We start from the raw sequence: 435,052 nt of genomic DNA on the forward strand, positions 1-435,052 counted from the left end.
TATTTTATTATTTTTTTACAGAGAGAGAGGGAGAGGTATAGAGAGTCAGAAACAACGATGAGAGAGAAACATTTTAAGGTAAAGAAAAGGAAGCTACTGGACTAGCAGGCCTTCCTTTTTTTCTCACCACTATGTTTAATCTTTCATATGCCTTTGCTTTTGTATCAGCTGCCTCCTGCCCACTTCCCACTGGGGATATGCCTGCAACCAAAGTACATGTCCTTGACCAGAATCAAACCTGGGACCCTTCAGTCCACAGGCTGATGCTCTAGCCACTGAGCCAAACCAGTTAGGGCTCTGCATGTATTATTTTTATTTTATATTTTATTGATTTTTACAGAGAGGAAGAGAGAGGGATAGAGAGTTAGAAACATCGATGAGAGAGAATCATTGGTCAGCAGCCTCTTGCACACCCCCTACTGGGGATGTGCCTGCAACCAAGGTACATGCCCTTGACCAGAATTGAACCTGGGACCTTTCCGTCTGCAGGCTGATGCTCTATCCACTGAGGCAAAGCGATTTTGGCTCTGCATGTATTCTTAATTGTTAAACCTACCCTGTCCTGGCTTCCATATATAATTCACCTCACAGCTAAAAAAATGAGAGCATTGTCCAGGAGCATACAAAATCCCCCTTCGGGGCTTGGCCCTCTCTATCCAGTAACAGGAATAATAAACCAGGCCTAGGTCAGCTATCTTAGAATTTGTGCCTCAGATTCATAAACTTCAAGTGATACATACAAATTATAAAGACAACCTGATATGCAAATTTTTAAATATTTGTGTATTACAAAGACTTCGGTTTTATGCAACTAAATGAAATATTTATTTTATGGAGAGGATTTTTAAAACATCAATGTTTATGTTGATTACTAAGTTTTGGCTATGTGTACCTGAAAACAAATTTTTAAAAAATGTAACCTATTTTTTTTTATATTTACATGCATCATAGAGAGATTTTTATATGCAATATTTTTGTAAAATTGGATGGGACCTTTATTTTGGAGTTTTTCTCTGTGCCATTATAAAAACATTTTAAGACATTTTCTTTCTTTTTTTTTCCCTCACCACTATGTTTAATCTTTCATATCCCTTTGCTTTTGTATACATGAATTGATGATTGAATAAATTAAGGCTAAGCATACTGTTCTGTTCTTCTAAAACCTGTATTTATTGCTGTGATTTATCTGACAATTTACATAAAGTGCTAGTTAGTATAGCTGAAGTTATTAATTCTTCAGAGAATGAGATGTTCAACTGTTTCCACAGCTCCAGGCAGTTTTTTTTTTCTTTCACATTCATATGCAGGCATTGCACAGACCACAACTTGGTGTTTGAATTAAAATTCATCATTGATGCTAATTTTAAGGAAGTCTCTACATTATACTCCTATTTAACCAAACATCACATTTCCTCATTAAAATATCAGCATCCCTAATGAAGTACTTGCTTTATAATTTAAAATGCCCCACTATGTTGAATGCACATTTGAACATTTACATGTAATTCCGCTAATGTACTGATTAATTTATGTTATTCTCTTCCACTCACGTGGCAGATTTTAATTGCAATTAGTTAGCTGCTGTTGGGGCTCAGCATGCCGAAGGCTAGGGGAAAATCTGATCTTGGTGGAACAATTACCAGGACTTTAAGCAGGGCTGGTATTAGAGGGAGCGAGAGGAACCATCAAAGTTGTGCATCTTAATTCTCCCGGTAATAGCTATGCTTGGGGGGCCAGCATTGGCTCCGAGGGGGGAAAAAAGCCAAATAAATGGGAATTATCTTGAACACTATAATACAATTAAGCTGTCACAACAACTTTGGGGACGGATCTTTTGTACCCTTTCCACGTCCGTCACGGCTGCTTGGGGATGGGTGTCGCCGGGAACATGCTCTCCCTGGTGTCCCGAGCTTTTGATGTGGATGATGTGCAGCTGTAACAAGGCGTGGGGTGCAACACCCGCCTCTCACTCGATGTGGAGCTACAAATTCATGTAATTAATTTTAAAAAGCCATTGCTTTGATCTTCATAAATATGCCCGGGATTCAAATGGAAAAACCCCTGAGGGGCATTTTCTCAGGAGGAGGATGACAGGGCCAAAATGCACTTTCATTAGGGTCTACTACTTGTCCGTGAATGAGGTTTCCCCCACCCATCCTTTATTTTAGCCGCTGCTATTACCAGCTGCAAGGCTAGATTATGCGGAAAACCTGCTTGCTTATCCTGCAAAAACGCTGGCTTGGCTCAATGAGCTATTTGTAATGCTATGCTAAGCTTTGCAATATATTACTATAATTTGGCTTAAAGCACTTTTGGTTTTTACACTGGCGATATTATCTTAAGTAGAGGGCACTGGTGTTTATAAATGAGATGGAAACCTGGTCGCTGTGGTATTCATTGTTAGTGAGGCACAGAGGAGGGAGCTCTGGGCCCCTTGAACTTGGGTGGTAGTCCTGCGTCTGTCACTTCCAAGTCTCTCTGGACCTCAGTGTTCTCAGTGCTTGGATGGGGATAGCAAGGATTAATTCCTAGCTCAGGATTGGTAAGTGGGGCACATGACAAGTTCAGGTAAAAGAGTTCTATAAACAAGAGATTGCAATGTAGGTTTAAGCTTTGATGTTAGAGCAGTGCCCTACCTTCCTTCACTTCTTGTTGTTGGAGTGATTTAAAAGTCTATCAGAAAGAAATGCTATCAGAAAGAAATTAAATTAAAAAATGCCATTTGCACCATAGCTTACTGAACATTGGCAGAAACAGTGGATATAAATAACTAAAATACCCGACAACATAAACATGCCAGCAAGGAAGAAGGTGATCAGAATGAAATGTTCTAACTTCTGCAGAAAGAGGGGAACTTTTATAATTAGTATAATTCTTTCAAACAATAAATATGGCCTGGCCAGAACCAAGAAGTCACAGTACAATCCCTGGTCAGGGAACATGCTGGGGTTGCAGACTTGAGGCATCCAATGGATGATGTTTCTCTCTCATCAATGCTACTGTCTCTCTATACCTCTCCCTTCCCCTCTCTTTAAAAACCAAAAAACACATATGTTAAAAAAAAAAAGACAAAAAACATACATATGACAAAATCTCAAATGTTGGATAATGTAAATCACTGAGAGAAAAAAAACAAAACAAAAAGCTTACAAACATGAGCCAAAAAAGGAAAGCCAAAAATGGTAGAAATGAATTTACTTATATAAATACACATGATAACTGTACACGGACTAAACTGATTAAAAAAGAAAAGAAAATGTCACATTGGATAATTAAATGAGAATCTATCGATAGTTTGCTATTTATAAGATGCCCTAAAATGCAAGAATACAGAAAAGCTAAAGTATGCATGAACATATATCAGACAGATACTCACCAAAAGGCTAGCATTTAATGAATTTAACAAACTTTAATGAAAAAATACATTAAAGAGAGTCCCTAAATAATAACTTCTTTTCTTTAGGAAGATTTCAAAAATGCTGTTTGCAGTCTTTAGTACGTTATTTCTAATAAACCAATAAATAGTAAAGAGTCAGACTTTTAAATGAAGAGTTTTCCAAAGGGATTACGGAGGTTGAATCTACCCTGTGTTCAAGAAAATGCAACAGATTATAAACAACCCCCACGTCTCAGAGGTTTAACACCACAGAAGTGTATTTCTAGCTCGTGCTACATGTCCCAGGAGCTTTGCTGACTGTAGTCACACAGGGACCCGGGCCAACAGAGGCTCTCCCTTGTTTTGTCTTTGATTGTGGCAAGATACACATAAGGTGAAATTGATCATCTTAACCATTTTTTAAGTGTATAGTTTAGTGGCATTAAGACCATTTAGACATCGTTGTGCTGCTCAAAGACACTATCTCGACAGGTGTCTCCAAAGCCATCAGGGCAGGGAAAAGGGATGTGGGACCCCTGCCCAGGCTCTTGAACACATCCTCCTGGAAACACGCAAGAAACCGTGCTTACATGTCATTGGCTCCATCGAGTCACGTGGTCACCCCCCCACTTCAGAGGGGGCTGGAGGTACAGTCCTCCAAGTGTCCTGGAAGGGAGGAGATGTAGACTGTTTGGTGAGCAGCACTAACGATGACTACACTCCTCCTGTTGAATTTTTTGAAAGTGTGTCATCACTTTTGGGCAGCTGCTTAGCTCCTGACTGCCTGGGAAGGGGCATTAGAGCAGAGTGAAAAGCTAGAAGTAGGGAACATGGGTGCTCGAGCCGGGCTGCCTGAATTTGAATTCTGGTTCTCCCTATGTCAGTTTCCTTCTCTGTATAACGGGGACACTGACATCATTCACCTAGGGTTACGGTGAAGGCGAGAACACTGAGAGCTAGGCCAGGACACGTGGCAAGCGTCTGCTACGGAGAGAGTGCCACACTTGCCCTGCCGAAGCCGGAGCCCGGTGTTGATTGCATTTTTCTCTCCCTTTTCTACAGGCATCTAGATCCTCAAACCCCAGCCTCAGGTTTGGTTGCAAAGTAAAGAGTGGTTTTCAGGAAGACTGAGCTATAGGTGGAGATCTGCTACAAAGAGGAGGAAACATCAACTCTGGAGATTCCTCCTGGTAGGAAAGGGGTGAAGGTCCCTGGGCCCCTCACTATCAGAGCACTCTCAGGGCTTGAGCAGTGATCCCTTCGTGATTTCCCCCAATGCTTTCTTCTCTCAAAGACCCAGGGGCTCAGGGGATGAGAGTGTCCTAATCACAATCGGGGTGAATTTACCATCAGCCTAAATGAAGAGGGCTCAGAGTCAGCCTTTACGTCACTTAAAGATATGAGCAGTGGCACATTTCCTATACAAGGGGATCTGTGTGGTGGGCATCATGCCCACCTTACCAGCTGGTGCCAGCAGCTCTTCACTTTGAAGTCATTGTTGACAGGCTGGTTGGCCACACAGATTGATTTATGGCAAGGGCTTTGGATGGGGAAAATAAAGTGGTATTCTGAGCCAATGGTATACATTTCCTTCACACACTTGTTTCTAAATTCTCAGAGGTCTCAAGTCAGAGAGCAGAGGTAATGGCCTCTGTGTGGCTGTGCCTGTATGTGTGCACATGTGTGCAGTCTGCTAGGGAGGCCATAGGAAAATACCCTACACCGGGGAGATTAAACCATAGAAGTTATTGTTATGGTTCTTCAGGCTGGACGTCTGAGACCTTGGTGTTGGCAGGGTTGGTTCCTTTTAAGGCTGTGAGGGAGAATCTGCTCAGGCACCTGTTCTTGACTTGTAGATGGTCATCTTTATGCTCACATAGTGTCTCCCTGTGTGGGTGTGTTCATATCCCACCCTCTGTCCCCCACTTTTAAGGATACCAGTTATATTTGCCCCAATGACCTCATTGTCACATAATTATTTCTGTAGGGACCCTATTTCCAAATAAGGTCACTTTGAGGTACAGGGATTAGGACTCCAAAGCATAAATTTTGGGGACAGAATTCAACCATAATAGCATGTGCTATGTGGGCATATGCTGGAGGATGGGTTGATGCTTTTACTGAACAGAAATCTCTTCTGGGGCCCTTCTAGCCTGGAACAGAAGGAGAGGAGCTGGATTAGCTCAGCCTTCTACAAGTAAACTGCATCCTGCTTTTCCTGAAGGCCTTTACTGCCTCTCAGCCACAGACAGGGTGGAGATCTCTACTGTACTCCGCACCTCTCTATTTGTCTATTTTCAACTCTATTTTAGTAGAGCCCATGGGGATAAGGAGGCAATACTGGTGGCTCCTGGCCACTCAGTGGGTGACTGGAATGTCCCACGGCTGAGCTTTCGGCCTCTGTTGCCTGGCGACCCTCCACCACGAACATGGCTTCCCCACATGTGTGGAGCCAGGCAGGGGTCCAGGTGGACCAGACGGGCCGGGTGGGCACTGAGTGTGAAATCCCTCCCTACAAAGGGCAGCCCCTGCCTTCCAGGTTTCTCTTGCTGTGTGGGAATGTGAGCCTGGGTTGAAAGCTTGCGAAGATCTTTACATGAAATCATTCGCTTTTTAACTTTGGCAACTAATAAAAAACACAAAATGCCCCAGTGTGTGGGCTGAATTAAATACATCCTGTGGCCCGTGGGCTGGCAGATTTGATGAAAGCATTGTCTTCCTAATAGGAAGGATGCTACTCCCTTTGTTTATTTCCATTTTTTCCTGCATCCTCAGCTATTCAAATTGAGCTTCACCTTAAGACCAAGGAAGAGACCCTGGCAACTCATTGATCAGAAGTTCACTCAATGAGTTGCCTCAACTCTTAGTGACCAAGTTGTTTGTATGGCAGTGTGCTGGGTGTTGGGAGCAATATGATCTTAAGGGCCCTTTAGCCCTCAATTTCTTCCCTGAACATCTTAGAGTCTTCCTTGAATTGCTTTTTGTCCTTAATCCCAAGCTTTGGTCTATCTTAATATTAGTATTATTTTTATAGCAGCTTCCTCCTTCTGGTCTCAGGAATGGAGAGGATCTTTCTTTCTTTCTTTCTTTCTTTCTTTCTTTCTTTCTTTTCTTTCTTTTTTTCTTTCTTTTCTTTCTTTCTTTCTTCTCTTTCTTCCTGCTTTCCTTTCGTCCGTACATTCCTTCCTTCCTTCCTTCTTCCTTCCCTGCTTCCTGCTTCCTTCCGTCCTTCCCTCCTTACTTCCTCCTTCCTTCCTCTTCCTTCCTTTCCTTCCTTCCTTCCTTCCTTCCTTTTCTTCTTCTTCTTCTTCTTCTTCTTCTTCTTCTTCTTCTTCTTCTTCTTTTTGTCTTTATGAGTAAAAGTTAATTTATATTTTCTCTCATTTTAATTTTGTATTGGTTTCAGTTGTACAGTGTAGTGGTCAGATAATCATATACTTTACATAGTGTTCCCCTGGCTATTTCTAGTACCCAAACTAGGGGGTATTTCTTATTGGATCTCAGCTTTACTTCACATTTTCACATCCCAAGATAAGCTCCTTGTGGGTCTGGTTCCAGAATTCTGGGGTCTTAATGATGATCTCTTAAAAAGGGCAATGCATTATGATCTCCACACTATTTTTTATAAACTCTGACATTCAGACTTGGTGTCAGAGAGGACTGTCCACAGACAGTAGTCATCCATTCAAGGGAGCATGCTGTTGAAAGATGTTTAGATGGTTGGTGCTGTAGGGCCACTGTAGAGACTCATCGATTGGTTGCCTCCCTCATGCACCTCAGCAGGGGCCGGGGATCAAACCTACAACCCTTTGGTTGGCTGGCTGGTGCTCTAACCACTGAGCAACCAGTCAGGGCAAGTCTGAGCTCTTTGACCATGACTTTCATATCTTTCTAAGAGGCTTTTTAACACATACATCATTCTCTAGCCATATTGAAATGCTTGATGCTCCCTAGAGGCATTCTTCTCTCTCATGCTGTTGTGCTTTGCACCTGCTGTTCCCGTTGCCCGAAATTCTTCCCATCTGGCCAAACTCCTTTTATCTTTAAGAAACAACACAGGCATCCCCTCCCTCCTCTGTTAAACTGTCCCTGACCTTTCTCCCCTCATTCCTTTATAGAGATAATCACTCCCTTCTCTCTGTCCCTAATATATATATATATATATATATATATATATATATATATATCTAAGATATATATTATATCCATATTAATAAAATAATAGTATGCTAATTAGACCAGGAGACCTTCCAGATATTCTTCTGGACAAAGCCATGGTGATGGGGCTGAGGCAGAGGCAGTTAGGGGCGATTAGGCTGGTGGGAGGGGTCCGTTGGGGGTGAGCAGGCTGACAGGGGAGGGCAGTTGGGGGCTAGCAGACCAGCTTGCAGAATGGTCAGGGGTGATCAGGCAGGCAGACATGTGAGCAGTTAGGAGCCGGCGTTTCAGATTGTGAGAGGGATATTTGACTGCCGGTTTAGGGTCAGACATCCCCTGAGAGGTCCCAGATCGGAGAGGGTGCAGGCTGGGCTGAGGGACACTCCCCTGTGCACAAATTTTGTGCACTGGGCCACTAGTGTGTGTGTGTGTGTGTATATATATATATATATATATATATATATATATATAATCTCTGTAGGAAAAGAAAAAAACTTTTCCTCTGCATTTTCAAGTTCAATGATTGGAGGCTTGTGAATTAAACTGACAAAGAGCATAATAACAGGGAAAAAAACTATGTTCCTTTGTTGGCATTAATATTTTTACATGCCTAAAGGCTCCACAGGAAAGAAATGAAAACTCAAAAAAGTGATAAGACTCAGAAGCTTATATATCATTTTAACAAAGGGCAGTAAATGGCGGAGAAGTGACTGCCCAAAGGAAAGGGGAATTTAGGCTTCTAGAGGTGGTAAATTGTGGAAAGATAAACATATAGGAAAACTGAAAGAAGAGAAGGGTTACTTTGGTAAGGTTGGTTTGTACATACATATCTTAGTGTCAACTTTCCATCTTCTTCATGGCCATAAACCTTCCCAGAAAGATGGGATTCATAACAATCCTAATTTCTCAGAAATTTCTGCTTTTAGGCAGATAAGGAAGTTCTAAAGCAGTTTCTTTCTGCATCTGTTTATTTTCAATTGACTTCAGCTCAAAATAATACAAAGTGGCTTATTTTGACATTTTCTGATCCCCTTCAACTCTCTAATATGATCTGTATCACCTTATTTTGACAGTCTGTCTATCTGTTTCCTCCTCTGGTCATTCAGAGCTCACCAGGACCAAGGTTGTGAATTGTTTATTCTTGTATCCAAGTGCTTATTCTTGGGTTTCATACTCATAATGTAATTGATTTGGGGTGCTGCCCAGGCATGGAGGGAGTTAAAAACTCCCTAAGAGATTCTAACCTGCATGCAGATTGAGAACAACTGCTTCTGAAGGTACTTTAGATCCCAATATTTTCCTAGCATCCTCTCAAGGTATAGAGAAACTTTCTTTCAAGGAATGTCAGTGATGGAGGGGAGGATGCTGAAACCAACCCTTAGCTTTAGTTTGGCTTTAAAGTCAGAGTTTATGTCGGGAGAAAAATGGGTTTGCTAAGTAGAGACCTAAAATCATATGGGTGCTATACTGGGATATCATTGCATTTTAGGCCTCACAATAATTTAAAAATAATCCCTAGATAAGACTTCTGTTCTGGAAGGATGAGGCTAAGATATGCTGGAGATAGAGGGGGTAAGCCTCCTACTGAGAAACAATTAGATTGTAAGTAAAACCTACTTTTTGATGACTTGCTTAGCTTGAAGGATGGAGGGGATTTTTCCTTCCTGCCTTCCCTAGGGAATCAAGCTGTGAATGACCCTAAACTAGAAGGATGAAAAGGGTTATCCTGGGAGCAAGTGCCAACAGCATCATCTTAATTTATGCTTGGGCATTAAACTGAGGGCCAGCAGCTGAAGGGAAGCTGGCCCAGAAACTTGGCATTGACTCATTAGAGCAGTGTTCACTGGGTAAAATATATAGATTTAAGGTAGCAGAGAGCCAGACATCACAAGGAGGACCCTGACCTTGGGCTGGCAGGCTTGAAGCTGCATAGTTTGGGGAGGTACGATAGCAATATGATGTGGCAGAACTTTGGCTCCAGTGCTCTTCTGTCAACTCAGTGTTCTTGGATGAAAAAGTATAGGCCATCCCCTGGCATAGTTAAAGAGGGCGGCAGGCCAAGCTTTGAGGTTGACTAGGATTGATTATTTTAAGCATTGAGTTGTGGCTGGTTTCCATGGAGTTTTGCAGGCAGCCAAATACTTTCTTAGGAGGCCAATCTTTAGGGAATCTGTCTTGGACAAGTTAACCCTTACCACTTATAGAGGATGAGTCACAGGGGAAAATAAGGAATAGGAAGCATCAGGAATCACCAAGAAGATTCAGAAAATATTAAAATAGAACTTGTAAAGATGAAAGCTATAATTGTTGAAATAAAAAAAGAACAACCTCATTGGGGTAAAAAACAACAGTGAATTAGTCATCCCTAAAGAGATAATTTCTGGAAGACATGGTTGAAAAAATTACTCAGAGTACACATAGATAGAGGAGATAGAAAATATGGCAGAAAATTTAAGAGAAAACATAAACTAATAAGTTAGACAAAAATTCTAAGTGATTTTTGCCTAGTGTTGTTCATATTAGTTGAATAGGCAAAAGTACAAAAATAAATTCACAAACATTCAGGTACTAAAGTCAATACCCTGAAGCAAGAATTCATAATAGCATCATCCCAAGGTAGTTTTGTTTTGTTTTTAGACACAGCCAACACAGTCGGTCCTTTAATCTTTAAATTCTCAGGGAGAAAAGAAAAGTATGGGTCAGAGGAGAGTCTATTATTTGCAGGCTCAATAGCCAATGGGAGAAATATAATCATCCTAATATATAAAAACCCTGGGTCCCTTATGACCGGAGGCTTGACCAACCCAAAGTCAGTCCTGCAGTCAGCTCTGGGTTGCTGGGGCGACCCAGCACTGACTGCTGAGGGGGCTGCAAATAAGTTCCAGAGAGAGGCCTGAAGAGAGAAGTACGTTCTGATCTGTAGCCTCTGTGGCAGCTGTTGATCAGCACTTGCCTCTCTCTTTCTCTATGGGCCTGTCCAATAGCTGTGCCTCCATTTCTCTCCAGGCCTCCACCTGGGCTGCTGAAAAGCCCCATCTTTCTGATCAGGCCCCATTGATAGGCTCTGAGACGTTGACTGGCATAGAAACCAACCAATCAGAACCAAATCTAGGTGAAGTGTGAGGAGCCAATGGCTGCCTAGGAAACAGAGCTTTTGACACTGACTGGCATACAAACCAACCAATCAGAACCGGATTCGCTGGCAGAGGAGAGAAGTTGGGAGGGGCAGGCTTGCAGGGGGCGGCATTTGGGGGCGAGATCAGGCTGATAGAGGAGGAAGTTAGGGGGACCAGGCTGGCAGGGGAGGGCAGTTGGGGGCAATTGAACCAGCAGGGGAGCATTAGGGGGTGATCAGGCTGTCAGGCAGAAGCGGTTAGGGGCAATCAGGCAGGCAGGCAGGTAGGCAGGCAGGCAGGCAGGCGAGCACTTAGGAGCCAGCAATTCTAGATTGTGAGAGGGATGTCCCACTGCCGGTTTAGGCCCAATCCCTGTAGGCAGTCGGACATCCTCCAAGGGGTCCCATATTGGAGAGGGTGCAGGCAGGGCTGCGGGGACACCCTCCTCCCTGCCGCAGTGCATGAATTTTGTGCACTGGCCTCTAGTTAACAATAAAAGGGCAGAGTGTTGGCCTGCTAACTGAAGGGTCTTGGGTTTGATTCCTGGTCAAGGGGACATACCTGGGTTGTGGGTTCACTTCCTAGCCCTGGTCAGGGCGCATCCAGGAGATGCATCTCCCTAACATTAATGTTTCTCTCTCTCTCTCTCTCTCTCTCTCTCTCTATCTTTCTTCCCTCCCTCCCTCCCTTCCACTTTCTCTAAAGATATCCTCAGGTGGGGATTAACAACAAAGACAAAAAATTCTGAGTGGTTCTAGAGACAACAGAATAAGTTGAGTGAAGAAATATTTGAAGAGATAATTGCTGAGAATTTTCCAGAATGTTGAAAGACATGAATATATGGATTCAGGTTTAGACACAGCATAGTGAAACTTCAGAATATCAAAGCCAAAAAGAAGCTTTTAAACTTATTAGAGAAAAAGACAGATCACCAATGAAGAAAGACAATTAGAGGGTAAACTTCTCAGTAGCCATAATATTAGGTCTAGTAATAATTAATGTCGTTTTCTAATACTTTTTTTTAAATCGAATTTATTTAAACAATACAACAAAATTTAATCAACAATATAGTTGCCGTTGTTTTCTACTACTTGTGCCCAATGCTCAGGAAGCGTTTTAATCCCTCTGTTGTAAAATTCTTGTGATTTTGATGCAAAAAAATTCGGTCAATGCATTTTTGAGGCATTCTTCATTATTAAATTTTTTTCCAAGAAGGAAGTTTTGCAAAGAACGAAACAAATGGTAATCAGAAGGGGCAATATCAGGAGAATATGCAGGTTGAGGGAGAACTTCCCATTCCAACTGGCGCAGTTTTTCAGCAGTGATTCTTGCAGTATGCGGTCGTGCGTTATCGGGGTGAAGAATTACGCCCTTCCGATTACTCAGCGCGGGTTCTTTTTCTCTTAAAGCTTGGGCTAACCTTCCCAATTGGGCACTATACACTGCACTTGTAATGGTTTGGTTAGATGGTAAAAGTTCATAATGAAGAATTCCTTTAAAATTCCACCAAACACAAAAGATCACTTTTTTCGCATGCAAGTCAGGTTTTGGCGTGGGCTGCGGAGCCTCATTTTTGTCCAACCATTGAGGCCGCCTTTTCAAATTAACATACAGCACCCATTGTTCATCTCCGGTAATAATTTGCTCTAAAAATGGCAAACGGTTTTGACGAGAGAGGAGCGAACTGCAAATTGTGACTCTTTGATTACGGTTGTTGTCGGTCAACTCATGAGGAACCCATTTTCCAAACTTTTGGACTTTGCCAAGTGCACGCAATTGATTGGAAATTGTTTTTTGTGAACAATTTAAAGTTGTCGCAAGCTCTTGTTGGGTAATTTGAGGATTTTGCACCAAAAGAGCTTGAAGAGCTTCTTGATCAAAATTGGACACACGGCCTCGACCACTCTTGTCATCTAACAAAAAATTTCCCTCGCGAAATTTCTCAAACCAACACTGGCATTTTCTGGCGCTAACTGCATCTTGACCAAGAGCACTACAGATGTATTTTGCAGCCTCACTTGCTTTTCTTCCTAATTGGAACTCGTAAAGCATGCAGTGCCGAATATGCTCTTCATCCGCCATCTTCTTAGCCCTAGTTTTGCAACAAAAACCAAACCAAACACAAACTTTTTCAAGCAAAACTTGTTAATTGCACTTCACACGTTCTGTAGATACCACGTGTTTGAAGGTTATGTCAATACAAGTCAACGCCAAGCAAGATTTTAAATGAATGTTAAAAACGACGTTAATTATTACTAGACCCGATAAAAAATGAAAGACATAAGAGAAAATAAATGCTATCTTAGAATTCTGTACTTAGAAAATTATTTATTTTAATTAAGAGAAGAGTAAACATTTTCAGATAAAAATGGATAGGATTTACTAACAACAAATTGTTAAGTCACCCTCTAATAAGAATATTGCAGGAAGAAGAAAAATGATCACAAAAGGAGGAGTCAAAAGGTAAATCAATAAAATGGTAAAAATATAAAAAAGTACCTGTTTTGGGTGCTTTAATTTCAAGCCAGTAAAGGGTATAAATGAAAAATTAGTATGAGAACAAACAAAAATTGACAGTCAACTTGAAAAGAAGACCAGGAAATGAAGAAATAAAAGGCACTGAAAGTTTAGAAAGGAGAATAAAAGAAAAGGAGAGGCAAAAAAAAAATTAAAATTAAAAAGTATGATGGGAGAAACAAGTTCAAGTATATCATTAATCTCCAAAGCAATAAAAGAACCCTAGACTTACATCTTAAAAGAGATGATCAGAAAAACAATCAGGTAACAAAAAAAATTCAGAATTATGATGTTTTTATGAAATACACTAATAAGAACAGAAAGGTTGAAAGAGGATGGAAAAATATATAAACTTATTAAATATAATTAAAAAGAATTCTAGGACAGCCAGATTATTATTAAACAAAAGTAGGTTTTAAGACAATAGACATTATTAGAAAATGAGTGTCACTTCTCAATGAGAAATGTTCAATTCACTAGGAACAGTTAGTATTTCTAATGTGCATGCACATAATAAAATATCTTTAAAATAAAAATAAAAATAGAGCTAAATTGAAGAACTAATTGACAAACACATCATCATAGTGAGAGATTTCAATAGATCTCTCAATTATGAATATACTAAACAGATTTAAAAATGGTAAAGAGGATTTACATAGCAATTACCATGCTTGATTTATTGAACATATGTAGAATTCTGCTCCAGTGTGCATTCTTTGCAAGCACACATGGAACATTTACAAAAAATTGATTGTTATAGTAGGCTTTAGGCAAGTATCAACTACTTTCAAAGAACTGATAATATTCAGACTACATTCTCTTTCCACAATGCAATTGGGTTAAAAATCAATAGTAAGGAGATTAAATTGAAAAAAAAAATTCTCAATATATTTAGGAGTTAAATCACATGTCTAATTAGCCCAACAGATCAAAGAAGAAATCATAATGCAAATGAAGAAGATAATCCATGGTTGGGAATCATTAGACCAGTCTTATATGCCCTTGTCTCAGGGAACCAGGTGGGAGGAATAACTGGGAAGACCTGCCAATGACTCTGGGAAACTGCAGAGAAGGACTGATACTGAAAAAATTAAGGCAAAAGCAACCAAATCCTTGACCTGTGGAGATTTCAGTTCTCTTTTTTCCCCCATTAAAAAACTTAACTGTATTTGGGTACATTGATTAATGACATTATATAAATTTTAGGTGCACAGCATTAGAATACGACATTTATATACAGTGGTGCCTCGCATAAAGAACGCCTCGCACAGCGAACGCTGCACACAACGAACTTCATTTCATGATTCATACAACGAACTTCGTTTCACACAACGAAGTCGCCCGAGCTTCCACTACCGCTTTGCCCGAGCTTCCACGACTGCTTCGCCCGAGCTTCCACGATCGCTGCCGATGTATTGCATCCTTCCGCGCAGGCACTGCAGGCAGTCGTTAGTCACTGCGCTTAACTTAAGCACGTATCGCGGCAATCGTTCTTCATTACGAATTAAATCACGCACGTATCACGGCAGTCGTCCTTTTAAGTTAAACTCAATATTTTTTTTATATCATGGCTTCTAAAAAAAGCAGGAAGGTGATTTCTGTTGAAATGAAACAGGAAATAATTAGAAGGAGTGAATGTGGGGTAAAACAGTGTGACCTCGTCAAAGAGTTTGGCCTCAGCAAGACCACCATTTTCACCATTTTGACAAATAAGGATGCAATCAAATCAGCCAAAGTAGCCAAAGGAGTATCAAAACTATTTCATGAAAAACATAGGTCTTCAATCCACGAGGAAATGGAGAGGCTATTAGCGATTTGGATTAAGGACAGGCAGGTGAAAGGTGACGTAACAACCCAAGATATTATCTGTCACAAAGCCAAGAGAATTTATGACGATCTAAAGAAAAACGTCCCTGGAAGTAGCAGCAATCAAGATAATGAAGAAGAATTCAAAGCCAGCAGGGGGTGGTTTTTTAGATTTAAGAAAAGGTGTGGAATCCACAGCGTTACTATGCATGGTGAGGCTGGCAGTGCTGACAAGAAAGAAGCAGAAAAGTTCTCTATTAACTTTCGAAAATGTATTAAGGATGAAGGATACTGCCCACAACAAGTGTTCAATGCCGATGAAACGGGTCTTTTCTGGAAAAGAATGCCGAGCAGAACCTTCATTACAAAAGAGGAGAAGAAATTGCCAGGACACAAAGCCATGAAGGACAGACTTACCCTTATGTTTTCGTCTAATGCCAGCGGAGACCTCAAGATCAAACCTCTATTGGTTTATCACTCTGAAAATCCAAGAATTTTCAAGAAAAATAACGTTATTAAGTCCAAACTGCCCGTCCATTGGAAGTCCAATCAAAAAGCCTGGGTGACCCAAGTTATCTTCAACGAATGGATTCTGGAAACCTTTGCTCCTGCCGTGAAGAAATTCTTGCTGGAAAAAGAACTGCCGCTCAAAGCCCTTCTGATACTTGACAATGCCCCTTCTCACCCAAAAGACCTAGAGGAAATATTGCAGGAAAATTATCCTTTTATCAAGGTGCAGTATTTGCCACCAAACACCACATCCATTCTTCAGCCAATGGATCAGCAAGTTATTGCGAACTTTAAAAAACTCTACACTAGAGCCCTCTTTAATAAGGTGTTTGAAGAATGCGAGTTTGGTGGAGACAATATGACTGTCCGAAAGTTTTGGAAGGAGAAATTTGATGTCCTTATGGCAATACGACTTATACAGAAGGCCTGGGAAGAAGTGTCACAAAGGACCCTCATTTCTGCTTGGAAGATGCTTGTGCCTTCGTGGACCCAGGAAGAAGCAGTAGTTGATGACACAGAAGTGGTGAAGGACATCATCACAGTGGCCCAAAGGTTGGAATTAGAGGTAGAGGAAGAGGATGTAGAGGAGCTTATTGAGGAACACGAAGAAGAGCTGACAACTGAAGAGCTCCAAGCACTTCTGGTCCAGCAACAGGACAATGCTCAAAGGGAAGCGTCATCTGATAACGAGGAGCAACAATCAAACAATCAACCAATCCCAACTGCTGACATCAAGAACATCCTGGTCAAATGGAAAGCACTTCAGGAGTTTACCAATGCCCACTATCCGGATTCAGCTGAAGCAAACAGGATCAACGATCTTTACTCCGATACTCTTGTCCGTTATTTCCGGCAGATGTTGGAGAAAAGAGAAAAACAAACGACTTTGGACAGGTTTTTCATGAAACCATAGGCCAAAAAGCAGAAAATGGATGAAGATGTGCAAGATTCGGTAGACTCTGTCTGTCTTAAAATTTAAAAAATGTGTGTGTTTTTTTTAAAAAATTATGTTTTTAGATGTATCTAAATAAAAATAATAACAAAAAATTTATCTTTTTTTATGTCATCTTAGCATATTTTATGCTACAGAACGAATTATTTTTTTTAACATGTATTGTTATGGGAAAACGCGTTTCACATAACGAACTTTTCGCATAACAAACTTGCTCCTGGAATGAATTAAGTTTGTTGTGTGAGGCACCACTGTACTCTATTGTGCCCATCATCTGAGAGGTAGTCTCTTTCTATCATCATATATTTGACTCTCTTTGCCCTCTTCATCCTGTTCTCACACTTTTTTCCCTTTGGTAAAAAAAAGATAAGATCTGAAACAATAAAATACATAGAAGAAAGTATAGGCACTACATTTACAGAACTTAGTCTCAGAAGCGTTTTTTTGTGTGAATTGCTTCCCAAAGGCAAGGGAAGTAAAAACAAAAGAAAATAAATGGGACTACTAATAATTAATGTCGTTTTTAAACATTCGTTTAAAATCTTGCTTGGCGTTGACTTGTATTGACAAAACCTTCAAACACGTGGTATCTACAGAACGTGTGAAGTGCAATTAACAAGTTTTGCTTGAAAAAGTTTGTGTTTGGTTTGGTTTTTGTTGCAAAACTAGGGCTAAGAAGATGGCGGATGAAGAGCATATTCGGCACTGCATGCTTTACGAGTTCCAATTAGGAAGAAAAGCAAGTGAGGCTGCAAAATACATCTGTAGTGCTCTTGGTCAAGATGCAGTTAGCGCCAGAAAATGCCAGCGTTGGTTTGAGAAATTTCGCGAGGGAAATTTTTTGTTAGATGACAAGAGTGGTCGAGGCCGTGTGTCCAATTTTGATCAAGAAGCTCTTCAAGCTCTTTTGGTGCAAAATCCTCAAATTACCCAACAAGAGCTTGCGACAACTTTAAATTGTTCACAAAAAACAATTTCCAATCAATTGCGTGCACTTGGCAAAGTCCAAAAGTTTGGAAAATGGGTTCCTCATGAGTTGACCGACAACAACCGTAATCAAAGAGTCACAATTTGCAGTTCGCTCCTCTCTCGTCAAAACCATTTGCCGTTTTTAGAGCAAATTGTTACCGGAGATGAAGAATGGGTGCTGTATGTTAATTTGAAAAGGCGGCCTCAATGGTTGGACAAAAATGAGGCTCCGCAGCCCACGCCAAAACCTGACTTGCATGCGAAAAAAGTGATCTTTTGTGTTTGGTGGAATTTTAAAGGAATTCTTCATTATGAACTTTTACCATCTAACCAAACCATTACAAGTGCAGTGTATAGTGCCCAATTGGGAAGGTTAGCCCAAGCTTTAAGAGAAAAAGAACCCGCGCTGAGTAATCGGAAGGGCGTAATTCTTCACCCCGATAACGCACGACCGCATACTGCAAGAATCACTGCTGAAAAACTGCGCCAGTTGGAATGGGAAGTTCTCCCTCAACTTGCATATTCTCCTGATATTGCCCCTTCTGATTACCATTTGTTTTGTTCTTTGCAAAACTTTCTTCTTGGAAAAAAATTTAATAATGAAGAATGCCTCAAAAATGCATTGACCGAATTTTTTGCATCAAAATCACAAGAATTTTACAACAGAGGGATTAAAACGCTTCCTGAGCATTGGGCACAAGTAGTAGAAAACAACTGCAGCTATATTGTTGATTAAATTTTGTTGTATTGTTTAAATAAATTCGATTTAAAAAAAAGTATTAGAAAACGACATTAATTATTACTAGACCTAATACATCAAAGTAAAAAGCTTCTACTGAACAAAAGAAATCACCACCAACAAAAAAGTCAACCAGCCCTAATGGGAGAAGATATTAGTGAACAATACCTCCAATAAGGAAGGGATACTAAAATATGTAAAGAACTCATATAATTTAACAACAACAAAAACAAACAATCAGGTTGAAGAATGAGCAGAAGACGTGAATGAACATTTTTCCAAGGAAGGTAGTATACAGATAGCCAATGGACATATGAAAAGATGTTCAACATTACTAGTTTTAAAGGAAATGCAAATCAGTTCTCTGTTTTGACTGGTCAAATGGCTAAATTCCCTAACTAGGGTTACTTCTTCTTTCTTAAGTATAAGCACAGTACTGAGAAAAGAGCCCATTAAGCAGACCTTATATTGGAAGACCATGTTGGTAGGATGATCTTAACTGGCTTTGGAGATGCCTGCTGGGTGTAAGCCAGGGCCTTCTGGGCACCATAAGAAAGGACATTTGGCTGCAATTTAGTTGCCAAGGAAGATCATCCCCTAATCAAGTATTCAGACTCACAGCCTTTTGAACTGGAAAGCTAAAGAAAGCAACTGTATCCTGGGCTTCTCTCTCCTTCCAATTTCAGCTCCTGGAGGATGGCAGAGTAGGAGAAGCCCATATTGGCTCTCCCACCTTAACAGATTACAAGGAATGAGGGGCATGTCTGTGCCAAGCACTGTGCAAACCAGTGAGTCCAGTGAGTACCTGTCATGCCAACCTTAATCATTCAGTACATCAACCTAGAGAAATTCTATGCTGCTTTCTGCATTCTAAGGCCAATCATGCCACGGTAGGACCCACCAATCCAAATTCTTATAAAAATTTTTTTAAAAAATTGATTTCAGAGAGGGATGGGAAGGGAGAGAGACAGAAACATTAATGATGAAAGAGAATCATTGATCAGCTGCCTCCTATTCCCCCCAACCCCCAGGGGATCAAGTCCACAACCCAGGCATGTGCCCTTGACTGGAATTAACCTGGGACCCCTCAGGCTGCAGGCTGACATTCTATTCGCTGAGCCAAACCAGGTAGGACTAAGTTCTTTTTCTACTTATTAAAATTAGAACATAAGTCTGTAGTGATAGAGAATCTTTCTATTCCTAATTCACTGACCATGCTTCCCCGAAAATAAGACATCCCCTGGAAAATAAGACCTAGCGCAACTTTGGGAGAAAAAAATTAATATAAGACACTATCTTATTTTCGGGGAAACAGGGTATGATAAATGAACTGATTAATCCTTTGTGATTAATCCTAAAGTTGTAATGGAAACAAAATCAAACTTCCCACATCCCAAACACAAATGTTTAAATGCAACCAACTGCTGCCTAAGCCAAAATGCTGATTATTTCAATATTTTGTGGATGATGCATAACTATGAAGTCCTTAAACTGAGTTTTGTGCAGATGGAATTGGATCTTCTCAAGGTGTCACCACTCAAAAGCCCTGCCTGGCTTTCTTATCTGAATTTTGAAGTACAGCTAAATTTCTTAGAAATTTAAACTCTGTCTGTGCCTTTTCCAGGTTGTCAGAAGATGGTATTTATCTCTCAGTATGGAATAAATTTATGAGCAAACAAATTGCATCTCTAACTAAGTCTTAACAACTCAATTAAGGTAAATATACTCGTTTAAAAAATATATTTTATTGATTTTTTACAGAGAGAAAAGGAGAGGGATAGAGAGTTAGAAACATCGATGAGAGAGAAACATTGATCAGCTGCCTCCTGCACACTTCCTACTAAGGATGTGCCTGCAACCAAGGTACACACCCTTACCCAGAATCAAATCTGGGATCTTTCAGTCCGCAGGCTGATGCTCTATCCACCGAGCCAAACCAGCTAGGGCAGTAAATATACTCTTGATATGCATTTCATATTCAGTTCAAAATAGGCAGACAAAAGAGGTATCTTTCATTCTTAAAAGGTAATTTTTAAAATGAATTGAGTTGAATGATATGTGTCAATAACAATATCAATTAAAAGCCACAGCACACCCTGAAGTGAAGGAGACATGAGATTACTGAGTGTTATTCAATATCTAGGCTCTAGAATAGGAGGTGGGAAGACCCAGATGCATGACTTGAGGCAAGAAAATACACCAAAAGGAGAGACAATGCTTTTCTGCCCCTAACAAAATTGATATTATTTCCCTGTCTGTTTTCTCACTTGCTCCTGGCCAATGCTATAATTAAAAGCCTCTCTCCAAGGAGCTCAAAGTGGTTGGAGACATGCTCTAATTAATCCTCCTCACTTGCCTGTAATGTCCACAGACTCCAGGCCCTTCTTGCGGGGAGAGCCAGGCAGCCCGGTGTAGACAGCTCTTCTTGAGCAGCTTATGAAAAGTGACAGCGGCTGTCGAGGCCAGCCTCTCTTTCCTAGAAGCTGTGAATACAGGCTCTCTTCAGTGCCAGGGCCAACGTGCACCAAAGAAAGGGCCAAAAAGCCATCAGTCAGCCACTATATGCATAATCTGCCCATTCATTCTTTCGGATAATGCTCTGTTGCCTCAATTGTGGCTGGATCCAAGCCTGTGAATAGGTAGGGGAGTGTTTGACTGACAGCAAGTTCATCTTCCTAAATGAGTCTGTTTTGGCCTTAGACATTGCTCAGCTCCTATTATGACTTCCATGCTGTTTTTTGTTTTGTTTTGTTGCTTCCTTTCCAGTTTAATCTTTTGTGAGGTGGGAGACAGCATTAATGTGTTGGTTGTATTGACGGTTATTATAAGGGCTGTTTTCTGTGCAATTCTGCTCTTGATAGAGTTAAACATTTTCTTGGCCAAATTGACCCAACAATGTGTTGAGCTAGTGGCATCCAGCAGCACTGTCCATTGCAACTCTGCATTTGCTCTCTAGATGGGGTAATTGGAGTTCTTCTTAGAATCCCTAGAATGTTGTCTGCCAGTAGTATGAACATCTAATAAGTGGATTTTGGAGGGATCTCATAAATAGTTTGATTAATTCACTCCTATATACTTTTAATTTTCAGTCATTTTTTTCCCCCTTCACCTACAATATATCATTGAGATCTATGAAGGTGATAAGACATTGGGATGGCTCTAGATAGTTTTGCTCAGTAGGTAGAGCATTGGCCTGAGGACTGAAGGGTCCTGGGTTCGATTCTAGATAAGGGCACACATCAATGTTTCTCTCTCTCTGTCTCCCTCCATTAGACTCTCTCCAAAAGTCAGTGGAAAAATATACTCTCGGGTGAGAATTAACAACAACCAAAAGACATTGGGACAGGCCTCCAATGAAGGGTAACAGAGCCAGGGCTTCATTAAATCCTAAACAATATTTTAATTTTCTTATTATACGATATGGTAGTCAGTACTTTGATATACTCAATCTGATCTTTAAAATAATAGTGTAAAGAAGATAAGATGGTAAGCATTAATCTCATGGCACATAATGAAATTAAGCTCAGAGAGATTAAGTACTGTTGTCAAGATCACAGGTCAAATTCAGATATGCTTCTTATAATATCAATTTTCTTGCCATTCTCATCTGTCAATATCCATTCTTTTATGTTACTACCTGTTATTCATTATGTCTTTTTTTTTTGGTGCCAGACACTGTGCTAGGGCCCAGATATATGAAGATGTACAAAATACTGTTCTTACCCAAAGAAAAACAAAATCTATTTTATATGGGAAAGGATCATGTAAAGGATTGGTGCAATATTGTGTGACTGAGGTTATAATCCTATGGTATTATGAAAAGGGATTCTTGAATTGGAAAAGAATGATAAATAGAGAGGGAAGAGTACTACTAAAGACAGAAAGATGAACCAAGAGGTGCTCTCTGGGGAGCTCTAAGTAGTTGTTTGCTAGGAATGGATTGAGAAGCAACAGGAGAGAAAAGTGGAGAGACCATTAGGATCATGTCATCAAAGCCTTGTGAGCCATTTTAGGGAGTTTGACTTCGGTCCTCAAGGTTTTGGGAAGTCATGGAAATTTTGTATGCAGGAAAGTCACATGATCAGATCTGCTGATTCAATCAATCTATCTGTGTCTTCTTTGAGCGTATTCAATTGGCAAAGACAAAGGAAGATGAACATGTACCATGTTGCAGAGAAGGCCTTGAAGTGGAAATTCTTTGAAAATGTTACCAAAAGCATGAAATTGTATATGCTTGCTGGAAAAAATGTTGGCAATATGTATTTAAAGCTTTAAAAATGCTCATTCTGTTAGTCAGCAAAAGTTCTGCTTCTGCAAATATATTTTAGGAAAATTATCTAAAAAAATGAGTATTTCAGGGCAAAGTTGTTGTTTGGGTGGCTATTTTTTATAGCAAGATACTGGAAATAACCTAAAATGTCCAACAATGGAGAAATAGTTAAAAATACAATGTACTCTCATTAATTCATATTGAAGCTGATGAAAAGCTTTAGCTAAGATGATATAGTGAACGATTGCATATTTTTTGCTGCCTGACAGGCATTCATGCTTATTTTGATAAAAGAGCTTTGCTTTTTGTCTGGACCTAGGTCAAACTAATCAGCTTATTCCATTGACTCTGGTTTTGGAGACCAGTTCAAGGGAAATAAACTTAATCCTAGAGAATCTGAAGAATTATTCTGGATATACTGGGATAAAAATGCACCAATTTTCCTGCTGGATGTGGATAAGTTTGTGATAACTTGTTATATAACAATAGAAATGTATAAAAATATAAAAGTTAAAGCAGTGTTTAACCTGATGCAAGGAATGGCAACATCTATAATAATAAAAGGGTAATATGCAAATTAACTGAATAGCAGGAAGGTTTTCCAGATGACCATGCTATGACATGCACTGGTGCCAGGCCAGCCAGGATGGGTGTGATGCGATTGGTCAGGGGGCGGGGGCCTCCCTCTGCGGGTGATCAATCTGGTGGTCCCACAGAGGGAAGCCCAGGCCCACCAAGTGATTGCACCACACACCTGTCACCCGCAGAGCGAGATGACAAGTGGCAGGAGAAAGGGGGGCAGTGCTGCATAGATGGCAAGCAATAACAGTGGTGGGGGTGGGGCCAGCTGCTGGCAGCTGGGGGAAGGAAAGCCCTGATCACAAGCCAGGCCCAGGGACCCTACTTGAGGGGTCCCCCTTGTGAGAGTGCATACACTGGGCTGAGGGACAGCCTCACTCTCATGCATGAACTTCGTGCACCCGGCCTCTAGTTTTATTATAGAGTTAAATAAAGAACACATTGAAAGACACAATGAGATTTGAGCTGCCTCTTTAAGAATATTTTCCTTTTGAAGCAATGTCAACTCAGTACTGAATTTATAAATTGAACTAGAGGCCCAGTGCACAAAATTTGTACATAGGGGGGTGTCCCTCAGCCCAGCTTTCACTCTCTCTAATCTGGGACCCCTCAAGGGATGTCCATCTGGGGTCAGGCCTAAATGGGCAGTTGACATTCCTCTCATAATCTAGGACTGCTGGCTCCCAACTACTTGCCTGCCTGCCTGCCTGATTGCCTCCTAACCACTCCCCTGGCAGCCTGATCGATGCCTAACTGCTCCCTTGCTGACTTGATTGCTCCTAACTGCCCTTCCCTGCCAGCCTGATCACCCCTAATTGCCCTCCCCTGCAGGCCCAAATGCCCCTAACTGCCCCCTCCTGCTAGCCTGGTTCCCCCCCTGCAGGCCTGATCGCCCCCAACTTCCCTCCCTTGCAGTCCTGGTCCCTCTCAACTGCCCTTCCCTGCTGGCCTGATCTCCCACAACTTCCCTCCCCTGCCAGCCATCTTGTAGTGGCCATCTTTGACCACAAGGGGTGGCTATCTTGTGTGTTGGAGTGATGGTCAATTTGCATTTTACCTCTTTATTATATAGGATGTGTGACTAGAGAAAGGATAATTTATTTTGGGAAATTCTTCTCCCTCAAAAACCCAAGTTTAACTATGGTAGTATACAACATAGAGATGATAAAACAAAATCTTAAAGAATTGTGCAAAGATTAAAATTAATCCTATTGTCCCTCTCCAGAGTAACCTTTGTTAATTGAAATGGAAAAAAGTAACTTTTCCTTTACACTTGCTGAGCTTCAGTGGCCAAAGCTTCAGGATCATGGCATATGAAATTTAGGCAGCAAAATGTAGCTTCAGAGGATGAAATTGCTGGTTTGACTTGTATGATCTTGAGCACAATGTCTGAAAGTTACTTCTCCTAAAAGCATGGGTAGATTTCCAAATCTTCATCGCTCTAGGCTTACTATATTGTGAAGGACTGACAAAAATATAATATGAACTTATTATCATAGATTCCCCCCCTCTCCCACACACGTATGGATTTTGGCCTCTATTTGTCTTGGGCTTATTTAAGACACATTTGGCTTTTGGGATATATTAAGGTTAAAGGGGACTGGCACTCCTCAAGGTCAATGCTGCTCCTTGCAAAACACAATAAAATCACTTGCAGGAGGCTGAGGGCTGTGTGAGAAAATTAAGTATTGATTGGGAGAGTAGATATGATGTTCTGCAATGTAGTTATTAGGCTCAATTCAGTGCTGTTAATTTGAGGTCTCACACTTTCTCAGAAGATTACACCAGTTAACAATACATTATTGAAGGCTGGGGCGCTTTGGTCCTTTGATTGCTGCGTCCTGTTTTCTCAGCCTAGAAAACTACTTTGCTTTTATTGAACACAAGATCATGTAAACATTCAGCTCAAATAGAATCACTTTGAGGAGTTTGTGACACTTGGCAAAGTCAACTTTCCTCCCACATACTCTCTCCCTAGGAAAGACACTGGGAATCCTGCCCTTCACTGCCCCCATTTCCAGTTTCTATGAATTATAACGGGACCTCAGAAAAGAAGAAAATATTCATTCCTTTGCTTTCAGTGACCTTCCTTGCCCTAAAAGTATTCAGAGCAGTGCCATTTCCAGTGAAGCTAGAATGGATAAGATCCCTGAATGTGGAAGGGGGTTAGGGGAACAGCAGACAGAAAAAATCCTCCATAAAATTGTAGAACTAGAATGAGTTCCAGAAATGGAATGTCTTGACTCTGAATCCAGTGTCTCCAACCCCCCCCCCCCCCCCCCCGTATTCTGCCTCCACAATGACCTCGAAGTCAACAATCCCTTTATGAACATTTACATTGATAAGAATCTAAATTTACATCAGATTAACATTCATCCAGCCCTTAAATGTCTTGCAGCTAACGTACAGGCATCTGAAAACCTTGCCTATGGTTTTATGACACTCTCTAACAACTCTTTCATAGAGAGTGAAGTTTTCAATTGTCCCCACACCACTGATGACAAAATTGAGACCCAGAAAAGCTGGGTGGCTTGTCTTAAATGGCAGTCATTTATGATGGTCCTTAAAATTTTAGCCTATATTCTGACTTAATGCTCACATTTAAAATTTCGGAGAGAACTGTAACATCATTTCTGTCTTCATTGGGCCTGGCAAATATTGTGCTGATCACTTTGCTTATTGCTTGCCATCTGTCTCCTTATGGCTAAAATGAACATGACCTACAACAGATGAGTCGTTCATGAATTTAAATTTACATTTGGCTAGATGTTCCTCGAAGCCCGCACAAGTGAATACACACGGGCTCACCTGTCATAGGAACGGCAATACCTTTACAGAGTTCCCCCCTCAGCCAGCCTGGGTGACCAGCTCTTTCTTTCCCAAGGAAAGTCATGGTAGTTGACAAAGGCCTCCACTGTGGAGCTTCCTTCTGAGGCAACTGCAATTTATCCTTCCCAAAGAGGGAACAGTTTGTGATTTATTTTTTTTAAGACTCCAGAGCTGCCACGAATTGGGGTAATAGATTTTTCAATGCCTCCTAAGATAATTGCATTGGGGAGAAGCTTAAAGTGCAGGCTGGGAGCTTTGAAGGCAGTGTCACTCCCTGCCCCCCCCTCCCCAACCACTCCATCCTCCTGGTCCGTGTGCTTATAGGGCGACCTAGAAAACAGGGCTGGAGGAAGACAGCTTTCCATGCCTCATGCTGAATTAGTTCTGAGAGGCTCCTGGGCAAAGGCTGCCAACTGAATTCTTGTTTTGAAAGTGGAAATATTTATAATGAAACATAACGAAGTAAAATGGAAGTCCCAAATTGCCCTAACACTGAAGCACTAACATCGCAATTCTGGTTCTAGTGACACCTCCAATTACTGAAACGTGAAGTAATTCTCTTTGGAAAATGACTTCACTTTGAGGAAATGAATGCTGGCTAAGGGTTATGACACGCACTCTAGGACTTCAAATCCACCCTCTGGTGTTACTGCTGACCTCAGACAAGCAAATTAGACTCCCCATGTCTGTTTCTCCCTCTAGAAGCACCATTACTTACCAACCAGCCCTGCTCTGGGGCTCATGCACTGGCTGTGAACATCAGCAGACAATTCTAAAAGTGCAAGATCTAAGTACAGATTAGGAACTTTTTTTTTTTCTGCAGTAGCAGCAATTAATAGGAAGTAATTAAAACCCCCCAGTGCTGTTGCCCTTATGTAGGCGCCAGACACTAAGCACCATTGCTTCAAAACTATTGTAATTCTCGAGAGTGAAGAAAATTTCCGACACAAGCTGCTGGTTGTTCGGATCTTCGGTGAATAAATTCATTTTGTGTATTCTTTTATCCCACAAATATCGACTGCATCCTTACTGGATAGCAGATGTTGTGGATACACAGGTGAATGTGACTGAGGTGGTCCTTCCCAATCAGCTAGTAAAGAAGGACATAGTCAATTCTTGGTATTCATAGTAGTTTTGATCTACAGTCACCACCCACAGAATGAGTGAATACTGAACCATGTGCATAGGGGAAACACAGGATTAGGCTCCTGTGAGCCTCTGCTCACAACACTTTCATTGACTGATCAATACACAACCTTGTTTTATGTGTGTTTCTGTGTAAAGACTGTAACTCATGCCTGAACAAAGCTTACCAAACATTTGTGTTTTCTCTTTAGACAGCACTTCGGTGCTGAGACATTTTAAGTGGCGAGATCATCTAGGGGAAGCACAAAGCTGTAAAAAATGTGACACTGAAGATATCATGAAAAGGACAACTGTTTACAGATTGGGGGCTGAAACAAGAGAGAATGTCACTTTGTTTAGCTGGGAATGTGCATGTTGGCAGACTCTAATTTTGGCTGCTCTGAGCATGTACACAAATGCTGGTGAACATGCCTATCCCATGGGGGACATAAAATGCTCTCAGTGACACCCGGATTGAGGTATATAGCTATTGATTAATAAAATGCTGTGTCTTCCATGCCATTTAGCATTTCAGTAAATTGTTTTGAATTAATTACTTGGAAAAATCTATGATACTTTAAAAAGCAATTTATAATCAGTTTTATCAATCACTTTATATCCCTCTCTCTGACATTTAATAAAGTCAGCCTTAATAGAACAATATTTTTTAACACATATTACAGATAAGAAAATTATGTCAGGCAAGTTGACAAAAATGTAAACGAAAGGATGGGATGCACAACCTTTTGGATTCCTGAAAAGGAGGCAGCATCCACTGAGACTCTGCTTTTGATCTTTTTTGTGTTTGTAAATTACTGAGGCCAAGGTTAGTCTTATCCAATCCTCAAATGCCTCAGGGATATTGACCTAACTTTGCAAAATTTTAGTATTGAATAGAATTTGTATTTATTTATGAGGTATATTTTTAAAATATATTTTTATTGGTCTCAGAAACAGGAAAGGAGAGGAGAGATAGATACATTAACGATAAAAGAAAATCATTGATCAGCTATCTCCTGCACGCCCCACACTGGGGATCAAGCCTGCAACCCGGGCATACACACCTTGACCCAGAAGGGAACTGTGACCTCCTGTCAATGCTCAGCTCAACCACTGAGCAATACTGGCTTAGCTATTTGTGTGGTATTTAAAGCAGCTTTACTAGTAATTTTAAAAGTTACAGTATAACAATAACTGCTCATGCATTGGCACCACACATATGTATTATAATCCTCCAATCGGTCTTATAAGGAGAAATTCTGTCTCAGGGAGTAACTTGCCCTTGGTCACCCAGCTACTAAAATGCAGGCTGCAAATTCAAACCCAGGTCTGTCTGCCTCCGGACACTAACATCATCTCTCGCTGGGAGCCACAGCCTCTGCTATTCCGCACATTACCTTGGTTTTGCCATCCATCCATTTCAAGTTTCTTTACCAAGGCTTTCTTTCTCTGACATTAATAAAGCCATATTTGACTGGTGTCAAACTTGAAGTAAATGTATGCATGGGCCCCAGACAGGAAAAGATGAAAAGCACAACGGAACTACAGGACTGAAGCGACTATCTTCTGCTGTCACACAGCACAGTGGCTTAGCTATTTCTGCGTTTGCAGAAATTCCCTAAGCTGCTTTTAAAATCTGAGGCATATCATTTCCCGGGACATCTTGCCTGGGTTGACAGGATGAACTTCTATTTAATCCCATTCAATATTGGATCTGCTCCAAAGGCTACATTTGATTATCTGAACTAAAGGAAGGTATTGCAATATGCAAGATAAGGCAAAAATTAGATTTCCCTCCATATTCTATTTCTGTACTTACGTTCTGTTTAACACTGTGAGGCAGTGAGTCACAAGCTCCCTACCTGAATCTTGTCTTGTTCTGCCACCTGCACCCCCACGAACTCCTCCTGCTCTCCTCTCCCTGAGTCATAACCCAGACTAAGGGCAGCTACTGAATGTCATGGTCTTGCCCCAAGACACAGGAATGGGGTAAGCATTTGGTCTCCTGAAGGCTGCCCTATTAGGACGCAGCTGGAAATGACAGTTTGTATCTTTCAGGACTACAGATCAAGGTCTGCTGACAAGTTCAAGTGCCTCCACGTGATGAATGAGCTATTGCTCCTTGACTATCATTTAGTTACTAATAGAGACCATTCATCCCTTCTTTCCTTCAACCCCACTAGGTGCTGGGAGTACAGAGATACACTATACAGTGTATCTATAAGTACATTAATCAAAGTATCTCTGTCCTCCAGGTCTTATAGCCTGGAAGAGAATTAGAACAGAAATAAGATGTAATATGCATGGATAAAAATAAATTTGGTATATACATACAAGGAAATATTTTTTTGGGCTTAAAAAAGAATGAAATTCTAGTATATGCTACAACATGGATGAACCTTGACAATATTATGGTAAATGAAATAAGCCAGACATGAAAGGATACATATAGTATGACTCCACATACATGAGGTAATTAGAACAGTTGGATATAAAGAGATAGAAAGTAGAAAGGAGGAGAGGAGGAATGGGAAGTTATTGGTTAGTGGATATGGCGTTTCAGTTCAGGATAATAAAAAAGTTCTGGAAATGAATAGTATGATGACTGCACAACATTGAGAATGTAGTTAATGCCATTATATTGTATACTTACAATTATTAAATGGGTAAATTTTATCTTATTTTGTTGCAATAAAAGAAAACTCTCATCAAATTGAAAAATTCCTTAAGGTAAGTAACCAGGAGCCTGGTAAGACAAATTGAAGGATGATTTAAACCCCCCTGAATATATAAAACCAAGGTGGCTGCTTAATTTACTAAAAGGCCAGTATCATTTTTCTTTGCAACATTCAAAGTGATTTCTGAATGTATAACAATCTGGCCACTCAGTATATATTTATTAGAGGCCTGGTGCATGAATTTTTGCATGGGTGGGGTCTGGCCAGGGGGAGGGGACATGGACAGTTGGCTGGCCTGCTTGCTGGTTGAACTCCTGGTCGAGGAGACAATTTGCATATTAGCTTTTTATTATATAAGATATACACCGAGTGGCCAGATTATTATGTAGTCAGAGATCATAATGATCTGGACACTCAGTGTGTGTGTATAGTCTAGTATTATTAACATATAACATATAACATATAACATATAACATATAACATATAACATAATATATACAATATACAATATACAATATATAATATACAATATACAATATACAATATACAATATACAATATATAATATATAATATATAATATATAATATATATATAGTACTAGAATCAATCATAATTTTGGCCTGGGGGAGAAAAAAGAGCAGTTGTTGCATTAAATCCAGATAGACCTGAGTCCTCATCTTGGCTTTGCTTCTGACATGATATGGTATAGCCAGAAGCTCAGCATCCTTATCTGTAAAATAGGAACAATAATTGAATTGACTAGGGGTCAATAAGAGAATTCATAAAGGCATTTAATGTGGAGTCTGAGACAGTAGTGTTCCTATGGAATGGTATCACACAGGCCTGTGATATGTGATTTACTTGAATGTCTCCTTGCTCTAGACTGTAAGCAACTTGGAGTTAGTAATCGTGGCTTCTTGTGTTTGTATTTCCCAGTACCACGTACAGCGCTTGACTCAAAATTTGACAAAAAAGGAAGAAGAGCTAGCAATTATGGAGCACTTACCACATGCCGCTGTTCTATGTACTTCACATATAATAATTCATTTTATCCTCTTGGTACATCTGAGAGATGTTCCCAGTTTACATATAGGGAATCTCTCAGTTTTCTAGTCTTTTCTGCTATTTCCTCCATCTGCATTTCCAAACATTTGTCAAGTTGTCTCTATCTTTCAGGGGGATCACACTTATGCTGTGGAATTTCTAGAGAGAAACATGGGGAGGTGACTGTTGAAGCAGAAGGGACCAATGACGAATGTTCCAGGAGGCTCATATGCAGCAGATGGAGGCTTTTCCTCATGTCTTGTTACTCAAAAAATGTCTGTGCAATGAATTAACACATGAATGGCATATTTCCGGGATAAAAACAAACCAAACCAATCAACGAAACAAATAAAAACCCACAAATAACCTGGTACAGCTTCCTTTCATACTCTGAAAATAGCCCAGCCTTTAAAATGGCCTCATTTGAAAATAGAGTATCAGTGTGACATCTCCTAGTGTTTCTCCTCCAAATTCCGGTTGTTCTTTCAAGTACGGCAGACAGGTAATGACTACTAATTAGTTAGCTATGAATTTTTCAGGTCTTGCTTTCCCAGTGTGAGTAAATGAAAATCTCTGTGAGGCTGGGGAGGGTGATGCTTACTTTGATTCCCATAAGATTTTTTCCAAGATCTCTTAGGATTCAACATTTTAATGTTATAGGTGTGCTTAATTGGAAATTTCTTTCTTTCTGCTACTTACAGTGTATGCAGGATTAGATATTTAGCATGGAACTATTTGTATGAATACACAACACTTGAGGGGTGCCACTAACAGTTCCCAATAGAATCTGAGAATTGTTATTGCTTCTGAATTTCCCATCAGACAAGCACTATAGTCACCCAAGTGAGCTAGTCACGAACTGTATGTAGTTTAATATGGAAATTTGTTTTCAAATGAACTCTGAGAGTTGGAAAATATACAGAACCTTTACTAGCTAGAGAGATCGAGAGCTTCATTGTCTTGGAAATTGAAGAAAACTCTGAAAAGAAGCACTCTCTTTCCTAAGAATGAAAATTAGCTGATATCAGCAAAAATCCCTTGGGTTTCTTTTTGTTAAGATTTCTAAATCTGCGATATGGGAGGAGTTTTATTTCATCCTCACAGTAGGAAGAGTGGCTGTTCAAGCCGTTGGATTTGGTTTCAGACAGGAAATAGAGTGAAATAACCTTACCTTGAGCTTACTACCTGGTTATGTTCAAAACTGCCTTCGAGGGAACAGTTAACATGACAGAAGCTATTTTAAAAACATCTGTCTGCAAACTTATGAGAGCAGAGACAGTAGTTGGAAAGGGCTCAGTTAAGAATCACAAATTGGTTAGAATCTTGGAAAAGGGTTTATTAGTAAAGATCTCTAATTATTCATAAGACCAGACCAAGGGAATAAAATAATGATAGTAAAATATATGGAGAGTTATAATATTTTGTAACCATAATAGTTAATTGGACAAAGGATAAGATGTTTCTCAAAAGGACTAATGGTTACTCTACCTTACTAAAAGGTAGTCAACAGTGTGAGCAATAGAAGATGAATATGAAAGAGAAAATGTGGAATTGTTTTTCTCGTGTCACTTTGGCAAAGATTGAAAAGGTCTGCTCCTTCCCAGTAGGCTATGGTGAAGGAGAAGGGAGCTCCCTCACTCCTAAATCTTGTACAGGTTGGTGAGAGTTTCTCTTAAACAACAGGAATTATTTTTTTGCACAGTTCAGGAGGCTGTCAAGTCCAAGATCAGAGTGCCGTACAATTGAGTTCTAGGTATGAGAGCTCAATTTCCTGGTTTTCAGATGGTTACCTGAGTCTTCACATGGTAGTCTCTCTCTCTCTCTCTCTCTCTCTCTCTCTCTCTCTCTCTCTCTCTCTCTCTCTCTCTTCTTCTTCTTCTTCTTCTTCTTCTTCTTCTTCTTCTTCGTCCTTCTTGTCTTCTGTTGCCTTCTTTCTTCGTCTTCTGCCTAGCCTCCTCCTCCCCCACCCCTCCTCCTCCTCCTCCTCCTCTCTCCTCTCCTCCTCCTCCTCCTCCTCTTTCTTCTTCTTCTTCTTCTTCTTCTTCTTCTTCTTCTTCTTCTTCTTCTTCTTCTTCATCTTCTTCTTCTAAAAGCATTGATCTCATCAGACAAGGGCCCTACTTTCATGGCCTAATCACCTCCCAAAAACTGTACCTCCTAATTACATAACTTTGGAAATTGAGGCTTTAACATATGAATTTTTGTTGGAAACATGTAGTCCATAATAAAGTTTCTATTGGATAGCTTTTTGGAGGAAAATTATATAATCTGTATCAAAACTTTAGCAAAAAGGCTACTTTGCCCCAACTATTCCAGTAGCAGGAATTTATCCTAAGGGAAAACTTGGACCAGTGTTCAAAAGTATACCAGCAGGTTGTTTGCTGCAGTGGTGCTCATCTTAGAGATGTTGGAAATGGTGAACGATGTACCCATCAACCTGGGATGAACTAAGAAAATTATAATATACCTATACCAGGGGTCAGCACTTTTTCTTAAAGGACCAGATAAAAATATTTTAGGCTTTTAGAGTCAAAAGGCAAAATTGAGGATATTATGTAGGCACTAAGATAATAATTTAAAATGTAACAATTTTAAATTACAAAAATAATCTTTAGCTGTGGATCATACAAGAGCAACTAGTAAGCCAGGTTTGGCTTGCAGGCCATAGTTTGCCAATCTCTGGTCTATATAGTGAAATACCATAAAACTATTGAAAATAGTGACATAGATCTTTATTCACAGTTATGGAAAGATATCTATGATAAATTATTAAGAGGTAAAAGGCACATATGTCAGGACTATACACCATAGGAAGTGTGTATACAGACAAAGCATCAAGCACAATGTGACTATATTTTGTAAAAATCAATTTTTGTGTATGAATACACACACATACACACACACACACACACACAAACAAAGTCTAAAAGGCTACAAACCAAATTACTAACTATAATTAACTCTGGGTTAAAGATTGGGATGATCTTTATTTTCTTCTTTAAAAATTCCTATATTTTATCCCCCCTCACTTTCTTTCTTCCTTTCTTTCTTTCTTTCTTTCTTTCTTTCTTTCTTTCTTTCTTTCTTTCTTTCTTTCTTTCTTCTTCCTTCCTTCCTTCCTTCCTTCCTTCCTTCCTTCCTTCCTTCCTTCCTTTCTTTCTTTCTTTCTTTCTTTCTTCTTTCTTTCTTTCTTTCTTTCTTTCTGTAATCTTTATTGATTAAGGTATTATGTATGTTTCCTTTTTCCCTCATTCTCCCCCACCCCACCTCAAATTCCTATATTTTATGATTTGGGGAAGGCAATAAGCATCTATCATTTCTATATTTTAACACAATGTAAAAATACTAAAAACTTCATAAACACCATCAAGAAACAAACATAAATAAGAAAACAAAGCATTATTATATAAAGGATTTCTAATTGCTATGGACTATGCCTGAATGTGAGTGTAGCAAATGAAAGGAACTTATTTATTTTTCAGATGACACTGAAAGATTTAGCAGAAGTCTTCCCCACCCTCCCCATATCTTAGAAAGGTGTAAGTGCAAATTAGCAGGCAGGGAATAGACTGATTAAATCCTCCATATCCTTCCCAAGCATCTAATCACTGCTATTGCTTATGTTAAATACAAATTTTAGAGTCCACACTGTAATAAAAATCTTATAAAACAATCTCGGTAGAGATGGGAGATATGTTGATATGTTCTGCCATAAAAAAGGAGCAAATTTGAGTTTAATCACAGCTTTTAGTTTTAATCTGAGAACATGGCAAAGCCAGTGAAAATATAATCATCTAGCTAACTAGAATAAGAACGTGACCTGGGAACAAAAATTTCAGAAACATGTCACTAAGCTATTTAGCCAAAATCAATACATAACTCATTTTTTTCCCCCATCCAAAATGAATTGGTTACCCAGTGCTTTCAAAGTATCCTTTCTCGATGTGCCTTTGAGATTAGCTTTTTATGTGTGTTTTTCCCCCCACCACCATTGGAATTTCTTCTATGAGTGGATTCTTCGAATTGTCTATTTTCCCTAGTGGTGGCAGCTCATTTTCCTTTTTTCTATAGGAAATGCAGGTGTAAATGTATGTTTAGTAAAAAGGCACTGAATGAGCAGTGATCCCTGACTTTGAGGAGATTTTAATCTGTGAGGGAAGTAGACATGTAAATGTTTTGAGCCTTGTGGTTCTGTTATAGAGCAAAGGCAAACAATAATAAGGTAATAATAAAAGCTTTGATTTATTAAGGGTTTTTTTTTTTTTTTTTTTTTTTTTTTTCAGAGAGGAAGGGAGAGAGATAGAGAGTTAGGATCATCCATGAGAGAGAAACATCGACCAGCTGCCTCCTGCACACCCTTTACTGGGGATGTGCCTGCAACCAAGGTACATGCCCTTGACCAGAATCGAACCTGGGACCTTTCAGTCCACAGACCGACGCTCTATCCACTGAGCCACACCGATTAGGGCATTTATTAAGTTTTTAACCAGGCCAGGCATAATACCAGATAACATAGGCATTACTACACTCATTGTGAGATATGCAGTTAAGGTGCAGAGAGACAAAATCACTTTTAAAGTCACATAACTAGTAAATGGTAGCGATGTGACTCAAACATAGATCTGTTTTAATTTTGTGTACTTTCTGCTATGCCAAACTGCCCACTAAACAGTACACAGAAGCTATAATAGAAACTATTTGTTAGTCTGTACTCATCAGTCATTAGTACACATGATGTCTTAGTCAGTTTGGGCTACCATAACAGAAAACCATAAATTGAGTATTAATAGTATGAACAGACTGGGTATTAACTGGCTTAAGTAACACATTTATTTCTCATAATCCTGAGGCTTAAAGGCTGAAATTGGGGTGCCAGCATGATCAGATTCCCAATTAGGGCCTTCTTCCTGGTTATGTCTTTACACGGCCTCTCCTGGCTGCCTCCTCTTTTTAAAAAGGCATTAATTCCACCGAGGAGGCTCCACTCTCATGACTCCATCTAAACCCAATCTCCTCCCAAAGGCATCTCTTCCAAATACCATCATAATTGGGGCTAGACCTTCAACATAGAAATTTGGGAGTCACAAAAATTCAGTCCATTAACTCATTGTAATAATGACTTAACAGAACCATATCAGAGATGAATACTCTGACTCTTATGAAACCATTATGAAACTTGAACTCACAAAGACTCAGTCTCAATTATTAAGAGACAGCAGCCACATGCATTGCCTGACTCAGCATTCGCTGTCATCTATCTATCCCTCTCCTTTCTCACAGAACTATGCTCTCGACATAGTGCATGGATGATCTAAGCTGAGCTTGGATGGGTGTGGCATGTCTCCTGCATCTCAGTCTCCTGGAGAAGAGGACTTGCTGGGGCATTATTTGTCTCAGAGCAAACATCAGAAGCTTTCTGAGGCTGAGCAGGCACATGCAAAGCCTTGAAAGGCCTTGGCTCAGGACTTGCACACTGACTTTCACCCACATTCCATTGGCCAAAACAAATTCCATAGCCAAACCTAACTTTCCTGGGATGGGGAATAAACCTGCCTCCAGTAGAAGGCACTGCAGAGTCACAAGACAAAATGTGAGACCACAGGAAGGCCGCAAGAGTTGGGAACAATACTGAGGTCCATCCCAAAAATGCAATGCATTGATTCAGTCTGGAGTTTTCTCTGCCTGAAGTAAACCGAATACTTACTTTACTTCTGAGTATTGAGCACTGAGTAGCTTTGTTCAGATTCTAAAATGTGTGACAGTATTCTTGTACTATTTGGGCCATTTCAAAATTCTTTTCGGAAACCACTATATCAGCAATCCTATTAATCGAGTAAAAATGATCACAGCCTCACATCCAGTTGCTTCACACAAGTGAATAGAGCACCATCTACCTGGATAGAGAGCAATGAGGCAGATGTCCCAGAGTGGATGTGCACAGTCTGCTGTTCGCAGCCATGGATTCTCTCAGAAGGTACTCGGTCTGATGTAGCAGGACCAGCGGACATTCCTGTCATGACTGTGAAAATGTTTCAAAGTGACTGCCCTTGTGCAAGGCTCAGTCCATTGAGAACAACATGATTAGCTGACAATGTGATGTTAAAGTCATTTGAATACCCTATAAGCAACCCAAGTGGAAGGAACACAATGAAAAGAGGAAGTATCATTAATGCATTTGCAGAGAGAGAAAATTGGAATGGTGCCTCTTGTAGTTACCTAGTAGGTACCCTTGGCTTATTATACACCACAGCTCATCCAGGTGGCCTGGGCTCCACCAGAGATAAAGAGGGAAGGATTGCTAGGTGGGAGATTAATATCTGTGGGACTGGTAATTAGACAACAGAGAGAAGTAGAACAGATTGGGCCACCTTAGGGAAGGAAAGGAAATTCATAGGAACGAAGTAATTACAACAACTGACATAGACAAGAAAGAAAAAGACCTGAGAAAAGAAATAATAGATTAAAATCTTCCAGAATGGCATTTCTGGGTCTTGGGACTTATGGTTATATTCTCCAGGTTTATGAGTTTTATTAAACTTGATGATCTTTATATTTTCACTCCTCTTAATTTGAGGGCAAACTTGGTAACCTGCATGACTATTATTTAACTAGGTATTTGTCCAGAAACTTCAGGCCTGCATTTGCTTTTCTGTTTGCCATCATATTTGTGCTAAAACATAAATAAAAATGTGCCAAGACACTGGATGAAGAAAATGATTCATAGTAGTTCAAATATAAAAATGTGGAGGTTAGATTAAGTAAACCATGACATGTAACTGCTAAACATGGAAGAACCAATAAATTATTGATTGATGAGAATATTTTGTGTTTTTTTATAACATTAAGTTTACAGTAAATTTTTAATATACAATATATATTTTTTATTTCAGAGAGGAAGGGAGAGGGAGAGATAGAAACATCAATGATGAGAGAGAATCATAGATTGGCTGTCTCCTGCATGCCCCACACTGGGAATCAAGCCCACAACATGCATGTGCTCCAACAGGGAATTGAATTATGACTTTCTAGTGCATAGGTTGATGCTCAACCACCAAGATATGCCAGCCGGGCTAAGTCTGTAGTAATTTTTTAACAGAATTGAATATATCATCTTTTTTGACTATCATTATCCTACTTCTAGAAAATATTTATTTAATTGCCTATCTCCTATCATCACATTCTTAAATATTACTGGTATTAATTTAAATAATTTTATTGTAATGTTTTTAAAACACGAAAATAAACATTTATTGTGGAATGGATTCTTTGACTCTGAGCAAGATGGATCATCATTGAAGCTTTCAATATTACCTCTATTTTTATTTTTCCGTCCTAGCACTAAACTAAAATGTAACCCTTTGGTCATGCCCTCCGAAACACGAGCTTGTTCTCAAGCCTTTCTGGTTGTTTGGCTGATTTGGAACAACTTTCTGGCCAACAGTGACTGGCTATGTGTTCCTGGGAGCGAAGTTACAAACCTTTGTTAATAGCCTCTTGAAGCTATTCCATCCATGTTTACAATGACATGATGAGCTGAAGTTGCTGAGGTTCCTCCTTTGCCATGCAACCTCCCATAGTACAGGTCCCATCAGGGATACTGCATGCATAGTGTAGGCTATGTACACAGATACAGGGCCAGGTGCGGTCTGAATGATCACACAGGGCCCCCATGCTTAGAAGGGTCCTGCACTCTGCTGTTTGCTGTCTTAAAAAATCTTCATCATTGTAACAAAGGGACCTGCATTTTCATTTTGTACTCTGTCTTGTAGATTATGAAACTTGTCCTGCTTGTACAACCTCAACCAGTATTTACGTCACTTACCTTTGTATGGTCAAGCCTGTCCGAATTAATAAACAAAACAAAAAAACATGCACCTGTGACTCATGTCATAAAAACAGTAGAAATAACAGTTACAACAGTCACCATGTCCTAAGCTAGTACACTGTTGTAGAAGACTGAAGAACCCAAGGGACGCTTAGAGAAATGGAGTTACACAGTTTTATTATGCCGGCGGTCTCAGAGGAGTTGCCTCCAAAGTTTGAGCAAACCAATATGGAGAAAGCTCTTCTTTTATCCCCTTTGGTTGTTGGGATAGGGCCTTGAGATCACATCTAAGGGCCTGGCCTGGCGCCAGCGCTGATAACCCCCTCTGAAAGTTGTGTTTTGTTCATGGTTTATGGCCTCTCTAAAATGGGAGTAGTATGTTAGGTAAACAAGTTTTATAAGACCAGATTGTGGAGAAAGGGGTAGAGACTTAATTATAGGTTATCAAGAATGTACATTAGGTTACTGGTACAGATTCAGATTGCTAGTCTTCCCCCAAAACATCAGGGTTACATTGGAATTAGCCTTTTAGCCTTCTCAACCCCAGGCACTGAAGGCAATATTTCCCTTTTCCCCTCACAACAACCCAGCAAAGTCCCTGTTATTACTCCCATTTTATAGAACAGGAAACTGAGTCTTGGCTGTAAGAAAACTTGACCAGACTGTTTTAGAGCTGAAAATCAGACAGGAATCAATGACTCCAAAGCTCTTACTTCACCAACATTAACTGTCTTCTCTGTCACTTCCCTGGCAGGCATTGCATTTTAAGAGGGAGAGTTGCCTTCTTGGCAGTTTTCATAAGGGAACTCATTTTACTTTTAGATATCTCCATCTATAAGATAGTTCCATAGGGAGCAGCTCTAGGGTCAAGCCTCAGGCTGACCTGTGGCAGGGCCACAAATAAGTCCCAGCCAGGTAGGCAGAACTTTCCTAGCATAATTAAGCCTGAACTTGTAGTCCTCCCTAATTCCTTCCTAAGTAGTTAATGGGCTATGGAAGGTGCAGAAAGTGTTGTCAAAACAAGAACAGTCATATATATATGTTAATGTACCCTTTTTTAATCAGACTATAAAATAAAGCATCTGCTTACAGACTGGGTCTTTTTGTTCTCATCCAGGCTCAGGAGATCCACCATGCCCCAGCTGTATTCTCTTGTCTGTGTTTTCTTCAGTTCTCCACCGCCCTTCTTCAGATTATTTCACCCTTGGCCGTGCTGGCGCAGTACAAGTTCTTATTCATTCTGACATGTAGGAAAAGCTTTGTACATAGAGATACTTCTTGCAGCATCACTTAAATATATAAAACATTTTGAAACAGTCCTAACAGCCAAAAGTGTATGGTGGTGCATCCACAAAGTGGACTGCTAAATCTAGTGTTAAAAGATAATCTGGGGTGTATTAAACTTTTTAAAAGTTTATTTAATCAAAAATGGATTTGAATCAGACAGCACCAAACCAGAAATGGTTAAGAGAGCTCCACCAATGGTAGCTTGGGGAAAGACTTTTATAGAGAAAAGGTGGAAGCAAAGCAAGGAAATTATTGACTGACTATCTCTTAGCCTCGTTGGCTATTTGTGACTGGTTATCCTAGAGCATTTTGATTTTGAAACCTTGAAGCACTGAAAGGCTGAGTTTTGCTTATATAGGTCACCTAGGCATTAGAGCTACCTCAGTCTAATGGTTTATTTTATTAATTATACAATAACTGTGTAAATGAAATTTATGATGATTTTAATGATAGATGAAATATTTCTTATAATGGGAATAAATTATGATATAAAATTGTTTATTTAGACCATGTGAAAAGTGCATAGGGAAAAGACTTGAAGGAAATATGTTGAAATATTAATAGAGATTATCTCAGGACTAAGGGTAATTTAGATTTCTTTGTTGTGCTTTTCTGTGCTTTCCAAACTTTCTAAAATCAAAGCAAATTCCATTTATAACTTTTAAGATGTGGTATGTTGTGTTACTCGTCCAATTAATTTTTACTGAGTACCTATTATGTGCTTGGCACTGTTCTTAGCATTGGTAGTATATAAGACAAAGTATTCTTTCTCATTTAACTTATAGTCTATAATTCTCATTTTAATGAAATCTGTCATCATTACTTAGGCATTCATGTCAAACTTATAGGCACTATTGGATTCTTCAGCAACCAAACTGTAGTATTTTATTTTTAATTTTTAATGAACTATTGTCATTTTTGTCCTTGGAAAGTTAATGTTTTTTCTTTGGCTGGGCTCAGTCACTTGAGATGTTTTTATTTCAGGAGTTTTAATTCTGACAAAGAGTGTATTAGTTGTCCCTTCTAGCACTGAAACATTTATATATTATTCAAGCCTATTTTATCTGACTTTTGTAAAGGAGGAAAAATCTCTTCCTCTGTCTTAGGTTCTCCAGCTGGGGCCCTTTAAATTGCACTGACAGGAGATAGGATAGCAAGAGAAAAGGGAGCAGAGGTTTGTTAACATGTATGCCTGCATGGGACACGTGGACGCACCCAGGGATGGGTAACTCAAAGGCTGATAGGTTTGAGTAGAACTTGAGTTTGCATAGCGTTTTAGCAGAGGAAAAGCACATTTTTAGGGAAATGACAAGAACAAAGGAAGGGACTGTGTGTCCCTAGGGGCAGCAAATAATGGGAAACAAATGAAGCAAAGCTAGTGGGGAGTTTGTTATGTGGATTCCTCTGGTGCCATCTCCAGGCTGATGAGGGCCTAATGTTGTCCCCAGGGATTAATCTTTGTCCTCCGGATAGAAGGGGCAGGGGGGATGCTTTTCCAAATTTATGACCTGTTTTTAGCAAATGGGAGGAAGATAGGAAACCTTTTCTGCATTTGTTGTCTTCAGCTCAAAGTAATTCTATGTCAAAGAGGCACATATGGGGGTGAGATATTCAGGTTTTTGTTCACTTTATTCAGGCCACTAGAGAGATTGATAGAACAGAACAAAGTATGGAGTCAGGGTTTACCTACAAGTCATACCTTGGAGTCCCTGGGACTCTAATTAAACTTTAGGTGTGGTTGTTCAAACAGGTGGTTCATGTCCTAGGAAGTCACGAAAGATTTCCCCAAAAGCCTGAATGACAATGAGTTACCTTATATGTATGAAAGTCTCCTTTTAAGCCAATTTAGCAACTCTCTCAAAGAAGGAAATCAGGTCAGTGGGGCACATCTCGTTCTTAGCCCACATCACTTCTTAGGGTCTGCTGCCTGTGTGTAAAGTATTTTCTAACCAACTACAAACCATCTGTCAAGAAATTCATTATGGAATCTCCCAGTGAATAACATTAGGTTCATCTGTCTATGGTTTGAGAATTTGCATATTTGTAAATCAGAACAATATTTCCCCATAATGAAGTTCTTGATGGGCTGGATGGAGAATCACAAATACCTTGATAGGTGGTCCTTCAGATGAGAAAGTCGTCTCTGATCTTGACTAGCCAGAAGACCATAGAGTGCCTTGGCCCCCTCTCTGTGGTCCAAAGATCCTCGGAGAGAGGTGAGCTCTGTTAATTAAACACTCTTCATCTAAAACAAAGCTTGCCAGCACAGGGAGATTTCAGAAGGACCATCAACGTGCATTTTGTTTTACATTTAAAAAGCCATGCTTTATGCAATTGACATGTCAGATAAAAGATTGATAGGGGAACTTCTTAAGAACAGGAGAGGAGCTGGCAATTTGCATATTAATTTTATGTACCCCAAATGAATGCAGACAGCCATAAAATGCACTTGTAATAATTATATACTACTATTGAACTGTGGGCTTTTAATTAAATGGAATGTTTTTATCTGGTGTTTTTCACGTTAGGCCATGTCGCTATGGGTGTCAAGCTGTTCTTGCAAATCAAAGCTTTGGAGATGCCCGATCCTGGGCTTTCTTCGCTCAGCATTCCAGGACTCTGGCAGCTGGCTCCCGTGCTCTGGGCAAGCTCTGGGCACCTCTGTTTTATGCACACTTTAAAAGAGGGCACTGGAGATCCAGTCAGTCCCAGTGGCATGGGACATGCATGACAAACCCTACTTTTGGAAACAAGAAAGAAAAAGGCTGCTTGCAATCTGTGAGCCTTTTAAATAAATCAGAAATGAAACCCTGCGTGTTCTTGAGACACTTTGGCATTAGTCGTTTGTTGGTGTAAGCTACGTCCATCTCCATTCTACACTGTGGGCTGATCAGTATTCAAGGCAGAAGCTGCGTTATACAAATGATTATTTCCCCACTTTTCAAAGAAGCAACAAGAATGCTCCTTCCCTCTCTCTCTCTCTCTCTCTCTCTCTCTCTCTCTCTCTCTCTCTCTCTCTTTTTTCTTTTCTTCTAAAAGGCTGGTAAGTGGGAGCCACTTGTGACTGACGGAGTCGATTGGCATTGTGTTTTGATGCTCTGGGCTGGACACTCCTGGGTTTCTTGTTTTTATTTTTATTTTATTTTTTATCTGTTGCCCCATTCCAGTCCATTATTTTAATGGCAACAGAAGGCAGTGGGCGCATCTAAGCCAGTGACAACCAGTCTCAGACTCCAGGAGGAGCTCCAGGGCATTCGAGTTGGGGCTGGAGAATGTCCGTGTTATGAAATGAGGAGTAAGCATGCACTGTTCACATGCCCAAGAAAATTCACAGAGGGAATGGCCTCACATGTACATCTGCAAGGCCTTATTGTTTGTTATGACTTTTGCTACAGTGAAATCCCAGGGACCTTTTATAGCAGCTCTGCATTATATTGGCCTCTTGGTTTCAAGGAACAAAACCAACTTAAGTTAAAAAGAAGGAATTAATTTTAACAGCATGGTGTTAAGTTAATTAAACAAGGAGGCCGTTAAGCTGAGGTGGCTGTAGTCCCTTAGTAGCTACTTAAGAAAACCAAGATTAAGCTTGAAATGCCTCAAGGTTACTAACCGGAGACCTAAGGATAGTTCCTCATGGTCAACCAGGCTTTAAGCTCCCACCAGCCAATCATTTCTTGTTTGCTTCTTGCCTTTTCTCTATAAAAGTCTCTTCCCAGCTCCTGTTGATGGAATGCTTCTACCCGATTTTGGTTTCGCACTGCCTGATTCTAACAGAGTTCTGCTAAAACAAACCCTTAACATTGTAATATGCCTCCGTTTCTCCTTTAACCACACGTAGGTATGTTTCATAGAACTTAAGGGCAGGTCTGAGGCTGGGATTTAAAAACATCCATTACAGGAACTGGGAATTTGGCCAAAACCCGGGGACTATTCTGCCCACCTTTTGGTCTCTGTTTCTCTCTGTTATTTGTTCTTTATTCTTTTCTCTTGGCAGACTGGCATTCCTGCTGCTCTGTCTGCAGGGCAAGCAGACACACTGAGACCTCCGAAGTACCGAGCCAGCCTCAAAGCACGTCTCTGTGCCTGTCACCTTTTGGTTCCCTCAGTTCCAAATTGGTACCCTGGCCCAAGCGGGACCATTTGCCTACCCCAATCCAATCAACATCGGCCTAGGGGAGAGTAACCTGTTGTGAGCGCATGTGCTTATTTGCATGTGGAAGCAGGCCAGGCGGACGAAGTTGACTGTGGGCTGGTGGATACAGTTAATGACACCTATACCACATGCCCTTGTCTCTGCCTCTACCTCTTTTAATGGGACATGCTCATTGATTCCATCTAGGAATTTTCCTGAGAAGGTCATGAAAAGCAAGTCACGATGGTGAGGCTTCTGTGATCCTTTTCTTTCTTCTTCTTCTTCTTTTTTTTTTTTTTTTTTTAATAATATATTTTATTGATTTTTTACAGAGAGGAAGGGAGTTTAGAGAGTTAGAAACATCGATGAGAGAGAGTCATCTATCAGCTGCCTCTTGCATACCCCCTACTGGGGATATGCCTGAAACCAAGGTACATGCCCTTGACCGGAATCAAACCCGGGACCTTTCAGTCCCCAAGCCAACGCTCTATCCATTGAGCCAAACCAGTCCAGGCGATCCTTTTCTTTTTTAAACCAAGTGAGCTCTGAATACAATACATTATATGTTCTTCAAATGAGTCACTAGGGACAATAATAATATAACTACAACATGATGCTCAGAATTAGCAAGTTAGGAGGGAGCAGGAAAAGGTTGTGACCTCTCCAGGGTTTCTCAACCTTTCTAATGCAGCAACCCTTTAATACAGTTCCTCATTTGTAGTGGCCCCCAATCATAAAATTATTTTTGTTGCTACTTCATAACTGTAATTTTGCTACTGTTAATGAATTATAGTGTAAATATCTGTGTTTTCTCATGGTCTTAGGTGACCCTGCTAGCGACCCACAGGTTGAGAACCGCTGCTGTAGAGCCTAAGACCATTGGAAAACACAGATATCGGGTCTAGTAATAATTAATGTCGTTTTTAAACATTCGTTTAAAATCTTGCTTGGCGTTGACTTGTATTGACATAACCTTCAAACACGTGGTATCTACAGAACGTGTGAAGTGCAATTAACAAGTTTTGCTTGAAAAAGTTTGTGTTTGGTTTGGTTTTTGTTGCAAAACTAGGGCTAAGAAGATGGCGGATGAAGAGCATATTCGGCACTGCATGCTTTACGAGTTCCAATTAGGAAGAAAAGCAAGTGAGGCTGCAAAAAACATCTGTAGTGCTCTTGGTCAAGATGCAGTTAGCACCAGAAAATGCCAGCGTTGGTTTGAGAAATTTTGCTAGGGAAATTTTTCATTAGATGACAAGGGTGGTCGAGGCCGTGTGTCCAATTTTGATCAAGAAGCTCTTCAAGCTCTTTTGGTGCAAAATCCTCAAATTACCCAACAAGAGCTTGCGACAACTTTAAATTGTTCACAAAAAACAATTTCCAATCAACTGCGTGCACTTGGCAAAGTCCAAAAGTTTGGAAAATGGGTTTCTCATGAGTTGACCGACAACAACCGTAATCAAAGAGTCACAATTTGCAGTTCGCTCCTCTCTCGTCAAAACCATTTGCCGTTTTTAGAGCAAATTGTTACCGGAGATGAAGAATGAGTGCTGTATGTTAATTTGAAAAGGCGGCCTCAATGGTTGGACAAAAATGAGGCTCCGCAGCCCACGCCAAAACCTGACTTGCATGCGAAAAAAGTGATGTTGTGTGTTTGATGGAATTTTAAAGGAATTCTTCTTTATGAACTTTTACCATCTAACCAAACCATTACAAGTGCAGTGTATAGTGCCCAATTGGAAAGGTTAGCCCAAGCTTTAAGAGAAAAAGAACCCGTGCTGATTAATCGGAAGGGCATAATTCTTCACCACAATAACGCACGACCGCAGACTGCAAGAATCACTGCTGAAAAACTGCGCCAGTTGGAATGGAAAGTCATCCCTCAACCTGCATATTCTCCTGATATTGCCCCTTCCGATTACCATTTGTTTCATTCTTTGCAAAACTTTCTTCTTGGAAAAAAATTTAATAATGAAGAATGCCTCAAAAATGCATTGACCGAATTTTTTGCATCAAAATCACAAGAATTTTACAACAGAGGGATTAAAATGCTTCCTGAGCGTTGGGCACAAGTAGTAGAAAACAACGGCAACTATTGCAATATATTGTTGATTAAATTTTGTTGTATTGTTTAAATAAATTCGATTTTAAAAAAAGGTATTAGAAAACGACATTAATTATTACTAGACCTAATATTTACATTATGATTCATCAACAGTAGCAAAATTACAGTTATGAACTAGCAACAAAAATAATTTTATGGTTGTAGGCCACCACAACATGAGGAACTGCATTATAGGGTCGCGGCATTAGAAAGGTTGAGAACCACTGTCTTAGACTGAGTCTAAGGTGCTTCTGAGAACTATAGCAGCACATTTCCCTTCATGAAAGAAGGATTTGGGCAGAGAGCGCTCTGGAATTATGCCCATCATGCATTGAGTAGTCCACCTAAAGACAATTCTTATTACTGCAATGATCAACATTTTGAAGGAAGGGTCACAGATTTTTATCTGTGACTCCCAGCAATCTCTTAAATTTTAGTTTCTGTTTTGTTGATAGTTTTAAGTTCTCTTCTTCTTTTTCAGGACCCCAATTTGTTGACATGGAGTTGCATATTTATGGCTTTTGCACTATATTTCCTTGCAATTCTTAAAAGCTGCAAATGTGTTTTTTAAGCTGTGAAATTAAAAGCTGATGAAGGAAAAAGCTGTAACTGTGAAGTTTTAATGATTACTATTATGACATGAATTATCAGGGAATAATCAAAACAAATTTCTGTCTAACCCAAGAAACAGGATAAAATAAGATGATGCCAGGATTCATTCAGGGAACTTGGAGTTATTCTCTCAGCTCCATCATTATAAATCTTGAGTGACATCAAAGGTGCCTAGGCCACCAAAAGTGGGCAGATAGTGCAATTTGCTTTCCATGTAAAGTTCACGTCTTGCTTTTCTTTATACAATTTGTGACTACAGTTCGCCCTTGAACAGCCTGGGGGTTAGGAACTGGGACTCTACATATAACTTAAAAAAAAGAGACAGATTGATTTTAGAGAGAAAGAGAGGGAGAGAGAGTGGGAGAGAATAAAAGAGAAAGAGAGCAAGCAAGAAAGAAACATTTGTTTCTTGTTCCACTTATTTGTGCATTCATTGGTTGCTTCTTGTATGTGCTCTGACCAGGGATTAAACCCGCAAATGTGGCCTCTCAGAAAGATATTATAACAAACTGAGCTGCCCAGCCAGGGCTACGCATATAACTTTTGACTCCACAGTCCACCCTTTGCATCCACAGATTCAACGCATCCTTGATGGAAAAACAGTATTTTCGATCTGAGGTTGGGAATCTGTGGTTGGGAATGGGGAAAATACTGTTTTCCATTTGCCGTTGGTTTTCCATCTGCTGCTGTAAAACCCCTGGTCCAAAGGGCTGCCTGTATTTTTTGGAAAAAAAGAAAAAGCAGCATATAAGTGGACCTGTGCCCTTCAAACCTATGTTTTTCAAGGGTCAACTATATATAATTCGGTGTTGCTTTACTTTTTTCTCCTTTAGTCTCTTCTATTACGACTCTGTGGGTATCTTTGAGGGAAACTGGTATACAAGACTCTCTTTTCCATCTGCATTTCAGAGTGGTTGAGAAATAAGATGAAAAGAGTCAAGAAAGGGAAGTGGAAGTATCATTCTGTCACTGACGGAGGCCAGGGTGTAGGAATGGAAGGTGAGGTTGAATGCGTGAACTCAGATGGGTAGGCACCTTTCTTTTCCCTGTTTAACCCTTGGGAAGTCCTCGTGGGAGGAAGTCTTCACAGTATCCACACTTGACCAATAAATACAGCAGATACTACCGTTCTCTGCCTGCGCTGTTTGAAAATTTAGCTCCACACAATGGAGAATTTGGACCAAACCTACCAGGTAAGTCATTCCACCTATGTGAGGAGGGGTTAGTAGTGGGCAGGAGACCAGGAGGGTTTGGGGTAGCATTTGCTCATGGAAGTCAGAAGCAGGAAAGCCTCTTTCTCCCACAGGCTGTGAGCCCCACAAGTACAAGAGCCATGCCTTTGAATCCCCAAATCACATGCAGCACAGATCACGGTGCCTGGCACTGAGTGCTCCATAAATACTGCTGAAAGGATGAATGGGGAAACTTATAAATGCCAGTCTGTGAAAAAGAGCAGATGTCCTGTAAGCTCTCATTGAATAAATAAATGCTTAAATGCTTTAAGCAATAAATTGGTCCAGAAGAGAATTATAAATAACTAGAGGCCCAGTGCACGAAGTTTGTGCACAGAGGGAGGGGGTGGTGGTGTCCCTCAGCCCAGCCTGTATCATCTCCAATCTGGGACCCCTCAAGGGATGTCCGACTGCCCATTTAGGCCCGATCCCACCTGGAGCAGAGCCAAGCCTCCTGCTAGCTCCATGACCTGCAGCTATTTCTGTTTGGACTTGTTTACCTTCTATAATTGAAACTTTGTAGCCTTGAGTGGAGGCTTAGGCCAGCCAGGATGTGTGGAAAGCTTGGCTTCTTCCATTGCCTGGAAAACTCAAGCCTCCTTCTTGCTCTCTGTGGCTGTAGCCATCTTTGTTGGGTTTATTTGCATACTCACTCTGATTGGCTGGTGGGAATGGCTGTTGGTGTAGTGGAGTGATGGTTAATTTGCATATTACTATTTTATTAGATAGGACTAGAGGCCTGGTGCACAAATTTGTGTACCAGTGGTGTTCGTTGGCCTTGGCCTGTGAGATTGGGCCAAAACTGGCTCTTTGACATTCCCCAAGGGTCCTGGATTGTGAGAAGGTGCAGGCCAGGCTGAGGGACCCCACTGGTGCATAATTGGGAGGTTGGCCAGCCAGGAAGGAACTGCAGGAGGGCTCCAGAGCATGTCTGGCTCATCTCACTCAGTCCTGGCTGGACTCCAGCAGCAAGCTAACCTACTGGTAGGAGCACTTTCCCCCTGGTGGTCAGTGCATGTCATAGCAAGTGGTTGAGCGGCCTTAGCATATCATTAGCATATTACACTTTAATTGCTTGAGCTGACGACTAGATGACTGGACACTTAGCATATTAAGCTTTTATTATATAGGATCATAATAATAATTTTATCATGATCATATTCTACATTCTTTGACAATTCTTGAGAAAGGAAACTAGCAAAGCCATGCAATCAGGACCAGAAATATGGATTTTGGTCTCCAGGATTCTGATTTTTGTGACTGTGGATCCTGTTGTCTGTACGTGGGGGTCATGAGGATGACCCACCAGGATCAGAAGCATCCTACACTTCTGAAATGTTGCAGTTTTTTTTTTTTTTTTTGAGTCAGTCTCATTCAAGAAAAGGGTGGGCTCACTTTCCTCCCCTCCCGTCATTCTAGTTCTTAACTAACCAACCGCTTGCTATCCAAAGGCTGATGCCATAGCTGCTAACGTTTGGGGATAATCAATCTTGGCTCCAAGTACCCAAAATGGATTCTGACTTACCTCGACTAGGAGGGGAAGTTGATACAATTAATTGGCACTGATGTTGTGAGCTGAAGGTGTGATTAAAGACCATTTCAGTTGTTAGTGCTAATTACTACAGACAGGATGACTCTTCTTTTGTGCTTTTCTGGTATGTTTTTTTTTTTTTGTTTGTTTGTTTCTAAATATGTATTTAGGATTTCTATACAATATTTCTAGAAAAAGTGTATTTTGTTAGGGCATACCATTTTACTCCCTCTGTCCCTGAATGGTATGATAAGTTTGATGCAGTTTATGAAAATTACATGAAGTAGTTACCAATGAGAAGAAGAAAAGAATCTTTTATTCATTTGACTTTTTCATTCATTTACTTATGCATGAATACGACACATGGAAAGCCTACTTCTCTGCTTAGGATAGGCACTATACATCTAGGAGAGTTTTCCTTTTTTAAGGTTGTACCCACTCTTCTCCTTACTTGGTTTCCTTTTCTGTTTAGAAGCAGGTGTCCGTAAACTGTAAATCAATACTTACACTTTCCTGTGGATGAGACTCCATGGTAGCTTATTAAAAATGAAGAGATTCTGCAGATTCCTGAAATTCTGACTCCATGGGTCTGGAGTGGGGCCTAGGATTCTGAATTTTTAACAAAATCCATACAGGTGGTTCATGGACCAATGCCCTCTGAGAAACACTGCTCCAGGGTTGGAAATATAGGTGGAAGGTACTGTCCTGACTTGAGCCATTTGCTCTCAACATTGAAGTTGGCAGCTCATGGAAAGAAGTGTGTTTGGGTCTGAACCGACAGGCAGTGCCCAGGGGGATGGAGTGGGTGTCTGTGAGCTGGAGAGAGGAGAGGGATGGGGGAAACAAAAGGAGCCTCCTTCATCCTGGGTTCACCTCCCCTGCCTCCGTTTCCTCTGAGAAGTCGCTGCTTCCGATGGCCAGGCCTCACATTTCTTTCTTGGCATTGCTTTACTCCATGTGGCTCATTAGAGTTCAAAATTAAATGGCTACAATGCAATTTGATTTTCAGCTTCTGAAAACGTAACCAAGTTGCATGGCCCTTTGACATGGGCCTTAGAGCAGCTTCTTGTCAGTTTCGTATGCTAACCTGTCAGCGATGAGATTGGAGCTGCACCTGGAATTCTCACAAAGAGTTCTCTTTGCTGATTTGAGAAGCAATCGTTTCCACACCCCTTCTTTCCACCTTAGTTTAAAATGCTTGCTGTGCAGGGAAATGGCCTTTGCTCAGAATACTGGAAAATCTTTCGTTGCCCTCTGAGGCTTCTGTGCTTACAGAATGAGTATTCTCACCCAGACAGTCATTTTGGTCCCCTTCCTATGTTGAAAACCAAATGGGAAATAAATCTGTGATAAGTAATGGAGAACTGCACCATCTATGGCAACTCATTTCAGCATATAAGTTTGTTTTCTTTTACCTTTGACCTAAAAACCCTTTGTAAGTCTCCCTTGGTAATATCCAAAATTGCATGTCTGCAAATATCCCTGCAATTTCATTGCTATCTGGAGCAGTTACTGCCCATATTCTATGTGAAGGTCGAATGGAGGACGAGAAATAAATATTATAGCAATTATTACTATGAACTATTTTAAGTATCAAAGCTCCAAATTTCTATGGGGACACAAGTATATCAAACTATATTTTTTTATGCTCATATCTAAACTGGGCAATAATAGCATGTCAATAAACTTCAATTACGCTCAAGAAAATAATAAAAGTGAACCTCCAGTGATGCTCAATAAAATCTACAGGTGCATTAGAATGGCAGAGAGCAGCGACATCCATCTGGTATTTTCGGTGACTTCTAGTCAATTACTACATTTCATCATTTTCATCATGTGTAATCCTCTTTTATCTCCAGTTCCTGCTGGTGTGGTAATTCTCACTCTGCTACATCTGTGGCTTTTACTGTGAATTTTTATCGCCTCCGAGTCAGTGCATCCCTTCCTGCCCCTGGAAGTTGTTGAACTGTATCTGCTGAAGATTTAATTGCAAGGTGGCATAATCTATGGATTTAGAGACACATAGAAAATACATAAGGTGATTGGCAACATATTAAAAGAGAGGCGTGATTTGAAATAAAAGATTGGTTTTCAGGTCAAGTATCCATTCCATCAGAGCATTGGACCTGGAGTTCGCAGTTTTCAGAGGGGAAAATGTAAACAAAAGAAAACCAAAACAAAGAAGCAGAATGATTCCTGTCCAGTGCGGACCTTTTGCAAAGGAGATTCTGCACCTGTTTCACATATATGTGCAAAATGTTTTTGTATGTACCTGGAAATATACATGTGTACAAATGTGAAGTGTGTATGTTTATTTGTATACATCTTATGAAACATATACTTTATATTTTGGAAAGGGAGTGCATTTTTTTAATGGACTTTATTTTCTAGAACAGTTTTAGATTCACAGAAAAATGGAGAGAAAAAAATAGAGAGTTTCCATATACCCAGTATCCTCAGACAGCACAGGACTCTTCATGGTGATATTCTATATGTTTTGACTAATGTATGATAAGTTATGTCTACTATCATAGTATCTTAAAGAGTATTTACAGTGCCCTAAAAGTCCTCTGTGTTCTATTTATTAATTACTCCCCACTTGAGCCTGATTTTCCTCACCCTGCGATCCTTGCTCTCTCATCATGCATATCCATCCTTTCTTCCTTCTCTCTCCTTCTTTTTTGCTTCAATTTCCCTCCATCCTCCCTTCCAAAACTATTTATTTATTATTTTTAATATATTTGTTATTGATTTTAGAGAGAGAGGGAAGGGGAGAGAAACATTGATCCATTGCCTCCTGTACAAACACCAAGCTGGGATAGAATCTCCAATCCTGGCATGTGCCCTGACTGGGAATTGAACTAGTGACCTCTCAGTGCACTGAATGGTGTTCAACCAACTGAGCCATACTGGCCAGGTGGAACACTATTTATTGTGCATCAACTATCTGCAAGATATTGGGAATGTAGTGGAGAGCAATACAGACATGGTATCTGTCCTCATGAAGTTTAGTGTGGTCAGGAAAATAGACTTTAAAGTGTTTACCAGTTAGAAACTGACATAATTGCTGGGAATAATAAGAAAGATGCTAGGAGAAAAAGAGAAAACTCAATTTAGGGATTCGGAACGGTTTTGGGGAGGTCACATGTAAGCTAAGATCTGAGTTCACCAGGGGTGTCTTCCCACACTTATCCCCCCCCCCCCAGTGATGAATAAAATGTAAACACATTTTATAATTTATGGGGAGAGAAGAAATCACACATCTCATGCAACAACCTGGTAAATATTTATGAATTTTCTGCTTCTTAATATGAGGGTGTGAAAAATAACTAAATTCCTGATTGCTTTTTCACATTTGCTCTAAGTGTAGAAAGGAGGAAAAACACAGTCCCGAATAAAGTCTCTGTCTGCACAGAAATGTTCCTGTTGAGTTGCCTCTCCTTTTGGACATGCTTGACTCCCTTCTGTTTCATTACTGTTCTAATAAACCCCGAAGCTGTGTTTCAACAGAACCGGTAGGCTCTCTAATCAGAGACGACAGGACCCACAGTGAAATGGTTTCTACATTCTGCGTGGAACGGACAACAAGCGAGAAAAATACCCCCTCTCTCAATTTAATTAGAATTAGAAGGCTCCCCAGGCTGATTAGCTCAGTTGGACAGTGCACCCTGCGGAGGCCGCGATCTGACCCTCCCACAGGCCAGTTAATTTTGCTTAGTTCAGTAGCCACAGTATGTGTCTCTGGCTCCACAGTTATCTAAAGAACACGTCCCCTTAATCATTCAGGAAACAGAATGTCTGGGTGTGAATGCATCTGCACTTCCGGCTGAATGACTTTCGGTGCCAGCCCGATGGATGGATGTCTGGGTCAGTACCATTACATCAATAGCCAAAGAAGAGAACAGATAACAAGATGGAGAGAATCTCACTTATTATCTCTATGATAATGGCCTTTTAGAACCTCAGCTTAGACCATTCAGAACCTCAGTTTTCTTATCAGCAGTTGGGCATCAGGATTTAATAATATTATGTCTGTGAAAACTCTCAAAATGCAAAGAGTGATACGAAGCCCAAACAGGACTATTAACTCTGATTCCTCTCTATGGAAAATAATCTCTTGTCATGGCAATAGCTTTCTGGAAAATGCATGGAAAAATATGCATTCTACTTATTTCAAGAAATTATATATATATATATATATATATATATATATATATATATATATATATATATATTTTATTTTTTAATTTTTTTTATTTTTTATTTTTTATTTTTTTTAAAGAAATAACACCTTGATCTCATTCCAACTCAATGCTATAGGCAAGTGGAGGTGTTCAAAAGCTCCCCTGAACAGAAATCCATGCCTATCTACTAATTCTTCACCTAGAGGTGTTTAGAGCCAAGGCCTCGTGGCAGCTATGGTGCATCCCCTGCTTCTGGTGTGGCAGGAGAGGGTCTCATGTGAATGGAAATGTTTGGGCTCTTCCAACCCGCTTAACTCCAATAGAAAAGTGTCACCTTCTCATTTCTCTCTCTACTGATTGCCTTGATGAGTACATCCAAGTTTGTGTCATCAAAACTCTCCGTATCTAATCCTGGGAACTCCCCAATCTTAATCTCTAGCACCATTGCCTCCTTTGACTTGCAGACCCTTCTCTATGACTGCACAGGTTCCATCTCCTGGAGGGGTGGAATAGGCATCTCAAATTTAACATGTTTTGAACATAGCTTGTTATTTCCCAACCTGCTCTTCAAAAACCAGTTATTCCGGCCATTAAAGGCAAATTCTGTCATTCAGTCGTTCAAATGGTGTTATTCTTGTTAAAGAAAAGACACTTCTCTTGGCCACATCTACTGCAAGGACGAAGACCATTTTCAGCAATCAGACTGTCGACATTCCAGAAAATGTCGACAACACTCTAGAGACAGTTATTGTGAAGGGCCCCAGAGGTACCCTGCAGAGGGACTTAAATCGTGTCAATGTAAACTCCTTGGAAGGAAAAAGAAGAGGCTTCAGGTTGACAAATGGCTGTGAAATAAAAAGGAACTGGTACCATTGATACTATCTGCAGTTATATAGAGTGTAACCACGTGTTACAAAATGAGGTCTGAGTATGCTCACTTTCCCCATCAGCATTGTTGTTCAGGAGAATGGTTCTCTTGTTGAAATAAAAAAATTTCTTGGGTGAAAAATAAATCCGCAGGGTTCGAATGAGCTCAAGGGTTGCTTGTTCAGTATCTCAAGCCCAGAAAGATGAGTTAATTCTTGAAGAAAATGATATTGAACTTGTATCAAACTCCACTGCTTTGATTCAGCAAGTCACAACAGTTAAAAACAAGGATATCAGAACATTTTTGGTGTGGAATCTATGTTTCTGCAATAGAAACAGTTCAGCAGGCTGATGAATCAGATCTAAGTTGTCCAGCTACAAAAACAGCAAAGTGCCAGATGATTCCTCATACTTATTTGTGATATCTTAAAGATGCAATAAAAGCCACTTATTAAAAGACAAAATGGGGCTCTAGACAGTTTGGGTCAGTGGATAGAGTGTACAGGTTCAATTCTGGTCAAGGGCACATGCCCGGGTAGAGGGCTTGATCCCCAGTAGGGGGTGTGCAGAAGGCAGCCAACAATGATTATCTCTCATCATTGATGTTTCTATTTCCCTCTCCCTCTCCCTTCCTCTCTGAAATCAATAAAAATATATTAAAAAATAAAATAAAAGTCAAAATAGGCCCAGAGACATGGATTTATGGAACAGAATGACAGATCTCAGAGAGGGTGGGGGTGGGAAGAGATTAACCAAAGAATGTCAACAACAAAAAGCAAACAAAGAAAAAAGAAAAAAAAAAAAAAGAAAAAAAAAATCAGACATTTTTAAAAGAGGGTAAAGCAGACATTATTCAGGGGGACTGGGAGAGTGGGTTTGCCATAGGAGAAACATCCTGATGTGGCAGGAGAGGGTCTCATGTAAGTGGAAATGTTTGGGCTATAAAAGTAGGAATTTATAGCCAAACAGCAGGGTGAGATGTCAGTGGATAGAAAATTACTAGGAGAAACATCCAGGCTAGGGGGATTCATGCTAGACTCACTCAACTGGATTGTTGCTCAAGTCAGGCCAGGGTGATAAGACATTGTCTTATTTCAGGCTACTATAGTAAAGTACCGCAGACTGGGTGGCTTGCAAACAACTGACCATCCTGGAAGTCTGGGATCAGGGTGGTATCATGGTCGGTTATTGCTGAGAACCCTCTTTCGAGTTGCAAATTGCCAACTTCTTGTATCCTCACATGGTGGAAAGAGGTAAGAGAGAGAGAGAGGAAGCAAACTCATGATGCTTATAAAGTCATGAATCCCATTCATGAGGGTCCACCTTTACATCTTCATAGTATCTTAAAGGCCTCATCTCCTAATACCATCCTTTGGGATTAGATTTCAACATATGAATATTGAAAGGAATACCAACATTTAGTCCATAACAGATATCAAGGTTAGGGAATGAGGACTTTGATCAGACCCAGCTGATGTCTTGCTAAAACTTGACTAAATGGAAAAGGACAGAGCCCAAGGTTGGAGTCTTGAGGGCTTAGAGGAGTATGGCTAGAAGTAGGTCACAGAGAGTATCTTTGTCATCTTTTCTTTTTAAATTTATTTTTATTGATTTCATCTTTTTTTGTGTGCATACCATAATCTGGTTTTCCAGCAAACTTATTTTTGACTCTGACTCCAAAATACATCCAGAATTTGACCACTATTCACCAACTCCTGCCACAATGCTGATCCAAGCCACCATTATATTTCACCTGATTTTCACAATAGCCTCTTGCTTCTGTCTATGCTTTTTTACACCTGAAAATAATCTCACTGAGCCAGAATGACCCTGCTTAAACCCAAGTCAGAGTGCTTCTCTCCTTGGATCAAAACCCTTCACTGGTTTCCCAACTCGCTCAGTGCAAACACCAAGGTTCTCACTCTGATCCATGCAACCCTTTGTGATTTGACCCTATAACCTCACTGACCTCATGTCCCACTGCCTTCCTTCTCTCCCACACCACTCCAACCACACTGGCCTCTTTGCTGCCTTTTAAAAAACCGTAAGTAGTGTTTATTGTTTATATAAATTCCATTTCATTACTGTACATTTCTTATTTTGCAGAACCCAAGGACAGTGACTCACATAGGGTAGGCAGGCATTGACTATTTCTTGAATAAAAAAATAAATTAATCTTTGGCTTAAAAATATGCTTAAAGATGCATTTTAAAATTTAAAGGTGGCTATTTAAATAAGAGTAGCAATATATGCAATTTCCAAGTAATTAGAGGAGAAAGATGGAATAAAGAAAATTTTAGCAACAAGAGATCAGGGGAAAAAATACACATTAAACAGGATAACAGAAAGGAAAAACATATCAAAAATCACAATCTATGTGACGGACACAGACTCTCAGAATTGAATTTAAAAATCCAGTTATGAGCTGTTTACAAGAGGCAAATATAAAACCAAATGATGCAGAACGTTTGAAAATAAAGGGAAGGAAAATTATATGCCAGCAGATGTTAATAAAGTGAAAACAGAAGTAATAATGTTAAAATGACAAAATATAATTCAAGGGTAAAAGCATAGAAAAGGGAAAAGAAAAGATGCATTACATTAATAAAACACCTACCAAGAAGACAGAAGAATCATAAAACAATTTATAATTTTCATCATAGCTTTGAAGTAGAAATAAAACCAAAGAATACATTGAAAATCTACATTCACAGTGAAAGATTTTGAACATCCCTTTTTCAGAAACTGGCATATCAAGTAGACAAAAAATGAGGTCACAGTATTGGAATACACCATTCTAGGCTTTCTAGGGCACTGGGCGAAAATTGTACTCCAAATATATAGAGGATCAGAAAGATTTAAAAAACAAGGACACCTATGTAGGGATGATAAAAACAATCTTATACTGTATGTGCACTGTCTAAACATATTCAATCGAGAATTCCAGCCCATTTTCTAAACTTTCAGCACATCTGGATCCTGACCTTGCATAGAAGAGTGGTAGCAGCTATCACAAGTCTGTTTCTCTCCTCTGTAGTGGAGAGAAATAAGACTTTCACTGGACAGGAAGCATAGCACCTTACCTAACCTAGCTACCCAACAGTGGTTCTTTAAAATTTTTTTATAAAAAAAATCTTTATTGTTGAGATTATTACAGATGTCTCTCTTTCCCCTCCCCACCCCCGCAGCTCCACTCCAGGCCTTCACCACTCATTTTCTGTCTCCATAGATAATGCATACATGCATATAAGATATTTGTTTAATCTCTTCCTGCCCCTGCCCTTCCCTCTGAGAATCATCAGTCTGCTCCATTTTTATGCCTCTGATTCTATTTTATTCACCAGTTTATTCTGTTTATTAGATTTCTTTTTAAAAAAATATATTTTATTGATTTTCCACAGAGAGGAAGGAAGAGGGATAGAGAGCTAGAAACATCAATGAGAGAGAAACATTGACCAGCTGCCTCCTGCACACCCTCTGTTGGGAATGTGCCCGCAACCAATGTACATGCCCTTGATCAGAACTGAACCTGGGACCTTTCAGTCCGCAGACAGATGCTCTATCCACTGAGCCAAATGGGTTTCAGCTGTTTATTAAATTTCTTATTTGTTTGATTTTTAGATTCAATTGTTGATAGATATGTATTTGTTGCCATTTTATTGTTCATATATATATATATATATATATATATATATATATATATATTAATCTTTTTCTTTTCCTTCTTCTTCTTAAAGAATATTCTTCAACATTTTATATAATACTGGTTTGGTGGTGATGAACTGCTTTAGCTTTTTCTTGTCTGTGAAGCCCTTAACCTATCTTCAATTCTAAATGATAGCTTTGCTGGGTAGAGTAATCTTGGTTATAAGTCCTTGCTATTCATCACTTTGAATATTTCTTGCCACTCCCTTTTGGCCTGCATAGTTTCTGTTCATAAATCAGCTGACAGTTGTATGGGTTCTCCCTTGTAGGTAACTAACTGTTTTTCTTTTGCTGCTTTTAAGATTATTTTTTTGTCTTTAGCCCTTGGCATTTTAATTATGATGTATTTTGGTGTGCTCCTCTTTGTGTTCCTCTTGTTTGGGATTCTCTGTGCTTCCTGGACTTGTAAGCCTATTTCTTTCACCAGATAGAAGTTTTCTGTCATTACTTCTCCAAATAGATTTTCAGTATCTTGCTTTCTCTCTTTTTCTGGCACCCCCATCATATGGATGTTGGTACCCTTGAAATTATCCCAGAGGCTCCTTATACTATCTTCATATTTTTGGATTTTTTTTTTCTTTTTGCTCTTCTGGTTGGGTGTTTTTTGCTTCCTTATATTTCAAATCATTGATTTGATTCTTGGGATCCTCTAGTTAAATCCCTGCATATTATTTTTTATTTCATTCAGTGTATGCTTAATTTCTGACTGGTCCTTTTCCATTTTTTGGCATTCTCATTAAGATCCTTGAAAGTCTCACTAAGTCCTTTGGGGGTTTCTAGGAGATTCTTAAGAACCTTATAACTGTGGTTTCGAACTCTATATCCAGTAGTTTGCTTTCTTCCATTTCTTTCATTTGTGACATGTTTCTTTGTCTCTGCACTTTAGCGCTTCCCTGTGTTTGTTTCAATGTATTGGGTAGAGCTGCTTAGTCTCCTTGAGTTGATAGAGTGGCCTTGTGTAATAGGTGTCCTATAGGGCCCAGTGGTTCAACCTCCCCAGTCACCTGAGGTGCACACTCTCGGTACACCATTTTGTGGGCTGTGTGCACAGATTTGTTGTAGTTGAGCCTTGATTGCTATTGGTGTCACTGGGAGGAATTGACCTCCAGGCCAATTGGCTATGGGGACCAGCTGTGACTACAGTGGGAGAGCTACTGTGCAGGAGTTTCTCTTATAAAGCAGGAATTGCTTCAGTGAGGCTTTGGTGATCACTGAATCTGCCCCTCATGTGTGTCACTTACAGATGTGTAGAGTTGTAATCTGTTATGGCCTGACCAGTGGGTACATTGACTCTTAGGTCTCTAAGGAGGTGTAAAGTTAGCTTCTGCCTGGGGACCCCTAGCAGGAGCTACAGAGAAATCTGCATATTCCTCCTCTTTCTATTGGACTTAGCAGTGCCCAGCTGAGGTACAGTTGTGAAGCAAGGCAGGATGGTTCTGGTGCTGCATCTTGGGCCTTTTATTGGTAGGTTTGGGGCACCCTGACCCAATTGCAGCTTGTTTGATAAGGTTTAGTCTGAGAAAGGACAGGCCATTCATATGCAAAAATCACTGTAAGTAGCTCGATGGGGTTGTAAATTGGATGGGGTGGGGGTCGCAGGGATCACCAGGGCAGAGCAAATTGAAATGGCTGCTAATTAACCCTGGGACTGGGAAAGTCCCAGCAAAGGAATAATGATCCCTGTGAGCACCTTAGTCTGGGAGAAAGCACTTTCCAAGTTCCTGCCCTGGAGTAAAGCAATCCAGTTCCTTCTCTGGGTCCCCCAGAGCCTCACCCGAGACTGGAGCTCACAAGAAGCAGGAGCTTGTAAATTCAGTTCATGGTGCCAGCCTTTTAAGAGTAACAGCTGGGTCCCCAGCAGCCTCTGTGTCACTGAGACTCAGTCCACACTGGTTTTTACAGCCCATAGTTCTTACTGCCCATTGGGACTTCTTTCTCCAACTCTGGCATCCTGGTCTGGTGGTCTGGTGTGGGGCTGGGACCCCTTGCTCTTCCTGGCAGCCTCCACAGAGATGCTCTCCCTCCTGATTAAAAAAGCAGCACATGCCCTAGCTGGTTTGGCTCAGTGGATAAAGCATTGGCCTGTGGACTGAAGGGTCCCAGGTTCAATTCCAGTCAAGGGCACATGCCTGGGTTGTGGGCTCAATTCTCAGTAGGGGGTGTGCAGGAGTCAGCCGATCAATGAGTTTCTCTCGTCATTGATGCTTCTCTTTCTCTCCCTTTCCCTTCCTCTCTGGAAAAAAAAAAAGGTGGCACACATGGGTGCTGGACCAGGCCATTCTATGTTTCCTACCAGTCTCAGTGCTCTTTTCTTCTTTACTTCTCTAGCTGTAGAATTTCCATTCAGCCAGCTTCCTGGCAGATCTGGACGATGATAGTTCTGTGTTTTAGTTATAATACTGATGTGGTTGTGGGAGGCAGCAAGTATAGGTCTTTGCCTACACCACCATCTTGGTTCTCTTCAGTGGTTCTTAAAGTCATGGACTATGCTCTTTGTCTAACTCACTCATGCAGCTGTGTGAAGAGTAAAATCTCTCTTTCCTTCCCCCCTTGGACTCCTCTGCTCCTCCTCTGCCACAGCACGCAGACCTGCTCTATCGTGCAGCACTTGGGATCTGTGCTATCGGGACTGTTTGAAGGAAGCCAGACCAGCATCTGTCACTACTCTGTGGTGTGACTGTGGGTGTGTCTCTTAAACATTCCTTAAAAATGAAGAGTTTATTCTAGATAATCTCCTAGATCCAATCGCCCTCTAATATTTTCCATGTATGCATTTGAAGAATAGTACTCTCTCTCAATTGCAAGCCTAAAAACCATTCTTTGAGCATAGCAATTAGTGTACGCTACAAGCATGTCAAACTTGTGGCCTGCAGGCCGCATGTGGCCCACAAAGAATATTTTTGTGGCCCAGCCAATATAACAGTATGTAAGAAACGTTTTAATAAAAATTTTGTAACTTAATTTTTATAATATTCTGTTATGCATAATTATGAATAATGAACTACAATGTTCGCTAATGACTGATTACTATAATTGTGTTCCATTCATTTCCCTTATGCGCCTTACATACAGGCGCACCATTTCTCTCCACTAATACCAGTAGCGAATATTTTAGCAGCCGATTGCCACATCATTAGTCTTGGACTGACTTGTTCGGTGTGTGCAACAGGAAATATTTCACTTTCAGAGCACAAGAAAAATTAGTTTATTTGCATTACACTTATTAATTTATGTAGTTATGCAGTGTCTGGTAAGTTTTTGTTCAAGAAAAAATATTAACTTTTATTAAAATGTTCTATTATTTTATGTTGAGGATTACTAATTTATTTCAGCCCTTTGTATTCAACATGTCTCTATGGAAATAAAACTATGTTTCTATAAAAATTGAAGCTAAAATTTTACTTTTTTTTTTTTGCAGCCTACATAAACTTAAACCTTTTTTATTTGGCCCATGTTAGTCCCTGAGTTTGATATGCATAGTGTATAACTTAGCTTGCTACTCAAAGTGTGGTCATCATCATCATCATCACCATTTTTATCATCTGGGAACTACTTAGAAATGCTGAATCTCAGGCCTCCCCCAGGCCCTGTGGATCAGAATTTTAATAGCATTTTCAGGTGCTGTATATCCCATTAAAATCTGAGCACTGCTTTAGAACAACACAACTCCTTTTATTTGGCCATATGAAATTCACTGCCTTGATCTTCACAGTATGTCTTCAGAACCCACATCAAATTCTATAAAATTTTTGCGAGGAGGCTCACACTTTGGCCAATTTTATAAAGGGAAACTGAGTCAGAGAATAAAGGGGGCTTGGGGAAGATGATGTCACATAGAGAATGTGATTGCGGTCATGTTCAGACTGCTGTGTCGGTTTCCCAGCTGGTTGTACATAAGGTTGGGATTCCCAGTGAAGCCGAGTCAGCCTTTTGACACCTGAGCTGGTCGAACAGTTAGAAAACAGTGTGTCACTTGCACAGATTGATGCCCTTGGAAATTGTCGAAGTTTCTTTGAAATGAGAGGGATCAATTTGTACACAAGCATTTTAAAGACTTGATTAATGTTCTATTTATTTTTGGGCATTTTTGTTTTGTAATTATAAAATTAAGCAGCATGGAATGAGGTTTGTTGGCCCCACTTGTGCTGAGTTTAACTGAATAGGATTCTCTCTGATCTCTTGTGGTGTGGTCTTTAATGCCAAGAACAAACTGCCTTGCTCTAGGACCCTTGAGCTTCCCTTCTGAAGTTGCTATCATGATTTGTTTTTTGAAGACAAACCTTCATTGCTGCTGCTGGGGCTAGCTGCTTGCACACTCACTTTCAAATGGGCTGCCGAGGAGAAAAACATCATTTGGCCATTAGGTGAGCAGATGAACCTGAGCCACTTCTCTCAGGCCATTGGTTCTGCTCTTGTGTTTTTCCTGGCGTGTGAATTACAGGTGAGCAATAAGTAGTATGTCCACCTAAGCCACCAAGAAATGCACAGGGGGAGGGGGGGGGGAAAGAAAGCTTATGCAGATCTGATGAAGAGGTGGGAAATGCGATGGTGCTATTTTCAAGTCCTTCCCTTTATTCTTCATGTGCAAGCTATCTTGTCATTATTTGGAGATTCTTATAGCTTATGATTTTATAAAAAGAAGTGACCCTGTCTCATTTTGCATCCATCTCTGATTCTTAAAGAAACAAGCATGAGCTTTTGGGGTAGAAGAATTGGGAAGGAATACTTGGACAAATTCCCTTTCAAACTCTCTGGCCCAGATGGCAGTTTTGAATGACACATTTACTGGACAGGATTATATCAGATTTCTTTCTATTTACCTGTTCCTCCCCTACTCATAATTTTTGGGTATATTTTAAATTACTGCATTTTAAACTTCAGTTTTCTAACATATTTTCGAAAAAAGGTCGTTGGAAGCCAATCCTGTAATCCTTATTGTATAGGTAGTATCAGTTTTCCATTCTTAAATCTTCTAAATAAAATTTCAACATGCTTCTTAACACCTCATCTCTGGTGAAAATTAAAATGCTGCTTAAAATCACACGATGACAATTTTGTGCAGAATATGAAGATTTCACACTACTTGATGCTATTATAAATCATTCACATGGAGTGTTAAAATGACTAGAATTTAGTAGCTTATGGAATAAAATATTGTTTTTTCATTCTTATCCAAAGAATTCTTGTGCAGCTTGTATTGTACATCTTGAGAGATGAGTTTAAGTGTTCTGTGATGATGAAAATGTCCTATATTTGTGTTGTTCGGTGTGGCAACCACTGGCTGCCTGTGGTCACTGAGCACTTGAATGGTGGCTAGTGCAACTGAGAAACTGATTTCTAAATTTTATTTCATTTTAATTGATGTAAATTTAAATAGCCACATGTGGCTAGTGGCTACAACATTGATCTAGACCAGGGGTTGATAAATTATGGTCCATGGGTCAAATCCAGCCTCCAGCTCATTTTTGTAGAGAAAATTATATTTCTTAAAATATTTCTTATTGATTTTTAGAAAGAGAAAAAAAGAGAGGAAGAGAGAGAGAAACATTGATGTGAGAGTGAAACATCAATTAGCTGCCTCCTGCATGCCTTCTACTGGGGATTGAGCCCACCACATAGGTATGCCCTGACCTGGAATTGATTTGGCAATCTTTTAGTGCATAGGGCGATGTCCAATCAACTGAACCACACTGACCAGGACTGTGAAGAAAGCTTTATTGGAACCTAACTATGCTCACTCATTTAAATGTTGTTTTTAGCTGATTTTGAACTACATCAGCAGGATTGTGTAGGTGCAAAAGAGGTAAGTCTACAGAGTCTAAAATATTTACAATCTAGCTGTTTATAGAAAAAAGGTATTTTTACTCTGGTCTAGAACAGTGTTCAATGGAGTATAATACATATGACATTAAAAAAAAGCAGTCATGCCAACCCAGAGATACATAACCTTGAGCACATAGATAAAACTGAGGACTTGAAAATTATATTAAGAGACTGGTGATTTCTTAATTAGTATTTTTTTCTCTGTAAAATATAGTTCATAGTCAAAGGAACATTTCAGAAAAAAACAATAGTGAAAAGTAAGTCATTTTCCATGCATTTATAAATATATATATGTGTGTTTATGTTGCAGTACAATTATATAATTTCATATGTAGTATCCTACAAATTTAATGTTACCTCCATTTAATGCCTTGTCTTGACATTTTAAAGGTCTCCACCATTAATCTATATAACTTTTAAGGTTAAAATTCATTTCAATGATCTTTATTTTATTATTTATTTATTTATTTATTTATTTATTTATTTATTTTACTTCCTTACTCACTGAATAATTTTTACAATATTTGTACTCAAATTTAGAAATGGGAGTTTCAAACATTTGGCTAAGTTTGAAGTCTCTAGTAAAGTTTTAAATATATCTATCAATCTATCTATCTATAGATCTATACAGATAGATCTATAGATAGATATGTATAATATCTATATACATATAGATCTATAGATAGATATATATAGATATAGATATTTTAGAGGCCCTGTGCACAAAATTCATGTTCTTGTGGTGGGGGGATCCCTCAGCCTGGCCCGCACCCTCTTGAAGTCTGGGAGTCCTTGGGGGATGTCCAACTGATGGCTTAGGGCCACTTCCTAAGCAGGCAGTTGGACATCCTTAGTGCTGTGGTGGAGGCAGGAGAGCCTCCCACTACCGCTGCTGAGCTCTTCAGCTGTGAGTCTGGCTTCTGGCTGAGTGGTACTCCCCCTGTGGGAGTGCACTGACTACCAGGGGGCAGCTTCTGCACTGAGGGTCTGTCCCCTGGTGATCAGTGCACACCATAGTGAGCGGTTGAGCAGCCTTAGTATGTCATTAGCATATTACACTTTGATTGGCTGAACAGATGACTGCACGATAGGACACTTAGCATATTAGGCTTTTATTATATAGGATATATATATATACATATATATACACACACACACACACACATATGTATATATATATATATTTGAATTTCTAATTTCAAAGATAAGAATTTTGAAAACACTTCTTATTAGCAATAGTTAAATGTGGGAGAAAATTTAAAGTTACTATTGACTCCAACATCTAGGGACAAGCAAAGTTAGAAAGTGGACATGTATATGATAAGAGATTGTATCCAAAACTGAAAAAAAATTTATCCAGGTTCATTTTCTGTATACTGGAAATGTGGTGTATCAAATAAGAAGACAGTGACTCAACCTAATTCTCTGGGGACTGACTCGGCGATGGTTAACAGAACTGTAATATAAATTAAAAATAAGGTAGTGTCTTGGTTTATAGTTTCTCTGGGTATCCAATTATACAAGAGTAAAAAGATAAAATGCAAGGCAATGTGCAAGTAGAACTCATTCAACATACATTAAAAAAATGTCCAGGAGCATCTATTTTTGCTAATTTTAACCCGTGAAATGGTGCATAAACCTCAATGAGGCACTTGATGTGACGCTGCAGAATAACAATGAGTCCTGCCTTTCAGGATGGCAACATCAGTTTGGTGTATGGGAAAAATGAGACTTGGTGAGAACAATGAAGGATAATGTACAAGGGAAATGAAGCCGTGCCAAAGCTGAGTGACAGAAACTCTAGGGGGATGCTCTAATGATAATTATAAACTAAATACATAGAGTCCATACAATGATGGAAATACTGCAAAATTTTCTTTTTCCTCATAGTCATCCTTGGCCAAAATGTAAAATATTGGTTTAAAACTATATTGGAAAGAGAACCCTCTGAAGTTGAATGAAATGCAGCCTATTTGTGAGAGGCCAGAGAATAGATTATGACCAAGATAGAGAGAGGGCTAAACTTGAAGGAGGCAATTAACAGTCTACATATATTTAATAGGCAATTAGCCTGGTACTTATTTTGTGCTAGAAGGAAGTCATTTTAGTTAACACAAAAGTTGGATTGTGCAGATTGCTATAAATAACACTTTCCTTTGGCTGCAAATGACTCAACAATGCCCTTCCCAAATCCCATTGTGTCATTAAGACATTGTGAGAGAAACTTATTCTAGGCTTCCCGAGGAACGAGGTGAGCAGGTAATACAGACAATGAATCCTTTCTTTGGGCATAGCAAGGCCCATGAACAAAATATGGGTTGGCAATGTGAATACATTAGTGTCCTGTGTTTCTGCCTTTGGTAGGTGTGATTTTGAGGAACAACCAGAGAGCCTTGTGGGAAGGCCCAGGCCCTGGTGAAGCCATACAACCTTTCTGTAGGTTTGTTTTTTCTAATTTATCTGCCCCACCTACCTCACATTCAATATAAAAAATGTTTAAAAAGTCAAAAACAGACAACCAAAAATACACATAGTTAAGAAATCACCATTATGCTAGAGTCAGGTCCAAAGGTGAAAATCAGAATTGGATTTGGCTTTAGGGGAAGGGAGGAAGGGAGCTGTTACTTAAGACATTCTGATTTAAATTCTGTCTGGGAGCTATTTTGGAATTGGGATCCGATCCATAAATTGCAGACCCTATTCATGGGGTGATCACAGAATTTGGTGAATGAATGAGTGAGTGAAGGTACATAGAGAAGAAGAACCATATTCCTCCAGAAAAACAGGGACCAGAAGAACAGGAGAAGTTTGGAACAACCAGCTAAAACTACCTTAACCCAGAAATTTGGTGTGATTACAAACTGCTAGGGCTGGTGCTTTCCTCTCTGTTGGATATACGGTAATCAAGCAATCCAAGGTCAGAACAGCAGGACCTTGGAGACTGACCACTGGTGGTCTCACTTGAAGAAAGCTTTAAAAAAAGTCAAAAACCAAAATGTTTCCTGACATTTTCTTTTCTTATAGCAACATTTACTCCTGTGTTTTGATTATCCCACTTGCTGCACTGCCCTGAATAAAGTGTACAATGAGGGCATCATCAGAAAATCCATAAGGTAAAAAACAAAAGGTCTTGGATAATAACTTCTCCTCTGGTAAGCAGAATGATTAATTCTCAGTTTTTGGTAGAGAAAGTTAAAGAGAAATCTGATGTCATTCAATAAATCCTAAACCACAATCCAATAATGCACAATGACTGGATTAGGTTGTAGGGGTCCAGGACCTAAATGGTTTTGCAATTAAGGGCTCACTATCTCTCAGTTTTCAACATCTCTTGGGGAAGTTGTAGAAAACCTATTGAGTCCATTGCATCAATTTATTTCTGGAAACATCATATTTAACTTATGAGACTGTCAGCAGAACCATTCATAGTTCATCCAAGATACGTTCAAGTCATGAGGACTAGCGTTCCCTTGATGTTGAACTACTCATAAACTACAAAAATTGACATTTCTAGCACACAGAGAGGTTATTTTCTTAATGTCATTGTTGTTTATGTATTTATGTTCTATCAAGTTCAAAGACTTGTGAAGCCTTCGGTGCTGAGACAGTTATTGAGCACTTAGCATATGCCCAGCATTTTATGTCTTAAATCACATTTTACAGATGAAAAAACTGGTTTCAGAAGCAGTGATGACTAATTTCACACCGTTAAGCAGTGATGACATTGCAACTCCAACCAAGCTTTATTTGACTCTCAACAAGTGCTTCTATCCAGGGAACCATGCTTCTTTCTAATGTGGAAACTGGTATTATATTAGTTTGTTAAGGCTACCATTATAAAATAGCACTGACAAGGTGATTTAAACAATAGAAATTTATTGTCTCACAGCTCTGGAGACCAGAAGCCCAAAATTAAGGTATTGGCAGGGTTGGTTCCTTCTGACTGTAAAGGATCAATTCCAGGCCTCTCTTCTTGGCTTATAGGTGGCCATCTTCTCCTTATGTCTTCACATCATCTTCCCTTGGTATGATGTTTATGTCCAAATTTTCTCTTCTCATAAGAGCACCAGTCATATTTATTAGATCTTAAGAACCTCTATAAAGACCCTACCTCCAAACAGATCCCATTCTGAGCTATGGAGGCTGTGAAATTCTGACTAGAATTTCAGTAGCCAAGTAAGAGTTTGAGCTGTGTCTGATTGAATTGATCCTCTTAAAGGCTGAACGTGGAAGTGCCACCTGACAGTGAAGGCTGTAGCATGGGATGATGGTTGCCTTTTACATTAGTGTGCAGAGGGATACACTGACTAAGTCTAAGATAACTTAGGTAGTTTAGTTCATCGACTCTCTGAGTCACTGCTCCTTCCTGTCTCAAAGACCTATTTAGAGATTCACTGAATAAAGATTGCAACATGATCGGGTAGTTTGGAATTGGAGGCAGTGACTCATATTCTTCCCAGTACCTGGTATAAATTGTAAATGATGTCCAGTAAGCTGATGCTTTTGCATCTCTATGCGAAGGGAACATTTTATTTTGATTGGATTTGAATGAAAACAACAAAGGACCTAGAACAGGCTGTGGTGTTTGTGTGAGTGTTTGTGGCACAGGGAGAACGTGTTTGAGATGGGTAAGTTGAGAACACAGAGGTAATGAATGATAAAAGAGGGACATCAAGCCTTAGTCGGGGTAGAGGATGTGGGAGACAACCCATTAAAGGAACATCAAAGACCACCTTTGTTGGCCATGCTGACATTTGCAGGAACAGAACTCTACATTTAAATATCTGAGGACAGTGACAGGTTCTCAGAGGATGGATGTTTTAAGTTGGCTTCTTTCTTCATTTTCTTAAGGATAGACCTTTGGAACATTCTAAGTCTCGATTCTATTTTACCAATGCCTCTTTCTCATTTCAGGTCTTGCAAAATATTAAGACGAGGGGTCCATCTATATCTGTTTTAGAAATGAACATACATCTCCATAGTGGCTGTCTCACTTTTGCCCTTCCCACTGAACTTGAGTTCTAGAGGACTCAAATTGAGTATCATGCAACTCACTTAATAACCTATCAAATTCTCAAAACACAAGCAGATTGTGTCTGATAGTCAGATAATAATCACAGCTCTTTGTTGAGGACACAACTGTCTTAGTTATCTCATGGGGATACAGTACAAAGGGAGGAAAATTCTATTTTATTCTATTTTTAGAGTATAAATTTTCTTCCTCTTATTGATGGCTCAAAATGGTTCTTGTTTGAGCCTTACATAAGATATGGAACCGGATAGGTATTTAGAATTGTTTATGATGGTTAGGTAAAAGACATCCATATCCCCACAGGAAATCTTATTCTGCCTCTGTGCAGAATTCTGCTCTTACCTAAGAGCATAAAAGCTATACTCTTTATGCTCTCATAAAGAGAAATCTCTATTGTCTGATCTCTATGTTAGCTGAGTTCAGGGTGAGATGAGATTTCAGCCTTCTCCTCTGTCATGGGCTTTTCAGAATGATGCATTAATGGATACAGAGATACTTTTACATGGTCGGAGAATTGTTCTCATCAGAGAACAAGACGTAATGTTCCTCATAGAAGGCAGTCTAGTCTTTCATATGAAACCTGCTAACACTAAGCTTCTCACAGTGTTCCCATACACACCTTTCTAGCTTGCATTCTCCCTGAGGTGTGGTCTCTTTGCAGGTCACTGTTTTTCCTGATTTTGTATGCCCTTGGGTTGGTTGGTTGGTTTGTTTATTTATTTATTTATTTATTTATTTATTTATTTATTTATTTATTTTTAAAAGAACATTAACTCCTGAATGGAAACAATGGTATCTTTCTCATATACTTCGGTTTGTATTTTCGACAGTGTGGTAGAAATGTACAAGCATCTTGACTACTTATTAACCTTCAGGAAAAAGTATTAAAAAGCTGCTGGAATTGAGTTTGAAACTCTGTGGATTGACTGCACAAAATAATTAGCCATCCATCTGCCTTAGAAATGCTAAAAAGAACAGAGAAGATAAAATTAACATCCAGTTCTTCATGAAAGAAAATTAGGAAAGAAAAGGATCCAAAGGGTTGTTTCCACCAGCCTTGGAGGCTGGACTGAGCCCAGGAACTGACACCAGAACCTTGGGTCCGCAGGAAACACAGAAGGGCTATGGTTACCAGTCTGCTGTGCGACGGAAGTTTCCTTTGCTCACCTTCACTTTTATTGAGGGACAGTGGACAGAGTAGTACTGGGGTTGCCTATTTACTAGCCTGAGAGCTAGAATAAGGTCAGTGCTAGGATAGAGAGAAGACTGTGTCTTTGGTATAGGACAAGACAAGGATCAAGTATATTCATTGTCTATTGCTATGTAAAAAGCTATCTCAAAATTGAGTTTCTTAAAACAACAAACAGTTTCTGTTTCACAAGTTCTGTGCAACAGGAATCTTGGTGCAGCTGAGCCGGGTATCTCTGTCTCTAGGTCTCTCCTAAGCTGCAATGTAGGTGTCGGCTGGGCCTGCTGTCTCATGGGAAGGCTTGACTGAAGAGGCATCTGCTTCCAAACTTACTCATGGGATTGTTTGCAGGATTTCTCAGTTTCTCATTTGCTGTTGAACTGAGGGTCTGTTTCTTGCTGGTTGCTGGCCAACGATTTCCCTCCGTTTCTTGCCACATGAGCCTCTCCAGAGAGCAGTTGGCTTCCTCATGAGCAAATGAGAGAACCAGAAAGGGTGTCCAAGGTGGAAGCAAGTGTTTTTCTAACTTGATTCACAAATAATATTCTATAACTTCTGCCATATTGTTTTTTGTTTGTTTTTTTAAAGTGAAGTTGTAAGTCTAGCCAAGACTCAAGGATCATGAAGGGGCACTTTAGAGGATTCCCACCATATCAGGGCAGAACAAAATGGGTATAGAAGAGACCAGGTCACATGAACAGAAAGGTGGAGAATCCCAAGCCTAATAATGAAAAACTAACTTATAGGAGTTTGAGCTTCAAAATAGACAGCTAGAAAGGAAAGACATGAGACAATGAGATATTACAAGCCAGAATAAATTATACTAAACTAATACAAAGGGCAAAGATATGGTCTTATACATCTTTATATTTACAAGATGGCTAAGTAAGTATTATGTTTTATAAATATTTGTTGAATGCATGAAACAGAGCATTTCATACCTTTTCTTAGTTATAGTGATTGATCTTTCTGGTTCTTATAATGATTTAAAGAATTTGAATTATTTTTATCCCCCCCCAATCACCATTTATTCCCTCTACAGTCCAGGCGTCTTCAAACTACGGCCCGCGGGCCACATGCGGCCCGCAGAGGAGTCTGATCCGGCCCGCCAGGTTTTTTGGGCAGTGAGCGCAGCCGAGGTGTTACAGTAGCAATTAGTAGTTCATATAGTCCGGCCCTCCAGCTCTCTGAGGGACCGTAATCTGGCCCCCACTTTAAAAAGTTTGAGGATCCCTGCCACCCTCTGCCACCTCTACCTGTTCATCCTCTCCTTCCCCACCCCCTTTGTCCTCCTCCCCCCTTCCCCGCCCTGGTAATCCCCACACTATGGTTCATGTCCAAGAGTTTTCTTTCTTTTTTCTCTTTTTGTTCACTCCTCCCACACAACAACCCCCTGCTCTCTATCTATAAGTGGGTCTCTATTTTGGTTGGTAGTTCAGTTAGTTCATTAAATTCCACATAAGAGTGAAATCATATGGTATTTGAAAGAATTTGAATTTCTTATAGAGTAAACCCAGATAGAATCAGTGTTTACATCATTAGAAGGGTGACTATATATGTTGTACATAGATTTTGCCAGTATTTACTTTTGAGAGTAAAAGGGGGTGCTATTAATGGCAAGGTTCAACAGATGTACATTAAGGTCTCCCAGGAAATTTGGATATACAGTCATCCTAGCTGTTTCCCAATTTCCCTCAAGGCATCCAAGGACCTGGGACAATGCTTTGAGGAAGACCTAGGAATCCTGGGCCAGAGAAGCTGCTGAGATGATCCTCTTCCTCGAGTCTGGTCCACAGTTACCTTCTTTTTAGAATCAGAAGGAGTGAGAAAACCAATGTCCCATTTTCACCTGGGAATTGACCATTACATTTTCTAGCACTCTGGAGATTAATGTAATTTTTGGGGTCTCCTGGGTACAGTGGGTAACTGGACTATTAATCAGTAAGTGATTGTGTGGATGAACAATTGTTCTAATCCAAACTCAAATTCTGACTTTGAAAACCACTTTACCAACTGGCTCTCCTTTGTCTTTTCCCTATAAAATTTGAAGGACATCTCCTTTCTCTGCAAATAAAAGTAAAGAGCTCATGTTCTAGGGCAGTGTTTCCCAAACTTTTGACATATGTGTACCCCTTCTATAATTTTCATAACGCTGAGTACCCCTCGTACTCATGAGAATGTACAATAGAATTAGGCGCATCTAAGCACGTTGCAGTGCCTATCCCCACCAAACTTCCCGTACTCCTGTGGGTACGCGTACCACACTTTGGGAAACACTGTTCTAGGATGATGACAATAAAGATTTAACTGGCTTTATATATTTTGTAAATAAAAGATATGGAATAAATGATTATATTCCTTCAGCATTCATCACAATATTTACAAAGAGATTGAGATTCTCCTCTCAATATCAATACCTTTTGATGATCAATCACTGCAAGCCATGGGGTTGCTTTTCAAGCTAAGGGCCGTGTTTTATGCCAGAACTTCCCTTGATAAGGCAAAAGCATCATGTGAGTAAACCATCATAACTAACTAGACAATTATAAGATAGATTGTAGCATTGAGGAGAAACTACTCTCTGATGACATAAGAACCAGTTCTCTGAACCATTTCATTTTAATTGGTCAGTAGCTTCTAGAATTCCCTGGAGGTCTCCGAGGTTGAATCTGGATATGTATCTTGTAAATAAAAGATCTATTTCCCTCACCTTGAGCCAGCATGCCTTACTAAGGGGGAAAATACCCTCACATGCCCATCTTAACCTTTCTCCTTAGCCAAAGGTATGAAATTATATATTGCACTACTGATCTAACTCCATTGATATTTCTAGGAAAAGTCCATCTTGTTTATAAAATTGGAAGGAAAGATGGAAACTGTGGAGAAAACAATAGAATTTTTTTTTTTTATGGTATGGTCATGGCAAAATGACAAATTTTACAGTTTATCTCATATAATGGAAACAGACTTTTGGATAGAGATTCTTTAATAGAGTAATTTCTTTTATGCACAGATAGCTAAATGGTACTTATTTAATGAATTCAAAAAAGTAACTATTTAACCCACAATGTTGTGTGCAATGCAGTCATGGAGGGGATAACAATGGGCTGAAATATGCAAAGCTTCCCTTGGAAGAAGTTCTGCTGGATTTGGCCAATTTCTTTTGACATGCATCAGGGCTCGAATTTCCTTGGCAGGCTCAGAATTTCACAGCTCTTGTGCCTTGTGACATTCTGATTTATGTGGATATTAAAAAGGGATGACATATCAGACCAGAAGAGCATGGTCACAGAATGACGGTGCTACAATTGAAATTGAAAATGCTTCTTTCTTTCTCAGGCTCCATAGAAATCCCTATGGTGTAAACACATCATATTCGTTCTTAACCACGCCATAGGGCTTTATCATTTTTTTTCTCAGTGGACCTAAAAAGAAATCCATCCTGGAGAGTAGGATTGCAGTAGGCACAGAGCATGTCCTCCATTTCTTTGCAAGAAGGATTCTTGAGTGGATGAAGCATGATATGGTGGAGAAGAGCAAGGCATAGCTATTGAGGCAGAGAACGGGATTTAGACCCAGCCTGGCTTTTTCTGGTTGTGTGACCTTTGAGATATGTTTCCTTATCTGTAAATAGAGGACAATAATCCAACCTACCCCATAGATGTAAAAACACAAAAAGGCACAGGTGTGATGTTATGAGTAGTTGTTACTAACAGATCACTCAGGGGGCATCCTCCAGAAGGCCTTTGGGTTGGTCTTTGGAAGTATTAATATTTGCAACATAACAATACTTGTTCTTAAACTTAAAACTTTTATCACATCAAAAGGAGAAAAAGTATTTTCATTAATACTTCTATTATTATTATTGTGTTTTTTTGTGTGTGGTGATAGAAAGTAGAGATGGAAAAGATTGAGGGAGTCAATAGAGACTTTCACTGTTAAGGGCATTCCTATGGATTAAAAATAATTCAGAGAGCTGTTGCTTACTTTGGAATTGATGCAATGTTTTTCCAATTTGCAGACAGCTGGGGCTGATGTTGGAGGAGCCTTCATTGCTTCTTGTCTTGGGAGAAAGGGGGGTTAAACCCTCTCCATTGTCTTCTAAAATGCTTTTTTTTTTTTTTAATGCACTGTTTCAAAAACTTTTCTCCTCCAAGAAGGTAAACAATACAATAATTGACCATCACCCAATGCAATGCCAATTGCTAGTCTTCCTAACCCTCCTAGTTCAACTCTCAGGTGTCCTTCATCTGTGACACTGGTCTTGCCTACTTCCTGAGCCAGTTCTATCCAGCGAAAGTGAGGAGAAGTCTCACTTCACCAGTGGGAATCCGACATCCACTGAGAGCTTCTTGCTAGCCAGATCCAATCATAACACTGGGACCCTTCACTTTCTCTGCTAGTTCTCCAGTTTCTTGTTGGCACCACTGGAGGGTGGCTCCCTGACTCTCATGCCTCTCAATTTCTGGCTGCAGTCCTGAACTCCAATGCTACCATCCAATTTAAAGCCTTGTGTGCTGCTGGCCTTGTGATGCTAACAGCTCTTTGGGATTTCATAATGGCTCTTTGGGATTTCACATATTGATATTTTTCTGTTCTAACTTGAGTTTGTTCTTTCCCCTCACCCTCTTTGTAAGACACTGAGCACCAGATAAGAGTTAGTCTTCTTTGCACCTGGGCAGTCTGTTCACCTCCATCTAGCATGGTTCTGGTTTCCCCTTCATTTTAACTCTTACTTCAGAAATTCTAGCATGCCTCATGCTTCAGATTACACATGTGTCAAACACAAGGCCCGCGGGCCAAATCCGTCCCGCCAGGCCTTGCAATGTGGCCCGCACCACGCTGTCATCCCTGCACTCCGCTGCGTTTCCATCACAATGACAGTTTATGACTGTTCAGTAAACCATTCGGCCCGCGATTTAGGCTGGATTTTAGATTTTGGCCCCTTCTCTGATTGAGTTCGACACCCCTACTTCAGAATGTCCTAATGACGGGTGAATACGAACAATGAGAATGAAGTTCTATTCTTCATAGAGAGACAAAGGATTAGCTATAAGCTAATTTGCTGGATCATCAAAGTAGAAGCTTGAGCATAGTGGAAGGGTCAGACAGGCTTGGGTTCAAATTTCAACTCAGCTTTGAGCAGGTCACCTCATGTCTTTCAGCCATTTCCTTACCCTCAGAGGTTGATAGAATACTACATTTTCAGGATTGTCGTAAGGATTAAATGAAACCATCTATGCAGATTTGTAAATTAACTGGCACATAGTAAGTACACAGCTAATATTAGGTATTCCCATTATCATAATAATAACTCATTACTGCTGAAAAGAACTTACACACATAACACCACCTTCTTAATAAGGTTTCTAAATAGGATTTCTCAATAATCCCAGCCAGGGAGCAGGGATCCATGGAAGGTTTTCATAAAGAACCACAATATTAAGACCGGTTTGGCTCAATGGATAGAGCGTTGGCTTGGGGACTGGAGGGTCCTGGGTTCGATTCTGGTCAAGGCCATGTACCTTGGTTGCGGGCATATCCCCAGTAGGGGGTGTGCAAGAGGCAGCTGACCGATGACTCTCTCTCATCTATGTTTCTAACTCTCTATCTCTCGCCCTTCCTCTCTGTACAAAATCAATAAAATATTGTATATTAAAAAAAAAATATATATATATATATATAAAGTACCACAATATTAAAATACAATACTTATAAAATTTATTAAATCTTTCTTGAAGGAGAATAGCTTTTTAATACATGGGGGGAGAAAAACACATTGGCATTTTTTAGTTGAAGCATGTCAGCAAGTTCCAATGAATACATGAAGAAAGATTACAGACTACACTCTGGCATCAAATGATGAATTCTAACTAAAAGTCACCAGATGTTCAAGAAATCAGTGATTCATTGAAAAGACTGTCCTTTGATGTTGGCACTATTGTTCATCTAGACTTAATAAACTAGTCACAGAAAAAAGGTCTAATGTGTGTAATTTATCTTTGAGACACTTTTGTGTCTAATTAGTACACAATGTCTGGGCCTTTAATGATAGAGATATTTGCCTTCAAAAAGTAGACAGGTTGCTATAATAACTACTAAAGGAATATGAGACATAAAGAGAAATGGGAACCCTATCAATCTGGCAGAAACATCTGGCGAGGGCATGATGGAACAGGAGTGAGGTGGGGGTGACCAAGTTTTCACAGCCTCATTACCAGCTCTGTTGAGGAGAGAACTCAGTATTTGAAAATATTGGCATCCTTGCAGCTGAACTGAATGGCTTGACTTGGCCACTCAGGGTCAGACGATGTCAGCAAAGGAAGAGGCATGACTCCGGGAGAGTCAGATATTCTGTGAATTGACAATAAAATATGAAATAATTCCAATTGATATGTCACAGCATATTTGAATACCTACTTCAGAGACATGCTAATCTTGACTTCTCTCAGTCATTAAAGAAAACCTAGCACACTTTCACAATCAATAGGTCTCAATGTGGATGTTATAAAACATACATGTACAGATTAAAAATAATAATAAAGTAAAAACATTTGTACTAGTACCTTAGAAGCTTCCCTGTGAGATCTGTAGTCTGACAAAATCTGTTTTGTTGGCCCACTGCAATGAGGGAAACCACAGACCAAATATTTTTTAGGTGTCTCACCAAACAAATAGAGGAGTTAGAGCATTGGAGGGAAGGATAGAGTTTAGTGTCAAAGCAAACTCAGGTCTGTAAAAGAAAGGAAACCCAAGGTTTCTGTTTCATTGGAATCTACACAGTTGAGATATACACAGAATACTGAGTCCAGAATCTCCTTATATGAAGCTCTGCCTCAATTGTGAATCAAAGATGCTTCTCGGCCGAAGCCAGTTTGGCTCAGTGGTAGAGCGTTGGTCTGCGGACTGAAAGGTCCCAGGTTCGATTCCGGTCAAGGGCATGTACCTTGGTTGCGGGCACATCCCCAGTAGGGGGTGTGCAAGAGGCAGCTGGTCGATGTTTCTCTCTCATTGACATTTCTAGCTCTCTATCTCTCTCCCTTTCTCTCTGTTAAAATCAATAAAATATATTTTAAAAAAAAAAAAAAGATGCTTCTCGGTCAAAGTGTCTTAGGGTCCTAGGCAAGAGTTTCGTTCCTATGGATAAAATGTCAAACAGCAAAGTCTCACAGTGAGTAGCCAGTCATGGAAATCATCATATTTGAAGGTCCAAGGACAAGAGGGTATGTTATATTTAAGCAGTTGAAAGTAGCCTGTTACGGCTTCCCCAGCCAAGGAGAATAGCAGTGAGAGATGCGACTGTAGAGGTAGGCAGGAGCCATCGAGTTTTGTGAGCTGAGTGTGGAAAATGAATTGGACTCTGGCCAGAAAGGAAGTGGTAGAATCATTTGGAGTCCATTGTGGTATATTAGGAGAGAAAAGAATGATGACTTGGCCAAGGGTGATGCAGTGTGCCAAATAAAACAAATTCAATTTTAGTATATGTGCTGCCGAAGCGAGCGCCAAATAAAACAAATTCAAATTACAGAAGGAGAGATTTTATTGAAAAGCAGTATTGTAACCAGTGGCAAAAGGAAGCTATTGCAGTAGGGAGAATTTTCTGGCTATGGGATCTGTGAGCATCTCCAAGGTCAGGCAGAAAAAGACTTCTCTTTTACAAAAAGGAGTGACAAGGCAGAAAAGAACTAGGTTTGAGAAAGAAGCATGAACGAGGAGAGTGGTAGGATAGGACAGTAGATTAGAGAACGTTTTATCCTGAGGTCAGCTTATTTCTGGGAGGGGCCTTTCTGGAGGATCTGTGTGCTGACCCAGGATCTGTTTCGGGACCTAGAGGAAGGAAAGGAGCTTAAAGAAAATTTGATCAATCAGATCAATGGGCATTTTATTCTGGTTGATCAGTGGGGACAAATAATTCATGTAATTATTTATGAGGCAAAAAATAGGAATTGGGACGATCTGTGCTTGGCCTTGTCATAGGTAAGCAAGAGGTCATCCGTGAATCTTGTTTATGCCATGTGGGGAAGGGGGTTCTTTGCAACCTGTTTCCAGGAACACAAGAGGATAGGGGATTTATTCATTATCACCGATGTACATGAGCACAGGGCTCAAGTAAAATTCACCTTTGTCAAGTGGGTTGAAAGAAGTGAACGTATTTAAGAAATAATCAGCAGCTGATTCATAAGGTTTGCCGATAGATTAAATGTCAGGATAAGGAAAGAAGAAGAATTAAGAATGTCTCCCACGCTTATGGGTTGGGAATTGGATGAGTGATAGTGTATAAAGGAAGATAGCGACAGAGAAAAGAGCAATTTGGTGTGACTGAAGGATGGAGGAGATGCACATGGGATATTTTCAATTTCTCTTTCAGCCATGCCCTCCTGGTCACTGACTTATTTCCATTTTCTGTCTTAAAAATATCTTATAGTCTACTCATGTGCTCCTAGCTTAGTTCACACTTTCATCATATGTTGCCTGTACTATTAAATAAGGTTTCTACCAGGCTCCTTGCACTCAGGTTTGCTTCTATAGCTCCAGGTACATATTTCACATTCTACTGGAATAATATCTCTAAGAAATTATTGCATGCCACTCATGCTTTCAAAAGTTTTCCAGTTACACATGTCTTTGGTCCTGGTATAAACTTTCTTTTTATTTTCTTTATACTTTATTATTTTATTTATCTTTATTGTTGAAAATATTAGAGATGTCTCCCTCTTCCTCCCAACCCCATTAGCCCTTTCTACCCCTTATGGTCATAGGAGTACTATTTATGGTACAGTAGCTAAGATCTGGAAACAGCCCAAGTGCCCACAAGTAGATGTGTGGATAAAAAAAAAAAATGTGGTGCATTTACAAATGAAATACTATGCAGCTGTAAAGAAGAAAAATCTTTTATCTTTTGAGACAGTATTGGAGGGGCCTGGAGAGTATTATAAGTGAAATAAGCCAGTCAGAGAAAGACAAGTATCACATGCTTTCACTTATATGTGGGATCTAATGAACAAAATAGATTGAGAGACATGGAAGCATGGAACAGACAGATGAATCTCACAGGAAATGGGGAAGGAGGCAGGAAGAAATTAGAGGTTTTTTTTTTTTTTTTTAGTCAGTGGGAAAACTTTTGTTTATTATTAAAACTCTCTTTAAATAGTACTTTTTTGTGAAACCGTATCTCTCACTTTATCCCCTCCCCAACTGAGTTATTGTCTTTCTTTAAAAATGTCTTCCCTTTAATTATTTGTTTGACTATTTATTTTATTAGCTTTTTAAATTCATATTAGGAAGGGACCAGTGTTCTTAATCTCTGCCTCCCCAATGCTGATAGAAGTGCTTTGCAAATGCTTGTTTAATTGTTACGGATTGAACTATAAATTCACGGAGAGCTACTTGAGTGGAATCTCCCTGAGGCTGTTTCATACCAACTGCTTAAACTCTACACAGTAGGTGAAGGAAGATTCTCCTTTGTAATTTGAGGGGAATTGCACATTTCCTCATGTCCTGGTGTTTTGATATCCCTTTTGATTCATTTGCTTACTTTCAGATTTGTTCTCTTTCCTCTGGTCTCTCTAGAATTGTCTTGAAAAGAGTGAACCATGATTTCCCCATACCTTAGTGTGAGGAAGTTCATCTGGCAGCTTTTCTCCTCAGCAGGAGATTATTTTATGTTTAGGCACCGGGGCACCGGGGCACCGGCAGGGGGTGGAGAATGCTGAAGCTGAAGGCTGACTTGATTTGAGTCATGATCTCTCTTGAATAGCCCTGCTTAGCAGTATTATTTCCTATTCGTAATTTCTTAAGCCCAAAATATGTTGTATGGAGCCTTCACCTTCTGTCGCGGTGCTTCTGCGACTCTTGTTGGGTGGGGATGGACAGATGACCTGTAAATGAGGCCTCAGTCCTCTTACTCCCACCCCCTTTCAAACCAAGGTACCTCCCTGAATTCAAACTTGGCCTCATACCTGCCTCATCTAAGGCAGCGATCCATCCATGCCTCTTTTATTTTGCTTGTTTGTTTGTTTATTTTTTAATTTATGTATATTTATTTTATTTTTTAAAATATATTTTATTGATTTTTTTACAGAGAGGAAGGAAGGGAGAGGGATAGAGAGAAACATCGATGAGAGAGAATCATCGATCAGCTGCCTCTTGCACACCCCCTACTGGGGTTGTGCCCGCAACCAAGGTACATGCCCTTGACAGGAAACGATCCTGGGACTTTTCAGTCCGCAGACCAATGCTCTATCCACTGATCCAAACCAGTCAGGGCTGTATGTTTATTTTTATTGTTCAATTCCTTCACGGGAAGGATGGGCTCTCCTTTCCCTTCTACCATTTCAGCACACAGAGCTCACAACTTATTTCAGCGAAGAGGTAATGGAAAATTTTTCATCTTAATTCCCTTTGCCTAATCTTCCCTACGAGGGTCCTGTTTCTGAAGATTGACAGGAAGGTCCTTGACTCTATAACCCCAAATGTATAAGAAGTCACAAGAGGCCCAGAACTCTCAAAAAACAGACTAGAGAAATACTTTGCAAACCAGGCTTTTTTGAAATTTAGGGAATCTCAATGGCACTGAAGGCTTCCTGAAAGGGGGGGATGAGAGGGGGGGCGAGGGGTGAGAAGTTAGTCTGCTTCTGTGTTTTAGCCAAGTGGCATACCTAATCTATTTAACCACTAGGGCTTTGTGGAATATTTCACTTGGAAACAGGGTTCTGCTGCTAAAGGGAGTTTGAATACTGCTGGCCTAGAAAATGACTCAAGCCTGTTTAAACTCAGATGTGTCCATGTTCTTATGAGGCCACCAGGAAGGGGAAGCTCTTCTGTTCGTTCCATTGTAGGCAACATAAACTATGGCTCACGAAGCACAGAGGATGGAGCTCTGATGGCTTTGCCTCAGAACAGCGAATCTGAGTCTTGCCTCCATGGAAGAGAAGACGGAGTCTGAGTCAATGCGCGAGGCTCTCCAAGAGCACACATTTAATGCCAGTGTCAGGGCAAACTCCCACCAGCTGTCTAAACATTTATCAAACCAAATAATAGAATGAGAGACACGTGGGCTTCAGATGTTTGCATCTTAAAACAGCACTTAGTCATTAACTTAATCACAGCTTCTGTATGCCAGTGTGTTCTGTTTGTAAACAGCGCATCTGCTCCAGGCAGCCCTCAGGAGCGCTGCGGTGGTGGTGTATACAGCAAGCTGGCCAATGCAGAGATGGTGGTGTATACAGCAGGCTGGCCAATGCAGAGATGGGCCTTGTGAGCACTTGAGGAGAACAGTGCTCTCTCTCACACGAACTTGTTGACTTCAGTAGGAAAGCAGAAACTTGGGGTTTATTCCATCCCAAGTGCTGCTGTCATGGTTCCTGTGGGTTACTCTTCTTACATGGCCATGCTAGGAATTCTGGGGAATTGGGAATGATCCACTGGAAGAAAAAGTAAAAAGAATTTCAGGACATTTTAAAATATCTATCCATTAATTTATTCAACAAAAGTCGCTTGATTGTATACTACTAAAAGAAATCTATTGCATAGTTTTGAAAGCACAAGAGCTCAACAAAGAGTTTATTCACGCTATGGATGATTGCAGGGTATCGTCCTAAATTTTGGAGATAACTTCATGGATAGTAACTATGCTTTTCTATAAAATGTTGCTTAAAGTACTCTCAGAAACTGCTTGCTGACGTCAGTGGAGAATTGGTTCAACCAAGCACTGCATTTCCTGGGTTTGTAAGTGGTCAGAAAATGGGATGTAACAAGTGTTGATGAGGATTCGGAACCCTATGCATGGCTGATAGAAATGCAAAATGATACAGCTGCTATGGAAAACAGTATGGTGATTCCTCAAAAAGTTAATCATAGAATTCCCATGCAACACAGCAATTCCATTTCTAGGTGTATACCAAAAAAATTGAAAGGAGGGCCTCAAACAAATACTTGTGCACCTGTGTTCATGACAATATTATTCACAATAGCCAATTGTTTATCAACAAAAGACAGATAACTAAAAAGTGGCATATTCGTACAATGGAATATTACTCAGCCATAAAAAAAGAATGAATTTCTGACAAATACTATAACATGGATTTACCTTGAAAAGATCATGTTAAGTGAAATAAGCCAGGCATAAAAGTACAATACAAATACTGTATGATTCCACTTGTATGAGATAACTAGAACACTCACATTGTAGAAACAGGAAGTGAAATAGAGGTTGCCAGGGGCTAGGAGGAGAAGGGAATTGCTAATTTTTTGTTTAGTGGATAAAGAGCTTCTGTTTGGAATAATGTAAAAGTTTTTGGAAATGGATTGTGATGATGTTTATACAAAATGAAAAAGTATTTAATGCCACTGAACTGTGTGCTTGAAATCTTTAAAATGAAAAAAATTGTGTTATGTATATCTTACCACAATAAAAATAATTTACCCCCAAATGTAGCCAAACTGAAAGCAAGAAAGGAGAATACACAGGTGCCAAAATTAAAGACAGATTTAGGAGCAGGGGACAGATGCTGAGTGCAAATACCTAACAGACAGTGAAAACAGAAACTGGCTGGCACTGGTAAGCAGTGGTTTCAACCTTAGTTGCACATTGAAATCACCTGGCAACCTTAATAAGGAACTGATTCCTGGACCTCACCCTACAGATTATGATTTAATTGGTTTGGGACTAGGCTGAGCTGCCTTCCTAACCTTAGGCTGGGTACTCCCATGGAGACAAATCTTCTATGAATCCGAGTTCACAGTCAAAATTGCATGAGGAAACGAGGGAGGGTGAGAAGATGCAAAATAAAGGGAATATTTTCATGACCAAACAACAACAAAAACAATATAAAAGAGAATTTAAAAATAGATGTACTTTAAAGATCAATGATTTAAAGGAAGAAGTAGAAATCACAGAGTAGAAATTTGATATTATAATAAAGGACAGATAGATTTGGAAAAAAAACAAAAACAAAAACAAGCAAGAGTTCTAGAAAATAAATGGAGAGAGACCAAAAGATTGGAAATCTGATAGAGAACTTAGAAGTAACAAGCTCCAACATATGCCTAATAGACCCTTCTGAATGACAAAATAGAAAGAATAGGGAAGAACATTCCATATTGAGAAAAGATACAGATTATCAAATTGAAGGGACACACAAATCCTAAAAGAATAACTTCTTTTAAAAAATTCACCCAAAGTGCATCAAAATTACATGGTAAAAAAAGAGAACATCCTATACTCTACCTAAGATGACTTTAGAAGACATGGAACCTAGATTGACAGCTGCTTTCCCCCAGAAACAAGTGGTGCCTGAAACTGTCTTCAAGAGGCTGAGAACATACACATCCCAATCATTCAAAAATCAGGTAAAATCTAGACACATTTAGATCTACACACATACACACACACACAGACAGACACACACACACACACACACACACACACACACACACACACACACAGAAGAAAATGTATAGACTCCAAGCCTCTGCTAAAGGAACTAACATGCTCAGTTGGTTGGAACATTGTCCCTAACACCAAAAATGGGGTTTCATTCCCAGTCAGGGCACATATGTAGGTTGCACTTTGACCCCAGATCAGGGTGCTTAGAGAAGGCAACTGATTGACACATTGATCTCTCTCTCTCTCTCTCTCTCTCTCTCTCTCTTTCGCTCCCTTTTTCTTCTCTCCCTTTCTCTCTTTCTCAAATCAATGAACATATTATTGGATGATGGATAAATAAAAGAGATATAAGAACCTTTTTTAAAAAAATTAAAGTCCTATCTATCAATACTTGTGGTATGAACTAAAACATTTTCTTAGGGAGAAATTTATAGCCTTCTATGAACGAATGAAACAATAAGAAAAACTGAGAAAATAGGGTCCAAATCAGAAAAATGGACAAAGAAAAACAGAGTAAACAAAATAAAAGGGGATATATAATAAAGATAGACTCAGAAATTAATGAACTGGAAAAACAGAAATAATTAACAAAGTAATCCAAAATTTATATTGTATAATAGTCAAATGATCATGATACAGACTATCTATTTCTATATCTATGTATGTATCTCATCCAGAAATTAATAAAAAAGCAAAAAATAATATAAAAGAGTGCAAAGGTTATGGGCAAACACTTCATATGAAAAGAAACATGTAAAAAAAGCTAATAAATATGAAAAGAAGCTCAGCCTCACTACTAATAAGGAAAATGCCAATTAAAATATTGACATGCCACTTCACACCCATCAAGTTGTCAAAAATGAAATGAAAACCTGTCAGTGCAAGTGAGGATGTGGGGAAGCAGGAACTCGATCCACTGCTGGAAGGAATATAAATGAATTCAATGACTTTAGAGAGCAGTGTGGCACACAGACTGCTGAAGATGCACACACCTAGCATTTCCACTGCGGGTGAATTCCCCATGTTCACTGCAGCATTGCTTTTTATTGAAAACTCTGAAACTTAAATGTCCACCAATATCATTTCCTTTCCTCCATTTCATGCTGAAGAACCACACACTCTCCTAAGAAAGCATATAAAAATGCCACCTATAAAAACATTTTAAAGTTTGATCTTATCCAATATTATTTGATCATAAAGTTCCTTGGTCAATGGAACATAAGCTCTTTTTTTTTCTTCAAGTTATCCATGAGGTAAAGTGGATAAGAAATTTTCAATGGACTAAGTCCTTCTTGCACCAACTGAAACTTCTTTGATTTGAATGTCCCTGTTATTTCCATCTTTTCTTGAATTCTTAAAAATTGCGGGCAAGCATAAGCTAGTAGAAATGTTTCCTTATTATGCAATATATTTTCTTTAATTAAGAACTTTTAATAATAAACTTCAGTTATCCCTAATACCTATTTAGGGATTTAGTGAATAACTCAATATTTGCCTTAATGACAGAATTTTAAAATAATAAGTAAATAAATGGGTAATGTTTAGATATTTGCTAAATATGTACCTTTAAAGGTATAGTTTTGAATTAATGGTTACATTTTATTCAAATATTTAATTTTTATGTACCCTGTCCTTTAATAAAATTATCTTTATTTTTAAATTGTCCTTCAGTTGAGTTATGGATAAATTATTGTTTCTGATAAACTAGAATACTTTTTTATTTTTTATTTAAAAAAATATTTTATTGATTTTTTACAGAGAGGAAGGGAGAGGGATAGAGAGTTAGAAACATGGATGAGAAAGGATCATCGATTAGCTGCCTCTTGCACACCCCCTACTGGGGATGTGCCTGCAACCAAGGTACATGCCCTTGACTGGAATCGAACCCAGGACCTTTCAGTCTGCAGGCTAATGCTCTGTCCACTGAGCCACACCGGTTTCGGCTAAACTGGAATACTTACTACATAAAATTTAAAACGAATAACCTAGATTAGTATGTGTCAATATGGGTTGACGTAAAAAAACAATGTTGATACTCCAAGAGAAATAAGTCAAACTAAAGAATAAATATTGTATGATTCCACTTCATAGAAGTGGGCGTAGAGTGGTTGTTAGGGGAGGTGAGAAATGGAGAGTTGTGCTTAATGGTTACAGAGTTTCTCTTTGGGATGAAAAATTCTGGAACTAGTAGCAGTAATGGTTATACAACATTGATAATACAATTAATGCCACTGAATTGTACATTTAATATTGTTTAAATGGTAAACTGCATGTATATTTACAACAAAGCATTTAGAGATATGTAATGTTGAATGAAAACAACTTATAGATGGATAGGTACATATACTTTTTAAAGATGTGAATTGTTTGTTATACATGCATATGTATTCAAAGTATGAGAACATGAATGGATAGGATGTACACCAACTCCAAGATAATGTTTTTTCTAGAAAGGGAACAAAATTGGGGGCCTCAATGGTATCTGTGACCTTTTTTTTTTTTTTTTTTAATGTTCTGTATGGAACATAACAAAACATTGATCCTTAATTCTTAGTGGCAATACATGAACATTTGAAATATTGACATTAAAAAACAAACAAACCCAGAAGCACAGTTTTAGGGGATTCTCTGATTATCTAGTTGACAATATCCAAAATTTGCAAAATAGGATGGTGATGAGATGGAGATGAGAAAGTGAGGGTCAGATGATGTCAGAGTCCTGGTACGGTACATCTCTGAAACTTCTGTTCACTTCTTTCTTATTCCAAAGAATTTAATTACTAGGCAAATTCATGCATGATGGTGGACCAAGTGCAACCAGAGGAGCCCCTGTGTTTCAATAAATGAAGGTGAGCGGGACTTCTGTGGAAGACTTTCCACGCAAGGTGCCCGGGTGAGGGAAGCACATGGCGCCTTCTGGCTGGCTGAATTGTACATGGATTCTAGCTAACTGTAAATAACCATGAACAAAGAATATCTCAGTAGCCAATATTTTTCTCTGCTGGTATCAAATGAAATTCATTTGGTATCAGCTGGAGTTTTTATAGTGCTAATGGAAGTTATTTTCAGTTATCACGTCAGCCCGTAAGTATACAAAGGCAGCAATTTCGCTGGTAATCTGGAGATCAGTTTGTATGTAGGGGGTACGCTTTAGACTGTTTCTGCAGTGTGAGCTTTTATCGGGAGAAATGTGGGGGAATCATAAATAAAAAGGGAATGATGAAACAGAACACCCAACAAGGGCCAAGGTTGGGCTTGGCAACATTTCATAGTGTGAGCAGCTGAACTCCAAGATGTGGTAGCGTCCAGGAAGCCCTGGGCACAATGGGGAGCTTGTGCACCTGAAAACTCATTCCACAAAATGTTAGTTTTCTCCCCTCCTCATTCCAGTGATAGCTCTTTATACACTGACAGTTCTTGCTTCCGTGTAGCCGGTGTTTGATCTCATACCATGGGGGAGAGGTACAGAGTTGGAAACCATCCATTTTTTTTTCCTTTTTAATAAGCTCATGTAATTTTGCCACACTCCCATCAGGTACAAGAACAACAATGGAGCCCTGAAATAAAAATCTGCTCCCTGCAGGATTTTAATTATTTATATTCTTTCAGCACTCAGAACCCCTACTCATTGTGATGATAGTATGTGTGGAGATTGGAGGATCAAATGCAGTGCCAAGATTATTAGCCTAGATAAGGGCAATTGAATCCCCCTCCTCCCCCTGAACATGGATATGCTAAATACTGGAGATATTTGTACCAAGTATCATAATTGGTAGCATTTCAGAAAACTTGTTTTGTAGTATAGCTCTGGAGCCTAAGGGATCCACCCCTCTCCCACTCCCAGAGGTCAAAAGCAAGGTCATCTGACTACTATCATCATGTTATGTGTCCAACTCTTGGTAGAAGAGAACACTGCTTTTAGATGGAGTAAATAAGAATTGTACATCTATAATGTCAAATGTGATTTTTTATATATTTTACACAACAATATAAATAATAAAAATACATCGATAAAAAATGAGGATGCAAGTATACAAGTGCTAATTCATCTTGATTAGGCATGAACACCATGCCAAGCATTGTAGGGAATGGTAAAGATTCCTTGAGACAGGAATGCTGCCTTAATTCCATTTTATATTTGCTTCCCCTTGTAATCATTTTCTATCTCTGTGCAGAGATAACAGTGGGCAGACAAATGTTTATTGGATGAAGTAAAAGATATGCTCCCTGTTCTCAAAGAGCAGGACAGTGTTTCATGTTTGCATTCTCAACCCTGAGCCAAGTGCATGGGTGTGCAGTGAGCACCATTGGAACCCCACCCAGAGGCCTTTACAAGCTGGTGCACCTGCCCTCCGCTACTAGAAGCCTTGGTGCTTACATCTCACAGCTGTCCTTGGCCAACAGAGAGCCTCCCCCTAATCCCTTCAGATGTGTGCTTAGCTGTATTCTTCTGTTCCATCCCACTATTCTCCAGTAATGGACCACATAGTGGGGCTTCTTGGTGGAGGGCTGAGGTGGTTTGTAGCAGTGGTCTCAACTGAAATGTACTTTCAAAGGGTATATGAGTATGAAAAGCTTTCAGGGAATCCGTGTTCAGATCCTTAGATTCTGTAGGTTCTTTTTCTTGCAACTCATTCCTAAAGAGCTTGCCTGAGTTCACAACAGTCCTTCTTCCAATTAATAAACCAAAAAGCAGATCTCTAACCACCCCAAGCCTTACCCATGGGTTGGGAGTGTGAAAACCTCTTGAGCTTTCAATAAAAGGAAGCTTCCTTTAAATATTAATGGTGTTTCAAAATAACCCATAGGGATTCCTGTATTTCTCTATCTTAATCACTATTCCTTTGAGGGTGAAATTAAGTGTTTTGGACTTGGACGGGGATGTTCTGGCTCACATATAGAACAGTGGAAAGTATGGCAATTATTGTTTAATGACTTAGTCTCTTCCATTTCCTTCCTTCTGTCAGAGAATGTAAGATTCTGTGAGAACAAAGCAAAGTGCACTTTAAGAAATATGGAATGCTAAAAATGACCTTTCCATGTATTTAACTGTAAGCAATTCTTTTCAACTATTCTTAGAACTAACCCATCCTTAGTCTGTTTTATTAGTTGGATAGAAGAGACCTTTGAACAGCCTGACAGAAGGTTAGCATTGCAGAATCTTTTAAATGTGAGTGAAATGTTTGTATAACTACTGAAATTTTTAGGATATATTACTTAGGACACTTGGGTAAAAGTTTTATGCAATTTCTTTAACATTCCAGATGTGCTGTTCAATTAGGTAATTAAAATTATTTTATATTATATCATAAAATATTTATTCTAGGTATAGTCTGTCTTAATCTTACTTCACATTATAAAATGTTTAATATTTTCAACTTCTTGTTCATATAAGATTATATACGGTAGCTTCTGAATGCATTAATTTTTAGCAGTATTGATTCATTTTCAAGAAAAGTTTTTAAATGATTATGAAATATGTATTTAAATTTAAACTATATGCATATTTTTGTTTGGTTGTTTACTTATAGTAATTTTAATGATTATACAATATGGGAAAAATTTTAACACTTAGAACATTATAATCATAGGAAATAAAAAAAATTTTAAAACTCAATTTCTATAGACAGATTTTTGTTGAATAAAGAGTGATGGTGTGATTAATAAGACTTCCAAGCATTAAACTCTTTTATGTTAGGGTCAAAGCAAGAGTAATGGAAACACAAATAAAGGGTAGGCAATGTAAACATTTAAAAAGCTTATTCATATACTGTTAAACTGGTAGGGGCCAAGAGCTGTGAAAAGTCTGAGATTTAATTCCTGGCCAGAGTGGATCAGTTGGTTGGTGTATTGTTCTGTACACCAAAAGTTTGTGGGTTCAATTCCTGGTCAATAGGCCTATCCTTGGGTTAGATTAAAAAAATACACACTAAAGTCTGATATTTTATTCTCCTTGTGAGCTTGCAGGTTAACCTATTACAATTTCATGGATGCTGATAGAAGTCACGAAGTTCCCATGTCAGAGACAAAAGACTTCATCATTTAGCTTATGGGCCCCCAGACCTGGCAAAGGTTATGCTGTGATGGCTTTGCAGTACGAACACTTGTCCAGGCTGAACTACATCTCCCAGGATTCTCTTTCCTGTATGTTTCTGGTCCTGGTGGGAGATTTGCAGATCCAAGGGACATAGTAGCCATATTGTGGCTCACATACCTTTTCAGATCTGGTTTACCTTGTTGACGTGAGGCAGCAGCTGAGCCTGGATCCTCTGTTAGCTTCTTGGACATCTGGACCAGGTTTGTGTGATTACCTATGTGATGAAGGCTTTAGCTTCTGTACAATATCTTCATCACCAGGGTCAGAAGCAATGAGAATAGGCAACTGTTTCCCAAAAGGTGTTTTCAAACCATTGTGCAACTTAGGTTCCACTGAAAATCCTTAAAAGGATGTTGTAGCCTTCATTTTTAAATTTCAGCATTTACAATCTACTAGAGAAGTTGTATTCTTTGCAGCTTTGCAGGCTTATGAAGAAAAGATTAAACATCAAAAGTGTGCAAGGAGGTACATCATTTTAAAGAATAATTTTAGGGGTGTGTAAATAATCCAGTTTGAGACTATTGGTTTATAGGGTGGTCTTGGTTCATAAGACAGATATAAGTAGGTGAAACTATTGTGTAGGGCTGGGGAATGTCTAGCCCCAGGGCCATATAAGGGACACAAAATCGTTTGGTCTGACTCTGCCAAGACATTAGGGGTGAGTTAATTAAATATTTGACAAAATATAGCTAAATTTTTAAGTTGATAATTTTGTATGGCCTGAGAATGATGTCATAAATATCCAATGGCACTTGGCAGAAAAAAGGTCCCCCACTCCTGCCAGTGTTTCTAGTGCCTCAAGTGGCATCTGGCATCATGGTAGGACTGGGGTATCCATAAGCTCAATATTCCTCTTGTAGAAACAGTTCTGTGAGATGACCTCTAGATCTTTGCTTTGAGAAGACAATGAAATATAAATGTTAAAATATGTACACAGATAATAATTTAATAAAAAAATGTAAAAAGAAAAAGAAAAGAAATATAAAGCTTTCTCATTTGAGCAAGGTAAAACAGTGTTGGCTGGGCAGTTGCCATATGAGGCTTGCCTGTGCCTTGGGCCAGCCCTGGGAGGTAGGGGGGTTGAGGGCGGGTCTGGCCACACCATGCTCCTGTTGTCTTTCCTCTTACCACCCTCTCCCCCCACTCCAGCTGGGCTGTGAGGACTGTGGGACTCTGAAGGGCTGAGGGAACTGGACACTGCCATCTTATGGCTATGGGCATTGCGTGATGGTCAATTTGCATATTCCCTCAGAAGTGAGAAATTTGGAGCATTAGAGGTGCTGATGGCCAGTGGTGTGATAGGCATGTTGATCTGTGTGTAGTAATCAAGTCAAAGTGTTGGCTTTGTGTCCAGATCACACTCTTAGTCTGCATGTTTCTGCATCAATGTCTGTGAACAGTTACTCATTTGAAAGATTTCATTTCTTTGTTTTCTTTGCCAATTCAATTTCCCCCCCGACTTGGTGTGTGTGACTGAAAAGATGACCAGACATTTAGGTTCATTATTTTGTCGACTGGCTATACCTTAGTTTCCTATGTGAAGGAGAGTAAACATAAGCTCCACTGCTTTCTCAACTACCAGGTCTTGGCTCCTGCAGTTCAAACCTAGAGACCTCTCAGGTGGGCACCGCCAGTGATTTTAGTTGTCCATAAAAAAACTCTGCAGGGACGACATTTTCCTCACACATGTTTTCTTTTTTAAACAAACAAAAGAAGAAAGGTAACTTCTAAAGTTTCCAGAACCCAAGCCTCTTGCTTAAATTTTTATAAAAGTCTAATATTAGTTAATACATCTTGTAGAAAGTGTATTGAAGTTGAAATTCTGGGAAGATATGTTTTAAAGTTCCATAGACATCTGTATTAGTTTCCTAGGGCTTTCTTAACAAAAAGTACTACAACTGGGCGGCTTAAAGCAACTGAAGTTTATTCTCTCACAGTTCTGGAGGCCATGGTCAAGGTATCCACAGCCTTAGGTCCTACTGGAGGCTCTGAGGAGCCTGGCTTGTGGTGATGGCTGGCAACCCTTGGTATTTCTTGGGTGGTGGACTCCTCATTCAAATACCTGCCTTCATCTTACATGGGCTTCTTCCTGTGTGTCTCTGTGTCCAAATTTCCCACTTCTGATAAAGGCACCTGCCCAGCAGGCTTGGCTCAGAGATTGAGCATCAACCTATGCACCAGGAGGTTATGGTTCGATTCCCAGTCAAGGCACATGCAAGGGTTGTGGGCTTGATCTCCAGTGTGGGGCGTGCAGGAGGCAGCTGATGGATGATGATTCTTTCATCGTTGATGTTTCTATCTCTCTTTCCCTCTCCCTTTCTCTCAGAAATCAATAAAAATATATTTAAAAAAAGACCAGGCATAAAGGCTCATTTTACTCCAGTATGATTATGTCTTGATGTAGTTAATCATATTTTAATTACCTTAGTTCCAAATAAGGTCAAGTTCTTAAATTCCAGGAGTTAGAAGTTTCATGTATTATATTTGGGAGATACAATTCAACCCATAAGAATATCTAAGTGTGGAATGTTTGTCAAAAATATCTCCCACCTGAAATATCCCCAAACAGCCAAGTCTTAGGTTGGGAGTCATGTATTACTAGTTTCAACATAAACCTTTACATTCAGCAGTGCTTTTTGTGGTTCTCTTACTGAAAAAAGTTATAAAAGGATTTTTCAGTAAAGATTTAGTAATGGGAACTTAATTTTGTCAGAGTTTTTGCATTCAGAAGGGAAAGCACATCTTGTAAAGCAAGAATTATTTTTTAATGGGAAGATTTGGCTCAATGATTACAGTCTGAGGAGATATGCTTGTCTCCTGTAATAGCAGTCCTCCCTTATCTATGGGGAATGTGTTCCAAGATTGCCAGGGGATGCCTGAACCCATGGTAGTAACAATCCCTACAGCTACTATAGTTCTTCCTATACACACAACTTACGTTAAGCTTAGTTTATAAATTAGGTACAGTCAAAGAAACAAGGGTTACTTGAACACATGCACTGGGATATTGCAACAGTTGATTTGATAACCAAGAAGGCTACTAAGTGACTGGTATTAAGGAGCATATATAGTGTGAATAACACTACACACAGGGCTGATTCACATCTTGGGTAGGGCAAGATTTCATCATGCTATTCAGAACAGTGCACAATATAAAACTTATGAACTGTTTATTTCTAAAATTTTCTATTAATATTGTTGGATTGCAGTTGACTCTGGGTAACTGGAACTTCAGAGAGCAAAACTATGGAGGGGGTCACTACTGTAATTGCTCTAGGGTAGTAAGAAATCTCATATCAGACCTTAATTAGACCTTCTACAATTTATTTTATTTCCCACCTCTATAGATTACTTCTTTAAAAAAATATATTTTATTGATTTTTTTTACAGAGAGTAAGGGAGAGGGATAGAGACATCAGTGAGAGAGAAACATCGATCAGTTGCCTCCTGCACACCCCTTGACTGGAATCGAACCTGGGACCTTTCAGTCCGCAGGCTGACGCTCTATCCACTGAGCCAAACCAGTTAGGGCTATATTTTTTATTTCTTAAAAGCAGTTTGCATTTGTGCTTGTGCAAGCATCAGGATTTTTGAATTTCTTGCTTAAAGCTGTGACTCTTGATCTCAAAGATATTTTATTTTCAAGACACATAGTTATTGAATTTTTATATCTGGAGATTGAATTTCTGGTAAGAAAGAAACGATTTAAACAACTGTTATTTATAGTTTTGTGGGTTTTCTTGTTTTTGTTTTGAGAAATAGATGAACACAGCATAGTCATTTGGCTATACTTATAAAGACATCAGATGTGATACAGTTTTAATTATACCAGGCCAACTGAAAATGAAAAACATGAATATGTAATTTTAATTAAGACACACACATAATTACAAGGGTACTTCTCGCAGGGAAAAGCACAGGGAAGTTGATTTTCACTCCTCTTCCCCCCCCCCCCTCCTTTAAATGCAATTCTTGTTCATTAAGCCCCCTCATGTCCTCGGAAATGTTCTGCTCTAGTTTTTCTTTATTGTTCATAGACACAAGGAGTTAAAACCCGAAAGCCAGTGTGAGAGCCTGTCTGAAAGCTCCACCGTATTTTAAGGAGAAAGGCAGAATAGCCCACACTGTTTAATTTGTGTTGTCACCAAGCAAAATCTCAACAAAAGCAAACTTCTGATCCATGAACCCATTATTGAAGATGTTCACATAAATATTGAATATATAATAGTAGGAACTATATTCCACTATACGTTTATAAGAGCTTTATATCTGGTTTAAAGATTGAAGGCTGGCTTGGAGATAGATAGATATATATATATATATATATATATATATATATATATATATATATATCTTTGCTTGCACGAATCCCCATGTCTACACCCTCAAATAAATACATGAACTTTGCAGATAGGTCATGAGGAATACTAAGAGTCCATAAGTATAGTAGAGCGTATACCAATACCATTTCACTCAGGGTCATCTTTATTCCCTTTGAACTGAGCATGATTAAACATCTGTTCACTTTGTTATTAAATAACATAAAGGATATGAGTTTCTCATGTTCAGATATAACTATCAGTTGCACAATTAACCTTCAACATATATTTTTAAACTTACATACCAATGGCATGCCGCCTCCGTCAATGTTCTCCTTGGAAAGGTAGGCCAATAACCATCATTGATGTTTATATCTCTCATTTCTGAGTCAGGAAGACCCAGCAGCTTGTGCTTTGGACCGTGAATCTAGGTGTTTCTGTAAACAGTTCAGAGTGAATTCTTTCAATTCTTTCTTTTTCTAGGCTGACCCAGAGCTATACTTCTATCTGCAATGTTAACATGATGCCAAGGGCAGGCATCAACTGGACTTTATATCCCTTTTATTTGCTTCTCATGCATTACAAAAAAATTATGCATATCATTAGATATTAGGGTTGGGGTAAAATGTATTCATTGCCACACACAATTTTTTTTTTCTTCTATATGCTCAACTCACACATTTTGTTGTTCAAGCAAAAACTATGCTCTAGTAAAAAAATACAAAAACAAACAATGAAGGAGGAACACTTTCATCCATCTGGCTAAAACTCAATTTGGGTGATTCATGGAATTGCCTAGCAACAAACCACTTTCATTTTACAATAGCGTGTGTGCAATTTGACTACGAGAAGAAAATTCTCATTTGTCTGCTTGAAGATTTTCTACTGCCACTGCAAACGTTTAAGTGGATTTCTCAGAAACATGTTGGAATTAAAAACAACAGCCTTCTTTTGAATTAGTGCCTTGAAAACAACAACATTTGGAGTCTCTCTTTTTTTTTTTTTTTGAGGGGAGATTCTGTTATTCAACACCATTTTAACAAATAACACAATGATCATCATGAAGGGTATTTACCAAAAGCCCTTACAAAAGCATTTTCCTGGACTGAAAAGGTCTGTTTTTGTGGGAGAGAAGTATTTTATTAAGGAGGACCTTAACAATACAAAAGAGCTTACACAACCTTGCATGTTGCTTTCCCCAGGGGAAACATTTTGGTGAGCAATCGGCAGGAACTGAGGCTGGTGAGAAGTGGTTCCTAGTTTAAGTACCACCACACTTATGTTCCCAAAATTACACTCTCCTTAGTTACTGGCCACTAAGATGATTATCCTTGGTCAGTTTGCCATACAGAAGTTTCCGTCCGTCCTCCCGACTGTGTGTGTGTGTGTGTGTGTGTGTGTGTGTGTGTGTGTATCCAGTTCAGAGAAGGGCAAAATGGAAAACTGTTGCAGTGCCCATAGAGAGGACAGGTTTCTGGGTCATGTGACAACCATGGTTTGCCACTAGTGGTTTTGACTCAGAGGTGCTCCCAAAGTACCTGCTCTGAGAAATGCAACTTTTTATCCCACAAGCAAATACATGCGTGTTTAAGTGGGGTGGATGGGGAATGATTGCTCTGCTTAATCCATTTTGTTCATTAAAAGAAAACCACTAAAATACCAATCTTGCCTTTCTGTTTTTCAATCACTAATTTTCAAATAACTAGAACAATACATTTTATATTAAAATGAAGTGAACATAATTGGGATCTGATCTCAAACATCACCTCTGGAAAAAGCCTTCCTGACCATCCCATCGATAGTCACATCCCATTCCCATTCTAACCATTCTCTACTCCCAGTCTGGATTTTATTCTCCCCACCCCCATAGCACTCAACACCACCTGGAATGATCAGGAGTATTTATTAGATTGTATCTTATTGTCATTTCCTGCTAGAATGTGAGATCCATGAGGACAGGCACTATGCCTGTCTTCTACAGTATGGCATCCACAGCGCTGGACTATTTCTTGGCACATAGTTGAAGCTCAATGTATTGGTTGACCTAACAGGTAAATTTCAAAGTATCTTAACATCAGTAATGGTAAGGTTTTCCAAGTTATGTGCCATGAAAGATTATTTCTATGGAATGTAAGTAAATAAATATAAAATGATAAAAGGGATCTGAGGTAAAAAAAAAAAAATATCTGAGAAATGATGGGGTAAACAAAACAGAACAGCCGTCACAGCCTTGACTTCATCCGGAAGGTTGTCCGGATGGTTGTTCGATATTTGGCTGTTCAGTTGACTTGCATATTACGCTTTTATTATTATGGATGTACATTACTATAGTATATGTTGTTGTCTCTCATTTAACACTAATCGTACATTTCCTCCTGTTCTTCTCTTGACTTTAGAATTCATACCTAGCAAAGTATCAAATAATTTTAAAAAGTATGCCACCATTTTCTTTAATAATATTTGTTCATTCACTTTCCTATACATTGAAAATATGTAGAGAGCTCACACTGAGTGGTTTTCATCCCAGGCTGTATATCAGCATTGCCTATAGAGCTTGAAAAAAGTCAGCTATCTACCTCCCACCCTCCCAACCACTGGATGAGCATCTCCTGAGAGGATAGGATGGTTGGGCTCCTCTGTTTTTAATGAGTTTCCTAGGGGATTCGAATGCATAGCAAGAGGGAGAAACAATTGCTGCTGTGGGCCAGCCATTGTGCTTGGTGTCCAGCTTCATAGCAGTGAAAAATAATTAGATTTCGGAATCATTCCCTCATAGAATCAGGACGTGGGGGAATCTCACAAAGAACTTCTCTTTGAGTCCAGTCAGCTTGTCACCAATTGCACTGTATTCAGAGACCCTGCAATTATTGCATAACAATGGTTTACTTAATTAGAAAATGCCAGACATATGTGTTTGATTCTTGGCCTTAAAAGCTCAGATAACAGACTGCTCTGGCTCTAACTTGCATGCCTGGCAGACTGAATGCACAATGCCTGGTACACAGACAATAATCAATAAATATTTGTGTTGGATGAACAATTGAGCGAAAGAGCAATGCTTGGCATAAAAGACTTGTTTGCCAACACTAGAGTTTCAATTGTCTGGAGTAGGGCAAATGTGCCTGAGGCAAAATTTCTGATTCCCAGAAAATGGTCACTTGCAAGCAAGGCTGTTACATCTTCCAAGTCTATCAAATTTCAAGCATATGATAGTCCTTACTGACAAACATTACAAATTGTCCTTAATTATGAGAAGAGTAAACTTAGACATCTTTCTGTTGAAGCACTTAATAGTTTTTTGTTTTTGTTTTTGTGGTTATTTTCACACTTAAAAAATGTATTATTATTTTTTAGGAAGGCTAAGAAGACTCATTCTGTTACTTACATATGACTTTGGCAGCTTTGGAAAAGTTTTGTGCCCCATATTTCCTCATCTTTAAAATAACAACACTTAACCACACTCTATTTTAGGACAATAGATGACATACAGAAACACATCTGATGTCTTTATGTTGGAAGTGTTAAATAAGTATAATTTGTATCTAAGTACAATGCTTTGTTCATATTTTATGGATGAGGAAAATGAAACCTTGAGAGTTTCACCAACATGCTCAAGGACCCACCACTACGTAGAACTGGGTCCACACTTGAGATCCCATGGCAGAGTTAAAATCCCTGGGGAAGGGTGTACCTTGATTATAGAACACATGTCTAATCATAGAAAGGTGGTATAGGTGGTGCTACTTATTAAACGTATAGAGATCTGTAATAAGATTGCTGAGGGCAGAACTAAAAGTGCTGATAAAAATAAAAGTCATAAAGAGAGTGACTGCAGGTAGGAGGAACATTAAGACCTTGGCCGCCTGGAAGGCAGGTGAAGGACTGGTGTATTGGTTATTTATTATTTCAGAACTATGCTGCACAGCAAACTATCGGATCTAGTAATAATTAATGTCGTTTTTAAACATTCGTTTAAAATCTTGCTTGGCGTTGACGTGTATTGACATAACCTTCAAACACGTGGTATCTACAGAACGTGTGAAGTGCAATTAACAAGTTTTGCTTGAAAAAGTTTGTGTTTGGTTTGGTTTTTGTTGCAAAACTAGGGCTAAGAAGATGGCGGATGAAGAGCATATTCGGCACTGCATGCTTTACGAGTTCCAATTAGGAAGAAAAGCAAGTGAGGCTGCATAAAACATCTGTAGTGCTCTTGGTTAAGATGCAGTTAGCGCCAGAAAATGCCAGCATTGGTTTGAGAAATTTCGCGAGGGAAATTTTTCGTTAGATGACAAGAGTGGTCAAGGCCGTGTGTCCAATTTTGATCAAGAAGCTCTTCAAGCTCTTTTGGTGCAAAATCCTCAAATTACCCAACAAGAGCTTGCAACAACTTTAAATTGTTCACAAAAAACAATTTCCAATCAATTGCGTGCACTTGGCAAAGTCCAAAGGTTTGGAAAATGGGTTCCTCATGAGTTGACCGACAACAACCATAATCAAAGAGTCACAATTTGCAGTTCGCTCCTCTCTCGTCAAAACCGTTTGCCGTTTTTAGAGCAAATTGTTACCGGAGATGAAGAATGGGTGCTGTATGTTAATTTGAAAGGGCGGCCTCAATGGTTGGACAAAAATGAGGCTCCACAGCCCACGCCAAAACCTGACTTGCATGCGAAAAAAGTGATGTGTGTTTGGTGGAATTTTAAAGGAATTCTTCATTATGAACTTTTACCATCTAACCAAACCATTTCAAGTGCATTGTATAGTGCCCAATTGGAAAGGTTAGCCCAAGCTTTAAGAGAAAAAGAACCCAATTAATCGGAAGGGCATAATTCTTCACCACAATAACGCACGACCGCATACTGCAAGAATCACTGCTGAAAAACTGCTCCAGTTGGAATGGGAAGTTTTCCCTCAACCTGCATATTCTCCTGATATTGCCCTTTCTGATTACCATTTGTTTCGTTCTTTGCAAAACTTTCTTCTTGGAAAAAAATTTAATAATGAAGAATGCCTCAAAAATGCATTGACCGAATTTTTTGCATCAAAATCACAAGAATTTTACAACAGAGGGATTAAAATGCTTCCTGAGTGTTGGGCACAAGTAGTAGAAAACAACGGCAACTATCAATATATTGTTGATTAAATTTTGTTGTATTGTTTAAATAAATTCGATTTTAAAAAGTATTAGAAAACGACATTAATTATTACTAGACCTAATACTCCAACACTCAATGGCTTAAAAAAAGTAAGAATTTATTGCTCTTATGTTTGGGTGATTGACTATCTGTCAGCTGATGTGGGATGGATTCAGCTTGAATGACTGGGGAAGCTCTGATCTACTCCTTACATCTCTTACTTCCCATCAGGCTGACTCAGGCATAGTCTCATGATGATGATGGCAGAGGGCAGGAGTGAGCAAGCACCAATGTTCTATTTGCAACATACCTGTTAATCCATTGGCCAAAGGGAATCACAAGGATAAACTCACTTTGGGAATGGGGAGTACGCCTTTGTTAGAAATAGAGTCTACTTTCTATGGTTGATTCCCAGTCCACCATTCTCCACAACTCTTATCTCTGTCCTCTGACTTGTCCTTATTTTTCCAATGTGGCCACTTCTAAAGAGGGCTTGGAAGATACAGCCTTTGAACAACCTTTTCAGCCTGCTTCATGTTCATAGAAAGTTGGGGATGCAGAGCCGCTTTTCATTTTTGAACAGTCATGGTTCTTTTTAGCCCAGAGTAATCTGTGTCAAAAACAAAACCCACAATTCTTTGGAGACATGCTTTTCTCTGTATATTTAATCCCTGATGTTCTGTACATTTTATATTGCTGTGGGACAATGTCCTTAAGAATCTTCTTGAATGCCATTTTTTTTTTCTGTAACCCAGTGGGCCTACATGTCACCTCCTCAATGACCCAAGAAGTCTTGACAAAAGGTTTCACAAATATACGTTTAATTTTGTCTTTACTCAATGGCCATATCTTAATTTGGAAATTTACTGACAGAAATGGTTGGAAATGATCATTAACAGAGTATGGCACCTCTATGTTCATCTTGCAAGTCGTCCAGTTATTTTCTGAGTTCAGCTTTTCCTTGTAATTCTTTATTAAATACAGCTAGTTAGAGTCAGATGACACTTCCAATATCCTGCCTTGAAATTTCTTTGCCGTAGTCCAGAATTTCATCGGTGACATTTTCTATCTTCTATTGCACAATTTACCACCACAGTAATGTGAATAACCAATTTTCTATCCTCTTCAACAGTTTTCTCATCATGTTTTACAGGTTGCTACAAGTTTCATTTCCATTTTTGTAGGGTCTGCTTACCACCTGGGTACAAAGCCAATGTCACATACTTTAGATTTTTGTTATTGCAATACCTCACTCTGTGTAGTGTACTGATTTCTGAATCAGTTATTTATCCTACAGTAATGCTACATAATCACCATCCCCAAACTCTGTTACTTCCTTTTTAAATAATGTTTATTTACTTACGCATTTAGTTTCTTGGATGGGATTGTATATTCGAAGGTTGGTTGGCTGTTGGTTGTTTGTCAGCTGTTCTAGGGCAGTTGTGGCTGAGGTCACTGGAGTACTGTGGCTCTTCCCCATGTGTCTCTTGTCTTACAGCAGGTTAGCCTAGTTAAGCTCTCATGGTCATGGTAGTGTCTGAGAGCAAGCAATATGTATATGATTTTCTTTCTTTAAAAAATATATTTTATTGATTTTTTTTTTACAGAGAGGAAGAGAGAGGGATAGAAAGTTAGAAACATCGATGAGACAGAATCATTGTTGAGCTGCCTCCTGCACACCTCCACTGGGGATGTGCCCGCAACCATGGCACATGCCCTTGACCAGGATCAAACCTGGAACCTTTCAGTCCGCAAGCCGACGCTCTATTCACTGAGCCAAATCGGTTTTGGCATGTATGTGCTTTTCAAGACTCTGTGTTACACTAATGAAATGTAAGTTGCATGGTCAAGTGCAAGGATGAGGAACTATACCTTGCCCACAAAAAGGTGAAAATATAAAGACAGATAAAGAATTAGGGCCATTAGTGTTACTGATACAGAGATGGCAAGTAAAAAAAAAAAAAAAAAGATGTTACCTCTAATGCTGGCCCATGAAGGGACAATTAGGTGATCCAAGATCCAGTGTTCAACTGGGAATGAAGTACAAATCTGAAGAGAATTTTTAATATCAGAAGAGAAGGTGGAAGTCCAATGCAGCAGTAGGGCATCATGAAGACAGAGACAGGCCAGCCAGCAAAATGAAAGTAAGGAGAGTACGTGATATTATGATCTTAGGTAATTTGTCTTTTCAGGGGAAAGGATTCCTCCAGTAGCTAAGGAATAATGGGAGCAGAATCCAGTCCTATAGAGAAAGGATTTTTTTGAACTAGTAGGGTCTGAAGGGCCTACTTATGCTGATTGATGTTCAATGTTAGATTTTGTCTTATAGAGGGGAACTGGAGTTCTAGTCAGGGAATTAAGTAGACTCTTGAAATGGGGAAGCAAAAGGACAGGGCCTGTCACAGCTGGGAAGCTCATTGCTGGCACACACACACCAGGTTTACCAATGACAACTAACTCCCAGTTTATTTTTTAATTATATCAAGATTTTTTCATTAACTGCCATGAATTGAGTTCTATAGCCCTTTACGTTTATAAATCATTTCCATACATCTTTTTATCTGACACTAACACTCTGTAAGGTAGGCAGAGAAAGCATGATTATCTCAAATTTTCATGTAAGAAAATGAGCTCAGAAATCTTGTATGACTTCTCAAGGTGACTGAGGTGGTAGGTGATGAAGTGGGATTCGGAGTCCATCCATTTTTATTCTGGGCACTCTCTGCCTTTATGCAGAATGCCTTGTGAGGTGTGCTGTTATTCTGGCAGGGTACTGTGGAAGATTTTCTAAAAGAAGGTTACAGAGGGTTTTTTCCTCATGTGGATTGTAGAAATGGCACAGAGGAAAGGTCAGACACTGACAGGAGCCATCCATTTTTCAGACATCTCTGAGAAGTTTATGTAGTCAAAGCAGAGAATCTGGCACATTCTTGTTTTTCCTTGCTTATAAAGTAGAGGAATCAAGGATAGGGGCTTGATTCTTTGATAAGAATCTTTGATAAGAAATCCTTCTTATCAAAGAATGAGATAAGGATGTGGAAATGACAGGACTTCATGTAAAAATGCTAAGTCTGAAATGGAGAAGATTGTGAGATCTCACCCCACTTTACAAGTTAACAGGTTAGCCTACCATAATTATATATATGTATTTTTTCTGACAGAAAAAAAAATATGAGGTCTTTGGATCAGAGATGGTTTGTTACAAAATAGTGTAGCATCTCTTCCTGAGCACCAATCTCAGAGCTTCAATGGTATTATCTAGAATATTGCATTAAACCAGTACAGGTCAAGGAAAGTTACTCTTCATTCTGTGTAGTCAAGGTGGCCCCATTGTTAGGAGTGGGTGTGCGAGAGAAGATTGGTGTATAGTGAGGAAAGCAAGGATGAGCCAGGAGCTACAGCTCCTAGCTGGAATCCAGGAGGATAGACTGGAGTTGGTGTTGGTCTCTTATAGGCTTCTAAACTTCAACTTTGATGATGGGGGTGTTGGCACTCTTTGTGAGTGAGTTGAGTACTCTCCTGGCTTTGGAGTCACAGAGGCTGAAGGAGGGGATTCAGCAGGAGCCAGAGCTGCTATTGGCCAACCAGGTAAACAGGCAGATCAACAACAAGGCCAGGAGCTGCAACAGAGCTTCATTTCAGCCCTGCTCTGGCCTTCAAAGACTAAAAAGCGGTATGACTGCTACTTCATGTCCTTCTTCCATATCACCTGCAAAATGTTGGTGACCTTCCCCCAGAATCAACACACACACACACACACACACACACACACACACACACACACACCACGCACGCATGCAAGCATGCACAGGAATTCTGGGAAATGCAGTTTCAGCTGAGCTAAATCCACATAGTCCTAATCTCCACACTCTGATCTTTTGACTTGTTCAATAGACTTGGGAGACACCCCTAATTGCTCTCTTCATGAGGGTCTTTAATATGGGCTTTCAGACTATTCCTAGAACTTTTGGCCTTCTCCTCTCTGCAGTAAGCCATCCTAAGACTTCTATCTTTCCTTTTGTTTTTGCCACCCTTGAATCATGCTCTTTCTCTTATTTGTATTCTCGGAGACTCCCCATCACTCTGTAACTGATTGGCTGAGTGCTGGGCAATAGCTTGGCAAAGGCCCATTCAGTCTCGGCTTATGGGAGTGAGAGCCTCATGGTTCCCACATTATGCCCTATTTCCTTATGATTTTTAAGCTGTATTTATGCTGAGCTAGATGTGTGTTGTGTTTCTGCAGTCGCCTGTTCTTTGTTAGGAAATCTCTCTTGCATATATATTCACTGAACCTGGTGCTGACTGTGTCCTCTGATTTCGAGTAGGTCAGTGTTTTTCCAAACAAAGAAGAACAGTGTGCTTTGGCACTGCTGCTCAATATTTTTCCTAGAGCACTAGCAGGAAGCAGACATTCATTTGGATTTTGCCAGTCTCTCTTTGTCTAAATTGTCCCATTTGGCTTGGCCTGTTGGCTTTAGTCTATTAGAATAGCGATGTAGGAAACCGTTCCTCTTGTTTTATGAGCTTGAACCCAAGTGCATCAACATGTGCCTTGGCAGCACAAAGATTTGCATAAATATTTCTGGGCCATCAGATCTCTGTAAGAGCATTTCCACGTTCCAGATGTAGGGTAGGAATGTGCAAATCCCACATGGAGATCACAGTTCACTAACTGTGGATGGCCCTCCAGAGAAAAAAAGTGATTCCATTTAATGGCTGCAAACTGAAGATGAGAGACCCAGAAACCACCATCCTTTTGGTGCTGTTTAAAATTTGGGCAAGAAGCCACGTTTCTGAGGCAAGGAGAACGGCATGTTTCTTTTCATAAGAAGAATAATAATAAAAAAACAGCTTTAGCATTGCGGCATAAATAATATTCATCTCTCAATTAGTATTAACAGCTAATCAGGGTGCAGCAGGGCAGCAGCACTCTTGTCACACAGCAGGCAGCTTGTTTTACTTTTCCAATGCCGCTTCAAGATTATTTGAAAAATCTCCTTTAGAGACCCGTGTGCCCGGAACCACATACCCCCGGTCAGAATTTAAAGTGATTCAAAATACAATATTAATGATTGATGCAGTAGCTCACAGTTTGGCGCTGGGGTTTAATTAGATAAGCATTGCAGCTGTTTTGGGGTGGAGGCAACTTGATAGGATGCAAAGCCGTTTTGTGACTTCCCATCTACAGGGTATCTGCTGAAGCGGAAACAGAAGCAAGCTACTAGGAATCGTGATGACATGTTTTCAGTGCTGAAATCAGTAGAAATCTGTTGGTGGGGGAGGGAGAAGTATTTTGTAATTAAAAAGGGGGCTTGGATCTTCTATTTCATAAAAACTCATAACAACCAGTTAGCGCAGCCAAGCCAAGGTCATGTGTAAAAGGCTGACATGCGGGGCTCTCTTGGTCCATACCACTTTGCACATACAAAATCCTCTCATCTCACATACATCCTTCACCTTGCAAACATCACAGTGTGTCAGACTAGGTAATGTCTTACTCATGCAGACAAATACCTATAAAAGCTGCTTTGGAATCACTTTCTCTACCTGGAAATCTGAGAAGAATTTTAAACAGGGTCAATAGCATTTCATTTCATGAGTTTGGAGTCTTCTGTGTCCAAAGCTGAAATGATTGAAATGCACTGTACAATGTCTGTCTACAGCTAAGCTTCAGAGTGTGTGTGTGTGTGTGTGTGTGTGTGTGTGTGTGTGTCCCCTCTATAACATGAGACCACTAAAGAGAGCAATTTATTGAAGCTTGTTGTAAATTAAATGCTCAAGACATGAAGAATGTCTCCCATCAGAATGAGGCTCTGAGCTCTGCACATTGAAAGTAGTGTTGTTAAAATTGATCTTCAAAACATTTCTATTGAATAAAAAGGAAGCCTGCCTATGTGATTTATTTTCTGAAATAACTGTAATAGCCAATTAGGAGATAAGTAAATTCTTAATTGTTTATTGTCAATATCTACAAAATGTGAAGTTACATGTGAATGCTGAGTATTATTATTTTTGTTGTAATGCTCCTTCTGATTCTTATAAATCAGGTTTTTGTTTTTTTTAGTATTTCAAATAGAGTTTATCCAGTGTAGATTGGAGAGAAATAAACCTTTTTAGAGGTGCATTAACTCAGGTTATTAAATTATCATTCCTTGCACCAAAGAAGGATTTACTTTATCTTATTAAAGCTGGGGCAAGGTGTATAATTATAAATTAGAGAATCTGAAAAATTTATTTCTGGTGTTTATTTTCTAGCTGTGTAATTTTGGTCAAGTTGCTCAGCCTTGAGTCTCCTTTCTCTCATTTGCAAAATGGGAACAATAGTCCCTTCTTTCTTTATTTCCCAGGGCAATTTTGAGGATCTAATTGGATGGAACATGTCTACAGATAGACCAGAAGCTACATGTGTCTAATATTCTGCAAATACACTTATAATATATTAATGGTGGCTTCCATGAAGCAGTTCCATACAGTCTAAGCCATAAAGCTGCAGAGAACAGGTGACTCTCTTAATAATGGGTTCTCTGAAAAACAGTCTGTAAATAAAATAAAATGGAAAGGTAGGCTATCAAGGAAATATGTAGTTACTTTTGGAATTGAAGAGTGCAGAGGTCAACAAAACAGGTAATTCATTAGAGTGCATCAATAAGCTTAACAGCAGGGTTTTTGTGAGATACATTGTAGATAACAGCCTTGCATATACATTAGTGTTGGCTAGATTGTGGATTTTCAAAAGTAGAACCTACTCCTTTTAGTGGCATATAATAATTATTGTTGATTGCTGGAAGGGATCTTCTGTAGTTGTTTGTTTGATAAAATAAATGATAAACATATGGTTCCTTTGTGTCTTTTCTAATAGATGCTGATGGAAAAGCTTACAACAATAAGTTGTAGAATTATTGCAATAATAATATTTGATGCACTATTCCATCAAAATCTCTGAAGATAAAGATGGATTATAGTGCTTTAAACACCACCACACATCCGTGAGCAATCAATAAGATTGCTGCTGATGGATTGAAGTGATGAGCCAAAGCCTAGTAGTATGCTTAGGAAAAAGTAGGCATGAATGCTCTGAATAAAGACAATGGGTGGAATGTAGGGAATGCTAATAAAAAGCCAATGCATAGATAATAAATACAGGTCTTGAAATGTACTTAACTTGTAGAATAATGGTAATCATGATGAATGATAATAGCAAGTACCTTTACTTACATCTTCCAGTCCAGTGAATAGTTTCCCCAGAGTTCTGACTAGCTTAAATTCTCCTTTCTCCCTCTGCATATACTCTCCTTGGGCTTCATTATCCACCTTAAGTCCACGTTTTCCACTTGGGTAGCAATGACACAACTCAAACAATCTCTCATGTGCCTTAGTCATGTACGCCTCTAGACACTCCTGTAGCCACCATTATATTAGACAATTGAAATCTGAATGAACTTGCCTATAGGGGAGATAAAATGACAAGGGTAAAGGGCTATAATAAAAAATTAAGCAACTCCAACATTTTAAAGGCTAAGAATAAGAGGGTTTTAGAGACAGAGAAAATGAGTGGCTAAGGGGTAGGAGCATAACCAAGAGAGGCGCTATCACTGTGGAATTAGAAAGGAAGAAAGTGTTTCTTGAAGGGCTGGTTAGTCAGACTGAGATGTCAGATGAGGGCCAAAAAATGCCAGCTGAAACAAACAACACGGAGGCAGGCCACTAGTGAGCTTAACCAGTGCTGTTTTGATGAAGTGAAATGGGTAGAAATCAGATCTCTGTGGATTGAGAAGTATAAGTTGAGTAAAAGGAAACAGAAAGGACAGGCGACTATCTCACCTAGAGTTATTTTAAAATCAATGACGCTGTTGCTGTTGTGGTTTTTTATTTTTATTTTTTTTATTCCCTTGGAGTCACAATTAAGACAAGCTGTGAAGGCTGTCATCCAGAAAGGCCTTCCATCCATCTGGAGCTAATTTTACATCCAGCACTTGGTGAGGCTCCTGGGAACCAAACAATCCTGTTGCCAACCTTCCCGATTTAGGATTTCCAGGAGCAGCTGGCTTGTTTCAGAGAGGTCCAAGTCCTTCAATTCATCAGTGACCTCAATCCATCAGAGACTTCCAGGTCTAGTCCTGTGGAGATGTCTATGCCAATTATTTCCCCCATGACTCACCTATGTTTTTTCATCCAAGCTGAAAAATACTTTTCCAGTCACCATCATTTCCAACCCCTTGTGGCTCTATGCTTCCTTCTCTCAGATGTGATTGTTCCCCTCCCAACCTTTTCCACTATACTCTTCAGAGTCTCTAGTTAATTGCCAACAATTTCATCTCTACCCTTAATCCAGATACAGATCCTTCCTCAATTTCTTGGCTCTCACTGAAACCTTCCCTTTCCAGTAGACACTCTCATTTGGGTTGTGGTCCTTCTTACTCTCCAAGTCACGCGAAGGTCTTTACTCCTCCACATAACTTCTGGTCGCTCCCCTCTTCCAGGGAGCCACTGGCTCACTGTCAATCTTTTTATCTCAGGTGTGTAGAATCTATCCTTCATTCTAGGCTCTTAGCAACTTTCTTTCCTCAACAAACTAGAAACCTGGTAGGACCTATCACCCAAATATATTCAAAGCAGGCCACTTGCCCTGCTTGCACCTTTTTCCAGGCCACCATCGTCTTTTGCCTGGACTGCTACAGTGTCATAAGGCAGCTTTCTGTATCTCCTCTTGCCCCCATAATCAATTTTCCATTCAGCTCTCAGGGGAATCTTCCTAAAATGGATGATAGCATGTTATGCTCCTTCTCAGGACCCTCTTGGGGCTTTTCATCACTCTGAGACTGAAATCCAAAGCCTTCTGGCATCAGCCCCTGCTCATCTCCTGCCTCATTTCCTACTAAGCTCCCCTTGCTCAGCCTACCTCCACCTCCTCTGAGCGAGCTCATTCCCTCCTCAGGACCTCTGCCTGGAGAGCTCCTTTTGTGGACATCAGCACATCTTGCTCTTCATCCCATTCAGCTCCCTGCTCAGATATCAACATCCCAGACAGCCCCCCCCCCACCCTGTTCACTTTATGTAGAACATTCCCGTTCTCTCCCTGCCCCAACATCACTCTCAACCTGATGCTCCGTACACTTTGCAGCCACATTGTAGCATCTATAACTTGTTATAGTGTTTGTTTAGGCCTCTTTCCTCTATGAAAACCTTAGTGCCATGAAAAAAAGTAATTTATTTGTTTGTCTTGCTCACCTCTATCTCCTTAGTATCTGGAGCTGGGTTCTACACATATACGTGTTAAGTAAATGTGTTGAATGAAGAGCTCACACACTTAATTTCCTTAGTCTGGCATTTTTTCCTCATGAATTCTTTATTGAACTCATATTCCTTCAAGTCTCAGTTCAAGTGCTACCTCCTCCTCCTTGAAGCTCTTTCTGATATCTATATCAGCATCCTTAACTCCTTGCTTAGTCACCCCAGCATGCTTCTACTTTTTTTTTTTTAAGCCTCTGCAACTATTAGTTTATGAGTATCATCCAGGACTCAGCTGTTCAGTATTCATTCTGAAATTACATAAACAAATGCAATTGAAAACATCCAAGTCAAAATTATATAACAAAACAACACTCCATCATAAAAGTGTGTAAAATTACAAGAATGCTATTTTAAAACACTGGCACTGAAAGAGAATGATAATGTCAAAAACCACAAAATTGCCAAATCATTTCCTACACAGCTAAACAGATAATATATGACCCTAATGAGTTTTGAGTTTTTATAAAAATCAAATTCAAAGAAATTGGACAATTTAGTCTGTGATACAAAGTTTACTTCCCTCATGTTTATTTGATGTATAAAGGGGCAAACTATAAATTGGAAACTATACTTGATCTTAAGTTTGGCATACAATTTTAAAAGTTGGCCCAATTAATTAAAAAAACATTTAATGGAGTCTCAAGTTTCCTAAGCAAACCATATTTAGATAAATAGAAGACATTTACAATGAGCACTTTTTTTTTCTGAGCCTTTGCCAGGACTAATTTCAACAAAAAAACTTCATATGGCAGTCTTTAAGCTCACACTTTTAGGGATACACTCTCAGGCCTTCTTTATTGTGGGAATTGCAAACACAACTGCCATTTCATGATAATGAGAGTTTTAAAAAAATGTCAAGTCCTCATGTAAAGATTAGAACATACTTTTCTATTAGTCCTTCAAGGACACTTTCAAATGTTTGATTCTAATAATCCCATGCTGTGAATAGAGTGGTTACTTTTAACTTTGTAAATGTAACTGGACTATGTGAAAATTATCAACTGACCAAGAATTTTGAGTTTGTTATGGATGAAAACTGTCTCAATTTAACTCTCATTATCCTCATCACAAGTATGCAGGGTGTGTAGACAAAAGCTTTTTATCAGCTAACTATATGAAAAGATAAACACTGTAATAATCATATGCTCCAAAATGGGCAAAAGCAAGCCTAGCTTCCCCTCAAGAAGAGAAATGTCAGACCTATGAAAAGGACAATGATACTAATAAAAAAAATTGTATTTACTTAGAAGCATTCAGAATGTCAACAAAACAGCTGCAAATTTTTTTTTTCAATTACAGAATGGTATTCAGTTAACAGAACAACAATTATTTCATATAAGCTGCATCAGAGACAACTGAAGATGAAAAAACTACCATCCCCATAGATAACTAATTTGTGCTGTGCACCAACAAGAACCTGCTTTAAATTTCCATGCCAATTTACAACCCCCATACTGTACCAGGCAAGGTTAGTAGCAGCTAGCTGAAAATACCACCAGGACAGGGCTATCTATAGACACATTCAGTAGTGTTAACTGTACAAACAAAGACACTGTACAGTTTAAAAACAAATTTTACACAGCCTTACATTTAAATTTTTTTTCTTTAAAAGGAGTGAGGTTTTTTTTTTTTGTTTGTTTTTTTTTTTTTTTTTTTTTTTTTTTTTTGGAGGGGGTTTAATGCTTTATAGACAAGACAAAAAAACCTGCTAGAATCAACTTATTCATCATCATCTTCTTCTCTTCTTCCTCCTCTTCATCTTCATTGTCTTCTTCCTTTCTTCTTTTGCTTGCTTTTTTCAGCCTTGACAACTCCCTTCTTTTCATAAGGCTGGTTGTCATCTGCAGCAAAGTGATTCCACATCTCTCCCAGCTTCTTTGCAATGTCACCAATGGATAGGCAGGGATGCTCCCCATTGATTTTTGGGCGATACTCAGAACAAAACAAGAAAAAGGCCTAAGGAGGCCTCTTGGGTGCATTGGAATCCTTGAATTTCTTTTTGTTTCCCTTTTAGGAGGAATATAAGTTTTCATTTCTCTCTCATAAGGGGCCTTGTCCGCCTTTGCCATATCTTCAAATTTTCCTTTCTCCTTAGCATACATGGTCTTCCATCTCTCTGAGCACTTCTTAGGAAACTCTGAGTAGTTGACTGAAGCTTCTGGGTGCTTCTTCTTGTGTTCCTCCCGACAAGTTTGCATAAAGAAAGCAAACGATGACATTTTGTCTCTGGGCTTCTTAGGATATCCTTTGCCCATGGTTAATTACTTTCCCTCAGCCAGCACACAGTCCACCCAGCGCCCGCTGGCTCACACATGCCCCAGCGCTGTCTCTATGGTGCTCCATGTACTGCAATCAGCATGCTATTACTTTTATTGAGAAGGAACATGGTTCAGTTTTGAGAAAGAACATGGGTTGTACATAGTGCAACAGACCTAGGCTTATGTATATCAATGTTTTACTCTGTGTGACCTTGGGCAAGTCATATAACCTCTCTGAGCCTTTTCTCCACCTTTGGAAGGGTGATGATATCTAATCAAAGGGCTGTGGTGAGGATTAGTGAATTGAAAACTATTAAGCTCCTGGTGTATACTCATTGCTCTGTAAGTGTGCCTCACCCCTTTCACTCTGCTAAGCATTAAAGTTAGTTGTTTATCTCATGAGATAGAAAGCTCTGTGAGGTCAGGGACAACCTTCTATACTAATAAAGGCAGAGGTGGTTAATGGCATTCAGGCCAGGAAGGGAGGGCAGTTGGGGAGTTGGGGGTGATCAGGCTGGCAGGGAGGGGGTAGTTGGGTGGAGAAGGCCAAGGGGGGCAATTGGGGGTCAGCAGGCAAGCAGGCCAGTGAGCAGTTAGGAGCCAGCAGTCCCGGGCAGTCGGACATCTCCCAAGGGGTCCCAGATTGGAGAAGATGCAGGCTAGACTGAGGGACACCCCTCCTATACATGAATTTTATGTACCAGGCCACTAGTATCAATATAATATTCTAGAAGGCGTAGCACAATGCTTATGTAGTAAGTGCTCAAAAAAATGTTTGACAGACTAAGCCCAATTTTCTTAGCATGCTATCTTCTAAATTTGTTTACTCCTGCTGCTCATCGAAGATTATAATATTTGTATGGAATACTAGGTCACCTGAAAGTGGTCTGGGGGCATCAGCATGGTGATTGGTGGAAAAATTAAGTACATTTTCTTTATCCTATAAGATAAGGAAAATGAAATATGAAGAACTATATTAATATTTAACTTATATAAAACTTATGTACCGTATTTTTCGGACCATAAGACGCTCCGGACCATAAGACGCACCAGTTTTTAGAGAAGGGAAATGAAGAAAAAAAGATTCTGAAACAAATAGTGTCCTAAAATATTTTATGTGCATTAAAACCCAACATCACAGTCATAAACACATGTAATCAACCCTGTAAAGTAAACAGCAGCATTTAGAACCATTTTAGAGCCGGGCAAGCACACAGAGACCACACAGAGCCGGGCAAGTAAAAAAACTTTTTTTTTAAAGTATATGTGTAGGCTATATTTGGACCATAAGACGCAGGGACTTTCCCCCCCCACTTCTGGGGGGAAAAAAGTGCGTCTTATGGTCTGAAAAATACGGTAATTTGTAATTTAACTTATATAAACTTATGTAAAAGAAATGTAATCTCTTTTAATGACTGGATTCAGGAAGTTTACAGAGGATGCTATCAAAATAGAATTCAAAAGGAAGCTTGAGTGATTTTGAAAACATAGTTTTTCACAGTTTTAAAATCACTATAAAATATTTACAAACAATAATTGGAGAGACACTGGTAGTCTGTTCACCCGCTATGAAGATCAGCTTCAGTCAATGTTTATCCAAAGTTCCGTATGCTTTTCTAAGTAAGGAAACTGATTGGCCATAGGTGGTGCCCTGGTGGTGGGAAGGCAGCAGGAATTAGGATATCATGGCCTGCTGTGCCCAGGCACGTGGCTGGCATTCAACAAATAACATTGCCTAAATATCTGCTAACTTTCATTTGAGTCCAGTTTCTTTTGTCTTTACTTTTAAAAGGGACATGGATCAACTAATGTGCTTTGTTAAAATTCAGGGACACCCCAACAAGGTTACTGATGTATTTTGGGCATGACTCATGTTTGTTATCCTGTGTTTCTGACTCTTGGTAGCAGGTGAGTGGGTTGGCCTTGATTGCTGTACCATGTTGGAATGACTTTGAAGGATATTGTTGATTTCAAGGGACCCACTGCCTGCCAAAACCATGTTCCAGGAAAAGAGATGGAAGAGAAGGAGAGAGATACAACCTCAGGGACTGGAAAATTAGACGACGTAGCCATCTGTTACTGCTCCCTCCTAGCTCATGAGCGGCTGTGAATACAGGGCTATTTTTACAGGTGCATGTTTGCATTCTGCTTGCCCTCCACTTGTCTTTCTGGGTTCATTTGGAAGTACTTGAGGTGATGCAGGGAGCCCTTTGGGTCTGTAAAACAGCAGAATGGCTCAGAGCCCTGCCTGGCAGGAGAGCTGTCTTGACATTCGGTTATATTCCATATCCAAGAAGGGGAAAGGCATTTGGTGGCAGAGGTGAAAGAGAGGGCTCAGTGGGAGCACCGATTTGGCCAGATGAAAGATACTGAGCAGACATATTGGGGCAGCTACAAGATAACTTCCGTTCCTTCATCTATGACAAACGGAAGTACTTGGGGGCTATGGTAAGCCCAAGAAGACAGAATATAATCAGGATAAAGCGAACTCACATATATGTGGGCGTATAAATATTTCTACTTCTTTAATCTAACCCTGTAAGTGCTTGCATACAATGGGTCAAGTCACATGGGCCTCCAACAAAACTTCTTTCCAGGTTACGGCTCCATTTTGCTCTTGAAAGTTTCCATTTAGAGGGATGCTCAGGTTATAAGATCTTGAGAGTTTCAAGTTTTCTTTCTGTGTGACACAGATTTTTAAAAATAATTTGTTTATGTTTTTCTTAAATGCAATGCATGGAGCCAGAACTCTGATAGATGCTGCATAAAATGGCCCAGTGGGGAAAATCAGACATCTGAGTCCTCAGTTTATCCAGCATAATGTATGCTATAATGAAGGTAGTAGAGTGCACCATGGAGAGAGCAAGAGGAATCCTAAAATCAGCCTGAGGAGCTTCATAGAAGAGGTAATGCTTGCCTGCCTGGATTCCTCTCTTCAGGAATAGGTAAATACTAAGTGGATGAAGGACATGCAGGAAATAGAATGGTGGTTCAAGAAAATGGAACAATATATGCAAAGCTCCTAAGGTATAAAGCAATCTGGCCCATTGAAGTTGAAATAGCATGTGCAAAGATCCTGATGTCTGAAACAGCCTGGAACAAGGGACAGCAGGTAGTTTGATAAGATTAGAACAGAAGTTATTAAAATGGGGAATGGTAGGTGAGTACTAGTTCATATGACAAGCCCAGGACTTCCTTAGGAAAGCAACAGGGAGCTGATAAATTAGTGTAATACATGGTAACATGATTATATTTGAATTTGAGAGCAAGCACTGCAATGCAGAGGATAAAATGAAGGCTACTAAATTTGAGCCAAATTGATCAAGTGAATGTGACAGCCTGAATTATAGAAATGCTGGCAGGGATGGAGAGGGGAGAATTGTGAGAAGTATTTAGAGAAGGCAGTATAGAGAAAACTTAGTGTCTGTATAGATACCAAGATCAGGAACAAGGAAAAGTGAAGAATGACTTCCAAGTTTCTATGTAGAGTAATTGGTGGGTGGTGGTGTTATTAAGGGAGATATAAATTTAGTCAAAGACTATGAAATGGGGAGCGACAAGAAAAAGTATTCCACTGGGGTACCTTGAGTTGAAATTGCCAGTGAATATTCCTCAAATTCCATTTTCTGTGTGATGATACTCAGCTCAAAAAAGAATCCACTGTTTACAGAGTGAACCCGGAACTATGTAGCTTTGAAAACTGCCTCCTGAATTTTTCTGCTCCCCCAACTCCTCCACATAAACCCAAGTCTTCCTGTGACTCTTCCATTTCTCTCCATTGTCAGAGGACTTCTCTATTGAGGCTTACTGGAAGCCTCACATCCTTGTATGACTTCCCTTGCCAGCCCACCTAATGTTAATGCTCCCTGAGCAGTACCATGTGAAATTACACGTCACTCCATGTCTATGTTCTACCTTCCCTGATGGAAGTGGGAGCATCTGACATGATGGGGTGATCATGTAGCTGAAGGGCATGGACATTGTTGGCTGAATGGAAAATGGTCCATGTTGAAGAACATTGGAGGTGTTGATCATGTTTTCAATAGATCAAAATAGTGATGGGAGCTGGCCTGTTGCTTGTGGGGACTCATTTATTCTTCTCATTGAGCCTCTTGTTCTGGCAACAGCACCCTCAGCTCTTTGGTCTTTGCATTTTATAGGATTCCCTGTGGGTTTGGTTATGGCTTGTGCCTACGAATGGGGAACTGGAAGATGTCTGTCCTTCTTGGGTCAGCTGGCCACCCCTGATCTTGTCCAGACAAAGTTCTTATTGCTCCTCTTTTCCTCTTTCACACTTTCTGAAGTACTATGGATGAGCAATTTGTGTGTGTGTGTTTGGAGGGGGGGGGGAGAAAAGAAGGGGGATGGTTGGGGGGGAATTGGGAGAATCTCTTACTCTGGAAATGTAAGACCCCTTGGTCATCAAGTTCTATTTCCAGTAGGGGGCAGTGCTGCACTTCCAAAGGCTGACCAGCACCTAGCCAGGGTGCTGTGGTGTGATAGATGATTATCAGGGTCCTCCCATTACCATCAATTGGGATTTTTACCAGTGCACTTGACCTTGATATCAATAGATGAGGCTCTGGAAAGCAGAGACCCTGCCATATCCTTTTAGCACCTAGGATTTGGCAGACAATAGATGCTCAGCAATAAATGCATATTGTTGCTAAGGTATGGGACAAGGTAAATTTGCTTAAAGCAATCACACACACACATCCATTTTCATTGTATTGTTAGTTTTGTCAGGAGCGATTATGTGTCAGGCATTATTCCAGGCACTCCATATATATCATATTATTTCTAATCCCCTTAATCCTTTCACCAAGTGTGTTCATCTTGTTTTAGACACGTATTTATTGAAATGTCAAAACAGTGTTTGGAACTGGGACTTCAATATAGGCTTAATTTTAGCACATACATGCTATTTTGTGAGCTCATTTTTGGCCAGCAGACATCTTTGACAATAAAGCCTGTGTATAAGTCAGCACTGTCATTTTCTCCTGGGGTCTGTTTGGTTCTCTCCTATGTTTCCCAGTGTATGTGCAGACATGCACCCACACACATACACTTTCCTTTTCCTTTAACTCACTCATACCCTACACTCCATAACATGGAAAAGGGATCCTTATTGCTCCATAAGGTGTTTGGTGCTTTGCTTCTTCTGTACTGTTCTATATATGCTACTCTGTCTCATTAGAATTTTTGGTGATTTAAAAGCCTTAGGAAGAAATGCTCATCAATGTGTGAAATAGATATAAAAACTGCTTTTTTGCTATAGTTAAATAATCCAGCTTTTTTTTTTTTTTAAAGAATGCTAGTTCTCTAATACAGATCACTAGACTGATACGTTAGTCTTTATATTTTTCCTCTATTTTTTCTTTCTTTTAAGGCTTTCTATTATATTTTTATTTTGCACCTGGGACTTGAATTTTGGGGTTTCCTTGGAGACTTCTTACTGTAAAATACTGAGCCATTTTATTGTAGGGCTGGGTAAACACGATCAATTTAATGGCATGGAAATGCTAATTTTCCAAGACTAATAATCACAACCCATTCCTCACTGGCTTCCCTGCTTCTAGCATGGCTCCCCTGCAGTCATGCAGCTGCCAAATTCTCCTTTCTCACCTGCTGCTCTGACAGTGTCACCTCTCTCCTCAAACTCCCACGGTGGCTCGCTATTACCTTCATGTTCATCCATGCCCAAAGCTTCAAGACCCCTGCTCTCTTGAGTTTCCCACCTTCTATACCTTTCAAGAATTCTGCTGTCAATGCTTTCCCATTATTCCTAGCGCCATTCCTCAATATGTCAGGAATCCACTGGGAGCATGCCAATGGCTTCTGATCACACTTCTGAATGCTGCTTGCTTCCTTCCCAGGACTTCCAGCTCCCAATTCCTTTTTTTTTTTTTTTGTCAAGGATTACCAGCTGAAATTTCACTTCTTTCTCAAAGTCATTTTCATCTAATATAATAATAGCTTGTACTATGTACATTTTATTTATTTATTTTAATTGAGGTAAAATACACATAATATAAAATTTACCATCTTAGTCAATTTTTAAGCTAAGTAGAATCACATTGCTGTGCAATGAATCTCCAGAACTTTTCATCTTGCAAAACTGAAATAATATACCCATTAAACAATAATTCTCCATTCTTCCCTCCTCCTAGCTTTTGGCAGCTACCATCCTATCTTTTGTCTTTATGAATTTGACTACTCTAGTCTCTTCATATAACTGGAATCATGATTTGTTGTGACTGGCTTATCTTACTTAACACAATGTCCTCAAAATTCATCCATGTTGTAGCATGTGTCAGAATTTCCTTCCTTTTTAGGGCTGAATAATATTCCATTGTATTGATATATATTTTGTTTGTGCAATCATACGATGTTGGAAATTGGATTGCTTCCATCTTTTGGCTATTGTGAATAGTGTTGCTATAAACATGGGTGTACAAACATCTCTTTGAAAAAATTTCTTTGTATTCTTTGGGGGTATATACCCATTTTGTACATCTTTAAAAATATATTTATATATTTTATTAATTTCATAGAGATAGGAAGGGAAAAGGAGAGAGAGAGAAGCATTGATGAGAAAGACCATTGATCAGCTGCCTCCCGTATGCTCCACATTGGGGATGGAGCCCACAACCAGCGCATGTGCTTTGACTGGGAATTAAACCACGACCTCTTGGTGTATAGGATGATGCTCAACCAATTGAGCCACACCCACAGGGCCTCCTTTATCCATCTTTAAATTAAAAAAATAGTTTTCATGATTTGCTGAAAAGAAACCAAACCAAACCAAATAGTTGGTTCCTTCAACTAATTCATAGTAAGAGATGTGCTAATATTAAAATAGGCTGCATCTGCTTCAGAATCCAATGGTAATAAATATTTCACAATGAACTATGAGTGGCATTTAATTGTTGACTGGGTCAAACCTCAGGACCAGAAGGAGAGATGATAATCTAAAACATTGTGGAGTGCTTTAGCTCATTTTCATTTTCATGAAATTTATTGTAGTTTTGTGATGTCAGAATAATATGTGGTAGAAATATGGGAAGCACAAAAAAGTATGTGTGTGGTCAGTTTGCTAAGTGGAAAGTACACATCACCTTTCTTGCTAAGATATATCAACCCAAGTGATTTTGATTGCCTCTCCTACACCCTTCCTGGGTTGTTCCAGGTGTAGAGAGACTCTCCAGGAGCTGGGCCAGAGTACTTGTAAATTTTAAAAGTTACTTTTGTCTCTCTGGTATGGAACCTCCACTAAATGTGCCTCCTCTTCTCACTATACATCTGATCTTACCTTTGACCCTTAATCTTCTTAAGACAAAAAGAGATGAGAAAAGAGGACCTCAAAAAAAAAGTGCAACAAGGGCAAAAGTTGTCCTCTAAGACCCATACAGAGCAGGCCCACCCTTCCCTCTTCCAGGCAAGAGACTACTTGAAAAAAATTCTTATTTTCTGTACTGTTCTATATATGTTACTATGTGTGAAATAGATATAAAAACTGCTTTTTTGCTATAGTCAATATAGGCTTAATTTTAGCACATACATGCTATTTTGTGAGCTATAGTCAATATAGGCTTAATTTTAGCACATACATGCTATTAAGCTATATTCAGAGGTGGAGGCTTTTCTACAAGGAGATCAGGTTTTAAACATCTCTGATCACAGTTAAGCTAAACCACTAGCACCATAGCTCTTTGTCCTTGACCTTGACTCTATTGCATGACACTGCTCCCCAGATGTGCCTGCATGTGGCCTTCAGCTCTTCTCTGTTTTTAGCATGTGCCATTGCATGGATCATGTGGATATCCTTGTCCTGTAGGATTAGTCCCATCTACTTTAGGGAGGATCATCTTTTGTAGCTCAGAATAAAAAAAAAACGAAAAACTTTTCATTTCAGTTTTCTTTCTTCATTCTCCAAATACAGATGCTATGTAAGTCTATTTCTTGAGGTAATTTTGTTAGGCAAGGGAAGAGTAGGACAAAAAAATGTGAAGAAAACTCATGCACATACTCTCTCCATCCCTTCACTTATTTTTTATACCTTTACCTGACTCTAATGGCAAATTCAATTAAAAAGGAGCTGATCTATTTGCTTTTACTTTTAACAGAGCCATTGAATTTTTCACATTAGAGCCATTCTAAGACACCCAATCAATATTTGCTTGAAGGGAAAATTAGAGGCACCATTCTTATTTAAAAGTTAAGGTCCTTGTGGGATCAAATTGGAAAACCAACTTTCCTTAATTTTTGGTCCACTTTCTTTCTTCCTTTAGGGTTTTTATTCTAGTTGCCATCTCATCTTCTTGCTCAATCCCCAGCCTCCATATGCTACCCATTTTTCTGGACTTTTAATTAGCAGTCCCAGATTTGGAATTGGCCCTCGTCCATACTGTTATTCACACCATGTTTAAGAAAATGAAAGCAATAAAGGGATTCAAATTCCAATTTGAAGAGCAAACCTCTTGCTTCCCATTAATATGGGGGTAAGATGGATATTGATAGAACAGTTGACAAATTCTTTAAAAGCTTCTTTATGATCTCCATTCCCTGAATAATTAAGATATGTTATCACTATTAAATCTTACTTCCTATCAGAATTTCTTATGTTAGCTTTTTTAAAATTTCTTTATTGATTAAGGTATCACATATTTGCCCTCAACCCCCCATTCCAATCCGCCCCCCCCCCACACTTATGCCCCCACCCCTATTGTCCTCTACCACTGATTAGGCTCATACATATGCACATAAGTCCTTTGGTTGATCTCTCCTTTTTATCCCCACCCTCCCTTTGAGGTCCAACAGTCTGGCCCATGGTTCCTTATCTCTGGGTCTGTTCTTGTTAATCAGTCTATGTTGTTCACCATTTCCCCTAGATGAGTGAGATCATGTCCTACTGGAAATATACATACAAGAATAAAAAATGAGACAAGCAATAATTGTTATGCTGGAAGGCATATGAATCAGTAGAGAGTTTCTTTCTGGGCCACTAGTTCTTTTGAGTCCCAATTTCAATGTCAAACAGTTCCTTATGTGTACATGTCAGCATCTTATGTTAGCTTTTAACCAATAAGTTCACAGCTTTTGACATAAAGTCATGAAAATGAATGAGGAGACCACAGGAGACGGTCCCAATGTGACTGATGTTGTAGAGTAGACAGAAGAGAGAAACTATGTTGGGTTCTATTTATCTTATTAAGTCTCTAAGCTGTATGGCATCTTAGCAGAAATGACCCATGCTTTTTTTTTTTTCTTCTCGATTCTCTAAACTGAGGTTCATACCTTACCAAATGGCTCACATATTTTCCATCTGATATTAGAGTATCTATTACAGTGTTTGTATTAGAGGGAATTGAGAACTAACCAAGGGTGTGTGTGTGTGTGTGTGTGTGTGTGTGTGTGTGTGTTTACACAAATAAAACCTAGTTAAATTCTTATAACTACTTAGAAAGTATCTATTGTTATCCTCCTTTTATGAATGCAAAAAAAAAAAAAGAGGTCAGAAGAGTGATATAACTTGTTTGATATCTGACAGTAAGTAAAAAGCTGGGGTTTGCAGTAGGGTTCTTCACTTGGAAAGCTGATGTCCTTTTCTTTTCTTTTAAGGATATTTTATTTCTTTTTACAGAGAGGAAGGAAGAGGGTTGGAGAGTTAGAAACATCAATGAGAGAAACATTGAGAGAGAAACATTGATCAGCTGCCTCCTGCACATCCCCCACTGGAGATGTGCCTGCAACCAAGGTACATGCCCTTGACCGGAATCGAACCTGGGACCTTTCAGTCCGCAGGCTGATGCTCTATCCACTGAGCCAAACTGGTTTTGGCCTGATGTCCTTTCAACTATACCATGCTATTCATTTGGTTGTAAAAACAATAATTATTAATCAATTCCTTACCCCACCCTTTTCACTCAAACAACTTCTGGTTGACAATATTTGTCCAACAGTATTTAATTCCATTTTTTCCTTTTCCTCTCTCTTATGTGGCCAATTTTCTTTGCTGAAAGCAATCATAGACTATCAAAATTCTCTAAACAATTCAAATCAGTTTTGTGTATGAGCAGAATATAGAATCTGTCATAATGTCCATCTCCAAAATTATGTTTTTATACACTATGTTTTTCAAATTGGGGCCAATCAACTTGTCATTCATTGAAATGTTTTTAGCACAGATTATGCTGACACATGGGGATGCATATGTCACATTTAGAGGAAAGCTTTAAAATATAATGATTCCATTGGCATTGATTCATTGTTAACCAAAGACAAGGTTATTTAGATGCATTGAGTGTGGTGCTTTTGCATCACTCAGTTACTTGTGATTTTCCCTAGGCTTTTAGAAAATTCTCTTACAAGGATATAAAAAACAAAATTACATCTTTCTGATAAAGCAGAAAAAATGATTAATATACTATACAGAAATGTTACCATATTCAATGGCACCAAAGTCAGTTTATGAAGTTTCACCTTCCACTGTGTCTGAAGTTCTGTAATAGGGTTTCTAATATGTGAAATTGGACAAGGAGATCCTTGATTGAGGGTCCCTTTATGTAAGATGCAGCGAAACTGGTTATTTTTCTTGGAGGGCAGCAGACGGTACTGAGAATTGAACTTCACAACCATGTTTCTCATTCTGGAAAAGTCCAAGCTATGGCTGTAGGAAGTACATCAAACTGGGAAGACCACCATACCAGGGTATCACATCTCAGCCAATGAGTGTCTGCTGAAGTCCAAACTTGTACAGCCAACAGTCTTTTCAACATCTTCTCCTAGGTGGACAGCTTACACTCCACTTGTGTGGAACTGAATCTCTTTTTTTCCTTCTATATCTGTCCACATAGTTTCATTTCCTTCGTGCTTGGCAATACCATGTTTCCAGTTGCTCAGGACAATAACTTTAGGAATATCCCTAATTCTTTTTTCTTTTACATCATATACCTAATGTTGGCTTTCTTTTCACACTACACCCTGATCCTAGTCACATCTCATCACCTCCATTACCAACTCCTTGGTCCAAGCCACCAACATCTCAAATCTAGATGACTACAGTAGTCTATTGGCTTTCCTGTTCCATCCTTGTCCTGGACAGACTGTCATCAATCTACCAGCCTTGTGAAACCCAAGAGAAAAAATGTTTCTACTCTTTCAAAACTCTCTATTGGCTCCTCATCTCCCTGAGTAAAAGCCAGTCCTTCCAATGATCTGCCTGGCACTACCGCCTGTTCCCCCTCTGGGATCTGTTACAGTTATCTCCCTCATTCATCCACTCTAATAGCAATGCCTTCCTTGTTCTTCATCTCAGCCACCAAACCTGCTCAACATTGGTCTGGGTCTGGACTTGTTACCAGCTTTCCATCAAGTGTCCTCATCTAGTGTCTTTTGAGGTTCCAAAAATCATCTCCACGCCTACTGGAGAAAGGATAACCCATCCATTCAATTAATCACAGACAAATCAGTTTTATTTCCAAAGTATGTCTAATGGGTTCTCTTTTTTTTTTAAAATCATTTTTACTGCCAATAATCTCCATTCCATGCCCACCATAAAAAAAAAAAAATTCTTCCTGACTAATGCCTCCCAGTTCTAAATTGTCTTTTCTCTCTGCCTGGATGTGTCTCCTAGAGATATTCATATGGCTAATTCCCACACCTCTTCCAAGTCTGCATTCAAATGTTTCCATCTCAAGGAGAACTATCTTGACCACCTATTTCAATTTACAGAAACAAACTTTTAAAAAATAAAATTATAACCTGTATATATATATATATATATATATATATATATATATATATATATATATATATTTACTAGAATGTAAACTCCATAAAAGCAGACATCATTGTCTTTTAAAAAAACAAACAAGGAAAGAAACAAACAAAAATCCTGATGTATTCTAAGAACCTGGAACATGCCTGGCAATAGCAGACACTCATTGTATAGTAGTTTAATTAGTGAATAAATTCCTGACCAGGATTTGACATTGTAAGGCTTTGGGCAAGACACTTCAATCTCCCGAAGTCTGATCCCCGCCTCCCTGCACCCCCCCCCCTCCCCCCAAACACACATATGGAGAAACTGGTGTCTGCAATTGGTACTTCATGTCTTTAAAGTGACTCTCACGAAAACATTCCAAAAAAATAGACTGGTTATGATATAATGTGATTAAAGGGCAGATGCTGCAGAGGTCATGGATGGCACAGTGGGCTCCTGCTCAGCCCAGGAGCTGCCCTGGCTGTCAGCCCACACACTCAGCATTGCTTCTACGAAAAATTATCACTGCAGTCTTGTAAAATTCTAACTTAGGGCCAATGTATAGCTGTCGTCTGAATGAAGCAGAAAAATATGCACCATGGAAGGACTAGGCAGCTGCAAGGCTTATATACTCTTGGTAAAAAGCCATTGCTATGGAAACTCCACGTTGCTTTACATGTGTAGCATTATGAGAGTGACTGGCCAGAATAATACATAGCTAGATCCTCGAAATATTGAAAATCATACCTCATTTTATTATGGGTTTTGTGATCCAACCTTTTGTTAATGATGTGATTGTGCTTGAAGTTCAAAAATATTGTTACCTGGGATTTAAAAATTTTAAATAAGTTCCTCATTAAAAATTCTAGCATCAGAATCACTGGCTATCTCCTCTGATGATTTGTAATTAGAACAGATTCACTGGTGCATCTAATTGTAAGGATCCTATTTTAAAGACTTCTTCTTCTTGCTAAATGAGTTTTCTACCTTTATGCATTGTGTCCCATGAGTATGCAATAAAAAGCTACTTGCAAAGTAGTAGATATTCAGCCACAAACATAAGATTTTTTTTTCTAGAGAGGAGAGAAATTATTTTTACTCATTCATTTTACTAATTCATTTAAACAGCTATTTAGGAGACATCTATTATGTGCCAAATCCTCTATTAAAGGGTGAAGAAACAGTAGCCTGCAATTCCCTCTAGCCCTCCCCTTATTCATGGAGTGTGCAGTCAAGTGGGAGAGAGATAAATGGAACAAATAATTAAATACAGTTGAGTAATAATTGCACTAACTGTTACTAAGGAAGAATAGGGCACTGGACAGTAGGAGACATAGGCTGGTGAGGAGAAAGGTACGTGCCCCTTCACCTGGGACCTGAAGGACTCATCCAGGTCAGGGCAGAGGTGGGGGCTTGCGGGAGTGATGAACATGCAGGGGACCGGGAGAGCATGTGTGAAGATCCTGGGGGGAAGAGGAATTAAAAGAGGAGCAACACCCATGGTGCATCACAGCAAGAAGGAGACGGGCAATAAACTGGAGAGTGCAGACCACACAGGACCTTGTAAGCTGTGTGAAGAATTCTGGATTATTTCTGAAGTAAGAGAAAGGCATCAAGCAGGAGAATTACATGATTTTTATTCATTTTCAAAAGATCACTCTGTGTGATGAGTGGAGACTGAGGTGGAAATAGGGTGAGGATGGATGGATGAATGGATGCGTCTGCACTCGTCTACACACAAAGAATATTTTTGGTGGTGATGGTTTTGGGCAGTGAAGATGGGGAAAAGAGAACCCATTGGACACATATTTTGGGAGTAGAACTGAAGAGTCTTGTCATTGGGTGGACTGGATGTGTGGTTTATGCTTTCTCCAGAAGGCGCTGATTTTAGTTTTGGAGCAGGTTCAAAAGACACTAGATGAGGACACCTGGTGGGGCTGCAGTAACATATCCACACTCAGATCGAAGATGATGGATTTAGCATCCAGGGCTGTGTGGTCTCCAGTGACAAAGGCCTCAGGGATCTGATTTCATCACTTCTTGATGTCCAGTTCACAGTGTGGTGTTTATGCATCCCTGCTTTTAACTGCCAACCTCAGATTTCACTTCTCTGGCGGTTTCTTTGAGTGGTATTTGGTATGTGTATGGGAAAAGAGCTGATTCTCTTCTGTTTCCTAAGAACAGATCCCTAGATCTGATGAGATTGTCTAATTCTTGAGTCAATTCTGGTAATTTGTGTGTTTCTAGGCATTTCATCTAGGTTATTTTAATTTGTTGGCATGTAATTGTTTATAGTATTCTCTTACACTCTTTTTAATTATTGTAAGTTCAATAATGTCCCAGTTTCTTTATGTTTTTACTTATTTTCATCTTCTCTCATTTTTCTTAGTCTGGCTCAAGTTTTTGTTGATCTTTTAAAAAACCAACTTTCAATTTCCTCGATTTTCTCTGTTGTTTCTTTATATCCTAGGTTGTTTATCCCCACTCTAATATTTATTATGTCCTTCCTTCTTCTTGCTTTAGGTTTATTTTGTCTTTCTTTTTCTAGTTGTTTAAGATGGCAAGTCAGATTATTTTTTGAGATCTTCTTTTTTAAAAAAATATATTTTATTGATTTTGTATAGAGAGGAAGGGAGAGAGATAGAAAGTTAGAAACATCGATGAGAGAGAGTTATCAATCAGCTGCCTCTTGCACACCCCCTACTGGGGATATGCCCGCAACCAAGGTACATGCCCCTGACCAGAATCAAACCTGGGACCTTTCAGTCCCCAAGCCGACGCTCTATCCATTGAGCCAAACCAGTTTCGGCTCTTTCTTCTTTTTTAATGTAGGTGTTTACAGCTATAGATTTTCTCTGAGTAAAAGAGTACCTCTTTTAGTACATTCCCCCCAATTTCATTTGTATCAACATATTTTCTAATTTTCTTAGTGATTTTTTTTTTTGACCCATAGGTTCAAACTGATGAGCAGGACTTGCTTCTGCCATTTTGCTATTTGTTTATGTAGTTCTTATATCTTTTTTCTTCCTCATTTCCTCCAAAAGTGCATTCTTTTTTTTTTCTTTCTTTTATTTTTTTTTATTTTTTATTCCTAGTGAAAAATTTTGGCTCTTTTCATTTTCTCTTGTATATTTTAAAATCTATTTTTAATGGTTACTATGGAAATGAAATGAAATTAATGCCAACTAGTTTGAATTGATACCAACTTAACATTAATAATGTACACTAACTCTACTCCTATCCAGCTCTGTACCTCCCTTGATGTTGTTATTGTCACAAATTTCATCTTTATACTTATGTGCCCCTTAATATAAATTTATTAGGGCCTGGTGTCCAAAATTTGTGTACTTGGGGCGGGGGGGTCCCTCTCACATACTGGAAGCCCTCAGGGGATGTCCTACTGACAGCTTAGATCTGTTCCTCATTGGGAGCAGGCTTAAGCCACAGACTGGCCCCCCTTTGCGGGAGGAGACCAGGCTGATTAGGGGAAGGCAACAGCTCTATCACCCCACTGCTACAGCCATTGCCAGTCACCGCAGTTGCCAAGGTATTTTCATCAACACAGACTACAGCCCCTTCAACATGAAAAAAATGACAACTTTCTTTAGGCATTTTCAAGATATGTCTTTCATAGGCTATGGCATTTCTTTCTTTTTTTTATCCTCACCTGAGGATATGTTTCCATCGATTTTTTCCTGCCCCTCCAATCACCGGCTTAGAGTGACCTGGGTGCCGAGGATGGTCCTAGACCCAAGTACGTATGCAAATTAACTGCCATCATTGTCGGGTTAATTTGCATACTCACCCTGATTGGCTGTGGGCGTAGCAGAGGTATGGTCAATTTACATGTTTGTCTATTATTAGGTAAGATAATTATTGTTTTATACAATTGGGTATTAAATTTTAATAGAATCAAAAGAGTTATAAACTAAAACTATAATAATGATAGCTTTTACTAGTGTCATTTTTTTAATTAATTTTTTTTTTTAAATTGCCATGTTCAAATTTTCCTTGAGATGTTGGGCATATTTGGGTCACATCAGCTGTCAGGCTTCAGTTCATAATGAGTACATATGGAGTCAGCAGAATATTGGGGTCAACATTCATACATTAATACAGAATGTGGAAAGCTCTGCTTTTAGGCACCTATACCCACAATTTTTGTCCTGGCTTTACCCAGATTAATTTTTTTTTGCTCCTTTTATATGGTATATATTTTATTAGTTCATATTAATACATTCTCATATTACAAAGGCCATTTAGTATATAAATCTTCCTTTTGATATTTAAATCATCTGAAATCACTTAAAACTGTATACATTCAAAATCATCATTTGGACAATAAAGACAAGTTAAAGAACAAAAAAATTTCCATCTTATAGAACCCAACTTGGTGCTTTTTTTTGTTTTTGTTTTTAAAAAGCTTAATTAAAATGAATAAAACATTTTTTTTATTTTTTTTTAACCAAACTGGTGGTTTCAGGTACCATTTTTTCTGCTGCTTTGATGCAGGTTCTCCTTTTGTCTGCTTCTTTTCTTGCTCTTTTTCGAGTCCAGATGCACCATTTTCATCCCACTATCAATTTAGTTTTTCTCCTGAAACTGTACTTTTCTTTTAGCAGGCTCAGTCAGGGCAGCTTTATTTCCCTTTCCTTTTCCTTTAAATCAGCAATGTTTTAAACTTACATTTATTTAGGGATTCCTGATGATCTTCTATGATTTTTTCAATGCTTTTTAAAAATATTTTTATTTAGTACTTCCCATATCACTTATTTGTTCTGTAGTTGTAGCTTACCATTATTGCCATCATTGGCTTTATCCAGTGCTTTCTTAGCTTTTTCTTTGAATAGAATTATTTCCTCTTTTGCTCCTCTGACAAGATCTATCCATTTTATTTCACAATGATTTGAGGAAAGGATGTGCATCTGGGTGCCCTGAAAATTTCAACAAGCAGCTAATCTTCTCTTCTTCAGACTTCATTTCAGCATTTTCTGCTAACTTTTGTTTTTCTTCTGTTCATTTAGCTCAAAATTTTGCTTCCACTTTGCTTTCTTCATAGTTTCCCCCCCACCACAGTAATCTTTCTTGAAAAATATGAGCAGATCTGTGTCTTTGTACTTTTGTCCAGGGATCTCCACAGCTTTTTAGCAGATTCAGTGCTATTATATAGCAGAATAACTGGATACAATAACATCTGAGGCCACTATTGCAGAATTACCCTTTCTGGTTCATTTAAAAAAATTCTAATGAAGTCACACACACACACACACACACACACACACACACACACACACAGCCAAATCAGTAGGTTTCATCTTACCCACAAATGAGGTTATTCATTGGCGATATTTTGCTGTGTAAACAAGAACGCTTTAGCCCTCTATCAGATAGTTTACTTTGCTGGATCGCTTGAGGGGCTGGAGAATATCAATTTAAACTGCCAAAGGCATAGTTGAGATTATTCCAGGCAAAATTGAGAAGTACTTCTTCTCCATCTGTACTTACCTGAGGCGTGCAGTGTCTCATGCTCCTCTCTTCTGAAGCCCCGCTGTTCTGAGGGAGGAAATGTTATTATGGCAAAGGTCTCAATGATGGATGAACATTGTTAGCCCTCCCAGGATTCTGCATTTGGCAGGAATCAGGGCCTTCAGCTGAAGAAGTGAGATAACATCGGTATTGTGACCAGCCAATGTAGAAGGACAGATAAAGCAGATGACCTTCCCAAACACTGTCATGTTCAGGGGACAGTCAGAGATATTGTCAGTCTTTCTTGACTCTATGTATTGATTTCACTTTTCAAGTTTTGAAAGTTGATTTTACCTTTTTTATAATCTCATTTCTTGATGTCTTAACAGAGCTTACATTCTATTTTGGCTAGAAAAAGAGGTCCTGCATTGTTTTCCATAAATAATTCATTTTTTAAAATATATTTTTTTTTATTGATTTTGCACAGAGAGGAAGGGAGAGAGATAGAGAGTTAGAACATCCATGAGAGAGAGTCATTGATCAGCTGCCTCTTGCACACCCCCTACTGGGGGATATGCCGGCAACCAAGGTACATGCCCTTGACCGGAATCGAACCTGGGACCTTTCAGTCCCCAAGCCGACGCTCTATCCATTGAGCCAAACCAGTTTTGGCTGTTTTCCATAAATAATTCAATGGTGGCAGCGAACATTAGGCATTTGGCTGAGAATTGTACCTATGGGTTTATATTTGTCTAAGTCTAGTTCATTGTTTCCCTAGCTTGCTTTTTTTTTTTTTTTTTTTTTAGCTTTGATTTGTGGGCTTCTGATAATTTATGTACCTTGGAAATATTTATTCATAATTGATATTGTATTTTCCCACTGAGTAACATACACTAAAAGATTAAATTATAATAACACTTTAAAAATAAAAGTCAGAAATTGGAAGCTATGTGATAGGGGCAAACAATGGGCTTTGATATCAGACAACCCTGGAAAAACTAACCTTTCTTAGTCTTGGTCCTTTTCATGTAAACTGGAAACAACAATCATACCTATATCTTGGGGTATTGTACAAAGTATTTAGCTTGATGCTAGCATATTGGCACAAATTCATAAATAGAAGCTATTGTTATCATGTGGCTAGAAGAACAAATGTACTGATATCTCAGGCGTCTCTAGTTCCTATGATTGTACTTTTTAATTTATGGTTTCTTGGAGGCCAGGTAAAAATATGGATGCATTAAGTAAGGTAATCCCTGAAATTTTATGGATCGTGACTCTTGCTGGCCAAATTTTTCTTGCTTGCCAAAGTATCCCCAAGAATTTTTAATGTTCAAAAGAGACATGGAATTTCTAAATAGAATTTTGACTAAGGGCAAGTGGATGCTAAAGGTGAGTGTAATGACTAAAATTTAATGAGTGCCCACTTTGTACTGATAATCTATTTTATGGAATGAACATATTTGATTTTATTTAATGCTCTCATTAATTGTATCAAATAAATAATATTTATGCCAGTGTGCCAATGTGCTAGAATATTCTATTTATAAATGAATAAATTAAGAAATTCAACTGAATTCAGATTCATTTAAATCTTTAGGTCTAGAACTTGGATCTAGGCCTGTCTGATGCCAAAGCTCATGATCTTTCTATGTCAACATTCACCTACGTTGCCTACCGCAGAAGACTGAGTGAACTGGGGAGCAGAGAGTCCACAAAATGTCTAGCTATGCCTAAGTCACCATTGAAAAAATGTTCTTGTCTTCACTGACATTGGCTGCAGATGTGGTGAGATTTCCTGGGCCCCTTTCTCTGTGATCACTCTGTGTCTTAGTACCTTTCATCTTCCCAGCAGTCTTCATCTTGGACATTTTCTCTAGGTTTTTCAGGATTAAAGGAAGCATAGTAGTCAGTTGTACATTGTAATGTCTAGAATATACTTAAATACAACAATAGGACACACATAAATTTAATAGAAAAAAATAACATATTGCAGTTTATTTTTCCTTGTATTCTCACTTCTCTTCTCTCTCTCCTTTCTCTCTCTCTCTCTCTCTCTCTCTCTCTCTCTCTCTCTCTCTCTCTGTCTAGTAGCTTGACTCCTTCTACCAATTGGCTCTTATCATTGCTGTTACTTTTGTTTTCTTACTTTCTGGGAAAAGCTACATTTCTCATTGATTTGCCTTTTGAAAACCCTCCCCTTCATAAACCCATCAACATACCTTCACCTTCCACTCATTTCTTCTTAGTGTCTCCTGAGAGTGACAACAGCTGTTAGAAACATCTGCTAGAGCTTTCAGGTCTACCCACAGGTTCAATAGAGTAATCTTATCTCCATTATCTGATAGGAAAGGAGATATTATCGTAGCTGCTTAGAAAATGTTCTTTTTAACGACAAGACTAAAGCTTTTAGGATGTGTTCTTCATATGCTGAGCCGTGAAAATACAACAGATGCTATTTTAACCTGCAGCCACCTGGAGCGCCGTCCCAGGCTCTCTCTGCATGATTCCTGAGATTGCTTTAAGTATTTGCCTCGTTGAATGACTTGAAAAAATAGGGAAAAGATTTAGTGAGCCCAGTGGTAATGAAACTACAGTCTGAAAGATAATATTTGCAATATGTATATTAAACGAATGGCTTGTATCTAGAATGCACAAAACAAAACCAAAAATCTATAACTACAAAATAAGACAACAGCTCAGCAACAAAGAAAACAGGCCAAAGATTTAAACAGATACTTTACAAAAAAAGGTGTAGGCATGAACAATAAACACATAAAAAGATGTTCAACAATGTTAACCACCAGGGAAATCCAAATTAAAACCATAGGAGGTCTCCCAGTATACTCAAAGATATATTATTAAAAAGATTGACAATGGCCAGTGTTGGTGAGGATGTGGAGCAAATGAAATGCCCCTATATTGCTGATGGAAATATGAAATGGTACAGCCAAGTTGAAAATAACTAGACAGTTTCTTAAAAAATTAAACATATACTAACATATAATTCAACCCCATACCACTTAGCATTTAGCCAAGAGAAATAAAAACTATGTCCATACAAAGACTTTTACATAAATGTTCATAGCAGCTTCATTTGTAATAGCTCCAAACTGGACACAACCTGTATGCCCATTGACAGGTGAATGAGCAAATATTCGATAAAATGTGGTCTCTCTATATTTCTGAGGGCATACCACTCAACAATAAAAAGAATCAGGCAACCAATTTATTCAATTAGATGGGTAAATCTTAAAATCATTATGCTGAGTGCAAGCTATGTATGAGTAACACATGCTGGATCACCTTTCATGTGAGAGAGGGAAGGAGTAGGAAAGGACATCTTGAGTACACAAAATTGTTAGACTCAGGGACAATAATTTCTATAGCAATTGGATACATCATTCCAATAGCCAGAATAAAAGAGGAGTTATAAGTTTTCTCTCTTGGCCGTGACCAGCATGGCTAGAGAGCAGACAAGTCCTGAGTAGGGGTGGCTGGGGATGCACATGAGCTAATTGTCAGCTGAGACAATTAAAAAAAAAAAACAAATAAAAAAAAACAAATAAAAAAACAAATTAAAAATAAACAAACAAAAAAAAAAAAAAGAGAGAGAGAGACAGACACAAAGACTTTAAGTAAAACTGGGGCCAGATGGGATGCTGTTCTTGGATGGAGAGACAGTGACTCAGAGCTAGTACAGCACATTTATTCTATACAACATAATACCAGGAAGTTTTACTAGAGTTTAAGACAAAGGAAATTATGTGAAATCATGGCTAAAGACCAAGCTGCAATTCTTCATTCTTGTGGCTTCTTTGTAATTGTCACTCCTGATTGAGCCCAGATAATTGTGTCTGTTCCTGGCATCTACGGATAATGAAACCCACCCCCTGGCACCTGAGCTAAAGGTTAGGCTGACAATATACCTGCCACTGGACTCAGCTGACAATTAGCTCATCTGCATTCCCAGGTTCTCTCTACAAAGAGGCAAATGGTGGCCATAGGTACTAGTGAGTACAATCAAAGTGAGTCTTAGGGACTCCTAGAACTGTTTGGGGACATGTTTTAGGATGGCTGGAATTTCTGCAATTGTGGATACAAATGGAAGCAAAATTCTCTGTTCCTATTGCCTCTCTAATTTCTTCCAGAATGTTATACTTGGGCAACATCTATTTTAAAAATAAACAACAATAATCTTAAAGCACACCAACATGAAAGCAGTTAGCAATAACACATACATTAAGAAAATTATGTCATGTTATAGGTTAAAAACAACATATGCAGATATTTTATAGAGAATTATTCTTACTTTCATTAAAAGTCAGAAATTTTGTTATATCAATGTAGTGCTCTGTTCATTCTTACCTAAAATTTTTCTGTTTGATGAGACTGCGTTCACTATCCTTTCTTCTCTCTTTCTTTCTTTCTTTTTTTAATTTTATTTATATTTTTATTGATTTTTTACAGAGAGGAAGAAAGAGGGATAGAGAGCTAGAAATGTCGATGAGAGAGAAACATCGACCAGCTGCCTCTTGCACACCCCCTACCGGGGATGTGCCCGCAACCAATGTACATGCCCTTGACCGGAATCGAACCCGGGACCTTTCAGTCCGCAGACCGATGCTCTACCACTGAGCCAAACCGGTTTCGGCTCTTCTCTCTCAAAATAATTTTATTTTGTACACAATATAAATTTTACCATTTTATTAATTGTCAAGTGTCATCAAGTACATTCACAATTTTGTGCAACCATCATCACTCTCCATTTTCACAACTTTTTTTTTTTATCATCCAAAACTGAATCTCTGTACTCATTAAACAATAACCCCACCATTACTTTCTTTCTTTAGCCCCTGGTAACCAGTTCTACTTTCTGTCACCATGAATTTGCCTATTTTAGCTATCTTATATAAATAAAATCCCACATACTTATCCTTTTTGTATTTGACTTATTTCACTTAGTAAACTGTTTTTAAGATTCATCCATGTCATTACATGCATCAGAATTGTAATCACTGAATAATGTTTAATTATATATTAATTCACTAGTGTCCTGGTACATTGGTTCATGGATATTGAAAGGAAATTAATTAGAAGTATTTTGATATTGCTATTTGCATCTTGCTAATGAAAAGAAAATAGGATTCTACCGAGTCTCCTACCTACCTAGTCCAGGACTTCTGTGAGGATTAAATGAGATGAGGCACGGGAAAACATTTGGTTAAACTGCAAAATGTGTCATCTAGCTATAAAGCAAGTTGGGTTCCTGGGCTGAAGAAACTCCATGGAGGCTAGTCGTTAGGGAGAGGAAGCGGGGTGTTGCTACATGATGTCATTACCCTGCGCCCACAGCAACCCATCTCCAGGCTAGGCTGGGCTGTGGGCTGCATTTTGCACCATGGGGTCTTGGCAGCATTGGCTGGGATTTGGTGGGTTGTCGCCCTGAGGTGGTTGCAGGGTCTGAAGCCAAGTGTTGTTTTGTTGGCGCCAGGTCCATGGCCTCATTTATTTTTAAATGGCCAGTGCATTTAAAATGCTCCTGAGTTGAGCGTCTGCCCCCTGGTGGTCAGTGTGCATCACAGCTACTGGTCAGACAGACAGATATTTAGCCTTTTATATTTAGCTTCCACCAAAATAGCTAACCCTAACCCTAACCCTAACCCTAATCTTTTTTTAAAAAATATATATTTTATTGATTTTTTACAGAGAGGAAGGGAGAGAGATAGAGAGCTAGAAATGTCAATGAGAGAGAAACATCGACCAGCTGCCTTTTGCACCCTCCCCCCCCTCCACCGGGGGGATATGCCCACAACCAATGCACATGCCCTTGACCGGGATTAACCTGGTACCTTTCAGTCCACAGACCAACGCTCTACCACTGAGCCAAACCGGCTTCGGCCCTAACCCTAATCTTAACCCTAGTCCTGACTGGATGGTTTTGGCTAATGTAACTAATTCTGCTGCAAACATCGGTGTATGAATATTTGTATGAGAGCCTGCTTTATATTCTTTTGGATCTCTACCTACAAGTGACATCGCTAGAACACATGAACATTCTATTCCTCCTTTTACTTTTCCAGGAACTTCCATACTCTCACTAACTTTCAAATAAAATTTCACTATTGCTGGTTCGCCTTCCCCTCATCCTCTGAGGAGTGCTTGATCTCTGCCTTCCATTCCCAGGCATATTATAAATCGAAATAGGCAGATTATAAAGTAGAGAGAAGAATCAAATGAAGGGAAGAAACTGGGAAGGCTTCCTACTGGTCTGGTTAAGCTCCAGGTGTCCTTTGGTAATGGAGCATTCAAGTTAATAGGCAAAGTAGAAATAAAGCCAAGAACCAAGACAGCATCCATAATAAAGAGCTAGGGTGGGACTGCAGAGGTGAATGCCAGCGGCTTGGCAAGGGAGAGGCACTGGAGCGGTTGCACAGAGCAAGGAGACCTGGAGGGAGGAAGCTTGTTGGAAGTGTCACTGCTGTGGGCTGTGAATTGGAACTGCTAATTGTTTTTACATAAACCTGAGGTTTGGAATTCCTCCTAAACTTCTCTTGATTATTGAATTGGTTTCCTGGCATTTGACAATCTGCTGAGACCTGGTTATATGAAGCCCCTAGCTATATAAGAGTTATGCCTGATTGGACAACATAGCTAAAGTTTCTGCTCTTATAGTAACAAATCCCAAATACCTCAATAAATGAAAAACAAAACAAAAACAAGAAAACAAAAACAAACAAACAAAAAACCCCCACTCAATGTATTTCCAGGGAAAAATCGTAGGCTCAGTTCCTTTTACTTAGTACTTTAGGTTACAACCAGTTAATTAAATAAATGTAGCTGTTGGAAGATTATTTTCCTTGCCTGTATCACAGAGTTTCAGTTCTGGCTTTAACTGGAGTTGTGCATTTGAATATTCATAAGTCTGAAGTGCAAGATCACAAATTGGGACTTTTTCTGTAGAACATACCGACCAGAAAAAATATCATCATTTATTTGGAAAAAACAGTATGGTGTGTGGGATGGAATGAAGTTATGGTAACAAAATTTTCCTAACCCTAAATTGGGCTGTGTTCTGACACATGGTTTGATAAGGCAAAATATTTTAAATCAGCAGTGTCCGGAAAAACCCTGGGACATATGGCTGCCTTAGTTTTGGTACTAAAACAGGATCTCTTACTCAGTTATGATATTTTCAGTAAATTAAACAGCATTACCCTGGTACATTCATGGATTCCTTGATTTATTGATTTAGTCACTTCCTAGCAAGGTATAGCATCTCCTCAATGTATGTTTCTAGTCTCATCTTTTCATTCTACTCTCTCTCACAGCCTACCCTCAACCTATTCTAAACTACTTAGTTTTGCTGGATATGCCATGCTCTCCATACTTTTGCATGTGTAGATTCCACTTTATGGAATACCCTTCCCTGCATTCTGTCTGGATGATCTCTCTCAATTGCCCTGTTTAGGCATTATCTCCTAAGGCAGAGGTTCTCAACCTTTCTAATGCCACAGCCCTTTAATACAGTTCCTCATGTTGTGGTTACCTCCAATCATAAAATTAATTTCATTGCTACTTCATAATTATAATTTTGCTACTGTTAATGAATTGTAATGTAAATATCTGTGTTTTCTGATGGTCTTAGGCTCTACAGCAGTGGACTCTGCTGATTTAAAATATTTTGCCTTATCAAATCATGTGTCACTACCCACAGGTTGAGAACCACTAGCAGGGTCTCCTAACACCATTGGAAAACACAGATATTTACATTATGATTCATAATAGTAGCAAAATTACAGTTATGAAGTAGCAATGAAAATAATTTTATGATTGGGGTTCACCACAACATGAGGAACTGTATTAAAGGGTCTCGACATTAGAAAGGTTGAAAACCACTATAAGGGAAGACATCTTATATCACTTCTTACCCTTATTGTTTTGTCCCAGTACTTTCTCTGTGCCTCCAACATATCCAAGTAAAACCGATCACAGTGTATTTCACATGGTACTATAAATGTTGATTTACTTTGTATTATCTTCCCAGGATAGTAAACAGTTCAAGTGTGTATTAGTTTGCTAGGATTGCCATAACAAAAATGAACAAACAAAAAACAAAACAAAACAAAACATCTTAGTGGTTTAAAAACCAGAAATTTATTTCCTCACAGTTAGGGGGGTTAGAAGTCTAAGGTCAAGGTGCTGGAGGTTTGGTTTCCTCTGAGGCCTCTCACCTTGGCTTGTGGATGGTGGCCTTCTGGCTCTGTCCTCACATGGCCTTTGCTTTATGCACAAAAATATACCCAGTTTCTCTTTCTTTTCTTATAAGGAAACCAGTCATGTTGGATCAGAGTACCACTCTTATGAACTCATTTAACCTTAATTATCTGCTTATAGATCCTATCTTGAAGTATAGTCACATTGGGGGTATGGCTCTAAAATATTAATTTGGGAATGGGAGCACAATTCAGTCCATAACAGAGAGCAAGGACTATTTCTTATTAGAATTTATATCTCTACCTCCTATTAAAGTACTTTAAGCAATGAACAAAGAATTAAAGAATCCTGTTATTAAAGGATCAAGTAAAGAATGAATGAACAAATAAATACAATGTAAGAAGACTTCTAATTGTCAAGGTTTGAAGGAATCAGGACTTAGAGAGAAGATATTCACAGGGTTGATAATTGAAATTGTAGTAAAGGATATGAAAAAAGAGAAAGAGGAAGAGAGAGGGAGAGGGAGAGGGAGGAAGGGAGAGAGAGAGAGAGAGAGAGAGAGAGAGAGAGAGAGAGAGAGAGAGAGAGAGAGAGATAAAAGAGGGATGGGACATGTCAGAAAAGATGATGAAGATTAGCATATACTAGACCTGAAATGAGTGAGTTTGTGATGTAAGAAAGGGAAATCAACAATGTTAAACAGTGAAGGGAGATGAGACTATTGGATTTAGTGCATTATAAATAATTGATGCACAACTACCAGAATGGTTAAAGTGAAGAAGAAAAAAATACCAAGTGTTGGGGAGAATATGGAGCAACTAGAATTCTCATATATAATGCTAGTTGTAATTTGTTATGACCACTCTGGACATGGCTTGGCAGTATCTATACTATTAAAACTAAATATATAAATACTCCATGGCCCCCATGGCATACTCAACAAAAATGTTTACATATGTTTATTGAAAGAGATGTACTAGGATGTTCAAAGCAGCACTATTCATAAAATCCTCCAGACTGAAAGCTGCTCAAATGCCCATCAAAAATTAAATAGATCACAAATTGTAGTATATTCATACAATATAAACTTACAGAGGAGAATGAGTGAACTAAAATTAAACACAAAAAACATGGAAAAACATACAATCAAATGTCAGATTAAAGAAGACACATGAAAAAAGAATACATACTGTATGTTTTTATTTATAGGAAGTTTACAAGTAAGTAGCACAAATGTATGGTTCAGAAGTCAGAATAGTTAGTTAAATTGTTGGGGAAGGGGGCAGTATGTCACAGAGGACATGTCTAGGAAGTTAAGAATTCTGGTAATATCTGTTGGTTTGGATGCTGGTACATAGGTGTGTTCAGTTTGTACACATTAAATGAGCTTTTCACTTATGATTTATCCACTTTGTTGTATATAAATGTTTCAAAAAGCAATAAAAACTCAGTAAGTATCTAAGTGATATAATATTGTGGTGATATTATCTAAAGGGGAAAGTGTGTGTATATGTGTGTGTGTGTGTGTGTGTTTGAGAAAGCAATTCTGCAGAGATGAAACTATGACTTTTTGCTGGTGGGATGAGTAAAGAGATATGAAATTTTTTGTCTAGCTCAAGGTATTTGACAATAGAAGGAATAAAAAGAACAACTTATGCATAGCTGGGTCAAAAAAAGATTTAATTTCGCTTTGAAGAATGGTATTGTAGGAGATAAAAAAAATATATCTTTTCCTATACCCTGTAATTTATCTAGGGCCCTGAAACAAAAGATAGGTTAACAATAAAAAACAAACAAACACAAGCTTATTAACATGTACATGATACCCAGCAAAATGAAAATTGGTATGGCTCAATGGGATTACATGAGAAGGCAGGGTTCTTTGGAAAAGACAGTGATGCTAATATATATATGGCAACAGGAAAATAGGAAGACCAAATATGAGATGAATTGATTCCATAAGAGAAGCCATAGGTATGAATCTACAGGAACTGAGCAGGGCTGTTGAATATAGAACATTGTGGACATCATTCATTCACAGAGTCACCAGGAGTTGGTACAGACTCAATGACACATAATACATACAAAGATATGGCTTAGAATTCAAGCTTAAGTAACCGTCTTCAACCAAATCAAAGAAAAAAAGGTGTGGTATGGGAGATGCCAATTAAGGGGAGGTGGCCAGGAAAAGCACAGTAAACAAGATAAGATTGGTTATAAAAATTTAAATCACAACTTTCTCCACGGATAAGATTCTCTTGTGATTTAGAGTCATCCTTCTCTTCCAGGTACAGAGAAAGAGACACAAATGAAGATTTCTTTTATACAGTTCTCTTAGAAAAGGGACTCAAGCTATTTGCAGAGCTTCTGTTGTGTCTGCCATTTTTGCAGCATAATCTTTATGCCAAAGAAGCATATTTGGGGTGACATAGTTTTGTCTCCTACCATATCAAGAAGAGAGAAATTTGAGATATGGTTGAAGAGGAATGAGAAAACCAAGTCTCAGAGATGGTGTGAGGTTGGGATTAGGGACTAAGGTAGAAAGTGTAGGTCTTTAGAAGAGGACCAAGTCCTCTTTTTTAGAAATAGGAGGACCAAGGAGAGAGGAGACTGAGAACCTTATAGGTGTCTAAGGCCAGTCTAGAAGATAAAAATTGGAAGGTGGCTGTGGAGATGGGTCTTGCAAAGAGTGAAAACATGAGCAATAATGTCAGCAGGTAACATGCTTGTAAGACAAGAAAGGCATAAAAGTTTTGCATGAATTTATATGGAGACCCCCATGGCCTGGTACTATGGTTTTATGGTGTAATGCTTTGGCATTCAGGGTTAAAAGGAGAGAAAGTGGCCAGAAGGGTTGCCCAGACAACGTTGGACATAGTAAATATAAAAATGGTAAGCAATTCCAGGGTTTTGTGAAGGGCCTTTACAAAACACCTCTGTGTGTTCTCCAGAGTCACTTGGCAGGAATTAGTTGTAGTGGCATGAGACATGTAAAAACTGAAGACTCCAGAGAGTCCAGGAAACTAGGTGTTAGGGTTAGCAGGGAGTGTGTTTGGTCCATGTTGTAGAGAATGGGAGAGATGCCAGGCCAAACTTTCTGTGATCTCTGCTGCAGATTTCAGGTCCTTCCTAAATTTCAACTCTCACTTCTCTCACCCCAAAGTAAGCATTTTATTGTGGCCATAATCTCTCTACATAGAGCTCCTTATAAAATGAAAACTCAGGGTAAATATCTCCCCCCCCCCCCCCCCCGCCCCAAAGGATGGGTTCTTCATATGATAAAACAGTGGTCCTCATGGTTGTATAAATATCAACTCACACCTGGTGATTCCATCAGCCTGAGTCCTATGACTCTGGGGAACATTTGGTCCAATATTCCAATGCGAAAGAGATGGCTGACCCCAAGCGACAGATCCCCGTGCCACTGGAGAGCTGCAGCTAACATGGGTTTGTTAACCCGGAACACAAGTCCCCTGTTTCTTAACACATTGTCAGATATATTCTTTTTATTTTTAAAAGTACGCTTAAAAACATAATCTTCTTACTAATGGAACTATTGAACCAAGGCTCATTTTAGCTCTTGGATTATTAGCCCCTGACTAGCTTTTCACACAGAGCTGAGGTTTTTATCCATACATAATCCCCTGTCACCATCATCATCATCATCTGTTGCTTCTACTCCAATTTCTCATAGTATTCATTTTTAGCACCATTACCCCAAATTGGTGAATTTTAGGCAGAAACGTCTGTGAAAATATCAGAGGTAAAAATAAGCCATTATAGGCTGTTAATGTCACCCCCGAGGCCTTGTTTGCTACTTTTCTGCTCATTTTACTGCACTTAACCCACTACAAAGGAACTGAACTATAATCAAATGCAATTTACCAGCGCTAATGGAGGGGCCAGGAGGCACTGGAAACAAAGATAGTGAATAATTAGAGATAAATGTAGGAAAAAGACAACGTATGCATACATGCTTTAGAGATATCATACAGATTATACATATCTGCCCTAATAATTTTGCAGTTCGATTAGAGCAGTCTGTGGCCTGAGATGGAGAAGGTGCTGAAGCGAGATCACCCAGGGATAGTGTGCATTCGAACATTGGCAGAGGCAGAGAGATTGAGCTGTGATAGAGAATACAACAAGTAGAAAATTGGACGTTGATTTGTGGCCAACTATAGTGGAAAACAGGCTGGTATAGTTGAGCCAGGTTTGTATATCACGTTCATTTTCTCACTTAAAAAATTGCCAAACTACTTTTATTCTGTGACCCATTTCTTCTCTGAACCACTTGAAAATGGACCATATTTTTTGGGTGAACTCCAGGGGAAATTTTGAATTCACTATGGCTCTCAACTTTTACTCCTGTAGAACTGAACTCCAGACTGGACACATGCCATTCTGGTAAAATGGAACCAGTATTGACTGTCCTTGACAGCAAAGGCTGGGAGACAGGCTGTGGCTGCCTCTGGATGAGACATTCTTTGCACCTTGACATCTCATTTCTATAAAAAGGCATGAATCATTTTGCTAGACTCTGCAAATAAGTCAAAATGAATCAAGATCTGCATTAGAATGGAAATCTCAATAATTCTTTTCATGGGATTTGCTTGGGTTGTACTTATAGCTGGGAACAAAAGGGCAAGCACAGAATGCGAAGCAAAGAAACCATCCCCTTTTATGTATTTTAACTGTAACCGAAAAGTCAGCTATACAGAACCTACAGTTTTAACACCTTTCGATGTGAGACAAACCTCAGTGTTCCTAGCTTTTCCCTTTTTAAAATGTCCTTTCCTCCCTTGATCTGAATGGTCACATATGCTGTCATGTTGATCCATGACACACACATCCTTCCTCCTTGAAAGCTCATATCCCAGAGTCATGGTTTCTTAATATTTGGTTAAGTGCCACCTTCCAAGACCCAGTTATTTCTGTAGCCAATTAACTAGTTCACTGGTTCATGAAAGCTGTAATGCTTCTAGAAGCAATAAAATTAAAGCGCAGTCTCTTTTTAAAAAGCAGGGGGCACTGGCAGGACTCTGTTTTTGCTGTTGACACTGTTAACTGTCCTTTGTGTCTGAGAAGCCCGAGGTATCAGGAGCTTTATCTTCTCCTTTGATGTATGAAAAATCCAATTTAGAGCTTAGACTGCGCATGTTTTTTGAGAGACAAAGCCAGGTATTTAGGATAAGGACATGCTATTTGCAAGGAGGTCTTCATAGCAGAGCAGATTGTTTGCCCTGATAAATGTATTCAATAGCAGACACTGGGTAGCTCTTCAATAAACCACTTTTTCTTCCCTCTGAGCCCAAAGTTAGGTCACATTTTCCAGGCCTGCTTGTGGTTGGGTGTGGCCACATTATTGAGATCTGACTGACAGAATGTGCTAGAAGTCATGTTCATACGTCTAGGCCTGGCTCCATACATGGTCTTTCCCTTCTGGCTTGATGATGACAAGCATGGTAACGTGGGGAACCTGGTATCCGAGGTGATGGAGACATAGATAGAAATAGCCTGGGTGCCTGGATCACTGCTCAGAGGACATGTGCCCGCTGATTGAAAAGAAGCTTTGTGTGAGCGAAATAAACATCTGTTTCCTAAAGTCAATAAAATTTAGGGTTTTATTTGTTACATATTTAGATAGTTATTCCTTAACAAAAACTCTAAACCAGCATATGCACGAAATTAATGCATATTGAGATTTGACTCACTATGGCAAACAATTTAGACTCATTTTTGTTAAAACAAACTTCTGTACATTTGCAAGAGTCATTCCAAATCCTTGTTAAAACCCGTGTATTTTTTCCCCCTTCTGAAAGTCCATTTATATCAGTGATCAGAAGGTCTCAGTGTGTAAATTACTCCTGAAAACATTGGATAGAGATGATGATGGCAGATTAAGATTAATGGGGTCTTGCCGAGACCGGTTTGGCTCAGTGGATAGACGTCAGCCTGTGGACTGAAAGGTCCCGGGTTCGGTTCTGGTCAAGGGCATGTACCTTGGTTGCGGGCACATCCCCAGTAGGGGGTGTGCAAAAGGCAGCTGATTGATGATTCTCTCTCATTGATGTTTCTAACTCTCTATCCCTCTCTCTTCCTCTTTGTAAAAAATCAATAAAATATATTTTAAAAAAAGATTAATGGGGTTTTTAATGGAGGAGGGAAAAATGCATAAGAATACAATAATAAAGGAGCACACAAAACAAGAAAAAATAAAGTATGCACACAGTATAAGTTATTGTAATAATAAGAACTCCAAAAGCATTGTTGCAAGAGGTTCGGGGTGTTTTGAGACTTGAGGAAGACACACGAAGAGCCAGGGGCTGAATGAAAGTGGGGAACCAGCGCTGGCACTCAGGGAGCTGACTTAATTTCGGTTTCCTTCTGAGGCTGCCGCAGGCCTGGGGACACAGACAGAGACCTGAACTGCAATTACAGCGAGAGTGACAGCGTTTTTCACCCAAGGTCGCACCCAGGAGTTCGCTTGCACTTGCTGGAGATCTTGTTATCAGGCTCCCCAGATGGACCTTAGCCCTTTCGGGCTGTGTGTACGGAAATAAACAAAGACGACCCATACGAGGAAAGCATAGGCAATTTATTCAGAGCTTGTTATAGCAAGGGAGTCAGCCATTGTTACTTGCATTTTGGCAAAGACTCAAAGGCCGCCGAGGTGTGGGAGAGCTTCATGGAGGGGAAAAGGGAAGGCTCCCAGTGTGCCCTGATCTGAGACTGCTGATCTGGGGATGGTGGAAGCAGCTAACTAGAACTGGGGTGCCTATGGCATTGGTTAGGGGTGCATATTCTCTGCTTGGAAATGAGGTCAAAATTCAGGGAAGCTGTCAGTTATTATTTAAGTCTTGGCCATTTGAGGCCAATTGTAGGGAAGTTATTATTCCTTTTTATGTTGTTAATCCTTACTGAAGGATATTGTTTTACATTGATTTTTTTAAAAAGCAGGGAGGGAGGTAAAGGAAGGTGGGAGAGAGGGAGAGAGAGAGTGAGAGAGAGAAAAAGAGAGAGAAAGAGAGAGAGGGAGAGAGAGGGAGAGAGAGAGATATCTCATATTGGTTGCCTCCCACACACACCCTGACTAGAGCTGGGATTTAAACCTGCAACCCAAGTACGTGCCCTTGACCGGGAATCGAACCCACGACCTTTCAGTGCTTAGGCAGACATTCTTACCATTGAGCATACCAGCCAGGATGGAAAATTATTATTTAGCTTCCTGGATTGTTACTTTGACCCACTTCTGGGTGGCCAGGAAGACTAAGTTACATTTAAAAAAGAAAAAAAAAAAAAAGGTAAGTTAAAAAAAAAAAGCTCTGTAAACAATTGAGTGTGACTATTGGGTATGTGTAAATTCGAGCATATGTTTTCTTTTTGAACCTATTGATTTATCTTGTTTTTAAATCAGAATTGGAACTGGCCAAAAGAAGAAATGAAAATATTTTACGGTTCCTTCTCCTATTCCTCTTTCAGCTATTGAAGGAAAACACACCAACCCATTTAGTATTCTGGACATTTCAAAGACCCTCAAGTATCAGCTCTTTGGAAGCCCAGTGTCTTTAAATTTGCAAAACAGGCAAGCAGGGCATGATTCCATGTTTCCAACTCCCTGGGGCTCATTTCAGGGGTTTGATTAACTCTTTGGTTTGGCTCAGCAAAGAGAAGCCGAGTGTCTGCTTAGGAGAGGCAGGGGGCATTCAAATGAGGACGGCCGTCTGCCAAGATCAAAGCCACGTTGCACATTTTAAGGAGTCTAAATCACAGATCCTTGGATGGTTGTAGCACCAACTTGAAGCCTATTTGGACAGAAGTGGCCACTTGAGCAGCCTTAGGATCGGGCAAAGGCTTCTTTGTTTCAGAAAGTACCGCGCACTCAGAGGAGGGAATGTGAACTGAGGGAGCCCTCTTTTGGAGGAGGAGAGCTAAGGAAAAAAGTAAGGGAGAGTGGAAAAGACCACAGTCAAGACTGGACAGAAGATGTAAGCCGAGGACTCTCAGTTTGCTTTTATTGGCAGAAGGTACTCAGGGGAATGCCAGTCTGCATTTCTGCATTTAGATTGTGGGAAAACCAACAAATGTTTCTAAGATAAAAGGGTCGACTACCCACAGGGAGAAACTTTCCCCAAATTATCTAGATTATGGGGCTAGATTTTATTTTTTCTTTTGTTTGTGTGGCTAAGATCAGGAATTCTAAAGGTGGGGAAGAGGTGGGTGGAGGTGGGTTTCATATGTGTTGGAGGAGCTGGGAGCACACACCACCTGCTGTTGAGGACATGAACACAGGAAGTGTCATCCAAATGTATTCCACTGTGGTCTGGGGTTCACTTCCTTGGCTTTTCACAAGACCAACAGCAAAGGAGAGTCAAGTGAAAATAACCCAGGAATTTTCTGAACACTAACTCTATTGAGCATGGGGAGCAGAAGCTGATAGGGCTTTCCATGATCCCTCTCCTGGTATTCACACCTTTGCTTAATACCCTCACCTTGAATGTGGGGTCTATTCAGTGACTCACTTCTAATGAACACAATACAGCACAGTTCTGGGATGTCCTGTTCCCACTCCTCTCTTGGCCTCTCACTTGTCTGCTCCATGGAGCCAGCTGTCAGTTTGTGAGCTGCCCTGTGGGCAAAGCAAGGCAGCCTCAGGCGAATAGCCAGGAAGGAGCTGAGGCTCTCAGCACGACAACCTGCAAAGAACTGAACAGATTCCTGATAATAGCCATATGAGTGAGCTTGGAAGTGGGTCCTATTTCAGATAAGCCTTGAGATTAACTCCAGTCCCTGTTCCCTTTATTTCATCCTGGGCAAGAACCTGAAGGAGAGGGCCCAGCTAACCCATGCCCAGGTTCCTGAATTACTGGAAATGTGAGATGTTTCACTGCACCAATTTCCTTCTCCTTAACTCTGAAGAGTGGATACTTGGCTCTTGAGTCCGGTAGGGGTTTCTCTTTCTTTAAAGTTTTCATCTCTTCCTACCTCTCTAGTCTTATAGCCTATTCCATGAAAAGTTCTTGGGAAATTACAGGAAAATAGATTAAGAGGCCTGACATTTGCAGAATGTCCTCCAGCCACTTGTCCTCATTACACCACCCTTGGTTTTTCCGGTTCATCAAATCTCATTTAGTTGTGCATCAATTAGATTGCCTTTGGCTGCAAGTGACATAATATCTGGAAAAAAAATAGTGGATTGTATAACCAAGGTTTTATTTTTCTCACACAATAAAAAATCTAGAGTTAGGTGGTCAAGGATGTTATTCAAGCAGACACTGGAAAACCTTGGGAGTATTTTAGGCTTTGAGGATTCTATAGACTCTGTTACAACCACTCAACTCTGCCCTTGGAATGAGAAAGCAGCCATAGAAAGTAGGCAAATAAATAATCTACACTAATAAAAGAGAAACATGCAAATCAACAATCACTCCGCTATGCCCACAAGCCACGTCCACCAGCCAATCAGGAGCAAGCATGCAAATTAACCCAACTAAGATGACTGCTGGTCATAGAGCTGGAACAAGCAGGAGGTTTGGGTTGCCCTAGCAATGGAAGAAGCCAAGCTTCCCACCCACCCTGGCCAGCTCTAGCCTCCACTCAAGTTTCAATTATAAATCGTAGATACTTGCTTCCATCCAGCCCTGGCCTCTGCTCAAGGAGGTGCTAAAAAAGAAAAAGAAAAAATGGAGGGCTGGGACCTTGGGTCGCCAGGGGGTGATCAGGCCAGGATGGGACAGCAGGGGCCATTGGGGGTAAGCAGACCAGCAGGGGGGCCGGTTGGGGGTGAGCAGGCCATCAGTGGGGTCAATTGGAGGTGACCAGGACAGTGGGAGAGGGCAGTTTGGAGTGAGCAGGCCAGCGGGGGGGGGGGGCAGTTGGGGGTGATCAGGTTGGTGGGAAGCATTTCAGGGCAAGCAGGCCGACAGGCAGAGTGGTTAGGGGCAATCAGGCAGGCAGGTAGGCAGGTGAGCAGCTGGAGCCAGCAGTCCCAGATTGTGAGAGGGATGTCTGACTGCCAGTTTAGGCCCAATCCCTGTAAACCAGCAGTAGGACATCCTTCGAGGGGTCTCAGATTGGAGAGGGTGCAGGCTGGGATGAGGAACACCCAGCCTCCTCCCCACTCTTCATGCATGAATTTCATGCACTGGACCACTAATGAACAAATAAATAGCACCCATAGACAATGTAAACAAATGAACCTGGCTGTCTACCAATAAAACTTTATTTGTGGATGATGAAATTTGAATTTGTACATAATTTTATTTGTCATAAAATATTCGTTTTCTTTTGATTTTCTCCCAGCCATTTACAAGTGTAAAAACCATGTCTTTTACAGGCTGTATAAATGCATTCAGCAGATCAGATTTGCTGACTTTCATATTAGTCTCCTTCTATCTTTCTACGCTAACATTCTGAGTGCCTAGTTTGGTCTTCATGCACACATCATATCTGCTGCTGCTCCAGTCATTGGGTATGCATTCCAGGCAAAAGAAAGGAAGTGGAAGGAAAAGGAGTGTTGCTTAAATTAGATCATCAGAAGCTTTCAGAATTCCTCAACTTATGGCATAGCAGAACTGTGTCAAATTATTTTAACTGAGTACACTGCATACTTGATCAAATTTGGGATTTTGTTAGTAAGAAAGAAGAGAAAAAATGGACATTAGAATGCAAATAGCAGAGCATGCCAAAATTGAGTTCTTGCTTTACCCTTTCATATGTATCCCAGAGGCAATGTCCAAATGCATATTGTCTATAATAGCAAAGAACTCTTTAAGCCTGATTATGCAAAATGTTACTGCTCAGTTTTCCAGTGGTAATTCATGTGATATCAGGACACATTGGTGAGCTCCAGAAATCTGATAAGCAACCATTCAGAAATCTGACTAATGATTTTTATTATTGCCCAACAAGTTTCCAAAGCATAGATATATGTGAGCACATTTAAAGCACAAATGCAGCATTCGCTAGTATATGCAGAATGAGTCTTGCCTTGGACAGCTTGTTATGGGTAATTTTACAAAAGTAGTAACTACAGTGCTTACTTCAGTAGTTTGCTGTTCCTTCCTACTTTGAATCCTTCGCTTTAACAGGTTTCCTTGAAATGGATTGAAAATTAGGAATTAAGATAATTCTTCTTTTGTCATTATTTGTGTGCAAGTTCTAGGGAAGTACCTCCTTTAGTAGACCTTTGGAGACAATGACTAACGCCACAAAAGAGGGGGCAGTTAGCCCTGACCTTACTGTGAATGGCTAGAGTGAAATCACAGGATCTCTTTGCCTGCCTGAATCATCTGCAGATGAACAAAATACTAGAATCAATGGCCCTACAACAATGATACTTTCTAGAAAGGAGAGACATGAGGTAGTTTATTAATAGAGGACCCTAGCACATTCACTGGAGTATGGGCACTTAGAAACAAAAATATATGAAAAAAAATAGCATGACTGAGGCGATAAATCATTGTAATACAACCATTGACTTCTGAACCTCTGATGAGTTATGGAATTCAAACAAGATATTAATTTCTCTGCATCTTGGGTTACACTTCTCAAAAACTGCTTTCTTTCATATTAAAGTGATATAAAATAGCATATAAGTGCATAGGTTTTGGCATCAGACAAATCTGGGCTCAAGTTCTAGCTCTGCCACATTTCATTTTGGTGAGCTTGGACAAGTTGTTTGATCCTTATGAGACCAAATCCTCCTACTATAAAAAGGGACTAAAATGGGACTATTTTGTTTTCAGGACAAAGTGAGAAAATATATGTAATACTCTTAGCAGAGTACCTGATAACTAGTAAGCACTCAGAAGATGGCACCTATTATGATTCTTCATATGATTCTTTTACTTAATATTTGTTAAGCTCCTTTGTGTAATACACTCTGTCCATAAAACTCTTTATTTAAATCTACACTCAGAGGTACTTCTTCATTAGACAAGCCCAGTCAGCCCTGTATTGTATTTTGGAATTCTCTTTCCAAGTAATACTGAATATTTATGATGAACCAGGCTCCATTTTAAGCATATTTTATTTTATTATTAGAGACCCAGTGCACAGTGCATGGGTATGATCCCCAGGCCTGGCCTGCCATCAGGGCCATCTTCTCCTGCTGTCCACAGCTGGCCCGTGCACCCTGCTCCCTCCCACCCCCTTTCACCATAGGGTGATCAGTGCCTGATGGCCAGGGGAAGGGACTGAGAGGTCAGCTGATACCATCCACTTGCCAGTCCTCCCCCACCATGCCTCTGTCCTATATAATAAAAGGGTAATATGCAAATTGACCCTAAAAGTGGAACAATCAGAACAACCACTGGACCAGTCACTATGAGGCACACTGACCACCTCTTGGTTTCTTTATCTAGTGTCCCTCTATTTTCTACAGATATGACAATGACAACTTAAAGACAAAGTGATAATTCTGTGGGTTTCCTCAGGTCTTGTGCACCATTCTGAAAGAAAGTTAGGAATAAATAAGTAATCTGAGAATGATTTCACTATTTGTTTTTTGAAGAGGTTAATTGTGAAACAAATACCATTTAAAATATAAATTTAATATAGTTCTAGGGGGGGAAAAAAGGTCTCCCCCTTTGTTTCAAAAATAGCAAGTGTCTGTGAGTGCGTGAAGGACTTGAAAAGGAATGCTGGAGTGACGCTTCAGTGCAAGTTTGAAATGTTCACAGAGTGGCCTCTGTGGGCGAGTACAGGGCCAAGAAAGAGAGAGGACCTGAAGAAGATGCCAGCTTTCTCCTAAAGGCCAAAAGCCAAAGAACTAGCTCCTTGCTTTGTGTGCTCTTTAAGACTGTTTATTGCAGGTGTGAAATTAAGATGGGAGATAACACATTACTGCAAGAAGGTGATAAAATAAATTCTAAAATCATAGTTGGCTTTTGTTAAAAGATCAACTGAAGCATATTAAATATCTTAAGAGTTTATTTGAGCAAAAATTGATTCTTATTAGGTAGCCCCAAACTGGAAGTGGTAAGGAGAGTTCTATCAGCAGGAGTCTGGGGAAGGGCTTTTATAGAGAAGAGATGGAAGCAAAGTAAGGAAATTATTTGAATCACTAAAATGATCTAAGGCACCATGAAAATGACAATTTCAATAATAACTACCATTGTAATAAAAGTTATAAGAGACTTAGATTAGCAGATTAATAAGGAAACAAATTATAAGGAATCTTAGGGAAGTAATTCTAAAGGCACTTAGCCAAATCACTGGTAAAGAAGAACTCAAGAGGTTGGTCATCCAAAGTCATTTCTTCATAGAAATAATGATGTTAGATTTCATGAGCTATCATGGTCCTTCCATTGAGGGTGTGGCAAGGTAAATTACGAATGTGGAAAATAAAGGAAGCATTGATTTGACACGGAACATCTCAGTAGGCAAGCAGTGCAACACCTCCCCACATAGAAGGCCCACGCATGAGCCAGGTTGTGTGTTGGACCCTGCAGTACATACATGGGCAGCTCAGGCAGCTCAGCATCTCACTGGCCTCCCCAGAGCAGAACTCCCTGGCATGCTCATCTCCTATGCCCCCCATGATAGAGGAACACCTCTACCAAAGATGATGCTTGCAGTAGAGCCCAACTTAACAGATAATATTTGAAAAGACAAACTCAGAGCCACACAAATAGGTCTTTTTTGGATTTTTTTTGTTTTGAAATTCCACACTGCTACCATGGATCTGGCAATGGAAGATGGGAACTGAGCTCAACTCCATTGCTGATGTTTCTTATTTGGATGTTGCCTCCAGACAGCTCGCTTAGACGTACTCCGATGGCCCCATCCCAGAGGTTTTCAATCTTCATGTCCCTGCTTTCAAGCTATAAGTGTGTCACCACTCTCTAGCCACACTTATTATCTTTGCCCCTCTGTCAGTCTGGCCAATAACCTCCGATTGTCTCTGCTGTCTCATAGAGCTGATCCAAATACAGCCGATCCAATCCTACCAGAATTATCCCTGCTCACCTCTTAATCACCAGGGAGTATGTTGTATGTATGTCTACTCATCTTGTTCCCATGGCCTTGTTTCAGTGAATCTTTTTCACTCCTATACACTGAACACCAAGCCGTGAGCGGAGTAGGTATTTGTGTTTAATAAATCTACTAAAAAGTTGAATTTTATGCTCTTTGGCAGTCTTACATTTTTCTTCCTGACAATTTCACATTGCAAAAAGGTACCAGATGTGTCGTTTGACATCTGCATCTCCCTATGAAAGGAGACATAGCAAGAAAGAAAATCACAGAGTGCATCTCTATGGTGACACGCAATTTCCCACAACCCAGACAGTTTCTAGGTAAATGTCTCTCTCTCTCTCCGAAATGTTACCTAGCTGCCACCTGCATTTTCCTTGTTGACAACATCCCCCATACTTTATAAAAACGTTATTATTTTTGCAAGAATGTCCTATTTTGTAAACAGTGACTTTTCTAAGTTATGATATCACAACTTCTATATTGTAAGGTGTCTAGTCCAAGCTATTTTTGGATAGGGTTTGCATATGTTCTGATAGACATTTCCAGTTTGAACAGCATTAGGAAGGCTTTTATGACACTCTTGTAGCATGAACTAGGAGATAAGAATAATAGCTAGCTGCTTTTGGTACCTGCTAAGTGTAAGATTCTTTATCTATGTAAACCTAGTATTCCTGACTCCTTCCACTTACTATGTGGCAGTAATATGAGCTTCACTCTCATATGATTGGGAGGTCATAGCCCTTACTATGTTCCATCTGAGGGTCCTAGCTTACATTCTGCTACCTACTAACATCCAAGTAGATCAGCGCTTATCAAATTCTGCTCCTGGTTCCCTCTGATCACAGCAGCTTTCTCACCACTCCATCCCAATAGGGATGTGTGTAAAAAAATTAGAAAGCCCTCAATATTATATGTCACTGCATCTGAAGTCCATTCACCTTTTCCTACATGCAGTTTCTTTCTTTAGTCTTGGCCTAACATCTTGCTGGGGCCACTCTGGCTGAGTGGACCTCCTTTTTTCATGCTCACCTCCTAGGAATATCTGAACACTCCAGTGATTATCCTCCCTGTCTTTTGTGAAGTGACTATTTGTCTTTTGTCTAATTTCCTATTAGTTATTTGTATTTTTCTTTGTAAGGAAGAGAGGAATGAGATTAAGGGATCCACTTATCTCTAACCTAAGACCTTTATCCTGCAACTAATAAAAAGAAAGAAATGTAGAGGAAAGTATAGGAATGTTCAAAGTAACTATGTTTGACTCCCATTTGCAACGAAACAGACTTGACAGGCAAAAAGCAGGCTGGACCTTCATTTTCTCTGCTCTCAACACTCCTCAGAAGGGCTAGGCGACTCATAGTGTTAACTTCTGGGGAGTTAGGATATTAAAGGAGTTTAGATTTATTACACCATTTTGAATAAATCAAACTAATTTAATTTATAAAAACTGACTAGTTTTCCATTTTATTTTTATTTTTAAATATATTTTTATTGAATTCAGAGAGGAAAGAAGAGGGTTAGAAGAGATAGAAACATCAATGATGAGAGCAAATCATTGATCGGCTGCCCCCTGCACACACCCCACTGGAGAATTGAGCCTGCAATCTACGTATGTGCCCTTAGATGGAATTGAACCTGGGACCCTTCAGTCTGCAGGCCAATGCCCTATTCACTAAGCCAAACTGGCAAGGTCTAATTTTCCGTTTTATAATGCTGCTCAAAATGGAACTGTCTATAGTAGCAATTTTCAACATTTTTCATCTCATGGCACACATAAGCTAATTACAAAAATTCCATGGCAAACCAAAAATATGTATAATTTTGATTGATTTACAAAAGAAATCATAATAGTAATTACCTACCATTTTTACTCCAAAATAATTTTTTTGAAAAGTCAGGTACCTATACTTGTATATAAGTATTTCTGGTAACAAGAACTAACCAATCAGCTTGCCCAGCATGGCTAAATGGTTGAGCATTGACCTATGAACCAGGAGGTAATGGTTCAATTCCCAGTCAGGGCACATGTCTGGGTTGCAGGCTTGATCCCCAATGGGGGATGGGCAGGAGGCAACAGATCAATGATTCTCTCTCATCACTGATGTTTCTATCTCTCTGATGTTCCTTTCCTCTCTAAGATCAATCAATTATTTTCAAGGAAAGGTACCTTTAGGAGTTCCATTGGAGATTTCCAAGAAGCTACTGGAGATAAGGTGGTTCAGGCTGAGATGGTAGGTCCTCCAAAGAGTACAGACTTAGAAGTCAACCACACTCAGTGGTTGCTCCATCCCATTCCCACCCCAACAGTGTCTGACTCATCAGCTTCCATTAACATTACGTTTTATTGGGGTCATTGTCTATCAACCAATGTCACCCTGAAGTATAACACACTGAACTTCCTGTGAGTCAGCCATAGTCACTTCACTTAGAGATGCTGCCTGAAGGGTGTAAATTTAGAAATGTTAATTAATTCCTTCTCAGTGTCCTGGGCATGGGGAGCTCACACCCTCCTATTTCTGTTCATGGCTGCTAGCTGGGTAAAGTCATGCAAGTTTCCCTTCTAATTTAACAATGTCTTATTTGACAAGCCTCTAGATCACCCTCATTCACCTTTGTTTTCATAAGCAGCAGAGAGAAAACAAGACATCAAGACACTGATGCATTAGCCCTGCAGAAAAATGGTAAAGATTACAATATGCTATATTTAGGTTCACTATTTGCCTAAGGAAGATAATTGGGAAATTAAGTTGCCTGGTTGGGAAGTCAACAGTGCTTCTGCTTTGTCTGGTTGTGCAGTCTTATAAATGTCCAGAGCTTTAATACCTTCAGGCACTTTCAATTGACTTCAAAAATTGGAAGATTTGGCATATTAACTGCCAGGTTTAATGAGATAAGTCAAAAGGGGAAACGAGGCGGGGAGGAGTTTTTTGCAGTAATTTGTTGTTACATTTTCTACATTGCCTTTCTAATCCATTCCATTGAAAGAGTTAGGTTTTCAGATTATGGAAGTGCTTGGCAATAAGAGCTATTTAAGATAAAGAGTCATAATAAGTATCCGCTGTACCCAGCGAGGTTCCCAGAAGGTTGTCAGCCTCTCAGCCTGCCCACCTACTGGGAAGGGATCTCAATGTCAATGCTGCATAGGAGATAGGAGTTCCTGACAGCTCACCTGAAGTTGTCACAGAGTAGGATGAAGTTGTATTTGAATTTTTTTCAGTATTCGATTCTCCTGGGACCCCATTCAGCCAAGCCTTCAAGAGGGAAATAAATTTTTTCTTTTATGAACAAACTAGAGATAATGAGCAGGAGCCTAATGGTCTGCCTGACAAAGAGGGACATACAATTTAGCACTGACTGTCCAGAGGAGGTAGTTAAAGCAGGAATATACATATAAGTTTCCTCTGGAAGAAATTTGAAATGAGAAGGAAAGAGAGCTTAGGAAATATGTGTGGGGAACATCCACATTTTAGACACAGAAAAGGAGCCTGCCAAACAGACAGGAAAGCAGAAGCCAGAGAGGTGAGAGAAAAAAAAATCAGGAATGAGTAGAGACTTAGAGGTCCAGGGTAGAATAAGAGTTTCAAGGAGGGAGCAGCCAACAATGGCCAGGGCTGCTGAGAAGCTTATGATTCCTGAGTAGCTGGGACCAGGTGAGAATTAATGCTCTGGACTCATTTCCAAGGAATTTCCTAGGGCAGTGGTCGGCAAACTCATCAGTCAACAGAGCGGCAAACTGCAGCTTGCGAGCTACTTGTGGCTCATGAGCCTCGGTTTGCAGACCACTGTCTAGTGGATCCCATGTGGGGAGGGAGATTTCCTTTGCTTTTATCTAGTAGTTGGTTTGTGGGGAATGATGGAGTTGGGAGAGATATTGGTCATCTCTTGAGCACCAATTTGGTTCCTCTAGGTCTAGTCTTTTATTTTGGCTACTGACATCATTCACCACAGGCACCTGCATATGGCTCTAGCTTTGTGCCTTAGACGTCTCAGGTGTCCTGGCACATGGAGGAGCCTTGAGGACCTGTGCAACACTCCCTGAGTTAACTCAGAACACAGGAATAATATTCACTCCAGTCCTGCAGGGCAACCAGTGATTAGAGCGGGACAGCAGCCAATGCTAAAGGCTTCCTCTTTTCTTCTCCTTGAACAAAAGTCCTGAAGAGCTAAGCAACAGGTTGCCTGCAGTGGGGGCCACCTCCAACTTCTATAAACACACCTTTATGGTAATTCACTCTTCTCTGCTTTGCTTGTTCTCCTGTGGCTCCTTGACCACCTCCTCAGTAGAGTTCTTGCAATCAGCTCTGAGGGAAACTGAGGCTGAGAGAATCAGACTGGGAAGAGCTGGATTACTCAAGTCAGACAGCACTAAGGGCTCCATTGCTGGCGATAAGAGGAAGGATGATAACCCTCTGCGAGCAATAGCCTCCCGTTACCAAGGCTCTCATCTGTGCTTGCAGCCAGAGAAAACTCCCTGCTGTCAAAAAGTGCACATGATTAGATTAAGGCCACCTGCATATACTCCATATCTACCAACTCAATAGCAACATCTCCAAGATTCCCTTTGCTATGGATAAGATATCCTATCATAGTTACAGCTCCAGGGTTTAGGACTGCTGATCTGAGTGCCATTTAAGATCTGCCACAACGTGCCCACACCACACAGTTTATAAGTCTTAGAGCAAGATTTTGAATCTAGTTTTGTCGGACCCCAAATCTCATCGTAACACTATTTTTTTACTTGTCTCTCAGGGGTGAAAACAAATGTGTTCTAGGGAACTTTATAGTTATCAACAAGCTTTCCCATTTATTGGATCATTTGGCCTTATAGGAAACTCCTTATGAGATACTATTTTCCTTTTTATGGGTGATGAGATTGGGGATTGGGGATGTTTAATTACTCATTCAAGATGCTACAGGCAGAAAATAGTAAATTAAGGACTGAAGAACAGCTGTCCTAATTCTATATTCTATACTTTTCCCTTTACATCACCACAATTCCCTAATTTCTTATTTAGATCATTCTTATTACCTAATTGGGAAACAAATTTACTGGGCTAGAATAAAGAAACTAGCAGAGTAATTACAGTTTGTATGCAAATGTTTAAATGCTACAGTGGGCCCTGTGCAGAAAAGACTGGCCCACCTGTTATGCTAATTAGAGATGAATTCTGCCCAAAGGCAGATAAATACTCCATTCAAAATCTTAAAAATTATTGTTCTTAATGAAGATAGTAAAATTTTAAACCATTTAGAAAACAATTTATGTAAAAAGTAGGAACTTTTTACATAAATTGCAGATCAATCAAAACCCCCTTCGCTATGGATCTGATATCCCATCATAGTTTCAGTTCCAGGGATTAAGGCTGAAGATCTGGGTGCCATTTAATATGCCCACACCACACAGCTTATACTAAATCTTAGAGCCAGTAATTTTTTTTGAGAAGTGGCATGATTTTGGCAGATAGTGTGGATATATCTCACCTCTGTGTTTAGGGAATTAGCCATCCACAGAAAAAGCTTAAAAAGTGATTATAGAAACATCCTAGTTCCAGTGACTATTTTTCTATGTATTCACTTGTTTCTAAAGCAAACAATTTGGCACGAAACACTGTCCTTACAATAAGAAAGTTGGGATTCTTTTAGAGGTCAGAATAATGGCCACTGGTTAGGGTTTTCCTAGCATGGCGGACTAGGATACTCCCATATAGAGCATCTCTCACCTGAGTTCCCAAATGATTTAATCATCCCCTTCCCCTCTATTCTTGTGACAAAAGTTGTATCTATTGAGGAACTATCGTTAAACTGCTAGTTTAAAAGTTATTTTACGTTTAAAGGACTATTAATCAGTTCTTCAAATTAAAAAACAAAACAAAACACAAAAAACTTAATGGTATCTTGGGCTTGTTTCCTTGTCATCAGCTATAGGGGCAAAATCTGTTACAATCTAGGATGCAGTCTATGGAGATTATTATGCTAAACAAAAGAAGCTACACAGAGAAAAGAAAATACCATGTGATCTCTCTCTTTTTAAATTTAATTTAATTTAATTTAATTTTTTTTATTGTTTAAAGTATTACATATGTCTCCCTTTTCTCCCATTGACCCCTCCAGGCCACTCCCACCCCCCAGGACAAGCCCCTACTGCCTCAGTGTCCATGTCCATTGGTTATGCTAATATGGATGTATACAAGTCCTTTGGTTGATCTCTTACTCCCCTCTCTCCCCTACCTTCCCTCTGAGGTTTGACGGTCTGTTCAGTGTTTCCCTATTTCTGGATCTATTTTTGTTCATCAGCTTATGTTGTTCATTATATTCCACAAATGAGTGAGATAATGTGATATTTATCTTTCTCCAACTGGCTTATGTTGCTTAGCATAATGCTCTCTAGGTCCCTCCATGCTGCTGCAAATGGTATGAGTTCCTTCTTTTTTATAGCAGCGTGGTTTATTCCATTGTGTAGATGTACCACTGTTTTTTAATTCACTCATCTGCTGATAGGCTCTTAGGCTGTTTCCAAATCTAAGCTATTGTAAATTGTGCTGCTATGAACATAGAGGTGCATATGTCCTTTCTGATTGGTGTTTCTGTTTTCTTGGGATATATTCCTAGGAGTGGGGTTACTGGGTCAAATGGGAGTTCCATTTTTAACTTTTTGAGGAAACTCCATACTGTTTTCCAAAAGGGCTGCACCAGTCTACATTCCAATCAGCAGTGCACGAGGGCTCCTTTTTCTTGGCATCATCGCCAGCACTTGTCTTTTGATGATTGTTGATGATAGCCATTCTGACAGGTGTGAGATGGTACCTCATTGCTGTTTTGATTTGCATCTCTTGGATGATTAGTGACCTTGAGCATGTTTTTATAGGTTTCTTGGCCTTCTTTCTTATACATGAAATCTAATGAACAAAATAGAATCAGAGGCATGGATATATGGAATAGACTGGCAGAGGTCAGAGGGGATGAGAATGGGGGTAACTGGGTGAAAGAAGGTGAAGATATTAGCCAAAGAACATATATACCTAGCCCATATATACGGTGCAGTGATGTCCAGATGGGGTGTGGTAAGGGAGCTGGTGGAGGTGGGTAGAGTGGGGGAAAACAGGAAACATCTGTAGTAGTGTCAACATACAAAAAAAAGAAAAGAAAAGAATTAGGCCTCAGTCAGGTTAATTTTATGAAAAGATTTCACATCTTGAAAGATCAATGAATGCAAGAGAAAGGGTTCCTAGTTGGTGAACAAACACATTATTTCCTTGGAAAATTCTAATGTTATATTGAATTGATTTAAAGAAATGTGAAATGATAAATATGAATGGTTTACAAATATGGGACTCTCATTACATCCGTTCGGCCAAGAGCTTTATCTATTTTTCATGAGGTAGATTGTTTTAATAGTAAATGTTGGTAACAGCAGTCAACACAAAAAATGTCATTTCCTATATAATCTTTCCAAAGAAGATATTTCTAGCATATTTGACAGAAAGCACTATCTGTCCATCATTTCAGTATGTGCTGCTATGAACATAGGGGTGCATATGTCCTTTCTGATTGGTGATCACACTCACAGGCACAAAAACATGGCAACTACATGGAAGGGCCAGAAGACTAAGTAATTTTGTGCTTTTGAGATTGATTTGAGAGCATCTGGTCTTTTCCAACCATCTATTTAAGGGTGAGCCGATTATAAAAACAATATAGATGTTGACAGAGAATTAGAGGGTGGGCCAGAATGGTCAGTAGTCAATGTGACAAATCGCACAGCTGATACCATGATCTGAAGATGAAAGTTTCCAAGGTTAGTAGTGGGCAAAGATGATTAAAACACTGTTCCCTGCATCCATCATATAGTAACAATGGATTAATTATAGAGTTAATATTCCAGATTTGTTTGTTTAGGGAAGGCCATCATAATTATTTGAACAAATACACTAAATGGGTATTCTCTCTAGAATATTTTTATTTTATTTTATAAAATTGCTTCTGAAAGTTGTAAATTGGTGCTTAAAACAGTTTCCAGCATTTCTTCATGATGTCAAATGCAAAAATGGTCATATCCATGTGGGTTTTATTTACAGCAGGGAGAAGAATGAATAAACAGACTTAACATTTTTTTTTTTTTCCAAATCTAAACTCGATGTCCCATTTTAGAAAATCTATGTCAGCTCTACTCGTATAAATCAGAAACAAACAGAAATCATTCCCGCACACCAGCAGCGGCCCAGGAACCAGTGGCCAGTCAATATGAGAACCAGCTGGCTCTTTCTCATTCAGTCTTCACCTTTCCAACCAGACGTTTTTAGGTTTCACTCTCTATTGAGTCAATTGCTTGAGGGGGGTAAGGGGGGGAAATCTTCAAATTGCATTACATATCACTCATTTCCCTTTCCTATAGATTTTCCCCCTCTCTCACTTCCAGGGGCATCGATTCTCTTCCTTGGGTTTCTGAGAAAGCTTTGCTCCCCAGGCATCTCTACCTGGCTAGAAAGAAGCATTATCCACACGTCTCCTGCAGCCATGCAGATGTGACACCTGCTGCTAGGTAGGGGCTCTGGGCGGTGGTCTGAATTTTGTTGGAAGCTGCGGAAAACCTTTGAAGGAAAGTGATTTAAGAACCCTGATCTCTGAGGATATAAAGGCTCTCATAGGTGTTTGCTTTATCTATCCCTTTGTATTAGATGGTGCCTTACAATTCTTTATAGTTCTCAGCAGGCTGGGATGGGCTCAGCTGGGAAATCGCACCCCATCTTGAGGCATACTGCGGGGCCCTCAGGACACCCCACTACTGTCTCCCTTGCAGCCTACTTGTTACCTCTGGCTGTGAAGATCAGAGATTTTATGAGTGTAATGACAGCAAGGGTGATCCCTGAAACCCTTTGTGAACAAAGAGCCGAATAGCCATTATCAGAGATAATAATAGCAGGCATTATTCACATGTGCCTTACCGGCTGTAAAATATGCTTACAAACACATCTTAGTGGTCCTAACAGTCTCCTTGAAAGGCAGGTGAAGCAGGTATCATTCTACTTTTATTTGGCAGAAGAGAAAAGAGAAGCCCCGACAGTGAAATGACCTGTGGCGACCTGCCCTATGCTCCTGGAAGACAATGGTGGTGAAGAATCCCCCACCTTCCTGTGTTCTGCAAAAAAGCCCCCTTCCTCTATGACTTAGTATGACTCATCCATGATCTCTTGTTTCTCTATGTCAAGGCCAGACACAGACCTTTCAGTTCCCATTCTTTGCCACATGAGTGATTAGCTGAAATGTTTGACCAATTGACAGGAAATACCTGCTAACTTGATTTAGTCAAACATTACTCCTTTTTCCCAGGACCCTGAACTCTAAGCTTGAGCCAGCTTTGAAATGTGGAATAACTGCTCCTTTAAGGCCCTCTGGAGAATTGGCTAACCTCAGGCACAGATATTTCCTGCTCAACTGTCTTATCGTGTTATCCACCTCCACCTACCCACCCATTTTGAGATAATCTTGCGTCCAAAGTGTTTTTCCTATTGCCATGGACTTTCAAAATAAAGTCCCTTCTTGCCTAAATCAGGGTTTGGTTTCTGTCTGAAAGGTCACAGATAAAGGATCAAAAATGGTCTCCTGCCACCAGCTTTGGTCATGGACATGGTCTGACTATCACACCTGCCAAGGTGAATAGTTGAGCTGTGGCCCTGAACCCAGGCCCTGCTTATTTCAGACTTGGTTCCCCTGGCTTGCTCTCTGTGTTCTTGCAACATTGCATCCTATTGGGATCTTTGGAATAAAGTGCTTTCACAAGAACTGAAGAGCAATTCCAACTGACATCTGTGCTCCGGGGAAGATTTACATTGCTTTGTTTACACTGGTTTTATCTTAACCTGGGAACATATCACCTGTATCCAACAAAAGGAGGAAAGGAACTGGAATTCAGGCTGCAAAAATGAGAAATCTTCTTCCTGGCCGACATTTTATTTGGTATATTAGGCAGTCTTATTTAGAGGTGAGTTACAATAACCCAAAGTAATTTGATTCTGTCCAGCTTAGAGAGAAGTGCTGAGAACCACACATGTTCTAATATGCTGATAAGAGATGCTAGAGGTTCAGGGATGGACAGGTCAGACTTGCCCTCAAAGGCTTTATGGTCTTTTGGAGAATTCAGACACATGACCTGAATTGGAAAAGCAGTGTCAAGATTACCTCCAAACTGGGCAATCAGCTCTTTGGCACTTGGGTAGTGGTCTCAGTAACTGTGTACTTGTCGGCCCATTTCAGACATTTTTCTTTTCCACAATATCATCTATAGTGGAAGGACTTCAGGTAGAATTTCTGAATTTTATTATCACATTGCTTTATAATAATGATTAGAGACCCAGTGCACAAAATTCATACACAGGGGCGGTGGTCCTCTCAGCCCAGCCTGCACTCTCTCTAATCCGGGACCCCTCAGGGGATGTCTGACTGCTGATTTTGGCTTGATCTTAACCAGCAGTTGTACAGCCCTCTCACAAGCTGGGACCACTGGCTCCTAAATGCTCACCTGCCTGCCTGCCTGGTCACTCCTAACTGTTCCCTAACTGGCCCTCCCACCCTCTGCCAGCCTGATCACCCTTAACTACATCTGTCTGCCAGCCTGATCACCCCTAACTGTCCCCTCATCGGCCTGGTTGCCCTGAACTGCCCCCCCCCCCCACCAGCCTGGTTGCTCCTCACTAAGCCCCCTGCTGGCCTGGTCACCCCATGCAGCCTGCTGTTTGGTTGTTACTATGAGGGTGTCACGACCAATTTGCATATCACCTTTCTATTAGTGTAGATTATGACTTCTAAAGCTAATATTTCTGTAGCTTTCTGATTTATGTGTGTGTCTCTAGGTCACCACCTATTAGATGCTCTCCAATTTGCTCTGGAGGAACCTTCTCAATGAGCTACCTGCAACATTGCCTGCTTTTGTGACTGGATTCCTTAAAATCTAATATATTCTGAAGGAGATGATCAATAAGCTGATGGTTCAAGCTCATACACAGCGAAGAAATGAGGCATCTAATTAACAATTAGATCAGGACGTGAGGCAATTGCAGCAGGAGAGTGAAGACCTTGCCTGGGATAGAGGACCCCTGGATAAGAGAATCAGGGCTGCTGGTGTGACATGTCCAAATGAGGCAGCTGTCAAAGTGAGAACATAGCAACCAGAACCCTCAGGCTGTGCTCATTAGGGCCACACAGAAGTCAATGATCAATTGCCCTGGCCCTAATCAAGGCCCATTTCCATTACTCTGAAAAAGAAGTCAATGGATCAAAAAGGATACCAGTTTGAGATTCTACATGGGTTTGGCTCTGAAGCTCAGTCCATTGGTAGAACACAGAAATGACGCATTCTTCACAGGAAGGAGAGCCAGGATGGAGACAAAGGCAGGTTTCCGGAGTGGGGCAGTTTGGTGCCCTGCACAAAGGTCAGGAAGAGACGATTCGCTGGAAGAGGCCAGCATCGAATCCCTGAGGGATATTTAGATAAATCTGTGAGTCCAACCAAGGTTGCCAAGAAAGCACGAACTCCTTCTTGTCTCATCACTTAAACAGGAAGAGAAAGAGGCCTTTCTCCCTTCTGTTCCTGGGAGAGCCCACCACTGAGTGGCCCCTGGCACAGAGGAAAGAATTGAGTTTACTGAGACATCTTTCCCTGAGACATGTGGGACATATTATAAACCTATTGGCCAGCTTAACGTTTCCTAGTTGACTGTTTTGTTGTTGAGTTTCCAATGTTTCACCAGGGTAAGGCCTTCCGTGATGTTTCTAATATGAAATGCAGACTCTGAAAGAGAAGACAATGCCTGGGGTCTGATCATCCTGAAACAACTGTCCTATTGCTCCCGGGACCAGTTAAGACAGAAGTGGTCAAGCTGTACCTGTGGAGGTCATGTGTCTCTCAAGTCTGTTGACTCAGCTTGTGAATTAGTATTAGTGCCTTGGCATCAAGTAAACACATTAAAAACTAAGCTGTGGTTTCTTGGAAAAAGGATAACCGGTTGGATTCTGTTGGCAGATGAGCAACCATACCTCAGGTTGCACTAACCAACTACAGGGAATAAAATGATACTTATTGCAATGGTTAAATTTATTTGTCAACTTGGTCAGGCTGTGGTTTCAAGTTGTTTGTTCAAACACCAGGTTAGATGTTGTTGTGATAGGTATTTTATTTTTTATTTTTTAGAAAGCATGAGGCTTTGAGTAAAGCCAATTACCCTCCATAATGTGTGTCTCATTCACTCAGTTGAAGGTCTTAAGAGCAAAAACTGAGGTTTGCAGAAAATGAAGGAATTCTCCCTCAAGATTATAAACAGAAATTCTGCCTGAGTTTCTAGCTTGCAAATTTTTATTTCAAAGCTGTAATGTTACTCTTGTTGAATTTTTAGTCTGCTGGCCTGCCTTATAGATTTTGGACTTATTATCAATCCTCAATTGTATTAGCCATTTCCTTAAAATAAATCTCTCTACAATATCCCATTAGTTCTATTCTCTTGAGAACCCTGACCTATACTTATTCTGTGTATTCCTAATAAAGTGCTCTTCCTGAGCAGATAGATTGGACTCTAGCCTAGTTGTCTGCAAGCATGAGTGAGATAAGCATGATCTATTTCTAAGAATGGAGGGCTAAAGTAAAGACTGTATCTTTTCCTCCATCTCCCTTCCTATCTTTGTCCTTACCTAAATCTTTCCAATGCACTCTTATACTTCAAGAGTATTACCTACTTTTATACTCTTATGTCTCCAAAGTAGAACTTAGAGTTCCTAAGAGGATACAGATAATTCAAAAGTTCCCTTTTTCTAATATAATTTATGGGTGCAATTCTTTTCCTTGAGATGTTGGCTAAAGAAGAATTTTCTATAAAATGTTACCGTCCCTGGTCAAATTACTGATTCATTATTTTAGATGGTTTTGACATGGCTTAGGATGCAAAAGAACCACCATTAATATGCATTTATTTACAGAGAACCCATGGGCTCTGGCCCATTTCTGTACCTACAGGTGGGTCTGATCTCATTTAAATGCTAAACATCTCAGTGGCTGGTCAGGCATTAGGAACACTACTAAGAAGGATGCATCAAAACAAGTGTTTCCACTTAGTGTTATTTTGGGATCACCAACCAAATCTATAGAAAATGGAGTGACAAATATCAATTTGTAAAAAGAACACAATGAAGCTACATAATTCCTCTTTAGGTTGATTGATTCTGTAACTAAGCCTTAAAAATTGACATTCGTATTGTACCACTGCCTGTGAAGAGAGAATGAAAAAGAACTTCAGATCTGTCTCTAAATAAACCATCTGTGGCTTAATTCAATGGAGAATGATGCCAGACTCCTTACCATTTAAATGGGATTTAGATGTTTACTAGGCATCTTACAGGATAATTTTTAAGTTGAATGGGGGACATATAGCATTGGGGCAAAATAATAAAATATTACATTTAAAACAGGTAAACTTCCATTTGTGACAACATTGATGGAGCCAGAAGGCATTTAAATTAGATCAAACCCACCTGAAGGTACAGAAATGGGCAAGGGCCAATGGGTTCTCTGCAAATCTTATATAATAAAAGCCTAATATGCAAATTGACCAATGGCAGAATGACAGGTTGCTATGATGTGTACTGACCACCAGGGGGCAGATGCTCAATGCAGGAGCTGCCCCTGGTGGTCAGTGAATTCCCACAAGAAGAGTGCTGCTCAGCCAGAAGCCGGGCTCATGGCTGATGCAGCAGTGGTGGCAGGAGCCTCTCCTGCTTCCATAGCAGCGCTAAGGATGTCCAACTGCTGGCTTAGGCCATCAGTCGAACTTCCCCTGAAAGGTCCCAGACTTCTCCTGAAGGGCATAGGCTGGGCTTAGGGAACCCTCTCTCTCCCCCCATCCCGAGTGCATGAATTTCTAGCTCTGGGACTCTAGTAAGTATATATTAATGGTGGTACTTTTGCATTATGAGCCAAGTCAAAACCATCTAAAATAATAAATCAGTAATTTGACCAGGGACGGTCAGAAGTAGCAGAGTAAAATTTATAGAAAATTCTTCTTTAGCCAAGATCTCAAGTAAAATAAGTCAGAGAAAGACAAATATCATATGATCTCACTTACATGTGGAATCTGAAATCAAACACACAGACAAACAAAAACCAAGCTCATAGATACAGAGAACAAATTGCTAGTTGCCAGAGGTAGGGGTGGGCAAAATGGGTAAAGAAGGTCAAAGATACAAATTTCCAGTTATAAAGATATAAGTCATGAGGATGTAACAATAACAACACGGTGGTTATTGTTAACATTTGAACTAGATGTATTGCATATTTGAACATTGCTAAGTGAGTAAATATTAAAAGTACTCATCACAAGCAAAGAAAATTATAACCATGTATGGTGACAGATGTTACCTAGACACAATGTAGTGATCATTTCACAATATATACAGACATCGAACCATTGTTGTACACCTGAAACGAATATAATGTGATATATCAATTATACCTTCAATTAAAAACAAACACAAAAACGGGTGAACTGGTCCAATATAGAAAGCAAGCAGATGCAAGAGCATAATTTAAGGGTAGCATGGAAATTGTTTTGCTATTTCAATTTAGCGACTTGCTTTTGGGGTCAGGTGACAGGATGTATTTTAAGATTTTAATAAGATACACACAACAACATTTATTTGAACTATTTTTAAATGTACAGTTCAGTAGTGTTAAGTGTATTTACATTGTTGTGCAATGAATTTCAAGAACTTTCAGGTTTTGCAAAATTGAAACTCTAAACCTATTAAACAATAACTGGCCTTTAGTACTTGACCACCACCATTGTACTCTGTTTCTATGAGTTTTACTACTCCTGATACTTCATATAAGTGGAATTATACAGAAATTTTCCTTTTCTGAATGTCTTATTTCACTCATCACAATGCTCTTAAGGTACATCCATGTTGTAACATATGTCAGAAGTTCTTTCCTTTTTAAGACTGAATACTATTCCAATGTGTTTATATACATTTTGTTTATCCATTCATCATCCATCAGTGGAGACTTGTGTTTTGTTTTTCACCTTTAGGCCATTGTGAATAATACTGCCATAATAAATAGGAATGTATGTATAAAAATATCTCTTTGAGACCCTGATTTCAATTTTTTTAAAATCAATACCCAGAAGCAGTATTGCTGTGTCAAATGGTAATTGTATTTTGAATTTTTTGAGGCAACTCCCTAATCTTTTTTTTCACAGGGTCTGCACCCTTTTACATTCCTACCAATAGTGTACAAGGGTCCCAATTTCTCCACATCCTTGCTAACACTTGCTATTTTGTTTTTTTTTCTTTTGTTTGTAGGATTTTTCTTCTTGATAAAGGCCATCATAATGAATGTTAAAGATGTAATTTTTGGAGGAGGTAGTATGGGAGTGAGACTGCATGAAAGTAAGAAGCTGAGCCACGCTGATTGGGAACATTTCTGGCTGTGAGTTTGCAGGCTGCACACAGGGATTAAAGGTATCGGTGTTTTGATGGCTGTCTCTTCCCACATACTGACTCAGAAAAGTACACCTTCCTACTAATTCTGGGAACACAGATCTGATGTGTTTGTGGGTTTCTGGGAAGGGAAAAAATTCTGAGTTGAATGTCCTGGCTGGGGTCTGAGCATGCTCAGTGTTCACCATTTTTGTTCTCTGAAAGTCTACTCTGTGACCACTGTCAGGGAGACAGACAGTGTGAGCTGAATTGTGACCCCAGAAATCCATATATTAATGTCCTAACATCCAGTACCCCAGAATGTGACTTTATGTGGAGCTAGGGCTTTTAAAGAGGTGACTGAGTCAAAACGGGTCTATATGGGTGGGCCCTAATCCAATATGACAGTGAATTTATAAGAAAAGGAAACAAGAACACATACACCGAGGGAAGACTGTATGAAGACACAGGAAGAAGATGACTGTCTGTTAGCCAGAGAGAGGCCTTAGTGGAAACAAACCCTGCCAACACCTTGATTATGGACTTGTAGACTCCAGACTGTCAGACAATAAATATTGGGTTTAGCCGCTCAGTCAGTGGTACGTTGTTGTGGCCCCCTGGGAAACTAATAGAGGCCCTCAGACCTCCCTTCTTTTATATATTCACTCCCTACATGGCCTCATCTGCTCATGGCTTTAAATACCATCTCTATGCTGATGTTTCCAAAGGAAATCCCTCCCTGTGGACTCCCAGACCAACAGACATCTTCAATTTAGCATGTATTGGTGTATCATCTAAGCCCAACCAACCCATGCCATAGGTAAATCAGTCTCTACTTCAAATTTTTTACTAGCTCTTTACAATTTTTTTTTTCAGTAATGTTCCCTTAGTTATGAATGCCAGCAGCCCACAACTTTTCTGCTCACCCTTGGATATTAGGAATATTCAATGGTTACCTTAGGTAGCAAATATAGTCTCACTGAGAAATTGAAATGGTCCAAATTGATTTAATGTCAGAACTTTTCTCAGGTCTGATTTAAGCAGGAAACAGCTATGGCAGATGGAAAAATGATTTGCTTGACAATAGGTCAACTGGGATTCTGGTTGGAAGGTTAGACAGCTAAGTGAAGATTTGGGATATGTTATACATCAGCTCAGACTAAACCCGTCTAGTATATTTTGTGAACCTCTCAGGTAAATGAAGTGAATAGCTCACCTCTTCTGTCTTTTTAGAAGCAGGAAGCCAAATTTTGATACTAAGGGGGTATGAAACTCATCCAATATTGTACAAGATGTAACCAGTAAATTTAGAACTTGGAAAATCTGTTGAACTTCAAAGCTCATGAGCTTTGATCTATGCTAGTGTTATTTCAAACTGGGTTTTTTTTGAGCACCAGGATAGTCAAGGCCATATATGGGGGTTGCAGGTGGTTGGGGGGTAGGGTGGTGTGTTTTAATTTTCTAGGGCTGCTGTAACAAAATACTACAAACTGGGTGGCTTATATCAACAGAAATTTATTATCTCACAGTCCCAGCTTTGGAGGCCACAACTTAGAAACCAAGGTATTGCCCCTTAGGGGAGGACCCTTTCCTTCCTCTTGCAGTTTCTTGCAGCAGCATATCTCCAATCTCTGTCTCTGTCCTCACATGGCTGTCTTCCCTCTGAGTCTGGGTCTTCACGTGGCATTTACCTTCCTGTGTGTCTCTTTTGTCTTCTTAATATGGACACTACTCATATTGGACTAAAGGCCCATGCGATTCTAGTATGATTTCACCATAACTTAACGCATTACACCTGTAAAGAACCTATTCCCAAATAAGGTCGCATTCACAGGTAGCAGGGATTAGAACTTCAGTATGTATTTTGGAGAGACACAACTCAATCAATATCATGGGTGAGTAGAGGCCATGTGAGTGGGTTCTCATCTTCACCCAATTTCAAGTAGGGTTGCCTGGTTTTGCCTGGTTAGTATTTTGGAATCCCTTGAAGGATTTTGCTTGAAAGGAGTGCCACTGCTAAGCAATGTATTGAAAACCACCTATCTACGTACAGTATGTCACTTCCTACAAAGAAACAGGCAAACACATCATTCATCTGGCTGCAGAAACGGCTTTTGCTTCACACTTTATAACTCTTGTTTTTCTTTTACACTAGAGGCCCAGTGCACGGATGGGATCCCTCGGCCTTGGCTGCGGAAATCAGTGGACCTCCGCGCCATCACAGCCCACTTTTACCCGCCAGCTCCTTGGGCTCAAGTCTGCTGTCCGCATCGATCCCCCACAACACAAAGTAGTGCAGGAAGAGCCAGACAGCTGGGGAGGAGCCCGGGCCTGGGCTGGGTGCAGTGCTGCTCCAGCTCATCCCGGCTCTGCTGTGCCTGCAGCTGCCACCGCCACTTGGGTGTGCAGCCCTTGTGTTTGTGGGAGAGACTTGTGCCTCCACAGCTATGCTTGCCAGCCATGAGCCTGGTATCTGGCACCCGTTGGTCAACTGAGCAGCGCACTGACCATCAGGGGCAGCTCCTGTGTTGAGCATCTGCCCTCTGGTGGTCAGTGTGCATCATAGCTACCGGCCATGGGTTATCTGGGTATCTGGGTGTCTAGTCACTTAGGCATATGTGTATCTATATCTATATCTATATCTATATCTATATCTATATCTATATCTATATCTATATCTACCCTATCTTATCATCTTGGACAAGGCATAAATGGCCAGTGCCTGCTGGTGGGTGTTGCTCTCAAACTGCCACTGAGAATAGATTGAATGGCATCTGTCTGGCCATTCTCTCCATCCTTGTTCCTTCTGAGTCCCCTTGAATTGCCATGTGGGCCATGCACGTGTGGTCTGTTCCTCTTGGGGGCTCTGTGTCAAGTATACTATCACTTATGCTTTCTGGTGCCCTTGGAAACCACAGCCTCCTTTAATTAAAGGCAGGAGTTAGCGTGATGACAGGATTAGTATCAGTGTCTGGCCTCCCTAAGGGCCAGGGAGCATTGCGGTCAGTTTTCCCATCTGCATAACCAGACTGTTATATGTTTATGAAAAAACAAAGAGTTTATTTCTTCTTTCTTCTAGGCTTGCAGTCTGCTCTACCGGCTTTAGGAAAATAGTGGAGATGAGTCCCACGGGAATTGTTTGGCTATTTCACTGAAATGCAGGGTGCTGTGGCTTTAAATGCATTGCTATTCTGCCCCTTGCTTCACTGCAGAATGAACAACAGTGATGTTGTGCTGAACATCATTTACAGACGTTTTAGGAAGGGCTCAGCAGTTTTGTGAGAATGAAGCTGTATTACTCTAGTGTAATGACCCAAAAGAAGAAAAAATAAATAAATCTGGTTTTCATGCCCTAGGAAAGATCCAAGGCCTGGCCATGTCGCATCCTTTTCTGCTTTGTTAAGGGTTTGGAAAGTACAGGCTATTCATTTAGCCTATGGGCACAAATGTGAAAAAAACTTAGAAGCTGAGCTGGAATGAATATTAGGGATAGAGCTTTTGTTACCCAATTGTAGACAGAATATTTAGAAATAGAGAGTTTGCAAAGTGCCAGCAATCTATCCAACAAGTCCTCACCCCCTGCCCCATACACAAAAAGGGTTTAGAAATGATCATCAACTCAGAGAAAGTTCTTTTACAAATTCAATGTTTATTTCACTTTATTATGTACAAAAAGTGCCAAGTGAACATAAAACAAAATAAAATCCTTTCAGCTGCACTGACTTTAATTGCCCATTATCTGATCAACACGATTAATCATAGAAATAATAGACTGTCACCACAATGTTAAAATTGTTATACAGGAAGATTGTGATGTTTGGCTATTTGAAGAATGTTACATCGAGAAAAATAAACCATAAAGCAACCTGGGCGGGGTGAATGTTCAGAAGATACTGAGATAATCACTCCATTGAAAAAGTGAATCTACACAGCAAATCTTCAATAAAGAATAATGTAGTCAAAGCCTAAACTCAGATCTAGTTGGTTGACTCAGCCTAAGTGGGCCAACAGTAATCACTTTGCATTTTAATTTTCCCACAGAACACAAATACAGTTGGGCTGTGGAATAAACTGTGACTTTAGAGAAGATTTTGCAGAGTATCATTATTTCCATAGGAGAGTCTGGTAGCAGGGGAGTCATATGGAATTAAAGACGGCGATGGTGTGTTGCTGTAGAGGGCCGCCCGAGAAGGCACATGGACATTCTTTAAATTGTTAGCTGAGATGGAAGCACTGGCAGAGTACCTTTGTCCAGGTGTTAGCAGGGGCGGGTCTAGATATGTAAATCCAGTAATGCTAGAGCCTAGTTAAGAATGCAAATAAGCTCTTTTGACCCTATAAGTAAACCTGCTGTGTGGCTTGGGGGGTCGCCTTTGCAGCCTCTCCATCAGAGAGGTGGTGCCCTCCTAGAGCCCAGCTTGATGAATCTATTCCTGCCTCCATGTTTATTTCTTCTTTCTTTAATTTCTTAATCCCCAACTCCTCCACTCAGGAACCTGTCATTTTCCGTGATGGACACGGAAAACAGAGAAACAGCCCCCCGAATTTAGTGATCAACTCATAATGTCATTGCTGGCTTATGGCACAATGAACATATTTTGGGTAAAACGTAAAGCCAATGATGGCATCACACATGCAAAGATTTTTAAAAATAAGCTGAATTGTTTTACTCTTTTTTTCTAAACTCAATTATTCAAATACTTTTTAAGGAATTCAACCTCTTTCTGTAACTATGTCTCTCAAGTGACTTCTGTAAGGTTTGTTTTAAGTCATTTAGCAACATGTGTCAATTTCTTTGTCTGGTACCTGCACATACAATTCTCTGAGAAGAGGCAAAAATTTCATTGGAGTGACTGAGGACAGAAATTGACTTTTTTCTGACCTCTAAACATCTTGTGTATATTTTCAAAAAATAACACAAGAAAAAGAATATACTTTTTAAAATTCAAAATCTGTAATTTGTAAAATTATTAGCACTTTGGCATGAGCTCAGTGCTGACCTTTTCAGATCAATTATAAATAATAAATTCCCCCAAGAGAAATATTTCTAGAGGAAGTGGGAAAAAATAAACTAAAGCTATAGCTCCTGTACTATATATATGAACCACTTTGGACTTAGCACACTTTAAGGGGTGGTAACAATATATAAGAGCACATATGAATATATACCTTAGTTTACAGAGACAGAATATATAGAATTTTTGAACAATCTACATCTCGTATTGGTATAATTTCTAATATTTTCTAATACTGCCATTTTGCAAACTGTCTCAAACACATGGTAATAACCCACCATTTGCACAATTCTGACAGACCAGTTTTTATGCCTTCTTACGCAGGACAAATTGGAATTCAATTATGCATCAATTATGGATTGCTGACTGGACAATGGAGGAAAATACTAGAAAGTACTTTTCACCATTAGACTGCCATCTGCATTGATTCCCACCTAAATATCCAGAAGGTCATCTCCACTCTCGTCGCTCTCCACGGTCAGCTGCCGGGTCCACCACTTCTTAACCTCAGAACCGCAGGAAGCTGTGTCCGTCATGGGGTTCATTTTACACACTACAGACTTCATGGTTGTCCGCCCTCCAAACCGTAAGTTGACTGAAGACACCGAGTGGCTTATTGGCTTTGGTGCTGTGGAATTAACCAGAGTCCTGTGAGCAAAATGGTGTTTTACTGTGTCATTCCTGAAAAACCATGACATTCCCACCTCCTAGTAATGCTTTTGATGAACAAGTCCTATCTTTTTGAGTATGAAAAGATGTTGAGTTTGGAACCTTTTCAGCACTGGATTCTTTATGTTCATAATGGACTTTAAAATTATGTTCATGGACAACTAATAATGCCATATGAAAAAAAAAATGCTGCTTGCCTCTTGCACTTTGAGATAATTACAAAAACTAAACTAAACTAAACTAAACTAAACTAAAAAGCTCCAATTTGGGCAAATGTAAGTGTCATAGAAATATTTGTGAGTCCGTGCTCATTAGTATCCTATCTAATAAAGAGGGAATATGCAAACTGACCATCACACCGTGACAAAGACTGCGGCTCCCGTAGCCACAAGATGGCAACGCCCAGTCCCCTCAGCCCCACCAGAGTCCCCCAGTTCTTTCAGCCCTGCCAGAGGGGTGGCAGGTGCACAGTATGGCTGGACCCTTCCTTAGCCCCCCAGCCACCCAGGGCCGCCTGAGGTTCAGGAAACCAGGGCCTGCCGAGGCTTGCACTGCTGGTATAGCCTTCCCCTGATCACCAGCATGCCTCCCACTTGAGGGCTTCCGGATTGTCAGAGGGGGCAGGCTGGGATGAGGGACTTCCCCCTCCAGTACGAAGCTGTAAAATGAATAATTCTGGAGATCTGATGTGCAGCATGGTGACCACAGTTAATAAGACTGTTCTGTATACTTGAAATCTGCTGGGAGAATAGATCTTAAGTATTCTCACCACAACCAAAAAAGGTGAGTAATGAGCTGATGCATATATGTTGACTGCAGCAATCTTTTCACAATGTGTCTGTTAATTAAAACATCACTTTATACACTTTAAATATATGCTTTTAAATAAAAAGTAAGATGGAAATGGGGGAGGGAGAAAAAGAAGAATATGCATAGCATGGCACCTGGTGCAAAGTTGGTATCCCCTTAAAATGCCTTCTCTTGCCCTTTGCCTCTTCACACTCAGCATGTCCCAATAGCTGTCTCTTTAGTTATCACCGGGCCACTTCAGCGTGGGCCGTTAGAGGCACTTTTGACGACATCCTTTCTTTTATACTTTTCAGTGAACATCAAGGACTGTACTTCTCCTAGGTCATCTCTCCTACTTGTTGCTCCAGGGTCTGGACCACTGCCGCCAACTTTGGCCATGTTGTCACCTCATGCCCAGGTTTTACGGTATCATCCTCTGGCTCCTAATGTTGCCTCCAGACTCACTCTCTATTCTCCCTGAAGCACTAATTCCAAGTACTATGTCTTGCACAGGAACCTGTACTGGCTCCTAACAGCTACAGGATGAAGCTGAAACTACTCAGCCTGTCACAGCTTTTCATGGCCTGGCCCATCCCCTACTCAATCTCATTTCCCATCACTCCTAGCTTTGTTTTCCCAGGTGGAAGCTATCTTCTCTCTGATCCTTACAAAATAAACTCCCAGATGTGAAAACAGATACTTTCCTTCTGATGTTAAGATCCACTGAACAACTTTTAGTCTCAAAACTTAAGCTACACTGCCTTCTGCTTTGTGGAACAGACATGCTACAGAAGAGTTTGCAACGTTATCCACCTCCTCATTGGATTGGATTGAAGAAGGAGAACAATTAGGGAGCATTAGGAAGCCCCTATTTTATCATGGATTCAATGATTTAAACAGAAAACCACATATGGGGGACAGTGAGCTGAGCAGATCATTGCTCCTCCTCCACTGCTGAGTGCTCGTAATGGGACTGTCCTGGCTTTCCCAAAACCCATGTTCTTCTAGGAAAAAAATTATCTCACTGAGTGTGAGAAAGAATAGGATTGCGAGGATTAAGTGAGGGAAAATGCATGTATAATACTGACTGGCACACAGTAAGTAGTATAGCACTAATATATAATACATCATATATCATATATCATATATTATATTGTATCATGCTATGTCAGTTTTGTTGTTCCCTCTTTGAGAACTGTAGCATTTTCTTAAATGACCAAATCTACTCACTTGCTCTTAGGTTAAAAAAATTTTTGCCTATGCTTGAGAATGCCTTAAATACACACATATAGGAAGTCCTTGGAAATCGTCTTTTTAAAAATGATCTTGGCTATGAAATCTCACTTTGTTAATAATAAGTATTGCTTTCTCAACCATAGTAACTGAAAACGAGGGCCAATACAGTGCTGTTTAGAGGAGTTATTTTGAGGGAAATATCTTTGATAAGGAGATATATTTTTCATGTCTATAAATAACTTCAGATGCAGACCCTTATTTTGAAACCTAAGATCCTAAACACACAGATTGTCATCAACTTAAAATGCTTCAATCAATGGAGAAAGGACTCGGTACACATACCTGAGGGCAGACGCCACTGCCCAAACTTCCTTTGGGGTTTCCCTCCATCCCCTGCATCTTGCCGACTTCCCCCTCTGTCGGATAGGGTGGGGCTCAGAAGCTGCTGCTGGCTGCTCATCTGCAGGGGGAAGAAGAGAATAGCGATTTTCTTAACCCTGTGCTCTCATCTTCTCTGCCTTCATCTTCATATGACAAAAAGAGTGAAGTTGAACCTTTTGCAATAGACTACAGGGTATTATGCTACAGGAAATAAGACAAATCCTATATGATTTTACTTGTATATGGAATATGAAGAACAAAATAAACAAACAAAATTGAAACAGACTCAGAAATACAGAGAACAGATTGATGGTTGCCAGAGGGGAAGTAAAGAGGGGGCACTGGGTGAAAAAGGTGAAGGGATTAAGAAGTACAAGTTGGTAGTTACAAAACAGTCTTGGGGATATAAAGTACAGCATAAAGAATATAGTCAACAATATAATCAATAACTATGTATGGGGGTCAGGGAGGGGAGGACCACTCTGTAAAGTACATGGTTTCTAACCACTATGCTTTACAGTTGAAACTAATACAGAATTGTAATGAATGTAAACTATAAGTGAAAAAAGAAAGAAAGAAAATGACAGTAAGTAAGTGGGAGAAACAATATGGACCCATAATTTCCACAATGGGGAAAGGAAAAGTGAAAATGAGTAAAAAAAAGAGTCAAGGAAAGTGAGGGTCACCACTGCCCACTGTGAGGAAAGGAGGCCTCTTCAGGTAGCTTTTCTTTGACTCCCCTCAAGATACCTTCACCCCCACATCCACATTCCCTCCATGCTTGGTAAACTTTTACTAAAGCAAGGATGGCGGCATTCCAGGAAGGAAGGGGGTAGGGGGACAGCCAGCACTCCCTGGCTTGGAGGAAGCATGCTCTTGCCAACCTGAAGGTCAATCAATGCCTAGGGCTTCAGAAAGAAAATTCTCCACAGATCTGGGATGGGTCCTGGAGGAGATCAAATCTTATATCAATGAAGTCTAAAGTCTCTCACTTATATGCAGAATTTAATGAAAAATAAACTGAGGAACAAAACTGGAACAGAGGCATAGATACAGGGGACAGACTGACAGCTGTCAGGGATTTGAGGGACTGGATGAAAGAAGGTGATGGGATTGGGCAAAAAAAAAAAAAGATATCAATCTATCTATATATAGATATAGATATACCCCCAATAGATATAAATATAGATATGTAGATATATATAGATATTGATATATAGATATATCACAGACAACAGTGTGGTGATAGCCAGAGGGAAGGGGAAAAGGAATGGGGGGTAAGAGGAGGTGGGCAAAGGGGGGAAAATGGGGTCGGAAAGAGACTTCGCTTGGGGTGATGAACACATGATACAGTGTGCAGATGATGTTTGAGTTGTACACTTGAAACCTGTACCCCAGTCAATTCAATAAAAGACTACAGTCAAAGAGAAATGCTGAGACTCTCCACACATTTTACCCACCCTCTGGTTGACCCTCACCTTCCCCTTTCCTATCAGCGCATTAGCATTCACGTTGTTTCAATATCCCCTTTTGACATTTTGGGTACCTCTTGGGTTTTTTGGCTCTTTTAACCTAACACCAGAGAACTCAACAAATCATCACTTTCCCTGACTCATCAGCCCCATCTGACTATCCGGACCTAATCTCAGGCCTGCACCCAAGGCACTGCCAGCCCTCCTCAGGGCACACAGGTGGCAGGGCCATTGTAGAAATCTCCATATCTCTCTTTGTTGACTGTCTCCTAAACAAGTGCTTGTAATTCATGGCAGATGATTCCTATAGGCTGGGAGCCAACAACACGAAATCCACTCAAATCTGGGCTATGAACAAGAGGGCTCCTTGGAGCATCCCACTGGGCCATGAAGCCTCAGGCTTCGGTGTTTATCGCTGGCTCCTGGCTGTGTCACTGTGCAATTGGAAGTCTGATGTTCCTGGGGGTGGGGGAGGGGAGCTCTCAGAATGCCGGATCAACTCCACCCAGTCCATAACTGCATCCTCACAAAGGGCAGGGCCTCTGCCAGCTGTCTCCCAGCACAGGGCTCTCCAGGACACTGGGGCCTCTGTGGTACTTTTATGGACATGTAGATTGAGTTTGGAAATGAAAATATGCTGTGCCCTAGTAAATAGGAGGCCTTCAAGTTAATCGTCCCCAAACTCCATATGCTCTTCTCATGCCCAGCTGAGGAAGAACAACTCCTCAATTTAAGGAGGATGAAGGTCAATGTCAAACCTTTTCACTGATTTTATTGCAAGTTTCTATGACTTAGTAGGAGAAAACATGTAAGGTAGAGCTTCAGGCAAATCCTGTTCTCCTAAATCAGGAGTGGGGAACTGTTTTCTGCCAAGGGCCATTTGGATATTTATAACATCATTTGAGGGCCATACAAAATTATCAACTTAAAAATTAACCTGCTATATTTGGTCAAACATTTAATTAACTCACCCTAATGCCTTGGCAGGGCCAAACCAAATGATTTATCAGGTTATCAGGCCTTATATGGCCCATGGGCCAGGCCATTCTTCACCCCTGTCCTAAATCATGTGATATTGCCAGACTTAAACCCTTACAGAGGTGATATTAACTCTTAGGCAGACGGAGAAAGAGAGAAGAAGAGAGAGGGAGGAAGGGAGGAAGAGAGAGGGGGTGGGGAGATATCAATAGTATTTTAAAATACAGGGCATTAACACTATTTTAGTATTCATAAAAATCAGAATCTTTTCAAATAACTTCAACTAGGTCAGGAACCACAAAGACACAAATATAATCTTGGATCACCCTATTCCAATTGTTGTTGTTTTTAAATCCTCACCTGAGGATATTTTTCTACTGATTTGTAGAGAGAATGGAAGAGAGAGGGTATGCACAAGCCTGGGCCAGGGAGGAGGCTGAGTCCGAGGTGTGTTCCCTTGACCAGAATCAAATCTGGGATCTTTCAGTTCACAGGCCAACACTCTATCCACTGAGCCAAACTGGCGAGGGCTGATTGTTGATGTTTGTTAATGTAAAAACTTCCTATTAGATATATTGTCACCTTATTTGAAATGGCTGTGAACAGCACCAGTTTATCTTTTATTTTATATATGCACAGAATATCCTTGAATGAAAGACTTCTCATACTCGTACCTCAGGTTGCATATTATTATCTTGACTGTTGGCATTCATGTCTTCACTGGGTTGGGTGGTCTCAATACTGGGGGGATTCAGCCTGTCTCGAAACCGGTTCAGCTCCTGCTGCTGGCTCTCTCTCAGGCTGTGGATGATGCTGCATGACTGCTGCTGTTTCTATGGAAATATGATTGTTTTTGCAGGAAAGGAAAAATCAGCCCACCGTCCTTCTGCCCCAGCAGTCATATTTCCTTCTCTCTGCTCCAAAGACCCTGTAGCTTGGTAACCTTTTGGGAACTTTCAACTAATTTTGGAACTTTCAAGGGTCATTAACTAATTTCCCTGATCAGACTCCCATAAAGAAAGGCTTAGAGACTTAGAATTGCTTAGCCCTTCCATTTTCATTTGCATGACAATTGGGAGTAATGTTCACTGGTACTAGCTTGTGTTTTATTTAAAACTAGAGGCCAGGTGCATGAAATTCATGCATAGGTAGGGTCCCCAGGCCTGGCCAGGGATCAGGGCTGATGGGGACCTTCTGGCTGCCAGCTGGGGCCTCCCTTCCCCGGCTGCCAGCTGATAGCCTGGACTTTCTGTCATCCTGCACCCCCCCCCCCCCCCCCCCCCGGTGGTCAGCGCACAGTCATAGTGAGAGATAAAACTCCCAGTCTCCTGGTTGAACTCCTGGGGAACACTTTGCATATTAGCCTTTTATATATATAGATTATATAGATAGATAGATAGATAGATAGATAGATAGATAGATAGAATTCTTAAATCACTAATGTTATTGGTGGTGTGTTTCTTCCCCCTTTGTATTTTATTCTATGCTTGCTAAGCCTATGTGGGTCACTCCTTTCCTCGAAGAAGTAGGAGCAGAGAGTCTTGGGTGCAAAAGTGAAACCCTCATTTTTGTCTTGGTTCTGGACTGGAATGGGCCAGTCCAGTGAACTGATCTGTCTTATCACACATTGGGACCAGGGCAGCCTGGTGGTGGGCCTGCACTTCTGGAGCCCTGCTTTGGATCACAGATTCTATAATCCCTGGATTTAGTAGAGCCTTGATGGGCCAGCTGTGACAGGTGCCTGCCTATAGAAGATTGGGGTGTTGGTTTTCAGTGGATGTTGTTCTGAGAGACAGAATTAAAAAAAAAAACCTGTTATGTAGAAATGGTTAGTGATTAATTTGATTTCCTCCCACGTGTAAAGCATAAGTCAAAAGCATTCATAAAATTAATTACCTACTAGAAATGCCCATGGTAAATACAGTGCATACAAACACAGTTAATGCTCATGTTCATGGATTTAAGAGATAGAAGATCTCATAGGCTTAAAGGTCAGGAAGCAGCAAACAGATTGCTGCTCTCCCAGGAGAGGTGGTCTTTAATTAAAGATCACAAAGAATTATCACCAATATGTTGGGGATTTTTAGGAACAAATTAAAAGTAGTTGCCAGTCAATATGTAGAGATTGATGGCAGTTTAAAACAGCTGAGATTAATAAGTGGACAGCATGAATACTCTAACATCCATGAACTGCTTCTGAAACAGTCACACTCTATTATAAAAATGTGACTTAATGGAAACTTCTTATGGACTCTGCTCAAGAGGGTATCACTGGATTCGGACGAGAGTTAAGGTTTGAATCATCATCTGACCATGGTAAGTGGAAGAAGTTGACCAAGTTGGAGGGATATAAGGCTAATCACAGAGGGATCTAATCCCCTTGTTCAGGAAGCTCTGGAGGAGGAAATAAAATCCCAGATGCTTCTGGCTCACTCACGGCTCTGATGCGCTTTAAGCACTTCTTCAGCCACATGCGGATGGTCTGCTTGGCCACTTCCTCCTCGATGGTGTACTCCAGCTGCTCCCTTGCAAGCAGCTCCTCCAACTGCAGACTCTTCCGGATGTCAACCGACCGGTAGGAGAGCATGCTATTGGGGAAATTCAACAGCAATTGCAGTTCTTGATTTACCTGGGATTTAGATCTCAAGATCTAGAGAGGTCATCAGTCAGTCCTACCAGTGGAGCATTCTGATGCTACCCTGGCTAACTGGACGGCTTAGGCTAGTTATGTCACTTCACTGCCTCTTTTTGCTCCTCTGTAAAATGGGCATAGTCATGGTACCTACTTTGTTAAGTGATGAAATAGGTTGATATTCGTGAGGTGATTATAACAGTAAGTTTTTGTAAAACCAAAGATCCAGGCTATGCCTGAATAATTGGCTGCTTAAAATGCTGGAACTTTCCCTGTAGAAGGATAACTGCTCTGTCTATTCACATTCAGCTCCAATTGGTGGTGGTTAATATGGTTGGCTTCAGATTATGCATTCCCATCCCCCCTCCCATTTCCCTCTCCATTTCTCTCATCTGTCCCCCTGGACCTTCCTCATTAATGTTGATGGTTGCAAAACCAGAGTGTAACATTCACTCCCCTCCCGTCCTTGGTACAATAGACCCAGACGGCGGCAAATGAAACCAACAAGCTAATGTGTTGCATGGGGGCTCCTGGGCAATAAGGCAACTCATGTGTTCAGGCTGAGGAGTCCACAGCCAAAGGAGGATGCAGCCCCTTCTGGCAGCTTGGCACTCCGTGGTATGGCTGCAGGATCTCAGTTACTGTTCCATCCCTGCCTGGTGTGGGTGGGACCCCAGTTCCCTAGCCCAAATCACAGCATGGTGTCACTGGAGAGGCCCTTGCTCATGCAGCACATGGACAGTGATCTCTTCTTTGCTAAGTCTTTTCCCACCACGGAGGGAAGAAGTGCATTTGCGCTCTCTTTCTCCCCTGCCTCATCAAGAAGCTCATCATTGCTGAAGTGTTTTCACCATACACTGGGCTAGAAGGGAGGGAGAGGCCAATGATGCTTCCATGGACTTTGCCTGGGTTCATTTTATCAGACGTATCCCTGTGCTCCAAAGAGGCCGAATACAATATTAACGACAGTGGTATGACGAGATGCCTCATTTTCAGCCTAAAAATATTTGTCACTAGAAGAAAAGACTGACATTCTGAAAGAGTTGTCATCCTTTGTTATTCATTTTAGATGCATACAATCATATACACATTATTTCAAAGGAAACCAATTGTATAAAAATAGAGTTCTCAGGCCCTAGCTCATTTTGTTCAGTGGATAGAGCACCGGCCTGTGCATCAAAGGGTCCCAGGTTTGATTTCGGTCAAAGACACATGCCAGGGGTTACAGGCTCAATCCCCAGTAGGGGCATGTAGGAGGCAGCCCATCAGTAGTTCTCTCTCATCATGGATGTTTTTCTCTCTCTCCCTTTCTCTCTGAAATCAATAAAAATTATATTTTAAAAAATAGAGTTCTCAAATTATTTTCTTTGAAAGGATTGATATAATAACATAAGTGCTTCTCTATTAGTGTATCAAATAATAACATTTAACTGAGGTCAAATGACTACTATAACTTAGAATAACTTAGAAGTACTGGTGTGCATTCCGAATATTTTAAGATATCAGTCATAGCTGTGAAGACAGTAGGTGTGTCGTTCGAACCACTCAGTGTATGTGCTCTATTATGGCAATCACAGCAAACAAACAGAGAAGCCGCTGTGGCCGCAGGGTACTCTTGTCCTGTCTGGGTCCTTCCTCACCACACCATACGATCTGGAAAACGTGGTTTGTTAACCTGCCTGGGGCACCCATGGCAGAGCAGCCCAGGCAAATTCCTGCCCCACCCACAAGTGGGAAGATCTGCATTTTAGCTCCAGGTTGGCCTCAGGGGCTGAGTAACTGTCAGCAAGTCACTCATCTCTTCTGGGCCAGCTCCTTCCATGAAATAGGAAGAGGGGGCCCATGCTCCGGAGGTCCCTCTGTGTCCTCCCTTCAGGAGCTCCATTCTGGAAGGGGCACTTCTGGACCTTCAGGCCACCCCCCAACCCAGGCGCTCACCTGAACACGACCAGTAATGTTCAGCGAGAAAGACCACCTGGAGTCTTCTAACCACAGCAGATGTGGCCTTTCAGGTTCAGAACTTTCTTGCTAATTGCATTTCACCAGGCCTTTGGTGGTCACGGCTTCATCTGGACTCTGTCCAGCTCTGGGGCACCCAGCTACGACCCCTCTCACAGCCCTCCCTCTTCCCCCATGCACCCTCTACCCCACATCCCTCACCTTAAGACGTCGTGGAAGGTGACATCACCGCCGTTGTGCAGCCTCTCCATCTCGTAGCACATGTGCTTGAACAGAAGCTTGTCCTTGTCCAGGTCCACCTCCAGCCGCCCCCGCAGCAGCCGCAGCAGGAACTTCACGCGGAAGGTCGGGATCACCCCCTGGTAGCGGAGCACAGCAACTCGCGTGTGAATCATCCTCAGGCCCCAGGGAGTCTCCGGGGTTCTGTTTTCACCCCGAAACACCTGGAGCCATTTCTCAAAAGATGGCAAATTAAGCACCGGTGGCAAGGAAGTGGTTGAGGCTGGCTGGGAGATAAAAGCTGAGCACTTCCCAAGGTGTATACATGTGTAGTAATCACTATGTTGGACACCTGGAACTAATGTAATATTCTATGTCCGCTGTAATTTAAAAAATAAACAGCCCTGGCTGGTGTGGCTCAGTTGGCTGGGTATCCTCCTGGGCATCAAAAAGTTGCCAGTTCCATTCCCCGCCAGGGCACATGTCCGGGTTGTGGGCTTGATCCCTGGTGGGGGTCATACAGGAGGCAGCTGATCCATGTTTTCCTTTTACATTTATATATTTTTTTCTCTCCCTCTCTCTCTAAAAGGCAATAAAGATGTTTGAAAAATATTTTAAAATGACCAAAAAATGAAGAAAGTCCTGAGCACACAGAGTTTCTGAAGGTGTACCTCTAATTCTGTGAGGTTTCACAACCACTCAGCGTTTGCAACCAAGGAGGAAGGGACGCTCTCCCTCTGCCTGGCCTGAACAGACACTAGCTTTACTAGGTCTTTCTTTCCCTTCCTCGCTCCCTCCCTCCCTCGCTCCCTCCCTCCCTCCCTCCCTCCCTCCCTCCCTCCCTCCCTCCCTTCCTCCCTTTCTTCCTTCCTTCCTTCCTTCTTTCCTTCCTTCCTTCCTTTCTAAATATACATTTTTATTGAATTCAGAGAGGAAAGGAGAGAAACATCAATGATGAGAGAGAGTCATTGACTTGCTGTCTCTTGCACGCCCCCTACTGGGGACCGAGACCATAGACTTTTCTTTTCTTACCTGAGCCACTGACTCAGCCTCCGCCCCAGTCTCCTCTAAGTGCTGAGTGGCTTAGTAATGCTTTAGCAGAAGAAATGAAACATACACATGTACCTGATCCTCTTCCCACCTAGTTCAGATACTAGGAACTTGTGAATATTTATTTTAAGTTGTTCTTCATAAAATGATCACTTCTTATCAGTTCTCATCCATTATTAGAACAATTACATACAAGAGAACTAGGTTCCCTGCCCTCTTCCTGCTCAGAGCGGCTCCAGATTTTGAAAATCTTTTATGTATCACTCTCTTCCAGGCAACAGAACCTACAGTGCCAGCCTGGCTGTGTCTTAAAATCAGATATTGGGTGAGAGGCAGGGACATTGATGGGCCATGAGTTCCTGTTAGTTACTAGTATCTTAACATGTGAGTGGTGGTGCCACCTTGCATGTGTATGTCAGAGGAAGGCATGTTCCTGTGGACAGCAGTCATAGAGATCAATGGGCTCAGACCCCTATACATGCCAGTCACTGTCCTGGAAGAAAATCCCCAACACTGGTGCCTGGATGAAGTGTGGGGACAAAGAAAGAACAAGCAAAGGGGGTGGAGAAAGCCATGCCTGGTTGTGCGGGCCCCAGTTCCAGACCAGGATGCCACGTTTACTCAGCCTGTTCTGGCCCCTTAGTCTTCATGCCTTCAGTCAACTCTTCCTGAAACAATTTTCAGATCATCCCCAAGAACTTCCCATGGCTGATCTCTCCTCCTTTTTCAGATATTTGGCTCAAATAGACAGGCCTTCATGACCATTTCTGCTAAAGTTGTCTGCTCCTGACTCTTAACTGCTCTCTACCTTATTACCTTCTTCAAAGTGTTTGTAGCTTTTTGAAATTATAATGATTTGAAATTATAATGATTTCATTTTGTCTCCTATGTTAATAGTAAACCTATCCATCTTTTTAAAATATATATATATTTTATTGATATTTTTATGGAGAGGAAGAGAGAGGGATAGAGAGTTAGAAACATCAATGAGAGAGAATCATCGACCAGTTGCCTCTCACACATCCCCTACTGGGGATGTGCCTGCAACCAAGGTATATGCCCTTGAACAGAATCGAACCTGGGACCTTTCAGTCCGCAAGCCGACTCTCTATCCACTGAGCCAAACTGGTTTCAGCAAGACCTGTCCATCTTGCTCATTGGTATATCTCCAGTGCCTAGAACAATGCCTGTGTGTTTGCTGGATGAAGATGGGAAAGAGGAGGAGGAGCAGGAAGCTGCTGTTGCGTTGACTAATTCTAGTAAGTCTTGGGTAAGCCTTATTGTTAAAAACCGACTACTACTAAGTCCAAAATAATTAAAAGGAGTCACTTTAATAAATCACTTAAATAACTCGTTTGCACTTGTACTCAGGATTGCTCTTTTAGGTTGAAGTGATCATGAATCAGTACTCTATTGTTACTTTGATCATTTGAAATTCATCCCTTCTCTTGCCCCAAGCCCAGGGCTGGTTTCTTCAGAGCTCCCTTGGTTTCCTTTTTTGCCAATATCTGACTGCCAGGAGAAGAGGACTTTCTTAGTTGGAAAGGACATGAGAGGGATCTATTCTGTCCCTCTCCTCTCCCAGCATATTCTGCTGGATTGTCGATGACAGCCTTCTGCAATTCACCAATAGCCCTTCAAAATTCAATATATGTCCATGCCAATAACAAAACCATGTCTGAGATAGGGTAGTAAGTCTCTTTGGAGTGGGGCGTGAAATGGCAATTCACTCGCCTACCTCTCGTTTATCATCCACCATATTCCATATGATCTGAAAGTGGCGAAGATCATTGTAACTTAAAAGCTGGTCCTCCTCGGTGGAATAAAACAGGGAGAAATTCTCCACAATTATGGCTAAAAGAAAAAGAAAAGAAAAAAAAATGGTGAATTTAGACAATTACTCTTATCTGTAATTTTTTTTTTTTTAGAAAATGTAAAACATCTATTATAAATAATGAATTGTATCAGCTACATGATAAGCCAAGTGCTTTTAGTATGGCTTCCAAGTTGGCATGTTTTACACTTAGATTAAGCTATTTCTCTAGCTCCTGGCTTTCCAAAACATGAGGGTCATGAGCATAAACACACATTCTGTGTATATCAACAGTCATGCCAGCTGGCTTTCTCTGGTAGTGGAGAGTTCCAGGGCAGTTTTTAAAGGTCAAATTGAGTTCTGGGTGGCCTCACAGCTGGGCGAACAACATGTATCTTTCGAAAACATAAATGTGACATTTCGAGGCTATAAAGGCAACCCCCCAACTCTCGATATTTGTTCATCTCGATCCATGAGAGCTCTGTTGAGATTAATAATCATAATAAATAGGACAACTCTTGAAATTGCAATCAACTGTCATTTACATGCCTTTCAAAAGTCTTTTCAGCTTCTGAATGGAGAGGCAACAATTTATAATTAATGCCATGAAACATCCACCCCAAGCAATCCAGGATAATTACTTGAAAATTATACTTAATTATCTAAGTACCTGAGGTTTAAAAAAAATATGCAGTGAACATCACTTACCTACAAGTAAATTCAGCATGATGTAGGCAATGATGACATAAAATGAACAGAAATACATAAGTGCCCCAGCATAATTCCCACAGTCAGTTGCCCAGTATGTAAATTCATCTGGAGTACAAAAGGGTGGCTGGACCTGCGGGGCAGTGGGAGGGAGAGAGAGGAAAGAATGACAGCAGAGAAGAATACACATTTTTGTTAACTGACTGTAGTTAATGAAAATAGTCCTGACCCATGTAAAATATAATAATTAACTTCAAAGTAATCTCTGAAGCTGTATATGTTAGATACATCATCTGTGGCAAAAGTAAAGAGAATATTTCACTTATGCCATGCTTTTTGTCTTGTAGAATCCCAAGTTCAGTGACATTTTCAAAGCCTAATGAAAATGAACCGGTTTGCTCTAAGAGATGCTTGGTCTGCCACCTGCACTAGCCCCAAATGATAATTGGTCATTGTGATCAAACTGCAGAATGTCAAACAGTAAGTGATGGGGTAAGCTTTGAGGAGGATTTGTAATACACAACAATTTCACATTCAAATTGTGTAAAGAGAAGCCAGTGATCCTTATTCCAGCACCATTAGGGGATGTTGGGACATTTATGGCTCAATAAAATGCCAGTACCTCTGAGAAACCTCCTGATGTCTTTCAGCCAGAGACTAGCTCTCTTTTCCATATTTCCATGGCATTCTACTTCTTCTTTATTTGGAGTTTATTTAATTCTGCCTAGTATCACATTTGATGTGTCCAATTCATGCATAAAGTTCTTGAGTTCCTACTGTGTGCTAGGTTTCTGCTCAGTATTAGGGACAGACTGGTAAGCAAGACAAAGACCCTGAGCCTTCTTCATGTTGCTGACAGTCTAGAGCTGCGCAGTCCAACACGGTAACCACGAACTACCTGAGGCTGTTTAAATTTATGCTCATTAACATTAATACAATGAAATATGATTTAAAATTCTATCCCTTATTTTAACTGGTCACATTTCAAATGCTCAATAACCACATGTGGGTAGTGGCTACTGAATTGGACAGTGCAGATGGCCATTATTGCAGAAATTTTTTTTTTGTATAACATTGATCTGAAGGAGGTGAAATAAACTAATTAAGTCAATAACCCACTATAGTTGTGAAACATGCAAAAAAAAAAGAGAGAAATATAAATATGTGTTGTAAAAACATATAATTTGCAGTCTTAACATAAGGCAGGATTCCTGAAGGAACTGATGTTTAAAGTGGTACCTGAAGGATGATGAGAATTAGCTTAGAGAAGAGAGAGTATAGGTCAGAGCTTCAGACTCCTTGAGAGTGCCTTGGCATCACTAAAGACCTGGCACCCCATGTGTGGCTCAGTATAAGCCAAGGGATTGGTGAATATCTGTTGAATAAATTGAACTAAAGAAGCAGAATTCCCCTGTTTGTACTTGACTGCCAGAGGTTAAAGGCGGAAGAGGAAGAACAATGCCTACATAATGCATATTTATTGAATGGAACCATGATAGTTCACTGGATACTCTTCCTGTATGTCCACACACTGTAACATAAAAGACAGAAATTTTATGGACTAAAAGGCCAGGATATGTGTTTTGTACACAAAGCTTTGATGCTAATGAGGAGGCTATCGCCGATGTTGCATAGCCAAAGAGCTTCAAATGATTCTAAGCTAAGGCATTGTGAGTGACAAAGAGATACTTACCATACAGTCATGCATAATCTTGTTCCAGTCTTCGCCTGTGACAATTCGGAACAGTACAGTAATAGCTTTGCCAGCTGAAGAGAAGTTTGCGTGCCTAAATTAAGGAAAAAGAAAACAGAAGGTGAGTAACATAGTTGTCATGAAGCAGTAAGGTCTGCCACTACCAAAGCAGGTGGATTCTGGAGCAAATTTGATTGCTAAGCAATCATTTCCAAAGGTTACACTCTTATTTGTTTGTTATATATACTTGTCTCAGGTATAGCTGTTTTAATAACCCACCCCTTGCATGGTGCCACCAGTTTCTCGCCACTCATCTTGAATGACTGAGAGAGCAAGCTTTGACAATATAACGTGATTGTTTCTTTCACGTGGATTATGCTCTAAGAGGTGGAGCGGCCATGTGCCATTTCTGCAACAAGACACATTTGCATATAATTGGTTGTGTGAGGACTTTTCTATTTAAAATTGTAAGATGCTTCCACAAAATGTAAGGCTATCTTTAAAAAATGCTTTTTATACATAATAACATTGGGGGGGGGGGGCGGGTAACTTTCCATGTTTTGTTAAAAAAAGGAAGAAACCCAATATCATCTCAAAATTATTTACTTAAAAATAAAATATCATTTTTGGCAGCGTGTGGATAGAAAAGGGGCTGGAATTCACCAGGTTATAAGGAGCAGTTATTTCTGCATGGTAGGAGTTATAGAGTCTTTTTTTTTTTTTTTTCCTGAATTTTCTAAGGTCTCTATAGTAAACATGTATACTGCCTTCAGTTAGAAAAATGTCATTTAAAATTTGGCCTTTTAATTTTGTTTTAATTTCCAGTGGATTGCTTTTTCCTTCCCCTCCATCTTTAATATACAAAAATCATTTAGGTGTTTATTCATAATTTTATTACTAAAAAAGCTTGCTTGATAAACGAATAGAAAGATAAACACACACCTACCTGTTAATGTTCTCTCCATATTTCACAGTACCAAATAAAACAACGCCAGCGAAAGCATAACACAGCAGCAATAGGAACATTCCGACGATGATAAAGAAGCTTTTATACATGCTGACGACCACCGTCAGGAGGAGCATCTTCAATGTTACCTGTATGGAGATGGAGATGGAGATGGAGATGGTGATGAAGATGGAGATGGAGATGGATATGAAGATGGAGATGGAGATGGAGATGGAGAGAGGTGGACACAGAGAGAATACGAATATTCAATTCATTAAGCTGTGGAGAACATGGGGAGTAAATAACATTTAAGCATGTTGGCACAAGAGCATTCTTGTGCCAACATGCTTCATTTGAAAATTGCTTCCTATTAGTTATTAAATCTGAATATTGTTCAGAAACCCTTAGACGGAGAGAAATCCTATTTGTATGTCAAACTGTTCAGCCTCTTCAGCCAAATTAATAAAAGTTAAACTAATCGTTTTTAACTTTCCATTTTTCTCTTCTCTTGCTCTCTAATTCACTATGGCAGCGGTCGACAAACTCATTAGTCAACAGAGCCAAACATCAACAGTACAACGATTAAAATTTATTTTGAGAGCCAAATTTTTAAAATTTAAATTTCTTCTAACGCCACTTCTTCAAAATAGACTCACCCAGGCCGTGGTATTTTGTGGAAGAGCCACATTCAAGGGGCCAAAGTACTGCATGTGGCTCGAGAGCCACGGTTTGCCAACCACTGCACTATGGTAAGGCCTATACACTTTTTGGGCTGTAACAAGTAGACTCAGTATTCTCCTACCAATAAATGCTCATAAAAACAAACCTAAAAAGTGGTAAAATATTAAATACCATCAAGTATTAAGTGTATTCATTATGTGCATTTCATATGATGTAATGTCAGAATAAAAAAATAAAAAATAAAAATATATGTGAAATGCATGTATGAACATCAATAAAGAAGATAAAGAAATATGGAATCGTAGGATTATGAATGTCCTTTAAGGATTATTTTTCTTTGAAGTAAAATAACTTTATTAAAAATAAAACTAAAAATAAAAACATATTAAGAAAGACCACTGGTTTTTGCTTTCATGCTTGATGTGTTATCGTTAGTTGTAATTGAATTTACTTAGAAAATATGAAGAATAAATAAAACATCATAAATGTCAGGAAACATTACAAGATAACTAAGCTACTGATTCATTTTTTTAAAATATATTTTATTGATTCTTTACAGAGAGGAGGGGAGAGAGATAGAGAGCCAGAAACGTCGATGAGAAACATCCACCAGCCGCCTCCTGCACACCCCCCACTGGGGATGTGCCCACAGCCAATGTACATGCTCTTGACCGGAATCGAACCTGGGACCTTTCAGTCCGCAGACCATGCTCTACCACTGAGCCAAATCGGCTTCAGCTACTGATTCATTTTAATATTTAAAGTTTACTCATTTGGATTTTAATATCTAGCAATTTGTTAACTACAGCATAGTGACCAGAAGGACAGTTGAAGTTAGTCAATGCTTTTTTCTTTATTGCATATGCAACCTTTGATGCTCTTCTTTACAGCATACTTACATGCTTTCCACAGATAGAGAAAAACCTAAAGACAATCACGCATGCGCCCATCATGTAGGTATATGCATTCTGAAATTTAAACAGAAGAGAGCCTCTCATAATTTGCACAAAAGCTCTTGTTACGATTCCCTTTTTCATTTTGGGTCTTCTGTGAAGTCTACTGAATAATTAGCTTAATAAAATGTAAAAAATATCATAAGAAATTTATCTTAAAAATGTGCTGAAAAGGTCACTGCCAAAACTCATGAATAAATATTAACTATAAAATTAAACCTTAAATTAAATTTTGGTCTCTGTTTTGCTCAGCTGAACTCTGTATTTTAAAACTTATTTTTACATAAAATAATGGCCAGTTTCTTTGAGGAGCAAGAACAACTGAGGATAACAATGCAAGACAAGGAAGTCAAATGAGACAGGAGGTAAAGGAATCCTGGCAGATGTAGCTCGGTATTGGAAAAGATTGCTGGAGGTCAGATTCCTTCTCTCTGAAGGCTTCTGGAGACATCTGGAGACCAGCCGGCCATGCCACATGTCCATTAGTCTAAGATGATTTCAGAGATGTCCTCCTTGCTCAAAAATACACTTAGTACATGATCAAGAGATGACTTGGTGTGCTTTATGACTAAGAAAGCTTAATCTGAGAAACAAAGATCCCACTGACTGTAACTGCAATAATAACTGTGGCATTAAGCTGATGCCAAAACGTGATTTTTTCTTGAGGTTCCTTGGCTAGGCAGATGACAAGTCACAGATGGGCACCTGGGAAGGGGGTCCAGTGAGATACTTGGTGTGAATGTGTCTGCACAGAATCATCTTTGGATGGGAATAAGAACTGTGTCTTCCTTCACAATAGTCCACTGCACAATAGAGTGGAGGATTGTTGCAGAAGACCGGAGAAAAACCAAGCAATGCTTAGAGAAATGTAGTCACTCTTTATTATTATAACATGCGGGCCCAGAGAAAAATGCCTTTCAAATTCTAGGCAAAGACACACAGGAAGTTTCCTGTATTTAAATCTTTTGAGCTTCTTTGTCTCCCAAATAAGGGTTTTTCCAGTCTCCTTTGCAAGTTCTTAAAGAGCCCTATATGCTGGGGCTCTGAGACCTCAACCAAAGACCTGGCCTAGTGCCAGCACTGATAACTTTGTCCAGGGAAGGTTTATGGCCTCTCTGGAATGGGAGTAGTCTTATTTTCCTTATTATTTAAGCAAGCAAACATTTACAGGAGCCAAAATAGCATGGTTAAAATTTCAAACAGCAGTTTTTAGGTAAGATGAATGCTTCAGTATGAGCATGCTTCCAGAACCAGAGGATCTTGGGGAAGAACAAAAGCAGTGGGGGAGAATAGGCAACCCGGGTCTTTTGGCGTGAGAGCTCATCTCTGGGGGCATCTAAAATTAGGAAGCTTACTCTGTTCTTTTGCTTGGACTGAGTAGCCTTTAATTGAAATTTGGAGATATATAAAAACCTGAGCCTTGTTACCCCTTTTCTCCATGTGGGCACTTACTTGCTTTACACTCTGGAAGGGATAACACCCAACAGCTTCTAGGATGATGACCCAAAACGTTCATTGACTATAAGATCCTGAGAGGTCTGACACCTTCTTAACCACGCAGATCTTTGTACCTAATTCCCTTTGCTTCTCTCTAGTAGTGCTGTCTATTTCACTGCATCCTTCCATTCTAGAACATCCTGAAATAGTCTCTCCTCCTCCTCCAGACTGATCCCAATTATCACTCTCTCAGGATGACTTCCAGGACCTCCCCGGTAAAGCCATCTACTATTATGTGTTGTCACAGCAACTTTGTCTTTCCTCCATCTCCTCTCCATAGCTGTAATTCTCACAGACTTGGGAGAATTCAATGGATGCCTACCTAACTTTCCAGGATGTGTGGGAAATGAAAGCAATCACTGTCTTTGTTTTACTTATTACATTCTTCTCAGTTCCTAGCACTGTGACTTGCACACCTGTGGTACTCAAACCCATTTATTGTTTGAGGAAATGAATCAGGGGGACTGAGAGCCCACCTGGGCTTGGCACAGCCCCTGACTCTGAAGTTAATAACTGTCTTAAAAAGGACACTCAATATCTTCCTGAGCACAGCAATTACATACTAAAACTGGGCCTTTGTGCTGTGTAAATGGGCTCTGCGTGCTACGGATCTTTTCCAGAGGATGAGAGAATGAAGAGAAGAGAACAGCGGGAAATGGGTAATAGTATTTTTGGGTGGGATCAAGGAAGACTAAAAAAAGGAAGGTATCTATCTAATTATCTATCTATCTATCTATCTATCTATCTATCTATCTATCTATATAAAAGCCAGTGCCTAGAAAACTGGTTGCTATGACACCCACTGTGACCAGCAAACTGGCCAACCTCCTGTGGTACCTCCCCCTGGCCGACCCTGCCCTTGATTGCCTCTCACCTCAATAGGGTTTTGGCTGGCCCACTGCTCACAGCCCATCCCATAGCCAGTCCCACCCCCAATCAGTCCCCACCACCCCATTGGTCTGTGGCCCCTCCCCCCAGCAAGCTCCACCCCCTATCACTCCCCCACCCCAAACAATCAGGGGTGGAACTGGCTGACCAACCTTCCATAGCCCCTCACCCAGCTGCTGACTCCCAATTAGCCCTGCTATCCCATTCGGGGGTGGGGCTAGCTAGCCCACCGCCCACAGTCCCTTCCCATGGCCAGCCCTGCCCCTAATAGGCCCTCCCACCCCAATCGGAGGTGGGGCTTGCTGGCCAATCACTTGTGGCCCCTTCCCCCAGCTGGCTTAACCAGGATGGGCCCCGATTGGAGAAGGCCAGCTGGCCAACCTCCCACCATTTCCTCCCAATAGGCCTGGCCCTGATCCACCCTGATTGGGATAGGGCTGGCCGGACCCCACCATGCACAAATTCATGCACTGGGCAACTAGTTTATAATAATGTGTTATGGTTTATTTAATCCTAACAATTTGAAAAAGTTCACATTCTTTGGTCTTCATAATGCTCATATAAAAGATGTAGATTATGAAATTATATTCCTAGTTCAGAACAGGAAACAAAAGACCACTGAAGACAAATAACTTGATCAAGGCTGAGAAATGATGGAGCCTAGACTAGAACTTCGGGGTATCCAACATGGTAACCACTCCCACATGCTCTTATTGAGCATCTGAAATGCAGTAAATATAAATTAGGACATGCTGTAAATGCAAAATTCACATTCAAAGATTTAGTACAAAAGAGAGCATGCAACATCTCTCCTTCATAATTTTTTTAACTTTTAAAAATATGACTTTATTGATTATAGAAAGAGGAAGGAAGAGGGGCAGAGAGATAGAACCATCAATTGCTGCCTTCTGCACACTCCCTATCAGGAATTGAACCCGTAACCTGGACATGTGCCCTCATTGAGAATCGAACTGGTTACCTCTTGGTTCATGGGTCAATGCTCAACCACTGAACCACACCAGCCAGGCCAAAATTTTTTTTTTTTTATATTGCTGAAATGTTGAAATGATAATATAAGGTGGGACAAAAGTAGGTTTACAGTTGTGAGTATGCAAAACACATAATTTATTCTTGTACTATTACTTATTAATTATTGTATTATTTTCCATATGAACAACTGTAAACCTACTTTTGCCCCACCCTATATTTTGGATTTAGTAGGTTTAAAATACATAATTAAATTGATGTTACTTGTTGTTTTTTTCTCCATATTTTAAATGTGGCTCCTAGAAAATCTAAAATTATACTCATGGCCACATTTTATTTCTATGGGACAACTATAAAATTTTCAACTGAAATAAACAATTTACACCTACCAGGAGGGCAAAGTGAAGTACCACCCAGACAATGCCGAGTGAGGTTACCAACAGGTCATATCGATTCCTTCTGCTTTGCCAGAAGCCTGCGGGTGACATTGCTATGATCTTCATTGTAACCTGAGTAAAGAGAGTAAATCGAGACTGTTTAGTACATATTTAAGTGTATTAACCCGAGACACACTATTTTTTTTTTTTTAAAAGGTAGCAACCCAAGAGACAAATTTATCACATATATAAAAAAGCTGACTAGGTAACACATATATATATATATTCTCCACACTCCTTTCTTCTTGTTTTATGACTAGTTTGATAGCAGGACGTTTTTCTTCCCCAAGTGGAAGACCATAGATTTTGGGAAACATCAACCAGTTCAGGGTGAAATAAGAATCTGCTAGTATTTCAAAGAGATTGCTGGAAGAAGAAGAATATTCCTGGAAAGTAATACGATATGGACCATATATTAAAATAATCTTGTCTGGGTCAACTCCCTGTACCCCACTTTGCAATTGGAGGCCCTGAATTACAGTGGTCTCTTTAGAGTTTGCCCTAAATATTTGAACTCAGATAACTAGACAGGCCATCATTCTGATACATAAATTAACTGCAGTTTGCAATTCCTGTGGTTAGAAAATTCCAAAATCCAAAGTGAAGTCTTTGTTCAAGTTAAACTGAACAGATTCAAAAGGAAATACCCTAAGAGCCCACTATCCCCCTAAAAATTAAAAAAAAAAAAAAGAAGAAAGAAAAAACAGAAAGACTTCAAAAGCAATGGAGCACAGAGTTGAAATAAGGACCATCAAAGGAGGATACTATCTTACTTTAAAATGTGCACTGCCCCCCTCTTCCCCATCCTCCAAACCCACGGACTCATTACGGTACCTCAAGGACAAAGATGAAGGTGAAAACAACTGACATCGTTGCCAAAGGAACAGTTACTGGGTCCTCGACGTCCCACTGTATAGGAAACAGCACACATGTCTTTGCCTAAATCCGTCTGGCATTGGGCACAAAAAAACAAACAAAACAACCCTGTCCCCTCTCCCTCCCATGTGAACACAATTGTGAATTTTAAACATTTTTATCCTAAAGAGCGCAGATCGTAGTAAGTATGGCCGTTTGCTATATCCTTGGATGCACCCATGAGTAAAAAATTCATCCCCAGAGTCCAAAGGTGAAACAAAGTACCTTGACAGAGAGCAGTACCGACTGGGCCAGGACCAGTAAAGCGATTGTCCTCTTAAAAAACGGGTGCTGGGTGATGTCATACATCTTGGCTCTAAAGCCATCATTATCTGGGAAAAAAGAAAGGTTCAGGCAAGGGCATTTTAGACCTGAGTCACATTTTACTTCCTTGCATTTCATTTTTTTTTTAATGCTCACCATAAAATCCATCACATTTCCCCACCCCCACGGCTCAATCTATTGTGCAGTGTTTTTGCAGGAATGGCTGGCTCTGAATATTTAAAACCATGGTGCATGAAGCCATCCGTAGCAGAAGGAGAACCACATCATTCAATTTCTGTCAGCTTAATACATTTCACTCGTATGTTGAAAAGGCAAGCACAAATATTTTATTTAAAAATTCATTTTTTTTTTCATTAAGGCTTATCCCGAGAGCACTGAAGCACAGCCTTTGGGTGGTTGATTTTTAATAGCCTTTGGAGAGATCTGTGGCTTGGAGCCTGTTTCTATATTAACTTATGCACAACCACCTAGTGGCCTCACGATTATTATTTTAATTGAAATCTGAGACTCCTGGGGAATCATGAACACTAGTGCCCAACATGAATAAAATCAGAGCATCTTTGATACCCGGGCGAGGTGGGAGATGAAGAGGCTGAGCTATCTTCAGTCGGCTCTTCAGATCTTCCCATCTTCTCTGATCTACAGTCAGCAGAGCCGTCCCCTTAATAAACAAAGAAGAGCAGAAAAAAGGCCTTTGTCATGTACTCCAACGCCAAGGACATTGCACATGGGGTGGTGATACAAACAGGACTAATTTGGGGGTTTAAAATAAATAAATTCTTCAAATCCTATGGTGGTTTGATAAACAGGGTCAGAATTCTCATACTTGGTCTTGAGAGGGATGGCCAAAAGGGATGGCCACAGGCTTCGAAGCAGACCTTCAATGGACATCTTTGAACGTTTCCCGGGTTTGGGGAAATCTAAAGGAGGTTTTCTGCATGATTAAATTTTCAAAAAGGGGATCCTCACTCTAACAGTGATTAGTTTCCTTTCATTTCATAGCAGAAAATGCTGCAGCAAAATTATAGCTTGTCAATGCGCCTGCTTCTGGATAAGTGTATTTTGCCTTAAACATGATTTTGAAAATCATTCTGATATGTGCAATTGCAAAATTATTTTTAAGTGGTATGAAGCCATAGAATTTGGATCTTTAAGAAATTACTATGACAACTGGCTAAATGAGATTTGGTATGAATAATTTTATCATAGAGTACTTCATTAAAATGCACATATATATGTTACATTTTATTAGAATATAGTATTTGAAGTATAATTTAAGAAACCAGGGGAAAAAATACCCATTCTTCCTTTCTTTCTCCAGAGCTCAGGAACTATTCAGAGATATCTCCTCAATAGGTATGACTCAATACATAAAAATGTATTTGTCTTGAATTTTAAAAATTTATATAATTGATATTTAATATGTGCTTATCTGTACAATTTGTTTTTACCTTCATTGAACAATATTTGTTATACAACTAGATACTTGATCTAACTGGTTTATTTTAACTGTTCATAGATATGCCATTGTACAAATATATCAGAAATTACTCATTTACAGTTTACAGACTATAAACAATGCTGCTATAGACACAAATGTACTATCCTACCTAATAAAAGAGTAATATGCAAATTAACCATCACTCCACTCACAAGCCACACCCACGAACCACACCCACCAGCCAATCAGAGCACATATGCAAATCAACCACAACCAACATGGCTGCGGCCACAGAGACTTGGGTTTCTCTGGCAACTGAAGAAGTCAAGCCTTCTGCCTGCCTTATTTATTTATTTATTTATTTATTTATTTTTATTAAGTCTTGTTTTTATCATTTAGACAAAATGTGCCATTTATCATTCAACAACTTTTCGTTTTAATGTAACCTAAGTTATAATTTTTTCTTTATGAATTCCACTTTGTGGTTAATGTTAAGAAATCCATGTAAAATATTGCCGAGACCGGTTTGTCTCAATGGATAGAGAGTCGGCTTGGGGACTGAAGGGTCCCGGGTTCAATTCTGGTCAAGGGCATGTACCTTGGTTGCGGGCATAACCCTAGTAGGGGGTGTGCAAGAGGCAGCTGATCGATGACTCTCTCTCATCGATGTTTCTAACTCTCTATCTCTCTCCCTTCCTCTCTGTACAAAATCAATAAAATATATTTTTTTTAAAAAGAAATCCATGTAAAATATAAATTCTACATTGTTTAAAAATGGTTTATATTTTTGCTATTCATAGTTAGGTCATTCATTCACCTGGAGCTCATTTTTGAGTAGGCTATGAGGTAGAGTTTATTTTCTTCATCTATGACAATTATTCTAGTTTCACTTATTAATGCTCTCATCTCCTCTGATTTGTTGTGTTAATTCTATGTTAATATACATGGGTATCTCCTGGGCTTTCCATTCTGTACTGTAAGTCTAACTTCTATTCCTGTAACAATACTGGCATAGCTTTACTAACTATAAGCTTGTTTACTTTCCTTTTCCACATTTTTGCTGATGCTGAACTATGCAAAAGGTTTTCCTCTTTTTTTTTTTTTTTTTTTTTTTTAAAGAATCTGCTTTTATCATTCTTGGGCCTTTGTATAGTTGTTTTTCTATATCTTTATTACTCCCTTCCTCCTACATTCTTCAATTTTACTGTTATTTTTATTGCAACATTAATTTTAATATTTGACATGTTAATAATTAATAAATTATTTAGAATGTTGTCTTAATACTTCCAAATTCTGAATTTTTTTGCTATATATTTTTTTGTTATGGTAGAGAACCTGTTCTATACGTTATCAATTTTTTTACAATTATTATTTTATGACTTTGTAGAGGATAATTTTGTACTTGAAAATTGTGGGGGACAGTGTTCTTTATATTTCAGCAGATTACATGATTTTATTGTGTCAAATTTCATATAGTCTTTCTCTTTTCCTGCTGATTTATGAAATTATTAGAGAAATATGTTAATATATATTACCATAACTTTGGATTTTATAGCTTCTTAAAATAATTTGATTAGTTTTATAAAATGTTTTTATTGATTTTAGAGAGAGAAGAAGGGAGAGAAAGAGAAAGAGGGAATCATCCATGTTGAAGAGAAACATCGATTGGCTGCCTCCTGCATGCCCAGTACTGGGGATCATGCCTGCAACCCAGACATGTGCCCTGATTGGGAATTGAACCAGTGACCTTTAGTCCATGGGATGATGCTCAACTAACTGAGTTATACCAGCCAAGGCTAATTAATTTTATTTTCATATGTTTTAAGGAGTCTTTTATTTTTTCTGGGGATTTAATTTCTTTTGAAATTATTTAATTACACTGTTTATTCCTAATAATAACATTTTATTTAAATTTTTTCTGATATAAAAATTGCTAAATCACTTTTCTCATTAACTGCAAATAAATACTTGTTTTGGGGATGCTATACACATTCATACTATTCCTTTATTATACAAAGCAAGATATTTTGGAAAGCTGAACTCTGAGATGATCCAAAAGAATAATAGACATGGTGATATCATCTAATCATTAATGTAATAACCTCTAAAAGTGCATTGTTATTAAGTGTATTAATCAAACTTATTGTCTTATACTAGGGACATTTAAAAAATATACATGTTATTGTTACAGATTTTGAACTTTTAAAACAGTGTTCTATTTTCTAGGGAAGACATACTATTGCATGATGATGAATTGTTAAAACTTAACCCGCAAAGCTTACCTTATTTTCCATATCTCTCTCTCTTTTTTTTAATCCTCACCCAAGGATATGTTTTTATTGATTTTAGAGAGAGAGGAAGGGAGATAGAAGTATTGACTTGAGAGAGAAACATTGATTGGTTGCCTCCCTGACCCACAACCTAGGTACGTACCCTGACTGGGAATCAAACCCACAACCTTTTGGTGTATGAACCATCACTTCTGACCAGGGCTCCCATATCTTTAGTTCTCTCTGTTGCCTATACATTTGGAAATCTATTTATATACTTTCAGGAATAACCATTAGAATGTGAGCTCCATGAGGGCAGAAATCTTCATATGCTTAGTGTTTATGGGTTAGCGTCTTATGCTCTCAGGATCAAAGCAGATTGGGGCACCTAGTAAATGCTCAAAGAAGTCTGTTGAATGATCTGTAATAATAAAAGCATAATATGCTAATTAGACTGGACAGCCAGATGACCTTCCGGATGAAGCCGGAGCTATGAGGGCCGAGCTCCTTGCACGAATTTTGTGTATCAGGCCTCTAGTTGAATAACAAATGAACAAGTTTTGTTACATAGCAGCTAAACTGCTGCCATGAACAACACTTGCAGAAAAAAATCTTTTCTAAAATGTTCGGATAATTTATTGTAGAAATCTGTAATTGAGAAAGTTGTACATCTATGAACTCCTATTCATAGATGCGCTATTCAAGTTTGTAATGTCTGGTGATAGGATTTCTTTTCCTTTACCTCTTTCTCTAAGCACACATTTGAGCTCCCATGCTCCCCTTTCTCAGGCAGAGAAGTTCCTTTCTTCCTTCAGAATAGAAATACAACTGGTGTTGGGGGTAGGCCTGTGATTCTGCTTACTTCACACACTCTCTGAGTTCAAGAACTACACTGTCTCCGGTTAATTCAAAATTTTATGTCATTTCACGTATGCTGCTGAATTGTGAGCTGCCATAGGACCTAATTCTTCTGAAATTAGGTGTCTGCTCAGAGGGCCTTGGATGGTGTTCTGAGCAAGCAGAGCTTAAACTGTCTTAATTGACTGATTAGCTTCTGCTCCTATTCCAGAATTCCCAGTGTCTGCTCCATCACATGCCTCAAAGGCATCTGAAAACACCCATTTTCCTCTTTGTGCCTGGAATTACACTGAACACACGGTAGGGCTGAAAGAAACTCATTTATGAATGTGTTAAATAGGGGGGCTGGGCGATGTGCTCTCTATCCTTCTTACTTACTCTAACATTCCAGGTTTCTGTGGGGTAGTGCAGTGTTGGGATCCAAAGGGGGGATCTTTAAATTGAACTCTTTGAAAGTCTGAATACAATGACATCCTCATTCGGCACACATCAAAGGCGCCCATTGGCTGACTGACTGGCATCTCACGCGTGGAGCCTGAGCGTGAGTGACAGGGTCCCAGGTGTAGCTGCACAAACCAGAGCTCTGATGTGAGTGCGTTCGAATCAGTCCTCCCTGTGAATGACACAGTGCAACGCGGAGCTGGGCAGGGATATCTAGCTTTTCACTCAGCACAGAACGACAGTCGACATTTTCATGCACTTGAATTGGGAGAATCGCAGACTCCTGCAGCAATAGGCACTACTTCTGAATCCTGGCCCCATTTTCTACTCCTTATTTTGTGCTGTCTTCTCTTCAACTGGGCATTTCCTAGTTGAGAACTGAGAATAGCATATCTAAACCTTAGTGAATAGGAAGTGCTTAGAAACTGCATGTGTCTCCATTATTATGGTATCAGAAAACTGACCTTGACACAACAGGGGGCATGTCAACCATGTCCAGAAACCAACATAGAATGAGTCTCCTCAAACTCCTGTGTTTTTGGCAGGAAACTCCACGTGCTCTTTTCCTATTTGTTGAGCTCTTTATTGATCATTCAAGCTGTTATGAACTCAGCTCCCCAACTTCATAAAGCATACAAAGCTTTTATGTTATTTTAAATATATTTTTATTAATTTCAGAGAGGAAGGGAGAAGGGAGAGACAGATAGAAACATCAATGATGAGAGAGAATCATTGATTGACTGCCTACTGCACACCCCTTATTGGGATCAAGCCTGCAACCTGGGATATGCCTTTGACCATAATCAAACTTAAGACCCTTCAGTCTGCAGGCCAATGCTCTATCCACTGAGCCAAACCAGCTAGGGGGGCACGCAAAGATTTTACATTAAGTTAGAAAATCTTTTTATCCTACGAACTAAGATTTTAAAACTTGTACCGTGCCCTCCTCCCCATCCCATCAAAATACAACTGATGTTAGAAGTAACTCACCTACTGAGTTACTAAGAAGCATCTAACTTACATTAGTGAGAGCAGTATTGCCTGCAATCCCTGCATCAGCTTCAGCTATTGTACTTTAATAACTTGTTGCACATCCTTTCAATTTGAACAATAGGAGATGCGCCTTTCAGTGTCATGAATGAATGACAGTGTCACCAAAAGAGGAAATTTAGCAAGAGAGTTGTGCTTTTAAATAACGTGCCTAAAAGGCAGCAATGATGTTACTTGTGAAATAGTTACAGACATTATTCACACCAGTCACATTACAGTTTAATGTGACATCATGCTGTGTGTGAAAAAGAGACAGAGAGGGGGGAGGGGGCTTAGAGTGAGTGGCTGGAAAAGAATAAACTCCGTCTTACACCAAGAATTCTTACCTTGTTTTCATTGAAATTAGCAATAACTACTCCAACAAAAAGGGTCAGTCCAATCATGCAACCCAGGAATACAAAAACATGAATATAGATTCCATGCATCTGTATAAATGAAAAATATGGTTATTCATCAAAGCAAGTGAAAGCAGCTGTTGAAAGGCTTGTGTTCAAAGGATTCCACAGGCTTGCTTACCGGCCCCACACGATGAATAATAACATCCCTCACTTCCACCCAGCCTTTCAAGGAGAGGACCTCAAACAATGCCAGCATAGCATTTCCAACATTGTCAAAATTAAAGTTCCGAGGATTCGCCCTGAAAGTCAGAAAAAGGAATGTTCTGTGAAATTCCAATAAGAAACATCCTAAGGCAAATACTGTGGCTCTTTCCAATCTTGGGTGCAGAGTGATGTTTAGTGCTTGGAAGGTGAGCTATATAGGATTCTTTTGCTAAGTCATAATGCTGTGTGTTGTAGATTATTAATATAATTGTGTAATTAATTATTAGGTAATTATGGCGTACTCTCAGTTGAAGACAACAAAATGCTACACAACTTTGAGTTCTAGCTCCAGAGGATCAGGCTTGTTCTGATTATACTGAGGACTGGAATACCGTTCCAGTTAGAAACTGCATAGGAGATTTTCAAAGGGGCATTGGAGAATGGGTAGGAATTTTGAAATTGTTTTGTTTTAAATATATTTTATTGATTTTTTTATAGAGAGGAAGAGAGAGGGATAGAGAGTTAGAAACATCGATGAGAAAGAATCATGGATCAGCTGCCTCTTGCACAACCCCTACTGGGGATGTGCCCGCAACCAACTTACATGCCCTTGACCGGAATCGAACCTTGGACCTTTGGGTTGGCAGGCCGACGCTCTATCCATTGAGCTAAACCAGTTTCGGCTGAAATTGATTTTAAATTGGAAATCTTTCTAATGGCTTAAATTACAATTCAGAAAATGTAAAAAAGAGTTGGAATTTGGCCACTTTTATTTCGTTCTGTGTCCTCAAGTGAACATCATCACACTGTGAAGTAGTGACAGATCACTGAGAAGACATGGTGTGTTTGCTCATAGCCGCTGTTTCTAGATCACTCTCTCCCACTTGGATTTTTTTCTCTCTCACAAATGCTGATGTTCTCAACGGATACTTCCTGTGTTCCCAGTGCACAGTATGCTGCTACACCCACAGCACATTCCCGATTTCAAAACATTGTGGCCTCACTACATTTTTCGGGGGGGGGGGGGGGGGGGATGTCTTATTTCTTGTTTTTCTGACATGTTTTATACTTTTTTTTCCTTTGCAGTTACAAAAGTGATCTTTTCTACTCTATTACATTTCCCTTAGTCATTACAGGTCTGAGCTACCATTTTTGTTGCTCATAGAAAATTGAAGAGTTTTTTTCTATTTTCCCCTTTCCAGAGGCTATTGTAAGTAGCCGAAAGATTTAGAACATTGGTCGGCAAACTCATCAGTCAACAGAGCCAAATATCAACAGTACAACGATTGAAATTTCTTTTGAGAGCCAAGTTTTTAAAACTTAAACTTCTTCTAACACCACTTCTTCAAAATAGACTCGCCAAGGCTGTGGCATTTTGTGGAAGAGCCACGCTCAAGGGGCCAAAGAGCCGCATGTGGCTCGCGAGCCACAGTTTGCCGACCACAAATTTAGACAACCACACACTGAAAAATCAGGACTATCACTACATTTCTTGAATTTGATGGAGAATTGAGCTCAGGATTATTGAAGAGAGTAGGCCTACTGAAGTTTACTTAAATTATATTTTGATATTTTTTCCCCCTGCTAGCTAATTTATCAAAATGTAACTCTCACAAAAGAGCAATCTGGTTGAGCATTTTTGTACCACCATTATTTTTTTAAAGTGACAGAACAATCATGGGATGTATCCTTGTAAGTTCTTTTTTAAATACCAAATAGATGGGAATCTAATAAGAAAATATAAAACTGAAACTGACTTGCTCCTAAAGGTTTAAGGCTATTTGGTAGAAAATGTTTTCTATATAGTGCAAGAGCACTACTCACAAATTCTATTCTAAGATTCTGATTTATATTTTTAGTATGAAGTTAAAAACATATTCTCTTGGATTTTTCCAACAACTTTTCCTTTGGGAGTTTCAATTTCATGTAATATATTTTAGAGGAGGCAGAAACTGTAAGGATTCTACAAATGCCACCATTTTCTCAAATAAAGATTTTTTAAACCAACTGAGCCAGTTCTCAGATCTGATGTTAAACTTTCTTCCTCATCCATCCACCCCACACAGTGATATTTACTTATTTGTTTGTTTGCTTATTTATTTATCAGTTGAATTTATTGGGCTGACATTCGTTAATGAAATTATACAGGTTTCAGGTACACAATTCTATAATCTATCGTCTGTACACTGTTTTGTGTGTTTAGCCCTCAAGTCAAGTGTTCTTTCCCACCATTAATCCCTCCTTTACCTTCTTCTACCTCCTCCACCCCCTTTCCTCTGTAAAGTGGTGTTTCGTTTTGTTTTAGCTGAATTTGCAGCAATCAAAACTACTTTTAAAAGTAGAGTGTGTTAAAAATAGACTTTTAGGTTAAACCAAGAAAAAGAAAACAGAAGATCATAGACTTAAATAGTTGGAAGAATATATCACATTTAAAAGATAAGAAAAATAAGTATTTCTCAGCTTTAGTCATTTAAAATATTTGTATATGCTTTGTTCAGGTATTTAAAATGGGAAAGATTAAAACTTTACCTACAACCACAGAGGACTTCAATAAATCCTAGTCTTCATCCATTACTGTCATTATACCTGTAGCTCTTCCTTGATTTGGAAGGTTGTTTGAATATCATCTTTCCGGGTTAACTTTTAAAGATTACAATCTTATTTATCTAAAAAAATATATTTTATTGATTTTTTACAGAGAGGAGGAGAGAGGGATAGAGAGCTAGAAACATCGATGAGAGAGAATCATCGATTGGCTGCTTCTTGCACACCTCCCACTGGAGATGTGCCCGCAACCAAGGTATTGTACATGCCCTTGACTGGAATTGAACCTGGGACCTTTCAGTCCCCAGGCTGACGCTCTATCCACTGAGCCAAACTGGTTTTGGCACAATCTTATTTATCTAATTCAGAAAACTAGGACATTGGTTCTGACCTCACAATTTGGTCAATCTTTTACCTTCCAATGAAAAGTGCCCCAAGGTTCCCAAGATCATGATAAGGAGAATTTCCCTTCTCTGGGAAGATGGGACATGATGGGGGAAGAAACTTAGCTTCTACCCTCGGGTGTGAAAATAGAGAGGGTGACCTTATCCTAAATGGCCCCCTATGTCTTACAACTCTGCAATCTAGTCTAAAAAGTCAGAACCTTCTTGTATGTTCTAGAATATACTGATTTATTTATTTATTTATTTATTTATTTATTTATTTATTTATTTATTTATTTTGCCTGACATTTTGGCAATAGCAATTTAAGTTTCCTCAGTTTGATACACCTAACCTCGGCTGAGCCCCTCCAGATCACCTGTCCATGACTCTTCCTCTTTTCAGCAGCCTAATGCCTATTCGTCCTTCAAAAGTTAACTGAGTGTCTTCTCCTCTGGGTCCTTCACCCTGGTCCCGTTATAGTTGGGTACGGTGCTTCTCCTGTGTGTGCCACTGCACCCTTTGCCTACGGTATCCTATCCTGGCCAATATACCAGGAAGCTACGGAAACGTACACCTCCAGCCTTTCCCTGGACAGGTATCTTCCAATATTCTGGAAGGGGCCCAGCAGTGAGTTCACATGGTCCTATGTTTTTATTAAACTTACAAGAATAAGGTAGTTTTATATTCTTTTTCTTAAAGAATGTTCACAAATTGTTTGTGCCATATGGATTCTACAAAAATTTGATCTTCTGCCTAAACTGTATGACAGTGTAACTTAAAATTACCTAGAGGTAAGCTTTCAGGTGAGCTTAGGGGCTTATTTATGTAGCACCAAAGCCCTTAGCATATTATAGTAAATTACTTATAATTTTCTTTTCTGTTCTCCACTAGACTTCAAGGTCCTGGGGGTCAGGGACCATAGCTTGTCCTCAGTGATGCCATAATATCTGGTGAATAGTAAGAACTTAATAAATGCACTTATTATGAAACTGAGTACTTTGTTGATTTTTCTCTCATAAATTACAGTTTGCTATATCAAAGACTTCTGATGAAAATAAAATACACAGTATTTAAATATATGGTATGTTTAATCCTTTTTAGCAATGTAATTTTTATCTCATCAAGTCTGAGTGGATCCAAAGGAAATGAATGTATTCATCTGAAGAGAAAATACAGAAACCAGACTATCTCCTGAATTAGATAGTGCATATTGATGTCCTAATTATAATTATCAAAGTATTCCTCTAGGCCAATTTCCAGATAAAAGTTATTTTCTTAATCCTAAATTAGTCAATACAAAATTACAAAATTTTCAGCTGTTAATTCTTGGTGAACTTATTAAAGAAGAAAAATGTAAAAATTAGCTGGTTACAGCTAACATTTATTTGATGGAAGATTTCGTTGTCCCTAAAATTAATCCAAGTCACAATTTTACAAACAAATGGATGATGTTCAAATGATACCTCTTTACCATTTATGCTTTTAAAGTGTCATTGAACTTGAAACCCCTAATAAGTTACATAAGACATTCCATTTCAATTAACTCTGACTTTAAAAAATCATAGGCAGACAATTTTATGAAACAGAGTTGAATAACATAGGGCACAATTGGAAAAAAAAAAAAACTTTGCTTTTCTCCCAATACTGCTTTGTAGTATGTCCTAGCTCCCTTCCTGACATTTTGGGGAGGGGATCAGCCTCATCCTAAAAAGTCCACTCAGTTTTACATCCAACCTTGGCTGTCTTAACCTTGTGCAAGGATCCCAACCTCAGCAGCTCAGCCTGATCAGTGATTTGAGGAGGGAAGAAGAGCGTTCACTCCTCCTCTTCAGGTTGCCATCTGGTTCTTATAAGACTGGAGTTAGAGAAATGGAGTGGGAGGCTGTGTATTTTATGCTACTATACTCTGGCCATTGGCGCTCTTGTCACAGCAGCTGTTATTCTTTATCTTGTGCATTTATGTGTTCCTCAGAAACTCTGTTATATTAACCATGTTTCTAGCTCCTGTAAACATGACCCTTTACCATCTGCCCTACATACATAGGCAGGACACACTTTGTTTTGGACAATCTGATAAAACACCCGAGTCATCCTGCCTCCCTCAACACCCTCTTTCCAACTTTGGGAGGAGTCCTTTCTAGGGCTTTAGCCAAAATTCCAAAACAGTAGGAAAAAAAAAAATCCCATTTGATGTACTGGTTTAAATAAATTATTTATGGTATAATAATTAGTTTTCATCTCACAAAAAATGTTTTATGCTTCCTTAATTTTTTATTTTAATGTAAATGAGACTGATTTTCTAGTTAGCACTGGGATAAGGATAGTTATATATATATATATATATATATATATATATATATGATGCCATATGATGGCAGCACCCAGTCCCTTCAGCCCCGCTGGGGCAGCAGGCATGCGGTTGGGCCCTGGGGGCGGGCCTGGCCACCCTGTGTGCCTGCCTCCGGAGTCCCACAGTCTCCTCAGCCCCCCAGCTTCCCAGGGCCAGCCCAAGGCACAGGAAAACCTCAGATGTTGGCTGCACAGCTGCCAAGGGCTGGCCCGAGGTGCAGGCAAGCCTCAGATAACAGCCGACCAGCCAATATCTGAGGTGCAGGCAAGCCTCGGATGGAAGCTGCCCAGCTGACACCTGAGATACAGGCAAGCCTCGGATGTTGGCTACCAGCTACCCAGGGCCAGTCTGAGGTGCAGGCAAGCCTCGGATGGTGGCTACCCAGCCACCCAGGGCCACCCAAGGTAACCAGAGCAGGCTGAGGCTTGAGCTGCCAGCAGTGGCGGCAGCAGAGGTGTGATGGGGGCACTGCCTTCCCCAGATTGCTGGGTTGCCTCCCACCCCTGAGGTCTCTCAGACTGTGAGAGGGGGCAAGTCAGGTTGAGGGATCCCCCTCCAGTGCATGAATTTTCATGCACCAGGCCTCTAGTATACTATATATATGTTAATGAATCCACAAACCCAAAATTGATTTATTTTTAAATAACTCTTTTGTATTGAAAAACAACCCAATATAGATTGCATTGCATTGTTTATAAAAGTGAATTTAATTTAGAGAAATGCCAAATCTGTAACTATAAGTCCTAGGAGTACTAATGGGTGAAATGCTATTCCTTTTAAAGAGTTTGACATTTAGTTGATTGTGACAAAAGCAAAGTAGTTGCTGTTCTTAACTCATTATTCTAAAAGGTAAAATGAAACAAACAAACAAAAAAACAATAAAAAAATACAGGACAAATGCAGTTTATAGAACACTTAGTTCATACATGAAGCGGTCATCAATAAAATGGACTAGGCTCTTCCATCTTTGATGTAAATGCTTTGAAAAATTATTTCCAACGAAAGATAAATTGTGTTATTGATTATTCCTATCTAGAGTTTCAATGATGAAAATCCTTCACTATCAATGGGCTTTGAAATTGAAATAGCTTTATGATTTAGGTAGGCTTCTTCACAACCATAATAAGGACATCAGATCTTCCCTTAAAGATATACATTCAGGTGAGTTTAGTTTTAATTTGATTAAAATTTAAAATTAATTTTAAAAATTAAATTAAAATTTGACTAAAAATTGGATTGAAAAAATTTAATCTCACAAATATTGAAAACTTGTGAATCCAGATACAAACTTTTAAAATACTGGAAAAATATTGCAGTGATATTTTACTAGTTTCATGAAGCAACAGGGGACTCAGGATACTTATATTTACAGTAACTTATATCCTGTTGTAATTCATTGCTTTTCCTTGGAAGTACTTTCACATCTCTATCAGAGTTACTCTTAGTTTCATATCCTATTATACTGATTTAAAACCTTATGCTGACAAATATAGCCTTCTTAGGGATGTTTATTTCTGATATCTTACCAAACACGTGGCACCCAAAATCCAGGTTTTTTCTCTCCAGGTCTTAATTTTAAATTTAGGTTCTTGGACACACTTACATTAATTCTGAATATGCCATTGCAATCTTCCTAAAATAGAAAAAAAGAGAAAGAGAAATGAAGGAGGAAACTTCATCAGAAGAGGAACTCAAAAAAGACGAAAGATAATAAGTACATTTTACATAGAGTCACAAAGATCTTTGTTTGACAAAAGTGATATGGATAGCTAACCCCAAATAGTAACAAAGACTGCAGAGATGAGTGGTGAAAGTTGATGCTGAAAACATTAGTAAATGGGCAAGATATATGATTAAACATTCCTTCAAGGAAGATGTATAAATGGCCAGTGAGCACATGGAAAGATGCTCAGCATCATTAGCCATCAAGTAAATGAAAATCGAAATACAGTGAGATACCACTAATACCTGCTCAGAAGGCTATAATAAAAACAATTAACAACAAGCTTTGACAAAGATTTGCAGAATTGAAATCCTCATACTAGAACCTTCATACACCACTGGTGGGAATGCAAAATGGTGCAGCCATTTTAGAAAATAGTGTGGCAGTTTATCAAATGCCCAAACAAAGGGTTACCTAAAACCTAGAAATTCTACTTCTAGGTATCTATCTATTCAAGAGAAATAAAAACACGACAATAACAACAAAATACATACACATCAAAATTTATACATGGATGATTATGTCACTGTTATTATAAACTAGAGTCCCAGTGCATAAATGTGTACACCATTGGGGTCCCTCAGCCTGATTTGTGCCCTCTTGCAATCCGGGACCCTTCAGGGGATGTCAGGGAGCTGGTTTTGGCTCAGTTTCCAAAGGCCAGGTCTTTGAGGATCTCTTCCTAAAGTACATTTCTGGCCTGTTTTTCAGTTCATTTTGGCATGAGAGGGAAGTGAATGGGTGGGTCATGTTCTTTACATAAATTAACTCATTTAATCTTTATAATATCACTATGTGAGAAGTGCTACACAGGAGCAAAAGGTTCAGAGGGATTAAGCGATTAGAACAAGTAACCATTCCTACAATACATTCTGCCTTCTCTGCTTGGAAGAGTCTTTCCTGTTAGAATCCTCCCTCTCCTTAAAGCCTCTCAGCACAGCGCCCGCAGGCGGAAGCACTACTTCCCATACTTGAAAGACTGCACATTACTTTCACTTCTCATATGCTCTTTTGAATTATGACTTTATGTTACATGGGTTACACATGAAACACACATTCTGGTTGGACAGAAAATGCTGTGAAGCAGGGGCAGCGACTTACACATTTTCCAACCCTACTTTCATTAATCATGGTGCTTTGCACATAACTGATATTTAATAACTGAATGTCAAAAGATATTCTCAGAATTTGTTTACAGGGCTTTGGTGACTAAGTTCTGGGCTCCCTATCTCTACCTAAAGTGGTGCCAATATTTCTGCTGTCAAGTTTTAAGAAAAAGGAACTGAAGGAGGAAGTGTTTAGAGAGGCTTCCTAGAAAATAAAGCCATTCTCTCAATTGAAAACACAGCACTAACAGCTCTAAGCTTTCTTAACTTTAAACATTAGGTATATGACTCAAATACTGGGGTATTTGGTTTCCATTTCCCCTTCTTTTAAAAAGATACACTAAAGTTTCAAGGTAGACCTGGAGTTCCTTTCCTCCACCTGGTCTCCTTGGCCTTGGCCTCCTATATCAGGACTAGGAAAAACCTGTCCCAATTAAGGACCACATCTCACTATACCATTCCCCCCCCCCCCCCCCCCATCATTCTGCTGTCAATGATTGCTAAGTGTTCTTAGGCTTTCTTTTTTAAAAATATATTTTATTGATTTTTTTACAGAGAGGAAGAGAGAGGGATAGAGAGTTAGAAACATTGATGAGAGAGAATCATCGATCAGCTGCCTCTTGCACACCCCCTACTGGGGATATGCCCTCAACCAAAGTACATGCCTTGACCAGAATCGAACCTGGGACCCTTCAGTCCGCAGGCTGGCGCTCTATCCACCGAGCTAAACCAGTTTAGGCTTAGGCTTTCTTTATGAGCCCACTGCTGATGCCTCATTGCTCTGAGAAGAGGATAAATGCATCATGATATTTGTGTGTTTGTCTGTCCACTATGTGCTCTCTGTCTCCTATCCAAGTAAGCATCAATCTTCAGCTTGGGCTGGGTATGAGTAAATAATATAAAACCACACTGCACTTAGGCTATTATTATTGTAATATACTGAGTCATCAAGGTTCCCAGTAGGCTTCATTCTGAAGTGTTGTTATTCTCTTTTTGGCATCTCTTCAGTATGGATTTAAAATAACCCTACTTTCCACATGCAAGCTTATGGACTAATGAATCAGTTCCATATGATTTCCTTCATTAGCTAATTTGGCACACCATGACATTTATAGCAGGTTCCTTGTTATTGCTTCTCAGGCTTACCCTCTGTGGAGGGCAGCTAAAGGAGGCAGTGACTTAGGTGTGCCTTGTGCAACAACACAAGGTCTGCCCAACTTAAGTATGTTTCTTCTGCCCTGCCGCTTCCTGAAATCTCATTATGAATATACTCAACAATGAATATTGACTGCACAAAGATGTTATCTGTATTTTATTCCAATTAGACAGGTAATAATTTTTATAATGAGAAGCCCAAAAATAATTTTTATAATTAGAAGACTTTTCAAGTGGGTATAAACTCTATATTAGATAATCATAATTGCTGGAGATATGTATTGTAATTCAACTCTATTAAACCTTCAGAAACATGCATTTTAATGGACTCAGAGCATTATTTTACCTGTATGAATGAGTACATACTTTTGCTAGTTGTTTTTTAAAAATATATTTTATTGATTTTATTTCAGAGAGGGAGAGGGATAGAGAGCTAGAAACATCGTTGAGAGAGAAACATTGACCAGCCAACTCCTGTACACCCTCTACTGGGAATGTGCCCACAACCAAGGTAAATGACCTTGACCAGAATAAAACCTGGGACCCTTCAGTCTGCAGACTGACGCTCTATCCACTGAGCCAAACCAGTTAGGGCCATACTTTCGCTAGTTTATACATTTGCAGTACTTGGTTCACTTCATTAGTCTACTCATAATTTTGGGAAGAATTCTAAAAGATTGAGACAGTAGAGATTGGCAATTATTAACCAAAATCTGTCCCTTTTTTCCCATAAAAGACACCACTACGCTACATATTGCAGTCCTCCTTCCAGTCTGGTGAGGCTGTGCTCTTCTCAGTGGAACATGGATTGAAGTGAGATGTGCTGCTTCTAAGCTCTGCCTTCTCAGACAGAGATGATTCTTTGTTCATATGAGCCAGCTAAATGGAGAAGACTTGAAAACAGCAAAGGGTGAGGACACAAAACAGAAGGAAATTGAATGCCAGAAAGGTCATTTGGAGGAGAGCTCTCCAATTTACCCAAGGTCCAATATATTCATTTCATTATGTTTCATTACTGAAATATTGGGGTTGGTCCAGCCGTTAGCCTTCTCTTACTGACATTGACCAAAGGAAGAAGCATTAGCAAAGTATTCCAAGCTTGGATCTTTGTTAGTTGTCTTAATTCTGGGCAAATAAGAGCTAATATAAGGCCTTGACTTTTCAATGGGGAAAATGTTGGAGTGCAGAGGTATTATACAGGGGACGTGACAGTGAGACTTTGCCTTTCTTGGGGAGGCTGTTTGTTGATATGAGTGTCATGTGACAACAGAGGCAGGATTAAGTTCAGAAAGATTCAAAAGAGTCCAACATATGGAATCTTGGGTGACTATGCAGAAGACGACCACAGTAGATTGACACTGGAAAAAGAGGGAAGAGTAGAATTCCCTAAAAATGTGCTTTTAACCTTACAGAGCATTGTTATCTGGAAAAGACATACTACATGTTATAAGCCAAAGGAGTTCATGGGAAGAGAAATATTAAGAGTTTTGTCAGGGGGCTGTCGAAGTCACCTCAGCACATGCTTACCAAGGGATGATAAACTACCTTAATTTTTATTCCCAAAGATAAAAAGGAGTATCTTACCCTTCTAATAATGTTGGGGTCATTGCACTTTGCCAGTTTTCCAGCAAAAAGCTGAACTCCAAAGCTTGCAAAAACAAGCATTAATGTCAACAAAAGAATGGAGACCTGAAAGAAATTGGTGAGATATAAAAGCTCTCAGAAAGACTTTAAACAGTCCATTTGGTTTGAACAGCAATATGAACGGAACTTTTCCGATACCATTTGTATAAAATTCATGATCTTTTATGATATTTTTTAATTCCCCAGCACAGGCCATCCAATTAGCATTACTGGAATGTTAAAAGAAGAAAATTAACAAGAGGTTTTGGATTTTCAGAAAACATATAACTTGTAAGAAAATGGGCTAAGGTATGTTGATATGACGTAGATTTTCCTGATTTTAGCCAACACTTTTTATTTCTATTTTATTGAATGGAACAAAGAAACATGTCTAAATAATTATATTTATTCATTTTCTTAAAATAGATTCATACTTCTATTAGCAGAACATAAATTAGAGGGGCAGTGGCTTTGCTTTTTTGTGAGCATGAGGACATGTGAATGTGCTACTCACAGGATTCAAGTAATTCAGTCTAAAAAAACACACAAATCTCTTAACTGGCTTAGGCTCCCTCTGCTGGATGGCTATTTTGGTCTCCAAAGAGAAAAGTGGCAAAGGATAAAATACTAAGCACACTATTGATCTGTACTGGTTGCATAACTTAAAATATACCTTAAGTATACTAAAATTGCACAGAAACATCACCAGGGCAAAGACACACATAGATTCTCTTCTAAAAATCTATTAAGGGTCAAAGATACGCCACATTAGCCATCAGGCAATATTCTGTTTTTCTTCAGTTCTAACGGTGTAAAAGCCAAGATTTTATGGCTTTGTGACAAAGAAAATATGGAATTTTAAACACATATTTAAAAAAAGTGTTAGCAACTCCATGCCTATAGTCATAGTCCAACCTGTCTGTAAAATACCTTAGGATAAAATGCAACTAAAGCTGCTCTCTTACCACAGGTGTGTTTCTAGAAAGCAAGCTATGAGATAGGCTTGTGAGAATACATTCATGTTTTTCATGCTCAAGCAGAACTCATCAGTAATAACAAGAATCTTTTGACCACTCCTGCAACAGATTGCGAGCAATGAGTCTCTTACTCATGATTTTATCTGCCGCCCTGCTCTTAAAAGACCCTAAATCAGTGTTTACTCAAGTAAAAAGAATGTTTTCCCCCTCAATCACATTTGGAAGTATTCATTACTGTATATTTAGGTTAGAGTACAGTATATTTGTATGTTGCTTTTTTTGTGGGTTGTTTGGTTAACATTCTAGAGATCAGAGATAAATTCTATTGCTATATGCTTTAAGTGACATATTAAGTAAAATTGTGAACTCAAATGTGTTAATTCCTAATATAATTTTGTGAAGTAGATGGTGTTGAATCTTTTTAACCTTAATTTCCAGATGGGAAACTAAAACCCAGAGTAGAAATTAGGGCCAACAGTTAGGAATGGAAGTGTCAGCAAATACTGTGTTTTGATTCTTCTCTCATTGTCATTTCCAGAGAGCTTCTCTTTAGCGTAGGTAAAAAAAAAAAATGTTTGCTGAATGAAATATATTAATAAGGCAGAAGCATTTGGGGGTAAAGTTTATGAATGTGTACTGTGCATTGTTAGTGCTCTTATAATCTTCTGACCAAAAACTAAAATTGTAGATTTCACCTTGACAAGCAAGACTTGCTTTATCCTCTTGTTAGCTACATTGCAGAGGTGAACTCTGTGCACTGGGAGGGAAGTTAATTGTAACATACCAAAAAAATTTCCTTGAAGCCACTGAAAAGCTCTCGAACCACTTTCCTCATCTGTGGCACCAGTTTGAATATCCGCAACGGCCTTAGGCACCGAAGCACCATGAGGAGCTGAGCTCCTGATTCAGCAGGCACATTTTGAGGCATCCAACAAAGAAATATCAAGCTCACCTAGAGGGAAAAAAATCATCTCTTAAATTTATACAATTTATCCTCCACTGTGTATATTTTCTGAGAGCCAACTGACTACATCTATCCCTTAGGCGAGACTCCCCTGTGTTATATGGGACACACATTCACCCGGTGACTACGCAGTCTCTTCACTAAACTATGAACCCAATCTAGACCCAAGCAACCCTAAAGCAAAGCCATCAGGCATATGCAGGAATGGAACAGGATGCCACCAGGGGTGTGCAGCAGTGCACTCTGCCCCTTCCCTTACTGACACACTGGAGGCTCCCCTGATGTCAGCAGGATTGAAATTCCTTTGATCAAAGAGACTAAACCTCATTCATGACCTAATACTATTTTATTAACTACCTAAACAAGTTGCACTTAAGGGTCACAGTTCTCCTTGCTGTGCTGAAAAAGACATTGATTTTATACCTTCTTGGACATAAAGAGAAAAAAAAATTCTTTGAGTTGTTTCCCATGGTTTCTCAAATTAGTTTAACCAAACAGTTGAATGGTCTTTCCAAGCCAGATATTTTGTGCCTTATAATTGGGAGAAGGGTCCAACCACTCTCACTTTAGTTTGTTTTCAGTAGGAAGGCGGCTCATCAATCAATTATATAATGTAGATTTTTTTTTTTTTTCAGTATCAGAGCCACAAGAATTATGGGGGGTGTGGGGGGGGTAAACTAGTTTTGCTATCTTAGACCTTATTAATGCATGTCTTATATGCATACATGAAAGTGGGTGATGTAGTTCCAACCATATTTATGAATCTTTTTAATGTTTTCCATTTAGATTTTTATATACATGCCTCTTGTTCAGCTATAATAGACTTACTAGTACTTAAAAACTCAGTTTTGGCCAAAACCGGTTTGGCTCAGTGGATAAAGCATCAGCCTGAGGATTGAAAGGTCCCAGGTTCGATTCAGTCAAGTGCATGTACCTTAGTTGGGCACATCCCCAGTAGGGGGTGTGCAAGAGGCAGCTAGTTGATGTTTCTCTCTCATCGATGTTTCTAATTCTCTATCTCTCTCCCTCCCTCTCTGTAAAAAAATAAATAAAATACATTAAAAAACAATAACAACTCAGTTTTGGTATCTAAACTTTGGTGTCTCACATATTTCACTCTAGTACCAAGAAAAGCAGGATCGTTTACAAATCCATTATATTTTACATTTAAGAAATAATCAGCCGAAACCGGTTTGGCTCAATGGATAGAGAGTTGGCTTGGGGACTGAAAGGTCCCGGGTTCAATTCCGGTCAAGGGCATGTACCTTAGTTGCGGGCACATCCCCAGTAGGGGGTGTGCAAGAGGCAGCTGATCAATGACTCTCTCTCATCGATGTTTCTAACTCTCTATCTCTCTCCCTTCCTCTCTGTACAAAATCAATAAAATATATTAAAAAAAAGAAATAATCAAAGACTTACAAGATATATAAATATGTCCATTACTCCACCAAAGTCCCTGATGACAGCAGTTGGAGTGAAAAATAAGCCATCTGCCATAATCTTCAGGTTAAGCTCAATGCTCATGAATATCACAAATACATACTCAGCAATCTGAAATGAGCAAAAGGCAGTTTGATCACAATGAACGGAAAAGCTGCATGTCAGTGTCTTGGAGCTGTGTATTAAGATTTAGCAGAGGTACCTGTAAAGTAGGTGCATGCATGACTCTTCGGAAGGGAGATTCGAACATCATGGAAATGCAGGAACAGATGGTTACGATGATCATGACCCAGTCCAGGTAAGTCACCAATCCCAACAAGTCACTGCCAAAGACCAAACAGAACTGAGGAACACACACGATCCAGTAGAGGCGGCGGCTAAAAGCCAGAAAAGTCACTGCTGTGATTCTAATAATGTGACTGGTACATTTTTATGAATCATCGATTGTCTATTGCATGGCATAACATAGCAAGAAAACAAAGAGCATTTTTAATATTTTAATGCATCATAAAGCAGTACACAGAAACTTCAAATGTGCATGGAAAACATAATTTGTAAAGCTTACTAAAGTTGATGGTACTTTGTATTTTTCACAGCTCCTGTGACAGGATCTGTTTTAGATCTGTAAAAGAGAATAAACATATAAACTTCTGCAATATAGCAATGGTGTTATAAATTGGCAGCACAGAATTTAGAAACATCTCATCTACCTAAAATATCTTTTTTCCTCTTTGTAAAATGTGCATTATAATATACTAGAGGCTCAATGCATGGAGTTCATGCAAGGGTAAGCCCTCGCATCCACCCCAGCTTCGTCTGGAAGGTCGTCCCGTTGTCCAGCCATCCTGTTGATTTGCATATTATACTTTTATTATTATAGATGGTAACTGTTTTGACTTTGGGAAATAGAGAGCATTAGGTGGAAAAAAATCAGAAGAGCTTGCAGTTAATACTTATGAAAGTAAAGTTTTATATTTCTCAAAATATTTAATTTTAGAGTTGATTATTCCATTCAACAATTTCTGACATGGATTTTACAGAATTAAATTTTGGTTTTTCTTTAAAAACATGCATTTAAAATCTTTGCCTTAGCAGTTTAAAGATGTTCCTCATAATTATTTAATTAAATATCTCTAAATTCAACAGAGTTCCTTCACCCTGTATTTAACTGCGATCTTGTGGAGTAATGTATATAGAATTTCTCAGGGAAGGAATCTCTAACTTCTACTTTTTTGGGGGGACACAATCTCCTGTAAAGCCCCTAATAGTGTCTGTATGTGTGGTCCCAATTACAACAAAGTAATCTTTGGTTCATATCAGCTGCGTTGCTGACAAGGAGAACTACATGGCACTAAATGGAGTGGAGAGTTAGTAATTATAGTAATTAGATGTTAACATGAAGGCAGTCAACTGGTTCATTCCAGATGAAAACCCCACTTTGGAACTCATCAAATCAATTTTAAATTGCCAACTTTTCCCTTTACTTTGTGAAAACTCAGGGGAGTTTTTAATGATTATTACTCAGTTATTTGAAGCTGTGAAGATTTTTCTAGAATGGCAGGAAGAACAATGGATTGGTTGTCAGAGCAGGCCATGTACTAGCTGGTGTCCTTGGCAAAGCTCTTAATCTCTGCCGAGGTCTCCTCCAGTCCTGAATGCTATGACAGTGTATTAGTTTCATATGGCTGCTATAACGAAGTACCACAAACTGAGTGGCTTAAACAAAAGAAGTTCATTTTCTCAGCTCTGGAGGCTAGAAGTTCAAGGTGTCAGTAGGGTTTGTTCTTTATGACAGCTGAGAGAAGGCTCTGTCTCAGTTCCCTCTCCTTGGATTGTGGCTGGCCATCTTCTCTTTGTAGATGTAGCTTCCCCTCTTTATGTGGCTGTGTCCAAATGCCCTCCTCATACTGGTCATTTTGGGTGAGAGCCCACTCTAATGACCTCATTTTAATTTAATTACTTCTTTAAAAAGTCCCTCTGTCTGTTACATTCTGAGGGTACTGGGGATTAGCACTTCAACACATGAATATTTTTGGGGGTGGACACAATTCAGCTCATAACAGATAGTGAGCATCATGTGCTACTGATGGTCAACACAGGAGGTCAATTTATCTAAATGATAGCATCAGAGAAATTCCAGCTATAGATGGCAAAGTATTTGTACTTCCTCTAGGACTTTTAATGTCTTCAGGATAATTACTTCAAGTTATGCATGACAAAAGTCCCATGTCACCCACTGGCTGCCTGCTAACAACGGCTTGAGTCATCACAAATGCAGGGGTCTCCAGACTGACCACACTAACCGCCTCTTGGCCATTTCTTCCATGTGGGTAGGAATGGAGACAGTGGCCAATGGGTTTCCTTCTTAAAACAATTGATAATAGGAACACTCATCAACTTTCTTTTTACTTTTACATTATTCTAGAAGAAACGGATTGGGGTATTTTGATCATGAAGAAATTACAAATGGGAAAGAAGATGGACGCAATGCCTTCGCCCTGTCATTCAATCTCCCTTGGTTTCAGGGTTCAAAATAAACGTGGAGCCAAGAACACCGCTATCAACGTGTTGGGGCAGCAGTTAAAAACGAACAGATAAAAATGGCTAAGTGCTTTCTTAAACGTGAGTCATATATGAATTTAAACTACTGGCAACCTTTGTTTGTCTTGCACTGGGCTGGCCGCTCAGCAAATAAGAGCAGCATGATTAATTAGCCCACAATTTATTTTGTGACCCCATTAGGATTACACGTTTCTTCTCCCCAGTATGACAACCCCACCTGCTGTTTGTACGACCCAGGCCAAGCACCTGGCTGAAACGGAGTGTACTTACGCATTGAAGCGTGCCCGGACCACCACCCGGCAGAAGTTTCTGAACCTGTGCTCCCGTCCTACTATGAACAGTGGCTTATCGAAGTACGGGTGGTTCTCCCGCAGCTCCTCTTCTTGCACTTTCCTGGAAGGGGACATTGATGGGAAAGTAAGGCTAAGGAAAGGAATGCTGGCTCTTCCAAAGCGAGAAACAAGAAACAGCGAGGCACCCTGTACCTTTTCATTTCTGCTTGCTCCTTTTTTTCTTGGATCATCTTTATTTCACTGTCTTCTCTTTGTGCATTCCTGTACCTCACTGTATTGGAATGCTAGAAATAAATTAAAAGGAGTATATCAAAATGGATGATATTTTTGAAGACCACCCCAAAACGATCATTTTATAAAGACCTTTACTTTGTATATATTTTAATGGCCATGGTCATCTTAGCAAGGGTGTTTTTTTATTCCAAATTATTTTTTTTCTAATAAAAACTTTTATTGAGAACCAATTAGGTATCAGGTACTCTTCTGGTGCTGGGAATATGGCAAAATGGCAAAAACAAACAAAAAAAATCTCAATATGACAAGACAGACCCTGGTCTTGTGGGGCTAATGTTCTAATAATCAGGGATAAATATACAAACCAAAATTAGATCAAAACAAGTAAGAATGTTAGAAAAAATTTAGCATTTTGGTAAAAAACAAAGGGGAATAAAGCATGCTAGAAGCGTCCAAGTTTAAATAAACAGGTCGGAGCAGGCCTCAATAAGAAGCTGTTACTTTGAGCAAATACTAGAAGGATGCAGGCCACTGGATTTTTGCAGAAATGAATTCTTCCTGGGGAGTGAATGGGTCTGCATATGGAAAAGCCAGGATGCCAGTGTGGGTGGAAAGCAAGCAGCAGAGTTGGAGATGAGGCCAGAGGGCTGTGTGTTTGGGGAGCAGATCATGAAGCACAATGACTCTGATTTTCACTCTGTGGGAGATATAGAGCCTCCGCTCAGATAACTTGGTAACATCGTATAGACAGTAGTGCCTACCTTGAGTTGTTTTTCTCTTCTAGTATTCTATTAAGTGAAAGAGATGAAACTCTCTATGTAAATTGCTTTTATTATGGAAGACAGATTTCTTATAAGTAGAATTCCCCCTGGTTTTTTGCTATGGAGAAGACAGGAGGTGGGTTTTGTTTTATATCTATGTAGAAAATATTAAAAAAAAGATCTTTGAAGAAGAAATAAGCGTCTGCAATTGAGATATTTCAGACAGAGCCTTTTGTTGTATATATTTAAACATGTATTTCCAAAGCCATGTTCTAATTTGACTTTGGTGTGTACTGTGCATTTCTAATGAAATCCATGAAAGGAAAGTCCTCAGAATAGTGTTGCCTCTCTGAATTTTCACCTAGAAATTTTCCCCATGCTCTATGGTTGATCATAAATTTCAGTATACAGGTCTTGTGTTGGATCTAATCATACTTCCTTCTACAATATGTTGACAATACACTGGATCATATCAGACAGCATTCTGGCTTAAAACATCATGGTGATAACAGATGTTTGCACTAATCAGAACCATGTACCTTCATAATGGCTATAGCAGGTGTCTCATCTGGGGCTCTGAGCCATGTGGAGGGGTATACACTGACCATCCTCTAGCATAGGGGTGTCGAACTCAATCAGAGAAGGGGCCAAAATCTAAAATCCAGCCTAAATCGCGGGCCGAATGGTTTACTGAACAGTCATAAACTGTCATTGTGATGGAAACGCAGCGGAGTGCAGTGATGACAGCGCGGTGCGGGCCACATTGCAAGGCCTGGCGGGACGGATTTGGCCTGCGGGCCTTGTGTTTGACACATGTGCCTAGCAAGTAAGCCCTCAAATCTCCACCTTCCATCCCTTCACACTATTTTATTTTTCTTTATTCAAAGTCAAGCTGTCACAGCACTAAAAAAGAAATAATAATCACCCAGAAATTATTATATATTTGTTTACTTGGTTACCCTCTCTTTCACTAGACTATAAATGCCTGCAAGCAGAGATGATGTCTTGCTTCCCCTCTAGTCCTCATCACTGAGAACAGGATCTGCATACATATAATGAACACTTGATATATAGTTGGGCCAGTGAATAAAAAAATGAATAACCTAGGGTCTAAAAGAAAATAAATTATTGGGAAATGTTATGCAATTTTTGACATAAAAAATTCTTTTCAAAATCAAATTTTATTTCCCAGTTTGTAAAGCTGGGCTTAGGACTAGAGTCTAAATATTTGGAATTTAGTAAATAGTCAAAGTTAATAATGTGAATCGTTCCTATCATGTGCTTTGAATGTCTTTAAATTCGGTCAAATGTAACTGATATGTCATTTTTTTGTGTTGCTATCTTAACAACAGCATATAGTTTGTCGGATGTCTGGAATTTTCTATGGTTAATCATCTCTTTTCTGTCCCTGGCCATTTAATGTTTGCTGAGTCTCCTGATTTTCTCTGGTAGAAAATCTTATGGAGACATGACAATGTGACAGAAAGACTCAGGCACTGGAATCATGTGAGCAGCCATTTAAATACATCTTAAAAGTCAGGTTTCAAAAATCCAAAGCTTTGCTTAGAACTTACATCTTGAGTCAGAGTTTCAAGAGATTTCCCCCTGCTGATCCTCTGGCTGTTGGATCCGTGTCTTAGTGATCTAAAACAACCATAACCTACTGGTCAATATATCTCAAGACCAACTTTGGACTTAAGCAATGATCATTATTAAAAAAATAAAAATAAAACAACATTTCTTTGTATAGCAAAAGCTTTAGTCTATCCACCTATCTTTGATAACATCTGACTGAAATTCGGAATTTGCCTTTGGACATCACCAAGGTAAAGATTTTTGAAAGAACTTTTGACCTTTGGATCTGTTATAAATAATTTCGTTATTGTTACCATCAAGGAGGAGAACCCATACTATCTGCTAACCAGGGCTGGGAAAGCAAACACTTCCTGCAATCACTCCTTTCCTGGGTTTCTCTGCAGCCTGGTCTCCTGCTGTATTTACCTGCGCTCCTGGCGGATGTGATGCTGCACACTGAGAATTGACCTTTCCTTTGCCGGCTGCCCCTCAAATGAGCCACTCAGCATGCGCTGTCGAGTGCAAGCTCTAGGAAAAAAAAAAAAAAAAAAGGAGCCCAAGATAAATGTGTGATCTGTACACTTGGAATGAATAATACATAACTGCTCATTACTCATTATTTTTAAGGAAACACCAATGATAAGGCAAAATAGAGCAAATAATGCACAATCATAAAGGAAAAGGAGCTTTGGGCTTCCTGTCAAGAATACTTTTACGAAGCAGAGCTGTTTTGGCTATGAAGAGGAGCTGGAAAACAAACAGAAAGCTCTCTCCAGTCTCCCCACCCCCACCATGTTTTTCCTCCCCATCACCCAAATAGGAGAGCTTCTATTGGGGTTCTGTTAGTAGTAGGGCCGGCCTGACCAAGATTAATCATGATGTTAGTTTTGAATTTAGACAAGGAGGTTTTCAATAAAGCCCTCGGGGAAGGGTTTGTCCACCCAGGGACGATAGAATATACATTTCAAGATTTTGCAGAACTCTAAGAAAACTGGAAAGCATAAAGTTCGATAGGGGCACACATTAGTATGAAAGAGAAGTAACTAAAGCTGAAATTAATACCAAGAGAAACCTCAGTCTGAAGCTTATAATCAGTCAGTCACCACTTTCTTCACAACCACAAAACTCCCGAGATTTTTGAAGGTATGCTAAGCTTTTCATAATTGGGTGACTCAACACCTGTGGTGTGAATGATTTGGACAACAAAATTTCTTCTCCAGAAAGCCCTATCCAGCTGAAAATGATAGAAATTCTCTTGACTTAGTCATAAAGTAAAGAGAAATTCAGGGCCTAGGAGGGCTGTGTGCCAGAGGCGACACTGTCCCGAGTTAGCGAGTGACCCCTCAGCTCAGTTCCCTAATGGGGAACATGAAGAGAAGGGCTTGATCTCAAAGAAAATTCATGGGCTTACCATACTATGATTTTAGGATATGAAAATCTTATGACACTGTATTTGTTCAACACCTGAACACGTCTACTACTGTCATTGCTTTACATAAACACTTTCATACTTATGTTTCCTAACATGTTACCTAGACTGGCTTTGAACTATATTACTATTTGTCTCAGAGTTATGATCTTTGAGAAAAGATCTGTGTCTGCTTAGATTCTTAAAATAGCAGTTTTTATATCATGTGTATATTTAAGTACTTAAAAATGCCTTTGATACCAATGAAAATAATTATGGTGAATACCTGTGAAAAAGCACACAAACACAAGGAATGCAGGTGTATTACAGAAAATAAAACTCAAAGAATCACTTTTCTTAGATTAATAAGCAGAAGGAAAACATTAAAATCCAAATAAAATTTTATTAAACAACAAGGATTTATGAGAGTGATATACAGATTCACAGTTTTTGCCCACTAGTCAGTCTAAGGCTGTCTGGGCATTCATGTGGAGGAAGAGTTAGCACTGCATGTACTGACTCCAGGGCCTGAAGGATGTCCAGCACCTGGGGCAGCATAACACACCCACACCTGCTGGGTGTCCTCTGTGAATCTTTTCACATCCTCTTCCTCTGACCCCAAACAAGCAGGTCGCAGTGGAGACCCTTGGCTGTGGGAAGACTCTCCGGCCCCACCCCCCACCATGACATTTCTCCTTTCAACTGATTGGCATTGGTGAAATGGCGGCGAGAAAGCAAGTTCCTTTTCCTCTTCAGCTCAAGATCACTCTCCTCTTTCCCAATGGGTCCAGAGAATTCAGAAAATAGTACTAAAGTGGGTTGGAGTTTCAGCCATATACCAGTATGTGAATTGTTGTTCTCCGTATGATTCAGTCATGGGAGAGGTGGGGCTGCTTTTTAGCTCCACCCTGAAACCTGAGCTTAGTCAGGTTGAGATGGCCACCTAAATGAGCATAGTATGTAAAACCATTTGCTTTCATTTCCTTTTCCTACCGCTTTCTTCTTCTACGTTTATAAAGTTTTCTAGTAAAATTTTAAACTAGATAATGAAAAAAGCCCAGTAATTCTGGGCCCATGAAACCATGCAACAGGTGACTTCAGAGTTCTATTGGAGCCAAGCATAAATGTTGGTGGTTTTCTTTCCTCACTGAGAGAATCCTGCCAGGGTCTTCCTGTTCTCTGAGCAGAGGCTGTATTCCCACCTCCTCATTTCCCAGGCTCCAAACGTACCCGTTCCCATGAAATCTGAGCAAAATGAAGACAGGCAGATAGGGCCAAATTGGCTTGGTGTTAAGAGGTCATCTTTGGTGCTTAAGGCTCGACATGGTCCCCTGTGCCGATCTCACACATCCCAGCACTCCACCTCCGAGTCTGGTGCCAAAGCTAAGGTAAACAGTCTTCCTCTCCCTTTAGTGGTGCTCTTGTCCAGTCTCTTCTTGGCTCCCTCTTTCCTCTGAGTATCTTCAATGCTTTCGAACAAGAAAACTCAGTAGGTGCTCAATAAATATTTGTTAAATGAATGAACTTTGAAATTCTGTGAAGATCAACTATTTTAATTTCTTTTTTGATCACTTCATGCTTATCAAGCATGGAAACAATCACAAACAAAACAGCATGTGTTTGAAATAGGCTTTTTAAAGGGAATGTTAAATCATTTTAATTTTATCTCAAGTTGGAATATTCTGCCATCAAAAAACGAGCTGCACACCTACGATAGATGAGACCCTTAGACTGTAATAAAAGAAAATCAGATATTGCTTCCAGCAAGTAGACAATTTGTAAACCTTTATCTACATTCTACGTGGAAGCTGTTAAAGGGAGACCCTGTAAGCTGAAATGAGGCTGAGCTGCACTCATTTCAATATTGTAAAAGGGAGATCTGATCTGGTTTCTATGTATCTTGTCGTATAGCAATCTACCACCACGCCAAAGTACTGAATAACAAAGGAATTTGAGATTTTTAATATTTTACCAATAAGAAATTTGAGGCTTTTAATATGTTACCAATATTTTAATAAAAGACCTACTCAGCAAAAGTACTATAAAATTCAATTAAGTTACATTTTGCCACTTAAAAATTTCTATTTAAATTTAGATGCCTTTTAATCTCACATAAAGATTTTAAAAATATGTTTTCAGGAAGAAAGTGTTCCTTTATTTGCTGCCTAGAGTAAAAAGCAAAGGTAATGGCACAGAAAAGAACACACTGATCTTCAGGGATGCTCTCACTTTTCTTAGGGGAAAGATCAATGTAGTCTTGGAATTAAGGTCTTCAGCATCTTCTGTCTCTTCATCATGGCAAGTACTTAGAAGGGCCAATTCCTAGAAATTCCATCTAGTGGCTTAAAATTAAAAAAAAAACAAAAACACAAAAAACAAAAAAGGTCTGCCTGGTTGGCTTCTGGAGCTGGGAGGGACAAGGTTTCAAGTGTCTGGTGAAAAATAATGAAGTCTTTTGTCTTGTCTGAGTGAGGAAATTCTCCATTATGCAGGCATATGTAATCCCTTTATCCCTGCTCCCTGGAGGAGAATTACAGTGAGGCATTTTCCTTTTCCCAGTTGGGGTTAATGTTATGCCCTCTCTACCTTTGAAAGTAAAACAAGACTAGGACCCCTGATGATGATTCAAATGTGGGAATATTCTTCAGCAAACACACATTCCCAGTTGCAAAAATATTACCCCTGGTTTCTTGCCAAACCTTTGAAAAAAAATGAAAGATGGATTCTTTTTTCTTCTTCTTTGCATTGCCTTTGTGCTGTGGAATTTCAATTGCCCCTTACATGACAGCCATATATATATAATCTTTTATGGAGGCTGGGGGAAGAGAACCCCATCGTAAGAAATTGTCTTTATTTTTCTTGAAATTTCTCCATCTAAAATATTTTTAAATTGGCCCAAAGATTATGGTTATATGAGAGATCTTTGGAGTTTTATTAGCCCTTAAACACCACTAGTTGTTTATGGAAACAGTAGCAGGGGGTCCTCGGTTTCTTTCTTCGCTTTCTCCATGTCTTCTTTCTTAATGTTCCAGAACAAAGGTGTTGGCAAAGCCTGTATATTCTGTAATGAAAAAGAGAGATCTGTGAGTCTTCAGATTATCTTCATCCATTAGAGAAAAGTTAAATAACATGATAATTAAATATAATTACCATCTTAAAAAAAAGTGCAATGTAACTTTGCAAAGTATTACATTTGAGGAATTTTACTCAAATCTTGAGCTCCACAAGGTAGCACATGGTAAAATATTATCTGATATAGTGTAATCACATCAACAGACTACAGGAAAATAATCTTTCGGGGGTAATTATGTGAAACTATGGATGAACTGTGTAAGAAAATAGATAGTATTTCCTGGAATGGCTCTTACCTGATTCCAGTGAAGTGACAAGGTGATTGTCCTAAGTAGAGACAACGGCAGATACGAATGGGTGCGCTCCTCTGTAATGGGCTCTTGATGAGATGAGGGAAAAGCTGCATTCTTATTGTAGTTAAAACCCCACTCTTTTGTGAATCAGCCCAGTCCTGCGTAAATGACTATGGCTCCTGAATAGCAACAGCCAATTAGTTCTTTCCAACCTTGCATTATTAATACAAATGTTTTCATATACAGACATGCAAATCCATGTCTGGGGCAACCAAAATCCCATTGTGGATTGAAAAATAAAAAGGAGCTTTTAATATCTTATCATCTGTAGGTACATTAAAAAAAACACAAAAACAAAACAAAACAAAAAAACAAACAAACAAAAAAAACTAACTTGTAGAAATACCATGCCTTTAGTGCATCTATTAAAATTCAGCAAGTAAAATGTCTGAAACCCTACACCATTCATTGGAGTTCAATATTTGTAACCCAACCACTGACTCAGAAAACTGTAAATTACAACAGTTTTATTGTGATAAAAGTAAAAATTTGTTAATGTTGCATAAACCATACGAACCCATTTTCCCACAGATATGTATTTTTCTATATTACTTATTACTTTACCCTCCAATGACAAAGTAGTAAAAGGAACACCTTGTTAAAATATCTTCCCACATTTGTTAGGATAAAAGTTAACAGCAGGTCTCCCAAGCCAGAGCAATATTCCAGTCACTTTGGAGCTTATCTTAAAATAATCTACAAAGCAGATACTAGCTCAGAAAAGCAACCCATTTTGATTACTACAAATCAGGTACTATCTAAAAAAAAAATCTCAGAATATATTATTTAATTATATATGGTAATAGATGTTAACTAGACTTATTGTGGTGGTCACTTTATAATATATAAATATCAAATCATCATTTTGTTCACTTGAAACTAATATAATGTTATGTCAATTATTTTTCTCAATAAATTTTTGGAAAACCTGAATGGAAGTTTGGTTAAAAAGGCAAAATATGTATAATTTTTTCCTTCAATTAAGTTATAAATTGTAGTTGTCTATAAAAATCATTCTCTTAAAATGATAAGAGAGACCTAGCTGGTTTGGTTCAGTGGATAGAGTGTTGGCCTGAGGACTGAAGGGTCCCAGGTCCCAATCTTGTCAAGGACAGGTAGGTGCCTGGGATTTGGGCGATTCCCAGTAGGGGGCATGAAAGAGGCAGTTGATCAATGATTCTCATCATTGACGTTTCTATCGCTCTTTCCCTCTTCCCTCTTCCTTCTTCTCTGATATCAATAAAAATCTATTTATAGCCTTAGCTGGTTTGGCTCAGTGGATAGAGTGTCAGTCTGCAGACTGAAGGGTCCCAGATTTGATTCTGATCAGGGACACATGCCTGGGTTGTGGGTTTGATCTCCAGTGGGGGACATGCAGGAGGCAGGCAATCAGTGATTCTCTTTTATCATTGATGTTTCCATCTCTCTTTTCCTCTCCCTTTCTCTCTGAAATCAATAAAGATATATTTAAAAATACATGTTTATAAAAAATGATGAGAAAAACTAACCCTACATATGCCATTAACTATAATTTATTTTTTATAACAAGTGGCCATCAACTAAAGGCTATTCTTCATAATTTAAAAATTATTAATACAAGTACAGGGCCAGGGAAATTTTGTCATAGATCCAAATATCAGAATACAAATATCATATTAAACCGAGCATTCAAAAAGATTATGAATCCATGGCCGGTGTTGCTCAGTGGATTGATAATTGTCTGGTGCATCTAAAGTTCGCTGTTTTGATTCCCAGTCAGGGCACATACCCAGGTTGCATGCTCCATTCCTGGTTGGGTGCACAAAGAGGCAGCCAATGGATGTTTCTTTCTCACATTGATGTTTCTCTCTTTCTCTCTCTCTCAACTATTTCCTTACTCTCTCTCTAAATCAATAAAAACATATTTTTTAAAGGTTATGAATATATTATCCTAATTAATGAATTTTGATGGCGCCCCACAAAAGAAGGGAACTTTTTAAAAGAATACAAAATGTTTATTTTATTTTGACATTTCTCTATGCATTCAGCCTAGTAGGAATGATAATAGATTTTTTAAAAATCAATTTCAAGGTTTTGAATTACAGCAAACTGAGTAGCAAAAGTAATGTGTTTTAAAGCACACTGCTATTTGTTTTGATTTCATCCACTGCCTTTTGAAGGAAGCTTTCTTTAGTGGAGCTGAATGGTATAGTCAAAGTCAAAGCAACAGTGAATTTTTTTAAAGCTTTTATTAAGTTTATTGGGGTAACATTGGTTAAAAATTTATTTAGTTTTCAGGTGTACAATTCTATTATATGTGATATTGTGTGTTCATCACAATCAGTCAAGTCTCCTTCCATAATCATTTAACCCCCCTTTACCTTCTTCTATCTTTCCTCACCCCCTTTCCCTCTCATAATCACCATAGCATTGTCTGTGTCTATGAGTTTTTCCTTTGCTTAATCCCTTCACCTTTCCCCCTCGCCCTCCAATCCTCCCTTCTAACAGCTGTCAGCCTCTTCTCAGTATCTAGGAATCTGTTTCTATTTCGCTTGTTAGTTTATTTTGTTCATAAGATTCCACATATAAGCGAAATCATAACAACAGTGAATTTAATAACCTTGGATTTTATGTATTAGGTGGTGGGACATTTTGTCTCCCGCAATACTCTCCAGGTTACACCTTGAAAAAAATCAATACAGATGCCCATTTGTGCCAAGTGAGTCACTGCATTTAAGCATGCAACTGTACTCTAGAGTTTTGTAAAAATGGCCCACCTTTGTTTCTTGTTAAAGAGTTCTCAAATAGGTCCAGAAATTCATTTCTATTTCTCCAGGCATTAATTAATTAAAAAAATACATAGAAGAATACAAATTAAAGATGATTACATGTAGAAAAGGTGACTTCACCAATTCCCAGGAACATCCTGGCACCCAGGTCACTGTGAGGTAAGGCCTGGGCCGGGAGCAGGAGCCAATGCCCTGCGATTGATCACAGGGAGCTGGGGCTCCGCTCCTGCTCTAGAGGCTTTCTGCCTGGGCAGGGATGGAACCGGCTGTCGGAGAGAGCTGGAGAGCCCCCGCTGAGGTCTAAAGCTTTGGCCAGTGGCTTTCGGCCTGGGCAAGGCCCAGCCCGCGATTGGTGTGAACTATAGAGGAAACACCTTTTCTGACTGCACATTGGCTAAGCTTCCTATATGCCACTGGTAATATTCTTAGTAACTTGGGTAATAAGAATCCAAAAAGTGATCTAAGGTTGTTCCACCACACTCCTGGAGAAAAAAAAATGAAGGTCTGCTGCTGGAGGGCTAAGAAATGTCATATCCTGCCCTAGCCGGTTTGACTCAGTGGATAATGCCTCCGCCTGCAGACCGCAGGGTCTGGGTTGATTCTGATCAAGGGCATGCACTTAGGTTGCAGGCTCCTCCCTGGCTGGGGCCCAGATCAGGGCTCATGCAGGAGGCAACCAATCAAAGTGTTCCTCTCACTTTGATGTTTCTCTCTGTCTTTCCCTTTGTCTTCACATTCTCTAAAAGTAAATGGAAACATATTCTCAGATGAAGATGAAAGAAAGAAAGAAAGAAAGAAAGAAAGAAAGAAAGAAAGAAAGAAAGAAAGAAAGAAAGAAAGAAATGCATATCTTATAAAAGACATCTTGAAAATGCCTAAATAAAGTTGTCATTTTTTCTTGGTGAAGGGACTGGAGCCGGTGTTGATAAAAACACCTTGGTGGCTGCAGTGACTGGCAGTGGAGTTGGTCATGGGACTGGTGCCTTCTCCTGATCAGCCCGGTTGCCTCCCACAAAGGGAGGCCAGACTGCGTCTTAGGGGGTGGGCCTAAGCCATCAGTAGGAAATCCCCTGAGGGCTCCCTGTATTGAGAGGAGGCAGGTTTGGCTGAGGGACCCCCCATCCCCAGTGAACAAGTTTGTGTATTGGGCCCCTAGTCCTTACTAATAAAAACCTGAGTAGTCTTCACACCGTGATGCTCTCACGCTGTCACAAGATGGCTGCACGCACAGTGGGTGCGTGTAGGTGGGTGGGCTGGGCTTGACTCTGTGCGCAGCATGCAGCCTGCCTGGGATTCTAGCCTCTGCGAGGTGAGACCTGTCTGGGAGTCCTCCAGCTCTGTGCAGTGAGGCCTGCCTGGGGGTTTCAGGGGTCCCGCCTCTGCTGTGTGGAGCCGGGACACCTGGCTCTGGCCTACCTCTTTGAGGCGATCAATCACGGGGCTCCCACACTGTAACAGAGCACAGGCCGGGCTGCCCGCGCCCCTGAGTGTACAAATTTCATTGACATATAACATTATATTAGTTTAGGTATACAACATAATTATTTGATATTTGTATATATAGTGAAATGATCTAAACGCTTATCAAGAATTTTCTGCCCAATCTCAATCAGATATCTTTGCCTAAAGGCACTTAAATTCAAACTCAAAACCTTAAAAATATCCACCCTAACGATCCCTTCTGAGAGATTAGTAAGCATGCTGATGTGTTGGTTTCCTTGACTGAAATAACTATTACATTTCACTTTGCTTGATCAACATTTTGCTCAGACACAATTTTGGGCAGTATACATGGCAAAGGCAGATGAGAAAACTGAGGATCAGGTAAGTGAGTTGCTCAAGATTACACAGTAGCAGAAGCAGACAACAGTCCAGGTCTTCTAACTCCAAGTCCAATATTCTGTGTTACCCAAGATTGGAGTGGTGGTGGGGAGTGGTGGGTGCTGTTCTAAGAGCATCACCTCCAATCTTTAAGTTCCTAGAAGTCTTGCCCTAGCTGGTGTGTCTCAGTGAATAGAGCGCTGGCCTGTGGACTGAAGGGTCTTGGGTTCGATTCCAGTCAAGGGCACATGCCTGGAAGCTCAATCCCAGTAGGAGGTGTGCAGGAGGCAGCTAATCAATGATTCTCTCTCATCATTGATGTTTCTATCTCTCTATTCCTCTTTCTTCCTTTCTGAAATAAATAAAAACATATTTAAAAATAAATAAATTTCTAGAGCCTAGGAGAGGAGAGGCTCTGGAGAGAGTGTGAAGACACTGAAAGAGTGTTGGAAACTTTTCTATCTTCCCCATCTTCTGAAGGGTTTTTTCAATCGTTTGCCCTAGATAACTATAAATGTTTTTTCTTTTCTTTATTTTTAATTTCTCTCTTTTTTTTTCTTTTTAGTTGTTGTTTCATAAATAAATAAATAAATAAATAAATAAATAAATAAATAAACAGCATAGAAAAATGTCCATGAACTCACAGACATGGGCCAATCTATTCTTGGCCTTCTATTTTATAGGTTGTTTACATTATAATGTAGGCATGATATTATTATTATGAATTCTTCTATCATTAGTAAAAAAAAAAAATACAACCAAAGAAACTATCCATTTGACATTTTGCACTTGTCCTTAATTATTGCACAGACTAGTGTAGCAGAGGTGAGGAAAACGTTTTATAGTAGAAAAGAGCTAAAAGATTATTCTAAAGATTGAATATGCATTCTTACAATAAATCTTAATTTTTTTCCCTAATTGTGGCCTCTTCTGTTGTGAGATTAACTGCATGGCAGAGTTTAAGTAGCCTTGAGTAGCTCCTTCTCATCTTGTAGTATTCTACATTGTTGCCTCTGGGTGCCCCTCAAACTATTGCACAAATCTGAGGGTGCCCCTAATCCTTGATAGTCTTAACTATTTTGCTTAAGTACCCCATAAATTTTCTCTTTTTAAAACCACTTAGGTACATTTACAAATCAGCAATTAAATTTTCCTTTCCTTGGAGAATCTCATCCATCCAATCCATTCAATTTTATGGCATTGGGCACCTATGAAGTCCTTTTCATTGCCAAACCAATCAGCTAAATCTCTCAGAAAAAAAAAAAAAAATTGACTTTATTTTTCAATTCAAATAACAGCCCATTGTGACAACCAAGTTATTTCTAAGGCTTTTTAAGTATATAAATTCTTGGAAGGAGGTTTTTCCAGAAATTTGTCACCTGTACAATAAGGTGCTTCCTGAGAGCCATGTGGGAATAGTCCCTGCATTTGGCAACCCAAAGGACTTTACATTCCAGATCAATACACTACACAAAGTTTCACCTTTTTTTTAGATGGATGAGTGAGAGTTTCATCTTTCCATTGTAAACTGGGAGAGAGGTGAATGAGGAAAGGGATCTGGAAAAGAAAAAGTGTGAGATCAAATTTAAGAATGAGTTCAGAGGAAAGTGGGGCTCTGGAAGACACTGCTTCCTTCCAAGTGTCCCTGTCTACCCATACTCCGAAAGTCTCTGGGAACCCCTAGGGAAAATTCACATCAGTTGAAAGGCAGTTTTTCTGGACAGGTGAATAAGGTTGTTTTGGTTCCTACTTTTGCAGGTAGATTCTAAATCCAGAGTATCACAATCTCCTTGTAGGCCATTTCTGGTTGAGGCAGAATCATCTTCCTCAGGAGCACACTGACACTCCTGCAGGGCTGGTCCAGCACATGATCTGCTTTGTGTGAGTGGGGGAGAGTCTTCAAGATCCTAGAGATTGGCCTGGCCATGAACTTGTCTAGTTACAGCTTGATAAAAACCCTGTAGTACCACATGATGTTCAAGGCTGGCCTCATGGTGTTATTGATGGTAATGCCAGAATTGAGCCAGTTGGAAGCAAATGGAAGTTGGGACACAGGTTGTTATAAATTTACTTAGAAGCTTTCCTTTTCCTATTTCAATAAGACCTTTTAAATTCATCTCATCGTATTCTATGATGATACTATAGAAGCCCCAGAGATATTTATTCTCATTTCATAAAAGGTACTCCAATACATATTCAACCCTGTGCATGAATCACCAGCTAACATAAAGAATAAATATATTGAATATTTAGAACTGATTTTGGCATACAAATTTCAGGTACTATTAAAAAGTTGGAATAGTTTCTCAAATCACATATTCACTTTATTTTTAAATTACAGTTATACAAGTTACAGTGATCTATATTCTGGTGAAAATGCTTTAATGATTGTTCCTATTAATGAGGTTAGAGTAGAAGGAATTCTAATTTCTTTACCTTCAAACAAGCTTAAAGAGGGCTTTCTGATATACATTTACCCATTTACCTTCTCAGTCATTCTACCCTCAACTCCCAATATTTAACTGTGTTGTTATGTACCAATAACTCACAAGTGCTTATGAATTTTTATAATGATCATATTACTTTATATTATAACATAGTCTTATAAAATACTCTCAAGTGGGTGGCTTAATTTTACTTTCTAATATTTCACTTCAAGGAAGATTTTAGATTTCAGCATTTAATTCTATGTCTTATAAGCATTCTAAAATGAATATACTTTTAATTCTTATAGATTTTAAATCAATTGATTCTTTAAAAAATCAATAAATCACAGTTACTTTTAAAAAGCTTACCCTTTTACTATTTTCCCCTTAGATTATGATTAGTACTTTGGTTATCAAAAAAGACCTCACTTGTAGGAATAAAAGTATTTTCATCTTTTTGTAAAAGTTTATAATTATAATTTGTGGTTAAGTACATGAAAATAAAATAAATGGCCAATTGAGCTAGTAAAATATTACTGTTTCAGGAAAAATGTTAGTGAGGTATTTGACATTGTTTATAAGTAAATAGTTAACTAAACCTACTTTCTAGCAGAAAGCATATATTGATACTCGGAAAAGTAGTTCATTAGAAAAGCTCTTTTTTGCTTAATACAATCCCACTGTGTTTAAACACATTGTTACCTTAAGATCTTAGTGACTGCGGTCTCCTTTTCTAGAAGATTCCTTGCCCTGATGCTGAAAACAGACTTGCGAAGCTGTAAAATTATGAGCATGATAATTCATTACATATATTAAATAGGTAACACTATTAAAACATGAAACATTAAGTTTTTCAAAAGCATCATCATCCCTGGCCCAGTAGGTCAGTGGGTTAGAGCATTATCCAATACACCAAGGTTGCAGGTTCCATCTCCGGTCAGGCCACGTAGAAGAATTAACCAATGAATGCATCAATAAGTGAAAAAACAATAGATCAGTGTTCTCTCTCTCTCTCTCTCTCTCTCTCTCTCTCTCTCTCTCTCTCTCTCTCTCTCCTTTTCTCTGTCTCTTTAAAAAGGAAAATCAATAAAGAGCATCATCATACAATTGATTCTATCATTTAGTTTTATTTTCTACTTTTACTTTTTTTAGGCAGAACTGCAAACAAGCTTGTCCAGTTATGGGAAAGATGCATTGGCGGGAAAGATGCATTGGCTATGCTCACTAGTAATAATGTCACTTTGATAGGCTATTCAGTTTCCAAAGAAGTTAACACTGAAATCAATATGGGACTCCTTGTTGCCATTGTTCAATAAAACGTTCTCTCTTCAATATTGCATCTTTGTCAGGTTTTTGGCCTGATGCTCAATACTAATCTGAATGATAATGATGGGGAGAAATAAGAATAGTTTCTGAGGTATCTTCCAAGATATTGATAATGAAATTATTCCAGGGAAAAGGACCAAAACGAAAAATACTAGAGGCTGACTAAAAACTAGAAGATGCATTCCCTGAGCTCGGCCTGATAGCTGCAGAAGTCAGATGGTGACAGGTATATAGGGAGCCAGGCAGAGAAAAGGACAAAGCAACACACCATCCTGAGAGAGACTCACCATAGTCACTAGAAAGTGTAACTCCAGTAGTCAGACCAAAGATAATACTTGGATAATGAGCTGGTCATTTTGTTTAGATTAGATTTCCTGGGCACTTATGAGATAAACTATTGGAGATATAGGGTACTAGGAATCAGAGTTTTTGCTTACTATAGTAAAATTAAAAAACAAAACAAACAAAAAATCGCTAGTTACAGAGGCAAGGCTATCACATATGAGATAATCAGTAAAAAGCAGGATGTAGTAGACAGCAAAGTGTGAGGCAATAAGCACGGTAGAAAAGATGAGAGGGGTTGTAGGACTTTTGGTGGGGAGGAACTAGATGTGCTTAAAATAGTAAGCAAAAACTAATTTCCACTTGGAGAAGTGGAAATTATGGTGGGTCTTAAAGGATAGTTAAGATTTCTATAGGCCAAAGAAGCTGTGAGTAAGGAACTGAAGTTGAAAATGCATTCATTGGGCAAATTAATTCGGTGCACACTGTAAATGCTGAGCTAGGTGAGTCTTTAAGCAAGGCAAGTGGAAGAAACACTGCAAGACATACTGTGCTTCAAACAAAGTTGAGGGAAGGAAAGGAAAAGCAGGAGACAGAACAATTCTGGATTCAGTAAAAATAGACCATCTAGTTTCTTTGAAACAAGAGTTAGGTAATTTGAGATGCAAAGTCACAGAGCTCCAATTTGCAAACACATCTGTAAACAAATATTGTACTGTCAACCAATATGTCCATATGACTATAGCTAGGGGAGAACTGGTGCTCATAAATTGGTCTTTTCAGGCACAACTGACAACCTAGATAACATTATAACTAACAATACAATTTTCATATTTCACAGAAAATCTCTAATAAAGGGAAAGATCATTGAACATATAGGCAAAATTTCTTACACGTGGAAAGATGGCACTCATTTCATTCAATAATGAAAACTGAATTGGCTTGGTAGCATAATCAGGAGAATAAATTCATATAGACAAGGAGATAAAAGTAGATATCAGATTTTTTTAAGAAATTACATACTCAGGGTAGCACACAGAAGGCTGTTTACCATGATATATAATGAAACTTTTTAAAATATTTTCTCTTCTCCTAAAGATGTGACTTCTGGCATTGATTTAACTTCCTTGCGTAGACAACACATCTAAGGAATGCTGTTTGGAGACATTTTGGAAACAGAACACACAGCTGAATAGTCCCATCATGGTGGCACTTCTGCTCTTTCCATACCTAAGTGCACATAGTCATAAGAAAGGCCTAGGCCACAGGGACCCTGGGACAGCAAGTTTTAGAAGTCTTAGAGTCCGCTTACTCTTATTTCATCTCCACAAGACAATGACATGCCTTTGTTATCTTTCCCTAGTGTAAGGCGATGGTCTGAATTCAATCACCTATCTACTGCCCTGCAATTGAGCAGCTGATACTTAAAACAGTGTTCTTTATGTTTAGAAAAACCTTTGCAGAAACTGGGAATAATATTTATTACATTGTTTCTAAAATTATTTCTGTATTGAATATCCCTTGTCCTAAACTTGAACGGATTAAAACAAAATATTCTCTAGCTGAAACTGGTTTGGTTCAGTGGTAGAGCGTCGGTCTGCAGACTGAAAGGTCCCAGGTTCGATTCCGGTCAAGAGCATGTACATTGGTTGCAGGCACATCCCTGGTAGGGGGTGTGCAAGAAGCAGCTGGTCGATGTTTCTCTCTCATCGACGTTTCTAGCTCTCTATCTCTCTCCCTTCCTCTCTAAAACCAATAAAAATATATTAAAACAAAATATACTCTAAATCTGTACCAGGGAGTATTTGAGAACTGGTTTTATCACAAACAGCAGAAGCAGTGAAAAAAATATTGTAGTAGGAGATACAGATTTAGCTTTGGGATGTTCTTGAAAGGAGATACCTATTTCTACATCTATATTTCTCTATCCATCTACTATCATCTATATATCTCCATTTGATAGCCTAGATACATATTTAAATATTTTATTTTTTCTGTTTTGTAGTAAATAAAAAGGCCTATATTGATTATCTGGTTATTCCTTCAGTTTTTCTTGTTTCTGTAGTATAGCTTTGCACATATCTTTTAGTAAAGGACATTTTCTAATTTTGTCACAAGTACTTAGAGCTACACTGCTCTGCAGTGCCCTCTCCTGGTTCTAAAAGACACTAACAGGCACCTGAAATGATCAAAAACACTTAAGGAATACAGAAATGTATTTCATAATAGTAATTCTAAACCTGAAATTGTAAATTTACAGCTCGGAAAGGTGTCAGCAGTTGTTCATTCTGTTTATAAGCATATCAAGGATGTAGGACTCAAAAGGAAGGGTATGGGTGACATTTTTACATAGAATTTGCATAGAAAAAAAAGATTAGTTGAAAAAACTCTTTTTTGGTGGTTTTATTCTGTTTGTAAACCGAATACATTCAATTCCACAAGATAATCATTCTTTGCTAAGTTAATTATAAAATATAAATTAAATTTAAATGTCCAAACATTCAGAGATAACCTTTTTTGTCTTAAAATTTTAATTTAAAAGATGTTTCCAGAAGAGCCTGGGAGTTCAAATCAATTTGCATAGAGTTAGTGGTTAAATAATTAGGAGCTGAAGGAAACAGCAATGAATAGATCTAGCTGTTTTGTTTGCAATGTCTTTTACATATTTAAATCCAGATTCTCAATTTTCTCAGTTTACAGTTGAAGATCCTGAGCCATTTAACCTGTAGTTTTTGGAAGTCTGAATTTTGCTAGGTGCACATTCATGGTATAGATCACATATTCATCTGTCTTCTGTATTTCCTTTAGGTTGACAGCTGAATACAGAGTTTCATCAGACTCAGATGTGATCCCTTTGGCAAGGCCATAGGTGAAGTCATAGTACTTCATAGGCAGACACATAATGTCTGGTTGTCTCTCTATTTGTGATGTTAATAGTACTGATGCTCATTGCTTAGATCATTGATTCGTGCAGTTTGTAAAAACATTCCTCTTACATTTATTAGTTAAAATACTTTTATAACAAAGTATTTCTCTTCATGTATTGTTTGGTTGGTCATTAGTATAATTCATATGGAAAAGGCAAGATAAATGTGTTTTGTTTTGTTTTTTTACCTTTACTTAATATTATGTAATTAATTGGTTTTCTATCAGCCTCTTAAGATGACCAATTATAATTATAAAATGTCATTATGAACTCAAAGATTTAAACATACTTCATTGGTTTCAATCCATTACAATCAGATGTTATGGTAGGTCAAATGATCCCAATTGTGCTAGTGGAGAGCTTTGTCAAGTTGGCCCAGAGGTTCTTTTGGTGAGACTCTAGTAGTCTTTGGCAAAGCTCCCTTGCTGTCAGATACAACAAGCTGTCCCAAACTCCTCTTCTAAGTGTCCTATCCCAAATCAACAACTTTCGCTGAGAAGCCCTGGTTTATTTATTGAGAAACGGTGTTTCAATGTCACAATCTAGACTTCAATGACACTTATTGCTGCAGTTACTCATTGTTTTGAGGATTTTGTCTAAAATGAATCTGATATTTTCATTTCAAATTCAGGACACAAAGTTTTTACCTAATCTCTTCTATATGACATCTGCATCTCCTCCCCACCCCATTAAGACTCTTGATTATCAAGGACATAGAGGATGACAGAATTAGATTGTCTCATAATTACTCATTATTTTTATTTCACATTTCATAGACAGTATCTCAGAATTACAATACCTATTCTAAAACAAAAATAAAATTAAGGAATATTTTAAAGGTGTTTGTATATATTTTTCCCCATTCTCTTCTCTTATTTGGATATACAATAAGTACTGTGCTCATATTAGCAGAGCAAATAGCTGTTACATATTTTATTCTTCACTTTAATTCTCATGTAGTCATTTAATTATATCTTGAATGCTTACTGCTACTTCTTATGTCAATGTCTTACTTAGGGTCATTTTTGGAGTTTATTTTGGTTAACCAAAGCATGTTTTTATGTAGTTTGCTCAGGAATGACTTGTGAGAACAATATTACTGATATCTTACATTACTTACATTCTTAGATCTCGATAGCACTTTTTTTAAATCACTTTTAAACTTAAGGCTCCTTAATTTTTGTTGTTGATTATGACACAGATTTATAACTTTTATTAGTCTTTTCAAGAAACAGAATTTTAGTTTTATTGATATTATTTATTGCTTTTTTTCCTCATTTGACTAATATCTGCTTTTACCTATTCTTCTGCTGTTTTCATGGTTGATATTATTCTAAATACTTGGTTGAATACTTGGAATATTATCAGCCTTTCTATATTTACTAAATATACAAAGCTATATTTTCCCTCTAAAAAATGCCTTTAGCTCTAACTGGTTTGGATCAATGGATAGATCATCAACCTGCAGACTGAAGGGTCCTAGACTTGATCTGGTCAAGGGCATGCACCTTGGTTGCGGGCACATCTCCAATAGGGGATGTGCAGGAGGCAGCTGATCAACGTTCTCTCTCATCAACGTTTCTAACTCTCTATCCCTCTCCACTCCTCTGTAAAATAATCTATAAAATATATATATTTAAAAATGCCATTAGCTAATTCTCATAAATTTGACACATATCATATTCATTATTTTGCAGGTCTAAATAATTTTTATTTCCATTGTGGTTTCTTCTATACTCCCTCAGTTATTTAGGATTGGTTTTAAAATTTTCAAATGTGTGGGTATTTATTGTGGTTATTATTTGGTTCCTAATTTTATTACATTTTGGTTAAATAATTTCTTCTTTGGGATATTAATTTGGTTTATATTTAGAATTTATTTGTGACACAGTAAGTGGTCATGTTTTATAAATCATTCATGTGTTCTTAAATCAGAATGTGTAACCTCTGGTCACTGAGTGAAGAACTGTATAAATGACTATTACATAAAACTGGTCAATTGTGTATTTCATATCCTATAAATATTTATTAATTTATTTAGCTCCTTGATCATGTGTTGAGATGGTATATAAATATTTTAAACTTATTCTTAAAATTAGTCCTCATAGGTAGGTATTATTATTTCTTTTACAAATAAGAAATTAGAGGTTCATTGAAATTAGGTTGTCTAAGATTACCAAGATAATAACTGCAGAATTATGATTATAACTCAGTGTTCATACCTTTTCACTACATCATGGTATCTATGTAAAATGTCACTAGGTTTGTTCTGGCTGGTGCTGTGCAATGGTTAGAGAATTGACCTGAGCATGGAAGGGTTGTGGGTTTGATTTCCAGTCAAGGGCATGTACCTGGGTTTCAGGCTTGATCCCTGGCTGCAAGAGGTAACCAATTGATGTGATGTTTTTCTCTCTCTCACTCCCCTCCCTTTCACTCTTTCTCTAAAACAACAACAGCAACAACAAAAACAAACAAAACAATGGAAAAGATGTCACTCGTTAACAGTATTAAAAAAGCATTTTGCATACAATACTGTAATAAAATATTGTCTGCTTGACCTGAAAGATTTGTTTTACTCACATATAAGTTCTTCTTTATTCTATATCCTACAATATTACTGATATCTTACATTACTTACATTCTTACATCTTGATAGCACTAAACAATTTTTCTTTATTCTATCTATATATGCCTAATTTATTTCCAGAATAACAACCCTGAAACACTAAAAAAGATCAATGAGCTTTACTAAGTCATTAAAGCCAGTATGGTTATAAGTATTTATATTATACATTTACTGATTCCTTAAAACCAGGGCCCTATCATAACTTTCAATTAACTAGGTTATTAATTCAATTTATTCAAACACCTGGGAGTAGCCACAGATTTATTAGGGAATATCAGATTCTTTTGGAGTGGTGCAGTGCTTAGGTATAAAAATAGCAATTTCACTTTAAAATGAAGCCATTAATATTTATTTGAGAAAGAAAACAACAAATACTATTAAGTATTAGACTAACTTTTCTGATTTGGAGTTGCTAACAATACATTTCTGTTTCTAACTGAGAAAATGTATAAAGGCCCTATTTTTATTTTCTCACTCAATTAAAATATGAATGGATTGATAATAATGGGAAAATATTTATAAATATATAATCATAGCCATGGCCAGTGTGGCCAAGTTGGTTGAGCATTATCCTGTGTACTGAAGGGTTGCTGGTTCAATTCCCAGTTTGGGCATATGTCCCGGTTTCAAGCTTGATCCAGGTGCTAGAAGCAGCCAATCAGCGTTTCATTCTTGCATTAATATTTCTCTTTCTGTTTCCCTCTCCTTTCCTCTCTCGCTCTAAAGAATCAATACAACACCTTTTAAAAATATATGAATATAAAGCACAAAATCATGGTTCAGTGAGCAGGGCTTGATGAATGTCATTTCTGCTGGAAAGGTGTTGTGTAATTATAGTAATGAGCCCCTTTATTGAATAAGTCTCTCACATAAAATATAATAATTAAAAATAATCAATTACATAGGTTGATGCCTCATTTGTCTATATTTGAATTTTTCATGCACTTGTGAACTAAAAACTAGTATCAATGTGCATATAACAGATCGTGTGTATGGAAAGATCTTTCTATAAAGTAAAGTTTTTATGAAATTGACATTATGCTTGGAAAGAAAACATTTAAAAATGGTGTAGGTGGCAGCATGTATATACACGTGAATACCATTATAATATTAAATATGTTTTAGAATGTGAATTTTATAGAAAGGCAGTTTTAGATGATAGATTTCTGATCTTAAATTATTTCAACATTGTAAATTCTGAATCCTGAAAAAGCACACCAGGAATAAAAATTAAAAAAAAAATCTATCTATCTATCTATCTATCTATCTATCTATCTATCTAAATGTGTATGTGTGTGGTGTGTGTGTGTGCATGTATGTGTGTGTGTGTATATGCATGAATACACACACACACACACACACACACACACACACACACACACACACATCTTCACTCTTTCTTTGAGCTCCTGGGAACCCCACACATCAATCCCTGATCTGTGTATGACACATCTTTTTATTTTTCTGTGGATTTCACTAGGTCCTATGTTCCATATGGAAAAGATTGTATACTTCTTATCCACTATACTTTCCTTCATTGTTTAGCACTGTGCTGTTGTTAGTGGTTATAGGGGTAAGCCTCAGACTGACCTGTTGGCAAAGATGCAAACAAGTCCCAGCTTGGAGGGCATAGCCCTCTAAGCATAATTAAGCTTGGCCTTGTGATTGCTTCCTAGATCTTTCCTGGGTAGCTAATGGGCTGAGGGAGGGGCAGCAAGTGCTTCCAAAACAAGTGAAACTTACAAGAACATTGTAAATTACCTTGTTTACCCCTGACTATAAATATAGCATCAGCTTTGCAGTCTGGATCTGTTCTGTGGGCTCAGCCAGGCACAGAAGATCCACCTACACCCAGCTTATTCTCTTTGTGTGTTCTTCATCATTCACCAGCCCTCCCTCAGGCTCTCTGAACCCTTGGTTGTGCTGGTGGGGCACACTGTGCATAGTCTGTTTTTGAAATGTATCTCTAGAATGAATAAACTTCTTAATAATAAAAGATGACTTGTTCTAGAGGGTTGACTCAGTGACTAGAGCACTGGACCACAAAATGAAAGGTCCTGGATTCAATTTTAGTCAGCTGCATGTGGCTTAGTTGCAGGCTCGATTCCTGGCACTGGCCAGCATACGTGTGGAAAGCAACCAATTGATGTATCTCTCTCACATTGATTCTCTCTATGTTCCTCCCACTCCTTTCCACTCTCTCTAAAAATCTATGGAAAAATATCCTTGGATGAGAATTAATAACAATTACAAAAAGATGACTCTTTTCTGTTCTGCACATTTTTTTTTCTAACAAAAGAAACCCTTGAAATAAATGTGAATGACATAAAAATTGCAAGGGGGGACAAGTTTGAAATGTATCAATTCACTTGAGATGTAGAGAAATATCGCACAACTAGAAAGAAACTAAATGACTGGAAACTTAATTGGCTTGACTTTTTTGTACTTGAATTTTATGACAATGCTTTAGTCACTAAGGTAGAGACTTGTCATTGCAGATTTGGCCAAATCTTCTACACTTTACATCTAATGATACTGATGATGCAAAAAAAAATGAGGGGATGGAGATATCCTCAATATTGAAAAAATTACCCGTGTTAATATACAGTGCTTATTGGTAAGACACTATAACATATGTTAGTTACATTTAAATTAAAGAAGTAAAAGATAAAATTACTTTAAGGTTATAGCTCATATAAACACAAAGACAAAGATTGAAAATCTGCAGAGATTTTTTTTGAAATGAAAAAATGTATGATTCTGTGTGAAAATGCCAGATGCTCCTAACCATGCAACTGTTTGTGAATTTAGAATCTATGGTAGTCCAATGCAAGGGAGCAGGTCTCCAATTATGATTCAGTTATGCATGAACTTCAGGTCCAAATAAGAACAACATTAGCAGCAGAAACTACAATACACTGAGGCTGCCACATCATTTAATAGAAAACAGAACTTACAAGCAAAATGATCCTCAGAAGTAGAAACAAATGTAAATTTCATAACCTCAGCTCTTTGATACCCTTTTGGAGATAGTACCCAAACTCTTGAGTAAAAGCCTATAAAAGATGTGTAGTCCAAGACTGATTTACTTTTGACCCTCAATGAATGTTCATAGAAGGAATGCAAACAAATTACATATAACTTCAAATTAAAAATGATCACACGATTAAATGTTCTTTAAAAAAAATCACTGATAGGGAATTTCTACTTTCATGTTAGTTAAAAGCAGTAAATTTGTGTGTGTGTGTGTGTGTGTGTGTGTGTGTGTGAGTGTGAGTGTGTGTGTGTTGTTTTTTTTTCCCAAGGACCCAGCACACTGTTTGCATTTAAGGCTCCTCAATAAATGACTGTCAGATGAAAGAATATGTATTCAAATGCAGATGTATTTTAATAAAGTTCTGAGCTAAAACATACCACAAAGACCAATAAGAATAAAAAAAGTTTTCCTTATATTATGTTTTTTTTTGTTGTTGTTTGTTTTTGCCCCATGATTGTAAGTAGATGGGCAATCAATGAAATACTAAAACATTAAAACATTTTTATGCTAAAGAGACAAGTACATACATAGGGATTTCATATTTGGTCCGATGACCACCACTTCTTCCCTCCCCGAAACACACTGCATTGCATCTTTTGGATACAGGCCCTGGTTAGGTGGTAGTATCATACAATCTCCTATAGAAATATCTTGAATGACATTGCAGAGATGCTAAACTGTCATTTTAGAAGATTCTTTCAGAAGAGCAAAAGCCCTAAAGATAAAAACGGGCTGTTCTCTTTTTAAAAGTGAGTAAATGTTCATCCTAGAAATTACAGATGAGGCTGAATAATTTGCTATGTGTGGAGTTTCTGGAACAAATCATCGAATACTCTATAATCACACAGGAAATTATGAAGTGCTGAATGGCAATCAATAAAGCTTTGTGAAGAGCAAATCCTTCCAGAACAATTTAATTTACTTTTTGAGAGTTTAAAACACTAGACAGGCAATAGAGGTTAGTAACTAAAATGTCATTAAAATCAGACTAAAAAAAAAAATCAGATTTGTGGACAATAAGGAAAATAAATCAAGACTTAAAAGATTGTGCTCAACCACATTATTACAGCTGAAGGTTAATTTAAGTAAATCCATTTGCCTGGATTGACTAATATAAGTCTATTTGCTGAGTCTGACTTCACAGTATAATTCAATATCAGTAACTTTTCTTTTCTGACATATGCTAGGTGCACTTAACATATATGATTAAATCATCATAAAAACCTTTAAAATAAAAATATATATGTTATAGATGAGGATTGAAAGCCATATTACTCCATCTCTATTCTGCTCTGCTTCTCACACGTCAAGCATATTATGCTTTTCGTGACCGTCCACATTGCAGAGATGCTGAGCTGTCTTTACCTGGACCACCTTCCTCCTGTATCACTCAATCTTTCTTCTCCCATAAGAAGGACTTAGGCCCTGTCTCATGGCCCAGGTAAACATCAGTTCTGCCGATATCCTTGGTCACCTCAGCACTTCCAGCTGTCCACCTGTCCCCTATCCTTTGACCACTTGCCATATGATCATTTTAAGTTGGTCACTGGATCCCAACCCTTGTTCAAGTGACTATTTTCAGCTGTTCCTCAGGCCCTTGTTTGGCTGACCAATGAGCCATACTGGCTGGCTGTTTAGCTCCTAAGAAAGGGTGACTTCCCAATCTCTGGAAATTGGCTTTAGGGCCTAATACCCCCACCGGCAGGTCACCTTCTGCTCACAGACTGCCTCTTGAGTTCAAATATAGGATTTATTTATACTTTTGGTTAACAGGATTAATCCATAAAAACACCATCATGTTTTATTGGTCCAATAACTGTGTTGTGGCTGTATTGTCAATAACAACTCTTCTGGCCTTGGTAGCCTAGATGGTAACAGCACATGGGTTAGGTAGAGGGGTAGGCATTTGAATGTTGCAGAAGAGTGAGATTTTTACTAACTGTGCAGATCAAATGTCTCTATGGATGTTTTAGAGGGGACCAAATGCTCACTAATCATAAGAGAGAGAGCAGAATATTTGAGAAATACTCACTGTTAAACATATGGGTTCTGGCACTGTATAGGAATTGGCTGAGACAACCCTGATCCCTCCCTGTGTGCCTCAGACTGATATAACTGTAAGTTTATTCATTTTCTTCAGGCCGTTGTAGATTTTGATACCAGAAATGGCATGCCATCCAGGACAGCAGGACAGAAAGATCATGTAGCTCAGTTAAAGAACAGCTTGAATGCCCTGATCCAACTATAATGGAATCTTGACTTTGATGAGATGATTCACATCTGAGGACTGACTGGGCTGCTTTTGTTAACTAGAGTTATTCAAAAGCCAAGTTTCATCTCTTTATTAACAAGCATTCAACTTAATAAACCTATTGAAACCTGTAATCTCAATAATATGGAGGGAAAAAAAAAACAGGTAGAAAACCATTGACTTTTTCCTTCTGCTTGGAGACTAGAAAAACTCCTCTCAAGATTTGCAGATTTATCCTTTCTGTAGGATCTGGGCAGGCCACAACAATGGCTTAAGGTTTTTCACATTTTTGTTTGCTTATTGTTTACAAGGAGAAGAACAAGTATTTTAAATCATATGATAAAGGTTACTGAACATGACTATTTTAAAAGCATGGTCTCTGCAAAGTGAGGTTGCCATAGGAATTGTTTATTGGAAGTTTAAACCTCGGGTAATTACTCTGAGAAAATCTTGCTTTACATGTGCTTTTGTGTTTCCTGCATTGCTTAATCACTCTCACTCTCCCTTTCCCTTAGCTTTTGTTGTCAGGTTTGTTCTTTCTTCCCCCCCCCCCCCTTCACTTGTGATCTTTAGGTTCTTGGGACTCTGCTTTTCCTGGCATAAGTGCTTCCCTGTAGTGTAGTGAAGTTTCCCCCTTTCCTGTAATCATTAAGGGAAATGTTTTATTTTATTGTTTCTTTGTCATATTATAGAATCACTGATAAGCCAGACTTTAATTTTCTTTTTATTTCTTACCACTCTTTGAGGAAAAAGTCTCAATTTGTGTTGCACGGTGTTGGAAGAATTTTTTTCACATAAAGTGAAGTGCCTTGCCATCATCCATATGACACTGACTGGCATTTCCAAAGACAACTAGGATTGTAATGGAAATTTCCTAATATGTTACTGGGGAGCTAAACTCTGTCCAGGATTTTTGTTGGTGTTTATATATTTTTGCTTTTAAGTGGCTCTAGGGTTTCTTAATAAAAGTGAAAAAGGCTTGCCATATTAAGAAGTGAAAATACCAAACTGCTTTGTCTTTGATTTCTGCTTCCTGCAAATCATCACCACTGATGTTCAGTAGGTGGGATTGTCTGGTCCAATGGCACTCAACAATAATGATGAGTCCTAAATATTTACGAAGAACTCCAGTAACTGATGGAGCTGAAGTGAAAGATGTTAAGTTTACTTTTCTGGCAACCTAAGCTTTAAGAATAGATGGCCACATGGTAGGTCTTCTTGCTGCTGCCACACTGGGTAGCAGCCACTACGATGAAGAGAAAATACGTTCTCTATATCCCACTTTCTGCCTTGGAGCATTTACCCAGATCATGCAGGCTGTTAAGGAGATGAACCATATTATCCCAGCTAGGCTTACTTGAGAATGAAGGGCAGCCTAACCATCATTGACAATTTTTCTTGTGTAAGATCATGTATTGTGTATATCAGTCAACTGACCTTATAGATTGGGGACTGCCAGCCCTCTTCAACAATTCTAGTTTCTTCTAGATGCTAAGTCACTTGGATATCACCAAGAAGCAGTGTATTGCCAGTTCGTTGTATTTTAGGAGATTATGAGGGAGGCTCAAGTATAAGATTACAGAATACAACTATAATTATCCTCTTACTTTCAGTTAATTAAAGATAACTGTTAAATGAGAAGATTTTTTTTAAAAGCCCCCAAAATATAAGGACACAAAGAAATCGGAAATGGCATATGAAGTTCTCTGAGTGTAACCCAAGACAAAGAGCCGTGGGAGGGATGCTGGTGGCACACAAAAAGGTACAACAAATTCTCCTTAATCTCCACCCACAACTCTCCACACCTGCCAAGAATCTTTTACATTTTTTCCTTACCTATCTCAAATCATGCTGTTCAAATTTTTGAGAAACATTATGTTTCCTTTTAGAGAGAAAATAAATTTTCTGGACTATAACTTAATTTTGTGATTCCTGTGGGATAATGTTACCAGTGATTTTTAAAAAGCATGTTCTGGATTTGACACTTTGGGCATAAATGATATCAGCTCACCACTTTCTTCGTGAAGAGAGCTGGTCACAACCCTATGTGAGGTTTCAATGCACACCTCTGGCTTAACATCTTTTGATATAAAATTTAGAAAATAAATAAAATGCTACTATATAAAATGCAATTTCAGACTCATTGGATGAAACCAGGCTATTTTATCCTCTCACTAGACTATCAGCTGACATATGAACTTTTGTATCCATGCCCTATACATAGTATTAAGTGAAATATAATGTAAAGGATAAAAAGAGACGTATTTAATAATAATAATAAATAATAATAATAATAATAATAATAATAAAAAGTTTAAGTCTTTAAGATGGTTAAAAGTACTGTATGTGCATATGTGTGCACACACATTTCATAACTTTTCACTCAAAATTTAAAGGCAAAGGATGATCTTAGTTGAGATGAAATTATTGACCTGGAAGGTCAAGCTAAACAAATATTTTAAAGCATAGAAGAAAAATAGAGAGACACCAATTATAAGAGAAAATGAGGGGGTGGGGGAAAGTAGATGGAAAAGTAATAATTGAAGAAATAATAAACATTTTCCTGACAAATATCTTAGTCTGCCAACTGAGAAGACTCCCAAGTTTGGACAGTTCAAGTGATAAAAGACATACAAAGTATATCACAGTAAAGTTCTGAACTCTAAGGATGCTCAGGAAATCTTACAAGCTTCCCCAAAGAAATCAGAAAACCAACCAACAAATACATAAATCTAATTACTTTCAAGTGAAAAAAGAAAAGATATTGGCATTAGGTTTGCAATCTATAATGTTGGAATCTATAATATAGAAGAATGATATCCTTTGATGATTGAAAGACAATCTGTAATAATAAAAGTGTAATATGCTAATTAGACTGGACATACTTCCTTCCGGACAAAGCTGCAGAGGTGGTAGGGGCCAAGGCTCTTGCATGAATTTTGTGCATCGGGCCTCTAGTAAGTAAATAAAAATACTTGAACAAGAACAGACGTGTTGAGAAGTTCAAGTTTGAGTAGGGGATGGTGGGAAAGAAGGAGAAGAGAAAAGTGAAGGTATTCTGATAATATGATCCTTATGGGGTAGGAGGGTAATGGGGGGAAGAAATAGAGAATGTTGGAGAATGAAAGAGTTGGTATTTTATTTTCACATAATGATAGAGAAATATGTATTTGATTATAAACAAAAAGGGCATCAGGATTTAAGGGAACGAAAAAAAAACACACTAAGACTTTGAGGAGAAATACTTGCAAGTAAATTAAATGCCTTTGCAAGCTCTCATCTTTAATCTCATTTAAACATTCATCTTTCATGTTCTAACAGTGGAATATAAGAAGAAAAAAATCATATCACTTTTCAAATGACAAAGAAGTAAATCACAGCCTGAGTAAGATAATGTGTCTTGGAAAATTCCTGCCACTTACTTAGCACTCATTAAGTGGTATTTATTTTGACTGGTTTTAGAGAAACTTGCTCTGGCTATTCTCCTGGTGTATAACAACTGAAATAAGCATGGTTTCTGGCAAAAGGCAACATACAGGCAACCGTTAAACCTGGGCTGAACCTTAGGGCCCTGAGCTCTTCCTGCTGCAGGTGAGAAAATGCAGGTTAGAGGAGGAAACAGACCTATCCAAAAAGACACTTCTGCTACATGGCATGGCTCAAATGCGCACCTATAGACATCCAACATTGAAATTTGTAAATTTAACAATGGTAGGTAAAATGATTCCTCCTACAAATAAATGTTTCTTCATTATTTTCCTGATTTCAGAACTCCACACAGTTCTGTGGTTTTGTTCTCTAACATATGCACGTAAGAAAAATGTGGTTAGCAGAGACAATGGTTCTTACTTTTTGGTCAATGTATTTGTTGTCCTCAATTGCCGACCTTTTGGAGTGATCACAGGATGAGGAAGAGGCTGACGGAAGGCTTCTTAAGAGGCAGCAAGAGTCCTGCTGCTGGCGATCAATAAACTGCTTCATAAAACTTTCCCTTTGCAAAGGAAGTAGACATACATGAAGCATTATTGATGGAGCAAGTGATGGCAATTTGCTTTAGCTACAATAAAGCAATGGCAAAGTTCGTAGACAACAAGATATGCCATAGCAAGAGCAGTGTGTAGATTAATTACCAAAGTAATGAATTTAGAGAAAGTTTATTAAATCTTGGTCACTCCTGCTTTAAAAAGGTAATGTCCCTGAAATAACTTTTAAAATATACTATAAATTTTGCAATTCATAGTTTCTTTTAATCCTATTGTGGTAGTAAGATACTTTTCCCCCTTTCAAGACTTGAAAGAATTAGCTTATTTCTCTGAACTCCCAATCATCTTAAGAATCTCTGAGAGATAATTTTGCATTTAAAGACCCAAAATAATTAAAAAAAATTACTTCATCTGATCTCTACAGCACGGTGAGAATTCAAATAGCATCTTTTCAAATAATCACTAGTCTTGTATCTAATTTACATCTCTTTTATTCCTCATATTTTCAGCTTTTAAATGAAAAAAAAATCAGAAATGCAAAATATATTTCGATTTGAATTTTAAATATTATTGTACCACCTCTAGTATCACACTTTTATAACGGCTCCATAGAATGTATTTTAAAACCAGTTATATATTAAGGTCACATTTCATATTACCCTGCTTCTGTTGTAATTTTTGACCTATAACTAAAAGAATTTCCTTTAATTTTTAAAAAATAAGTGTTTTAAAACATCTCCTATGCAACTGCATAATTGGAGGGCAAAATGGTAGAAAATCAAATTGGTGTGAGTGGGTAATGCCATGGTTCTTCTACCAAAAGGTGGAAGACAAATTATATTGTAATCAGACATGGCACTCTACACAAATGCTGTTACAGTAGTACGGAAACCGGCCAGTGCTATTTCTCTGTGGATTTGAAAATAGAAGGGCCTCCATTGAGGGTCAGAGGTGGATGTCTATCTGCTATCTCTGTGACCTTCGATGACCTTTGCCAGTTACATGGGAAGTCAAATCCCTGAGGAGCATCTCAGGGAGGAGCAGTGGGTAGCAGCCTTCTGGCTAAGGCTAATGTACTTGTCAGATGACACTGCTCTGAATATACTGCTTAAAGGGGTCAATGGTTTTGAAAACACAGGTAGAGTAGAAACAACATAATAATAAAGAGCTAATATGCTAATGGTTGGGACTCTGTAATGTGTAAAGCCTCATCGCAGGAGGCTGCCTATGTGTACAAAGGGGCATTGCTCCCCAGACAGGCAGAAACAGGGAGGTTCCCAGAGGAGGCAGGACTAGCCCGAGGGCCTGAGGGCGGGGCTTGAAGCGGTCAGAGAAAGCCAGAGGGGTCAGGGGGTGGGCCAGGGCGCTGGAGCTCTGCTTGGGGAGGTTCTGGTGTCAAGGCAGGGAGGCCGCCAGAGGGTGGGTGGAACTGTGTGATTTTGCGCACTGGGTTCCTAGCAAAGAATAACTTTAAAAAATCCATACCCACATGAGTTTGAAAGAAGAGCTGAATCAGATGTAAGATGGGTCATTGACAGTGTATTTGAGATAAACGAAGAAATACATTCCTACCTGATTTTAGGAACTGTGAAATCTGAAGGAAGCTTTGAGATTTTCACCATCTGTGGTCTGTTTGGAAATTTCTCGAAGATTCGAAGGCGCAAAGGGAGTTTTTCTTTGGTGTCTGCATTTGCTTCACTTTGCTTTAACTGAAGAAAAAGAAAATAGAAAGAAGGAGAAAAGGGAGGAAACTATAGTACTGTAAGTCATAGATTATGGAATTTTTTGTATCAAAGAAACAGGAGTTGTTGCATGAAGACACAGTAGATGGCAGCAAAGAACTACCAAGCATACTTCTATCCATGCCCTCGATGGCTCTGAGGGCTCACACTGAGCTCAGGAAAAAAAAACAAAACTAAAACTAAACAAAAATCTAAACCAGAAAAAAAAAAATATTAGAAAAAAAAATGTATGTGATTTTATTCCCATATGTAGGCCCCTTTTTGCACTAAACATTTTTTATTGTTGACTTATTTACTACTAATATAGCTAAACAATAACATGTTTTATAAATGTGTGCTAGAATTAGAATCCAAAGGATAACATAATAAATGAAAATCCTAAGTAGTAATATTTTAAAAGAGGGAAAATGTGAAGAAAATTGGTCAGTTATTGTAGCAGATTACAAAGAAAAGCTAAAAATGGAAACAACACAGAAGAATTTTCTATATAGTAAAAAAGATGGTCGGGAATTACTACATTATGTGCCATTAAGTATCTCTACAGGAAATGATAAGCAAGTGGTATGTAGGCATGTATTTTTCTCTAAGATAATTTAAACATTTTTTTAAAAAAATTTGATCATTGACAGTATCACAGGTGTCCCCCATTTTGCCCCTTTTGCCTCACTCCACCCAAGCCCTCCCCCAAGCCTTCCCCACACTACTGTCTATGTCTATGGGTTACACACATATATATGTTCTTTGGTTAATCTCTTCCTGCCCCCTCCACCCTCCTCTATATTGAGATCTGTTATTTTGTTTTGTTCATTGGATTCCACATGTAAGTGAGATCACCCAATTTTTGTCTTTCTTCAACTGGCTTATTTCGCTTAGCAGGTACATCTATGCTGTCACAAAAGGGTAAGATCTCCTTTTTGAAGGCCATGGTGTAAATGTACCACAGCTTTTTTATCCACTCGTCTACTGATGGGTACTTGGGCTCCTTCCAACTCTTAGCTATCCTATATAATAAAGAGGTAATATGCAAATTAACCCTCATGCTGTCACAAGATGGCTGTGCCCCCAGCAGAGGCTGTGTTCCCATAATGAGCAATCAGCAGGGATCTGAGGCTGTGGGGCACTGGGCTGGGGTCGGGGAACTGAGGCTGTGGCCGCCCCCCCTCGCCCAGCGAGGCTTGACTGGGGTCCTTAGGCCATGACCCCACCCTGTGTGGCTTGACAGGGGACCTCAAAGCATGCTTCCTGCCCAGTGCCCAGCCAGGGGACCTCAGGCCATCCCCTTCTTCCTGGGCGGGGGGACCTAAGGGTATGCAGGGGGGACCAGAGTCTGTGCCCCCCTGCCCAGTGTGTGCTGGGGGACCTGAGGCTGCACCCCCTACCTGGTGCTGGAACAGGGGAACTTGAGGCTGTGCCCCCTGCCCAGGGAGGCTTGATGGGGGTGGGGCCGGCCTGGTCTGGGTCTCACGCAATTTCAAGGTGTGTGTGTGGGGGCGGGGACTTGACTGTGGGTCCTGCAGCATGCCCCAGACTCTGACAGGAGGAACACTTTCATATACATTTTACTCATTTTCTTTCACTTCTGACACTTCTATTATAGAGGAAGGACAAATAGCAATATTAAAATATTTCCTCTAATTTTCTTTCAGTGTGCACAAATTTCACGCACCCGCCACTAGTTGTAAATAATGCTACTATGAGCATTGGGGTGCATATATTCTTTCTGATTGGTTTTTATATTTCTACAAATCAGGGAAACCATGGCTTACCATTACAAACTGGAACCAATGCTGAGCTAAGGAGACATCGTAAGAATGGACTTGGCTGGCAGAATTCTGACTTGAAAGAGATGTAGTGGCTTCCACTCTTTCTCACCCTCCCTATTTTCCCCTCTCACAAATGGCTTCTCTTGAGACCCTTCCTTACTGCTCTTGACCATTCCCTTCCTCTCTGACCTTTCTACACATGGAATCTATCCTCTCTCCTGTCCTGACTCTGCAAACTGCATCTTTGAACATGGATTCTGTATGTAGGGTACATCTAATTCAGGCAGCCTTTTTAGCCGGGTTAGGGAAGCATGATTCCAAAGACATCAGCTTCTTATCCTTTGTTGAGCATACTTTTTAAAAATAATTACAATTTGTCTTGTATTTGTGGAAATATTACCAGAAGAGTTCTTATAATAGGAAGATAGGTGGCAGCTGCCTTGTACCCATATTGGGGATATCCTAACTGACCAGAGAAAACACGAGGCTGCATTTTTGGAGAACATCCCAATTTTAATACAATATATTGGCTCAGTTGTCCAATTGGTTGTGAGCGCATAGTGAGATTATTTGCTTCATCTCTAGATCAGAGAAATGTGCCCCTTTTTCTCATTGTGCTACAAAAGCTAACATCTTTGTTTTATATAACAGAAACAATTCACTTTTGCCATTTGTATGTTTTATTTAACTCTGTGGCTTGTCTGGCTTCTTGTCATAGATGGTAATCTCATTTATGGAAGGGGCTTCTCCTGCTCATTGCCTTCCTCCCTCCCTAAATGGAACACTGAGCACAGCACGTTCTCAATAATTTGATGGCTATGATAATGACAGTGATAAAGGATTAGCTCCCAAAGGCACAAAACCAAATGACTAACATGTCCATGAGATGTAGGCGATTAGAAAAAGGGTTCCATACATAAACAAAGATGTTCATGAAAGAAAGACTTATTTTCTAAAAGCTCATTGACACAACCAGGAGAAAAATATTACAGGGTAAGTAGAGTAGACAAAAAAGAAAAAGCAGTTAGTAAGTTAAGTCAGACCAGAAAGAAAGATAATTATATAAGGTCAAAGAAATAGACCTGAAAAAGCTGAGAAGATAGAGCAAAACTAAGGTAATTAGTTCACGCATTTGCTGACAGACTTATTTATACATTGACGCGGTCACTTATAAATTAAATCCTAGAGGCCAGGTCATTGTTAAGTTCTGGGGCTAGAAAAATAACTAAGACACAGCATTAGCCCTCACAGAACCCACATTATAATGAACAGATGGTTATAAAAACAGATTATGACAATAAATTAGAAGAGCTACTCTAGCCAAGATATAAACAAAGTGCTGGGTGCACAGGTGAGGAGCAAAGAGACAAATAAGAAAAAAATAAAAATAAAGATGCTACTTCTACTTTCAGAGACTTCTTGGGGAGAGAATGGCTACACCTAATTGTTAGTCAACATTGGGGATCTATAGGTACCACCACTGGTAGGCACATTTATGAGAATTAAATGTTCAAAAGACACAAGAGCATATGGTATATTAATCAGGACACAGCATAAAAACAAAAGCATGAGGCTCTTTTCTAAAACCCTCTATGTGTGTCCATTCTCTAGATCCCTACTCATACTTTTTGTGGTCAAACATACCACCTGGGCTCCTGTACTCCCTTCCATAGTCTTCCCATCTGGTTTGGCTCCTTTGAATCTGTTCTCCACTCTGTGGTCCTAGAAGTATTCTCACCTTCTTGCTTAAACACTTCAGTGGTGGTCCATTGCTCTTAACACTCTCAGTCTTTCTGAGTTTGTGCCTGATTTAGCTACTCCCTATTTGTCCAGCCTCATCTGGCCGTCTGCCTGCATGTCATCTTCTTCTAGTTCCTCAAAAGTGTCTGGACCCTCTGCCTCAGAGGCTTTGCACATGCTGGTCCCTCTGTTGGGAGCTCTTCTCTTCCCCTTTCTTTTTATTCTTCATCAACTGTTTCTACTTGTTGTTCTGATTTCAGTTCCATTACCAGTTCTCCAGAGAAGGTTTCAGTGACCAACAAAGTCTTCCTTATAGCATACTGGGTTGAACTATTGATATATTGTTGTTTGTGTAGGTCAAAAATGGTCAATTTCTTATGGCTCAATTGAATACATATTGTATTAGCTTCCTAGGACTGCTATAACAAATTATCTCAAGATTGGTATCTTAAAATAACAGAAATGTATTTTTTCAGTCTTCTAGAGGCTAGAGTTCCTAAAACAAAGTACCAGAGGCCATGCTCTCTTGGAAGGCTCTTGTGAAGAATCCTTCCTTGATTTTTCCAAGCTTCTCATGTCTTTGGTGTTTCTTGCCTTGTGGTCATATCCCTCCAGGTTATGTCTTTATCCTCAAAATGCCTTCTTACCCCTCTGTTTCTATCTTTCTATCTGAATCTTTCTCTTTTCTCTTACCAAAACACCAATCACTGAAATCATGTGAGTTCAACTGATTACATTAGCAAAAATCTGATTTCCAAATAAGGTCCCATTCTGAGGTCTGGGAGGACATGAATTTTGGGGTGACACTATTAAATTCACTACATCGAGCATTATTTGAAATTATAGTATGTGACCACTTGGACATGTATCTCTTTCCTGAGACTCTAAATGCTAGGAGGGCAAGGATAGCGTGGGGGATTTTCATAATTTCATATCCAGAGCCTGCCACTATATGTAACACAAAGTAAGCTAAACAAATATTTGTTGAATAAATAATTATACTGATCAGGTGGCAGAACTAAACTCTCTAGCTGATAACTGAGAAAAGAAAGGATTTTAAATATACCCTGAAGGATAGAGAGATAAGCAGAAAATACCTATTTACCAATTAAATAAATGTGTTTGTGTGGAGTATAGGTGTCTCTGGATTTACGGAAGAGAATAAAATTTGACTCTATGGCATTTAACCTGAACTTCTGTCAGCCATTGATGAACTTAGAATAAATTTAGACATAACATTTTATATTAATCTATGATCTAAGAATATAATGTTTAACATATCTATTATAGGTTACCAGTATAACCTATATATATATTTTTTAAATAAAACCTATACTAATTTGTATTACTTGTATTTTCCAAAACTTGCAAACTCCTTCCTTAGGGGCCAGATTCCACTTTTTAAAATTTACTTTATTGCACCTTTTAGAGCAGTGGTTCTCAACCTTTCTAATGCTGCAATCCTTTAATACAGTTCCTCATGTTGTGGTGGCCCCTAACGATAAAATTATTTTTGTTGCTACTTCATAACTATAATTTTGCTGCTGTTATGAATCATAATGTAAATATCTGTGTTTTCTGATGGTCTTAGGTGACCCACAGATTGAGAACCACTAGCAGGGTCGCCTAAGACCATCGGAAAACATAGATATTTACATTACGATTCATGGTTGGGGGTCACCACAGCATGATAATTTTATGATTGGGGGTCACCACAACATGAGGAACTGTATTAAAAGGTCGCAGCATTAGAAAGGTTGAGAACCACTGTTCTAGAAAGTAAAAACCCAAGAACTATTTGTGAATAAATAAATAAATTATCATAGAATTCAGCATGAGTTTGAGCATTGCATGGCAAAAGAACAAAGAACAAATGAGAATCTGTTTTTGATGACTCAGAAGGTTCTTCAGGATACTAAAACTCTCTTCCTGAGTATGAGGCATTGCTGGTCCATAGATGTGCAGGAGGGCAGTTAAACAGAGAAGAATGAGTGGCTACTCAAATGGTAGCTGCACCAGACCTCTTTACTAAGTCACTAAATAAGGGGCCTCTTTTGGAATAGCAGTTGTGAATTTAACAACATAATGTTAAGTGAGAGCAACCAGATAGGAGTACATACTGAATAATTCCATTTCTATTGTTAAAAAACAGGCAACAATATCTATGCTGCTTAGTGGTATCTGTGCTGCTTAGCATCAGGAGAGCAGTTACTTAGAGATGGAGGTGAAGTGTAATAACTGGAGGGTGTATGGAGAAGAGGATCCTAACAGGGCTTCACTCTTTTTATTTTATTTTATTTTATTTTATTTTATTTTATTTTATTTTATTTTATTTTATTTTATTCTATTTTATTTTATTTTTTATTTTATTTTTTAATCTGTGTGCTGCATGTGCTCAGTTTGTAAAAATGAAGCAAAATGTCTCTTTCTATGTGTTTATAGAAAGTAGAAAACCTTTTTTTTAAAAAGGGCAGATAACACAGTAGAGCAAAATAATTTAATCCTTACTTCACTGCTATTAATCATCATAACCGTGTCCATTTCTCTTTACCCATTCCATGATTATAATCCCATATAATAAAGAGCTAACATGCTAATCAGACCAGACAGCCAAATGTCCTGGACGACCTTCAGATGAAGCTGGGGCTGTGAGGGCCGAGGCAAAAATTACCTTCCTGAAAGACCAGTGGGTGGGGGTGGGGCCAGCAAGCCTGTGCCACCAGGCTAGCCATGGTGGTCCCAGTCCCCCTCCTTCTGCAGAGGGGGATGGAGAGGGGGTGGTGTGGTCCCAGTGCCTCTGCAGAGGTGGGTTGGGGTGTGACCATGGTGCCTCAAACCTCCCATGGCTCCTCCCCTCTGGGAAAGGGGTGGGGGGTGTCAGTGCTAAGGAGCAGCAAGCCAGTTTCTGGCTGCAGCACCTTCCTGCCCCTCTGCTAAGCCAGAAGCTGGACTCATGGCTGGTGAGATCAGTGGTGGTGGCAGGTGCCTCTCCTGCCTCCACAGCAGGTGGGTGGTAAGGAGCAAGGGGTCCTGGACTGTGAGAGGCCCAGTCTGCAAGAGGGATATCTGAGTGCCAGCTTAGGCCCGGGGTTATTAGGCCTAAGCTGGCAGGCAGTCATCCCCCAAGGAGTCCCAGACTGCGAGAGGGCACAGGCCAGGCTAAGGGGACCCCCACCCCAGTGCACAAATTTTATGCACCAGGCTTCTAGTTAAGATATTAAAGGAGAAAAGAGAAAAGAGCAAGATGTGTGTGTGTGTGTGTGTGTGTGTGTGTGTGTATGTGTGTGGGGAGGTAGTTGATGGAAAGTGTGAGGAGTTTGAGGCAAACAGAATAAAGATAATATTTCATGGTATTTTGAAGCCACTATAAAGTTTCCTTAATATGTGATAAAATGATATTCTACTTTTTATCCAAATGCTTTCCCCTCCTTGCTTATAAGCAGAGATTTTTCCAAGATCAAATTTGCTTTGATGGCAATGAGTGAATAATATGGATTACAAGAACTGGATAATAATAATTTAAGATCTTTATACTACACCACAAAAGCAGACTTATTATATAGCAATTCTTATTGCAATTGTTCCTGTAAAAATTATTTCAAAGACTGTGACTCTTGAATGGAAGGAACATGATGCACAGAATCCCAAGATTTTATTCTTTACCTTGGGGAAAAACAAACAAACAAACAAACAAACAAAAAAACACTAATGTAAAGAACAGTACAAAGGAAGGAGTTTGAAATGGCTTCCACTGGGCATGAAGTCTGGCTGCCACAGATTAGATGATAGCTTTGTACCAGACTCACGGGGCAAAAAAACACACATTTTCAAAAAAGAAATGGGAATCAAAGAAAAAAAAATTCAAACCTTGAGCTTTAAAACATATAAATCATCTGAGCTCAGCGCTATTCTCTGGCTCAGCACCTGTCTTGCTGAGATATCATTACCCACTGGGCGGCGGAAAGCCTTTTGCTTTCCTTGTGCTTCTCCAGAGAGCTGGGTGTAATTGCTCTGCATGACACATACCCTGTTCTGCCTCATCGCTTAAATCTTCCACATTTCAGCCTGTGTTTTCTTCTGTTAAAATATTCAAACCGTATTTCATTTCAGCTCCTTTCCGAATGCTGAGAGAAATAACTGAATGGAAGGATGACACTAAATATGCATTTTTGTAATTTTTTGGTGTGGTTTTTCGAAAAGAAAAACAATTTAAAAAGCATTCGGACTTGGGGGAAGAGCCCATATTTTAGATTCTAGCCCATGCTAGTTTGGAAAAATGTGCAGAGATCTGTGGGTGAATGTAGCTGAAGAGTATCTGTTGACTGTTCGGTATATGAAAACGATCACATTATTTTTTTGATCTGGAGAAAGGAGTCCCTCTTTGTTAGCTGGGCAGATTAAAGCAGAATTCTCTTTGTTTCTTTGCATGTGGCTTTTTTTTTTTTTTTTTTTGAGCTACACATAACATAGTGACTCAGAGTTGAGTTTCTTCCTAAAGCATAAAGTACAATTGTTCAAGAAAGTTTCTCTTGCTATTTTGCCTCTGTGATTTTACAACCCAAATGGCAGGGTTTCTGGGTTAAAACAGATGGGCTATTTGGAGGAACGATCGAACACGTTGGTTTTTATTAATATCCCTGTGTTACTATAAAACATTGATATATAAATATAAACTATATCTCCCCCTAGTCTGTTGAATTCCATAAAGAATTTCTTGGAGGGAAGACCTTTTCATTTTTATTCCGGGCAAAGGTCTGTTTGGCCACATGATTGCTTGGAAGACAGCAATACTCTCTACCCTTTAAAAATGTTTCCTTTCAAAAGTGCTGAAGTCCTTGATGTTTTTTCCCCTTCTACAAAGAACTTTTAATAAATACAGTACTTCCAAGGTCAAATTGGGGTTTTATGAATGTAAATTGGAGGGCTCATTTCTTGGTTTACATATGGATCATAAAAGCTATATTTTTATGTGACAGCTGACACCCCAAAATGTTCCAAGTAATTTCATAACTGATTAATGGCATGTGGTGTTTCCTTTTCTACATCTCTCAACAGATTCAAGAGCTGTTGCTCATTCATCTTCACAGCATACGCATGAAGGAAATGGGGAGAGGAGGGATGTCCTTGGAGGAGCTGGTACCCTGGGGAATTGAGTGGTGACTCTGTGCTTCCTGGTTTGGGAGGCCAGCAGAGCACTTATGGGCTGTTGCATTTATACCATCTTTGGACATCCCTAAGAAGTGCACAGAATGTTCACTTCCATGCTTTCATAAGATCTTGTTAAAACTTAAGGTCTTTACAGGCTTTAAATGTCATGCAGAAGGGTACCTAGTGGGGCAATATAAATAATATTTGCAACCAGGCTAGGCTAGCAGAAAATGTTAACAAGTGAGTAAGAGGGGGAAACTAAAGTGCCAAATTATATCAAAGGGAAAAGTTTTCCTTATATTATTGTCCCTTAAAATGCCATTAATGAAGTTAACAATTTCTTAGAGACCTTAGTAATGAGCAGATTTGTTTTCTATGTTTTTTTTTTTTTTTTTTTTTTTTTTTTTTTTTTTTAGTCTTCTTTTCTTCTAGGTCCAAAAACCTCTATGTTATATTATATCTTTCTTGTGTCATTCAACTGAAACACAATCGTTCCCATTAGGGAATTAACTGAGTCATAGAAACATGTTCGTTATGATTTAAAAAATGCATATTTTTTGCTTCACTTCAGATGAAATTAGAGTTTCATGTAAACTAGAGGCTTGGTTCCTATTATGAGATGAATATTTAGTAAGTAATAGGAATAAAGTCCATGCCAAAGGGAATTCAGAATATATATAGTGTTCTCATATAACTGTCCTCTCTTTTTGATTTAGAAAACATAAGAGATGGTACTCTCTAAGTAAAAATAGTAATAAATAAATAAATAAATAAGAATATGTGCATTTAAATTTTTGTTCAGTTTTATAATCTCTCAGTCACTCTGGATTTCAATGTTCTCAAGTGAAAAATGAGAATTCTCATTCTTTTATATACATGCCAGATATATAAGTGACATAGCATATTGCCTGTAATTTGAATTACTCAGGGAAATGTGCTATAAAAACCAAAGCTGCTCTGCCAGTGTGGCTCAGTGGTTGAGTGTTGACCTCTGAACCAAGAAGTCACCAGTTCTATTCCTGATCAGAGGCACATGCTCAGGTTGCAGACTTGACCTTCAGATGTTTCTCTCTCATTGATGGCTCTATCTCTCTATCTATCCCTCTGCCTTCCTCCCTTTCTAAAAAAAAAATAAAATAAAAACATATTAGGAGAAAAAAAATGAAGCTATCACTATGCCACAGTAACTGGTAGTTGTATGTGAATATGATCTCATCTTAGTAAGTGGAGATAAATGAAGAGGAAAGCACATACAGGGTGAGGTAAAAGTAGGTTTCCAGTTGTTAGTATGGAAAATCTATATAAACGAGAGGCCTGATGCATGAAAATTTGTGCAAGAGTAGGCCTTCCTTCTCCTAGCTGCCAGCACCAGCTTCCCTTTGGCACCTGGGACCTGGAATGGCTTCCCCCGGGACCCCAGCTTTGTCAGGAAGAACATCCAGAATGATGTCCAGTCTAATTAGCATATTATCCTTTTATTATTATAGATAAAAGCCTATCTGACCAGCCGACCAGTAGCTATGATTTGCACTGACCATCAGGGGGCAGATGCTCAAAATAGGAGCTGCCGAGCTGTAGTGACTTGGCAGCTGTGGTTCTCAAGTGACACATCCAGAACCAGAGAGGAAGGAGCCCAATTCTGGGGTGGATCACCCAAGAACCACCCTCTCACAATCCAGTACCCATCAGGGGATGTCAGAGAGCAGGTTTTGGCCTGATCCCCGCAGGCCAGGCCAAGGGACCCAATCGGTGCACACATCTGTGCACCAGATCTTTAGTAATACAATAATTAATAAATATAATATAATAAACTGTTTTGCCTTCTCACAACTGGAAACCTACTTTTGCCAGACCCTGTTTGAGCTGTTGCCCCTTCTCTTTCTTCTAGTCTGGGACCACTTCATCCTTTCCCAATTTTTCCCATTTCTTCCTCTTCACTGTGATTTTCTCAAGTCTCTTGGTTTAAAAAATGAAAATAAAAATAGGGAGAAGCAAACATTTCTCCTTATAACGTGTCCTTCTTTATTCTTCTCTTTTAAAACTTCCTTCTTGAAAGAGTTGCCTATGCTCACCATCAAAGCTATTTATCTACACTAATGTCCCACTCACCTTTCACCCTCTCTGGTCTCAGGTCTCACCCTGTCCTTACCTGTCCCCAACATTTCCCATGTTGCTGAATCTAATGGTCATTTTTCATCCCGGATTTTATCTCACTGCCATACCTTAAACCCTCCTAACTGGATTTTCATTGTAATCGTGTCTCCTTAAATTCATCTTTTCAGAACACCATTAAAAGAAATATCACCTTGTTCCCAATCCTCACAGTAATTGAAGGACAGTCAATTGTGTATAGAAAATGCAAATCTTTTTAGCATAGCATAAGTAGCCTCTAGTGCCTTGCCCTTTAGACTCTAACAATAGTAGTTTGTACATCCTTCCAACACAGTCTTCTTTCACATATGTATGCCTTTGCATATGCCACTTCTCTGCCTGCAATACACTTTCCTTCTACCCTTGAACTCTTACACATTCTTCAAAATCATCTCCTCTAGGAAGATTGCTCAGAAAAAAAACAACAGGTAGCTGAAGTAGTAAACAAGTGTGCTACATATGATTCTGAACACTTTCTAATTGCTAATATTATTTAATTCTCAAATAGCCCCTGATGGAGGTGCCATGATTAGCTCTATATTATAGCATGTTGAAGATGAGAAAGCTGAGGTCCAAAAAGATCATGTCAGCTGCCTAAGGCCATGCAGCTAGAAGTGGTAGCACTGAGATTTGACCACAGTCTTTCTGACTCCATAGCTCGAGTCTCTAAACACCATTGTATACTGCCTCATCAAAACATTCTCAAGCAATAGATGGGCTTTTACTTCTGCAGTGTTGACCTGCTATTTCTTTTACATGGGACATCTTTTCCCACTTTGCTAACAAAATATTATTCATCATTTTTAAGGCACATCTTGCCAACTTGAGTCTCACCTGAGTTAGCCATGTCTCCCCCTATGCCTCTTTATCTTTCCCCTGGTAAGGCGGCAAGTTTTTAACAAAGGGCAGGACTCTTTGTAGCCCCATGGCCTTACACTGTGCATTTACACATGATAGACAATGATAGCACAACAGTGATGAGATGAAGAACAAAAAGGCAACATCAATGGCATCCCATAAAGAGGTCAAAGTGGCCCCTTAGTGAGATTTCTCATCAGCCTATTATTCTTTTCTAAGTTCTTTACAATGTTGAATCAGCCATATTAACCAACACAACAAATCCCTTCAATTTCAGATGAGTTATATTACTAATAAAGATGAAGAGAAGAAATGACAGATCACAGCACGTTTTTCTGTTAGAAACAAAATCAGAAGAAGCTTTTGATCTAGCTCCTGATGACATATATGTTCCAATTTTTAAGATAAAAAAAAGCCTAATTAACTATAAATTCCATACCACATATTCACAATATAAAGCTTCACACATGTGTGCACCTTGGAACGAGGCAACACAATAGCCAATGTATGTTTTTATATGTTGTGTTATTAGAGTTATAAGAAAATTCTTATCTCATTAAAAAAGCATTATTTTGAAATAACTTGAGTCTACAGCCATACCACCCTGAACGCGCCCGATCTCGTCTGAAATAACTTGAAACTTACTAAGAGTTGCAAAGATAATTCAGAGTTTCAAAATACCCTTGACCCAGCTTTTTCCCATGTTAACATCTTACGTAACCATAAAATATTTATAAAAACTAGGAAATTAACCTTGGTCAATGCTTTTAACTGAAGTGCAGAAGTTATTTGAAATTTCCATGTTATTTTTTTCTGTTTCAGAATCCCATCCAAGATATCACATTATATTTCATTGTTATGTCTTAGGGTCCTCTTAGCTATGATAGTTTCTTAAAATTCCCCTTGTTTTAAATTGAGCTTGACAGTTTTAAAGAGTTCAATTGTAGAGTACTTGTCAATTAAGGGCTATCTGATGTTTTCTCATGATCAAACTGAGGTTACGAGTTTTTTGAATAAAAATGATATGTTCATCTTATCATACCAGGGGGTACATGACATCAATATGCCTTGATATTGGTACTGTTAATCATAATGACTTGTGTAAATGTGTCTGCTAGTTTTCTTCACTATAAAGTTACAATATTTCCCTTTCCTTACTCTATAAGTTAGAAGCCAGTCAATAACTCTGGCTGACACTCAAGGAGTGAAGAATTAAGTTTTATCTTCTAGAAGGAAGGAGTATCAAAGAATTTGTAGACATGTAATAAAACCATCACAATAATTTTTTTTAAAAATTATTTTTTTTGGGGGGTAGCTTTTAGGCCTTCTAAGTACCCAATTTACCCTTAAAGTTTCACATACTAATTTTATTGTTCATCAATAGAACTTGCCTATACTAATTGTAACTGCATTGTCCTATGGATGCAAAGTAATCTCATGAGGTGATCTGATTACAAATTCCTAACTGAGCAAGTCATGGTGAGTAGTCATGTCCCAGGCCTACAACTTCTTTAGTAAAAGTTTTAACCCAGTCCCACCCATTGTTCTTGTGCATCTAGGATAAAACATGTTTAATACCCTTGGAAGAGGAGGCTAGTTTTTATCCTCAACAGAGCACCTAATCTGTAATCCAATCCCCTTGTTTTCCTCAATCCTCCTTACATCTCCTGCTTAATTTCAAATGCATAAAAGAAGCTGCAAAATTTATTCTCTGGAGCATTTGAGATCTTGCTCCATGGCATATGCTTTCAACAGTTCTAATGATGATTTTCTATTCCCCTTATTTGTATTTCTATTATTTTTATCACTTTACATTTATAATTTGAAATTATCCTGTGAGAAAGAGTTCTGCCTTCTCTGACATTTTTTTATTTAACTACTTATGTATACATATGTGTGTTTTTTGGCTATTTATCTTATTCTTTGGGTTATAATCCAATACTACTGTTTTTTATTTTATGCCTTGGCCATTGGGAGCTTTTTCAATTGAATACTCTACCCTTTTGATATATCCTTATCTTCCTTTTATTTTAAATCTCTTCTTTATTTTCTGGGTCCACAAAACACATCTTGAGTCTTCCCTGACTCAGCTATAAAATTAGCCATTTCTCCAAAGAGTTGATTTGTTTCTTTAGGAAATGGCATGTAAAAACTAAAAATCTTGGGCACTGGGTTTGCTTATTGTTATTGATATGTTAATGCTTTTAGTCTCCTTCAAAGGAAACAGCTAGGAAGCATATGTACATATAGAAACTCATATAGACACACATACCTATAATTAGTACCTGTCTATGTCTGTATGTATCTTGTAACCATAGAACCATATCCATTCATGTATCTATCTACATATATGAATATATATTCATCATGAATCTGTATATCTACATACAACTGTATCCATGTACTATCTATATATTTATGCACCTTCCTACATATCTATGTATCTTAAAATAAAAAATAAATTTAGTTCATACTGATACTCCTACTTCAATCCAGCACCACAAGGTTTTTTACAGCATCTCCCCTTTGCTTATTTGTAAATTCCTTTTTTGTTCCACCTTACTATACAGATAACTAAGTATCATTGATGTTATTTACCATAAAATAAATATGGCACTTTAAATTAGAGGCATGAAAGACATTTTATACTGGAGTCTCTACATTAGGGTCTTGAACTTAAGAGGACAGCTGTGCTCTGTCCCCTGAAGTAATTCCCTTTCAGGCAGCGATAATACATTTTCCAAGTACTGTTCCTGAGTATGCTTGTGGCAGATTGTAGAGTTGTTCAATTTTGCATACTTTGACAAAAAGAGCTTATTAGATGCACTATGAAAATTCATATTAATCAACATATTTTATGCAGAACACTATGGAAATAGGGCTAACATGCATATACATTTCTTGCTTCTTAGAAATAACCTGTCATTCTTTTGTTAATATCAGAGTAAAAATATTCAATAGTCATATGGTTATGTATAAGAATGCCAAACCAGTCCCATTTCCCACTGAGCCTACTACTGAGTAAGTGCAGGGATTAGAAAACAAGGAAAGATCAATAATGAAATCACTGACCCTCAAGAATAGGGACACATAACTATGACTAAAGAAAAACAAACTGGTCACTGTTCTTAGATAAATTTCATAGCTTTCTGCCACCTTTAATTATTAAAAATCAGTCCACCTTTAATTATTTAAACCAGTCTTATATCTGGTTTAAACTTCCTCTGAAAACCCACTCAACTAAGCTACAAAGTGTAAAACCTGGCCAAGACCTGGGGAGGGAACATGATCTATTTTTTTATTGTTCTATATCTCCTTTTTTAAAAATAGGCTTAATTCACTTTGTTTTTCTTGTATAAAATTATGCCATGGACATGTATCTCCTTTTTGTCTTTCTAGTGGAGGCAAGGGTTAAGAGTTAGAAGAAGGGATTGTCTTAGAAAATTTCAGGGTGACTCTCTTTATAGTTTGGCCTGGATCTAGTCATGTTCAAAACTGATGGCTCTCTATAAGGCTGATTAGCATTATGGGGCAGTGAAAATTCTGGCCTAAAAGGAGTGATATGGACTAGAAGATCTTTACAAATTAGGAGATAGAATTTGAGACAGAGAAAGTGTTGATTATTTGTAACAGAACCAAAAGTCAAAATTTACGTAAAGAAAAACTTTGACACATTATTTGTGTTACTCTAAGAGCAAAGCACCAGCAGTTATTAAAGGTTGTTTTTCTTCACTGCGCCAATATCTCTTTTCTTCCCATCCTATGCAATTTCATCCAGATTTACAACTTTCACTATTAAGAAAATACAGAGAACTTCACTGGGATGAAAGAATGTAAGAGGACTTATTTGGTTTTTCACTGACTTACCCCATAGGCCTAGAATAGAAAGAAAGATCAACTGGCACATAATGGGCACTGGATAAATAAGAATTACATTGAGTGATCATAATTAATCTCTAGCCAGCCAGCCCTAATCTTTAAACTCTAGACCAATACGTGAAACCAACTACTAAGCATCTGTGATCAGAGTATCAAATTCATTACAGGCCCAACAAGCCCAAGGCTGAGTTGATAATGGTTTCCCTCAAATACAGTCTATGCTGATGTTTCCTGGTTCAGTGAATGTCATCATTATCCACTCAAGGAGACAAACCTGAAACCAAGAGTCATTCTTGAGACCCTATCCCTATGTTCTTAAATCCAAATGGTCACCAAGATCCTGTTGATTTTACTTCCCAAATAGCTCTTTAATTCACCACTGTCTCCCATCTTGAAAGCCTTCAGTGGCTTCCTATTACTCTTAGGTTAAAGGTAAAAAAAAACAAAACAAAAAAAAACACAAAACCTCTTAACATGTTTTTCAAGCAGCTTCAGGGTCCATACCTGCTTACTTTTCTAGGATCACTTTACACCACTTTACTCTGAGCTTTATGAATTCTGTTTGTGCCGAATGCTTTTTCTTCTGTCTGGAATGCTCTACCTCCCTGCATCTACCAACATCTCCATGAAGTTCACTGCAGCTCATTCTTCATAACTTAACTCATGTGTTTCCTTTCCCTTCCTCACCTCCCTGACCCCCATTTGGGTCAAGGTCTTTTACTAACTTCTCAAATTGTGTTCTTTTCTAAAAAAGAAATTCAATTTGGAAATATTTATTACTTGATTTAATTATTTGATTTTTGTCTAGCTCCTCCATTAGATCATAAATGTCATGAGAGTAGAAAACTTAATTGTCTAATCTTGTCTCCTCAGTGTCTGGCCAGTGTCTTGCACATGGTAGGAACTCAAAGATTTGAAAAATAAATGAGCAAGCAGATGGATAATATTGTAAAAAAGGCTTTGGGAAGAATGGAAAAGTATATGGAACTGTGATACAATGAATTTCTATTATTTTAAGCCACCCAGATTTTATATTTCTGTTACAGAAACCTTAGAAAACTAACATCCCTTCAAAAGTTCTGTGTGAAACCTGAGACCACAAGAAATCAGTCAAGGCAAGGACAACATCTCCAGTGCATTCATGTTTCCTGTTTAGGTGAACACAGGGTAAACCTCCCCTCCCCAACTCCTTATAACAAGTCTTAACACAGCTAACAGTCTTTTTGCAATTCAACAACTGTGAGAAGCTGCATAAAACTGAAAACCAATTTTCATGCTTTTTTTTTCTTAGGACCATAACAATGCACTTTCCCATTGCCCGTGACAGCATTGGAAGAACAAAAAGCACTGTAAGTTTTTAAAATTTATCTTCTCTTGACTAAAGGAAGCAAAATAAAATAGAGTCCCCATACCTGAGGGCCAGGCGTTCTGAGTTCAGACAGAGCTGAGGTGTTTCCCACCTAGGTTTGGGCACGTTTTTTTTTTTTTAAACATGAGAAATTATCTTACAGTTTGCTATGACAAACTGTAATAAGTGTAATGATAATTTAGTACACTTATAGCATGACACAATCAACAACTCACCAGTGTAAATAAACAGTCCAAGGCTAATCATTTTATATACTATCCTGAGTGACAGTGAATGAGGCAAAGAACAAGGTTCTGGAAAATCCTCTAAAAGAGATCTGGTTTGGGTCAGTCACACAGGAAATTTAGGAAAGGCTTAGATAAATCATTCTTCCAAGAAAGTCTTTTCTTTTTCCCTTCCCTTCCCTTCCCTGCCCTTCCCTTCCCTTCCCTGCCCTTCCCTGCCCTGCCCTGCCCTGCCCTGCCCTGCCCTGCCCTGCCCTTTCTTTCCCCTTCCTCATTCCTCCTTTAACCCTGCAACCCTCCCCCTTCCCACTCAGTTATAACCACTGTCTGCCTCAGAAACTGGTCCTTCAGCCCAGGTGTCCTTCAGTCCATTTTACACCCTGAAGCTAGAATTTAGGGGAGATTATGTCACTCTTTGGCTTAAATACTCTCAGCATAATATCTAAAATGCTTAATGCTGCTCACACTAATTTCATCTGCTTGCCCAAGCTTATTTTTCCAGCTGAGCACTTTCTCTTTTGTTCTATACCTGACCCACAGTAAAATTCTAGTGGCCTCTAAAAAAGTTACTGTGCTATTTCTTGTCTAAAGAAAAAGCTTGTTGTTTCTTTCATCTTAAGTACCCTTCTTCATGCCATCTTCTTCCAACCCCTTTCACCTGGATAAGCATTATTCAACCTTCAGATTTCAGTCTATACCATACTTGTGAAAAGACATCTCTGATTTCATAGTCTATGCTAGATATGACTCCTATGTGCTTCTCAAGCCTCTTGTAGTATCTGTTTACTTGTCACTTTCTCCCACTAGCTACCAAGCTATTTTAAGGCAGGAACAATGTCCCTTGCCCCTACTGCAATATATGACACACAGTATACAGACCTGAAGATTACAGAATGAGGAGTAATATGCTAACTATGAAAGGCATACTTTAGACAATCTCAGCCTTATGCCATTACAAATTTGAATCATTCAACCCTTCCCCCCTCTTCCCTGCCCCACACTCCACACTAGTTCCTGGGTCTCTAAGCTATATTCTGGTCAGAATTTGATCTCCAGTCTATATACCCACAGGGAAGGGATATGTTGATTCACAAAAGTAAGCATCTCATGCACTCCATTTTCTCGACATGCATTTTATAATGAATGAATGGACTGATCAGGTAGTGTGGCATCTTTCAGTGAGGACACTGGTTTAGAGTTTGATGGCCTATGTTATTCCAACTTAGGCATTTACAGATAAAGTGAATTTGGGCAAGGAGTTTATTTCCCTAAATGTTGGTTTCTGTGTCTTTAATATTCAGAATTAAATTCAACAATTTAATATGAAGTATCTTGAATGTGGTAGTTTTCAATTGGTAATATTTATTATTGTAGCAGTTACATCACTCTATCTAATGTTATATTACTTTGAGTTCACTAAAGGGAGATGGACAAAGTACTGAGAATAATGACAGCTACACTCAGATCAGGTGATAGAAACCAGTGCTTAGCTGAATGATATACTCTGGAAACACCCTGTCTCCTTGACATTGCCCTAAATCTGGAATGACTTCAATATAGGAGATAAGATAGAGGTAAAAATGTAAGCTCCTAGGTAAGGCTAGAGAGAAACATTAATCTGGAGCTCATATTTTTAAAAGAAATATAATTTTTTTAAATCTATACTAATAAAAGCTTAGGTGGCCCTCGTGCCCTCATGACATCACAAGATGGCCACCTCACATCATCAAATGATGGCCACCCCACATCATTACAAGATGGCTGCCACAAAGATGACCATCACAAGATGGTGGCCACAAGATGCCCAGCAGGGGAGGGCAGTTGAGGGCAAACAGGCCGGCAGGGGAGGGTACAGAATGGGAAGTAATATGCTAACTATGAAAGGCATACTTAGACAATCTCAGTCTTATGCCATTACATATTTGAATCATTCAACCCTTCCCCCTTCTTCCCTTCCCCACACTCTACACTAGTTCCTGGTTCTCTAAGCTATATTACAGAATGGGGAGTAATATGCTAACTATGAAAGGCAGTTGGGGGTAATCAGGCCAGCAGGGGAGGACAGTTGGAGGCGATTGGGCCAGCAGGAGAGCAGTTAGGCATAAGTCAGGCCAGCAGGGGAGCAGTTAGGGGGCAATCAGACAAGCAGGCAGGCAAGTGGTTAGGAGCCAGTAGTTCCGGATTGTGAGAAGGATGTCTGACTGCCAGTTTAGGCCTGATCCCATAGGGATCCCAGATTGAACAGGGTGCAGGCTGAGTTGAGGGACAACCCCCTTCAATGTACAAATTTCATGTACTGGGCCTCTAGTTGTTCAATAAGTGAAAGAGGCTTCTTTATCTGTCCTCCCACCCCACCAATATGCAGTGGACATTATCAAAGGCCAAACATCGTCAAATTTAAATCAGGATTTAAATGAGATTATATAGAATTAAGGAGACAGTTTAAATTCAGAGCCTTGAATTTAATCTAAACAGACTATCTATATAGTTCCCTTTTCAATCATTCTTTCTCTGAGGCTTTTCTATGGGTTCCTCTCCTTCATAGTGCAATGAATTTTATACTTCTTTAAAAGAAAAGCCTTTATATCTGCCTTGCACTGGATTATAAGAATAATTAAAGCTGCAAGAATTCTATTCTATTCATTTTCAAAGTTTGCAAAACTCTACCTATATTCCCAAGTGTTATTCCAACATCACTGAACATCAATATCATTATCTCCTATTGTTCAGAGTATAGTATTAAATCAAGGGTTTTTGTTTTTTTAGCCTCCATACAAACTTATTTGGCTTCTTGACAACCAATTATACATTCACTAGCAATCCTGTTCTTAGTCAATGTTCTGATCTTATGTAGGAAACCATTATCTATCTATCTATCTATCATCTATCTATCTATCTATTTATCTATCTATCTATCTATCTATCTATCTATCTATCTATCTATCATCTATCACATCCAGGTCCAGAATGGATTTTAGGGATGCTGAAAATAGAAGCATGATCTTTATTTAATTAGCTATGAAATCATGTAAATTATGCCACTATGAACTGATTGCTGCTATTGTATATTGCTACTAGGAATAGATTGCATTTTATATTCAACACACAGGTAAATCAATAGATGAACTGTACATGGATATTATTTACATTATTTAATTTGAAGTGTTACAAAGGAAAAGCTGTAGCAGTGACCATTAAGGCATAATTCTGGTGATATCTTGGAGAGGGGGATTTTGGGAATAGGTACTATGTCAGAACCATTCAAAATTCATTCCTAGAAGCTCATTTATTTTCCCCTGAATTCCATCTTAGTTTTTTCCCCTCTATAAAAATGCCTTTATTAAGTAATATGTAACTCAGTATTGCTTCTTTTTCCTGAAAGGAAGGCACAGATGAAGAAACATCAGAGTTTCAGTGTTAGGGAAGCTGAGCTGTCACACAGAATTTGCAGATATCCAACTACAGGTATTAAAGTTGGCATTTTAGTGAGCACATCTGGTCTCATGCTGGGTAACCACACAATTCCCTTTTGGCTTCCTGTAGTGGTAAAAAGGACTGCTGGCTCTATAGTTTCTCTTAAAAAGCCCTAGAGATCAGCAGTACTTGGTTGAAAATCACTGTCTTAAAGGGTAAGGAGGTGACATCAGAAAAGAATGGGAAATATATATATATATATATATATATATATATATATATATGTGTGTGTGTGTGTGTATATATATATATATATATATATATATATATATATGACACCATGTTTCTACTTAAAGAGAATACTATTCCACAAGTGCACCAATAAGTGATCAGTAGACCGTACTTGCCCTTGGGGAACTTCTCCCTGAAAGGTTTGGCGTCCTTTGACACTTGGACACCTGACTTTATCACTTTCCTGACTGTGGATTTGGTCACAGTCCTCCCAGTTTATCACCACATTATAGTTAGTTATAATACATGCTCTTTCCCTTAATTTTATATCTGAAATGTTTTCCTAGATTACTTCTTCATTTATTTCTTCTCTTGCATTCTAATTCCTTCACTGTGCCATTTAGCTTTTTACCATGGTCTCCCATTTTGCCCATGTTTAGGGACATTATTTCCTTCCCCCAAGTATAAGAACTTGTTTTTTCTTTCTAATAGATCTGTTTAATATCTCATATTTAACTTCTCCATTTTAGAGGTACTTGTTTCTATTACACTTGAAAAATGTCTAAGAACCAAGATTTATAATTTGGCACAATTGTTTTTAGTAAGCTATCATAATAAAATAGATTAAGTGTCTCTAGAGACCTGGCTGACATGTTAATATGCTGCAGGCATTTGATGTCTGTGTCTAAGGAGGATCCTTTCTCCAGAAGGTCACTGAGAGAAGAGCTGCCTTGGGCAGCATCTGTCATTATGTGGCGTGAATGGTAAGCATTTTAGCTCTTACAGTCTGCAACTGTCCAGTGGCTCTGATTAGATCATCTGCTTTTCAAGGAGAAACACAGAACTATTTTGGGTAGTTTTAATGATTAGGTTACTTAATTCATCTTCATTCCTCAGAAAACTGACTCTTACATCAATAGTTATTTCATAAATATAATGCCATCTCTGTCATATAAAATATGTAATTAAAAGTAATTAAAAGTCCTGTGAGTGAGCCTTCTTTCACATAAGGCATGACTCCTGTTTGACATCTACACAGCTTTAGCTCAACTCAATATAGTGTGAAGGCTAAAAGCCTGGGGTTTTAATCCAAATCGCCTGGGTTCAAATCCTAACTCTGGCACTTATTAGCACTGAGTTCTCAACAAATGTTCCTGGAGGAATACAAACCTGTAGACTAGTTGGTAGAAAAAAATAAAAGATGAATAAAAGTTAGAACTAAACAGAGAAGCTTTGGAATACTATATAGTGCTTTCTGAAATTTCAAACATTAAGAACCACCCCCCCCCCCCCAACACACACATTTCCCACTTTCTAGTCTCTATCTGGGAATAGCAAAAATAGAGTATATACATTTAAATGCTTAAGGGTTGTCCTGCACATGAAAAACTAAACAAATATTTCAGGTAACATTTTTATTGAAGATCTAAATGAAGCCATAAAAGGCAGTCTAAAGTTTCAGGTATCCACATCATTATGTGCATAAAAGGATGCATGGGGATGGGTGTGTGTGACTGTATTCTTGAAATTATGTAAATGAGCCTTACCTCAAAAACCAAGATGAAAGAAATAAGGAAAACCAAGGTCATAAAAAATGACATAATAGTTAAAAACTAGTGAAAACAGCCCTGGTTAGTTTGACTCAGTGGATAGAGCGTGAGCTTGCAGACAGAACAATCCCAGGTTCCATTCTTGTCAAGCTCATGCCTAGGTTGCGGGGTCAGTCCCCAGTAGGGGATGTGCAGGAGGCAGATGATCAATGATTCTCTCTCAATGATGTTTCTATCTCTTGCTCCCTCTCTCTGAAATCAATAAAAATAAAGAGGTACTTGCTTCTATTACTCTCTGAAATCAATAAAATATACATTAAAACAAATTAATGAAAACACAAAGTAATTTTATACAAAAATAGAAGAAAGTGAACCAAGAACATTTTAGTTTATTATAACAATATTTGGTCCACAGCAATTTAATGAGTATCAAGTATAAAATGAATAGATTAATTTAATAGAAATGTAATTTCAGTCCAATTATGGCTAAAAAAAGTTGTGAAAAGTACTCATATAATTGGATTTTGGTATTTTTCTTATGATTTGGATTTCCAATGCTCAAATATTTCTAAATATTCAAAGAATATACTCCAAATTATAGACCAGCAGAATTGGATAATCAACTTTGAAGTATAGAATTTTCAGAAAAACAAAGCATCATGAATACCTAGTGAGTAATTAAATAAAACTTACTATATATCAGTGATACTTTAATAAAACAAATGATACATACTCAAAGCAAAGCGCCACATAGTTTATTTACATGGGCATATTTATATTCATTTTTTTTCTTTATTGAAAACCCTTAGTTAAAACAGGTTTTGGAGATGTAAACAAGAGTGGTAAGATGAAATGCCTAAAGTAACTTTCACATATGAAGATGACAACAACACAATTTAAAAGATTATGTCTCTGCTTTGTTAAAAATAGACACTCAGATGCAATTTGAAAATGCTAAGGTGGAGGGCCTCCTTGATCTAGATAGGATTTGTTTTAGAGACTTAGTACTCTTTGGAAGCATTCTGATTATTCTTGCAGTGTTGGGGAGGATAATGCAAGAATATCTGCTCCAGTGTCCTTCTCTCCCACCCACTCTCCTTCTGAAAGGGTCTGCCATAGAGCCAGATATTCAAGCAAAGTATCCTCCATGTAACAGAAACTATGAGAATGATTGGTCATACCTATAATCTTTCTGCAATCAATAACACAATCTTCATACATTTTCTTTTCTTTTTTTTTTGGATACAATTTTTATTGCCATAACATCCAATCTGTTTTCATACTTAACTGGGCACAGTTGATCATTTACTCATTCCATTTCTTATAATCACCAAGGATACCCAGACTAAATCCTCTTTTAGTATCTATAGGTAAGGCAAGTTGATGCTTAATATTTTTATGATGGTCAGGAATATCACATATAATTATGTAAAAAGGCAACTTGTCTCCGAAGCGTTTCATTTTCAAACAACCTTCATTTAATGGCAGAAGGAGAGTAGTCTCCAAGTCCAATTTACTGCACTATATCAATCTTACCCTTATTCATAATAATAATGTAAAAATGTCCCTAGGATAATTATAGAGCAATAGAAAATTTCCTTTGCTGATAATAAGAATTAAACAAAAAAATACTTTGCCAACTTAGACTGCTGTAATTTATTAAAAATCTATATTTTTACTTCAAAGTTTGAACTGCTTTAATGTTACCTGTAAATACATGTTTTAAGAATCCCCCATATATTACTTACTTGTTTAAGCTTCTTTAGATCTTCATCAAGTTCTAAGTTGTCCAAAATAACAGCAACAAACAAACTCAGGAGGATCTATAAAATGGTTAAATAACAATGAAAAAACCCACATGCTGTAAGTATCAAAATATTATCTATATATGATATAAAATATCTCCCTAAAATATACACCATATAGAATACATTAAATGAAAATAAACATGTAGTTGTGAATCACTGCATAGGTATTTTAAGGAACTTATCCCAAATAAGCAATACTTTGAAGGAAATAAGCAATATAAATATTCATTTGCTTATGAAGCCAACTTAAAATGGAAATTAAGTAAAAAGTTTTTAATAACTCAGTGATCCCACTTCTGAGACCATATCCAAAGAAAATAATCTGAAGAACTCAGGACATTTTTATATATGTGCTTCATAGAGCTGTTTATAAAAATGAAATATTGGAAATAATATCTAACCTTACATAAACAGTTAATACAGTTAAATAGAGATCTCTATGATAAGATTCATGCAGCTATTAAAAATGTTCGTTGTGGTAGCTAGTCTTGCAGAAGTCCCCCTGGTGTTTGCACTTTTATGAGTCTTTGTTATCACACTCTTGTGAGTCCCCACCATGATGAATACAGCTGGGATGTGTAAGCAATAGGAAATGGGAATGATCATTTGTGATAAAAGATGTTGTGGGTTTTCTTGCTTTCTCTCTCTCTCACCCACTGTAGTAGAAGTCAAGTGCCATGTCACGAGGACACGTAAGGGGCCATATGGAGAGGTCCGGGTGGTGATGAGCGAGGCTTCTTGCCTACAGCCACAAGTGACTCATCTTAGAAGTTGATACTCCAGCCCAATGGAAGCCTGCAGGCCCAACATCTGGACTAGAAACTCATCTGACACTCTGAATTAGAAACACCAGCTAAGCCTGTCTCAGATTCCTGGCCTGCAAAACTGCATGAGATAATAAATGTGTATTGTGGTGGAAGCTCTTAAGTTGTTCATGATTTGTTATATAGCAATAGACAACTAATGCTCTCATAAATTTTTGTTAGTGTTAAAAATGCTTATACTGCAATATTAGATAAGAGTATGTATGGTGGAAGAACAACCGAGTACAAAAAGAAATAGAGAAAAGGCTATAAGTTTCTTTAGCGATGTTCATGCTGCTTGCCTTTGTTAAAAGTTATTTCCCCCTTTTTTATTACACCATATTTCCAAATTAAAGAAAAAAAACACACACAGGTATATACTTCTTTTGGAATGGGTAAATAAGGTAAAATAAAGAAAACAACAAAAATGCACAATTAAAAAAAATTAATTTCTAGCCCTTTTTCAACTTGGACTTCTAAAATTCCACATTCATTTGATAATCATTTTTATTCCTAATTTATATTCTTCCTCTCAATTTCTCTCTTAACAAATTATTTCCACTTATATTTTTGTTTGTTTGCTTGTTGATCCTCATCAGAGGATATATTTTCCATTGATTTTTAGAGAGAGTAGAAGGGAGGGAGTAGAAGAGAAAGAAAGAGAGAGAGAGAGAGAGAGAGAGAGAGAGAGAGAGAGAGAGAGAGAGAGATGTGAGAGAGACACATGGATTGGTTGCCTCCCAAATTCACCCTGACCAGGCTGGGGGTCAAACCTACAATCCAGGTACGTGCTCTTGACCTGGAATTGAGCCTGCACCACAGTGGCCAAGGCTCCACTTGTTAATATTAGACAGTTAAGCATGAAGGTAAGAATGTTAAGGCAATTTAGTCATCAGGACCTTTTAAGTACCAGAGAGATTATTATGTATAAGTTAATGGCTAACTCTTTTCCAAGTTTAATGAAAGTATAACAAGGAAAAAGAAGCCTCTAAAACATCATTACATTTTGACAGGATATACTTGGCTTGGGACAAGTACCAGTACGCTTCCTCTTCATCGCATGTCCTTTGGGATTTTACCAGAACTAAAAGAAGATACAGAATGGTCTACCATAGATTTTTACTGATCTTCCCATGTCTGCCACACTATGGGCATCTGAGCACAGATACGTTCAGGATTACTCTAAACCAACCATTATACTCTAAACAGGACATTGCATAGTTCACTCCAAGTTTAGCTCTCTTCTCGTGACCTTGATGTTTAGCTTGATGTTATGATGACAAGTAATAGCAGAGGAGGAATCTTATCTTTCCTGCCAACCTCACCCAGGATTCAGAGATGTCCACCTCAAGGTCTTTTGGGAGTACGAGCTATCTCACACCACTTCTATCGCTCATTGGCACTTGGGCAGGCTCTGTGTTCTAATTTAACCAATTTTCCTATCTTTCTAGTGAAAGGGCAAACAAAAATCTAAAAATTAAAAAAATTCCTGATGAAAAAAGAGAAAGCAATTATCTGCCTCCCCTCTCTAGGAGCACTTCCTTAGAAAATTTTGTCTTGTAAACTCTTCCCCTGTCCCTTTGAGATGTATACAAATCATTTTTGAGGTTCTAAACAACCCTTTTCTATTTTGCAGCCCAGGAATAGCATCCCTTTTCCATGGGTGGGGATGTGTGTAATTTAGCTACTTGGCGCCACCCCTTACAAAACAACCAACGTGTCACAGAGAAGTTGGATTTTTCCTTTGGATAAAGGCAATTAGCTGCCACAGATGACCACCCCAATTACCAGGGAATTTACAGGGAACTACATATAACAAGTGGTTCTGCAGAGTCTTTTTACTTGAGGACTGTTATTTCCATCTTGAGAACATGGATGTACTGTGGGATATGCATAAAAGGGTGAGTTACTTTCTGTCTTTGCAGTCTCTTAGCAGGTTGCCTGTGATGCCCATCGCAGCCTGGTTTAGTGCTCACCCAATAATAGAATTGTCTTCTTCCTCGTCTGCTTAGGTGGGGAGATTTCCCGGATTGGCAGATTTTATTTTTAATTATTTCCCCAACACCAGACAGATGGCAGGCTACTTAAGGACAGTGAGGTTAGGCTATTCGATTAAATTCCACAGACATTTGATTGGACTCCACTGATGTGCCAGACACTGCCCGGCCAGGAAAATAAATGCAATATTGCACTCACCATGAAGAAGTTCACTATTGAATTAAGTGGACGTAGGCTGGAAGCCTGGTAGAAAAGAGCATTGTGGTTGGGGACCTCGGTTAGTGGGCAGGCTCTACTAGCCACAAGCTATGTGGCTCAACGAATTGCAGCTATTGTATTTTTATTTAACCCTTGCCAGTAATTCTGATATATAGTATAGCCCATATAAAAATTGCAGATATAAACTTAGATAATGGAAATGAAAATAATTTTCTTGCTATTATTAAAATTGAATTTAATTTAGTCCATAAGCCCTCCATTTGCACTGATAGTTGAAAACTGAATCTTGCTAGATCCCATTTTGTCCTGTAAAATTCAGTTACATTGGAATAAATGCTTCTTTTCTTTCTAGGGCTGATTTAAAGTCAAGGATGTGATTGTCATCACCAACTGGCCCACTGTGGCCATGTGACCTTTCCTCTGTCATATTTCAGGGGAAGCCATGATGCTTGTTTTGGGGACTCTGGACTTTCTCGCTGCTGAATTAGTCACTACCTCAGCTCCTACAGCCCTTGCTAAGATCTCTGCTTCTTAGTGACACTCTGTGTTAGTTTTAGTTTCCTTAGGCTCCTGTAACAAATTGCACAAGCTTGGTGGCCTGAACCAACATAGTCTTTGACAGTTCTGGAGGACAGAAGTCCAAAATCAGGTTGTAAACTGGAAGTACTCCCTGCGAAGTTTGCAGGGGAGGATCCTTCTTGGCCTTTTCCAGCTTCTGGTGGCTCCAGGTGTCTTTGGTTTGTGGCTGCATCACTCCAATCTCTGCCCCTGTCTTAATATGGCCTTCTCTTTCTCCCTATATCTTGTGCTTACCTGGTATATATCTCTAATAAGAATACTTGTCATTGGATTTAGGGTCCACCCAGATAATCCAGGATGATGTCATCTTAAGATACTTAATTTAATTACATCTGTAAAGACCCTTTTTCTAAATAAGATCACAATCAAAGGTTCTGCAGTTAGGACATGGACCTATCTTTTGGGGGCCACCACTCAACCCCTTGAACTCTCCATCTGGTTTCTGGCTTGGGCCATAGTGCCTTCAATGGTGTTGTTCCTATATACTGACTCTCAACTCCCAAGGAAGTTTGGAAGTTCTACCATTCCAGGAAGGAAGTATGGGAGACTTGTTCTTAGGGGATCTTTTAGGTCCTCTCTCCTCCTAGACCTCTCAGGCAGCTACCCAACTCTGTCCAGGCTGCCCCTTGTCTATGTGGGTCCCCCAGCGAGGCTATTTCCCTCTACGTTCAGACAAGTAGATACAAGACAAATCTTGAATGTCAAAGCACATACAGGTTGTTGCCCCTGAGTGTGGCATGTCACCCTACCACTAAAACACACTTTGCCTCACTGCCTCTTTCCAGAGATTTCTGCCTCCTTCATACTCCATCCCAGAAAATGTTCTTCTTTCCTCTCAGAAAGCAGGAGTGTGAAGTAAGATTGGAGTGGGGGTTCTGAGGGGGTCCAAGTGTGAAGATGGACCAACAGAAATGAAACCCAAGCAAGGCATCACACATTTATTACTGTGCCATGTAAGCATTTAGATTTCTGAGAGCTCATCTGGACTAATGGGTCAGGTGTGTCTTCTGAATGCTACTCATTTAAGACTGTGAGGCACTGAGCCCAACCCTGTGCTACCAAGACAGCAACATACCAAGGAGAAGGGTAATTTCAGCACTAAGAGAATTGTGAGAAAGGCTTGCCAGGCGAGATGAGCTAAGAGGGCTTGGGGAGCATGTGGCTAATTAAGGGCCTGGTGAGCAGCTAAGAACAGCCAGAGCATGGCTGCCAGGGAGGAGGCTGGGGGAGGCTGGAGAGGGAGGTAGTGTAATCGTCACAAAGTGATGACATTCATTTCTTCTCTATAAATTTTTTTCTTTCAGATGTTGTAGTTGCTTTTTTTAAAAAATGCATGTAATGTAGCTGTTTTAAACTGGATTACTTAAATGTTGATGAGGCAGTGTAAAGTGCAGTTTGACAAAGGTTATTAAATATATAAAATTTAATTAATTATTAATCAATTAATATATTTTTATTGATTTCAGTGAGGAAGGGAGAGGGAGAGAGAGATGGAAGCATCACTGATGTGAGAGAATCATGATTGGCTTCCTCCTGCATGTCCCTCTCTGAAGATTGAGTCCACAACCTGGGCATATGCCCTGACAGGAAATTGAACTGTGACCTCCCGGTTCATATGTCTATGCTCAACCATCGAGCCTTGCTAGCTGGGCTTTTATTTATTTTTAAAGAACATTTTGCACATTCTTCTTGGAGAAAAGAAAAAATAGCTCCCTCATAGCAGGATAGAGAGACAGATGTGGGATGCTAACTGCACTTTCTCCTTGTCATGCAGATAAGAGTTTGATATTCATGATAGAGAGAAGGCGAGACTCAAAAAGGAAAGGCTTTGGTTTTGTTAGCAAAAATGCTGCAGAGGCTTGAAAGCTCCATGCTTACAGAATTGAGACAAGCTGTTGGAAAGGATAATGGCACCAAATTGAAGAATTATAGAAGAAAAAGTTTATAGTTTGCTTGAGACTATCCTTCAGCCCAAGTTCATTCAACAACTATCCTGGAATGTTTAGGCTTAATTACCGTGACAATGGAATGGCAAAACCAGAAACTATTTAAAAATATATGTGGAGCTTCAGTTTCCTCCCAAACTATTTGCACCTGGACTTTTAGCTTGATCCTTGTGGCCATGTTCCTAATGGAAGGGCACTGTGATAAGGTGACATCTTGACACTCAGGGTCAGAGGTGACCAAAGTCTGCCTTTGACTCTCTTTGGAATGGAGATAGATGATATAGGGGAGGCAGGCTGGGTCTGCAGCTGGTCCTAAGGAGGTGAGAATTACTTTGTGGTTCTTTCCTCAGACTCTAATAAGATGGGAGTAGCCACTGTGATACATAAATAGAAATGAAGAGAGGGTTGCAGCTTGGGTTCCATCACTTTTAATTTACACTGTCAATGAGATATATTGTTTTCCTGCAAACCCAGTGCTATTTGGGACTGAGGGTGTTGGCTGGAGTGGGTCTGCCCCTTCCCAATGCATGATATTGAAAATCCTGGGAGAGGGGGATGAATCCTTTTTCTGAAAGCAAGAACCACTGCTCATTCCTGTTTGTTTGTTTGTTTCATTTGTTTGTTCTGGTTTTATACAAAGCTGAGTTAATGCTCATTAGTAATCTGAACCCATTACATTGACGTCTGAATCTTATTTTCAATGTTTCACTATTTACAAATGCCAAAAGCCATTTACAAATGCCAAAATGCCATAGCCATTTAGTGTGACTCACAGTTTCATATGAAAATGTTATTAATATTATAAAGAAATCTTACAGGGACTTAGCACATTGAATCAAAGAGCTCCATCGTTTGCATTAAATACCTTTACACTTTGCCAGTTCTCAATTATGCAACCAACCTAGTCTGCCTTATATTTTTCATACTTAGGTTTATATAATATTTAAACTTGTAATGTGGCACCAAATCTGTATCACTATTTTTTTAATGATGTAATTCCCATGGGAATAAAGGTTAATGATATATCCTTTCATTTCCTCTTGAACTTTGTTAAAGCACGAGCAGTACATAGTTTCAACACAGCAGTATTTCATTTGTGCAACTTTTTTCAAAAAAGAAATTCATATATATACATATATACATTCGTGCATTGGCTACTTGCCACTTTTAACAGGTCTCTAACATTCTATTATATGAATATGCAACATAAGTATTTGTTCTACCACATAATATGCAACTGATGTAATACTGTCACTTCCCTATTTTATGACCACTATTGAAACCGTATGAATCACCAATGTCAATGAAAATGTTGAGAATAACTATTAAAAATGTTTAGGTATTTCATTCTTTATTTTTCTCAGACTATAATGCCCATGCTCAAGATATTTTTAGAACTGGCAGTACATTCAGTGTAGATGTATTAGGTCTCTGGAAGCCTGGCAGGATCCTTCTTAAAGAATGACAGTAAATATTGGTGGGATGTTGACCTTCTATTGATAGCTTAGATTTCAAAGCATGCTTTCCCAGGTTCAAGATGGCTTCTGCCCCAGAGTCTTAGTAGGTATTCAAGTACAATAAGTTCTTATGCTCCCTCTTTTCTTTTTCTAACTACTCCTCTCATGCCTTACACACTTCTGAAAGAGCCAGACTAACCTGAGCTAAGCGCTCACTGGGTATTCACCGCGTTTCTCAAGTTTTATACATTTAACCATAGACAAACTTGTTTTCTTGTATTTATCCACGGTACATTTCAACAAAATTCAATAAACTACAGAAATTGTATTACTAGTAGCATTATTCCTCCAAGTGTATTCGGACATGACCATTCTGTCCAACATACTTTACCTCAGATTCACGATTGGGTTATTATGACTCAGACTCCTGAAAGTTGTGGTTTATTATTTATTTATTTATTTATTTATTTATTTATTTTTACCATTTTAGAATGGGTTCTCTGTAGCTGCATATCCTATTTTGTATTCCCCCCAACCCTGCATACAGCTACACCTCAGCCTTATGTACCCTTCCCTTTTCATGTCTTTTCTAGTAAAGTTTACTTTTATTACTTTTTCCCCCCTTTTTAAATAGCTTAAAGATAGCCCTTTGGCTGATATGCCATCTTTAATCATATTCCTTTCTCTACTATACACTCTAATAATAATTTCTCTACTATACACTCTAATCATAATTTCTATTTAAAAATAGTTTTTAATATGCAATCGAAGCATATAGCTGGTATCTAGTCAACACCCACAATCTTGGTTTTTTTCTTTTCTTTCTTACCATTTATAATCACGCTCCCCTAAGCCATTTTGCTGGCTGTAGTTGAAAACAATCTCATTTTTTATATAGGTCAACAAAAAGTCAAATGTAATCAGAGCAATGTAAAATGGGAAATGTTCGGTACAGATGCACTTTTAAATGAATTCTATAAAATCAAGTGACTTAATTTACACCTTGGGATGCCCATTTTTGTCAGAAAAAATATGACTATTCTCAGAAAGCTGCCGCTGCAGAAGCAAAAATCAAGAGATTGCTATGTTAATTTGAGTACTTCAAAGGTAACAAAATGACTACCCACAATGGACGCTTAATTACATTTTCTCTCTCAGTATTCACATCGCAGGCTTTCCTTTGAAACAATAATAAAGGGGAAACCACTGAGAATAAAAAATAGAGTCTTTCCACAGTCCTCATCCCCAAATCATTGGCAAAAGTGAAGAAAAAGATGCATTTCACAAGTGTTCGGCAAACTGCAGTCAGGACAGAAATATGGGATACTACCTGGCAGATGAGAGAGAAATTTTAAAAGTATAATAGGCAATGGTTATGAATATGCATTTGCTAAACACTTAAGCTTGATTTTCATTGTGCACTGAAAAACTGGCACCCCGAGGGAGCTTCTGAATAGCCTGTTGTGTGTGTATGTGTGTGTGTGTGTGCGTGTGTGTGTGTTTATGGCAGAACAAACAGCAAAACATTATTTTTCTTCTTTTGCTGTTTGGTACATGCCAGTCCCTGGGAAGACTAAGTCAGAAACTCACCAGTTGTGTGGCACCACTGGCCAGAGTGGCTAAAATACAATCAGAGCTTGTCTATGTAGGTGTTTTTTTCATGTGGGTTGTAATGTTATGCAGCATGTTGCTAAAAGAAACCTCCATGCACATATTTACATGTTGGTCCACAAACCATGCCTGCCTGCTTTACTGTCAACATTTTAAATACCATTTCAGATCATATAGAGCCAGCATGACTGGGAAGCAGGTGCTTATTATGTGGACATTGATCACATAGCAAGTAACAATGGCATGTACTCATGGCATTATCACTTGTATCACTAGGCCTTGAATCACAGGTTTTATCTGTTGGTTTGTTTGTGTTTACTAGTCATATTTCTGTGCTAGTTGTAGGCCCAAAGGGGACAGGGATTAAGCTCTTCACACTTTGGTTAGGATAGAGGTTAGTACTTACACATGGTAGAGATTTAATAAAACTGTACAGAATCAAATTCAGTTAACTTAATAGAGCCCATTACAGTGATGGTCAATCTGAGGATAAACAAGAAAAGAAAAACAATTGCTGATCATACTTTAAACAAAATCTTCAAGGAAGTCGCTGAAACCGGTTTGGCTCAGTGGTAAAGCGTAGGTCTGCAGACTGAAAGGTCCCAGGTTCGATTCTGGTCAAGGGCATGCATATTGGTTGTGGGCACATCCCCGGTAGGGGGTGTGCAAGAGGCAGCTGGTCGATGTTTCTCTCTCATCGACATTTCTAGCTCTCTATCTATCTCCCTTCCTCTCTGTAAAAAATCAATAAAAATATATATTTAAAAAAAAATCTTCAAGGAAGTGATTCTAGTCCCTAGACTTTTGGGGTAGTTATAGAAGTAATGCTCTCAGTTTTAGTTTGGGTATAGAGTGTTCTCTTTAACTGAATTAATTATTTCTCATTTAAAAAAATCACTTATACATTTAAATATCTGAATAACTGACCTTTTTGCATTAGGTTCATAGAGAAATCAACTAAATATTTTAAAGTTTTAAAATTTTAACATAAATGTGCTTGAGAAAAGTTAATTTGAGTTATACTTAAGCTGTGTATTTCACCTAACTTACACTATATATAGTCATAATTTGAAATGCATTAAAAACCTAAAGTCAAAAGGCAAAAAATTTAAAACAATTAGAAGCAAGAGGAGAATCTTTTTATTACCTCATGGTGGGAAAGAATATCTTATGCATCAGTCCAAAATAACTATTTACAATAAATAAAAAACTGATAGCTTGAATCAAAATATGCCCTAATGTTATCAGTGGGGTGTCCTCTGTGACAGTGGAAGTGGAATTATCGAGGTGCCTCTGGGAAAAGAATTTTCTGAGACCCCCAGGGAAGATACGGTATTATGGAAAGCTTTATTGATGATGTAATATAAAGGGGTTCCCTTCCAAGGCCCCATTTCCCTCCATCCTGCCATGGAAAAAGTCCAATCTTGTCTTCAGCAGGGCTGGGATTAAAGCCACTGCCCAGAGTCTCTGCTCCATATTAAAGCTCAGATCAGGCCAGCTTAGGTCCCAGCTGCAGTCCAGTGTGTGTGGGGTCTCCATGACCATGAGCCATGTATCAATAGTTGCTTAAGTTCATATGGTTACAGAGGCCCATGGGTAACTGTGGGCCACGGAGCAAGAGAGTGCAAGGGAGCAGGGGAAAAGCAAGAGAGAAATAATTCTTTGTCTGGGGATTTTAACCTTCCAAGATTTCATGTCCTTGCCCTGTTCTGCCCTCTAGCCAAATATCTTTTTTCCAGATTAGATTGACGACAGGTAAACATGTTTCCTACAGCACCCCAACTTCACTGTGCATGTGTCCATTTCCCACTTTGTTTGATTCCTTTCCCCGGTGATCTGCAGGGAATGGACCAGTGGTTCTCTGGGGAGCATGAAGTTATAGCTTCCTCGGGAAGCTGCCCCAATGACCCTACTTACAATGTCTAGCCTCCCCTTTGTTCCTTTCTTAGTATTGGTTTTAGCTAGCTAATTAAGGCAATAACAAAAAGATAACACAAATCAGAATAACAGAACACTGCCTAAGAAAGGACGTTTATATAGTAGTCAAGGGATTAATAATCATAATATATATACCACTCCAACACATTCATTTAAAAAAGACAAACTAGCCGAAACCGGTTTGGCTCAGCGGTAGAGCGTTGGTCTGCGGACTGAAAGGTCCCGGGTTCGATTCCGGTCAGGGGCATGCACGTTGGTTGCGGGCACATCCCCGGTAGGGGGTGTGCAAGAGGCAGCTAGTTGATGTTTCTCTCTCATCGACGTTTCTAGCTCTCTATCTCTCTCCCTTCCTCTCTGCGAAAAATCAATAAAATATATTTAAAAAAATAAAATAAAAAAGACAAACTAGATTTTGGAAAAATAGTTTAAGCATATGATTGGGTGAGTCACAAAGAAGATGGCCAATCAATATATGAAGAAGTGCTCCCTTATTAATAATTATGAAAATGCAAATATGCAAATTAAGAAAAAGTAATACCACCATTCAACTCATAGGATTGTCAAAACTTTAAAAGTCTAATAATAACAATCACAAGTGAGACTATAAGCACACAGGGATTCTCAACCCTTGCTCTTGGGAGGGCAACTTAGTGCAGCTTGCTTATAGAGCAGGAGTCCTCAAATGAAAGGTAGAGAGAGTAAAAGTTTTAGGCCTTGAGGGCCAACAGGCGACATTTAAGATATGATATAGGTACTCACATAATCATTTAATAATGCACAAACCAGTCTCAGTCCCCAGGCCACATGTAAAGCCTGTTGACCGGATTTGGTATGGCTTGCACACCTGTTCTACATTTGGGCAGTATTCAGGATCTCAGAGTCCACTTTCTAGCATAAATCCTAGAGAAGCTCTCACGCAAGGGGACCCATTGTATACAGTAGTGGCAACATCATAAAACAACCTGCATAGGCACGGCAAAAGGGGCGGATAAGTAAACATTGTCTATTCAGTCACAGTTCACATATTCATGACAATATATACCAAATGAGCTTTATGTATAACAAGATAAAAATATTTCAAAAAACAATAAGTGAGACATTTAACTGACAACAAATGCAGAGTTTGATACCACTTATTTTGCAAGTTGCTGCTACTGATGACTTGTAAGGAGGGAAAGACCTGGTCAAATGCAAACTGGCTTTAGAATGGTGTGTGGTCATCACAGTAGAGAACGAGGGCATCTGGTGTCTCCACCAGGGTAGTCATCAGCGCACTACAGTAGCACTCCTCAAACTATGATAAAAACTTAATGTTAATGTTAAAAATGAATGGTATGCAGCGGTTGCCAACCTTTCGGACCTCACAGAGCACCAGTGGTCCATAGACCACTGAGTGGTGACCTTTGGAAAATGCTTGTAGATGATAACCTTAAATTTTAAAACACTGTATATTTTAATATACTGTATATTGTATGTGTGGGAAAGTACTGTATTTCATTTATTTTAATATATACATTAATTTTCACACTTTAACAACTCTGAAAATAGGATGCACCTTATCATCTATGTGCATAGTTTGATTGTTGTTTTTTTGTTAATGTTTCACAAAATAAGAGTCTTCTTGTAGTTGATAATATGTTAAATTTAGTGAAATATGATTTAAAACTGGAAGATGAATTCATACCAAATTAATCATATTCACTGTCTGGGAAACAATGATCATTGTGTGGGGAAAGGAGAAGGAGGGAGAGAGAAACTTGGTACAGGAAGAATCACAAATGATATTTTAAACTTAATGATAATACTTTACATCTATATAGTGAAAACATCTGAAGTAACATAATAACATGTTAGCATTTATTAATATACAGCTTTAAATGCACACACCATCTTACTTAGACTGAAAGGCACTCAGTGTTGGTGGCAGCTATGATCATCCACTATTTCTTGGCTAAAATCTCCTTCAAAATACAAGTCCAGCTCACATGGAGGTGGCAAACTTGGGCACTAGGTGTGGGGCATTATCTTCAATTTCAGATATAACATGACATAGAGATCAGGGGGGTTGTCAGGTTCCTCCAAGTCACACATGTAGTGACCAAAGAGCTAGAACCTGAATCTAGATTTTGAACTTCAACTCAATACTCATATGCAGCCACACTTACTAGACCACCCTCATTGACTTTTCAATTCTCAATTGCTTTAAGAGATTTGAAGAAATTATGAATAAAAGAATGAACAATTTCAATTTTCAGTTTTAACTAAAAACTACCTTTAGGAAACAACCATGAAATTATAAAAAGTGTTTTGAGCTGATACTTAAGTCAGTAGAATGAAGGGATGAAATTAGATACGGGTTTTCAAGCTATGCTTGAAGGGTTCCTAAAGGCTCAGAGAATCTCAGGAATCCCCAGAAGTGCTCCAGGGTTCCACAGTCATTGCCATGTTTTGGGCAAGTAAGGAAAATTTAGACTATCCAAGTAGTCTGTGTACAGATTTAACATAACATTTTATTATATTAGCAATCCCTGTAGAAGTTCATTTGAAGAACTAGACAGTTTTTCTTTTTGCTTTCATAATCTATGAGTTTCAGTCTTAAGGATCAAAACTATATCTCTATGTTAAAAGATCTGCAGTGAGGTTAGCAAACAATTATATTATTATTTTTTTAAATATACTTTTATTAATGTCAGAGAGGAAGGAAGAGGGAGAAAGAGATAGAAACATCAATTATAAGAGAAAATCATTGATTAGTTGCCTCCTGCACACCCCATACTGGGGATCAAGCCTGCAACCAGATAATCTAACCATGACCTCCTAGTTCATAGGTCAATGCTCAACTATTGAGCCATGCCGGCAAGGCAACAATTATATTGTTTTAACAGAAAAACAATTACATAGATTATTCCCATAATTCATTATTTCAATCATATCCGTCCTGCATTTAACCCATGATCAACATTCTCCAAGATCTTCCATAGTTTGAAAGGAAAGTAAACACATAATAGGTGCCTAACAAACATTAGTTGAATTCATGAGTGAGTGAATTAATGATGAATGTATAAATGATGACAGCCACAGACTGAAAGGTCCCAGAAAGAAGCATACAAAGAGCTCAGGGCCAAGTTCCTGGGAACACCAGCACAGTCCGAGTTGGCTCTGGAAGTCAGACTTCCATTCCCACTACTCAATGTTCTTTCCTTTTGTGAATATTTTAAAAGTTATTCCATATTTAAAAAAATGCCCAAACTAGTTCTTTGTGATTTTACTGTTTGAACCCAAGATTTTACACCACATAACAATGCATCCCCATACACTTTTTGATGAACCTGCCTTAGTTTTAAAAGGCTTTGCCTATAGCAAATGCAACCTGTAATATAACATTTAGTTACCCAAGCACTTGTTTGATTCATAGATATTTAGAATTAGAAGGGACCTTAGAACTTAAATGTAATTTGCTTTATTTTAGTGGCTCTTGGGCAGAGGTTTGATTTGATGCAGGTATTTTCATTGACAATAGTAAGTGTCATAATCTAAGGAAGTTGCAAGATCATAGGCTTTGAGACCAGACAGACTTGGGAATGTTCTGACTCTAACATTTACACTTTATGTGACATTGTGACAATTATTTAACTCATCTGAACCTCAGTTTCATCATCTGTGAAATGGGAATATTACCTAACTTGGTTGTACCAAATATTAGGAATAAAATTGTGAAACATTTTGCCTCTCAATAAGTAATAGCAGTTGTTTTTATTTCATGTATTCATAATAAAGGATACCATTCTGAATTCTTAACTTGGAACTTTTAACATAAGTGTAGAGCTTAAGTTTGCTTCTTAAGTATGCATCAATTTATTATATAGAGATGTACATTTCATATTAGAAAAACCTGAGAATTACATCCCTTAGTATGTCATAGGCCATATTTAATAACTTTTCTTTGTTTTTAATAAAAATACATTGAGGGGGAATATCTGTGTGACAGAAGTCAATTTTTTTCCTTGGATTTAGTTTTAGCCTTTATTGTGCTTTAAAAATATTTTCAGCTATGTGTTTTATTCTTCCCCCACACCCCCAATCTGTCTCTTTCAGACCCACATAGCAAAAACCACTGAGCTGATTTCTAATTAACTGACTGGATCCTGAGGTCTCTAGCTGCTATCTTCAGTTTAATTATAGCTGTGAGGAAGATGGAGTGAAATTGAAGAAAGTATCTATACAAGGTTACAAATAATAATAATTACATAGTTTTGGTTTGATCCTTAGATCATCTAGGATGTGAATGATTAGAAATGTTTAAATTGATATGCAAATGTGAGATTTCTATTTTGTTTTGTCTTGTTTCCCCTCATGCAAACACTTGTACCTGTTAGAGACAAATTCCTAATTAAATCTGAAATCTAGTTCCTGAAGGAGTTCGTTGATACCTGGAAATTTAGAATGGAAGGAACCTCATCCAACCAGACTATTCTACATTGGTTCTCTGGCTCTCATTCTGAAGTTGAATGTAGGCTAAAAAAATCTGTTAATGCTCATCCCATTATGAATGCTAAGACATAATTGAAAACAGTGCTAAACTCACCAGAGTGGCAAAAAGATGATAGAGAATGAAATAGATGGCAACCACCGGTGCCCACATGTGTCCCACAGCATTTAGAGTTTGGTCCATTACGTCTACCCATCCTTCCTGGGTAAGGATCTGGAACATGGACATGAATGCCTACAGAGGAAAAGAATGGAGGCATTAAACACCGGCTTAAGGCTTGCATGCAATTTAAAATTAGTGTGTGGTGCCTGAGGACTTTGATCTCAATATTAGTGATTTTTATCTGAGTGCTCAGGGGAAGAACAGGCTTAATCAAACAGATGGGAAAGAGCTGAGAACTAAAGATCCTAAAAGCCTAATATCTAACTATTCAGTGCAGCAAACTAAAATAATTGTCCTTAATTAAAATTAGCATTGTTAGTCGTAAATACTGTTGAAAAAATTAGAAAAAAATCGAGGAATGTAGCTTATTATTACCCTTTTTTTTCTCCCCTAAGTGAACTTTTTAATATTTCCAACGGATTACTGTACTATATTTTCCAGCGTATAAGACGACCCCCTAATTTTACAGTTAAAACATAGGTTTAGGCCTATATTCGCTGTATAAGACTACCCCCCCACTTCAAAGAAAATACTTACTTTGCCTTCAAGATCTACAGGTAATTTTTGTGCAATTTTAGTCTTTTGCCCTCGATTTTCGGTTGACTTTTTTTCCTTTCAAAAGTCGTCTTATACGCCAGAAAATACGGTATTTTTATTTTTTCTGCTAAGCACAAGTTGTTTTTTTGTCTTTGGTAATTATGAATACTCACCTGTGGGCATTTTTTCCCCTTTGATTTTTAGAGAGAGTGGAAAGGAGGTGGCAGGGTGAGGGAGAGATAGAGAGAAAGAGAGAGAAACATTGATGTGAAAGAGATACATCAATAGGTTGCTCTTGCCCTTGGCACTGGGGTGGGGATGGAACTTGCAACCTGGAGCCATGTTGGCCAGTGCCACAACTTGTTTTTATAATGAATCACATCTAATTGTCTAAAGGCCTATGAGAAAAACTTATTTTACTTCTATAGTACCCATCTATTAAATTATTTGTTATAATAAAAGCCTAAGACTCTTGGCAAAAACTTGGAAGAGGTGGGTGCAGGGAGGAGGGGGTCAAAGGGAAAAATACAAAAAAAACAAAAACCAAAGTGCACATCTATAATACTTTCAGCAAAGATAAATTTTTAAAAAGAAGAAAAAATAAAACAAAAATATAGGATTCTTTAAAAAAGAATTATTTCTAAATAATATAATATTGGTAGCTATGCCGAGCAACTTAATAAAAACAAATACATTTTTCATAATTATTTTGTTTCTTTTCCAAAGCAAAGTGAAGACCATAGATAAAGCCAAGACTAAAATATACACAGCATCACAACAAAAGCCAGCCAAGCTACAGAACTCCTACTCTCTGGAAAGATCTTTCTTTAGTTCCAATCTTACATATGTTTCTTATTAATTATATGATAACATATACATCTCTAATTCATGTATTCTGTACACATTAGTGGTCACTAAATGTTTTATTTATTTATTTATTTATTTTTCTTTTAATCCTCACCCAAGAATATTTTTTCCATTGATTTCTTTTAGAGAGAGCAGAAGGGAGGGAGGACAGGAAGAAAGAGAGAGAGAGAGGGAGGGAGAGAGAGAGAGAGAGAGAGAAACATCAATGTGAAAGACAAATATTGATTAGTTGCCTCCTGCTCACACCCAGACAAGATATTAAACCTGCAACTGAGGTATGTGCCCTTGACTGGGAATCAAATCTGAGACCCTTTGGACTGAGGGTGGATGCTCTAACCATGGATCCAAACCAGGCAGGACAATAAATGCTTATTGATGAGAATTTATGATCATGTTTGGGAAAGTTGACAATTGGAATCTAGTGACTCTTTAAAAATGTATTTATAGGTCAAGGTACAATGGAAACTTAAATTGAATCCTCAGGTATTGAGAATCCAAGAAATAATGTCCAGTATAATACACAGATAAACCGATCCCCAGATATAAGCTCCTCAGTTACTTAGAACCAAAAAGGACCTTAAAGTTAATCTAATTTACTCTTTTTGAAGATAAGGAAAATTAGTTTTAGGATGATAGGTGATTAGTCCAAAGTCACTCTATTAATTGGTGGCACTAAAAGAAATATTACTCAAGTGTTCTGACTCCATAGTAAGTACTTTTCTAAGTGTTGATTCCTCTGTTCAGTGAGATCTTAAATCTACTACTTCCCAATCAGACTCACACAGTAAGCTCTCTCATTTACCATAGATAATTAACTTTTTTAGAAGTAAGGTTTTCAATGCCCAATATATAACAAACCCATTTGAACAAAGGAATCATTATTAAATGAATCTTGAAGTACGAGAAATGTTTTTCCTCTCCTTTTATTCATGTGTAAAACTTCTTGAGTTAATTTTTCTACAGTCCGATTATCCTGCAAAGTCTTCTGTTCATAAAAGTATGAAATACGTTGTTGTACATACTTGAATTCAGAATCACCAAGTAAAAAAATAAAATTTTCCTTGCCAGCTGCCTAAGCGAATGTTAGTTTTAACTCATTATAAAAAACTATTCAGAGGATGTTTAACACATCATTTAACCTCAAGTTGCCAGGTCTTATCATGGGGGCCAATTATTTTTTCCTGTTGAATATTTATTACCTTCAAAAGCAAGGAACATAAGTTTCAAAGATGATTTACATAAAATATCAGATTGCTGTATTTTCTTCAATGGAGATGTCACTAGCGTGACAGTGTGTGTTCATCCCAAAGACTCAATTGCAATAGTCAGAATATCTACCAATACCAAAGGGATTTTATTGGACATAAATTTCTTTCTCCAAAGTAACCAAAATGTTTATGATTAAGCCCAATAAATTTATTTTTGGTATCCAGGCCAAAAATTCAGGTGGTCCTTTCAGCTGCTTTGGGCACAAACCAATTTAGTTTGTTTTCATCTACTGATTAGCTTTCATGAACACTCAGCTATTATGCATTCAGTAAATGTCCAGGAATGTGGAGCTGTGGGACTGTAACCTGCTATTGTGAGATAAGCAATGTGGGCAAGAGCATTGGGGTTATCCTCTGCTCTTCTTAGAGTCTCAAAGAAAATAATCTCATTTCCTCACAGCTCAGCTACCTGAAAGTTCATATTATGAGATGCTGTGGATTATATTTGAGAGTAAAGTTTTCTGTACAATGTTATTCGTGTGTTTATAGCTGCTTACATGAATAAACAAATGAATGGGGGCATCATGAAATACTTTTATTACAGGCTGAGAATTAATTTGTGTCCTATGGGAAGGATGCCTTCTCAGTTTTGCTGAGATCTTATTCAAAAATTTAAATCCAAATGGTAGTTCCTTTGAAGTTTTGAGTCAAGTGCACTTATTGACTTATATTTTCTGCAGGATCTTGTTCCTTAAACAACTCATTTAGTTTAGTTATTCAAAACAGGGTAATTAGTTGTTACTGAAGGTTTCATGTGTTGGAGATTGAGATGAGGAAGACATGTTTGTTCTCTTAAGAAATTTAAAGGAAAAGAAAAAGTGACAAATATGGTCTGTAGGGGAAATATGGTAAAACTACCAAAAAAGCAAGTTAGAGGACCAAAATATTCCTCTCAGGTAAGTCAAGAACAGGTATGGAAAAATGATGGCAATTGACTTTCATGATGGAGATGATTAGGATTTCAATGGTGGAAAAGAAGGTGATGAACAAAGGCCTGGAGAAAGTTGTTCCTTTGAACTACTTTTCATTTTGTTATGCTATTTTCCTTTCAGTTGACTCAGAGCCCCAAATCTTTACTGGTTTTTACTAGCTCTTTATAAATTGAGAAGATGAACCTTGTACCTGTCATAAATGTTTAATGGATTCCCCCCTTCCCCTTCACTCATAGTATTTTTACAAATATAAATTTTAAATTTCTACGAGGTCTAATTTATCATTCCTATTATTTGAGGTGTTTTATTTTGCTTAAAAAGACTTCTGACATTGCAAGATTTGACATAAATGTTCCCACATTTTTATGCAATAGTTTCTATTATGTTTAACATGTTGAACCGGAAATCATTGTTTAAATCAGCTTAAATCTAGAATTTATTTTGGATAATAAATGAAACAGCAATTAATCTTATTTTTCTTTTCAACAGGTGATCAGTTGATTCAGCACAATTTAATTGAAAAATCTGTTTTCTTCATTAATGTGAAATATCCTCTTTGTCATGTATTAAATATTCTTATGCTTTCAGCTATATTTATGGATTTTCTATTCTTTTCCATCAGTCTATTTCATCCCCAAATTGCCTAAAATTATACACTTAATAACTTGTCAGGCTACTAGCCCTTCCCTATTTACTCTCAGCAGTCTTTTATTTACTTTTATGTTAATTTCCCCAAAACAACTTCTTGTTTTATTCATTGAGATCTCATTAATCTAAAAGAAAATTGCTATTGTTCTCAGTTTATCCTCCAATTTTGGAGAAAGACATATCTTCCCGTTAATTGTCTCCATTCATGAAACTGAACAGACATCTTATTATATAGTTTCTGCTCATTTCTTGTTTTGTTATTCAAAAATCATAATCACATGATACCACATGATTAAAATATTACTTAGTAAAGAAACCTGATGATGGGTCTCTTAATGGATAAGAAACAATGAATAATAAACAACACTGCATGCCTAAGTGTTTCAGCCCCACTTCCCGGAGGCCACCGTTCTTAACCATTTGTCTTTTCACTTCTGGTGGTGCTATCTATATAACCTATTCAGAACTTCTGGATTTACCCATTTTAGACATAGACTTCTGCTATGATGTGAAGATTTAGTCACAACATCACTCCCTACTTTGCTTGACCACTTCCACATTTTGAACCTATATCGTTATTTCTATTTCATCAAACTCTCACAGAATGGCTTGCCCTCACTCTGTGTAATAAGAAGGTTTCAGCACTGTTGCTCATCTCATCACCTTCCCCTTCTCTCATTTCACCCTATTTTGATACTTTACCTCTCAAGTCTAATCCTATAGATATAATCAGGAGTGAACAGCTTTGTTTACAAACGCTTCTTCTTTTTTTGTTTCTAATTACATGCTCACATATTAAACATCACCTGCCAGGTCAGGCCCTGTTCATAGTGCAAGTGCCTGGCTGCAGCTAAATGAATCAGGGAGAAGTACTTAACCTGAGAATGGGTCATTTGCATGAGGAAATCTGGAACAAGCAACTCTGCCCCACTAAGGAAGAACTAAACCAACCCAAAACATCTCTAATGAACTTCAAATGGAAGCTGCAATGAAAAATATCACATGGTTAGCAGTGGTATCTGGAGGTGAATAATGAAGAGAGATTGGCTATGCAGCTGATTTAGAGCAATGGAGGAGTCATTACAAAGTCAGTTATAAGTGTATTGATATCCCAAAGAAGCAAAATCTCTGAATGAACTAAAATTTCATGGTAAAGAAAATGCATTGAATAAAGAGATTGCAATGATGCTCACCAAATGGAAAAGGAAAGTTTTGAAAATCATAAGCTTGGTGAATATCCTATTCCTTGGGTATGTGGGAGCACTCAGAGGGTGAAAACCAGAGCAGAGATAAAGGCACGAGGAAGTGAGCTGTTACAGGGATGATAAATGAGAAAATACATCTGAAACCAGAGAACAGGGACTTGGGCTCACTGAAAGGGCCTGAGCACTGCAATGCAGAGGCACAAATACCACTGCAAACCCTGCTCAGCTTCCTTTGCTGGTTTATCTTCAATTTCTTAATCTCTAAGTGTTGCAAAGCTTGAGGGCTCAATCCTCAGATTTCTTTCTTATCTCTCAATACTTTCTAACTAGTTGATCTCATCCATTCTCATGCCTGTAATTAACTTCTATATACTAATGTTCCCACATTTGTATGTCCAGCCCCCTACAAATGTCCAGAATCAACTTCACAGTTTCACTTAGATATCTATTAGACTCTCCATGCCTCATTCCTCAAACCTGTTCTTCCCACATTCCTTCCCATCTTAGAAAATGATAAATCTATTTTTCAAGTTACAGAGGTCAAAGGTCTCACAGACATCTTTGGACCTTCTAATCCCTTCACATCCTATATTCAATTTGTCAGGAAATCCTGCTAAATCCTAGCCTGATTCCTGGTTCTAGTTCCACACATATCCTCAAATTTCCCTGATAGTCCTACTAACACAGCTAATAGTTTCTCCTTAAGTAGCCTTACATTTTGATGCTGTACTTTCTGGTCATAAACCAAGATTGGGAGACTTAAATTTAAAAAAGTTCACCAAAAAGGGAAGAAAGGAGAATGAACAAGTATTTGCCAGTCTTCTCTTTTGTTCCAACTAACAAGCCTTGGACACCAATCATATGTGGGGTGAACAACCTTTTCTAGACCACACTTCCATGGAGTCACTGAGGGCCTTAACATAGTATTGTAGGCAGAGGCAGATTCATCAGTGACAGGACATTCCCTTCTCTCTCAACGATCCATTTTTGACCACAAATCTTTTTATGATAGACCTTCTTAGACTCAGGTGAAGACAAAGCAAGAGTATTTTCCTGTGCTGAAATAAACAGGCTGGAATAAGCAACTCTGCCCCACTAAGGAAAAGTAGTTCTTAACCCTTTAAAATATATTATGATGTTCTTTGATAACCTGATGACCCAATACATGTTTTAGGTTTTTAGTATGTGTAGATGTCAAATTAGGTAAAAAACAATTAGATTTTTTAAAAATTAGGGTAGGTAAACACTTTAAGTTTTGATCAATATATTGTGTGTGGAATATATAGCATAATTTTATTTGTAACTGAAACTATAGATGTATTTTTGTTTGTATAAAAATGTTTGAGTCCTGGCTAGTGTGGCTCGGTTGCTAGAGTGTTGTCCCATGTATTGAAAGGTCACTGGTTCCATTCCTAGTCTTGACACATACCAAGGCTTTTAGTTCAATTCTTGGTTGGGGTGTGTACAAGAGGCAACAGATTGATGTTTCTTTCTCACATTGATGTTTCTCTTTCTCCCTCTCTCTTTCTCTATTTAAAATCAATAAAAAACATTTTTTAAAAATTCTTGAAAGCCCATACAACAAGCTTGGAACAATCCAATAGGAAGGACTGAGGAACTAGGAAAGAGGGCAAATTATTGAACATTACAAAGTAAGAGCTTTACAAAAATATATTTTCTATATCACAAAATTCACTTTTAAAGGTGTATAATTAAATGATATTTAGTTTATCCATGGAGTTGTGCAACTATTATAACTAATTTAAGAGCATTTTTATTATTTCTTCCAAAATTTTTTTTTACCATTATCAGTCATTCCCCTTTCTTCTCTCCTCCAGATTTGGGCAACAAATAATATATTTTCTGCCTCTATGGATTTGCCTATTCTACACATTTTCTATAAATGGAATATTACAATATGGGATCATCTACATTGTACAATAGTATGCATCAATCCTTCAGTCCCTCTTATTGCTAAATAATATTCTATTATATGGATTCCCCACATTTTAGCTATTCATCAGTGGATTAACATTTGGGTTGTTTTTGCTTTTTGGCTATTATGAATAATGCTGCTATGAACATTTGTATACAGGTTTTTATGTGGGTATATGTTTTTGTAAGTTACTTTGTACTTAATACGTTTTTTACTGTTGGTATTAAAATACATGTAAAACATGTATTTCTTTTATTTCCAAAGTATATACATTAAAAGTTATTAAATGTGGTGAATATGACTGATATCATCCACATACCACTCTCATTTTACAATATCATTTGCATCTATTTTATTTATCTTTAGCCAGTTTTAAGAACGCTTCCTCTATAAAAGATTTGCTTTCAAAGTGAAATCTACTTGACAACTTACACAGTAGCTCTGCCTTCCTATTGAGAGTTTCCCTGCTGGGTCTTACTATCAGTCAGCCCTAAAATAGAAGACTTGCCCTGGTGGTAGGTATTTAATGAGTGCAAAAGTGACAACACTTTTGATTTTAATTGCTTTAATTATTCACCTGTGTAACTTCCTCGTTCCTTTCCCCCCTCTCAAATAGCAGTGATATCTAGAAGAGCTTTATCTTCTGAAAAACTCACTGACCTCATAATTCTTTAATATTTTGTCGTATAGCTCCTTTTACTTAAAGATTACTCAACTATTCAAAGTGTTGTCAATATCTAACATGACTTTAATATATGGTAAATTTTGGATCTACCTAACATTAAAGTTAAATTTCTAAAAAGTGCATTGGTTGGCAAAATTATGACTGACAGGATCAAGGTCTTATGGAGAATTAGGGATTGGGAAAAACCATTGCAAATGCCATTAAATATACTTAAAGACCCACAGAAAATAAAAGCTCCAAGAGCCATCACTTATGGTGGCCAAATTAAATTGTCTATAAATAAAAATTTCGTGGATTTGAAATTTTTAGTAAAAACTTTGGAGTGTAACATTAAAGCCATCAAAGGTAGACATTTCTTGACTTGAAATTCTCCCTTCTCCGGTTTAGCTGAAATTCTATGGTCCATCAATTCAATTACACCCTTTTCAGTTCTCCAAACTCCACTTTTCTATTGTTTGCTAAAATCTCAGGAAAAATGTCAGCTCCTAGGTGACTCTAATTCTCCATGGCTGCACCCACTCATCTAGCTGTGCTGTGGAGAAAGTTCTACCATAGGGAGGTGGGCTCCTTTCCACCACAGCCTCCAAAGGAGAGTCCCAGCACTGCGGGCAAACCTCTTTGTTGTTTTTGCTGAATGCACTGTCAGAGGCAAGCTTTACAAACTTCTTCATCTGATTTAACTTTGGCCACCACATCTCTGCCCTCACTCTCAAGAGATGAAGTTCCTAGAAGGAACAGCAGAAGGATTACAGTTCAAGATAGGGACTTAATGGGCTGAGAATGAAGTCCATGGCCCTCTGTGAGTCATAGTGCAGAGAGGCAAAGAATCAAACCTTTAGTTCTGCAATCACAAGGCTGAGTTTGAGAATAAATCACTGACTGGCTAATTGGCTTTAGGTAAACTATCTTTGATGACCAATCTTTCTCAAATGTTTGATCATATCATCACTCTCTGAAGACTGTTTTGAGAATCAAAATAAACTATGTTTGAGTACTTTGCAAACATTAAAGCACTACATAAAACAATATTCTTAATAATGTTAAAAATCTGTCTTAAAGAAATTACCCCAAGTAAAGGCTTCTATTATCTAGTTAAATTTTTAAAATTCCTATATAGTTTTATGACAAAACTTTTTTATTTCAAATACAATGCGATTTCATTTTTATTAAGCATAACATTATATAGAGTAAACTGTATATTAAGAAGACATTTCCTTTCGATACATAATTTTGAAAGTGTGACAGTGATTTTGATGGCATCTAGCTTTGTGTCTACTATTCTGTGATCTATTCATCAGTACTGACAACCAACTGAAAACTTTATTTTATATGATGTATTTTCCCAGACTATATCTTAACTATAAAAATTATAGAATATGGCTAAAATGAATGCTTTGTTACTAATAGATACTATAAATGGCATTTATAGTGTCTTTTGGTGCCATCAATACATTAGAGTATTTATTTAATAAAACAGCAAAACTGCGATGTTAGCAAGTGGAGAGCTAAGCAAATTAGGTGCTGTACTCTCTTAAGTCATGACCTATTCTGTGAGATTAAAACACAATGGTACACTGACCGAATTTTGTTGTAGGGACTTAGTTAGTGATTAGTGACTTTAAAATGGAAAAGTTTCTGGTGTCATGTATGTCTCCGCACATGAACTCTTTGGAATGTGAGATCTTTTGAAATCAATTACCTTTGTAGTCAATAAGTGAAATATTTAAAATATTAATTTCTATACAATGAAGATTCTATGCCTTATTCTTTATGGCTTAGAAAAAAAATAAAGTTGAAACCGGTGGTTTCAATTAATTCCATGACTGCCTGTTATGTTGGCAAGAAAGGCCAAACTGTTCTTTGCTTTTTTTTCAAAATGAACCCACATTATTTGCTTTCATAATTCTTAAAATATGCTTGTTGCTAAGCATTCCATTTAAATGAATAAAAAGAGAGGGGGAGAAGCCTGTTTATTGGTTAAATTTATGGAAAAGTCTTACTGAATCTAGACTAATGTAATTGGCCTTAAATGTCAAAATGAGCTTGAACGTAATTAGAAGCAAAGCAGACATCAAAACATTATGCCTATTCCAGCAGCAAATTACTTTAAGTAGAGTCTACATTTAAATATAATTTCAAGAGTAAAAGGAAAGATGGCAGAAGCTCATTTGCAAAAACCAGTGAATCTTATAAGTGTGTATAGTTGTATCTGTCTCTTTTCCTTTAAATGTTAGCCATTCTTTGGTTAACTTTTCATACACCACCATAAATGACAATGCAGACAAAATTATGAATTTGTACAGTATCCTAGGATTTCTCTCAGGGTAAGGTAATAATAATATGTGACACTGAGCCATAATTAGTATTTATATGGTGCTTTACAGCTCCCAAAGCAATTAATTGTCTATTATGTAGGAAAATATTAGCAATGCTAATAAATTAGAATCAGTTACCTTACATACTATAGCTCCTATTATAGAGGGGAACTGAAGTGCAGAAGCCTTAAATGATTAACCTATCTTGTTTCCCCAAAAATAAGACATCCTCCGAAAATAAGACCTTCTTACAGGTTTCCTTCTGAGTGAAATATAAGGCATCCCCCCCGAAAATAAGGCCCCCCTAGGCTAAACATGAGAGATTTGGTCCACGGATTCTGAAAGAAATGGAGTCACAAGAAATTCACCAGGAAATTCAGGAATTAGATTGTTATGATGATGTTCCAGAAGATGATGACATGATTGTCATTGAATAAATGAGTAAATTCTTGATACTGTAAGATTCACAGTTTGTCTGGTTTGTGTTGACAACTACCGTACTACCGTACCGTATACAGATAATAAATTTCCTTTATTTTCATTTAACAATAAATGTGTACCGTATTCTTCTTCATGGAAAAATAAGACATCCCCTGAAAATAAGACCTAGCGCATCTTTGGGAGCAAAAATTAATATAAGACACTGTCTTATTTTCAGGGAAACAGGGTAGACTTGCAGGCAGCAAATGGTGTTGCCAGGACTCTAGGCTGGAATTTGTTGACTTCAAATTCCTGCAGTCCTTTTGGACTTTATAGGTACAAGACATCTTGAGATCTAATAATTTCTGGTCTCCTTTTATTATCTAAAGTACCAAAACAATCAAGATACATTTAGAATTTTTTTTCCTCCTTTGTCAAGCACATTATTGGGTACACATCTGAAACTCCATATTATGCTGGACTGATTAATGCAAAATAGATATTGCCAGCATTTTTCATTCTTTGCTAAAATAAGCTCTACTCATTAACATTTTCCATATGAAAAGGACATAACCTTTTCATTTTCATGAGAGTCTAAAAGAACAGAATGTATTTTAATAATAAAAATATTTTAACAAAGACTGAAATGCTAAAATTCCTATATTAGAAACATTAATTTTAAGGAAGAACTATCAGGATGAACTGAACAAAATTATATTTTTTCCTTAACAGCATTCCTTGCAGAGCATGCTATTTTTAGTTGAAAGGTACACTTCCCACCAACTATGTTAAAATAATATTGAAATGCAACCATCTAGCTGACAGAACAAACAGCTGTGAAAATGGGACCTGGAGATTTATGCAAATAGGAGACTTCTGAATTAATTTCCTTCATGGAACAGACTGTCAAGTTTCTTGAAGTATTTATGCCCTATTTCTTAATTAGTGATTTTGCTAATGCCAGTCATATTAAATTTTCATAACGTAAATGATGCATTTCATAGGCAAATATCTGCTATGAAATTACAGATGAAAGTTGTTACTTTTGGTGCAATAAACATTTAGTAACATATACAGAATAGAGTTTCTAAAGCACAGGTGTATATCCTATTGTTAAATAAACAGGCTTTATTAAGAAAACTTTTGTAACTAAAAATCCCAGAGTCTACATAGCAAACCTCACAATTTTTTCTAACTATCCCCTGGCATAAATATGATCAAGAACAAGATTCTTCACTTGATTTCATAAAAAAAAGCAGCTTTAGAAAAGAACTGCTTATATTTTGCATTTAAAAAACTACTATGCTTAGAAATTGTTTGTTTATTGTTTTGATCCCTTTTAGTTGGCTTTGATTTCTCATTTCTCTAAGTTCACAAAGATCTTTACTGCAAATTATATTGATGAGAGAGAGAGAGAGAGAGAGAGAGAGAGAGAGAGAGAGAGAGAGAGAGAGAGAGGTTGATTGGTTGCCTCCCATATGGACCCCAACCAGGAACTGATGGGAATCCATATACTCCAATGAGTAGATGCAATTAGGCAGTTGGTCTTTTTTCTCTGTAATATAATGTCTTAACTTCTTGCATTTTTATGGAAAGTTGCATAGGACGAACTAAAGTGAATATACTAAACTGGAATTGGGACCATTTTCTAACTTTCCATGCAATACAGAAAACTTCCTGTTAAGGTACTGCTGCAATAACTTACTGAGGGAGCTCTGCTTGTTAGGCTTTCTGATTATTGCCAGGAATTCCGCTAAACTGTATTCCCATGCCATTCAGGAACAATACTAGCCATTACTACTTGTTGATTGCCTGTTGCATTGAAGGCACTGTGTTAACTCTCATTTGTATACTTTTATCTTTAACCCTCCTAATAATCCTCTAAAAGATATACTATTGATCTGTTTTTATTTATGGGGGGATGTATGGAGCCATGAGAGAATAGTTGAAATGTCTGGCTATAAGACTGTATTTTTTGTAGGCAACACTCAAGAAAATATTTAATAATATAGTCACCTTTTCATCGGTGAAAACAGGCTTACAAAAGCTCATCTGAACTGCATGAGACAGTTATTCCTCATTAATGGCTCTCATTTATTTTTGAAGTTGGTGTAATGGAATAGATTCTCTATTAAAATAATATTAATGGAATAAGGCCATTAATAGTTGGAAATCTGCAAATGATTGGGAGAAAACTATCAAAATATGATGAGGTGCAAACAAAGTTCTCCCCAAGGAGTGCACATCTGAGATTGAAATACAAAGACACTTTATTTAAAGAAGGTTATGATTCTGATAACTGCAATGATAGCAACACATAATAGCAGTAAAAGTTGGCCCTTTCTGTGCTTCATGCTGCATTAACATCATCCTTTAAAAGAAAATGCACAATATACTGTTTTATCAGCATGCCACTGTGTGATGAATCACTACAAAAATAAATTCAAATAGGAGCAAAAATCCTCTCTGCTATTACAGCAGAAAGGAAACGAAGTTAATTTTACAGCTTATTTTGGGTTGAGATGCTTATCTATATCATTGTGCTACCTAACAATTTAAAGCAAATCGATAGTTTTGTATTGCACAGCTGTATCCAGGCAATGATGACAATTTTTACCTAAAGCCTCAAATGAAATTACCTTTAAGAGACTGTGGAAGATTTGATATAGTAATAGGCACACAGAAAAAACAACAACAAAAAAAACATTATTTTTCTTTCTGCCCTAAAGATGTTTCTAAGTCCTCAAATAATCATAAAATGTTGTCTCTACTCAAAAAAATTCATTTTGTTCAATGAAAATACCTCCTCAGAGAAATAACATTTCTTCTAGTGTAACCTTCCTCAAAATAGCTCTTCCGATATTCTCCAGGGAAAAAAAATAAAATAAAATAAAAGTCTTCAATGGCTCTCCTGTGCACAAACCCAACCTCTGGAGACATTCTTATCATCCAGCTCCAGACACACTTTAATTCCTTCGTCATATGCCCTGTGATCTCCACATCTCTGATTTATTCATTCTCTGTTCCCTCTATGGAGTATCCTCATTTAATGCCATTGCCCATATCCTTTCCTGTTGAAATCATATGCACACCTAAAGACAACTCTTCATAAAGCTTGGCAGACCTCCATCCCTGGAAGCAATTGCTTCCTCTTATTAAAATGAGATGATTTGGGAACACCATCGCTTATCACATAGAGGTTCCCAGAATTTTAAAATACTCTGCAGGATGTCTTTGATATATTTCACCTTCTGGCTTACTTGAGTTCTTTCTTATGTCTGCTATGAGATAAACTAACTTCTTCCTTATATTTTCAGCTATGTTATAAGGTAAAGAAGGCAGTTGGTATGTTGGTTGATGTGTATATACCTCATGGCTTCATCACATAAAGAATGTTGACTGAATTACAAACAACCATAAAACAGGTACATCTTTATTTAGTCTTCATTGTGAAGAGATGTATCTGATATTTTGTGAAAAATGGATTTCATTGGTGTAGCTATTAGGGGAACAAAAGCATGGGGATATGATCACCAACAAGATGCAATATCTATAAAGCAAAGAAATGCAAAGAAATGTGAGGGTGAGGATGGTAAAGGCAGATGTCTGGCCTGGCCTCAGGTTGTGCCTATTTAAAAAAAGAAAGAAAATCAATTTATCCCTGGGAGACAGTCATCATAATGTGTTTTTTTTTCCTTTTCAAAATGTTATCAGTGTCTCCTTATATATGAATACAAATTACAAACACCAGAAAACTCTGGATAAAATATTCTTTTAAAGTCTTAGTTAATGGAAATAACTGAAACCCAAGAACAAAAAACTAAGTAGCTTGAGTCAAGAACAGGTAATCCTAGGAGACTCATGATCTTTGCTAGACTTCAGTTTTAAATCTTGTGTCTGGCACAAAGGGGCAAAGTCCCATTCCACTAAAAGGTGGAGATGGCTAACTGAGATACCTAAGTAAAGATGGATACTTATTGGGTTCCCTAGAAGTTTTATGGTACAAGGACATGAAAAGGGAACTTTGTGCTTTGACTTAGGGAAATACATAGGGAATCATATTCCAGCTGGTACTCAGAACTGCAGGGGATGGATAGACTAGTCAATACTGGGAATGGGTTATCTAAACGGAAATAAAGTAAGATTGTTCCATATCCCAACAACCACAAAAATCAGTTTGGAGTAAATGAGCTAAAAGACACAGCCTGACAAGACTGAATGTTCTGGGGTACAGAACATTCTCATATTGCTGACAGCAGATACATTGGTAAAAATATTTTGTAATGCAAGTTAAGAAAGCTTCATTCTAAGACTCAGCAATTCCAATCCTACCCACCTATCTTAAAGAAATGTTCACATGTGCAGAATTTCACATGTGCTTAAGTTAATGTGCAATGTTCAGAGCAGCATTATTTGGAATAAAAAATATTTTAAAAAGTCCTGCATGCATTAGTTTTCTATATTTGTGTTACAAATTTAGCAGCTTTGAACACCACTGGCTTATTACCTCATTTTCTATAGGTCAGAGGTCTGGGTATGGTGGTTGGTAGGTTCTCTACTCAGGGTGTATAAGCTGAAGTTAAGGAGTAGGCTGGCCTGTGGTCTCATGCGGAGCATGGGGTCTCCTTCTACCCTCATTCAGGTTATCAGAATTCAGTTCCTGTGGTTGCAGGTCTGAGGATCCTGCTCGCTTGATTACAGTTGCCTGAGTGCTATTCTGAGCTCCTAGAGGTCACCCTCAGGTCCTAGCCTCATGGCCCTTCAAAGTGACAGCTTACTTCTTCAAGGCCAACAGGAAACCCTCTTATCTGCTTTTTGATTGACTCCGAGTGATAAGCAACATATTCAGAGGAATTAAATCCAATCACATTCACAAGTCCTTCCCAAACCCAAGGGAAGGGGATTATTCAGTGAGTCAGATATATTGAAGGCCCACCTTACCATTTGTTTGCCATGTAGGAAAATGGAAAAATAATTGTGCAGTTTTTTTAAAATAAGTAGTGCATCATATATAATGCAATATATAGTTACATGTTATACCACAAGAAAAACAAATAAAATATAGCTACATGCACTCATATTGGCAAATCTCACAAGCATTGTGTTTAGCAAAAAAAAAAAAAAAAAAGCAACTGGCAGAAGAAACAGTGCAGAATGAAACCATACATGGCAGGTAGGTGGAAATTATGCAAATGTGTGATTTGCAATTAAGCCTATATATGCACTAAGAGCTTTAAAGGGATAAAACACACACACACACACAAAACACACACACACACACACAACAACAACAACAAAGCAACAAACTATAAATATCAAATTTAAATAGAAAAGTGGTTCTCTATGGGAAAGAGAAGAAACTGATGAGGGTAGGGGAACTCAGGGACTTCAGAGCCATTGCCAACCTGCTTGTTAAGCTGAAGAATACATTTTATTCTTCTTGATATCTCTTTGTATGTCTAAAATGTTTCATAAAAAATATATGAAAGAAAGAATAATAAAATAAAAGTTAATAAGGGTGTCAGCAATACTAATTGAAGTAATCATGCTCTGAAGATAAAATAAACCTTGAATTTATTAAAAAAATATTTCTAAACTCTATCAACACCTGGAAAATAATGAAAAATAAATTAAGGATCATGCTGCTTCTTCAAATTTCTCAGTAATTCTTTCAGCACAACTAAAACTACAATTAGTCATTTTGGTAGAGAGAAAATGGGGAAATTAATTTGTAATTAAGTATTTTATAGCATTTACCATTTATATTGTATAACTGATTTAGACATGATTTTAAGTGAAAATTCAATAGAGCAAGTAATTAGCATTTAGAGAATACAAATTAGAAACATACCAAATAAATAATATTAAAACGCAAGTACCTCATGCTATGGAGGGTAGCGTATTATTTATGCATAAAAATGATACCCATTTGTAGAACTGCAAAACAAATGAGGGCTTATCCTGATTATTTTAGTGACCAGTCTTATAACCTGTACAGAACTATTTCATTATGAAAAGTTAATCTGAATTGTTCTCCTTTAAAATAACTTATTAGTCCCAACAAAACAGGAACTGCAAGATATTGCCTCTCAGCAGGACTTGCTCTTCCTTGTTAATTCTACTTAGCAGTGTGTCTGTTTGGAGAAAGGTATTGGCTTGAGATGACAAAGCTGTTTTATTATATTTTATGGATATGTTCTTTTGTTCTCCATGAAAAATTTCAAGCACCCTTTCTCCATCTCAAGGGATTGTATGCTGAGGCTCTCTTGGCTGTTTCTGCCCCACTGTCCTTCCTGATGCTACACATCCCAGTGTTAAGCACTTCTGATACTTGTACTCTAGTAGAGCTGATAAGATCTGTGCATAGCCAAACCGGTTTGGCTCAGTGGATAGAGCATTGGCCTGTGGACTGAAGGGTCCCAGGTTTGATTCCGGTGAAGGGCATGTACCTTGGTTGCAGGCACATCCCTAGTAGGGGGTGTGCAGGAGGCAGCTGGTGGATGTTTCTTTCTCATCAATGTTTCTAAGTCTCTATTCTTATCCCTCTCACTTCCTCTCTGTGAAAAATCAATAAAATATATTAAAAAAACAAAACAGACAAAAAAAAAAAAAAACCGAGGTGTGCAGGAGGCAGCTGATCGGTGATTTTCTCTCATCCATGTTTCTAAATCTCTATCCCTCTCTCTTCCTCTCTGTTAAAAAATCAATAAATATACTTTTAAAAAATCTGTGCATAAATGTCATTAGCATGTGACAGAAAGTGACGACTGCCATAAAAAGAGGGAAGGAGGGCAGGGATCTAGTATGTGCCAGGCCCCCCACACTGGCTGCTTTGCAGGAATTATCTAAGCATTGTGGGAAGGAGCTGAGGCCCAGATGCTTCTGGTAAAAGAAATGAAACACCAGCCATTCTTCCTGCCACATGTTTATTTAAAAGAAATGAAACACCAGCCATTCTTCCTGCCACATTGTTTGCACTGGGCATGTGAGAGCTTTGACATAGAGGTAAAAGAGAGAAATTTTATTCAGCTTTTGGGTCCAACCACTCTAGAGGTTTCTGTGGTTGTCTTTGAAATATTCATCTTGTGCTATATGATTAATCTAAGCCTGTCATTTTTATTTCAGCCATATTGCCAATGATTCATTTAGGAGTGGCCAAGTTATTGGATCTTGCCAGTAAGACAGGAGAGATCCTTTGCTGAGGGAAGAGGGGATGGTGCTGAGAAAGATGGCCTTGTTTCTAAGGAGACTCAGGCAGAGATGGTCCCCTCGCCCCTCTAGAAATGTCACATGCATTTTGTTAACATGAAGGCAGTATGTGGAGAAGGCAATTGCATTAGTTTGCTGGGGGCTACTGTAACTAAGTACCAAAAACTGGTACTTAAAACAATGGTAATTTCTTATTTCACAGTTCTGGAGGCTAGCAATCAGAAATCAAGGTGTTGGCAGGCCCATGCTCCCTCTGATTCTCCTTGCCTCTTCTATTGTAGTTCTAGGTGTTGGCCAGCAGTCCTTGGAGGTTCTTGGCTTGTAAATGCCACACCAATCGCATGGCCATCTTCTCCACATGTGTCTTCACATGACCTCCCCTCTGTGTATGTCTGTGTCCAAATCTCTCCTTTTTATAAAATTCAGTCATATTGGATTAGGACCCACCTTTATGACCTCATTTTAATTTGATGATCTCTATTTCCAAATAAGGTCCCATTTTGGGGTCCTAGATTTCACCACATTCTTTGAGGTACATAATTCAACCCATAATAACACCTGAGAGAATTCAGAGTCCTGGCTTCCTGGAGTCTAATTAATTCCTTGAATGTTGTGATATAAAATTTCCTAATTATTTAAGTCAGTTGGAGTCAAGTTTTCTGCTACTTGCAGCCAAATTATTCACACAAAATTATGCAGACATTTCAGATGGGAGAGAAGGTAAAGGAGCTAATGGAGGTCTTGGAGTAATGGACAGCAGTGGAAGAAAGATCCTGGCTTTCTCCTTGCACAAACATGCTCTCCCTGAGTGGTTATTTTACATAAATTCCTGAACACCATCACCCCTGCACAGTCCCCCAAGAAAGGATGTCAGGTGCCAACAGAAGGACAAAGGACAAGGCCACAAAACTACGATGGGGGGCATGGTCCTAATACCTGAGTCATATATATATATCTTATCCCAATATTATGTTTTTTATATAATAGGATTTACTATGTAAGCTTATGGTGAAGATATATACATTATTTTATCTTGGTCATTAAACTTTTAATGTTTCTAAATCCACATGGAGTTAATTTTCAGGATCCCTCTGGTTAGAGGCTAAATCTTCTACATGAGTTCTGCTTGTGGATTGATTTATTTTTAACTTCCTTTTAAGCGTAAGTGAAATCTAATGACAATGCTGATGCATGTACTAGATGACCTAAAGAGTTCAAATCTTTAGAAGAGTTTATGAGTTTAAAATTCAAAACATCCTTCTGGGGTATACCTGATATAAAAATATCTGAACTGTAAAACAGATTTTAAAATGTTAACTCTCACAAACAAACAAAAAACGAAGAGCAAACTTTGTTTTAAAATTCTATTATGTTTTCATTTATAGGTGCTGAGAACCCTACATTCAATCTTTACTGGTCTCAGCATCTTATTCCATTCAATTATTTCCAGAATTATAGAATTAGTGCATAAGCTGCACATATGCTTAAACACCTGCACCCTGCAGGAGAGACCGTTTTAAATATTAAAACTAGCTACTCCAAGTTATCAAAAATATGACAGCATGATTGAACCACTGATAAAGTGAAATTACTTTGATGTAAATCATTATTACTATAATAAGAATAATGACTTCAACAACATCTTTTAGTTTTTACCCTTGGAAATGTTGTAAATCTGTCCAGTTCTTCGACAAAGCAGAACATTTGCAAACTGATTGCTGACATAACAATCAAGAGGCTGGCAGTAAATACAACCAAACTCCCAAGCTTCTTCCCAGGACCAAAGATCTTGTACACAAAGTCTTCTAATGCAGGTGAAATCTTAATAAGCCGAACCACCCGAAGAACCTATTGGGGGAGAGAAAATCATACATATTCGATCATTTGTTTACACTGAATCTTAAATAAGTTCATATTAAACCTCATTTTTCATAGCATTTTGTAAAATTACACTTTTCCACTTAAGCATCTAGAGAGGAAAATTCACAATATAATAACTAAGATATCAATATAGCTCACTATCTGTCCTATATCAAGGACTCAGTGCAGTAGGTATGGAGAGGGGGCAGGTACAGGGGTGGAGGGGGTCAATGGGGGATGAAGGGGGAAATCTGTAATACTTTCAATAAAGATAAATTTTAAAAATAAAAACTAAAAGATGAAAAATAAAACACCAACAAAACAAAAACAGCTCAACAAATCCCAAATGAATGAATGAATGAAGAAAAATAGTGACAATTGTTTTAACATATATTTCAAAATGGTATTAACTAGTACATGTTGTTGAATAAAATTGATATTTTTCTAATGTTCAAATATAGAGGAAAATGCAGTTCAATAGTATCAATACTCATCTACACTAATAAAAAAGTAAGGTGCAAATTGACTGTACCTTTGCAGTGCCCACCAGCCAATCAGGAGTGAGTATGCAAATTAACCCAACAAAGATGGTGGGTTAATTTGCATACACAGGTGCTGAGTGGCTGGGGCGGGGCGGGATGCTTGCATCATCACCATGGTGATGACACAGGCTTTCCAAACCACCACAGCTGCTCCAGGCCCCTGGGCAGCTTGGGTAGGCAGAAAGGTAGCTCTGGCCTGAGCAAAGGCAGTGCTGGCAGCCAGGGGAAGGAAGGCCTATTCTTGCAGGAATCTTTGTGCATCAAGCCTCCAGTTGTCTAATACGGTAAAACTTCCCAAGTGTTAGTGTACATTCATAAAAAAATGTTTTAAAAACTTTCTGTCTTGGAGCCTTTATGTAAGGCTGAGACTGCTACTCCAATATCCATTCTCTCCATCCTGGAAATAGAACTTTCTGAATTGTATCCTAAGAAAAAGCTACCTAGGGCTGCAGATTACATTTTCCAGCCTCGCTTGGAGCTAGGTATGGCCAGCAGACTAGGCTAAGGCCTATGGAAGGTGAAAGGAAGTGACTTATGTACTTTATTTTAGTACATAAAAATAAACAAACCTGTCCTGGATACTCTTTTTATACATTTCTTTGGCTGGGAAATGGAAACAATCGAAGTACACCTTTTGGACCAAAAATAGAAGCCTTGAATAGAAGATGATGAATCCAATCTGACACAAAAGACCAACTTCCTGGATGCCCACACAGAGATGAACCAATTCCTTGTCCTGGACACCCACCAACTAGACAAACTTCTATCGTATGTAAACCTTGTATTTTTAGATCTTTGTTATATTAGCTTGTTATCAAAACACCCATATATGTTTTACATGTATATTATGTATGTGTGTATATTTATATGTGCAAAAACTCCCACCAATAACTAATAAATTTATTTTCTCATTCATTTAGCTTATACTGATTGATTGTTATGTGCCACACATTGTGTTGGACAAATATATCCAATGGCTATTATTACAAAGGGAGAATAAAAATATCTATAGCATTAAAAATGTAAATGACAATGTAATTAAAAGTTGCAGTATAAAATATGGAAAAGTAGCATTTTACATTCAGTCTACAATGTTATCAACTTTTTATGTACATCTGAGAAGTAAAAAAATGTTGCCAATTAAAGGCAACATTATAAGATGGACCCCAAATTTAGAGGTATTAAAATAGGAAAATTGCCTGGGCATAAATAAAGTATGGTAAATAGAATAGTAGTCTGAGTTGATTCAATATCTATAAGAGCTTAAGTTATCTGTGAAGGCTTCCTAAGAGAAGAAAGGTGAATAGTTTATTAAAAAATACAGTAAGAGCCCTAGCTGGTTTGGCTCAGAAAATAGAGCATCTGCATGTGGACTTAAAGGGTCCTGGGTTCGATTCCAGTTCATGCCCAAGTTACAGGCTCAAAGGGTGTACACGAGGCAGCTGATCAATGATTTTCTTTCACTGAATTTCCATTTCTCTCTCCCTCTCCATTCCTTTCTGAAATCAATAAAAATATTTTTAAAATACAGTAAGAAACAGGAAATGCTTTAAAAAACAAGATTTTAATTTTACACATACAAAATAATATATGATTTGTTTGTTTGTTTTGTTAATCCTCATCTGAGAATATTTTTAGAGAGAGTGGAAAAGAGGGAGGGAGAGCCGAAACTGGTTTGGCTCAATGGATAGAGCATCGGGAGGGAGAAAGAGAGAAAAACATCAATGTGTGGTTGGTTGCCTCCTGCATGTGCCCTGATCAGGATCAAAGTTTGAACCTATAACCCAGGTATGGCTCTTGACCAGGAATTGAACCCATGACACTTCTGGGTACAGGCTGATGCTCTAACCACTGAGAATACCAGCCTGGGTAAAAATAATAAATATTTGGATTTTCCTTTCCAGCATCCCTAGCTTCCTGCTTTCCCTGATTTTTCTTTAACAAATCATTACTACACTCGTAAGGGGACTCCCAAATCCCCGAGATCCAGGCCTGTCCAGAGTATTCACAATTATTTGATTCAGCAGAACATTTGTTGGCCTTATGAAAAGTATTCCCTTTCTTTGTTCCCAATTGGTACTACTGTAAGAATCATATCAGCTTCAAGCTTCTGGGAGACATTTTTGCCTTTACATGGAGAAAGTCAGCTTAAGAATGGTAGCAACAAAGAAGAAAAGTGACTGAATCCCAATAATACAATGTTAGCCTCTGAACTTTGCCCCCTAAACTTTGAATTAACAGGAAGTGTTGAGGTAACATTATCATGCTGCCAGAGCCAGCAGCAAGAGCACCACACAGCTTTGCTGGTCTGACTGGCTCTGCATGGCTGTGAGTACACGTATTCTTCTAACTCTGCCAAGACTGACTCCTACTCGAATCCTGCCCACTGCACTAACTGTTGGGAACTTAGTTCAAGCTCCTCCTTTATCCTCTGCTCACTAGACAGCAGGTGTTGGGTCTGAGCCCCTCTGCCTGGGGCTGGGCCTCCTAGGATGCCGGGTATAGGCTGTGAGAGGTTGTGGGTATACAAGGATAAGTCTTGCAGAGACCGGTTTGGGTCAATGGATAGAGCGTCGGCTTGGGGACTGAAGGGTCCCGGGTTCGATTCCGGTCAAGGGCATGTACCTTGGTTGCAGGCATATCTCCAGTAGGGGGTGTGCAAGAGGCAGGTGATCGATGACTCTCTCTCATCGATGTTTCTAATTCTCTATCTCTCTCCCTTCCTCTCTGTACAAAATCAATAAAATATGTATATTTTTTAAAAAGAATAAGTCTTTATTGCAGAAGCCAGTATGGCCATCAGATAAAAACAGTCCTCACAGCAAAGTCCATGCAAAGTCCATACAGGCAGGCAGCCAGACACCGGCTAGTAAATGCATATCTTTCCCATAAAGTAGCATCAGTGTCTGTACAGCTATTATCTAAGCAGCCGCAGGCTGTATCCTAGACTCACTGCCTCACTTCATAGCAGTTCCTGAGCTCTCTGGCTCAGCAGCTTCTCCTGTCTCTCCTGCCCAGCTGCTCTCTCTAGCAGACTTCACACACTCCATCCCAGCTGTTCTCTCCATACTCTAGCAGACTTCTCACTCTAGCGTACTCCAGGCAACTAGGTGGTCGGTAACCTACTCTGATACCATTTACACAAAGAGGTATCATCAATCAAAGATGGTTACATCAATCATATTGGCTACAGAAGGGCACAGTGTACCTTGTGTCCTTGCACCCGCTCATATGGCCTGATTAAGATTCCCAGGCTAGCCAGTTTGGCTCAGTGGATAGAGCGTCGGCCTGGGGACTGAAAGATCCTGGGTTCGATTCCGGTCAAGGGCATGTACCTTGGTTGCGGGCATATCCCCAGTAGGGGGCGTGCAAGAGGCAGCTGATGGATGATTCTCTCATCAATGTTTCTAACTCTATCCCTCTCTCTTCCTCTCTGTAAAAAATCAATAAAATATATTTAAAAAAAAAAAAAAAAAAAAAAAAAAGATTCCCAGGCTCAGAGTCCTTGAGCATCCCCCTTAGGCACATGCCCAGAGCGGCCTTTGGCCATTCTGGTGTATTGATAACAAGGCCTCTGTTCTCCCACCAGCCTTGACTATCCTGTGGGACCTGACATGGTTCCCACACATGCCTATTGTCTGAAGAACACAAATGATATATGGTCTCTAGCCACATGTCTAGTAAACAAATAGACAAATGTTTCAAGAAGTCTAGAAAATGTATATTTCCTTCATGCCAAAGACCTTCAAATTAAGCATTATATTACAAATATGGTTAATAGTTTTTCCTGTTATAATACTTTAAGTATATATCTGAAATCAGCACATTACACTGAGCCTATCTTTCAAAATAACAAGCCAACAGCTTTATCATAAAAACCATTAACATATTCACATTCACATTCATATTAATACCTAGAATACTAATCTGGGAAGATTTCACATTTTTATTAGAGTTGTTTATTCTCAAACATAAATGATCGGTATCTAGTTGTTAATATTTAAATATAAGCAAGTTTACAGAAACATTTTAACTGGTTTATAGCTCAGATTTAGTACTGTGTGTTTTCCCCATTTAAATTATATTTAAAGAATTTCCTTTGTAATTTTGAATCCTATCCCAAATTCTAATAAAAACAGCCTATGCACATCTGTGTAATTTTGATAAATTAATATTTCATTAGCTGGAAGAAACAGAGCTTAACACAACTCCCACACTGGTGATTTGATCAACAATTTCAAAGGATTAACCTTGCATCCTAGGGAAGCCAAAATCCTTATAATTATGCCTTTTCATTTATTTGGGGAGAAGTATGATTTTTGTTCTGTCTACCCAATATGTTGATTTTTGTGTTCCTATTGATACTCTCACACATAAGGTCTGTAGAACATTTTGTGATAGTTGCCAAATCACATTTTCCTGGTCACATTTCTAAGACTCTCTTAGAGACTATTTGTTTGATTAGTAAGTACTAGTAGCGTCTTCAAACTACAGCCCTCGGGCCACATGCGGCCCGCAGAGGAGTCTGATCCGGCCCGCCAGTTTTTTTGGGCAGTGAGCGCAGCCGAGGTGTTACAGTAGGAATTAGTAGTTCATATAGTCCGGCCCTCCAGCTCTCTGAGGGACCGTGATCTGGCCCCCACTTTAAAAAGTTTCAGGACCCCTGGAATTGTGTGGTTTAGAATATGATCTGTGAAATTAAACTTGCTGGTGATGAGTTTCTACCATTTGCTACCCTGTTTCCCCGAAAATAAGATAGTGTCTTATATTAATTTTTGCTCCCAAAGATGCGCTAGGTCTTATTTTCAGGGGATGTTTTTATTTTCCCATGAAGAAGAATACAGTACACATTTATTGTTAAATGAAAATAAAGGAAATTTATTATCTGTATACGGTAGTACTGTAGTTGTCAACACAAACCAGACAAACTGTGAATCCTACAGTATCAAGAATTTACTTTTATTCAATGACAATCATGTCATCATCTTCTGGAACATCATCATAACAATCCAATTCCTGAATTTCCTGGTGAATTTCCTGTGACTCCATTTCTTTCAGAATCCGTGGACCAAATCTCTCATGTTTAGCCTGGGGGGGGGGCTTATTTTCGGGGAGATGCCTTATATTTCACTCAGAAGGAAACCTGTAAGTAGGTCTTACTTTCGGAGGATGTCTTATTTTCAGGGAAACATGGTAGTTACGGTAGGTCTTAGGCAAGCTCTCAAATCTCTTGGGACCTTCATTTACATGTACACTGTCTAGCTCACATAATTATTATGAGAAACAAATGGAACAATGCACTCAGCACAGTTTAGTAGCCACCCAATGGTTTGTTAATGACTTAAGATAGTATTTCATGTGTAAAATCAAGTTACCTTCCAGTCATTTTTAGATGTTATATGAGTTTTTACTATTTTGCATTTAAATAAAACAATTATATCTCTGTTATTGCAAATTCATCACAGCTATTAATTTTATGGTCAAATTATGACTTCCTAAGCTATTCCTCAAATATTTACCATTTAAACAGTTTCCATTTTTTTTTTATCTCATAAAGAATTCTAATTTTGATCTATTTCTAACATTTTTTACAAAAAATTGTCTATGAGAATCTATAAGAATTTTCAACCTCCAAATATATTTATACTATATCTTTATTGAAATATGCATCAGCATTTTTTAAATTTGGCTGATATGATAGGTTTATATTAAATTATCATGTAGCTTTTGACTATCAGCCATATTTCCTATAATTATCTACAATGGTTCTCTAAGGTAAGCACTACATGCTCATGCTGATTTTGTGAAACTAGATAGCAGTGTCAATGGGCCTATATTGCATGAATGTTTGGGAAGCCCATTTGTACCCAACATGGGACAAGGGATTTATGTGCAAAGATGTTGATGGTACTAAAATCTTAAACCATGATACTCCTCCATGATTTCAATATGCTCAGTAGCGATTTTTTGAAGATCATCATTTTATGTTGAAGTGAATTTGGTTTTCATTTTTATTAATTATATTTTCATGTCCTTTTCTCCAAGTCAATAGATAGTTTCAGGTTATAGCATCTTAAGTTAATACAGCCCTGAAAATGACAGCTTTGGTACTACCAATAAATAAAATTAATGACATTGAAATGCATTTTCTTTCTTCTAAGAAGTTGGAATCTTATTTCTCTGAATTCTTTAAATTTAACTGCTACTTTGTTATCTAACAATTTTAAAATAATTATTAAGAAAATAATGCATATTATGGTATTTCCATAATAAATTATATAAATGACCAATTTTTCATCAGAGAGTAACTATATTTGAGATTTTAAAAATTGGGATATCACATATTTATAGTTTATCATTTTGAGCAAGTATTCAAAAGAACAATGAGTACATTGCTGTTATTAAACAATTATGAAAGGCATAATTAATAATTACTTTTGTTTACTGATAATTATAAAGTAATATATTTTAAGATTTCACATTTGAATAAATAGCTATCCAATTATTATAAAAATTATAAGTATTATTATTATTTAATCATTATAAAGAAATAAACATATATAAATAATGAAGTTTGACTTACAGTTTTTAAGGTAAATTTTATTTCTTATTTTAATTGGAAGTCACTGTTGAATAAACATATGTTGCCTTATTGAAAAGAGAGATCTTCCCCTGGCTTAATAGCTCAGCTGGTTGGAGCATCATCCTGTACTCTAAAAAGTTTTGGATTTGATTACCAGTCAGAGCACAAAACACAGATCATGGGTTCTGTCCTGGGGGCACATACAGGAGCAACTGATCAATGTTTCTCTCAAACATTGATGTTTCTTTCTTTCTCCATCTCTCTTCCCTACTTCTCTTTTAAAATCAGTGAAAACATATTCTAAGGTGAGGATTAAAAACAAGCAAAAAACACAAAAGGGAGATTTCCACTTGGAATTAAATTCTTATTTCCTACTCTTTAAAGTGTGTCAACATTTTGTGTAGTTTAAAATTTGATATATACATAGATGTATAATACCAATGTATATGTAATATACATATCTTCACATTGTGCTAACTTATGAATTGTATTTTTAAAACATCTCCATTTATTACTATGAATTTTCAGGAGTTTTAAAAACAATGGTACAATTATGAACATACTATTTTGGGTATTTAAGATGCCATCAAACCTACCTTAAGTGTGCATTTAATAATTATACATAACTGTTATATATAAACTTACACAATTATTATTATAATGTGACTAGTATTTTCTCTGGAATAAAAAAATATCTAAAGACAAATAGGCATTATTTGTATTACCTGAAAGTATGTGAATTGAGAATGATAAAGATCTGGATATACATGAAGAGTAGTTCCAATCACAAGTAACAGCTCAAATTTGTGGAGAGATGAACTGATATATCCAGTAAATCCCAAACACCATATCTTCAGAAGTGCTTCCAAGTCAAAAAGTACAGTAAAAGCCACCTAGATGAACAAAGAGACAGTGGAATTGAAATCTAAAACTGTAATTTATTTTTAAATATATTTAGTATTTGTCAGTGCATAAATTTCAGCCACTATCATATAAAATGAGGAGCCCACAATTATCTAGAATAACATTTTATTTAAATAAACTAGAGGCCCAGTGCATGAAATTTGTGCATGGTTAGGGTCCCTAGTGGCAGCCGGCTGGGGAGTGGGGGGAGAGGGGGTAACTCCCTTCCCCTGGCCTCCTGCCCTGCCTCAGTTGAGGGGACAATTTGCATATTAAGCTTTAATTATATAGGATAGTTTGAAACATACCAACTAGAACCTACCATACCAAATACATCTTAAGCAATTAGAAAACTTGTTAAAATATTAAATGTTTGCAAGTGGCATTATTTCTTCATTATTCACTATTTGATAATATTTAAAAGTCATTTCTATTGATAAAATTACTGTATACACAGAAAGGGTACATTTTTCTTTTAACTTTATTGTTTAAAGTTTTACTGATGACCCCTTTGCTTTTGTTCCCCATTGACCCCTTCCACACTACACTTGCCCCTGCGCCAAGCCTTCACCACACTATTGTCTGTTGATGGGCTAAGCATATATGCATACAAGTTCCCCTGTTAAGCTCTCCTCAGCCACCCCCCACAACCCTGCCTTTCTTCTGAACTTTGTCAGTCTGTCCCATGCTTTTAGGTCTCTGGATCTATTTTTTTCATCAGTTTATAAGGGTGCATTTTTATATAATTCTTTTACTCTAAGGATAAAGTTTCTATAATGCACATAGTATATTATAAAATAACTTACATATTAGTAAGCAAAATTAAAGTAATATATAAATGTTTAAATATTATTATGTCTTCGGCCACAAATAGAGAGAGATATATTTTATACCAAGAAATGTATGTTTGTGTATATGCACACATTCATTAACATATTAGGACATTGTATGTCCATATTATTAGTTAATAATAAAATTTACTATATTAATAAATTAACCTCTTAATCTATCACATTAATTCTATAAATTTGTTATTACAAATAACAATATTATAAAATACACCTGTAAATATAGCGTGTATTATTTCTTTACTTGTCCTATGGGTAAGAAAACTCATTTTACAAACAAGTTTGCAACTGGAATGAAAATGTGCAATACCAACTTAACTATTAATTGAAGAGCACAGGCTGAGTATTGGAATCAGTCATAATATATCCCTCTGAGATGATACCAGATGATTTATTGAAAGAAAAGAAGAAATAAAGCTCACTTTCCCTTTTTCTAGGCCAACATAGGATATCAGAATGTATTTTCTTCCACTCACATTTGAAAAATGTAGAGAAAAGCAGAATTTTAATAATATCATTTTAGAAATAAAATACTAAAACGATTACTTTTCCATCTAGCACTTCTGTGGACTCAAGTTGCTTCCTAATTTGAATTGGCATGTCCTTTTTAAAAATATAAAACAGTAATACACTTGAAAGGTTAAATAATCCTAAATACACAGAATTAACAAATTCCCCTGTGAACCACTTTGCATATTTCCTTCTTAACATCTCCTGTCTCATCTAAACATATACGTACAATCACATAAATGGGCTTGCATTTTATATGTCACTCTGAAACTTGCTTTTCTACTGTAACTCACCAACAGTCATAGACAAACTCCCCCACCCCCCTTTGCCCTGGATAAAAGATTTGGTCCTAATTATTTTTTTCATCAGCTGCATATTTTCCCATAGCATTCAATGTTTATTTAATTAAACATTCTCCCTGATGACTCATTGAAAAAATAGTTTTCCCTTAATAAGAAATCATCATCTGGAAAAATGTTAAGCATTTTGCTGCTTCAATAACAAGACTATATTAATTATCCTTATTCAATATCCATATTTATTTAACTTTCTTTTTTTTTCTTTCTTTGTGTTTTTTTTTTAAATATATTTTATTGATTTTTTACAGAGAGGAAGGCAGAGGGATAGAGAGCTAGAAACATCGATGAGAGAGAGTCATTGATCAGCTGCCTCTTGCACACCCCCCACTGGGGATATGCCCGCAACCAAGGTACATGCCCTTGACCGGAATCGAACCGGGGTTCCTTCAGTCCCCAAGCCAACACTCTATCCATTGAACCAAACCAGTCTCGGCTTATTTAACTTTCATATCTATAAAAATATCAAATCTAGCATTGCTGGGGCAAAGGACAGGTTTATAGAGCTTTAAATTTAAAAAAAAGTATTAATAAATTCATTCAAAATGTTATAGAAAATCACTTGCCTTCCAGCAAGGTAGGAAAGTGCTTTTTATTCTAAATCTGTACCATTATCAGATATAATCAAACTTGATCAAGCTTTTGCTTATCTGTTAATGTGTGTATTGATTATTTAGATTTACTTTATTTTTAAGAGAGTTTTTCTATTCATAACCTTGCCAACTTTCTATGGTGATGTTTTGTCTTTTTTTTTATTAATTCTTGGGGTTGTTGATATTAAGAACAGTTATCTCTGTCTGCTATATGAACTGCAAATAGTTTTTCCATAGTCAATAGTTTGACTTTTGATTTTGGTGGCATTCACTCTGTAAGCATTTAAAATTTTATCAGGTCAAATATTTCTATCTTTATGATTGCTTTCTTTACCTTTACATACATAAAGGATTATTATCAAACTGTCATATCCAGGATCACACTATGTTTTTATATTTATTTGGACTACATTTTTAAATAAAAAATTTCCCAGAGAGATGTTGTTTCTTGTGAAATTTATTTTTATGAATTTAATATTCCAGTTACTAATATAAAAGCACTTTTTTTAACTTTTTAATTTTAATTTTTTTTTTTTTTTTTACCATTCTACCTAGTTAGTTCCAGTGAAGAGTAACCAATTCACTGGGTTCTTCTATTATCACTAGTACTTTTAATAAGGATTCCTAGACTTTATCAAAATATGTACATTTCATTTGCAATTAAAATAATATTTTTTCAAGATTGACTTTGGAGTTAATTGAATTACCTTATCAGCTATAATGATACAGCTGCACGGCAATAGAGTAGATAATGAAGTGGGAATAAGAGGAATCCATGGTCCTCATTTTCCATGAAAGTTTCTTCAGCATTCCTGCAAAATGGCCGCAGTGGGCTTTGATAATTAATTTCTACTCTGTTTAAGGGCTTCTCTTCTTTTCCAATTCTACTTAAAAGAATTTTAGCCTTCGATTTGTTGAGGTAGTAAAATGTATTACCAGAGCCCTTGATGTTAATCATTTGAATATTCCTAGAATAAACACTAAATGGTAATACTAATCTGCTGTATTTTATTGAATAACTAGAGGCCTGGTGCACAGATTTGTGCACCAATAGGGTCCCTTGGCCTGGCCTGCAGGGATTGGGCCAAAACCGGCATTCTGACATCCCCTGAGAGGTTCCCGATTGCGAGAGAGTGCAGTGTCAATCCTAAGCAGTCAGCCTTGTGGGAGGGTGGATTGCACTTGTCACTCCCGGCCTAGGAGGGTGCCATTGCCTTGGCCCTTCATTCTGCTGCCCTGGGACCTTTCTTCTGTCATGTATCCTTTCAGTACATTACACATCCATGAGTGCTTACAAGGTGTAACTCATTTTTTAAGAGCGAAGGCAAGATTTTATGAGTATCATAAACATTCATATAAATTTTTCTCATATTACTTGAAAAAAAGTTGAAAACAGTACATGAAAACACATAACACAATATATGAAAAACATAAATTTTCTTCTTACTATTTTCCAAAATCACTATTTTTTAACCTTTATTTAATCGCTTCCCCTTAAGGAGTACTTTTAGATATTTTGTTCCTAATGACACACCATATGGCAGTTTTAAAACACAGATATGTGATATATCTGTTTATATATTTCACATATCTTTTTATGCTTTATATAAAGGAAGAATAGGATGTTTTCTGCCTCTTTAAGAACTAATTTCTACCCCGAAGAGGTGTTTTCACCCACTGTTGATAACATATACTTTACATATATTGTATATCAGATTTAGTGTCATCATAGTACGGTTTAACTAATTTTCAGGAATGTATTGTTATGAATTTATTAAACAACCTATTTTATTATTTCTTTTCCAAATATTCATTTTATGGTAGCACATTGGCTATTCAATATATACTATAACCAACCCTCTTGCCCAGAAAATGATCAATAATGAAATGAAGATTTTTAAATTAAAGGTTATTATTCAAAGAAAAAATAATGTATTTGTTCTCAAAACAGCATATAAGGAGAAAAATAATAAAATGGAAAATGACATGCTTAATATAAATGGAACAATGAAAATTGTTCTGCCCGGCCAGGAGTGGCAAGGCCCGGAGCGGCCGGGCCTGGAGCAGCCAGGTCGGGAGCAGCGAGGCCCGGAGCAGCAGCTGTCAGGCAGGGAGTGGCCGGGCCCAGAGCAGCCGGGCCCAGAGCAGCTGGGTTGGTAGCAGCCAGGCCTGGAGCAGCAGCAGCCAGGCGGGGAGCGGCCAGGCCTGGAGCAGCCGGGCCCAGAGCAGCTGATTGTGGAGTGGACCAGAGCAACAGAGGCCAGGCCCATAGCAGCTGGGCCTGGAACAGCTCGCTCCTCACCTGCCCATGTCCCAGGGCTGCTTCTCAGACATGGCTGGAAACTTTTGGGGGAACTTGAGGGTATGCGGAATCAAGTGATGAAGGCTCAGATCTGGATGTGTTGAGTTGTTGTAGCGCTGGGGTGTTGATCTGTGAGTGCCTTGTGTGGGGTCTGGATGAGGTTGGTTGATCTATTTGGAAGTGTCTTTTGTGTGAAGTGTATCCTTGGGCATGTGGAGGTATTATTGATTTGAGAAAATACTAAGTAATTGATTTACTACCTGAAAAATTTAAAGTTCTGAAAGTTTAAGGTCTCTTGCCAAAAAGAGGTTTTAAAGCTAACACCTTAATTTTAATGGAGAAAGGGGAGGACAAGCCCTTCCCACCCAGAACAGGTAATCCAATTCCAGCCAGAGGCTATCTTTAAACAATGTGTCCATTTATATTTGAATGGCTACGCCTTTTGATAGCCTAAGGGCAAGTTTACATGTAAACAAGTTTGCTTCTCAGTTCCCAGGGCAGAAAAAACAAGGTTTAAAATTATTAGATTTTAAAATTTATTCTTAAAAATATAAAAATTTATTAATTAAAAAAAAAACCAAGGAAATTAAAAAACCTGATGAAGAATATTAACGGTTGATTATAATAGAATCAGAGATACCGGAGGGGAGTGGACTGATAATTCTCGGGGGGGGGGGGGGGGGGGGGGGGGGGGGGAAGGGAGTGGTGGATGGGGGAAGAGACTGAACATAAACTGTGCACCTATGGATGAGGACAATGGGGGGTGGGGAAAGGGCAGAGGGTAGGGTGGGAACCGGGTGGAGGGGGGAAGAAATGAGCAACCTTTGTAATAATATGAACAATAAAGATTGATTTAAAAAAAAAAAGAAAATTGTTCTGTCCTTTTAATTCAATGACTAATGTATGCACATTTATAGGTGACAAAAAAATGAGCTGATGGTGCCAGGCAGGTCTGAGAAGATAAAATGGGAGATTATGACCATATATGGAAAGATTTTTTAAAATATATTATTCAAGATTTGCATTACCATCTCTATTTCATAATTTCAAGTAAACATATGGATATTCATTCGAAAATGAATACTTATTTATCACAAAAGAAGATTATAGGACAAAAGTCATAAGCCACTCAATTTGGGTAACCCTATTCTCTTGAATGAAATCCAGATTAAATAACACCCAAAGAAATGATCACCTGTGTCAGTCTAGAGGTGTCTTTAAATCATCTACATTTAGTCTGTAGTGTACCTTCAGTATCCTATATAAAAAGCAAACTTTTAAGATAGATACCCAATAGTAAAAAAGAAACTATTTTATTCTTTTTCACCCAACAAGACCTGCTCAATCCTCAAAACCCCCCCCCCAAAAACAAAAAACAAACAAACAAAAAAACTAAACAAAACCCCCCCCAAACAAACAAACAAACAAACAAAAAACAGACAGCATAGTTATTGCCAGAAGAAGAAACTTGTTTAATTAAAGTTTCCCAGAAAGTGAAAAATAAAACTTTCTGGTAATATGAAAGACTGCTGCTGTGGCAAGATGAATTACTTTCTTAATTTGATCTCTTGTGATTAATGAGCTGAAATGTGAGTATCAGATTTTGTTTGAACTAAAATAAATGGCTCTTTCATTTAATTTCATCTTAAAAACTATCTTAAAACCAAGTGTCTTCAGAGGAACACAGAAATTACTTTTCTGGAAAAGATGACTTCCTGCAAGATGACTTTCAAAAAGTATGGGCTCATTTCTGCTTTGAACACAGAGCAATCATAGACAAACAGGAGACCAAAGAGACATCCTGGAGTCCTAAGCAAGATAAAGCTCACTTTACCAGAAACATGGCCAAAACAAACACTGTTAGAACTGCTTGCTTCATTGACCTCTCTCTCCTATTAATTTGTGAGTTTCTTTTGTTAAAATTGTTCATCTTCTGTCAGGAAAACGCTGCTGATAAATTTCGGTTCAATGCACAGTTTAGTCTACAGATATATTTTACATAACAATAGAAAAGTATTGTTCAAATTTTATTATTTCTTAAGAAAATGAGAATACATATTTTAAAAGTATGTTCCTTATATCAGTGTTTCCCAACCTTCTCTCATGATGAGAATCACCTGGTGGAGTTGTTAAAACACAGATTCCTGAATCCCAACTAAGAAGTGCTAAACTAGAATTTTTGGGAACATATAGGTAAAATTGCATACCTAACTTAGTGCTCTGTATATAAAATCTGTCTTAGAGCACTAGTTAAGTATACAATTTTACCTATATGTTCCCAAAAATTCTAGTTTAGCACTTCTTAGTTGGGATTCAGGAATCTGTGTTTTAACAACTCCACCAGGTGATTCTCATCATGAGAGAAGGTTGGGAAACACTGCCTTATACAATGTAGTTTTATGTATATTAATAACAATGTATTATCTTAGATCAAAATGAAAACTCTTACAAAAGAAAGTAAATCTTTACCTTTTTATATTTATGCATAGCCTAGAAAACAAAGGAAAATTTTTCCTCTATCTTAACTAATTCTAAATTTAGGTTAAATAATCTAATGTAACAAAGTTCCCAGTTTCTCAACAGAAGCCAAGAGGCTTTATTTATGCCTAAAGGATTTCTTAAAAAATATACTGCAAGTTGACTATTAATAGGTTAAGTGCTTTATTTTGCATTTTCAAAATAATTTATTCTAGAATACAATGTGGGAGCTCAAGAAATTATTTCCTAAAATCTCATGGCTTTTTGTGATCTATTTTAAAAAGAAACTTTCTAAAATATTATTGCCTTAAGTACTGTATCATTATAGTCCATAAACTTGAACTGCTGTTATTAAAACCATTTTGAGGACTAAATAAGATAATGCATTTCTTTAAAGCACTTAGCAAAATAATAGAAGGTCCAAAAAAAATTGGTAACTACAATATTATTGTCATTAGCTTTACTGTGTTTGATTTGATAACATGGAGACCTCTTAGTTGACCCGTTCTGAGTTTTTATAGCTTAAACCAAGATCAAGCTCACTGCTTATTTTTATAAATAAAGTTTTACTGAAACACAACGATTCTAAGACCACACTCACTTTTGCACAGCAGTGGTGGAGTTCAGTAGTTACACAGTGGCCCAAAAAACCTAAAATGTTTATTCTCTCGCTCTTTAAGAAAAAGTTTATTGACCCTTGGCTTAAACTAAAACCACCTTTATAAACTTTTTTGAAAAAAAATATTTTATTAAAAATTAAGTTTGATTAAAACAACCTATCCACACTCATTTAAAACAAAATATTTTATTCAAGCACAAGTTTCTATACAAAAAAATTTATAATGTAATTTGAATAAAAACCAAATATGCTTTGGAACATACACCCAATATTAATCAACCAAAGTGGAACCAATTCTGAATGTTTCAGTAGTTCAAGAATATACTGATGCCTATATAATTCAAAGAATTAAATCTCCACTATCCAGTTTATTAAAATCAAATTCACTTTCAGTGGTTTGAGAAGGTGGCAACAGTTAATAGACATGTGATATATACTAGATTCGGCTATACAATCCTATATTTCTGGGGGGTTTTAAGTTAGAAAAAAATCCTAATATCATATATAAAAATGAAAATGACAAGGATTTATCAACTACCTCTGGACTCTACCAATCCACTTAAATAGAATCAGCAGATTCTACAATATTACATTATTTGAAATTTTGGTGGAATTTTTTACAGCATGCTTATAAATGAGTTTAACACATTAGAAAAACAGGCCAATTTTGTGTGCAGAAAAATTAGGTAACATTTACTGGAGCATTCCATTCCCAGTAAATGGCGTATATATTTATTCTACAGGGTTGATTTAGTATGACTGACCACCACCCTGGGCTGGGTTACAGAAGAAATATTAATATAATTTATAATATCCAGTAGATTGTTCCTTCTAGAGAAATTGAGATAATCTAAATCATGTCTTTCCATTTCTGGTTTTTATTTAGTCATTAGTGCAGTTTTGATCTCTGGTTCTAATATTATTGTATAATTCTTCCACCACACCTAACTTTCCACCTCATTCTACCAGAGCTTTAGCTAACCGTTGGGTGTCTTGTTCCATGTTCACCAATTCCTTCTACTACGCACTCAATCTCCACTTACATAATCAGCTTCCTCTGTCCTAGCCTCAGCTGGTTCTTTCCCAGATGCATAACTTCCCCCACAGTCCTTTTGAGAAGAGAATGCCCATGCTCCAGTGCCCCATATGGCCCACGTAGGATAACATGTGGTTGAGGAAGAATACCCCATCCAGTACTCCTCCCTGCCCCTTTGACATGTATTCCATTAGGTTAAAACATCCTCTTACAGCCCTGTCACTGCCACAGGCCCCTGCCTACATTCCTTTCCCTAAGTGCTGGCCTCACATGGATTGACTTCAATGTCATTGTAAAGATTCCGCCAACACCTTAGCTTGATAGTTCCTTGCTATTTCTGTCTCAACTCCATCATTATGTTTAAGCCACTCACATCCATATAAAACCCTACATTTTGTATTTACCCAGAATTATTCCAAAATTCTATACTCTGGGTCCCGTTCTTTAACCTTCTAGCTCTTAAAAAATCTTATTTTATCACTTCAACTTCAAATCTTATTCTATCTCTTCGGTTCTTTCTTTGACCATTTAAAGACTCTTTATAGTTCATTTTGTTCTCTAATTTTCCTCTTATTTTCATATCCAACCTAGACCACAGGGTCATCAGTTCAACTCCTTTGCCAGCCACCCAAAGTTCCTACTCCCTTGTTTCTCAGCTCTATAAGCCTGAATATACTCTAAAGCTAAATCAATCTAAAGGTTGCACTTCTCCCCTTTATGTAAGGCCTAAGAAAGTTACAGACCTGTCTAAATTGGTATCTCTATAAATTTGTAGTCTCAAAATTAAGCTGTATCTCCAACATTGCATTTCATATGTCTTTAGTTAGCTTTTTTGCATTCTCCACAGTACCCACTTCCTCTCTCCTTTCTCCACAACCTTCCCAATTCATTGCCTCATCATCAGGCTGGATAGAGACCTTATTCCCTATTCACAGGACAAACAGAAATCACTTGAAGGGAATTTCTTTAACATTCAATCTCTGCATTACAAATTCACTTGCAAATGTTACTATTGGTTCATATTTCTCTCTGCTTTTAATGACAATGCATTCTTTGTGTGATGGTTTTGTAACAAAATTATAGGTACTGATTATAATTGTCTATTTTAAAAGGACATTGATTAGCCAGAACCGGTTTGGCTCAGTGGATAGAGCGGACTATAAGGTCCCAGGTTCGATTCCGGTCAAGGGCATGTACATTGGTTGTGGGCACATCCCCAGTAGGGGGTGTGCAGGAGGCAGCTGGTTGATGTTTCTCTCTCATCAACATTTCTAGCTCTCTATCCCTCTCCTTTCCTCTCTGTGGAAAATAAATAATATATATATATTTTTAAAAAAGGACATTGATTAATAAGATTATATAGGTTTCAAGTGTACAATTCTATGATACATCATCCGTATATTGCATTGTGTGGTCACCACCTAAAGTCAAGTCCCTTCTGTCACCATATATTTTATTCCCCTTATCATTTTCTACTCCCCCCCCCCCGCCCCAGCCCCTTTTCCCTCTGGTAACCACCATATTGTTGTCTGTGCCTATGAGTTTTTTTGTTTTGTTTTCTGATTGTTGCTTTCAGTTTTATATCCCACTTATGAGTGAGATCATATGGGTTTTGACTTTTCCATCTGACTTATTTCACTTAGGATGATATTCTCAAGTTCCATATATGTTACTGCAAATGGCAATATTTAGTTTTTTCTTATGGCTGAGTAGTATTCATATATATATATATATATATATATATATATATATATATATATATGACATCTTTATTCAATCATATAATTCCTTCATGAGCCCTCTCATTGGTCCTCCACAGCATAAAAAACTTATTTACTGTCTCTATTTTTTACTAAACTGTAAGATCCATATACCATGCAGCAACTAGGCAGCATCACATTACAAAGACTTCACTCCAGTGAAAGTTTGGTACTAATGACAACTTTGTTACAGGAAACAAACCTCCATGAAAAGAAGAATTCGTAAGTGACTTCCGAAAATTTCTTATACCCACATAGATGTTTATATTCAACTGGAGGCGCTGTGCCCGAAGTTTGTGCATGGGTGTGCAGGGCCCCTCAGCCCAGCCTGCACCCTCTCGTAATCTAGGACCACTGGTTCCTAACCGCTCACCTGCCTGCCTGCCTTACCACCTCTAAGTGCTTGCCTGCCTGATCACCCCTAACTGCCTCTGCCTCGGCCCTCCACCACAGTGGCTTTGTCTAGAGGATATCCGGAATGATATCCAGAAGGTAATTCCGCTGTCTGGTCTAATTAGCATGTTATGCTTTTAGTATTATATATAACTGTATACCATCAATTATTTCCCCGAAAAGTTTATGCGTGAGTGGATTGAATTTTTGTGGACCAAATCAATTTTTAAATGAACTGGGGGGAATTCTCGATATCTAGGAGGCCTCAACTTGATGGCAAATTGATTTTTTTATGTGAAAAATGCTTTTGTAATAAAAACAAATGGCAATTTTTCGGCTTTTTAAGTTTATATTTTCATATATTTATTTAGTATGTGTATTCCTCACTTATATGATGAATGAGTTTCTAAAGAGTTATATACCAGTACATCAATCAATTTTTCTATAAATATGTAATCACTGAATTCAAGATATATTTTAGAAATAATTTTCACCATGACAAAACATAGTAGTCTCTGGAAAGCAGTGAAAAATATGTAAGAATCAAATATTAATCAAATATTAACAAACTAACTACTGCTTTAAAACTCTAGCTGGTATGTAGAAGAGGCTTATCAAATCACTAACATATCTGCTGCTGGCTTGATATCTTTAGTGCAGGTTGTAACAGCTCAGTCTCTAGTAGAGAAATTATTGTGCTATCTATTTCAACTTCTCTCCAGCCCCGTTCTTGGTACTGTTGAGCTGGCTGGCTTGTTTACAGCCTTCTGACCCTGTACTCGTTTATACTTAGTAGGAAATAGACTACAGCAACATGAAAAAGGGAGAGAATATGAGAGGTGGATAAGAAAACAGCAAGATGGTGAGAGAAACACCCAGGGCAGAGGGTTACCTTGATGATGCAACACACTGTGGGGAAGATATTTAGGCTCATGGTGACAGGAAATAAATGAAGCAACATAGTGACCAAGGGAAACACTAGAGCACATGTGTCAAACACAAGGCCTGCGGGCCAAATCCGTCCCGCCAGGCCTTGCAATGTGGCCCGCACTGCGCTGTCATCACTGCACTCCGCTGCGTTTCCATCACAATGACAGTTTATAACTGTTCAGTAAACCATTCGGCCCGCGATTTAGGCTGGATTTTAGATTTTGGCCCCTTCTCTGATTGAGTTCGACACCCCTACACTAGAGAAACAGCTTTGATTGAACTCAAATAATTAACAAATGGAGATTAATTTTCACATTTATAAAAGGTACATTTACTGCAGTGAGCAGCTTACCTCTGCAAGGTAGAACTCATCATATTGCCTCCGGAAGCTCTCTCCTTTGTGATAGTTGCTGGCAGCCACTATCACATCCACCGTCACCATGCTCAGGATGAACATGTGGAAAACTGATGACCGCATCATTTGCTGAGGAGGCAGAACAGAGGAACTGTTAACAAAGAAATAACCCTTATGATTAAACATAACTGTGTGCCAAAACCTGGACATGCAACATCTTGGTGACACACTACTGTGCAGAGCAGTGCTTCTATAACAACTCGATGGATGTCAATCACTGCTGAACAGTGTTAGCGAAGGAATCTTTGTCTTCAGGCAGTGCAAAATGACTAAGGAGGTAATATTGGAGACTTTTAGTTGAAAATGGAAAAAATATATTCATTTCACTTGCATATAACTCATATCTGAATTTTCATTGGTGAGTTAGGTAGCTTTATTCTTAATACTGACTATCTGAAGAAATTATTTTTAAAAAGCTAACATCACAAAGCAACTGTTGCTTTATTCTGTTAAGAGAAAATGTTATTGAAGATAAAAACATTTTATTTAAAAGTATATTTTATTGATTTTTTTTAGAGAGGAAGGGAGAGGGATAGAAAGTTAGAAACATCAATGAGAAAGAAACATCACCCAGCTGCCTACTGCATATCCCCTAACTGAGGATATGTGGCAATCAAGGTACATGCCCTTGACTGCAATCAAACTTGGGACCCTTCAATCCGTAGGCCAATGCTCTATTTACTGAACCAAACAAGTTAGGGCAATAAAAACATTTTGGATAGCCATAGCTGGTTTGGCTCAGTGGATAAAGCATTGGCCTGCAGAATGAAGGGTCCCAGATTTAATTCCTGTCAAGGGCAAATGCTTGGGTTGCAGGCTCAGTAGGGGGCATGCAGGGGACAATCAATCAATGATTCTCTCTCATCATTGATGTTTCTATATCTCTCTCCCTCTCCCTTCCTCTCTGAAATCAATAAAAATATATTAAAAAACACATTTTAGGTATAATCATAAAGCTGGAAAAATTGGAGAAACCTAAGGTCTATTTTTTTATTACTTCTGTAAATTATTTATTTAAATTATTATTTTTAATAATTTATGTGTAAACCACTTTATTGAGGTATGACATAAAATAAAAAAGCTATACCTACTGAATGTATACATTCAATGAGTTTGGGGATAAGTATATACACCCATGAAACCACTATCAAGGCCATAAGCATATCTGTCACCTTCCAAAGTTTTCTCCCACCTCCTTTATTATTATTATTATTATTATTATTATTATCATTATTATTGATGAGAACACTTAACATAAAATATGTCCTCTTAGCAAATTCTAAATAAAGAATAAAGTATTGGTAGCCATGAGTACTATGCTGTATAGAATTTATTTATCTCAAACAACTGAAACTTTATATACTTTATATAAATATTTTTTTAAAAATTATACTACAATAATAACTGATGTTTACATTTATACTCACCATGTGCCTGCAGCTATTGTAGGTGATTTACATAAATTAACTGATTTAATGCCATAACAGCACCAGGAAGTTACTCTAATTTTAGAGAAGGAAACTGAGTCTCAGAGACGTTAAATAACTTTCTCACTCTCACACAAGTATTGCAGGTGGAATCATACTTTTCACGTAAGTCTGGTCTAAGTCCAATTCACCACTCCAAAATAATGACTATTATTATAAAGGATAATATGTATTGAATGCTTATTATGGCTATCCTATAATTATGTTACTTATTTCATGTCTTTTATCTCCACCCTAGCCCTTACATGATATATTGCTCATTTTTTTCCAGTGACCTTGAAAGATTAAGTCATTTGTATGAGGTCACAGAGCAAGTACACAACAGAGTCAGGCTCTAGTACCCAAGTCTGTTTAAAGTCCATGACAGCACAGGAAATATGTCAATAACATTGTAATAACTATGTATGGGGCCAGAAATTATAATACCTATGTAATAATTATATTGGGAGACCACTTTGTAAAGAACATGATGTCTAAGCACTTTTCTGTACATCTGAAACTGATACAGAGTAATACTGAATGTAAACTGTAATTGAAAAAAAATACTTAAAAAGTTGGTAGATAGATAAAGGCACACTTTTTTTTGGTTAAATTATTCTTTGTGATCTAAAAATATCGCAAAGATGATTATTATTTTAATGGCATCTTTAGTATAATTCATGAGTATATATAAGAGACACAATGTAGAGGAAAGTCAAAATTAATTAAAAAATATAAATATATGTGTTTGTTTTTTTTAAAACATCCAATCTGGGACAAACTTCCTGCTGTGGGGTTGAGTACACCAAAGGAGAGAATAGTGGCAGAAGGCCCTGGGCAGCAGCACGAGAGAAGCTGATCTGTGGAAAGGAGCTAAGAGCACAGCAAACCGCGGCATCGCATCCCTCTGTGCCCACTTCTCCGGGGACCAGCGCCACCATGCTGCTCTTTCCCCATAATCCCTCCTTTCTTCTCAGTACTTAGGGGCACATATCCTTCCTCTAGGAGGTGACCTGAGAATTCTTCAGTCCTTGTGACTATAAGAAGCTAACTAAAGCAGAACCTGGTAATGGGAAAAAGATGTCTACCGCTGAGTGCCGTCGCCTCTGCATCCCCATTCATGATATCACGTGGTCATTAACAGCATGGGCTGTAAGACAAAAATGGTGTGGCATCTCACTACACACAAGCTCTGGGCCTCTGGGCCAGTCATTTAAACCTCTGTTTGCCTCTCTGTGCTTCACTGTACTGAGTTTTCTCTTCACTAAAGTGAAGAAAATAGTGGCTACTCCAAAGGTTGTCATGCATTTTAAATAAGTAAATATTGATAAAGCACTTAGAATAGTGCTTGCATATTGTGTTTTATAAAGATATGCAGCAAAAAATAAGTGCTATTCTGTGAGGAGTGAAAAATTAATAGGCCAAGATCAAAGAATTAATTATGCTGTATATTTGATGGAGTTCATAATCAAGCGAGATAAATAAAAGTCATAATGTCGAATATCTTGAGAGAGCCATTGGAAAAGCAGACATTTAATAAGGTTTTTTGTCTCCATGGCTATTGAGTCACTCCTACGTCCATTTGCCTTTGATTTTATTTTAGAGGTAATACAAAATCAAATTCCAGAACTGCCAATCAACATATTTAAATGCATGTCAATTTACTTGCAGAAACTACTGACCTTCATAACATAGATAAGCAAGTCAGTTGGCAAGTTTCTATTCTCATTAGAATTTTCATTGTTACTTAATCTTTCTTGCATCGTGAGAATCAAATTCCATAACTATTATTCCCTTTCTATACTCCTTTCATTTCAACTGATTTCCACTTCATTTGCATGACAGAAAAGCCACAACTTTCTCTTTCTATTTTCCTTAGCTCTGGGTTTATGTCTTAAGTAAACTGTTATTACTGCAAGGTCCAAACAAAGCTTTTAGACATGGCTGTCAGAAGTCTTTAAAATTGGTTTTGTAACTGTCACAGCTTCACTTTGGTGCTGTCATTATAATTAGCTTTTTTTGGTCTGAATGTCTACGTGTCCCTCTTGCTACAGAGTCATTAAAATAATCTCTTGCAATAGATTTTGATATACTGGAATCACCATTGCTTTGCTTTATCCAAAGTAATAACTCAAATGTTAAGAGTTAAAGTGACAAGTATGTGCAGTAGCTAAATTTAAATATTCAAACCAGCAACTCCAGCTTTAAAGTTGCTAGTGAAAGGGGCCACTCCAACTCAATTCAATTCATCCAATATGTGAAACTGGCTATCGGCTTTCTTAATGTAGAAGGTCTGGCAACATTACATTTAGACTCATATTAGTATTTGTGGGACAGTCCAAATGCATATCCTTCAATTTTTTATTTTCTTATAAAAATTAATGTAAAGGAAAATGTTTATGTTGAGTCAGTGCCACAAAGTAATATTATAACTTGAAAATTTCCAAACTATATATTATTTAATATGGGTAGATAATTTCTATAGAGATAAAAACTCATATATACACACATATATATACATACTAGTATATATTTACATATATATGTGTGTATTATAAATATATGTACATATATGTTTATATATAAATATAAATATATGTGTATATAGATAGGTAGATAGATAGATAGATAGATATAGATATTTAGTATAAAACTCTTTGGGTCCTGCATTTGTATTTAAATTTTTAAATTTCTTTTCCATCGCTATGTCATTTTGGTTTAGATATTTTTTTTAAACCCGAGAAGTTTTGTATTTATGTTTACTTTGGCTTTTATCTGAGAATGACTGATTTCTGTATGTGACGGCTGGAATGACCAAATACGAAGAGACAATAATAGAATCATCCCCAAGGCAGCAATATCTGTCAAAAATATTCCGGAGCCTTGCTACTCAAACTCTGAATTCTGAACCATCAGTTTCCTGAGAGCATATTGGAAATGCAAGGATCTCAGGCCTCTCCCATACCTACTGAATCAAAGTCTGCATCCTTAAAAAGGCCCCCAATGATTAATGTGCATATTAAAATCTGAGAGTCTACACTGTGGTAGAAATTTCTTGGGTTGCAGGTTAAACTGGATGACCTATACAATTTTTATTTATTTATTTATTTTTACAAATTTGCAACCTCATGACTCTAAAAAAATTTCTGTAATCTCTGAATGGAATATAACAAATACTGGTTAGAATACTAGGTAACGTATTAGGGTATACCATCACAAAAATGGATGCCTACCTTCCCCCCTGTATCCAATTCAAGATAAAAAAATAAACTAAACCAGTTTGGCTTCATGAAGACAAAATTATGTGATGGCTTTTCAACCATTTGGGGGGTATTATGAAGACACCATCACAGACTCTTTCAAGAAGCCTAAAAATGAAGACTCTAGAAACTGGAAAAGGCAGGGAAACAGTTTTTCCCTAGAATCTCTAGAAGTAGTGCAGCCTGTTGATACCAGTGAAACCCACCTGAGACCTGTTAAACTATCCTATCTAATAAAGAGGGAATATGTAAATTGACCACCATGCTGTCACAAAGATGGTGGCACCCACAGCCAAAAGATGGTGGCACCCAGTCCCCTCAGCTCCACTGGTGTCCCCCAGTCCTTTTAGCCCAGCTGGGGTTGGGAAATGGAAGGACATGGTATGGCCAGACCTACCCTCAGTCCCCTAGTTGCCCAGGACCAGCCCCAGGTGCAGGCAAGCCTTGGATGTAGCTGCCCAGCCACTCAGGGTGGATCTGAAGTGCAGGCAAGCCTCTGACAGTGGCTGCCCAGCTGTCCAGGGCTGCCTGAGGCTCAGGTAACTAGGGCTGGATGATGCTGGTTACCAGAGTGGCAGCAGCAGAGGTGTGATGGAAGCATCGCCTTCCCCTGATCGCCAGGTCACTTCCTGCCCCTGAGGGCTCCTGCATTGTGAGAGGGGGCAAGCCGGGCTGAGGGACGGGCCACCCCCCCTTTCCAGTGCATGAATTTCCATGCACCGGGCCTCTAGTAAATAATACATTTGTATTGTTTTGAGTCACTAAGTTTGTGGTAATTGTTATAGAAAAAATAGAGAATTAATACAAATATTGTTTATGATTTAATATGACAACAACATTTTTCACTGATTCAACACTTCTGGCATATTATTATTTCCTGTGTGCATTTATTGAATAGCTATCAAATCCCTACTGTGTATCTAAAAACCGGTAGGTCCTGGCAATACAGGATGATGTAAAACATTGTGTCTAACTCCAGGACCACAGATTTGGATAGATAGAGCTTAGAGAGCTATGGGCTTCCTTGTGTAAAATAAAAGTCACAGTGAGTTTTAAAAACGGCATTGTATTGCACCTGGAGGCAGGCTGGGGCGCGGCCCTGGGGCTTGTTGACATCCACAGCTACCAGCTGCCATCCGCCAGCAGGATCTTCGTGAAACATCTTAAAGACAAAGAGGGAGATGAGTCAGAGACATGGAATAAGGAACACTGAGAACTGTCACTTTGTATCTCCAACATCTTATATTTTTTTAATCAAAGATTTTCTTTCTTAGAGATTTATATTTAAAACCCGAATCTTTTCAATTATGTTCATCGTAACACTGAAAACTTAAGTGAACAATAGTAACACAAGTAAAATAATCCAGAGAAGGACAAGTATCCCATGATTTCATTTATATGTGAAATTTCATGAACAAAATAAGGCAAAGCATAAAACAGATCCAAAGACACAGAGCATGGACTAGACTTGAGGAATCTCAGAGGGAAAGCAGGAGGGTGGGGCAGGAAGAAATTTACCAAAGAGCTTATATGCATAGATGCATAACCCATGGAACAGAAATAGTGTTGTGAAGACCTGAAGAGGGGGTGGAAGTGAGGAGGAAGGGGACAATGGGGAGGGGTACATCTGAAATACTTTCAACAATAAAGATAAACTATAAAAAAATAAAAAATAGAATCTACTGCAACTAAAAAAAAAGAATAATGGCAATAGCTTGCAATTATTGAGCACTAATTATGTATCAGGTCTTTTCTGTTCTATATATATTTTATATATAATTGTCCACATATTCTTTTCCACAAGACTTTAAAGTAGGCATTTTACCCCCATTATATTTCTTATTACATACTGAATTTGGAAGAAAATGAAAATTGGAATTCCAAAGTATTGTGGTTGTTGTGTTTTTACTAGAAATGGTGAATTTTTATCTTTATTTAGTGGACACCTCTCAGTGAGCTAACAGAAAAATGTTCTCAGGATAAATAATATAAGAATTGGACATATGGCATAGGTATAGAGGCTGGTGTTATTTTAATGACAGGAGACTGATGTGTCGCTTAATGGACTTTGTGAAATTATTTTAACTAGGCCAAATTAATCTGCTCAGTAGAAGTTTTATGTACATATAAATAAAGGGAAACAGTAGTTTCTTTTGACTTACAATACATAAGTGCTGAAATTCAGGACAGGATACTTAATATCATATACTAAAATCTGACATCAATTGAATTGGATATTTAGGTTGGTGGATGCCTAGGGTATTATCTTACTGGATATTTTACTATTTCAAAAATTAGTCGTCTGTCAATATTACATCCAGCTGGAAGACATTTCCCACTTTCAATTTCTTAGGGGTGTGTCTGAGTGTGTGTGTTTGTGTGTGTGCATATGTGTTAGTGTGTGCACGTGCATGTGTGTGTGTTGGGGTGGTAGGGGATAATGTGAAATTCAGGATTTTTATTTTTCTAAGAAAAGACAGTACAAACACTCACTGTTTTATTCCTGCCCAAAATTGCTGTTTCATACACATAAGTAGACGTCTTAGCAATACTATGTCCTCATGTTAATCTGACTCTGTGTCCAAAAGGGGAATTGTTGATGGAAATATGAGATGACAACAAAAACCCCATTACCATTAGTTTTCCTGCTTCTATCTCTATAATGGCCTCCATAAAACCTCTGGCATTTATTTCCCTGTAATTTGTTTCTATGCTGTGACTGAGATGCACGTTAAATGAATTTCCTCACTTCAGAATTAATTTTAAAAGGCATTCTTAGTGGTAGAATTAAACACATCCCTTATGAACAGGCTCATTTCAGAATACATACATTGGCTGAAATGCAAACCTATCAAAGCGCCTTTTAAAGTTCCTGTCAAAATTCGGGGAGTCTCTTTTTAAGGAGAAAAAGACAAAAGACAAAAGGAAAGGATAAAAGCAGTCCTGTCAGTTACCAGCTAAAGCCCCTCTGTACATGCAGCCTGTACTCTCTCGTCATGGCACAAAGGATTCCTGGGGCATGCATTTGCTTTGATCAGTAGCAGACCAATTTTCTCTGTTAAATTATTTCTTTTCCAGTGGACCAAAATCAAACGAATCTATTTAATTTTTGTAAAAGTGTTCTCTCAGGGTCACTTCTTTGTATGAAATAAAGTGAAGGAAATACAAATATGTTCCATTTTTCTCAAAGCCCCCAGGTTAAGAAACAACATTTAGCTCTGTGACACAGATGATGGGATATCTGAAAAAAGGAATCCTTAAGGACTCAAGTTCCTAGGGTAAAGGGACAGGGGATGCCTGCTGTCTCTCCGTCTCTCTTTTCTCTGTCTTCCAAAATAAGAAAAATTTTATGAGACCACTAAGACACACACACATGATAAAAGGTTTCCTTTTTTGGAACTTATCTTAACCATGTAATTACATACTAGCCCATGAGATGTAAGAAGAAATGTTCTTTCTACTTTTTTTTCCTTCCAGCTTTTTGGAATGTGGATGTGAGTGTTAAAGATATAGCAGCCAACTCAGTCTATGAGGCAGCTTTGGGAATGGAGACTATGCATAGTGCAGCAAAAAGTACAAGGCATTAGGATATGTGGCAATGGAGACTACCACACCAACTCCAAATGACCTCTTCCAACTTTACATGAGAGAGAAATATTCTTTATATATAAAAGCCTAATATGCAAAGTGTCCTCTTGGGAGTTTAACCAGGAGACCGGGAGTTCAATTGCTCACTATGACTGCACAGACCACCAGGGGGAGACGCAGAATGAAGGAAGGCCCAGCCAGCAGCCAGAAGGCCTGATCTGCCCTGATTGCCAGCCAGGTCCAGGGACACTACCCATGCATGAATTTTGTGCACTGGACCTCTAGTTTTTCATAACTACTTGGAGCTTTCTATCCTTTGTAGCATGTGCACACACACACACACATACAAATATACATTAATGCAGAGAAAAATCTAAAATGTATTTTGAAATTCTTATGCTTTTTGGATTCTTTCAAGATCAGTTGTGGTTTTTAATAGGCAATCATTCATATAACACAAAATAATTAGCTGGTACACTTGATTTCACTATCAAATAATAATATTCAATGACTTCAGCTTTACAAAATGTAATTCTCAGATATGATGAGTATATTATTCCATTGCCACAGGTTCTTATTAGGACCACTGTTGTGTCATGCTAGAATAGACCTTCCCAGAAGCTGCTTTGATTAAATTACTTTCTCACTTATTTTAAAGATGTATAAACATGTGTAAAACAATGGTTTTGGAATACAGTAAACAAATATTTACTCAAGTATTGTCATTCAGCATAATGTTGCACACAGTATTTTTTGGAGATTAAATTCTTTCCATTTTTGATTGGATGTTTTTTCATATACACATTTCTACTATAACCCAGCACTGCATATTCATACAGAAGTTGTTTAGGTATTGCAGATACTCAAATTCTAAGAATGACATGTTCACAGAACTACAAAGGAAGAATTCCTAAATGTCCTTTGATCCTACATCAACTCTGTCCTTAGCTCTTATGTCCTAATTAGGGCATATAATTCAGTAAACATGGGTCAGCAAGCATGCTGAACCAGAGATCATGACAGACCCAGAAATTATGACTCTCTTTAGACAATCAGAATATTTACTTACCAATCCCATAATATGACTCTATTTGACCATGATTCATATATAAAACTTAGGTATGAATTGATTGCCAGAATAATCAACATTGTGTCTCTTATCACTATACAATAAAACGTAGCCTTGTGTGACCCTAAGTCTTAGCAGTTCTTTTCGTTCTACTCCAAGCAAAGTAAGATAAGCTCATCTTTACAATGAATCAGTCTCCATCAGAAGTCCACATGGCTGCAGCAGCAGATAGCTGAGGAATGAGAGTAAAGGACTGGAAGAGAGGGACACTGCTATGTCCAGAATAATTTTTTTTGCTTTGTTTTAATCCTCATCTGAGGACATTTTCATTGATTTAAACAATATTTATTGTTGAAAATATTACATATGTCCCCTTTTACTCCTCATTGATCCCTTCTCCTGCCCCCACCCCTATCCCTGGTCTTCACTACTCTACTGTATGTGTCCACGGGCTATGCATATATGCATTCAAGTTCTTTGGACATTTTAATTGATTTTTAGAGAGAGAGGAAGAGAAAGAGAGAGATCCTTAGAAACTTGTGGCATAGGTAGTAATCTCGTTGTTGAGGGACACAGGGCTAAATATCATGGCTGTATGAATCTCTTGCACTTTAACCCAACATACAACTGAACATGTGGCCACAGTGACCCATGTCTGATAATTATGCAGGTATAAAATGTCACCATCCCCACGAGAGTTTAGGCAAATTAATGATTACCAACCTGAAAATGTCCACATCATTTCTCTTTTGTTTTTCTGTTACATTTTGTATTTATGGCCTCCATAAGACCTCTAGCATTAATTTTTCTGTAGTTTGTTCTTATACTGTGACTCTGAGGCAGGTTGCCTCTTCTTACTTAAAAACAACACAAGATTCTCTTTAGTCTCAGAACAGTCCACATCAGAGCAAATTCCTATTGCACCACCTAAGATGTCAGAAAGATCCTTCCTTATCCTGTTGATGTGTATAATTTTTTTTTATACACAAAGCCCCCTGGGAAAATCTGTAGACTTAAATATCATAGGTGCATCAAGCTCTGGACCCTATTAGCCCTTCCATGAGAATAATATATAGAAAAGCAGCAAGTGTTCCAAATACGTCAAAAAGGCAAGAACTGCCTTCATTTCTGAACAGCTGTGTGCTTTACAATACAACTGTCTTTATTTTCTTTTCTTAAACTTTATCTGTTTTATTAGATTTAAAACTTGAGATTCGTTGTTTTAAACCATTAAATGAGAGCTTCTTGTACACAGAGTTCTGTCAGATTTTACAAGTGTGACAGAATCATGGCAAATGATGTCTCTCCTTCACACACACAAAGCCCAGTCTGGGCCACTTGCAAACTGACTGGGTGGGGCGAGGAGGGGCGGGGCCTGTTTCCAGGCAGCCCAAATGGTATTGCACCAAAGGCTGCTGCAGGAGCTTCATCAGTTGCTTAGCAACCAGGTCCTCAGCCACAGCATTTTTCTTAATGAAGGTTTTTCACAGTTCTCTGTGTGATTACCTTAACTGAATACCAAGATGCACATCTGACAGAACTCTGAATTACCAGCTTCTTCCTCCAGATTATGTACAATTTTGCATCAAAACAACGTTGGACAACTCTGCCGGCAGTCTCTTCACATTTCACTTTCTGTGATAACTGCTGGCTAATTTGGTGGCACTTCCAAACACTACTTTTCCAGCTGTGGTTTTATAAATAAGATTCACTTAATAAGCATGTTAGACCATGTTAGGTCTTCTCTCAGGAACACTGATGTAAGTTCTGTGCTGAGCTCATAGTTCTATGATCCATTAAGTTCTATCTATCTATCTATCTATCTATCTATCTATCTATCTATCCATCCATCCATCCATCTATCTTTCTCTTCATATATATAGCAGAAAACACCTTTGAGAGGTTGTCAGAATAAACGTGGAACTTTATTATTTCTCATAGCTTACTAAAAGAGATGAGAGAAGAAAAGGAACTAGATGTCAATTGCTCTGCACAATTACTCTTTGGAGGGTCATCTGTGAAAGAGCCCTGATAATGTTTTAAAAATCTTTCATGGAAATCTGAATAGTTGTTTGTCAAAACTGAATAGTATTACTACTATTTCATTTATAATGAAATGGCTAGACAATTCAAACTTTCACAGCATCATAAAGATGCTGCACAAAGGCTTTCCCAAATATTAGCATGTTTAATAGCATTAGCATATATTTATTAGAAGAATAATTTGAAGCTTTTCAAAATTAAGTGTGTACCTTGGATCTTTCACGAATACATTTGTACCAATAGACATGTAAAAGTATTTACAAACTTATAAAAAATAGTTACGGCATTAAAATAATTTCATTCTCAATTCATAAATTTTTATTTTCTCTCTCTTTTATAAAGATTCATACTAGAAGAAGATAGTATATAAACCTGTCCTTTCTCTTTCTAAACACACACACATGCAACATAATACAAACACACAAAGCGAAGCCAAAAACAAAGTCATTGAATCTGAATTGCCCTCTCATGTAACAACTGCCCTGCTACTTTTTGTCAAATTCTAAGGCACTTCACTTCTTGGGAACATAAGGAAGCCTTCCAAATATGTAGTGATTTGTCAAAAATCATAGGCATACATTTGGGGTTGAGTGGCCTTCATAATTTGTTATACTGTGATTGGTTCATTCTGAATGAAATATATTTTCCAAAAATTCTAATTCTATACACAAGTGCCATTGTATTGGTTTTCAATATTGTTTATATATGAATAAACATTTATAAAAATGGGAACTTACACAGTTTCCATGTTTTATTTGTAAACTCTTTAAGGACCAATGATGGCAGAATCAAATCAAAAGTACATACAAAGTGTGATGGCCATCTAGTTTTGTATCAAAACAACTCAGGGAGCTGATAAAAGTATAGGTGCTATTGCCCAAATCACTCAGAAGGCCCAATTGGTTGTTCAGGGTTTGGGTCCTTGCACTTCTATTTTTTTTTAATAAGTCCCTCAGTGAGTCTGATTGCAGAAGGCCATTGTGACAGGGCTCCCTCAAGTTCCAACAAGTTCCATTGATGGTGAAGATAGAAATGTCTCTGTTTAAATGAGTTGTGACATCATCACCTGATACTGTACCTACCTGGGTGGTGGCTGTCGAAGTAGTACTGCTTCTCGATCCCCACATTTGCTGAAACTGTACCCTGATTTCTGCAAACGTTTCGATGATGACAGCGATAAACACATTCTGAAAGAAAAGTACAAACCACGTTTACCAAAGATTGGGAATGAGAGAGGGCAATCTCAATCTAAAACAAAAGATCTGCAGAAGCTGTCAGAAAACGCAGGTTTTATTGTTAGGAAACAGACACATTGTTACAGTACCTTCACAAGCCACGCAAGGAAGAATATGAGAGTGATGAAATAGAAGTAGGAACGCCAGCGGGGAAAGCTGTCAATTGCTCTGTACATGAGGAACACCCAGCCCTCCTGGGAGGCGGCCTCGTAGACTGTGAAGATACTGGTGCCTGGCAAGAGAGAGGAGAGCAGGCTGAATTATAGGGCTTTTGATATAAAAAAAATCATTTTCCAGAAGCACAATCAATATTGATCCATTATCATTGTCTCAATGATCTTCTCAAAAGCGAAAATAACATGCAACATTTTATTGTTCTTATTTTTAGGATTTCAATAAAGTTGTTCCAGACTTCAAACTAAGACAATTTAATAGCTTTAGCAATAAAATAACTTTATGTTATATTTTTAGCTGGTAACTGCATTTAATAATGGGAAAAAGAAGTGAACATTTAAGCCAAGTGGCAATATAATAAAAAGGAATGTGTATCATGTAAGCATGCCACTTGGGGCTTAATACCTGCAGAGTGCTAACGGGCACTTGTTATAGTTTTAACCAAAATGAAATAAATATGGGTTTCACTTGAAATTACTTTCTCATTGAGAGACTAAAGGATCGGAGGCTCCAAGAATTAAAATGTTGGAGCCTGTCTTTGGATTCCACGTTTACTAAATGCCAAAATGTAAGGTATTAAATCATCAAATAGTACTTTGTATTTTCTGAGAGGATGGTCTCATTAAAAATATCACTGATAATGGAAAAAAAGAAAATGAACACTAAATATGTGGGCAGATTTTTGAACGTACGGTTAAGAGAATCTAAAATGCCATTCTGAGGAAAGACAGTGTTTAATTCTCACCTTAGAGAGTTTGTGTTATCATTTCAGCATTTTACAGACAGGAAAACTACCACACAAAAAAGGGTAAGTGATTTGTCTAAGGATGTACAGGTAATAATAAATGAATGAGAATTAACCCAGTCTTTCTGAAAAAGGGGTGTGCATGTTTAACTGTGATGGTATCCTGCCTCCTGACATCTTCTCCATGGCTTAATTTTACCATCTGTAAAATGAGGGGGAAATAACACATACCTGAAGTGTTGTGAAGATTAAATGATTTTATTTCTTTAAAGGGTTGGCATGTGGTGTATACTTAATACACTTAGTACGATTTCTCCATATAAAAAGCCAGAGACCATAACACCATCACAACTCTAATGGCCATCATGATCTAATGACTGGTTGCTAGGACACCCACTGCAGCCAGCGACTTGCCCAGATCCAGGCTGGATTGACCCCAACACCTCATCAGGGCAGCCAGACTCTGATAAGTGGGTGGCAGCAGAAACTACAATAGCAAGTGGGCAAAGGACTTCTTGGTCCCTCCCCCAGCCCTTAGGCTACGATTGATCAGGGGATGGTTAATGAGGCTACTGAGGTGAGTGGCCTGGCCTGGCGAGAACTGGCAAGCTGGTGGAAGGCAGACCTCTTGGTCCCTCCTCCAGCCCTCAGACTCTAATTGATCAGTGGCGGTGGGGTGGAATTGGGGACTGGTGAACAGGAAGAACATGGCCCTGATCGCAGGCTAGGCCTGGGGACCCTAACCACACATAATCTCATGCATTGGGCCTCTACTTATTATTATAAAACTTGAAGATAATTGCTAAATATTATTTTGTGAGAAGACAGAAATAATAATGATGAATTAAAGTTGTTTATAAGACAAACATGATACTTGTTGTCATTCATAAAACTGAAAAACATTGGCACTGCTATAAATTCCACTCTATAAATTTACCAAAGTTATTATAGTCTGTAAAACTAAATTCCACGTATGTGTGCTCTAACCACACAGAAATTTAAAATCAGAATATGCATCTGACTAAATGTCCAAAGTAAGACATAGTCTCCTGAAGTTGGCTGCGAACTGACTACCCCTTTGGGCTTGTGCGTGCAGGAGGAACAATCAGACATCAGCGAATACCAACACATGCAGAAAAGCAGAAAAGTCTAACAGTCAATGGGAACAAATGGGAAATAAACAAACTTGAAAGGAAAGCTGAGAGAATGAAAGCCTGTTATGCATTGATCTGTACTAAGTAACTTTGTATAAAATATAGTTTCATATATGCAGTGCCTCTCACTTTAAGAATATTTTGTTCACTGATTGTCTTTGCCATAACAACTAGAATTTGTAAAATGCATTTAGCTTCAAGACTCCTTTACATACTTAAATGCTAATCTCTGATTAGTCAGGTAGGTAAGTAGGTGGGTAAAGGGGCAGATACTATCAAACACATTTTATAGAAAAGGAAAGTGAAGGTCACTAGAGTTAATTAATTTGTCCAAGGTAAAAAGTGATAGAAACAGATACTGAACCCATGTCAACACGTCCAGTCTGAAACTATTTTTCTTTATACTGTTACCTAAATTTTCTCCTGCTTGTGGACTGAGACTTCAAAAATTGCTATTTCTTTTATTAGCTTTAATTTGAATAAAGTCAATTTTTTTCTGAGGGTCTAGATGACTAAGTTTATAGTATATTGAGGAACTAATGCAAGATGATGATTTAGAAAAGAACAATATGTACAAAAAATAAATGTCAACAAAAAAGAGAAGTGACTGTTTCCATTAATAACTCAGCTATACTAAATATGTACAACCTTTTTGCTCTTATGGATTGAATATGAAGGGAAATTGAAACATAAAACAAGAAATTTGGTCGAAACCAGTTTCGCTCAGTGGTAGAGCATCAGTCTGCGACTGAAAGGTCCCAGGTTTGATTCTGGTCAAGGGCATGTACATTGGTTGCAGGCACATCCCCAGTAGGGTGTGTGCAGGAGGCAGCTGGTCGATGTTTCTCTCTCATCGATGTTTCTAGCTCTCTATCTCTCTCCCTTCCTCTCTGTAAAAAAAAAAAAAATCAATAAAATATATTTTAAAAAAAGAAATTTGTATTTCTTATTTTCTTGTAGTTATTTGAACTAAAATGGGAATTTGGCAACAGAAATTCATTATGAATTACCATTAAAGTTTTTTTTGTTTGTTTTAAAATATATTTTATTGATTTTTTTACAGAGAGGAAGAAAGACGGATAGAAAGTTAGAAACATCGATAAGAGAGAAACATCGATCAGCTGCCTCCTGCACACCTGCTACTGGGGATGTGCCCGCAACCAAGGTATGTGCCCTTTGCTCATTGTATAGAGCTAGTGTTGGCCTGAGGACTGGGACTGAAAGGTTCGGTTCCAGTCAAGGGCACGTACCTTGGTTGCGGGCACATCCCCATTAGGGGGTGTGCAAGAGGCAGCTGATCGAAGTTTCTCTCTCATCGATGTTTCTAACTCTCTATTCCTCTCCCTTCCTTCCTCTCTGTAAAGAAATCAATAAAATATATTTAAAAATAAAGTTTTATATATATATTGATTTCAGAGAGAGAGGAGAGAGAGAGAGAGGGAGAGAGAGAGAGAGAGAGAGAGAGAGAGAGAGAGAGAGAGAGAGAGAGAGAGAAAGAGAGAGAGTGCCTCCTGCACTGGGGATGGAGCCCACAATCCAGGCATGTTCCCTGACCAGGAATTGAACCATGACCTCCTTATTCATAGGTCAATGCTCAATCACAGAGCCATGCTGGCATGGCACCATTAAAGTTTAATAGCTTTATGAATTGAGCATTCACAGATAAAATAAGTGGCTTGTCAATACAAGATTAAATTTGAGAGGAGTACTGAAATTATTCTTCTTATACTTGCCCAGATCCTTCTTACTACATCTATAAGGAAGATACTACTTGTAAATAAGTAAAAAATAATGTTCCTAATATTGAAGCTTTTGTTCCATTTTCCTAATTTGACACAGAAAAGCAGAAGAAGTAGGAATGCATAGTGAGGCTCAAAGAATAGGATTTGTTGATACAAAGAGATGAGATTTTATAAAAATGTAACCCAACATCTCCTGTTGAAGAAAATGCTGACTGTTGAAGAGAATGCTGACTGTTAAAGAAAGTGTTTCCCATATATATGAACCACACTGGGTCAAAGGCTTTGAAGATTTTCCCGAGTTGCAGCAAAGGCAATTGAGTAAAGCAATCTTTCTTCATCATTTTTCTACTCCTGACTTTGCAAAGTGTATGAAAAGGAAATCAATTTTGAAACGACTTTCCTATTGTTGAGCAATATCTTAACTGACAAAATTCAAATTTATGATAGTCCTATTTCTTTTGAGAGTAGACAACTTGAGGAAGAAACTAGCTGCTCAAACTTATTTTGCACATCCTGTTATCTCTGTCTGCCCTCCCAAACCTCTCTCCTGACCGTGTCCTCCTAGTTGACTACTCTATGGCTATCCAGCCCAGCTCAGCCCAGCTCACCTCCTCTGCTTGCAATCTACACTAGGTGCCTGTTCTCAGTCCTCCTGGAGACCCCTAAGGTCACCTGTATCATGTCACTTATCACACTGACTTGTTAATATATCTTCCTTCCTCACTAGGTATGAGCACTATAAGTTGAAACTGTATCTTTCACTTCTAGACTGGCATTGACAAGCACTGAGTTGACAAATTAATTATCATACAATTAAGATGAATATTTCTCAAATATTTGCTTTTAAATAAATTCTTTCTCACCATGAATATTGCTCAAATATGAATTTGGGGGGAGAGAACTTTATTTTATAACTGATTATGTTTTGCTGATTTCCAAATTTACTTTTTAAAAAATATATTTTATTGATTTTTTACAGAGAGGAAGAGAGAGGGACGAGAGTTAGAAACATCAATAAGAGATACATTGACCAGCTGCCTCCTGCACACCTCCACTGGGGACGTGCCTGCAACCACGGTACATGCCCTTGACTGGAATCAAACCTGGGACCTTTCAGTTTGCAGGTTGACACTCTATCCACTGAGCCAAAACAGTTTTGGCTCCAAATTTACTTAAAACACATACACATGTATAAATTTAAAAGTCTATGCTACATATAAACAGCAAAGTCTTCCTCTATTGTTTGATCTATCATGGGAAATTTCTAGAAAATATTACATTAATGCATACAAAATATTTTTCTAGGTACAGTACAGAACACTTTTAGTTCATCTTAATTATTGTATGAGCTGAAAAGAACAGTTTTTTTGTGTGTGTGTTTTTTTTTCTTAAATGAATGATTCTACAATAGTGCCTAGGAATAGGAATGCATTCTCTCACTTGAGAACAATGAAGCCTGCTCCAAAAAAAAAATTTAGGAAGCTCCTATAGCAGCACAATTTTCTTAGATCCCCCAAATTCTCAAAGCACAAATTCAACTTGTATCTGAAGCAACAACACAACATTGATATTTAGCTCATCAATTCCCCTAATTTCATTTGTTCTTCCTTTGATGGCTTGAATTATTAGATAAGAAGACCCACAAGTCTACATTAAAAAAAATAAATATTCACCTTGGAACTTTCTATAGACTGTATAGATTGTGACATAGTGGAGGACTTTGCATAATGACAACATACTTGTCTCTCAAGAACATTAGTTTCTCTCCTAAAGCTGGATGATTTTCTTTCTGCTCCTCCTGCTGACTCTGTTTTGACCTCACCCTTTGGAGAATAGCTGATTGTCTTTACCACTGCTGCATTCCAGTTTGAGTATTCCCTTTAGTTGGAAAGAAAATAAACTTACATATTCCTCCTATACTACATCTGTGATATATAGCCAGTAGATTGAACTATGGAAAGATGTCATCCCCATCATAAACACCAAACAGATGGTTATTTTCTCAGAAACAGTTATAATGACTAACCGGTCAATCCTGAAAGGTGGCCAATGAAGAAGACCCATAAAGAGATTGATCTTTGCACATTCCCATCATTAGAAATACAACTTGTTCAAGATGGGATGGGTGTGCTTCATTGTTTTTTATTTGTTAGGTATATTTGCATGCATATAACTTGTTCCCCACTTAAATTTTATTTTTAAAATCTAGAGCTGCTCCATAGAGCAACATTATTATAAACCACAGAAAGAATAGGAAAAAATAAAAGAACTTGACATAGTTTAAAAGAAAATTTGTTGAAACCATTTAAAGGTAGGTTGTACTGTCAGTCTGAATTTAGATAGAATTCACTTTACGTAGGTCCCAAAGTATCAATGGAAATAACTTCACCAATCAAAGAGGCACCACTGACTTAGTTGATACTCTCACCAAGAGATCTTTAAGTTTGACATTAATGGCATCTGGGGCTAAATAATGCCTTGTTGTACAGATGTATCCTGTGCATTGCACCAATATTAATATTAAGTATTTTAAAGTGAACTGTATTTTCTCACATAACACAGGAAAAAATGAAAGAGTTGTGAGATTTATCAAAATTTCTCCTTTGGCTTATTATAAACCCTTCAGAGGTTAAACAATTTTGGGCCAAATAAGAGACCTAAAAATGTTTTTTTCTTTTTACTATATTTACAATAATTTGCATTTGAATTTGATATTTTATTCATCGTTCAAGATTTTTGAAGGCTTTTAGATTCTAAGACACATCATTAGTTAACATATTTGCTACATACCAGTAGCTCAATGGTACCATTACATTAATATGTATTGGTTTTTTGTTTCAAGCACCACACATTGGAAGAAAAATCGTAGTTTTTTTTCACTTCCTGCAATTATATAAGATGACTGTTCAGATATCATCGTTAGGGGGTTGGGGGGAATGAGTTATTGCAAGTATAGTAACTAAGTTTAAAAAAACACACATATTTTGAATGAAATAAATAGCACCAAATTTTCTTTACCAAAAATTATAGTGGCATTTTCTAAATTATTCCAAGACAAACCACAAATGCACATGTTTTGCAAATTTTTCAGATTTTGTATCTGTATCAAGATGAGACCATTGATGTACAATTCATGGACAAACACAGACAAAAATGGACTTATCTGTAGTCCATGTTCATGATGCTGGTTCTGTCAGGACAATGAGGCAGGGTGTTGAATAGAAATCTGTTCAATTACTCATGACACAGGTAGGTGTAGTCTCAAAAATGGAATCTAAACAGCAAACACCACATTTCAAACAGCATGATGGCTTCTCAAATTCAACTCTAACTTTTAGCTTGAGGTCACCTTTGGAAGACAAAATCTATATTGAAATCTTCTCTTTTTGTTTTGGTGAATTATCAGTTTCTTTCATCATCTTGCAATGTCCCCATTTTCTGGTATAAAATCTCTATGAAGATGTTAACAACATATTTAAACTATTTGATCCAATGGTCAGTAATGAGATTCATTGCAACTTTCTATATTGTTTTTCTTCCACCAAATTTCCCACACCACCTCACACAAACACTTCAGGTGAACTGTACTTTCAGATCCTGATGGTTAGATCCATGGTGGTAAATTTTACCCAACAATGGTTTTATAAAGTACTCCTGTTTGTCATGAGACAATTATCAATAGAACAAACAACAGTGAGAGGCCTGTATTCTTAAGGTGGACATCTGGATTCAATATAATAAATCTTTGCCACTAAGGATGAATATATCCACATACATGAAATGTGGACAAGGTCAGTAGAGCAGAATTAGAATAAAAGGCCTATCCTGAATTATAGAGGTTTATTAAATAAGAAACCAGCTAGATTAAAATTACATGGGAAGTTACTAAGGAATAAAGACTTTATGAACAATGTTTTCAATGTCTTGAAATTATGTTTAATTTTACTAAACTATATTTCCAAGATAATTAGCTCAACTATTTCCCCTAATAGGCTATGACGTTAATCTAATGATTATAATAATCTTTACACAATCCATTCACATGCTCAGCTAATGACCCATACAGACTCAGCCTTAGGATTGACATGTGGCTTTTGAAATAACAAAGCAACATTTTTTAAATTTGCCATTCCAGATTTAGACTAAATAAAAAGAACTTCTTTTATTTTGAGCACTTTAAAATGCATTTATAAACCTTATGTTTTTAAGATGAATCTTAGCTTAAATTTTCTTCTATCTTTCCTTCCTTCCTTCCTTCCTTCCTTCCTTCCTTCCTTCCTTCCTTCCTTCCTTCCTTCCTTGGGGAAGTGAGTGAAGGGGAGGGCACGCAGTCCCAACTTCCCTCCCTTCCGCATCCCTTCCCTTCTTCATTCCGTCCTGCCTTCTTCTTCCTTCCTTCCTTCCTTCCTCCTTCTTCCTTTCTTTCTTTCTTTCTTTCTTTCTCTCTCTCTCTCTCTCTCTCTCTCTCTCTCTCTCTCTCTCTCTCTCTTTCTTTCTTTCTTTCTTTCCTTTCTTTCTTTCTCTTTCTCTTTCTTTCTTTCTTTCTTTCTTTCTTTCTTTCTTTCTTTCTTTCTTTCTTTCTTTCTTTCTTTCTTTTTCTTTCTTTCTTTCTTCTTTACAGTTAAGCACTCATTTAGCACAACCTTGCCTCACTGGTGAAATCACTTTATCTGTTACCTTAATTCTCACTTGTTCATAGCACTAAAGTTTTGCTGTAAAATCAAAACCCATATATATATATATATATATATATATATATATATATATATATATATGTGTGTGTGTGTGTGTGTGTGTGTGTGTGTGTGTGTGTTTCTGTTTCTGTTAAACTTTTAAAATAAGTAATAAGGATTCTTAGTTGAAACATATTTCTTCAGATGCAGAAAATTTCTAAGTTCCAAATATAAAATACTTCTAAAAAAAGAGAGGTGAAGGATTTAACTATAATGTTCACAAATGGAAAAAAGTGTTGACAAGGCCGGATGCTGACATTGGCAGGAAAGTTTAGGTATTAAAGTAGAACAGCTCCAAGGATGCTGAGCCCACATGCCAATTAAAACACCCCCTGCCCCTGGCTGGCAATTTCCATGTAGGCTGGGAATCAGAGAAGCAAAGGAAAGGTCATAACAGATACACCCCTGCTTCTGAGGAACCAGAATTTTTAGATCAAAAAGTTTCCTGAAATTTTATTTTCTGTTAGTTGACTTAAAAAAAAAAATAATACAAACTACATTTAGCTATAATTAGCTTTTAGTTAACTTCCCTAATAATCTATCCAATACTTCTTAGCCATATGACATTGGGTCAGCCAGTTAACCATCCTGGGAATGATGATACTTGATGGTAAAAATTAAAGCACTAAATAAATGTTATTTCCTCAAAAATCAAGCAAAACATATCATACTAGAGGTCCAGTGCACAAATTCATGCACAGGTGGGGTCTGGCCAACCCACTCATGACTGGCCCGATCGGGGTTGTGGTTGGCCAGAAGGAGGGGCTGCTGGAAGTTGGTGGGCTGGCCCCAACCCCTATTGGGGTGGGGAGGCCATCAGGGCAGGGCCTGCCAGGGAGAGGGGCCTTGGTTGGTTGGCCAGCCCACCCTGTCCCTGGTCAAACTCCTGGCCGAGGGGACAATTTGCAAATTAGCCTTTTATTATATAGGATAGTAAAATTTTGCTTTGTAAAGTACTTTAAAAATGTCTCAAATGTCTGTACCATTTTTGTAATCCCATTAGCAGTAAATGAAAGTCCCTGTTGCTTCACATTCTTGCCAGCATTTGGTGTTCCTGTTTTGGATTTTGGCCATTCTGCTAGGTATGTAGAGATATCTTTTTGTTTACTGTGCAATTCTCTAATTGCAGGTGATGTTGAGTATATTTTCATATGCTTATTTGCCATCAGTGTATTTTATTTGGTGAGATGTCTATTCAGATATTTTTCTCATCTTTTAATTGGATTGAGTATTTTCTTATTGAGTTTTAAGAATTCTTCACATATTTTGAATCAAGTCTTTTATCAGTTTTGTGTTATTCAAATGTTTTCTCCAGTCTGTGTCTTGTGTTTGTATCCTCTTAAGAATGTCTTCATACAACGAAAGTTATTAATTTTAAGCAAGTCCAACTTATCAATGTTCTTTTTCATGTATCATGGTTTTTGGTGTTGCCAAAACCAAAACCATTGCCAAATCCCTGGTCACCTAGATTTTTTCCTATGCTATAGTCTAGGATTTTATAGTTTTGCACTTTACCTTTAGGTTTATATTCCACTTTGAGTTGATTTTTGTGAAAGGTATATTAGATGTGTCCAGATTCACTTTTTTAACGTGGATGCTCAGTACTTCAGCATCATTTGTTGAAAAACCATCCTTTCTTTATTGAATTGCTTCTGCTCCTTGATCAAAGACTAGTTCACTACTTGTAGGACCATATTTGTTGTTCATTCTGTTCTATTGATTTTCTGTTTTATACAAATGCCACTCTATCTTGATACTGTAGCTATTGATATCTATCTTGAATTTGAGTAGTGTCAGTCCTTCGTGTTCTTTATCATTATAATGTTGACTATTCTAGAACTTTTGTATTTCCATATAAATTTTAAATTCAGTTTGTTTATTTCAATACAAAAACTTGCTGGGATTTTGAATGGGATTGTGTTGAATCTATACCTCAAATGGGCAAGAACTAAGATCTTTGATCCTTGGTTTTTACATGCACACATGTTAAGATTTGTTATGATTTCTTGGAGAATTAACCCCTACATAATTATGTAATGCTCCTCTTTCTCTATGATAGTATTTCTTGTTCTGAAGTCAACTTTGATAAAATGCAGTTTTCTTTTCATTAGTGTTATCATGAAATGTTATTTTTACTTTTAACCATCCTGTGTTTTTATAGTTAAAGTGAATTCTTGTAGACAACGTATTTGGCTGGGTATTTTTTATTTATTCATTGGGGTGACATTGTTTAATAAAATTATATGGGTTTCAAGTGTACAATTCTGTAATATCTGTATATTGCACTGTGTGTTTACCACTTAAATTTAATCTTCTTCCATCACCATATACTGAATCTCCTTTAATCTTTACTTACTCACATCCCCTTTTTCTGTTTTAGTCTCTGTTGTTATATTTATATCATTTACACTTAACATGATTATTGATATATATGGTTAATATTTGCTATATTTATAACTGTTTTATTTATTATTAAATCTCCCCAACCCCCTTTTTTTCAGTCAGTTTGAGTCATAGGCTGTAACCTTCAGTAGTTTCTTAGCCCTTTTTTCTCAGCTTTTGTAATAGAGGAAGGACAGTCACCTAACTACCCTTTCCTAGGTCAGATCAGGCTCTGAAAACAGGATTTCCTTCAGCACATGACTTTTTACTGGTATTGTGCCATGTGCCAATTCCACCTACTAAGAAGTTTGTTGTTGTTGTTGTTGTTTGTTTTTGGTATAGCAAAGGTGGAAATTTATTGAAGAACAAGTATAGACTTGTGCGTGGGGAGAGGGAACGAATCTCACAGACTCCCACATGGGGAGGAGGAAAGGGTCCTCAATAAGTTCTCTCCTTATGCCCTAATATCTGCCTTTTTACTGTTTGATTTTTCACAATAAACTCTTAGGCAGCATTATACACACACAATATATTGATAATAAAACAGTGGAGAGGGAGAAAGAAAAAACTAGTCATTCACAGTATTTTTTTTTTTTAATATAATGGAAAAACAAATTTAACCAAAGCCAAAAAGCTTTGAGCAGCTGTGATCTGGCCTGCTTATGGTTGGAATGAAGTGTCCTCTCCACACTCCCATTAGGCACATTAGCAAGACTGCTGCACCAGACCAGAGCTCATTTGGTCAGCAATCAACCCTTTCTAGCAAGGATCTGGCTCATGACAGGAAGAGAGTAATCAGACATTTTCACTGTGCCTGAAGGGGTGACATTAACATTTTATTCCTGGTCAGGAGAACTACAGAAAAAACATCCCAGGAAATACTACCTAACACTACAGAGAAATATTTCTGAAATAGGGACTAATTATTTAAAGCTTAATAATCTTGTCTTTAAGTCATTATTCAGTGGGCATTTAATCACACTCATTGTTCTTCATCAATCAATGTAAGGTATTCATATCTGATGTAAAAGGTGGGCTTTTGAAGAGCTACCCCCAATAGCTAAAAGAGCCAAGTATGAAGCAGACTTGGAGCCCATGCTGTTTGGATAATATCAGTGGCAATCAGCAGGCATGAGCAGCTTGCTCTGGGCCATCACTGCCATGAACTTAGCTAGAGCAGAGTCCCAGCTTCATATTCTTGCCACCATTATGAAAATCTTTGAGTGTTTCTCTCCCCTAGTCTCATGGGGGGAAAAATCCTGCCTCAGAATGGTGAGGTTCTGGACAGAGGGCTGGTAGCCTGAGAAATCATGGACTGGTGACAAAGCCAAAAAAACAAACAAAAACCCCCCCACAATAACTTTGAGCTCCTGGTTGGAGTGAACCATCTTATTAATGGTAGGTCCTTTATATGGTTTTATTTTATATCAACAAACCAGCAAGTTCATTCTTATTGCTCCCATTTTATAAATGGGGAGACTCTGGCTCAATGAGGCTAAGAAACTTGCCCAAGGTCACTCGGAATGGAGTGTCTGGACTAGGAACACCCTGCATCTATGCTTGCCTCCAAAAACTATGTTCTTTCCACTTTGCCACATATGTCTGAACTTTCTGAAACTTTTCTTGGCTTGGTTTTGAGGTATTTGAACAAATTCCTGTCTGGTATATTTTCTAAAAGCAAGATTCTGCTTTTAAAATTAAACAGACTAGCCTGAGGAAAGGGAGGGGAGGTGAAAATTCCTGCGTTTTTGGATTATCAATGGTTCTTTTGTATTTCTGTGTGTGCTAGGAAAATACATTTATCTGCCTTCTCTTCAGGTCCTTTATGTTTCTCTAATTATTGTCTAACAAGAGACGATGGAGAGCATTCTAACTCCAGGTCAAAAATGTTAAAAACAGCAAAATTTTAATGACTTTCACTTATGGGGAGAATCTATTAGGTAAAGCAGAGCAACACAAGGTTCAAAAGTAACTATTATTTAGTTTTGGGGCGCCCTCTGCTCATTCAGAAGTACTAACTGAAATGCTAAGACCATCCCATGACACAAGCATATCATTTGATAAGTAGATCATAAAGTAGAAAAAATATTTATGGAAAATAGATTTGCTTTTGACTTCAACACAATGACTGTGTTTTTAGAAGATATTTATAATGGACTGTTTGCTGGTTTGAGCCCATGGCAGAGCCTGTTAATTGTCCCTCCAGACTCGTTCCCAGTTCTTCCTGGGCACTGGGCTGCTCAGCTGGAGATTCTATTTCCTGGAATTCCCTGTCAGTGGGTGTGGACCTGTGACAAAGTTCTCCCTGATGTGGGCAACTTCCTCGCCATCTATTATACAAAATCCCTTCCCCTGGCCTCGTTTTTTCCTTTGCCTTTCACCTAGAAACAGACAAGCTAGGGCCAAGCTTGGAAACTGTGTGTTGGGGATGGCAGAGCTGTCATGCATGTCTGGGTGACTTCATGGGCCAGTGCTCACCCACTCACCCACTGGAGACTGTAACTCAGAAAAAAATCAATTTGTAAGCTCGCTTTTTTTTTTGTTTGTTTGTTTGGTTTTGTTACATTCTTTCTTATAAACTTAATTTAATCCCACTATCGTATAGACCAATATTCAAAGTAGCTTATCTTCCATGGACACTTTTCCCAGAAATGGTTGCTGTCCAGGGGAATGTCAGTCTGGAAAAATATGCTAAAAATTAACATATAGACATTTTAGGGTCTCCTACGAATATCTGAAACATATCTGATAGTCCAGGGAAATAAAACAAGGCAAAGTTTTCAAAGGCTTTCCATAAAAGAGTGTTGTTTTCCCCTCACACAAACTACTATAAACCTTGCCCTACATTTCTGGCATGCTTAACCATAGGAATTCATACTCTGCTTATACTCTTAGCCCAAAGAATGAATTTCAACCATAGATCTGAAATAGCAAGGTAAAATTAACAAGTTAATGCCACATAAAGACATGTTTAAGATTCTTTGAAGTTATCAAAGAATATATTTTAAACATAAGATTGTTACTTTTCAAATATAGGGTCTGGGTTTCATGACTAATAGTATTATTTGGCGATATAAAGCGATAAATTATTTCTCAAGAATAAGAATTACACTTTATGTCATTTTAGTGCTCTAAAAATCTTGCCAAAGGAGTGTTGTTTCTTACTGAAAAATGTTAAGATATAGCAAAGTCCTAAGAATAATACACATAACACCACACAAACCAACATTTCTAGTCAGACACACCCACAGGAATTCACATATTGGAAATGACTACCAGTCTGAACTATGCTATTTAGGCAAAGAAATATGAAAAATTTTAGCACTGGAACAGGAAGTTATTTTGGAAAACCAATGCAAGTATTTTGAACTCACAAATGATCATGATAATGGCCATCTTAATGATAGAAATCTGACACTACATAGTTTGATAAAATGTAGGGTTACCTTCCCTTAACTGTCAATTAAAACATACTATTGGCTACGTCAACACAATTTTATCTGTTAGCATAGAATTCTGTATCCATTTTATCTGTTAGCATAAAATTCAAAAAGCAGTATGATTTGTTATTTTTAGCAAAACTCTAGCATAATTCCATGTGATGCCCCTAGGACTTTAATTCTTAAGAGTAAAGCCAAGGTCATTGCACTGACTTGTAATGCTTTCCAATGATCTGCCCTTTATTACCTTATAGACCACATTACCTTTCACTTCCCAAACAAGCACCTCCTCACTTCAGGGGAGAGCATCCAGGACACTCCCTTTCCAGGACCTTTGCACAGGATGTTCCCTCGGTTTTGCACATTCTTCCTGCAGGGAGCCACAGGGCTTGCTCCAGCACATCTATCACATTTTTAACGTAAAGGAAGACGGTATGGCCACTCTACCTACAATCACAAGTCCCTGCTTCCAGCATCCCATCCCCCTACTGCCTGCTTTCCTTAAAGGTTTTCAGCACATAACAAAATTTCTATGCCAGCTATCTTGATGATGTCCTATTTTCTCTTATGGAATTTATAAGCTCCACCAGGGCAAATATTGTTTTCTGTTCTGTTCACTACATTGTAGCAGGACCTTAATAAATAGCCTGTTGAAAGTTGAATGAATAAATATATTTCTCAAATAATTGATAGGCCAGGAAGAGAAGTCATAGAAAAACAGTAAAGAAACACATACACATACCCTGGGAAGAAATTAAATAAAAACTGCATCAGATAATAGGATATTCATTGAGGGAATGTATAAAAAAATCTCATTGCCATCAGCTTGCTGCATGAATCAGAAATAGCCCAAAATCAAAACAAACCAGGAGTGGGTGTGAGGTTTTGAGGCAAGGGCCAGACTAATGTAGGTGCAGGTGGCACCTTGCTAATGCGTTCTTTCTATGGAAGATGGTATCTGTACTTTGCAGCCTACACCATTTCATTACTGTGAGCCCTCTAGCCTCTAGTAAAATACAATCACCATATCCAGAGGGTAGAATATCCTAGAGAATATTCTATTCTTCCATCCACCCACATATGCCCAGGCATCACGCAGCTTTCTATTCTCCCTATTTGAACAAATGCACAGAAGGAATTTTCAACTGAGTACGAATTAGAAATTATACAAATCAAAGTGAATGCCATAAGTCACCGATCCACTAATACGGCTTGCACCCACTGTTTATGTTCCATTAAAACCCAGAACAGTAGGATCCCATACAAAGGCAGGCGAGCAGAGCTTGGCATTTAATATGTCATCTCTCGGAGCATCTACACTTGTGTACTTATCCAAGGGTACACCTAGTAATTACACTTCCCACTGAAGGGTGTAGGACAGTGATGGGCAGATGCGAAAGTAATGTGTCCTAGAAACTGTCTCCAATAAAACCCTAAAAGCTTTTGAAGAGGAAAGAAAAGCTTTTTAGATGAAAAGGGCACAGGATGAAAGATAGAGATGGGGTTTTACACTGAGTCAATACAAAATCAAATCATTCCAATGCAGAAGATAAAAAAAAAAAATTCCTAAAGAAACTGAGGCAGCTAATGAGAGATTCTCTGAAAAGCTCTTATTAAAAAAAATGTGCAAAAGACTAAAGGTGAGGTGTATAACCAAAAACAAATACATGTGGGCAGTCCTTTGTATGTAACGTGCCAGGGCTAAGGTGATGATGAAATTCACAAAATTTCGAACAAATAATGATTTTTGGCATTTGATTTAATGATTTGTGGGGCCTAAGGATAAGCAGGGAGTGATCTAATGTGTTGAGGTAGATCATCCTTAAACTGGATCAGATACCCTCATGAGGACTGGTCAGGAATGATGAAATAAAGGGCATAACAGAAAGAAAAGGCAGGTAAGGTATCCTAATCACAGAAGTTCAAGAACACTACAGAATCAGCATCTAGTAAATTACTAATAAATATGTTATAAGCCTTGAGAAAAAAAATGGTAAACATGAGAACTATTATTAAACCAGCAAAAACTCAATGCAGCCAGGACTCTGAGAAAGAAGAGTGGTCAATATTATAAAATAACCATTAATTCTAGAATGTCTACATACTCTGCAGACCTTTAGAAAATAAAGTGGAAACTGTCAAGAGCCGAGAATGCATCCATACCAATCTAGTTTCCTTTCCTTTTTAAAATTTCTTATTTATGTATTGATTGATTAATTGCTAATAGAATTATTAATACTAGAAGAGTAGATCTGGTAGCACTTAATTTCAACAAGGTATTTCATATTTTATCCTTCACAAAAGATTCAAAAATCATCCAAATGATCATAAGGCTAAATAAATACACAGATGATAGAACAATCTTATCCATACTAAGTTTCTATATAGCTGTTAAAGCAGAAATTCTGTATTCATTTAAAATATAACAGAAAATTTGTCCTAATAAGAAATTGCCTATATCCTGTAAACATGTAATCTCTCAAAAGAGCCACTAAGAAAATTAATTTATTATTTTAAATTGATTTCTAGTGATAATGATTAAGCAATTATAACAATTATTAAAGTAATCTCTAATATCAATTAATCAAATGGTAAGAGTTAATAGTAATTGCTAATATAAATTAATATACTAATGATGTTCCTTAAATATAAAGACACAGACTAAAAAGCATATACTTAGAAATTTCACACACAGACTTTCTAAGAGGGGGAAAAATTAACAATCACTGCAGAGTGAGTACTCAGAGTTGGCAAGAGTTGACTCCTCCTTTTAAAGCTGCCATACTGTTTTTCCTTCTTATCTAATATCCACTTATCTATCCTAAGTCCCCCATCTATCCTGAAAAAACTGATGGATGGAACAGGGTTTCTCACCTTCTTCCTTGCCTTCTTTCCATGTCATGCATGTGTTCAAATTAAAACAGAGCCCAAGCCACCCAATACTAAAGTGACATGAATTACTGAATTGAATTGATTTAAAAATATATATATTTTATTGATTTTTTACAGAGAGGAAAGGAGAGGGATAGAGAGCCAGAAACATTCATAAGAGATAAACATCGATCAGCTGCCTCTTGCACACTCCCTACCAGGGATGTGCCCACAACCAAGGTACATGCCCTTGACCAGAATCGAACCTGGGACCTCTATCCACTGAGCCAAACAGGTTTCAACTGAATTGAATTTATATTCATTTTTTTTTTCTCATTGGAACTTATATGTCCCATCCTTTTCCTCTCCTACATAACAACAGATGACAATGGTATAATTCATCATACTAATTAGCAAATAGATCACATTATATATTATCCCTCTAAGTTCAAATGACCCTTAGTCTAGTTGAACTGCATAGATTGCCTAGTGAGCTCTTAAGGAAACACCCAGGCATTTCACATAAACCAGTGAGAGAGACACTTTGATTAGAGCAACTTCCAAGGATTCCAGGTTTATTCTTCACCTACACAAATTCTGGCCCTGCCTACCATGTCTAATTGGGCAGATACATCTTGGTGATTTCTCAAAGTCACCTATTTATGCCATGTTTTCAATAACATCTTATTTCCACATTCATCTTTCCTGACTTTCAATAAGCATTGAAAATATTATGTGAGGTCCAGCAAAGAAAGTTTCCGTTTTCTTAAGTTCAAACACTAAATTTTCCTTGGAAAGCAATTTTAGCCATCTGTCAGCACTATGCTTTCTTGTAAAGAATATGCCCTTTTATACCTGTACCCTGGAAAATTCTTGTTTTAATTTTTTGCATATATTGCAAGAGAAAAAAAAGCAACATTCTGTTTATGTGTTTCCTTTCTGAAGATTTCAGAGGTTGGGACTAGGTGACCACTGTACTAATTTCAAAATTATATCATCCTGTAGATTACTACAGAATTCATAAAATAGAATAAATGAAAAGATTATATAAATAAGTAGGTTGGTAAAATAGATAAAAATTATTTTAATGACAGATGCAAATAATTTATTTTCTAAGGCTAAATATAAAAATTTTGATATAATTTTAGATTATTTAATGCCTTTACATTTTTAAAATAAATTCTTATAGCTACCTAGCTAAATGTTTCTGTTATTATTAAACATTTAATCGAAATGCATAGCATTCAATGTGTTTCATCCTTTTAGCATCACTGTAGGGCTTTCTATAAATTAACCAAAGTGAAATGTAGTTGGGGGAACTTCAGGGACTTCCTATTTCCTCCTGAAATTATTTATTCAATAGTTTACTTTAAAAGATTGTTCTAGTCTTTTAATTTTTTTTTTCTTATTTGAATAAAAGTCCTTTTTTATTTTAAATTTTCACCTTAGAGTATGTTTATTAATTTTAGAAAGAGAGGCAGGGACAGAGTGAAAGAAACATCAATGTGAGAGGGAAACAGTGATTGGTTGCTTTCTGTATGTGCCCTGACTGGGGATCAAACCTGAAACCTAGGTATATGCCCTGACTGAGAATTGAACCTGGAATCTTTTGCTGTATAGGATGATGCTCCAACCAACAAAGCCACCCAATTAGGGCTAAAAAGGTATTTTTAAGAAAAGGTAATTATTGATATAAATAATAATGTTTGATATGGAAATTTTTATAAGATGCACTAAGGATACTTTTATGAGATGATGATGGCAAGAAATTTTAATCAGGAAATAGATGCCATCTGGAGATGTTATAGAATGAGTGAAGTTAAGAATTTTTATCTGCTTTACCTTCTTAGGCACTGGCTCACCATTTACATGTGACAAATGAGCACCAGGACCGCAGTACAGAAAACCTGACTTCTCCCCTGTGAGCACCATTGATTTAAACTCATGAGTAAAACCCAGCTGTGACGTGGTCTGGTTAGCTCTGATAGCCAGGGACTGCCCCTGATTCATTTACTATTTTACTACTCAGCCTGACGCTCCCTGGTCTGCCTCTGCTGGACTATTACTAGTACATCCTCCTGTATCACTCAAGATTCCCTATAATGTAATCGATCACTTAAAAAGTTCTGCAATTTAAATTCTGAGTTTGTGTGATTTCTGAAATATGGAATTGTCTTCCTTCCATTTCTCTCTCTTGCTTTTCCTGAAGAGGCTACCTCTGGAGGGGTCAGGGACCACTCAGAACCGCAGGGATTTAGGAAAGGTGTATTTTAAGTTGGTTGGTATGCTAATGACTGTTTGCTTTAATGAGACGTTTACACAACATATATTCATGTTGCTTAGATTTACTCTTTATATATATATATATATTAAAAAGATATATATTTTTAATATGAGATATATATACATATATATAAAGAATAAACATAAGCAACATGAATATACATACATATATATATATATATATATATATATATATATATATATGAATTATCCTTTTTTAAAAGAAAAAAGCTAAAAGAATTCCTACTTCTTTATTGATGCTCACTTAAATATCACTTCTAGGATGATTCCATGATAGAGGGGGGGGAAAAATGTTCCTTTGTTTGTGCTTTTGTAGTATTTGAAAGTACATTATTTACAAATCTATCTGCCAAACTAGACTGTAAACTCCTTAATCTGCTCTACCACAGCCTTTCCTTGCTTCCCATCCCTAGAACAGTTCCTTGTATGCACTGCTCAGTCTATATCTGATAAATGTAAGAGATGAAAGATTGTATCCCCAGACAGCTTAGTACATGGTGACCAAGATAAGATTATGTTGGCATCAACAAAAATAAATGATAATTCTACCGCTCAGTTTTCTCTTTCTGAAAAAGTTAAGGATCCCTATGCATAAATACTGTTAGAACACAGTGAAGCTGGTGCATTTGACATTTCCTATTGGTACTAGGGGGGAAAGTTTCGGATTAGAGAAATCTATATGAAGAAGGATCTATCCTCTTAACTAGGAAGATTTGACATCTGGACAATTGAGCAGAAAAATGCAATTAAATCCCAAGATCTATGTACTTGATATCTCTATTATTCTTAGTAAGATAAAAAACATAAGAATTATAGGCAACTAAGGAAGTCCAGATTAGGAAAATCTTCAAGAAAACATTATAGTTTTCAATAACTCACCAATAAGAGCTCTCTAAAATTTAAAAAAAAAATTATGATTAGATTTTTAATTTTTGTGGGTACAATTGAACATAATGCATTTGTTGAAAGAATATGACACTGGGCAAGAACATTCATTCTCACATGGGGAGGATTTCATCAAAGCTGACAAATGACCCATAAGAACAGAAATCTCTGCCTCAGTAAACATGGACTGAAGTAAAGGAAAATATAATTCAGTAAGAACCTAATGACTCCCCATCTGTGGGTAATGTGCTGCTGGAGGTTGCTATGAGACTGGGAGTCATAAACTGGGTAAAATTAGAGAAGTACCTACAGATAAAACGCACCTCAAGCTGAACATGAATGGGAAATACAGCCTGTCAGAGTGTCTCTTAGCCGGCAAGCAGAAGGAACCCCCAAGGATACAACCAGAGACACGAAGGCTCATAATCTCTATTCTCTGTTGGCAACTAGCCTTTCCAGTCCTCACCGGCTCTATTCAGTGAGCCTCATCCCCAGGATCTCTCAGTTCCTCCAGCCTCTCCTGCCTGTTATTCTTGGCCACCTCTAGTTTGACTCTTGCTTCATCCTGTGCCAGACAAACAATGGTATTAGGGCTGATTGGACTCCATCATATAGACTGTCCAGACAAGAATCACACTTTTGGTCTGTAAATAAAGCATTCTGCTTTAAGTAGGCAAAATGCTCAGAAAATATTTTACCCTCTGAATCAAAGAGACTAAATATATTTTACTATATTTAATTTTGGGAAAATACAAGGTTAGGCAAAAGTAGGTTTACAGTTGTGAGTATGTGCAACAGTTTATTCTTGTCTTATTGTTTATTAGTTATTGCATTATTTTCTATATGAATAGCTGGAAATCTACTTTTTCCCCTATCTTATACATAAACCATGTTTTCAGATGATTTTTTTTTTTGGTTACACAGTTTCACATTTTCAAACATTTCTTGAATGCATATCTTTTACCTTGGTAATGAGACCAATCATTTTAAATCAAGCAGCCATGTATATTTTACACACATACTAGCACATAGTTAGAAAATACCCATTTGTTACATAGAAAAAGAATTTCTTTGTGCATATAAAAACAAACAAGGCTGAATTTAGATGCCTTTTAAAATGTGGACTCCACTAATACCCGAAAAATTATTTAATTATAATTTTACTTTTATATTAAATGGATAGTCCACTGCTGTGAAGATTTATTCATGTAAAATTTACAATTTCTTTTTTTAAAAATATATTTTATTGATTTTGTACAGAGAGGAAGGGAGAGAGATAGAGAGCCAGAAACATCGATGAGAGAGAGTCATCCATCAGCTGCCTCTTGAACACCCCCTACTGGTACATGCAACCAAGGTACATGCCCTTGACCGGAATCGAACCCGGGACCCTTCAGTCCCCAAGCCGACGCTCTATCCATTGAGCCAAACCGGTCCCAGCTAAAATTTACAATTTCATTAAAAAGTTATTCTACTTCCTATGCATTTGTGGGTTTTTAATAGAAAAATAAGCATTTTTCTATTAAAATTGATATCTAGCACGTAATCCCTAACATAAAATTCTTTTTGTTTCCCATGACAGTCACTGGCTCCTTTTCTTTCTGCCCATCTCATTTCATACTCCTGTGTGATGGGAACATTTCTTGGCATCCCAATAAGATCTCTTTTCCAAATTTTTCTGCTTGTTAGTACTAAGTATATACTAAGTTATTCAGCATAATAAATCTACCTCCAGGTATTCAACTTTCAGCAATGACAACAAAGCAAGCCTTACATGGATATGTGACTACTTCTCAGCCCTGGAGAATTTTACAAGACTTTTCCAGTTTCCTCAAGTTACAACTTATTAAAATTAATAAAACTTGAGGAAATCATGGGTTTTCAACATCCCTAAATAAAATACATTGGGAGAGAAACTTGGGGTTGTCATTTTAGGTTTGATTTTAAATTAAGGTTGTCTCCCCCTTTCCTGTCCTCCCCCTGCATTTATGTTTTAAAATTAAAATCACAAAATCTGGGACATTTTCCATGCTGAAGTCATTTGGTTTTCAGTTTTGCACCTTTTAGACACTTGCGATTCTCAGTAATGCCACAAAGTATAGTTCTTGCTGTGTGCTATTATTTCCAGTGCAATATAAAGTTAGCTTTTTTTTTTTAAAAAAAATAGGAGAATACTAGGGTGGGGAAGAAAAATGGTTCTATTTTTATATCCCATTAGATGGGTGAACTGTCTTTTAAGACTCTTGATTGTAAGAAATGGCCCATTACCAGTCTTTCAGGTTCTTAGAATCTGCCTCAAAGGCTTTTTGCTGCTGTCTGCAGTCAGCTTTCAAGCTCCCTCCTTATTTTTCACAGATGCCACAGATGAACTTTTTATTTTGGAATGAAGACAGCCATCCAGTCTGCCTCTCTTGTTAAATCTATCCCTCCTTTTATTTGATTCTAACAACCTCTTAACACCATCCCTTGTTACATTTTTTTTCCCTCCACTGTGGTAATCCTTTCCCAGGGCTGGAAGAAAGGGTAATGAACTTTCCAGTCTACAGAGCAGTACGGTTAGCTTCTTGATCAAGATATAGTTGACAATATCATCACCTGGTGCCCATGCAATGACAAAGTCATTCCTGTTTCTGCATTGCCCATGTGTGGTCAATCCTTCGTTCATGATACTCCCCACTCTCTTCTCTTCTTTCTTACCCAAAGTCAATTTCTTATTTGGAACATGGCTTCTGTTTAGTATCATGTACATTTCTCAGATTGAGACTTCTTGGCATTGCATACTTTCATTGACCTTAAAATACAATAACTTGAAAACAAATAACAGATAGAAGTTATGTATCCAGAACACATATATGAATAAAACAAATAATCCAAGAGACAAATAGGCAAAGTATATGAACTGGAAATATCCAGAAGAAGAAAAAAATCTGATTGGCAAATAAACGTAAGAGAAAGATGCTGAACTTGATTAAAAAACCTATGCTAGTTTTAAGAAAGGCATATAAATGCCTTTTCATACCCATTTGGCTAAAATTTAAAAGTATAATAATATCAAATGTTGATATGCTGAAAGGAAAACAGACACACTCAAAATGTTAGTGGAAACACACAGGAGAAATTTGAAAGTATCTATTAAGATGTTAAAAATTAAAATGTGCATACCCAGCCCTTCTATTTCCAGATAGCTATTACAGAGAAGCATCCATACTGTGCACAAGGAGAGTCATGCAATAATATTTAACTCTAAAGTTAGTAATCACAAACAAAAAAAGTAAAATGATGTCCAGTGATTAGAAAATGACCAAATAAAATGTGTGATAGTCATAGAGTAAAAGATTATACAGCTGCTAAATTAAATGAAGCAGATGCATATAATGTGTAAACTAGACTGGATATATTCTATATAAACATAAATATGAATACCCATATGCAGATGAGTTTCAAATCTGAAAAGACACAAATCAAACTCATAATAATGTTATCATGAAGATATTGGAGTGGGAACTAAATTGGACTTAGTCATTAAAAAACACTTTGCTGTTTTAACTTTTTTTTTATTACAATGAGAATAACATTTCTCATATGATTGAGTTATTTTTTAAGTCATGAAACATATGGATTGTAAGATAAACATTCTTTATACTAAAGTTTTATAGAAGCTCTTCACTTTATAAATCAAACACATAGAAAAAATATACTAGCTATTCATTAATTACAATTTACTATTAGGGCAAATTACAGGCTTATAGGATTTTTTTCAATGAATTTATCTTTTAAATTACATTTTCTTTGTATCCACTAATTGGATCTAGTTTCATGGAGTAAGCTTGTGTATATATATGAGTGTGAGCTTGCATGTGGAATATAGGGGATCCACAGAAATGGGTTTATAATTACAAAATTTGATTCTCCTTAATATACAAATTGATGGAAAATGTACAAATATACACTATGCAAAGTAAAACAATGCAAATAATAAAAAATGTACCAGTGAAAGGATTACTTGATATTATATAACATATATTTTAAAGTATGTAACATACTTACAATTGCTAGGCTAAAGAGCATATTACTTACTTATTATCAGTGTAAAATTCCTTAAAGTGTGGTTTTATACCATTCCCTAAAGAACAGTAATTTTAAAAACATTTTCAGTCCATTAGTTTATTAGTTTTATATAGACTACCAAAGAAATCATCTGTCTAATGTTCAATGTGCCTTTATTTGAAGTCTAATGTGCTTTATTTGAAGTTTAATATGCCTTTATTTGAAGTCTAATGTGCCTTTATTTGAAGTCTAATGACATTGACGATCTAATTATTGGCATAATCTGTTGACATTACTAACCAATCTGTCCTTAACAATTCTCAGTGTGAACAATTCTGTGCAACTTTACTACTTCAGCAAATGTACAATGTTCTTGGATTCTATTTCCATAGCCCCCTCTCTATTTTCAGTTTATCTTTTTCAAAATTTATTTTTAACATTACATTTTCTTAGTGCATGATGATTGTTTTGAAGTAAATATATTTTTAATGCCTACAATTAACCCCATGTGATAATCATTTTATATAGGTACATCAAATCATCACTTTGTACAGCTAAATCTTACACAGTGTTACAGGTCAATTATATCTCAACAAAGCTGGAAAAACAACTTTAAAAACTTAAAAGTAATACCTAAAAATATTAGCTTAGTTGAAAGAGTAGAACATAAAGTCTCACATGTGAATCTTATCCTCTACCTATAGACGCAGCAGAGCCAGCTTAATTGTTGGGTTAGAATTCATAACCTGTAAGAGCAGTCTTTTAGATCTAGCAGGGAAGGAAAAACAGGTCTCCTGACTTTCAACTTCAAGGAAACATGTCCTGTGTCACCCACTAGTGAGATACAGGTTGCATTCTGAACCAAGTCCTTCTGTTACCCAGACTTGAGCACTTAAAAAGTACTCACTGCTATAGTTCTAGCCTGGAGACCCTGAGAATACAATCATCACAAAGACCAAAGGGGGGAACAGTCACATGTACTTTATGCAAACCAATAGGTACATTTTAGGAAATACCTCAAACAAATGTATAAACAGCCATGGCCAAAGAGGCTCACTTGCCAAGCTGCACTTGACTAGCAGGAGCTAACACCCTGGTGTTGCTTGCATGTTAGGTGAGGTGACTTCAGGTGAGGACATCTCTTTCTTGTGATGCTTGGCATAATGAAGGCACTGACCAAATGCTGTTATTTTCCCTTACTAACATGGTTAATGGTCACTGCATAGCACAGCCACTCATACATCCTCTTGAACCTTGCCCCCCACACAAGACAGCCCGCTGCTGCCCATTGACTCCAGGCTGTCTGCATTCAGACTTTCCTCCTGGCTCTCACAGGGCCCTCCTTACCCCTCTATAAAGGCCTCAGCCATATGTGTTTTCCCTCACCAGCTGTTCCTTTCTTTTGCTCATCTGCCAGGCCACTGTAGATGTTGTCTGGTGGCTGATGTTGCTTTTTGCCTTCGCAGACTAATCAGAGGCAGCTGCAAGTTAACGAACCCCTCCAGGTGTCCCCTCTTGGGTTAAACTGTGGCACGGTAAGGGCATAGGATGGTAAGAATATTTAAGAGATACCATACATTATTTTGACTCAATTTCTGTTCATCCTGATCTCATTTTACATAGCTTTATAAAATTCAGTTCCCACAACCAACAGAAATGCACAAGACATTCCTTTTTAAATGAAGAGGAGAAAATCGTTTTGTTTTAGCAACTTGCGTAAAACTTGAGATTTTGATCAAACTCAGCTGATGCTTACATGATCTTTTCATATTAATTTTCATAGTTTAGTTTGTATTTTTTATGTACATGTTTTATTTTATTTTTAAATTCAATGGAAAATACTGTTTGGCAATTTATTTCTCAAAATCTAGCATTATGCTTAAACTTGCAAAAAAACACACACACACACACACACACACAATAAAACACAAAACAAAAACAATGTAAGTACATAACTAGAGTTCTGAAGCCTGAAACAAGTCAACCCTTAATAAGGAAATCAACTTATAAGCAATAATGAACTCTTGAGAAAATGAAAACATAATGACATCTATCTCTGGTTCTCTATTAGCACTTTCATAGTGCCATCCAGAACTAAACATAGAGCTTAACATATAGTGGGTTCTCAAGAAATATTTGCTGAGTGCATAAATGAGTCAGTGAAGGAAGACTACCTACAATCCTCACTTGAGTCATTGTACAGAGAAGGTGATTGTCATCTCAGGTCTTCCAAAGCATTGCTGATTTCAAAAGTCCCAGTAAGGGCAACATAATCATGAACAAATTACATCACCCAGATTACCTCTGCCTTTGGAAGTGCTGGTTACATAATCTTTTAATTTTGGAGAAGTACTGAATGTAGTAGAGAAGAGCAGTTTAAAGTATAAATTTTTAGTTGGCTTGACTTGAATCTGAATCCCTGATGTGTCCTATGCCATGTGGAACTATAGAAATCTGTAGTGTCATAAAGCAGCTATGGACCATAGATAAACAAATGGGCTTGGAGGTGCAATAAAACTTTATTTACTAAACCAGGCAGTAGCAGGCTTGGGCCCACTGGCCCTGGTTTGCTGATTCCTGCTCTAGTCAGTTATACTGTAATCACGCAACTTCAGCATTGCTTTAACTCACTAGGAACCTTGCCAGGACAAAGCATCTCAGCTCAGAAATGGTTCTTCTGGTCCAACTCAAAGCAGGAATCAGGAAAATATTTTTTAACGTTTTATTCCCGATGAAAGTGTACATGGATGAGAGAATGACCAATGAATGTAGCATAGCACAGTACACTAGTACATTGTTCATTTATGTTGTATGACCATAAGTGTTTGTCAAGACTGAAATGAGGTAGGCATATGCGATGGAAAGTACAGAGATCAAAATGAATTTGGTATCTGTTTCTCCAGCTTTCTAACTGTGCAACAACCTTATCTATAATTCCTTCATCATTTACTTGATAATTATGTATCCAACAAAACATCATGATCATAGTTACATTGTATTGAGGACACATTAGGCATGGAGTGAGAATAATCTAATTTAATTTTTTTACTGTCATCTAAGATATGTACAATTTTTATCCTGATTTTACAGGCACAGAGAGGTAAGTAACATGTCCTGTGTCACCCACTAGTGAGATACAAGTTGCATTCTGAACCAAGTCCTTCTGTTACCCAGACTTGTGCACTCACAGAGTATTCACTGCTATAGTGCTAGCCTGCAGACCCTGAGAACACAATCATCACAAAGACCTGCCCCTGCCCCCAGGAGCTGCCTCCCTTTTCCGCATATCAGCATCTGCATGGTTAGATGGAGTTAATGACATGCCACACCTGGGGTGGATGTGACAATGAGAACACATTTCTTACATAAAATAGCTGGTCCCCCAGGAATCCTTACTCAAAAGTCTCCTTCAGTGCAACCTCAATTAATGTCAAGGTTTGCAATCAGCACTAGTTTTCAATAAAATAATATATTTCCATGTGCAAATATAGATCCTTTTTTTTTTAATTGGACACACAAAGAATTGTCTAAGAACACATATTGGCTTTATGTTTAGGTAATTCCTAATTAGGGCTTTTATTTATTTATTTTTGTCTTATTTGCCAAAGCACTTATATAAAGAATGAAAACTTCTGAATATTTGCTGAAATTAATATTAAGAAGATTGAGAACCTAAAGTCTTAATTCAGCAGAATTGTTCTCTGTGCTCAATAACTGTCATTGCTCATTTGCAGTCTTCTCTATCTCTCCATCTGTTTGTCTTTACACAAGTAACTGCTTATCAGTCCACACAGAGGCTGGTATAATAACGTAGCAGCAAAAAGTAATAAAAATAATAATCCTGAAACAGAATCTTTGTAAAAATAAAAATTTCTATAAATATGTACTTACCAAATGTTAAGATTGATGCTGAACATGCAGAAGTATATTTTTAATATAAAATGATAATTATGTCTCAAAGAAAGAAAAACTGCACTCATGAAAATTCTAAAGATATATTTAAAAATATAAGGCTTTGTAGGTCAATTTGCTGGATTATGGTTACTTAGAGACTTCCTTCCTTTATCCTTTCCACCCCATGTCCAATGGACAATAAGAAACAGATAAATAAAAGTTTTGAAATTTTTAAATTAGCCCAATGCTGCCAGGCTAGCTCAGTGATTGAGTCAACTTATGAATCAGGAGGTCATGGTTTGATTCCAGTCAGGGCACGTGCCTAGGTTGTAAGCTACATCCCCAGGAGGGGGGCGTGCAGAAGGCAGTGGATCAATGATTCTCTCTCATCATTCGTGTTTTTATTTCCCTCTCTTTTTCTCTCTAAAATCAATAAGAATGTATTTTTAAAAATTAGCCCAAAGCTGAGTGACATAATCAGTGGCTAGAGAGTATGAGAGAACATAGAATAAGAGCTGTGAGCAGAAGCTGAAGTCAAGATGGTTCCCAAACACATTCAGAGTCCATAGAAACTGTAAGGGTTGGGGGCTGGGCATCTACTGCCTAGGAACAGGAAAGAGTTGGGTGCACCCCAGAGAGGGCAGGAGGCAAACACTGAGCTCAGGCGTGTCCACAAAGTGGGGAGTTTCACAAAGGCTGCTCTGCAATGTCAATGGAGGCTGGAGGAACTCTGCCCTCCAACCCACCAAAACAAAAAGTTGCCTGACTTCTGTCCAATCCGTGAGGAGCAGAAGGGTCTCCAAAGAGAAATAAGAATTCCAGATCGGAGCCAACCAAAGTGTAAAGTCCAAATTTACACTGTCCCCTACAGTGCATAGAGTTCCAGGATCTCTCCTCCCCAAGCCACAAAGTTAACATGAGGATTTATCCAGAGTAGATGATATCCCTGGAACCCTGGTCAACACAAATCCAGGAGATGGAGGAAAGAATAAAAGGTTGCACAAATCTCTGCTTAGTATTCCAGGAAACAGAGAAGAGAGAGAATGGAGAAGAGAGCTGATATAAAAAGATAATATCTAAAAGTCTCCCACAGTCCAGTGTCTGTTCAGGTGGATGCCCTCTTCTTTATCACAACCCTGTCTGGCTGTGAGACACCCATTTGCAAGGGCCAGAGAGCTTTCTCCTGTGAGGAGGAGGCTCCACATCTCCTCAGCGCAGTGTGGCTCCAAAAGGTTCCAGTCAAAGAACAAGCAGCCCTGGAGAGGTAGGTATCGGCCTTCCTCTGGCCTCCTGGGCCTTCAGGGAAGAGCTTTCGGGCTTTCCTAAATGACATTATTCCTTTTTGCTCCAAATGACTAAGTGGTGAAATTAATTTATAAATCTCATGCAGTCTCCAGGGAATTCTGTTCCACCGCCTGCCACTGCCAGCAGGAAAAGTTCTCTTGACTGTCAATATAAGACTTTGGAGCTAGTTCATTGACATTTTGTTTCGGGTAATGTGGAAATCACATAGTTCCAAATGAACAGTGTATTTGAAGGCTAGAGTTGTATTTGCATTTTATTTAAAATTTCAATCATAAGTTTGAAGGATGATTTTGAAAGTCAATATGTCTAATATAAAAGTATCCTAGCTGAAACTGGTTTGGCTCAGTGGATAGAGCGTCAGCCTGCAAACTGGAAGGTACCGAGTTCGATTCTGGTCAAGGGCATGTACCTTGGTTGTGGGCACATCCTCGGTAGGGGGTGTGCAGGAGGCAGCTGGTCGATGTTTCTCTCTCATCGATGTTTCTAGCTCTCTATCCCTCTCCCTTCCTCTCTGTAAAAAATCAATAAACTATATATATTTTTAAAAAGTATCCTAAACATGGTCAACCAGTCTTCAATTGTATAATTAATTTTGAGTCAGAGAAGATATCCCAGGAAGTACCAGGAGCTTGGTTTCTGCTCAGGTACTTAGGATCTAATGAGCTCATTGGGAAGACAAGGACAAAACACATACACACACACATACACACAGACACACACAGGCACACACCCACTTGGCAGTGGGAAACCAATAGAGTGGAGTGTTAACTTTCATGCACAAACCACAGTGTCTCAATTCAGACACAAGGGAGACCGATGCTGCTGGTGCAGGGCAGGAAGCTACTTGAAAGTAAGCCCCAGAAGTTAAGTCATCTATTGATAAAATGATTAGGAGGGAGGCATTCCAGGAAGAATAGGATGAAAGAATTCAAGGAGAAGAGAATGAACTACTGGTGTTTACCAGCCTTTTACTTCAATATTCATGCATATTGAAAAAGAAAAGCTTATACTTTTTAAAAGTCACACAATAAGGACAGCACTGTAAGTTCTTACTATCTTTTTGAGAAAAATAAAGCATCGGTTATCTATTTTGTTAAAAATGAGCATACCCTTTGACCCAGAAATTGTTCTAAGGAAATCTATTTTAAAGATTCCTCACTGGGCACGTGCGCATATGTGTGTGAGTGTGTGTGTGTGTGTGTGTGTGTGTGTGTGTGTGTGTTACTTAGTGAATACACAGTATTATTTATTGTAGTAAAACATAGAAAAATCACTTAAATGTATATTTATAGGGAAACAGTCAAAATATTTTATTAAATATCATGAAACTGATAAAGATGAAAGAAGGAAAGGAGAGAGGAAGAGAAGGAATTATATATGGCAAAATTTATTACTTTCATTAAGTCTCATGTCATTTGAAGTATTATTTTCATAATCTACAAATATTTAAAATGCAACTACTAACATGCTAATTTCTTGGAAACACTAGATATTTTCAGTGAGTGTTGTCTTTCATGTATAATATAAAAAAAACTAATAACTTCATGCCCTCAGAAATACATTTTTAAATTCCTTCTTTTATTGTTGATAAAAAATCTCTCTAGTGGCTGCCTTTTCTAAGCTATTCAACAAGAACTGTGAACAATCACTACTAGGGAGTAGTTATCCTTTTTAAAAACCATGCCTGCAATTTCTATCTTTAAACCCTCTTTCTTCTTAATATTCTGAATATCTGCAATGTAATTTTATTTTAAATAAGTTTGTGACCCTGTTTGAGAATCTAATTAAACCCTAAGACGTAGTTCCTTTAGAAATTTTCAGTGACACACATTTGCACGCAACCTATGGCCATTTACTGAGGCCTGGACGCAAAGATAAGACTCCTACACGTGGCTCTCACAATTACTCTTCTCATTGACGTTTCATGATCTTGTCCTTTATTTAACAAAAAAAAATGTCAGGCTTTCCTTGTCCCATGAGAAAGCAATTCCTTCAGAGAGCAAGGACAGAATTATCACAGATTAAAGTAAGCACTTTTGGTTGAAGTCTACTGCCCCATTTCTCTCTTCCATATATGTTTCCATAAAAATCAATAAGTAATTCCAGTAACAAGGCTAAAAATAGAGATTAATTCAGGGAAAACAACCCTTTGGTGCTTTTCACAAAGTACTATAAATCTCAGTTACATATTTTACAAATTAGTCTTTACTGTGGCTTTTATTTTTATAACAACAATAAAAATGTACATTCTGTAGTAAATCCTAGTTACAGATAGATAATTTTCTATTCATCGGTAAACTTTTCATTTGAAATTATATATATGATATTTGGCTTAATCTCATTTAAATTTGATGCATAAATGTTTAGCAGTATCATCAACAAAGTTCAATTTTCATTCTATTACAATCTGGATAAAAGTAATTTTCTTTTATCACATTTTATGTCTATTTTTAATATCAGATGTAATAAGAGACAAATTATAAAAATAATAGAATGCAGTAGAAAAAAAACATAGGGAAGAATTATAAAGAAAGTCAAAGGCTATATTAAAAAGGAAATATTAGACTGTGTAGATGGATTCACTTTCAATCCTATTTCAGCAAAATATGGGTGTAATTTCAAGCACCAAATACTACCAGGGATGAAAATAACCAATGCTGTTATTTCTCATCAATGTTTAATAAAACTGATTGATGACTCACACAGCGAGCTGAGTCTGTAGCTTGTAGTCAATATGACCAAAAGTCAAATGAGGAAAATACAACACAAGTAAATAGCTGAAATACATCTCTACTTGGAAGGAAATACCAGTCTCAAATTGTAATACCCATGATAGCCTCCAGAAGTGACTTAGATATACTATATGAGAATCTGGAAAACTATAGTCTACTCTACTCTAATTGTTTCACTTTCTTGAAAGGCCCAATTAATTTATAATTGTGAGGAAAAAAACTACAAAGTTTTGCATCCAAAATCTACATTTAACTTCAGTGATGCTAATGATCTGTAATTTATCTACCTAATATTTCCATATAAGGAACTACTTATTTTTTTTATAAAGATAACTGATAAGGTAAATACTCTTTATGCCCTACCTCTAATGAAAAATTCATTAATGCCCTAGATTAGGGGGGTTGAATTCAATCAGAGAAGGGGCCAAAATCTAAAATCCAGCCTAAATCGCGGGCCGAATGGTTTACTGAACAGTCATAAACTGTCATTGTGACGGAAACGCAGCGGAGTGCAGTGATGACAGCGTGGTGCGGGCCACATTGCAAGGCCTGGCGGGACGGATTTGGCCCGCGGGCCTTGTGTTTGACACATGTGCCCTAGATGGTGTGGCTCAGTGGAGACAGTGTTAGCCTGCAGACCAAAGGGTCCTGGATTTGATTTCAGTTAAGGGAACATACCTGGTTTGCAGGCTCCTCTCAGCCCGGGCCCTGATCAGGGCTCATGTAAGAGGCAACCAGTTGATGTCTCTCACATCAGTGTTTCTCTCTGTTTTTCTTTCTCTCTCCCACTCTCCCTAAAAATCCATGGAAAAATATCCTCAGGCAAGGAATAACAACAACAAAAATTCATCAATATGTACTTTCAATATCACCTTAAATAAAAATTGTTGGTTAATTTGTGGTACTTAGAAAGCAAACTTAAATTCAGTTGTCAAAAGGAAAGAGAAAGTAAATTCAAACACAGAGGAGAAACTAATGCATATAGCTATAAATTACATATAGTAAACACATGTATCATCATGGGATTTTTGTTGTTGTTGTTACTCCTCACCTGAGGATTTTTCCCCCCCCCATTGATTTTTTAGAGAAAGTGGAAAGTAGGTGAGAGATTGAGAGAGAGAGAGAGAGAGAGAGAGAGAGAGAGAGAGAGAGAGAGAGAGAGAGAGAGAGAGAGAGAGAGAGAGAGAGGGAGAGAAACATCAATGTGACAGAGATACATCAACTGATTTGCCTCCTGCAGGCACCCAAATTGGGCCCAGGACCAAACCTACAACTGAGATACTTATCCTTGAGTAGAAATGAGCAACAGACCCTTCAGTCCAAGGGCTGATGCTTTAACCATTGAAGCAACTTGTTAGGATTAATCATGGGATTTTTAATTTAATTCAAATAAGTGTGAACCTGACTACAATGCACCAAATAACATTCTCTCCCACATCTCTTATCTATTTGTCTACTATCTCATTTTGTATCAAAAGCATATTTATCATTTTTGCTGCTATCGCCTCTAATTCTTGGGCAAATATCCACAGCTCCATAACTTAATTTGTAAAACTGCATTGCTTCGCTCTCCCATCCTCTCTCTCTAAAATCAATTTTTAAAAACCATACCCTCGGATGGGGATTAAAAAAAACACATGACTGCATTGCTTCCCAGGTGATTTTTAAAATTGAGATTCTTACATACACCTGACATAGAAAGTGTGCCAATTTTCTTGTGAAGGCCCTGAGAGGCTCTCAGTTTTCAGGGGGCATCACTCTTGTTTGCACTCATTTCTTTGTCCTAGAGACTTTGGGATGAAAGGAGAAGGCATGCCATCTGGTAGATTACTATATTGGGGGATATGTCTCCTCCTCATCCTAATGAGACTCTCTAATGGACCAGCTGTCCTGACAAGCCATAAGCAATGGTGGTGACTTGTAGCCAACTGACTGCATAGGGTAGAATTTGTAGCTGAGGACACGAGCTTTGACCTCAGTCCACAGGCAGCAAGCCTTAATTTCAACTGTGGCCAGTGTGTAGCTTTGGGCAAACGAACTCTTCTTCCTCTCATTTCCCTCACTTATCAGTTGGGGATAATGGCACCTTATGGCTTTATTTTGAGGATGAAAAACACAATGGATGGAAAACCTTTTGCCTGGTGCCAGATACATAATGAGCAATCGAAAAATGGCAGCCGTAGTTCTCATAAGTAATGATAGTAATTACAATAATAAAGATGGTCTATTGAACAATTTGTCACCATAAGAACATAGTGTTTGTTATTTCTTAGCTTTATCTTTGATTATCGAATATAAAGAATGGGGAAAGAGCACACACTATGTACAGTCCATGTTGCAATAAAAGCATGTATAATTTAAATGTCTTTTTCATTATCCGTGTTTCCCCGAAAATAAGACATCCTCCAAAAATAAGACCTAACGCATAGAAAGATAAAACATCCCCTGAAAATAAGACCAAGTGCAACTTTGGGAGAAAAAATTATAGAAGACACTGTCTTATTTTTGGGGAAACAAGGTAGTTATTTTCAGAATGTCCTATTTATAGGTTGGTGTTGCTTATGCGCTTCCTTTATCTGACATAAGTTGTTTCAATCAGGTTTAGTTTATTATAGATTCTTTTTTCATTGGGCCTTTGAGTCAGAAGACTTGTAACAAAAAATTGTGCCTGATATCTATTTAGTTACTAAATTACTTTTCAGGGTGAATTTCATCATTAAATGCCATTTATTGGGTTGTTCTATCAAAGTGGAACATGTTTTGATTTACCTGACTGCACAATGAATGGCAAGTTCAAATCACCATCTGAGTAGTTTTTCACTCACATCCTGTACCCAATTTCTTACCTTCTTTTAAAATATCATGACAAGTAAATTGCTAGTTTTATTGACCTTTGCTGTGATTTCCTTTCCTCATGTGATAGAGTTGTTGATGCTTTTTTTTTTTTTTTTTTTTTTTTTTTCTAACTAGCGTATCTCATTTGTTTGGATAACTGTCTTCTCCATCATCCTCTTAATATGGGTGAGTGATACTAAACTTCTTCTAGAAAGTTAAGAATACAACTAAGCTTTGAAGGGTACTTTTTATCCCCCCCCCCCTTAATTAAACACTTATCTGAAATGTAAAAAGGTTTGGAGAGACAGTAAATTATCCGATTCTGTGAATCCTATCTGGGGTTCTGTCTAGTAAACCACATGACTTCATTATCTTTCCAAGTTCAAAATTCCTTTAATTTTATGTTCAGGGCTATTACAGAATTTTTAAATGTCTCCTATTTTATACCTCAGATTGTATGTCCTACAGGTTGATAAGCATGTGGAAGGGAGCGGCTGAGAGTGGAGTAAGAATTCAGAAAATGAAAGTAGAATAAGTTGATATAATTTTTTTTTTGTTTCTATATAGTGTCATTTTTTGGGGGTGTCATCTGTCCTCAAACCTTTTCACTGTGTGCTTACCACCTATCTCCCCACACACTCACTTCAATAATGGAATCTGAATGTCTGCTAAACGGATTTTGTGATCTTCAAATATGTCCTTTTGATAATGTCCTTTTGTCCTTTAAATATGTCCTTTTGACCCCTGATGGGGTCTAGTACATACAGAACGTGTGATGTCCTAAGTGCGCAGGCTAACATCTTAGAGGGATGTGTTAGCTGAGGGTCTCTAAGAATGAGCTGTAGAAGAGGTACCCTGAGATAAAAATGGAAAGGTCTGTAAATGGAAGAGAGATAAAGAAGCATCCAGTAATTCAGTCACCGCTAGACACAGGGATTTGGGGGAGGAAAAGAAATGAATCCTGGAGACTGGGCAGGATACAGCAAGGCTGTTCAGTGCTTTGGAAGAAGTACCGTTGAAAGGCTGCTAAGAATAGGGAGTAGCTCAAATGCAGGAGAGGGGGCACCAAGTCAAATGTATAAGGATGGATATAATTAAATGTGTGAGGCTTAGTGAGACCATACGAATTCAATGGCACAGGCTGAATATGAATACCATTCCAAAGACTCTAAAGATATTCTAAAGAGGCAGATAAAACACAAAGGGGTAGTTTTGAGACTGGCAGGAGAGACAAAATTGATTAATGAAAACCAAACACCATAAAATACTGGACCTCTAGAATTCTATACATTAATTAGAATGAAATAAAAATTGGGGTGTTAGTTAATAGGGACATAATATGAGATTAAGAACACATTGTCCCCATTCTTCTCTTCTTCTCCCTTGCTGTAAAATCTTGAACAATCTGAGTAGCAAACTATTGTAAATAAAACAGAAAGAGAATATCAGACACCAGGATGTTAATCCGGAAGCATCTATGTCCTGCCCTCCAGTATTAAAGTTATAATTTTTTCCTGAAATAACATAAAGATGCTTTCATATTTTGCTACTGTGAACTAATTTATAACTCACTGTGTGTTTGCTCTGCGGTAGACACTATTACAAGTGCAGCTTCTCAGTTACTCCTCACATTAGCCCTACAGCGGAGGTCTATAACTTACCTATTTCACAGATCAGGAAAATGAGGCATGTAGGAGTAATTACTTTCCCAAGGTCACCACACTAGTGACTACAACTGTGGTTGAAACCTTCGGAGCCATTATTTTGAGTTATGAATTTTTTCTAAAGTAATTTTTGTCTTTGTAATACATTCTCATGGCAAATGTACAAATACCTCCTTATATGATCCATGTAATATATATTTTCATGCTTGTTTTTACTGCTAACTATAAATGATAAGGACAGCAACATCATTATATTCCCTTCCCTCTTTGTCTCCTCTTTTTTTACACAACCATAATTTTTAATATTTATATATATTCCCTAAATCCTAGGGTTGTATCAGTAAATAGATATTGGAGACTAGTCTCATGACCAGTCATTCCTGATTAGATGAATGACTTCAATATTTCATATAAAATAAAGTCTGAGTTCTTGACTCTCAAAAATAAGAAGAGTTCAAGACATCACTAGTATTTCCCTAAGACTTTGTAAACATTGTGTCATTATACCCCAAAGAGTGATGTTTCTCCGATGGCCTCCCATAAAAATGACTAGATCATTTTTCCCCCCCTGAATGCTTAGTGGATATTTTTTTTTTTAGCTTTGAATTCCAGCATCTTTACTAAGATATACCTCAGTGTTGATTATTCTATGTTCATTTACAAGTTGTACCTTTTTAATCCATATACTCAGGCCTTCTTCTTCTACAGTTTTATTTTTTAAGTTATTTATCTGGAATATTTTTCCCCCAGTTTTAAATGCACCTAAAGGTACATTTTTATAGACATGACCATGATTCTTTTATTTTATTTTATTATTATTACTCACCTTGACTTCAATTTTATGGGACCCACTATTTGTCTCTGTATCATGTAGAGGAGGAATGAGGTGGTATGATGGGATAGAAATGAAGCTTTTTAGGTGGGTATGTGTGTGTATCAATCCAGTGGTTCACAACATTGCATGCACTGAATTATGAATCATTTGGAAAACTTTTTAAAGCCATCTCTGCCAGGGATCCCTCTAAAATTTCGGTTTATTGGGCCTGGGAATAATGGTCCTAAAGTATAGCTCATCCTAAGGTACAGCCAGATTCTCAAACCTTAAGCTGGGTCTTTCCTTTGTCCTGGTCCACATGGATCAGCGACCCTGGGCCTCTCACAATGGAGTGTCTATCCCCTACTTCACTACAAACTCCTTGCAAAAACAAGGGTCACTACTCTGTGGTGCCGCATGGAGACCCAGAAAGCTCCCACAGTCAGCTACACACTGATTTCCCCTCCAACAGAGGGCTGCTCTGCTCTGCTCCACTGGGATCATTTGTTATTTCAGAATGTCAGCATTTTGCTGTCTGTCTGAGATCCTCTGAAACCAGAATCCTTTCAGGAAGTTTTTCATTAGTCATCTGGCCCTCTGATTGATTTATGGTTATAGTGTGTGTGTGTGTGTGTGTGTGTGTGTGTGTGTGTGTGTGTTTTCAGAGTCCTTAAATATATGAGTTGTATTTTGGTTTCTCAGTCTCTTTGATGTTTGGGTGATTTTAGAGATGCAAAGGTGTCTTTACTCTGCAATCTTACAATGGGGGCTCTTTATAATTATTTTCTACTTAATGACTCTAGCTTTTAAGATATTTTAAAAATTGAATTTCCAACATCAGTATTAAATTTCAATCAGGACAAAAGGAACTTATAAATGAAATTACATAATTGAGTTGAAATTCAATGTATTACATGATAATTTGATTAATAAAGAAAAGAAATGTGCTCTTTTTTAATTAATCACGATTACTTACACATAAAGTACCTGGACCAAATTTATGTGCACTATTAGGCACCTAATTATGGTTTAAAATAAACTGCATGCAGAAAGAGATGATCACCTGTATCTATTGATAATAAAATAATTTCTTCATTTTTGGGGGAAACACTATATTTTTTCCCCATAAGAGCTTTGAAAATCTCCCAAAATGCTACAGCCTGTGTATCTAGATAGACACAGAATAACAAGAAGTAGTTATCAATTTCAATCTAAACTTTAGAGACTATTTTAAAATATTTTTGATGATAGTACAAAGTCAACATTTCATTATCTAACCATTAGTCATACAGTGATATCAAATTTAATCATCATTTGAGAAAAAGAAGCAAACAAATCAAATTAGGCTTTCATAGAAAGGGAAGTTATGAGGAATAGACAAAAAATGGACAAAGTCAGAGAAAAGAAAGCAACTTAATTCTCTAGTATGGTTTCATATCCTAACACAAACATGACTGGTTATCAGCCAATTAAAAGGACATGTACTTTGTTCAGTCCACTAGTAAATATTTGTAGAGGGCTTCCTACGAGCCAGGCATTGCCCTAGACCCTGGAGACATGAAGATGAAACTGTGTGCTTCCTGTTTTCAAGGAGCCTAAGTCTTTGCAAGAGAAATGTACAAATAAACAGAACTACCACAAGATTATTGCTTAGCAATCCCCTCCTAGAATTGGGCTGCTCAAGCCAATGTACTTTATAAGGAGACTTTCTCTCTTAAAGAGGGATTATAGCCTGCGTTAGTGGAAGCCAGTGTAAGTTACAGTGAAGAACGATGAACCAACTGAAATAGAATGCAGCATTTTGGGTTTAGGCTGCATTTAAAAATGGTCAGGGTGTGATTTGATTTTAAAGGATTGGATGATTCTTGTGCCAAGGCAGCCTACAGCCTGAATGCCAGCCACTTTCCATATAAGAGATGGGTGCATTTAGTTGGCCCCTGCAAGAAGGAGCTGCAGGCTCTGACCAGCCAGGCATTTGAGTCATGTCCCAGCTGTTAGGACTCCTGAAGCTTGTTCCACACAGTTTGCCAAATCGATATATCTCATGTTCCAGCCACACCTGTGATCGCCTGCTCATCCCTGACAGGCATTAATGTCATCCATCAGAGGCCTCTGCACTTTTGAGACAGGAGGTATAAGACTGGTTCTAAAGCCAATAAGATTAAGAGCATAAGGCAAATTGAAATGCTTCTAGTTTCTAAATTTTTGTGAAATAGGAAGCCCTATCATTGGCCAAAAGAGTTGTCTAACTACAATGCTGGAAATCCACTATGAGGACATATTACAATATAAGAATGAAAATTTAGGGATGTTATTTACAAATTTCACTTACAAAAAATGCAGCCTCCAACAATTTGTGTTTCGCAGCTCAAGTTCAGTATTATATTCTGTCCACAGGCTTCATGTAGTCTTGTGGTTTAATTCATATCTCAGAAAAGCACTCCTTCATCAATGCAAGACCTGCATCTACTCTTTCTCACATTTCACTATTCATCCCTGAATTCACTAAGCCACCCTGCGGACCACCATGCAGGAGTTGCTCTGCCTGAAGGCCAATGGATTTACCAGCCACCACTTTTTTTGACGTGTGATGGTCGATTGGCTGGTTTTGTAGTAGTTGCCATCCAGAGTATGACTATCAGTAAAATCCCCCATTGTCCAGCAGGCCCACTGAGATGTGGAACCACATCAAAAGTCAGAAAATTCATTTGGCTTCCAAAAGCAGCACAGCCACCACACTGTTATTGAAAGGTTTTTCTTTTAGGCCCTGGGTAACAGTGTCTAGAATTCCCTTAAATGTACCTACACCTTGAAACCTAAATTTTTTTTGTTTTTACTTATTATTTTATTGTTTGATTTCATTGTTATTTTCAAATAATTCTGATAATAATCCTGTTATGGACTACATGTTTGTGCCTCCCCACCAAACTACACGTTGAAGCCCTAACCCCGGATATGATTTATTAGGAGGTGAGGCCTTTTGGAGGTGATTTTGTTTAGATGAGGTCATAAGGGTTTGCTTCTCATGATGGGATTAGTTCCCTTATAAGAAGAGACTGGAGAGCTTTCTCTCTCTGTCTCTCTCTTGCTCTCTCTCTCTCTCTCTCTCTCTCTCTCTCTCTCTCTCTCTCCCCCCCCCCACTTCCACCCCATTGAGGTAAGAACACAGCAAAAAGCCACCAGCAAGCTAGGGAGGGGAGGACGCCTCACCAGAACCCTACCATGCTGACACTCTGATCTCAGACTTCCAGCTTCCAGACTGGAAAGAAATAAACTTATGTTTACACCATCCAGTCAATGGTATTTTGTTGTGGCAGCCTGAACTCACTAAGACATAGTCTCAAAGCATAAAATAATGGTTTAGAGTTCTATGGATTTTTTTTCTTCAAAAAGCAATACAAGCAATTTGCATGGAATTGTAATAAATGCAATGATATCATTCATAAATGGCCTTCATCACATTAACGACATATTAAACATATTAAAGTGACTAAGTTATTTAATTACTGTGTGTAAATGATACATTTAAGGACTTAATAGGACAAGCCACAAATAAATCTATACATTTAAGCACAAGGTATTCCTCGTATATCCTTTATATGGTTGATGCATATTCATTAAATATTTGATTAGCTGTCTTGTGTTCTAGGATTCCTTTTCAGCTCTCATAAATTCATGGATGCTTATTATTCCAATTATTTAAGACTTACCTTGACCACTTGAGTAGAGTTAAAATGTGAAAGAAAACCATGTCTTATTTATTTTTGAGGCAAAAACCCCTAAACCTTGCTCAACAAAGAAACACTCTTAAATGCTATAATTAAGAATCAAACTAGTTTAGAATGAGAGCTACTTAAATCTCTATAGACATTGCTGTCTATACATAAATACAGATTGTATGTTATAGATTGTAAGGTAGAATATAACTCAGTCATATCATTAAAATTTGCAGTTGTGTTTCTTAAATACTAGAGCTGGTCTTAATATGAAATATCAATTATACATCTATTATCTCCATTTCATAACAGTATAAAATAGAAACTGAAAAATGTGTTTTACCAGTAAGACAGACCTATCTCATTAAAGCCACTGTAGCCCAGCTCTTGCCTGCTAAGTCCCAGATCTTCGAGGTCCATGCATTTAAATCCTGGTGGGCACTGGTAGCCTTCTTCTAGCTCTGGTGAGCAGTGTGTATCTGGGATAGCTAAACTATTCCAGGTCACATTTCTGTGAATAACACATGAAAGGGTTAGACAATTCCACCAATGGTAAATGATGATTAAAATAATAATGTAATCACTCTTTATTAATAACTACTGTATATGAACACAGATTTAAGATTCATAAATGGCATTCATCATATTAATGGCATATTAAACATTCTCAAAGGATACCTGATTCATTCCCACCATAGGTCTTTATAAGAATATTATTACCATTAATATTTTTGTTTTTAAAATTCAAGACCCAAATAAGCAAAGGAAGAACTTTTCCTATAGATTTTCATGAAATATTAGCTTGTCTGGGGATTCCTTGTTAATCTTTACCCTACTGTGGGCATAAACTACTTCTCTACTTCTAAGCAATATTAGATGACAGACATTTGCCATATGGCACAGATACTACAAGCCTCATATATGGCACTTGTCCTTCTGCTGTGTTGGCAGATGTGCAGTTTGGAAAGGAGACCAGACAAATAAGATCAGATTGAAGGTATCATTTGGAAAGAGAGAGATAATGTGGTGATTTAGCAATAGCTCTAGGAATATTAAGGTTTTTATAAGGTGGATGGTGATAATAACCTTTTTTAATCTTTCTGGAGGACAAGCAGATTATGTTGATGTAGAAGGATTTCTTGGCTTTCTTGGTGGTGGGTGCAGGTAATCACAGTAATTCCATAATGATTGTGGAATCGCATTCTGAGCTGACCTTAAAAATGGGTCCTAAATGGGTGCTATCTAAGGCAATTCACATGGACTACGTACAGGCCAAAGTTTAGGCTAGATGATTTCATAAGCCTTCCAAACTCCTGATTTTATTCTAAATCATTTCCACTAGACACATCAATGTTTCTAGGCATTTCTTAAATAGGGACTTTAGGATTGTCTCAGTTCTCTCACTTTATGGTCAAATTGAAGCAGACTTGTTGGGTCATATTTCTGTTCTTTAGTATCTCCTTATATTCAATTGGCTGCTGGAATAGGCTTTCCTTAGAGTCTGACTCATAACTTTGTGTAATCTCTTAGCTGCTTGAGGCCATCACACATACACATATTCAGTGTCACACACACACACACACACACACACACACACACACACAATGGCCGGTGATACCTTCCCCCATTTTGTTTCTTTTGTTTCAGTCATAAACAAAGCTCTCAAAGCCTCTCGGATACTCCTACACTCATTCCTTCAGGATTCTTTTAGCGGCAAGAGAGGAGACATACCTACACATCTCTGGGAAAAGGTGTTGAAATAACTGTTCCCTCTGCATGCAAGCCCCAAGGGAAATGCTCTAATTATGGAAATTAGAACTTCATTTTGTCACAAAGATATGACTTCAGAAAGACATATCACTTATTTCTCTTCATTTCACACTTCTATACCTAGGCCAAATGATCCATTTTCACTGAGGTTGAATATGACTCTCTGTTTCTGGTGTGGTACCTACACCTCACACAGAAGAACAAAGTGGTAAGGAGACAGGGCTTCAGAGTTTCAGAGTAAGGCTTTCTGGATTTGATCCCAACCTCTGTCATTTATAGGATGTATAACCTGATTAAAGTTCTAGGTGTTTCTAAGCTCAGTTTCCTTCTGGGTAAAATAGGAAGAGTAATCATAATTAACAGGGAAGCTATGTGAGGATTAAGAAAAATTACACTTAGTAATGCACTCAGCATAGATCTTAGCATATTGTAATAGCTCAATAAATGCTTACCCTATATAATAGACATTGAAGAAGAACAGAATTCACACTTGCAGATGATAATTTAAAACCCTTAGAAACTACGTTTACCAAAGAAAGAATAGTTCCCTGAAACATAGAAGCGGATGAGAAAGAGAATGAAATAGGAATGAGAAGTCACAGTCCAAACAGTAGGAGGAAAGTTTAAAATGTGTTTGTCATAAAATCCAAAAGGTTCAAGTGTTTCAAGTAGTTGGTTATGGTCAACATGCTCAAAGACTTTAAAGAGGTCAAAATCGTCACTATAGAAAAAAATCATTTCCTATATAATAAAAGCCTAATATACTAAGTGTCCAGTCATCCAGTCAATTGTTCAACCAATCAAAGCATAATATGCTAATGATATGCTAAGGCTGTTCAACTCCTTGCTATGACGTGTACTGACCACCAAGAGGCAGACAACAAGACTGGTAGGTTAGCTTGCTGATGGGGTCTGGCAGATCAGGACTAAGCAAGAAGGCCAGCCATGCCCTGGAGCCTTCCTGTGGTCCCTCCCCAGCTGGCCAACCTCCTGTATCCCTCCCTGGCTTCCAGTCATGCACTGGTGGAGTCCCTCAGCCTGGCCTGTGTCCTCTCTCAATCTGGCACCCCTGGGAGGATGTTGGAGAGTGGGTTTTGGCTTGATCCTGTAGACAGGCCGAGGGTCCCCACTGGTACACGAATTCATGCACTGGGCCTCTAGTTGCAAATAACTATTCATCATTATAACAATAAAATGTAGCATGAATCCTGGCATGTAAAAACACAACCATAGATACTTGTGAAAAATATAGAAGGAATTTTGGCATATGATATTGAAAGCATTATGTTCACGGAATTATACAGCTGAAACAAACTTTACAGATCACCCAATACTTTATACTTAAGGGAGATAAGAAGTTCAGAAAGGAAACATTTAGTAGCCCATCAAAATTAATAATTCTTTCATTGCCAGTACCTCAAAAAGACAATAGCCACAATGTCTGAATAGTCACTGCCTATATGAAAAAACTTTTAAAAATCATCTTTCAGATATTTGGATAGAAAGTTGGACCCTGGAGCCACATGATTTCACCTATCTGTGCCTTGGTTTCTTATCTGTGAGATGGCAGGAAAATATCTACCTTATAAAGCTGAGGTGAAAATGTAATGATTTACATCTGTAAAATACTTAAAATGAGCACTTGGTAGACAATAAATGCTAGGTTTATTGTCTACCAAGTACTCTTGTTGGAATTTCTCTTGTTTATGCCCTATTGTTATTGATAGTTTGATATTGGTAAACTGCATAGATTAAGACTATAGTTCTGGTGTGTACTAGCACTGCCTCAGTTTCCACAACTGTACCTACTTTATAAGGGAGAGAATTTTTTTAATCATCACCTGAGGACATGCTTTCATTAATTTTCAGAGAGAGGGAAAAGGAGAGATAGAGATGATAGATTAGAGATATATATAGAGATAGACATAGAGATCATATAGAAATTGTCCCATGCACCGAAAGGTTATAGAACATCCATGCTTCTCTCTCTCTCTCTCTCTCTCTCTCTCTCTCTCTCTCTCTCTCTCTCTCTCTCTCTCTCTCTCTCGGTACATGGGATGATGCTCAACTAACTGAGCCACATTGGCCAGGGCTGTAAGGGTGTTTTAGTGAGTTACTGTAATAAGCTTATGCATAACTCTCAGAATATTGAGAAGAGTAAGTTAATAATTCAATAATTGTTAACTATCATGATTATGATTTCATTAATTTATAATTATTAGAGTATGTTTTCCTTTTATACTCCATTTTTCCTTCATATGAAGGCCAATTCTCATTTTAAGCACAGCCCTCTCCAGCACAGATATTATTTTGAAATCTTTGGGTTCCAGAGGCAGCAGATGTGAAACACATTATTTTTGCCAACATCAAGCTATTAGCAAATTCTTCTTAGAGACACATTTACTAGATGATAAATTGCTGTGGAACACATGTATTTAAAAACCACATAATAAACCCTTTCAAAAATAGAAATGAACATAAAAGGTTTCATAATAAATATTACTTAACTTACATTTTCTCAGTTCACGAGAAATCTTCCAGGTTTTATTTTTATTGATTGATTTTTAATGATTCCCTTGTTCATTTTTCCTCAGATATTCATGATAGAACAAGAAGCTCTCTGGAATTAGAGGGGTAGAATTTTGGCTCCAACCAGCCAAATCCTAATATAGACAATGATTCTCCCAGTCAAAATAAATAACCATTTATACTTAAGTGGTTTTCAAGAGCTGCATTTCTTACTCATAGTCAGATTTCTTGAAGAAAAAACAAAACAAAAAAACTATCTACTTGTAACCTCCCTAATTTCATTTTCAGCCCATTTTTGTGATCTCCATCCCACTGGAATTGCTCTTATATATTTCCACACGCTACATCCAATTAGAAAATTTTTAGTTTTTATCTTCTGTGACCTCTCAATAGTGTTTCGAATAGTTGTTTTGGTAGTAAATCAAACAATGACCCTCTAAATATGTCCAAGTTCTAATCTCCTGTGAATATTTTAAATTATGTGACAAAAAGGGATTAAGGTTACAGATGTGAGCAAAGCTAAAAATCTTGAGCTTGGGTGATTACTATGGATTATCTATGTGGGTCCAACCTGATCACAAGTCCTTAAAAATCAAAAACCTTTTCTAGTTGTGGTTAGAGAGACATGTGGCTATGAAAGGAAGGCTCAGAGTGCTACAGAGATGCTGGCTTTAAAGATGCTAATTTCGTCCATAATTCTCAGATCACTCTCCTTTTTTATCTTTTCCTCCCATAATGGAACTTTAAATACTGAGTTTTCTCTGACCGTGGTCCTTGGTCTTCCTCTTTTCCATGGTGTGCTCTCCCTATGCAATCAGATCCACTTTCATGGTTTCAATTCGCTCTTGTCCTAGGTGCCAGTGTAGTCTCAGAGCTGCACATCTAACTGCCTATTAGATCACTTCAGGTGGCCCCAGCATAAGTACTAATCACTCCAACCCCATAGTGAACTCTGACTCTTTCATCAACATTTCCTCTCATTGAGTTGCACCATCATCTAAGGTTGAGCAAGTTTGAAATCTAGTATCAACTGTAATACCTACGTCTCCACAAACCCTCATAATTAGTCATTATGTTCCTCTAAATATCCCCCAAAATATATTTTGTGTTAATTCAACTCTGGTCATCCTGCATCCACTCAGCTTTTCCAGTCCACTTGCCACAAAGCATATAGAGAGACTTTTCACCATCACTATCTTACATTAAGTCTGTCAGTGGCAAATCTTTAATATGATTGACAAGACACTGAAGATATGGTTCCTCCCTCCCCCCAAGTGTCCTAGTGCCCAACCATATTGGCCTCCCAGGTCTTGGTGTGCTCCTTCTATTTCAAGGCCTTTTCTTCTGATGGGAAATCTCTCCTCTCATCTTAACGTGGTTAATCCACATATTAACCTTCAGGCCCAGCCTGAGCATCACTTTTTCAGCCTGAATATCACTCCAAATCTTTATGATTGGGTTCGGGTTTTCTGCTGTAACTTCTCAAAGCAACCACACTTTTATTTGGCACATGTGTCATTCATGTTTATGTGCTCATTTATTCATTGGATGTGGGTTCCAATTCTATAAAGTCTCTGACACATAGTTTGTGATGGTTCAATTTATGTGTGAACTTAATTAGACTGTGGTGCCCGGCTGTTTGGGCAAACACCAGTCTTGAGGCTGCTGTGAAGGTATGTTTGAGATGTGATTAATATTTAAACCAGTAGGCTGTGAGCAAAGCAGATTACCCTTCATAATGTGGGTAGTCTCATCCTATTAGTTGAAGGCATCAAGGGGAAAAAAGACTGACGTCATCCACAGAGGAAGGAATTCTACCTTCAGGCTGCCTCTGGATTCAGGACTGCAGTTGACACCTGATGCGTTTCCAGCTTGCTAGCCTGCTCTGAAGAGTTTGATCTTGCTATCTTCACAATCTCATGAGCAAATTCCTTAAAATAAATCTCTTTAACTCTGTATATACACCCTATTTATTCTGTTTTTCTAAAGGACTCTGACTAATACAGAGTAAATGGTTAATAATTATTTTTGAGCAAATAAATAAATGTCCTTCTTTTCATCAGTATTTAAATCTATGGTGACTTAATCAATTAATTAATTTATTTATAAAGTAAGCACAGGAGAAAATTCTTCAACAATTGGATCCTGGCATTTTGACACATTTTTTTCTTCTTGTTATAACTAAAAATAGGCATATTTTTTTCAAATTTAAAAGAAGATTTCTGGCTTTAGTAGTTCCCATGCTTCAAAACAAGTACTGAAATCCATCAGAGCAGTTAATTGTTTTTCAAAGGCTTTAATTATCTGTCCAACATATATATATTGAATATATATGATTTTTTTCCTTAACCAATTATCTATTTACAAATAACATATGTAGAAGTCTGATATACAAGAAAATATACTCTCACCTTGTTGCTGAAACTGTTTAATATCAGCTCCAAACAAATTCTCAGTCCTTCAGAGTTTTATGATTTTAAGTTATTATTCCTGAGAGCAGAGAGCATTGACCAATATGTTGGGACACAAGGAGTATCATGTCACTTCAGTGACTAACCAACTTAATTACCTTGGGCAACTCACTTCAACCATTTGAGCAGCCTTAAAAAAAAAAATTCCCTGAATGACCTCATAACACATTCAAATAAAAGAAAAAATAAATGATTAGAGTGAAACCATGTGCCCTATTGTGTTCTGTCCTCATCTGTCCATAAGACTCACCGATGCCAAATGCAATAGCTCAAGACGTTATGCTCAAATTTTTCTTTATCCCTGACATTGTCTTTTTCTACTGATATCAAACTAATATACTACAATGAGTTTAGTGTTGACCTTTGTAATTACTCTCACTCATGAGCACACTGAGTCCTCCATTCTAAGGGTGGAGATTTTAGGGGAGGTCCCAGGGAAAGATCTTAATAGAATATTCGGTAGCTTTCCAGGAAGTGTCCATTCAGGGTTGTAGACGCCACCAATGGATTGGCCAGCACCAACGCATGGGGTCATTATTCCATGCAGCTGGTTCTGATGTCAGCTTTGGCTTGTTGCTTATCTGGGCCTGGAGCTGAAATACAACTGAGGCCGGGATGTTATCTCTAGAGAGGAAAAGTCAGGGGGTCCACACATCATGACCTGTGATATGCTATGCGAGGAAAAGTCACTCTGGGGACAAAGTCCCACCTACAATTGATTTTTCGTTGCTAGGCACCTGGGGCTTCTCATCCTGGTGACCTTCGGTACCCAGCTCATAGTCCTTGCTCTACTCGTGTCTGTCTACCTATCACAATAACTACACTTATTACCATTCAGCCCTTTTCAGAACTTTCTTTTTCATTTTCTTAGTGGCATAACTTTATTTCATTTGTCTGGTCACTCATTCAAAATAATTATTTTTGACAAGTCTATTCTATGCCACACAGCATGCTAGGAATAGAGATGACTGAGGTATTTCCAGCTCACAGACTTTATTGCCTAATGTGAGAAAGAACATAGAAAAATAATGCCCATAGTAGAGCATGAGGAATGCTTTAAAATAGATCTCTATGCTCATAGAAACATTACATGTGATACTAGTGATGAGTGGTGAGTGATACTGGGAAAACCTTTCTGCATGGATGATACTTGGAGTAACTATTAAAGGATTAGCAGACATTACAAAACAGCGTCTGGAAAGTGGAGATGTCAAAGCCTGTTTGCACAGGACACAGAGAAAGAAAAGGTAGGAAGAGGAAAAGAACAACAATTTTGCTCTTTCATTGGTGGATGTAGCTATTCATAGCTTTCTCTCCAACGTCGCAAATAAACAGCTATTACCATAAAATAATAAAATTTTAACTACACACTCAGAGATTTGGATATTGGGGAAAAGAAAAGGGCGCACACACAATCTTCACATCTGGGAGAATGGTGAATATGGCCTTTGATACCTTTGGTCATAGCTTGTCTCACTGTGAGTGGTGGCATGAATTGTGCCTCTTATTGCACAGGCTGGCCGTGACCTTGCTCTGGCTGTTATCCACCTTTCAGGTTTACTCCAAGAATCAGCTGGCTTTGTTTTAGACTCCTCTTTCAGGACTAATTAAAAACTTTTAGGATGTTGCCTGGCTAATTCTATAGCTGGGTGCTTTCAGAAACTAATCCTACCCTGGAATTTGCAGACATGAAACTATTTATTGATTTTTGAAAACTTTTAATTACTCTGCCTAGACTTTTAGAGGGACTTAAAAGATAAGATAAATAGTCTGAGGCAGAAAATAATATTGACATCACACCTCTTTTTATAAACAAGTAAATCTGGCCCATTTTCTAAGAAATTAAAAAATAAATTTCTTCTTACTGTTAAATAGAGAATATTTTTATCATGATTTTCCCCCCTCATCCTTTCCCAAATGGCCAGATTGTCAAAGCCGTAAAGAACTAAATTCATCATGAACCAAAATTTGAATGACAATACACTATTTTATTTTTTTATAAAAAACTTACATAGTCTTTTCACTTGGTTATATCTGTATAGTTTTTTAAAATTATATATTTTCCCCAAGTTTACTTCTTTAACCATATCACCCACTACTTTTGCCAACATGGATAAAGGACAACCCACATGACAGAAGCCAGGAGACTGGCATCGGAGGCAGGATGAGACAAAGAATATATTTTAAAATATTATTTTAGAAAAGTAAACTATTGGGAAACAGAGGAAACACTGATCAGCTCCAAATTGAAAATGTGAAACCTGCTTTGAGGTTTTATACAAATCTACTACCCTTGACATTTCAAATCTAGGCCAAGAGCTTCTCAAGCAATAACTCTCCTCTTTTTGCTTTGGGAACTAGAAAATCCAGAGCTAGGAATTATCTGTAAGAATGAGTTGGCATGATGGAAAATAGCCATCAGAATATGAGGCCAAGCAGATTGGACTTTAGTTGGTGATTTCACCAAGTAATGAATGTGTAGCAAGGAGCTATTTCCTCCCTTCTTTCATGAGGATCAGCATACCCAATGTATAAGATCACTTTATGAATTAGCAACTATGAATCTAAAGTGCCTCATACATATTAAGAGCTCAAAATACATTTGTGCTTTTCAGAGGTGGTTTGGTTGAGTGTATGGCTGAAGAGCAGCAATTTTTCCCACCTCAACAGGCTCCCATCCTTTTGGGATGGTCAAATGAAACCATGGACTCCACAATGGTAAGAACGTGTAGCTACATAAAAGTGAAGGCTAGACAATCATATACCTTACAACGTGATCCCCCATATGTCTAGTACCAACCTGGCACCATACATAGGTATTACCAAATTATTGATTATATTTCCATGCTTTACTTTACATCCCCAGGACTATTTTGTAACTATTAATTTGTACTTCTTAATTCCTTCTCCTGTTTTTACCCCCTCACTCCATTCCTCCCTCTCTCAACCATCAGTCAGTTTTCTGTATCTATGAGTCTGTTTCAATTTTGTTTATTTATGCTGTACACCTGAAACTAATACAATATAATAGTGGATGCAAACTGTAGTTGAAAAATAAAATAAGTAAAAGGCTAAATAAATAAATAAATAAATAAATAAAAGTGAAAGCCAGAGAAGAATTTAGAGCTCCAAATCTCCTATCCCCAGAAGGCCTCAGCCATGAAGTGCACTTACCCACAATCACTAGACCTAAAAATCTGTGAGTCACTGGATGAATAGAACTGCGATGATTGCTCTGCAGTCCCCAGAACACACAAACAACCTGCTTCTCTGCGAGAATAACAAGAGACTCTAATTACCTCTGGTGCTCCTTAGACATCCCCGGGTAAATAGACTTAAGGGAAGAGGACGCTCCAGCGGCTGGCTGAATGCTTAGCATTTCTTTGAAAACTCATGATTTATCTCTTTTTTTTTTTTTTAAATCGTTATTGTTGGAAGTATTGCAGATGTATCCATTTCCCTCATTGCTTCCTTCCACCTGGCTCCTGCCCTACCCCAGGCCTTCACCAAACTATTGTCTGAGTCCATAGGTAGTGTGTGTGTGTGTGTGTGTGTATATTTGGTTAATCTCTTCCTGCCCTCTCTGCCTCACCACCCCCCCTTCCCTCTAAGATTCATCAGTCTGTTCCATGTTTCCATGCTCAAGGTTTATCTTTTAAAAAGCCATGCAAGCTGAAACCGGTTTGGCTCAGTGGATAGAGCATCGGCCTGCGAACTCAAGGGTCCTGGGTTCGATTCTGGTCAAGGGCATGTACTTTGGCTGTGGGCACTTCTCCGGTGGGGGGTGCACAGGAGGCAGCTGACCAATGTTTCTCTCTCATTGATGTTTCTGGCTCCCTATCCCTCTCCCTTCCTCTCTGTAAAAAATCAATAAAATATATATTTTTTAAAAGCCATGCAAATTTTGTGTTCTACGCTATAACACATCTTGGAGAATTTTAGTGTAAAACTAAGGTTTTAAATCACTGCTTACTAAACAAGTCAGGTTCTGACTAACTCAGCCGCATAAATACAAATCCAGACAGAGCTTGGTGACTGCATATTTACCAAGTTCCCCAGGAGATTTTTTCTATCAAAGAGATCTTATTCTAAAAATGAATTTAAAAATGTGCTGGTAGTGCTGCTACAGTCATTGAATGTCACTGTGGCTTCAATGAAGGGGAGGAGGAGGGGAGCAGGGAGCTGGCTGGTCCTATTGAACCTGAGATATCAAAACAATGTTACATATGATTTCTACAGGAACAACTATAGTAAACACCACTGGGAGAGGCTGAATTGGCAGGGCTCCTCATTCACATAGTACATTCAGAAGTTTCAATACATCATTTCAGAACTCAGCCCTAACTTACTCATATGGCCCATTTAGAACTTCTTTCCTAAGCATGGGCCCCTTATAACCAACATTTTATTCAAATACTTTGGATATAAATGTGCTGAAGATCATTTTTTATATTTTGACCAATTACAATTGAATATTTATAAGTCTAGAAATTGGTGTCATAGAAAAATGGACTTAAATTGTGCTTCTACCTCTGTTTCAGCATAAACATCTAATTTAACCTTATTGAGCTTCAATTACCTTGGCTGTAAAATATGAATGTAAAAGGGAACATGACTTATTAGGCTTTTATGAGTATTAAATAAGAAAATAGCTTACATCAATTGTTCAATAAAGGTTATTAAACACTTGTAATAAATAAGAAACTTATGATCTTATATTTTTCTTTGGGGGGTAAGTAAACATAAGATCAAAAGAAGTGTTAGCCGAAACTGGTTTGGCTCAATGGATAGAGCGTTGGTCTGCGGACTGAAAGATCCCAGGTTCGATTCCGGCCAAGGGCATGTACATTGGTTGTGGGCTCATCCCTGGTGGGGGATGTGCAGGAGGCAGCTGGTCGATGTTTCTCTCTCATCAAAGTTTCTGGTTCTCTATCTCTCTCCCTTCCTCTCTGTGAAAAATCAATAAAATACATATTTTTTAAAAGATATTTCTTTAAAAAAAAAAGACGTATTATTTTGTACTTGATCAAAAATATCATTTTTAGAATCTTTTTCAAACTGTAGTGCTTTTTTTTTTTTTTTACTATACTGAAGACTAGCAAATGTTTTTACTATTGTATTTCAGTAGAAGTCAAACTGGTATTAATTTTTATGTGGGAATTAGGATTATTCTGAAATATTTTCTTACGTTTGTTGTTTTTTAAATATCACAATGAAAGGCTGATTTAATTGGTGATTCAAGTGCCCCACATATTTGAGATGGGTATACACAACAATTTTAAAAAAGATATATGGAGTAATACAATATGTTACATGTCACTATTTCACAGAATGAGAGACTATCACATTTACATAGGGATAGAAGAAATAAAAATAGACAAGGTGGGGCATAGAATATTAAATTTAATTAATGGACATTATCAAGAAAGAATTTTGTAGGATACGTAAAATTGTAAGTGCCTCAAATTCATGCAAAGGTCTGTGAAATCTTGATTTATATTTAAACTTCCTTTGAAAGGTGGTCAAAGATCCTGCCCCCATGTTGACACAAGATGGCCACCACAAGATGGCCAGCAGGGGAGGGCAGTTGGGAGGCACCAGGCCTGCAAGGGAGGGCAGTTGAGAGGGACCAGGTCTACAAGGGAGGGCAGTTGGAGGCAATTAACCCTGCAGGGGAGGGCAGTTAGGGGGTGACCAGGCCGGCAGAGGAGGGAAATTGGGGGCAAACAGGCTGGCAGGGGAGCAGTTAGACATCAATCAGGCTATCATGGGAGTAGTTAGGGGGTGATCAGGCTGGCAGGCAGAAGCAGTTAGGGGCAATCAGGAAGGCAGGCAGGTAAGCAGTTGGGAGCCAGCAGTCCTGGATTGTGAGAGGGATGTCTGACTGTAGTTTAACATTCCTCGAGGTATCCAAGATTGGAGAGAGTACAGGCTGGGCTGAGGAACAACCCCTTATCCTGTGCACAAATTTCGTGCACCGGGCCTCTAGATCTATATATACTCTTACATAATAAAGGTTTACATACCTTAAAGTTTTTCTCATCTCATTCTTGGGAATAAGATTTTATTATTAGATATTCAGCCATGAACAGGAATAATAATAAGGTGAAGTGAGTCTTCATCTTTTCTATTTCACGACCAGCTCATTTTTTTCACTTTCCTCTTTAAGGGAGACGTCTGCCATCACATTTGGTGTTTTGCACACCTGTTTCTGCCACAGGATATTGCTCTTTGCAACTTTTTTTTAGCTTATGAACTGCTTTACTTGTTCCATAATTTCCATGGGTCGCCACTCGTTATTGGAGAAGACTCTAAAGTAGGGGTGTCGAACTCAATCAGAGAAGGGGCCAAAATCTAAAATCCAGCCTAAATCGCGGGCCGAATGGTTTACTGAACAGTCATAAACTGTCATTGTGATGGAAACGCAGTGGAGTGCAGTGATGACAGCGCTGTGCGGGCCACATTGCAAGGCCTGGCGGGACGGATTTGGCCCGCGGGCCTTGTGTTTGACACATGTGCTCTAAAGCTTTAGTAATAATGCTTTTGAGGACATAGCTATGATTCCCCTGTCTGCTTCAAAAGAAATCAGCTCCGTTTAAAAGCACATGCATGTGTATTGTATTGTGTCTTTATTAATCTTGTTTGCCTCACAGATTAAGCATAATCAATTTCAGAGGTGAGCTGCGGAATCCATGACACATAGGTTTCTAAACCGTCACCTCTATGGCTGAAAACCTTCCCAATATTGGGGTATAATGCATGCGAATCAATTAAGCAGAAATTGGAACAATTATTAAAGGACAGAAATGAAGAGAAATGAGGTCATGACACCACAGGCAAAACTGATTGCTGGACACAAAACCATCATACTGCAGCTTAACATCTAGCTCAGAGACATTATGAGAAATTCCTTACCAAGAAGCAACAAAAGAAAAAAAATTGGGGGGAATATTTTAACTGGAATTTTACGCATTTCATTTTTATTCTGAACATTTTTTGAGTGTTTTAAAAATAGATAAATTGATGTCTGGGCTAGAAATGATAGTAAAATGCTATCAACAGTTTTTCTGCTTATGAGTGGAACTTCAAAACTCAGCTATTACTAAACTGAAAATTAAAAGAAAAATGGCATAATGACTGCTCCTTGAAATAAACCATCACACTTATGAAAAATTTTTAATGAACAATACTATTACCATGTGGCTAGTTATTCATTTTATCCACAACTAATAAACTAAGAATCACTTACAGAGAAAACAGAACATATGTGTATGTACATAATGCTACTGCGCACATTTTTTCAGATAAAAGAGAGAAAATGCAGACATTCCCTCATAGCTGTTATGTCTCGAGTAACTCAAGAAAATTCTGCCAACATTTATGTAATTTTTCAAAGTGAACTCAACTTTTCGGATAAAGTAATGAACTGGAGCTAATATTCTAGAATACAAAAGGTCTTTTAATATTTTTTTTTTCAAAGACATGTATTTCTTTATACTGAGTATTGTAAGGAACTGTGTGAAGAGTACTTAACTAAAGTCACTCAAGGGCTGTGAGTTCAGAGGTACTCATGTGTGTCTTCCCAATCGGTATTATATTTTATGTGACAAAGTGTAGCTTGCCAGCAAGGTACCTGATCTTTTAGTTGTGTTAACAAGTATTCGAATTCTCAAATTCCAACTTGGTTTTCAATTAAATGGTAAGTTTAAACCAGCCTCCTGTACTCACTACTGCTATAACACAATTGCTTTCTTAGTCAGAAGCTTTCTCGGTTCTTCACCTTTATATCTATTGCCTCCTACCCACACAACATCTTTTCCACCTTCACATTCATTCATGGAATGATCCAGACATATTCTATAGCCTACACACACTTAAAAAAAACACCTGCCTACAGGTATTATTCACATATTTGTCTTTTCTGTTGCTCACACAGTCAATTCCTTTACCACTTCCTTCAACTTTCCTACCCTGTATTATTGATTTTTTATCTATTGACTTTTTCTCATTTTAACATTGCTTTTCAATATTTATACTATGTCTCCTTTGTCCTTTTAGCAACTTGCTTTCATTTCTCTGGGGTTTTCTTTTTATTCCCTCTTCTTTATCAATGTACCATACTATTATTTGTTTAAATGTTATCTATCATGAACCTTGCCTTCAATAAATAGCTACCAGGTAGTTATTCTGTGCTAGGATACCAGATACTGGCAACAAGAAAATGAATATTCTCCACTCTTTTCCATATGTGTCCTCAAGAACCTCACAGTATCATGAGAAAAATAGAAGAAGAAAAAATTGCTATGGGTGCCAGTGTGCTAGTTCTGGCAAGATGGGCGACATTAAATTCCACTCTCTCTGCTACAAACAAGAACTGCTGGATAAATGATAACATTTAAAAATTTCTAGGCTCCCAAGAAAGAAAAACACATTCCAAAATGTCAAAACATAAGAGGGAATTAAAAACTAGGGAAGTACATGAGTTGGTAAAAAAAAAAAAAAAAAAAAAAAAAAAAAAAGTTATGAATGAGAATTACGTATCCAGTATCCAGGAGCTTGGATTTTAATGGCACGTGAGGCAGAAGACAGGGGCCTGTAAGACTGAGAATCGGAATTGTGATCCTATGCATAAAGCCAGGTTGTAATTTCAATGAGTTTCAGAGAGTGATATTGATGAAGAGATAGTCAAATAGATCAATCCAGCAAAATAGCGGCCAGAGGTACAGACCCAAATATAGACAGGGAATTCATAAATGACAAAGGAAGTATCAAATTCAGCAAGTAAAATAGCATACAATAAATAGTGCTAGAACAACTGACTTGAGCATATGAAGAAAATTCAATTTCTGTTTCACACTAAAACAATTCCAAACAGTTTTAGCAAGGTATACTGAAAATAAACTGTACATATAGGATGGGGCAAAAGTGGCATACAGTTGTGGAGCACACAAAACAGCTTATTCTTGTATTACTACTATTAATTATTGTGTTATTTTCTATATAATTATAAACCTATTTTTGTCCCATATAGTATTAAAATGTACAGTTTATTAAATCTACCACACTATGTATAGAAACATCATCAGAATATAAACATACTCATCAATCCCAAAGATTTGCTTGTGCCCCTTGGTAATTCCTTTTTCTATTCCAACCCTTATCTCTCAGGCAACCTCTGATGTCCTTTCTATCATTATAGATAAGTTTGCATTTTCCAAAATTTTATATAAATGAAACCACAGAATATGCAATCTTTTTCATCTGGCTTCATTTACTCAGCATAATATTTTGAGGTTCATTCAAGGTGTGGTTTATAACAATATCTCATACTACTTATTGCTAAATAGTGTTTGTTATGTGGATATAACTACAATTTGTTTGGAATGGAATGAATGGGGCATATGGTAGGTGTACATTCAACATTAAAGAAATTGTTTTTCGAAGTGCTATACCATTTCCATCTTCTTATTTCCATCCCCTTCTTATTTTACTCTGATGGAACTCTGCCACACTGAGGAAATTTTCTAAATATATTCCTCAAATTTGCTTAAACTAGCTGGGCCATGATTGAGCATCAACCTATGAACCAGGAGGTCATGATTTGATTCCCAGACCAGGCACATGCCCAGGTTGCAGGGCTGATCCCCAGTACAGGACATGCAGGAGGCATCTGATCAATGATTCTCTCATCGTTGATGTTTCTCTCTCTCTCCCTTCTCTCTTCCTCTCTGAAAACAATAAAAATATATTTTAAAAAATAAATTTGCTTAATCTACTTTCCCAAGAGGTTAGATTTTTCACTTTGGCTTGTCTTGAATACTTGTGTTAAGAATTAGAAAAAACGATTTTAAGGAAGCAGAGAAAATAGAAGAGAGAGCACATAAAAACTTGTAAAAATGTTAGGTACCGAGGTTTTTCTTATGAGAATTGCAAAAATCTCTTAGACTAAAATGCAGTTGGGAAATAAACTTACCCTGGTTTCGTGTCATTTACTACACAGTGATAGGTAAATGTTCCAAACATTTGAACTCCTAAAATTCCATAAAGAAGCAGAAAGAAAAGTAAGAAAATTGAAACACTCCATATTTGTTCTCCCGATCGCCTGGGGAAAAAATACATAAAATAGGTAAAACTTACTTTTAAAAAGTTATATACTTCCTCCCCTTAATGTATATGAAAGTAGTGCTTACTTTAAAATATTTGTAATCCTGGTCCTTGGTAGTTCAAATCGGAAATAAATTCGGAATGCTCGGATCATAATTAGTGGCCTTGGAATCCGCAACATGCCCCAAGGTGACATCTGATCAACTATATCAGCAATTTCAAACACCTGTAAATTTAAAGGTGGATAAACAAGTTTAGACTTTCTCTTAGCATGGTTTGTAATGGTGGTATAGACAGACAGCATCAGGAAGTAAACTTTGCCCTACATTTTTCCCCCTACTGAAATCAATTTTCTTTTGAGTACCTCTAGAAGCTACTGCTCTCTTAGGAGAAACAAATCATAAGCTAATGAAAGTGCCATTAATCTTTTTCATTTTCTTAACCTTGTATAATTCATCAAGGCACAGGTTTTATTATAAAAACAAGTGCCAACTTAGAATATAGAAAAAGTGTGCTAAGTCTTCCTAACTAAGCATGTTGTTAGGTGAAACTTTTTGAATGTTTATAAAATGAAGTTAATGGAGATAAGATTAAAAGTATTATTAGAAAATGTAGAAAAATGTACCATTTACTAAGAGGTGAAGTAATAATTGGAAAATGTTTGTCAATCATACAATAGTTATTATGTGGAAAAGAACATATTACTATGCAGGATAAATTAGGCTGTTAGAGAGGTGAGCTTTGTAAAAACAAAACAGCGTATCAATAAGCACTAGAACAAATTTGCAGAATGAACTGTGAATTTATTTTATTCTGAATGTTTTCATGAAGATTATAGTTACTTTAGTTAAATGCAAAATTAAGATTGATTGAATGCATGGGAATGAGTTCTACTATTTTCCAACAAAATTCCTTCTTTAGAACTTTTAAATATATGTACCCCATTTCTTTTTATTCAACAAGTACTGAAATCTTATCCCATGTTTTTTCCTTTCTTTTCATGACTATAGTTGTATACTGTTCAATAAAAAGCAATTTCTTATAGTATTGATTTTCATTTCTTATTGAGAATTAATTCACAAATGTGATTGACAATGATTAAAATGTTAGACATTTTACTTATAAACATTTAAAATAACAATGTTGCCGAAACCGATTTGGCTCAGTGGTAGAGTGTCGGTCTGCGGACTGAAAGGTCCAGGGTTCGATCCGGTCAAGGGCATGTACCTTGGTTGCGGGCACATCCCCGGTAGGGGGTGTGCAAGAGGCAGCTGGTTGATGTTTCTCTCTCATCGATGTTTCTAGCTCTCTATCTCTCTCCCTTCTTCTCTGTAAAAATAAAATAAAATAAATAAATAAAATAAATAAATAAAATAACAATGTTGTAGAAAACTATACAGTGGCATTGGATATATATGCTCTTATATATCTAGTTAGATTTTCAATGAAAATTTTGGAAACTACTTCCTTGTAATTTAAAAGTTTTTAATTACCTGCAACACCAGTGAAACCCAAAGGCAAAAGACCATAAATCCATCAAAAACACACCAGCGATCTTTCAAGTAGGAAGTATCCCCCTAAAAATAAATTTCACAGGATTTATCAGGCAAAAGGAATAATTTCAAAACATATCTGTGGAGGAAATAGTCAAGTGTTAATTCAGTAAAAGCTATCCACAATTTTTATATTATAATTAAGGAGATTTTCAAAAAGAATACCTTCAGCACTTTAAATGACATGTATGAGAATAATAATTTAATTTATAAAACACAAGTAACTGCAGAAATTTGTATAAAAAATTTAAATGTATGCAAAGGGAAAACATCACAACTTTTTCTCTTAGCCACACAAATTCTATCATTTAAGGAACCAAAGGCCATTCTATTCAATAGGCAGCTTGGTCCTAAACTGTCTACTTAAAGAGCACACAGTGGTCAGTGTAAAGGCCTTTAAACCTGGGGACCAACCACCATCTGTAGAATATTAACCAGAATTTCACCTCAAGCTAAACTGAGAGTGAAGAAGAAAAAATTTGTCTTCATTTTCAAAGAAAACATATAATGACTTTAATTGGGATTATACATGTTAAAGAATGATACACAAGACATGCTACTTTCATTTTTGAATAGTGAATCTACTCTGACATTAGGATTCTTATCCTATATAATAAAGAGGTAATATGCAAATTGACCATCACTTCAACACACAAGATGGCTGCTCCCATGTGGACACAAGATGGCCACCACAGATGGCCAGAACGGGAGGGCAGTTGTGGGCAATCAGACCAGCAGGGGAGGGCAGTTGGAAGAGATCAGTTCATCAGGGGAGGGCAGTTAGGGGTGATCAGATTGTTGGGGGAGGGGCAGGTTTTCAGGGGAGGGCAGTTGGGAGAGACCAGGCCAGCAGGAGAGGGCAGTTAGGGGCAAACAGGCTGGCAGGGTAGCAATTAGGCATTGATCACACTGGCAAGGGAGTGGTTAGGGGGTGATCAGGCTGGCAGGCAGAAGCGGTTAAGGGCAATCAGGCAGGCAGGCAGGTGGTTGGTTGGGAGCTGGCAGTCCTGGATTATGAGAGGGATGTTCTAGGTTTTAGAGGGTGCAGGTTGGGCTGAGGGACACACACACACACACACACACACACACACACACACATACACACACACACACCCCGTGTGTGAATTTCATGCACTGGGCTTCTAGTTATTTATAAAATTTAAATTTTAGAAAAATTTTTCTTTGGAATAATAAAGCAAAAAACCCCATGAAGATAAAATTGAAAGCATTAAATAGAAAGGACTTCGTTTTCTTAGGAACACCACACTGTTATTCCTTCTGCAGAATCCGTGAAACTCTATTCTGAATTTCATCATATCTGTTTATTACTGCCATGATTGCATCCACATAGAAAATAAAAACAGGGACATAATCCCAAGATTTAAAATAAAATGGTAAGATATATTTCAGGATATTTAGAAAAATAATTTTCAGAACCTTCTACCCTTCGTAACAAATCAGTTATCAATGTTTCACCAAAGAGTTTCCAGAAATATTTCATGCTATTTGCAAAACTAATAGTATGATAAACCACAAATGTAGTGGACACTGGTTAAACTCCTATTTTACAGGAGAGGATGCATAATGACTTTACTCAAGACGCTGTATGGTCACATACACACACACAAACATACACACAAATTTTGTGTAGAAAAAGTAATGCACACAACTCGCTAATATATAGGCAAGTAACTTATAATAAAGCTAAAAATATGGTTGAAGAGATTTTAGACAGCATGGTGGGGATCCTGAGGAAAACAAAGCATGCAAGCACATTCTAATTTAAAATGACCTCAGGATATGAAAACTGGCTTAGAGAACCAAGATGGCAGCAGAGGCAAACACCTGTACTCGCTGCCTCCCACAACCACATCAAAATTACAAGTGAAATATATAACAACCATCATCCAGAACTGCTGGAAAGCTGGCTGAATGGAAGTCTTACCACAGAGAAGTAAAGAAGAAAGCACACCGAGACTGGTAGGTATGGGGACGAGAAGCGGGCTGATTTGGCACCCATGTATGCTGTTTTTGTTTTTGTTTTCAGGAGGGAAATTGCCTCTGCAGAGGCTGCCCAGAGGAGAAAGGGGTCCCAGTCCTACATCAGACGCCCAGTGCCACACCAGATGCCCAGATCAGGGTCCCAGAGCTGGGAAAAGAAGTCCCTATAGGCAGTAAGAACTATGGGCTGTAAAAAACCACGGGGCTCAGTGACACAGAGGCTGCTGGAGACCCAGCTGCTCCTCATAAAAGGCCCACACCACAAACTGAATTTACAAACTCCTATCTCTTCTAAGCTCCAGTGCTGGCAAGGCCTGGGTGACCCAGACCATACTAGGAGAAATTAGACTGTCTGGCATCAGGGCAGGAACTCAGAGTGGCTTTCTTCCAGATAGAGGTGCTCTCAGCAGTCATTGTTCTTGTTAGGGGACCTCATTGCAGGGTTGACTGGCAGCCATTTCTGTTTGCTCAGTCCTGGAGATTCTGAGTCCCAAACCCATCCCAATTTATAACCCCACCCAAGCTGAGTGCAACTGCTTTTGCATATGAATGGCCTATCCTTTCTTAGGCTAAAACATGTCAAACAAGTTGCAGCTGGGTCAGGGAGCCCCAAACTTATCAATAAAAGTCTCAAGACACACGCCAGCACCAGCCTTACTTGCTTCACAGCTGAGCCTCCTCTGGGCATTTCCCTATACAAAGAGGAAGAATCTGCAGATCTCTCTGAAACTCCTACTGGGTGGCCCCAGGCAGTGGCTGACTTTACACCTCCCTGGAGACCCACACCAAGACACATCATAATTAAAATACCAAGGACAAAAGACAAAGAGAGAATCTTAAAAGCATCAAGAGAAAAGCAATTAGTTACCTACAATGGAGTGACTATATGATTGTCAGCTGATTTCTCAACAAATATGATGCAGGCCAGTAGGGATTGGCAAGAAGTATTCAAAGTAATGAATAGCAAGAACCTACAACCAGATTACTCCACCCAGCAAAACTATAATTTAGACTTAAAGGTCAGATAAAGAACTTCACAGACAAGCAAAAACTAAAGGAGTACATCACCACCAAACCAGTATTATATGAAGTGTTAAAGGGCATTATTCTTTAAGAAGAGGAAGAAGAAGAAAAATATAAAAATAAAAAATATGAACAACAAAGTGGCAACAAATACATATCTAGTAACAATTGAATCTAAAAATCAAATAAATAAAAAATCTGAACAGAATAAACTGGTGAATGGAATAGAATCAGGGGCATGGAAATGGAACAGACTGAGTATTATCAGAGGCAAGAGGGAGGGGTAAGAGATTAGACAAAGATCTTATATGCATGTATGCAGTACCTATGGATGCAGACAATAAGGTAATGAGAGCCTGGGATGGGGTGGGAACTGGGTGGAGGGGAGCTATTGGGGGTGGAAGGAAAAAGAGGGACATCTATAAAAATCTCAACAATAAAGATTAAAAAAACCACACACAAGAAAACTGGCTTAGCAAAACTTTTGCTATATAACATAGAAAACTATTTTTGAATTAGGAAGTAATTTTAGTTGATTTGTTTAGAGTGTTTTCTGATTTAGACTTTCCAGATATTCGTAGTGGCATTTACCTGTAGTCAACAAGACCACCACATTAGGTAAAGTAGAACTGGCTTCTTATTTTTTATTTATTTTTTATTTTTAACTATATTTTATTGATTTCTTACATAGAGGAAGGGAGAGAGATAGTTAGAAACATCGATGAGAAACATCAATCAGCTGCCTCCTGCACGCCCTTACTGGGGATGTGCCCGCAACCAAGGTACGTGCCTTTGACTGGAATTGAAAATGGGACCTTTCAGTCTTGATGTTCTATTTACTGAGGCAAACCGGGTTTTGTTGGCTTCTTATTTTTTATAAGAATATGTAAAATATGTGAAATAATCCGCTGGGCATACATTTTCCATATTATCTTGGGGTTCATGTTCCTAAGAGTCATTCAATATTTATAAAAAACTTTAGTAAGCAGTGTTAGAGTCCTGGAATACAAAGATCAATAACACTCAGATTTCCCCCATCTTTTCTTTTTTCTTTTCTTTTTTAAAAGCTTTTGCCCTCAGTGTTCATTATTTGTCTTCCTAAAAAGTCTCCCAAGTCTGCACCAATGTTTTCCTCTAGGCTCTTATCTGACCACAGCCTACTATGATAAATGTTTTAATTTGCACATCATGAAACAACTGGCAACTCAGTTCATGTATATAAATAATGTAATTATTGTGTAATTTACAGAACAGTCCTTTGAAATGCCCATTTGATGACTTAATGTACCTTTTAATCATTTTAACTTATCATATATAATTATGAAGTTTAGGTTCCCTACCTAAATCTTCTCTACACATTTATTTTTGTGTTGCATTTTTTTTTTTTTTTACAAAGTCTATCCTCCATGGTAAATGTTTCAGTCTGTCCTGAAAATTAGTAGCACCTTGAGACTTCAGACAATTTCAGAAGCTATTCCCAGCACCTGGCACAGCATGTGACATTCGACATATGCTAAATGAATTATTAGGTAAGCACATGAACCATGTGTTAAAGAAGTTCTGAAGCTTACAATGCATGCAGTAAAAAGTCAATTCATGTGCTTCATCCATCCATTAATTGAAACTCCTGGCAGATAGAGAAAGATGTTCGTATTTCCTTTTAAGGTAGTCTTTTTCCTATATGATCATGAAAGAGCAAAGAATTATGAGATAATTTTTGGATATTTTTTGGGTTATAGTGTAAATAAGCAGAGAGTGCATGCCATGCAAATAGGAATTAGTTCATGTTTAAAGATTTTGTGCATTATATGGTAATTGTAAATGTGACTGATTTCAAACTGAGATTGTATTAAACATTAAACATAATCACTAAGGCTCCATAAGTCTAAAATATCTTTTTCATAAATAGCATATGGACTTTGAAAGCCGGTACTATGAAATATAAGCTCATATTACATTTTGTGTCTGACATACTCATCAAATTTACTCTTGTTTCAATTTGCATGTTTAAGGACTCAATCATAGCTGGTTAAAGGTTGCTATGATTCCATTTAAAATTAGGTCCAGATCCTTTTGAAATCCTACTATATTAATGCCCGGGTTATAATATTTGCAAATAATGAATTGTCCTTTCTACCTGCTTCCAAAATATGCAATCAGAATAACATACAGAAATGCCCAGTGGTACTGGAGAGTTTTTAACACCTCAAATAGAAAAGTAAGTTTTTAATTTGTTGGTTGTATTAACAGAAAATGGAGGGTGGAGAGTGCTTGAGCTATGGGCAAAAATCAGCATGCTGGTGCTGGAGAGATGAGTTATTCAAGAGCTGATTGTCAATTTTTATAAAGGCGCAAACACTCAACGGCTGCCAATTATATGGTATACGAGAGTAACTTAAATTGCCATGCAAGTATTTAACAAGCAGAGAAACAAGCACATTTACCTGAGGACATTTATAGGGAAGTAGTTTGCGGTTCACGAAATGATATGCATTGGTACAGATTCATGAGCAAATGACTTATGGTTCTGAATTCCCAGGGCCCATCTGTCACTGTGTCTTAGCATTATTATTTATTACTTCAACAGTGCTCAGTGGATGCACGTGACTTTCACCTAGGTCCCTTGCCAGATGGAAAATAGACAAACTGAGAACTGTTAGAAAAAATTCACAGTCTGCAACACATCGGATGTTGTGCAGCATCACAAACGTCTATCTTCTAAATGGTTTATTTTTGCCTCTGTAAGGGATTTGGGGGGATAGAATGCTTCTCAGAGCAGGAATTAGTTGGGGAGGTAATTAGAAAAAAAATGATTGGAGAATGGGAATTACTTGGAGGGTGCCTTCAAGCTTGGGCAACATTATAAAATATGTGAAATCCTTAAAATATATACATACATATATATATGTATATGTATATGCATATGTATATGTGTGTGTATATATATATATATATATATATATATATATATATTGATATATATATCCCTCTAACAAAAATTGTTAGACATTTCTTGACAGAAACTTCAATTTCTCTTTCCTGTTGTGCATCAAGTGTGTTACTCCACAGTGAACTTCTCAAAAAAAAAAATTCAATCTTGTCACTCTCAGATTTGCATTCCCCATGCATCTTCCCTGACTTCTGATGAAGTCTGAGTTCTTTGCAGGGCATGCAAGCTCTCCACGGTGCAGCCAGGCCTGCTCTCACAGAATCCTCTCTGGCTGCTCCCTGGGTACCCCCCATCTGCTACCCCTGACTCTTCAGAGGCCTCCAAAGCCACCAGGCTGTTCCATGCCCTTGTGTCTTGGAGTATTCCTTTTCTCTGTGTGTGAAATTCTTTACTTCCATGCCCCATCGCCTGTGTGATGGATCACACTGACTCATCCTTCAAGACATTCACATTCCTCTTTCTTCAAGACTTCTATGATATTCCCCAAGCAGAATTTTTCATTTTTTGTCCTCCCCCCCACACACACACATTCCATTTTTACCCACAATTATAGCATTTTCATCAAACACTAAAGGTTTATCTCTCACTGTCTGAATTCTCACTATATAAATAACTATTAATACTTATATTTGCAAAAACATCTGTCCGTACATCACTAGGTATCTAGATTCACTCTAAGGAACCTTCACAGGTGCCAGTGGGAACTGTCAGTTAAGCTGTGCATGAACCCTGCAAGAAGGTGTGGTGTGCCAAATACAGGTGAAGCTCTGTCACGATTTGGGGCTAAATCTTGTCCGGCTTGTTTATCTACTTATCAGTGGATAGGTGTGAAGTGCATCACCACTTTTCTCTTCCTCATTTTCCCCTTGACATACAGCCTTTTCACAGCTGGGCTGAGGGACACACACACATACACACACACACACACACACACACACACACACACACACGCACTAATTTCGTGCACCAGGCCTCTAGTATATACATTAAAAAAAATCAATAAATAACCCAATTTTTAAAGGGGGGGGGGGAACCTAAATAAGTTTCTCAAAAGAAGATATACAAATAATCAACAAGTAAATGAAAAGTATATGCTCAACTTCTCTAATCATCAGGCAAATCAAATAAAAAACAAAATGAGATACCACCTCACACTTGTTAAACAAAAGATGTTGTCATGGTAAGAATATGAATGTTGTTGGTGAGAATGTAAATTGGAACAGCCATTATGGAAAAGAATATGGAGCTTCCTAAAAATTAAACATAAAACTACTTTATGACTCAACAATCCCACTTCTGAAAAAGTAAGTTAACTTTTAAATACAAGCATGTAATCTCAAGTCAATGTATTCTTTTATCTGTATTAACATTCATGTTAATAGAAGTATGTGGTACAAAAAAAGATATCAATAATGTTATAACGTTTGGGAGAAGACCACAATGATGAAAATTCAATGAGATGGTACATTTCAAGCTGGCTCGGGACCTCATATTTAACCATATTTGACCAAAATCTCAGCCAGCATTTAAACATTGAATACCAGTTTTAATGAGATATGAAGCTGTGCTGATAATTTCAATATTAGTAATGCCATATTATTAAAATCTGCATTAGTTTTGTATTTAATCCAATCATACCAGAATGGAAAATAAAAAAATCATACCTAATGTTAATTTTCATTTTTTAAGTCATGCAGATTGAAAATAAATCAAAATTCAATTTTAGTAAATAACTCATCCAAATGTTGTGGAACATCAGATAATACTGAAAATGGCTCATTTATAGCACTTTGAAAACAACTTGGGTCATAAATCAAGTTTTTCTTTTGAACAAATACTTTGGCTTCTAATATTCTAACTATTGATATTAAGACCTCTGCTCATTCAGTGTTCTGTTCATTTGGAATGAATATATAATTTATGTATCAAGTCTGCTTCTGCTCTTTTATCATTGACTATGACAACCGAAGCAATGCCTACTGTCATTTTCATGATGCAAAGTCCAAGTCTTAATTTATTAAATAACTTAAGAAACAGACTTTAATTCTAGGAAAATGTAATGCCTTTGTTCATTCAAGCTAGAATCTCATGTGAGTCCACACATGGTATTTCAATCCCAAAGCACCCCACCCAGAACATTCAGAGACTGCCACTGCCTGAGTGACCAATACACACAAGGCCAGGGTCATTCAAGGTCCTCCAGGGAATCCAAGAATTCAAAACCAGGCTGGGCCATGCTGGATAGTAAAGTGCTAATCACTTAAAAGATATCTCTAGCAGTCTCACAAAACAAACTTCCCCCAAGCTAACATTCTGGTTTAGCTACCAATTTTTTAAACTTGGCCAAAATAACCATCCTACCACCTCTGGAAGACCCAGACAATTGGAGTCATGCTAAAATCCACTGGTTGAGGCATGGTGGATGTCTACTGCTCCCACGAATCAACATTTTTGCAGTGGATTATGTATCACAACTCATAGCCACACAGCATTTACTGGGGCCCATGCTTACTGCACTCATGACTGCCTTTTGGGGAGCCTCTAAATTTACCAGTTTCTTGCTAATTGCATGCGGTTTGTTGTGGCTTTGGTGGTTCCTTTCAAGTTAAGTCCTATACTGAATTGAATTTTTTTTTTGTATTACTACCCCAATTTTCTGGAGTCACCCAACCAACTTCAGTAAATCTTTTTCAAAGCTACTTACAACCAGGTGGGCATTCAAATGGCTAGCTGAAACTAATTGTGTGGTGAGGTGAAGAGTGTCCCACTAAACTCTACGTCCATTCAAAACTTCAGTATGCAGCCTTATTTAAAAACTAGAGGCCCAATGCACAAAATTCGTGCAAGGGGCTCAGCCCTCACAACCCCAGCCTGCCCTCGGAGCCCCACCTTCGTCCAAAAGGTCATCTGGATGGTTGTTCTGCTGTTTGGTCTAACTAACATATTAGCTCTTCATTAGATAGGATAAGGTATTTTGAAAATGTAATTAATTAAGAGGAGGTCATACTAGATTAGTGGGGGCCCTAAATCCAATTTCTGGTGTCCTTAAAAGAAGCAGAAAAGGTCCACAGAGACACACAAAAAGAAGAAGGCTATGTGAAGATAGGAGTCGAAGAGATTGGAATGATGCATTGATAAGCTAAGGAATTCTAAGAATTACCAGGAATCACCAAAAGCTAGAAATAGGCAAAAAAAAAAAAAAAAAAAAAAAAAAAAAAAAAGGCTTTTCCCTAAAACCTTCAGAGAGATCAAGGCCTTCTGACACCCTGTTTTGAACTGTGGCCTTCAGAACTGTGAGACAATATATTTCTATCATTTCAAGCCACCAAGGTTGTGGTCATTTATGACTACCAACTAGGAAACTGATACAAACTCCAAAGCACTTAGGGCTCTTTTTCATTTAGTTCTTTAAAGCCCACTATGACAATAAAATCAAAGAAGAAAAGTCAGGTAGTAACAAACTCATTGACAGAAGCACCAGGGTGATTAATATTTAATAAATGCATCTGTAAATGAGCTTCCAACCTCACTCCTGTCCTTCATCTCTTCTATCAGGTGCATCCTATTGTACAGAGTGAAATACTTATGATACAGTGCCATTCACTTATTTAACCTCTACGAAAGAAGAGATATCCCATGAAATAAAATTTCTTTCTATTCTATTTTATACATATATATATTGTTGATTTCAGAGAGAAAGGCAGAGGATGAGAAAGATAGAAACATCAATGACGAGAAAGAATCATTGATTGGCTGCCCCCTGCACGCCCCCTACTGGGGATCAAGCCTGCAATCCAGACAAGTGCCCTGACAGGGAATTGAACCATAACATCCTATGTCATAGGTCAATACTCAACCAGCCCTTCCTTTTACTTTTTCTTTTATTTACATATATATATATATTTTACCATTGTTGACAATTTCATGCTACATATTTTTTTTCTATAGTCCTGGGATTCCTTTGCATTTCAAATCCTTTCTTTTTACCCCTTTATATCTTCAAAATGCTTCAGGTTAATGACATCATGCTGAATATTATCAGTCTGTAATATATATCACATAGCACTATTCAGCAGTCATAAATTAATAGGTGCCTTGTTTTGGCCTTAGTCACTCATAGGTGGCATTATAGACCCGACGCTGGCCTTCACGGAGCTGGTGGTCAGGTCACCTACCTCCTCCCAGATATTCCAAGATTTTGTGCCTTACACAATTTATTTCACTTTTTAAATATTCTTATGCATCAGATTTTTATCATTTTTTAGAGTGAAACCCTATTTGAAAAGACTTCAATGTAGAAGTAATAAAGAGATGTTTCGCTTTTTTGAAATTAATATACTGATTTAGATTTTCAATGCATTTTGGCTTTTGGCTTAAATAACAGGGGAAGGCTCACCTTGACAATCCCCCGGATGTGCATTTTGGCAATCATCTCTGCTGTGTAGAGGAACATCAATAAAGTATCCAGAGTAAAGGTCACATACTGAAGAGGAGGGTAGTGTTCGAATGTCATGGGTGTGTTCATACAGACAGAAATGACGCTGATGATGGCACAGATGCGCAGCAGAGAGTGAACCCACTGCAAAATAGTCCAAAGTTATTATTTGACATCAAAGAATGGTATTTTAAACTTGTATTATGAACTATTGTACATTTGGAAAACATAATATTGAGATTGAAATATTTCACCAGTAAGAAAAAGGAAACTAATGTCTGTTAAGTGCATATAAAATATTTCACACATTTTACATAATTTAATTCTCAAATCAGTCTAATTTCCACATCAATACACGAAGACTCGGGGAGATTTTGAAACCATTCTGTGGTCATGCATTAATAAGAGCCGAAGTCTAGATGTGAAATTGCTCAGGCCACAATGCAGAGGATTGTGATTCAATTAAAATGTTAGTAACTTATTCATATGGAAACTTGATGTACTGTTACTTTTAAACCTTTTAATGTACTATGAAAACATTAGAATAGAGATCATATTTATGTTTATTGGTATCTAGTGCAAATCACAAATGCTTTTTAAAATGACCTGAAGCATAACTCTGCCCATGTGGAGGGCTTTCTTTCCAAATGTGTCTTAGATGTAACATTTAAAAAATATATATTTTGAAATCTGATATCATCCTACATTTTCAAAAGATAATAAATGGACTTTCCTCTTTATTTTGGAGAATTATACAAATTTAGCCGAGTTATCTTTCCCAAAATTCCCCCCCAAAAAAAATTTCTGTTCAATTAATTCTAGCAGTATATATGCTGTGTGAAGATTTTCCTTAAGAACAACATAGAGAAGTAGGAATTAAAAAGATAAATGTGTGTAAACCATAAAAATATGAGAATAAAACATAGGCAGTAACATCTCAGACATTTCTTGTAGCAATATTTGTTCTGATATGTACCCTTGGGCAAGGGAAACAAAGGAAAAAATAAACAAATTGGACTACATCAAACAAAAAAGCTTCTGCACAGCAAAGGAAACTATCAATAAAATGAGAAGGGAACCCACTTTATGGAAAAACATATTTGTCAATAATATATCTCATAATGGATTAATATACAAAATATTTAAAGTATAATACTTATACAACTCAACACCAGGAAGACAAGCAATCCAATTAAAAATGAGCAAAGGACCTGAATAGACACTTTTCCAAAGGGAACATAGAGATGGCCAAAAGACATGAACAAAAGAAGGGTTCCCCCACAACAAATCTGTTTCAAATTTAAAGTAAGTATGCATTTTAGTTAAATGTTAATTATTTTAGTTATTGTTTCTAAGGAAACATCTATAATACCGCCTTTGTTAGAAGTTCTCAGAAAGCTCTGCATGTAGTAGACACTAGTATCTATTCTGTTCAATTATTTCAACACAAATAGAAGACCTACTATGTGTCAGAAATTATCCAGAGGACGAAAAATGGAAATAAGAGAATTCTAACTCATCACTACTTTGCAGTCTGATGTGCATAACATATATATTTTATTTATATATAATATAAATGTATACTTATATACTCATATAAAATTAGTGGAAAAGAAAGAGGTTCATTCTGTCTGTGATGGAACTTTTCAGAATGGATAGGGCACAGGTGACCTCTGAGACGGCTTTCATGAATGAGGGGGACTTGACTCTTCAGAGTTGTAAGGAAAGGGCCTCTGGGCAGGAAACTGTGAGATTTTAGGAAGTCACTGATGTGGCTCAAATGGACAGGGTATCATCCATCTAAGATAGGGAAGCTGCTGGACAAGTTAGAGGCAGAATACAAAGAGCCTTGACTATAAATTAAGCCATTTTATTTGCAATGCAGATAATAAGGATGTTTCAATGATCATAAAGCATATGGGTTATGTGAACATAAACGAAAACATGGGAGGAAATGCGAGCAGGCTGGGAAGAGGTCAGGAAGGTAAGTTAGATGAAGAAAGACTCAGGGAGACCATGGCTGATGGTCTTGATCATGTTCAAGGGACAGGCAAGTACTGAGAAAGTAACACTTTCCTTCCTTACTTCAGCTTCCACTTATTCTATTTTATATTTGTACATAAGTATAAATGTGTATTGCATACAGGTCACAGATATGTTATGCATATCAGACTGCAAAGTAGTGATTCAGAACCGTGCTGTTTCCATTTTTGCATCCTCTGAGCCCAGCATAATTTCTGACACATAATGAAGCTGATCCTATCCTGGCTGGTAGAGCTCAGTTTCCAAGACCATGGACATGCCATTCCACCTTAGCTCTGGCTGCTAGCCTGGCTACTATACAATGGTACCTGGTATAGAAGATCTCCCCCTCAAGTTCCCACCAGCTTAATTAGACAGAGAAGGTGACAAAGTTCTTCAGAGATACTATGCACTATCTAATTAACCTTTACTTTTACTCAAAACTAGCAACTCAGAAAGAAGAGCTTTAATTCCAAACAGTTGATTATCTCCTCACAGATTCATGCATGTTGAGAATGATAAGCAATGAGAGCTTGGTAGAAGAGGTCACTCCTGTGGGACATCAGCTTCGGATCAGCCTGTGAAGTGGTATTATCTCTACACTGGGTGACTGTGAGGACAGGACAGCATGCACAGAGGAAGAGAGGAGAGTTACTCACATACCTGCCTATGTAAGTAACTCAGAGGGAAACCTCGTTATATCATCTCATTTGTTTTTATCTTCCAGACTCCTAGACTCATCCATAGTCAACTGCAGCTCAAACACACGTTTCAAAGCCAAAGGTACATGATTTTTGAATATATGAATCAAATTTCCTTTAAATCAGCATGTGCTACTCCATACTTCAAAAAAGAAACTTACTGGCTTGTTAATCCAGAGTATGTCAGCATTGTCTGACAAAGATTCATCAGGACCAAAGTCAGTAACCGGCTGGGCCTCCACCCTGGAGCTCTGTTTCCTTTTGAGCATGCTGGAGTTAGCTCTGGTGAGGGAGTACAAAACGGCAGTCTGAGAAAAGAGAGAAAGTTGTGTTAGTGACCTAAACCATTATTACTCTGATCACTAAAAAAACAAGTGCTTAGCCCTAACCAGTATGACTCAGTAGGTAGAGCGGCAACTTGCGGACTCAAGAATCCCAGGTTCAATTATAGTCAAGGCCATGTACATTGGTTGCAGGCACATCCCCAGTAGGGAGTGTGCAGGAGGCAGCCTATTGACATTTCTCTCTCATCAACGTTTCTAACTCTTTCTCCCTCTCCCTTCCTCTCTGTAAAAAAATCAATAAAATATATTAAAAAAAAGCTGTTGATCAGCACTTGTCTCTCTTTCTCTCCAGGCCTGGCCAGCAGCCATGCCTCCATTTCTCTCCAGGCCTCCACTGGGGTTGCTGATCAACCCTGCCTTTCTAATCAGGCCCTGTTGAGGCCCAGAGATGATGACTGGCATAGAAACTGAACAATCAGACATCCTCCAAGAGGTCCCAGATTGGAGAGGGTGCAGGCTAGACTGAGGAACATACACCCCTCCCCCCAATGCACCAATTTTGTGCACCAGACCTCTAGTAATAAACATTTTCAAACATGGATGCCTATTCATATATTAATTATATACTCATTCAGTTATACTGTATATCCTAACATAAAAACCCTAGGTCTGTCACATCCGCAATGACTGGAGGCTCCACCAACAGAAAGTAAGTCCTGCAGTCAGTGATGGGTTGTCGCGGTGACCCAGCACTGACTGCTGAGGGAGCTGTGAATCTGGCCCAGAGAGAGGCCTGAAGAGAGAAGCAGGATCTGATCCATAGCCTCTGTGGCAGCTGTTGATCAGCACTTGTCTCTCTTTCTCTCCAGGCCTGGCCAGCAGCCATGCCTCCATTTCTCTCCAGGCCTCCACTGGGGTTGCTGATCAACCCTGCCTTTCTAATCAGGCCCTGTTGAGGCCCAGAGATGATGACTGGCATAGAAACTGACCAATCAGAACCAAATCTGGGTCAACTGTGAGGAACCAATGGCTGCCAGGAGGTGGAGCTTTTGACACTGACTGGCCTAGAAACTGACAAATCAGAACCAAATTGACTGGCAGAGGAGGGCAGTTGAGGTCAAGATCATGTTTGCAAGGGAAGGCAGTTGGGGGTCATTAGGCCAGCAGGAGAGGACAGTTGGGGAGGACCAGGCTTGCAGGGTAGGGCAGTTGGGGTAACCTAAACCGGCAGTTGGACATCCTCCAAGAGGTCCCAGATTGGAGAGGGTGCAGGCTAGACTGAGGAACATACACCCCTCGCCCCAATGCACCAATTTTGTGCACCAGACCTCTAGTAATAAACATTTTCAAACAGAAAATTTAAAAGAATGAGATAAACATCAATATGAATAAAAGCTTGATTTTTTTTTTTCTTCATCCAATAGATCAGTGGTTCTTAACCTTTCTAATGCTGTAACTCTTTAATACAGTTCCTCATATTGTGGTGACCCCCAACCATAAAACTATTTTCATTGCTACTTCATAACTGTAATTTTGCTACTATTAATGAATCATAATGTAAATATCTGTGTTTTCCAATGGTCTTAGGTGACATTGGTAGCAGTTCTCAACCTGTGGGTCATGAGATGTACAATAGATCACTTGTGTATAATACTTCCTAAACAGTTTGCATGCCAGTTTAGAGACTGCTGGTCTAGATGAACTGGAGTTAAATAGCTTTCCTCCTAAGAGTACACACATTAGTAGGACATTTTTTTGAGTCTATGTTCATATACCCAAAGCTGCCTCCACTTAAAGGTCGTCTTGCCAGAGCACAGCTGACCAATGCAGATGAAATACTCAGATGTTCCCAGGACTTTCCCTTGGGTTAATTTAATGTGACACTCACAGACATCTGTTTCCAATGACAGCCCCAAGCTGATCTTCTGATTGTGTCCTTGCCACAATGGATGTGATCCAGAGAGCAATGGGCAGAAATTACTTTAAATGAAGTTATTTTTTCTTTTATGAATTGTGTTATATCAATTCTTTCAGCTACTCTGAAGTAAACCCAAAGATTACATTGAAGAGGGAGATGAGATGCCTGCTTGCATATAAATTTCCACTATTCTGAGTCATCTACATCTTGCTAAGTATGGCACCTCCCTTTATCCATTGCTACTACCCTCCATCCAGTGGCCACTGAACCAAGGCCTACTGTATGTCCTGCTTTCAGGACACAAAAGCAAGTAAGTGCAAGAGATGTTGTAAAGGCAGGTGGTGCCTGATGACCCTGTGAATCCACAGAGATTTCTTATTTGATTAACACCTGGATTGAGTCTTAGGGGAAGAAGAGGAGTGGATGTATTTTGGATATATACTATGTTTGGGGCACTTTGCAATGATATTATTTATTTATTTATTTATTTATTAAGTAAATCTTTATTGCTCAGATTATTACAATTGTTTCTCCTCCCCCCCTATCCCCCCCCAGAGCTCCCTTCCACCCGGTTCCCCCTGCCCATCCTCTGCCCTTACCTCCCCCTCCCACATTGTCCTCATCCATAGGTGTATGATTTTAATCCAGGCTCTTCCTGCACCCTCCACATCCTTTTCCCCCTGATAATTATCAATCTACTCCCTTTCTTTGTCCCCGATTCTATTATTTTCACCAGTTTATTCTGTCTATCAGATTTTTAATTCACTTGATTTTTAGAATCGCTTGTTGATAAATATGTATTTGTTGATCATAATTTTTATCTTTTTTCTTCTTCTTCTTCTTCTTAAAGAGTACCTTTCAGCATTTCATGTAATACTAGTTTGGTGATGAACTTCTTTAGCTTTTTCTTATCTGTGAAGCTCTTTATCTGTCCTTCAATTCTGAATGATAACTTTGCTGGATACAGTAATCTTGTTTATGCTTTACAACTAACAGAAGAGAGAAAACATCTAGTCTTTTTATGAAAGCACTGGAAACTCCAATCTTGGGCAGCTAATAACTTGAAATGTAAAAGAAGCTCCATATGGTTACAAAACCTAAGGTGTTTATCCTTGACCACACTGATGTTGAGCGCTGATTAGGAGAATTTCTAAAAGATAAGGGGAGGATTAGGTCCTCCAGGCAGCTCACAGTGGTGAAGATGCCATGTCAAAAAAAATGCAATTGCTTTAACACTAAGCAGGTGCACTGGCTTTTTTATCTGCTGCTGCTTGGAGCTAGAGAAAGAACCGAAGCCAAGGACAATGAGTGCCATTCAATCCCAGGAGGAACAGAAAGTGGAAAAAATGTGTTTGAAGTATGTGCAACTGCAATTTTTACTGGGAAGGAGAACACAGAAGCTCAGGACAAATGGATGTTGAATCTGAGTCCCTATGTTTGAGCACCTATCTCTACATCTATGTTCTCCTTGATGCGCCTAGGTCAGTATATGTGCCTAACTCTCCTATTCCCAGAAGAAAACAGACTAATCTGCTTTAAGATGTGCTAGGTATCTCCAGGTTGTCTTGTTCTGAATATTGGATTTAAATATGAACTTTGCAGTATGCTGCACTAATTAATTTTACTTTACATAATTGAAGTTAGGGATACTTGACATCAATATGTAAATGTATGCAAAATATTCAAATTGTGCTTGTTCTCTGATTTACTGTGGGGGGAAGCATCTGGTGGCCTCAATTTAATGCTTCTTGAATGACAGTCTCTAATGCACCCAAAACTGAATACAGAATCTTTTAGAAATCCTTCAAGACTATACAATGCTGAGGATGAGATTAAGAGTGGCTTTGCAGGGTTGTTCAAAAGTGACACAAGAAAATTTTACAGGCCTAGCTACTAGCTTTAATATCACTCTCACCAAGTCAGTGAAGACTTATGAATGGCCATTTACTGTTCTTATGACTTGGCCCTAAATTGCATCTGAAAAAAATATTTTATTCATAAATGTGACACCTTCACATATGAATGCCATGCACTTTTATTATAAATACCTCATCCAAAGCAAAACAAATTTGTTTACCCAGAATTCATTTTATTAAATCTCCATGTTGGCTCTTATTTGACCCACCAAAATAATGTAACTATAATGAATGACATTAGTTGTCACCTACTTTCACCTCATTTTATCTACTGCAAAAGTGCCACCAACTCAAACTGACCAAGAAAACTATCTGAACTATCTGTCCAAACTCTGCTGAAACCTGTTTAATCCACACTTATATTAAAACTCAAAAAATAGCTCCTGAATCACTGACATTTTGATGAATTTAATAATATTAAATATTATGTAAAACATGCAAGTAGCAAAATAAATTCAAGTTACAGACATATAAGGACTCCAAGATGAATTGAGGCAATAGATGGTAATAATTTTCCTTTAGATACACAAATATTGTTTTTCACATTTATTTATGTTGAATCACTATATCTGAGTGCAGCAAACCTGTTATTACCTGATAAAGAACAGCAGGCATATTTAAGTATCCTAGGTAAACTTATTATTTTAGTAGGAAATTGCTTCTGTGTATCTTAGCCTTATCACCAGTGTGTATTTATAACCTAATGTTTTTTTCTGTTTGCAGAAGTGTCTTTTATAAAGCACTGTATTAAATTCAAAAATATATGGCTTCCAGTAGATTTTTCACACTTATTAAAAGTAGGTGGTATTTAAATATTCAATAGTATGAGGAGGCCACACAGTTACAATATGTAGGTGGATAAATCTTTTGCTCAGACAGAAAAGGTATTTTGGTTCATTTGTTTTTATTTTAAGTGGTTAAAATCCAGCTTTATATTCTTTGATAGCCATATACTTTCCTTATATCATTCCAGCTCTCTCTTGACCAAATTAAAGCTAATAAATTCAGTTTTCTTTAACTGTGAGGTGTTGAACACTGTAGGCCATTTCTTCTCCTTGTAAGCCTCTTGGGTTTGCATGACACTGTTTTCAATCTTTTGTCTTCTAAATTACGGTTTACAGCATGTCCCTTACTGTCACATGTGTCTGTTCTCTATACTCAATGTCTTAAATGAGCATCTGCTCTTATAGTTTCCATCACCATCTGTTGGTGTCCAGCACCTGTTACTGAATCATGTGTCTATGCTGCTTCTCCCTCAGATATAGACCATATTACCACCATCATCACTTAAAAGTCAACAGGCCGACTTGATGTCAGTCTCAATTCCCAGATCCCACTGCCCTGAGCTTCTCAGGACCCACATGCAGGTCCCACCTCTGCAGAAGGACTGCATGCATAGTCTTTTCACAGATTTTCACAAATGATTTCTTTTGTCATTCCTCATTCCACTGGTGTACAAGGCCCCTTTCACTTTATCCCCATTGCTAGTTTCCTTCCTAAGCTACTGGACCTCAGATCCGGACTGCCACAAATATCAACCATTTAAATGTATCCTGTCCTTCTTATGAGAAATCAACTTTCCAACTTACTGATGGGGTCTCTCCAGAAAATCTTCAGCTTACCCTCTTTTTCTCATTCATTCACTCATTCATTCGCTCAGAAAATATATGCATCCATATGGTCTCAGACACTGAGATCTATGCTGGGTACACAACATGGAACAGCAGTAGAACTCACAAACTGCCTTCTTTACTTAACCTAATGTTTTAAGGACAGAATCCCACTGAGTTTACTTGCACTTCCTTTCATACCTATACCCACATGCTCTACTTGAATTGGTAAAACATACCATTACCCACCATCCTCGAACCTTTCTCAACCACTTTTTCTCCTTTCTCCCAGCTGTGCCCTCTTTGTTGTCTGCTGCCAGTCCCTCATCAGTCCTTCCTAGTCCCTTGCTTAACTCATGGAGTGTTTTGTTTGTGTGTGTGATTTGTTTAACTGAAAGATTTAAAGTTTGGGAATAAAAGTGTAAACAAGAGAAACATACCTCTCTAGTAGAGTCACAGCATCTATTTGATGCTAAAAAGTCCCCAAAGAATACATAAGCCAGGGATTTATTTTTAAGCATTAGGTGTCACTACCACTGACAACACATCAAAACCAACCACTGCTCTTCTGATCACTTATGTGCACAAACTCTGAGGCCTTTACCAGTAAAAGGGGTTGGCCACTATGGAAAACAACATTGGGGTCCCTCAAAAAGTTAAAAATAGAATTATCCATTTTTAAATTTTTTTTTGTTACTCCGCAACCAAGGATATTTTTTTTCCCCATTGATTTTTTAGAGAGTGTGGAAGGAAGGGAGGGGAGGGGAGAGAGAGAGAGAAACAATAGATCCAGAGATAAGGAAACATGGAACAGACTGAAAAATCTCAGAGGAAAGGGGGAAGGAAATAGATTAACCAAAGAATTTATATGCATAACCAGTGAACACAGACAATAAGGAGATGAAAGCCTGGAGGGGGGTGAGAAGGCGGTGGGGGGGGGGGTGTGTAAATGGAGAGGAAAGGGGGGACATCAGTAATACTTTCAACAATAAGATACATTTTAAAAAACAACTATTACACAGCCCAGCAACTTCACTTTCAAGCCTTTATATAAAAAGAATGAAAACTTACACTCCATCTCAAATGGCTGAAACTCCCATCATTCTTCAAGCCCAGATCACCTTGGTTCCCTGGTAAGGGCACTGAAAACCACGTCCCACACTCTCAGCACTCTGCACCTTCTTCCATGAGCTCACTTCTCCCAGCCTCTACAGCCCATGCTGGACTCCAGCAACCCCAGTGTCTCCCATTTGGTTGTACCCATTAGTTGCCTTTGATGTTAATAATTAAAACCATTTAAAGGAAAGTATTAAAGATAGAATCTGTTGTAAAACTAAATAAATATTCACTAAACCAATTATGTTATAAAAAGGAAAATAATCTTCAAAGAGAGAGAGAGAGAGAGAGAGAGAGAGAGAGAGAGAGAGAGAGAGAGAAGGGAAGAGAGAGAGAACTATCACAAATCTCACAAAAAGGGGATGAAATAATTTTGTAAAATAAGTTAGTTCCCATGGTAAAATAGTGAGCTCATCAGTTGATATCCTCCCAAATTCTGTTGACTGCCATGTAAAAACAGATTTCTCCAACAAAAATGTTTAAGAAATCCGAAACACCAATAAGAAAGAATATATGCACCCTTGTTCATAGCAGCAGCATAATTTATAATATCTAATATTTGGAAACAGCCTAGGTGTCCATCAGCAAATGAGTGGATAAAAAAGCTGTGGTACATTTACTTAATGGAATGCTACTCGGCTGTAAAAAAAGAAGGAACTCTTACCATTTGAAACAGCATGGAGGGACCTGAAGCGTATTATGCTAAGTGAAGCAAGCCAGTTAGAGAAAGATAAGTATCACATGATCTCACTAATATGTGAAGTCTAATGAACAAAATAAATAGATCCAGAGACATAGAAGCATGGAACAGACTTACCAACTTCAGTGGGGGTGGGAGGTGGGGAGAGAGTAACCAGGAAACATATACATACTAGAGGCCTGGTGCATGAATTCGTGCACAATGAAAGGAAATTAATTAGAAGGTGGCCAGAGAGGAAGGACTGAGCTAGAGGAGCCAAACACGCCCTGGAGGCAATTTCCCATGGTCCCTCCCTGGACAGCCGCACCTGGGGTGGTGCCAGGGCTTGGAGAGCATCCGTGGAGTGATCAGGGATCCCTCTGGCAGGTGGGGTCCCTCAGCCTGGCCTTTGGAGATTGAGCTGAACCAGCAGTCCAACATCCCCCGAGGGGTCCTGGAGTGCAAGAGGGCACTCTGCAAGTTGCTCTCACTTGGTAGCTCCTGCATTGAGCATCTGTCCCCTGGTGGTCATTTTGCATCATAGCTACTGACCAGTCAGCTGGTTGCTGAGGCTTTTTTTACAGCTAGCTAGATATGCATAGCCCATGGGCACAGACAATAGTGTGGTGAAGGCCTGGGAGGGGTACAGTGGGTCAATAGGAAAACACACAAAAGGGACATCAGTAAAAGTTTCAACAATAAAGATAAAATTTTAAAAAATGTTTACTGAGAGCTCATCTTGTGCCAGGCCTATTTTAAGCATGTCATACATCATGTCACTCAATTCTTAGAACTGTTTCGTAGATAAGGAAATTTAGATATAGAGATGAGAGAGGATATGAACCAAGACAAGTGGTGTATGGAATTATTAAATTAAAATTTCCCTATATTATAAAATAGACAAATAATAAAAAGAAAACTTTTTCACTATATTTTTATTCAACCTGGTGACTAGAAATTCTCTTGGTATCAATTGTTGTTGTAAAAATAGTAGACATTTTTTATCTCTAAAATCTGAATTTTTACTATGTGATTCATTTGTAGTTTTTCCAGTCACACATTTATAAGAATGTGTCTATTTTTTCTTTTTCTTCTTTTTTACTTTTTTTGGCAAGAAATGATCAAACTTCACATCAAATGTATTTAAATGTCACTTTCAGGTTTTTGAAGTCATTATTCATTCATCCAGCCTCTTTCCTTGAAAGTGAGTGCTAAAAATATTCTATTATGCTTTTATTAGCTTTACTCTGAATTTTAGGGAAAAAATGAGAAGAAGGCATTTAACTCAATCTGATGATCTTATTAACAAGAAAATAGAAAGTTGTCTTTATTTCTTAAATATGACAAATTTCTTAGTTTCCTAGAGCTAGTGTTAGTTTCAGAAAGTCTTTTTCTTTTTTTATATCCTCATCTGAGGACATTTTTCCATTGATTTTTAGAGAGAGGGAAAGACAGAGAAATATTGATATGAGAGAAATACATCAATTGGTTGCCTCTTACATGTGCCTGACCAGGGACCAGGCTGGGGAACAGCTTGCAACTGTCTTTGACCAGTATCAAACTGGGGATCCACAGGCTGACACTCTATCCACTGAGCCAAACCGGCTAGGGCTTAGTCTCAGAAATTCTTGACTGAATATGCTGAGAATGTGAAAACTAGAAAATAATTTCACTTATGATACATGGGTAAAAAATTGTATGTTTTTTGTAGAGAATGTAGTAGAGCAGAAAGAAGGGATTTGTTGAGAAAAATCCTGTCATACTAATAATCCAAGTTCAGAACATAATCAATTGGGGTGATTTTGTTTTGTAGTGTTTGTTATCCCAGCAAGGAGAATCTGGACTAAATGGAAATTATCAATGGAATTTAGTAAGTGGTAGGTATTTATGCAACAACAACAACAATTTAAAAAAAAAAGTTTAATCTCAAAGTTTCCAGTAACATGTTGGGCTATCTGGAGAGATGATAAGTCTTTTCTGGATATTCTCAAAGAGAATGACTACACTTCATGACATTTGCAAAAAGGACTTCTGGACTATCTGAAAGTTTGCATTAAATTGCAACCCAAAAGACTTCCAGTGATACACTCTTGAAGCTGTTCCTAATTTTATGCATTTAGCAATTCTTAGGGTAAGGTGATGGTCCATGAACTACTGTATATAATTTTATAAGAGAATCAAACTTAAACATTACATATTTTTTTACTTGCAAGATGATAACAAACATTTATTGAAAGCTGGCTCTGGGCCTTAATACATCTCTGAATTTTTTTAGTATTATCCCCATTCTACAGATTAAAAGTCTGAGGCAACCTTGCCCAGATTCACATGAGCAGAAAGCAAGTTTAGAACCCAGTGAGTCTGTTTTGTTGGGAGAACAGAGATAGGGGGGAACAAAGGAGAGATGGTGTGGACAATTTGATTCTTACTTTTGAACCTCAAGATCTTTTGTAAAATTAAAATCCTATACAAAAATGACAAATTTCATTTGTAATTCTTTGAAATAAGTAAAATTTGAAAATAATTGTTATTTAAACAAATCGTATTTAACATTTGCTGAGGGTTTATGATGTGTAAGACTGATGTTTGAGTGATTTATCTCATGTATTTTTTTGCCATCCCCAGTAGGACTGGTTGCCTATTATTCCTATTTCACTGATAAAACTGAGGTTTAGAGAAGGTAGGTGCCCTGCCTGAGGTCACTTTCTGATCTTTACCCCCTTACTATTCAGCTGTCTTTCTTTCTTTCATATATTTATATATATATATATTTTTGAAGTTTTAGAGAGAAAAGAAGGGAGAGGAAGAAAGAGAAAGATCGATGAGAGACATCAATCTGCTACCTTCTGCATTCCCCCTAATGGGGATGGAGCCCACAACCCTGGCATGTGCCTTGACTGGGAATCAAAGCAATGACCTCTCAGTGCTTGGGAGGATGCTCAACCAACTGAGCCACACCGGCCAGGGTTGTCCAAGTCTACATCTGACCTTTCCATGCCTTTGTGAATAGAGTCTTCTTTCCCAGAGATCAAAGGCAAGCAGTCTCCAATTCTTGCCTCTCCCAAATCAAAACAGCCGAATTCAATTACATCATGGCTGCCCCTAGAACTACAATGCCAATCTTTTCAAGCCATTCCCAAGCAAGCTTCTCATCACTCCCCTTTGTTCATGAACTCTCAGGGGCTAAATGCATCTTTCCTTCTTTCTAGTCAGGCTTCTGCTTGGAGAAAGGCAGGCCGCTGAGTTGTTTACTCTCTTAAAACAACCCAGGTCCCATATCTGCCCAGTGATGCAGCAGAATAGATCACTGTAGCACGAGAACTAAGACTCCACTGAAATGTTGACAACAAGGGTCACAGAAACCATCTCCCTGGCCTCTCTCTGCCTCCAAATGCACTTTTCATCTGGGTGCTTCATCTACGTCTTGGCCCTTCCTAAATCAGGATGTAGCCCTGCAAAACTGCTGCAGGCATGGTCCAGCAGGTCTTCAAGGGCCACCCAAGATGGGCTACTGAACAAAGAAAGCCAAACATTTCCAAAGACCACCTCCAAACACAAGCTCTTCTTTTCCCTTTTCCTTTTGTCAACACACTGATTAAAAACAAAAACAGTTCTCTGCTTTTTAAATTGAGTCTACTTACTAAATCCAAAAAAAGCAGCACATTATTTTTTTCCAGTTCTTTCTACAAATACCTTAAAACAGTGTCATTCCTTCGCCAAGGATTCTGTTCTGTTTCATCTTTTTTTTTTTTAACTGTGAAAATTGAATTTTCTTTGACCTTTAAAAATTATTGGATTTGCTAAAGGAATTCAGGATACACTGTGATGGCCCCGACATCTGTTTGGTGTTGCACCCTGCATGCCAAACTAAAGCATCCAAGCGGTAGGAGAGGGAATGATGTTGTAGTTGTGTCACCTAAATTACTGTAGTATTGATTACAAATGGAAGCAAGCAGTTTGCACAGGTAGGTTGAGCAGCCTCTCTCCAGTCTTTATTCAGAAAAGTCAGTAAATCCATTTAACAAATCCTTGTCTTTCACTTTTGAAAAGGATATTATGCATTTATAGTTTTGTGAGTTATTCTGGGTATAGAGAAGGTTTAAAAAAAATTTTAAAGAAAAATGTCAGAGTTAAAAATTACCACAGGTTGATCCTATGATTTTGTAAGGTCAAGTTTCCTAATCTCAGAGTTGTCCCCAAAAGGCTCTCCCTCCCAAAGGCAGAGCTTTCAATGGTTTTCAGAGAAAGACATTTTATTTTGATAAATAGCTGCTATCATTTAAAGATTCTGAAAATCAGAAAAGGAGATCATCTATTTTTATTGTGGTTAGTTCTTCTTGTAATAAGTTTGCAAAGGTTGGACAAAGGTGAATGGTTTAAAATAGTGGTTTTCAAAACTTCTCCATACTGTACTTAAGTTGTATGAAAATTGAAAGGAGTTATCTATTTTCTGTATATGTGTGGTTATTTAATTTTGTAATATGAATCCATAAAGTTTGGCCAAAGAAGGCAAGTGGTTTAAAAAAGTAGTTTCCATGACCTAGATAGTATCATGTTAAGTGAAATAAGTAAGACAAAGACAAATACCACATTATTTCTCTTATATGTAAAATCTAACAAAATGGAAACAGACTCATAGATACAGAGAACAAACTGATGGTTACTAAGTGGAAGAATGATTGGGGGGCTAGGTGAAATAGGTGAAGGAATTTAAAAGTCCAAATGGGAAAGTTACAAAATAGTCACAGGGGCCTGGCCAGTATGCCTCGTTTGGTTGAGAGTTGGCCCATGGATCAAGAGATCACTGGTCGGATTGCCAGTCAGTGCACATGCCCAGGTTGTGGGCTTGATCCCCAGTAGGGGGCATGCAGAAGGCAGAAAAATTATGTTTCTCAGTCATAGATGTTTCTCTCTTTCTTCCTCTCCCTTCCTCTCTCTCACAAATCAATAAAAGCATATTAAAAAAAAAAAAAGTCATGATGCTGTAAAGTACAGTATAGGAAATGCAATCAGTAATATTGTAGTAATTATATATGGTGCTGGGTGGGGGGACAAAGGTGGGAAATCACTTCAGAAGTCATATAAATGTCTAACTACTATATTGTAAACCTGAAACTAATATATTGAATGTCAACTGTAATTCAAAAATAAATGTATTAAACAGTTCATAATATTAAAAAACAAACAACAAAAAACAACAACAACAACAACAACAAAACTGTTTCCAAAGACTTCCTAACATTGAATCACACAAGGGTTTTTAAACATTTTCAACCACACTCATCCTTCACCTCTGACATACTACATCAGAACCTCCTAGGGTAGAGCATGGGAAATGGTATTTTTAAAAAACACTCCCTGGGTGATTCTTACACACCTTCCCAGCAAGTGGTCCCAACTAGTGATGAGATCACTGGTCCAGATGCTCAGGAGAGCATTTTAATATCTATAGAGTTACTGTTCATAATCAAGACTTGTTGGGGGCAAAGGAGGGAAAATAGATAGACTTATTAAAAGTGAAACAGCAAAATAGAAATCTGAGACAAAAAATTTTATGTATAACTATGTATGAACAGCATATTCTACTTTTAACTTTTCTTCAGAGAACTTCAGAGTGTTCAAAAATATATGGAATGTATTTGTATACAAGAATAATTTTTTTTCTTATGAAATTACTAAGAAATTTGTTTTTTCTTAAATATTCTACTATAATTTTCTAGTTTAGAATATAGCTTTAAAATAGCTACTCATTTATTGAAAGGAGGGAAGCAAAAGCAAATTGCCTAGTTCAACTGAGTTGGGTTTTTATTAATGTTTTAATATTTTATTTACTAAAAAGTAGAAAGTTGGTTTTATTTATTTTTCATTTTTAAGTATATTTTTATTGATTTCAGAGAGGAAGGGAGAGGGAAAGAGAGATAGAAACATCAATGATGAGAGAGAATCATTGATCATCTTCCTGCACACCGCACACCGGGGATGGAGCCCACAACCCAGGCATGTGCCCTGACCAGAAATCAAAACGCAACCACCTAGTTCATAGCTCAACACTCACCACTGAGCCATGCTGGCCAGGCTAGAAAGTTGTTTTTAGACTCTTCAGAGTTTAATCTCTTTTTATTCCATATATATTGACCTACATTGAATTGAGGGATATGGAAATAATTTAAGGAAAGGTGTTTCCAAATCCATCAAGCTGTATATCTAAAAATTTAAATCCCTTATTTATAATGCTTATCTTAATCTCTTTAGCCCTTGGGAGAAATAGTTAAGCAAGTTTCCATGCTTGAAAAACGCCCATCCCAGTTTTACATTATCTATGCTATTTAAAAAAATAATTCTTTATTGTTGAAAGTATTACATTTGCAACTCCCCCCCCCCCCCCCCGCCCTCTTCCCCCTAATCAATCCCCTCCAGCCCATCCCTCTCCCATCCTAGACCTCACCAACCCATTGTCTATGTACATAAGCCATGCATATATGCATCCAAGGTCCTCGGTTGATTACTCCCCGCACCTCTCCCCCACCCCTCCTATCCCTAACCCCTTCACCCCCATCCCCACCTCTCCCACCTTCGCCTTCCCTTTGGGATTCTTCACTCAGTTTTATGTTTCCATGTCTCTGGTTCCACTTCTTTCATCAATTTATTTTGTTACTTAGATTCCACATATGAGAGAGATCATGTAATACTTGTCTTCCTCTGACTGACTTATTTCACTTTATGATATTTTTTAACATCAGACAAATTTTGTAATATATTCAATAGTATTTTAAACCATCTCTGACTTGTTGTATCTTGTCTGGTACAGGCTTCCATAATTTGTACTTTCAACAATAAGAAGTATTATTAGTCTTTCCTCTGTTCCAGAAGTAATACATGAAACTGATCTATGAATTTCATAAAGATATTTAAAGAGAGTATTTTTTAAACAATGAAGCAGAAGATTTACAGCTAACTGAATGATAAAGATGTAATTAGTTGTTTTTTCTAGGCATAACAAAATAAAAACTAAAATACCACAATCACCTAAGCTTGAAGTCCTGGATTTATTCTTTCTCATACTTCCCATTCATTCTGTGGTTTGGTCACCAAGATCTGTTAGCATTTGTTCTATTCATAAATCTCTACTGTCTACCCCTCCATTTCCAACACTGTAGTGTGTCTGATTCCAGTTACTCAAATCCAGAATTTCATTCCTGATTTCTCCATCAATTTTCTTTACTGATTCCCATTCTTATTTTTCTCCTATTCTTGACTTCATTCTTACTTTTTGGCAGGCGAATACATCCTATAGATAATTATAGATTAACATGCCTTAAAGATCATAATGCTGTGGCTTTTAGTTTTTTTCTATCAGATCTTAAGTTTTCCTAATTTTTAATGAATCCACTCACATTTCTATCTTCTCTCTTTTCCTCTCTAGTTCTATTTTGTTATTTACTTCCTAAACTAAAATGATTCCTTATCCCATCTTTGGTCATAGAACCCTTCTCAGAAACACTCTATCTATGAACTATGTCTTCCAATAATTACGCACAAGAATACTTTCAGCAGTACATATTATAAAACTATAAAAATTAGTATATAGAAGAGGCTTGTAAATATAATTTTCTTAAAGATAGTAACTTCTATTACTTTAATTTTTTCATTTATTGTAATTACTTTTGGAACAATTGTTCTGATATTTACATACTTCTACTTTACTACTTTTATTTTTTGGTAGCACTTGCTTATTATGTATTTCTTCATCTTTTTTATAGTCCAATAGTAGTATCATAAAAGAACTGTTCTGATATATTTCACAATTGTACATTTTCAGGATATTATTTCTCTGCTTGTTGATATTTCATTTTGGAGGGGGTATATAAAGCCAGTCTAAATTTTCCTTTTGGGGATAGGCATTTTTATTTTTATTTATTTTTTTTTTTTTTACTAGAATACCAATAGGATATTTTCCTTTAAAATTTTTCTTTCAAATTCAGAATGTTCAACAGTCTATATCTATAAGTTGACCACTTTTTACTAATTTATCCTGGCCCATGATAATTAATCATGGCCCTATTTGGATGAGATAATCTTCATCTAAAATAAAATAATTATTGCATGTCACTTAGAACATGGCTTGTATCTGTTTGCTCTGATCTCCCTGTCAGGAAGAGGATTTGTGTATCTCTGTTGGCTGTCTTACATACACATCATCCTCGCCCCAAGCAGAGTGCTCTTTTCATTTCTTTCCTTTGCATAATCAGAGATGTCTTCCTCTTAAGCTCCACATCAGAGATTCCCTTGGCTGCAGTGTTCCAACCTTTCGCCTTCTGATTCTCCTGGGCTTCCTCCACAGAATCCCGCTCCTGCCCCATCTCTGGACTTGTGGATCAGTCCCTGTCATCTGAGCATTTTCCATTTTGTGTGGCTTCATTTGTCCTGAGATCTTACAGAAAAATTGCTTACAGATTTTACAGAAAAGTCAAGTAATTCTGTGTTAGCTACAGAATGCTCCCAACTTCCACCTTCCCCCCAAACAGTTCTGCCGGGAGCTAAGTTCCTTATTTTTTGTACAACTCTCTTAGAAAGAGACTTGTGACCTGAAACTTAGTTTTACCATTAGTGTTATTAGTCCAGTTCCATCTGTACGGAATCTATGAGAAATGCCTTGGAGTCTATAGCCTGGGAGCGAACAGAATTCTTCTCCCTGTACCTGTGGAGTGCAGGTTTCTCACTATATAAATTGCTGTGATCATTTATTTGAAGTCTGAGTAGAAAAGCCAAAAAGCATAATTATACTCTGAAGCTCAAAACTCCTTTTTCCTAAAAAAAAAAAACTAGCACTTACTTTTTTTAAATAACATTCCTATGTTGATTTTACTCTAAGAGGTACATTTTATCAACTGGATTCCATATGAATTTGATAAAGGGCAAGTCTTTATATAATGCAAAGCTCTTTAGTCTAAGCTAAGCTATTATTTTATCTCTTTTTATTCCTGTAAAAGAAGGAAAGTGATCCGTAAATACTCAAAAAAAAAAAGCAGATCTATCTCAGGAAGCATCTAATTCATTATTATAATACTTAGGAAACCAACTTGAAAATATGCACATATCTTGTATTATAATATATAATGTATATGATATATACATAATAATTTCTATGTTCATAATTTAAATAATCCATATTCCAGAAATATCATTGTTTTGAATGTACCATAAAAAATACAACATCCACTGGAAATAAATCCGTATACTCTAACAATCTATCAAGACATTCATAACGATGAAAAACTATAAGCAGTAACTCTCCAATGACAGAAGTATGGCTATGTAAGTGCAGCTGTATTTATGGGGGATGGTCTTCTTAGATAGCCTTTACAATTTTCTACAATAGGTAATAAAATCCTATAGAAACATAAAAAATGCTTATGATAAATACTAAATGGAAAAACCAATATAAAAATTGTATAATACCACTACTACAACTACACAAAGAATGCAATCTTTGAAAGGATAGAGTAAATACACAGTTATTACAATCCTTTGGTTAGCTTGTTAAGGATGATGGGTGTTTATTCCACTTTTGTCATTTCTATCACATCCAGGTATTGTAAAATTTAAAGGATAAATTAAATATTAAATGTTTGTGCACAACGAGTTTTGAAGATGCAAAAACTTCTTGCACAAGTCCTTGAGATAGGTTAAGAATCATATAACATGATAGTCAAACTCTAAAATGTTGATACCATTTTGGAGAGACAGTTCATAATTTCTTTAAACTGAAGGTCATAGCTTTAATTTAAAAAAAAAATAGGACCCTTCACTGTCTATCCACTTAATTAAAGATTTCTCTTTCCTGGCAGATTCTTAGGGTGTGGGTTTATTTCCTCACTGAATCCCTGGCTCCTGGCCTGGTGCCTGGCTTACAATTAGAATATAGTGCTGTGGGTATATGTAATATTTTTCTTCCAAAATTCTAAATTCACATGCGATTATTTTCCCCTGGGATAATTTTACATCACCATGAAGATTCTGAAATTATCTCAGCATCATTGATAACATCATAAAGTTTATCAATGGTGATGATACGATGATGTGTACCCAGATGTGCATGCACACACACATATGTAGGCAGAAAAGCAAAGCAAATAGAAAACATTTCAAAGAAGAAGAAGAAATGCTACTAGAAGAAATGCCATACCCAAAGAAGAAGAAAATGCTACTCAAATCTTTAGTTCTCTAAACTACAAGCAAATGATAGGATTTTGAATATATCTTCTTTTAAAAGTATAGCATTTTCCTCTTTTGAACATCTTACAGATCATATCCAAAGTTATAACTACATTACCACCAACTCACAAGACATGACTTGTCTTCAACTTCTATGGAACTTCTAGTATAGTCCTTATCAGGGTCAGCATATCTATTCTGCCAAGATGTCAAGTCTTCTACGAACACATAAGAGGGTCCCAGGAGCCTGTTCATTAAAAATGTCCCTCCAAGACTGATTTTTTCCTTCCCTCTGGTTGGTTTTAGCAATAGCTGGCTCAAAACACACTACAGAAGACAGAAAAATCCAACCCAGAAAGGCCCACAGAATGAAAGCCAACCAGTGAGGAAACACATTTTGGTTTTTGTAGAGATTTGAGAAGCCATGATTTTTATTTAGAACGGATGAAATTTAATCTCTGAATGTAAAAGGCCACTCCTGTTGAATGTCTGCCTCAAGGATAACAGCCATAAATCGACCCTCTCCTTTTCTACTTCATTTCAAATGAAATCACAGTGATGTGAAGATGAGTCATAAATTAAAAAAAAAAAAAATGCTACCTGTTAATTTCCGATCCCTATTCAAGGTGTCCAACCTTAGCTTTCTTATGCACAATCACCAGTACCCACCTCCCATTTCACCACCAAGGAAATACTGGATGACTTATTAATGACCTACACAATATTAAGACTGTGACCCAGAGGCCCGACCCTGTGAGTGTATAAATAATAATATATACCCCGAACATTTATGCCTGCGATTGGAAATGATCCCAAGATATTTCAAGAATTTATCAGGATCTGCATTCAGAGTTTTCCACCGTTCTGGACAGAGGGAAATTCCAGTCTCATTGCTCAGGGTGCTGGGCCCACCTGGAGATGTGACCCTGGAGGTCCCCACCGGTTTCTTAGGGGTTCAAAGACCAAAGGGTGCTGCTTTGGCAGCTCAGCGTTTTCCTTGCTGAGTGTCCACCCTAATGAGCTGCTCAGACAGAACAGTTAATAACACAATGACTGCTAGAAAGCCTAGAGCAGTCCGCAGGAGCAGGGGGTGGGCCAGGCCAGGCCCAGGCCCTCTCTGAAACCTGCTGGAACAGGTAGGTCCCCAACCCTGGGCATCCCTCCTCCTCGGGTGCAGACAGCCCCCCCCCCCCCCCCCCCCCCCCCCACGATGCCACCGCATCCCCAACCACCTGCCACCCGAATGCCCGCGAGAAGGCCGAGCTCTGCGGACCCCGGGCTCCCAGCGCCCACTCGCGCGCCCCGGAGGCCGGGAGGGGAGGCGCGCCTCGGCCCCCCGCGCCCCTTCCCCGCGGAGGATGGGGGCGCCCGTTCCTCCCCCGGCGCCGGGCTTCTCCCCCCCCCCCCCCCCACCCACCCGCTCCCTCCCGCCTGGGCCCAGCCCCGGGCGAAGGTGACCGGCGCGCACCCGGGCTCCGGGAGGCCGTGACCAACCTGTAACCCCAGCGCTCGGAGCGGTCATGGTGCGGCGAGGAGGAGGCGATGGAGGCGGCGGGGACGCGACCCTCCCGCCCCGGGCCCCAGGCGCGCTTCTGCCGGTGCGGCAGCTCCGCGCTACTGCCACCGGGGCGGCGGGGCCTGGAGCGAGGGAGGTGGGGGCTTTTTCTTTAAAAAAAATAATCAAATCAAATCAAATGAGTTGACTCTCCCGCAAGGGTTGCCTGGGGCTGGAAGGAGGAACCGCAGCGGAGGCTGCGCTGCAGCTGGGGGGGGGAGGGGAGGGGTAGCGGGAGGGTCGGTGCCAGCAGGTTCCTCTGCCTCTGGCAGCCTCAGCAACAGCTGGGCTCTCTCTCCTCTGCCAGCTCCTCTCCTGGTCTCTGTCGTGCTCGCCCAGCACGGCCTGGCCTTGTGCACTACAGACAGACACACACACACACATGGGCACACGCAAGGCCAGTGCATAGAGGTCTGCAGGTCCGTGTGGGTGCATTGTGTGCCTGTGGGTCTTGTATTGTCTTACTGGACTCAGGATCATCCTTGGATATGAAGTGTAATCAGTATAATCAGTGACACTTATCCTGGGTCTTCTAAGCATGT

At 38.2% G+C, this 435,052-nt stretch overlaps 1 protein-coding gene and 2 pseudogenes across 4 annotated transcripts; 1 reads left to right on the plus strand and 2 right to left on the minus strand.

Annotated features, from left to right (window-relative positions):
- The first annotated feature begins 42,320 nt into the window (after positions 1 to 42,320).
- LOC118729692 lies at positions 42,321 to 54,862 on the plus strand (annotated as a pseudogene).
- A 55,257-nt stretch (positions 54,863 to 110,119) lies between these two features.
- LOC118729403 lies at positions 110,120 to 110,694 on the minus strand (annotated as a pseudogene).
- A 59,415-nt stretch (positions 110,695 to 170,109) lies between these two features.
- NALCN (sodium leak channel, non-selective) lies at positions 170,110 to 434,842 on the minus strand. Of its 4 annotated transcripts, XM_036457498.2 has the most exons (46): positions 434,450 to 434,842; positions 415,379 to 415,525; positions 412,456 to 412,638; positions 402,026 to 402,109; positions 400,619 to 400,758; positions 400,402 to 400,530; positions 384,015 to 384,169; positions 342,311 to 342,453; positions 342,069 to 342,173; positions 335,362 to 335,448; positions 329,498 to 329,629; positions 317,143 to 317,310; positions 309,089 to 309,280; positions 289,345 to 289,482; positions 274,149 to 274,223; positions 249,904 to 250,040; positions 248,198 to 248,339; positions 232,603 to 232,676; positions 229,399 to 229,402; positions 224,829 to 224,911; positions 220,479 to 220,580; positions 220,052 to 220,121; positions 217,675 to 217,766; positions 217,460 to 217,582; positions 215,193 to 215,249; positions 214,830 to 214,950; positions 214,607 to 214,738; positions 213,008 to 213,175; positions 211,208 to 211,312; positions 207,166 to 207,272; positions 200,336 to 200,456; positions 200,146 to 200,244; positions 194,327 to 194,420; positions 193,700 to 193,806; positions 193,394 to 193,468; positions 192,512 to 192,631; positions 188,697 to 188,765; positions 187,117 to 187,265; positions 186,171 to 186,264; positions 184,478 to 184,610; positions 183,695 to 183,810; positions 180,889 to 181,046; positions 178,534 to 178,684; positions 176,771 to 176,929; positions 173,608 to 173,725; positions 170,110 to 171,199 (listed from the first exon to the last, which is right to left on the minus strand). In XM_036457498.2, the coding sequence occupies exons 2-46, from the start codon at positions 415,484 to 415,486 to the stop codon at positions 171,006 to 171,008; spliced, it is 5,313 nt and encodes a 1,770-aa protein (XP_036313391.1). In that variant the 5' UTR covers positions 415,487 to 415,525; positions 434,450 to 434,842; the 3' UTR covers positions 170,110 to 171,005. The 4 variants fall into 4 exon arrangements, with proteins under 4 accessions (XP_036313391.1, XP_036313385.1, XP_045444728.1 ...); XM_036457492.2 differs by lacking the exons at positions 224,829 to 224,911; positions 229,399 to 229,402 and adding an exon at positions 230,957 to 231,031; XM_045588772.1 differs by lacking the exons at positions 224,829 to 224,911; positions 229,399 to 229,402; positions 274,149 to 274,223 and adding an exon at positions 230,957 to 231,031.
- Between the last annotated feature and the right edge of the window lie 210 nt (positions 434,843 to 435,052).

The sequence above is a fragment of the Pipistrellus kuhlii genome, unplaced genomic scaffold (genome assembly GCF_014108245.1).
Source record: "Pipistrellus kuhlii isolate mPipKuh1 unplaced genomic scaffold, mPipKuh1.p scaffold_m20_p_3, whole genome shotgun sequence".
Lineage (NCBI taxonomy): Eukaryota > Metazoa > Chordata > Mammalia > Chiroptera > Vespertilionidae > Pipistrellus > Pipistrellus kuhlii.

What these genes read in the sequence shown, in the direction of transcription:
- NALCN (XM_036457498.2), bottom strand. Translation starts at nt 415,486, where the DNA reads ATGCTCAAAAGGAAACAGAGCTCCAGGGTGGAGGCCCAGCCGGTTACT. An exon ending in GAGCAAGCAGAAATGAAAAG is followed by an intron (nt 217,583 to 217,674) that starts GTACAGGGTGCC and finishes GTCCCCTTCCAG; the next exon opens with GAAAGTGCAAGAAGAGGAGC. An exon ending in CTAATTTCAATGAAAACAAG is followed by an intron (nt 194,421 to 200,145) that starts GTAAGAATTCTT and finishes TTGTTTATTAAG; the next exon opens with GGGACGGCTCTGCTGACTGT.